This window comes from Heterodontus francisci, chromosome 7 (assembly GCF_036365525.1).
Source record: "Heterodontus francisci isolate sHetFra1 chromosome 7, sHetFra1.hap1, whole genome shotgun sequence".
Classification (NCBI taxonomy): domain Eukaryota; kingdom Metazoa; phylum Chordata; class Chondrichthyes; order Heterodontiformes; family Heterodontidae; genus Heterodontus; species Heterodontus francisci.
In genome coordinates this window covers 86,559,525-87,136,240 of record NC_090377.1, presented here as the reverse complement: position 1 = coordinate 87,136,240, position 576,716 = coordinate 86,559,525, and the positions used below count along the sequence as shown (strand labels likewise).

Here is a 576,716-nt window from a genome sequence, read left to right as displayed (position 1 = left end):
CTTTGCAGTATCCAGTGCCTTCAGCCATTTCTTGATATGACATGGAGTGAATCAGATTGGTTGAAGACTGACATCTGTGATGCTGGGGACCTCAGGAGGAGGCCGAGATGGATCATCCACTCAGCATTTCTGGCTGAAGATGGATGTAAGTGCTTCAGCCTTGTCTTTTTCACTGATGTTCTGGGCTCCCCCATCATAGAGGATGGGGATGTTTGTGGAGCCACCTCCTCCAATTAGTTGTTTAATTGTCCACCAGCATCCACGGCTGGATGTGGCAGGACTGCAAAGCTTAGATCTGATTCGTTAGTTTTGGGATCGCTTAACCCTGTCTATCGCATGCTGCTTCTGCTGTTTGGTATGCAAGTAGTCCTATGTTGTAGATTCACCAGGCTGACACCTCATTTTGAGGTATGCCTGGTGCTGCTCCTGGCATGCCCTCCTGCACTCTTCATTGAATCAGGGTTGGTCCCCCTGCTTGATGGTAATGGTAGAGTGAGGGATACGCCGGGCCATGAGGTTACAGATTGTGATTGAATACAATTCTGCTGCTGCTGATGGCCCGCAGGGCCTCATGGATGCCTAGTTTTGAGTTGCTAGATCTGTTCGAAATCGATCTCATTTAGCACGGTGGTAGTGCCACACAACACAGCAGTGAGTACCCTCAATGTGAAGGGACTCCGCCTCCACAAGGACTGTGTAGTGCTCATTCCTACCAATACTGTCATTGACAGATGCATCTGCAACACGTAGATTGGCGAGGACGAGGTCAAGTAAGATTTTCCCTCTTGTTGGTTCCAACACCATCTGCCACAGGCCCAGTCTAGCAGCTTGTGCTTTTGTGCCCTTGCTATGCTCAGTGAGTAGGGAGGGGGGAGGTGGGGTGGGTGGTCGGTGGTAATCATCAGGAGGTTTCTTCCCCTCATTTGACCTAATGCCATGAGACTTCATGGGGTCCTCCAGTTGAGGACTCTCAGGGCAACTCCCTCCCAACTGTATACCACTGTGCAACCACCTCTGGTGGGTCTGTCCTGCCGGTGGGACAAGACATACCCAGGGTGAGTGAGGGGTTATGGTGCATTGAGCAATGTGAGAGTTTGGTGGTCTGGTGGGTAGAAGATGTCATATGAAGATGCAGTCACTTACTTTGACCAACAATGTGAGGTGATTCAACTTCTTTCTGGCACTGCTGCCAGGTCCTCAGGACCAGATTCCAGGAACTGGCTTCTCCGGTCATCTGTCCCTTCTGAGGATGGTCCTTTGAGAGGCTCCTGCCTGGCATTCTCCCCACAACCCCACTAAGGAAACAAGGGGCTGAACCTTTCCACCAGGGACTAAGTCCCACCGCTGGGACCAAATGTGAAACCCAACCCCGCACTGGCAGGTTGCAGGACCCTGGGCAGTATTTTACCAGCAAAGGTAAAACGAGGCCACCGCCAGGACCACCGTCCAGTTGAGGACAACAGCCTGCCTCCCAGAGCTGCCAGCCCAATCAGAGGGACAGCATCACTGCAGCCTTGGCAATGTCACTGTTAGAGGTGGCCACTGCTGGGGCTGCAGGAAGAAGGAGAGGGCACATCAAAGCTGAGGTACCCTCAAAGACTAGGTAAGTTCTTTTCCTGACTATGCCAAGGCCTAGCCAAGCAAGCCCTGGCAATCAGGTATGGGCCCCTTCCATTGACTGTGCCATAGTCACAGGAGAGGGGGGATCCCATTGCTAGTGGGGGATCCCCTTCATGGGCCATTGAGTGTCCATAAAGGAGGTCCACCCCCCGCCCCCGGGAACCCACTGAGAGGCAGCCAGGGTTTACCTGGCAGTCTCCCCAGTGATAGCGGCCCCTCCCGATGCTGGTAAAATGTCAGCAGGGGCATGAGGTGGCTCTTAATTGGGTGCTTAATTGCCTCAATTAGCCACCCGGTGGATGGCTGCACCACTGAAGTTCACGCCACTGGTAATATGCATGGTGACAGGAAAATGTTGGTCTCCCCTCCCAGCACCTTCTGCCGTCATTTTACCAGTCCTCCCATCTCTCAGTCCATCTCTAATGGGTTGATAAAATCCAGCCCATGGCTTCTCTCCTCCTGTTCGACCTCCTGAACTAAGGCCTCCAGCACCACAATTGAGAACCTGGAAGCCGTCTCTCTTCCCTGTTGCTCCATCTGGCGTACTTTTCCTTACAACTAATTCCTGCAGAGACAGTCATTAGCAGCTTCCTTTCGATCAATGCAGCTCCCCATTAAGAGGGGCAGGCCGCCTTTAAGAGATTCAGGTTAGCTGGAACACATGCTAGCAATGCACGCTGCTGAGCCCCGTGTTGAGCGTTCAGCCAGCCAGCCAGCAGTGCAGGTTGTGCTCAGCTGAATACATGCTGCCTGCCTCTACATGACACAGGCAGGGGTTGATTGTGAATTGTGACAACCATGCCTGAAAATGGAAGCATACCAATTTTTAGCCTCATATCTTTCCCACATGAATTCATCATAACTACTGTTTACTAGGTTGTTATTGTTCAGGTAATCCTCAAATTTACTTCCATTAATAGATTCTAGTATATTAACCTGAAATTGAAGTGAGGCAAATGGTAATCATAAGGGAAAATGTTCATTTTAAAGGACTCCATCCATTCTTTTAATGAGAGATATCTTGAAGACTATCGAAATGCCATGGGCTAACAACTGCAGCAGACAGGAAAGATTGAGTTATCTGCTTTATTTTGCATAATATTAATACACAACTCCTGGTGTCAGTTTTTTTGCATATATGGACCTCATAGACTTCCAGACAGTACAGTCTGAACAGACCAGAAAAGAACACACCCTTTATAACACTCTGTATTGAAAAACCATGCACAGCCATCATGCCAAAAAGTACAAAGTGAAAAACACAGTAAATTGCACACTGATTATTAGGGAATACAACAATCAGAAAGAAAATTGTTCATTTGAAGAGTTCAACTAATATGCTAAACAGTACCTTGTTCAGCTGCTCTGACTTTTTTCAGCCTTTCAGTCTTTGTTTATTGAAGCCAACAAGCATTAGCATCCTGAAAATGTCTTTGAGATTAAAACTGATAATTATACAACACCACAGAAATTGGACATATCTCCTTTATCAGCTCTCTACAGCACAGCTGCGTACTATTCTGTATTGACATATATCAACATTTCACAAGGATAATGCAATATTTATATGAAACTTGAATACAGTGTGAAGACTGACTGAAATAAATACAGAAATTGAACTGTTTTTATCCATCCTTGTGATTGCAAAGCTAGTCACAGCAGTACACACATGCTGTATGTGAAACCAGTCTTCCTCATGTCTTTCACACCACTCAGAAGCATAAAGTTACATTTTTATGCATAATTCATGGCCTTTAGAAAAATTGTTTAACTCAGGCTAAAATTACATTCAGAGGAACTTAAAAGCGTCTACAACATGGAAAAAAGTGTTCCTTTTTCATTTTTGCATGAATTGATTACAGTGTTTGAACTAATCTGAAATAGCCAAAATGTTCCTGTCAATTTCTTTAAAGTTAATCATTCCTCGACAGGTTAATTGTTCAATATTTTAGGTGAGATTTAAGTCTAATTTGTGCTGCAATTCACAGATTCATATTTGTCTGTCTGCAATGAATTACTGTTGGCTCCAGGAAATATGATTATGAGATGGACCTGACTGGAGCCCTTAAGCACATTTGATCTCATCCTTCCAGAATACAAATCTCAATGTTGCATCATTACCCCATTTAATTGTTTCTTAATCTTCCCATCAAGCCTTTACAACTCTGTATCACCCTCTGCATGCACAAATATTTTTGATAGTGTACCAGCCCTAATTTTGCCTTTCAGAACTCTGAAGCTGCACCTTCTTGTATTGCTCCAGTGTTACAGAAAATAGAATCATTGAATGATACATCACAGCAGGAGGTAATTTGCCTCTTTGTACCTGTGTTGGCTCTCTGGTAGAGCTATCCAGTTAGTTCCACGCCCCTGTTTTTTCCCCTTGGCCCTGTAACTTTTTTTCCCTTCAAGTATTTATCCCACTCCCTTCTGAGTGTAACTAATGAATCTACTTGAACCATCATTTCAGGCAGTGAACAACAACTCGCTAACCTGTAAAAATATGTTTCCACATGTCACCTCTAGTTCTTTTGCCAATCACCTTAAATCTGTGTTTCTCTGGTTAACGACTCTTCTGCCACTGGAAACAGTTCCTCCGTATTTACTCCATCAAACGCATTCACGATTTTGAACACCTCCATCAAATTTCCTCTTAACCTTAAATAAAAGCAAAATACTGCTGATGCTGGAAATCTGAAATAAAAACAGAAAGTGCTGGAAATACTCAGGCAGCAACTGTGGATAGAGAAACAGAGTTAATGTTTCAGGTCTGTGACCTTTCCACTCCACTCGAGCCTTTTCCCTTCTTTCCTCATCTAAATCTATCATTGTAACTCTCTATTCCCTTCTCCCTTAAGGTTACCCTTAAATACATCTATAGGATTTGCTTCAAGAACTCTCTGTATTAGTGTATTAGTGGCAAGAGAGAGTAACTGTTTGACAACTCACCCTGGGGGAAAGTGATTGAATTTATTACAGGACTAATCAACATTCTCACCACTCTTTGGGTGAAGACATTTCTTCTGAATTCACTATTGGATTTCTTGGTGACTATCATATATTTATTGCCTCCAGTTATCCTCTTCCTCAAGACTGGAAACATTCTCTCTGTATCCACTCTATCAAGATCATTCATAATTTTAAAGACCTCTATTAGGTTTCCCTTCAGCCTTGTTTTTACAGGAGCAAAGGGGCCCAGCCTCTTCATCCTTAATTTTTTTCTAAGCAGACGTACAAAATATGTGTTGAACAAAATTAATACAAATTATAATACATTTCAAAAAGAGAAATTGAGTCAGCTGCCTCAGCAACATTTACCAAATAAACAGATTCTTCTATTCGGTTAAAGGGTGGATTTTTGTTGTATGCACCAAAAAACTAAAACTTAAAAAAAAATGAACTTGCATTTTTCCTTTTTTTACTAAATATCTCTGCAATAGTCTTGTTGTCAAATAATTCCTGTTAACTTACCATTTCTAAATTCAGGACTTTTAAATCAAGATCTCCCCTCCTTACTTGAATGATGGTGCAATCGTTCCAGAATTTTCCTACTTTCATAAAAGCAAAATACTGAGGATGCTTGAAATCTGAAATAAAAACAGAAAATACTCAGCAGGTTAGGCAGTTCTGGCAAAAGGTCATCAACCTGAAACGTTGGCCTGAATTTTACCATTCAGATGGATGACCTGACGTCTGGGAGATATTTGGGCCAGTGCACGCACAGGCAGGTCGTGGAACTTCCTCAGTGATTGTACAAGGAAGAGGGCTGGCAGGTAGGGGAGCCGGCCAATGAAGTGTGGCAGGTGGGTCATTGTGTTGGTAGCTCGGTGTGAGGCTCCATTTTTAAAGTCACGTCTACAGCATTCAGACAGACTGCAGACACGGGCTACAAAGCTTTATATCAATGGAAACTGCGGAGGAATGGCTTTATCATGAAGAAGGGTTTCTCCACGATTCAGTGACGCCTCCTTGGAGGTGCTCCTGCAGGCAGCAAGGCAAAGGAGAAATGTCCTGTTTCCAGCAGATGGGAGGAGGAGGCCAGCGAGCCTAATCAAGAAGGCATGGCTGGAGGTGGCAGAGATAGTCAACAGCCAAAGGGTGGTTGCAAGAACCTGGATCCAGTTCTGGAAGAGATCTAATGACCTGCTGTGATCTGGAAAGGTGAGTGGTGTTTAGAATTGCAAACTGGAAGCCCAGCATGAATTAAAAGGTCCCCAATGAAATGTGAGACCAGATGGGGACACCAACATCCACATTGAGGGTCCCAGTTCACACGCACCCAAACCCCATGGTCAGTGATGGGTGAATGCTGCATTTAGATGGCCGCCTCACCATGCTATCCCAGTGGCAAAGTGCTGCAAATTTACAGTGCCTAAGGAGTCTGTGCTTACAGGAAAAGTGCACCCAGAAAGCCAGGGAGCATCAATGAACCATAGGTGGGGTTCCTTTCATTGCTGTGATGACATGATGGAGGAGGAGGTTGTGGAGATCGGATGGGTCATGGCAGGGTAGCCTGTCACTGAGGGTAAGGCAGATGTGGAAGCAATGGAGTAAAGCGATAGTTGCGTCCATCATTCCCTCGACCATGTGTGAGTTGTGGTGCCTGTGTGAGCCTTTAACGCCACTGGAAACTCCTGATCAAGGGGAGGCACCAGGGGTTGGTTGAAGGAGCAGCTGTTTTACTTCAATCATGTCTTTCCAGCTGGTACAGTAACAGATGAGGAACGGACCTGGGCTCCCGCTCACTGGAAAGCTCACAGGATCCACTGTCATCTCAGGTCAGTGAGTCACTTTATTCCAGTGCACCCTCCACCAGTGCAGATACACTCACGTCAGTGGGCTTTACGTGCGTGTAGAACAGGTGGCACAATCTGGTTAGCCCTGCGCCAATGCACAGGAGGAGGTAACAGAGGCAATGACAGCTGTGTCCACTTCCCCTTGGAGAAGTGAGGAGAGGTCCAGCGATGCTCAGATTCATGCAAATGGTGAGCCTCAGGTGTCATCAGCAAAGCAGCAGATTCTTCAGCAGCAGCGTGAAATGTGTGAATATCTGTCAGAGTTTCCAGAGGCAGTTCAGTCCCATGAACAAATGATGGAGGAGTCCATCCATGCCATGAGTGGTGCCATTTTCTCTGGCATATGAACGCATGGTGTCCTCCATTGAGAGATTGGCGACCCTCATGAAGACACACATGGAGCTTGGCACTGAATGGATGCAGGGGGTGTGCACAGACCTGCATTGTATGGCCTCATCCATGAGGTCTATGGTGCAATGGGCGAGCGAGGTGGGCCAGCTACACATCTCTCCGTTCCCAGGAGGTGATGCACTGCAGACAACCATGGGATTCCATGTGGTACCTGAAAGGGCAGAGGAGGGGCTGAAGATAATGGGGACTCCTCTCAAGGCAATTTGATCTCTGAAGGCAGATCCTCGACCCCTTTGACAGTGACACCAAGGCTGGCCTGATGACTGAGGTTGCCCCTTCACAGATACAGATGGCTCCGAATGTGCTGGACCACAGTAGGGCTCAGGCAAATCACGGCCATCTCATGCATCAGAGTAGGAAAGGCCTCCCCCACATCAGCTCCAGTTGTGGAGGGAGCACCTTGTAGATGTAACTGTAAGTGAGTGCAGAAATGCATGGACTAGCACTAGGGGCTTCACTGGGTGATAATTATTTGTTCAATGACGAAACCTTTAATGTTTTACAAGAGTTAAAGGTCTTGTAATCCAATGTATAATGATTTGTGTATTTATTTTTGTGCACCAGTTAGCAGTGACCAGTTGTTGAATCAAATATATGGACGGCATGTAAACGTGAGTGCCTCATCAGCGCCTGTGTTGACAGGAGGCCTCGGCATATAGTGCTGTCAGGTACAGAGAGATCGTCAGGGCTTCTTATGAAAGGGCACCAAGGCCGCCTCTGGAACAGAACTTCTTGATTTGGTGACCCCTTACAATGGACCTCATGTGAAGTGTTTGCTGATCAGAGAGTCAGGTGTCTCCCTGCCACGCATGTCATTGCCCGGTGAGCTGGGCTTTGTGGCATCACTTTCATCAGCTGGCACCTGCTGAGGTGCTTATCCTCCTCCTCTTAGGATGTGTCTCTTTCAGTGTCTTCCTCTAGCTCCAAAGCTATTCCCATCTAAGAACATAAGAACTAGGAGCAGGAGTAGGCAATTCAGCCCCTCGAGCCTGCTCCGCCATTCAATACGATCATGGAGTACTGGATTGTGCAATGCACAGCAGACAATAGTGATGCAGAATACCCTTGAGGGTGTATACTGCAAGACTCCCCCAGATCTATTGAGGCATCTAAATCTCATCTTCAGAAGGCCAATGGCCTGCTCTATGGTGACCCTTGTGGTCATACAGCAGTGGTTGTATGTGTTCTCTGCCTGTGTGCTGGGGTTGTGTACAGGGGTCAGAAGCCATAATTTCAGTGGATACCCCTTGTTCCCCAGGATCCAGCCACAAAGGTGTTTGGGCGACCTGAACAGCTGAGGCAATTGGGACTGTCTAAGGATGTAGGAATCGTGACAGCTTCCCGGAAACCTCGGGCACACTTGCATGATCCATTTATGGTGGTCACAGATGGCATGAACATTCAAGGACTGGAACCCCTTCCTGTTCGCAAAGGTAGCCTTGATGATCACATGAGTAGAGTCAGTGACCCCCTGCATCTGGGAAAATCCAGCCATGGGCCCGAAGCCGAATGCCCTCTTGGTCTGACTGGCCTGATCAATTGTGAACTTGGTATATTGGCAGCCCAATGGTGCATGGAATCCGTGACCTCCCCTATGCAGCGATGGGCCGCTGACTGAAAGATGCCACATAGATCTTCAGACGATCCCTGGAACGAATCCCAGGCGAAAAAGCTGAGTGCCAATGTCAACTTTAATGCTATAGGCACTGGGTGTTTGCCATTTCCCATTGGCATCAACTCCTGCTCCAGCATAGCGCACAGCTCCACTACCACCTCCCTGAAGAGGCACAGTCTTTGTAGACATTAGTGCTCAGACATCTTGATGAAGCTGAACCTCTGATCATACAACCTTTCCGCTGGGTAGTGCCTTCTGCGACCATGAGTCTGCCCTCAGCGAGATGACGGCGGGGAGCCAACCCAACGTGGTCCCACACCATTTTACCGGCCCCCCCCCCCAACCTCTGTTCCCGTCATCACGGAGCTGGTAAAATTCTGCCTCTTCACTCTGTTTGTCTCTCCACGGATGATGCCAGGCTTGCTGAGTACTTCCAGAATTTTCTATTTTTATTTCCCTGCTTTAAGCCAACTTAATGTAAAAGCATAATATACCGTTTGATGCTGAATATCTGAAATAATACCACCAGGAAGGAAAAGAACAGCAATGTTTTGCGAACACCACAGCCTCCCAGTTCACCTCCAAGTCACTCACCATCCTGACTTGGACTTACATTTCCGTTCCTTCATTGTCACTGGAATTCTTTATGTAACATCATTGTGGGAGCAGCGTCAGCACCATCAACGAAACAAGGAGTAGGCACAGCAATCATTCTCAGTGTAACTAAGAATGGACAATAAATGCAGCCTTGCCAGTGTCTGCCATATTCTGAGAACAAGTTAGAAAGCATTTTCACCAGGTCTGTGAAACAAACTATGCTGCACATATTGAGAAGAATTTAGTGAGACCATTGGGAGCAGGAATGGAGGCACACAGGAGCCAGAGAATAGCAACGGACATGCCCACCTGGAAATCTGACTTCATGACGTCGCTTCTGGATTTAGTCAGCAGCGGGAAAGCTCCAAGGCAGCGGCGGTGCCCCATGTGATGAGACTGCCAGTTAAATTGCTGAACACCACGCTTGCATGGAACTAATAGTGATTCAATGAGGCATCTGGAATTAAGTCAATGGCAGGCGAGCCTCACATGCCTTCAGATCCCCAGCTGTTGAAAGGTAGCAGCACCGAGGCAAGGCCTGCCCCGTCGCGTGATTGGACAGGCCTCGCACCTCCATTGTGTAAAGTGGCCACCCGCCACGTGATTGCGGTCGGCCAGCTGCACGCATCACAGGCAGCAACTGCACCCACTTCTGGGTTCGCCACTGGAACCCGTGATGGGCTCACTAATTTTCAGCCCATCGAGTGCTGGGACAGGAAGGGACTATACTGCTGGGACAATCTCCACCTGACCCAGAATGGGACCCGTGTCCATTGGAAAAGATCAATAGGGCTAGTAAGATATAGGGAGGGATCTGGTAAAAATAACATAAGCCTGAAGATGCAAGAAATAGGAAATGAGAGTAAGAGTTAGACTAAGGTAAAGCATAAGGGCAACATTAGTGATCAGGAAAGAAATATGGGAAAATCAATGAAAGGAGCAAAAGATATAGTGGGCTAAATTGGATAGCCCCAAAAATAGGTGCACCCATTATTTGAAATGCAGGCAGCAGGCCAACTTCATGCTTCCTGCTAATTAGCATGATTTCTCTGTGCAGTCAGTGCTGTTCATACTATTCAATGGCTGCACACATCAGCAGGAGCCCAAAATTCTAACTTCCTGGCACTACTTAAAAGTTAGTCCACATTGCTTAAATCTAGCCTGCATCTCTTAAAGGGGAGGTGCATTGTGGCTGGAGCAGATGCTGGGACTCATGCAGGAAGTGAATCTGACCTGGGAAACATTGAAAAAATGGCACAACATGAGAGAACGCAGGCTCAGTTTTCCAACGCTATACTGGAATTCTTGGTGGAAGAGGTGGAAAGGAGGGAGAGATGTCCTATATCCACAGGGAGGATGAAAGTCCTTCAAACACATGCTCAAAAGGCATGGGAGCAAATAGCTATAGAAGTCAATGCCAGGAGTCTAGTCCCAAGTAATGCCCCAAGAAGTTCAATGACCTTACATGAGTGATCAAGATCAGTGAATGCACCTTACAACATCATATCCTACCAACTTTGCCTCAGTTGGCAGCACTCTTGCCTCTGAATCAGATGGTTGTGGGTTCAAGTTTCACTTGATCACAACGAACTAGGCTGACATTCCAATACAGTACTAAGAGAGTGCTACACTGTCAGAGGTACCTCTTTTGGATAGGATGTTAAACCGGGGCCTCCTGTGCCCTCTCAGGTGGACGTATGGCACTATTTTGAAGAAGAGTAGGGGAGTTTTACCCAGACTCCTGGCTAATATTAATCCCTCAATCAACATCCCAAAAAACAGACAATCTGGACATTATCACATTATTGTTTGTGGGAGCTTACTGCACACACTTGGGTTGCGGCATTTCCTACATTACAATAGTGACTACACTTCAAAAGTACTTCCGTGGTTGTAAAGCGCTTTGGGAGATCAGGTGGTCATCAAAGGTGCTATATAAATACAAACCGTTCTTTCTTTTCCAACTGCACCACTAGCTTGAGACACTGCTTGATTCACCACACCCCCATCACGCACTAACCAATAATTTCTATCAATCACAACTCAGACCTAACATTCATAAGAACATAAGAAATAGGAAGAGGAGTAGGCTATTTGGGACTTCAAGCCTGCTCCACCACTAAGTAAGATCATGGCTGATCTTCGACCCCAACTCCACCTTCTCGCATTATCCTCATATCCGTAATTCCCTAAGTACCCAAAAATTCTATCAACCTCTGTCTTGAATATACTCAATGACTGAGCATCCACAGCACTCTGAGGTAGAGAATTCCAAAGATTCAGAACCCTTTGAGTGAAAAAATTCTCTTCATCTCAGTCCTAAATGGCCGACCCCTTGTTCTGAGCCTGATTCATGTACAAGGACACCCAGGTCCCTCTGAATGCAAACATTTCCCAGTCTCTCACCATTCAAGAGATATTCTGCTTTTTTTATTTTTCCTGCCAAAATGAGTAACTTCACATGTTGTCACATTGTATTCCATCTGCCATGTTCTAGCCCATTCACCCAACCTGTCTATATCCCTCTGCAGCCTCTCTGTGTCTTCCTCACCACTTATTTTCCCACATAACTTTGTATCATCAGCAAACTTAGATACGTTACACTCAGCCCCCTCAGCTAACTCATTAATACAGATTGTAAATAGCTGAGGCCAAAGTACTGATCCTTGCAGTACCCTGCTAGTTGTAACCAGCCAAACCAAAATTGCCCTGTTTATTCCTACTTTCTGTTTTCTTACCATTAATCAATCCTCAATCCATGTTAATATATTACCCCCAATCTCATGAGTCCTAATTTTGTGTAATAACCTCTTGTGTGGTACCTTATTGAATGCCTTTTGAAAAGCCAAATAAACTACATCCTTTGGTTTCCTCTAATTCATCTTACTACTGACATAAAACTCAAAACGCTTAGCAGATTTGTCAAACATGCTTTCACTTTCAGAAATCCATGTTGATTCTGCCTAATCATATTATAATTTTCTAAGTGCTCCGTTACCACGTCCCTAATGATAGATTCAAGCATTTTGCCTACTTCAGATGTTAGGCCATTTTCTGTCTTCCTTCTTTCACAGCTTCACATTACCATCACACACTTAGCATTGCTCCAAGCCTCATGCCCACATCTCACTCCTTGCACATACTGCCAGCTATTCAACTATGACAGCCATATCACCAAAACAGATTACATCATATTCACTGAATCACTGCCCTCTCTCTTGTAAGGCAAGATGGTGCATAACTGGAGGCAGCAACACTCAACCGGTGGGTGTCAGGCATGGCTACATTGATGAGAGAGTGCTCGCCATTATTGGAACAGCCATGCTGAGGCCATAGCCAGCAGCAGGACTGAAACCATTGAAGATGACAGTATGCTCATTCCTAAATCTCCTTCTCACATTCCACTTCCCCCGGTCCCGCAATCTCTTCTGACTTAAAAGCTGTAGATGGTGTAAACATGCACCTCTTACTTTCTGTCCCTCTCTTAACCACAACCTTAGCCTTGTGACTTTTACCTTTCAAATAACCAAGAATTGCAGCCTGCCAGGTATTGAGGGAACACCAAGAATAAAGTGATGGTGAAAGCACACTGTCATTTGATTTCAAACTAGCAGTCATCAGCTCAGAATGACACTGTGCATATCTTCGAGGATATATTAGAGGCGAGATCTGCATGTGGTGAGACATTGGGCATGAGTGGGCTGCAGCCAGGGCAGGGAGCAAGGATAGCACAGGTGCCAGCTTGACAGAGGGTGAGTTTGCATTCAAGTTCTGCTGTAGAAGACACAGATGAGAACTTCAATAGGGCAAGCAAGATGGGGATACACAGCAAAATGCTTGGTGTGTTGGGAAGCCTGCCAGAAATCCTATGGTCAATGTCAAGGAGCATGAGAGTGTCTGGCACCAACTTGGCACAGGGCTTTGCGCAGAGCTTGGAACCCATTCTTTCCAGCATGGAAGTGGTGGCCAACTTCATGAGCACCTTGAAGTACCCAAACATGAAGCAGCATCTGATGACTGATGTATCAGTTTCCACTGCAGCACAAGTAGCTTCCACCAAAAGTCTGAGTACTACAATGGAAGTTCAGGCTAAGGACATGCAAGTGCAGCTTGCCACACAAATTCAGACTGCTGCCATCATGGCTGTGGGTTCAAGACTTCAAAGTGGTTTGGAGGTTTTCACAGTAGTCCAGTAATCTGTGCTTCAGCAGATTACTAGGATTACTGAGGCACTACCCCAGGAACATGGCAGTAGCACCGTGGAGCACGAACCTGCTGCCTGTCTTAGGATGATGGCATTCGTGCTCCGACTCCTACCACTCTGTCAATGCCCTAGTTGCTGCCTGTCAGCCTAACCTCCCAGGTGGTCCTGTCTAAAGCCAGGTCTTCTAGGCCCCTAGCTGCTCGAGATTGTTGTACAAGGCCATTAGCAGCCTTCCATCAGCTATACTGCAGCCACTCAGGTAGGACTTTGTAGGAGCAGTCACAGAGTCATTACGTCACGGAAAGAAGACATTCAGCCCATCAGATCCATGCCAGCTCTCTGTAGAGCAATTCAGTCAGTCCCATTCCCTGCTCTATCCCCATAGCCCTGCAAGTTTATTTCCCTCAAGTGCCCATCCAACTTCCTTTTGAAATCATTGATCATCTCTGCTTCCACCATTCTCATAGGCAACAAGTTCCAGGTCATTTCCACTCACTACATAAAAAATATCTTCCTCATGTCCACCTGTATTTCTTGCTCAAAACCTTAAATCTGTTTCCCCCTAGTCCTTGTACCATCGACTAATAGGAACAGCTTTTCTTTGTTTACCATATCTAAATTTGTCATAATCTTCTACACCTCTATCAAAACTCCCCTCAATCTCCTTTGCTCCAAGGAGAACCGTCTCAGCTTCTCCAATCTAACCTTGTATTTAAAATCCTCCATCCCTCAAACCATTGTGATAAATCTCCTCTACACCTTCTCAAGGACCCTCACATCCTTCCTAAAGTGTAGTAACCATGCAGAACAGGATGCAATCTCGAGATGTGGCCTAACCAGAGCTTTATAAAGGTTCAGTATAACTTCCTTGCTTTTGTACTCAATATCTCTATTTATGAAGCACAAGGTCCCATATGCTTTGTTGACTACTTGCTCAATATGTTCTGCCACTTTCCAAGATCAATGCACATGAACCTCCAGGTACCTCTGTCCCTGCACACTCATTAGAACTGTGCCATTAAGTCTATATTGCCTCTCCCTATCCCTTCTGCCAAAATGCAACATCTCACACTTCTCTGTTTAAACGCCATCTGCCATTTATCTGCCCATTCTGCTAGCCCTATCTAGGCCCTGTTGCCTGATACCTGATTGGTATCATCTTCATTGTCTGCCACACCCCCAAAATTTGGTATCATTGGGAAATTTTGAAATTTTATTCTGTATTCCAAAATCCAAGTCATTTTATGTATATCAAAACAAGCAGTGGTCCAGCACTGAACCTTGGGGAGCACCACCATCTACCATTCTCCAGTCTGAAAAATCATTTACCGCAACTTGCTGTTTTCTGTCCGTCAGCCAATTTTTTATCCAAACTGACACTGATCCTCCTATCCCATGAGCCTCAATTTTGTTAACCAGTCTTTTATGTGATACTGTGTCAAATGCTTTCTTAAAATCCATATGCACAACATCCACTGCTTTCCCTTCATCAACCATCTCTGTTACTTCATCAAAAAGTTCAATTAGATTAGTCAAGCATGATCTGCCTTTTACAAATCCGTGCTGACTCTCTTTAATTAACTCAAACTTCTCCAAGTGCCCATTGATTTTTTTTTCCCCCAGATTAAAGTTTCTAAAACCTTACCCACAATTATTGTTAAATTGACCGGCCTGCAGTTACTAGAAATGTCTTTACACCCTTGCTTGAATAAGGATGTCACATTTGCCACTCTCCAATCCTCCAGCACCTCCCCCATATTTAGGGAAGGTTGGAAGATTGTGGCAAGCCCTTCCACTATCTTCACCCTCACTTCCTTTAGCAACCAGGGATGCAAGCCATCCAGACCAGGTGACTTATCCACTCTAAACATAGCCAGCCTTTCCAGTACATCCTTCCGATCAATTTTCATTTTCACCCCATCCATTCCCTTTATCATCTCCACTTCTACCGATATTTTGTCAGCATCCTCTTCCTTAGCAAACGCCAATGCAAAGTACTCACTAAATATTCTAGCCTTGCCCTATGCCTCTAAGCATATATCGCCCTCTTTGTCCCTAATAAAGCCCACTCCACCTCTTACTACTCACTTACTATTACATGCCGGTAGAAGATTTTTAAGTTCCCTTTTATGTTAACTGCCATTCTATTCTCATATTCTTTCTTTGCCAGTCTTATTTTCCTCATCACTTCCCCTCTCAACCTATTATACTTGCCCTGGTTCTTGCTTGAAGAATTCATCTGATATGCATCATACACCCTCTTTTTTGATTCATCATATTCTCTATCTCCCACGTCATCAAAGGAGCCCTGACTTTGGTTCCCTGATCTTTCATCCTTGTTGGAATGTACCTTTCCTGTACCTGAAACATCTCCTCCTTAAAGATCATGAATTGTTCTGTTACAGTTTTCCTATCAATCTTTTGTCCCATTTTACGCTGGCTAGATCCCCTCTCATCCCATTGAAGTTAGCCCTCTTCCAATTTAGAAATTCTACTTTAGATTTTTCATTTCTCTTCTCCCATTACTAATCTAAACCTTATGATACAGTGATCACTCTTACCCAAGTGTTCCCCCATAGACACTTGGCCTACCTCATTCCCCAGCATCAGATCTAGCAATGCTTCCTTCCTCGTTGGACCGACCGAGAACATACTGGTCAGGAAGTTCTCCTGAACACATTTCAGAAATTCCTCCTCCTCCTTAACCCTTTACTCTAAAATTATCCCAGTCAATATTTGGGTAATTTAAATTCCCCTCTATAGTTTTTGCACTCTGTTATTTCCCTGCAGATTTGCTCCACTCTCTGTCCCACTATTTGGAGGCCTATAGAATACCATCAGTAGTGTGATCATATCCTTTTTGCTTCTCAATTCTAACCAAATGGATTCTGTCATTGCCCCCCTCAAGAACATTCTCTCTTTCCAATTCTACAACGTCTTCTCTAATCAGTACTGCCATCCCACCTCCCTTTTATCCTTCCCTGTCTTTTCTGAACACTTTGCATCCTTGAATATTAAGCACCCAGTCCACACCATTTTAAGCCACATTTCTGTTATTGCCACATTATATTCCCATACTACTATTTGTGCTTGTAGCTTACCAATCTTATTCACCACACTTTGTGTGTTTGCATACATGCATTGTAAACTTGCCTTTGTATTCCTCATAGTCCTTCTCAGTCTAATCCTATCTAACATGGTACTATTTCCTTCTCTAGTACTAAACAACACTCTCACTCCTTGATGCACCTTATTCCTCTTTTTTACTTCTATATGCTGGTGACCATCCCTCTGCCAATTTAGTGTAATCCTTCCCCAACCAGCACTAGTGAACCTCCTTACCAGGACATTGGTCCCAGTCTTATTGAGGTGCAACCCATTCCTTTTGAATAGGTGCCTCAAGTCCCAGAACTGGTCCCAATGCCCCAAGCATCTGAAGGCCTCCATCCTGAACCATGCTACAAAACACACATTGATCCTTCCTATCTTCCTATTTCTACTCTCACTAATACTTGGGACCTGGAGTAATCCAAAGATTGCTACCTTCCAGGGCCTTCTTTTTAACTTCCTCCCTAGCTCTTGAAAATCTGACCACAGGACCTCAATAGCTGCCCTCTTTATTTTGTTGGTGGCAACGCATACTGCAACTTCTGGCTCACTCTCTTCCCCCTTCTGAATATTCTGCATTCTGTCCATGATATCATTTACCCCGAGATCAGGGAGGCAACACACCAGGTGGTACTCATGATGACAAGAACAGAAATGAATGCCCCTGAACTATGGAATCTCTTATAATGACTACTCTTTGCTGCTCCTTCCTGTACAATCCTTTGACCATTAGTGCCATGGTTTGGACTGCACTCCTTCCAGGTGTCGCCACTCCCAGCAGTCTCCAATGCTGAGTATCAGTTTGAGAATGGCATAAATCCCGAAGACTTCTGCAGTTGATACCTTTCCCTATTCTTCCAGATGGCCACCCAGCTACTATCCTGAAATCTCACTGTTTTTGGGGTGACCACCTCCTGGAATGTACACTCCAGGAAATTATCATCCTCCCTGATGCCCTGCAGGGAATTCAGCTGCCCCTCAAGCTCGAAAATTCTGAGCTCGAGCTCAAACAGCTGGAGGCACTTCCTACACATGTGGTCCCCTAAGACACATGAAGTGTCCTGAAGTTTCCATATAGTGCAGTAATTGCAAGCAACAGGTCCCAACTACCCAACCATGATCTAAAAAAAACCTATTCCCTCCTATAGAATCCAGTTCTACCTTGTGTAAACTTTTAATTTTAATTAATACTTCTAGATCTGCTCTGTGCTAATACTCTTAATACTAATTCCATTACAGTTATACTTACCATGGGACAAGTGAAAGTACTAAGGGGATGCATAAAAGTGATTATTTTAATTGTATATGGAATATGGTATGATCTGATTTATAAATTTTGTTTGCAGTGCTGGCTTTTGCTTTTGCATTGTAGGCAAGAGGAGAATGCATTGGTCAGTAATAGCGGAAGATAAGGAGTGTAGGTTGATGGTGATTGGAGAATTGAGGTTACGGTTTCTGGTATCGCACAGGAGTGGGGGAAAAAGGCATTGAAGTGGATGATCAGCCATGATTGTACTGAATGGCCTACTCCTGTTCCTTTGTTCCTATATCCTGTCTCTTGTAATTACAGGCTTCTTTTTATTACCCATATCCTGCCTTCTTGTAATTACAAGCCTTTTGTCATTTACTGTCCTTACCTTTTTTTTAATTCTTTCATGGGATGTGGGCATCACAGGCCAGGCCAGCATTTATTGCCCATCCCTAATTGCCCTTGAACTGAGTGGCTTGCTAGGCCATTTTGAGGGCATGTAAGAGTCAACCACATTGCTGTGGATCTGGAGTCACATGTAGGCCAGACCAGGTAAGGACAGCAGATTTCCTTCCCTAAAGGACATTAGTGAACCAGATGGGTTTTTACAGCAATCGACAATGGTTTCATGGCCATCATTAGACTAGCTTTAAATTCCAGATTTATTAATTGAATTCAAATTCCACCTTCTGCTGTGGTGGGATTCGAACCCATGTCCCCAGAGCAATACCTGGGTCTCTGGGTTACTAGTCCAGTGACAATACCAGTACGCCACTGCCTCCTTTTCTTAGGAATACAGCACATAGTGAATTGCCCAGGTTTTCCTTACTATTTTTCACTTCCTTAACCCTTGTGTTCCCACAGAGATCAAGTTAGTAAATTCAACAGTGGCCAATTCGGCTTAATATATCATGACTTATGCACAATCTCATATCATAGCAGGCATAACTGTCGTCATGGTATGCAGCCAAAAATTGATCAGTTATATCGTCATTTCAGTCATTTCAATCCATATTTACAGAGATATGAAGGTGACTGCGACAATTTTATTTGTCTGGCTCCATCCTGGCTGGATCTGAAGATATTTGCAACATCTCCCAGTTTACAGCCCGCCGTTGCCTATGAGAGATCACTGAGACTCTATTCAAAGAGAGATAACTACATATCATTCCCTCTTGCCAGAGACAAGCAGGCAGTGCTAAGATTACAGGCTTCCTCATGGTGCGAAGTGCTACTGACTGCATAAATGTCACTTTGCAGGCTGTATTTCAGCCACCATGGCAAACCAAAGGATGACTACTGGGACGAAAAGGCTATCTGCTGACAACATGGCTCATAACTTTGGTTCTCAACCTTTAGTCTCCTGGTTGAGTTAAAGCGGGAAGCTGGAGGGGAAGTGCCAGTTTTCTGTGGTTGTGTTAAAGAGATTGAAGTGCAAGGCCGGGGACTGTGTGGGAGATTCAGCTTTGTGGATATCATCCAGACAACAGCATGTGTAAACCTTTGATCTCATAGTTTAAAGTGAGACAGGCCTATTGTCCGGTGGATTCGGAAGATTAAGCTTCTATGGGGTATTTATAAAATGAGGACACACCTGAATTGAAAGAGGTCAATTTGTGAGTTTTGTTTTCCGTTGATAGGTCCTGCATGGTGTTATTTGCTTGTTCATCAGCTATCAGTGTGCTATTCATAGCCTTGTGATTTTGAAGCACAGTTCAATAAAGTTATTTGGAGAATTTTGTAATCCTTTACCAGTCTCATAATTTATTCAATTCGAGCCTGAATGCTCAGCAAATGGAATGTGGGTCATACGGGCAGTGGGGTGAGGGTAGAGGAAAAGATATTGATCACACACCGTGACTGATCATTCAGGGAAAGACCGGACCCTATCACTGACCCCAGTGATATTGTGCACGGGGGAGACTGTGGGTGAATTCTGGATATAAGGGGGTCCCTTTCCCTTTACCTGACACTGCAATCAAGATAGCCTGGCCAGCTATTGGAAGAAGATCACTCCTGAGACACTGACAATCGATCAGTGGAAACTTGGTGAGATTAAAGGCACAGACTAGGTGAGAGTCTGTGGGTATCGTTGGTAACATTAATTTTACAGTAATATGCATCAGGATTTTTAGGGCTATTTTACTGGTATTCTATGTAACCTACTTGTAATCTTTAATTTTGTAGTGCCTGTTTAATATTTTTGAAAGCCATACAGAGTAAAGCTTAAGGTGGTCCAATGAACTCACGAATGTTGACATTTTTGGATCCGTAGCACCACTACTGACCACGCTGGCCGAGACCTAAAGGACATAGCTGCTAGACTGGGTATGCAGAAGGTGGTGGGGGAACCAACAAGAATTGGAAAACATACTTGACCTCGTCCTCACCAATCTGCCTGCCGCAAATGCATCTGTTCATGACAATATTGGTAGGGGTGACCACCGGACAGTCCTTGTGGAGATGAAGTCACGCCTTCACATTGAGGATACCCTCCATCATGTTGTGTGGCAATATCACCGTGCTAAATGGGACAGATTTCGAACAGATCTAGCAATGCAAAACTGGGTATCCATGAGGCGCTGTGGGCCATCAGGAGCAGCAGAACTGTACTCAACTACAATCTGTAACCTCATGGCCCGGCATATTCCCCACTCTACCATTACCATCAAGCCAGGAGACCGACCCTGGTTCAATGAAGAGTGCAGCAGGGCATGCCAGGTAAAGGTCTGCAAAGGAAACCCGACCGAGCCTGAATGCCGGGCCTGGAAGAGCGACCCGACCCGAACCCGACACATGTCATCAGGTCCCGTCGGGGTCGGGTCGGGTAGCAGGCCTTTACATCAGTACATGGGTGAAGGCCTGCTACCCGACATGACCCCGACGGGACCCGACGACATGTGTCGGGTTCGGGTTGGGAATTTCCCATATAAGGCGAACCAACAGGGCATTACAGCACTATAATGTGAGGAGCAGCACCAGGCATACCTCAAAATGAGGTGTCAACCTGGTGAAGCTACAGCACAGGACGACTTGCACGCCAAACTGTGTAAGCATTATGCGATAGTCATAGCTAAGCGATCCCATAACCAACAGATCAGATCTAAGCTCTGCAGTCCTGCCACATCCAGCCGTGAATGGTAGTGGACAATTAAACAACTAACTAGAGGAGGTGGCTCCACAAATATCCCCATCCTCAATGATGGGGAAGCCCAGCGCATCAGTGCGAATAATAAGGCTGAAGTATTTGCAACAATCTTCAGCCAGAAGTGCCGAGTTGATGATCCATCTCGGCCTCCTCCTGAAGTCCACAGCATCACAGATGTCAGACTTCAGCCAATTCAATTCACCCCGCATGATATCAAGAAACAACTGAAGGCACTGGATACTGCAAAAGCTATGGGCCCTGACAATATTCCGCAACAGTACTGAAGACTTTCTGCACCCCTAGCCAAGCTGTTTCAGTACAGCTACAACACTGGCATTTGCCCTGCAATGTGGAAAATTGTCCAGGTATATCCTGTACACAAAAAGCAGGACAAGTCCAACCCGGCCAATTACCACCCCATCAGCCTACTCTCGATCATCAGTAAAGTGATGGAAGGTGGCATCGACAGTGCCATCAAGCGGCACTTGCTTAGCAATAGCCTGCTCAGTGAGGCTCAGTTTGGGTTCCGCCAGGGCCACTCAGCTCCTGACCTCATTACAGCCTTGATTCAAACATGGACAAAAGAGCTGAACTCAAGAGGTGAGATGAGAGTGACTGCCCTTGACATCAAGGCAGCATTTGACCAAGTATGGCATCAAGGAACCCTAGCAAAACTGAGGTCAATGGGAATCAGGGGGAAAACCCTCCGCTGGCTGGAGTCATACCTAGCGCAAAGGAAGATAGTTGTGGTTGTTGGAGGTCAATCATCTCAGCTCCAGGCCATCACTGCAGGAGTTCCTCAGGGTAGTGTCCTAGGCCCAACCATCTTCAGCTGCTTCATCAATGACCTTCCTTCAATCATAAGGTCAGAAGTGGGGAAGTTTGCTGATGATTGCACAATGTTCAGCACCATTCGTGACTCCTCAGATACTGAAGCAGTCCATGTAGAAATGCAGCAAGACCTGGACAATAACCAGGCTTGGGCTGATAAGAGGCAAGTAACATTTGCGCCACACAAGTGCCAGACGATGACCATCTCCAACAAGAGAGAATCTAACCAACTCCCCTTGACATTCAATGGCATTACCATTGTTGAATCCCCCACTATCAACATCCTAGGGGCTACCATTGACCAGAAACTGAAGTGGAGTAGCCATATAAATACCATGGCTACAAGAGCAGGACAGAGGCTAGGAATCCTGAGGCGAGTAACTCACCTCCTGACTCCCCAAAGCCTGTCCACCATCTACAAGGCACAAGTCAGGAGTGTGATGGAATACCCTCCACTTGCCTGGATGGGTGCAGCTCCAACAACATTCAAGAAGCTCGACACCATCCAGAACAAAGCAGCCCACTTGATTGGCACCCCATCTACAAACATTTACTTCCTCCACCACCGACGCACAGTGGCAGCAGTGTGTGCCATCTACAAGATGCACTGCAGCAATGCGCCAAGTTTCCTTAGACAGCACCTTCCAAACCCCCGACCTCTACCAACTAGAAGGACAAGGGCAGCAAATACATGGGAACTCCAACACCTGAAAGTTCCCCTCCAAGTCGCACACCATCCTGACTTGGAACTATATCGCCGTTCCTTCACTGTCACTGGGTCAAAATCCTGGAACTCCCTTCCTAACAGCACTGTGGGTATACCTACCCCAAATGGACTGCAGCAGTTCAAGAAGGCAGCTCACCACCACCTTCTCAAGGGCAATTAGGGATGGGCAATAAATGCTGGCCTAGCCAGCGACGCCCACATCCTATGAATGAATTTTTAAAAATGGCCTCCAGCTGGGTGCCATTCTCCTCCTCTCTCTCCTCTCTATCAACAAGTCATGTTGTCATCCTAGGGGAAGACCTACTATTGCATCCAAGTCTGGGAGCAACTGGTTTGTGCAGAAGTCAGGACCAAGTCCTTCAGCACCTGTCACAACACTCTCTGTGGACTTTAGCAACTTGAAACAGCAGTGGAAAGCACCAGCACTGCAGAATTATTGAGAAATATATAAAGAAATGGTAAAGTATTCTATAAACATATAAGCAACAAAAGAAAAATCACAATAGGGCTAGGACCAATAAGGGATTTACATGATAAACTGATGGGTAATCACAGCGAAATATCACAAATATTGAACAGTTACTTTGCCTTCTTACCAAGGAGACTAACAAGGTTCGAAGAGATCAAAAAAGATATAAAGGCTGAGAAATTCAATTCCATAGCACTGCTGGAGATGGCACGATAGAAGTTGGAGGCCCTCTGAGTGAGGCGCGCAGCACTTCTAAACACTTCCAGCTTAGCTTACATGGCACCCCATTCTGGAAAGGGCACTCCCATGGGCATGCTGCACATGCACCGGAAGCTTACCAACTGGCCACATAAAAACTGCACCAGGTATGAGTGCTGCAGCTGCACTGCCTATGGGTCTGTAACACAATCGGGAGATTGAGCAAAGGCTGCAGAGAGGGAAAGCTCTGTATGATGTCCTCTGCCAAGTTGGAGCTGGACTCCTCCATGTTCCTTGACAGTGACAGCAGTCTGTCTGGCAGGCCAGCCAATGCACCCAAAATCTCAGTGTGCATCCTCATTAACGTTCTCCTGTATGCCTCCCCATCAAAGTCCTCATCTGAGTCCCCTGTAGCAGAACTCTTTGGCAACCTTGCCCTCCGGTGAGCTGGGACACACACAGCCTGGCTGCATCCTACTCATTCCCAGTGTCTCACCATGTGCAGATCCTAACTCCATACTATCCCCTAAGGTACACGCAGTGGCAGTATCTGAACTGGTGTCTCAGAAGAACTGACAAGGCCTCTTCATCAGTGCTGTGATGTTGCTGTCTCTCTTTCCCCTGAGGCTGCTGTGGCTGGGAAGGTTCTTGTTAAGGCAATGTGCTAGGGCAGTGTGCTGGGGTCTACTGATAGGTATGTGGTGCATTGAGCAGCATGAGAGGTTGGTGGTGCTGTGGATAGGGATTGTCCTTTGAAGATGCATTTACTGAACTTGACCACCCTTGTGAGGTCACTGAATTTCTTGTGGCATTGTTGGCAGGTTCTCAGGGTCAGACTCCAGGCATTGACCTCGCTGGCCACCTGCTTCCATATTCTTCGGAAGATGATTCTTGAAGGTCTCCAAATCAAATTTGCATGCTGCCTGCCCCAAAAGGATCAGGTTTGGGCAGGTCGCGTATTGCAATTCCCACTCTCAAAAATGGGCCCTAACCATTCTTTAGCTCAAGATATTTAAGGTGGAATGGAGCTGAAATAGAATGTGACAAAATGCAAGTGGACGTTAATAAGTTTGTGAATGGGCATGCAATTGGCAAATGAATTTCAATAAAGATAAATGTGAAGTGATGCATTTTGGTAGGAAGAATAAGGAGACGACATGCTGCTTGGATAAGTCTAAATGGGGTAGAGGAGCAAAGGGATCTAGAGGTACTGGCACACAAATCACTAAAAGTAGCCATAAAAACAGAAAATGCTGAAAATACTCAGCAGGTCAGGCAGCATCTGTGAAGAAAGAAACAGAGTGAACATTTCAGGTCAATGACCATTCATCAGAACAGAGAAGATTTAGGGCTGAAATTTATGGTGCTGCCACTGCAATCGGCGGTGGATGTAAACAATGGCGGTCCGCTGCAATATTCAGAACAGCGGCTCATTTAAATGGCCGGGGTAGACCGCCCACCCCATGATCTGGAGGGGGCGGGCTGTCCATCCCCGGCAATGGCGTCAGCAGCCTTTGCGCAGGCACTGACACCATTTTTAAAGGGCTTCAAGCCCTAACATTCAATTTAATTATTTAAAGATTCAGTGTTTTTAAAAAATAAAATAATTTGATCCTGACCCTCTCCCCCCCCCCCACCCAATAACCATAGAATTAATTACATGCCCTTTCCCCCCAAAAAACACTTGCCTTGTGTACCTGACCTTCCCCCCCCCCCCCAAAAGTGCATAAACTTTAAAGTTTACCCCTTTCCACCATCCCCTAGACCAATGAAATGAGTCTGTCGCTGCTCCCTCCTCCCGCACTGAAAAACTTACTTGCTCCCCCTCCCCACCAGTGTTCCACCTCGAATCCCCGGATGGGGATCCGAAGGCCACTGGCACCAATGTTGCTCCGGGATGGACGGCAGGAGTGGAAAGGTAATCAATTTGTTTATTTAAATAAATTTAAATGTTGAAATGGTGCTCCTGTTGCCAAGCGGTGGGGAGTGGGGGGCCACCAAGAGGCTTTGCCGCCACCGGCAATATCGGGCCAGGCCTTCCCGGTGTCGAGGCCCTTGGCAGGCCTCTGCCGGAGGCATTTTCTGGCCCCACCCCCCTGCCACGACCCCTGGCGTTGATGGGGTTGTAATATTCAGTCCATAGTTATCAGGAAAGGCTGATCGGCTGGGCTCTTTTTTTATGGAAAAGGTAAGGTTGAGGACTGACCGACTTATTATTAAGATAATAAAAGAGTTTGATAGGGGAAAACACAAGAAAATGTTTTCACTATGGGGATTGTCCAAAATTAGACAACATAAATATAAGATAGTCACTAATAAATCCAATAGGAAATTCAGGAAAAATTTATTTACCCAAAGATTGGCAAGTATGCAGAATGCGCTACCAAAAGGAGTAGTTTAGGTAAATAGCATAGAAGTATTTAAGAGGAAGCTAGATAAACACATGAGAGAGAAAGGATTCGAAGGATAATGCTCATAGGGTTAGATAAAGAGGTGTGGAAGGATGCTCGTGTAAAGCATAAACATGCCAGTAAGTTCAGCTGAATGTAACTAAGCTGAAGGAACGAAAAGAGCTCTGCTCATGTGTCATCTTTACAAGATCATTAGCTTCCCATCATCGTGATAGATAAGCTGGACTCAGCTACAGGAACAATAGAACAGAAACTTTTCTTTAAAACACATATATTTCATTTTTAATTTAGTAGGTCAAGTGACAATGCAGTGGTAATTTAATCTAATTGGTTGATCCCAGCAGTTAAATGTCAGAATATATATCTTCTGTCATGGTATAATAAGGAATACATTAATTTTCCATTGTGACCTTTGGGGAGTTGCACACCAGTCTTTGAATTTATCATGTGGGTTTTAACCACTGGCTGGAAAGCCCAGGTGTTTCTGTGGCAGGCATCAGATGATTCTAATGGCTGAGTCTCATGAACATCCTGCCAGCCAGCGGTCCACCCAAAATTGGTGTAAAGATGTCGTTGCCCAGCTGTCAACCATCGAAGATCAGGTAGCTTGGAGCACTCACCAGCGCTCAGGTAAGTCACAGGGGTGGGGTAGGGAGTTTAGCAAGTTCCACTGACATTCAAAGAGGAGTGGGAAGCGCCATACATCCACCCCAGTCCCACAAAGTAAAGTTTCTGTACTTACTATTCAGGTCATCAAGCAGATTTTGTCAGTCAGAGTGACCAGCCGGTAAGGCCATTAAATATGCCTCAGAATCTTATCAGAATAGGACTCTAATCAGCCAGGCAATAAAACTGGAGTGAGGAAAAGAGGCATTCATTTTCAACTCTCATTTCATCCAGTTTCCACCAAGCAGCAGGATTTCAAATCTCCATCGCCAATCTGCTTGAGATCTTCAGTTTCGAAGCCACCCAAATATAAAAGGCTCTAAAATTAGGCTGGGGAGAAAAGCTGACTGCTTCCCTTTTCTAAAAGCTTTTAAACAAAATAACGATGAAAAACAGTTTGTTTTGCATGAAGTAAAATCCTTGAATGGTCATCAGTGGGTACAAACAAAAACAAGAATGAATTTTCTACTCACCAAGGTGAAGGATGGTAGTACCAGAAAATAGAGCATTTCCATTTCAGGCACTCCCAGATTATATATATTCTGCTGCAGAGAAAAGCTTTGCCTATTCCTTTAAGCAATGTACATTCGAGCCAACTTCAATAAACCATCTTCGACTGCAGCCAGGTGACAGTTTCCATTTCCCTGATGTTTTCTGGATGAGATTACTAGTATAGTGCTGATTTAAAGATAGTGGACCCAAGCTCAATAGAAATTGTATTAAACTGCCTACATGGTGTCCGTGCTGCATGCCACACAGGCACATTTCTGGTGCAGGCCAGGCCAGATGCCATTTTGGTGAGTGTGTTAGCATGAGTGTTTGTAGCATGCATAGTGCCATACTGTGACGTCAGTCAGCATTTAACATTGATTTCACTGTAGCAGTGCCGTTTTTGACCTCAACACTCCAGCTAACCCCAGCTAACATGTGTTCAGCAACAGGAAGGAACCCCAATCAGTGCTATATAAGCAAATCATGTACTATTTTCAGGCTAGTTGCTGATTGATTTCTAAGGACTGTTGCTGAGTTAGTCGAAGTGTTTGGTGGCTTGTACCATTATTTAAAGTTGGTAAATTTTATAGGGAGTGGTGTTGCATGTGGTGAAGGCCTTGGTTCTCACTTTAAGGGTTATGCTCAGATGACTCACTGTAGTAACCATCCCCCTTGGCCCACAGTACAACAGGGAGATTAAGCAGAGACAACAAAGAGGAGGACAAGCTGCTCAAAGAGAGAAGAGGAGAAGGAGGGAAGAAGGGATCTTAGCAGGAGGCCATATCCACTCAGGTCATCACACAAAACACACACAAAACGATATCCACACAAAACAATTCTCTTAACACAACCCCAGCGAGGAATAGTGTATTTGGCATAAAAACAAGAAATGCTGGAAATACGCAGCAGGTCTGGCAGCATCTGCGGAGAGAGAAGCAGAGTTAATGTTTCAGGTCAGTGATCTTTCATCAAAACTGGCAAAGGTTAGAAATGTAATAGGTTTTAAGCAAATGAAGTGGGGGTGGGGCAAGAGATAACAAAAGGAAAGGTGTTGATATTATCAGGGTCACAGAGAATAACTGACCAGAAGGTCATGGAGCAAAGGCAAATGGTATGTTAATGGTGTGGTGAAAAACAAAGTGTTAGTGCAACAAGGGTGTTAATTAACAGAAAAATGAACAGCCCTGGCCCAAAGCACAAACATGAAAAAACAGTGGTAAAAAATTGAATGATGAAACAAACTAAAATAAAATAAACAAATAAAAAAGAAAAAATAACTAAAAATAAAAAGGGGGGCCCGTCATGCTCTGAAATTATTGAACTCAATGTTCAGTCCGGCAGGCTGTAGCATGCCTAATCAGTAAATGAGATGCTGTTCCTTGAGCTTGTGTTGATGTTCACTGGAACACTGCAGCAAGTCCAGGACAGATATGTGGGCATGAGAACAGGGGGATGTGTTGAAATGGCAAGCAACTGGAAGCTCGGGGTCATGCTTTCGGACTGAGCAGAGGTGTTCCACAAAGCGGTCCACCCAATCTGCATTTGGTCTCCCCAATGTAGAGGAGACCACATTGTGAGCAGCGAATACAGTATACTAAATTGGAAGAAGTACAAGTAAATCACTGCTTCACCAGAAAGGAGTGCTTGGGGCCTTGGATAGTGAGGAGAGAGGAGGTAAAAAGGCAGGTATTACGCCTCCTGCGATTGCATGGGAAAGTGCCGTGGGACGGGGATGAGGTGTTGGGGATATGGAGGATTGGACCAGGGTGTCACGGAGGGAATGATCCCTTCATAATGCTGACAGGGGAGGGGAAGATGCGTATGGTAGTGGCATCATGCTAGACGTGGCGGAAATGACAGAGGATAATCCTCTGGATGTGGAGGCTGGTGGGGTGGAAAGTGAGGACAAGGGTACCCCGTCGCAGTTCTAGGAGGGGGGGGAAGGTGTGAGAGTAGAGGTGTGGGAAATGGGACGGACACAGCTGGAGGCCCTGTCAACCACAGTGGGGGGAATCCTCGGTTGTGAGAAAAGACATATCAGAAGCGCTGTCGTTGAAGGTTGCATTCTCAATAATTTCAGAGCATGACAGGCACCCCTTTTTATTTTTAGTGTTTTTTTTCTTTTTTACTTTTTATTTGTTGATTTTATTTTATTTGTTTCATCATTCATTATTTTTAACCACTATTTTTTTTCATGTTTGTGCTTTGGACCAGGGCTGTTCATTTTTCTGTCAATTAACACACACCCTCTCTGCATTAACGCTTTGTTTTTCACCACATCATTAACATACCGTTTGCCTTTGCTCCATGACCTTCTGGTCAGCTATTCTTTGTGACCCTGTCCTATCAACACCTTCCCTTTTGTTATCTCTTGTCCCACCCCCACTTCATTTGCTTAAAACCTATTACATTTCTAACCTTTGCCAGTTCTGATGAAAGGTCACTGACCTGAAATGTTAACTTTGCTTCTCTCTCCACAGATGCTGCTATAACTGTTGAGTTTTTCCAGAATTTCTTGTTTTTATTTCAGATTTCCAGCATCTGCAGTATTTTGCTTTTATTTTAGTGTATTTGGCATCTTCGTTTTACAATGGATATGGTCACTGAAATCTGCCATCTCTTGCGGCAGTCCTGCAACCTCAGAGCAGGGCAAGGACAGCATTGCCAGTGGTTGTAAAGGTGACCGTGGCCATGAACCTCTTCACACCAGGCTCCTTCAAGGCCGGATCAGGCGACATCTTTTACATCTCGCAGTTCACCATCCACTGTTGTATGAGAGAGGTCACTGATGATCTGTATGCAAGAGAGGAGAATACATTGCGTTCTCTCTTTCCAGGGAGAAGCAGGCAGAGGGTGCACATGTCTTCAGCAGGATAGCAGGTTTCCCCATGGGGTAGGGTGCTATTAACCACAGATACATTGTTTTGTGGGCGCCGTATCTAAATGCAGATATGCTCCCCAACCACAAAGGGTCACACTCCTTGAATGTGCAGTTGGTGTGTGACCATGCTTAGCACACCATGCAGGTGAATGCCCAGTATCCTGGCAGCAGTCATGATAAAAACATAAGAAATAGAAGTAGGCATAGGCTCTACAGCCCCTCAAACCTACTCTGCCATTCAATAAGATCATGGCTGATCTTTGATCTCATTTCCACTTTCCCACCTGAGCCACATAGCCCTTGATTCCCCTAAAATCCAACAATCTATCCATCTCAACCTTGCATATACTCAATGACTGAGCATCCACAGCCTTTTGGGGTAAAGAATTCCAAAGATTCACAACCCTCTAAGTGAAGAAAACATTTCTTATCTCAGTCTTAACCCATCAATGCCTTATCCTGAGATTATGCCCCTTAACTCTAGACTCTTCAGCCAGGGGAAACAGCCTCTCATCATATACCCTGTCAACCCCTCTCAGAATCTTATAAGTTTGAATGCAATCACCTCTTATTCTTCTAAACGCCAGAGAGTATAGACCCAATCTACTCATCCTCTCATCATAGGATAACACTCTCATCCCAAGAATCAATCTACTGAATCTTCTGCTGCACCTTCTCCAAGGCAAGCATATTCTCCCTTAAATAAGGAGACCAAAACTGTGACTTTAGTCTGAGCCAATCTGCTGTACCATCAGTATATGAGCCACCATGTCAAGCCAAAGGGTGGTTGCTGGGTGGCAAGGGCTATCCACCAGGCTCATGACTCCAGTGAGTAACACAAGCACACATGGGCAGTATGCATATAACGAGAGCTATGCTGCCACACAAAATATCATTGAGCACACCAACTGCGGTGCTTTAGCAATGCTTTTGCTGCTTGAACTACCCTGGAAGAGACCTGCTGTAAACTCCAGAGTGTGTGTCATGATTTGTCATGATCTGCTGCATCCTGCACAACCTCACCATCATGAGTATGTGGCAGGAGGCTGAGGAGGAGGCAACCAATATAGCTGGGCTGTCTGTGATTGGCTTGCCTGGTTGCAGTACCAGTGGACACAACCTCAATTCCTCATTCACCAACCACACCTTACCGTCCCTCTGTTACTGATCATTACAGCACCTTCTTGGCCACGTGCTGAAATAAAAGTCACCACCAGAATATTCGAAATCAACTTAATCAAAAACAACCAATATTCCATATAAAACTCAATTAATCATATTTGCTGCAATGGAAGTTGTGACATCGGCCATCAGATGCTGTCTCGTGGTTGGGTCTGCAAGAGTTCTCACGGAATTGATCACCACATCCACACTGGAAGGAATGGTCCTCAAGATCTGTGCAAAGCTTTGTGCCAAGTTGGTGTTGGATTCCTCATGATTCCTTGACAGTGACAGCACACTTTCTGGCAGATCTGCCAATGCATCAAGCATTTCTGTATGTATATTCATCAGCCTTTTTCCTGTACACTGCCCTATCAATGTCCTCATCTGAGTTCTCTGCAGCAGAATTCCTGTGTGACCTCATCCACTGGGAAGGTGGCGCCTGCATGACCCTTTCCCCCGACCTGGCTGCAAGCTACTCATGGCCAGTGTCTCGCCACGTTCAAATTCATCCTCTAAGCTGCCCTCTAAAGAAAGCACAGTGTCAGTATCTGAGCTAGTGGCTCCCAGTGTGAGATTGAGTGACAGTGTTTCTTCATCATCAGTCTCTTCTTGCTCTTCAACTTCTTGCTTCTGCACCATCGCCTTGGGTATCTGAAAGGAGAATGACACAAGGGTAGGTTTGCAGTGAGGGGAAGGGGGAGTTGCATGCTTACACTATCTTCAGCTTGGGAATCAGAATAGATTGTGGAATAAGGGGGAAGTGAGATGTGAGAAGGAAGATGAGGCAAGAGCATTCTGTCACCTTCGATCCTTTCAGCCACGGCTTCAGTCATGGCCACTCCAGTGATGGCAAGCACCATCTCCTCCATGGGGGTTAGGACATGCAGCTGTGCCTGTCCCCCACTGGTTAGGTGCTGCTGCCTTCAGCTGTGCACCACCTTGTCCTGCAAGCGAGAGAGCTATTAACATTCTCGCTGGACTAATGCTTTGACTTTCACCACAAGCATTAACACACTCTTTGCCTTCGTCCCAGGACAGTTTTGCTATTTAATCTCGCCTGCGCTCTGCCCTATCAAACACCTTTCCCTTTGTTCTCTTCCCCATGCACCCACCCCCCCCTTCACTTGCTTAAAAACTATTTATTTTCTAACCTTTGCCAGTTCTGATGAAATGCCACAGACCTGAAATGTTAACTCTGTTTCTCTCTCCACAGATGCTGCCTGACCTGCTAAGTAATTGCAGCACTTTCTGTTTTTATTTCAGATTTCCAGCATCTGCAGTATTTTGCTTTTATTTAAGAGAGAAGGAAGTGTGTCACTGAGAGTGGTGCAATGTGTTTGGGTGATGTGGCTGTCCTGGTTGAGAATAGCTGGCAGTGTTTACAGGCTGTGAGATGTGGGTGAGAGGTTTGCAGCAGTGCTAAATGTGTGCGGGTGCAGTGAAGCTATGAATGTTAGTTATGAGTCCTGATTGATAGATAATGTTGGTAGGTGAGGGATGGAGGTGTGTTGCATTGAGCAGTGTGTAAGTCTAGTGGTGCAGGTGGTAGAATGTAGCATTAGAAAATTCATTCATTGACCTTGACCACTCACGTGAGGTCATTGAACTTTATGCAGCACTGAATCCAGGTACTCGGGGTTACAGTGCTGGTATTGACTTGCATGGCTATCTGCTCCCATTGCCTTTATGTTTGGCTGGAGGCCTTCTGGCCTCCTTGTGGATTGATGACCTGTTTCTTCCTGTTGCCCCTTCACCACAGCCGCCAATGCTGCATCGGAGAACCTTGGAGGCTTGGAACAACCTCTGCCATGTTGCTCCATTTCTTTGTCTTTACACAGGTCAATATCACTTGTGCAATGAATTCCAACAGCTGCTCTGGCCAAAATTCAACTCTCCTTTAAGAGTTGCAAGCTGGCTTTAAGTCATATGGGCAAGTTTGAAATTGTGCTAGGTTCTCACAATTTTATGCCCCCTACTCAGACATGCAGCCATTCAGCAGGGTGCTCCGTGCTGGCTGCACGCGACAATCATATAAATGAACATGAATTTGCGTGCTGCCTGTATCAGTACGAACAAGTGCGGGTTAATCGCGCATTGCGATCGCTGCGCCCATTTTCGAGTCTTTCCAAATTTTTCTCCTTGGCCTTTTATTCTGTATCCCGACATGCTCAGATACAAACACACAACAGATAGGGTAAATGTTTAATAAGAAAAGCCAGATTACAGCTTAGAGAAAACTGATATTCCAATGAGAACATAACTCTCACATGCAAAGTAACTTTACTTAGATTGGCTATTCAATACTTCCTAGTCTTGATGATGGAGCGAGACAACTAATACCATAGGGATGGATGCTTTTTACAGGAAGTTAAACTTTTCTAGCACATTTCCAGAAACAAATATAGGTGGTTTTGCTCATGGGAAAGCTAATGATTTATGTGTCAATTTTCCCTCCTGCAAGCTTGCATAGAAATTGATGGAATTAGCAGAAGTGTTCTGGTGTGTTATCTGTTATCCAAAGCAAATGCGGTAGAAACTGCTCTCTATTTAGCAGAAAGAAACAGTGAAAGGTGTCTCAGTAAATGCTTAAATAAGTTCAGGAATCAGAGCTGTCATTACATAGTACTGCAGAAACTTGCATTTATATAACACCTATAACAGAAAAATCTAAGGATAAAATAGTCTCTAGATCAATAAAAGGGCAGTTTAGGAAGGATGACCAAAAGATTGATCAAAGAAGTGGGTTTTAAGAAGGATCCTAAAAGAGAGTGGTTTGAATGGACAGATGTATTTACAACTGATAGATTGATGAAGATGAGGGCGTTCTTATGTGCCAGTTTTCTCACTAACTGCCATAAGCCCAGTCCAGTAGGTATGTCCTTCAGGACTCGGGCAGCTTGTTCAGTATTGGTGCTACCAATCCACTCTTGGTGATGGACATTGAAATCCCCCATCCAGAGTACATTCTGTACCCATGCTTCCTCCAAGTAATGCTTAACATGGAGGAGCACTGATTCATTAGCTGAGGGAGTGCAGTATGTAGTCATCAGCAGGAGGTTTCCTTGCCCATATTTGACCTGAAATCATGAGCGTTCCTACAGGCAATGTTGTCTAAATTCAGCAGTTTAAATACCACACACCTGTAATGTGAACAAATAGAATTATATCATAGAGAAAGAGTAGGAGCCTACCAATGTTATTGGCCAGGAATTTTCCTCTCTGCTGCTGCATCTTTGCCGGAAATAGGCAGAGCTTCCTCTGCACATCCAGGGAAGTTAGGGCAGCAAAGCAGGAGCAACTCGGAGGAAATTGCTGAATGGCATTACATTAAGCAAATTGTAACGAATGATGGAGTGGGTTTTTTGTTCTTTTTTTTGTGTGTAATTTATGCTTCATGTAAATTATGTCAGTTCGAGGAGGAGAACACTTCCGTCACTAAGTTCCAGCATCAAACATTCCAAACTCACATATACCACAGCTGCAGAATAAACTTTGTTTTACTCTGTCCCAACAAATGTCTTAGATTCTGCCTCAGAACAGCACCCATACTGTACCAGTCAGTTTTTTTTTCTACTTTGTACATCAGCTAACCTGCTCAAGATTATTGATTCTTTTTCTAATTAATGCTAAATTATAAAGTTCATGAGCCTGTCCAAACTAGTTTCAGATAGGATCCTTACTATCAGGAAGAAAGAGTTTATATCGTCATTCTGAGCTGAAGTCAAGCTTCAGAGGTGACCGAGAAGAGTATCAATCCACTGCATCATCCAATCCCCATAATAATATTATTAGGAGGAGTTTAATACAGGATCCTGGAACAATGCAATTCCTTAAATCACTATTATAAATGAGTTTCTTACTCTGACATGTCATATTATCCCTAGCAATACAACAAAGAAAGATTTATATCATTTGGGTTTATTTTGGCCATGTTCTGCACAAACCAGCATGACCTGTTGGTGCTTTTCCATTTTACCGCAGGTGATCCACTTGGCAAATGCTGAAACATCCTTCCCTGTTAGACCATTCCATATGGCCCCAAGGAGCTGACATAACACCATGTATAATTATACATCCTGTTATGATCTTCTAGATGGGTGGTCAAAAATAGAAAAGTCAGAGTGAACATCTGTCTCTAGGTTTTAATATCAACTAATACAAAACAAGATTACAGCCTAGGAATTGGTTCACAATTGAAGCAACAGTGGCCACAAATCACCATGCTGAAACTGATATGCAGGAAGAGGATGCCAATTTGGTCCAACCACATCATTAGGATGTGACCAGCGAGATGGGTGCGCCAGTCAAACTCCAAAAGGCAGTATGCAGTCCTGGTGAGGATGAAGTTCAGCCAGTGGAGTCCAGAGTAGTGGTGGTGGGAGGGGGCAAGATAAGCAGTGGCCAGCAGTGTCTCACAGTTTTAATATGAAAGCAAGAGGGACAGGAATACTCCTCCTGGCTCTGCATTCATGGAATTTTTTTTTATTTGCATTTTGCTGCTTTTCACCTGAGAAAAGGGATCACAGAATGCACGGCATATCAGGAACCAATTCAGTAACAGGGGCTGAAATATATGTTAGGCCACCAATTTGCATACATAATATCCCCAATAACATATTCAAATTCAAAGTTAGGTTAAGTTGAGCGTCCGAGACCTGCCCCAGCCAAAATGATGTGCCTCACATCCCCGACAGGAATTAGCTCATGCATGCCACAGGCCATATTACGTGATCCAATTTCTCGGCCTCCACATTTTAACATTCATTTTGTACGAAATTCAATATATTTCACTAATTCTCTCTTATATTACAAAATGTTGTTAAAAGGGATAGAAAATCTTTTGCAGATGCATTGGCAGATGTGAACAGCATTCAAACATTTTAAGCTTCACTCATTCCATGCTTTTCCAGCCTTCTTTCTTTCCTGACAGCCATTGGATAACATAAAGCATTACTAAATCTCACCTTTTTAATCATCTCTCAGCATTATTAAAAATTTGTGTAATGTCCATTATTTCCAATGGCAATCAAACTCCCTGGGCTGAATTTTATCAGCTCATCACAAATCCTGGCAACGACACTGGAACCAGGTGCCATCACCACATGCCACGTGTGTGGCCAGCCAAGCATGATCATGCAGCGGCTGGCCAATTAACATATCAAAGGCGCGAGCCCATCCTATTGCAGAATGGGAGCGAGCTCTGAGGCACTGATGGTGGTATCAAATGACCAGAATACAGGTACTGGTCCATCTTTAAAGTGCTGCGAACCCTGTTTGTACTGCTGCTTTTCACTGATGCAGTGACTCTGGAGTACTGCTGGGTCCCTTTGCTGTTGTCTCTAACTCCTAGTCGCCCGTCCACCGCTGCTGCTGCTGTTGTTTCTAACTCCAGGACTACCTTCCAACACTGCTGTTGCTGATGTTGCTGCTGCTGTAACCCCTGGACACCCCACCCCCTCCACAGCTGCTGCTGCTGCTGTAACTCCTGGATTACACTGCCCCCCACCCCCCCACCACCACCCCACCAATGCTGCTGCTGTAAGCCCTGGACAACCCCTCTCCACCACTGCTGTAGCTCTGTTGCACTTCCCTGAGCCCCTGCACCAGGACTACAGACAATCCAGATGGAGCAGGAGAGAACTGGGACCATGTCCGAGGCAAGACACTGGGTGGCCCCACGGTTTAGCAATGCCTCACTGGAGATTCTCCTCCAGGCTGCAAGGAAAAGGCAGGAGGTCTTCTTTCCAAGAGATGGCAAGAAAAGATCCACGCGCTTGACCAAGGATGGAATCGCTGAGGAAGTCAACAACCATGGGGTCACTGCCTGGAACTGGGTCAAGTACCACAAGAAGGTCAATGACCTCCTTCGCTCCGTCAAGGTGAATCCTTGATACCCATCTCCTCTTTGGGGCTTGTATGTGGCTATGTGGGAGGGAGTGCTATATTGGGAGAAAGTGAACACAAAGGCATGGGGGTGAGGCCCATCCTAGTAGATGCATAGCTGCATCTCGGCGACAGGCTTCCTTCTTTCACAGCTCACCCCCATTATGTCCCCTGAGAGTAGATGTGGGGAGGAGCCATGTAGGAGACACCATCAGGGGACGAGGGGTTGCCACTAGCATAAGTGTTATGTTGCTCTTCCTGCAGGAGGAACAGGCCCATAACACCAGGGAAACATTGAGGACTGATGGTGGGATTCCTGATGTGCATCCTCTGTTTTAGTTTTAGTTTCGAGATACAGCACTGAAACAGGCCTTTCGGCCCACCGAGTCTGTGCGGCCATAAACCACCCATTTATACTAATCCTACACTAATTCCATATTCCTACCATATCCCCACCTGTCCCTATATTCCCCTACCACCTACCTATACTAGGGGCAATTTATAATGGCCAATTCACCTATCAACCTGCAAGTCTTTGGCATGTGGGAGGAAACCGGAGCACCCGGAGGAAACCCATGCAGACACAGGGAGAACTTGCAAACTCCACACAGGCAGTACCCAGAATTGAACCCGGGTCGCTGGAGCTGTGAGGCTGCGGTGCTAACCACTGCGGCCATTGTGCCGCCCTCTGACATCAACAGAGGCAGCAGCTCTGGAGCATTGTGTTCATGTGTCCTCCACCACACTTCTGGAGATCCACATCACGCATGGTTGGCAAGAGGAGATCTGAACAACCCAACACAAATGTTTGTATTCTCTCATGCAGGTTATGGAATGCGAGAGGCAAGCACAGCTTCTGGGGCAGGGCGCCAGCCATCGATCTCTGAGGAGGAGGAGGTGCTGTCAGAGGATGCACCATCACATTATTCCCCTGCACCCTCCACCAGCGCAGATACTTTCACATCAGTGGGTACACCCTTGGACTTAATTCAGGGCCACACATGCCCAAGCAGCTGATGGAAGCCATGATAGGCGAGGCCACTGACAGCCAGAGGACTGTGGGAGGTTGGCCCACTCTGAGCCCAGGCTGATCACAAGCCTCTGGTGTCAGCAGCACAGAGCATTCTGGAGTTGCAGATTGAGGTAAAGGAACATCTGGCAGAGCTGCCAGAAGCAATGCACGGACATGAGCAGACGATGGAGGAGTCAATCGAATCCATGATTGCTGCCATGTCTCAGTTTGTGAGCGCATAGCTTCCTCCATCGAGAAGTTAGTGATCCTCATGGAGATCCAGATCCCACAGATGCATGCAGACCTTCACACCATCACCTTGACCATGAGGTCAACGCAGCAGTAGCGAGGTGAGTGAGGTACAAGATGCTTGGATCCTTCACCATATCTTTGACTTTCTATGGTCAGCAGGGAGGTTTAAGTGACCCTTGAAAAAGAGGAGGAGAGGCTGGCCTCCACATCCAGGGGCACCCTTCAGGGCTCTCTGAGTGTGAACAGTGGCTCCTCAGTCCCTACACCAGTGACCCCAGGTCCTGTAACCACGATGACTGAGGGGGCTCATACTCGTGCACAGGAACCCCTCAGCGACCCAGAGCCCTCCAGGCCTCAGATAGCAAGAGGATGCCCGCCTAAGTGATCCCAGACTAAGGGGCAGCCCGATCAGCAGCCTGCCTCCAGCCCAGCTGCCAGGACAGAGGGTCACACTGCATTGAAGCACAAGAAAACGTAAGAAGAGCACCTTGATACACTTGGGGCTTTATGGGTATATTAATTGTGGTCTTTGCATTAGCTCCTGTAATTGGAGTAATAAATAGATTTAAGACTCATTGGTTGCTGCAATTGTGTGAATAAATGGAGGTCAGTTCATTGCTCACAGTGGCTCATGCTTTCGTTGCTGACTTGTGAGATGCAATCTTTACCCTTGCTCCCTCAATGAGCTACCAGTGTTGGTCGCATTTGGTCAGCGTCTCAGATATGTCAGAGCCCATGGTGAAGCTGGGCGCTAGGCACTGGAGTGCGATAGGAAAGAGGTGACAGGCAGAATACAGTGAGTTGAGTCTTTATTGAGTTCACTTTGAGAGACAACCATGGTGGCAGGAATTGGATATGCATGAGATTGTCCCATGCCTCCATTGTGCATCTCTCAATGGCCCTGGCCTCCGGTGAAAGGGAAGCAAGATCCAGTGCTGCCTGCTCAGTAACATCCTCCTCATCGGATGAGGACTGGCAATCAATCATGTCCTCTTCATGCAAGGCCTCCCCCTTCTGCAGTACTAGATTATGTAGGACATGACAGATCCTCGCTAGGACATACTGCAGGGCTCCTCAACTTCAGCAGCCCAATAGCCTGCTCGATGGCCGTTCAGGTGGAGCAGTGGCAAGCGTTCTACCTCTCCTCCACTGCAGTGCGAGGGTTCCTCACAGGTGTCAGTAGCCATGTCTTCAATGTGTAGGCTTTGTCACTGAAAATCCATCCCTGAAGGCAAGCCTGAAAAGCCGTACCACCTGGGATTATCGAATTATGTAGGCATTGTGGCTGCTTCCCAGGAAATGGGCACATACCTACAGGATACGCTTCCAGTGGTCACAGACCAGTTGTATATTGATGGAATGGAAGCCCTTCCTGTTGATGAAGACCGCTGGCTGCTGCATGGGAGCCTTGATGGCCACACGTGTGCAGTCAATGACATCTTGCATCTGGGGGAATGCAGCGACGGCACCGAAGCTGATGGCACTCTCTGCCTGACTGTCAGGATCAGTCGGTACTGCACATAGTCGCTGGCCCTCTTGTACAAGGCATTGCTCACCTTCTTGATGAAGCACAGGGTGCTGCCTGGGACACCCCACACACGTCCCCAGTGGATCCCTGGAAAGAGCCAAATGCATAGAAGTTGAGAGCCAGAGTGATCTTCAGGGCCACGAGCAATGGGTGTCCACTGAAGCCCATGGGTCACAGCTCGACCTGCAGCATGACACTTAATTCAGTGACGGCATCCCTGGAGAGCTGCAATCTTCGCAGACACTGCCACTCAGGCATTTGGTGGTTGCTGAGGCGAGTCAAGTACACTCTCTGGCATGGCCCTTCTCAGCATGGCCAGCTGCTTCTGCTCTCCTTTTGGAACTTTGAGCACATGCCCAGCCCTCCCACCCTCTGAGCCGCTGCTGCGCGGCATGGGGGTCCACAAAGACAGGGTGTAAGAGACCCATGCCTGCTGATTTTTGCTCCTCCCTTGTGCTGTCCTTGCAGAGACAAACTTGCCTTGGGACCTTCCCATTGCTACTCCCCTCTGAATACATGCTAATGCCCCTCAGTACCCACCCTTGCAGAGAGCCCAGCACCCGAGACTGTGCCCAGCCACCCGTGCAGTGTGCCCCGAACCTCTGGTTGACAATGGCATCTGTTTCCCCTCTTCCCTTATGCAATGCACTCCATGGCTGCCTTCCCATAGTGTCAGAGAGGCCTTGCCTTGGTGCCGCCATTTTTAAATGGCCAAGGATCTCAAGACACGTGATTCCTGTGCGCCGTTGACTAAATTTAAAACACACCATTAAGTTATGTTCACTTCCATGCAAATGCTTTCTAACTAGCTGTTCACCATTTTAAATTGCAGTCCCACCACTTCAGGTTGGCAACACCGTCATGTAGCTTTCCCAACGTGAACAAAATTCAGAACCAACATCATGACGTCATGTTTCCAAGCGAGCACATCCACCCCAATATTTCACAAACACCCACCACCACCCCCGCCCCCACACCTCCACTCCCACTCCTGCTTGCTATCCAAATAAAATCCACCCCCTGACTTGAAGAATTATATTTATCATCAAACTGGGTACTTTATTTTTATTTAAATACTCACCTGGAGCCAGTTGGGAGTGGAAGTGGTGGACACAGGCGCACGTGGACCCAGTCAGAGAGGAAGTGGCAGACACAGGTTCACCTGCAGCCAGTCGGAGAGGAAGTGGCAGACACAAGCTTGCCTGGAGCCAGTCGGAGAGGAAGTGGCAGACACAGGCTCACCTGGAGCCAGTTGGGAGTGGAAGTGGTGGACACAGGCGCACGTGGACCCAGTCAGAGAGGAAGTGGCAGACACAGGTTCACCTGCAGCCAGTCGAAGAGAAGTGGCAAACACAGGCTCACCTGGAGCCAGTCAGAAGAGGAAGTGGCAGACACAGGCTCACCTGGAGCCAGTCGGGTGTGGAAGTGGTGGACACAGGCACATGTGGACCCAGTCAGAGAGGAAGTGGCAGAATCTCGCCTGGAGCCAGTCGGAGAGGAAGTGGCAGACACAGGTTCACCTGGAGCCAGTCGGAGAGGAAGCGCAAGACATAGGTTCACCTGGAGCCAGTCGGAGAGGAAATGGCAGACACAGGTTCACCTGGAGCCAGTCGGAGAGGAAGCGCCAGACACAGGCTCACCTGGAGCCAGTCGGAGAGGAAGCGGCAGAGCGCTTCACTTACCCTCAGGAATCGGCACACGCTGACTGAGCTTCAAAAAATAATCAAACGAAGGTCTTCACCTGAACCATGCTGGGACCAGTGTTCTGGCGGGTTGCATAACTAGGGCGGTAGAGAGGACTTTAAATTAAATAGTGGGGCGAAGGACTAAGTGAGGGAAGATGTGATAATTTAAAGAGAGAGGAGAAGGCAAGAGAGCAAGGTAGCAATAAGGGTAATGGAAATCAGAGTGTGGCAGGTAGGGACTGAAGGTACAAACTTAAGAGTGCACTAGCAGATAAAGCTAGAAGTTGTGAAAATTATAAAAAGGCAGAATTAAAGGACTCTATCTGAATGCACACAGCATTTGCAACAAAGTGGATGAATTGACTGCACAAAAAGAAGTAAACAGGTATGATCTAATTGGCATTACAGAGACATGGCTGCAGGGTGACCAAGGCTGGAAACTGAATGATCAAGGATATTCAACACTTAGGAAGGATATGTATAAAGGAAAAGTAGATGGGGTAATGCTATTAATAAAGGCTGAGATCAGTACATTAGTGAGAGGGAATCTTAAATCGAAAGATCAAGACTTAGAATCAGTTTGGGTAGAACTAAGAAACAGCAAGGGGCAGCAAACATTAGTAGGAGTTGTTTATCGGTCACCAAACAGTAATGGTAATGTAGGTGTTACGACCAGGTGAGAAAGATGTCGAGGGGTCCCTTTTAGCCTTCACCTGGTCTTACTGTAACAGGGTTTAATTTTAAACACACCGTATTTTTAGCTCCCCCTTGGTGAATCCTTGTTCGTCGCTTTCCGATTATAAGGCAAAGAAACCAGAACAAACAGGCTTTCTTAGGCTTAAAGAAGAAAAGTCGAAATTTATTAAACTTAAACTTTAATTCACTTAACACCCACGGATACACGATGCGCCCCACGGTAGCATGCATACGCGATACACACATGCAAATAGAGACAGAAAAGAGCAGAAGAAAAATAAAGTGGAAAAGTTTGAAGCAATCTCTGAAGAGTTGCTGTTACGGTTCTTCGAGCTCACTGTAGCATCCTTGATTGTAGGTAGATCTTGCTTTTCATTGGGGGCCAGTATTCTTCTTAAATCTTGTTCGCTGTAGGAGACATTTCTCTCTTGGGGTTCAGAGGCTTGTGAGAAAGAGATGGGAGCAGATAGGAGAGAGATCTTCTCAGTCCAGGAGCAAACAGACACTCTGAGTTCAAACTCTCTGTGGCCAGTTCAAAAGAAAACCCTGGAACAACCAGGTAGTCATGTGACCGGCTGGTCTAACCAGTCCTGGCCCTTGTGGATTGTATCCTCCTTAGCAGACCCTGGAATGCGCTTCCTCACCTTCGATGTCTGTTAGTATGTAAATGTTTTTTTCTAGCCAAGGCTGATCTGTTCAACAAGTCATTTCCTCACTCCAACAACAGTTAAAAATCAATGACATAATTGATGTACCTCATTCTTAGCAGGTGGGGGCCTAGCATGAAATAGGGCACAGTATAAATCAGGAAATTAGAGGTGCATGTAACAAGGGTAATACAGAAATCATAGACAACTTCAATATACATATAGACTGGGTAAACCTATTGCACACTAATGCTGTGGAGAATGAATTCCTGGAATGTATATGAGATGGCTTTCTAGAACAGTATGTTGAGGAACCAACGAGAGAACAGGCTATTTTAGATCTGGTATTGTGCAATGAGAAAGAGCTAATTAATAATCTCATCGTAAAGGATACTTTAGGGAAGAGTGATCATAATATGATAGAATTTTACTTTAACTTTGAAAGTGATGTAGTTCAATCCGAAACTAAGGTCTTAAATCAAAACAAATGAAACCTTGAAGGTATGAGGCAAAGGTTGGCTGTAGTAGCTTGGGAAATTACATTAAAAGGTATAATGGTAGACAGGCAATGGCTAGCATTTAACGAATTAATACATGGTTTACAGCAAATTTACATTCCTTTAAGGCACAAAAACCTAGCAGAAAAAGGGATCCAACCATGGCTAACAAGCGAAGTTAAAGATTGTATTAGATTAAAGGAAGAGGCTTATAAATTTGCTTTAAAAAAGTAGTAAGCCTGAGGATTGGGAGCATTTTAGAATTCAGCAAAGAAATATCAAGGAACTGATAAAGAGAAAATAGAATATGAAAGTAAACTAGTAAGAAACATAAAAGGAGACTGTAATAGCTTCTATAGGTATGTAAAAAGGAAAAGATTAGCAAAGAAAAATGTGGGCCCATTACAGGCAGAGATGGGGGAATTTACAATGGGGAATAAGGAAATGGAAGAGAAACTAAACAAATACTTTGTGTCTGTCTTCATGGAGGAAGATACAAAAAACCTCCCAGGAATACTAGAGGACCAAGGGACTAGTGAGAGTGAGGAACTGAAAGAAATTAATATTAGTAAAAATGTAGTACTGGTAAAATTAATGGGGCTGTAAGTTGATAAATCCCCTGGACCTGATTTTCTACATCCCAGTGTTAAAAGAAGTGGTTGTACCTACAATCTACAGTGAGCCCGAAGAACTGTAACAAATACCCTCTTCAGAGAATGCCTCAAACTTTTCCACTTTATTTCTTCTGCTCTTTTCTGTCTCTATCTGCATGTGTGTATCGCATATGCATGCTAGCATGGGCGCGTCGTGTATCCGTTAACTGAATTAGAGTTTAAGTTTAATAAATTTTAATAAATTTCAACCTTTCTTCTTTAAACCTAAGAAAAACTGTTTGTGCTGGTTTCTTTGCCTTATAATTGGAAAGCAGTGAACAAGGATTCACCAAGAGGGAGCTAAAAACACGGTGTGTTTAAAATTAAACCCTGTTACGGTAAGATCAGGTGAAGGATGAGAGGGAACCCTGGACCCCTTTCTCACCTGGTCAGCCACAAAAGTCAGGAAATATATTAAAAATTTGGCATTTAGAATAGGAATAAGGATGTCTATTCTTCCAGGAGCGAAGAGCAGTTGGACCTGTGTGGGAACGCCTAGAACAGGGAGCGGATAATTTCAGCACAAAGCTCGGGGCCTTCACTTACATTCCAGGAGCGGAGAGCAGTTGGATCTGTGTGGGAACGCCTAGAACCGGGAGCGGATAAATTCAGCACGAGGCTTGGGGCCTTCACTTACCTTCCGGGAGTCGGGAGTACTCCAGGGAGGAGATAGCAAGGGCTCTGACACAAATTTTCAAATCCTCCCTGGCCACAGGAGAGGTACCAGAGGACTGGAGGACAGCAAATTTGGTACCATTATTCAAGAAGGTAGCAGGAATAAACCAGGTAATTACAGGCCGGTGAGTCTAACATCAGTGGTAGGGAAAATATTGGAAAAAATTCTGAAGGACAGGATTAATCTCCAACTGGAGAGGCAGGGAGTAATCAAGGATAGTCAGCATGGCTTTGTCAGGGAGAGATCATGTCTAACAATTTTTCGAGGAGGTGACTAGATGTGTAGATGAGGGTAAAACAGTTGATGTAGTCTACATGGACATCAGTAAGGCTTTTGATAAGGTCCCACATGGGAGATTGGTTAAGAAGGTAAGAGGCCATGGGATCCAGGGCAATTTGGCAAATTGGATCTAAAATTGGCTTCGTGGCAGGGGGCAGATGGTGATGGTCGAGGGTTGTTTTTGCGATTGGAAGCCTGTGATCAGTGGTGTACCTCAGGGATCAGTGCTGGGACCCTTGCTGTTTATAGTGTGCATGAATGATTTAGACGTGAATATCAGAGGTATGATCAGTAAGTTTGCAGATGACACGAAAATTGGTGGTGTTGTAAATAGTGAGGAGGAAAGCCTTAGATTACAGGATGATATAGATGGGCTGGTAAGATGGGCGGAGCAGTGGCAAATGGAATTTAATCCTTAGAAATGTAAGGTGATGCATTTGGGAGGGCTAACAAGGCAAGGGAAGATACAATGGGTGGTAGGACCCTAGAAAGTACAGAGGGTCAGGGAGACCTTGCTGTACTAGTCCATAGATCACTGAAGGCAGCAGCACAGGTAGATAAGGTGGTTAGGAAGGCATATAGGATACTTGGCTTTATTAACCGACGCATAGAATATAAGAGCAGGGAGGTTAGTATAAAATGCTAGTTAGGCCACAGCTGGAATATTGTGTACAGTTCTGGGCACCACACTGTAGGAAGGATGTGATTGCACTGGAGAGGGTGCAGAGGAGATTCACCAGGATGTTGCCTGGGCTGGAGCATTTCAGCTATGAAGAGAGACTGGATAGGCTAGGGTTGTATTCCTTAGAGCAGGGAAGGCTGAGGGGGGACATGATTGAGGTATACAAAATTATGAGGGGCACTGATAGGATAGATAGGAAGAAACTGTTTCCCTTAGCGGAGGGGTCAATAACCGGGGGGATAGATTTAAGGTAAGGGGCAGGAGATTTAGAGGGGATTTGAGGAAATATTTTTTCACCCAGAGGGTGGTTGGAATCTGGAACACACTGCCTGAAGGGGTGGTAGAGGCAGGAACCCTCACAACGTTTAAGAAGTATTTAGATGAGCACTTGAAATGCCATAACATACAAGGCCAAGTGCTGGAAAATTGGATTAGAATAGATAGGTGCTTGATGTCCGGCACAGACACGATGAGCCGAAGGGCCTGTTTCTGTGCTGTATAACTCTATGACTCTGATGTACCTTATGACTTGCAGCCATAAACAGTGCGCAGAAACTCAGTGTTAAATGCTTTCAATTACCACTGAACTGGTAAGCACCATTGGATATAAATTATACTGGACTATTGCTGGTGCTTACATTGCAAAATTGCAAATTCTAATTTGGTTAATTTTCCATCCGTTATGGAGGGGCTGGGAGTGTATAATTTTGAGTTGTGCACTTCTGGCATGTGCCAAGGAATGATGCAGCAAAGTTTTTACACCCAAATTCCAATCCACAGCGACTGAACTTCCTATTAATGGTAGGTTCAATCATCTAATCATTAGGAGTATTCACAGTTATGTGGTAGAAAAGCCAGAATTAAAGCAAACAATAGTATTTTTTAAAAACAGTAATACTAGTTGCAGGGCCAATCATAACATAGCAAAATGAATAAGGAAACTCAGATTCATGGACAGGATGTGGATTTTGCAATGGAGGAAGATTACTAGGCTGGCCTCCAAATTTACTACCAGCTTAAATACATCAAATATTTTTAGAAGGAGGGGGCCTCCACTGCTGAGCTCACCACATGGGATTCAAAAGTTCACAATCGGAAACAAGTAAGCATTCAACATTAATTCAGATTTTTGTCAAACAAACAAATTTGGTTAATATTTGCTTCATTAAAGAGAAAATCTGTTGGGGTGGATGTTTTGTTCAAAGATAGAAAGGCACTGCAGGGATTCTGTCACTCGCATAAGGAGGACAGTCTGTTGCTGGTATGCTTGTACACATAATTGCTGGCTTCCAACTTCAGACCCTGCAGAGCTATCTATATGCAAAGAATCCTCTGAAACAGTGGGTGCTGCATCTCTTTTCCACAGTTTGCATTATGAAAGGCGTCTCTTCTATATCAGAAGACGAGCAAGCCAGATTGCCTTCCTTCTACCAGCACCTGATGACAGTTTGGAGCCTGGTTTCCTCTGGCAGGGATTTATTCCATCTGAAGAAGCAGTGATAGATATTGAGCTGCTTCGCCACAGTCCCCATTTGTGTGCCTTGCTTGAACAGCTTGAAGATAGAAGAGTGACAAACCCTGGCCACAAAGATTACTAGTCAGAACTTGCTGGATGCCAGTGAGATATCACAAGAGGCACTGGCTACTTTGCACAACATTCATCCTATCACTGACATCCTCCAGCAAGTAAGATCTCTGCTCTGCCTTGGTTCTATGGCGGCACAGTGGCACAGTGGTTAGCACCGCAGCCTCACAGCTCCAGGGACCCGGGTTCGATTCCGGGCACTGCCTGTGTGGAGTTTGCAAGTTCTCCCTGTGTCTGCGTGGGTTTTCTCCGGGTGCTCCGGTTTCCTCCCACAAGCCAAAAAGACTTGCAGGTTGATAGGTAAATTGGCCATTATAAATTGTCACTAGTATAGGTAGGTGGTAGGGAAATATAGGGACAGTTGGGGATGTTTGGTAGGAATATGGGATTAGTATAAATGGGTGGTTGATGTTCGGCACAGACTCGGTGGGCCGAAGGGCCTGTTTCAGTGTTGTATCTCTAATCTAAATCTAATCTATTGGCTCTATTAAGAGGGCAGAAGGAATGGACCAATTGTGTCTGATCCCACCTACAGCTAACCAGAGGCTCTTTCTGTGTGAGACTTCAAAATGATCTTGAACACCTCTCCCTCATAACTTTGAATCATCTTTCAGAAACAATTGTTGTGACATTCCATTCTGCATGCAGCATGCAACAAATATCTATGTCAATTTATCAATGTTGTCATTGCATGTCCATTTTGCAGTCATTGTGAGCCTGTTTTCCATGTGTATTGGCAGTGCCACAGGTTGCAGTCTTTATTTTCCTATCTGAGGGAGTAGCTCCTTAACTTCTGGCTGCATTTCCCACTAACTGCTTATTTTTGGAAAAGCAGTGCTCAATGTGAGCAGATCAAATGATGTGTTGGTAGATCTGCTCCTGCACTTGGTTCCATCAGCTGTTCACAAGTCCAGGATACGCAAGATCGTCTCCACTGCTTGCTTATGTTCAGAGGATTGGTATTTGCCCAGTGACCGAAGACTACAGCAGCATGTTCACTAGAAGTTTCTGCAGTTGGTGTGTGCCACATAAAATTGGCTGCCTCTAAAATTTGGATTTAACAATTGCATTTGGAGACAGCTCAATATTCATTTAGGGGAACTGTTGATGTTCTAAGTTTTGCCCAATTCCATCAAGCATCACCTGTTTACAATAGGGCACTCAGTAAGGGAATACATATGAATGCTTATTTTATATTATCATAGCTGCCTTCCTTAAAAACAAGCAAAAATTTGTACTCATTTCTAAGCAAATAGTTCCTTTGCTATTTTCCATCTGCACTAATTTTTAGTGGTCCTGCAATCTGACACATATGGTTTTTAAAATTAGATCTATGTGCTGTGATTAGAAACTTCAACATTTTAGCTTGTCTCCATTCTGCTAAGTCCCACAATTTAAGATGCACATCCTTCCCCAAAGTGCTCTGTCTCACATTTTTCTGCATCAATCGGCATTGGTCACCTCCCTTGGACTTTTTCCACAGTATACTGCTTTCTTCACCATAGTCCCTAATTCCTCTGAATTTGACACAGCACAGCACACAGCTCTTGTGACAATGTCCAAATTTCTTATATAAATGGAAGACAAAAGACATTACAGCAAAGTTCCCCAGAGCACAGCGTTCCCAAATTGTGCCAGTCCAAAAAATATTTATTTACGTATAGGAGCATAGGACTTAGGAGCAGGAATAGGCCATTTGGCCCTTCAAGCCTGCTCCACCATTCGATATGATCATGGCTGATCTGGTTATGGTCTCAACTCCACTTTCCTGTTGGCCCCTCATAACCTTTGACTCCCTTATCTATCAAAAGTCTGTCTAACTCAGCTTCGAATAAGTTCAATGACCCAGCCTCGACTGCTTTCTGGGGAAGAGAATTTCCCTTTGAGAAAAAGTAATCCTCATCTCCATCTTAAAGGGGAGACCTCTTATTCTTAAACTGTATAGTCTTGCTCTGCGGTTATCCTTCTATCTGTGCCGTTGCATTTCCTTTAATACTAGTTGCCTTAATTTCCATAACACGTCTCTCATCTGGCACCTTAATAAGCTTCTTTTGAAAATCCATACATACAATGCCCATTATTAGATGTTATGCTGCAGAATCTCACTTGGAGATAGAATCATAGAATCATAGAAACTTACAGCACAGGGGTCCATTCAGCTATCGTGCCTGTGCTGGCTCTTTGAAAGAGTAGTCATGGTTAGTCCCACAGCCCAGCTTTTTGTCTGCAACCCTGTAAGTTCCTTATCCTCAAGCATGTGTCCAACTCCCTTTTAAAATTATCTAAGGCATCAGCTGCCACCACTTTTTCAGGTAAAGCGTTACAGATCCCGAAAACTTTCTAAGTGGAAAAAATCTCCTCATCTCCCTTCTACATCTTTTACTAATTATTTTGAATCGATGATCTCTGGTTATTGACCTACTCACCAGAAGGAATAGTTTTCCCTATTTTCTCCATCAAAACCTCACATCAACTTGAAAACTTCCATTAAGTCACCACTTCCTCCGTTCCAAGAGGAACAGTCCGAACTGTAGTATAAGGATGTTAAGGGTTAAAACCAAAGACAGTGAGAGAGACTCCTCACACTGTACGAGCGATGATGGAACAGTCACATGAGATAGGCTTCAGAAGAAGAAGGTATAACAGCACGAAGAATGCTAGCTTAGATGGCTTGCCGAGAGTGTATATAGTAAGTGTAAATAATAGAATGGTTAGTTAACCTTTACCGGAGTCTAAGACTTTCTCTGGAATGCCCTATAATGCTAATAATACAAACCCAACAACGCAACATGGTGGCAACGGTGAAAGCAATCAGGAGAATTTGAAGATCTCCTTACCTTTGGAAGAAACACCAGGGAAACAAGAGAGAAATTTAAAGATAAATATTGGCCTGGTACAGAAAGAAAACTACTTACCGGCAGAAAAGGCTGTGGAGAGCTCTGCAGCCTCTCAGACCACACCACAGCAGCGTGAGGCTCTGTGTCGGTACTTCCATCACATCCAGCAGATGGGTCCGAGCCTTCACGCCGGGCGATGATGCAGGATCGGTGCGACAGTGAAATTAACCACTTATTTAAATGGTGCACTGTGGGGAAAAAATTGGGTACAGAATATGATGTTGGTCGAATTGGCAACTAGGGAGGCGAATAGATTCGGCAGCCATTGCTCAGCCTCGCCAAGGAAACAAAGCGTGGTAATTGTTGGAAGGCACAGGAAAGGTCGGGGAGTGCGGGAAAGCCCCGAACAGAAGGCATACACCTCAAGCCAAGCCTGAAAAAATTTAAATTAAAGGGGAGAACCCTAGAAAAGCCTAGTAAACAAAAGGAAGCAATATGGATCCAAAATTGGGAATGCCTGAGAGTTTCCAGAGTCAAGAAGGTCCAAAATTGGCTAGAATGGAGAAAAAGGTTCTTAAGTTTCAGAATTGCTTCTCATCTCCATACCAAATCTGAAGTGGAGCAAGTGAACACCCTCCTATATTCAGTAGGAGAGATAGCGTACAACGTAATTGTCCGACAAGGGATCAACGAGGCTGCCGATAAATTTGAAGAGGTACTCCAAGCCTTTGATAAGTATTTCAATCTCCGTACCAATAAAATCTTGCAAAGAGGCAAATTTAATAAGCAGGTGAATCTGTAGACTCCTATACTAATGACCTTTACAGATTGGCAGAAGGTTGCGAATATGGCAAATTAAAGGCCGAACTAATCAGAGACAGGATAGTCATCGGCATAGTGGATGCATCCTTGTCAGACCCGTTGCAATCCAAGGAAGACCTTACACTGGAAAAGGCCATTCAAATTGTAAGACAGGCTGAAGTTCACAAACAGAATAGGGACATCCTACAAGCTGAAGACAAGCCATGGATGAGAAGGTGTCCAATGTCTGTCCAACTAGTAAAGTCAAAGTCAGGGAAACACTTTGAGGTACAGAAAAAACATACAGGTGAGAAGGCGCATGAAATAGGAAAATCTTGACAACATTGTGGAGCCAAGAAGACCCACAGACAAGAGAAGTGCCCAGCAAGTAAAGCTGAGTGTTTTAAGTGTGGAAAAACTGGGCACTATGGAAAGATGTGACACAGCAAAATTTCTGCACTTAAAGGTATAAAGCAGAAGACCTTCACGCAAAGAGCAGTGAAAGGAGTACAACAATACCCACAAGAGAAAGAACCAGGAGCGTTCTTGGGAGAAATCGTCAATCCAGACCAAGATTTCTGGACAGCAGACATCTACGTGAATGGACACCTCACAAATTTTAAACTTGACACGGGGCTCGCGTCACAGTATTGTCTGACAAAGAGCCTTGGGTGAAAAGACATTACCTGCAACTGACAGATACACAGTTGCATGAAATAAAACAGAAAGTGATGGAATACTCAGCAGGTCTGGCAGCATCTGGAGAGAGAAGCAGAGTTAATTTTTCAGGTCTGTGACCTTTCATCAGAACTGGCAAAGGTTAGAAATGTGTTAGGTTTTCAGCAAGTGAAGTGGGGGTGGGGGGGAAGAGAACAAAAGGGAAGGTGTGCGATAGGGCAGAGGGCAGGAGAGATTAACTGACAAGGAGATCATGGGGCAAAGGCAAAGAGACTGTGCTAATGGTGTGGTGAAAGACAAAGCATTAATGCAGAGAGAGTGTTAATGACAGAATAATGAACAGCTCTGTCCAAAAGCACAAACATGAAAAAGCAAGTTTAAGGCAGGCACAAAATAAAATACAATAATAATAAAAAAATGACCAGTCATGCTCTAAAATTATTGAACTCAATGTTAAGTCCGGAAGACTGTAGAGTGCCCAGTCGGAAAATGAGGTGCTGTTCCTCGAGCTTGCGTTGTTGTTCACTGGAACACTGCAGCAGGCCAAGGACAGAAATGCGGGCATAAGCGCGGTTGGGGGGGTGTGGGGAGAGGGTGTTGAAATGGTAAGCAAAAGGAAATCTTGGGGTCATGCTTTTGGATAGAGCAGAGGTGAACACAGTTGCTTGCCATTTCAACACACCATGCCCACAGTTCTGTCCTTGGCTTGCTGCAATGTCCTCCACCAGGGAAACGATGCTGATTTTCTTGGAGGCAGCGAAGTTCTGTGGCAGCACCTCCAACGCGACAGCATCATAATTTAAATCTGTTACATACGGTTTTGCATGCATTTATATCTAATTCACCACAATCCTAACAGGTGTTTGCAATCTTCTGCATGATGTGCAGCATTCACGTGCCTTCACTTTCCCGTCTTTGAAAATCTGCACCACCGAGGCGAGTCCTTGGTGCCTGCAAAGGTGAGGTAAGTTATCCATTGTTATCTTGTGGAATTTTTTTTTAACATCAGACATTGCCACTAAGCTCAATCTGCAGATGTGAGGGAAGGGTGAAACTCTGCAAGTGGATACTGTTAGTGGGGACGGTGGAACTCCACAAGTGGATACTGTTAGTGGGGACGGTGGAACTCTACAAGTGGATACTATTGGTGGGGGGAGACTTGGCAACTGTATAGGTTTTTTCTTTCGCAATTACCAGAGATGACCACAGCTGTCCAGAGAGGCCATCACAGACCTCTGCGTACTGCTGAATGATGATTTGTGACCAATGGGGTTTGGTGGTCACCCTTGGCCCTCAAAATTGGCCTGGTCCTAAACCCTTATGCCTCTGGATCATTTCAGGCATCCACCGGCGACATGTGTGGAGTCTCTCAATCTGCAGTGCACCGCTGCATCCAGGAGGTGACCAATGCTCTGTTCAGGAGGGCTGGCAACTATGCACACTATGGGACAGACCCAGAGAGTCATGCCAAGAGGGCCATTGGATTTTGAGCCTTTGTAGTATTCCCACAGGTCCAAGGAGGAATTGCCTGCATGCACATGGCCATCAAGGCTCCCACGGACCAACCAGCTGGCTTCATAAACAGGAAGGAGTTTCATTCAATTCAACTGGTATGCGACCACAGAAAGTGCTTCCTACAAGTGTGTGCCTGCTTCCCGGGCAGCTGCCATGACTCATACATATGCTTTGCCAGTCCCAGGTGCCACTGCTTTTCACTGCCCCTGCTCATCATCAAGAGTTGATTCTTGGGGATAAGGGCTACCCCTGGATGACATGGCTTCTGTCGTTTTCAGGTTGGCAAGCTGTAACTAGGGGAATGCCATAGCGATCAGTGCTGGGGCCTCAAATATTTACAATCTATATCAATGACTTGGACGAAGGGACAGGATGTATGGTCGTGAAATGTGCTGGTGACACAAAGATAGGTAGGAGAGTAAGTTGTGAAGAGGACATAAGGAGTCTGCAAAGGGATATAGATAGGTTAAATGAGTGGGCAAAGATTTGGCAGATGGAGTATAATGTGGGAAAGTGTGAACTTGTCCACTTTGGCCAGAAAAATAGAAAGCAACATATTATTTAAATGGAGAGAGATTGCAAGACTCTGAGATGCAGAGGGATCTGGGTGTCCAAAAGTTTGTACGCAGGTACAGCAAGTGATTAAGAAGGCAAATGCAATGTTGTGATTTATAGCAAGAGGAATAGAATATAAAAGTAGAGATGTTTTGCGGCAGTTGTACAGGGCATTGGTGAGACCTCATCTAGAGTATTGTGTACAGTTTTGTTTCCTTATTTAAGAAAGGATATAATTGCGTTGGAAGCAGTTCAGAGAAGGTACATGCAACAGATTACTGGGATGAGAAGGTTATCTTATGAGGAATGGTTGGACAGGTTGGGTCTGTATTCATTGGAGTTTAGAAGGATGAGAGGTGATCTTATTGAAACATATAAGATCCTGAGCGGTCTTGGCAGGGTGGATGTTGAAAGGATGTTTCCCCTTGTGGGAGAGTCTAAAACTAGGAGGCACAGTTTTAAAATAAAGAGTCTCCCATTTAAGACAGAGATGAGGAGAAATTTTTCTCTCAGAGGATCATGAGTCTGTAGAACTCTCTTCCCCAGAAAGCAATGGAGGCAGGGTCATTGAATTTTTTAAGGCAGAGGTAGACAGATTCTTGCCAAACAAGGGAGTCAAAGAGTATTGGGGGTAGACAGGAAAGTGGAGTTGAGTCCACAAACAGATCAGCCATGATCTTGTAGAGTGATGGAGCAGGCTCGAGGGGCCAAGTGGCCTACTCCTGCTACTAATTTGTATATTCACCTGTATGTATGTACGCCAGTAAGGAACCCCAGCAATGATGCAGAAGACCATTACAACACCTGCCACAGATCCACCCAAGCGACCATCAAGCAGGCCACTGGTATGCTGAAGATGTGGTTCTGCTGCTTCAATAGATCTGGTGGAATCCTTCACTCTGCACATTGTTTAGTCTGCTGCATTCTACACAACATTGTGTTACAGAAGGGTGAGGCATTGCAAGATGATGAAATAGGGGAGCATGAGACATCCTCTGATGATGAGGACACAGAGGGCACACAAGGCCAAGCACACATGGAAAATCAGAGAGCAGTGGTAGAGGCCAGACATGGTGAGCAGCACACAAGGGAGGCAAGGCAGAGACTAATAATTGCACGTTTCCACAATCCATGAATTTTAATAAATATGTTTGGTAACATAACTCACCATCATGCATGTAGTTGTAAGTCCTCTGCCTCAGTTACATCTGTCTCTCCAGTATGAATGGCAGCAACAAACTGAGCCATTGCCCATGTAACATCATTCGTGTCATTAAACATCATACATATTGGCATGGTAATGATGTCAGTGATCACATTGGCAATACTGTAAGGCTTACGATGCAGTTGAAAGACACATAATCACTCAGACAATAAAGGCTGATGACTGGCAGGAAAACACAGTTAATTAAAGTAAACATGGCATCTCTGTCTCACCCGTGAACACTCATGTGTGTCAAGGTGTCTTTTTAATACGTTTGCAGGTGCTCCTTCAGAATGTTACCTCTGCACTGGCAGCTGGGGTGGAGGCAAGCTGCTGATCAGGCTGCCCCTTGGCCGGTGACGACTTCGGCGGTTGTCCTCTGGGCGCCTGAGTCCTAGATGGCGCCAGCTGCCTGAGGGCTTCCTGCACTGGTGCAGGACTGTCCTCAACCATCTCATTAAAAGTAGTCATTAAGAACCCTGCCCAAATCTTCTGCATCCACGCATAAGTTACCTTGTACATCTCTGATAGGCCCTACCCTTTCCTTAGTTATCCTCTTTCTCTTAATGTACTGATAAAACATCTTTGGGTTTTCCTTAATTTTACCTGCCAATATTTTTTCATGTTCTCGCTTTGCTTTCCTAATTTCCTTTTTTACTTCACCCCTGCACTTTCAATACTCCTCTAGGCTTTCCAAAGTATTAGGTTTTGTGTGACTGTCATAAGCTTTCTTTTTCTGCTTTATCTTACCCTGTATGCTTCGAGATAAACAGGGGGCTCTAGATTTGGCAGTACCACCCTTTTTCTTTGTGAGGACATGTCTACACTGTGCCTGTAGAATCTCACTTTTGAATGCCTCCCACTGACTTTCCTTCAAGTAGCTGTATCCAGTCCTCTTTCACCAGATCACCTCTCAGCTTTGTAAAATTTGCCTTCCCCCAACTTAGAATTTTTACTCCTGTTCTACCTTCGTCCTTTTCCATAATAATGCTAAATCTTACTGTATTACCGTCACTATCTCCAAAATGGTCACCCACTGCTACTTTATCCACCTGCGCAGCTTAATTTCCTAAGACTATATCTAGAATTGTGCCCCCTCTTGTTGGGCTTGTTACGTGCTGATTAATGCAGTTCAAGAATTTTGTGTCCTCTGTGCCCTTCACACTGTTTGTATCCCAGGTGATATGAGGGTAGTTGAAATCCCCAACTATTATTGCCCTATTGTTTTTGCACTCAGAAATTTGCTTATATATTTGTCCTTCTATCTCTTTCTCACTATTAGGGGCTCTATCGTACATTCCTAGTAGTGTGGCTGCCCCTTTTTCATTTCTGAGCTCAACTCATTTGATCATTCATTTAGCATATTATCCCTCCTCACAGCTGAAATTGATTCTTTAACCAATAATGCTACACCCCCTCATTTTTTATCCCCCTCTCTATCCTGCCTGAAAACTCTATATCCAGAGATGTTGAGCTGCCATTTTTGTCCCTCTTTAAGCCAAGTTTCTATTCTCGCAATGATATCATGTTGTCATGTGTCTATCTGTGCCCTCAGTTCATCGGCTTTATTTGCGATACTTCTTCCATTTAAATAAATACATTTTAACACTGCCAAATTCCTGTGCTACCACCTCCTCTTCTGCCTGAGACAAAAGGCACAAGTTGGGCACCCCACCACCGGTCCTAGCCAACTCCCTGCTGTTGTGGGCCCTCTTCTCCTGAAAGATTAAAGATGCAGTTATTGTTAAGTTCCAAAAGTATCTACATCACGTCAATACCAAAATGGGTCTCTCTTCTGCACCTGGGGGATGTCTCCACTCTCATACTGACTCTACCTGTCATGGATCTCAATTGGGCTGAGAAAGAAACATGGGAGACTGATCTCACTTATGCAGGCAGTCATCTGCCATCATTACGCTATGACTTCCTATCATTGGAATCGCTGGGTCAAGTGTGCTTTTTTACACTTATGGGAAAGCAGATTGCACAAGCATTGTGCAACTGCACAACCTACCTTGGCTGACCGTAGGAGGTCATTCACCCTGCACTGCACCCAGTTACGACAGGTGACCCCACGGCTACTAACCTCCTCTGCGATCTCCGTCCAGACTTGCTTGGTCAGGCAGCAGGACTTCTTCTTGCCATTGCTGGGGAAGAGGACCTGCCACCTTTCCCTTGTAGCCTAGAGGAGAATCAGCAGGGAGGCACCACTGAAGTGTGGGGCCACCCTTGCTCTTCCATCTGACATGGTCAGAATGATACCCAGGGTGGGGGGATTGCTTGCTGCGTAACAAAACTATTGCAAACCCCAGAAGTGTTGCTTCAATAAACTGCTGTTCAATGCACGGAGAGTAAATTCAGGGCTGGCAGCCTTTTAAAGATGGTGCCAGCACCTGATCCAGCATCAGGTAATGCCGTTAACGGTGTCGCTAATGCCGCCTCCGCAATGTGATTGGGGGAGAAGGCTGCCGTCATGATGCAAGATGGTCACCCGCCACAGCCGCAAACGTCATAGGCGGAACCGCTGCCCGGCAGCTGGATAATAAAATCCAGCCCAACATTTCTAAAATAAAAAAAATGCTAGATGCACAATTCTGAAGAAATACACTAAACCGATGCATTTTTAAAAATTCAAATCATAGCAAATTCTGCAACACACAATTTGCCAACAAAATGGTAGGCTCAGCAGGATCCAGAATAGTGCGTATCCTTTACTTTGACATTATTTATTTCAGTGCTTCCCTGGTCGCCTCTTACCCCACCACCACCTCCCCCCCACCCAACCCCCCCAACCCCCGCCCCCACCTGGCAAAATAAACATTTGCTCACACTGAAGCAGAAAGAAGCATGGCTCCTGCATTCCTTCTGTGGAGTGTGTTGCAAAATGATGGAATTTGTCAGTAACTGTTTCTTTTCAGTTAAATGTTAATCAGAAAATGCCACTGCTTCAACGCTCCCTGTTTAAAAAAAAAACATCTAAATTCATATGGTAAAACAATAACATCTGTGGGGATTGTGCCTTACCCATTTTGTGGAACTGGCAGACTGATTCACAGAATAGTCTAAATATAGTTTAGTGTTGATGCTCCAAGTCACATTTAGAATGATCAAACGTTCCCTGCAGTCAGATTGCCGGTCAAGTCCGACCCAGCTACCTTATATTCCCCACGCCTCCCCATAGAGCAAGTCAAATTAACAGAGACAATAAAACTATTGCAGAGAAAAACAGGAAAATGGAGAGACAAAAAAAAAAGTGCAAGGAGATCAATGAAAGGAAGGGAGGAGAAAAAAACATGAAAGCGAGGAAGAGAACAAGAAATACTAGTGGAGGACAAGGTGGAAATATAAGTAGAGAGGAGTAGAAAGAGAGACAGGAACAGAAGAGAAGCAACAGAGACATTTTCTTTGCAGACTCACCACTGTTAATATCCTCAGTTAGAGGTGCGTGAGAAGCTGAGATTTTTACTAGTACTTAATCCACAAACGTTTGGGAACCATTTAGAGTCAGTTACTATTATTTAAATATACTTTTCAGAGCTTAAAAACTATACTAAAAATTATGTTCGCACTCGCAAAATTAATGTGAAAACCCCTATTTTGTTGGCCTGTACCAACCCAGGAAGAAGGCAGGCCATGACTGTGAACATCAAATGGAGAACAGCACATGCTTGGTTACTATAGATATGATTAGGGAGAACAGTTCTCAGTGGCAGGTTATTTTTTCAGAGCTACAAAGCCAAGAGAAAATGAATTGACAATATGCACGCATCCACGAGACAAAAATGGAAATTGTCAGGGAGCTAGGCCCAGTGAATATTGTCAGCCTTGAATCAGTGGCATCACTTTGCCCCTGAGTCAGTTAGTTGTGATTTCAAGCCCCACGACAAAGACTTGAGCACATAATGTGGACTGACATTTAGGTGCAGTACTGAGCGGGTGTTGCACTGTTGGAGTGCTGTCTTTGGGATGAAATGTTCTCTCAAGCCGATCCCATGGCATTATTTGAAGAGAGAAGTGGTGTTATTCTTGCTAACATTTATCCCTTTTACATCACAAAGACAGATTATCTGGTCATTTATCACATTGCTATTTGTCGGACCTTGCTGTGTGCAAATTCTTCTAAACTTTAGGGAATATAGGCCCAGACTACACAGTCTCACCTCATAGCAGAATCCCATCATCCCAGGAATCAGTCCAGTGAGCCTTCGTTGCACTCCCTCTAATGCTAGTATATCCTTCCTTAGATAAGGAATCCGAAACTATACCGAGTGTTCCAGATGTGATCTTATCAATGCCCTATATAATTGTAGTAAGAGTTCTTTCCTTTCATAGTCCAATCCCTTTATAACTAAGGCTAACATACCATTTGCTTTTCTAATTGCTTTCTGTACCTGCACGTTAACGTTTTGTGATTTGTGTGCAAGACACTCAGATTCTTCTGAATACAAACATTTCCCAGTCTCAGACCTGATAAAAAAATATTGTTTTTCAATATTTCCTACCAAAGTGTATAACTTCACATTTCTCCATATTATATTCCATCTGTCACATTCTTGCCGATTCACTTAACCATCTACATCCTATTGCGGCCTCCTTGTACCCTCCTCACAGCTTACTTTCCCATCTAGTTTTGTAATGTCAGCAAACGCGGGTACATTACACTCAGTCCCGCATCTAAATCATTCATATTGATTAAAAATAGCTGAGGCCCAAGCACTGATTCTTGTGATACCCCACTAGTCACAGACTGGCAGCCCAAAATTGACCCATTTATTCCTGGGTTGAAATTTAACGGTGGGCGGGAGGCCCACACACTGGCTGAAATGCCGATGAGCCCACCTCTGCCAGGCCTGGGGAATCAGACTGGGATTTTTCACTCCCCAGGCCCTTAATTGGCCTTGGGCAGGACTTCCACCTCCTTGAGATAGGAAGTCCCGTCAAATAGAGCTGCCAGCCAATCAGCAGGCCAGCAGCCCTTAGTCCCAACAGCGCCACCATGAGCAATGGCCACAGCGGGGATTACACCCAGATGCAGCTGGAAGAAGAAGGACGGCTCCGGAAAGAAGGTGAGTTTTTGGGGCCTCGCCGCGGACAAATCGGCTGGGTCCCTGCGAAGCATGGGGTGGGGATCAGTTAAGGGGGGGGGGTGGGTGTTGTGCACTGGGGGCAGTTGGGGCTTTGCGGTTGACCCTCCGTGGGGCACAGGGTGCCTGATCAGGAGGCCCTTCCCCCTCCAGCCTGCAAGAAGGAACCTGGCGGTGTTCTTGGGGCCTTTGCCACCCACCAGCTGTGGGCAAAATACCTGCAACTGTGGGAGAAGGCCCTTAAGTGGCAGTTAATTGGCCACTTAAGGGCCTTGATTGGCCTGGGGCGGGTGGGCCGTTTCTTGCCGCTGCCACCTCGCGTAAAATTGCAGCAGAGGTGGGAAGACATCGGGAATGACACCCCCCCGCCTCCCAATCAACTTTTCGGCCTCCCCCGCCACCGTCCACTCATTGGGGGCCTTAAAATTCCAGCCCTACTCACTGTTTTCCTGTCCATTAACCAATTCATGGTAATATATTACCCCCAATCTCACAAGCCCTAATTTTTTGTAATAATCTCTTGTGTGTCACGTTATTGAATGCTGTTTGAAAATTCAAATACACTACATCCACTGGTTCCCCTTTATCTACCCTGCTAGTTACAACCTCAAAAAATCAAACAGACTTGGCAAACACCATTTCCCTTTCACAAATTCATATTGGCACTGCCCAATCACAAAACCAATGCATCCACTATCTCTATACCTTTTTTAAAACCCAACAATTTAGACCATCAGGTCCAGGGAATTCATTAGATTTTAGTCCCATTTATCTTAGGACAGAGAAAGGATCTTAGCTCAGAAAAACAAGACATAGAATCAGCAGAGATAGTGGATATATTGCTTTTGATCTTCCACAATTCCCTAGATTCTAGAATGGTCCCTGTGAATTGGAAGGTAGCAAATGTAACCCCACTATTAAAGAAAGGAGGGAGAGGAAAAAACAGGGACCTATAGGCCAGTTAGCCTGACATCAGTAGTAGGGAAAATGCTAGAATCTATTATTAGAGATGTGATTTTTCTCCTGTGCTACTCACAGACCAACAGAAAAGAGAAAAAAAAGCTGATATAACAGGCTGTCACTGAATCTTGTAACTTATTACGCACTTAGGAACACAGGAACATAGGAACAGGATTAGACCATTCAGCCCCTCGAGCCTGTCCCGCCATTCAATGAGATCAGGGCTGATCCACGGCCTAACTCCATATACCTGCCTTTGGCCCATATCCCTTAATATCTTTGCTTAACAAAAATCTATCTGTCTCAGATTTAAAATTAACAACTGTTCTAGCTTCAACTGCTGTTTGTGGGAGAGAGTTCCAAACCTCTACCACCCTTTGCGTGAAGAAGTGCTTCCTAACATCTCTCCTGAATGGTCTGCTCCTAATTTTTAGACTATGCCCCCTAGTTTTTGAATCTCCAACCAGTGGAAATAGTTTATCTTTATCTAGCCTGTCTTTTCCTGTTAATATCTTGAAGACTTCAATCAGATCACCCCTTAACCTTCTAAATTCTAGCGAAAATAGGCCTAATTTGTGTAACCTCTCCTTTTAACTTAACCCCTGTAGTCCAGGTATCATTCTTGTAAACTTACGTTGCACTCCCTCCAAGGCCAATATATCCTTCCTAAGGTGTGGTGCCCAGAATTGCTCACAGTAGTCCAAGTGGGGTCTAACCAGGGTTTTGTACAGCTGTAGCATAACCTCTGTGGCTTTATACTCCAATCCTCTAGTTACAAAGGCTATCATTCCATTAGAGAGGCTATCATTTCATTAGCCTTTTTGATTTATTTTCTGCACTTGCTCATGGCATTTTAAAGACCTATGCACCTGAATCCCCAAGTCTCTTTGGACATCCACTGTACTTAACCTCTTCCCATTTAGAAAGTACCCTGCTCTATCCTTTTTTGGTCCAAAATGGATAACCTCACACTTGCCCACATTGAAATCCATCTGCCACAGTTTTGCCCACTCACCTAGTCTGTCAATATCTCTTTGCAATTTTATGCTATCATCTAGACTGTCTAAATGCGGCACAGTGGCGCAGTGGTTAGCACCGCAGCCTCACAGCTCCAGCGACCCGGGTTCAATTCTGGGTCCTGCCTGTGTGGAGTTTGCAAGTTCTCCCTGTGTCTGCGTGGGTTTCCTCCGGGTGCTCCGGTTTCCTCCCACATGCCAAAGACTTGCAGGTTGATAGCTAAATTGGCCTTTATAAATTGCCCATAGTACAGGTAGGTGGTAGGGAAATATAGGGACAGGTGGGGATGTGGTAGGAATATGGAATTAGTGTAGGATTAGTATAAATGGGTGGTTGATGGTCGGCACAGACTTGGTGGGCCGAAGGGCCTGTTTCAGTGCTGTATCTATAAATAAAATAAATAAATAAATAAATTTGTATCATCAGCAAATTTGGATATATGACTTACTATGCCACCATCCAAGTAGTTAAGGAATAATGTGAATAATTGAGGCCCCAACACAGATCCCTGTGGGACACCACTAGTTACATCCTGCCAATCGGAGTACTTACCCATTATCCCCACTCTCTGTCACCTACCACTCAACCAACTTTCTAACCATGTCAATAATTTGCCCTCAACTCCAACTTGAATTATACAGTGATGGGCCAGTGGCACTAATAAGATTTTATGGCTAAAGATATTTGGTACTGCTTCAGACTGTTCTTGACTTGCCTTGTTCTTCATGTAATGCTTCCCTACATCACAGGGAATTAACTAGTTGCATTTCTGTCCCACCTAAGTATGATTCAAGCATTTTTCTTTTATGCATTGTCATGCTAGGCCCCCAGCTGCCAAGAATGAGGCACATTAATTTTGTCATGAATATTGATTTAAAGCTGTTACTGGAGTGAAGAAAGGACTTATTAAACAGATCAGCCGTGGCTGGAAAAGATATTTGCATATTAACACGTGGTGATTGGAAGGACAAAGGACTATTCCCCGACACATTCAACCCACAATGGACCTAGATCACCAGGTATTGTGTGTAAGAGGAGCATTCCAGAGACTACTAAAGTGATACAATCCAAGATGTGGTCAGACCACATGACTAACCTGCTTGACAATCTGGGATTTTCAGAATTATGCAAACAGTTTGAACTCAGAAAGACTGTTTGCTCCTGGACTGAGATGATCTCTCCTGTCTCTTCCCAACTCTCTCTCACAAGCCTCTGAATTCACTGAAGCCACATGAACCCCAAGAGAGAAAAGTCTCCAACAGCAAACAAGGTTTAAGAAGAATACTGAGTCCCAACGAAAAGCAAGATCTATCTACAATCAAGGTCTCTACAGTGAGCTCGAAGACCCGTAACAGAAACTTATCAGGTATTGCCTCAAACTTTTCAACTTTATTTCTTCTGCTCTGTTCTGTCTCTATCTGCATGTGTGTATCACGTGTGCATACTAGCATGGGTGCGTCGTATATCCATAGGCATTAACAAAATTAGAGTTCAAGTTTAAGTTTAATAAATTTCAAACTTTCCTGTTTGCGCTGGTTTCTTTGCCTTATAGTTGGAAAGCAGTGAACAAGGATTCACCAAGGGAGAGCTAAAAACATGATGTGTTTAAAATTAAAACCTGTTACAGTAAGACCAGGTGAAGGCTGAGAGGAACCCCTAGACACCTTTCTCAACTGGTTGTAACAGCATTCACAGAATGTGGGCATAGCTGGCAAGATCAGTATCAATCCTTAATTGCCCTTGAGAAGGTGTTAGTGAACCAGCTTCTTGAACCGCAGCACTCAGTGTGGTGAAGATACTGCCACAGTGCTGTTAGCTAGAGGATTCCAAGATTTTGATCTAGCGACAATGAAGCAATGGCGATATATGTACAGGCCAGGATGGTGTGTGACTTTGAGGGGAAATTAGACATGGTGGTGTTCCCATGTGGCTGTTGCCCTTAGCTTTCTACGCAGTCAAGGTCGGGGGTTTGGTAGGTACTGTTGAAGAAGCCTTGGCGAGTTGCTTTGACTGGTACAAATAGCCTTTGGGAGCACCCCAAAAAAAATCACAAAGAACTTGTAAACTTGTATTTTAAGAAATTAAAAGCCATTTTAAAAATGCATTAGACCTGAAATTACATGGTGGAAGAAGATTGTACAAACACTTAGCATATTAGTCAGACATTCCTTTTTCTACTACTTCAGCAGAAGGATTAACCATTTGTTTTAAATCTCACAGAACTTTTTTGACTACTTTCCACATGTATCAGCTATTATTCTGCTGAATCTAACACTGTAATTAATTCAAAATCTCAACTTTACTGTAAAGGGTTGTAGGGGCATAATATACTTGTGAATGGGTATCTGGTGTCTCTACCATCATTTTGTTTGTATTTGTGATTGTTAAAATGACATTGATTACAACCTTGCCCACGGAGAGTCAAGACCAAATTCGTGTTCAGGTCAAACAATTAGAGGTTAGGAGAATAACTGGATGGTGACAATGTTGGAGAGGCAATGGTGGGGAGGGAATGGTGGGGAGGGGCGACAAGACAGAATGGAACAGGAGACAGAAGAGGAATGTGATATAGGAGGAGTGAGCAGAAGGGAAGATGAGGTCAATGGAATAAGTAAATGGAGAAATGGATACAGACATAGGAGGAGGGGGAAGATTGAGAGTGGATAGAAAAAAGGCAAAATTGAAGAGGGAGTGTGCAGTGAGGAGAATGAGGAGAGGATGGGGAAAGGAAGAAGATGGAGAGAGGAGGAGAGTGGGAAGGGAAGTGAGAAAGTGGGGGGAAAGATGAGGAAAATGGGGTGAATCTAACAACAACTTGCATTTATATAGCACCTTTAACATAATAAAATGTCACAAGGTGCTTTACAGAAGTGTTATGGAACAAAATTTGACACTGAACCACATAACGAGATATTAGACTAGGCGGCCAAAAGCTTGGTCAAAAAGGTAAGTTTTAAGGAGCGTCTTAAATGAGGAAAGTGAGGAAGAGAGGCAGAGAGATATAGAGAGGGAAATCCAGAGCTTAGGTCCTAGGCAGCTGATGGCACAGCTATTATGATGGAGTGATTAAAATCAGGAGTGCTCAAGAGGCCAGAATGGGCACAGGGAAAAGATCTAGGAAGGTTGTAGGGTTGGAGAAGATTACAGAGATAGGGAAGGGTGAGACCCTGGGGGGGCTTTGAAAACAAGGATGAGAATTTTAAAATCGAGGTGTTGCTTAACTCGGAGCCAATGTAGATCAGTGAGCACAGGGGTGATGGGTGAATAAGACTTGGTGCAAGTTGAGGAGGTTAAGGGTTTGGAGGAGGATTAGATGATTAGTGGTTGGGGAGGGGGAGAACAGTTTCCCGGGCCCCATGCTCTGTGCATGGGGAAAATGAGTGATTTAGAAACAATTTTCCTGCTAAGTGGGGGAACAGAGGAAGGGATAGATACAGAAACCAAATGCTGCTCGTAGGGGAAGCTAGTCATTAGGGGGAAAAGGCCATTAGCAAGTGATTTGATAATGCTTGCTGGGAAATGAGGATTGCAATGGATGAGGTGCTGCTCAGTTGGGGAAGGGGCTTAACAAAGTACTACTCAGTGAGAGAGGGATCAAGGTTTGAGTCAATGCTTGAGAAAGGAAATGATCTTGCTGCTGCTTAATGAGGCAAGGTGGGGGCAAGATTAAGAAGTTAATCACTGAAGTGGGGAGATAGGACACAAGAGCTACTTTTTAATGCAGCCACCATCTACTGATCCAGGAACTATGATTTAGGCAAGTCATTTGTTGAGCGATTGAGCAGACCTTGAGAACAAATGCTGGTATGGAAAATAAAGGACATGTGGCCTGGGTGTGAACTGGAGAGGTGGGGGAATTAACTGGTTGCATTTCTCAAGGTCAGTCACAGGATGATATAGTGGGGCTGCCTAATTAGGTCACCAGTACTGAGAGTTTCTATGGGAAAAGGACATCAACAGGGAGAGATGGGAGGAAGTTCAATAAAGCTGTGAAAGGGCCAATATTTTTACAAAAAATATTAGATTTCCTTATAAACTTAAACACATACCTCCTATACTTTTGTGTGCCAACAACGCTGGTAGCTAAAAAGAATCACATAGGCTGCTGCACAGCAACACTCAGTGGCCAGAGCCTGCACTTGCATGTAACCTGTTTTGATCTGAGCTTTCATTGTTGCTGGTTTAGTATCTCATATTACATGAAACCTAAGATTTAAAAATTCTATCACAGCACCATTAAATGGCATAACTGGTGCTGCAGTTAAACATTGATGCTTTTATAATGTATTTTGCCATAGCTGAAGTCTGATATAGGACATTTGAAATAGAACTTTAGAACCAATTTGATAGTTTTAATACACAATGGATAATTGTGAAGTAATGAATACTGAATATTCTGCGTAAATACCTTTAAGGAATGTTTCAATAAATTCAGGAGTATGTTATCCCTCTGTCCCTGCTAATACCAGCTCTGACTATGTGTATCTATTGTAATCATGATGATTACCAATTATCATTTTCTCTTCCTCTTTTAAAGTGACAGGGATGTCTAGAAAATGTATTTTGCAATCAAAACATTCTTGTGCAAATCAATATCTTTCCAAGGGCTACCTGTATTACATCACTGATCTGGATTTAGATCACATTATAGCTGGGAGCTTCCTCTGAATTTCTCCTGCTTAAAGTGTGGCATAAACAGGATTTCAGTCATACCTCCAAGGAAGTTACGGCTATGGAGCGGGAGCAAATCCAAGGAAAGTCCCGGCCTGACTAACGTTTTGGAACTATCCGAATTGAAACCTGTTCAAACTTTGTTTGTGGGAGTAGGCACTGAGGGAATGTAAATTCAGGATTGTTTTTCACATTAAGTTCACATTGATTAATCACAAACATTAACAAGACAGATGGGTTTGTATTTTCTAATAGAGATATTGATATAGGGACCGGGCCAGAAAGAGGAGTGAGGTTAAAGATCAGCCATGGTTTTATTAAAAATTGGAGCAGGTTTGAGGGGGCGTATGGCCTACTCTTGCTTCTATTTCTTGTGTTATGAAGCAATCTTGAACAGCGAGGCTGCTACTTATTGAGAAACTGGAATCTGAGCAATGTGGAAGGGCATGTACTAATTAAACAGAACTATGAAAAGGAAGGTGGATCAGTATCAATTCATCATACCATTAAAGTGACATTTTCACCACACAAGTGCCAGGCAATGACCATCTCCAACAATAGCAAATCTAACCATCTCCCCTTGACATTCAATGGTATTACCATCATTGAATCCTCCACCATCAACATCCTGGAGGTTACCATTGACCCGAAACTTAACTAGGCCAGTCATATAAATACTGTGACTACAAGAGCAGGTCAGAGGCTGGGAAATCTGTGGTGACTATCACAGAATCGCAAAATCACAGAATTGCTATAGCAGAGAGGGAGGCTATTCGGCCCATTGTGTCTATACCGGCACTCCGAATGAGCAATTGACCCTGTGCCATTCCCCCGCCTTCTCCCCGTAACCCTGCACATTCTTCCTTTTCAGATAACAGTCCAATTCCCTTTTGAATACCTCAATTGAACCTACCTGCACCACACACTCAGGCAGTGCATTCCAGACCTTAACAACTCGCTGCATGAAAAGCTTTTACCGCGTGTCACTTTTGCTTCTCTTACCCATTACTTTAAATCTGTGCCCTCTCATTCTCAAACCTTTCATGAGTGGAGCCACTTTTCCCCTATCTACTATGTCCAGGCCCTCATAATTTTGAATAGCAAATCTTTAGCAAATCACCTCTCAGCCTTCTCTTCTCTAAGGAAATCAGTCCCAACTTTTCCAATCTATCTTCATAACTGAAATTCCACATCCTTGGAATCATTCTTGTGAATCTTTTCTGCACTCTCTCCAGTACCTTCATGTCTTTCCTAAAGTGTGGCACCCAGAACTGGACGCTACACTCCAGCTGAGGCCAAACTAGTGTCTTATACAAGTTCAACATAACCTCCTTGCTCTTGCACCCTGTACTTCTATTAATAAAGCCCAGGATACTGTATGCTTTATTAACTGCTCTCTCAACCTGTCCTGCCACCTTCAATAACTTATGTACATATACACCCAAGTCCCTCTGCTCCTGCACCCACTTTCGAATTGTACCCTTTATTTTGTATTGTCTCTCCATGTTCTTCCTACCAAAATGAATCATTTCACATTTTTCCGCATTGAACTTCATCTGCCACTTGTCCACCCATTCCACCAACTTGTCTATGTCCTTTTGCAGTTCTACTCTATCCTCCTCATGGTTCACAATGATTCCAAGTTTTGTATCATCCACAAATTTTGAAATTGTGCCCTGTACACCAAGGTCTAGATCATTACTAAACATCAGGAAAAGCAAGGGTCACTGGGGATCTCCACTACAAACCTTCCACCAGCCCGAAAAAAAGTCCGTTAATCACTACTCTCTGTTTCTTATCACACAGCCAATTTCATATCCATGTTGCTACTGTCTCTTATATTCCATGAGCTATAACTTTGCTCTCAAGTCTATTGTGCGGCACTGTATCAAATGCCTTTTGGAAGTCCATGTACACCACATCAACAGCATTGTCCTCATCAACTCTGACTGTTACATCTTCAAAAAACTCCAGCAGGTTAGTTATACATGATTTCCCCTTAAGAATTCCATGCTGGCTTTCCTCAATTAATTTCCTTTAATTAATCTGGATTTGTCCATGTGACTATTAAGTTTGCCCAAATTATTGTTTCTAGAAGATTCCCCACCACTGAAATTAAACTGACTGGCCTGTAGTTGCTGGGCTTATCTTTACACCCTTTTTTGAACAAGGGTGTACCATTTGCAATTTTCCAGTCCTCTGGCACCACCACTGAGTCTAAAGAGGCCAGTGCCTCCATAATTTCCAGTCTCATTTCCCTCAGTATTCTTGGATACATCTCATCCGGTCCTGGTACTTTATCAAATTTAAGTATGGACAGCCTATCTAATACCTCCTCCTTATCAATTTTAAATCCTTCGAGTAGGCTGGATTTTGTGGAAGAGGTGGGGCTCCCGGCGCTGGGCAAAAATGACGGGGGTAGGGGGGGAACCCCGCCTTGGCCATTTTGTGCCCACACCCGCATCCCACACACCCACCCTGGAGCAACCTTCTGGTGTTTTGAAGGTTAAGTATCCCGTGCCGGGAACCCCATCCCTTTAAAGATAGGTCTCCCATCTCCAACAGCTTCCGGCCAATCACTGGTATTGCAAAGGCCTTGGACCCCTGCCCAGCGCTGGCACCCCAGATCTCAGGTAAATGAGGCACAGTCACCGGGCCAGTCCAGAAGGATCTGGTGAGAGGGGTTGGGGTGGGCGTGGTTGTAAAGCCCAGGGGGAGGGGGTCCTGGGAGGTGCATTGTTTCCCAGCCATGCCCTCCATCGTTTAACAAGGTGCCCTCCCCGCGCGGTTGAACCCCCCCCCCCCCCCACACTCCCCCCCCAACCGCTAGTTAGATCACAGTGGCAGTGCGAAGAGGCCCTTAAATGACCTTTAATAGGCCTCTGGGCAGGAAGGCCGTCATCGGTCAATCCCACTCCTGGCGATTCTACGGGCCCCCCTGCCTCCGACCTTGCCTCAGGGGGATCCATAAAATCCAGCCCAGTGTGTTAATTACTCCTCTTTCACTGTGGCCTGGGTAGCTTCTTCTTTCTTGGTAAAGACAGATGCAATGTACTCTTTTAGCACCTCAGCTATTTCCCCTGCCTCAATGTGTAAATCCCCTTTTTGGTCCCAATTGGCCCTACTCCTCCTTTTACCATCTTTTTACTATTTATATGCCTATAGATGCCTATAGAAAACTTTGCGTTTCCCTTTTATGTTAGCTACCAGTCTCTTTTCATACTGCCTCTTTGCTTCTCTTCTCTTCTCATTCTTGACTCCCCAAAGCCTGTCCACCATCTTGAAGGCACAAGTCAGCGTGATGGAATACTCTTCACTTGCCTGGATGAGTGCAGTTCCAACAACACTCAAGAAACTCGACACCATCCAGGACAAAGCAGCCCACTTGATCGGCATCCCATCCACCACGTTAAACATTCACTCCCTCCACCATCGGCGCACATTGGCAGCAGTGTGTACCATCTACACGATGCACTGCAACAACTCGCCAAGACTCCTTTGACAGCACCTTCCAAACCCGCGACCTCTACAACTTAGAATGACAAGGGCAGCAGACACATGGGAACACCATCCTGACTTGGAACTATATCGCCGTTCCTTCACTATCATTCGATCAAAATCCTGGAATGCCCTTCCAAACAGCACTGTGTGTACTAACACCACATGGACTGCAGATTTTCTAGAAAGAGGCTCACCGTCACTTTATCAAGGGCAATTAGGGATGGGCAATAAATGCTGGCCTTGCCAGCGGCACCCACATCACAAAAACAAATAAAAAAAACTCTGCAGCCAATACCTTTTTTATCATGCAGCTACCAAAGAGCTAGAAATTCATGCACCCCTGTTTTTGGGCATGGGGAAGCGATTTTAACCTGCTCACGCCAGTTCTGAAAGAGGTGATCAGCACATAAACTTTGTGCACCCACGTCATCAGCAAGATTGTAGCATGTGGCTGTGTGGGTCCCACAGCACTGGCATCTTCCTCGCACTGTCGGCTGCCTCTGCACTCAGCAGGGGAGCAGAGTAGCATTGTGCAGAAGCCGCCTGGTGCAGCCAGCCTGCTCTTCTTCAAGACAGTCTGCCCCTTTTAAAGGGAAATTGCGCTGAATAATATTGGTGGAATTTAAATGATGCAAAAGTGAACACAAGGGCAAAGAGAGGGTTCCAGGGTGATAGATGTGGTGCTGGAGGAATTTATAATGGAGGTAGGCAGGAAAAGAGATGCTATGGTTCTGTAGAGGGCCAGGAGAACCTCTAGGATCACCCTCAGAAGGGAGTGGGAGCAGGAGGCCAAGGGAGTCAACACCCAGGTCTGGACCTGAGGACCTGGCAGCAGTGCCACAAGAAGTTTAATGACCTCAGATGGGTTGTCAAGGAATGCATTTTTACATGACATCTCCTACCCACCAACCTCTCTTGCTGCTCTTTGCACCTCATCCTCATCACTCATTCAGCAGCAATTCCTGGCACTCAGAACTCACACCTAACATTCTGATACTCCATTTCAACCTCAAACATACGCCTCTCGCTGCCTACACATACCTCCAGCTATTCAGTCATGGGCAGGCAGTTCACCAAAACACAACCCAATCACTGACATTCTGCCGTCTCTCTTTCAGGACAAGGTGGCACACATTAGAAGGGAGCAGAGCAGAACCTGTAGGGGTCAAGGACACCTGCATCTCCTGAGCCCTATGGAGGAGATGGCTCCCTGCATTATGGGGCTGGCAGCGACAGAGCTCATGTCATCTGGCATCACTGAGACCATTGAGGACGATGGTATGGTCCTGCTTTATGCTCCGTCTCAACTCCCAGCACACCCTCATCTTGGCAATGATGAACAAGCTGCTTATGATCATGAACCTTTTGCTTTCCTCCCCATGCCCTTTCCCTTACCCCAACTTTCCACCTCCGATTTCCTGTTTTCAGACACTCAATAACTGCTGCCTGCCCAGCCACAACAGACCAAGGAGGAAGAGAGAGAGCAACAGCACAGCACTCATGAAGAGTTCCTCCCACTTGATCTGACATTCACAGACACCAGCTCTGATAATGGCACTGCACGTATCTTGGAAGCTAGTATAGAGCTGGGATCAGCATATGGTGAGTAATCTGGCCATGAGTGGGCTGCAGCTAGTCTAGAGGAAAAGGATTACTTGTTTGCTAGCTCATCGGAGGGTGAAGTCACAGACGGGTTGTGCTGCAGAGGACTCAGATTAGAGCCTCGGTGCGGCAGCATACAGGAGAACGCTGATGGGCATGCACAGAGAGGTGCTGGGTGCATTGGCTGGCCTGCCAAACAGCCTCCTGTCATGGTCAAGGAGCATGGAGGAACTTGGATCTAAGTTGGCAGAGGGAATCATGCAGAGCTTGCTCTCTCCACAGCCTCTGCTCCATCTCCTTGTCATGCTGCAGACCCAGAGACACAGTCACTGCTTCCCCCATACCTGTGTTTGTGTGGACAGGTTACCTACGCCTCAGCCCTCCCTGTGAGGATGCAGTAGCACTCTTTGGCAAATCCAGGAACTACCACAGCACCTCCAAAAACTCTCCAGAGTACTTCTAGAGACTTTGCAATAGTAAAAGTTCTTAAAAATTACCTTAACTGCAATTCGGGTGCCTGGCCCTTTAAATGATATTAATGCAGGGCCCATCTTGCAGCAGAATGCTTTTTGGTTGCAGAGGCTCTACGAATACATAGACAGAACTTACAGTGGTCCAAATTTTGCATCCTGGCAACAGATCAGTCAGTTGGCTGTATGACGTCAGGATAGAGTCAATTCAGAGACTTCCGACGCACGCCCAAGTGCACTCTTTTTCTGATGGAACATCATGTGGGCCATGCAGGAAGTGGCCGGCAGCACATGGTGCCGCAGAAAAGCGGCACTCGGCCTCTATAGGGCTACTAGAGGCGGTGCTATGGGGATGATTTTCTCTTCCCCGATGTTGAGATGGTAATAGCTCATACTGATGACAAGAAATTGTTGATAGAAATTTATTTCCAAATTTTAAGCAAAGCAGAATTCTTCATCTGAATATAAATCCCAGTCAAACTAATGAGCCATGTTTTTTTCAGCTTTGGCACTGATTCTATAACTTTGCTGAGATCCACCTCATCAATTTTAGCTGAAAGAGCATCATCACTATTTGGGAAATAAAAGTGACCAACATGAACCTTCCCTTTTGGTTTCCAGTACAATTCTAACTAGGTGAATTTCAGTCAGGCAGCACTCTGTCTTACAGATACTTCCTGCATATCTAAGAGCACACATTGCCAGAACAAGATTTTTCATCATTGTGCCTCAAGGCATTACAAGGGAACCCTTAGCTCAATAATTAGCTCATCCAGCTCCCTAGAAATGCCTCAACATGCAGTCTTGAAGGCTGCATTGATACGGTTGGTTTAATGAACCTGGAGACATCAGTTGTAGCCCCTGGGGATATCATAATCAAGACAGATGATCCTGAGCAGAAGTTTTTTTTTGCCACAGCAGATTTCTCAGCCCAATGTTATCTATTCAGTGGGCCTGATAGTGATGTGTCAGTGTTCTAGCTAGTCTTAAGAAAAAATCCACAATATAGCCATAGATTAAAATTCAAGGCTCTGTAACATGGTGGTGTACTACTCTAAATTCATAACAAGAGTGGAGCTCCCTTCTGAGTCACAGGTTGGTGAATTCATGACAAGATTCTTTTGCAATCCAACCACCTCATGGAATTCCAAGATTTCCATGCCAATTCCTAATACATGCTCTTGCAAGGGACATGACAGCTCAGATGCACTCAAAAAACTGAAAAGTTGTCTGACCTGATGGAAGACTATGCTGTGCTCTGGAGGTTCAACTTTCCCCAGGGCATTGATCTTACTGGACTCATTAACAGGGATGCTGCACTGTGCACCTGTGGGGATTTACCGATCAAACTTGGAGCTTGTATGAGCCGATGGATTCAGCCAACAGATCAAGAAAATAGCTTATAAAATAAATCAAACTTGCAATACTGTGAACATTTTTGCTCTCCATATTATAAAAAGGATATACAGACACTGGAGAAGGTGCAAATAAGATTTCCAAGGATGATACCAAAACCTATCAGGAAAGACTGAATAGACTAGGACTCTTTTCTCTAGAAAAGAGAAGGCTGAGGGTTCACCTGATGAAAGGATTTGATTGGGCACATATAAAGATGCTTCCACTTGTGGAGAAGACAAAAACTAGGGGCCATACGTATAAGAAAGTCACTAATAAATCCAAATCTGGAGAATCTTCTTTACCCAGAGAGTGGTTAGAATGTGGAACTCGCTACCACAGGTAGTAGTTGGGGCAAACGACATAGGTGCACATAAGGAGAGGTTAGATAAGTACAAGTATGAAGGGTTATGCTGATAGGATTAGGTGAAGAGGGGAGTGAGGAGGCTCACGTGGAGCATGAACCAATTTGGCCGAATGACCAGATTTTTGTATATTTTATGTAATTCTGTGTCGCTTTTATATTCTCTAACTCAGCAGACGTTGAAGACACCTTCTGACAGTCTTTTTTCAGTGAATGTCGTTTTTCATAGGTCCAAGGTCTCTGGAAAGACTAGCTTTTATACAGCAGACCTGTTGTTAGATTTATTTTGGCACACTGAGGATTCAGGGTATCAATTTTGAAAAGGAATTCTTTACCATTTCGATATGCACAACACCATAACCTCCATGTCACACACTATCCCAATTTGGACAAATATTGTTGGGGTAGAAATTTCTCTTGAGCTGTGGCACAAAACTGGTGGTATCAAATTAGCAACCGAATAAATGAAGCACCTGATATTCAGCTGCATTGCAGTCAATGGAGTTAAATATCAGGCGCTGTGTACAATAGGCGGCCAATTCAATTTCGCCCATTTTGTGTCACCGCCCAAAACAAATTTCTACCCCATTGCTCTTTCATTGTCATCGGGTTAAAATCCTGGAACTTCACATCTAACAGCACTGAGGGATTACCTTCACCAGGAAGGAAGTGGCTGCAGAGATAGTGGAGGCATTGGTCAAAATATTCCAAAACTCATTGGATTCCGGGAGGGTCCCAGCAGATTGGAAAACTGCTAATGTGACACCCCTGTTCAAGAAGGGAGGGAGACAAAAAGCAGGAAACTATAGGCCAGTCAGCCTAACATTGGTCGTTGGGAAAATGAAGGAATATTATTAAGGAAGAAATAGCAGGACATTTAGAAAAGCGTAACGCAATCAAACAGAGTAAACATGGTTTTGTGAAAGGGAAATCATGTTTGACAAATTTGCTAGAGTTCTTTGAGGATATAACAAGCAGAGTTGATAAAAGGGAACCGGTAGATGTAGTGTATTTGGATTTCCAGAGGGCATTCGATAAGGTGCCACTTAAAAGATTATTGCGCAAGAAAGGAGCTCACGGTATTGGGGGTAATGTATTAGCATGGATTGAGGATTGGTTAATGCACATAAGACAGAGTCAGGATTAATGGGTCCTTTTTAGGTTGGAACGACGTAACTAGTGGAGTGCCACAAGGATCAGTCCTAGGACCTCAATTATTTACTATCTACATTAATGACTTGGAGGAGGGAGCAGATTGTAACATATCCAAATTTGCTGATCATACAAAAATAGGTGGGAGGGCAAGTTGTGATGAGGACATAAGGAATCTGCAAGGGGATTTCGATAGGTTGAGTGAGTCGGAAAAAACTTGGCAGATGGAGTTTAATGTAGGAAAGTGTGAGGTCATGCACTTTGGTAGGAAGAATCAAAAGACAGACTATTATTTAAATGGAGAGAGAATTCAAAAAAAGTGCAGCACAGAGGGATCTGGGTGTTCTTGTGCATGAAACACAAAAAGTTAGCATGTAGGTGCAGCAAGTAATTAAGAAGGCAAATGGAATTTTGGCCTTTATTGCTAGCGGGTTGGAGTTTAAAAATAGGAAGTCTTGTTACAACTGTACATGGTGTTGGTGAGGCCGCACCTGGAGTACTTTGGTCCTCGTATTTAAGAAAGAATATACTGGCATTGGAGGCAGTTCAAAAGAAATTCACTAGGCTGATTCCTGGGATGAAGTGGTTGACTTATCAAGAACGGCTAAACAGGTTAGGCCTTTATTCATTAGAGTTTAGAAGAATGATGGGTGATCTTAATGAAACGTACATGATTCTGAGGGGACTTGACAGAGTAGATGTTGAGAAGATGTTTCCACTAGTGGGGGAATCTTGAACTAGGGGACATAGTTACAGAATAAGGGGGCACTCATTTAAAACTGAGATGCGAAGGAATTTCTTCTCTCAGAGGATGTCTGGAATTCTCTACCCCAGAGAGTTGTGGAGGCTAGATCACTGAAAGTATTTAAAGAGGAGGTAGATAGATTTTTGAAATATCAGGGAGTTGAGGGCTATGAGGATTTGGCACAAAAGAGAAGTTGAGCTCTGGGGCAGATCAGCCATGATTTTATTGAATGGCGGGGTAGGCTTGAGAGGCCGAATGGCCTACTCCTGCTCCTATTTCTTATGTTATGATATTGTGCCATGGGATCTGTCATGTCCACCCAAGAGGGCAGATGGAGCCTCATTTTAACATCTCATTTGAAAAGTGGACCTCCGACAGTGCAGCACAGTATTGTGTTAACCTAGATCTTGTGCTGAAGTTGCTAGAGTGGAATTTAAACCCACAACTTTTTGTTTTAGAGGTGAGAGTGTGACGCACTGAGCCACACCAGACACCTAAATATCCTGAGAATTAATTTTTAGAAAATCTACTGGCCAATCAGAGATTAATATAAAGAGTTAGAATCTCACCTGCTCTAACACCAGGTATCTGCAGTATATGTTTACTAAAACCCTGAGAGCTTTTTAACGCGTGTTTCCCCTCTGATGAGAGCTGCAATTCTTCGATAGGATCTAGAACCTGAAACTGATGCCAAGTCCTCACTGGATTTATTCTTCCAGCTGGGCTCTGTCTGTATAAGGACGAATAATTATCAGAAGAGAAATGTTTGAGTTTTCCTCTGTTCTCATCTCTCTAATGTCTCTCATGACTTTTCAAATATTTATGTAAGCTATTTTTGTCTTAATAATATTATTCATCCTGATAGAATGCAGGCACAAAGTTGTATCTTAACAGGAGGCAGAGAGTTTTTTCAATTCATTCTCAAGATGTGGGTGTTGCTGACAAGGCTGACATTTCTTACCTATCTCTCATGGTCCTGAGTAGGCAGTTGTAGTGTTCAATGGTTTAATTCATCTATGTTTGAAACTGAAACTACATACAAGGAAGTTCTGGTAAAAATAGACCTGAGTTCTATTGCGACAATGTACTGAAATATTGTAAGTGCTGAGATATTTGAAAGTACTGTAAATAAAGCTATTGTGATTTAGAACTACTGTCATCTCTGCATTGCTCTGAGAAAAATCAGATATATAAAATATCCAGCAAACCGGCAAATACATAACAGTAGTGGTTGGCCGCCTTCTTAATTTGATACAAACTGAGTAGTATGCTCAACAATTCAAAAGGTAATTAAAAGTCAAGTAGGACTGAAGGCTGGATAAGAGCTATAAGTTTCATTGGATTTTCACAACAATCTAACAGCCACTTTTACTGATATCTGTTGTTTTTATTTTCATGTTTTTCCCAACTAAATTCTGATTCTCAAACTGCCACAGTAGGATTTAAATTCATGTGCTCTCCAAAGTATTGGTCCAGGTCTTTGGATTACTTGTGTAAGGATATGGAGGGGAATTTTAACCCTTAAAAATGGGTGGGCTTGGGTGGGTGTGTAAAAAATATTAAAATCTCAAACCCAACTCAACCTGCCTCAAACCCACCTACTTCTACTTTTGATGGAGGTGGGATGGGATGGGAGACCAACCCACTCCCAGGAATCAAGTTGCTCATTTAAATATTTTAACAAGTTTGTGAGCCTCAGATTTTAGCTCTATTTTAGGTTTAACCCTAGCTGGCCGGGTTTCCTGGATCTCAGGAAACCCAGCAGCTAAAGGGAGGTGAGGACTGCTGCATGGAAGAGGTAAGTGTTTTTCCAGCACTGCTTGTGGGCCAGGAGGAGCAGGAGCGCTTCCCTCTCCCCCCCCAGCCCCTAAGGTGAGCTGCTTCCCTTCCCGTGATTGAAATAACCCACCCCTCAGTGATCAGAGCCAGCACCAACCACCCCCCCCCCCCCCCTGCCCCAACGATATCAACGACTCATCCCTCCATGTTTGGAGACCAATCGGTAATGAGCGATTCTCCCTCTCCCAACTATCTGCCCCTCCACCACATTCACTGACCCTCCCTGTCCTCACTGTCCCTACCCCTGATCTGTCTCCTAGCACTCACAATCAACACCAGCCCTACAAACCATTCTGTACCCACCTCTGGGATCTCTACCCCAGCAGCATGAGCTCACCTACTCTAGGGCTATGGCTTCTACTGATGCATGCCCCACCCAACAGGGAGCCAAGCCTCTCAATCAGGCTGGCTTCTAGGTGGGGATCCTGCTTTAAAAAAATAACACACTTGCTGTGGATTCAAAACTCAGCAAAAGTCTTGACCAGAACTCCACCATCCCTACACCTAGCCCCACCCCCACTGGCTTGGAAATCCCTTCCAGTAAGTATCAGAACCATAATTTCTTTAGAGAGAAGAACATTTAAACAATGAAACTGTGATATAGTTAATTGTCTTTCATTGCCCTTTAGCACATATTTATAACTAGTGGCAATGGGAACAAAAATTGAAGGTGATCCAAGTGTGTAGTTTGCAGCTTAACAGATATGTTTTCCAGCCAAAAATAGTGAATTATTCGTGATAATATCTGAATCTTGGCAAAGCATAATGTACATTTTATGAGCTTAGAAGACAGTTATAAGCAGGAAGTACAACTTTCTAATAAATGTAATTTTAGTACAAATATCCTGAGATCAGTAAACTTCTCCATAAAGCTTTTAACTACATTTAATTTAATTCAGAACCTTTTGCAGTGTCTCACTGAGCTGCTAGAATTTCAACTGTACACCAGCGAAGATTATACCACACAGGACCAGAAGTTCCAAGTACAGCTCCTTGTCAGTTATAGGCATGGAAAACAAAATAGTAGAAAGGCCTTTGGGTAACCCTTGGATATCACTGATATGTAAATGGGAATTATTATTTCAATAGTAAACGACACACCATCACCACCTCGGAGGTGACAGCATATATGATTCATGTTTGTCAACACCACTTCCATGTCATATCAATGAAGGTTTCCATATCCCCATATCCTGCATATCAATAACGCCAGTGGGATGGGTGGACAAGAGGAAGAGAAATATGTTGAATGATACTAAGGAGCATCAGCAAGTCATAGAGCTAACATCATTTCATAATGCTGTCATTATGGTAAAACAAGCTTATCCTTTTCTGCAATTTAATTACTTGGCCAGGTAAATTAAAGGAAAAGGATGCCTGTACTTTATAATTACTGTTTCCATTGTCAGGCAAAGGAAAGATGCATGTCAAAAATAATTTTTTAATGCTGTTTTATGACAAGGAAACGGTCTTTTGACATTTAGGAAATAGCTAGGATTAGGTGACAGTATCCCTAACACAAAGCTCTATGGATAACCAAAACTAGTTTCCCCTGATTGGAGGGGAAGGAGTCCAGAAAAAAAAAGCATCCACATTAGAATGCTTTTACAGAAGCACCTGCAATAGATGTTCTTAGCTGCACTACAGCCAGGCTCTGCTTCATTAATTCTTATTCATGTGACCCCCCAACCCCAGACCACTAACACTATGAGAGGAGGCACTTGTTCGAAATTCAGGGGTGTCTGCTAATTATCCCCTTCACTCTCAAGTTCTGAAATGATTCGTAGTGATACCCTTGTTGGTAACAATGGTTATATTTTGACCGTGCTAGCAAAGCTCAACAGCCCAATAACAAAAGATGTCACGTATCCATCTGTCTGCCCAAGCCAGGTCAGAGTCTCAGGATCTCTGACTTCCCACACTCGGACTCTTATCAGCTCCTAAACATTCCAATGCCATGCAAGAAAAACATGGTGGCCTTGGTCCTCCATTATTTTGTTTCGGCTCTACGTACATCTGGGCCTGGGATTCTACTAAGATGTTTATCTTTTCGTTCTCACACAGCAGCCTGTCTGTTTTCATGCTCTGCTAGATTTCTGCTGCATTTTACTCATTTACAAATTGATTCCTTTCAAAATCTTCAGAGTCAATAAAGCAAATAATGGCCCAAATCACAATTTCCCATCAAGTCACATCTCAGCTACTTTTATTCAGGATGCATAACAAGCAGGAATAAAAAAAAACTTTAGTGTAAGATTTGGTATAACAATGAAATTAAAGAAGTGTACAGTCAGCCATAAGTTAGTTACTAGTAATTAGCAAGAAAACCCAATGTAGGGATTTTCCGAATTCTTACACACTTAACTCCAAAATTAGGTCAAAGAGGAAGCAAGGAAAAATGTTCCTAGTGTCAGTATAAATGGAGCAGGTAGAAATTCTTGAAGAATTAAAAAGAGGCATTATCTTCCATTTTATACTCTGCTGTTAGAATTACATATGTTGCTTAGGAAGCTATTACATATCTTGTAGGTTTGCTCCATAACTACTGTGACAAAAATGCAACATGATTATTTAAGTTTAACGTGATATAGTCTCCTTTCATTCAATCACAGTAGATAAGGAGTTAAAAAAACAGCTTTATTCACATAAATCATATCCCAGCTTAATTTAATACAGTATTTTGATGAATAGTCAGTTATCTCCAGAAAGACTAAGGAAGGGGCCAAGACGTTCATTTCAAACAGAAACATGCTATTTGATTTATTCAGATATACATCTCATTTTGAAGTTACAAGACAGTTATTTATATTCAGTGAAGTCACGGTAACCATCTTGATATATTTATTAGCTTGATTTTTTCAAACCAATGAGTGTTACTTGGAGCCTTCATGGACAGTCTATCCTGGAAATTTTAAAGAAAATTAGTTAAGATAGATGAATCTTGTAGCATATGAGAAAAGGGAAAAGAGTCAATCTATAAGAAAATTGATTACAATTAATTTAGCACAGATTCGCAATCTATCGTGTTCTTTTGTATACAAGAAGTTAGGAAAAATTGACAACTATTATGAAAATGTATGTTACGTTTCTGCTATTCATTCAGTTATTCATTTACTGGTACATGAATTTGTTTAGCAGTTAAAACCTAGAAGAATCAACCCAGTGTAGGCACAGGATAGGACAAGAAGCTAAAGCAAAGGTAAGAGGGATTTTCTGTTCGCTATCCTGGATGTGTAGTCAAACTTTCAATGGAAGACAGAATTACAAACATGAATGAATGAACTGCATAATCAATCTATTAAGCCAACCCAGGTAGTAGACCTCTAGATTATGGGTCAATTTAGTCAACAAGTCTCCCAGCATGTGGATTCAGTACTGTTGTAGTCCTATCTTCACTACTGTTTTCTTGTTAGCGAGTTTCATGCAGCAAGGGGAGCCTCAGATTATAATCCTTTATTTTTCTACTTAACAGTTGCTAGTTCTATGTAAGCAGAGTCAGTTGAATTGGGTCAAACCATCAGAAAAGTTGCCACACTATACTCACATCTACCTCTCATTATCACTGGCGGAATTATATATCTGAAATCTAGAATGGGCTTCCAACGTTTAAAATAAACATTAGTGATGATGTAAACTGACTATGTCACACAAATATCCTTTGAATACTAATTCAATTGCAATACAACAAAAACATGTCATCAAAATAAATGTAATTTGAGGCTACCATAAGCAAATTAGTCTGCTATGTAAGACAGCCTAGTCAAAATTCCCAGGACTGACCACGACAAAACATGAATTGAAAGACAGCGAACACTTATGTGGTCTATTTCCAAGTGCCCAGGTCCTGCACGCCTTTACTTTAGAGAAGGTAATCTATCTATTAACTGATTAATATTTTTCAGTGGACTAAATCAAAAGCAATTAACAAGGTCAAACATGGGGAAGGAAACCTGCTGATTACTACCTTCCACCCTCCCTCTGATGAATCAGTACTCCTTCACGTTGGAGGCCACTTCGAAGAAGCACTGAGGGCTATTGAAGGCTAACCTACATCCACAAGAGAAATGTTAGCAGGTTGAATTTTAACGTTCAGACCCACTCACAGTGGGGGAGGCTGGCAGTGCATCAGGAACTTAGAATTTTCAGCACCACATTTGTCAATGGCTTTTTAACTTGACCACCGCATATGCAACTGACCTCCAGATTTTCCAACTAATTAAAACGGGCAGGTGTGATGATGACCTGCATCAGTCTGAATCAACTCCGAGATTTAAAGGAATGCTGTGCGGGTCAGAACTGAAGAATTAAAGCTGCGCTATGATAGGAATGGTACCTCAGGAATAATGTTACTGGATTTGTAACCCAGAGGCCCTGATAATACTCTGGAGTCAAGAGTTTAAATCCCACCACAGCAACTGGGGGAATTTAACTTCAAATAATTAATACACCTAGAATAAAAAGCTGGTATCAGCAATGATGATCATAAAACCAGTGGAATGTTGTAAAAGCCCATCTGGTAAACTAATGTCCTTCAGGGAAGGAAATCTGCTGTCCTTACCTCATCTGGCCTACATATGACTTTTAACTGCCCACTGAAATGGCCCAGCAAGCCACTTATTTTTATCAAGCTACTACAGAGAAGCTGAATAAGAATAAAACCAGATCAACCACCTGGTATCATCCTAGGCACCTGAAATGACAAAGGCACACCCTGCAAAGTTCTCCTCACCAACATCTGGGGACTTTTGTCAAAATTGGGAGAGCTGTTCCACAGCCTAGTCAAGCATCAGCCTGACATCATAACTTACAGCCAATTTCCCAGACTCCTCCATCACCACCCCCAAGGTTTGTCCTGTCCCACTGGCAGCATAGACCCACCAGAGGTGGTGGCACAGTGGTATACAGTCAGGAAAGAGTGACTCTGGGAGTCCTCAACATTGACTTTGGACCCAAAGAAGTCTCAGGGCATCAGGTCAAACATAGGGAAGGAAACCTCCTGATGATTACTGCCTATCACCTTTCCTCTGAGGAATCAGTACTCCTCCACATTGAAGGCCACTTGGAAAAAGCACTGAGGGTGGCAAGGGCACAAAATGTGCTCTGGATGGGGAACTTCAATGTTCATTACGAAGAGTGGCTAAGTAGCACCACTACTGATCGAGCATAAAGGACATAGCTGCTACACTGGGTCTGCAGCAGGTGATGAGGGAACCAACAGGAGGGGAAAAACCTACTTGACCTCATCCTCACCAATCTACCTGTTGCAGATGCATCTATCCATGGCAGTATTAGTAGGAGTGACCACCGCACAGTGATTGCGAAAACAATGACCCATCTTCACACTGAGGACACAGTCTATCTTGTTGCATGGCATTAACACTGTGCTAAATGGGATAGATTCAGAACAGATCTAGCAACTCAAAATTTGGCATCCATGAGGCGCTGTGGGGTATTAGAGCAGCAGAATTGTGTTTAACCATGATCTGTAACCTCATGACTTGGCATGTCCCCCACTCTACCATTACCAGGAAGCCAGGCAATCAAACCTGGTTCAATAAGGAGTGCAGGAGAGCATGCAAGGAGCAGTCCCAGCCATACCTAAAAATGAGGTGCCACCCTGATGAAGCTACAAAACAGAACCACATGCATGCTAAACAATGGAAGCTGCATTTGATAGACAGAGCTAAATGATCCCACAGTCAATGGATCAGATCAAAGCTCTGCAGTCCTGCCACATCCAGTCATGAATGGTGATGTAAAAATTAAACAACTAATGAGAGGATGAGACTCGACAAACATTCCCATCCTCAATGATGGCGAAGCCCAGCTAGTCATGGGAACAGTAGTGGATGATCCACCTTGGCCTTCTTCTGAGGTCCCAGCGTCATAGATGCCAGTCTTCGGCCAATTCAATTTACTCCACATAATATCAAGAAACAACGTGGGATACAGCAAAGGTTATGGCCCCAACAACACCCCAGCTGCAGGGCTGAAGGCATGTGCTCCAGACCCACATCCATAGCCAAGCTGTTCCAGTACAGTGACAACACTGGTATCTACCCGACAATGTGGAAAATTGCCCAGGTATTTCCTGTCCATGAAAAGAAGGACCAACCCCATCAGCAATCTCAATCATCAGCAAAGTAATGGAAGGTTGTCATCGGCAGTGATATCAAGCAACACTTAATAACTTATAACCTGCTCACCGATGCTCAGTTTGGGTTCTGCCAGGACCACTCAGCTCCAGGCCTCATTGCAGCCTTGGTCCAAACATGGACAAAAGAGCTGAATTCAAAAGGTGAGTGAGCGTGGCTGCCCTTGACATCAAGGCAGTATTTGACTGAGTATGGCATCAAGGAGCCCGAGCAAAACTGAAGTCAATGAGAATCAGGAGGGAAACTCTCCATTGGCTAGAGTCATGCCTAGCCCAAAGGAAGATGGATCTGGTTGTTGGAGGCCAATCATCTCAGCCCCAGAACATCACTACAGGAGTTCCTCAGGTTAGTGTCCTAGGCCCAAACATCTTCAGCTGCTTCATCAATGACCTTCCCTCCATCATGTCAGAAGTGCAGATCTTTGCTGATGATTGAGCAATGTTCAATACCACTTGGAACTCCTCAGATACTGAAGCAGTCCATGTCCGCATGCAGCAAGACCTGCACAAAATTCAGGCTTGGGCTGATAAATGGCAAGTAACATTCGCACCACATAAGTGCCAGGCAATGACCATCTCCAAAAAGAGAGAACCTAACCATTGGCCCTTTAGCTATTGCTGAATCCCCCATCATCAATATCCTGGGGATCATCACTGACATATAAATTCTGTGACTACAAGATCAGGTCAGAGACTAGGAATTCTGTGGCAAGTACTCACCACCTAACTCCTCAAAAACTGTCCATCATCTACAAGGCATGAGTCAGGAGTGTGATGGAATACTCTCTACTTGCCTGGTTGGGTGCAGCTCCAACAACGCCCAAGAAGCTCGACACCATCCAGGACAAAGCTTCCCGCATGATTGGCACCCCATCCACCACCTTCAACATTCACTCACACCACCACAGGCACACCGTGACAGAAGTGTGTACCATCTACAAGATGTACTGCAGCAGCTTGCCAAGTCTCCTTAGACAGCACCTTACAGAGCCACGACCTCTACCACACAGATGATCAAAGACAGCAGTTGCATGGGAACACCACCATCTGCAAGTTCCCCTCCAAGCCACACACCATCCTGACTTGGAACTACATTGCTGTTCCTTCACTGTCACTGGGTCAAAATCCTGGAACTCTCTTTCTTAAAGCGTTGTGGGTGTACGTACATCACATGGACTACAGCAGTTCAAGTATGTGGCTCACCACCACCTTCTCAACGACAATAAGGGATGGGCATTAAATACTGGCCTTGCCAGCAATGCCCACATCCTATGAATGAATAAAAAAAGAGCCAGGAAGTGCACAGATGAAGGCTCAACATGACAAGGTAGCACCACACTTCAGCGATGCATCCCTGGACGTGATACTGCGGGTTATAACGGGCCACAGGAAGATTCTGTTCCCTGTGGACTGGAGGAAGAAAACAAGCAGGCATGGCTGAAAGTGGCCAAGGATGTGAGCAGCAGGAGTGTGCTGCTTCACACCTGGGTACAGTGTCACAAGAAGTTCAATGACCTGATCAGGGCAGGAAAGGTGAGTGGCATGGCACATTGAAGTGCAAATCCTTTCAATCTGCCTTCTCTAGCTTTCTGCTGCACATCATTCCTCACACCAGCACATCTTGAAGGCACACCCATTGCTCTCTGTCAAGGCACCTCCTAATATCCCCAACTGACCAGCCAACACTGGCATTCACCCTCATCTTATTGCCTTCTTACACCGATCCCTCATAGTCACCCTCCACAAATGTTGTCCTTCCATCCTCTCAAGCCATTCCATTTCTCACACACATAAGTTTCTCTTTCTCTTCTTACAGGAGAAGAGAGCACAGAATACCATGCAGAGGCAGAGAGCCAGAGGTGGCCCTTCAGTCATCTCCACTTTGACAACTACAGAGAAGGAGACAATGGAGATAAACCAAATCTCAGCAGGTCTGGCCATTGGAGATGGAGAGATGGTGGTCTCCCAGCTACCAGGTGACAGAATTAAATATAACACACCCACAAGGCAAACAACAATCACTCATGTTGAATTGATGTGAGCAGCCATTGAAATATGATGATTTAGAAACTTATCACCTTGTCAGTTCTAATTCATGCCTTTCATCTCCCACAGGTCCTGCATGTATCCTTCAGGAGCTGGTGATAGAGGAGGATAAAGACTCCTCAAAGACTCACTCTGAGAGAACACCATCACACGACTCATGTGTACCCACCACCAGCTCAGATACACAACCTCGGTGGGGCCGCTAAGACAAGTAATTGGGTTGTCACATGGTGAAGCACACATTACAAGTGAGCAGGATCAGGTGTTGAAGACAGGTACAGCAGTGGAAAGTCCCCATTAGAGGACTCTGATCAGCTGGACACAGATGCTGAGCTTTTAGGGGCGGCAGGGTCATTGACAAAGATGACTATTCTGAAGCAGTAACAGAAAATATGCAAGGTTCTGTCAGCATTTCCACAGAGACTGCTCACCACTGGAGTGAGATTGGAAGAGTCCATCTCTGGTTTGAGTGCCATGATGTCTCAAGCATATACATTGATGTTTATGTTCTCGGAAAGAGCGGCCACCTGCATGGAGAGTCAGATATGGCAGGCAACAGAGTGCATGCTGGTCCTCATCAATGGTCTACACATTCAGACTTCCACCTTAGTGAGGATTGAGGAAAACCTCACCTTGACTACCAGTGCCTCATTGAAGTTGCAGATAAGTGCTCTCCAGCTCTTAGCTGGCAGGGGTGTGGGTGGTCCATGAGAGGGAAGATGGAGAAAGGAGACACTGCTCTTCCTTTCTTGACCCTTTTCCCCCATTCCAAAGTCAGAACTGCACATGCTGCCTCCTGCTCTGCTAGCTGATTCTGCCCCTGCATAGGTGCAGGTGGGGCAGCATTTGGTGGGGTCATCACAGGCTCCAAAATCCAGAGGATGTCAGCCAAGAGCATCTGAGCAGTCAGAGCAGGAAAACGGGCAGCTTGTTTCGAACTTTGCTGAAGTCACAGGTGTTTCTCCATGTCAGAGTAGTAGAAAAAGGAAGAAAAAGGATTTGTAGTTGTACAAGGGTATTAACATGAGTGTTTAACACTATTACATTGTCACAATTCTGCGCAATATCCATGTTTCTGAGCCATAAACTTTATTTCAAAGCTCCATTGTTCTGTCCTCCCCATTTTTGTCTGCTTGGCCTTGTGAAGAATGGTATGGCAAAAGTTAAAGATAAGCAATGGTTGCCTGTATGAGGGATGAATTGTTGCTTGCGAGACTGATTTGTTCTGGGCTCTTGGAGGGGGCACATTGGGTTCAGAATTGTGTGCCAGATAGGTGCACTGCCTCAGATTAACTGAAGCATACCAGAATCAACCTATCCCGAGCATCCCTGGCAACTGAGTGAGCAGCTACAGTTGCCCTCTCCACATCATCCTCCTCCTCTTCCTTCTCCTGATCCTCATGTTGCTTCTCCTCCTCTGATAATTCCGAGTGCTCATCACCTTCCTCCTGCTGGAGCTCCTGTCCTCACTGCTGTGCAACGTTGGGTAAAGCTCAAAAGACCATGAACATTATGGAAATCCTGCCTGGTGCGTACTGAAGGGTGCCAAGATCTGTCTAGACAGATGAATTGCTTCTTCAACATCCCGATTACTTGCTCAATTACAACTCTTGTGCTTGTGTGGCTTCTGTTGTACCGTTCATGGACATCTGAGCTTGGGCTCCTCACAAGTATCATCAGCCACATCTTTAGAAGGTGACCTTTATCTCCAAGAAGCCATCTGCTGACTCTGCTTCGAAGTGTGAATATCTGTGGGAGATTTGACTGGTGCAGGATGAACGCATCATGGCAACTTCCTGGGAATCTTGCATTGACATGCATGATGATCTTTCAGTGGTTGCAGACCAGTTGAACGTTGCTGGAGTTGAATCCCTTTCAATTGATAACTACTCCAGGATGATCTGCGGTGCCTTGATTGCCAAATGTGTGCAATCTATGACTCCCTGGAACTGTGGAAATCCAGCCAGAGCAACAAATCCGAGCGCCCTCTCATTCTGTAGAGAAGTGCATGTAATTGCCAGCCCTGACAAACATTGCATCCGACACCTGTAAGATGCACTTGCGGGCAGCAAATTGTGAGGTTCTACAAATATCACCAGCAGATCTCTGGAGGAGCCGGAGGCGAAGATGAAGTGGCCTTGACAGCCAGTGGCAATGTGTGCCCACTTGGTCCACTTGGAAGGAGATCTTCTTCCAGGAGGCTGAAGATGTCAGTGACCACCTGACACCTTCACCTTTGCTCCAAAAATGCCAGTGTAGGGGCATGCTGCATTTGGTCAGCATCTCTGTTGTGTCAGAACCCGTGATGAAGCTGGGCACTAGACACTGGAGTGCAATAGGAAGGAGGCGCAACAGGCAGAATACAGTGAGGTGAGCCTTTATTGCATTGACTTTGAGAGGGCAGCATGGTGGCAGGAATCAGGTATGCATGAGATTGTCCCAAGCCTCCTTCTCAATGGCCCTTGCCTCTGGTGCAAGGGGTTCAGCATCAAGTGCTGCCTGCTCATTAGCCTCCTCCACATCCTCCTCAGCAGATGAGGACTGGCGATCAATCACGTCCTCTTAATGCAAGGCCTTTGTCTGTAGCCTGCTGCATTAAAGTGCTAATCTGAGTTCATTGCAGCAGAACTTGTGTGCGCCCTCACCCTCTGGGGAGCTGGCATCTGCGCTACCCTTTCCCCCTATCCTGGTTGCAGACCACTCCTGTCCAGTGTCTCACCATGTGCAAATGCCATCTCTAAGCTATCATCCAAATTAAGCACAGTGCCATTTTTAAACTGGTGGCTGTGAGTGTGAATGACAATGTTTCTTCATCATCACTGTCTTCTTGCTCTTCCACCACTGCCTGTCCAGGTGGCAGTTCTTGAGTATCTGAAAGGAGAAAGTCACAGGGTCGGGTTGTGGCAACAGGATGTTGTTTGGGGGAGTGGGGGGTGCGTGGGGTGAAGTAAGAGGTGCATGCTTACACCATCTTCAGTTGCTAAATTAAAAAAGATTGTGGGATAAGGAGGAAGTGGGATGTGAGAAGGAGAATTAGGTATGAGGATACCCTCATCTTCTATGGTTTCAGCCCCACCGCGGGCCACGGCCTCAGCAATGGCCACTCCAGTGATGGTGAGCATGAGTCTCCTCTATGGGGGTAACAGCATGCAGGTCCACCACCTTTTAGCACCTGCTGCCTCAGGTTAGGTGTCACCTTGTCCTGCAAGGGAGATGCAAGTGTGTCAGTGAATGTGGTACAATTTGTTTGGGTGATGTGGTTGTCATGGTGGTACAGCTGGCAGTTTGTGCAAGCTGTGAAATGTGGATATGATGCTCACAACAGTGCTAAGTGTGTGAGGGTGAGGTGAAGCTATGAATTTCAGGTATGAGTCCTGATTGTTAAAAATTGTTGGTTGGTGAGTGAAGGTGGTGTGGCACATTGAGCAGTGTCTGAGGTGAGTGATGAAGTTGCCAGGATGTGGCATTTGAAGATGCATTTACTGGCCTTGATCATGTCATTGAACCATTTATGGCACTGCATCCAGGTCCTCGGGGTTTGATGCCTGGCATTGACTGGCTGGTTATCTGTTCTCACTGCTTTCTGGGAGTTTGTCTGAAGGGCCTTCTGGTCCCCTGTGGATATAGCTCATCTCTCTTCGTCTGCATCCTCTCACCCAAGGCTTCTAGTGCAGCATCAATAACTCTTGGAATCCGCTCCCTCCCCTGTTGTGCCATTATTACATCTTTTTCCACATCAGAATATCCACAATGACTTTCACCACTTGCTCCAGCACCTCTCCTTTAGGAGGTGCTGACTGGCTTGAAGTAGTGTATATTAGCTTTAAGTAGTACTTGCCACTCACAATTTCGGCCCCCTGCTGAGGCATGCAACTACTCAACAGCACAGTTAGCACTGGCTTCATGCTGTAACCATATAAATTAGCAAGCAACACAAAGTCGGCATGCGAGTTAATCCGCATTGTGGTCAACGTTCCCTCTTTTTTTTTGTTCGCGTGTCCTTTAAATTGCTATGCGCGGCCAAGCATGTGGGGTAAATTAAAGGGGCAGACTTGTGCTCAGCCTGTGCAGAAAATGCTATGTTGCAGCTTAGAGGGAACATTGATCTTGATCCCTATGCCTGTTTTTGGGGTCTTTCAAATTTAGCCCCCATGTATTTACAAACGGGTTAGCTTCTAGTAGTACGAAAGGCTGTGAGGAGTTTTCACTGTATCAGTGCATTTGGAGAAATTGGCAGCATTTTTGATTGCATTGAAGCTAATAATTAAATTTGAGATTATATGTTTCCTGACATCTGTCTGATGGCTTTTGTATTAAATGAAGGTAGCAGACAGTAACCAACCTGCGAATTTGTCATTAAATTTCCCTGGTCTAATTTCCAAATTATAACATTTTGTAATGTAATAGCAGTTAGGATTATTGTTTTAACTTGAGAGTCTGTACCAACCAGGCATAATCCTGGCATTCACATAAAGCTAAGTATTAAAATAGAAAAGTACATTGGTTGCCACAGAACAGGCACCCTTGGATGCAAGAAGGATGCTTAATGACATTCATTAAGAATTTTGCAATCTGTAATGTACTTGGCTGAAGACAATGGGTTGGATTTTATGCCGGACGGACGGGAGCTTGCCACCGACGTAAAAGTCAGTGGCGAACCCACATCCGCCCGGCCCGGGGATCCATCCTGTATTTTACAGGTTCCCGGGCTTTAATTGTTCCGAGGCGAGACTTCCACCCACTTGAAGGAGGAAGTCTCGCCTCATTGAGCTGCCGGCCAATCATCGGGCCGGTAGCTCTTCATTGCAGCAGCGCCACAGGGAGCGGTGGGCACTGCTGGGACTGTAGCCCAGCCCAGGACATGGAGCCAGGACTACAGGTAAGTTAGGGTTGCCTCGCTGGGATGATCAGCTGTGCCCCAGCGAAGCAAGGGTGGTCGTGTGGAGGGAAGGGGGGTGCATCTCGGGCCCTGAGGGTGGTTGGGGAAGCGGGGGCAGCCCTCAATCGGGGACCCTGTGCCTTTTTGTCAGGGCTCACCCCCCAGGCACTGAGAGACCGCCAGCTTTCACTGGGCGGCCTTTCATGTCTCCCAGACGGCCGCTTGCCATGGGTAAAATCCCCGTGGAGGCGGGCGAAGGCCCTTAAGTAGCCGTTAAGTGGCCACTTAAGGGCCTTGATTGGCCTGGGGTGGGTGGCAAGTTTCTCGCCCCCAACCCCCCCGGCCCGCATAAAGTGGGGCGGAGGCGGCAGCGGGTCAGGAAGGTCACCCGGAACCTCCCACTCAATTTTATGCCACCCCTCCGCCACCAAATAGCTCACTGAGGTGGCGTAAAATTACGGCCAATACATCTGGTTGTAAACTTACATTCTTTGAAATTCTGATCATCTGTGGACAACAATCTGAGTAAACTGCACTATATTTCATAGATGGTTGAACATGTTGTGAAATACAAGCTGAGAAATTCAGCTCTGTCACACCATGGAGCCAACACAACAGAAGCAAAGGCACTCTGAGTAGGGGGCGCAGCACTTCCGGCCAGTCCTCATCAGTATTCTCCATCAAAGTCTTCTTCTGAGACCCCTGCAGCAGAACTTGTCTGTGACCTCACCTTCCAGTGAACGCCAGGCACATGAACGATCCTTTTCCCCTAGCCTGGCTGCAGCCCACCCATGCCCGGTGCCCCAGCGCATACAGATTCCGAATCTATACTTGCCTTTAAGGTATGTGCAGTGTCTATATCTGAGCTGGTAGTTGTGAGTGTCAGATCAAATAACTAGGCCTCTTCATCACTGCTGTGCTCTTGCTCTCTTGAGTGTGCTGTGGCTGGGCAGGCAGCAGTTCTTGGGTGTCTGAAAGCAGAAAATTAGAAAAGGGAAGCGGTTTGGGGTGAAGGAAGCCGGGTGAGGTGGACAGCCAAGAGATCCATGGTCACACCATCAGCAGCTTGTTCATCATGCCAGATAGCAGGATAAGGGTGAGCTGGGAGTTGAGAACAAGCATAAGGAAGGAACATGCCATCATCCTCAATGTTTCAGTGATGGTGGATGCCACGGGCTCTGTCACCACCAGCCCCAAAATTCGGGAAACCATCTCGTCCGTAGGGCTCAGGAGATGCAGGAGTCCTTATTCACCACTGGTTCTGCTCTGCTCCATGTGTTTGTGTGCCACCTTGTCCTGCAAGAGATAGGACAGAATGTCATTGAGTGTGTTGTACTGTGTTTGGGTGATGTGCCTGGCATAGCTGAATAGCTGGCGGTGTGTGTAATTAGAGGATGCTAGGTGTGAGGCTGGCATTATAGGAATGTGCGAGTGTCAGGTGGAGTATCTGGATGTTAGGATTGAGTCCTAAGTGCAGAGAGTGCTGCTGGGTGAGTGCTGCTGGATGTGGTGCTTTGAGCAGCGTGAGAGGTTAGTAAAGTGTTTAAGAGGTCCTGCATTCACTGACCTTGAACACCTACGTTAGGTAATTAAACTTCTTGTGGCATTGCTGCCAGCTGCTCAGGGCTAGAATTCTTTCTTTGACTTCCCTGGCCAGCTGCTCTCATTCCCTTCAGGGGACGATCCTTGAGGGTCTCCTGGACCCCTGTGGAAACATGGTCTTTCTCCTCCTGTCCACCTCCATGACTAAGGCCTTCAGCGCCACCTCCATGAACCTAGGAACTCTCTCTCTTTCTTGGTGCTCCATTTGTGCAGCTCCTACTTGTAGCCAGTGTCAGTTCAGGCAGCCAGCAGCATCTCCTTTCCATTTAGTGCAGCTCCCCTTTGAGAGAGGCAGATTGCCTTAAGAGGAGCAGGCTGGCTACACTACATGAGATAAATGCATGCTGCTTGGCCCCCTGCTGAGCGCTCAGCAGCCAGCAGCGTGGGCCCTGTTCAGACCAATGTTACAATCAGGCAAATGAAGAGGCAACACCAAATTTGTGATTTGTGAACTGCCCACGCCTGAAAAGAGGCCATAATGAAATTTTAGCCCACGGAGATTTAGGAGAGCAAAATTTGTGTGGGTATATGTGACCTGGTTGAATGTAGCCTCAGGAACTGATCATATAATTGTCCTCTATTTTGAGACACAATTATACATTAAAACGAATGACTGCAAATAAACTGGATAATGTGCAACCCCTGAATAAGGGGTTACTTTGATATTAGTTATCAAACAAAAATACCAGTTATTGAGCAAAAAAATCTACACATTTAATTGATGAATTAATGTTTACATGTAAAGTGATGGATTCGATTAGTGAACAGTTCTATCTGTTAATTCAAGCATAGATAATGATATTCCTTATAAGTAGTATTCTTTCTGTCTCACCATGTGCATCAAATAGCAAATAGAGGGCTGGGATTTCCTGGAAAATGAGCATTCTTGCTGTACAATTATCAGGAAAAAGGGGCAGGCACTTAGATTGGCAACTGTGTGCCCTTTTAATGCTGTGACTGGATTTCTATATTTTTCCTGTGAGGTAGCAGCTGGTTTTCACCTACAAAAGTTATGGGCAGCATTTTCCCGGCCCCCAGGATGGTGGGTTGGGAAGTTGGGAGGGTGGATGGAGGGTAGCGGGAAAATAGAGGGGTGCGGAAGTTTCCCAGCAGCGGGATCGGATGTGGATCAGCTGCCCACCTTCATTCAGCGGTCAGCCAATTTAAATAATTAAAAGCTCTTTAAAGGGTGATTTTCCCAGTGTCCACATCCACCCCCCCCCCCCACCACTACATGGGGAGGCCTCCAACTTCATGGAGGCAGCCTGCCTGCGGTGCCCGGGGAGGGGGGTTGGCATTGGAGCTGGAGGGGGCTGTGGCTAGGGAAGGCCAACCACAATGAGCCATCTGGTGGGGCCTGCCTGCTTGGCCCCTCTGATATTAAATTTTTTACTTACCTCTCCAAGGTCACCTCCACGTTGAGGTGTCCTCTCGATCCCCAACCCGTCTCAGCAGTGCCCACCTCTCCCGTAGGGGCTGCTAAGGCTTCAAAGCTGCCAGCCCTCTGATTGGGCAGGGCAGCACCCACCTGCCGCCCGACATCTTTAATTGGATGGCGAGCCTGGAGGTGGCCAATTAGGAGGCCGCCTCTGGGAAGATTGCTGACCCAGTCCCGCTGCAGGCAATTACGGGCTCAGGACCCTCACTTGGTCGCGAAGTCGGGGTCCTGAAGCCTGCAGCAAAATCCCACCTCACATGTCAGACACTATCATTTACATAAGGCAGGAAGTGAGTAGGAGAGTACTGTAATTAGCTCTGGCCTGATCTAGGCATCTGAAGCATAACTTTAGCATCTCAATGGTGTGTTGAATTATTACTTATGCAGACATGAATCTACTTGTAACTCTCCTCAAAGTTTCCACTAAGAAACTGTATAGAGGTCATCAACTATGGTTGGCGAGGTTAGCCCCAGTCTCCCAGACGTCAATTTGAGTGAGAACATATCATGAAAGCTCTCTGAATATGTCAGAATTGGCATGCATTTTACTGTAATGGTGGCACATTTAGGGAATGGAAACCCTTTTGATTCCTCCAGGATGCTGCATCAAAGAATGGGGGTTTCATCTATGGCTCCATGGATTTTCATGAAGGCCAAGATACATTAGAATCCACATGTCCTTCCCACATCAAATGCATAGGCATCTTGATGTATAGCATGAATTAGAAACAGTGCATTATTGGCATCCCTAAATTATCTCTGGGCTGCTGAACTGCACACATTGTTAATGTTTACACTGCCTGCCTGAAAAGCCTCAGAGGAATAGAGGTTGACAGTGATGGTTACTTTTACCTCCACTGAAATGGCTGTCAGATTCTGTGGGGCATATGGCATTGAAAATCGGCAGTCATCCATGGAGCCTGTGGTCACCCCAATGGATGCTCCAGCTGGCCCTCTTTTGTGGGAGTATTTGATATCAGTAATAGCATCTCTCAAGGGTGCTCATAGTATTATTGGCTATCCCTCGCAGGCAGGGATGATTTTTTTTTTAATTTGTTCATGGGATGTGGGTTTCGCTGGCGAGGCCAGCATTTGTTGCTCATCCCTATTTACCCTTGATTCTCAAAGGGCATTTAAGAGTTAACCACATTGCTGTTGATCTGGAGTCACATGTAGGCCAGACCAGGTAAGGACAGCAGATTTCGTTCCCTAAAGGACATTAGTGAACCAGATGGGTTTTTACAACAATCGCCAATGGTTGCCATTAGATTAGCTTTTTAATTCCAGATTTATTAATCAAATTCAAATTTCACCATCTGCCTTGGTGGGATTCGAATCCATGTCCCAAGAGCACTAGCCTGGGCCACTGGGCTACTAGTCCAGTGACAATACCACTATGCCACCGCCTCAATTTGTCTTCCATGAGTCCGAAGATGGCTAATGAGGTCGATTCGAGATCTACAGATTTTATGGTATCTGGAACATTCGTTGTCATGTGGGATGGCTGATCGTGTGTTTTTAGCTCGGGTCATGGCTTGTTCTTTTCACCTCTCTCGCTTTTCCTCTTCATTTTGTTGCCTCAAATTTTGGGTCTTAAAATGCTGGGATCCTTCCCACAGACTCTGCCTCCATCTGGTTCAATCCAGGGCAATGGTCTCCCAGGAGTTGATTCAATGTTGCATTTCTTCATGTTAGCTTCCAGCACATCCATGAAGCACTTCTTCTGTCATTCTCTGGTGCATCTGCCCGACCTGAGCTGGGAGAAGACCTGCTTTAGGAGCCTAGTATCTGACATCCGAACTATATGATAAACCCAACGAAGCTGATGGCAGATAGCCGTGATGCTTGTCGCGCCTGCTTGTAAGAGGACACTGATGTTGGTGTGCCTGTTCTCCCACTTGGTATGTAGGATCTTCTGCAGGCAGCGTTGATGAAATGACTCCAGTGCTTTGAGGTGCCTCCTATACATTGTCCATATTTCTGCCCCATACTGCAAGGTTGGGATGATGACCAAATGGTAGACCATGAGCTTGGTTTCAGTTTTGATGTCGCAATCTTCAAACACTCGTTTCCCCAGGTGGCCAAAAGCTGCACCAGCAGATTTCAGGTGATGCTGGATTTCTTCATCAATGTCAGCCTTCTGTGAAAGATAACTTCCAAGGTATTGGAAGTGTTCCACATTTTCCAGGCTTTCATTATGAATCCTAATTAATGGGGCTAGGATGTGTGCATTTAGAGATTGCTGATGTCAATGACTCTATAGCTGGGGAGTGGGAATGACTGAATAGCTCCATAGAAAGTCAGCATGGACTCAATGAGCTAAATGCCTTCCTTCTGTGCTGTAAATGACTTTATGATGGAGGACTTTGGTCTTCTGAATGTTGAGTGTAAGTCCCATCTACCCATTTGCCTCCATAAATACGTCAACGATTCTCTGAAGATCCGCTCCCGACACAACACTTACTGCAGCATCATCAGCTCAATTGGAGCTCAATGACTGAAGTCGGGTGGTCTTAGTTTTCGATTGGACTCATCTGAGATTAAATAGTTTACCGTCCATTCAATCAATAAACTGCCCTCCAGCAGGGAGCTTGTCTCTAGTTAGATGGAGCATGGCAGCTAGTAAGATCGAAAAGAGAGTTGGGATGATGACACAACCTTGTTTGACTCCTGTCTTTACCTCAAAGGGGTCTGCAATGGATCCATTGCTAAGGATCACCACTCCTATATCATCATGAAGCAGGTGAAGGATGGTGATGAATTTTGGAGGACATCCATATTTCAGCCGAAACTTCTAGACTGCCTCATGATTTACAGAGTTGAAGGCCTTTGTCAAGTCACAAAAAGCTATGTAGAGAGGTTGATGTTGTTTGCGACATTTTTCTTGTAGTTGGTGAGCTGTGAAAATCATGTCAGCAATGTCTCTTGATGGCCTAAAATCACAATGAGATTCGGGGAGTAGCTCTTCAGCAAGTGTAATGAGTTGGTTCAGAAGGGTTCTTGCAATGATCTTTCCTACAATGGAGAGTAGGGAGATGCCTCTGTAATTTCCACAGTTGGATTTATCTCCTTTCTTGAATATTGTCACAACCATGGCATCCTTGAGATCATTCGGACTTCCTCTTCATTCCAGATCCGTAGGATGAGGGCATGGAGCTGTAAAGTTAGTTCCTCTCCTCCATGCTTAAAGATTTCAGCGGTGATTCCATCATCTCCTCCCACTTTGTTGTGCTTCATTTGTGTGATGCTTTCATCACCTCCATAGGCGTTGGCAGAGTTCCGAGCTCGTCTCTAACTGGATGTTATGGGATGGAGTTGAAAACACTCTCGTCAACAATGGATTAAAAACAGAAAGTGCTGGAAATACTCAGCAGGTCAGGCAGCATCTGTGGAGAGAAACAGAGTTAACGTTTCAGATTGAAGATCTTTCACCAGATCATCATTTGATGAAAGGCCAGAGACCTGAAATGTTAACTCTGTTTCTCTCTCCACAGATGCTTCCCGACCTGCTGAGTATTTCCAGCACTTTTTGTTTTTATTTCAGATTTCCAGCATCTGCAGTATTTTGCTTTTATTTATGTCAACAATGGATTCTTGATTGAAAAGATCTTCAAGATGCTCCCTCCAATGATCTTCCCTTTCCTGGATCAGATCTCCCCCATCCTTAGGTCTCAAAGGAGCTGGTTCTTGAGTATTTGGGCCATAAATAGTCTTTGTGGCAGTGGATGGTTGTGGATTGTTGGTTGTGAATCTTTTGAATCTCTACCCCAGAGAATTGTGGATGCTCCATTGTTGAATACATTTAAGGCTGGGATAGATAGATTTTTGGTCTCACAGGGAGTCAAGGGATATGACAAGTGGCCAAGAAAGTGGAGTTGAATCCTAAGACCAGCCATAATCGTTCTGAATGGCAGGGCAAGCTCCATGGGCCATATGCTCTTCTCCTGCTCCTATTTCTTGTGTTCTTGGGAAGAAGCCATGGATATCATTCATGTCGGCAAGATGTTGAATTTACTTTGTCTTGTCTGCCCACCACTTGTTCTTCATGTTGCGGATGCACCTTTGGACCCCTGATTTGGCTTGTTGGTAAGCCAGTTTCTTTTGCTTTGCATTTGGGTCATTCCAGCAGGCACGGAAAGTCTTGCCCTTGCGATCAATCAGTTCATTGATATCCTGATCATTTTCATCAAACCAGTCATGATATTTCCTGACTGAAAATCCAAGTGCATCTTTGCAGGCATTGATGATATTGGACTTAAGGACATCCCAAGCACTGTGCACCCTCTTCTGTTCACGATTGAAGTTTGAAAGTTTTTCCCTACGGCATTGTTGGAATTGGTCTCTTTTGATTGGATTCTTCAGAGCTTTGATGTTGATCTTTCGTGGACATAGTACTCTTACTATAATGGCTCATAGTAGGACCACACAAGTTCTGGGCTGAACCATAGCCTTTTTGAATGGTCTGAGAGACGGAATGGTGTCAGTCACATCATGGATATCCTGTAATTTGCTCTCCTGCAGATCAGTAGGAATGCAGAGCCACAACCCAATAGTCGGATCAGTCATGTGATAGGAATTATAATCCTAAACTGTCCTACTGCTGTTTAAATTGTGTCTGCTGGAAAACTGTTGAAAAGATTCAGGAAGGAACAAAATGAAATCATGTCCGTATATGGGTTAAATGGGCTACAGCGTCACTGATTGGCTGAGCCTGGCTGATATCATCTCCATGTGGATACCACATAGATTTGAGGGTATATAAAGAACTGCAGTAAGGGGGAAGGTCAAAACAGGAGCAAGGAACAAAGGATCGGACAACTTCAAATGCATAGATTCCTGTTTTCCAAAGGAGGTAACATCCATTTGTTGTACTTATTGCCATGTTACTATGTGTAACTAGTTGTACTTGGTTATTGCTGATTGTCACTGTTTTGGTTGTCTTGTCGAGCTGATCTACAGAATATAGCATGTTTCTCTCTCAGGAATATGTCCGTACTCTTGCTAACACCCACCTGCCCTGAAAGCCAGCTGGACCAGTCTACTCTGGAAGACATCATATTGTTGCAGTCTGAAGCTGGGCTCCCTCAGACCAAAGCTCCCAGAGGCTCCCAATCACAAACATCTCATAAGCCTTTGTCTGAGCCACAGCAGCCTCTCACCTCCCATGTCGAAGCTACTAGAGGAGTATTACAGTAGGTCCCAAAACAATTAAGACAGGGCTCCTGAACCCTGAGGTACAAGGGGCTCACATCAGGTTGACAATTAGTGTGTAGACCTTTGATATAAATCAGTAAAATGATAAACCTTGTTGAAATTTTTATGCGCAAAGAGTGTCCTTCTAGGAGCTGTTGACCCTGAAATGTTAACTGACATGAATACCAATGTTGGAATCAGCCACTTGCAGGTTATTTGAGAATGGAAGCACTGGGAGAGATGTTGGACATGACTGTTAATGCAGGGGAACAGGGATTATTCAGCTGAAGTGCTCTTGAATAAGTTGTTGTCGAAAGCTCTGGCTGCAGCTTACAGCAAACCACTATAATATGGAACATCCTTTGTAGGCTGTATTGCAAGATGCTACTAGGCCTGTCCAGGCAATGGAATTGTTGCCTGAGAACTCCAATGGTTTGCTCAGTGAGGGCTTGAGTTGATTGATGCTGAAGAGGACTGAAATTTAAACTGTACGCACTGGTAATTACTGAATGCATTAGTCTGCCTGCAGGGAGCTTCTACAACATGCCACTGCCAACTTTTGGCAGTTTCCTACCGAGCATGTGCTCTTGAGAGGAATAATAAGCCAAGTATGCAGGGCATAATCCTTGTCTCTACACTGAAGGTCCCTCACTTGCTGTGCAGAGACAAAGAATGGAAAATAAAGGATTGCCACAATACAAAATCCTCATGACAGCTTCTGGGTAAGCCGGCATGGAGCTGCATGATGCACTACTAATCACATGCCAGTTGCATATTAATGGTGTGGAAGCCCTAGAGATTCATGTTGGGACTGGGGTTATGTGCAGGAGACCAAAGTAGCATGAGAGCAGTCAATAATGCTTTTACTTTGGGAGAAACCTGCAATCTATGCAAACCCTAGAACACTATCCTGCTGCTTCCTGTTGTCCATGTGGAAAGTGATGAAAGTATAGGAACAAAACGAATCTGCTTCCTGCAAGTATTAACAGCAGGCTGATTAATGTGGCTGACATGCCCTATAACAGCCTGGAAACAGTGGAGATAAAAAAAAGTAGAGTGATGCAGTAACATTGATTCCAACAGTTGTAGGTCTTATTTCAGGAGGCAACACAATGCTGTGATAGCCTCTCTAGAGAAGCGACTTCTCCTTATGCACTGCTCGTCAGACAACTGCAGGTATGGTGTCCTAGACTATACACTGTTGGGAGAGCAAATATACCTGTGAGCAAATGTCTGATCTGTTGTCCCTGCGGCTGCAGTCCAGTTTGCTCCTTCTCCCTTGTTTCATCAAAATAGAATTACCAGAGGACTCCCATGAAGAAACAAGTGGAGTGTTGTGTTCTTAAGTCCTCATTAAATGATAACCACAGACTTTATATTCAGATTCAACACAAACACTATTCATTGCCTTACTTAGCTACATTGCATGATATCAGGTCCAGATCTTCTCCTCACTTGTGCATGTGTACTCTTTGCAAGCTATGTGTTGAGTGTGTCCCTCAAAATGCTGTCTCCTTATATATGACTGATGATGTTATCAGTTGCATCGTCGCCTGGACTCTTAAAGGTACAGTTTCTTAAAGGTGAAATCACCACTACACTACATTACATTAACCCCTTCTTTTAAATGTAAAACTTTCCCCCTTTTCTTTAAAGATTATGAATTACACTCTACTAAAGATATAGTCTTTAAATCGGACAGGTCTCAATGATCTTCTCTGTGGATCTTGCAGCATCGATCTTGACTGTGTTCGATTAGGCTGAGCTGCTTCTTGAGTTGTTGAATTCACAAAGTCATCAAAGTTTTTGTCCCTTTCTTCTGGCATTGTTTTAGCATTGATTCTTTTGAAGAAGGTGACATTTCTCTTCACAATGAAGTTTCCTCTCTTTGCTATAATCATGTTGCCTTTTCTCCGAACTACCATAAGCACCTTTAGTTCAAATGGTGAGGTAATTTTTGATGTTTTGTCTTGCTGAAACTGTACTTTGCCTCCTTCTTTTATCGCACCATCTTTTGCGTGCATCTGTTGGTCTGCATGTCTCTTTATGCTTTGTTTTTGACACTTGTCTCTATCCCTCAAGCTTTCTGTTGATTTTGTGTATGGTTGTGTAGGCGTGAATTGTGGCAGTGGATACTTCTTCAAGATTTCTTCTCTCATCAGGTAGTTCAGTCTTCTGATGATGTTGATCGTAATCAGCTTCAATTCACTCACAGTTTCAAAACTTAGCAAATTTCCCTTGCTTGAGTCGAAACATGGAACTCAGTCTGACATGTGAACCCATGGGAGGATTTGAGAGTAACTGGGATTATCCCAAGGAACAGCAGAGGGGTATCTGATCCATAGCTGAAGACTTTAGATATGAGCTTGTACAATAGCAGTTTCTGTTTTCTCTGTAGCCCGTGGAATTTCAGGGCATCCATGATATTGACTGAGTCAATTACTGCAGAGATTGTCGAATTGCCTATGAATGCATCACACATGGGCAGGCATCGGCACTTGTGGTTGTGAGCAGCAAAGATCGTCTCTTATGGTACGAATATGTAATCTTCCTTCTGGCATTCAATTCTATTAATATCTTCTGCAGGCTTCGATCAGCATACTCTCACGAAATGTCCCATTTTTCTGCAGGCATTACAATTCTTTCCTCTAGCAGGACAAGTTTTGTAGTGAGGATATGCATCACTGCAATGATTACATGTTCAAACGTGATGTGCTTGAGATCTCTGTCTTGGTCTTCCTTGAGCTGCCTCAGACTTTTCTCTGGGTTTCCTCTGTGCCCTTGTGTTTGGTGTGTTTTCTAGTGAAACCTTTTGTGGTTTCCCGGATTTTGATAACGATCCAGACCCAGCCTCAGGAGATTCTTGTCTTATGTTATTTGCCTCTTTCCTTTCTAAGACTTTGGCTTGTTTTTCACTGGCTTCCAGCGTTCTGCCAATATCGAGCAATCTTACAATATTCCTTCTCTAAGGCCTTCTTAGTCTTGGTGATTGGCAGGTCAGAATGATCTGGAAGATGATTTATTTGTCCACATCTGTGAAGTTGTAATTCTGGCTCAGACTTCTGTGTCTCGTCACTTATTCGTCAAGGTTCACACTTATCTTGTTTTGCTTGCCTGAAAACATAAGTATCGTAGTGAGGATTTGCCCTCGGTTGAAAATATCTTTTTAGGGCATTCTTCGCTGTGTTATTATCGTCGTCGGTTCCGATGTTTGTAAGTATATCGAAGATATCGTTGACTTTTGGTCCGGAATAGTGTAGGAATAACACTCTCTTTGGGGTGCGTTGATATCAAGTGCCACTATTAGGTGTTTGAATCTTGCTAGCCATTTGCTCCAGTGTGGCCCTGGGTTGCTGTCCATCTCTGCAAAGGCTGGAAAGACTGGCAATTCTTGCACACACATAGTAATTGCTTTTGCTTAAATCTGGAACAAAACTTTTATTTCTGCTCCAGCCCAGGTTTTCTTTCCAGTCCTGTCCACATTTTCTCTCCGATCCACTCTGATTTTCTCTCAGCATTTTTTTCAGTGTTTGTTTCCTGCACTTGGATCCTTCTGTGCCTTGTCTTTTTTTTCTCTTTTTTTCTCCTTTTCACCAGAAAATGGAGTATTGTGCTGAGTTCTTAAGTACTTATTAAAGGACAGCTGCAGGCTTTATATTCAGATTCAACACAAACACTATTTATTGTCTTATTTATCAATATTGTATGAGCTCAAGTCCAGGTCTTTTCCTCACTCGTGTGTGCGTACTCTTTGCAAGCCATGTGTTGAATGTATCTCTCAAAATGGTATCTCCTTATATATGCCTGAACATCAATGACCTGCACTCTAAAAAGTGCAGTTTCTTAAAGGTGAAGTCACCACTACACTACATTACAAACAGTATATTACCAGAAGCTCCAGAAGAGTCAGAATGCTCTAAAGCAACTAAAACAATGTGAAATCATCCAAGTAAGAAAAGGCCATTCTGTATTAGAAGAAAAATGTCACCCAAAACTTTGCAATGTTCTTTCTGACAGGAACTAAAGATCCCTTTAAATATTACAGGAAATGGCCACCTCCCAAGTTGTACCACCTAGGATTTGTAGGCTGGATCCAGAACTAGCGGTAACAATGTGAGCAGAGACAATAATGGTATTGTGGGTCATAACTATATCATCAAACCTTGATTTGAATTTCTTAATGAGGCTTTCAATCAAATGGTGGGTCAGTGCTTTAACTGCACAGACAACTTGGTCCTGCTACCACCCCAGTTAAAACTGGGCAGTCGAGGTGGTTGTTATGATCTGAAATGCACTGCATGAGCAGGTGGTGGAAGTAGATTCAGTAGTAACTTTCAAAATGGAATTGGATATATTATTGATAAAGAAACATTTGTAGTGCAATGGGGAAAGAGCAGGGGAGTGGAACTAATTGAATAGTTATTTCAAAGAGCTGTCACAGACACAATGAGCCAAATGGCCTCCTTTTGTGCTGTACAATTTTTATTATTCTATGAAAAAATGGCCTGTTTCTATCCAATGATTATACAAAATTGCTATTTTTCATGTTGAAGGTTTTCAAATAATGCTGTTTCTTTTTTCCTCTGATCTTTTCACTCTTACCCCTCTTTTTTTCTGTAGGCATTGTCTCCTGTTGGACTATAGCTCCAAAGACACTGGCAACCCTCCAGTCCCTTGCCCAGGTGGCCATTGTTCATGTTTGTATCTAGACCATAAATGGCAGACAATTGTGAAGGCATCATAGCCAAACTCCATCCAACCTTACCTGGCATCTGCACAACAGGGCTCACTGAGTGGGGATTAGAAAGAGGAGCAACAAGTGATTTATTTGCCTCCCTAGATCTGGCTGTGCTAACATGATGAGATTAGCTAAATCATACTCGGGATCTTTCTGATTTGCAGTTACCCACTGGACCTATTGATAACATTTCTTAAGTAAGCACCAACAGGAAACTTCAATATAAAGGGAAAAAAATGATCAAAGCTATGCAGAAGCAGGAAGTTTTTCATTCCATTATATGCTCCCTTTGTTTGTCTACAAATGGTTACGATGTTAAAAACACACCTGAATAAACCTGTGTTTCTGTCCCTTGCATGATATATATCTGAACAGCAAGGAAGAAGCCAATTGTGTTTGTCATCGTCAGATAAATCTTTTATTGTTTTAACCTAAATCAAGCCGGCATCGGCTTCTATAAATAACATATATTCCAATAATATATCAATTCCATTTAAAATAATGTTATATACTTTAATACAAAATGACTAAAAATCCTATAAAGGTGCATTGTAAACATAAAAATGAAAAATCATTTAAAGTTAATGTAGTTAATGAAAAAAATGGATATTTACCCAAGTACAACCATAAATCAGCTATTAGGTGGCGAATAGCTTGAGATTTGAAGTCTCACCATCTATTTTCCATTTGCCTTATTTTTCAGTTATTACATTTTCCATTTTACTATAACCCTGATTTGCCGCAAATGAATTTCTATATAAAGTTAATATCAGCTGAACTTTTTTAACAAGAGCTGAAAATTCAACAAGGCAATCAGATAAAATAAGCTACAAAAACACTTTTTTTGAGCGCAGAGAACATTCTATTATAATTTTATGGATCAGCATAAAGGCAAATTTTGTAAATAATATGCATAATATAATTAGATAATAAGTTAAGATTTATAAATGTACAGCATTTTACCTAACAAATATTAAATTGTGTGATTTAATCTGAGTATTTTGGAAATAGATTTTTCCTGATTCTACTGGAAGTATCAGTTCATGGAATTACATAGAATGCAAAGCACAGAAACAGGCCATTCGGCCCAACTGATCCATACTAGTATTACTGCTCCATGTGAGACTCCTCCACTACCTGCCCCCATTCACCCCCCCCCCCCCACCCCCCACACTTCATCTAACCCTAACCCTATCGGCATAATCTTCAAGAAGTTACATCTGTGAAACTAAGTTACATACGAAAACTGGTTATTACATTTTATCTTCCAGTCCTTGGGAGTTTCTATCAATAGACAACAGTGAATTAGTGTGTGGATAAATGCAAACCACCACAACAACAACATTTAATTATATAGCGTTTCTAACCTGGTAAAAATGTCCCAAGGCACTTTACAGGAGCATTCTCAAACAAACTTTGACACAGAGCCACGTGAAGAGATATTAGGGCAAATGACCAAAACCATGGTCAAAGGGGTAGGTTTACAGGAGCATCTTAAAATAGGAAAGAGAAGTAGAGAGCTGGAAAGGTTTAGGAAAGGAATTCCAGAGCTTCAGGCCTTGGAGCTGAAGCATGGACAGAGCTGCTGCTGGACAAATAAATGTTTCCCCCTCTATTCCCCTCTGTTTTCATTTTCTTGATCAGTCTTACATTTCCCCCTTTCCGAGGGACCCACTTGAAACATTAGCCTTTCTTTTACTTTCAGAATTTGGATCTAAGTAATCTGTCACAATTTCTACCAGTCTGTTTGCTATTTACTTTAAACAATAGCACCACCATGTGGCAGTATTGTACAATTTATCCCCTTAAAAATACATCACAGGAGCAATGGGCCGTTCAATTGCTTTGGAACAAAATATACTTATTCAAGCTAAATAGATGAGAATTTAGTGAAAACACTAAAATTCAACTGTATGAAGAAGTAGAAATAATTTATACAAACAAAGGAAGTGGCCCTAGAAATAGTGGATACATTGGTGGTCATCTTCCAAGATTCTATGGACTCTGGAACAGTTCCTACAGATTGGAGGGTAGCTAATGTAACCCCACTATTTAAAAAGGGAGGTAGAGAGAAAGAAGGGAATTATAGACCAGTCAGCCTGACGTTGGTAGTGGGGAAAATTCTAGAGTCCATTATCAAAGATTTTATAGCAGAGCATTTAGAGAACAGTGGTAGAATCGGGCAGAGTCAGCATGGATTTATGAAAGGGAAATCACGCTTGAAAAATCTACTAGAATCCTTCGAGGATGTAACTAGTAGAGTTGATGAGTGGGAGCCAGTGGATGTGGTTTATTTGGACTTTCAGAAGGCTTTCGACAAAGTCCCACATAAGAGAGCATGGATTGGGGGTAGTGTATTGCGATGGATAGAAAATTGGTTGGCAGACAGGAAACAAAGAGTAGGGATAAATGGGTCTTTTTCTGAATGACAGGCAGTGACTAGTGGGGTACCGCAGGGATTGGTGCTAGGACCCCAGCTATTCACAATATACATTAATGATTTAGATGAGGGAACTAAATGTAATATCTCCAAATTTGCAGATGACAGAAAACTGGGTGGGAGGGTGAGTTGTGAGGAGGATACGGAGAGGCTTCAGGGTGATTTGGACAAGTTGAGTGAGTGAGCTAATGCATGGCAGATGCAGCATAATGTGGATAAGTGTGAGGTTATCCACTTTGGTAGCAAAAAACAGAAAGGCAGATTATTATCTGAACGGCTATAAAATGAGAGAGGGGAATATGCAGCGAGACCTGGGTGTTCTCGTACACCAGTCGCTGAAGGTAAGCATGCAAGTGCAACAGGCGGTAAAAAAGGCAAATGGTATGTTGGCCTTCATAGCAAGAGGATTCGGGTACAGAAGCTGGGATGTCTTGCTGCAATTATACAGGGCCATGGTGAGGCCACGCCTGGAATATTGTGTGCAGTTTTGGTCTCCTTATCTGAGGAAGGATGTTCTTGCTATAGAGGGAGTGCAGCGAAGGTTTACCAGACTGATTCCTGGGATGGCGGGACTGACGTATGATGTGAGATTGAGTCAGTTAGGATTATATTCGCTGGAGTTCAGAAGAGTGAGGGGGGATCTCATGGAAACCTATAAAATTCTAACAGGACTTGACAGGGTAGATGCAGGAAGAAAGTTCAGGATGGTGGGGGAGTCCAGAACCAGGGGTCATAGTCTAAGAATACAGGGTAAACCTTTCAGGACTGAGATGAGGAAAAAGTTCTTCACCCAGAGAGTGGTGAGCCTGTGGAATTCGCTACCACAGAAAGTGGTTGAGGCCAAAACATTGTATGTTTTCAAAAAGGAGTTAGATATAGCTCTTGGGTCTAAAGGGATCAAAGGGTATGGGGCGAAAGCCGGAAAAGGCTACTGAATTGGATGATCAGCCATGATCATAATGAATGGCGGAGCAAGCTCGAAGGGCCGAATGGCCTACTCCCGCTCCTATTTTCGATGTTTCTATGTTTCGAATCCATCTGATGAATGTTGCAACAGACAAGTACACATGCTGGTCTGAATTACATATCCAAGTATAAATCCTGATGTGTTTTTCATGCCAAACCCCTCTCTCTGCCTTCTCAAGCCGACTCCAGCACATCACTCCTCCCATCCCTTTCTGTCTATGCACTTCCTCACATCCCCATCTGTCCATCCACTACTGACATTCACCCTCATCTTTATGCAATGTCATGTCTATCCCTCATAGTCACCCTCAACAAATGCTCACCATTCATCCATTCAACACATTACATTATTCTCACTCATAGGTCTCTTCTTTCTCTCTTTGCAGACAGAGGACAAGGAGAGGCAGAGAACTGGAGGTGGCCCTCCAGCCATCTTGCAACTGACAGCTGCAGAGAAGGAGGTGCTGGACATCAGTGGTCTGGGCGTGCTTGACCTCTGAAGATGGGAAGATGAGGGCCTCCCAGCTACCTGATGACAGAATTAAGTCAAAGTCAGCCAAATGGCATGCAACACACACTCATGTTGATTTGATGTCAAGAGCGAGTGAAATACGAAGATATGCATAATGATCAGTTAAAGCATTCTGAATTTGCCAGTTCCAACTCATGTCTTTAATCTCCCACAGGGCATACAAGCATCCCACAGGAGATGGTCCTGGAGTACTCACTGAGAGTGCACGTCACAGGACTCAAGCAGACCATGCACCAGCTCAGATACTCACACTTCAGTGGGATGGGTAAGCAAGATATCTGGGTTTTCACCTGGTGACTCACACATCACAAGTGAGCATGAGAAGACAGTAATGACAGGGACAGCAGTGGAGAGTTCCCATCAGAGGTGGCGGAATGCTCCAAGCTCTAATACAAAAGCAATATACTGCAGATGCTGGAAATCTAAAAAATAGAAAATGCTGGAAATACTTTGGCAGTATCTGTGGAGAAAGAAACAGAGTTAATGTTTCAGGTCTCTGACCTTTCATCAGAACTGGCAATAATTAGAAATGTAATGGGTTTTGAACAGGTGAAAGAGGGGAGGGTAGGAAGAAGAATGACCAGGAAGGTCTGTGATAAGGTGGAGGGCAGGATAGATTAGATAACAAAAGGTTTCATGGTACAAAGCCAAAGAGAGTAATAATGGGACAGCTTAAGAAAGAAAAGATGTGTCTATAGGAGGTGTGAATGGCAGGATAGCTGCTGTCGAACACATAGTAATGGAAATAAGAGAGTAATGAGAGAAAAATAAAGAAACCAGAAAAGAAACACAAAACAAAATGGGGGCAGATGTTATGATCTAAAATTGTTGAACTCGATATTGAGTCCAGAAGGCTGTAAAGTGCCCAGTCAAAAGATGAGATGCTGTTGCTAAAGATTACATTGAGCATTGAACACTGCAGCAGGCCAAGGACAGAAAGGTCAGAATGAGAACAAGGTACAGAATTAAAATAACAGGAAACTGGAAGCTCAGGCTCACGCTTGCAGACTGAATGGGGAGTGGGGGAGGGGGGGGGGTGGTGGGGGGTTCCACAAAGCGGTCACCCAGTCTGCATTTGGTCTCCACAGTGTAAAGGAGACCTCTTCAGGAGCAGGAAATACAGTTAGCTAAATTGAAAAAAGTACAAATAAATTGCTGTTTCACTTGGAAGGAGTGTTTGGGGCCTTGCATAGTAAGAAGGGAGGAGATAAAATGGCAGGTGTTGCATCTTCTGCGCTTGCAATGGAAAGGTGGCATAGAAAAGGAAGGGAATGTTGTGGGTGACTGAGGATGTCGCAGACTGAACAGTCTCTTTGGAATCCTAAAAGATAAGGCAGTGGCATCACACTGAAGGTGGCAAAATGACAGAGGATGATCCATTGAATATGGAGGCTAAGGGGTGGAAGGTGAGGACAAGAAAAACCCTATCGTGGTTCTGGGAAGGAGGGGAAGTGGTGAGAACAGAAGTGCATGAAATAGAATGGACAGGTCGAGGGCCCCGTCAACCTCGGTGGTGTTGGGGGAATCCTCTTTTGAGGAGAAAGGAAGATATATCAATAGAGCTAGAATGGAAGGTAGCATCATAGAATAGATACAATAGAGAGGGAGAAACTGGGAGAATGGAATAGAGTCCTTTCAGGAAGCGGGGTGTGAGGAAGTGTGCTCAAGGCAGCTGTGGGAGTCAGTGGGCATATAGTGAATATTGGTTGATAACCTATTACAGAAATGAAGGTAGAGAAGTCAAGGAAGGGAAGTGAAGAGTCAGAGATGAACCATGTGAAAGCAAGAGAAGGGTGGAAATTGAAAGCAAAGTCAATGAAATTTTCCAGTTCAGGAAATGGCACTGATATAGTCATCAATGTACTGGAAAAAGAGGTGAAGAAGGGAGCCCGAGTAGGACTGGAAGAAGGAATGTTCCATATATCCTACAAAAATGCAGGCATACATAGCTCAGACTCATGTGGGTACACATAGCAACAGAGTATAGATAGGAAGTGAGTGGAATTGAAGGAGAAGTTGCTCAATGTGACAATAGGTTCAGCCAGGCAGAGGAGGGTGTTGGTGGATGGGGATTGGTTGGGCCTCCATTCAAGGAAGAAGTGGAGAGCTCTCAGACTATCCTTTTGGAGGGATTGGACATCCATGGTGAAAAATAGACAGTTAGGGCCAAGAACCTGGAAACTGTTAAAGTGACAGAGGACATCAGGAGAGTCACGGATGTAGGTGGGAAGAGACTAGGCAAGGAGAGAAAAAATAAAGTTGAGATAGGAAGAAATCAATTCAGTGTGGCAGGAACAGGCTGAAATGATGGGTCTACCAGGGCAGTCCTGTCTGTGGATTTTAGAAAGGAGGTAGAAGCGGCCGGTTCGGGTTGGGGGTCTATGAGGTTGAAGGCTGCTCCAAGCTGTGCTCAGCTGGTCACAGATGCTGAACCCCAGCCCCTGTTGACTAAGAGGATACTATTGGAGCAGCAGCAAAGAATATACAGGCAGATGTTCCAACTTGCACATTTGCAGAGAGATTGGAAGAGTCCATCTCAAGCATGAGTGTCATGATGTTGCGGTCAAGGTGATGATGTTACCATCCATGGATAGAGTGGATACTTGCATGGAGCATCAAACGCAACAATAAACAAGTGCATGCAGGCCTTACCAATGGCTTGCACACTCTTAGTGCCATGTTTAAGAGGATTCATGAAATCCTTGCCTTGGCTATTTGATCCTACTAATCTACAGCAAAGTGTTCTCCAGCTCATTGTTAGCAGAGAAGTGTGGATGGGCCTTGAGAGGGATGATGGTGGAAAGGGGACATGGAAGTTGGGACTCGGCTGAAAACTTCTCACCCATTCGTTTCCCCACACCTCACCCACCCCAACCCGACCCAATCAATACCCCATATGCTGCCTCATGGCTCAATGACTGAGTCTGCCCCTGCACAGGTGTAGGTGGGCTGTCTTTAGCGGAGCCCTTGTGGGCAGCAAATCCAGAGCATACCAGCCTAGAGCATCTCAGCTGTCAGAGCAGGGATCTAAGCAGCCTGCCTCTACCTCTGCTGAAGGAATGGGGATTGTTCCTTACAGAAGTGCTAGGAAGAGGAAGAGTAAAAATTTGTAATTGCACAAGGGGTGCTATACAATGTGTGTTATGCAATGCTAGATTGTTAAGTTTGTGTTTTATTTTTCAGCCGCATAAATATTATTTCTTTCCACCACTTTCCCATGTTGCCCATCTTTGTTTGCTGCCTGACATGTGGCCTTTTCACCTGTGATGAACAGGAAGACAAGAATTGATGTCAACCAATGGGAGGCTGTGAAAGGGATGTTTGGTTGTTTGTAGGACTCCTTTGTGTTGGGGAAAGCAGTGGTGGAAAGTGGCTTTTACTTGTGGCTGTCAGATGGTGGACTGATGGAACTTAAGTGAACCTCACAATAATGAGGGTATCCCAGGCAGCAATGAGTACCACTGCTAGTGTACTGGCTGTATCACACTCCACCTCTTCCTCCTCCTTGGAATCATCTGTACTCTGCACCTTGTTCCTCCAAACCCGCTGTTGTGCAGAGGGCAGTACACCATGACCATTCTGAGACCCTGGCTGGTTTATACTGAAGGGTGTCTCCAAATCTGTCTAGGCACCTGAAAAGCATCTTCAGCATGCCAATGACACATCTGTTGTCATTCTGTTTTCATTGTATCACTCGCACACCTCATTGGTTGGGTTCCTCACAATGTATCAAATGCCATGCTTAAAGTGGATATCTCTAGTCTCCGAGCAGCCAGTCAGTAAGTCAACTTCCAGGTATGAAGGGATTAAAGAGGGTGCACTAGTGGAGGCCTTTATTGCAAGAGGAGTACAGGAGTAAAGAAGTCTTCCTGCAATTGTAGAGCCTTGGTGAGACTGCACCTGGAGTATTGTGTACAGTTTTGGTCTCCTTACCATAGAGGGAGTTCAACGAAAGTTCACCAGCCTGATTCCTGGGATAAAGGGATTGTCTTATGAGGAGAGATTGAGGAGACTGAGTCTATATTCTCTAGAATTTCGAAGAATGAGCGGTGATCTCATTGAAGCGTACAAAATTCTTAGAGGGCTCGACAAGGTTGATATAGGAAGGATGTTTCCCCACGCTGGGTGGGGGTGCTAGAACCAGGGGACACAGTCTCAGAATAAGAAGTAGGCCATTTAGGACTGAGATGAGGAGGAATTTCTTCATTCAGAGAGTGGTGAATCTGTGGAATTGTCTACCCCGGATTGCTGTGGAGGCTGAGTCATTGAGTATGTTCAAGACAGAGATCAATAGATTTCTAGATATTAAAGATATCAAGGAATATGGGGATAGTGCAGGAAAATGGCATTGAGGTAGGAGATCAGCCATGATCTAGTTGAATGGCAGAGCAGGCTCAAGGAGCCATATGGCCTACCCCTGCTCCTATTTCCTATGTTCCTAAAAGCATCATGGCAGCTGCCCTGAAATTTTAGGCACAACTGCATAAACATCTTTTGGTGATTGCACACTAGCTGTACTTGAATGGAGTGCAGCCCTTGCTATTGATGAACACTCCTGGGTAATCTGGGAGGGCCTTAATTGCCACATATGTGCAGTCAATGATACCCTGCACCTGTGGGAAGTCAGCTAGACCTGCAAATCTGAATGCCTGTTCACTCTGACTGACAACATTGGTGATAGAGTGTAAATAAATGCCTACCCTGGCAAATACAAATGTAAGAGCACAGAACATTTTAAAAAGCGCACATGTAGGTCACACAATCCCTCAAGCCTGCTTCACCATTTACTAAGATCATCATTGATCCTCGATCTCAACTCTACTTTCCCACCCAATCTCCATATCCTTTGATTCCCTTAGAGTCCAAAAATCTATCAATCTTAGCCTTGAATATACTCAACTGGGGGGAATTTTATGCTCTCCTCTGCAGAGGGTTTGGAGGCAGGGCTTAAAATTGGGTGGGATGGTGATGGGGGGATCCCTGCCACCATGCCACCTCTGCCGCAATTTAGTCCAGGGTGGGAAGGCCTGTGAACGGCTTTCCTGCCCCACTGCCAATTGAGGCCCTTAACTGGATAATTGACCCCTATTTAAGGGTTTTTTCCCGCCGCAGCCACAATTAACCGTGTGGCGACGGCTCTGTAGCCGCACAGGAAGCATGGCGCAAAAAACCATGTGGGCTGCTTCCCGGCTGTGGGGGTGTCCCTCGTTCAAAGGCACTTAGTGCCTAAATGAGGGACCCGGCATCGGGAAAGGGGGGCCCTCACCCCACTGCCCTTGCTGCTGACACGCCACTCCTCCCTCCCCCATGACCCCCACCCCATGAAACACCTCCCGCCCTGACCTACCTTGAGCCTGGTTCCAGCACCGCTCTTCCTTGTCTAGTAGCTGCAGCTAAAGCAGCAGCCACCACTTCCGCAGTGGTGCAGCAGCTGCCAGTCTCTTATTGGCCGGCAGCTCTGCATTGCCGGGACTTCCGGTGGCAGGGTCCTGAATCGTATGGAAGGCCCGCCGTTGTCCAGTTACGTGTCTCATTGGCACTAAATTCAGCGGGCCTTCTGTACAAGAAGAGACACGGGGATCTTGGCGTCGGTTTCCCCCAACATGGAAACCCCTGCCGCCAGCACAAAATTCCACCCAACGACTGAGCATCCACAGCTGTCCGAGGTAGAGAATTCCAAAGATTCACAATCCTCCGAGTAAAGAAATTTCTTCTCATCTCAGTCGGAAATCCCTCAACGTGAGGTTATGCCCACTAGTTCTAGACTCTCCAGCCAGGAAAAAGAGCCTCTCAGCACTTACCCTGTCAAGCCCTCACAGAATCTTATATGTTTCAATGAGATTACTTCTCATTCCTCTAAATTCCAGAGTATAGGCCCATTCTACTCAATCTTTCCAGTTCAGCATGGACACGACAGGCCGAATGGCCTCTTTCTATGCTGTAACCATTCTATGATTCTTCTCATAGCACAACCCTCTTATCCCAGGAATCAATCTAGTGACTCCTTGTAGCACCCCTCTAAGGCAAGTATATCCATCCTTAGGTACGGAGACCAAAACTGTACTCCAGGTATGGTCTCACCAAAGCCCTGTACAATTTTAGCAAGTCTTCCTTACTCTTGCACTCCAAATACCTTGCAATAAAGGCCAACATACCATTTACCTTCCTAATTGCTTGCTGTACCTGCATGTTAACTTTCTGGTGTTTCTTGTGCAAGAACATCCAAACCCCTCTGAACGCCAACATTTAATCGTTTCCCATCTTTACAAAATATTCAGTTTTTCTATTCTTCCTACCAAAGTGAATAACTGCACATTTCTCCACATTGAACTCCAGCTGCCACTTTCTTGCATATCTAAATCCGCTCACAACTTACCTTCCCACCTAGCTTTGTATCATCAGCAAACTTGGATACATTACACTCAGTCCCTTCATTTAAGTCATGAATGTAAATTGTAAATAGCTAAGGCACAGCACTGATCCTTGAAGCACCCCACTAGTTACAGCCTGCCAAACTGCAAATGACCTTTTTATTCCTACTCTCTGTTGTCTGTGCTTTAAATAATCCTCGATATATGCTATTATATTACCCTCAACAGTCCGATCCATGTCTGGTAAACCGTCTCCACCTTTTACGAGTCCTATGTCTACTTATTCTGATTATGCATTGTATTTGAACAATTAATTTGTGTAACAACCTTTGTGTGGTACATTATCGAATTCCTTTTGAAAATCCAAATATAATTTTTAAAAATCCAAATATACTATATTCACTGGTTCTCCTTTACCTACCCGGTAGTTACATACTCAAACAAACTCCAACAGATTCGTCAAACATGATTTTCCTTTCATAAAACCATGTTGACTCTGCCTAATTATACTCAGATTTTTTAAGTACCCTGTTACCACTTCCGTAGTAATGGATTCTGGCATTTTCCTGATGACTGATGTCAAGCCAACCAGCCTGTAGTTCCCTGTTTTCTCCCTCTCTCCTTTCTTGAATAATGGGGTTGTATTTCCTATGTTCCAATCCACTGGGACTACTCCAGAATCTAGGGAATTTTGGAAGATCACAACGAGGGCATCCACTATCTCTGCAGCCACATCTTTTCGAACCCCAAAATGTATGCTGTCAAATCCAGGGGATTTGTTGGTTTTCAGTCCCATTAATTTCTTCAGTACTTCTTTGCAAATGTTAATTGCTTTAAGTGCTTCATTCTCATTAGGTTCCCCTATTATTTCTGGTATGTTTTTGTGCCTTCTACTGTGAAGACAGACACAAATATTTTGTTTAATGTCTCCACCATTTCCTTATTCCCCAATATAATTTTTCCTGTCTCAGCCTCTAAGGGAACCCACATTACTTTGGATACTCACTTTTTAAATTCTTGTTTAAAAGCTCTTACAATCTGTTTCTATATTTCTGGCTAGTTTACTTTCATTCTATTTTCTTCCTCTTTATCAATGTTTTTCATTATCCTTTGCTGGTTTCTAAAACTTTCCCAATTCTCCGACTTACTACTCTTCTTGGCAATGTTTTAAGCTTCTTCTATTAATCTAATACGATTCTTAACCTCTTTAGTTAGCCACAGATGGATCTCTTTTCCTGTGGAGTTTTTATTTCTCAATGGAATGTAGATTTGTTGAGAAATATGAAATATTTATTTTTGAATGTTTGCCATTTCTCATCTATCATCATATCTTTTAATCTATTTCCCCAATCTACCTTAGCCATCTCACCCTTCACACCTATGTAATTGGTTTTATTTAAGTTCCATATTCTAGTTTTGGACTTTTGTATGTCTCTTTTAAACTTAATGTGAAATTGTATCCTATTACGATCACTCTTTCCCAGAAGATCCCTTACTATGAGATTACTAACTAACACAAAACAAGATCCAAAATAGCTTCTTTCCTGATTAGTTCCACGATGTATTGTCCTAGGAAACGATATCAAATGTAGCCCAACTCATACCCAAATTACTTTTGCTGATTTGATTTTTCCAGTCTATAGGAAGATTATTGCATTACCTTTGATGCAAGCTCCTCTTACTTTTTGATTAATACCCTGTCCAACAGGATAGCTTCAGGGGTATAAGATTTGATCAAGGATCACACACTACTCAAAAGAGTCTAGGAGTTACAAGCAGTTTATTGAGATGTGACAGCTCAAAAATACAACACATAATCAGAATAAGTCATCATAGGACCTGTAACAGGTGAAGATGGTTTACCAGTCATGGATCAGACAGACGGATGGACCAATGAGATGAAGTGGTTTGATCTCAGTAGCTCACGGCAAAGACCTCTTCTCCTTCAGTCGTCTCTCGAACTGGCTGGAGATGTTAAGCCAAAGATAGCATGGATTCACCTCGAGGGTAGCTGCTAATTGAGATATTAAGCCAAAGCTAGCATGGAGCCACCTTGGGGAGCCTTCCCACTGTCCAATGTGACTTTCCCTTTCTCGGCTGCCTATTTATATACTTTAATTTAGAGGCCGATGAATACCTCAGATTCATTTAATTACATTTATCCATTCATTTGTCAAATTACAGGGGAATAAGCATCCAAGGGGACCACTCCTATCCTCGGCTCCAGTTCCATGAGATGAGATCACCTCTTGCTAAGCTCTTGTCTGGACATCTTGTTACCTTCTCCCAGACAGTTTGTTTAGATATGGGGGTCATGGTTCCTTCTCCCAACTTCTCATCTGGCCTAGCTATGCTTACACAAAGGCCTGTTTCTGCGCTATTTAACATCCTTGAACAGATAAAAGCCTGGCAAACAGACTTAATTCATGTCAGTAGAAACCGTCTTCTTGGAAACTGTATCCTGAGACAGAGAGAAAGAGCAATTTCTTTAGTATTCAATTAATTTCTTAAGATTTTATAAGGGCTTTAGACAGTCATTTCTTAAAGGGGCCTATAAACTGTTCCCACAAGGGTTTTCTGACCCTTGTCTTATCTCCACCCATATTGATTCTAATTCCTGCTCTTCGGAGACAAGATCCTTTCCCACTACTGCCCTAATGGCATCCTTTATTATCAGGACTACCTCACTGCCCCCTCCCCCCAAACCCACTCTCCCCCAAACCCCCCAACAACCCAGCTGCTTTTCCATTTTCTCTGTCTTTTAAGTGCCCAACCTTGGTCACCATGAAATCACATCTTTTTAATTAGACCATATCCATTTATCTCTATTTGCGCATTAATTCATCTCTCTTCTTACGAATGTTTTGTGCGTTCAGATAAGGTGACTTTTGTTCTGTATGTACACCTTTGTTTGGGATGTAAGAGCTATGATGTAACACACAATGTGATACTGAGCGGTCTTAAGGAAACACCTGCACAGTAAACATCTCAATGTAGTAGCTGCTCTCTTAGTACTCAATAAAAGAACCCACAATACTGAGTTACTGATCCCATCTGGAGTGGTCAGTCTTTGTGTGAAATCAACACAAACAGAGAGGTTCAAGGAACACACAACAACTTTAACCTTTTACCTGATTTGATGTTATTCACTGATGCATTATTATGTTAAACTGTTTGTCCCTTCCTGTCACACTCTGCTGATCATTACCCAAATAGCTATACTGCTGTGCAGCCTTGAATTTCTCTTTACATTGATAAATTTCACCTTAAACTTGTTTTTTTTTATTTGTGGGATGTGGGCATCACCATCTAGGCCAGCATTTGTTGCCCGTCCCTAATTTGAATGGCTTGCTAGGCCATTTCAGAGAGCATTTTAAGAGTCAGTCACATTGCTGGGGGTCTGGAGTGACATGGAGGCCAGACCAGGTAAAGATGTCAGATTTCCTTCCCTAAAGGACATTAGTGAACCAGATGGGTTTTTACAACAATCGACAATGGTTTCATGGTCATCATTAGGCTAGCTTTTAATTCCAGATCTATTACTTGAATTCAAATTTCACCATCTGCCATGGTGGGAAGCGAACCCATGTCCCCAGAGCAATAGCCTGGGTTCTAAATTACTAGACTAGTAACATTACCACTATACCACTGCCTCCCCAAAGTGCTATTTACAGCACTAGTTATACGATTCACTAGGCACTAGTCCCAGCCCGGTTTAAGTGGAGCCTGTGATTAGATTAGATTAGATTAGAGATACAGCACTGAAACAGGCCCTTCGGCCCACCGAGTCTGTGCCGAACATCAACCACCCATTTATACTAATCCTATGTTCCTACCAAACATCCCCACCTGTCCCTATGTTTCCCTACCACCTACCTATACTAGTGACAATTTATAATGGCCAATTTACCTGTCAACCTGCAAGTCTTTTGGCTTGTGGGAGGAAACCGGAGCACCCGGAGAAAACCCACGCAGACACAGGGAGAACTTGCAAACTCCACACAGGCAGTACCCGGAATCGAACCCGGGTCCCTGGAGCTGTGAGGCTGCAGTGCTAACCACTGCGCCACTGTGATGTGCTCAGGACTTGAGTGAGGTTCAGCCGAGTTTAGTATAAGCTACCAGACAGAGACAGAGAGTCAGAAACTGCAGCAAGCTGTTGAACATAAAGGCTTCTTCTTCATTCTGTTTTAGTTTCACTTTGCCTTTGCTAGCATGTGTGTTCTACAGTAGCCTCTAGAGGACACAATGCAATTGCAATTTCAAAACACAACAACACTATATCCCTCCTCATCTTAGTAAATGAGAGACATAGCGGGCTGGATTTTAAAGGCTCTCTACCGCTGGGAACAGTGGCTGGTGTGAATGAAGATTGGTACGGTGGAGGCCCGCCTCCGACCACAAGGGCAGCAGGCCCCGTACCGATCTCGCTGCGGCCACCCCGCTGCTTGGCGACAGGACCCGTATCAAAATATGTAAATACCTACTTACCATGCAGCCCGCAACAATTCTTCCATCACGTTGCCATCTTCATTCTTGCCGCCGACAATGCCCCGCCTTCGAATTCTTGTTCGTGCGGGAGGGGTGAGCGGAGTTAGAATGCCTCAGATTGGTTATGGGGTGGGTGATGGGAAGGGGTAAATGACAAAGGTGCCGGACTTTGTGGGGGGGAGGAAGGTCACATTTTCAATATAGGAATTCCGGGGTGGAAAATGGCAGGAATTTTGTGATATGCCATGGAGGCGGTGGGGGGGGGGGGGGGGGGGGGAGTTGGTGGTGGAGGGGGCCAGAATGCATGGAAAGGTCATCACATTCATTTTTCCAAAGCTTTACATTAAGTGTCTCTTTAAATTTTAAATGTACATTGAGGGTCATAAGCCTTTTTAAAATGGCACCGGCGCCTGTGCACATCATCGCGGGGGGGGCGGGCGTCGCGGCCATGCAAATGAGCTGCCACATTTGAAATCGCGGCGGCTCGATGACGTGGTCCCTGTGTGCGCAGGCTGCATTTTTTTACATCCACTGCCTACTTCAGCAGCGGAGTCTTTAATGCAGCCCAGCATGTTTCAATGGTTTGTTTCCAAAAAATGTAAACAATAAACTTAAATGTAAATAGTTCACTTCATAACATAGTCACTTAAGTATGGTAGGCGTTTCTCTCAAGAATAGGATATCATCTGACATCAGATGCAGTCTCATTTGAATCACATTCTTCATCTGAGTTGTCAATGTTGGAATCAGATTCAATGCTTAAAAGTGGTGTTTTCGGTGCTTTGAAGAATGATGCGTTTCTTGTGACGATTTGTGAACCATGCTTAGCAGTGATCATTGATCTTTTTATGTTGGTTTCTAATATGAGCATCATGTTTCACAAGTACTTCATCTCCTGGCTTAGGTGGTGTAGCTCTAAATTTCATGTTTCACGCTGCATTTTCTTTCATTCGATCCTTCTGTTTTCGATCGCGTTCGTGTACATGTTGGTCATTAGCTCTGCAGGGTAGCTCAGGAAGACACAAAGAATATGCAAAGATGAGTGTAGCTGGATGTTTTCCAGTAGTCGAATGAGGAGTCGCTTTTTAATTATGGAGAATGTGATATAGCTCTTGCTGCCATGTCTTGTTCTCAGCTGTAGCTGTACTTATCACTTTTTTCAAGGTTTGCATAAATCTTTCGACTTCTCCATTAGCTCTTGGCCAACGGGATGTGATTTTCCAATGAATGAACCCTAGGTAGTTCACAAATTTGCTGAACTCATCGCTGTTGAATGAGGGTCCATTGTCACTTCTTACTGTTTGAGGAACTCCAAACAAGGCAAAGATCTGGTCAAGCTTTGAGATGACTGTTGAAGTTGACATAACTAATTCACGATTGGGAATCAGTTGTCATCGATGACAACAAGCAGGTGTTCACCTGTGGGCAAATCTGTGAAGTCAACGGTAACTTCAAACCATGGTCCTGGAGGTAGTTCTGACATCTTGAGAGGGTCGTGAAGATTTGACATTGTAGTTGCTTGATATAGCAAACACTGATTGATTTTATGCTCTACCATGCAGTCAATTCCTGGGAACCATTATTTTTGCCTAAGGAGTTGTTTGGTTTTGACAATTCCCTGGTGTCCTTCATATGCTATATCGACAATTCCCTCAATGAGCGTGGTATGACAATACAGTTGTTGGGTAATACGAGATCAGATGTGGTTGTAACGGTCCGAACATCATAGTGTGTGTGTGATTTCATTTATGGACACTTTTTCGATCACATCTTTCCAGTTTTGTGATTCCATACTCTTCATACATAGTTGCAAAGCCTCATCTTTTGTTGCTTTGATGTCAGCTAGATTTAGCGACGTTGGCACCACATTTATGCTTCTTCTTCTTCTTTTCTTCTTTGGGCCTCCTTATCCTTACATAATTAAGATGTTGCTCAGCAACCTTTTCCTCATGACTAATAGGACCAACTGTCAGCAGCGGATGTCACAAAAGGTAGTCCACTGGGTTGAGCTTGCCTGGCTGATGCTCAACCTGAAATTCGTACTCTTGTAGTTTGAGTATCCATTATTCTATTCGAGTGGATAGTTTGCTATGTGGATTGTTGAACAAGCTCACTAATGGTGTATGATCAATTATTATTTTAAATTCGCTTCCATATAAATAGAGATGAAAGTGTAAGATACCCCATGTGATTGAGCGCACTTCTCTCTGTTTGCAATAACGTTGATTGATGGGTGTTAATGATCTGCTTACCATCGCACCAATGATTGGTTATCTGTCTTGTCTTTCTGCACCTAAGCCAACCGGACTTGCACCATGACTAGCTGTTTGCTTTTCTCATGGTCAAAATAGGCATTTGTGCAACTTACTGTCAAACATCATTTGATCTAGTATACCGCCTGTTTGTTTGATTTAGTCCATTCCCAATTGATGGTCTCTCTTGTCAGATCATGTGGGGGGGGGAAGCAGCTGCGGGGGGTGGAGATAGTGTAGTGAAGTCAGGAATGAAACGACGACAGTGCGTGATGAGTCCTAGCAGACTCTGGACTTCTTGCACATTTATAGGATCTGCAGCATTTCCAATGGCTTCAACTTTCCATGGATCAAGTGATACTCCTTCACCACTGAACACATGACTGAAGAATTCAATCCTGCTTTTATTATAAAAGCACTTGTCTTTGTTCAAGGTGAGTTTACATTCTCTGAGACATTGTAGGCATGAATATAGGCGTGTCTCGAGTTCCTTTTCAGTGCGACCATAGATGAGAATGTCATCACTGATGTTCAGCATGTCTTCAAGGGCAGATTGAATCAAATGCTGAAATACCTCAGCTGCTGAGCTGACTCCAAAGTTGAGCCAATTGTATCAGAAAAGTCTAATGTACATGGAGAATACAGTAAGATATCTTGATTCTTCTGCAAGCTCAATTTGATTGTAGTCTGTATTGAGGTGAAGTTTAGCAAAGTGTTTAGCACCATTCACTTTCTTGATATCATCGATTGTCGGTGTCAAGTGTCTCTCATTGTATGGTTTGGTTATCACATATCAACGCAGATTCTAATCTGGTTCTCAGACTTAGGTTTCTTGACGACTTGCATGGGTGAGACCCAAGGTGGAGGCTCATCCCCAACTTTCTCAATAATGTCAAAGTCAAGTAGGCGTTGAAGTTCCTTCTCTGTCTGTTTTCTGACATGAAATGGTATTCGTCGCCATTGATGCGCAACTGGAGGCACATTAGGATCTACATGCAGCTTGATTGTAACACTGCTCAGTTTGCTAATACCAGTGAAGTGATCAGCAGGCTGTTTGAGAATGTTTTTATGTGTAGGTATCACATATGTGACTGGATTCATGTGCAGATCTGTTGCTGTGTGGAAACTGATAAGTGTGTCATGTTTTCCAGATATGACATATAATAGTTTTCACTCTAGCATCTTTGAATGAGATTGGCATTTCAAACATTCCAAGAATTTTCAGCAGTTTGTTACAGTTATAAGGGAAAATTTTCCTGTTCCCCGGTTTGCAGAGAATGGGGCAATCCTGAGGTTTGTTGAATGTTTTGTCCCCCATGAGATTGACAGACGCTCCTATAGCTATGAGAGCATCTATTTCTGAGCAGCAAATGGTCACTGTCACACATGGCTGTTTGCTGTGTCTGAGAGAGAGGACAGAAGTATTTTTAGGGTCATCTGCCTCTACTTTGGCTACATTCTCTCGCCTTTTTGCTGTGGTACGCATATGCGACACCCTTTTGGTGTTATTGATCTTAGTAGTTGATTTTGCTGATGAGCAACAAACACAAGCAAAGTGGTTGGGTTTGCCACAGGCATTACACTGCTTACCAGTAGCAGGACACTCTGTTTGGTATGGGTAAGCACCGCCACAATGGAAAAATTCTTTGGACAGGTCACAACTCTTGTTTGTGAGATGGGTGTTGCTGCTTTGCTGGTGGTTTCCTGGCACGTGAGCAATGAATAGTGTTCACAGGAGTTGGAATTGGAGTGTGATAGCAGCCTCAACTTCAGTAGCTCTGGACTCAGAGCGATAGTGATCTTACTTACTCCAACAGCTCTGACAGCTTTCTCTCTTTCTCAACTGCTTTTCGGTGAAGTTGACTGGAGAGACAGCCTTCGATTATTTGTATTTTGATTTCCTGTTCGACATGTTCAAAATCACCAAAGCTGCATCTGATTGCTAGTTGCCTCAATCGCATGCAATATTGGTCAAATGCCTCGATGCTTCTTGCTTAGTGCACCAGAATACAATGGTTTTATATATGGTGTTTTTCTTGGGTGTGAAGTAGGCTGCCAGTGCATTTTTTGCTGAGTTGTAGTCATTTTGCTCAGGTGTGAGTGTCTCAAAGAAATCTTCTAATTCTTCACCTCCATAGTGTAGAAGTAAGGCCTTTTTCCTTGTGTCAACTATGATTGTGAAACCTGCCATCGCACCTTCAAAACGTCACAGTCAGTTTTGCCAATGCAGGGTTACAGATGATGGCTCTGAATGCACATCAAAAGGTGGTAGGCTCGACATAGACAACACCATACTGATCAGCAGTGCAGTGATGGTACATGATCAGGGATCCGGGATTGTGTTCTTTTCAGAGGAACTTCTCTGCAATGATCCAAGATTTTTTTTTTGATTGGATGGTTATTTTGGAGAGATCAGTGTGTGTGTATACAAACTTCCTGTGTGTCACTCTAACACAGTCTACAATTTAAAACACTGTAAAAGTAGACAAAAACCTTCCAAAATTTCATACCTGAAAGCAATGTTTCCTGTTTTTCACCATCCTTTGCTACTTACCTCATTGCCATTAAGATATCCTCGGGACTTGATTGAGATTCAGCCAAATTTAGTATAAGGTATGAAGTAGAGACAGAGTTAGAGATTGTAGCAGGCTGTTGAACATAAAGGCTTCTTTATTCTGTTTTAGTTTCACTTCCCCTTTGCTAGCATGTGTGCTCTACAGCAGCCTCTAGAGTACATAATGCAATTGCAATTTCAAAACACTACAACACTACACAGCCCTTCACAAAAGAGCAGCTCTCTATTTCCCCAGTACAGGTGCCAGTGCCCCATGAATAGAAACCGCTATCTCCCCACCATTCTTTGAGCCATGCATTCAACTCCCTGATCTGTTTGACCCTATGTTAAATTGTGCTTGGCTCAGGTAGTAATCCAAAGGTTTGAAGTTCTGATTCTTAATTTGGACACTAGATCCTCAAAGTCCCTCAGCAAAACCTAATTCCTTGTTCTACCAATGTCTTTGGTTCCTACATGGATCAAGACAACTGGATCCTTATATGTATATGTGTCTGCATCTTGAGGAGCATCCGCTCAGAGTTGTTGAGCTCAGATCCAAGCTGCAGACATGTGGGCATCAGGCAGGGGAGAGTTCTTTGGCTGCTTTGATCCAGGAGGCAATCACACACCTTAGGTTCTCCTAAGCCACGAGGAGATGTCTTTAACCTTGACATCAGGCAGGCAACACAACATTCAGAACTCTAGGTCGTGGCTGCAGAGAACAGTATCTATCCCCTTAACTAAGCTATCCCCTACCACTACCACATTCCTTTTCACTCCCCCCACACGAATGGCCTTCTGTACCATGGTGCTATGGTCAGTTTGCTCATCCACACAGGCAGCAAGAACCTCATACTTGTTGGATAAGGGCAAAGGCTGAGGCTCCTCTAGCACGCTACCTGCCTGACTTGCAGTCACTATCTCCTGTCCACAACCACTAACCAGACCGGTACCACTTCCTAACCTAAGGTGTGTGATTGCCTCCTGGATCAAAGCAGCCAAAGAACTCTCCCCTGCCTGATGCCCACATGTCTGCAGCCTGGATTCAAGCTCAACAGCTCTGAGCTGATGTTTGTCAAGATGCAGACACATATACAAATTTGTTTGCCTAGGATCACAGTGCTTTCTGCAAACTCACACATGCTGCAGATACAGCACATGATCTGCTCTGCCATCCCTATTTATCCTGGTTTTATTTATTTAATTAATCAGTCTATGCATTTAATCAACTTAGTGTAAAGTCTTTAGTCTTTTCACTAATTACTTGATCTAGTTTAAGTTATAGGTAGGTTAACTATTTACCTGTAACACACCCCTCTGCACCAAATTCCCACTTGCATCAAATTCACAACATTTGCATTCCGCGATGTACTCTGTGTCGACCATCAAACTATCAATCACCTGTCTTATGCATTTGTCGCTGTCCGACTGCGAGATCCTGAAAATAACTCGGGCGGAGCCCTGGATGGATCTAGAGGCAAAGAAGTTGACAGTGGTGGTGACTTGGACAGCTGGATACATTTGTTGACAATGAAACTGAAGGGGTTGGGGGGGGGGAGCTTCTTTCTCATGCACATTTTTTGTTATTTTTCAATGATGTCATATTCAGCAACTACAACCTCTTCAGCAGCTTCCAAACCACATGTATGACCAATAGTAAAGATGGCAGCATGCGACTGTCCTAGAAACAGGAACAGCTTGTGAAAAAAAAAATCTTGAAATGCTGAAATGCCCAGAGACCACACATTAACGTTCAAGTCTGCATGTTCTATTGCCTGTAGTTGCAATTGTATTCAAACTGACTTTTGTGTCCTTTAATACAATTTTGCAATGCATTATCAGAAGCTTTTTGACAGCCTCAAAATCAATTATCAATTTATTTTTCCTCAAGTGTGTTCTGCACGCCATTTTTATGTTGTGTTTTCCAAGCATTGATTTTGCATTGGGTTCTGGGACTCAATTGAAGTGAATAATTTGCATTCATAGCATCTTGTATGGCTGCCACGATATTCTGCCCATGATCTATGATGTGTAAATCTTTCTACTAAACACTACATTACACTGGTACTAGTCAGGCACGACACAAAAACTAATGTAATCCATTGCACAGAAAATCCTGCGGTTTGATCTATATACTTGCAGATGCTTTAACATACTTTCAATAACAACCACTTTCCCTGTGTACTGCCAAGATCGCATATCATAAAAATCTAACTGAGGCTTGAAAGTTGTCCTGTTTACACATACTACTATATCCACTAAATCTGATTAAAATACACCAGCAAACTATTTTTAATAGCCACCACATTATTGATTCTATACTTCCATTACCAGACTGAATCCTGAGAAATGAGTTGGCAAAGATTTAAACATTTTTTGAAACTGGAGTCAGCCTGCCATCCTATGAAACCTTGTGCCACACACGCGCACACAACCATTGCACCTAATCCATCCCTTCAGCTTATCAAATGGAACATTTAGTGACAAAGACTAACATTATTTGATATAGTTGCCTTCTGTCCAATACAAATTCATCATGACTTCAATGGGATGACCAGAACTGATGAGCCAATTATTTTTCTTCCAATCTAAACCACATAACTGCTCTATTCCTGCTCCCTTCCCTGTCAGGAAATAAAGCAAAAAGCTCACCATATTGCAGCTTCGCTATGAATGGATGATTCCAAAATGTATCAACATGAATTGGTACTCAACAAAACATAGCAAAAAAAGTTTTGTTGCAGACTTTTTGCAGATCAGGCTTCCAAACTGTGCAAAGAAACCAAAAAGAGCATCAGTGAGCATTTTATTCTAAAAGGTAAAACTGGCTGCATTACTCAGTTTTATCTCAGTATTCCAAAGTGACAAAGAAAACTGAAAAATACATATAAAGAGTAGCAAGCTCAGTGACGTGATGTACTATTATTCTAGTTCAGGGGGATGTTCTAATGAAAGGCCTTGAATATTATAGCAGAATCTTTTGATGGCATCAACTACTGTTCAAGTAATATCTTCTGTAGCAGGCCATTCATTGTAGATATTTCTTGGCCCCCTGTATAAAAGTCACAAACTAATGAAATAAATGGTAAAGAGCTGAAACCCCATATTACATGGGAATATTTATGCAAGGGTGAAATAGGAGCAAACAAAGCTATGCACATACAATGAGTAAAGTACAAGCTACTTCTTTACCAGAAGCTAGTCAAGAAAACTCTTCTTCATTGTCGCTGGGCATGTCTTTTACAATTCTCCATCCAACTAGAGATATGTGCCCCTCCACCATCACCTCAGTAAATGTCACAATAAAAATAATCTGCCCCAGATATAGGATTGTATTTTCATTAACTTTGTCTTAACCTGTAATAGTTATATTGCCATTTGTATCAAAGGAGAAGTTAAAAGTGGTGCAGTAAGTTGGTATATTAATGCATCTCTCAGTATAGTGTTCTGGGATTGGCCACAGAGGAATGGCGATAAAATGAGATGTACTGAGGGAATTTACTTTAAGATAAATAAAGTCCACAACAAAATTAAAATTTTACACTGCCACTGAATAGTTAGTCTGAACACTTCTCCCTCTGCCCCAATACATAGCTCAACATCAGGACTGTCAGCAGGAATGTATAGTTTTTAAAAGTCAGGTGTAATGGCAATAATTTTGCAGGGCCCATAAGCAAATTATATTAGTTGTTTGGAGGGGAATTTTTTTTTGAATCAAACCCTTCAAATAAAATAGAAATTAGTTGTGACGTACATAGGAAGACATTGTTCAAAAGAATGAAAGGCCTGCTACTCACGTGCAACAAGCTGCGATCATACCTGGTAAACAGTTCCGTTGGGTGCATGGGCAGCCAACTGTTCATGTCACATTAGCAGTGAATGCTGGACAGAAGAGTTTTTTTGCAGTAAATCATGATTGAGCTGGCAATATTATACATTGGAATGCTTTGATCTGGTATCCATATTCAACAAGGAATGCTAATGCCAAGGAATTTTATTGTTGAATTAACTCCTGCTAATGAACTGGAACACCATTTGCAGACCACAGCTACGCCTTCAGAAAATACGCTGCAGAATTCGCCATCATCTCATGACCGCCACATTTAAAGACTGTACTGAAATGCATTAGAAAGGAAATGGAGATCATAACATTTTATTTGTGAAATTTTACCAAATAGCGAATCTGTAGTAAGCTTAAATTCTTCCACTGTGTTTTACCAACTGAAAACACAATTATGAAGCACCAAGCTCTGCAAAAGACTGGCCAGTGAAAGAGCAACTGGTAGGGTAACAAAATCTCAGTGACAAAATGTCCATTCAATTTTGACACATCTAGTATTAGACATGCATTTCATCCTGGAGACATAAATGTAAATCTTCCTCTTGCATTTATGTAGGCTCAGGGACAAAAAAATAGTTTAAATACTTTGAGAACAGGTTGGCAGATTTTCATGTAATTACTACTATTCAAAAGATAACTTTATTCCCTACAGTGGTGATAAAATACAACATTCTTAAATACCTTACAATAGTGACTTCACTGGTACTCAGTTGGGTGTGAGGTGCTTTGGGATGTCCAGAGGTTCTGAGAGGTGCTTTATAAATATAAGTTCTTTCTTCCTCACGACTCCAATGAAAAGTGTAGACAACTTCTTCCACCTTCTTCATCTCATCCTGGTTATCCTCTCTTAGCATAGAAAATATTTCAGGCATGGTTGGCATGCACAAGCTGCTGCAAGGTGACTCGCAGTCTGTTCTTAGTCACATTGAAGTTCAATATGATGATAGCTTTGCAGCTCATGGTGAGGTACGTGGAAAATAAATTGTAATGAGACACGGAGCTATCAGATTGGGAGGTTCGCATGGTACACAGCCTCCCAGAGTGGGGTGGTGGCCTGATTTTCTGCTGCCCTCTACCCTGCATCCTATCAAGGAGTCATAAGAACATAAGAAGCAGGAGTAGCCCTTTCAGCCCCTCGTATCCGCTCCGCCATTCAATGAGATCATCGCTGATCTTCTACATCAACACAATTTTCCTGTACTGTCCCCATATCCCTTAATGTTTTTAGTCTGTAGAAATCTATTGATTCCAGCCTTGCACATACTCAACGACTGAGCCTTCACAGCCCTCTGGGGCAGAGAAGTCCACAAATTCACCACCCTCTAAGTGAAGAAATTCCTCCATATCTCAGTCCTAAATGGCCTGCTCCTTATTCTGAGACTGTGTCCCCTGGTTCTGGACTCCCCAGCCAGGGGAAACATCCTTCCTGCACCTACCCTGTTGAACCCTGTAAGAATTTTAGATGTTTGAATAAGATCACCTCTCATTCTTCTAAACTCCAGAGAATAATGGGTGGCACAGTGGCGCAGTGGTTAGCACTGCAGCCTCACTGCTCCAGCGACCTGGGTTCGGTTCTGGGTACTGCCTGTGCAGAATTTGCAAGTTCTCCCTGTGACCGCGTGGGTTTCCACCGGGTGCTCCGGTTTCCTCCCATAGCCAAAGACTTGAAGGTTGATACGTAAACTGGCCATTGTAAATTGCCCCTAGTGTAGATAGATGGTAGGGAAATTGAGGGGATGTGGTAGGGAGAATGGGATTAATGTAGGTTTAGTATAAATGGGTGGTTGATGGTTGGCACAGACTCACCGAAGGGCCTGTTTCAGTGCTGTATCTCTCTGAGTCTAACAAAGACCTATTCTATTTAGTCTTTCCTCATAGGGCAATCCCTCCATCCCAGGAATTAGTTATTCTCCCTCTATGGCAAGTATATCTTTCCTTAGGTAAGGAGACTGCACTGGAGTGCTGACTTGGGGCTGCATTAGAGTGCTAAAGTGGGAGTTTTGTGACTGAGGGAGTTTGGTGAGGAGGAAGCGAGGAGCTCCTTTCATTTCCTACCTGTGCTCAAAGAGCGTGAGGGGAGCCGAGAGTTTCCACAGAGCACAGCTGACTGCTGAGTAAGTCCTGGTGGGTATTTTTCAAACTGGATTGAATTGAAAGTCATTGTTTTAGCAAGACTTAGTTGATTTATTTTTTTATTATAATAGTTTTCTAAAGTTTTAAATTTAAAGGGTCATGGCAGGAGAGCTTAAAGCTATGGTTTGCTCCTCGCTGCATGTGGGAATCCGGGAACATTTCCAGTCCCCGGGACCAGCATGTGTGCAGGAAGTGTGTCCAGCTGCAGCTCCTGGAAGCTCGGGTTTCAGAGCTGGAACGGCGGCTGGAAACACTGTGGAGCATCCGCGAGTCTGAGAGCATTGTGGATAGCATGTATAGAGAGGTGGTCACACCGCAGCTGAAGGGACTTGAGGAAGGAAGGGAATGGGTGACCACCAGGCAGTCCAAGAGAATCAGGCAGGTAGTTCAGGAGTCCCCTGGGGTCCCGCTTGCAAATCGGTATTCCATTTTGGAGGCTGATGAGGCTGGTTCCTCCAGGGAGTGCGGACAGAGCCAAGCTTCCGGCACCACAAGCAGCCTGGCTGCACAGGAATGGGGAAAGAGAGGAAGAGCAATAGTAAAAGGGGATTCTATAGTCAGGGGAACAGATAGGCACTACTGTAGCCGTCAACGTGACTCCAGGATGGTGTGTTGCCTCCCTGGTGCCAGGGTCCGGGATGTCACTGAACAGTTGCAGGGAATCCTGAATGGGGAGGGTGATAAGGAAGAGGTCATGGTACATGTTGGTACCAATGACATAGGTAGAAAGAGGGATGAGGTCTTGCATCATGAACTCAGGGAGTTAGGCAGCAGACTAAAAAGCAGGACCTCTCGGGTTGTATTCTCTGGATTACTCCCAGTGCCACATGCTAGTGAGTATAGAAATAGGAGAATAGCACAGATGAATGCGTGGCTTAAGGGTTGGTGCAGGAAGGAGGGTTTTAGATTCCTGGACCACTGGGACCGTTTCTGGGGAAGGTGGGACCTGTACAAGCGGGACGGTCTACATCTGAACCAGAAGGGGACTAACATCCTTGCTGGCGGGTTTGCTAGTGCTGTTGGGAGGAGTTTAAACTAATTTGGCAGGGGGAGGGGACGCAGACTCCTAGCAGAATAGGGACATAGCTAAACACAGGAAAGCAAACAAGTCAGAGGGAATACAATGGAAGTAGGTTTCAAGGGAGTAAGACCAGGATGGATGGCCTCTACTTTAATGCCAGGAGTATTACAGGTAAAACGGATGAGTTACGGGCAAGGATTGACACGTGTAGCCATCACGGAGACATGGTTGAGGGAGGGGCAGGATTGGCAGCTCAATATCCCGGGATATAGAATCTTCAGCCGGGACAGAGGAGGGGGTAAAAGAGGAGGGGGCATTGCAATATTAGTTAAGGAGTCAGTTACTGCAGTAAGGAGAGATGATATCTTGGAGGGGGCATCAAATGAAGCTTTATGGATAGAGTTTAGGAATAAAAAAGGGACAGCCACAATTCCAGGTGTTTATTATAGACCCCCCAGATAGTCAGCTGGAAATTGAGGAGCAAATATGTGCGCAATTCGCAGAGGTGTGTAAAAATAATAATAGGGTAACTATATTAGGTGATTTCAACTTTCCCAACATTAATTGGGATAGTCATCGTGTTAAGGGCTTAGATGGAGTGGAGTTCTTAAAATGTACACAGGAGAACTTTCTAGCTCAATATGTAGAGGATCCAACAAGAGAGGGTGCAGTGCTGGACCTAATTCTGGGGAATGAAGCTGGACAGGTGGTTGATATGTTGGTGGGGGTGCATTTTGGTGATAGTGACCACAACATGGTACAATTTAAGCTCGTTATGGAGAAAGAAATAGACAAGTTGCAAAAAAAAGGTTTTGGATTGGGGGAGAGCGAATTTTAGTAAAATAAGGCAGGATCTGGGCAAGGTAGACTGGAAAGAGTTACTTGTCAGGAAATCTACAGAAGAGCAGTGGGGGCCATTCCAAAAGGAAATGGGGATGATACAGGCCCAACATGTTCCCTCTAGGGTAACAGGTAGGTGCAACAAGCCCAGAGAACCATGGATGACCAGAAACATTCAGGGTACAATGAGAAGGAAAAGAGAGGCTTTCAGCAAATACAAGCAGAGCAAATCAACGGAAGCATTAGTGGAGTACAGAAAGTGTAGGATGGAGCTTAAGAAAGCAATTAAGAGAGCAAAGAGGGGACATGAGAAAGCTCTGGCTGGTAAAAGTAGGGAAAATCCCAAGATATTCTATAAGTATATCAATGGGAAGAGGATAACCAAGGAAAGAATTGGACCCATTAGGGATCAAGGGGGAAATCTGTGGGTGGAGTCAGAGGACATTGGTAGGGTGTTGAATGAATACTTCACATCTGTCTTCACCCAAGAGAACAAGGATGTCGATATGGAACTAAGCGAGAGAGACTGTGAGGTTCTTGAGCAAATTGTCATAGGGAGTGACAAGGTATTGGAGGTTTTGGCAGGCTTAAAAGTGGACAAATCTCCAGGTCCGGACGATTTGAGTCCCAGGATGCTGTGGGAGGCGAGGGTGGAGATTGCAGGGACTCTGACCCGAATTTTTAATTCCTCTCAGGCCACGGAGAAGGTGCCAGAGGACTGGAGAACAGCTAATGTGGTCCTACTATTTAAGAAAGGTTGTAGAGATAAGCCAGGGAACTATAGACCAGTGAGTCTCACGTCAGTGGTAGGGAAACTATTGCAGAAAATTCTGAAGGAGAGAATCTATCTCCACTTGGAGAGGCAAAATTTGATTAGGAATAGTCAGCATGGCTTTGTCAGAGGGAGGTCATGCCTAACAAATTTGATTGAATTTTTTGAGCATGTTACCAGGTATGTAGATGAGGGTAGTGCAGTTGATGTAGTTTACATGGATTTCAGCAAAGCCTTGGACAAGGTCCCACATGGGAGACTTATCAAGAAAGCAAATGCACATGGGATACAGGGTAACTTGATAAGGTGGATTCAAAATTGGCTTAGCTGTAGGAGACAGAGAGTGATGACAGACGGCTATTTTAGTGACTGGAAGTCAGTGTCCTGTGGCGTACCACAGGCATTTGTGCTGGGTCCCCTATTGTTTGTCATTTATATAAACGACATAGATGACTATGTGGGGGGTAGGATCAGTAAGTTCGCGGATGACACAAAGATTGGCCGAGTGGTTAACAGTGAGGTTGAGCGTCTTGGGTTACAAGAAGATATAGATGGGATGGTCAAATGGGCAGAAAAGTGGCAGATGGAATTTAATCCTGAAAAGTGTGAGGTGATACACTTTGGAAGGAGTAATGTGACACGAAACTATTCAATGAATGGCCTGACACTGGGAAGTTCTGAGGAACAAAGGGAGTTTGGTGTGTTTGTCCATAGATCTCTGAAGGCAGAAGGGCAGGTTAATAGAGTGGTGAAAAATGCATATGGGACACTTGCATTTATCAATCGAGACATAGATGACAAAAGCAGGGAGGTCATGTTGGAGTTGTATAGAACTTTGTTAAGGCCACAGCTGGAGTACTGTGTGCAATTCTGGTCACCACATTATAGGAAGGATGTGATTGCACTGGAGGAGGTATAGAGGCGATTCACCAGGATGGTGCCTGGGATGGAACATTTAAGCTATGAAGAGAGGTTGGATAGGCTTGGGTTGTTTTCGCTGGAGCAGAGAAGACTGAAGGGTGACCTGATCGAGGTGTACAAGATTACGAGGGGCATGGACAGGATGGATAGGGTTGAAGGGTCAGTTACGAGGGGCAGGAGGTTTAAGGGGGATTTGAGGAAGAACTTTTTTACCCAGAGGGTGGTGACGGTCTGGAATGCACTGCCTGGGAGGGTGGTAGAGGCGGGTTGCCTCGCATCCTTTAAAAAGTGCCTGGATGAGCACTTAGCATGTCATAACGTTCAAGGCTATGGGCCAAGTGCTGGCAAATGGGATTAGGTAGACAGGTCAGGTGTCTTTAATGCATCAGTCAGACTCGATGGGCCGAAGAGCCTCTTCTACACTGTATTACTCTGTGATTCTCTGTGATTCTGTGAGACCAAAACTGTACACAATACTCCAGGTGCGGTCTCACCAAGGCTCTATATAATTGCAGTAAGACACCTTTACTCCTATACTCAAATCCTCTTGTAATAAAGGCCAACATACCATTTGCTTGCTTAATTGCTTGCTGTACCTGCGTATTAACGTTCAGTGACTCATGAACAAGGACACCCAAGTCCCTTTGAAGTTCAACACTTCCCAGGCTCTCACCATTTAATAAATACTCTGTGTTTATGCTTTTTTCTACCAAAGTGGATAACCTCATATCTCCCCACATTATTTTCCATCTGCCAAATTTTTGCCCGATCGCTTAGCCTCTCCAAATCCCCTTGAAGCATCATTGCATTGTCCTCATAACACACATTTCCACCTTGTTGTGTGTCATCAGCAAACTTGGAAATATTATATTTAATTCCCACATCCAAATCATTGATATAGATTGTGAATAGCTGGAGCCCAAGCACTGATCTTTGAGGTACCCCACAAGTCACAGGCTGCCAACCTGAAAATGATCCATTTATTCCTACTCTGTTTGCTGTCCGTCAACCAGTTCTCAATCCATGCCAGTACATTCCCCCAATCCCATATGCTCTAAAAATATTTACTAACCTCTTGTGTAGGGTTTTAACAAAAGCTTTCTGAAAATCTAAATATACCACATCCACCCGTTCCCCTTATCTATTCTGCTAGTTATATCCTCAAAAAACTCCAACAGGTTTGTTAAACATGATTTCCCTTTCATAAATCCACATTGACTTTGCCCAATCTTATCAGTATTTTCTAAGTGCCCTGTTATCACATCCTTCATTATAGATTCTAGCATTTTCCCTATGAATGATGTTACACTAACAGGTCTGTAGTTCCCTGTTTTCTCTCTGCCTCCTTTCTTAAATAGTGGGGTTACAATTGCCACCTTCCAATCTGCAGGAACCATTCCAGAGTCCACAAAATTTTGAAAGATGACCACAAATGCATCTACTATCTCTACAGCCACCTCTTTCAACACTCTGGGAGGTAAATCATCAGGTCCAGGGGATATATCTACTTTAAGTCCCATTAATTTCTCCACAACATTAGTATGAATTAGGTTTACCTAATCTATATATAGATTGAAATCCCCCATGTATTGAATCCTGTGGCTGGGACCCATTGCAGGTTGGAACAACTGATCTGTTCACTGCATTCTGTGTGGTACTCGGTTTGGTCGATTGCAGTACCAACCTCGAGGAGACTGGTTGATGGATAGCAGCCAATGTGTGATGACATACTTTCTGTTGCTAGCAAGGCAGTGGCATCCCTGCTGCTCCCCTCATAGTCTCCTCCCATCTGCACTGCGGAATTCCTGCACCAGAGTCCAAGAATACTGGACTTCAGACCCGGCAGACCAGTAGTGCTGCGGCACGGGGGGGGAAGACATCATCATGCACGGAGATGACGTAATCACGGACCTCCCATCCACAAGCCCGCAACTAAAAAATGCACCAGAACCACCTGTATTCGTGAGTATAATGGATTAATTTCAAGTGAAAAATGTTGATGAGAACAGCAAACTGAATTACACTGTATTCCTCACTATTCATTGTCTTTTACACTATTGTATTTTGTAAAATTACTTTAGGTGCATGCCCCTTTAAATTATTCTTCCATCCTAACCCTAGTATACCGGGCATAAAGGCATCTGGTACCGGACAGTGGTTCGCCCAGCTAAAAACCAGACTATCCAATATAAAACTGGATGAAGGGCCACTCTACGATCCAAATATAATGAAGATATCTTTCTATCAAACAGCAACATATAACAGAGCTCTTTAAACCACAAGACTGCTTTCAAGCAAACCTGCAGATATAAATTCCAAAAGTGAAAGGCAAGTTAATTTTTCAAGTGGGACCTGTGGAAAATGGAAAATAAAAGATTGATGAAGAAAATTAAACTAGACTAAGTTTATTAGAATTTGCATCCACTCAGTCTGAGGAGTATTACATTAAACACAAGAACTGTGACTATTATGGTAGTTTCTAACTATCCACATATTCACCGCTGGATATTGATAGAAATTCCAAGAACTAGAAGATAAAATGAAATCAGCAGTTTTGTTACTTAACTCAAGTTTTGTAGAATTTTTCAATTTATTTGCAGGATGTTGGTGTCACTAGCAAGGCCAACATTTGTTATCCATCCCTAATTCCCCTCAAGAAGTTGGTCTTGAGCTGCCTTCCTGAACCACTGTAGTGCTTCTGGTGAAGATATTCCCACATAAGCTTGTTTATAGTGGTACTATTGAGTGGCTTGATAGGCCATTTAAGAGGGCAGTTAAGAGCCAACCACACTGCTATGGATATTATAGGCCAGACTAGAGTGAGGGGGGTGAGAGAGGGAAAGAGACAATGAGTGAGGGGGGAGAAAGAGAGAGAGAGATTAAGTGGTGAGAGAGGAAGACATGGAGGGGAGAGAGAGACAGAGATTGAGGGGGTGAGAGAGACAGCAGACTTAATGACATGAGTGAAACAGCTGTGTTTTACAACAATTCACTTTTTTTTTCGTTCATGAGATGTGGGCATTGCTGACTAGGCCAGCATTCATTGCCCATCCCTAAATGCCCTTGAGAAGGTGGTGGTGAGCTGCAGTCATGAACTGCTGCAGTTCATGTGGGGTAGGTACACTCACCTCACTTCTTGAGTACCATTCTATGGTCCATGATTGAACCAAGGCTGTAATGAGGTCAGGAGCTGAGTGGCCCTGGCAGGTTATTGCTAAGCAAGTGTCGCTTGATAGCACTGTCGACGATAGCATCCATCACTTTAGAGATGGTTGAGAGTAGATTGATGGGGCAGTAATTTGCCGGGTTGGACTTGTCCTGCTTTTTGTGTACAGGACATACCTGGGCAATTTTCCACATTGCCGGATAGATGCCAGTGTTGTAGCTGTACTGGAACAGCTAGGCTAGAGGTGCAGCAAATTCTGGAGCACAGGTCTTCAGTTCTGTTCTTTGGCCTCCTTGTCTCGAGAGACAATGGATAAGCACCTGGAGGTGGTCAGCGGTTTATGAAACAGCGCCTGGAGTGGCTATAAAGGCCAATTCTAGTGACAGACTCTTCCACAGGCGCTGCAGATAAAATTGGTTGTCGAGGCTATTACACAGTTGGCTCTCTCCTTGCGCTTCTGTCTTTTTTCCTGCCAACAGCTAAGTCTCTTCGACTCACCACTCTTTAGCCCCGCCTTTATGGCTGTCCGCCAGCTCTGGCGATCACTGGTAACTGACTCCCACGACTTGTGATCAATGTCACAGGACTTAATGTCGCCTTTGCAGATGTCTTTAAAGCGGAGACATGGACGGCCGGTGGGTCTGTTACCGGTGACGAGCTCACTGTACAATGTGTCCTTGGGGATCCTTCCATCTTCCATGCGGTTCACATGGCCAAGCCAACTCAAGTGCTGCTGGCTCAGTAAGGTGTATATGCTGGGTATGTTGGCCACCTCGACTTCTGCGTTGGAGATACGGTCCTGCCACCTGAGGCCAAGGATTCTCCGGAGGCAGCGAAGATGGAATGAATTGAGACGTCGCTCTTGGCTGACATACGTTGTCCAGGCCTCGTTGCCGTAGAGCAAGGTACTGAGGACACAGGCTTGATACACTCGGACTTTTGTGTTCTGTGTCAGTGCACCATTTTCCCACACTCTCTTGGCCAGTCTGGAGATAGCAGTGGACGCCTTTCCCATGCACTTGTTAATTTCTGCATCAAGAGACAGGTTACTGGTAATACTTGAGCCTAGGTAGGTGAACTCTTGAACCACTTCCAGAGCCGATATTGATGGATGGAGCATTTCTGATGTCCTGTCCCATGATGTTCATTTTCTTGAGGCTGATGGTGAGGCCAAATTCGTTGCAGGCACCCGCAATCCTGTCACTGAGTCTCTGCAGGCACTCTTCTGTGTGGGATGTTAATGCAGCATCGTCAGCAAAGAGGAGTTCCCTGATGAGGACCTTCCATACTTTGGTCTTCACTCTAAGATGGACAAGGTTGAACAACCTGCCATCTGATCTTGTGTGGAGAAAAATTCCTTCTTCTGAAGACTTGAATGCATGTGAGAGCAGCAGGGAGAAGAAGATCCCAAACAGTGTAGGTGCGAGAACACAGCCCTGTTTCACGCCACTCAGGATAGGAAAGGGGTCTGATAAGGCACCGCTATGCTGAATTGTGACTTTCATATTGTCATGGAATGAGGTGATGATACTTAGTAGCTTTGGTGGACATCTGTTCTTTGCTAGTAGTCTGAAGAGACCACGTCTGCTGACGAGGTCAGAGGCTTTGGTGAGATCTATGAAAGCAACATAGAGGGGCATCTGTTGTTCGCGGCATTTCTCCTATAGCTGGAAAAGGGAGAACAGCATGTCAATGGTGGCTCTCTCTGCTCGAAAGCCACACTGTGCCTCAGGGTAGACACACTCAGCCAGCTTCTGGAGCCTGTTTAAAACGACTCAAGCAAAGACTTTCCCCACTATACTGAGCAGGGAGATTCCACGGTAGTTTTTGCAGTCACTGCGGTCACCCTTGTTCTTATAGAGGGTGATGATATCGGCATCGCGCATGTCCTGTGGTACTGCTGCCTCCTACCAGCACAGGCAAAGCAGTTCATAGAGTGCTGAGAGTACAGCAGGCTTGGCACTCTTGATTATTTCAGAGGAAACGCCGTCCTTCCCAGGGGCTTTTCCACTGGCTAGAGAATCAATGGCATTGCTAAGTTCCGATTTTGTTGGCTGTTCGTCCAGCTCATCCATGACTGGCAGAGACTGGGCTGCATTGAGGGCGGTCTCAGTGACAACATTTTCCCTGGAGTACAGTTCTAGGTAGTGCTCCACCCCGCGGTCCATTTGTTGCGTTGGTCAGCTGTTTGGCACACCAGTAGTCCTGGGTTGTAGCTTCATCAGGTTGACATCTCATTTTGAGATATGCCTGCTGCTGCTCCTGGCATGCCCCCCTACACTCTACATTGAACCAGGGTTGGTCCCTCGGCTTGATGGTAATGATAGAATGGGGGATATGCCGGGCCATGAGGTTACAGATTGTGGTTGAGTACCATACTGCAGTTGCTGAGGGCCTACAGCGCTTCATGGATGCCTAGTTTTGCATTGCTAGATCTGTTCGAAATCTATCCCATTTAGCATGGTGGTCGTGCCACACAACACTAGCAACGTGGTCACTATTACTAACAGTTGCTTTTTATTCCAGATTTTTAAAATTTAATTAACCGAAATTAAATTCCCCAGCTGCCATGGTGTAGTTGATCTCATATTCCAAGATCATTACTCTAGGCCTTTGGATTATTAGTCCAGTAACAGAACCACCAGGTTACCATAACCCTACATATGCTGGCGGGGCTAGATGAAATACAGTGGGGAGAAAAAACACCAGCATGGTGATGGAATACTTTCTACTTTCTCAACGGGACCCGTTGAGTCAAATTGCTCGTTTCAGTGTTGTGCATTCTATGTAAAACCAAAAATTGTTTGAAATACAGAAACTCCTCGAGCAGCCATTTTTGCTCAATTGTAGAAATGGTGGCATATGCTGAGCTGCTATTTGCTGGCTGACTATCAATAAATCACAAAGGAACACATTAAGCTATCTTCCCAAATAAAATTATCACTGTGTCATTCACAGAAAAGAGTATGGATTAGCAAGCAACAAAACTGCAGTCAGCATTATCAAAATACTCAAAAATATAGTTTCTGACATCATCTATCTCGAGAAACAAAGTTGAAAAAGATTCAGTACAAATAGCCAGTTGAAATTGTTTATTCCATGACCAACTTTGAATGCAGCAGCTTCAGAGCCAGAGAATACTATTCTATTGACAACTGCTACATTCACAGCTGTGATTGTTGAAAGAATTAACATACTGGCATTATATTCTTGTATATTCTGGTACTTTCAGTGTTTCCAATACTGATAACTGTACATTTTCCCTTTCCCACATGCATACAAAGGAAGAAAAATTGCAACCAGATGGTTGGCAAAAACTTAATGCATATTTTTATTATATGTATTTTTTTTATTCATTCATGGGATGTGGGCATCACTGGCTAGGCCAGCATTAATTGCCCATCCCTAATTGCCCTTGAGAAGGTGGTGGTGAGCTGCAGTCTCGAACCGCTGCAGTCCATGTGAGGTAGGTACACCCACAGTGCTATTAGGGAGTTCCAGGATTTTGACCCAGCGACAGGGAAGGAACTGCGATATAGTTCCAAGTCAGGATGGTGTGTGACTTGGAGGGGAACTTGCAGGTGGTAGTATTCCCATGCATTTGCTGCCCTTGTCCTTCTAGGTGGTAGAGGTCGCAGGTTTGGGAGGTGCTGTCTCAGGAGCCTTAGTGCAGTGCATCTTGTAGATGGTACACACTGCTGCCACTGTCTATCGGTGCTGGAGGGAGGGAATATTTGTGGGCGAGGTGCTTTGTCCTGGATGGTGTCGAGCTTCTTGAGTGTTGTTGGTGCTGCAACCATCCAGGCAAGTAGAAAGTATTCCATCACACTGCTGACTTGTATCTTGTAGATGGTGGACTAAAGGCCTGCTTGGGTCTGCAAATGAGATCCGACCCTAGCCCGACAGAACCCCATCCGAGCCCGACCCAGTCTGAGTCCTTCCATATTTCCCCGCGCCCGACCTGACCATCAGTTAATTTACTTTCCATTTTTCACTTTATTCCTTACTTGTATATATTCCTTACTCTATAGGTATATCAGGAATAAAAGAATGACTAGAGTTAGATTAGGGCCAATCAAGGATAGTAGTGGGAAGTTGTGTGTGGAATCAGAGGAGATAGGGAAAGTGTTAAATGAATATTTTGCGTCAGTATTTACAGTAGAGAAAGAAAATGTTGTTGAGAATACTGAGATTCAGGCTACAAGGCTAGATGGGATTGAGGTTCACAAGGAGGAGGTGTTAGCAATTTTGGAAAGTGTGAAAATAGATAAGTCCCCTGGGCCAGATGGGATTTATCCTAGGATTCTCTGGGAAGCTAGGGAGGAGATTGCAGAGCCTTTGTCCTTGATCTTTATGTCGTCATTGTCGACAGGAATAGTGCCGGAAGACTGGAGGATTGCAAATGTTGTCCCCTTGTTCAAGAAGGGGAGTAGAGACAGCCCTGGTAATTATAGACCTGTGAGCCTCACTTCGGTTGTGGGTAAAATGTTGGAAAAGGTTATAAGAGACAGGATTTATAATCATCTTGAAAAGAATAAGTACATGAGAGATAGTCAGCACGGTTTTGTGACGGGTAGGTCGTGCCTCACAAACCTTATTGAGTTTTTCGAGAAGGTGACCAAACAGGTGGATGAGGGTAAAGCAGTGGATGTGGTGTATATGGATTTCAGTAAGGCGTTTGATAAGGTTCCCTACGGTAGGCTATTGCAGAAAATACGGAAGTATGGGGTTGAAGGTGATTTAGAGCTTTGGATCAGAAATTGGCTAGCTGAAAGAAGACAGAGGGTGGTGGTTGATGGCAAATGTTCATCCTGGAGTTTAGTTACTAGTGGTGTACCGCAAGGATCTGTTTTGGGGCCATTGCTGTTTGTCATTTTTATAAATGACCTGGAAGAGGGTGTAGAAGGGTGGGTTAGTAAATTTGCAGATGACACTAAGGTCGGTGGAGTTGTGGATAGTGCCGAAGGATGTTGTAGGGTACAGAGAGACATAGATAGGCTGCAGAGCTGGGCTGAGAGATGGCAAATGGAGTTTAATGCGGAAAAGTGTGAGGTGATTCACTTTGGAAGGAGTAACAGGAATGCAGAGTACTGGGCTAATGGGAAGATTCTTGTTAGTGTAGATGAGCAGAGAGATCTTGGTGTCCAGGTGCATAAATCCCTGAAGGTTGCTAACCAGGTTAATAGGGCTGTCAAGAAGGCATATGGTGTGTTAGCTTTTATTAGTAGGGGGGTCGAGTTTCGGAGCCACGAGGTCATGCTGCAGCTGTACAAGACTCTGGTGAGACCGCACCTGGAGTATTGCGTGCAGTTCTGGTCACCGCATTATAGAAAGGATGTGGAAGCTATGGAAAGGGTGCAGAGGAGATTTACTAGGATGTTGCCTGGTATGGAGGGAAGGTCTTACGAGGAAAGGCTGAGGGATTTGAGGTTGTTTTCGTTGGAGAGAAGGAGGAGGAGAGGTGACTTAATAGAGACATATAAGATAATCAGAGGGTGGATAGTGAGCGTCTTTTTCCTCGGATGGTGATGGCAAACACGAGGGGACATAGCTTCAAGTTGAGGGGTGATAGATATAGGACAGATGTGAGAGGTAGTTTCTTTACTCAGAGAGTAGTAAGGGCGTGGAATGCCCTGCCTGCAGCAGTAGTAGATTCGCCAACTTTAAGGGCATTTAAGTGGACATTGGATAGACACATGGATGAAAATGGAATAGTGTAGGTCAGATGGTTTCACAGCTCGGCGCAACATCGAGGGCCGAAGGGCCTGTACTGCGCTGTAATATTCTAATTCTAATTCTAATTCTAATTGTACAAGCTTAAAATAACTGGAACTAAACCACCTTTAAGTCCAAAAAGTAAATTACCATTAGAGTCACTTACCTGAGGTGGTGATAGAGCATGTCCGATCCGGCCCGACCCAGCCTGACCCCAAACATTGGACCTGGAAGTGCAACCTGACCTGACCCAAACCCGACACATGTTGTCGGGTCCCGTCGGGTTTGGGTCGGGTAGCAAGCCTTTATGGTGGACAGGCTTTGGGGAGTCAGGAGGTGAGTTACTCACTGCAAGATTCCTAGCCTCTGACCTGCTGTTGTAGCCACAGTATTTATACAGCTACTCCAGTTCAGTTTCTGCTCAATGGTACCCCTTAGGATGTTGATAGTGATTCAGCAATCGTAATGTCATTGAATGTCAAGGGGAGATGGTGAGATTTTCTCTTGTTGGAGATGGTCATTGCCTGGCACTTGTGTGGCGCGAATGTTACTTGCCACTTATCAGCCCAAGCCTGGATATTGTCCAGGTCATTCTGCATTTCTACCCAGACTGCTTCAATATCTGAGGAGTCGCGAATGGTGCTGATCATTGTGCAGTCATCAGTGAACATCCCCACTTCTGACCTTATGATTGAAGGAAGCTCATTTGAAGAAGCAGCTGAAGATGGTTGGGCCTAGGGCACTACCCTGAGGAATTCCTGCAGTGATGTCCTGGAGCTGAGATGACTGACCTCCAACAACCACAACCATCTTCCTTTGGGCTAGGTATGATTCCAACCAGCGGAGAGTTTTCCCCCTGATTCCCATTGACTTCAGTTTTGCTAGGGCTCCTTGATGCCATACTCGGTCAAATGCTGCCTTGATGTCAAGGGCAATCACTCTCACCTCACCTGGGTACCAGCCCCTGGTAAGAAACAGTATAGTATGTGTGTACAAAATGAGGTTGATACAAACAAGGAATTGAATTATTTGGTTGGCATAATACAGTTCTGGCCATGATGTTTGAGCAATGAATTTTGAAAAAAATTAAATGTCATTGACCATCTAGATTCTAATGCCTACATTGCAACGTTGATATGACACACGAATGGTACTGTGAGAAAAAAATTGTTAAATAATACCCTTGAATATCTTATATCAAGTAATACAGAAATAAATCTGGTGTTTTTTGAGTTGGCAGTCAATGTTAATAATTAGGTACACTGTCATTGAAACAGCAGGTATCACATTATTTGCCTTAGTTGCATAGAAGCAAAATTGTCAGTAGGTTTGTGAAAGTATAGTGGTTCATTTTACTGACCACATTGCCACATTGAGGCAATTGAAAATAAGGATTGTTTCATTGCAAGTTGATGGTTGTGAAAACAATCAAATTGTTTGCCATAGCCAGGAAATACTGTATGAGAAATCACATGATGAAAAAGTCACTTTTGGTAAGTGCTTTTCAGTCATGAAGGCATAGTGATTATGTCAGAGAATAGAATCATAGAAAGTTTACAGCACAGAAAGAGCCCACTTGGCCCATCGTGTCTGCGCCAGGCGTAAAACGAGCCACCCAGTCTCATCCCACCTTCCAGCACTTGGTCCCTGGCCCTGCAGGTTACAGCACTTGAGGTGCATATCCAAACACCTTTTAAATGAGTTGAGTGTTTCTGCCTCTACTGCCCTTTCAGGCAGAGTTCCAGACCCCCGCCACCCTCTGGGTGAAAAACCTTTTCCTCATCTCTCCTCTAATCTTTCTACCAATCATTTTAAATCTATGGCCCTAGTCACTAACCTCTCTGCTAACGTAAAATTCACATCCACTCTATCCAAGCCCCTCACAATTTTGTACATTTCAATCAGATTGTCCCTCAGCCTTCTCTGTTCCAAGGAGAACAACCCCAGCCTATCCAATCTTTCCTCATAGCTGCATTTTTCCAGTCCCGGCAACATCCTCGTAAATCTCCCCTGTACCCTCTCTAGTGCAGTTACATCCTTTCTGTAATGAGGTGAACAGAACTGCACACAGTACTCAAGTTGTGGCCTAACCAATGATTTATACAGTTCCTTCATAAACTCCCTGCTCTTATATTCTATATCTCGACTAATAAAGGAAAGGATTCCATATGCCTTCTTAACCACCTTATTGACCTGTCCTGCTACCTTCAGGGATCTGTGGACATTCACTGCAAAGTCCCTCACTTCCTCTACACTTCTCAGTATTCTCCCATTAATCGTATATTTCTTTGCCTTGTTTGACCTCCCCAAATGCATCACCTCACACTTCTCTGGGTTGAATTCCATTTGCCACTTTTCTGCCCACCTGACCAGTCCATCAATATCTTCTTGCAGCCTACAGCTATGCTGCTCACTGTTTACCACACGGCCAAGCTTTGTTTCTTCTGCAAACTTCTTGATCATGCTCCCTACATTTACGTCCAAATCATTTATACCACAAAAAGCAGGAGACCTAGTACTGAGCCCTGTGGAATGCTACTGGAAACAGCCCTCCAGTCGTAAAAACACCAGTCAACAATTACCATTTGTTTCCTGCCACTGAGCCAATTTTGTATCCACCTTGCTACATTTCCCTGGATCCTATGGGCTTTTACTTTTTTAACCAGTCTGCCATGTGGGACCTTGTCAAAAACCTTGTTAAAATCCATGTTGACCATATCAACTGCACTACCCTCATCAATCTTCCTTGTTACTTCTTCAAAAGATTCGATCACGTTGGTCAGACAAGATCTTCCCTTAACAAATCCATGCTGACTATCCTTGATTAATCTCGGCCCTTCTAAGTGACAATTTATCCTGTCTCTCAGAATTGATTCCAATAATTTGCCCACTACTAAGGTTAGACTGACTGACCTGTAATTATTTGGTCTATCCTTCGCTCCCTTTTTAAACAAAGGTACGACGTTACCTGTCCTCCAATCCTCCAGCACCACACCTGTATCCAGTGAGGACTGGAAAATGATGGTCAGACCTTCCACTATTCCTCCCTTGTTTCTTTCAACAGCCTGGAGTACATTTCATCCGGCCCTGGTGATTTATCAACTTTCAAGGATGCTAATCCCATTAATACTTCCTCTCTCCCTATGTTTATCACATTCAATACTTCACACCCCTCTTCCTTAACAACAATATCTGCATCGTCCCCCTCTTTCGTGAAGACGGATGCAAAATATTCATTAAGAACAGCACCAACATCTTCCGCCCCCTACACATGGGTCACCTTTTTGGTCTTTTATGGGCCCTACTCTTTCCTTTGTTATCCTTTTCCTCTTAATGTATTGATAAAACACATTTGGGTTCACCTTGATTTTGCTTGCCAATATTCTTTCATGCCCTCTCTTAGCTTTCCTAATTTCCCTTTTGATTTCCCCCCTCCACTTTCTGTACTCCACTCAGCTTTCCGTGGTATTGAGTTCTTGGTGTTGGACATGAACTTTCCTTTTCTGCTTTATCTTACCCTGTAAACTCCTTGACACTGATTTACCTTTTAAGTAGCTATGCTAATAATTTCCCATCAGAAATGCTGCATTCAGAACAAGGATAAATTCTTCAAGAAATCAAGAATTTACTGAAGAGATTTCACATGCTTCCTGAATGCTTAAAGAATGCCTCACTAACAAATTTCCCTACAGAAAATACAGTAATATGTGGATTATTGTACTGTGGCCTGTAATTTAAATTTTTCCTGACATGCCCAAAGATTTTGATTGTGGAACTAGGCTTTCATTGCTTCTCTGGAAATTTTTGCATGTTTGTAAATGGATGACTATTAAAGCTACCAGCAACTATTATGTTGGTTGTACATAGCATGCTTCCAGAATCATGGTACTATAACATCAGTGTTTCCAGCCAACAGTTCAGAAGAAGCCAGGACCAATGCAAGGCTCATTATTTCAATCAACTAAACTGTTATGTATAAATTAAACTAAGGGCAACCAGTGCAAAAATTTTGCAGACAAAGAAATACATTACAGTGAGCCAAAGTAATATACATATTAACATGATTTTGTTGTAAACCTTTAGTTTGTAAATTGAAATGTATTGTTTGTAAAATGGACAGTTAAGAATAATTTTCAATTGTTAAATGAGCCTTTATAATCAAACACAGTAGCTTAGTTTCCAAATCCTTTTAACTGAGATGTCCTCTCCCAATATATACATTTCGTTTTGGTTGCTCAGATAGCTCCAAGTAATATTAACCTGACTACCTCGGAGAGTGTACTCTGCAGTGGGTTAAATTGGATTGCAACACATTACTCTGGCAGAAGCATAGGCAGAGAGGATGCAGTCACACAGAACTACCAAGGTGTTAAAGAGAAGTCATTGTCGTACATGTATTTCGGAATGAAGATACAGGCTGTGGGTGAACAACAGATGTGAAAGTTGAATTTTTTTCTCAAATCAAAGGTTTCCAATGTTTTGTGCAATTGAGAAGAAGTATACAACATTCCAAATAACCTACAAACCAGCACCAGTTACAAAACTCCAGCTACTTATGATGAGAGTGTCTGATACATCCCTGGAAAGAAACAGATAGGCGATAGCCCCCTCCTCCCGGAACCTGCTTTCAAAACCACACCGATACAACAGCAGCTGAAACCTAACCCCCGGCTCCGCCTGGGCCACACTCACACTGACCCTGACCCTGACCCCTGGCCTTTACCCCGGGCCGCGCTGCGCGATGGGACACGGCACTCAGCGTCTCCTCTCCATGGCAACGCGGCGGCTTTGCCCGGGTGAAGCTCCGGCGGAGTCTGCCGTCGATTCGATTCGATGTTATTTTGCTAAATAACTGCCAAACCGATCGGGAGTTTGGTGCAGGAGGAAATCTGCGTTTCCATCAGAGGCGGCCGCTTCTCCCCAGCAGGTGAGCTCCTGCTGCCGCCCTCACCTCAGAGACTCTGCCGGGGCAGCGACTGTGTACTCACCCTTCCGTTCAAAATCAGGCAACAAACCCCCGGGGAGTGAAGACCAGCAGCAACAATTCAGCTGAGGGATAGCTGAACCGAGGAAGGACAGGGGCTGAGGTGAGGAGGGGCTGAGGTGAGGAGGGGAGAGGGAGGGAGCAGAGGGGGAGAAGTTGAAAGGTGGGCGGAGGGGGTGAGAGGGAGAGTAGGGGGAGGGCTGGAGAGGAGTGGAATGGTGGGGAGGGAGAGAGGGTGTGGGCAGGGGAGAGGGGGATGGGGAGGACGGGGGGAGAGTAGAGAGGGGGAATGGGAAGGAGAGGGTATGAGGAGGGGAGAGGGGCAGGGCGAGGGGAGAGGAGGTTCTGGTTGTGGAGGGGGAGGGGAGAGGGAGAGAGCGGGTTGTGGAGGGGAAGGGGGTGAGAGCGGGTTGTGAATGGGGAGGGGGTTGTGGGTGAGAGGGAGAGAGAGAGGGTTAGGGAGGGGGAGAGAGGGATTTGTGGATGGGGAGGGGGGAGAGAGGGGTTTGTGGATGGGGAGGGGGGAGAGAGGGGGTTGTGGATGGGGAGGGGGGAGAGAGGGGGTTGTGGATGGGGAGGTGGGAGAGAGGGGGTTGTGGATGGGGAGGGGGGAGAGAGGGGGTTGTGGATGGGGAGGGGGGAGAGAGGGGGTTGTGGATGGGGATGGGGAGGGGGGAGAGAGGGGGTTGTGGATGGGGAGGGAGGAGAGAGGGGGTTGTGGATGGGGAGGGTGGAGAGAGGGGGTTGTGGATGGGGAGGGGGGAGAGAGGGGGCTGTGGATGGGGAGGGGGGAGAGAGGGGGCTGTGGATGGGGAGGGGGGAGAGAGGGGTTTGTGGATGGGGAGGGGGGAGAGAGGGGTTTGTGGATGGGGAGGGGAGAGAGAGGCATTTGTGGATGGGGAGGGGGGACAGAGGGGTTTGTGGATGGGGAGGGGCGAGTGAGGGGGTTGTGGATGGGGAGGGGGGAGAGAGGGGTTTTGGGAGGGGGGCGGAAGAGGGGCTTGGGGAGGGGGGGAGAGAGGGTTTGGGAGGGGGGAGAGAGAGGGTTGTGGAGGGGGAGTTGGGACAGAGGGAGTTGTCTAGGGGGAGGGGAGAGAGGGGGTTGTTGAGAGGGAGAGGGGGTTGTGGAAAGGGGAGGGGGGAGTGGAGGAGGAGGAGAGAGTGGGTTGTGGATGAGGACAGGTGGTTATGGATGGGGAGGGAAGGGCTTTGTGGATGGGGTGGGGAGGAGAGAGGGGGTTGGAGACGGGGTGGTAGTGGAGGGGGATAGTGGAGGGGGAGAGGGGGGTTGTGGAGGGGATGAGGGGGTTTGTGGAGGGGCAGGGGGGGTTTGTGGAGGAGATGGGGGGCTGTTGAGGGAGAGGAGTTTTTGGAGGGGAGGGGAGGGGAGGGGGATGAAAGGGGGTTATGGATGGGGAGCGGGGAGAGAGGGGGTTGTGGATGGGGAGGGGGAGGGGGAGGGGGAGGGGGAGGGGGAGGGGGAGGGGAGAGAGGGGGTTGTGGATGGGGAGGGGGAGAGAGGGGGTTGTGTTTGGGGAAGGGAGGGGTGAGGGGGTTGTGGATGGGGAACTGAGGGGAGAGAGAGGGGGTTGGGGATGGGGAAGGGAGGGGAGAGAGAGGTGGTTGTGGATGGGGAAGGGAGGGGAGAGAGAGGTGGTTGTGGATGGGGAAGGGAGGGGAGAGAGAGGTGGTTGTGGATGGGGAAGGGAGGGGAGAGAGAGGGGGTCGTGGATGGGGAAGGGAGGGGAGAGAGAGGGGGTTGTGGATGGGGGAGAGAGGGGTTGGGGAGGGGGGAAAGAGGGAGTTGGGGAGGGGAGGTGGATGAGGAGGAGGAGAGAGCGGGTTGTGGATGGGGAGAGGAGGTTTTGGATGGGGAGGCAAGGGGGTTGTGGAAGGGGTTGTGGATGGGGTGGGGAGAAGGAGAGAGGGGTTGGGGACGGGGTGGTAGTGGAGGGGGGATCGTTGAAGGAGAGGGGGTTTGTGAAGGGGGAGAGGGGGTTTGTGGAGGGGGAGAGGGGAGTTTGTGGAGGGGGAGAGGGGGGTTTGTGGAGGAGTGGGGGGGTTGTTCAGGGAGAGGAGTTTTTGGAGGGGAGGGTGATGAAAGGTGGTTATGTATGAGGAGCGGGGAGAGAGGAGGTTGTGCTTGGGGAGGGGGAGGGGGAGGGGGAGTGGGAGGGAGGGGGAGATAGGGGGTTGTGGATGGGGAAGGGAGAGAAGAGAGAGGGCGTTATGGTTGGGGAAGGGAGGGGAGAGAGTGGGGGTTGAGGATGGGGAGGGGAGGGAGAGGGGTTGTGGATGGGGAAGGGAGGGGAGAGAGAGGGGGTTGTGGATGGGGAAGGGAGGGGAGAGAGAGGGGGTTGTGGATGGGGAAGGGAGGGGAGAGAGAGGGGGTTGTGGATGGGGAAGGGAGGGGAGAGAGAGGGGGTTGTGGATGGGGAAGGGAGGGGAGAGAGAGGGGGTTGTGGATGGGGAAGGGAAGGGAGGGGAGAGAGAGGGGGTTGTGGATGGGGAAGGGAGGGGAGAGAGAGGTTGTTGTGGATGGGGAGGGGAGGGAGAGGGGTTGTGGATGGGGAAGGGAGGGGAGAGAGAGGGGTTTGTGGATGGGGAAGAGTGGGGGGAGAGAGAGGGGGCTGTGTATGTGGGGGGGCGAGGGGATGAAAGGGGGATGTGGATGGGGAAGGTAGGTGGAGAGAGGGGATTGTGGATGTGTTGTGGAGGGGAGGGGTTGTGAGTGTGTTGTGGATGGGGAGGGCAGGCTGGTGAGAGGGTGTTCTGGATGGTGGGGGTGGGGAGAGAGGGATTGTGGATGGTTTGTGGAGGGGAGGGGTGTGTGAGTGTATTATGGATTGGAGGGCAGGAACACGAAGTGCCTCTCAATCAATGAATTAATTTTGAAGCGTAGTCGTTGTTGTAAAGTAAGGAAACCTAGGAGCCAATTTGGGCACAGCAAGATCTAGCAAACAGCAATGAGATAAACGACCAGATAATCTGTTTCGCTGGAGTTTGCAGGTAAATGGTGGCCAGTACACTAGGCTCTACTCCCTGCTCTTCTTTGAATGGTAGCACGAGATCTTTTATATCCATCTGAGGGAACTGGTCTTGGTTTAAGGCTGGGTGTTCATTATGCTTACAGCTGCTTACAGATGTTTTGAGGACTTTTCAACAGCAACCTGCTGTCATCAGGAGTTTGATCCAGAGCAGCCCTATTTTATACAGCCTCTGGGACCTGTCTGAGCAGAGCAAGCAACAGTGTAGTTCTTCAATCAATCAGATTGAAGAATTCTCACTCACGACCGAGTCTAAAGGGGAAAGTGTCAGTTAGAATTGAAATCAAAGTGAAACCATATACAGAAAGCAAAATAAAGAGAGAGAAAGAATGCTTGAGTTAAAAGAAAAAGATGAAAAAGAGAAAGAAAAAGTATAAAGAGTTTTACTTTTTTTAAATCTTGAACAATTATTAAAATGCAATGGAATGAGACTACGCTCTTATAAATGTTCATTTTCAGTACCAGAGGGGTTGTCTGGTAGTAATTAAAAATTATTGCATCATTAAAAATTGACTTAAACTTGCATGGACCAGCCTTTTTCTGATGTGTTTAGTAGGTATCTGGTGGATAAGTACTGCAACTGCATGCCCTTCATGGATTTCAATACTTTATGTCTCGGTGAGATACAGGTGTATCGAATCTTGTGGAGAAGCAGGGCAAATCAAACAGCAGCCTTCTGATTTCTACCATTAACTGCACGTGTGTGTGTCTAATTTACCACTTAATAATGCTGTCCTTTGGGCCATTATCGCATCTGAATGACAGCACCTCTGACAGTGCAGCAATCTCTCAGTACTGTGCTGATCTGTTACCCTGAATTATGTGCTTATGTGTCTGGAGTGGGGTTTGTATCCATGAGCATCTGACTCAGGTGAAAGCGCGACCACTGAACCAAAGCTATCACAAGGGTGCAGTAGTAGGATGTGATCTTGAACATCTTCCACATGCCTATTTCTGCAATCTTTTTGAAGATAGACTGAGAAACACTTCTTAAGATGAGGTGAGATATTAATCATTAAGTTGATTTGCTTTACAAATGGCAAGTGAACATACCAAGTACCCATCCAGGCAAATTCTATTCACATAGCTCAATCTCACTTCTCTGCTTGAAGATATGGGGAAAATATTGTTTTTTGTATTAGAATATATTCAGAACATATTTTAAGTGTTATCTAGGGCTTGCTGGCAGGTTTAATGTTCAAGTGAGGTGGAAGGAGATTGAATTGAACATCAATAGGAACATAGGAACAGGGGTAGGCCATTCATACCCACTCCGTCATTCAGTTAGATCATGGCTGATCATCTACCTCAACGCCACTTTCCCGCACTATTCCTATATCCTTTGATGTCATTAGTATCCAAATATCTTTCGATTTCTGTCTTGAACATGCTCAATGATTGAGCTTCCACAGCCCACTGGGTAGAGAATTCCAAATATTCACCACCCTCTGAGTAAAGAAATTCTTCCTCATCTCAGCCTTAAAAGGCCTACCCCTTATTCTGAGACTATGTCCCCTGGTTCTAGACTCACAGCCAGGGGAAATGCCCTATCTACATCCACCCTGTCATGCCCTGGAAGAATTTTGTAAGTTTCAATGAGATCACCTCTCATTCTTCGAAACTCTAGAGAATCAGTTTCCTCAATCTCTCCTCAAAAGACAATCCTGCCATCCCAGGAATTAGTCTGGTGAACCTCTTGTACTCCCTCTATGGCAAGTATAGCCTTCCTTAGATGAGGAGACCAAAACTGTACACAATACTCCAGGTGCCGTCTCACCAAGACTCTATACAATTGCAGCAAGACTTCTTTACTCTTGTACTCAAAACACCTTGTAATGAAGGGCAATATACCATTTGCCTTCCCTAATTGCTTTCTGCACCTGCATGCTAGCTTTTTAGTGACTCATGAACAAGGACACCAAGGTCCCTTTGGACATCAACACTTCCCAACCTCTCACCATTTAAGAAATACTCTGTCTTTATGTTTTGTCTACAAAAGTGGATAACTTCTCATTTATTCACATTATATTCCATCTGCCATGTTTTGCCCATTCATTTAGCCTGTCCAAGTCCTCTTGAAGCCTCCTTGTAACCTCCTCACAACTTACATTCCCACCTAGTTTTGTGTCATCAACAAATTTGGATATATTACATTTAGTCCCCACATCCAAATCATTTATATAGATTGTGAACAACAGTGACCCAACACTGATCATTGCGGTACTCACGAGTAACAGCTTGCACATGGTTAACAAAAACGATGAAATAAAATAATTAAAAAAGGGCCAGTCATGCTCTGAGGTTATTGAACTCAATGTTAAAGCCGGAAGGCAGTAGAGTGCTTAATCGGAAAATGAGGTGCTGTTCCTCGAGCTTGCGTTGATGTTCGCTAGAACACTGCAGCAGGCCAAAGACAAATGTGGGCATGAGAGCGGGGCAGGGCGGGGTGGGGTGGTAGGGGGGCGTTGAAATGGTAAGCAATCGGAAAGCTTGGGGTAATGCTTTCGGATTGAGCAGAGGTGTTCCGCAAAGCAGTCACCCTTTCTACATTTGGTCTCCCCAAAGTAGAGGAGACCATATTGTGAGCAGCGAATACAGTATGCTAAATTGAAAGAAGTACAAGTAAATCGCTGCTTCACCTGAAAAGAGTATTTGGGACCTTGGATGGTTAGGAGAGAGGAGGTAAAAGGACAGGTATCCTTCTATAATTTCAGAGCATGACTGGCCCTTTTTTATTTTTATTTTATTTTGTTTCATCATTTTGTTTTACTATGTGCCTGCCTTAAACTGGGTTTTTTTTGTATTTTTGTCTAGGGCTGTTCATTATTCTGTCATTAACACTCTTTCTGCAGTAATGCTTTTTCTTTCACCACACCATTAGCACACTCTCTTTGCCTTTGCCCCATGACCTGCTTGTCAGTTAATCTCTTCAGGGCCTCTGTCCCATCACACACCTTCCCTTTTGTTCTCTTCCCCCCTCCCCCCACCCCGCTTTACTTGCTTACAACCTATTACATTTCTAACCTTTGCCAATTCTGATGAAAGGTCTCTCTCCACAGATGCTGCCAAAACTGCTGAGTATTTCCAGCACTTTCTGTTTTTATTAGCCCAATCCCTAGTTGGTTCTTCAGCGTATTGCTCCAGAAACCCATCTCGCACACACTCCAGGAATTCATCCTCCACAGTCCTAGTGCTGATTAGGTTTACCCAGTCTATAACTAAATTGAAGCTGCCCATTATTACTGTATTACCCATGTTCCATGCACCTTTAATTTCCTGATTTATACTGTTCCCAACATTACCACTACTGTTTGGTGGCCTATGAACAACTCCCACCAATGCTTTCTGCTCCTTGCTGTTTCTTAGCTCCACCCAAATTGATTCTACATCTTGATCTTGCAGGCTGCATTTGCTGCTCAGTCATGAAGGGGGTTGCTGGGTTTTATTGCTATCTGGGTTCAATGTTCGACTCAACAGGCAGAGTGTGTTAATTGTCAAAGGGTAAACTTGGGGCAATGGAGGGCATGGGGGGAAAGTTACTGGTTTAGTTATTCAGGTACTCATCACATTACCCTTCCCTCAAGAATTAGACATTGTGAGCAACAACTTGTATTTATCTAGCACCTTTAATGGGCCATATTTTGCAGTAAAGGCCTGCTACCCCGACGGGACCCGACGACATGTGTCGGGTTCGGGTCGGGTCGGACTTCCGGGTCCGGCATTCGGGCTTGGGTCAGATCGGGCCGGATCGGACACACTCGATCACCACCTCAGGTAAGTGACTCTAATGTTAATTTACTTTTTGGACTTTAAAGGTAGTTTTGTTACAGTTATTTTAAGCTTGTGCAGGTAAGGAACAAAGTGAAAAAGGAAGGTAAGTTAACTGATGGTCAGGTCGGGTCGGGTGTGGGATAAAATGGAAGGACTCGGGCCGTGTCAGGCTCGAGTCGGGTCTCATTTGCAGACCCGAGCAGGCCTTTATTTTGCAGTGCCAATAACAGCGACGTGTTCTGATGAAAGGTCACAAACCGGAAATGTTAACTCTGCTTCACACTCCACAGATGCCACCAGACCGGTTGAGTATTTCCAGCACTTCCTGTTTTTATTTCAGATTTCCAACATCCACAGTATTTTGTAAACAATTTGGGAGCAGGGTTATATTGACAGTATGCATGTTGCTGCAGCACCATCCAGTGGTGAAGATATGTAATGCCCGCACATTTTTAAATAAGTAGATAGCAAAAGATCGCAGAATTTTAAACACAAGTTATGTCTAGCATAAATCAAGTTTCTGTGATCTTTAGCACTGGTTTAAAAAATCTTGCTGGAATCCAGCCCATCCACAAAACTGGCCTTTCCCCCAGATTGAAATAATGAATATAGCAAGGCTATGTTTACTCCCATTTGCGACAGTTCATGAAGACTCTTCATATTAAGCTTTTTTTCTAGGCGCACAACCACTAGTAGACATATTTTAAAAGTTTTGAAATATTAAAAGTATTTAATTTACTAAGAAACCGACTAGTATACTCAAATGAAACTAATAGAAATGTTCAGTAAAGTTTTAAATCATTTTCGGTGATTTTATATCAGGTTACTCATAGGTGGTGGTCCAGACATTCTTAGTAAAAATGCTTATTTTTTTGTGATAAATTAATTTTCAGCTGTGTTAATAAAACTGTGCCAGGTAACCGCTCTTAAACACATCAACAAATTATTTTAATTCAAGGAAAATATTGCAAACAGTTATGTTCTAAAACGCTGCCTGGTTGTGCTGGTACTTGGAAGAACTTATGTTTGCAATTATACAAATGAGTTGCGTGGAAACTTCACGATAATTTCACTTCGGAAAAACAGCGCATTTTGCACGCAGATTGCCGAATGTATGCCAAACAGAAACTAACTCTACATCACCACCACTTCTCTTGACTCCTCCACTTTTGCTAAATTATCAGACTGCTTGCCGAACATCCAGCACTGAATGAGGAGAAATTTACTCCAATTAAATATTGGAAAGACCAAAGCTCCTGTCTTCAGTCCCCAGTCGAAACTATTCCCTAACTACCGATTCCATCCCTCCGTGGCAACTGTCTAAGGCTAACCCAGACTGTCACAACCTTGGTGTCATATTTCATCCCGAGGTGAGCTTCCGACCGCATGTCCACTCCATCACTAAGGTGGCCTATTTCCACCTCTGTAAATCACCCAACTTCACTGCTGCCTCAGCTCATCTGGTGCTGTAACCCTCATTCATGTTCCTATTTTCATGCTTTTGTTACTTTTAGACTAAACTATTCCAACACACTCCTGGCTGCCTTCCCACATTCTATCCTCCATAAACCTGAGGTCATTCTAAACTCTTTTTCTGTGTCCTTACCCCCACCAAGTCCTGTTCACCTATCACCCTGTGCCCACTGACCTACATTGGCTTCCGGTTGAGCAGCGCCTCAATTTTAAAATTTTCATCCTTGTTTTTAAATCTCTCCATGACCTTATTCCTTCCTATCTCTGTAATCGCCTCCAGCCCCACAACTCTCCTAAATATCTGCACTCATCTAATTCTGGTCTCTTGAGCATCCCTGATTTTAATTGCTCCACCATTGATGGCTGTGCCTTTAGCAGCCTAGGCCCTAAGCTCTGGAATTCTCTCCCTAATTTCTACACCTCTCTACCTCTCTTTCCTCCTTTAAGACGTTCCTTAAAACCTACCCCTTTGGCCATCTGCCCTAATGACTCCTTATGTGGCTCAGTGTCAAATTTTGCTTTATAATACTCCTGTGATGTACCTTGGGACATTTTGATACGTAAAAGGCACTATATAAATACAAGCTGTTGTTGTGTTTTAGCTCTTAGCATTTAAAATTTATCCACCCACAGGCGTAGCTAGTATTGCATAGGAAGTTGTCATCCAGCTACCAGTTTTCATTATTAATGGATATTATTGCTTTTCTGGTTTCTGCTGTATATGTCTCATTGTCAGCCATCGATCATAAAATATAAGCAACAAGTTTTGGAGATTGGGCAGATGGACGTCAAATGAAATGTAATGGGGAAAAATATCAGTTGGTAGCATTTTGGGAGGAACAGGGAAAGAAAAATGCACAACATGGTAACATTTTAAAAGGAATAGAGCAACAGAGAGACTTGGGAATGCAGAAACACAAATCATTTAAGTGGAGAACAAACTCAAAGCTGTTTTAAAAAAACCTAGGTTTTATAAGTGGGAGCTAGAGTACAAAAGCAAAGAGGTAATGGTAAGCAAGTACAAATCATGGCTGCAGTTGGAATATTTTGTCCAATTTAGAAAGGATATCAAAGTCATGAGTCAGTCACATTTCTAAAGAGAAAGCAGTGAGCATTTCATAGAGTAAAAGGGTAGAAATGCTTTGGACAGTTAGAAATTATATTGTTTAAGTCTTGAAAAGTGTGGCATAATCTTGATGTTGGACTATTCTGCAAAAATAATTTGTACTAATTGAATTAAGTGAATCTGATTATAACTGCTATTCTATATGTTCATTTTATTGCAAAATAAAGCCGCTTATCAATTCCTATCAGGTCTTGTCTTTCCTAATGTTTTCTTAGAGTCATTTATGGCACAGCAGAAGGCCCTTCAGCTCATCAAGTCTGTGCCAGCTGTCCATGGAGTTATCCCGTCAGTTCCACTTTCCCGCTCGATCCCCATAGCCTTGCAAGTCTATTTCTCTCAAGTAGTCATCCGACTTCCTCTTGAAGACATTGATCATCCCTGCTTCCACCACCCTTGTGGGCAGCAATTTCCAGGTCATTACTACCTGCTGCATAAAAAAGTTCTTCCTCACATTCCCCCTGCATCTCTTGCCCAAAACCTTCAACCTGTGTCCCCTAGTCCTTGTACCATTAGTTAATGGGAACAGTTTTTCCTTGTCTAACTATCTAAACCTGTCGTCATCTTGTACACTTCTATTAAATCTCCCCTCAATCTCCTTTGTTCTAAGGAGAACAAACCTAGCTTTTCCAACCTTAGAAAAATTGCAGAAGCATGTGAGATCATATGTAAAAGAGACAAACAATTCATGTCACAAAGGTACTGTTACACTCCACGGTTATGCTACTGCACAAGTAAATATAGGACAGTGTGAAATTAAAAGTAAGATATGTAGATCATTTATGGGAGTGACTGATGCCATGGTACTCCAGAAGGTATTTATAGAAAATCGTAAACTTGTAACATCATTCAAGGGTAAAACACTACAACTTGATTAATAACATTGAAGTGAACCACTTGGTTAACCTTCGCTGTAAGTTAAAAAGAATTGACAGATATGTACGAATAAGGTGTATAATTTCACGGTACATTGTTTCATTTTCTTCAGGTACTTGAGGTTATCTGACTCTTTCTTTCTCAACATGTCACGAGCAGCTCCGTTGAGAAGAATAGCAACTGATTTAGTTAACTGGCACCAAGATCAGGCACTTAATACAACAATATACATTTTGAGAGAATTAGGTCCAGTTGGATTTCTTCTTAAAGAAGACGGTGTAGCTAAATATTTTAAAGTAAGTATACAAAAATTAATTTGTTTTCCTGTTTTTATTTGGAACTGGTTTCATTATTTAGTTTTTACTGACGAAAGTTGTCAACATTTCTCAGCTTTGACAGTATCACTTGTTTTCATAACTGAACCGAAAAATATAAAACTAAAGCAAAAATTTGCACTTCCATGTTTACCACAGCCAATAACACAAGAATCTTTCTCAGAATTGCAGTATTATTCCTTGCCTTTGCCAAGATCATTTAGAAAATAAAGGTACTGGGATAATAGTTGGACTGGCTACTTCATTCCATTTCCATTCTCTAAATTGTTATTCATCATACTCGCAGAGATGAGATGGCCAGAGCATGAAATAAATTCAGGCTGGCTTTGTTTTCACAATTCACTAAGTGAGGACCTCTGTAACTTAACTTATATTTGTTTATTGGTGCCAGTTGATAAGAACATAGATGATTTTACATATGCAGACATCAAAAAATATGTATGGAATTATTGCATGCCCTGTAGTATAAAAATCTGAAGTTTAACCAAATGTTTGACTTCTTGTAGTTCCATAGTTACAATGTATGGAGCTGACCTTTGTTCCCATTTTTGGGGATAGCAGAGCATTAATGGGTCGAAAATCACAGCATGGAGCTAACTTCCTGCTCCCCAGCAATGTCTGTCCTGCAGCAAATTTAGAGCAGACCAATCCAGCGATTATTAACAGGTCCACTGTAGGCTGCACTGAAAATGTGGCTCCAACTGCCCCACAAAAATCTTCCCATTCTCTTTCAGTCCTCTGATACCCCCAACTAGGGATTGTCTACCTCTCCCCACTTTAAATGTCAATTTTCATCTCAGTTCTGCAGAGGAGCTGCTAGATTTGCCATTCCGTCTGCCATCGACAAGCTGTCTCAGTGCTCATTGCACTGGCAACTCACTGAAATTATTCAGATGAGAGTCAACCAATCAAATGGAACAAAAATTGGCCAGGTTATATAAAGAGCAGCCCAGCCATTCCACCAGGCAGTGAAGAAAGAAGTCTTAGTGTATTATGTCAACGAGGTGAATATCACTCTTTTTAGGTAACTGAATCCACATGAATGATAATTTATATTGGTTTGGAGGACTTTGTCCTTTGTTTTTGATAAGAATGAATTATTTAAAAAGTCTTTGCAATCTCAACAAAATAATGTTGAAATCTTTCTGCTGGATATCTTGCATCTGCAAGGACACAGGAATGGCTGTAGAAAGATAAAATGGATAGAAGTAAATAGAATTTTACAGCACAGAAACAGGTCATTCATTTATGCTGCACATGAGCCTCCTCTCACCTTACTTCATTTCACCCTATCAACATGTTCTTCTATTCCTTTCTTCCTCATGTCATTATGGAACATCCCCTTAAATGATTTATGCAATTCGCCTCAACAACTCCAAGTGGAATGAATTCTACATTCTCACCATACTTGGTTAAATAAAATAAAATGTCTTCAAAAGTCTGAAATCTGTAAGGAGTGTCAAATGCGGGAAACCTAGATTATATGAAAACACGGTCATGACACTAAACAGGCAATTGAACAAATAAAGGAGAATAACATGTTTAATTAGAGAACCTATTTTTTTAATCTTTATTTTAAAAGAATTATGAGGTTTTTTACTTAAACTTTAATGAAATAGCAAGTCAGGTTCAGTAATAATGTCATTTTCACTCATAGAAATAGAGAGAAATAAATCTATATTTGCAAAATTGTATGTGAATAGATATTATGCTGTGTACTTGTAGAAATAAGGAGTTCCATTAATTTCGATTATTTCTGTTTCCTGGAAGGTAAATATAGGAAATCCTCACAACTGCAGCTGTGCCACGTTTCTCAAAGAAAAGGACCTCTGCAAACACATCTGCTGGTGAATTCATTTTCTTGTGCGGTCTTCAATTCATGGGACAATTTTCTGAATTTAAAAAAACACCACACTGTTATCAGTCTGGAGTTTTCTGTAGGTGGTAGTTTAAGCTACTGGCTGTAATTTCGATAAATTTATCAGTTCACTGTTAGGACTATTGCTGTTAATAGTCTTCAGAACAATGGGAAATTGATTTGCTCATGTGTCTCTTCAGAATAATGCAGCTGTTACTGACTGGTCCATTGGCACTGGTGTTTTGAGGAAAATTACAGTTAACTTTAACAACTGAAAGGTGAAAAAAGGACTAACATGGTCATACAGAAAACAGTCAAAATCTAAGCAAATTAGCAGAAAACAATCCCTATTTTAGGAATGTCAGCTAGAAGTTGAAAAGTTCTATCCTTTTCACACAATTAATATAAAAAAGAAATGTTTCTGTAGATAATGTTTGCATTTTAATTGATTATGAATTGTCTAAGATATTGGCATCGCTTTGTAGTTTGTTTTGCTGAATTGAAAGTATTTCTGCTTTTAATTCTAATGATTCTACTGTTCTACTTTTGAAGTGGTGAGAGCCACTAAACTGTGTTCATAGTCCAGTAAGATTTAGCATGAACACAATCAGGTTTTCACTGTAGCTGCAAAAAAAAATGATATTTTTATTTGAAACTATTTCAGTGGATAATTGCATAAATTCCACACATTTGTATTATAATTAAAGGCAAAGGAAGGTGTGTGGAAGAGGGAAGTGCTTTCAGTAGAAAGGAATCTGCCATTTTGGACCTTGTATCTCATCAGGGATCTGTTCAGCAGATGTCATCAGTATGAGTGGCTGATCAGCATCTTTTCCCCTTCCTGAATGTTAATCGGAAAGTGTCTGAGCCAGGAATATTCAACACTAGTTGAGCACTGATGTGTATTTGGTCAGTGCTGAATTTTCCCAGCATAGGCACTTCCCAGTCTGCATTTAGGAAAGGAAAGGATATCAATCAGTGTTCTTTCCCAAGGAGACACTGATATACAGCCGATGTTATCTGAGCCACTGCTTAATGAGAGGGCAAATTTGAAATGGGTTTCCATAGGACGAGGAAGTAACATATCAAATATTTTAACTAATTAGATCATAATGACAATTAGATGGAAGGTAAGTACTTAATATTCTGAGAATTCCCTTTGCACTTCTCTTTTCACAAACTTAAGCTGTCAAAATATAGTTAGTAGGTTGATGAAAACATCAGTAAGTGTGTGAGAATAGTGAATAGTTGAGCTGTACAGACTAGCCAGCATAGAATTCTCTACGCTAGAAGGTTGGGGATACTCCATCATTGAGTATATTAAAGGCTGAGATAGACAGATTTTTGGTCTCAGGGAATAAAGGGATATGGGGAGTGGGTGGGAAAGTGAAGTTGAGGCAGAAGATCAACCGGGATCATACTGAATGACGGAGCAGGCCCAAGGGGCCGTATGGTCTACTCCTGCTCCTATTTCTTATGTTCTAATTTCTTAATTCTTATGTCCAGGTTTAGTCTCCAGTTTTTGCTGAGTAGCGGGTCACATGTAAGGGGGTTATAAGATGCTATAGTTGCACTCGGCCACAGTTTCTCCTCCTTATTGTTGCTAATCATGAATCACTCTGGTACATGTGCGTGGATAGCAAGTGTTGGCCGCTGCAGTCAAATACCCTGCTGACACTTACTACTAAGGCTCACACATGAATAATGGTTGTGTGAACAATGTACTGGGATGCCTTTAGCACTTGGAATCGTTCCCCTGCAAGGAGTTAATCCCTTCAAAATAAAAGAAGAAAGGAGAAAACTGAGCTTTAAAGTACTGCCTCTGGTTGATTTGAAATCAACATTTTGGAACTTCCAGATATATTTTAACTTGTTTTGTTTTTCAAACAGGATTTTGTTAAAGAAGTTCAGGCTACCACGTGGTCATGAATGTAAGTTTTGTAATTCAGTTCTTCAGTTATAGAAATGTAGATTTTAGTATATTGCTTGGGTTTAAGTTTAATTGTACTTAATGGAATGTTCGCCACAACATTTCTGCAGCTACTGATTTGCTCAACTGCACATTCACCTCCACCTTTGATGCCCTAGTCCCTAGTCTCATTACCCCAGTACAGCCCTCATCTCCACTCCCTTAAGTCCATGGGATGCAAACTTGAAAGGATATGGCGGACAACTGATTTAGCCATCCACCGCCAGATCTGGCTGGGCCGCTTAAAACACTATCGGGTCCTCCCTCATCTGCTAAAATTGATCGTTATTCCAGGATCATGTTGAATTGAAAAGATAACCCCCAGCTTCTTTTCTGTATTGCAACTCGTCTTCTTAAACCCCTCTTCCCCTGTTCCCTTCAGCCTCATCTCCGACAGTAAGTGTGAGGAGCTCATGGACTTCTTTGTCACTGAGATCGAGGTCATCTGATCAGCTGCCTGTACAGCCTCCCTCCCTTCCACTAGCCCACCTGGCCAAACTTCCCATAGTGCTTCTCACAGCCCTAGTCCTGAACTCACATCTTGCTCTAGTTTCTCTCCGATCTCCCCTCATGCCTCTCTGAGCTCCTCTTGTTTATGAGACCCACCTCCTGTTCCCTCCATCCTATTCTCACTAAACTACTGATCGCCCAGCTTTCCCTCCTGGTCACCATGTTAGCCAATGCTGTAAATGGTTCTCTTCAGGTATTGACTGTCCTTTAAACCTGCCATCATCATTCCTCCTCAAAAAACCAACCCTTGAACCCACCACCCTTGCAAACTACCATCTCAACTTCAACCTCCCTTTCCTCTCCAAATTCCTTGAATGTGTTGTCACCTTCCAAATCTGTTCCCATCTTTCCCGGAACTCCATGTTTGAATCCCTCCAAGCAGATTTCGGCCCAGCCACCGTACTGAAACAGCTCTTATCAAAGTCACAAATGACATCCTATGTGACTGTGACAAAGCTAAACTTTCCCTCCTCAACCTTCTTGACCTGTCTTCAACTTTTGACACAGTTGACCACACTGTTCTTCTCCAACGCCTTTCCATTGTCGCCCAGTGCTCTCACGCTGTTCCATTCCTATCTATCTAATCGTAGACAGAGAATCACATGCAACAGCTTTTTTTCCTGCTTCTGCGCCTTTACCTCTGGTGTCCCCCAAGGATCTATCCTTAGCCCCCTCCTATTTCTCATCTACATGCTGCTCCTCAGCGACATCATCTGAAAGCACAGCATTAGTTTTCACATGTGGGCTGATGACATTCAGTTCCACCTACCATGACTTTTCTTGACTCGTCCACTGTTGCTGAGTTATGAGACTGCCTATCCGACATCCAGTACTGGATGAGCAGAAATTTCCTCCAATTAAATGTTGGGAAGACTGAAGCCATTGTTTTCGGTCCCCGCTCCAAACTCCATTCCCTAGCTACTGACTCCATCCCTCTCCTGACAACAGTCTGAGATTAAGCCAGTCTGTTCGCAACCTTGATGTCACATTTGACTCCGAGATGAGCTTCCAACCTCATATTCGTGCCATCACTAAGACCACTATCTCCACTCTGTAACAATGCCCGATTTCGCCCATGTCTCAGCACATCTGCTGCTGAAACCCTCTTTCATGCGTTCGTTACCTCTGACTTATCTATTCCAACGCACTTCTGCTTGGTCTCCCACATTCTACTCTCTGGATGAGGTCATCCAAACTCTGCTGCCCCTGTCTTAACTCACACTAAGTCCTGTTCACCTATCACCCCTGTGCTCGCTGACCTACATTGGCTCCCAGTCAAGCCAATGTCTTCATTTTCAAATTCTCATCCTTGTTTCATATCCCTCCGTGGCCCCGCCCCTCCCTATCTCTGTAATCTCTCCAGCCCCACAACCCTCCAAGATGTCTGCACTCTTCTAATTCTGGCCTCTTGCACATCCCTGATTTTAATCGCTTCACCATCAGTAGCCGCACCTTCAGTTGCCTAGGCCCCAAGCTCTGGAATATCCTCCCTACGCTCCACCTCACTTTCCACTTTTAAGACACTCCTGAAAACTTACATCTTGGATCAAGCTTTAGGTCTTCTGACCTAATATGTCTTTTTGTGGTTTGGTGTCATACTTTGTTTTGTAATGCTTCTGTGAAGCACCTTGGGACGTTTTATTACGTTAAAGGCGCTGTATAAATATAAGTTATTGTTGTTCTAAGCTTCTCTTTCAAACTGAAATAAATAGAGCTGAACAGGACTGTAAAGAATCTGGTATGTTTTATTTTAATTACATTTTTACATTCTTACATTCTAAGTTAATCCATGCATAGATTTTGTCTATACTAGTTGCTACCAGTGAAGTTACCTCATCCAAATATCTTCCATTCACTGATATCCTAGCACCCTGTAATCACTTTCCTTGCTATTCAGCACTGGAGACATTATTGCAACTTGCTGGCACTTCATCCGATGGCCATTTTGTAGGAGATCATTCAGGCAAGGTGAGCCTTCTGCAGAGACAGATGAAAAGGGGTCTTGGGTTCCCTCTCAGCCTTCACCTAATCTTACCGTAACAGGGTTTAATTTTTAAACACACCATGTTTTTAGCTCCCCCCTTGGTGAATCCTTGTTCGCTGCTTTCCAATTATAAGGCAAAGAAACCAGTCAAACAGGTTTTCTTAGGTTTAAAGAAGAAAGGTCGAACTTATTAAACTTAATCTCTAATTCGGTTAACGTCTACGGATACGCGACTCGCCCAAGCTGGCATGCATACGCGATACATGCAGATAAAGACAGAAAAGAGCAAAAGAAATAAAGGGGAAAAGTATGAGGCAATATCTGAAGATGGTTTTGGTTACTGTTCTTAGAGCTCGCTTTAGAGTCCTTGATTGTAGGTAGGTCTTGCTTTTCCTTGGGGCCCAGTATTCTTCTTACACTTTGTTCGATGTAGGAGGCTTTTCTCTCTTGAGGTTCACATCTTCAGTGGATTTGGAGTTTCATGAGAAAGAGATGGGAGCAGACAGGAGAGGTCTTTTCAGTTCAGGAGCAAACAGTCTCTCTGAGTTCAAACTGTCTGTGGCTAGTTCAAAAAAACCTGGACCAGCCAGTTAGTCATGCGACCAGCTGTTTTGACCACGTCTGTTTGTGGATTCAGCCATCTTAACAGTCATCCTGGAATGTGAGCTTCCTCACCTTCAATGTCTGGTGATCAAAATCTATTGTGGGTTGAATGTGTCAGGGAATGGTCCTTTGTCTCCACAAGCACTGTCTGTTAGTATGTAAATGTGTTTTCCAGCCACAGCCGATCTGTTTAATAAGTCATTTCCTCGCTTCAGCAACAGTTTAAAATCAATGTTCATATAACAAAATTAATATACCCCATTCTTGGCAGGTGGGGGTCTGCATGACACCTCCACACCCAGCGGAATGAAATGCAATTTGAGAAAAGCGCATTTCATTCAAAAGGGTCGAGAGAGAAAATATAAGATACAGGAAAAAGGCATGCATTTCTCTCTCTCATTCATTCACATTCATCCATAAATCCTAAAAATTGTTACAGCCTTTCTTGGTGTCAGTGCTGCTTTAATTGCCCCATTTTTGGCATCCCAGTAAACATGTGGTTCTTTGGGGAGGTTTTTCTTTAGTTTGCCCATTTCCATGACTGCCTAGGTTCCTGTTGAGGTCTGAAAAAGGGGGTGGAGGGTGGTTAGATTTAATTCGCCTTAAGTTGGAATTTATTTCCTCCAGAGAATCAGTAGTGGGCGGGTCTATCCTGAACACTCTTTCAGTGCTTTGCTGAGTCATGCAAAGGCTTTAGACATTAGGAGGATGGGTGGTTCTCTTTTTTCTGACTGTGGGGGAGGATTTTTTGCTAATCTCCCCTTTGTCCTCTGGGACACTCCTGCCTGCAGGTATTTGTGCAGACTCTACTGCACGCTCCTGTGGCACTTCGACTGGGTGACACATTACCCTCACAGTTTCTCTGCCCCTTATAGGTCTTTTTTTGTCTCTGCAGGTTCCTGTAAATGCTGTTAGCACTCTGGTGGGGTGCTTCTAGTGTCTGCATTTACATAGGAGGATGTGGGGTCTAACCTTTCAAATTTTTCGAGGTTGGCTGACCAAACCGTAGGGGTTTTCATCCGGAATTCCTCCCAGACTTCCTTTAACCTGCCCGCTTGGTTGCTTTTTCCCCTTCCCTTTCTAAACTTTTTCCAGCCTTGTGCTCGCCTGTTCTCTCTTGTTCTCCGTGGGTGTCCCTTACAGTTCACCAGCCTCTGCTGGAGAGTCCTCCTAACACCGGTACAGGATTTAGGGGTGCAGGTTTCACTGTTGGTTGGGGCTTCCCCTCAAGCTTGCACATGTGGTAACTCCTGCAGTACTCCACCACATCTTTGTGGAGTTTTGGCCAGTCAAACTGCTGTCTTATGCGGGCTTTGGTCTTTCGTTTATCGGCATGTACAGCCTTCTTAATATTTCTCTCCGGTATCTCTGTGGCACCACTAACTGGTGAACTACTGTCCACTCCTTGCTCTCAGGCCTGTGAGGAGAACTCAATTTCCTCATCAGTACCTCATTCTTTAAATAGTAGCAATCAGGGACTCCCTCTGTTCACTTTCAGACTGGGCAGCCTATGCTAACTCTCATAATATTGAGTCGGCTCGCTGAGCCTCAGCTAGGAAAAATCCATGTAATTCATTCCCTGGGTCTCCTAACTTTCCAAAGAAAGTCTCAGACAGACAGACCTAGTCATCTGCCTGCAGTGCCCATTCAGTCTCCTCTGGGGGAGCTGGTTTGATCACGGCTTGATCCACTATATTCAGGGAAACTGCCGGAGTCCGTCTCCTGCCACTGTCCTGTCTCTCTGACCTCCTGCGGTCTTTCATTCACTACAGGGGTGGGGGCTACCACCTTCACCCCCGCTAGATCATTACCTAGAAGCAGGTCAACCCCATCCACAGGCAAACGAGGGATAATCCCTACAGTCACCAGTCCCGAAACTAGATCACACTCCAGGTGCACCCGATGTACAGGTACATGCTACACTGCCCTCTGTAGCGGTAGACTTCCTGGGTCTCACTCTTACTGCAGTTAAAGCCACAACTTGTTCTGCTGTGCTTTCCATCAAGTTCATTTCTTCACTGAGCGGGTGTGCCCTGATTAACCCTACCGGTTTTCCCTTTAATTTCCAGCAGTCAGCTCTTAAATACCCTGCTTTATTACAATGGAAGCACACAGGTCTCCGGGTCTCACTCCTGCTCACAGCATCTTCCTTTTTGGCTAGAGGAGGGCCCTCTGTGTCGCTTGCTTTTCTTTCTGTCCCAGGACTGCTTGGGCTCCTGTCAACCTTCCCACCCTTTGTTCTTTTCAGATTTGTGGGGGTGATTAGGAAAGGATTTGTTCTGGGAAACCGACTTATAAATTAAAGCAAACTCATCAGCCAGAACGGCTGCTTGCCAGGCTCTGTGAACCCGCTGCTCCTCTACATGTGTCTTTATGGCGAGTGGGAGAGAGTTTTTAAATTCCTCCGACAGAATTACTTCTCTGAGATTCTCATAGCTGAGCTGTACTTTAAGAGCCCTCAGCCACTGATCAAAAGCCAGCTGCTTACCTCTTTCAAACTCCAGATACGTTTGATCAACTTACTTCTTGAGGGTTCTAAACTTTTGGCGATAGGCTTTGGGTACTACTTCATATGCCCCGAGGATAGCGTTTTTTTGTCAGTTCATAATTTGGTGAACAGTCATCTGGCAACATGGAATAAACCTCATGGGCTTTTTCTGGTTAGCTTTCTTTGCAGTAAAAGAGGCCAAGTCTCAGCTGGCCGTTTTAGCTGCCTTGCCAGTTTTTCAAAAGACACAAAAATGCTTCCACAGCTTCCTCATTGAATTTTGGAATTAGTTGAGCTAGTTTTAATGATACTGTATCCAGCCCTGAATTACGCTCCTCCATGTTGGCCATGCTTTCACTGGGTTTACTCTGTCGCCCCCTATTTAACTCAAGATGCCTCAGTACTCTCTCTTTGCATTTCTTCCTGAATGTTCTTTCTCTCTCCCTCTCCTGCCTTCATTTTCTTCACGTTCCTTCTCCCCCTCCTCTCTCTCTCTTCCTTTTACTCTTTCCTCAAATTCAAGTTTCCTCTGTTCCAATTGTAATTTTGCTAGCAATACCCTGTCAGAGTCTACTTCTGACCCTGTTTCTGCTTCTTCAGATTCAAGGGAAAAATGGTTGGCCACTAGCATTAGGAGTTCAGACTTCCTAGCCTTGCCACGTACAGTGAACCTGCACTGCTCAGCCAATTTCCTCAACTCCTCCCTAGACAGTGCTTTTAACTTATCCCAAGTTACTTCACCATGGCTTGGGCAGATACTAGCTTCTGTTGCAGACATATTAGTATTCAAGCACACACAACCACAAGAAAACCTGAATTGAAATGTTGCTGTTTTTTGATTGGGAACAATTTGGCTTGCCACTTCCAGTTTCTCTCGTTTGAGGGTAAAATCCAGGACGGTAGCCCCCAAATTTCTGTTACGACCAGGTGAAAAAGGGGTCTTGGGTTCCCTCTCAGCCTTCACCTGGTCTTACCATAACTGGGTTTAATTTTTAAACACACTGTGTTTTTAGCTCCCCCCTTGGTGAATCGTTGTTCACTGCTTTCCAATTATAAGGCAAAGAAACCAGCCAAACAGGTTTTCTTAGGTTTAAAGAAGAAAGGTTGAACTTTATTGAACTTAAACTCTAATTCGGATAACAAACACGTATACGCAACGCGCCCAGGCTAGCACGCATACGCGAAACACACCTGCAGATAGAGACAGAAAAGAGCAGAAGAAATAAAGGGGAAAAGTTTGAGGCAATATCTGAAGATGGTTTTGGTTACTCTTTCTGAGAGCTCACTGTAGAGTCCTTGATGTAGGTAGGTGTTGCTTTTCCTTGGGGCCCAGTATTCTTCTTAAACCTTGTTTGATGTGGGAGACTTTTCTCTCTTGAGGTTCACATCTTCAGTGGATTTGGAGTTCTGTGAGAAAGAGATGGGAGCAGACAGGAGAGGTCTTCTCAGTCTAGGAGCAAACAGTCTCTCTGAGTTCAAACTGTCTGTGGCTAGTTCAAAAAAACCTGGAGCAGCCAGTTAGTCATGTGACCAGCTGGTTTACCCATGTCTGTTTGTGGATTCGGCCATCTTAGCAGTCATTCTGGAGTGTGAGCTTCACCTTCAGTGTCTGGTGATCAAAGTCCATTGTGGGTTGAATGTGTCAGGGAATGGTCCTTTGCCTCCACAAGCACTGTTAGTATGTAAATGTTTTTCCAGCCACAGCTGATCTGTTTTACAAGTCATTTCATCGCTCCAGCAACAGTTTAAAATCAATGTTCATCTGACAAAATTAATATGCCTCATTATTGGCAGGTGGGGGTCTGCATGATACAATGTACTTGTGATATACCATAGAAATTAACTTCTACCAACAAAAAAAGTTAACGACACAAAGGGGTTATAAGATTCTCTTGCATTACTGTGAGATCCCATATGTTGAAATTTATAGGGCAGCTTGGATAAATATACAGTTTTTCATTTTTGTATTACTAAAATAATTTTAAGGGATTTGGAGTCCTGCACTATGATTTTACCTACGGAACTTTCATTGTAATCAGATGATGAGAAATACTAACATGGCTAAGGCTGAGACAATGCTTTTGTTCAACACTGTACCTTCAATACATCATGTATTATCCAATGTCACCTGGCTGATAAATGACAACTAAATATTTCAACATGAAACTGTCCATGTATCATTATATATGTGTGCATTTGACTGAAAATTGGAAGGTCCCTTTCATACCACAGGCTATAAAAAGCTAAGCATAATCAACTTGTGCATCCAGTACCAGGCATCTTGTCGGCTATTGCCAATGTGTTCCCACCTGCTCCATTGGGAAGGAGGGCTTGTTTCAGGAGGCTGAAGATGTCAGCAGCGACCTGCAATGAGAGCCTGAGCCTCCTGAGGCACTGATGCTCAGACATGGTGAGAGAATGTTTGTCATCCTGTAGACCCTGTGTTTGGGGTCTTGGCTCCTTCAAGCTGGATCTCAGTGTCTATCCCATCTGCCCTGTGTGGGAGGCAGGCGGACGTGCAGTTGAAGAAAAGGGAACTGGTTCTGTTGCTGGTGTTGCTCCTGCTGCTGCTAGAGCTGTTGGTAGTCGTGTGGTCCCTGCTCTTGTCCCTCAGCAGAGGTGGAAGATGGAGCTGCATAAGCTGCTCCCATGCTGTATTGAAGGCTGGCAGCAGAAAAATGCAGCTGAAGATGATGGAAGTGTTAGACAGGTGAAGTGACTTCCAAGAGGTTAGCAATCACCAGTCAAGTAGTGAAAGCACTCTCTGAGAGAAGAAGTGCTTTGAACAGCAGTCTTTCAATGGCCATGGCTGGAGCTCTTCCGTGTAAAGCCTTCACATCTTGTCAGGTTCACTGAAGAGGCTCCTCCCACTGTGCACGCCTTGGTGACTCTAGGGACCCAGCCTGGAAGCCGTGCGCTGTTGCGAAAGAAGGAATTCATGGTTAAAAAGGCTCTTAATTGCTTTCCCATCACACGCACAGGTTTCCTCCCTGGACTTGCAACCCTCCACAGGGGAAAGCTGCAAGAGGGTGGGGTCATGTCAGGATCCTCACCTGATGTCAAATTCCAGGACTTCCACCCCGCACACTCTGGAACCTGCCTCCACCTGGCTGGGAAAATTCTGCCCTGTGCATCAGCATTTAATAGCTATAGAAAAAAATTCCAACTTTAATTCTACAGTAGTTCTTCCTTTATGATATCCTGAATTGAGCCTCACAATGTTACAGACAAACATACAAACAAACTAGAAGCAGGAGTAGGCCATTCAACCCCTGGAGCCTGCTCTGCCATTCCATAAGATCATGGCTGATCTGTTTGTGGACTCAACTCCACATTTCTGCCAACCCACGATACCCTTTGACTCCCTTGTTTGTCAAGTATCTGTCTACGTCTACCTTCAAAACATTCAATGACCCTGCCTCGACCACTCTCCAGGGAAGAGAGTTCCACACACTCATGACCTTCTGAGAGAAAGAATTTCTCCTTATCTCCATCTTAAATGGGAGACCCCTTATTTTTAAACTGTGCCCCCTAGTTTTAATCTCTCCCACAAGTGGAAACATCCTTTCAACATCCACCCTGCCAAGTCCCCTCAGGATCTTGTATGTTTCAATTTGATCACCTCTCATCCTTCTAAGCTCCAGTGAATACAGACCCAACCTGAACAACCTTTCCTCATAAGATAACCCTCTCATGCCAGGAATCAGTCACTTGAACCTTCTCTGAACTGCTTTCAGTGCAATTATATCCTTTCTTAAGTAAGGAGACCAAAACTGTACACAATACTCTAGATGTTGTCTCCCCAATGCCCTGTACAACAGTAGCAAAACATCACTACTTTTACATTCTATTCCCCTTGCAATAAACGACAATATTGCATTCACCTCCTTAATCACTTGCTGTACCTGCATACTATTTGTGTTTCATGTACGAGGACACCCAGATCTCTCTGCATCTCAGAGTTCTGCAATCTGTCTCTATTTAAATAATATGTTGTTTTTCTATTCTTCTGGCCAAAGTGGACAAGTTCACACTTTCCCACATTATACTCCATTTGCCAAATCTTTGCCCACTCACATATCCTATCTACATCCCTTTGCAGACTCCTCGGGCTGCATTTTGAGAGTCCGCTGCCGAAGTAGGCAGCGGATCTAAAAAAATGCACTCCGCCTACATGGGCACCACGTCTGGGAGCCACCACCATTTCAAACGTGGCGGCTCATTTGCATGGCCGCGGCGCCTGCCACCCACGATTACATGGAGGGGCCAGGTGAGCTGTCGCCGGCAATGAGTCCGGTGCCAATACACAGGTGCCGGTGCCATTTTTAAAGGGCTTACAGCCCTTAATGGAGATTTAAAGATTAAAGGGCCAGGTCAGTTGAATTACCAAAAAGCAGAAATAAATTACCTTTAAATTCATTTTCCCACCACATCCCACCCCCTGGCATCTCAAAACATTCCTGCCCTTTATCGCCCCCAGAACTCATTTATTAAGAATTTGAACTTTCCCGCCCCAAAGTTAGGCACCTCTGCCCTTCACCCCTTCCCATCACCGACCCCCCCGACCAATCCGTGGCAATGTTACCCCACACCCTACCTTCCTCACATAGAAAAATTCCTCCTCTCCTCTTCCCATAGGTGTCGTGTCATGTTTCCCTGAACGGGGATTCGAAGGCGCGGCATTGTGGGCTGCCAGAATGAAGATTGGTGCGGCGATTAAGGAGGTGACGGGACCCTCATTAAATCAGGTATATAAATTAGTTTACATATTGAAATGGTGGTCCCATCGCCGAGCAGCAGGGTGTCCACCACAAGGCCTCACTGCCGCTGCCGAGATCAGTGCAGGGCCTGCAGCCATTGGGGCCAGTGGCAGACAGCAGTCGGGGCTGGTGGCAGACCTCCGCTGCACCGATCTTCATTGCCCCCCGCCAATGTTCCCAACAGTGGCGGGGCTCTAAAATCCAGCCCCATATGTCCTCTTCACAACTTACTCTGTTACCTATCTTGGTGTCATCAGCAAATTTAGCAACCATACATTCTGACCCTTCATCCAAGTCATTGATACAGATTGTAAATAGTTGAGGCCCCAGCACTGATCTTTGTGGCACTCCACTAGTTACAGCTTGCCAACCTGAGAACAACTCATTTTTTCCTATTCTCTGTTTCCTGTCAGCCAATCTTCTACCCATGCTAATATGTTACCCCCAGTACAATGGGCTTTTATTTTGTTAAGTAACCTTTGATGTGCCACCTTGTCAAATGCCTTCTGTAAATCCAAGTACACCAACCACATCTACAAGTTCCTCTTTATCGACATTATCCTCAAATAACTAATAAATTCGTCAAACACGATTTCTCTTTCACAAATCCGTGTTGACTCTGCCTGATTGCATTGAGATTTTCTAAATGACCTGCTATAATCTCCTTAATAATACCAGCATTTTCCCTTTGACAGATTTTAAGCTAACTGGCCTGTAGTTTCCTGCTTTCTGTCTTCCTCCTTTCTTGAATAATGGAGTTAAAATTTGCTTTGTTTTAATTTATTGAAAATATCAGTTGCTTATTGAATTTCGCTTTAGTGTAACTGAAAAACTAATAGATGAAAAATTACTAGATGCAGGAAGGATGTTCCCGATGGCGGGGGAGTCCAGCATCAGGGGTCACAGTCTAAGGATAAGGGGTAAGCCATTTAGGACTGAGATGAGGAGGGATTTCTTCACCCAGAGAGTGGTGAAACTGTGGATTTCTCTACCACAGAAAGCAGTTGAGGCTGAATCATTAAATATATTCAAGAAAGAGTTAGATATGGTTCTTAGGGCTAAAGGGATCAAGGGATGCCGGGAGAAAGCGGGAACAGGGTACTGAGTTTGGATGATTAGCCATGATCGTATTGAATGGTGGTGCAGGCTCGAAGGGCCGAATGGCCTACTCCTGCTCCTATTTTTCGATGTTTCTAATACAAATGAAAATGAGTTTTAAATATGATTGCACAGCTCCCCTATTGCTTCATTTGGTAAAATCGATATGGAGCTGAGCTACAGATCTTAAGGCTCTGGCTGTACTGAGTCTGCTTATTTAAACTGGGGCAGTTGTAATGTGTTCCGGTTAAGTTCAGTGATTCTGAGCTAGGAAGGGAAAATCAGCTGGGGTCCCTGTTGCTAATCACTACTCATGACTCCTGCTAGAAAGAGTGTTTAAATCACTATAGGGCAAGGTCAGCATCAGTTCTGCATGATGCAACCTACCATCAAATAGCTTGCTAACGCTCAATGCCAAGCGCCACACACAACGAATTGTCATTTCAGTGACATATCAGGAACCAGCCTGTAGAACAGTACAAAGCAAAATACTGCAGATGCTGGAACTCTGTAATAAAAACAGAAAAGGTTGGAAATACTCAGCTGGTCTGGCAGCATCTGTGGAGAAAGAAAAAGAATTAACATATTAGGTCAATGACCTTTCATCAGAACAGTCCAGTCGAAAAATACTTCAGCATAAATCAGTATGGGAGACAAATTGAAAGGAGAATAAACTGGTTTCACATTTAATTCTATTTATATTTTAATAGTGTGGAAGTATGCGTTATTCTAAATGAAGTGGTGATCAGACAAAGTAAAAATCCTGTATTGGTGCTATCATTGCATGGAACAAGGTATAGAAATATAATGCTGTGTTAAATATAATTGTAGATTTAAAATTGTTCCATAAGTATTGGAGTGAATGTGTAATCTCCATTCCTTTCAGACTCGTTCCAACTCGGCCTTGTGGACCGAGAAATTGAAATATTGTTGGACAGTCTTCATACAGAGCAGACTCTACAGCCACCTGCCAGCAAATCTAAGATAAAGCAAAATGATGAAGAAATGGTTGGAGTTGTCTGCCAGAAGGAAATTGATCCAGAAGATGTCTGTCCTATTTGTCAGGAAGAGCTATTGAAAAAGAAACAACCTGTAACTTATTGCAGGTCAGACTTGTGCTTGTTGTAATATTAGATTATATTTTTGAACAGAGGAGAAGACTGAAAAAGAAAATAAACTTTTCTAATATAGCTTGCAAAATATTGTTTGATCAACTTGGGGAAAATTAAATATTTTGACAGCTTCATAAACTCAGACATTTGAGATTGCTGGTGGTGATTACCCAGAGGACAGGTATATTAATTTGCTCCATACTTGTACATCATGCACAGAACTGTCAACATCGGGAAAGTGTTAAAGAATATTATTTATGATCAATGAGAGTTAAAGTACTATTGCTATGCTTACCTCCTTCACTAATCATAGCAGAGCAAAGTTTAAAATAAGCATAACTAATCAATGTAAATTGTATATTTATTCAATATGATTTTATAAATTCTCAATTTCATTTATTCAAAAATTGCTGTTTAATATTTTATATGTTGAGAAATCCTTTCATTTCTTCATATTCCAATGGTGGCCTTGTGGTTACATTGGGCAAGTGAAACTACAATTTATTGTGGTACAACTCAACAACCTCACTTCATGGGCCTCCAAAATAAATAGGAGGTGTGTGAAAAACAATTAATCTATATCAAACAAGGAAAGTCCTAGGTTTGACCACTGGCCTGTAGTGTGCTGGCTGTTCTGTTCCGAGGTGACAGTTGGTTTTAATATAATTGACCTCAACATCCTCTGGCTGAAGACAATGGGAAAAATGTTAACCAGGGTTCTTAATCTTGATCACTGTCCAGTTTCCCCTGTGGGATAATGCATGTGTAGACATTGGCAGAGTCTGGGATTGGCCTCAGCTGTGAGGCTCCCACAATCAAGTGGCCTGTTGCTCAAATGTTCACTCTATGGGCTAATAAGTGAAGAAAGGCCATTTGGCTGAGATACTAAAAGTAATATTTACATAACGATTTTGCTACTATTACACTATGAACAGTAACACCAGATTTTTTATTTTTAAGGTATCGTTTTAATTTCTAAATCATAGTCTAATCACAATAGTTTCTTTTGGTTAATACTGGCTTTGATAATTATCTGCACCTTGGTTAATTTTTAAAAATTCATTCATGGGAGTTGCATTCGTTGTGGGCATCGCTGGCTAGGACAGGGATATTGCCTATCCCTAATTGCCTTTGAAAAGGTGGTGGTGAGCCACCTTCTTGAACCGCTGCAGTCCATGTGGGGTAGGTAGACCCACAGGTTATTAGGAAGGGAGTTCCAGGATTTTGACCCAGCGACAGTGAAGGAACAGCAATATAGTTCCAAGTCAGGATGGTGTGTGACTTGGAGGGGAACTTGCAGGTACTGGTGTTCCCATGCATCTGCTACACTTGTCCTAGGTAGTAGAGGTCATGGGTTTGGAAGTGCTGTCTAAGGAGTCTTGGTGCATTGCTGCAGTGCATCTTTTAGACGGTACACACTGCTGCCACTGTGCATTGGTGGTAGAGGAAGTGATTGTTTGTGGATGGGGTGCCAGTCAAGCAGACTGCTTGGTCCTAGATGGTGTCGAGCTTCTTGAGTGGTGTTGGAGCTGCACCCATCCAGGAAAGTGGAGAGTATTCCATCACACTCTTGACTTGTGTTTTGTAGATGGTGGACAGGCTTTGGGGAGTCAGGAGTTGAGTTACTTGCCACAGGATTCCTAGCCTTGACCTGCTCTTGTAGCCATGGTGTTTGTAACTCCAGTTCAGTTTTTGGTCAATGGTAACCCCAAGGATATTAATAGTGGGGGATTCAGCAATCATAATGCATTGAATGTCAAGGGAGATGGTTAGATTCTCTCTTGTTGGAGATGGTCATTGCCTGGCACTTGTGTGGCACGAATGTTACTTGCCATTTATCAGCCCAAGCCTGGATATTGTCCAAGTCTTGCTGCATTTTACACAGATTGCTTCAGTATCTGAGGAGTCGCGAATGTTACTGAATATTGCACATCAACGAACATCCCCACTCCTGACCTTTTGATTGAAGGAAGATCATTGATGAAGCAGCTGGAGAAGGTTAGGCCTAGGACACTACCTTGAGGAACTCCTGCAGTGGTGTTCTGGAGCTGAGATGATTGACCTCCAACAACTACAACCATCTTCCTTTGTGCTCAGTATGATTCCAACCAGCGGAGAGTTTTCCCCCTGATTCCCATTGACTCCAGTTTTGCTAGGGCTCCTTGATGCCACACTTGGTCAAATGCTGCCTTGATGTCAAGGGCAGTCACTCTCACCTCACCTCTTGAGTTCAATTCTTTTGTTCATGTTTGAAATGGCTCAGTGAACAGTCTGCATACTTAATTAACACAGAAGCTACAGATAGGAGCTTCACCTATTGCTACCAAACAGGTTATTGACTCTATTCGTGAAACTTTAGAAGATAATTGACCTGTAATTTTAGCTTCTATGAAAATGAAATTAGTTGAAACTGGGGTCAATGAGGGCATAGACATGCAATGCTTTCAATGCACCAAGAAATGGAAAGGCTTGGTATTTGATTGCTTTGTCACTGGAGGATAAGTTTCAGTGATGAATATTTCAAATTCACAGGACTGACTAATGTTATTCCTCCTGAGTATGTGTTACATGGTTCATGTGCATATTAATTGTCATTGTGAGACTCTGACAATGCATGGAAGAAAGGGGTCTGTTCTCCTGCAATTTATGTACAAGGTGCATCTTTAAGTGCTTATTTTAAAGCAGGTAAGTAGCTATCTAAATCCTACTTCCTCTACCACTTGAGAAAGCAGAGATCTGCTAATGTACAGTGGGCTTTCAGCTCTTGGCAAACTTTTTCCTGTTGGCTCCTTGCTACTGTTAGTCAACTGTTTGCTATTGTTATACATTAATGTCAATAAGTAACCATAAAGCTCTTTTAAAGAATTTTAATTCGAAATTTTAAAAATTGGCTGCACACAGTATGCACATGGAACACTCCTGGTAGATGGTCATCTCTTTCATATGGTGTCACTACCCATGCCATACGTGATGCAGTTGCTACCAGTATGTTGCTCTGCATGTTCAGCATCAATTTATCGTAAAAGATTGTCTTGTACTGATACCAAAATAAATGGGCATTAGTATGTTTATTTAACATAACATTACATTTTTATTTTTCAGTATTGGAAATTCCCAGTAAAATTTTGTTGATTTCAAAAAGATTTTTAAACTGAAATAATTTTGTACTTTTTTGAGTGGACTGACCTGACACACCAACTCCTGGTCCTGCTTGAACTTGGAGAATTGTTGAAACAGAATACTAGCTAAGTCTGTATACGGTTTTTAATTATAGGTGATTTAAAGTAGTCTTTAAGTTAAAAATGAAAACAGGTGTCCTCATCCCAACAGTACCTTTGAGAACCTGTGAAACCCTGGGCGGATGGGAGCCGGCCACCGACTGAAAAGTCGGTGGCGAACCCACCTGGGGATCCGACCCGTATTTCGCGGGTCGCCGGGCTTTAATTGATGTGAGGCGGAACTTCCACCCGCTTGAGGTAGGAAATCCCACCTAATAGAGCTGCCAGCCAATCAGCAGGCCGGCAGCTCTTAGTCCCAGTAACGCCACCGGAAGCGGTGGCCACTGCTGAAACTACAGCCAAGCATAAAGAGAAGATGTCAGGGAGCCCGGAACAAAGGTCAGTTTTGGTTTCCTCGCCGGGGGTGAACGGTCAGGCCCCGGTGAAGCAAGGGTGGTCAATTGGGGGGACAGGAAGCGTGTTGGGTGTGGTTGGGGCAGCGGGGGAACCCTCCATCGGGCACCCTGTGCCCAATCATGAGGGTCACCCCCCCACCGGGCCGTCGGAGAGCTGCCTGCTTTTGTCAGGCAGCTTCTCTCGGGCCACGGCTACCTGACTAGCCATGGGTAAAATCCAAAACTTAAGTGGCCATTAACTGGGCCTTTTTTCGCCGCCACCACCCTGCGTAAAGTGGTGGTGGGAGCAGGTTGGGAAGGGCGCCTGGAGACTCCAGCTCCATTGTATGCCACCCCTCCGCCACCATCCTGCTCTTTGAGGGGGGGAGAGCGTAAAATTCAGCCCCATCTCGCTGAGTATGGCTGCATTTCGTTTTTCTGACTACTTGGGAATTTTGTTCTAATCAAGGCGAGCAATGTTCTTGATAAACAATTTAATGCTTTACATTTTGTGCTCCCAATGTCAATATCGACAATCCTATGTTAGTTACAAAAATGATAGACACGAATAAAGTCCCCTCCACTCTGCCTCAACCAACCTCTTCTGCAATGGCATAATAATTTTCAATTTTCTACCCTAAGTTCTTTGAGTGAGATTGCCATTTAATGCTGAAATAGAGACTGTATTGTGTATACCCACTACTCAAAGTTATTTAATCTAGAACCCTTATTACTACCAAACAGAGGAAACCATCAGTCTGGGTTGGATTCAAACTCATGTCTGAGGCAAAAGGATGCCGCTTAAGCTCACTGTATCACACAGTCCAAAATATAGCCTATTTTGCATCGAAAGCTATGCAATTTGATCCTTGCCGATTTCACCAGATATCCTAATTTTAAAAATCTGAGGGAGCAGCTAGATGAAACTGTTACTTGAATCTAGAACAAACATCTAAATGTAGACTGCCATCTAGCAAAGAAGTTTTGCATATCTAATGTTTTAAATAAATTTTCAGGCACAAGAACTCATATCCCACCCAGCAAGGTAAATAGTGAAGAACAGAAAACTCTAGCAGTATTCAATGACATCGAGAAAATGGCATTATTGTTGTTACAAAGCTTGTTGGTACACTCTAGTGGCAGTAACTGAGTATTGCAAAAATAGTACTTCTGAATATCATGCAAATTTAAAATAACAAACATACCTTCTATCTTATAACGTTTGCTAAGTTGATATTCTATGGTTATTTTAAAATGAAACATTACATAGATGAACAAGATAGATATATGCCATTCTCAAGTTTGTCTTTTTAATTTTCCATTTTGGTCTCTTTAAATTTTTGAAAAATGTCTTCTAATGCTGCCTATTGAATTTGTTTACTGTGTGTTTTTCATGGAATCCAGTTGCAAAAGAACAGGAAAAGCTACAGCATCATAAATTTCTGCTTTCTCTTGTAGAATGCAGTGATGTTACATCATTAGGCAGTAGCTGTTTGTTGGTGATGATTAAATTACTGTATTCATCTTTTTGCATTAATCTATAATAATACTCAGTTTTTGTCTGTCCAGACAGTTTTGTTTGGTCATTTTAAAGGCAGTGTCTGTTGGTAGGTTTATTTGGTGGGTGGTGCCTGGCAAACACGGCATTTGGGGGCACACAAAGGACTGCAGTGCATGACGTGTATGCGGCTGCCAACAGTTGGCAGCAGCAGCAGGGTGGGAGGGTTAGTGGAGAACAGAAACAGCAGAAGGTAAGAGAAGCCCAGCATCAAAGTTACCCTGACTGGAGAAATTGTTTCCATAAGTGATGGGGATAGCAAGTGTGGGATGGGATGGCATTGCATTGCAGGAATGGGCATAAGAGGGATTACATGGGAAGGATGAAATGGGATGGCATGGGAGGGAGGGGCTGAGATGATGGAATTAAAGGTTAAGTGTGGCAAAATAACAGGGACAGTTCGTTGACACAACTTATTATTCAAAAGCTATTGTGCTAAAAATGAAGATTCACTAGATTTGAATGAAAAAGTTTTAGAAAAGCTGTCCAGTGAATTAAAAGAAAACATCAGCATTGATTCTACAGACAAAGCAGATGATAATGGTCTATACCCTCCAGAGTTTTTACACAGTCTAACTTCAATGGGCATATCACTGCACAAACTTAGACTCAAGCAAAGAGCAGTTATAACATTGCTACGACACTTCAATCATAAATAAGGACTTTGTCATGGAACAAGATTGCTAGGAAGCTGTTTTCTTTGATGATAGATGCTGTTACGACCGGGTGAGAAAGGTGTTGAGGGGTCTTTTTCAGCCTTCACCTGGTCTTACTGTAACAGGATTTAATTTTTAAACACACTGTATTTTGAGCTCCCCTTTGGTGAATCTAGCTCACCGCTTTCCAATTATAAGGCAAAGAAATGAGCACAAACAGACTTTCTTGGGTTTAAAGACGAACAGTGAAATTAATTAAAACTTAAACTCTAATCGGTTAACGCCTACGGCTACACGACACGTCCACGCTAGCTTGCACATGCGATACACATGTGCAAACAGGGACAGAAAAGAGCAGAAGAAAAATAAAGTGAAAAAGTTTGAGATAATCTCTGAAGGGGGTTTGTTACTGTGCTTCGAGCTTGTTGTAGACTCCTTGATTGTAGGTAGTCTTGCTTTTCGTTGGGGCCCAGTATTCTTCTTAAACCTTGTTCACTGTAGAAGACTTTTCTCTCTTGAGGTTCATGTGTCTTCAATGGGTCTTCAGTTCCGTGAGAAGGAGATGGAAACAGATAGGAGAGAGATTTTTTCCAGTCTAGGAGCAAATAGCTTTCTTTCTTCAAACACTGTTTCTCCAATTTAAAACTCCCCTAGTAGGCCAGAAGGTGGTCACGAGACTGACTCATTTGACCAGGTCTCTTCTGTGTATTGGGAGCATCTTAGCAGTCAACCTGGAATGCTAGCTTCTCCATCTTTGATGCCTGGTAATCAAAAGTCCAGTGTGGATTAAGTTGGAGCAGGGAGTGGCCCCTTTGTCCTTTCCAAGTACTGTCTGTTACTATGCAAATGTCTTTCCAGTCAAGGGTCTGGTGTTTTTGTTAAAAAAAACAAGTTCTTTCTTTACTCCAGTAACAGTTTATAAAATCAGTGTTCATGTGGTGAAATTAATGTGCCTCATTCTTGGCAAGTGGGGGCCTGCATGACCACGCTGAAATTATAACAGGCAGATTTCAAGGAAAGAGAGTTTTTATTCCTTGAATAATATTGAGCCCAACAGATCTAAACCCGCCTTTTGAACTCAGGAGAAAACAGTTGCCAATTAGACTTCCATATTCTATGACTATAAACATATCACAAGGCCAGATTTTTGACAAAATTTTATTTATATTCCTAGGCCAGATTTATGTAGCTTTTTTCAGAGTGAAAAGATTTGATTCTGTTAAAGTCTTTGGTGAAAGAATAACTAGAAATTCTGTACTTAAAGCACTGGTGTAATAGAGATACTAATTTGACTGCAACTGTTTTACGGCTCTTTGCTAGTGTACCATATTGTAAGCTTTGTTTAGCACATGCAACACAATGAGCATTAAAATCCCACATTTCAGTTGCTAGAAGCAGTGGTTCTGGAAACCACAAGTTTTAAGATCATCTTATCAACTAAAACAAAAATCTAAACAGAAAAATCCAAATGCTGTTTTCTAGTGATCATATTTAACCATAATGTAGGCATTTCAGCTTTGTGACTATCCATGTTCTTATTCATAATCATAGTGCTTAGTCTTAACTTTCTTGATTATGCATGCGACTATCCTTGGTGACAGTTTGCTTTCTTAATACAGATATAGCTGTGGTAACAGTGTCCATATCAGATGCATGAAGATTTGGGCGGAACACCAGGCAAAAACTGAGAATGAAACCATCATCAAGTGTCCTCTCTGCCGGGAAGAATTTGCACTGTTGAGTCTCCTGCAAGAAGAATTTAGAAACTCCACCAAACTATTGGCAGCAGAAAGAGAGAGACTTGACAGACACCTCGGTATTCCATGCAATAACTGCCAGGTTTGTCCAATTCAGGGCAAATGCTACAGGTAAACAGATTGCTGTTTTATGTTAACAAATATAATATATAATGCCTTGCTTTTTGTTAAAGTGTCTTCCATCACTTGTTTCTTCTATAACAGTTTTTATAACATTCACAGCTTAGATTCATTAAGATACTGTCTGGTATGAGGAAATACAAATATGAAAAATGTGTTGAAAAATTGAAGTGGTTTTGTTGAAGAATAGGAAATTTTGGGGTGATTTGGTTAATTAAAATGATGAAAGAATGCAGAAGAGTAGATAAAACAGAGTTTCCAGTGATTGACAGATCTTGAATGAGGAGACTTAGACATAGGTTTAAATGTGATAGATTTAAGACAGAGAGCAGAAGTTTTTTTTACAGGGATGGAGCTGCAGGCTGACAAGTCCCCGGGTCCTGATGGGCTTGATCCTAAGGTCTTAAAAGAGATGGCTGATGAGGTAGTAGATGCGTTTTGTTAATTTTTTCAAAATTTGCTAATTTCTGGAAAAGTTCCATCAGACTGGAAAGTGGCAAATATAACCCCTCTATTCAAGAAGGGGGGGAAGCAGAAAACAGGTAACTATAGGCCAGTTAGCTTGACGTCTGTCGTGGGGAAGGTGTTAGAATCGACCATTAAGGAGGCTGTAGCTGGGCACTTGGAAAAACTCAAGGTAATCGGGAATAGTCAGCATGGTTTGCGAAAGGGAAATCATGTTTAACCAATTTTTTGGAGTTCTTTGAAGAGGTAACATGTGCTGTGGATAAAGGGGAGCCTGGTGACGTACTATACTTGGATTTCCAGAAAGCATTTGACAAGGTGCCACATAAAAGTTTATTGCGCAAAGTAGGTGTTCATGGTGTAGGAGGTAACATATTAGCATGGATAGAAGATCAGCTGGCTGACAGAAAACAGACAGTATGCATAAATGTGTCCTTTTCTGAGTGGCAGGATGTGACGAGTGGAGTCCCGCAGGTGTCTGTGCTGGAGCCTCAACTTTTTACAATTTATATCAATGACTTAGATGAGGGAAGTGAAGGCATGGTAGCTAAATTTGCAGATGACACAACGATAGGTAGGAAAGTATGTTATGAAGAGGACATATGGAGGTTGCAGACCAATATAGATAGGTTGAGTGAGTGGGCAAAAATCTGGCAGATAGAGTATAATGTGGGAAAATGTGAAGTTGTTCACTTTGGCAGGAAGAATAAAAAAGCAGAGTATTTCTTAAACGGGGAACGACTGCAGAATTCTGAAGTGCAGAGGGATCTAGGTGTTCTAGTGCATGAGTCACAAAAAGTTAGTATGCAGGTACAGGAAGTAATAAAGAAGGCTAATGGAATGCTATCCTTTATTACAAGAGGAATTGAAAATAAAAGTAAGGATGTTATGCTTCAGTTATACCAGTCATCTCGAATACTGTATGCAGTTTTGGTCTTCTTATTTAAGGAAGGCTGTGAATGGGTTGGAGGTGGCTCAGAGGAGGTTTACTAGATTGATACCTGGAGTGAGCGGGTTGTCTTGTGAGGAAAGATTGGACAGACTGGGCTTCTTTTCACTGGAGTTTAGAAGAGTGTGGGGAGACTTTATTGAAGTATATAAGATCCTGAACGGTCTTGACAAGGTGGATGTGCAAAGGATGTTTCCTCTTGTGGGTGAGTCCAGAACTAAGGGGCACTGTTTTAAAATTAGGGGTCGCCCTTTTAGGATAGAGACAGAGGGTTGTGCAACTTTGGAATTCTCTGCCTCAGAAGGTGGTGGAGGAGTGGTCATTGAATATTTTTAAGGCAGAGGTAGATAGATTCTTGTTGGGCAAGAGAATCAAAGGTTATCCGGGGTAAATGGGAGTGTGGAATTCGAGACAGAAACAGATCAGCCGTGATCTTATTGAATGGCGGAACAGGCTCTAGGGGCCAAATGGCCTACTTCTGCTCCCAATCCGTATTGTTGTATGGTCGTCGGCTTGTGAGGTTGTGGAATGAACTACCACAGTCGTTGACTGAGGCAGAGACTATCAGCAATTAAGAATGGGTTAGATATGTGGGGCTGAGTTTTATAAGCTCGTCGCCGCTCAGAGAAGGGGCGGCCGCTGCGTCCCCGGCAATGGCGTCAGGCGCCACCGTGCAGGCCCCGGATCCATTTTTGAAGGCCTTCAAGCCATTTAGGTGCATTTGCATTTTTAAAGTCAAAGAATCTGGAAAAGTGCAGTTAGTGGAATTACATTTTCACTCCCCTCACCCACACCCCCAAGGAAGAATCGGATGATTAATTAGACATTCATCTCCCAAAAATCTTTTATGCAGATCCAGACCATTCCCCCCCCCACCGACCTATAACAACTTTAAACCTTAACCCCTTCCCATCATCTGCCCCACCAATCAAAAGAGTTTTCCACACTCCTCCCACCCTCCCGCCCTGATAATTTCACTCCTCCCCTTTCCCCATCAGTGTCACACCATGAAACTCCGAATGGAGTTCCGGCCAGTGGCCGGAATATTGGCGTGGGATGGCTGCCAGGACAAGGTAAATTAATTTGCATTAATTTCAATTCATTTTAATATTAAAATGAAGGCGGGAGCGCCACAACGAGGTAAAATGCGGCGGGCCTCCTCCGGACGAATTTTCCAGGCCCCCCACCCCGCCCTGCCACCCTGCCACGACCTCCATCACTGGAGGGCTAATAAAATTCAGCCCATGGTTGAAAGAAAGGGGAAATAAAAGAATATGAGAAGCAAATGGAATTAGGACCACTGGTCTTGTAGAGGATAAACACTACGCTGAAATCATTGGACCAAAAAGCATGCTTCCATGTTGTAATTTCTATGTAATTATCTTTGAATTTCTGCAGTTTTCTTCAATATATAATGCAGGACACCGCTCTCTGGCATCCAAATGCTGGTGAAAATTTTAGCTTTGATACAGAACTGACAGACAGTAAACTTTTTCCCAGTTTAAAACATATACTGGTCCAGTGGATTTTCTCATCAAGATATCTTCACTGCTTTCCTCCCTCAGCCTCTGCACCAAATGACTTCTCATCCTCAGTGATTTCAACCTCCATCTCTATTCATCATGCTCTCACTCCTTTGAGTTTACTGCCCTCTATCCTCCCTAAATGTCTCCACCCTCCATGTATAAACTGCCCAACCCATATTTATGGCCGCCATCTTGACCTTGCCACCCTACAATGTCTTGCTAGTCCCATCATATCAATTATAGATAAGGCCATCTCTGGTCGCTTCCTTGTATCACTCACTGTTAATTGTCTTTAATCATATGCAGGTGGAGAATGTTAATTAGGGTCTTACTTGAGTATGCATAAGAAGACATTTACTGAAACTGGGTGAAGGTTTGAGTGAGGAGCTGCATGTTTGTAATCTTTTTACTTTGTAAATTAAATGCAAGACTGAGTAAAGATCAGCTCCAGCAAAATCCTTCAACAGCAAGCTTTCTGGAGTATAAAACTCAATACCCCCTTCCATGCCCCAACCCTACCTCCTCCTGTATCAGGCTCTGGAGAAAACTATCCCCCAATTCACTTACAACTGCACTTTCAAAATCCCAACTGTCTAGCCTCTGGCCCTCCATTTGCGACAACATTTCTGCAGCTACTGATTTGCTGAACCACATCCTCACCTCCACCTTTGGTGCCCTAGTCCCCGATAAAAAGACAAGTCTCTCTCTCACCCTGGCCATTCTCCCGGTACAGCCCTCAACTCTGGTCCCTTAAGTCCAAGAGACGCAGACTTGAAAGGATATGCTGGACAACTGGTTTAGCTATCCACCGCCAGATTCAGCTGGACTCATTAAAACACTATCAGGTTCTGGTCTCATCTGCTAACACTGCTCAATATTCGAGGATATTTCCTGGAATTCAAAGATAACCCCCGGCTTCTTTTTTCTACTGTAAACCATCTTCTTAAACCTCTCTCCCCTGCCCCTTCCATCCTCACCTCCAACAATAAGTGCGAGGAGCTCATGGACTTCTTTGTCATTAAGATTGAAACCATCCAATCAGTTGCCTCTGCTACATCCCTCCCTTCCACTAGTCCACCTGGCCAAACTTCCTCTGATACTACCCCTGTCCTAACCCTGAACTCGCACCTTTTTCTAGTTTCTCTCCTGTCTCCACTCATTTTGTCCATGAGACCTATCTCCTGCTCCCTCAACCCTATTACCACTAAACTGCTGACAACCCAACTTCCCTTCATGATCTCCATGTTAGCCGATATTATTAATGGTTTTCTCTCTTCAGGTATTGTCCCTCTCTCCTTTAAATCTGCCGTCATCAATCAGCATCTCAAAAATCCAACCCTTTACCCCACCATCCTTGCAAACTATCATCTCATCTCCAACCTCCCTTTCCTCTCCAAAGTCCTTGAATGTGTTGTCCCCTCCCAAATCCATTCCCATCTTTCCTGAAACTCCATGTTTGAATCCCTTCAATCAGATTTCCGCTCCGGCCACAGTATTGAAACAGCTATTATCAAAGTCACAAATTATATCCTCTGTGACTGTGACAAAGGTAAGCTTTCCTTCCTTGTCTTTCTCGACCAGTCTGCAGCATTTGACACAGTTGATCACACCATCCTCCTCCAACGCCTCTCCATTGTCATCTGGCTGAGTGGGACTGCTCTAACCTAGTTCCTTTCTTATCTATTAATCATAGCCAGAGAATCACTTGCAATGGCTTCTGTTCCTGCTCCAGCACTGTTAGCTCTAGTGTCCCCCAAAGATCTATCCTTGGCTCCCTCCTATTTCTCATCTACATGGGTGACATCATCCGAAAGCAAGGCATTAGTTTCCACACGTATGCTGACAACACTCAGCTCTACCTCACCACCACTTCTCTAGACTCTTCCACTGTTGCCAAATTATCAGACTACTTATCTGACATCCAGTACTGGATGAGCAGAAATTTCCTCCAATTAAATATTGGGAATACTGAAGTCATTTTTTTTGGTTCCCACTCCAACTCCATTCCCCAGCTACCAACTCCATTCCTCTCCCTGGCAACAGTCTGAGATTAAGCCAGTCAGTTTGCAAGCTTGGTTTCACATTTGACCCAAGATGAGCTTCCAACCTCATATTGGTGCCATCACGAAGACCGCCTATTTCCACTTCCGTAACATCACCCGACTTTGCCCCGTTCCAGCTCATCTGCTGCTGTAACCCTCATTCATGCCTTCATTACCTCTAGACTTGACTATTCCAATGTACTCCTGCCTGGTTTCCCACACTCTACTCTCCGTAAACTTAAGTCCATCCAAAACTCTGCTGCCCGTGTCTTAAATCGCACCAATTCCTGTTCACCTATCACCCCTATGCTCGCAGACTTACATTGGCTCCCAGTCAAGCACCGGCTTGATTTTAAAATTCTCATTCTTGTTTCAAATCCCTCCATGGCCTCGCCCCTCCCAATTTCTGTAATCTCCTCCAGCCCCACAAGCCTCCAAATATCTCCACTCCTCTAATTCTGGCCTCTTGTGTATCCCTCATTTTAATCGCCACATCATTGGTGGTCACGCCTTTAATTGCCGAGACCACAAGCTATGGAATACCCTACCTCCGCATCTCTGCCTCTCGACTTCACTTTCCTCCTTTAAGACACTCCTTAAAACCTATCTCTTTGACCAAGTTTTTGGTCACCTGACCTAATATCTCCTTCTGTGGCTTGGTGTCATACTTTGTTTTATAATGCTTCTGTAAATTGCCTTGGGATGCTTTATTTATTTAGAGATACAGCTTTGAAACAGGCCCTTCGGCCCACCGAGTCTGTGCCGACCATCAACCACCCATTTATACTAATCCTACATTAATCCCATATTCCTACCATATCCCCTCAATTCCCCTACCACCTACCTACACTAGGGGCAATTTACAATGGTCAATTTACCTATCAACCTGCAAGTCTTTGGCTGTGGGAGGAAACCGGAGCACCCAGCGAAAACCCACACAGTCACAGGGAGAACTTGCAAACTCCGCACAGGCAGTACCCAGAATCTAACCCGGGTCGCTGGAGCTGTGAGGCTGCGGTGCTAACCACTGCGCCACTGTGCCACCCTTTATTGTGTTGAAGGTGCTATATAAATATAAGTTGTTTTTGATAAGGAAATAAATGGAGGCGAAGGGATGGGATAGGGAACCAACCATGAAGCTGAGTATGGAGGGGAAAAAATGACTAGTCAAATGGAGCCAATGTTAAAATACAAAGTTCTGGGTCTTCTAACATCCATTGAACTGAAATGCAGAGTTGAAGTCGGTTTTGTGCATTTCTAGGTTGTTGCTAGGTTACTAATATTTTTAATAAGTTGATGCAAGCATTGTTTCTGTTTTCCTTCTATATTCTTCGAAAGGTGTTTAAGCTGTCCTGATTTTCACCTTTGTCAGGAGTGTTTTCCATGCCTGAGCCATCCTCAGCACGAGTTCACTTTTCGAGAGGTAATTCTAGTTGTTTCTATTACAATATTTTAAATGCTGCACATATTTATAGATCAAAATTGAAGCAATTGTGGAACAGCAGTAGTAGTAAATACTTAACCAATGATAATCACAGTGTTATGTGAGGAAAACACCTGAGCTATGCAAATAGACAGTAAATTAAGCAAAATAATAACATTGAGATGCCTCTCAATCGTATCTACCTATGACATTCCATCTTGTCCACGGAATCACTCGCAGGAAAACAAAATTATGGATCAGTTGATCTGGAAATGAAACTTAATATACTTCCATAGAATTTAGTTATTTTTAGAGTGTTGAGATCATTCTCAATGAATAGCTTGTAAAACATTCACTTTTGAATTAGTAAATACTAAAAATATTGGGTGTCCTTGATCAAAACATCCATTCATGTTTTTCTAAACACCAAAAATGGGTATTTGTTTTCATTTTAGAAGAGAAATCAGCGTTGGAAACCACTACAACAGGTTTCCGGCTTGCCTTTGCCACTAGCAGTTATCAATAATCTAATGAATAGAGAGATAGTTTCCAATGACTATGATCTACTTCTGCAATTGGACAGGTAAATGATTTTCAGGCTGTCATGACATTGCAAGTTTTATCTACTAGGGGTAAAATAAGTTGATGTGCTGCACATCTACTTTATGGATCAGAGCACAAACAGCAGAATCTTTCACCTTTTTTAAAATGAAAGCCCAGGTGAAGGGCCAAGGTCTGTTTGTGCACCAGGACTGAAAAGGGGAGAGATGACAAGATAAACGAAGTGCTAGTGATTGGTGATCCAAAGCATGGCTCTAATAGTATTGGATAGGAAATGATTCAAGACAATGGTGGACTGGCACCACTGAAAGGGTGTAGGATTCTTATAGAGAAAGGATGCCAATAATACAGCGCTGTAGAATCATTCACAGGATCAACTGGAAAATCTCCCATTTTTTCCATATGGCCAACGATTTAAGAACAAAATGATTTGGGCTGAAAAATGCAGCCTTCTTTTGAATTTGGAATGTTTATTTCATGATACCAAGTCCGTTGTTTATATAATATTTCAGTAGATGTAAACATGGGTTCTTAAAATGTACAGGATCCAATGTATTTGTTCAATAATTTCACATAACTTATTTATCTGTGTAACATGCTATCTATCCATTTCAAGAAATAGATCCAGCACTGTGCCAGGACACATAGTGCTGACTTTACCCTTGTTAATAGTGAAAGAGCGAAGCAAACTGCTTGTACCCGGTCAGCAGTGCAGAGTCTGTCTAAAAGCATTCCGATTAAGGCAGCAAGTCCGATGGCTGCCTTGTCATCACAAGGTAGGAACATTTTCTCATGTTATTAGGTAAATTCTATTTTTATGCAACAATTACAATTTTGCTTAGTGTTGTATTATTTTGCCTGCATCCATGTCAGCCGTCAGTATAATGCTGTCAATGTTGCAGAAATCTGGGGACCAAAAGTCTTTCAACCTATTCTGTCAGCTTAGGTAAGGGGAGCAGACACTGGTTACCTCCATTCCTGATCCTGCTGGAGTACCTGGAGTCAGCATGCACCCACACCAGTATGAGCACATCTTGGGCGTACACTGCAGCAGAGGGGGGTGCAGCAAGGATGGCCATATCACCCTTGTAAGGGGTAAGGGCTAGCCCCGGTACCCAAAAATGTCTTGAGTCAGATGTCTTGTTCAAACGAGCGATCTTCATTACGAGCAAGCAAGAAGTTCTACTCTCACGAATGAACATTGGGGTTCTACGAGTACAATATTTGCGCAGTCAATTTATACAGTTACAGGAGGTTTACTTGACAAGTTGTTTCTTTAATTACATCATCCTCCCATCTTACTCTCTTCCCTGATCTCATCTACCTATTGATTAGATTATTCATTTAATTTTGTCTCACAGACAAGCTTTTCTAAAGTTTCAGGGGCCTAAGTTTTATGCCAAATATCCCATGATGCCCATACACGATTCTCCCCTCAAATCCTCAACCTCAAAGAAATTCAGTCTCCTCTGATGATCAGCACCTTTTGTAGGACAGCCAATCAAAACGTTTACTGAATTTCTGGTGCCTTCTAATCCATAGCCCTAGCCTGGAGACCCACTACTGACTCTTAGTGGATCTGGATGCTAAGGTCATGGGCCAAGCTTGGGGCAGGTGGTGAAAGTGACCACAGCGTCCCATATAAAACTGGCTATCTGAGCTGGGACTTGCCATATCCGCATCCTGCTCCATTGTACTCCACTACCACTGCATCTCCAGTCAATTTATACCAGGGGCTAGATTCTATGGAGCCGGGTGGGTCCCGAAGCCGGGCCCAAAAGGCAACGGAAACCCCGCCTCAGCACTTTAGAGATCCCCGCTGGCTCTATTTAACAGCAGTCAGGCAATTAACTGCTTGGTGCTGGAATTCCCGTCCCTTTAATGACGGGGATCCTGCCTCCAGAGCTGCCGGCCAATCAAAGGGCCAGCAGCTCAGTAATATCGACAACACCACTGGGAGTGGTAGCCACTGCCGATACTACAAGGCCCGGGACCAGGACCAATGCTGGAGCCCCGGACCCCAAGACCACAGGTAAGTGTGTTGGGGTGGCCAGGGCCAGTCCGGCAGACCTCGGCAAGGGGGGAGGTAGTGGTAAAGGGTGGTCGTTGAGGGCAGGGGGGTTGTTAGCCAGGGCCCCTTCTTGGGCCACAGATTTCCCACAGAGGAGGCTTACCCCCCCCACCAAGCCAACAGGGAGGCCGCCTTGTTTTACTGGGCGACCTCCCCATGTGGCGGGGCTCCCACTGTTACGAGCTCACAGGACAACATTCTGGTGTGTACTGTGTCTTTAATGAAACTGACTGTAATGGCTGCCTGCATTCAGAGTGTCTCATGGTAGAGGTCACATGACTACGGAAAGCCAGGAGGTACATTGGTACAGAATTGCATTTCTAAACATCCCCCTTTTCACACAAAAAAAACACAAAAGAAATGTGCATGCATTATCATTGACACTGTGAGTTGCCCAAGTTACCCACTATGCACACAACAGTTCTCATGCATTTGTAGTTCGTCATTCTTATTAGTTTCTGCACATGCATTGCACACAATCGTTAGCTCTTAATGGTGCATGTGCCCATTGTCATTGGTTGGTCATCTGATTGATTTTCCTTCTCCAGCGAGTGTCGTTCCTTGTCACCACGGTAACTTGTTGTTCCTTTTCCGTTGTTGGGATGCTGTGGATCTCTGGGGCTGATGGTTGTTCTGTGGTCTGTGCAATTGGTGAGTTCTTATCTTCCTGATTGGCCGCCTGCTGTGAAGGAACAGCTTCTCCAGTTGTGTGTATGTCACTGTGGTAGTGACTGTATCTTTGGTCCTTCACTGCCACCGCATACGATCAAGGTGACAACTACTTTATGCAGATCCCAAGTTGCCACTTGAGCACATTGAAGGTTTGTACCCTGTCTGGCTCTCTGATGCTCAATTCTGGTAATGGTTCAGCAGTTTTGTCAAAATGAAATTTGGCTTTCGGCCATTTCACCTTGATTTTGTCTTCCCGCTCTGTGGAATCCGAGCACTCCTTCCCCATGCTCTCCACCTCGGAGGCCTGAGCAGACAACTGCCAGATCTTCCTCTTCCTCGCCGCCTGTATGACTCGCATCACTTTGCGACTGGCAAAGGCGTTCTCGTTCCAACGCCGGCGCCGGCTCCTGAGTTTTCTCATTTTGCACGTTGAGGGGTACCAGTCCAAGCTTTAGACTTGCTTCCGCTGAGATGAGTGGCTTTTGCTTGCCAAATGCTCGCAGCATTTGTAACAAGATAGATGAGTTGACAGCACAAATAGAAATAAATGAATATGACTTGATAGCTATTACAGAGACATGGTTGCAGGGTGACCAAGACTGGGAAATCAATATTCAAGGGTATTCGACATTCCGGAAAAGTAAGCAAAAAGGAAAAGGAGGTGGGGTAGCTTTGTTAATAAAGGAAGGTATCAGTGCAGTGGTGAGTAGTAATATAGGTGCAATAGATCGTGATGTGGAATCAGTTTGGGTGGAAATAAAGAATACCAAGGGGAAGAAGTCATGGGTGGGAGTTGTCTACAGGCCCCGAAAGAGTTGCCTCATTGTAGGAAAAAGTATAAATCGGGAAATAATGGAGGCGTGTAAGAAGGGTGCTACAATTGTCACGGGTGATTTTAATCTGCATATTGACTGGACAAATCAGATTGGCAGAGGTAACATGGAAGACGAATTTGTAGAGTGCATCAGGGCAACTTAAAGCAATACGTTGCAGAACCTACCTGGGAACAGGCTATTTTAGCAATCACAACATGGTAGAATTTCAAATTCAGTTTGAGGGCGAGCAACTCGGGTCTCAAACCAGTGTCCTCAAGGACAATTAGGAAGGTACGAAGAAAGAGTTGTCTAAAACGGGCTGGGAAAATAGACTAAGGGGAATGTCAGTGGATGAGCAGTGGCAGACTTTTAAGCAGATATTTCATAATGCTCAACAACAATTTATCCCTGGCAAAAAGAAGGACTCGATGAGAAGGATGAACCACCTGTGGTTAACAAAGGCGGTCAAGGAGCATATCCAATCAAAAACTAAGGCATACAAAGCAGCAGAAACTAGTTGTAAGCCAGAGGATTGGGAATTTTTTAGGAACCAGCAGCGGAAGACTAAAAAGCTAATAAAGAGGGAGAAAATTGATTATGAAAGTAAATTGGCAAGAAATATAAAAACAAACAGCAAGAGTTTCTACGGGTATATAAAAAGAGAGTAGCTTAAGTGAGCGTGGGACCCTTGGAGGACGCAACTGGAGAATTGATGATGGGGACCAGGGAAATGGCAGATAATGTAAACCAATATTTTGCATCGGTCTTCACGGTGGAGGGCACTATAAACATCCCACTGATATCAGATAAGCAAGAAGCTACTGGGAGCAAAGATCTTGTAACAGTCTCTATCTTGAGGGACAAAGTATTTGACAAACTAATGGGACTAAACGCAGACAAGTCGCCAGGACCTGATGACCTACATCCAAGGTTTTTAAAGGAGTTGGCTACAGAGATAGTGAAGGCATTGGTCGAAATATTCCAGAACTCACTGGATTCCGGGAGGGTCCCAGCGGATTGGAAAACCACTTAAGTGACACCCCTGTTCAAGAAGGGAGGGAGACAAAAAGCAGGAAACTATAGGCCAGTCAGCCTAATATCAGTCATTGGGAAAATGCTAGAGTCCATTATTCAGGAACAAATAGCAGGACACTTAGAAAAGCTTAATGCAATCAAACAGAGTCAACATGGTTTTATGAAAGGGAAATCATGTTTGACAAATTTGCTACAGTTCTTTAAGGATATAACAAGCAGAGTTGATAAAGGGGAACCGGTAGATTGTAGTGTATTTGGATTTCCAGAAGGCATTCGATAAGGTGCCTGTAAAAGATTACTGAACAAGATAGAAGCTTATGGTATTGAGCGTAATGTATTAGTGTGGATTGAGGATTGGTTAACACGTAGAAGACAGAGAGTTGGAATTAATGGGTCTTTTTCAGGTTGGAAAGACGTAACTAGTGGAGTGCCACAAGGATCAGTCCTAGGGCCTCAATTATTTACTGTATTAATGACTTGGAGTAGGGGGCAGTGTATAATATATCCAAATTTGCTGGTGAAAATAGGTGGGAAGCCATGTTGTGATGAGGACATAAGGAATCTGCAAGGGGATATAGATAGGTTGAGTGAGTGGGCAAAAACTTGGCAGATGGAATTTACTGTAGGAAAGTGTGAGGTCATGCACTTTGGTAGGAAGAATCAAAAGGCAAACTATTATTTAAATGGAGAGAGACTCCAAAAAATGCAGCCGAGAGGGATCTGGGTGTTCTTGTGCATGAAACACAAAAAGTTAGCATGCAGGTGCAGCAAGTAATTAAGGAGGCAAATGGAATGTTGGCCTTTATTGCTAGGGGGTTGGAGTTTAAGAGTAGGGAAGTCTTGTTACAACTGTACAGGGTGTTGGTGAGGCCACACCTGGAGTACTGTCTACAGTTTTGGTTCCCGTATTTAAGAAAGAATATACTGGCATTGGAGGCAGTTCAAAAGAGATTCACTAGGCTGATTCCTGGGATGAAGTGGTTGACTTATGAAGAACTGCTAAACAGGTTAGGCCTTTATTCATTAGAGTTCAGAAGAATGAGGGGTGATCTTATTGAAACGTACAAGATTCTGAGGGGGCTTGACAGGGTAGATGTTGAGAAGATGTTTCCACTAGTGAAGAAATCTCAAACTAGGGGGCATAGTTACAGAATAAGGGGGCACTCATTTAAAACTGAGATGCGAAGGAATTTTTTTCTCTGAGAGTAGTGAATGTCTGGAATTCTCTACACCAGAGAGTTGTGGAGGTTAAATCACTTAAAGTATTTAAAGAGTGGGTAGATAGATTTTAGAAATATCGGGGAGTTCAGGGCTATGAGGAGCTGGCATGAAAGAGGAGTTAAGGTCTGGGGCTGATCAGCCATGATCTTATTGAATGGCAGGGCAGACTTGAGGGGCTGAATGGTCTACTCCTACTCCTGTTTCTTATGTTCTTATGATTTGGAACTCAGATCTTCATTCTTGTCATTGCATTGGGCTCTCAGAGTAACTTGTCCTCTTGGCACTAGTATGGTGCCATTATATAGCCTCAACCTTCCTTTTGAGGGCTTCATTTTTGGATCGCCATGTTGAGCCACTTCACACAGGTCTGTGAAGGTCATGATGTTGCATGATGCACCAGTGTCTATCTAGCACTTTATGTTGACTTGATAGTCTCCTTCTGCAGTCATCATTCCAACAGTCACAAACCACTTATCACCGATCAACCTGTCTGATGCAACCTGTTGTATGTTGTATTTGTATTTGTATTCGTCAGAATCTTCGGCTGATGTCTCTCCAGTGACCATCTGTACCTGCTTGTTGTGCTTCCTTCTAGCCAAGCACTTGCGTGAAAATGATTCAGCTTCATGCGGTGAATGCACTGTTCTCCCCACGCTGGACATGCCTACTTTTCCTGTGCGTGATGTCCTCCGCAGTATTTGCATTCTGCCCTTTTTCTGTGATCTTTCTGCCCTTTTGGCTTGGAATGTCTATCAGCATAATGCCAGGCCTGGTCTGTTCTGCCATGAATATGCTCTAGCTGCTGATTTACAACCTCAGCGCTTCTGCACACGTTGATTGCTTTCCTGAGAGTTAGTTTTTCCCCTTTCAATAGGCGTGCGCTCACTGCGGGATCTCTTATGCCTAATACAATCCTGTCTTTAATTAGATCATCTTTTAGCTGCACAAATTCATAGGATTCTGCGAGCTGTGTTACTGCAGTCACATATTGATCAATGGACTCTTTTTCACCTTGGGCCCTAATGTCATTCATAGGTTCCCTTGGGGTTCAAAGCGTGCCTTCAAGGCTTCCAAAATTTCTGCTGTCTGTTTTTTTTTGTTCTTCAGAGAGATTTAGGGTAGAATACTCTTTGTAACAGTCTCTCTCCAACAGTGATAAAAGTGTAGCTACTTGCAGCTGCTCTGGTTTGTTAATTAAATCTGTCACAATTTTGTAATTTTGTGGAAAAACTGCCAGTTCCTTTCCAAATTACCTTTCATTTCTACCAGCACAGGCAGAGGAAAATTTGCAGCTGTTGTCTTACCCTGTTCTTTCAGCTGTTTCTTTGTTCCCTTTCCGTGGCTTCCTGTGGCTTTTAGCAGCTTTTAGCAGTTGTGACCATTTTTGTGGCCTTTGTTCCGTAGCTGTGCTTCTTCACCACTCAATCTCAGCTCCACTCTGACACCATGTTACGAGCTCACAGGACAACAGTCTGGTGTGTACTGTGTCTTTAATGAAACTGACTGTAATGGCTGTCTGCAGTCAGAGTGCCTCATGGTAGAGGTCACATGACTACTGCAAGCCAAGAGGCACATTGGTACAGTATTGCATTTCTATCCCAAACACCCACCAGCTGCTGGTAAAGTACCAGCGGTGGCAGGTAGAGGCCCTTACGTGGCCATTAATTGGCCACGTAACAGCCTAAATTGGCCTCTGGACAGGAAGGCCATCTTTGGCCTCCCTGCCCCGGACTAAATTCCAAGGCGACAGGCACTCTGCCTCCCCGCCTTCCCACGCAATTTTATGGGCCCCCCTGCCTCCATTCCCATCCCTAGGGGGCCTATAAAATTCATCCCCAGAGTGCACCTCTGGTTCCAAGGAAACGCAGGTCCTAAGAGGTATAGCTTCCGTAGTGCAATCACTTGAAGTGGTGATCTTATAATGCTCATGCAGTCCGTTGCTGCAGTCAGATAAAATGCAAACTTTCATTCAAAAAATACTACAATGGCATGTTGTAGTGCCTTTAAATTTCTGGCAATAGAAAAGAGCAGGCTATCCAGTCAACCCACCCTACCATTAGAATATTCACTAGCTGTCAAATGTTTGTGATCAGTAACTGCAGAGTTTTGTTTTCCTCCATTTTACAACAATGCAGTCAGGCAGCATAAATGCTACTGCACATTTGTACTACTGTTTCATATTAACATAAGAAATGGAAGCAGGAGTAGTCCATACCGCCCCTCGAGCCTGCTCCTCCAATAAGTAAGATCATGGATGAACTTCTACATCAACTAGGGGACCCATAATCTAACCTCATGCCTATAGACTAATTCAAATGGACTGAAACCAGTGAACTTATTTGATGTGTCTCTGGTGGCAAATAATAACAATGATATCCCCTTATCACAATATTAAGGTTACTCAAAACCGATACCTTTCCAAAGCACCTAGTGAATGCGGGTGATAAGCAGACAATTTGAGCTGTCTCACTCCCAAATTACTCATGATGTCTTGAAGTACCCCTGACATGAAATTTGACCCTTGGTTCGATTGAATATCTTTTGGCAATCCATATTTAGTGAAAAACTGAATTAACCCATCACTCACAACTTTTGCTGTGATCTTTCTCAAAGCCTCTGGAAACTTAGTGGACAAATCCATGATGGTTAGGAGAAACCTGTGACCCTATTTAGTTGTGGATAAGGGTCCACAAGACACAGTCCACAAGAACCCTACTAAATGGTTTGTCAAAAGCAGGTATCGGTATCAGTGGGGTTGGTTTAATCGAAGGCTGTAGCTTCCCAACGACCTGACATGTATGACAAGTTCTGCAAAATTCAACCACATCCTTTTCAAGTCTGGCCAATAAAAATGCAATCTTATCCTGGCCTGATTCTTTTGAATACTGACATAAACTGCCACTGGGATCTCATGGGAAATTCTCACAATTTCACTGAAGTACCCCGGGGGGGGTGGGGGGTGGTGGGGGGGGAGAACAACCTGATGAACAATAGCCCAATCCTCATTGGCCGGCCTCTGGGGAGGTCACCACTTTCTCATTAAAATGTCATTCTTAATATCAGCACTCAGGAACCTGTTCAGCTGCTGCCTCTGAACACGCCATTTGAGACAAACTTCTTAAGTCAGGGTCTGCCTGTTGTGCCTCAATCAAAGATAATATGCTAAAGAAATCACCATTGCTAGCCTTGGAGCCTTTTCCACCAACATCCCCATCCAAATCCTTGAAAAATGTCTCAGCCAACCAAACATCCAAATTATACTACACACCAACTGAATTCTTCTCATCTTGTTGTATCTTATGAGCCTAGGATCTTGTCAGTACACAATCTGGGAATATTCCAGGAAATTCCTCCTGCAAAACTTCAGTTTCAGCAACCTCAACTGGCTTTTCCAAAACTATTGGAGACGCCAATACCTTATTCCCAGCTAAGTTATTCCCTAGCAACAAAACTACCTCTCCAATATGCAAATCTAGGATGATTCCCACTGTTACTGGACTGTTAACTGAATCACATTACAAATTAGCCCTATGCAATTGAATGGATAAATAAACCCCTCCAGGCCCCATGCCATGACTTATGCATTCATAGCACTATTTGGGGAATAATCTACATCCTTTGCTACCATCAATGACTGAGTGGCCCCTGTATCTCAAAGCAGCACAGTCAGCTTGCTTGCCTCATCTGACAAATATAGTGGCACCGTACCCCTGTGCACAGAACGTCAATACCCTTCAGGGACCAAACTTAATTTGTTAGCACACAAGGGAGAACATTTCTTGTTCACTAGAAAACATCACCAAAGCCATTGCCATCTCAACATCGCCCCCTATTAGGGCATTCTTTTCAGGACAAGCTTTTGTTAAACCTACTAGAGATGCAGGTTTGTCCTTCAGTTTCCAGCATTCTGATTTTATATACTGTCTTTTATTACAAAAATAACACATTTCTCCCTTTGACTCAACCTTAGTCTCCAGACTATATATCTTTTAACCACTCTGAGGGTTGCCTGTATTTTTTCCCTCTAAAATCGAATCTTTTTTTCATTATCTACTCTCCTATCTTTCTAACTTCCCTGAATATTTCCAAATTGGAGCCTGTAACTACTGCTTTTATGGGTCAATTTGTAATCATCCGCCATTTCTATAGTATTCCTTATTTTACCAACTTTATGCTCTTCCGAGTGGGACCTTTATTCCTGCTGTTTTTAAATTTCTCCATCAGGATTACTTCTCTAAGGTTTTTAAAGTCTTGTTCAATCTTCATGGACAGATACCGATGATCAAATATAATTTCCTTCTCTCTAGAAAATTCCATAAATGCCTGACCCTGTTTCTTTTGTAAGTTTCTGAATTTTTGACTGTAATCCTCTGTTACCAACTCATTAGCATTGAGAACTGCAGTTTTAACTGCTTCATAATCACTTGACTGTGCCTCCAAAAGTGTGGAATATACCTCTAATGCTTTTCCCACTAACACAATTTGCAATAAAATTGTCCAACGTTCTTTTGGTCATTGAAACTTCGTAGCAATTTTGTGAAAAGTCACAAGGTACATTTCATCTCTTTCCTCACTGAATTTAGGCACTAAGCAAATATTCCTTGTCAAATCAAAACCAGTAATTACATCTGATTCCTCCTCAAACCTTCCTGTCATTCCCTGTTTGTGTAATCAAAATTTCTCTCTGTTCAGTTAAATTTCCTTGCTTCTCCTTTTTGTAACTCTCTTTCTCTTTCCTCTCAAATTCAAATTCAACAAGTTGGATGTGGAGAGGATGTTTCCTCTTGTGGGTGAGTCCAGAATTAGGGGGCACTGTTTTAAAATTAGGGGTCACCCTTTTAGGACAGAGATGAGGGTTGGAACTCTCTGCCTCAGAAGGTGGTGGGGGCGCAGTCATTGAATATTTTTAAGGTGGAGGTAGATAGATTCTTGTTAGGCAAGGGAATCAAAGGTTATCGAGGGTAGATGGGAGTGTGGAATTTGAGACACAAACAGACAGCCATGATCTTATTGAATGGCGGAGCAGGCTAGAGGGGCCGAATGGCCTGCTTCTGCTCCTAATTCATATGTTTGTATGTAGGCTGAATATAGAAGGTTCAGAGGAGAAATAAAAAAGCAACTAAGAGAAGCAAAGAGGGAGTATGAAAAGAGAATGGCAGCTAACATAAAAGGGAATCCCAAAGTCTTCTATAGGCATATAAATAGTAAAAAGGTGGTAAAAGAGGAGTAGGGCCGATTAGAGACCAAAAAGGGGATTTACATGGAGGCAGAGTGAATAACTAAGGTGCTACTTTGCATCTATCTTTACCAAGGAAGAAGATGCTACCCAGGCCACAGTGAAAGAAGTTATTAATACACTAGAAGGATTTAAAATTGATGAGGAGGAAGTATTAGGCTGTCTATACTTAAAGTTGATAAAGCACCAGGAGCGGGTGAGATGCATCCAAAAACACTGAGGAAAGTGAGAGTGGAAATTGCAGAAGCTCTGGCCATAATTTGTCAGTCTTCCTTAGACTCAGGGTTGGTGCCAGAGGACTGGAGAATTGCAAATGTTACACTAAAATAAAAGCAAAATACTACAGATGCTTGAAATTTGAAATAAAAACAGAAAGTGCTGGAAACATGGAGCAGGTCAGGCAGCATCTATGGAGAGAGAAGCAGAGTTAATGTTTCAGGTCTGTGACCTCTCATCAGGTTAACTCTGCTTCTCTCTCCACAGATGCTGCCTGACCTGCTGAGTATTTCCAGCATTTTCTGTTCTTATTGCAAATGTTACACCCTTGTTTAAAAAAGAGTGTAACGATAAGCCCAGCAACTACAGGTCAATCAGTTTAACTTCAGTGGTGGGGAAGCTTCTAGAAATAATAATTCTGGACAAAATTAATAGGCACATGGACAAATGCGGGTTAATCAAGGGAACATCATGTTTAACTAACTTGCTGGAGTTTTTTGAAGAGGTAGCAGAGAGAGTTGATGAAGGCGATGCTGTTGATGTGGTGTACATGGACTTCCAGAGGCATTCAAAAGGGAATTAGACTGTTATCTAAAACGGAAGAACGTGCAGGGTTGCGGGGAGAAGGTGGGGGAATGGCACTCGGTAAATTTGCTCATTTGGAGAGCTGGTGCAGACACAATGGGTTGAAAAGCCTCCTTCTGCACTGTAATAATTCTGTGAACTCCACTTTCCTATCCCCATATCCCTTGATTCCCCAAAATCTATTGATCTCAGTCTTGAATATGCTCATCGACTGAACATCCACAGCCCTCTGGAGTCGAGAATTCCAAAGATGCACAACGCTCTGTGAAGACGTTTCTTCTTATCTCAGTCCTAAATGGACGACCTCTTATCCTGATCCCTAGTTCTAGACTCCCAGCCAGGAGAAACAGCTTCTCAACCTTTAACCGTCAAGCCCTTTTAAGAATTTTATGTTTCAATGAGGTTGCCTCTCATTCTTCTAAACTCCAGAGAAAATAGGTCCATTTTACTAAATCTCTCCTCATATGACAGCCCACTCATCCCAAGAATTAATCTAGTGACCTGTCATTGCACCCCCTCTAAGACAAGTACACCCTTCCTTAGGTAAGCAGCCCAAATCTATTCCAAGTTTGGTCTCACCAAAGCCCTATATAATTGCAGCAAGAATTCCAACCTCTTTGCAGTAAAGGTTAACATACCATTTGCCTTCCTTTTTGTTGGCTGTACCTGTATGTGTGATTTATGGATACAGACACCCAAATCCGTTTGAATACAACATGTTATAGTCCGTTACCTTTTAAAAAATGTTCTGCCTTTCCATTCTTCACATATAATTTCACACTTCGCTACATTATAAACTATCCGCCATCTTCTTGTCCAATCACTAGACCAGTCTATTTCCCTTTGCAGCCTCTTTATGTCCTCCTCAGAGTATCGTTAGCAAACTTGGATATATTACACTCAGTTCCCTCTTCAAAGTCATTAATACAGAGTGTAAGTAGCTGAGGCCCCAGCGGCACTCCACTAGTTAAACCCTACCATCCTGAAAATGGCCCATTTATTCCTACTCTTCATTTTCATCTGTTAACCAATCTTCAGTTCATGCTAATATATTGCCCCCAACCCCATGAGTCCTAATTTTGTGTAATAACCTCTTGGGTGGCAGGTTGTTGACTGCCTTCTGAAAATCAAGATATATTACATCTGCTGGTTCCCCTTTAACGACCCTCAAAAAACTGTAAAAAATTTGTCAAACATAATTTCCCTTTCATAAAACCATGTTGACATTGCCCAATCATATTGTGATTTTCCAAGTGCCCTGTTATTATGTCCTTAATAATGCACTCCACACTAAAAACACCTGGTGCATTATCACAAAGCCACGAGTTACCCATGAGGTTTAGTAAAAATCTTGCAATTAATTTAACAACAGCTGCTAACTCTTTCTTCGGTAAGTTAGAAGCCAACTTGTTAAAAGTGCAGAGTCTGAAACTCCTGGAGCCAGAGAGGGTGAAGAACTTGTTGGAAATTTGGGGTGGAAATCAGTTCTACTGGACAAAATTTAATTTCCCCCCCCCCCCCACCACCGCCCCTTGGGTGTGGGCTGCCAGGTGGGGGTGCTGTAGAATAGGGAGGGAAGATGGGTGGGTGGTGTACCCGTCACCTTCCTGACTCCCCCCAATTAAGTCGAGGCAGCGATGGTCGAGGACACCCCTCCCTCCCAGAGGCCCTTAAGTGACCAAATTTACTGGCGACAGTGGTGCCCTCCACCACGTAGGGAGGCCGCCCAGTAAAACCAGGTAGCATCCTTGTTGGCTGGTGGAGGGGAACCCTCTTGCTTGGGCAATCTGTGGCCCATAGAGGTCCCCCAGCGGCAAAGGTCACCCCTGCACCAACCACACCCCACCCCCTCCGCCCTCAACAACCCACACCTCCCATCGCCCTTACCCCCACACCCCTTGCTGAGTCCCCAGCGAGCCTGCCCCACTTACCTGCTCTCCCTGGCGGCTCTTTGTCCCAGGCCTACCCTGCCCTCTGCTTGGCCAGCAGCTCCTGGAGGCAGGATCCCCATACTTAAAGGGAAGGGGACCTTGGCACCGGGCAGTTACTGGTATGAGCGCTGTTAATTGCAACCAAGGGTGCCCCAAGCAGTCGGGGCAGGGTTCCCCTTGCCTTTCTGGCCTGGCATTGGGACCCCCATTGACTGCATAAAATCCAGTCCACTGTGTTTCCAGCCTGTTTAACATCTGACCTAAATTCCATCTTCGGGGAATCCAACAGGTTTTCTGGTCACCCTCCCCCTGTGTCAAGAGGGCATGTCAGGGCATGGACTTGCATGGATACTCTGGGAATTCTTCCAGTTATGCCTCTATTAGACTCAACAGAAATCTGTTGGCTTAGAGTGGGTGAGAGTTCCATGGGGCTTAGTAAAGCTGCAGTACTGTACTAAGAAGAGGTAATAGATCCCAGAGTGATCCCAATATTCTCTCTTATGAGCATTCTTAAACTTTAATGTATCTTCCTCAGTGGGTCTTCTGAGCCTCATATGTGCCTGAGAGGGGCATTGTATTGCACTAATTTTTCTAGCCCTGTCTGATGCCCCCTTACAGATGTAGGCCACTCACTTGAGCATTTAAATCATCCCCTCCCTGCAATTTAGGATAGGGTTCTCATTAGCATCCAGAGTAGATGGGAGTTCCACTCCACTGACAGAGCGGGACCTCTGTAATTTCAGCCCCACACTATTTTGCAAATTATAGCAGAACCTCGCATCCATGTAATATAGTAGTTGTTCATAAAATCATAGAAATTTATGGCGCACAATGAGGCCGTTCAGCCGATCATGTCTGTGCCGGCCAAAAGAAAGAGCAATTCAGCCGAATCCCAGTTTCTGTTCTTGGTCTGTAGCAATGTGATTATGGCACTTAAGTGCATATCCAAGTACTTTTTAAATGCGATGAGTGTTTTTGCCTCTACCATCCTTTCAGGTAGTGAGTTGCAGACCCACCACCCTCTGAGTGAATAAAATTATCTCAACTCCCCTCTAATCCTTCTACCAATTACTTTAAATCTATGCTCCCTATTTATTGACCTCTCTGCTAAGGGAAATGTGTCTATTTATTTATTTAGAGATACAGCACTGAAACAGGCCCTTCGGCCCACCGAGTCTGTGCTGACCATCAACCACCCATTTATACTAATCCTACATTAATCCCATATTCCTACCACATCCCCACAATTCCCCTACCACCTACCTATACTAGGGACAATTTATAATGGCCAATTTACCTATCAACCTGCAAGTCTTTGGCTGTGGGAGGAAACCGGAGCACCCGGCGAAAACCCACACGGTCACAGGGAGAACTTGCAAACTCCGCACAGGCAGTACCCAGAATTGAACCCGGGTCACTGGAGCTGTGAGGCTGCGGTGCTAACCACTGCACCACCCACTGTGTCCTTCCTATCCACTCTATTAAGTTCCTCATAATTTTATACAACTCAATTAAATCTCTCCTCAGCCTCCTCTGTCCCAAAGAAAACAAGTCCAGCCTTATCCAATCTTTCTCATAGCTAAAATTCTCCAGTCCTGGCAACATCCTCATAAATCTCCTCTGTACCCTCTCTAGTGCCATCACATCCTTCCTGTAATGTGATGACCAGAACAGTGCCCAGTACTCTAGCTGTAGCCTAACTGGTTTGTCTAGCATAACCTCCCTGATTTTACATTCTATGCCTCAGCTAATAAAGGCAATTATCCCACATGCCTTCTTAACCACCTTATCTACCTGTCCTGTTAACTTCAGGGGTCTGTGGACATGCACGCCAAGGTCCTCGATACTTCTCATTATCCTACCATTTATTGTGTGTTCCTTTGCCTTGTTTGCCCTCCCGAATACATTACCTCACACTTCTCCAGATTGAATTCCATTTCCCCTTTTCTGCCCATCTTACCAGCACATTGATATCTTCCTGCAGTCAATCAATCGCTTTCTTCCTCACTATCAACCGTACAATTTTTGTATCATCTGCAAACTGCTTAATCGTGCCCCCTTCATTTAAATCTAAATTATTGATATATACCATAAAAAACAAGGGGCCTAGTACTGAGCCCTGCAGAACCCCACTGGTAAGAGCCTTCCAGTCGCAAAAATACCCATTGACTATTACCCTTGGCTTACTGCTACTGCGCCAATTTTGGATCCAGTTTGCTACTTGGATCCCATGGGCTTTTACTTTTCTGACCAGTCTGATATGTAGGACCTTGTCAAAAGCCTTGCTAGAATCCATGTAGATTACATCAAATGAGCTACTCTCATCGACCCTCCTTGTCACCTCCACAAAAAATCCAATCAAGTTAGTCGGACATAACCTTCCCTGAACAAATCCATACTGACTGTCCTTGATTAATCATGGCTTTCTAAATGATAATTTATACTGTCGCTCAGAATTTTTTCCAGTACATTCCCACTACCGAGGTTAGGCTGACTGGCCTGTCATTACTTGGTCTATCCCTTCCTCCCTTTTTAAACAATGGTATAATTTTAGCAAGCCTCCAGCACCACACCTGTAACCAAAGAGGATTAGAAAATGATGGTCAGAGCCTCTGCTACTTCCTCCCTTGTTTCTCTTAGCAACCTGGTATATGTTTCATCCAGGCCTGGCGATTTATCTACTTTAAAAGATGCTAAACCCCTTCATATTTCCTCTCCTCATTATGTTTATTCCATCCAATATTTCACCATCCTCCTTAATTACAATGACTCTATCATCACCCTCTTTTGTGAAGACAGATGCAAAGTATTCATCAAGAACAATGCCCACGTCTTCCGCCACCAAGCACAAGTTATCTTTTTGGTCTCTAAGAGACCCTACTCTTTCCTGAGCTATCTTCTTGCTCTTTATGTATTTGGACCAGAGCAGCGGCAGTCAGCAGGCGGACTGGGAGGAGGCGGATCCAGAGCAAGACCTATATAAGAAAGAGCGGGGCTTGAGGCCTACACTGACCTTGCACCGGTGCGGCGGCAGTTGGCAGGCTCTGTCTGTGTTTCCGCGCGCTGATTTTCAAAGGAGGAAAAAAAGACTTGCAGTGACATCACGGGAAATCTGTAAGCTGATTGGTTGGGTAAGTAACAGCTGTTAGTGCCTTGAAATAGCTTTAAAAAAATCAGGGTAGAGAAAATTCTTTTTTTTTAAAAATCAAAACCTACCTTATAAGTGATAAGGTTAGTACTGCTAAAGTGTGTTTTTTTTTAAATTAGTGTAATTTATTAATAATTACTAGTAATTATTACAAATTGTTTTTCAGTAAGTGATGGTTTTTAGGGAATCAAGGTCCCTAGTGTAAATAATCTTAAATTTTTGAGTAATTTAAGGGAGTAAATTAAGGGTAGGTCATGGCAGGACAGCTCAGCAATGTGGAGTGCTCCTCCTGTGCAATGTGGGAAGTCAGGGACACTTCCAGTGTCCAGGGCAAACACGTGTGCAGGAAGTGTCTCCAGCTGCAGCTACTCGAAATCCGCATTTTAGATCTGGAGTGGCAGCTGTGGACACTGTGGAGCATCCACGAGGCTGAAATCATCGTCGATAACACATACAGGGAGGTGGTCACACCGCAGGTAATGACTGCTCAGGCAGAATGGGAATGGGTGACCGCCAGGCAGAGTAGAAGGACTAGGCAGGTAGTGCAGGAGTCCTCTGGGTCCATCGCCATCTCTAACAGATATTCTGCTTTGGTTACTGTTGGGGGAGATAGCTTCTCAGGGGAATGCAGCAAGAGCCAAATCTGTGGCACCACGGGTGGCTCTCAGCTGCACAGGAGGGGAGGAAAAGAGTGGGAGAGCTATAGGGATAGGGGATTCTATCGTAAGGGGTACAGATAGGCGTTTCTGTGGCCACAAACGTGACTTCATGATGGTATGTTGCCTCCCTGGTGCTCAGGTCAAGGATGTCATGGAGCGGCTGCAGGCCATTCTGTAGGGGGAGGGTGAACAGTCAGAAGTCGTGGTTCACATTGGTACCAACAACATAAGTAGAAAAAGGGATGAGGTCCTGCAACAAATATTTAGGGAGCTAGGTAGCAAATTAAAAAGAAGGACCTCAAAGGTTGTAATCTCTGGATTACTCCTGGTGCCACGTGCTAGTGGTAATAGGAATAGGAGGATAGAGCAGATGAATGTGTGGCTGAAGACATGGTGCAGGAGGGAGGGCTTTAGTTTCCTGGATTACTGGGTCTGTTTCTGGCGAAGGTGGGATCTATACAAGTTGGACAGGTTGCACCTGAACCGGAATGGGACCAGCATCCTTGCTGGGAGGTTTGCCAGTGCTATTGCGGGGGGTTTAAACTAATTTGGCAGGGGGATGAGATACAGCGTGGAGGTACAGTAGGGGGTGATGCACAGCCAAATATTGAAGAGAAATTAAATCAGTCTGGAAGGCAGAGCAAATATAGACCTGTTAAGGGCACAAGCAAATAATGCAAGGCTGATTGCATCTATTTTAATGCAAGGTGTCTTCCAAATAAGACAGATGATTTGAGGGCATAGATTAACACATGGGAATATGATATTATTGCTATCACAGAGACATGGTTGAGAGAAGGGCAGGACTGGCAGCTCAATATTCCAGAGTATAGAATCTTCAGGCGTGACAGGGGGGTTGGAAGGGGGATGTAAAAGAGGAGGTGGCATTGCACTATTGATCAAGGATTCAATTACTGCAGTAAGGAGGGATGATATCTTAGAAGGTTCCTCAAATGAGGCCATATGGGCAGAACTTAAAAACAAAAAGGGGCAATCACTTTGCTGGGAGTGTACTACAGGCCTCTAAATAGTCAGGGAGAGATAGAGGAGCAGATATGTAGGCAAATCTCAGAGAGGTGGGTGCCTGGAACGCGTTGCCAGCGGAGGTGGTAGATGCGGGCACGATGGCGTCTTTTAAGATGTATCTAGACAGATACATGAATGGGCAGGAAGAAAAGAGATACAGACCCTTAGAAAATAGGCGACAAATAGGTGTAAAAATAATAGGGTAATAATAGTCAGCAATTTCAACTTCCCCAATATTAACTGGGATAGTCTTCGTGCAAAAGGCTTAAAAGGGGCGGAATTCTTAAAGTGCATACAGGAGAGCTTTTTGCCAGCAGGTAGAAAGTCCTACAAGAGAAGGGGCGGTGCTGGATCTAATCTTAGGGAACGAAGCCAGACAAGTGGTAGAAGTGTCAGTGGGGGAGCATTTTGGGGATAATGACCATAACTCTGTAAGATTTAAGGTAGTTATGGAAAAGGACAAAGATGGACCGGAAATAAAGGTACTGCATTGGGGGAAGGCCAATTTCAATATGGTAAAACAGGATCTGGCCAAAGTGGACTGGGAGCAGCTACTTGTCAGAAAGTCTACATCAGACCAGTGGGAGTCACTCAAAGAGGAAATAGTGAGAGTTCAGGGCCAACATGTTCCTGTAGAGGTGATAGGTAGGACCAACAAGTCCAGGGAACCCTGGATGTCAAGGGATATAGAGGATTGGATAAGGAAAAAAAGGAGGCTTATGGCAGATTCAGAGTGCTGAAAACGGCAGAGACCCTATAGGAGTATAGAAAGTGTAGGGGGGTACTTAAAAAAGTAATTAGGAGAGCGAAGAGGGGGCATGAAAAAACACTGGTGGGCAAGATAAAGGAAAATCCCAAGGCGTTTTATAAATAAATTAAGGGCAAAAGGAGAACCAGGGAAAGTGTAGGCCCATTAGGGACCAAAGTGGCAATCTGTGTGCGGAGCCTGAGGAACTAGGTGAGGTTTTAAATGATTACTTTTCATCTGTGTTCACTATGGAGAAGGACGACGTAGATGTAGAGATCAGGGAGGGGGATTGTGATATACTCGAACAAATTAACATTGAAAGTTAGGAGCTATTAGCGGTTTTAGCGGGCTTAAAAGTGGATAAATCCCCAGGCCAAGCTGAGATGTGAGGCAAGGGAGGAGATAGCAAGGGTTCTGACATAAATTTTTAAATCCTCTCTGACCACAGGAGAGGTGCCAGAGGACTGGAGGACAGTGAATGTGGTACCATTATTCAAGAAGGGTAGCAGGAATAAACCAGGTAATTACAGGCCAGTGAGTCTAACATCAGTGGTAGGGAAACTATTGGAAAAAATTCTGAGGGACAGGATTAATCTCCACTTGGAGAGGCAGGGATTAATCAAAGATAGTCAGCATGGTTTAGTCAGGGGGAGATCATGTCTAACAAACTTGATTGAATTTTTCAAAGAGGTGACTAGATGTGTAGATGAGGCTAAAGCAGTTGATGTAGTCTACATGGACTTCAGTAAGGCTTTTGATAAGGTCCCGCATGGGAGATTGGTTAAGAAGGTAAGAGCCCATGGGATCCAGGGCAATTTGGCAAATTGGATCCAAAATTGGCTTAGTGGCAGGAGGCAGAGGGTGATGGTCGAGGGTTGTTTTTGAGATTGGAAGCGTGTGATTAGTGTTGTATCACAGGGATCGGTGCTGGGACTCTTGCTGTTTGTAGTGTACATTAATGATTTAGATGTGAATATAGGAGGTATGATCAGTAAGTTTGCAAATGACACGAAAATTGGTGGTGTCGTAAATAGTGAGGAGGAAAGCCTTAGATTACAGGACAATATAGATCAGCTGGTAAGATGGGCAGAGCAGTGGCAAATGGAATTTAATCCTGAGAAGTGTGAGCTGATGCGTTTTGGGAGGGCTAACAAGGCAAGGGAATATACAATACATGGTAGGACCCTAGAAAGTACAGAGGGTCAGAGGGGCCTTGGTGTACTTGTCCACAGATCACTGAAGGCAGAAGCACAGGTAGATATGGTGGTTAGGAAGGCATATGGGATACTCGCCTTTATTAGCCAAGGCATAGAATATAAGAGCACAGAGGTTATGATGGAGCTGTATAAAACGTTAGTTAGGCCATAGCTGGAGTACTGTGTACAGTTCTGGTCGCCACACTATAGGAAGGATGTGATTGCACTGGAGAGGGTGCTGAGGAGATTTACCAGGGTGTTGCCTGGGCTAGAGCACTTCAGCTATGAAGAGAGACTGGATAGGCTAGGGTTGTTTTCCTTAGAGCAGAGAAGGCTGAGGAGGGACATGATTGAGGTATACAAAATTATGAGGGGCACTGATAGGATAGATAGGAAGAAACTGTATCCCTTAGCGGAGGGGTCAATAACCAGGGGGCATAGATTTAAGGTAAGGGGCAGGAGACTTAGAGGGGATTTGAGGAAATATTTTTCACCCAGAGGGTGGTTGGAATCTGGAACACACGGCCTGAAGGGGTGGTAGAGGCTGGAACCCTCACAACATTTAAGAAGTATTTAGATGAGCACTTGAAATGCCATAGTATACAAGGCTACGGGCCAAGTGCTGGAAAATTGGATAAGAATAGATAGGTGCTTGATGGCCGGCACAGACACGATGGGCCAAAGAGCCTGTTTCTGTGCTGTATAACTCTATGACTCTTTGGGTTTTCCTTGATTTTACTTGCCAATATTTGTATGCCATCTCTTTGCTTTCCTAATTTCCTTTTTGATTTCACCCCTCCACTTCCATACTCCTCGGCGTTCTACAGTATTGAGCTTTCAGTATCTGACATAAGTCTCCCTTTTTTGCCTTATCCTACTCTGTATGCTCCATGACATCCAGGGGACTCTAGATTTGAGAGTCCCATCCCTTTTCTTTGTGTGACCGATTTGTTCTGAACTGTTACGGACGGGTGGTAAGGGGTGTGGGTGGTTCCCACTGTTCACCTCCCAACTGACCGCAATCATGTTTAGTTTAAAATGATATTTTAGCCATTGAGTGTCTTTAGGGTCAAATAAGCAGACAAATGATAGGTTTTCTCATAGGTAAAAAAAGATAACTATTTTTAAACAAATCCCAAAATGATTACAACCTCACTCACACACACATTCACCCATATATATATATGTATATATGTAAACAAGAATAGATAGATAGAGAGAGATAGATAAAGTCTCAAGTGAAGTAAATGTTCATGGTTTACAGAAGATTATTGAGTCTTCTCAGGAGGAAAAGTCTTTTTTTTAAAAGTTGCAGGCCTGACTATTCACAGTCTTAAACTGTAATGTAGAGCTCCAGTGGTCGTAATACAAACCACAGCTGGTGGTTTGTAGTTTGTTATCTTCACAGTTAGCTAGTCTCAAAGTCACTTTGTGATGTCTCTGCTGTAATGGCTCTTCTTGGTCAGCAGGGTTCTTTTCTTGCATGCTGGGTCCTTCTCACAGGCTTTCTATGATGTTGGCTTGATCGCCCCTTCTCCCTCTGTCAAGAAAGGGAGAGCTACCTTTTTAAGGTCAAAATTTATCACATTGGAGTTCCTGTTAGGAGACGCAAAGCTCTCTCCCCTCTTGTGACCACACAATGGGCCAGGATGGTAGCCATGGCCATCGTTTGATATTCGACTGAGAATCATTCTGTTATGATGTTGCTGCTTTACACTTTATTCATCTTGGTTTAGCTATGAGTTAGACTGTCTCCGGCATCCTCTGTTAGTTCATTCATATCAATCAGAGACATTAATATAGCTATTTTCAATTTCAAAGGGGTTCTCTCCATAGCTATTTCAAATGAGGTTAACGAGCCTCATCTTTGCAGACGAGTTTGTGGATTTCCAGTACAGGAGGGGTCGCATGGCCACTACTCCATTTTGACTGTGTATAAATGTCCATGTTCTTGTAAGTTGTTTAGCAGTTGACTTTTTAAATTCATAATTCTTCAGTTTCATTGTTTATTTCATCACAGCTCCTTCCTTGCACGACAGAACCCTCTCTATCTCCTCCTTGAATGCCTCCCCCTACTCTGACACTGATTTACCTTTAAGTAGATGTTTCCAGTCCATTTTTTCAAAATCACATCTCAGCTTAGTAAAATTGTGCTGTTAGCATTTGACAATTATTATATTACAGCTAAACCAAATGAAAATTAATTCTGGTCCTAAATCCTGTGGAATAATTCTCATTGACTATATTACTTCAGTATGTGCATGAGTCTTGGATTAATGCAAAACAGTGCAAAACATTAGTAAGAAATTCATCACAAGTATAATAAAGAATTATTTCACTATGTTCCTATGTTTTCACTCGATTAAATCCTGGCTCGGGTATAAAATTAACACCCGACCCTGGTCCAACACAACAACAGCCAACCCAAACCCGAGCCGGGATCAAGTCCTTTAATTTTTTTAAATGCTCGACCTGGCCCGAAAATAACAAACATATTTTTGAAACAGAGAAAAATCATAGATTAAAACAAAAACAATATGAAACAAAACAGTATAGTCCAGCCCGACCCAACCCGACCCGTGCCCGAATGTTGGATGCCGAATACAGACCCGACCCAACCCGACCCAAACCTGTAGTCGGGTTTGGTCAGGTACGGGTCGGGTAGCCAGGCTTTACACTCTATCTTAGTGAATGAAACCTAATAGGCTGGACTTTCCTCCTTGTGCCACCTTATTTTCAGATCCTCACCTATTTTTGAATCCACCCAATTTTCCAGTGTCACTACCCGAGACAGTAATTATATGGTAATGTTAAATATCATTACCATTTTTTTATTTCATGGGATGTGGGTGTCACTGGCAAGGCTAGCATTTGGTGCCCATCCTTAATTGCCTTTGACAATTGAGTGGCTTGTTAGGCCGAAAACAGTTAAGAATCAGCCACATTGCCGTGGCTCTGGAGTCTTATGTAGGCCAGTAAGGGCGGCAGACTTCCTTCCCTAAAGGACATTAGTGAACCAGTTGGGTTTTTACGACAATTGATGATAGTTTCACCATTACTGAGACTAACTTTCAATTCAAGATTTTTATTAATTAATTGAATTTAAATTCTACCAGCTGCGTTCACCTGGGCCTCTGGATTGCTAGTTCAGTGACATTACCACTACACCACTGTCTCATTTACACTGGATATTAAACACATCCCTATAAAAGGTTCTGATGAAGGGTCACTGTCCTGAAACATTAACTCTGCTTCTCTCTCCACAGATGCTGCCAGACCTGCTGAGTATTTCCAGCATTTCTTGTTTTTATTTCAAATTTCCAGTATCTGCAGTATTTTGCTTTTATATCCCTATAAAAGGTGTCCAGCATTGCTCGGCAGGAAATAGAAAGTGCAAATAAAGATAAGGAAAAAAGCAGGTACTGTAAAATTGCGTGCAGTTCTGGTCACCAGGAAGGACATAATTGCTCTGGAGAAAGTACAGAGGAGATTTACAAGAATGTTGCCAGGGCTTGAAGGTTGCAGCTATGAGGAAAGATTGGATAGGCTAGTGTTGTTTTCCCAGGAGCTGTGGAGGCTGAGGGGAGCCTTGATTGAAGTGTACAAAATTATGAGGGGCCTAGATAGAGTGGACAGGAAGGACCTGTTTCCCCTGGTGGGGAGGTCAGATACCAGGGGACACAGATTTAAGGTGATTGATAGAAGGATTAGAGGGGACTTGAGGGGAAACTTTTTCACCCAGAGGGTGGTGGGTGTCTGGAATTTGCTGCCTGGAATTGTGGTGGAGGCAGAGACCCTCAATTCTTTTAAAAAGTACCTAGACATGTTCCTGCGGGGCTATGGACCAGATGCTGGAAGATGGGATTAGTTTGGGCGGATAGTTTATTCTGCCAATGCAGACAGGATGGGCTGAAATTGTGCCGTACATTTTCAATGTTCTATGGTTCTAAAAGGATTGTGATTTCTGAATCTGAATTCTGTTTGATGTGTTTTCTGATTGAAGAGGGGTAGTGGAACAACGCACCTGTGCTGCTATCTGAGAGACAGCAGCATCATGTGATTGCATTCCTGGCAGGCCACTAGTACTGAGCATTGACTCTCCATAGCTACCAACCAGTAGGAAAGCAGACAATAGTGCCAATCAAATTAGTGAAGTGCCTAAACATGGTTATCTCTAACCTGTTAAAGCTGAAACAGACAGTCGTCCCCATTCTGGTACCCAAGGCCTCTACAGCAACAGTGTGAGCATCCATGGAGTCATTAGAGATTCTATTGTGTGGGATATCCACTGCAATGTACATTCACAGAAACCATTACAAGTGCCAGTACATGCGTTTAATGGACTGCAGGCATCCATCTTTTTAAAAAAGGACCCATGTGATGTGATTTGAGAACTGACATCATCTGACCACCTGGTCAGCAATTTCTGCCTCCTCATTTTCCCCCTAGTTACTGCCCACCCTTCTGTGCACCTTCTTTGAATTCTCCTCTTGCTCATTCACTAATGTTCTTTGGCTGGCACTCGTCAGAGAGTGAGTGAATGATGGTACTTAGGATGTAGTGCTGGTAGGGCCAGAAGCAGAGGGAATGAGTTCCATTTTCTTTCACCTCAACTTCCTGTTTCTGTAACACATTGATAGATTTTTGTTCCATGTAGTATCAAAGATAGAGAGAAAAGGAGGGTAAATGGAATTCTAATACAGTGTGGTCCAATAGAAATCATTGATAAGCTACAGGCATGACTACGGCAACACTATTTTAGTCGCATGCATTAATTTTAACAGCCCCTAACACACAATACTGATAAATGTCCATTGCATGTATACTTAACTAATATCTACTACTATTCACGCAATACTGCTATTCTGGCAGACTTGCTCTTGCACCAAAGTTTGGAATTCTTGCATCAGACGCAACACATCTTAGTGCAGTTCTAGGTTTTTGTGCAGCAGTTGTGAGAGTGATTTCTCAGAATGTTGACTCATAATGAGATGTGCCAGACACATCACTGCTCTCCATCCAGAGTGTGGTTGAATGGTGCTTGCCCTTTGCCATGCTGTGCCCCCTTTGAACGGCTTGTTATTGGTTGAAAGCGAAATACTACGGATGCTGGAAATCTGAAATAAAAGAAGTTTCAGTTCTGATGAAAGGCTATTGACCTGAAGCATTAACTCTGCTTCTCTCAGATGCTGCCTTACTTGCTGGGTATTTCCAGCATTTTCTGTTTTTATTATTGTTATTGGTTGAGTTTACTTTCTTCTGCTGGCCTGGAGCGGTTATTTCAATTCGTCGAGCTGACTATGATGACAGTTCCCTTTTCCATACAATGTTGCTGATGTTTCCATAGTGCTGAAGTCCGACATTTTCACCCGTGTTGCACATCATTTTAGCAGATAACCAATAAGCAGTAACCAAGGAAGTAAGGCACGCATAACAATCAAAAAGCACTTGCACACGCATCTTACTAATTTTATTTTATGACGGTGTCTATCTCTCATGTTTATTTACTAATCAGAAATGCAATTTATTCGTTTTTGCTTTGTGCCTTGCAGAAGAGTTTTGAAATGTTGTCCAACGTTTAAAATCCACCTTTAGGAAAAAAATGTCTCATAATGATGCCCAGCCCTTTAAATTGTCGATATTTAAACCCTGCGGCATTATACCATATCCCACCTCCTCTGTGAAAAGCTTCCAGGCGGCGATAGGGCTGTTGCCTAGAGCCAGAAAATTGCTGGTGTCATTGCCAGTGCAGTCAGATGGGTCGAATCATAAAAAACAAGAAATGTTTTATATCACTTATTTATATTCATGCTGACCTTTTTGTTATTAGCTGTTTGAGTAAAATATCCACCTATGAGGACAAAAATGTGATAAACCAGTGTTTACTTATCACAGCTCCTTTTATCTCCATACAGATCTGGTGTAGGTAGAAATACTACGCCAATACTGGACAGTCTTTAAAGTAATAAGCCATGTTTTCAAAGTGCTGTTTTTTCTTGTGGTGCTATAGTTACAGCAGTGCATTGTCTCATTAATGATAGTAAATGTGAATTTTAACTATTTATTAGATTATCTTGTTTTAACTAGTTTCACAAAGAATGCATCGACCATTGGCTATTGCATGAGTCCAACTCTTGTCCAATTGATGGACAAGCTGTCTATAACCCATTAACCTGGAATGAGGGACCGAGCAGAGGCAAAAAGAAAGAGCCATCCACCAATTCTGAACATGTCAGGCATAATGTTCAACTGGATCAACCTCAGTTTGTTATTCCAGTGATTAGTTACCATACATCACTGAAAAAAACAAGCAGCAACAAAGCCTATGGCCAGCCAAAACAAGGCCAGTATCAAAGAGGACATGGAGATCAGGATCCAATAAGCACCACAGAGGATTTCACTGTAAATGGATTAAGTTACCTTCGTTTGAATGGTGTAAAAAATGAAACAAGTGTAAACCAAGGTCTTGGTGCTGGACGTTCAATACCTGTTGGGATGTTTCAAGAACATTTCCCAAGTCTTTTACCTGCTATACCTGATACAAGAAGTAAAAATCATTCTGCTACATCTGGTCAGGTTGAAATGAAGTCAAAGGACTCTAAAGATAGTCAAATAAAGAAGAGAGATATTGGCATTAGTAGGACTCATAGTACTGGTTTAAGTGGTACCCCCATACTGCATCCAATTAATAATGGCAAATCAGACTCAACAGAATTATTATCACCTCAACGTATCTTACACCTGGAGGTTTGTCCACGTGAAAGTAGTTCCGCACAGGGAATCCAAAGCAGTGGGTTTAAAGGTGAGATCAGAAAACAAGTCGGACTTCTTTCAAGAAGAGCCAAGTGTGCTTCTGTGAATTCAGCTGCTGAGAATGTGACTCTTGCTATGGAAGGAATCGCAGTGAACACCAGACCATTCATTCATTAAATTGCAGGTTGTTTATTAACAGTTTTAGAATTATTAGGACAGCTGTTAATAGAAAACATGTTTTACAAATTTTCAGTAACACTATTACATAAAATTGTGAACAAATTACACACATGTAGTTTTATAAATCCACGCATCCTGTGGGAGCCTCTAAGGAAATTCATAAAATTACCCCGATAGAATTTTCAAAAATGAGTTATTTCTAAAGTCTGATTGACCAAGAATGATGGTCAGCAATACAGCAATACCAAAATACAGCAGCACATCAGTTGAGATAAGAGTGCTTTAATTATTGAGTCACTCTGTCTACTAGGTATTTACAGTGCATCTCTTTTTTTTTTTAGGAATGCTATTCCTTATGTGTGGAAATATCTCACTTTATTGGGCTTTCCTGACCACTCACTTTATTTTGAATCAGGTGAAGGTGGGTAGCTCATTCAGAGTTTTCTCATGAGCAGTGTTTTTCCAAGAAATAAAAATGTAGTTAGAGTAGCAGAAATTAAGATATGAAATATCTTTCTAAAATAAACTTTCATTTTCCTCAGATGCATCAACCTGATCTGAAACAACTAATCTGTCATACTGTTGGTTAGTTAATGAACAAGTGAGATGATATGAAATAATACATTTGATATGAAATATATGGTATATCTGGGTATGTTTGATAGCTTTTACTAAACATACAGTGGTTTTATGAAATTCCAGTGTGTGGTAATATATGCTACAAATCAGCTCGAGGAAAAAATGATGACTGTAAAATTAATATTGTTGGGGCAAAGAGTGGTTCAAGGCAGGTTCATCCACATCTGAGTCATGCTATCAAAGGGGCACACTGACCATACAATTACTTGTAAGAAGCAACAGAAAATCCAACAACCCACCCTCCCTCATTTCCTAGAAGCTTGATCAAGACTGATATTGATATAAGCCTGGGAGCAGCTCATCTGCCTGCTCTTCCTGCCTCAGAATACTGAGAATATATCTTTTCAGGTAAAAATATGATTAAAAAGAACCATTTCAATTACATACTATGACCCTTTATGTTTAATTTAAACCTTTTCTTGTGTCTTTTTATTAGGTTTTAGTAATTAATAATAAACCCATGAATATTATAAACCAGTAGACATTTGGTTCTATTTGGGACAATACTCCAGCTGTCAATCTGCTTAACCACTCTCTCCCTTCCATCTTTGGTGCCTTTATCACCAGTAAGCCTTTACTCTGCCATCCTAATTGTTCACGCAGTATGGCCCCATTCCCACTAAGCCTGCTAGCCATCCAACTTTCCTTTTCAATACTGACATTAGCTGACTTTATAAATGATCCCCTCTCCTTCCAAAACCAGTGTCGACATCCCCTTCTCAAAAGAAATCACCCTCAGCCCCTATGTCCTTGCAAACAACCACCAGAACTCCGACCTCTCTTTGCTCTCCAAAGACCTTAAATGTTGGCACCTCACAAATCTATGCCCATCTTCTCCACAAGTCTATATTTGAATTCCTCTAATCAGGTATCTACCCCACCACAGCACTGAAATTGTCTCAATGAAAGTCATGTATGGCATTCTCTGTGGTTGTCGTGCATTATCCCATTTAATCCTCCTTGTCTACTCTGCATCTTTGATGTGTTTGATAAAAACATCCTCTTCCAATGCTTCTCCTCCATTGTCCAGCTGATTGGAACTGCCATCACTTGGTTCTACTCTTACCTATCCAATTGTAGCAACAGCATCTCCAGCAATAGTTTTTTTTACTGACGTCATGCCATGACCTTCAGGGTTCCCCAAGGATCCATCCTTGCCCCCCTCCTCTTCCTTAGTTATATGCTACCCCTTAGCAATATCATCTGAAGACACGGACTCAGCTTCCACATATACGCCTATGACTCTGATAAGTAATGATGGCATTTTAGCTAGATAAATCTCCAGGGCTTGATGGTTTCCACCCAGGGTATTAAAATAAGTAAGTAAGCAAATTACAGATGCATTAGTCATAAACTTCCAAAACTTTCCCAATTCAAGATTGGATTGGAAAATTTCAAATGTCTTTCCATTAATTGCAAAGGGTGGAAGAAAGAAACTAGGCAACTACAGACCAGTCAGTCTGACATTAGTCACGGGGAAGTTACCAGAATTAGGCACAGAGTGACTGAACACCTGCACAAATGTGAACATGGTGGATAAGTGGGTGTCTGTGGATGTTATCAATATAGACTTCCAGAAGGCATTTGATAATGTTCCACACAGGAGATTATTAGCAAAAATGATTGCATATGGAATTGGAGACAACCATGCAACATGGGTTGGAAATTGATTGGAAGGATAATAGGTATGCACTCTGATTGGCGAGATGTGACAAGTGATATTTGTGAAGAATCTGTACTGGAACCTCAGTTTTTCACAATATTTATCAAGGACTTTGGTGAAGAAATGGAGAGTTGCATATTCAAGTTTGCAGATGACACTAAGTTGGGATGCAGAATAAGTAGTGCTTATGGGAGCAGGAAGTTACAGTGGGACATAGACAGATTAAGTGAAATGTTGTGAAACTAGGAACTGTAGAGGCACAAAGAGACTTGTATGTCCATGTACATTAATCATTAAAAGCACATGGACGGGTACAAGAAGCAACCAAAAAGGCTAATGGAATTTTGTTTTTTATCTCAAAGGGGCTGGAATAGAAAGGAGAGGAAGTTATTCTTCAGTTGTATAGAACCCTGTTCAGATCCCATCTGAAGTAGTGTTCAGTCTATGCACCACACCTCAGGAAGGATATACAGGCTATGTAGAGGGTGCCGTGCAAATTCACCAGAATGATACTGGGGTTAAATGGTTAAATTATGAGAACAGGTTATACAAACTTGGCTTGTATCTGCTTGAGTATACAAGATTGAGGGGTGATCTAATAGAGTTATTTAAAATTATAGAAGGATTTGATAGGATAGGTAAAGAGAAACTATTTCCTCTTGTGGGGCAGAACAACAGGCATAATCTTAAAATTAGAGCCAGGCCATTAGGAGTGAAATCAGGAAGAACTTTTTCCACACAAATTGTAGTGAAAATTTGGAACTCACTCCACCAAAAAGCTGTGGACGCTGGGTCAATCGAAACTTTCAAGACTGAGGTTGATAGATTTTGTTAGGTGAGGGATATGGATCAAAGGTGGATAAAAGGTGTTGAATTACAGATGCACCATGATCTAATTGACTACCGCAACAGGCAGAAGAGCCTAATCATGTTTGACACCCAGCTTTACCTCTCCAAAATATATCCCAACCCCTGCCACCACACCCCCACACCCCCACTACCACCCCCCCGCCCCCCCCCCCCCCCACCCCACCGTATCTGTGTTCTCAGACATATTGTCTGACATCCAGTCTTGGATGAGCTGCAATTTCCTCCAGTTCAAATCAGGAAGACCAAAGCAATCATCTTTGACCCCAACCACAAATTCCATATCCTTGTCACTGATTCCATCTGTCTCCTTGGCACTGTTTCATGTTGAGACCAACCCCAAGCTGATCTTCCACCCCATATCCCCTCTGTTACAAAGTCTGCCTACTTCCACCTCCCTAATTCCACCTGCTTCCATCCTTGCCTCAGCTCCCTTTTCATCTCCCGACTCAACTGCTCCATTGCTTCCTCTAACTGACCTCCCTTCATCCAACCTCCGTAAATTTTAACTAATCCAAAACTCTGCTGACAATAAAGTATCTTGCACCAAGTCCCACTCACCATTTACTTACAACACCCAGCAAATCATAGTTCTTGCAGCTTCGGTTTCTTGTGCATCCCCCCTCCCTTTGCCAAACCATTGGCAGCTCGGCCTTCAACAGCTGAGGTCCTGCCCTTTGAAATTTCCTCCCAACCTTCCTCTCCTCCTTTAAGACACCCCTTAAAACTCAACACGTTGACCAAGTTTCTGGTCTAATCCCTGTTAATCTGCTCTGCTTTGACATCCATTTTGATCTAATCACATCTCCGCGAAGCATTTTGGGATGTACTTTATGTTAAAGGCACTATGCAAATGCAAGTTATTGTTGTAATGATGAATCTGTAGTTACTCTGCCCTCCCTGCATTAAGTTTTTTCCTATGAAACAAACATATCAATAGTAATGTTTGAATTTTCCTGTAATTGTAAACAACTGTTAACGAAAGTGGTATTCATTTTGTGGAGAATTTAAAAATGCATAGTTCAATTGTATCTATAAGCTGCTTAATTCAGCAAACCTTTATTTTTTAAATGGTACAGTTCAGTTGCTTAAAAAAGAAAATGTATTCAGCAGAAAGCAGGTTAGCACCAAATCCACAAATCACAATACTATTGTTTCATCAGGATTTACAGGAAATCATGACAACACTGACAATAGTTAAGCCATAATTATTTAAAAACTCCAGATTATTTCCATGTAGAAAATATACTTGCTAAATGGTAATGAGCTATCTGACTGGTTTGATGTAACAACAACAGGTGTCGGATAAGATCTTGTCCCTTTTTGATATTGTGATTGGACATTCACACATTTTTCCCAGTTATTTGGACATGGGTCATTCAGGTAGCCTCAGGCAGTGCTCCACCTTAAAATGGCAGAGCAGGTTGGACTGCACAGCTGCATTCATTTCAGGCATCAGCGGTTCATTCCAGCTAAGCAAATGGCCCCATTCCAGGCTTTAGCATGGGATCACTGACCTGAAGTGAGCCTGGGAATGTCAGAGTCTGTGGGCTTGATAAAGGCTTTATAGGGATGGGGTTCGCAGAGTTTTGGGTTTCCCTGCCTACTGTGAGGTTTGCTCCATGACCTCCCGGGGGTCCAATTCCAAATCCTGGTAAAGGTGTCTGATCCCTGATCCCAGGGAGAGTGTATGGGGTTTGTCTGATGGGGCGAGCTTGAGGTGCCTGAGGAAGGACTTACCTTCTCCCTGAAGCAGGTTAAATCAAAGGCTGCTAGCCTCACTAAAATATTTAAATGGCTAACCAGCCTCCTGAGAGTGGGTTCACTTCCCATCTCCATTAAACCTGGAAGTCGCAGATTGGGGTCAGCTTTGAAATTTTTAACATTTCACCTGGCTTGAACTCACCTGGTTTTAGGGTTAGGATTCAACCCAGTGTATCCTGTTGCAAACTGAATTTCAAAGAATGAGAGGTGATCTTATTGAAACATAAGATTGTGAGGGAGCTTGACAGGGTAGATGCTAAGCAGATGTTTCTCCTCATGCAGGAATCTAGAACTAGGGGAGTTAGTTTCAAAAAAAAGGGGTCTCCCATTTAAGATGGAGATGATCAGCAGTTTTTTCTCTGAGTGTCTTTAATCTTTGGAATTCTCTACCCAGAGAGCAGTGGAGGCTGGGTCATTGGATATATTCAAGGCTGCGTTAGACAGATTTTTGATTGACAAGGGAGTAAAGGGTTATGGGGGGCAGGCAGGAAACTGGAGTTAAAACCACAGTCAGATCAGCCATGATCTTATTGAATGGCTGAGCAGGTTCGGGGGCCAAATGGCCTACCCCTGCTCCTATTTCTTATGTTCTTATGTTTAATCAAACATGAAAATTAAGCAAAGAGCCGACTAAGGGGGTGTGTATTTCCATTGGCCATCTCCCACTCATCCACTGTAACTTCGGCAGAAGAGCCACAGAAACCCTGGGAAAAGAGCATAAACTGTACTAATGCAGTTTTTCTGAGAAATGATGGTGGCAGCATGGGAGAATCCACCCCACCCCTAGAAATTTTTGTCTTGGAGAGGCAGGGTGTTTCATTTTTATATTTGATTCAGGCTCCCACGGTGAATTTGATTTAAATTTAGCAGTTGCCAGCTGGGTTTTCCAGGGCTCAGGAAACTCAACAGCAAAATAGAACTGTGAGCAGTGCTTTTGTGATCAAGGAGGCGCTCCAATCCTGAGGCCATCCCAACCAATCTCCGTGTCCCAATCTCTCCATCCCTCCCGATTACCAGTCTCTGCCCCACCACACCAAGTTCTGATCCCCAGCCCCAATTGCTCTCTCTCCCTCCCAATTGCCGGTCTCTGTCCTGCCTCATGCATCAAGCTCCGATCCCAAGAACTGATCTTTGCCTGTATCCGGATTACTGTTCTCTGCACACACCCCTCCCCTGTTGCCCACCGAGCCTGAGCCCCAATCTCTAACTCCTACCCGATTGCCAGTCTCTGGTCTCTCCCTCACCCACCGAGCTTCAATCCTGAGCCATGATCTCTCTCTCCCTCCCTCATAATTGCTGTTCTCTGCCCCGCACCCATTACACTCTGATCCCAAGCCGCAGTCTCCCTCTCCATCCCAATTGTCAATGTCCGCACAGACCCTCCATCCCTCCCCACCCCCATTCCGCTCCCCACCAAACTCCGATTTCTCCCTCCCTCCACCCTGATTACCAGTCTTTTAGCACTCCCCACCAAACTGCGACCTGTCTTGATTGTCAGAGATTATCCTCAGCAGTCCCCAGATGTGGCCTCCTGCTGCTGGCTTTCCAGACTGGGAAGCAGCCAGCTTGTCAAATTGGGAAACAGAAGAAGAAAATGATAATAAGGTCCTACCATTAATATAGGCAGGACCTCTACGTTCCCAGGCTTTCTGGGTTTTCCTTTTACTACCATGCTCCCCCGCAGCCTCCCAGTAAATATCTAGCCCATATTACCTAGTACTATTGCTGTTTGAGGCATTTTGCTGTGTGCAAATAGGCTGCTGCATTTCCAATACCACAACAGTGACTTCACTCCAAATGTACTTCATTGGCTGTAAAGTGCTATGGGATATCCCCGAGGTTGTGAAAGGTTCTATATAAATGTAAGTCTTATATATCAAAATGACTTGAGACAAACAGGAGTTTTTGGTGGAAGGTGCTGGCTTTATTGAATGAGCTCTTCCATGATAGAATAGTGCACCTCACACAATTTTGCAAAAAGATGATGACAAGCACTTTCAGTCACCGTCGTGTATTGTAGAAGTTTTCTCATCTTCACTTCAGATGTTTGACAAGACATGATTTCGGAATACATTTCATTAGTGAGGCCATATCCCATCATTTGATCTGCAATTTCATCAACATTTTTTACTTTCTGAACTAGATTTCCCCAGTTTCGTTGCAAAAAGGATTTCTTGTCTGTTGTAGAAGTTAGAGACAAAGGAATGTAGGAATTAATGTCATACCTAATTGCAAGACTTTCAGTGACAGAATTTTTAAAAAAACACAGCTTAAAATTTGATTTGACAAAGTGTGAATCTGTTGTCATGAAATTTGAAGATAAAACACCTCTTTTTGTGTAATGGGAAAAGCTGGTGTAATCTTATCTTGTCAGTAATATGAAGGAAAATTCTTTTATCAGTTGTTTTGAAATATATTGGAAAAAAGTGCAGTCTAGCTCAAATGCTTTTAATTTAGCCTATTAACCCTGCCCTATGAGAACCAAAGGCCAAACCAATGCATTTTTAATATCAGGAAATTCTGTGTCAGAACATAATGTGATTTAGAACCAATTTAACTCATAAGGAACAAGAGCTCTACTTGCAAAAAAAATCAAGTAGAATATAAGAAAAAGGATACGAGAATGCAAAAAATAGCACAGATGCTATGATTGGGAGAAATACAAAGAACAGCAAAGGGTGACAAAACTAATAGCAAAAGCTACAAAAAGAAACTTGCAAGTGATATCAAAATCAACATGAGAAACTTTTAAAATTGTTAGAAAAAGAGGGTGGGTAAGAGCAATGTGGGCCCGTAAAAACTGACAATGGTGATATCAGTGAAAATAAGGCAATGGTGGAAATTTTAAATAATTACTTTGAGTCAGTATTTAGAGTAGAAGAGGATAGCATGCCAGACATCCCAAAGAAACTAATACTGAATCAGGGACTGGGACTCACCAAAATTAATGTAAGTAAATTAACAGTAATGAATAAATTAATGCCACTAAATAGTGACAAACTCCCAGGACAAGATGGTTTTCATACCAGGGTGTTTCCTACATTACAACAGTGACTACACTTCAAAAGTATTTCATTGGCTGTAAAGTGCTTTGGGGCGACCTGTGGTCATGTAAGGTGCTATATAAATGCAAGTCTTTTTTTAAAGGAAGTAGGTGAGAACTTTGCAGGTGCCCTAACTATGATCTTCCAAAGTTCTCTCGATACAGGAACCGTTCCTTTAGATTGAAAAATTGAAAATCACTCTGCTATTTAAGAAAGGTGAGAGAGGGAAACTAGGGAATTATAGACCGATTAATCTAACATCTGTTGTTCGAAAATTACTGGAGTCTATAATTAGGGATCGAGTGGCTGAACACTTTGAAAGTTTACAGTTGATCAGGGACAGCCAGCATAGATTTATAAAGGGCAGATCATGCCTGATGAACGTGGTTAAATTGTTTGAAGAGGTGTGTTCAAGATATTAAGGCAACTGATAGTTTTTCTCGATCTCCTCTATTTCTTCTGCTTGGGGAATCTAGGACTAAGACATAGCCTAAAAATTAGAGCCAGGCCTTTCGGGAGTGAAATTAGAAAACAGTTCGACACACAAAGGATGGTGAAAGTTTGGAACTCTCTTCCACAAAAAGCAGTTGATGCTAGGTCAATTGCTAATTTTAAATGTGAGATTGATAGATTTCTTTTAACCAAAGTTATTAAGGGATATGGAGCAAAGACGGGTATATGGAGTTAGGTCACAGATCAGCCACAATTTCATTGTATGATGGAAAAGGCTTGAGTAGCTAAATGGCCTACTCCTATTCCTATGGTCCTAGGATCATAGAGGACTCAAATTAACTGATGTTTAGGACTCGCCAGTGTGTACTTTGACATCTTATAAGAACATAAGAAATAGGAATAAGTTTAGGCGATATGGCCCCTTGAGCTCACTCCTAAATTCAAAAGGATTATGGCTGATTTTCTACCTCAACTCCACTTGCTCCTCTTATTCCCTTATCCCTTAGTGTACAAAAAGTTGGGGCTGAATTTTCCCAGCCTCCTGGAGACAGGTTGGAGGTGGGACAGGGACAGGAAAATAGTGGGAGACCGCATCGGGATGGCCCCCGATGTCTTCCCATCGCTGGGCAAATTTTTCAGGAGTGGCTGGGGAGCAGGAATGGGAGCCCACTGGCCGGCGGCGGGCATTCAAATGAGATGGTTAAGGGGGGTCATTAATGGTGATTTTGCTCAACGATTTGAAAAGGCACATGGTTCCCACAGAGCTTCAGCGGCTCCCCAGCTCAAATGAGGCAAGAGCGCAGCAGGAGGTGATTGTTGCCTGTAACTGACAGGCATTAAGATGTGTGAAGTTTCCAAGAAGGAAGACTCAGGGCTGCCATTGGAAGGGACTGTGTTTTACAGGGATAGCTTAGTGGAAGGCCAGCTGCAGAGGCCAGCAACTGGAAGGTTTTCTCCCAGGACTCCTGCAGTGGCATGGCATCACAGGCCACCAGGTCATGCACAGGGAAGCAACTGGCTCTGGTCCAGGGGTGGCATGGGTCTCAGCTGAATCTAATGTGGATAAGAAAGTTGCAGGTTTCCCTTGCATGCATGTCAGTGGCCTCCTGTGCATGGCCGTTGTCTGCCCGGTCGGAGGAAGAGAAGACATCCTCAAGAGAATCATCTGGCGCCACTCCTGCAAGGCAAGAGGGGGTGACACCATCGAGGGTTTGAAGGCTGCAAAGGGAGATGGTGCCCTGCAATCAGAATTCACCTCCTCCAGTCAGGAGGAGAGTGAGAGAGAGGAGCTTCAGCAGCCACATGGGAATGGGCTGCAGTGAGGCTGCAGCGGGCAGAGGAGCGATACTGTGCTGGCTTGTGCACGTGGAGAGCACATAGAAGCAGTAAGGCAGTCGAATGCTGGAAGAACACAGGGACTACAGGCAATGGTTCAGCTTCGTGCTCCTGTCTGAGCACCAGTGTCTCCGAAGACAGTGTTTATCAAGACAGGTGGTCACTGACTTATGCAGCACGCTGGAGAAGGAGTTGTGGCCACCGGGATGTGATGGGCACCTGGCTCTCAACTTATTCAGTACAAGGTTGGTCCAGGGTTTGGTTGGGGACATCTGTGGGATTTTGCAGTCTGTGGCCCATCATTGTGTGACAAATGCCTTGTTTGCGAGGGTAGGGGAGTGCATAATGTTCCAGACTGATAACGCAAGTCAGACTGATAACGCAAGTCAGCCTGAGAGGGCAATTGGCTTCAGAGTCATGGAAGGATTCTCTGAGGTGTGGGGGTGGGAGTTGTCGTAGACTGCACTCATGTAGTCATCAAAGCTCCCTCAGAGCAGCCAGAGGCTTTCATCAACAAGAAGGGGTTCCACTCCCTCAATGTGTAGATCGTCTGTGACCACAGCAAAAGGATCCTGCAAGTTTACGCTAGGTTCCCGGGAAGCTGCCATGGCTCTTTCATTTTGAAACAGTCCCAGGCCCCTCAATTGCTCAGTCCACCAGAAAGCCTTTGTGGATGGATCCTGAGTGACAACGGTTATCCATGAAGGACAGGGCTGCTCACACCAGTGCAGAACCAGTGCAGAACCCAAACACCGAGGTGCACTTCAGATACCTGGACCATTTTAGGGTGCCTTCCAATACAGCCCCTCAAGGGTCCTCTGTACCATGGTGGTGTGCTACGCTGTGCACAACATGGCGCAGCAGAGAGGAATTGAACTGGTGCTAGATGATTCTCTTGAGGACGTCTTCTCTTCCTCCGTCCGGGCACACAATGGCCATGCACAAAAGGCCACTGCAAGGGAAATCTGCAACTTCCTCATCCACACTAGATTCAGCTGAGACCATGCTACCCCTGGACCAGAGCCAGTTGCTTCCCTGTGCATTCCTTGATGGCCTGTGATGCCACACCATGACAATGTCACAGGCCCCATGAAGATCCCATCTCAAGTCCATCATCCATTCTTGCCTTTCAGTTCCCAGTGCCCTTTCATGGGCTCCAGCTCCATGCCACTACATCTGGTCATGGCCGCCTGTGAGATTAAGAATCACACGAGACACTGAAGTAAGGCATAAAACATATGTTGAGGTGAACAAATTGAACACACAGGGCAGGATTTTCCCGTGGACTTCGGGACCCAGAAGTCAAAACCAAATGGGGGTCCTGAGCCCACATTTTCTGGGAGCCAGAACAACAGCGCTATTTTCCCGGAGGCAGCCCCAATTAAGGACAGCGGGCGGGCTGCACCTCTCACTCTCTCTGGGCTCCACACCCACCTCACCCTCTGGGCTAGCCTGGGCTGCTATCACCCTGCCAATTTCCATCGCCTCCTCCTCATCTGCTTTATCATTGCGAGGAAGGGCACCCCACCGTCCATCTGTCTCCACTCCCTTGCATTATGAGCTCTCTTCTCCTGCAACAACACAAATAGAGTGTTACACTCTACTGCCCCTGCGATCGTGTTAAGGCTGTGCCCTTTTCAACGGCCATCATTGCAGCACTGGGAGGCCTGTGCATGCATTCATCCATGCTTGGCACTGCATCCAGCAGTAATGATTAGCCATGGTGCTCTAATGGGATGCTACCCTCTGTCTTGATGCACACATTGGTCCTTGTTGAGTCTCTGTGCATGGGTCGTCCACTTCACTGTACATGTCATAGGTGCCATATTATACATTCAAGCCTGTCAGCGATTATTAAAGCACTTCTGGCACTGCACCCATGTTCGTGCCACAAATGCGTATATGCGCACTTCTTTGGCACCTCTCGTCAGACCTTCTTCATGAGGTTGGCTCATCTCATAGAGTCATAGTGAGATACAGCACTGAAACAGGCCCTTCGGCCCATCGAGTCTGTGCCAACCAACAACCACTCATTTATACTAATCCTACATTAATCCCATATTCCCTACCACATCCCCACCATTCTCTTACCACCCACCTGCACTAGGGGCAATTTACAATGGCCAGTTTACCTATCAACCTGCAAGTCTTTGGCTCTGGGAGGAAACCGGAGTACCCGGCAGAAACCCACACGGTCACAGGGAGAACTTGCAAACTCTGCACAGGCAGTACCCAGAACCGAACCCAGGTCACTGGAGCTGCGAGGCTGCGGTGCTAACCACTGCACCGCCCCTTTGTGTCTCCTCCTCCCATCCTCTGGGAATAGTCCCTCTCTCCTTTCCCACCCACACAGTCTGCAGGAGTACATCCAGGGAGGCGTCACTGAAGCATTGAATGACCCTTTCTCGCACTCTCACCATCCCTTCGCACACTGCCTTCTGCTGTACCCCTTCATTGCGTGCAGCCAGTATGAAGGCTCTAGTTTGGCCTTTAAAGATGGAGTTCTCAAGATTGCTGCTGGCACTAATTCCTGCAGGCCTGCTGTTAATTGGCCACAGGTCAATGGTCAGAGGACACATTGCAGCGACGGGTAGGCAGCCTGCAGCATTGCTGCATAGGGGAAGAAAGAGGTTCCGAGCCAGTGTAGGACAGTGTTGCTATGGGCTCTGCAAGGGGTCCAGGGCCTGGGAGTTCTGCAAGGGGTCCAGGGCCTGGGAGTTCTGCAAGGGGCTCATGGTCCAGGGGGTTCTGCAAGGGTCTCAGGATCCTGGAGGCTCGGCAAGGGGATCCGGTATTTTGGGGGCTCTGCAAGGGGATCCAGGATCTGGGGGTTCTGCAAGGGTCTCAGGATCCTGGGGGCTCGGCAAGGGGATCCGGTATTTTGGGAGCTCTGCAAGGGGATCCAGGATCCTGGGGGTGCTTCAAGGGGATCTGGGGCCCTGGGGCTCGGCAAGGGGATCCTGTGTACTGGGGGCTCCGCAAGGGGATCCAGTGTATTGGGGGCTCTGCAAGGGGATCCAGTGTATTGGGGGCTCTGCAAGGGACTCAGGGTCCTGAAGGTTCCGCAAGGGGATCCAAGATCCTGGGGGCTGTGCAAGGGAATCCAGGATACTGGGGGTTCTGCAAGGGGCTCAGGGTCCTGGGGGTCTGCTAGGGGATCCGGTGTCTTGGGGGCTCTGCAAGAGGATCCGGGGTCCTGGGGGCTCTGCAAGGGGATCCGGGGTCCTGGGGGCTCTGCAAGGGGATCAGGGTCCTGGGGGTGCTTCAAGGGAATCTAGTGTGCTGGGGGCTCTGCAAGGGGATTGGGTGTGCTGGGTGCTCTGCAAGGGGATCGGGGGTCCTGGGGTTTTGCAAGGGAATCCGGTGTCCTGGGGGCTCTGCAAAGGGATCCGGTGTCGTGGGGGCTCTGCAAGCGGATCCAGGATCCTGGGGGTTCTGCAAGCAGATCCAGGATCCTGGGGGTTCTGCAAGCAGATCCAGGATCCTGGGGGCTCTGCAAGCGGATATGGTGTCTTGGGGGCTCTGCAAGGGGCTCAGGGTCCTGGGGGTTCTGTAGGTGGATCCGGGATGCTGGGGGCTCTGAAAGGGGATCCAGTGCCCTGGGGGCTCTGCAAGGGGATCCAGGATTCTGGGGGCTCTGCAAGGGGGTCCAGGATCCTGGGGGCTCTGCAAGGGGAACCAGTGTCCTCAGGGCTCTGAAAGCCTGCTAAGTGTGTGTGTGTGTGGGAGTGATCAGTATAGGGATGGCTAACTGTTGCACTGTTGCATTATGGGTCTGTTTTCTCAAACGGCTGGAATAGATGGTGGGCCATCATCAAGGTTGGGCTCTGAGGTCCGTCAGGGACTGCGCCGACAGAATTGTCACATTCTCAGGTGCCAAGGCAGGAGGTCAGACAGGTTAAGCAACATGTGAATGAGGCAAGAGACAACCTCATAATGACTCATATACAGCCATCCTGGCGTCCATTCACAAAGCATAAAATAAAGGCTCACCTTAATGCATGAACTCTGTCAGCTCCATCTCATTTTGTGGTCCCTGTCTTGCGAGCGGCTTCAATGCGAGTTAGTGACCATGAGAGAACATATGTTAACAAGGGCTCTCATCACATTGGCATGTTAATGAGGGCTGTGGTCACACTGGCAGAGCACTAAGGGTTCCCTAAGGGAGGTCAGCAGCTCACAATTAAGACATAATGGCACATGGCTTTCAGACAATGTAGCCTAATGATTTGAACAAATGATCTTTTAATTATTTACCACAAAACATATATGTTACACCCATGAGGCCCAAAATGTGGTTATGTGCTCTTCTTAATACGTTTGCGGGTGCTCCTATGCAGTGTGATACATTGGCAGCAGCTGGGGTGGAGGCAGACTGCTGATGAGGTTGTCCCTTGACCTGTGATGACTTTGGCGGGTGTCCTCTGGCTACCTGAGGCCTTGAAGGCCCTGGCAGACTGGGGATGTCCTGGACTGGTGCAGGACTCTCCTCAGGTGTCGCAGCTGCGAGAGCTGGGCTTATTGGCGGAGGCAGTGAGGACCTGGTGTCCACACCCGGAGCACCCTGAAGGGTGACCACGGAGGTGGAGGGCAGCTTCTCCTCCTCCCTTTGAAGGCTCTCTTGAGCCTCTCTGCTCACCAGAGAAGGACCAGCAGTTGGAGAAGGCTCTGGGCTCCTGTTCCTTCCCTTGCCTTCCAACTGCTGCCTTGAGCTCATGGCCAAGGCGATGGTGTGCAGGTCTGTGCACATCTGTGCGATCTAGCTTTCCATGAGGGTCACCAACCTCTCGATGGAGGAAGCTATGCACTCATATGCCTGAGACATGGCAGCACTCACGGCATGGAGGGACTCCTCCATTGTCTGCTCATGCCCACGCATCTTTTGTGCCATTCCAACTCCAGCATGCCCTGTGCTGACAACACCAGAGGCTGGTCATCAGCCTGGAGTTCAGCATGGGCCTGGCCACCCACAGTCCTTCGACTGTCGGAGGCCTCAGCTGTCTCAACCTCAGCCAGCTGCACGGGTCCGTGTGTGGTGCACTCACTAGTTTGTGACCCTGATTCTAATGGCGAGCGGGTACCCACCGAGGTGAAAGCATTTGCACTGGTGGAGGGTGCAAGAGAGTCATAGGACAGTGCATCCTCTGAGTGGTCCTCCTCCTCAGAGGTGGACAACTGTCCCCCCAGTGGCTGTGGACCCCTGCGCACAGCAACCTGCATGAGAGAACGCAAACATATGCGGGTTGGGCTGTGTAGGTCTCCTGATGCCAACCGTGCGTAATGCGGGTCTTCAACACCGATGCTGATGTCAACAGGAGACATACCTCACTGTCTTGCACAGGGACTCCAAACTGCCCCTTCGATATTGCACGGCCGCCCTGAGTGCATGCCAACTCCAATGCCTCTTCCTCGGCGGAGGTAAAACGACACAGATTTTTAGATTAGATTAGAGATACAGCACTGAAACAGTCTGAAACAGACCCACCGAGTCTGTGCCGAACATCAACCACCCATTTATACTAATCCTACACTAATCGCATATTCCTACCAAACATCCCCACCTGTCCCTACATTTCCCTACCACCTACCTATACTAGTGACAATTTATAATGGCCAATTTACCTATCAACCTGCAAATCTTTTGGCTTGTGGGAGGAAACCGGAGCACCCGGAGAAAACCCACGCAGACACAGGGAGAACTTGCAAACTCCACACAGGCAGTACCCGGAATCGAACCCGGGTCCCTGGAGCTGTGAGGCTGCGGTGCTAACCACTGCGCCACTATGCCGAGTTCTCAGCCAGTCCGAGCCATCTCCCTCCTATTATGCACTCTCTCTACTGGGGGATCTCTTGTGTCTAGTACCAACACTCGCCGTCGGGGAGCTTAAGGGGGTGGTGAGCTATGAAGGAAGGTGGCCTGTGGCCAAGAGATAGCCATGCACTGTCAGGAAGAGATAAAACCCTAGCCAGTCAGCCACGCCGCAGCGCTGCTGCCCTCCCCATGTTGCTTCTGCTTAGTCACATGCAATGCTCAGAAAGGCAGTTGGTATGGGGCACTCACCTTGACAGAATGCAGGAGGTCATTGACCCTCTTCCTGCACTGGACTCAATTACATTGGGTGACCCCACGGCTGCTAACCTCCTCTGTGATCTCTATTCAGGCTTGCTTGGTCAGGCGGGAGGACCTCTTCTTGCCATCACGGGGAAATAGAACCTCCTGCCTTTCCCTTGCAGCCTGGAGGAGAATCTGCAGGGGAGGCATCACTGAACCTTGGGGAAAGTTATAGGCTGCACAAAGCTGACAATGAATCCAAGGCAGGAGTGAATGCAGGGCTGGCAGCCCTTTAAATATGGCACCAGCACCAGCTCCAGAGTTACCACCCAGTGGCCACCCACATGATGAATGTGAATGACGCCCTTTTCCAGGCCCTCCGCCGGCCTCATTGAATTCATCCCTTGGTGTGCAATTGCCCACAAAGGCTAGGGGTAAACTTTCCGCTAGGATTCTCCTGATCCTCTCTGCCAAAATAATTGAATTCACAACTTTTTCTGCTCACCAAGACTTTTGCAACACTGTGTCACCAAATTATTGGGATTGATCAGCTGGGCAGGCGGGAGTATGTCCCACTCAGCTCCTTATATGCATTTGTTCCTTTGCTCTAGACAAAATTGTAATATATAAGTTCATGAAGATTTTCAAGAAGGGAGTGAGGGATGCTTCTGACTCACAAGGAATTAGGAAGTTTTTGACCACTTTGAGGAAATGCCAACCTAAATGGACAGTGGAAAGCCCTATACCATGACAGACCTAGACATCCAAAAGGTTTGCTATTAGTTAAAGTCAAAGCTGTGGAGCTTTAGGGTACACCATGGGAACAGATAAGAAATCAGCAGTAGAGTAGAAATAAAGGAGCAAATGCACAGGTTTGGAACGTTAACTCTGTTTCTCTTTCCACAGATGCTGCCAGACCTGCTGAGTATTTTCAGTATTTTCTGTTTTTATTTTATATTAGAAATAAAGGAGAACTTGTTATGCGGGAGGTGTGGGAGTATTGGGTGAGGTCCCCCAGGTGTTATTGCTACTGCTGTTTCTATTTTAGATAAATGACCTAGATTCAGAAACTTAATGCAAAGTAGTCAAAATTGGAGATGATACCAAACTAGGAGGGGCAATAGAATCAGAGGAAACATTTGGAAATTACAGAATACATAATGAACAAAATGAATAAATAAGCAGACCAACACCAAATAACAAGTATTGTAACAATTTGAAGGAAAAATGGATGATAGTTGAGTGATGTTGAAAATGCTAAGGATGGATTTGAAGGAGATCTTGGAGTCTTAGTGGACTCAACACTAAGTACGTCTAACCAATGCTGAGCAGAAAATACATAGCCTAAACTGTAGAATACCAGTTCAAAGAAGTTGTGATCAATCTGTACAGTATTCTATTCAGAGCACACCTTGAATACAGTGCCCAATTAAGGTCACTGAGACTGAAGACGACCCTCAAGTGCTGAAGACAGCGCAGAGAAGATCGTGAGGCTGATCCTTACAGTCAAAGGTCTGAGTCATGAGGAAAGACTGAAGCAACTTGAACTTTTCAGAGCTGATCTTATAGAGGTATACAAGATAGTTGAATTAATGGAAAAGGTAAATTGAAAATAGAACTTTAAATTAAATTAGGAAGTGTAGAACAAGGGGACACAAGTTTAAACAAGTAAAAGGTAAATTTAGAACTGGTATTTACACAGACTAATCAATACTTGCCGAGGAGAATACTGAGATTCAGGCTACTAGGCTAGATGGGATTGAGATTCACAAGGAGGAGGTGTTAGCAATTTTGGAAAGAGTGAAAATAGATAAGTCCCCTGGGCCAGATGGGATTTATCCTAGGATTCTCTGGGAAGCCAGGGAGGAGATTGCAGAGCCGTTGTTGTTGATCTTCAAGTCGTCATTGTCGACAGGAGTAGTGCCGGAGGACTGGAGGATAGCAAATGTTGTCCCCTTGTTCAAGAAGGGGAGTAGAGACAGCCCTGGTAATTATAGACCTGTGAGCCTTACTTCGGTTGTGGGTAAAATGTTGGAAAAGGTTATAAGAGACAGGATTTATAATCATCTTGAAAAGAATAAGTTCATTTGCGATAGTCAGCACGGTTTTGTGAAAGGTAGGTCGTGCCTCACAAACCTTATTGAGTTTTTCGAGAAGGTGACCAAACAGGTGGATGAGGGTAAAGCCGTGGATGTGGTGTATATGGATTTCAGTAAGGCGTTTGATAAGGTTCCCCACGGTAGGCTATTGCAGAAAATACGCAAGTATGGGGTTGAAGGTGATTTAGAGCTTTGGATCAGAAATTGGCTAGCTGAAAGAAGACAGAGGGTGGTGGTTGATGGCAAATGTTCATCCTGGAGTTTAGTTACTAGTGGTGTACCGCAAGGTTCTGTTTTGGGGCCACTGCTGTTTGTCATTTTTATAAACGACCTGGATGAGGGTGTAGAAGGGTGGGTTAGTAAATTTGCGGATGACACGAAGGTCGGTGGAGTTGTGGATAGTGTCGAAGGGTGTTGTAGGGTACAGAGGGACATAGATAGGCTGCAGAGCTGGGCTGAGAGATGGCAAATGGAGTTTAATGCGGAGAAGGGTGAGGTGATTCACTTTGGAAGAAGTAACAGCAATGCAGAGTACTGGGCTAATGGGAAGATTCTTGGTAGTGTAGATGAGCAGAGAGATCTTGGTATCCAGGTACATAACTCCCTGAAAGTTGCTACCCAGGTTAATAGGGCTGTTAAGAAGGCATATGGTGTGTTAGCCTTTATTAGTAGGGGGATCGAGTTTCAGAGCCACGGGGTCATGATGCAGCTGTACAAAACTCTGGTGAGGCCGCACCTGGAGTATTGCGTGCAGTTCTGGTCACCGCATTATAGGAAGGATGTCGAAGCTTTGGAAAGGGTGCAGAGGAGATTTACTAGGATGTTGCCTGGTATGGAAGGAAGGTCTTACGAGGAAAGGCTGAGGGACTTGGGGTTGTTTTCGTTAGAGAGAAGGAGGAGGAGAGGTGACTTAATAGAGACATACAAGATAATCAGAGGGTTAGATAGGGTGGATAGTGAGAGTCTTTTTCCTCGGATGAGGATGGCAAACACGAGGGGACATAGCTTTAAGTTGAGGGGTGAAAGATATAGGACAGATGTCAGAGCTAGTTTCTTTACGCAGAGAGTAGTAGGGGCGTGGAACGCCCTGCCTGCAACAGTAGTAGACTCGCCAACTTTAAGGGCATTTAAGTGGTCATTGGATAGACATATGGATGTAAATGGAATAGTGTAGGTCAGATGATCGGCGCAACATCGAGGGCCGAAGGGCCTGTACTGCGCTGTAATATTCTAATTCTAAAAAAAAAAATTCTAATTCTAATACCTGGAATAAGCTTCCAGATGAAGTAGTAGAGACAACAACCCTGGAAACATTTAAGAAATAACAGATGCTGCAAAGGGTGCCATTAGAATCTTTCTGAATGGGTGAATTTAGATGGACTGAATGACCTTCCTTGTCTACAATTATCTTATGAACTTGCAAACAAAAAAAAATTAAATACCTGCCACTTTGCCCTCCAGATCTTTAACATTTATTTTCCTCATTGGAGCTGCAAACAAAATATCATTTAAAATATTGTTATTCCTCAGTGATCTTAGTTAACCTTAAATATTTCATAATTTCAACAATCATTTTATACAATTTATATAGACAGTGGACATCTTCGTTACATTTCAGGTCTTTTCACCCATTATTTTATAATGGGTGGCCTTACTCCTAAACCTATTTTAGATCTTGGTTGTCATGCACAAGACAATTTTGGGAGAAGCAGTTTAGATATGTCAATCCTAAGCAAGAAATAGGGTTGGGAGGGTGGGATCAAAATTCTAGAAGCTCCAGTCTAAGTACAGCAGGGTGGGACTTTCACCCCCCCATTTTTTGCTTGCCTAGACTCCATCCCAATCTTTCTTAGATCAATTGCTTTTTGAATACAGTATTTGGGATTGTACACTGGCTGCACACTGAGCAGAGCAGGTGGGATTTCCATGAAAACCCAGCATCGCAACAAAAATAATAGGCTGATTTTTATCAGTGTGGCACGCTTTGCGGCGGCGCTCTGTGAAGTCGGCAGCCTTCCGATATGGAAGTGCCGCCGCATAGCCCCTGCGATATTATGTGCAGGGACTCATTTAAATGGAGGAGGAGGTGGAGCGGCTGCCCCCAATTATATAGAAGGGGCGGCCGCCACGTCCCCGGCAATGGTGTTAGGAGCCACCGCACAGGCACCGCTGCCATTTTTAAAGGGCTTCAAGCCCTTGAGGATAGATTTATATATTTAAAAGGTGCTGGAGTGATGAAAAATTCAATAAACATTAATTTCAACATTGCATCCCCTCTCCCACCACCCCCACTGAGTCCTCAACACATAAATTGACCTATCCCCCCAAAAATACATTTTAGAAATTCCGAACTTCCGCCCCCCCGGACTTCAGTATCTTTGACCCTCAACCCCTTCCCACCATCCCCACAACCAATAGGAATGGTTTTCTCCCCCCACCCCACCCTGATATTTTATTCCACCCCCCTTCCCCACTCGTGTCTCGTCTCAGAACTCCAACGGAGTTCCGAAGGCATGCAAGTTGCGGCTGGTTGGCCGTAAAATCGCGTGGAACAGCCAGCGGCAGCAGATAAGTTCATTTGCATATTAATGTGGCTAATTTCAATATTTTAATGAAGACCCCGTCGCTGCACCAAGGCCTTGCTGCCGCCACTAATATCCGGCGGGGCGTTCTCGGCATCATGGGTCATGGCGGGCTGCTCCCGTTAGCATTTTACAGGCCCCCCCACCACGACCCACGGCATCGAGGAGCTGATAACGTTCAGTCCAACATCATGATGGGAGGATGGACAGAGGAATTTTCCACTCCCTCAATCAAAAATTTTGAATGAGGTTAGAAATCCCAAAATTCCTGCCTCACTACTCGCACTGTTTTCAAATAACACCCCAAAAACTCTAGAATGACAATGCTACAGTTTACAGGGGATGATTTGAAATTTCCAGAACATTGTGGCAAGTTCTGGGACAAGGGGAAACTCTAGAAGATGGCTTGGGCATCACCTAAATTGGACTGATACCAATGTCTTGTAGGAAGGTTAAATAAGCCAGTGGAAGAGAATTTCAACCAATACTGCATCCACTTTTGGTGTCCTCACATAGTGGGAGATACAGTGATCTTAGACAAGGATCAGAGGAGAGCTGCAAGAAGTATTCCCAGCTTAAAGCATCTTAGTCACTCAGATAGGCTTAAAGAGCTTGGTCTATTTACATTAGAACAGACTTAGAGGAGACCTGAGAGATATATAAAATAATGAAAGGGCTGAATTGAGTATCTAGTGATAGATTATTTCAGTTTGACACACTGGGAAGGACCAGTGTTCATGCATTTAACCTATATAATAGCAGAAATAGGCCAGAAGTTAGGTGTTTTTTCTTTTCCAAGAAAATAGTAAGCCACTGGCATGCATTGTCAGCTTGTGTAGAGTGTGCCGACTTTCTGCACGCCTTAAAGAGGGAGCTGGACCACTTCTTGGCTGAGGCAGAGATCACATTATGTAAAAGGTAAGTGGGTTAACAGTTAGCATAGGCATGCCCAATGTGATCTCCTGGATTGGTTTTGATTGTCTGAGGAAGGAAGTTTCTAGATTTTTTCCAAGCATCAAAGGTGGGGCGGCTGGCTTGATGGGTCAGTTGGTCTTTTCTTGCCTTATTCTCCTACCCACCCTTAAAGGGAGGGGGAGCGGTGTCCTCCAAAGGGCTGGGGTGGGGGTCCCCTCACCTTTTGGGCCTGATGTCAGATCCCTGCCGGCTGTACAAAATCCAGCCCCCGGAATGCACAGCCTGAAAGGGTAGTGGAAGCAAATTCAATAATAACTTTCCAAAAAGAATTCGCTAAATACTTGAAAAATAGAAATTTGCTGGGCTTTGGAGAAAGAACAGAGGAGTGAGACTAATTGGATAACTCTTTCAAAGAGCTGGCACAGGCACAAAGGACCAAATGGCCTCCTTCTGTGCTGTATCATACTTAGATTCCAGGGAAACTACACAGCATTTTAGATTTAATTACTTTAGGATGGCAAATGTTCAGATCAGAACATTCATGGAGACAGATTGTGTGGAGAAATTTAAGGGTTAGATATGTGAGGTAGAAAATTGTGGTATTAGTTTCTGGACCAAACAGATATGGACTACAGTCTTTTTGGTTCTGTACTTTGCTATGCTCCCATCCTAAATGCTTGATCTAATCTACATTGTTATATTTGAATTTCAAAATAATATATAATTACCCAAAGGAAATTTAGTCCTGGCTGGGGAGCCACTAGGTGCTGACATGGGATTTTGAGACATGGTGAGGTTAGCCCCGTTGCATCCTTGGATGTTGGGACAGAAAACGGAAGAGCCTCCAGCAACTGTGATATTCGACACTATACTATGTCCTTCAGCACCTTTAGGAGCTGTTGAGATAAGTTTCAGAATTAGCCAACGTCACGGACAAATAGATTTTGACCAGATTGCTTAACATTCATAAATACCAGTTATATAAAATATTTTTAGCATCCAGAGTAAGACTTGAATATGTATTGCTACCACTCATTTCACATACCAGCACAGATTCTGATTAAGCAAAATGATACCACATTGAGTTAGACAATGTGAACTATTGTTTCATGTGGTGCTATCCAAGGGCTCTAAACCTGCTGATCGGTAGAAAAATAGCCTTTTTGCACTGGATTATGTCATGAGTAACTGCCTCTATTTTGTGAAACTGTGTTGCTAACTTAAGCAGGGAATGATCCAGTGAAATTGACCAACAACAGTAAATATTTTTCTCAAAAATATACTTTATTCATAAAATCTGTAATAAAATACATTACAAAACAGTTCAAAACAGCACCAAGTTTACATTCCAGAAAGTGCAAAGGAAATCAGTTTTCTTCAATACAGGAGTGAGTTACCTCACAACCCTTCCACTCCACATTTTACATGCCATGTACATTTTACACCAAACCATATTTGGTGTATACAGCCCGAGGGGTTTCCCATGGGTCCAGCCCCTCAGTTCACTATGGCGGGAGGAACTTACACAGTGGTCTTTCCCCATTGAGCCTTTGCAATAGCTGCTCCAAGCTTTAGTGTGTCCCTCAGCACATAGTCCTGGACCTTGGAATGTGTCAGTCTGCAACACTCGGTCGTGGACAACTCTTTGAACTGGCAGACCAAAGAGCGTCTTTCACCGAATTGATGGTCTTCAGCAGCAGTTGATGTTAATCTTGGTGTGCGTCCCTGGGAACAGCCTGTAGAGCACAGACTCCCGTGTTACACAGTTGCTTGTGATGAACCTCGACAAAAAATACTGCATCTCTTTCCACACCTGCTTTACAAAGGTACATTCCAGAAGGAGGTGGGCAATAGTCTCTTCCCCACCACAGCCACCTCGAGGGCAGCGTGCGGATGCGGTGAGATTCCGGGTGTGCAGGAAGGATCTGACGGGGAGGGCCCTTCTCTCCACCAGCCAAGCTACGTCTTGGTGCTTGTTTGAAAGTTCTGTTGATGAGACATTCTGCCAAATGGCTTTGGCAGTCTGCTCAGGGAACCATCCAACAAGATCCGCCATCTCCTTTTCCCGTAGGGCCTTGAGGACATTCCATGCTAACCACTGACTGATAGATTGGTGGTCAAAAGTGTTTTTCCGCACAAACTTTTCCACGAAGGATAGGTGGTATGGTACGGTCCAACTGGCTGGAGTGTTCCACAGTAAAGTGGCTAGACCCATCCTTCACAACACCGGGGACAGATAAAATCTCAGCACATAGTGACACTTGGTGTTTGTGTACTGGGGCTCTATGCACAGCTTGATACTGCCGCACATGAAGGTGGTCATCAGGATGAGGGCAATGTTGGGTACATTTCTTCTGCCTTTATCCAGAGTTTTGAACATTGTGTCCCTCCGGACCCGGTCCATTTTGCATCTCCAGATAAAGTGGTAAATGGTTCAGGTGACCGCCACAGCACAGGAGTGGGGTATGGTCCAGTCCTACGCCACATACAGTGACAACGCAAGGGTCTTGCACCTGATGATCAGGTTCTTACCCACAATGGAGAGTGATCGCTGCTCCCACCTGCTCAGTTTATGGTGTACCATGGCTACTCGCTCCTTCCAGGTTTTGGCACACGCCCCGACCCTTCCAAACCATATCCCCAGCACCTTCAGGTAGTCTGACCTGACGGTGATGGGGACAAGGGATTGGTCGGCCCAGTTCCTAAAGAACATGGCCTCAGTCTCGCTGTGATTTACTTTGGCTCCCGAGGCCAGTTTGAACTGGTCGCAGATGCTCATCAGTCTGCGAACAGACAGCAGATCCGAGCAGAAGATGGTGACATTGTCCATGTACAGGGAGGCTTTGACCTGAGTGCCTCCACTGCCTGGGATTATCATTCCTCTTATGCCCGCACCCTTCCTAATGAACTCAGCAAAAGGTTTGATACAGAAAACAAACAAGGCCAGAGAGAGAGGACAGCCCTGTCTGACTCCAGATTTGATCCAGAAACTTTCTGATTCCCACCCATTAATTGAAACTGCGCTACTGATGTTTGTGTAGAGCAGTTTGATCCAGTTGCAGATTCCCTCCCCAAACCCCATTTTGGAGAGCACGTGCATCATGTCGGTGTGCGATATCCTGTCAAAAGCCTTCTCCTGGTCCAAGCTGATGAGGCAGGTGTCCACCTTCCCTTGTCCCGTACATTGGCGATCGTATCTCTGAGTAGCGCGAGACTATCAGAAATCTTCCTGCCGGGTACAGTACAGGTCTGGTCAGGGTGAATCACCAACTCCAGAGCAGACTTGACCCGACTGGCGATGACTTTGGACAGAATCGTGTAGTCTACATTAAGCAGGGAGATGGGCCGCCAATTTCTAATTTCCACCCTCTCCCCTTTCCGCTTGTAGATGAGGGTGATGATGCCTTTCTTTGTGGATTCTGACATACTGCCAGCCAGAAGCATACTCTCGTACACTTCCAGCAGGTGTGCGCCAATCTGGAGAGCCGAATATAACTCAACTGTTCAGCCGTCACTTCCGGGAGTTTTACTTGTCTCGAAGGACCTGACGGCCTTTGTCAGCTTGTCCGGAGTTAGCAGTTTGTCCAGACTCTCCTGCATGCTGTCATCTGAGACCTCTGTGATAGATGACAGGAAGAACTGGGAGGCCGTGCTGTCCATGGGCTTCACGTCGTACAGCATGGCATAAAAGGATTTGCTAATCCTTAGTACATCAGACTGCGAAGATGTTACCGAGCCATCCTCTTCCTTCAGGCTGCTGATCACAGAGCTCCCTCTGTGTACCTTTAGGAAGAGGAAACGCGAGCATGTCTCATCCTGCTCAACTGAGCGGACTCTGGACCGGAAGATGATCTTGGAGGCCTCCGTAGCAAAGAGTGAGGCCTGCTGGCTCTTCACCTCTTGGAGATCTTCCTTGACTTCAACCCCCATCGACTGCAGCCGGAGCAGATTTTGCATTCTTTTCTGGGGTCGGGGACATTTCCCTCTGTATCTCTCTTGTCCTCTGAACACCTTTGAGGATAAAGAACCTCTTGATGTTTGCCTTGATCGCTTCCCACTAGTGCACCAGAGACTCAAAGAGGGGTTTCACGGTTATCCAACCTTTGTAATCCCTTTTGATAATTTGATAATTCCTCAATGTTCTCTGGGGTTAGCAGTGTAACATTCAGCTCCCATGTCCCCCTGCCAACCTGTTGGTCGTCCTGAAAGCGACAGTCAGCCAGTAGAAGGCAGTGGTCAGAGAACACCAGCTTGACATCGGTGGATCTGATTGTGAAAGCATGGGACACAAACAGGAAATCAATCCTGGAATGAGCAGACCTGTCCGGTCTTGACCAGCTGTATCTCCGTTGCACTCTGTCTGCAGGTTTGCTGAAGATATCATGCAGCTTGGCAGCTTTTACTGTTTCCATTAGGAATCTGAATATAGCATCCAGTTTGCTGTCATTACTGCTGGATTGTCCAGCTGCATCAATGATGCAGTTGAAGTCACCGCCAAGAATGACCAGCCTGGATGTTGCCAGCATGTCCTAGTCACAGAAAACAAAGGATAATACCCGAAAAGCGGGAGAGCTGACGCTGGCCAGGGGTTCCGTTCTCTCTCTCTTTTACGTCGTCGCCGCGTTGCTGACGCAGGGTCTTCCACTTCCGCGATGGTTGGTCTCCGGAGTTTCTCGCTGGCTCTATGCCTGAGATTCTCCATACTTATTCTCTTTCTTATCTCTTCGAGCTGTGCTGTCTCTTTCCTGTTGGTTTAGGCCTGCTCAACTTGTTCGCACCTTCACCTTATTGGCCCAGGACCAAAGACCCCGGTATCACTCCGTGTCCAAATAAGGCTCTATTCTTGTGATCTCTCCCTTGTCTTTCACATAAATTAATTCGTTCAAACTGGTTTTTACCAGCACAGGCCAGTGTCTGAGCTCAGGTTACTTCAGTTCATGAGCTATGCAACAGTTTGTAACAGACTCTGTACTTCTTGCAGCCCCTGGCCAACAATACCAATAGTGTACACAAGCTGTTTCACATTCATTGGGCTCAGAAACGCCTCCTGGTTACTCATGGGGGTTTTGTTCTGCTGGGACGACATCGGAGGGGGTCTTGTAGGCAGCAAGGCTTGGCTGTCCTTTGCTGTTGGAGTCTTTCCCTTCTGTTCCTCGTCGAAGACATCACTGCTCCCAGCTTCGCTGTTCTCGGTCTCCCAGAGCTGGGGTGTGCTGGGCATCTCGCTGGTTTCGGCGCTTTGGAGTTGGAGCGCACTGGGCCCGTCACAGCTTCCAGTGCCCTGGACCTGGGGGCCTTGCTCTTCCAACTCCTTTGAGTTCTGCCGCTTCTTTTGCAGGTGCCATCTTTCCGGCCTTTCATCGCCCAATGAGGAGGAGTTGCTGTAATCTGTCTCAGACGATAGCCTCCTCTTGCCACTGGTTTGGGTGGTGACCTGTTCGTTTTTTGAAGGCTTCATCTTTGTGGTTTTCCTTTTTACCACTTGCCACTGGCCAGTTTGTCCATCTGCTGCCTCCTCCTCCATTGATTCTGTCTGTAGAGGAGGAGTTTCCAGGAACAAGGTAGGTGTTGGGTCACTGGTTGCAGCTGCCTCCCCTTTCTTCTCCTTCTCATATGGACTTTCCTCACTGCGGAGAGGGTTGCTTATCCCCTTCCCAGCACCAGACGCGTTCACCGTTCCTTCTCACGACCTTTCCTTGGATCTTGCCACCTGTGCATAACTGAGACAGCGTTTGGGGCAGGTTTTGTAGAGATGGCCTGCCCCACTGCACAGGTTGCAGCACTTACTCTATTTACTGTCCTTGGTCTGATGGCCTTCCTTCTTGCAGTTGGCTGCCATAAGACCAGATTTGCCACAGGTCTGACAAACTCTGGGCTGCCCACATAGACCAAGAAGCCTCATCTTCCCCAGATAGCGAAGCTGGAGGAGGGGGGGGGATGGATGATGGCTCCGTTGGCATTGACTTTCATGGTCACCTTGACCTGCCACTTGCTGGTCCAAATCCCAAACAAGTCCTTGACCTCAGTGCTGCTGCCGGCCACCTCAACATACCTGGCAAGGAAGGCGAGTACATCCACGACAGGAACATGGGGGTTGTAGAGGTGGATTGTCACCACCCAGTCATGTCGAGACGGCAGCGTGAAGAGTGGCTCCACTGTGAGATCGATAGCGGCACCTAGTTTCCCCTCTCTTTGAGCACCTGCAGGAACTTAATGCATCCCGCCACACTCTTGAACGTCACATCGAAATAACCACTGCTGGAGAAGTCCTGCAGGCACAAGATGTCTGCAGCTTGGAATCCACAGTAATCAATTAGGATTTTCTTAATGAAGAAGGTACGGTCAACCGGTGCACCTCCTTCATTCTCCTTCACCACCACCCGAACGGTGTTATGCACTCCCTGGCCTGAAGCTCTAGAATTGGTTACAGCCATTTTACTCAAAACTTACCTGGAACAGGATCAAAGGCCACTGATCATGGTCGCTCCCCTGCCAGGAAATAGAAGCCAGCTGTCCTTGTTTTGCTTCCTACCACACACTCAGTTCCAGCCATCAACTCCAGCTCTTTCCCAGACCACTGTCTGAGGCTGAACTAGACACTTCACAATCATGCCGTCCTATTTGACCCTGAGCTGAATTTTCAACCCCATGTCCTGTTTATCAGCAAGAGTGCCTACTTCAGTCTAGTTCATTATGTGAACGATGTTGGGTTTGGTAAAAATGGAAAACTGGTCAGTATCAGCATACTGTGTACAGCACGCATCTTCTCCCAGCCAACCACAAGCTAAATATCAACAATTAAGAATTCTTTGGGTCAAGTATCCTGGTCCGAAAATGTTCACAGGAGTCTGTGTTCTTCTCCGACCACTGCCTCTTACTGGCCGACTGTCACTTACAGGACGACCAGCGGGTTGGCAGAGGGACGTGGAAGCTCAATGCGACACTGCTGACCCCAGAGAACGTTGAGGAACTCAAAAGGGATTACAATGGTTGGAGGACCGTGAAACCCCTCTTTGAGTCTCCAGTTCACTGGTGGGAAGCGATTAAGGAGAACATCAAGAGGTTCTTCATCCACAAAGGTGTTCAGAAGGCGAGAGAGAGACAGAGGGAACTGTCCCGACTCCAGAAAATTATGCAAAATCTACTCCGGTTGCAGTCAATGGGGGTCGAGGTCAAGGAGGACCTCCAAGAGGTGAAGAGCCAGCAGGCCTCGCTCTTTGCCAAGGAGGCCTCCAAGATCATCTTCCGGTCCAGAGTCCGCTCCATCGAGCAGGATGAGACGTGCTCGCGTTACTTCTTCCAAAAGGTACACAGAGAGAGCTCTGTTATCAGCAGCCTGAAGGAAGAAGATGGCTCGGTAATGTCTTCGCAGTCCGACATACTAAGGATCAGCAAATCCTTTTATGCTGGGTTGTATGACGCGAAGCCCACAGACAGCAGAGCCTCCCAGTCCTTCCTGTCATCTATCACAGAGGTCTTAGATGACAGCAGGAGGGAGGGACTGGACAAGCCGCTAACTCTGGACGAGCTGACAAAGGCCGTCGAGTCTTTCGAGGCGAGTAAAACTCCCGGGAGCGACGGCTTACCGGTCGAGTTGTACTCGGCCCTGTGGGACTGGGTCGGCCCGGACCTGCTGGAAGTATACGAGAGTATGCTCCTGGCCGGTAGCATGTCAGAATCCATGAGAAAAGGCATCATCACCCTCATTTACAAGCAGAAGGGGGAGAGGGCAGAAATCAGAAATTGGCGGCCCATCTCACTGCTTAATGTTGATTACAAGATTCTGTCCAAAGTCATAGCCAGTCGAGTCAAGTCTGCTCTGGAGCTGGTGATTCACCCCGATCAGACCTGTACTGTACCCGGCAGGAAGATCTCTGATAGCCTCGCGCTACTCAGGGATACGATCGCCTACGTACGGGACAGGAGGGTGGACACCTGCCTCATCAGCCTGGACCAGGAGAAGGCTTTTGACAGGATATCGCACACCTACATGATGGACGTGCTTTCCAAAATGGGGTTTGGGGAGGGAATCTGCAATTGGATCCAACTGCTCTACACAAACATCAGTAGCGCAGTCTCAATCAACGGGTGGGAATCTGAAAGTTTCCCGATCAAATCTGGAGTCAGACAGGGCTGTCCTCTGTCCCCGGTCTTGTTTGTTTGCTGTATTGAACCCTTTGCTGAGTCTATTAGGAAGGATGCGAGCATAAGAGGGGTGACAATCCCAGGCAGCGGAGGCACTCAGGTCAAAACCTCCCTGTACATGGATGACGTCGCCGTTTTCTGCTCGGATCCGCTGTCCGTGCGCAGACTGATGAGCATCTGCGACCAGTTCGAACTGGCCTCGGGAGCCAAAGTTAACCACGGCAAGAGCGAGGCCATGTTCTTTGGCAACTGGGCTGACCGATCCTTTGTCCCCTTCACCGTCAGGTCAGATTACCTGAAGGTGCTGGGGATATGGTTCGGAAGGGCCGGGGCGTGCACCAAAACATGGGAGGAGCGAGTAGCCAAGGTACGACAAAAGTTGGGCATGTGGGGGCAGCGATCTCTCTCCATTGTGGGTAAGAACCTGGTCATCAGGTGCGAGGCGCTCACGTTGTTGCTCTACGTGGCGCAGGTCTGGCCCATACCCCACTCCTGCGCCGTGGCAGTCACCCGAGCCATTTTCCGCTTCGTCTGGGGATCTAAAATGGACCGGGTCCGGAGGGACACGATGTTCAAATCTCTGGACAAGGGCGGGAAAAATGTACCCAACGTGGCCCTCATCCTGATGACCACCTTCGTGTGCGGCTGCATCAAGCTGTGTGTAGATCCCCAGTACGCAAACTCCAAGTGTCACTACGTGCTGAGGTTCTATCTGTCCCCGGTGTTGCGAAGGATGGGCCTGGTCACATTGCCGCGGAACGCTCCGTGCAGTTGGGCGGTGCCGTACCACCTATCCTTCGTGGAGCAGTTTCTGCGGGAAAACACCTTTGACCACCGGTCCATCAGGCAGTGGTCTGCACGGAATGTCCTCAAGGCCCTACGGGAAAAGGAAACGGTGGATCCTGTCGGATGGTTCCCCGAGCAGACCATCAAAGTCATTTGGCGGAATGCCTCATCACCAGAACTTTCAAACAAGCACCAAGACGTAGCTTGGCTGGTGGTGAGAAGGGCCCTCCCCGTCAGATCCTTCATGCACACCCGAAGTCTCGCCCCCTCCGCACAATGCCCCCGCGTTGGCTATGGTGGGGAAGAGACGGTCGCCCACCTCCTCCTGGAATGTGCCTTTGCAAAGCAGGTGTGGAAAGAGATGCAGTGGTTTTTGTCAAGGTTCATCCCAAGCAGCTCTGTAACACAGGAGTCTGTGCTCTACCGGCTGTTCCCAGGGACGCACACCGAGACAAACATCAACTGCTGCTGGAGGACGATCAATTCGGTGAAAGACGCCCTTTGGTCTGCCCGAAACTTGCTGGTCTTCCAGCGCAAAGAGTTGTCCACCACCGAATGTTGCAGACTGGCACATTCCAAGGTCCAGGACTACGTGCTGAGGGACGCACTAAAGCTTGGGGCAGCCGCAGCAAAGGCTCAATGGGGAAAGACCACAGTGTAAGGTTCCCCCACCAAGCTGGACTGAGGGGCTGGATCCATGGGAAACCCCTTGAACTGTATCGTTAATATTCTCAATTGCTGTAAATGTAAAACTGTAATTGACATGACAATTGTGAAACGGAAGGGTTGGGAAGAAACTCATGACAGTATTGAAGGAGACTGATCTCCCTTGCAATGTTTGTATTTTTTGGTGCTGTTTGGAAACTGTTTGGCAATGTAATTTTTACAGATTTTTATGAATAAAGTATATTTTGGAAATAAAAAAAAAGAAAATGTTCACAGGAGTCTGTGCTCTACGGGCTGTTCCCAGGGACGCACACCGAGACAAACATCAACTGCTGCTGAAGGACTATCAATTCGGTGAAAGACACACTTTGGTCTGCCCGAAACTTGCTGGTCTTCCAGCGCAAAGAGTTGTCCACCACCTAATGTTGCAGGCTGGCACATTTCAAGGTCCAGGACTACGTGCTGAGGGACGTACTAAAGCTTGGGGCAGCCGCAGCAAAGGCTCAATGGGGAAAGACCACAATGTAAGGTCCCCCCACCAAGCTGAACTGAGGGGCTGGATCCATGGGAAACCCCTCGAACTGTATCGGAAAAATTTTCATTTGCTGTAAAATGTAAAAATGTTAATGGCATGACAAATGAAATGGAAGGGTTGTGAGGCAACTCATGATTGTATTGAAGGAAATTGATCTCCCTTGCAATGTTTGTATTTTTTGGTACTGTTTCAAACTGTTTGGCAATGTAATTTTTACAGATTTTTATGAATAAAGTATATTTTGGAAGTAAAAAAAAAACATGTCCAATTCTGAGTGACATCAGCAAGAAAAACTGGATAAATTAATAAATCAAAGCCAAATTTAATTCATGGTAGTATATGGAAACACTACCTTTCTGATCAGACTACCATTCCTCTGTCTACTTATTAAACCCATGTTGTATAACAATGTATACAAGCCTACATTTGAACATTGGATCTTTCAGACTACTTTTGTGCATCTAGCTCACATATGATGAATAGCAACTGAATCCACCTCTGGCATAACATTAAATAAAGGAACTTTCAAATATAAGTCTGTAAACACGTTACAAAGATCAACTCTATCAACTGAACTGAACAGACTGTAGCTTTTGTTTTAATAAGGTTACAAAGAAAAAGAAAGATACCTGGATCCATCTTTGGTATTTGAAGTCTCTCAGCACTGTAGGTTTAAGCTGCAGCTTTAATTTAAAAAAAATTTAATTCAGTACTTGTTTTAACTGAAGTAGCAAAGTCCTGTAGGCAATGTCTATATGATTTAATCTTTATTGTACCATAAACCTTTGAACAAACTGTGTGACCACCTTTGTTCTTAAACCATAAAATGCTTAAGCCTTTATTAAAAGCTCAGTTAGCCTTTGTACTGCTTGGTGTCGCTCAATAGAAACATCGCCTTGGTCAGATCCTTGGTCCATTTAAATATAGTTAGGTGAATGGTCCAGTCAAATGTACAGCCAGCTGACCTCGCCTGTGTACCAGTGTTAGTACTATGGGTCCCCTAACTACCCCCAGGGAACCACAACATAAGCAAAAGTTACTGATTCTGATACTTGTACAATTACTCCTGCTGGAAAGTGCAAGTTTGTACATTGGATGAGGGTATGATTCACTCCACTTTAATTCCCCTCCACACCCTCCCGCCCCACCCTCAGGTAAACAACCTGACAACATTCACTTTCTGGATTCACACACAAGCCATTGCCTTCAGCAGGAAGGGCAAGAAACCAATGAGGGGGACTTACAGCCTAGAAATCCTGATCTTTGCTACTGAAACAGATCCAGTACCACAGCAAGAAACGCTGATATTGGGTGGAGATATGGTAGGATCAGCTCTGAAGGCCCCCAATTCCCCACAGCCTGCCAGCATTCACTTACTTTCAGCAGAATAAGAAAGCCACAGCACAATAAATGGCTATCCCAGAACTGATTTAAAAGGGCTAAGGCACAGCATCATAGGAGAAGTTAAGCAAACAGAAGGAAAAAAATGGAAAAAGCGATGCCAAATTAAACACAGAGGGTGACAAAGCACAGGTATTTAAACACATTCCAACTTTTAACTATACAGTTGTTTATAGTCAATTAAGGGGTTAATTAACTTAAAAATAATACATAATATAAAAGGGTAAAAACCAAACAATCAACTTTAAGTAAATAAACTCCACAGAATAAGTTTACTGGACTGAGCGGGAGAAGAAACTAATTTAACATTAATGTAAAGGAAGAATGCCAGGTTAAAGGAAAAACGTGTAAAGCCAGTTTTTTCTGCTTTTTAGATCACTATTAACACACCTCTAGTGAAATGACAAGTAGAATTTTCAAAAACTGATCTTAAAAACCTGAATATGTGTTGGATACGCTGATAAATATTTTTACTGCACATTCACAAACGGAAGCAACAAGCGTCAAGTAGAGCGGGCACAGGCAGTCATTCTGCTCCACTGTTAACACAGCAGAAGGAGTATCCAGTGCAATATTTTCGATCCTCCACACGCACAGATCTTCTACTTTCATACAGCTCTTAACTCGAATTATATTTTTAAACTTTTTCACATACCTTTTCTTTGAAATGTGTTGTTCACTTTCAGCTGCTTCAACCTTCAACGTAAAATGATGCTTTGAATTCAAGCACTTCCCTGTCTATTCCTAAACATATTCGTAGAAGGGAAGGGGTGTGTCTCATAAGATTAGTTGACCAATCACTGTGACACCATAACATTGTCTGCTGTATAGATTCTAATGTACAAGCGCTACAGAACTGTGCTGAAATGAACTAAAAAGCAAACAACTGTAAATCTGAAAAATCCGAACAAAAATTTGAAAAATTGGAATTATGTAGCAGGTCAGTTAGGACTTGTAGGAAAAAAAGTTAAAATTTCAGTTAAAACCCTTCTTCAGAATTGAAAACTGAAAGAGAATGTGCCAGATCTCACGGAGAAAAAAAAGTGTGCAAATAATGTTATTAATGCACTAATCGGCCAGAAAGATCAGTGTGAGTTGTGAATTTCCAAATCTTGCTGGTCGATTTAGGCCAGTCTGTCAGTTACTTGGTACAATCAGCATAGCGCCCATTATTTTTAATGTTCTGATGAAGGGTCACTGACCTGAAACATTAACTCTGCATCTCTCTCCACAGATGCTGACAGCCCTGCTGCGTATTTCCAGCATTTCTTGTTTTTATTTTTAAGAGCTTGTTAGATTTGCACGTTAACTGCCCAGTAAGCTGCCGAAGGAAGTTAAGGCTGGAACTCAATAGCATAATTACCTTTTTAGTGACAATGCCCAACAACCACTCGGGCCCAAAAATGGACAATTTAAACTGTTCAATCTCATTCTTTTTGATTTGTCATTTTTTTCTTACCTTTCCTTTCTGTCTCTTTTTCTCTCAATCTAATCTTTCTTTCCCTCTTTACTGCTCTTTCTATACCTGATTTGAGCCTTATTCATCCTCCTTCTCTGTGTTTCTCTGTTTCTTTCTCAATCCTTAAATTTCATTAGTTAAGGAGACAGACTGTTGCTCTCATTCTTCACTAAAGACCAGATGTCGTTATCAGCTCACATTTCCAGCAAGTTACAGTAGAAAAATTTTCCTAGCTGAAGGGTACAGAGAAAAGTCTAACTAAAGCCAAGATGCCTTGCTGTAGCAAGATCCAGCCCATTAATGTAAGAGGAGAATATGTCAATAGGCAACGGTGTTATCCTGAAGTGTAAAAGTATACAGACACTGTGGGGAAGTGGCAAGTGTATATGGACACCAGTCACCAAGCATTCTACCTGGACTATGCAATTTGATTCAGTGTTCAGTGCTGGGGAGAGACGTTGATGGTTCTCCCAGGGCAAGCATGAGTTGTGGTTCTTTGGGTTGGATTTATTTTTGGAGGTTTTTTAGCGCTGGCTTCGGCCTTTCACCCTGTTGGCGTTGGAGCTCTCCCATGGTTGTTGTTTTTGTGCTGGCTCAGGCTTTGGTGCATATTCTGTGAAGACTTGAAGCAATGGCTTCAACCAACATCAGAGCTCCAAGCCAAGGGCGTAACTGGCAAAACACCATTAGGGTGATAGTGAAAAACAGTGAAGCAGGTGCACACATGGTCCGAATCTTCTTCATTAAGTGAGTCCTTTTCATTTGCTGTGGATTTGAAGCTGCTGGGAAATCCAGCAGGGCCAACAGCAAACTGCACACCACATCCAGATACCTGATGTAAATGGTAAAAGACACCAAGCAACTCTGCTGATTCAGTGTAGCTTAGATACACCACATCCAGGTCAGACGGTTCCATCTGTTCCAGGATTGACTTCCTGTTTTATGTCCCGAGCGTTCACAGTCAGATCCACCGACGTCAAGCTGGTGTTTTTCACTGACCACTGCCTCCTACTGGCTGACTGTCACTCACAGGTAGACCAGAGGATTGTCAGGGGACATGGAAGCTGACCCTAGAAAAAAAAAATCAAGGAACTCATAAGGGATTACAAAAGTTGGACAGCTATCAAACTCCACTTTGAGCTCCTGACGCACTGGTGCAAAGTGCTCAAGGCAAACATCAAGAGGTTCTTCATCCTCAAAGATGTCCAGAAGGAGAAAGAGAAACAAGGGGCAATGTCCTGACCCCAGAAAATCATGCAGAATCTGCTCCTGCTGCAGTCGATGGGGGTCGAGATCAAGGAGGATCCCCAAGAGGAAAAGAGCCAGCAGGCCTTGCTTTTTGCCACGGAGGCCTCCAAGATCATCTTCTGGTCCACAGTCCACTCCGTGGAGCAAGATGAAACATGTTCGCATTTCTTCTTCTAAAAGATACACACACAGAGCTCTGTGATCGGCAGCCTGAAGGAAGGGGACGGCTCAGTAATGCCATTGCAGCCCGACATACGAGGATCAGCAAATCCTTTTATGCTGGCCTGTACAATGTGAATCCCACAGACAGCACAGCCTCCTGGTCCTTCCTGTCCTCTATCACAGAGGTCTTAGATGACAGCTGTATACACCAGAGAATGTTTGACGTGGAATGTAAATATACTTTGTAAATATAACCTGTAAGGCAATGGGAGTGAGGCATCTCATGTACTGTATTGAAAGAAACTGATCTTTATTGCACTTCATGTAATGTCAAATTTGAACTGTTATTCAATGTAGTTTTACAAATTTTATGAATGAAGTATACTTTTGGGAAAAAAAATTGATTCAGTCAGTAGCAAACATTAGCTGGAATCTTATCATTGCTGCAGTGTTCCAGACGGCAGGACCGGAAGTTCTCGTAACTTACGCTCCCGCTGCAAATCCTATTTCCCATGCGATTTTGTATTTAAATTAGCCATACGGTGATGGGCACGGTGAACATGTGGAATCATGTGGCAGGGGCAGCCTTTCATTGTTGGAACCCGCCCCAAGCACTACGATCGCCACAAATATAAAACATTCTGTGCTGCAGCCTCAAGGAGCAGCAGCCTTCCTTTCATGTATCTTCAGAATAACTTAGTTGAAGCTTTCACTTAAATCAAAATGTTTTTGCCTCCTTTATTTTGTGAAACTCATCACCAACTTCATATCATTTATTTTCTGTACAGCCAAAGTGAATCTCACAGCAGTCAGCAGACAGCGTCCTGCCCCACGGTTCAGTGATGCTTCTCTGCAGGTCTTCCCCAGGCCATTAGGGAAAGATAGGAGGTTCTCTTCCCTGCAGATGGAGTGTGAAGACCCCCTGCTTCACCAAGGCGGCCTGTATGGAGGTAGTGGAGGAGATCTCAAACCGTGGGGTAACTCTTAGAACATGGGTACATGCTGCAAGCACATCGATGACTTGCTCAGATCAGCGAGGGGAAGTGGGCCTGGCGAGGCTGCTCCATTAAGTTCTTCCATGGCTCTGTGTCTTTATGGCAGAGGGTACACAAGGAATGTAGTCGAATTCATGAGCAGCTTTGGTGCCATCTACTAAATGATGAAGATTGGCATTGTTTATGTGATGGGATATGTCATGTGAAAGGCAATGCAGAATGAGTGATGTTGATGCATGTATGCAATGGTTGTGATGGTGGCGTAGTGGTAATGTCAGTGAACTAGTAATGTAGAGGCCTGGCAAATGTCCTGGGGATGTGGCTTTGAATCCCACCATGGTAGCTGATGGAATTTAAATTCAATTAATTAGAAGTCTGAAATTAAAAGTTAGTTGCAGTAATGGTGCCATGAAACTATCCTCAATTGTCATTAAAAAAAACATCTGGTTCACTAATTCCCTTTAGAGAAGAAAAGCTGCTGTCCTTAGCTGGTCTCACCTACATGTGACTCCAGACCCACAGCAACGTGTTTGACTCTTAACTACCCTCTGAAATGGCCTAGCAAGCCACTCAGTTCAAACGCAATTAGTGATGGGCAACAAATGCTGGCCTTGCCAGTAACACCCACATCCCATGAAAGAATAGAAATCATTTGCCATGTCATCAAATCTGCACTGTCTGTTGCAGGAGAAAGGATGCCACAATCAGCGTAAGTGTGCTAAGCTGGGAGGAGGGGTCCCTGACATCAGGCTGCTGACCACAGCGAAGGAGGAGGCTTCGGAGGGAGGTAGGGTGAGCAGAGATGGCGAGGCAGGAGCCACAAGGCTTAAAGATGAAGTGTCATCTCTGTTCCTGCAGCCATAAGTGGAAACTGAAGGAAATGATGTGAAGCACATGCTTAACGTGTCTCTGTTTGTGTCTCCACTGTAGGTGCCCACACTCAAGTAGCAGAATGCCACAGCTCAAGAATTCTCCTCCTCTGGGGAGGAGGAAGTCAATGCCTACCTCTTCTTCCACCTCTTCCAGTGCAGATACATCCACACGGTCCGTGGGGGGTTTAAGTTTAGAATCTGGGTCACAAGCTGGTATGCACGACACAGACATGTCCCAGCAGCTGAGGGAGCATGTGCCAGCCAGGTCTCCTGACAATCGGCAGACTGCTGGGGACCAGGCCCCTGCTCAGCCCCACGCTCATGATGATCCTCTGTTTGTTGCTACGAGAAGTCAGCTGAATGTGCAGCAAAGCCATGTGGAACATATGTCAGAGATGCTTGAGGTCATGCATAGCTTTGCCTGTGCCATGGAGGAGTTCATGTAAGCCATGACGTCTGCCATGTCCCAGGCATTTGAGCATATGGCTTCCTCAGTCGAGAATCTGGTGAGCTCCATGGTGAATCTTTGGAATTCTCTCTCCCAGACGGCTGTGGAAGCTCAGTCATTGAGTATGTTTAAAGCAGAGATTGACAGATCTCTGAATACCAATGACATAAAGGGACAGGGGGATAGGGTGGGTAAAAAGCATTGAAGTGGTTGATCAGCCACGATTGTATTGAATGGTAGAGCAGACTCGATGGGCTGAATAGCTAACTCCTATGTTCCTTTGAGTCTGATTGAACACTTCAGCCATATGTGATCTGACCTGCAATACATCACTGTTGAGAGCAGACAGGAGAGGTGTTCTCAGTCCAGGAGCTAACAGCCTTTTGATTTGAAATTCCTTGTTGGAAGTTCAAATTCAAAAAACACCAACAGTCATGTGACCAAACTGGCCCGACCACATCTGTTTGGACATTTGGCCATTTTAGTAGTTAACCCAGAATGCTTCAACATCTGGTAATCAAAAGTCCATTGTGGATTAAATTGGAGCAGGGAATAGCTCCTTTGTCCTTTGAAGTTGATATGCTAATGTCTCTCTCCAGCCAAAGTTTCCAATTATTTTTCAAAGCAAGCTCTTTCTTCACCATCAACAGTTTAAAATCAATGTTCATGTGGCAAAATTAATTTTCCTTATTCTTGACAGGTGGGGGGGGCTTGCCCGACAGGAAATTGAAAAAGTTTTGATCACGAAGGTGGCACAGGTGCTGTACAAATTGTCATGATTGCAAAGATGTATTAAAACATTTTTATTTCTTGCAAAATTTTGATCCACTCTCGGTAATGTTTTGCTTGGTTGCAGATGGATACAAAGATGTTTTTGGAGGCCTATGGCAAGAACACAATGATGCTTGCAAAGCATCTCAGGAACTGTCCAGTGTTCATATCTCATTGGAATTTTAGCCTTCACTCTTTAATGATGGCTGCTTTCCTGTTGATGATTAATAACTTTTTCCAATACTGTCATGCCTTACTTTTGTTTTCTACGATCATAACTGAATGCAGTGGTGTATCGTCGCATTCATCTTAGTCCATGTATGACTGCAAATGCCAATCACATGAAAGTGCAGCAACGCTTCATTAAGATTGCAGGGATGAATAAGACATGCAAAAGGGAATTTCTGTGGGAATTGTTATGTTTCTCCTCTCAACGTTCCTTGATATTGAGGCTTATTGTTTGCTGAAATGTGCATAAATGAGGTTCCCCCTGATGTCCCTTGCATGTCTCTCCATGGTCCTCATATCGATGACATTGGTGTCAATTTTGTCCTCCTCCTCACCCTCCTCATAGTCATCCTCATATGAGGAGGACTGGTGTTCCTCCTGTTCCTTCACCTGCAGAATGTTGCCATGTCTAATTGCAAGGTTGTGTAAGGCACAGCAGATAACGATTATTCGTGACACCCTCTGTGATGCATACTGAAGAGTCCATTCAGACTTGTCAAGGCAATGGAATCACATTTTCAGCACACCAATGGTGTGTTCAATGATGGCTCTGGTGGATGCATGAGCAACATTGTACCTCTCTTGAGCAGTGCTTTAGGGCTGACACACTGGTGTCATCAACTATCTACAAAGTGGGCAATCTTTGTCACCCAGGATCCATCCGTCCACTCTGGCTGGTTCCTCGAAAATGGCTGGCAGCTGGGAGTTCCTTAAAATGGAGGAGTTATGACAGCTCACTGGGAAACATGCAGAAACATGCATAATTCTTCTCCTGTGGTCACAAACCAGTTGTACATTTAAAGACTGGAAGCCTTTGCGATTAACAAAGACAGCAGGCTGGTCCCAGGGAGCTCTAATGGTCATGTGAGTACAGTTGATCACCTCTTGGACTCTAGGGAAACCAGCGATGGTGCCAAAGGCTGCAGACCTTGCTGCCTGGCTACAGGTAAGTAGATGAAATCATTGTCACATTGAAAAAGGGCATTGGCTACCTCTTTGATGCACCTGTGGGTCGCAGATTGCAAGATACCACATATGTTGCCCGTTGATCACTAGTAACAAAGAAACTGAGTGCAATAGTAACCTTGAGGGTAAGTGGCATGGGGTTCCCAACGAAAACAAGCAGCTCCAGGTAATGCTGAAGGATCATACACATTTCTGTTGCCATTGCAAGTCACATCTAATGCTTCTCTGACATTGCCTCTCTGACATCTGAAGGTAATGTTCCTTGTCCCGAGGATGCGATGTCACGCCAGTGCCAGTCTTCGATAATACCTTTCCTGGATGGCTTCATTCTGAGCAGCCTCATCCTCACATGCTGCCTGCTGCTCCTGTTGAGGCATCATCCATTGATCATCAAGATACCTCCTCAGTCTCTCCCTCTGCAATTGTTCGCGTGTTAGAGGACAAATTGCTTGCATGAGACTCATGTCTTTGCAGTTTTTCAATTGTTGAGATGAGAAGAGTGTTGTAAAACTGTCCTTCTTCTGCCATTCAGCAAAACCTTGAAAGTCATGAGCAGATCGCCGTTATGCGCTTTACATTTGCATGCAGCAGGAGATCCCAACCACCATCATTTGTCTCCTCCCAATTGACTTGCAATCCTTGATTGGACACATGGTTTACATTCTTCTTCCAGAAAATGTTGCATCTGCGATACCAGGCAAGTTTGCCCACCTTCCAACCTCCTCCTGCCACCTTCCAGCCTGCACCCATCACCCTTTACCCACCCAACTTAACTTTCACCCTTCCCCATTACTGTGGACCAGCTCATCATCTATTTATACGTCATCCCTCGCCCCGTCTCTACTCCTGACCTCAAATACCCAACCCTAAGTCTCGACCTTCCCCCTTGTTTGCCCCCTGTGACTGTGACCGTACCTTCTGCCAGCCAGTACCCAGATGTGAACACACCAGATTCCAATGTCGACAGCAATCCTTCCTCCTGCAACCCACCACCCCCTGCAACCACACACAGCCAGCCTCATCGTCAAAATCAGCCACTACGCACCCTGGACGCTGCCCTCCTCCATCCCCTGCTCCTCTATGCACCCAAGACGCTACCCTGTCCTCCCTAACTACCCTCCTCTGCTTCTCCATGTAGTCCCTGCCCATGCCATTGCGGCCATTCTCTGAGATGATTCAGCCTTGCTGGTGCCAAGCCTGGAGGCAAACATCTATTCCAATGCTGGTGTTAGTTTAGAAGATGTATTAAAGAGAGATCACAGTCCTGAGACTGAACTGCACAAAATCCAACAGTCGCATGCCACGTAGAAACATTTGTGAACCAGGTGGCAAGGGAATATCGCTTGCCGCAGTTAATCTGGCAGGTAGGACTAAATTGTAACTATGCGTATGGTAATAAGTATTCACATTATTTAAATGAATGCAAAGCTGCAATCCACCACTGCACTGGGGAAACTCCGGAACACCGCAAACTCCCCACCAACTTAATTCCTGTAAAATATCCTGCCGTCAGGAATCTGAGAAAACACCTCCCACCGAATCATATCACCCCACATGCTGCCAAATCCACCATGGTGGACTGCATAAAATTCCCCCCCATTGTGTCACTAATCACTCCAGGGGAAGGAAGTAGGAAAGCAGAGATGCAGTTGAATTGTCTCACCAGTTTCTTGGGGCAAGAATTTGAAAATGAGCTGTAACCCAGAAGAAATGCTGGGTTATTAATTTCCTCCATCCATTCTGCTATCCCCTGCCCTGTTTTTCTGCACTGCAAAGTCTATCAACTCACCCAAAATTAGCAGGTGATCCAGACTCTCCCAGTTGCTGTCATCTTAAACCTCCAAGACAGAGGACAGAAAAACTGGGAGGTCGTGCTGCCTGTGGGCTTCACATCATACAGCCCAGCATAAAAGGAATTGCTGGTCCTGAGAACGTCAGGCTGCGAGGATGTCTCCTAGCCGTCTTCTTCCTTCAGGCTGTTGAACACAGAACTCTTGCTGTGTACATTTTGAAAGGAGAACGGAGCGAACTCTGGACCTGAAGATGATCTTGGAGGTCTCTGAGGCAACGAACAAGGCTTGCTGGCTCGTCACCTCTTGGAATTCCTCCCTGATATCAACCTGTATCTACTGCAGCAGGAGCAGATTCTGAAAACTTTTCTGGAGTCAGGACATTTCCCTGTCTCTCCCTCTCGCTCTTGCCACCTCAACACTTCTGATGAAGAACCTCTTGATGTTGTCTTGATCGCTTCTCACCAAGAGCAATGGGGAATCAAAGAGGGTTTTCACCGTTTTCCAACCTAATCATTTATGAATTGTTCAATGTTTTCTGGGGTCAGCAGTTTCACGTTCAGCTTCCATACCTGCCTGCCACATTTCTCGGGGAGAAAATTCATTTGCGTAGTACCACTTCAAGTGGCCCGGAAGTTTTCTCAATTATATCAATGAGGAAACCTGTGCAGATAGAGGCTCCCAGTGCAGTCTGCCCTGCGGTATCGATGCAAGTCAGTGTGCGCAGCCAAATTTTTCCCCCAGTTTTCCTGTGAGTGACCGCTGGCCAGTAGAAAGCAGTGGTCAGAGAAGGACACTGGAGTGACTTCGGTGGATCTGACCATGTGTGCTTGGGACACAAACAGTAAGTCTATCCTGGAGTGGACTGACTCGTCTGGTCTTGACCAGATATATCTACGCAAGAACAGCAGGTCTGCCTTGGCCTTGGCAAGGTACCCAAGGTCAAAGCACATTGCATAGTATTTTTTACACTACACACGTTAATAGATCTGATTGTTGAACCCATTAAAAAAAAAATATGGTCTAAAATTCCCATCAAAACAGTGAGTTACACTGATGCCAGCACTTGGGTGTGTTGCTGCATTCTCATGGTCTGCACAAACTGTTTCAATATATCCGGGCTGAGGTTGAAGTTCTATCTCACATGGTGATGTTGTTTCACCGGGTGACATCGGTGGTGGCGTGCAAGAAGAACCCAGGCAGTCACTCTCAGGCAGCACCTAGGTATAGAACTGTATTAGGAAGTAGAAGAAATCAACTTGGCTCATTGGTAGCACTCTCACTCCTGGGTTTAAGTATGTAACCTTGGTCGACACTTCAATGTAGTCCTGAGAAATGCTGCATTGTCAGAAGTGTCGACTTTCAAATGAAATGTTAAACTGAGGCTGCATCAGCCTGTCTAGGCAGCATAAATATCCTACGGCATTATTCAAAAGAATAAGGGGAGAGCCAACTGCGAAACACTCCTGACAACTAATTTTATCTGCAGCACGTGTGGAAGAGTCTGTCACTCTAGTATTGGCCTTTATAGCCACTCCAGGCGCTGTTCCACAAACCACTGACCACCTGCAGGTGCTTACCCATTGTCTCCCAAGACAAGCAAGCCAAAGAAGAGAAGAAGAAGAAGATACAAAGAAAAGCAGGAGAGCACTGCTGGTATCTTGAGCAACATTCTGCCTTCAAATATCAGAACAGATTGTTTTGTGTGGGATCTTGCTGTGCACATACTGGCAGTCACATTTACCAATGTAACTGGTTACACTTCAAAAATAATTCATTGGCTGTCAATCAAATTGGTGCATCCTGAATACGTGAAAAGTGTTACATATGTGATGCCCCCATGAAATTCCCCCTCCTTTTATTTTACATCAACCTGAAACTTTTATACCATCTATACAATGCAGCATTCTGCAAATACAGAGTCAGCTTAGAGAGAACATTGTGTCACATGCACAGTGTGCCATTCAGGTAGACACAGCAACTGCACATCTCACTGTAAATCCACCACTCCCTTTGAATTCAACCAGTGAAACCCATTGACAATTAACCCATGTTTTCTTACTCTGTCTATAATTCCTTGAAACTCGCCACAGCTAAGGGTGGCCTCCATCAAACTGCACCCTCCTCATCCTCTCTCCTGGGTACAGCCGGCCGGCATGATATTTGGCCAAAAGGTGCATCGCCGTGCCACGAGCATCTTCTCCCAGACATGGAGAGAACAGCTAACCTAGCGCTCAATTGGGCTGGAGCAGCGTTAGATACATAGCAAAACTGGTTCTCTGCTGAATTATTGCTCTGGCATCACCCAAGTGCTTTTAAATGAGAGCCATAGGAGGAGCGAGGTGGAGGGAAGGAAGGGAGAAGGACATTGATGAGGTAGCCCTGGTGCCCGGTTCATGTTCAACCTTCGGCTGCTTCATGTCGGGTGCGATGGGGTACACCATCTCTGCCGCCTGGCACTATCCCTCTGGCCAGGGCCCCTCAGGGGCCTTGTTTCTTGTGCTGTGCAGCCTCAAGCACCAGGGGGTTCCTGGACACTGCCAGGTGCCCACTCCCCGCTGGGCTTCCCGTTTCAGAGTCGGGGTGCATGCCCTGGTGCCTGCAGAGCCCCGAGCAATCGGTGAAAGCCTTTCCGCAGCCTGCCCGAAGTGGGGTGGAAGGTGACGTATCGCATTTGTCGAAGACAGAAGAAAAACAGGAGAGACACTGTTTGTAGGTTGAAGTAGCATAAAAAAGTGATAAAGTTGCTACTTCAGGCACAGTTTGTCCCTCTCTTGAGCAGACATGTCAATTGTCTCTATGGGGGTGTTTGGTTGCAAATTGACTTTTAACAGAAAAAGCTAACAGAATGTATAATTACAATCAAATACATATTAAACACAGAATGTTGAATAAACAAAGTGATATATAAAGAAAAATGAAAAAAGCGAGGGTGTGGGGGAAAGATTTTTTGGGGTGCCTCACACCTTCCCATCCTAAAAGAAATGTTGTCTCTGATATTAATCTATTTAACAGGGTATAGCAATGTTTATCACAGGAGGAAATATAGAGGTATTCTAAATGATGCGGGGCCTGGACAGGGTAGATAGGGAAAAACTGTTCCCATTGCTGGAGGGATCGAGAACAAGAGGGCACAGATTTAAGAAGCAATAGCGACTTGAGGAAAATAAATGTTCACACAGACACTGTTTAGGATATGGACTGCACTGCCTGACAGTGTGGTAGAGGCAGGTTCAATCGAGGCATTCAAGAGGGAATTGGATTGTTACCTGAAAAGAAAAAAATGCACAGGGCTACGGGGTGAAGGATGGGGAGTGGCACTGCTCTTTTGGAGAGCTGGCCAATACACAACGGGTCAAATGGCCTCCTTCTCTGCTGTAACAATTCTGTGATTCTGTGAATACAATTAATGTAAAATAATACAAGAAACCCAGTAACAACTGGTTAGGCAACACAAATATTAACGCATTTGACATTAACCTTCGGCATTGTCTGTACTTGTTCCATTGCATATATGTACAGAATACAAATCAAGAACGGCATCAGTTCTGAGGAGCAATTATAAGTTGTACCCCTTCCTATTTCTACAACCACTTCAAAATTGATCAAATATCTGTTCTCCCACAAGGAACTATAATTCCTATTTAACAATAAATCTACCGAAAGAGAGAATATAGAGATTATCAGTAACAGCCAATCGCAATAGTCGATTAACCTATATTTACATGAAGCAAACTTTCTCGATATTGCTTCTGAGTATGGCGAGTATGCTTTCCAGGGATGCACGCATATCCCTGAAATGTTGGTATCCTGCATCTCCAGATCATCTTACAAACTTAGGCTGCATGAATGATGACATTATTCTCCACAACATTTACATTCACTCTGTATGCATCTTTGTTTAAAAAGAGCAATGTCTGAACAATATATGGGGTTCCCGCTGGACCAGCGGTGAACCACTTGAATTCTTTGGGTACATCATCCTACTGTCAGTTCCTGTCGATGAACACCCGTATGAAACAAAATTGCCTAATGATGTAGATGACCCTCCTAGGATGCTACTCTGTTACGCTGCTGTTGTTCAGCACTGGACTGGCTGATGGAACAGTTGTGGCTGTACAAAATATTGGACTTCTGGATATCGCAGCCGTTCATTGCGTTGTAGGCAGGTAATGAGAGTCTGGCTGGCGATGACTCCGAGTATGAGGCAGCTGGATAGGTGGTGTAGGCATAGGTTGCTGGACATGTGGCCTGAGTAGAGGCTGGGGTGTAGGCCGGGTGTGAGAGAGACCTAGTTGCTGTGGGTTATGTATGGGTGAGTATAGTTGCTGCAGACACATACCAGCTTGCGGATGGGGAGCAATGAGAATGGAATTTATCTCTGTCTTCCTAGATTCCCAAGTTGGTCGACTAAGATTCATTGTATGTGAATGTCTGAGGAGGTCTCCTTGCCCTCGTTTAACTCTGTGGGTCTTCTGTGAAATGGCTACCCCGCTCATTGGGAGATTGGCCTTGGTTCCTATTTGGATCTTAAGGGTCGGATGAAACATGTCACTAGTGTTTTGCACTGCCCAAATTTTACCTCATTCGCTAACATGAGCTCCCTCAATTTTAAACAATCCTGGCCATGGTAGTTAGGAAATGGCCTGTTATTGAACTATGAAATAATCGGGTCAGAGCTCCACAAACCTCCGACAAGCTCTAATCGTATTCAACTAAAAAAACTGAATGTGCTTCACATTAGTTTTCCCATTGTGTCAATTAATCTTTTGGAAGTGACTTATTTTATTATTTGTTCAGCAATAGTTATAAATTTATATGAAATTAGCGACAGAATAGCAACATTGAGAGCTGCAGAATCATTCTAAAAGCTGATAAAATATCTATTAAAACCCAGGGGGTCTAACACTTACCAAATCAACAGTAGATCTAAACATTTTTCTTGAAACATGATGGCCTGTTTTCCTCTGCAGCCTGCACTGTAAACAGGGTGCAGAGAAAGTGCACTGGCATTTCCACTATTTGCATGAAGAGGGCACGTCCTCGCACATGATATTGCGTTATTGAGCACAAGAGGGAACATAGGAGCAGGAGTAGGCCATTCAGCCCATCAAGGCTGCTCCGCCATTCAATACAATCATGGCTGATTATCCACTTCAATGCCTTTTCCCTCACACTAGCCCCATATTCCTTTATGTCATTGGTATTTAGAAATGTCAAGCTCTGCTTTACACATACTCAGTGACTGAGTTTTTTAAAATTCGTTCATGAGATGGGTGCGTCACTGGCTAGGCCAGCATTTATTGCCCATCCCTAATTGCACTTGAGAAGGTGGTGGTGAGCTGCCTTCTTGAACCGCTGCAGTCCATGTGGGGTACCCACAGTGCTGTTAGGAAGGGAGTTCCAGGATTTTGACCCAGTGACAGTGAAGGAACAGCAATATAGTTCCAAGTCAGGATGGTGTGTGGCTTTGAGGGGAATGGCAGGTGGTGGTGTTCCTATGCATTTGCTGCCCTTGTCCTTCTAGGTCTAGGAAGGTGCTGTCCAAGCAGCCTTGGTGCGTTGCTGCAGTGCATCTTGTAGATGGTACACACTGCTGTCACTGTGCGTTAGTGCTGGAGGGAGTGACTGTTTGTGGATAGGGTGCCAATCAAGCGGGCTGCTTTGTCCTGGATAGTGTTGAGCTTCTTGAGTGTTGTTGGAGCTGCACGCATCCAGGCAAGTGGAGAGTATATTCCATCACACTCCTGACTTGTGCCTTGTAGATGGTGAACAGGCTTTGGGGAGTCAGGAGGTGAGTTACTTGCCGCAGGATTCCTAGCCTCTGATGTGCTCTTGTAGCCACAATATTTACATGGCTACTGCAGTTCAGTTTCTGGTCAATGGTAACCCTCAGGATGTTGATAATGGGGGATTCAGCGATGGTAATGCCATTGAATGTCAAGGGGAGATGGTTAAATTCTCTCTTGTTGGAAATGGTCATTGCCTGGAACTTGTGTGGCGCAAATGTTACTTGCCACTTATCAGCCCAAGCTTGGATATTGGCCAGGTCTTGTTGCATTTCTACACTGACTGCTTCAGTATCTGAGGAGTCGCAAATGCTGCTGAACATTATGCAATCATCAGCAAACATACCCACTTCTCACCTTATGATTGAAGGAAGGTCACTAAAGAAGCAGCTGAAGATAGTTGTGCCGAGGACACTCCTGTAGTGATGTCCTGGAGCTGAGATGGTTGACCTCTAATGACCACAACCATCTTCCTTTGCGCTAGGTATGACTCCAACCAGCAAAGAGTTTTTCCCCAGTTTCCCATTGACTCCAGTTTTGCTAGCTTCCACAACCCACTGGGGTAAAGAATTCCAAAGATTCACAACCCTCTGAGTAAAGAAATTTCTTCTCATCACTGCCCTAAGTGGTTACCACCTTATTTTGAAATTGTGTCCCCTCGTTCTAGACTCCCCAACCAGTGGAAACGTCTTACCTGCATCTACCATGTCTATCCCTTTAAGTATTTTGTAGGTTTCAATGGGATCACCTCTCATTCTTTGAAACTCTAGAGAATACAAGCCCAATTTCCCCAATCTTTCTCCATAGGACAGTCCCGCCATCCCGGGAACAAGTCTGGTGAACCTTTGTTGCACTCCCTCCATGGCAATAATATCCTTCCTAAGGTAAGGGGACCAAAACTGCACACAGTACTCCAGGTGTGGTCTAACCAAGTCTCTATACAATTGAAGCAAGACTTCACTACTCCTATACTCAAATCCTCTTGCGCTAAAGGCAAGCATACCATTAACCTTCCTAATTGCTTGTTGCACCTGCATGTTAGTTTTCAGTGACTTATTGACAAGGACACCCAGGTCCCTTTGTACATCAACACTTTCCAATCTCTTACCATTTAAGAAATAATTTGCACATCTGTTCCTTCTACCAAAGTGGATAACCTCATATTTTCCCACATTATATTCCATCTGCCATGATCTTGCCAACTCACTAAGTCTGTCCAAATCCCCTTGAAACTGCTTTGCATCTTCCTCACAACACACATTCCCACCTAGTTTTGTGTCATCCACAAACTTGGAAATATTACATTTGGTCGCCACATTCAAATGATTGATATATATTGTGAACAGCTCGGGCCCAAGTGGTACCCCAATAGTCACAGCCTGCCAATGCGAGAATGACCCGTTTATGCCTACTGTCCGTTTTCTGCCTGTTAACCAATCCATACTGATATATTACCTCCTATCCCATGTGCTTTAATATTGCTAACCAACCTCCTGTGGGGGACTTTATCAAAAGCCTTCTGAAAATCTAAGTATACCACGTCCATTGACTCCCGTTTATCAACTCTGTTGGTAACATCCTCTAAAAACTCCAACAGGTGCGTCAAATATGATTTCCCATTCATAAATCCATGTTGACTATGCCCAATCAGATCATTATTATCCAAGTATCCATTTATCACATCCTTTAGAATAGATTTGAGCATTTTCCCTACTACTGATGTAAGGCTAACAGGTCTGTAGTTCCCGGTTTTCTCTCTCCCTCCCTTCTTAAATAGTGGGGTGACATTTGGTACCTACCAATCTGCAGGAACTGTTTCAGAATCTGTAAAATTTTGGAAGATGATCACCAATGCATCCATTATCTCCATAGCTACCTCTTTCAACTCTGGGATGTAGAATATCAGGTCCCAGGGAACTATCACCCTTCAGCCCCATTAATTTCTCCAATACAACCTTCTTCCTAATACTAATTTCCTTCAATTCCTCATTCTCCCTAGTCCCTTGGATCTCTAATTCTGGGAGATTTCTTGCACCTTCCTCAGTGAAGACAGACACAAAGTAATCATTTAACTTCTCTGCCATTTCTCTATTCCCCATTATAAATTCTCCTGACTCTGCCTGTAATTGGCTCACATTTGTCTTAGCCAAACATTTCCTTTTTACGTACCTATGGAAGTTTTTACAGTACGTTTTTTTAATGTTGTTTGCTGGTTTACATTCATATTCAATGGTCCCTTTCTTTATCAGTTTCTTGGTACTTCTTTGCTGTATTCTAAAATAATCCCAATCCTCAGATTTACTACGATTTCTGGCAAATTTATAGGCCTTTTCTTTTAATATTATACAATCCTCAACTTCCTTTGTTAGCCATGGTTGACTGACTTTTCTTTTTGGGTTTTTGTGCCTTGAAGTTGCTGTAAACTATGTAATAATTCTTTGAAGATGATCCATTGCCTATGTACTGCCATACCTTTTAAAGTATTTTCCCAAATCACCTCAGCCAATTTGCCCCTCATACTTGCATAATATCCTTTGTTCAAATTTAATCCCCAGCTTCAGATTGAACTACCTCACTTTCAAACATAATGTAAAATTTTATCTTATTGTGGTCACTCATCCCTGAAGGTTCTTTTATAACAAGATTATTAATTAGCCCTTTCTCATTATATAATACTAGAACTAAAATAGCCTGTTCTCCAGTCGGTTCCTCAACATACTGCTCAAGAAAACCATCCCTAATACACTCCAGAAACCCGTCCTCCACAGCATTAGTGCTCATTAGGCTTACCCAGTCTATATGCAGATTGAATTCACCCATGATTACTGTACTACCCATGCTACATGCTTTTCTAATCTCCTGATTAATACCATGCCCCACATTACCACTACTGTTTGGTGGCCTATAAACAACTCCTACCAATGTTTTTTGCCCCTTGCTGTTTCTTAGCACCACCCAAACAGATTCCACATTTTGTTCTTCCGATCTGAGATCCTCCCTTACTACTGTACTAATCCCATCCCTTATCAGTACAACACCACCTCCTTTTCCTTTTTGCCTGTCCTTCCTAAACGTCGAATATACTTGAATATTCAGTTCCCAGTCTTGGTCACCCTGGAGTCAAATTTCAGTAATGGCAATTAAATCACACCCATTCATCTCTATTTGAGCCTTTAAATCATCTACTTTGCTGCAAATGCTGCGTGCATTCAGGTAGAATGTCCTTAACCTTGTCTTTTTGACATTATTCTGCATTCTAAGCCTAGTTGATACACACCTCATTTTCACCTGCCTTCTAATTTTGCTTGCTACTTTTCTACTTCCTATTACCAACCTTACTTCCTTCCAATTTGAGCTATGCCTCAGGTTCCCTTGCCCCAACAAGCTAGTTTAAACCCTCCCCAACAGCACTAGCAAATCTCCCTGCGATGATATTAGACCCAGTCTTGTTAAGATGCAACCTGTCCATCTTGCAGACTTGCGAGTTGATAGGTAAAATTGGTCATTGTAAAAATTGCCCCTAGTGTAGGTAGGTGGTAGGAGAATTGAGGGAAGGTGGGGATGTGAGGGGGAAAATGGGATTAATGTAGGATTAGTATAAATGGGTGGTTGATGGTCGGCGCGGACTCGGTGGCCCGAAGGGCCTATTTCGATGCTGTAGCTCTCTATGACTCTAGGTTCCACCTGCCCCAGAATCGGTCCCAATGCCTCAGAAATCTGATGCTCTCCCTCCTACACCAATTGTCCAGCCACCTGTTCAATCGATCAATCCTCCTATTCCTATGCTCACTAGCACATAGCACTGGCAGTAATCCTGAGATTATTGCTCTTGAGGTCCTGTTTTTTAATTTCCTTCTTAACTCGCTAAAATCTGTTTTCAGGACCTCATCCCTCTTCCTACCTATGTCATTGAGAGCAATGTGGACCACGGCCTCTTGCTGTTCACCCTCCCCCAGAAGGATGTCCTGCAGCCCCTCCATGATATCTTTGACCCTGGCAACAGAGAGGCAACACACCATCCTGGAGTCACATTTCCTGCTGCAGAAATGCCAGTCTAATCCCCTGACTATTAAATCCCCTATCACTATTGCTCTTCCACTTTACTTCCTCCCCTCCTGTGCAGCTGCGTCACCTGAGGTGCCACGGACTTTGCTCTGGCTGCACTTCCCTGAGGAACCATCACCCTTACCAGTATCCAAAATGGAAAACCGATTAGCAGGCAAGATAGACTCAGGGGGTTCCTGCACTACCTACCTGGTTCTCTTACACTGACTGGCAGTCACCCATTCCCTCTCTGCCTGCATGCTCCTAACTGTGGTGTGACCACCTCCCTAAACGTGCTATCCACATAAACCTCAGCCTCGTGGTTGCACAACAGTGACTCCAGCTGCTGCTCAAGTTCTGAAACCCAGAGCTCAAGTTTCTGCAGCTGGTGACACGTCCTGCAGATGTGTTCATCTAGGACACATGGTGCATCCATGACTTCCCACATACCGCAGAATGTACAGTCCACTTGGTCGAGCCGACCTGCCATACTGTAACTTTAAAAACTATTTATTACCATTAGAATAAGTAGAATAACTTACCAGTTACTCACCAATCAGATTCTCCCCCTACCAAAGTAACATCCGCTACTGGAGGCTGAAAAAAGGTAGAAGAAAGAAAGAAAGGAGCACCTCCCTTACTGAACTCCCTCACTCACCAAACTCCTACTTTACATTCTGTGCACTCAAAGCAGCACTCAGTGCAGACCAAACTGCACTGCGGAAGCTCTGCTTTTATACTTTCTGTAAAACAACTGATTCAAGCTTCTGAAAATCAGTTTAAGCCAGCTACATATGTAACTAGCTGCAACTGCTCCCAGAAAACTTGTCTACCCCTGTTTTGAGGCTGGAATAAAACTTAACTTCTCTTAACTTGATTAATTTTAGTTAATTGCTAAATTGAAGAAAAAACTAGGCTTTGGATAGAAATTAACCCTTAAAACTCCCTCTCACCAGCTCTCAGTGCAGGGAGGGCAGTGTTGTTTCTATTCCCATGGCCATAAACTGCCCAAGGTTTTATGTAAAAGAGGACAACAGGAGATGTCTGACACAATTATCATCAGCATCACATCGAAGACATGCTGCAGTGCCAAAAAATGACCTCACCTGGGGAAGTAAGGTCAGCAGCTTCATCAGCCTCTTTTTATTTTCTATACCAAGTATAAAAGTAGCTCCTTTCCATGCATTTTCATATTCCTTTCTCCTTCCCATGGCCACCTAATACAACACTGTGCACTTTCCTCCAACTCCCTTGTTTAGCAGCCCTTCTTTCAGCATAGACACAGCCAGAAATAGCCACTGACATGCCTTTGCTGACCACCACCTGCAGGCTGCACATGTCAGTCTTCACAGTCTTTTCTGAGTCCATCATCTCACACGGAGTAACCAGAGGAAACCTGTCAGCAGGTCACAAGATGTTGCATGACCGCCTGACAGGAATTGAAATTCCACTTGAAGGCACAAGGAAGCAGGCCCCCAGCATAGCACGACTGGAATTCGAGGTGGAGTTTAATACAAGTGGAGACCCAGCATAATGATCTGCACCCATTCTTCCTTTGATAAGTGTCCAAAAAATGTACACGTCCTTGGTGCAGGAAAATTGAATTTTCTTTATATTTTTTGTATTAGGATTCAAACTTGGTTAAAAACAAGCCACAACATTCAGCTACATTAAAAAAAAAACCTCAGATAGGAGATGTTGGCCTTATTGAGTGAGCTCTTGTATGACATAATTATGCAAGGTGCACAGTGCTGTAAACAGATGACCTGAAGCCATATCAGTTGTTGTTGAGTATTGTAGAAGTTTTCTCATCTTCTCTTCAGAGGTTTGACAAGACATGATTTCAGAATACATTTCATTCGTGAGGCCGTATCCCATCATTTGATCTGCAAGTCCATCAACTTTCTTTACTTTCTGGACCAGATTTGCCCAGTTCCGTTTCAGAAATGATTTCTTGTCTGTTGTTACAGAAAATGGAGACAACCAAAAGAATGTATAAATTAATGCCATACCTAAATGTAAGACTTTCAGACATTTAAAAAAAATACCCAGTTTAAAATTTGATTTGACAGAGTGCGATTCTATTGTCAAGAAGTTGGAAAATAATTACACCTCATTTTGTGTGACTGGAAAAACTGATGTAATTTTATCATACTGTGAATTGAAAGAAAATCCTTCAGCTGTTATTTTGAAACACATTGGAAAAGGCACATACTGCATTCTAGCTGAAAAATCTTCTAATTTGCCAAGAGAGAAACAGAGTTAACATTTCATGTCAATGACCTTTCATCACGATAGGACACTGACCTGAGTTATTAACTCTTTCTCTCTCCTCAGCTGTAGACAGACCTGCTGAGTATTTCCAGCATTTTCTGCTTTTATTTCAGATTTCCCACATTCACAGTACTTTGCCTTTTTTAATTTTGACTAATAACTGCCCTGAGAGAACCAAGGGCCATACAAATGGATTTTTAAAAGCAGCAAGTTCTGTGTCATTCAGAGGACTCAAATTAACTGAAATTTAAGGCTGGCCATTGCAGCAATTTGACATCTTAGAATCAGGTAACAAAAACTTTCGTGAACCCAAGCAATATAGATTCAGAAAAAGTCCTTTTTTAACCACAATGGAAGATTTTTTGGCAATTACACTCAGATGTGCTATAATGCCATTTTCAGGACGGTCAACAAAACAGCAGCTGTTTCATATCTGTACATGTGACACTCCTGCCTGCACTAGTCTTGTAGTTACACTATATGCGGAATGGGACAATTCCAGGAGAATTATATGCGAATGGGCATTGAACGCAGCACCATATTAGGTTAATGAGTGCATCATCCCATTACAGCCCGCCAACAGCATGCAAGTGGCTGCTTGAGGTTAAAAGGGTAAGTGTGCTACTTAATCAGTACATAAATTATTAAGGTGGATCAATAGTAATCGCAGCTCATTACCAGTAACTAGTTCTGAGGAGTTTTGACATCTTGAAGCAGCCCATAATATTGATTTCATCACTTAACTTTGTTTACATCCTTCAACATCCTGTCGTCAGACTCCAGCTGTATGTTCCACATATAGTTTAGGACAATATGTAAAAAATCATCACTGGCTTACATAGGCTGCGGGTCATCACTCACCTTCATTCCCAGCTAGGGTACTGTTTTAAATACTAACTGCAGTGAATTCCCATATCTAAAACAGTACCTTTAACTGCCAAGCAGAAGGCTTTGACCACTTTGGGGATAAAAAAGTTAGGATTCTTCTTTGCGATGAGCCTGAAATGCAGCCAGAAAAGCCCATCATCTCACCAGCCTGATCTGGACTGACCTCCTCACATTTGTTATTTTGATAGATGGGATTAGATTGGGCGGCTAGTTTTTTCAGCTGGCACGGACACGATGGGCTGAATGGCCTCCTTCTGTGCCGTCATTGTTCTATGGTTCTATATGTGGCAATAATGAATAAGGGAGGCAACCAAAAATTCCCAAACTCCTGGACCCAGACCAATTCTATTTGGTTAGTCCAATACCACAGTTAAAAGCTTACAGGATGTTTTAATAGTGTTACAGTAGACATTACGTGGGATGGGAAAATACAGTCAACTGCAGAAGATGTTGATGTGGGGCCATCTGAAGCAATACACGATAGAGTTTAAAATCAGTATCTATGCCCAAGATAGAGTGTTTTAATATCTGTTATTCTTTCACTTCAATCTGTTATACTGAGTATTGCATTATATAAGCCCATTATGCAGGGTTTGTAACACTGTTTGGATGTATTCCTGGAGGTTTGAACATATGACCTCCTGCATCCAACCACCCTTTTCAGTCAAAGATCCTTTTCTCCCATTGTCAGTATTTGTATAACTAGTAAACAAAAGCGTTCAATAGAAAATTAAAACAACACCTACATTTTTAAAAGCCTTATGATTTTTCTCCTGGCTTGCTCACAGCAGTGTCTGTGAGATTAACCTTTGAATTCTAGGGACTTCAGGACAATCCTGAAGGGTTGGCAACCCTATAGTTGTGTTCTTCTGTATCTGGCATGTATAATATCTTCTTTTAATTGACAGTAAAAGCAATTACCTGTCACCTTGTCTTCTAACTCTTTGACACTTACTTCCTTTGTGGAACCTGCAAACAAGGTATTATTTCAAACATTTTTATCCCTTCAGTGATTTTAGTTCATTTCATACACAGCAAATATTTCATTCTTTCAGCATTCAATTGATACAATTTATTTAAACAGCTCATTTACATTTCAGGCCTGTATTTACCCATTATTTCATACTGTGTAATGTTTAGTTTTTAGTTTAGTTTAGAGATACAGCACTGAAACAGGCCCTTCGGCCCACCGAGTCTGTGCCGACCATCAACCACCCATTTATACTAATCCTACACTAATTCCATATTCCTATCACATCCCCACCTGTCCCTATATATTTCCCTACCACCTACCTATACTAGGGGCAATTTATAATGGCCTAATACCTATCAACCTGCAAGTCTTTGGCATGTGGGAGGAAACTGGAGCACCCGGAGGAAACCCACGCAGACACAGGGAGAACTTGCAAACTCCGCACAGGCAGTACCCAGAATTGAACCCGGGTCGCTGGAGCTGTGAGGCTGCGGTGCTAACCACTGCGCCACTGTGCCGCCCAAATGTTATGCCTTAAAATAGATGAGATCATAACTCTCCATTTATTACTAATGCATTAAGGAAAAGGATATCAGACTGTAAAAATGTAAACACTATTCCGGATATTTTTATTTTTTACAGAGCTAAATTTATTTATTTTTTAAAACTTTTTTTAAAATTCTACATGTATATTACATTACATTTCTGTGATGGTAACTGCAAACAAAATCAACAATAGGGACTGGATTTCATTTTATACGCTCAATTTTCACTCAGTGGGTTGCTCAAGGTAGCGTCTGTAAATTAATCTTTAACTCCTGAAGAGACCAGAACAATACTGTAGGAGTTTATCATAGAATACTTATGCCCAGCCCTCCCTTTCCACTCAATTTTTTTTTTAATAAACATAAACCTGCGATTGAAGACCTTAGATTATGCAAGTTATATTAATTGGATTATATTTTGGTCAATTTAGCCCTAGTTAAGAGATCATAAATATGAACAATGCAAGCTAGTGTTGTTGTGGAGAAGCCTGGTTTATTGCATTTTCACATTATATGGGTGGTGATATATTTTCCTTCTGCCTGAATCTTAGCTGTGCTGTAGCCAGGTTTATTTGTGATGATGGTTTCTGGTGATATGCACTACTTTGTTTGGAGCATTGGAATCCATCACAGTCAATGCATCCTACCATTTTGAAAAGGAACCCAATCACAAGTAATCAAATAAACATCAAAATAGTTAAATCTTGTCATTCACGTGATTAAAAATGAAATATTACAAGCAAGAGGTCTCCAAAGTACAGCCGCAGCAATGCAGAACACTGAGTGAAAGTAAATAATTAACAGATAATCATTTATAAGACAGGGTACAGCTCCCTGTTAATTATTTACCTAAAGGTAGATTGTTTCCCGCACTCTTGTTATTCCTGGAGGGGTTGACATTTACAGGTATGCTGATGCTTGAGGTTTGATCAGTTTGGATCACGGGACACACCACAAAAGAACCTCCAGCAGCATGAACATCAGCGGTAATAATCTGCCGTCCACTGAGATTAGCACCTGAAAGAGCTTTAATGAAAAATTGGGAAAATGGTAAATAGAATTTCTGTTGTTATTCTGCACTTCTGCACTAAAAGTGCAATTATTTTAACTAGTAAACAATGGCCAAACTGCAAACATATTTAAGTATATATACCTGCTTTTACCTGGTCCTGTTTTTCATCAACATGCAGCCCCTCAGCAACATCATCTGAAAACACTGGGCTGAATTTTGCCAATAACGTGCCGGTCTCAACATCGGGAAGAATTCCGGTTTGGAAGCCTGGAAGAGCGAGTGGCAGGACATTGGGCACAATGCCCTTGGAGATGGCCAATTAAGAAGCTGCCTCAGGGAGCACTGTGCAATTAAGGATTCGGGTGAGAACCGGATGCAGGAGGGCCAATCAGAGCGGCCAAAGGGAAGGGTGGCCAGCAACCGCACTAAGAATGGTGTGAGCTGCTCAGTTGAACGGAGAGGCAGAGGGTGCCACAAAATGGAGGCATGCTAATAATGCTGGAACCAGTAGACAAATCCTAACGCCTAGAACTATCAGATGGATTCGTCTGCAGGAGAAATGCTTGCACTTGAAAGTTTTTTCCTGTCGATGTGCTGAGTAATACCTATATGCTCATTTAAAGATCACTGCACTTTAATTTTATTGCGTTCCAACCTCCCACTGTGCTCTCACCTCCTGTGGGGAGACAAGCCGCAAACACAGCAGAGGTCTGTGCACCTCCAGCAAACTGCTACTGCCCAAGGAAAATGCCAGCTAATAGTGCTATAATAGCCTTAATTGACTACTAGCTGCTACTGGGTGGATAGCCATCATTCCCAAGTAGCCGCCTCCGGAAAAATCGCTAGGAGGCAGCAACACGTCAGGCACAAAATTGGCAGCTTGCCTGCCCCCAGAACTGCTTCCGACTCTCCAGGAAAATTTCCCCACAGTATATGTTTCCACATGCACACTAACAACATCCAGTTCTACCACAACACCACCTCTCTTGACCCTTCTACTGTCCCTACATTTTCAGGCTGCTTATCTGACATCCAGTACACTGGATATGCAGAGATTTCCTCCAACTAAATATGAGGAAGACTGATCCCACTGTCTTTGTTACCCGCCACAAACTTCATTCCCTTGCTATTGCCTCTGTGGGTGGAATTATATGGGCCCCCAGGAGATGCGATGGGAGACGAGGTGGCCCATCATGTATTGTCCAAAGGTTGGGGGGAGGGGGGGGGGGGGGTGGTGGTGACAGAGTGCCTGTCGCCTTCCTATCACCCTGTGATTAAGTCGGTGGCAGAAAAGGCTGAAGGCAGCCTTCACCCCCAGAGGCCAAATGAGGCCTGTAAGTGGCTAGTTAATGACCATTTAAAGGCCTCATTCCACTGCAATTGTACCAGCAGCCACAGCAGGGGCGGGGGGGGGGGGGGGGGGGGGGACCTCCACCATTTGGGGAGGACGCCCAGTAAAACAAGGCAACCTCCCCACTTGTGGCGGGGAAGGGCCTCCACCATGGACACTGTGTAGCTCATGGAAGGCCCCTGGTGGCAAAGGTCACCCCTCTGCAAATGCCCCAACCTTCCTCAATGACCATCCCCTCCCCCCATCTGGGGCCTGCTGGACTGGCCCCAGCGACTCCGCCACACATGTAGGATTCCAGCACTGGTCCTGCTTCAGGCTTGGTGTAGTAATGGCAGTGGCCTCTGCACCTGGAAGCGCTGCCAATACTACTAGGAGGCAGCATCCCCATTTTTAAAGTGTCGAGGACCCTGGTGCTCGGTTAAATACCAAGCACTGTCAAATTGCGCGCTGGCGGAGGGCTCCAAAAGGCTGAGGCGGGGTTTCCCTCACCTTTTCGACCTGGTGTTGGGACCCCTGCTAGCTCCACAAAATTCAGCCCATATCTCCTCCTGCAACTGTTTGGTGCTGAAGCAGACTGTTCGCAACCTTAGTGTCATATTTGACCGTAAGGTAAGCTTCTGACCACACATCTACACGATCACTAAGACCGCCTATCTATATCTCCATTACCCGACCGCCCCTGCCTCAGTTGATCAGCTGCTAAAACCCTCGTCTATGCCTTTGTTACCTCCAGACTTGACAATTCTGATGCACTCCTGGCCGGTCTAATGGGTTCTAAATTCCATAAACTTGAGGTCATCTGAAATTCTGTTGCCGGTGTCCTAACTTACACCAAATCCCATTCACCCATCATTCCTGTGCTCACTGACTTGCATTGACTCCCTGTTAAGCAATGCTTTGATTTTAAAATTCTCATCCATGTTTTCAAATCCCTCAATGACCTTGCTCCTCCCTACCCCTATCATCTCCTCCAGCCCTACAAGCCTCCAAGATATCTGCACTTCTCAAATTCTGGCCTCTTGACTATTGGTGTCCCTACCTTCAACTGCCAAGGCCCAAAGCTCAATACCTCTCTGCTTCTCTATCTCTCTTTCCTCCTTTAAGATACTCTGTAAAACCAACCTTTTTTCCCCGAGCTTTTGGATGCCTGCCCCAACATCTCATGTGGCTTGGTGTCAAATTTTAATTGATAACACTCCGGTGAAGTGCCTTGGGATGCTTTACTATGTTAAAGGCATTTCTAAATACAAGTTGTGTTGTTGTGCTCTGTGCAACAGGGTCCAGTGCATTCAGATATTAAATACTAATTGTAAGTATTTATTAACGTGTTCTGTTTTGTAACTGCACGGGTCTGCACGATAAAATAATGGCAATATCAATGTGCTCACATCCTTTTAAATTAATTTTAGAATGTACAGTGACATATTTCATTAAAGAGTTTTTGTATTTTTTGTGGGTGTATGACTTTAACAGCTGCATTTAACGAAGACTACCTTGAAGTTAGAATGTTGGCAAATATAAGTATTAATCATTTTTAACACTAAAGCTCTGTGTGAATGTCTCATTTGCTTCAGGTATCATGTCCTGAATGCTGAGGGCTTTCAATATTCTGTCATTTAACACTCTCTCTGCACTAACGTTTTGTCTTTCACCACACTATTAACACACTCGTTGCCTTTGCCCCATGATCTCCTTGTCAGTTATTCTCTGCGACCCTCTGTCCTATTAACACCTTCCCTTTTGTTCTCTTTTGCCCCATCCCCACTTTATTTGCTTAAAACCTACTAATTTCTAACCTTTGCCAGTTCTGATGAAAGATTACGGACCTGAAACGTTAACTCTGCTTCCCTCTCCACAGATGCTGCCAGACCTGCTGAGTATTTCCAACATTTTTTGTTTTTATTCCAAATTTCCAGCATCTGCAGTATTTTGCTTTTACTAAAATGGGAGTGTATTGATATTAATTCATCAGGAGGCAGGCACATAGGAAGGGAATATTTGGCAAGACCTACTGATTAACACTTCTGATCCAACAAACAGACTATAATTCACTCATACTCTGCTGGCTCCAGCCCCTCACAGTAGCAGAGAATTCCTATGTTACTTAAATAATTAACCTGTTTCATAATTTATTAAGTCTCCAAGTTAAACAGGCTGTCTGAATGTTGGAGTAACAAAATCAAATGAACAGCTAGAACAATAGAGAATTGCAGGAACATTCACAGATGGATAACTACTCACATTGGTTTGAAATGAAGTACATTACAGTAACAGTCCAACATGGAAAATTTAGCAAATATTAGATAATAGGTGGCCGAATTTACCTTGCTGTCTACTTGAAAGCCATTTAATCAGCTTCGGATAGGTCTCCTTAACTTTATCTTTCTGCAGAGCATGGATGAATAGCTCACAGGATGAATTGCCTTTCCCCATTATAATATCAAGAAGATTTATGATTCTTTTTTCAGGATCATTCTCTGCCTTCAGTTTTTGATACTCTCGCTGAGTAATGAGAACATCTTCTTGTACCACTTGCAGAATAAAATCTGGATCATTGGTTAACCATTCAACAAGATTGAGTTTTGATCTTCGAATATCCTCCATAATGGTTGCCTATAGCTGGAAAAAGAACATTGATTATAGAGTATCAAATATTTGTGACATATACATCAGTAGATTCAGAGAAACTTCAAAAATAGAGCAATGATGCACACTTCAGCTTCCATGGGGAAGTAAATATGAGGAACAGACTCGCACCTAAAGCAGTCATAGCACTTATTAAACACTTTTAAAAGACAGCTGAAAATGACACTGATTTCACAATGCGAATGAAAGTTATAAATACAAGGACAAAGGTGTTCAAATATTCCATGGAATACAACAGTGCCTGTGCCCTAGTTTATTGAGTTGGGGGAAGTCCTGGGTAAGAAGTTGTATATCGGATCTGCGAAGAGAATAAGCTTGACTGGTTGAATGGGCATCGCTTACATTTTCACCTGGACTGTGGGTACTGGTTGCAAGCAGCAAGGATGGTTGCATCAGAGTCACTGGGCGTGGAGATGAGATGGGCTAGTACTTGAGGTGGGGATCCTCTATCAGCACACAGCCGGCGAGGTGGTCCAGACCCCTAAAACCTACCAGCCTTTCTTCCATCACACTCCTTCACATTTTTGTCAGATTTGTCATGCTTACTTTCTCCCTCTGCTATTCTGCTGTAACCATTTACACCTTCTCTGAAGCCATCTTTTGTTTATTATGCTTGTCTGATTATCACCTCATATTGTCTTTTGCCATCATCTGTTTTGTCATTTAATCTCTTAGCACAGACTCTCCCTTTTATTTTTTCCTGGCCTCTTTCCCCCGATTCTGTACTTGATTAAAAGCTCTAACATCTTCCACTTCTGATTACCTGTTTCTGCTCCACAGATGCTGCCTAACCTGCTGTTTCCAGCATTTTCTGCTTTACTGTGTGATTATCTAATTTCTGCACATGACATCCTGTTCTGCAGATGTGCAGCTGTTATGTCCTCCTGTGCAAGCGCACCATTGCCAGAGTGACTGCCGAGCATAACTGCAGCAGCGTCCGTCAGTAATATTCACTATAGAGCCTAAGGCCAGCTATAGGCAGTCTCTGTATCAGCTATGGGCCTGTGAAGACCCGTTGCTCCATGATCTTCATTCGTGACCTGCAGGTTAGATTGTTGCCATGCATGAAACAAGGTTAACTGAGATTAACAATTTTAATTGTGAGAAAGCCCTCGAATCATCATATATGAACTTCAAAAGCAGCGGATTTGACCAGCTAAAAGGCCTTTCCCCACTCTTACATTCTGACACAAGAAACAGCTTTTTCAGACTGCACAGGAGAAGGATTTCCCTTTTCTAATCAGATTTGTAAAACAGGCACGAACAGAGAAACTTTGATAATTCAACATGAAAGTTTCTTCAGACTCTGAAGGGAGCTAAATCCCCTCATGGAATTATAGCCATAGATCTAAATGTCAATACTTATGTGGCTAGATGACATCTTTTGTTGCAAAAATATCAACAGTACCTTTAACAAATGCCAGACTCCATCTTATTCAGTTAAGATATAATTGTCTATGCAACATTTCATTCCAAAAAAGCTATTTAGAGTGACAGTGAATGAACCAGGCTTTTGCTGAAAATGTGATAAACTGGATGGTGCTATGGCAGTTGAGTTATTTGAAAGAAAATATTTGAGTTGAAGATTCCTGTCTGGCTCTGTAGCCATTTTGAGGACACTGCCCTAGCCCCCAATCAGAGATGCACTGGAAAAAAATACAGCAATTACCCTATTCAAGGAGTGGATACATTGGCCCTCGAATTGATAGCAGTGAATACAGAGGAGGGATGAATACACAAAATGTACAGACCCTTGATTCAAAATAAGTATGGCAAAAGTGCACTGATCCCCTTCTCTTATTTTTAAATTATTTGTTCTGAGGAAGTGAGAGATTAACACTGTGTTTACTACCCAGCCCAAGATTCCCTGAGAAGCGGATGATGGGCTCTTTTGGTGAACTATTGTAGTCCTTGTGCCCTTGGTGTTTGCATGATGGTATTAGGTTGGAAATACAAGGATTCTAACCAATTTATTTGAATTATGCTAGGTTAGATTTTGAAAATTATTCATTCGCCTACCCTTATGTATGTTTGGGACACGAATTAAATTGCTTATTGAATCACCAAAATAGTTTGCAATCTTTAAATTTGGCAGATTTTACCAACAGTCCAGTAGTGGAATAGAGGCTCGTCAGCCTTCTGTCTCTGAAGAAATTTGTACAATTTAAATACAAAATAAAGATAAATGAATAATTTTATGCCATACATGAGGATCAAAGCATGAATCAAAATGTAAAAGCAAAATACTGCAGATGCTGAAAATCTGAAATAGAAACAGAAAATGCTCAGCATGTCTGGCAGCATCTCTGGAGAAAGAAACAAAGTTAATATTTCAAGTCAATGACCTTTCCTCAGAACTGGCAGTTCTGAAAAAGTTCATTGACCTGAAATGTTAACTGTGTTTTCTCTCCGTTAATAAAAATGCCTCATTCAATATAAGAAGTTAACCCTTCTTATAACGCATTGTTTTGGTGGGATCCAAATAGTTATTTTACATTTCCCCTCACATTCAATCAAATTAAACACAATGAACCATATACAGTGAGGGTTAGTAAATTTGCCTCATCTGACTTTTCTGACTCTTTTTTTGGCATGAGACAAATTCAAGTTATTGGAGAGAATGGAGGTAGTATTCATGGTTGTTGATATGGCTCAGTGCAATGGAGGCAAAATGGTATTTAACATGGGAAATGGGCACATGTAGAGAACTGTTGCAAGAATGACTTGGGATATTATACCCACTTGATGACTGCAGCAGATTTAACATCTTGTGCAACTATTTGATCTGTCTCTCGATCAGCCTCATCTTCTTCTTTCCTTCCTTCTTCTGTTCTATAGTTCTGCCCCTTTACAGGGCAAAGTTGAGTGCAGGACACATCAGGCAATTAATGTCAGCAATATTGACTGCCACAGAAGAAGGAATCATGGGAGCTGCTAGAATAACAAGGATTGACATGCAAGATCCTGCTGCTACGGCTGCAGACCACCTCCACAACCAGGGAATAACAACCCTTTCTATCCATGAATGACTCGTGTTCAGGGTAGGAGCAAATATGGTGACAGGGGTTAGTCAGAAACATTATGAGAATTCTGCCACACAGTAGAAGCAGAGTGTTGTTTCTTGTTGCTGCTTCCGTTTCATGGAGAAATGAATAAAATCACTGTCCCTGGTAAACAATACATCTGTGACCTGATGAGGAAATTGTGTAATTATGAAATGTGACAAAAAAAATTCACTAGCCTAGAAGGGGCTTAGTTAATAAAAGTTCAATACTGTTGCAGACTTGACAGCCTCTGACAGAGCCTGTTCTATAAACGGTTTTCCAAGTTTAACTGCAAGAATGTGGCATCCTTTGGATATTCTAGTCTGCACAGCCAGATGTGTTTGGACTGCTCCACATATGAGAGGCAGGGAGTGAACACACAAGTGGAGGCATAAGGATGTGTTCAAATGGAGCATCTATCTGGCATGCTTCTTCTGACTCTTCCATGGTTTCTCCAGAATCTGCAAGTGGAGACCTATGCAAGGAATACCCACAGCTGTACAGTCACAGATAAAGGATACAGTACACCGTTCAGTAGCTAGGTTTCTTTGCCCAACAATACCAACATAGCACACAGCCAAGACATAGAGACATAGCAATGCCTGACATCAATCAACATTCCAGAGCAGTCTGAAGTCTTGTAACTGCAAGGAAATGGCAGCATAGTAGTCCAGCAGCCTGGACTAAAGCTTCAGATACGCGAATTCAAATCCCACCATGACAGTTGGTGGAATTTAAATTCAATTAATTAACATATCTGGAATTAAAAGCTAGTCTTAGTAATGGTGACCGTGAAACTACTGGATTAATGTAAAAATCCATCCGTTTCACTAATCTCCTTTAGGGAAAGGAATCTGTTGTCTTTACCCAGTACAAGTGACTCCAGGCCAACAGCAGTGTAGTTCACTATTAGCTGCCCTCTGAAATGGCCTAGCAAGTCATTCGGTTGTATCAAACCGCTACAGAAAAGTTGAAGAAGAATAAAACTGGATGGACCACCTGGCAATTACCTAGGCACCAGAACAACAAAGGCCCAACCTGCCCTTTCAACCCTGCAAAGTCCTCCTGTTGCTGTTCTTAATATTCTTACTGAAATTGGCTGGTCCAGTAAAGACGTCCCATCATCCAGTGCCTGTTTTTTATAAACTAAAATGCATTTTAAAATTTAACATCTTCATATGCCAAAATTGGGAGAGCTGTCCCACAGACTGGTCAAGCAACAGCCTGGTATAGTCATACTCACCAAATCATACCTAACAGCCAATGTCCCAGACTCCTCCATCACCACCCCTGGGTCTGTCCTGCCACCAGAGGCGGTGGCACTGTGGTATACAAGCAGGAGGGAAATACCATGAAGTCTCATGGTATCAGGTCAAACATGGGCAACGAAACCTCCTGATTACCAGCTGCCACCCTCCCTCAGCTGATGAATCAGTACTCTTCCATGTTGAACACCACTTGAAAGAAGCACTGTGAGTAGCAAGGGCACACAATATACTCTGGGTAGGGTACTTCAATGTCCATCACCAAGATAGGCCTGCGAGCATCACAACTGACCGAGCTGGGCAAGTTCTGAAGGACACCTCTGCCAGACTGGTCCAGCTGCAGGTAGTGAGAGGACCAACAAGACAGAAAAACCTAATTGACCTCAACTTGTCACAGGTGCATCTGTCCATGACAGTATCGGTAGGAGTGACCACTCACTACTCAGTGCTTGTGGATCCGAAGTCCCGTCTTCACACCAAGGACACCTACCATCGCGTTGGGTGGCACTAGCACTGTGCTAAATGGGATAGATTCAGATCAGATCTAGCAGCTCAAAACTGGGCATCCGTAAGCCGCTGTGGGCCATCAACCGCAGCAGAATTGTATTCAACCACAATCTGTAACCTCATGGCTCGCATCGCTCTCACTCTACCATCATCATCAAGCCAGGCATTGGTTCAATAAGGAATGCAAGCAGCAGCACCAGGCATACCTCAAAATGAGGTGCCAACCCGGTGAAGCTACAACACAGGACTACATGCATACTAAACAACAGAAGCAGCATGCAATAGACAGAGCTAAGGTGATCCCACAACAAAGAGATCAGATCAAAGCTCTGCAGTCCTGCCACATACAGTCGTGAAAGGTAGTGGACAATTAAACAACTAACCTGAGGAGGAGACTCCACAAACCTGTCGGTGGAGGTGTGGGGGGGGGGGGGGGGGGGGTGGGAGAAGGGAGAAGGTTCAATTGAAGGGAAATTTTAAAAATCATAAAGAAACGAGGGAGCAGAGGTGCAGGGTAGTGAAGAGGTGAACGGTAATCAAAGTGTGACAGGAAAGGGCAGAAAACATAAGCAGCAGAGTGCAGCAGAAATTAGAATCAGATTGAGTAATAATGGTAAAAAGTCAAAGCTTAAGGCTCTTTATCTGAATGCACGCAGAATTTGTAACAAGATAGATGACTTGACGGCACAACTAGAAATAAATGAATATGACTTGATAGCTATTACAGAGACGTGGTTGCAGGGTGACCAAGACTGGGAAATCAATATTCAAGGATATTCAACAAATCAGATTGGCAGTGGTAACATGGAAGATGAATTTGTAGAATGCATCGGGGATTGTTACTTAGAGCAATACCCGGGAACAGGCTATTTTAGATCTAGTAATGTGCAATGAGGTAGAATTAATGAGAGATATTGTAGTTAAGGATCCTCTAGGGGGTAGTGATCACAACATGTTAGAATTTCAAATTCAGTTTGAGGGTGAGCAACTCAGGTCTCAAACCAGTGTCCTTAACTTAAACAAGGGCAATTACACAGGTATGAAGAAAGAGTTGGCTAATACGGGCTAGGAAAATAGACTAAGGGAAGGTCAGTGGATGAGCAGTGGCAGACATTTAAGCAGATATTTCATAACACTCAGCAAAAATTTATCCCAGTCAAAAAGAAGAACTCGATGAGAAGTCTGAACCACCCATGGTTAACAAAAGCGGTCAAGGAGAATATCCAATCGAAAACGATGGCAGACAAAGTGGCGAAAACTAGTGGTAGGCCAGAGGATTGGGAATTTTTTGTTTTTAGGAACCAGCAACGGATGACTAAAAAGCTAATAAAGAGGGAGAAAATTGATTAAGAAAGTAAATTAGCAAGAAATATAAAAACAAACAGCAAGAACTTCTACGGGTATATAAAAAGAGAGTAGCTAATGTGAGCGTGGGACCCTTGGAGAATGCGACTGGAGAATTGTTAATGGGGACCAGGGAAATGGCAGATAATTTAAACCAATATTTTGCATCGGTCTTCACGGTGGAGGGCACTATAAACATCCCACAGATATCAGAAAAGCAAGAAGCTACTGCGAGGAAAGATCTTGTAACAGTCTCTACTTGAGGGACAAAGTATTTGACAAACTAATGGGACTAAAGGCAGACAAGTCACCAGGACCTGATGACCTACATCCAAGGGTTTTAAAGGAGGTGGCTGCAGAGATAGTGGAGGCATTGGTTGAAATATTCCAGAACTGGATTCCGAGAGGTTCCCAGCAGATTGGAAAACCGCTGATGTGACACCCCTGTTCAAGAAGGGAGGGAGATAAAAAGCAGGAAACGATAGGCCAGTCAGCCGAGCATCAGTCATTGGGAAAATGCTAGAATCCATTATTAAGGAACAAATAGCAGGACATTAAGAAAAGCTTAACGCAATCAAACAGAGTCAACATGGTTTTGTGAAAGGGAAATCATGTTCGACAAATTTGCTAGAGTTCTTTGAGGATATAACAAGCAGAGTTGATAAAGGGGAACCAGTAGATGTAGTGTATTTGGATTTCCAGAAGGCATTCGATAAGTTGCCACTTAGAAGATTATTGCACAAGATAGGAGCTCACAGTATTGGGGGTAATGTATTAGCATGGATTGAGGATTGGTTAACACACAGAAGACAGAGATTTGGGATTAATGGGTCTTTTATAGATTGGAAAGATGTAACTAGTGGAGTGCCACAAGGATCAGTCCTAGGGCCTCAATTATTTACTATCTGTATTAATGACTTGGAGGAGGGGCTAGAGTGTAATATATCCAAATTTGCTGACAATATAAAAAATAGGTGGGAAGCCATGTTGTGATGAGGACATAAGGAATCTGCAAGGGGATATAGATAGGTTGAGTGAATGGGCAAAAACCTGGCAGATGGAGTTTAGTGTAGGAAAGTATGATGTCATGCACTTTGGTAGGAAGAATCAAAAGGCAGACTATTATTTAAATGGAGAGAGACTCCAAAAAAGTGCAGCACAGAGGGATCTGGGTGTTCCTATGCATGAAACACAAAAAGTTAGCATGCAGGTGCAGCAAGTAATTAAGAAAACAAATGGAATTTTGGCCTTTATTGCTAGATGGTTGGAGTTTAAAATTAGAGAAGTCTTGTTACAACTGTACAGGTTGTTGGTAAGGCCACAACCTGTACAGGCTGGAGCACTGTCTACAGTTTTGGTCCCCGTATTTAATAAAGGATATACTGGCATTGGAGGTAGTTCAAAAGAGATTCACTAGGCTGATACCTGGGATGAAGGGGTTGACTTATCAAGAACAGCTAAACAGGTTAGGCCTTTATTCATTAGAGTTTAGAAGAATGAGGGGTGATCGTATTGAAATGTACAAGATTCTGAGGGGGCTTGACAGAATAGATGTTGAGAAAATGTTTTCTCTAGTGGGGGAATCTCAAACTAGGGGACATAGTTACAGAATAAGGGGGCACTCGTTTAAAACTGAGATGCAAAGGAATTTCTTCTCTCAGAGGGTAGTGAATGTCTGGAATTCTCTACCCCAGAGAGTTCTGGAGGCTAGATTATTTAAAGTATTTAAAGAGAAGGTAGATAGATTTTTGAAATATCGGGGAGTTGAGGGCTATGAGGAGCTGGCATGAAAGAGGAGTTGAGATCTGGGGCAGATCAGATATGATCTTATTGAATGGCAGGGTAGGCTTGAGGGGCGGAATGGCCGACTCCTGCTCCTATTTCTTATGTTCTTATGTTTAGCCCAGCATGTCATCTGCAACTGTCTTCAGCCAGACGTGCTAAGTGGATGATCTATCTCGGCCTCCTCCTGAGATCCCCAACATCACAGATGCCAGTGCTCACCCAATTAGATTCACTCCAAGTGATATCAAGAAACAGCTGAAGTCACTAGATACAGCAAAGCCTATGGGCCCTGACAAAATCCACGCTGTAGTACTGAAGGCTTGTGCTGCAGAGTTAGCCACACCCCTAGACAAGCTGTTCGAGTATAACAACAACACTGGTATCTACCCGACAATGTGCAAAATTGCCCAGGTGCATCCTGTCCACAAAAAGCATGACAAATCCAACCTGCTAATTACCGCCCCATCAGTCAACTCTCAATCATCAGCAAAGTGATGGAATGCGTCACCGACAGTGTTATCAAGCAGCACTTACTCAGCAATAATCTGCTCACTGATACTCAGTTTGGTTTCCGCCAGGGCCACTCAGCTTCTGACCTCATTACAGACTTGGTCCAAACAAAGACAAAAGAACTGAATGCTGAAGGTGAGGTAAGAGTGACTGCCCTTGACAACAAGGCAGCATTTGACCAAATGTGGCATCATGGAGCCCTCACACAATTGAAGTCGATGGGAACCGGGGAAAACTCTCCACTGGTTGGAGTCATATCTAGCACAAAGGAAGATGGATGTGGCTGTTGGATGGCAATCATCTTAGCCCAAGGATATTTCTGCAGGAATTCCTCAGGGTAGTGTCCTAGGACCAACCATCTTCAGCTGCTTCATCAATGACCTTCCCTCCATCACAAGATCAGAAGTGGAGATGTTCGCTGATGGTTGTACAATGTTCAGCACCGTTTGCAACTCTTCAGATACAGAAGCAGACCATGCCCACATACAGCAAGACCTGGACAATATTCAAGTCTGGGCTGATCATCGACATTCACACCACACATGTGCCAGGCATTGGCCAGTTACAACAAAAGAGAATCTAACCATCTCCCCTTGACATTCATCACATTACCATCAATGAATCCTCCACCATCAACATCCTGGGGGTTATAATTGACTCGAAACTTAACTGAAGCAGTGTCATAAATACTGTGGCCACAAGAGATCAGAGGCTGGGGATTCTGTGGCAAGTAACTCACCTTCTGATTCCCTAAAGCCTGTACATCATCTACAAGACACAAGTCAGGAGTGTGATGGAATACTCTCCACTAGCCTGGATGAGTGCAGCTCCAACAACACTCAAGAAGCTCAACACGATCTAGGGCAAAGCAGCCTGCTTTGACCGGCACCCCATCCACCACCTTCAACATTCAGTGCCTTCACCACTGACGCACAGTGGCAGCAATGTGTGCCATCTACAAGATCCACTACAGCAACTTGCCAAGGTTCCTTCAACAGCATCCACAATCGTTACCACCTCGAAGGACAAGGGCAGCAGATGCATGGGAACACCACCACCTGCAAGTTCCCCTCCGAGCCACACACCATCCTAATTTGGAACTATATCACCGTTCCTTCACTGTCACTGGGTCAAAATCCTGCAACTTCTTTCCTAACAGCACTGTGGGTGTACCTACACCCCAAGGACTGCAGCGGTTCAAGAAGGTAGTTCACCACCACCTTTTCAAGGGGAATTAGAGATGAGCAATATATGCTGGGATGCTCACATCCCAAGAACAAATTTAAAAAAGTGCAGTTCCTAAGGTTGGGTCTTTCAAGAGTCTGTTGCTGAATGTAATAATTACCAGACCCACTTGTGGATGGCGTCCAGCTGGACTGCGCGTGCACAAACTAGCCAGGTATGCTGATCAGTGCCGCACCTGGAGCTGCACTGACTGGTGTGCACAGAATCTGTGCATATGAGCCTGAACACACAGACATGCACAAAACCCACAGCTAGCAGCAAGTGGCTTTGACAATGAGCCCAGTTTGTGCAGGTGCTGCACGTGCGTTGCTCTGTTGTTGCGTGCCAGCCACTGCTATCTATTGCTGGCCTGCTACAGATACAAATGAACAATATTGTCACCCACCCCAGAACCTCAACACTCAGGGTTCAAAACACTCACTGACTTCAGGCTATCTGCAATTGATTGACAGCACTGACAATATCACATCTGTTTCCCTTACCTTTTACTCCAAGGATTGCCACAGTAATAAATCAATTATTGTACTGATAAGGAATCAAACAGAACAAAACAAGGCACCTTAAAGTAGCGTTCTGCTGATGTGCCTCGTTTCCCTTTTACACTGTTTCCTGTGTTGTGAGAAGGGAGGGTCCTAAATTTTGGGGAAGGAAGTGACAGTTATAAACGTACTTAGTCACGTTTTAATCTTCATTAAACTTTTGTTAAATGCTTTCTTGCCAGATTTTTCTGTCCCCTTTTATATCTAACTTTTTCAATTCTGATGAAAAGTTAACGCTGTTCTTCTCTCCTGATCCTGCCTGACTTGCTGAGTGTTTTCAGTATTTTCTGCTTTTATTACACATCAGTTGATTTCCTTTTCATTTCTTACCAAAATATGCCAGCTTTGGGTGCAGAAATTCCAGAATTGGTGTTACAGGAAATGTATACATCCGAAGGGGTATGTTCCAATACCAGTGGTGCTTGCATCTCCTATAACAAGAAGGTGGCACAGAGATAGGAAATGCTGGGCAGGGCAATCAGAATCTGTGGAAAGAACAAAAGGAGTTATAGTGGGCTGGAATCTGACAGAAACTTGTGCCATTATCTGCAGCATATGCCATTATTATGGTGCTAAAATTCCAGGATATTGTGGTGAGTGAGTGAGTTATACCATTAGTTATGCCACACCATTGTTGCATAGGACTTTTACACGCCTCAGCCAAGGCCCTTGCTGAAACAGTCCCTCACCAAAATTAATGGTGATCAGTATTTTCCTGAATACCATGACTATAGTTGACGGTTAGACCATTGCAGAATGGTGCTAGAGTGACAAAGACTGGTGCTGGTGAGCTTAGAACGAGTGAATTAATTGTTCCACACGTTTCGTTTGGTGAGGATAAGCTTCATTTTATAATGATCAGTTGAGCATTTTCTAGTTAAGCAAATGGATTATATGACATCCAAATCAGCACAAGTTTTAAAACACCCAAGGCCAGATTTTCAAAGCCCACTGATTGCAGGTATGGAGGCAAGCGCAATTTGCATATCGTGTTCACAGAGATTGGCACTGGGACCCATCACCTACAGAACACAAGGCCATTTTTAAAGGAACGCCGGCAGTGAGGGAACAGATCGGGTGCACATGTCCTATTAATAGCCTGTTGATCTAATTGAAGTGCTCATTAACAGGCTTGTCAACAGCAGGTTTTAATTTTCAAAGGCTGGAAATGTGGAGGATGCCATGGGGGGGCCAAGACGACAGGGTTTTCAAGTAGTGAACACAGCGGGGGTCATGAAGGCTAAGGGAAAGGCTTATTAAAAGACTACAGACTCCCAAAAAACTCAGCTGCTTCAAAAGTGCTGCAGTGGCCATTGCATCACTTGGGCAGCGGGGGTTGACAAGGGAAGGCCTGGTGAATACACAAAGCCCAGCTGAGGGAATTCAGATCGGAACAGGCTATCTGACATTGGACAGAGCAGCCGGGATGAGCTGCAGCAGGTGGAACCTCCTGGACAGCAGGAGGCCAGAGAAGAACAGTAGGGGGCTGCACAGGGAAGAAGGCACTACCCAAGATGTCAGGTGTGCCGTCCAAGAATAAGCCACCTACAAATGACAGAGCGCCAGTGCCATAGGAGCTGTGCCTGTGCGGGCAGATGGTCTTGGTCCTGTGTGCTCTGATCCAAAATAACACGAGGCTTCATGGCCCCCATGGCAGTCCCTTACTTGCAGCTGTTAAAATCTCCATCGCCTACATTTGTATGCAACTGGGTCGTTCTAAGGATCAGCTGCGTACCAAGGTGGCATCTCAGTCGGCAGCTCATCAAGCCATCAGGCAGGTCATGGATGTCATTATCAGGAGAGCAGGGAATTACATCCATTTTGACACAGATGGGCCTTCACAGGCATAGAGGGCATTGGGTTTTGCCTCCATTGCTGGATTGCCCCAGGTGCAGGGCATCATCACTTGAGCCCATGTGGCCATCAAGGCATCCAGTGATCGTCCAGTGAGATCCATCAACAGGAAGGGCTTCCACTCCCTCAATGTCCAACTGGTCCGTGACCACAATAAGAGCTTCCTCCATGTGTGCACTCATTTCCCTGGCAGCTGCAATGATTCCTTCATCCTCTGCCAGTCCAAACTGCCTTGGTCCTTTACTCCATCCCTCGAAGTGCATGGATGCATCCAAGGGAAGAAGAGAGATCCTTGAAGAGATGGCTACTGACCTCTCCATGGGAGCCTCAGAAACAGGCAGAGAAGCAAAACAACCAATGCCATCTGCTCAGCAGGCCAACCAACCAACAGGCTTCTGAAGATGCAATTCCAGTGCCTGGATTGGACAGGTAGCACCCTTCAATGCCCTCCAACAAAGGCCTTGGTCATTGTGGTGGTCTGCTGCACTCTCCATAACAATGGCCCTTCAAAAGGGGTGTGGATCTTGAGGACAGTCAGGCCCTGGGAAGGAGAAAGTTCCTCAAGGGAGCAGCAGGAGGTAAGAGAGGAGGAGAAAGAGGGCACAGAGGTGGATAATACTGAACAGACAGGTGCCCCTGCTGTACGATGAGATGGCTTCCTCCTGTCGCCCTGAGGGAAGAGTACCTCCCCTCCTCTTCCTCAAGGCCTCCAGCATTAAATCCGGGTGTGTATCGCTGAAGAGAGGGTCTGCCCTGCCCATAGTGCCAGGTCTTAAGCTCCCCTGTGACATTTCATTTCCCTCTGGTGCTGCGGAAGGTAGATCTCTCCCTCAGGGCAACCAGCAGCCTCAGTGATGGCTGCCGTGAAAGTCCACCTGAGACCCAGACTTGATCTGACCCACTGCTATTTTCAATCCTACTAGCTCTAAGAGGACAGGAAACCTATCTCCCTGCCAATTAAAGGCTTACCCATTTGAAAATTGCCATATAAATCAGCTTCCCAAAGGAGGCAGGTTTCTGACCCAAAAACAGACCTGGTTCCTGTTTCCCACCTGCATAAGTTTGGAAGTTCTCCCTGTGACCGTGTGGGTTTCCGCCGGGTTCTCCGGTTTCCTCCCACAGCCAAAGACTTGCAGGGTGGTAGGTAAATTGGCCACTGTAAATTGCCCCTACTGTAGGTAGGTAGTAGGAGAATTGAGGGAAGGTGGGGATGTGGTAGGGAATATGGGATTAATGTAGGATTAGTATAAATGGGTGGTTAATGGTCGGCACAGACTCGGTGGGCCGAAGGGCCTGTTTCAGTGCTGTATCTCTAAATAAATAAAAATAAAAAAATAATGAAAATTCAGCCCCCAGTGGCTCTTAGCTGAACAATAGTTCATGAAGTTAAAGTTTCCTTGGTGCCGTGTAAAACATTTACAGGGGAGAATGACAGCCACACCTGCAGGTATACTACGGTCTCCTTTTAAAAACATCTAGGGCCAAAATGTGCAGGGCTGCTATCGGCATCTGCCATCACCTAGAATTACCCTTGCACGTGTAGGTTAAATTAATTTATTGTATGAGCATTTGCTGAAAATGCGAGCTGACAACGTTGCAGTGAGGGAAACAGGATATCTCAAATCAGACTAAACTGGGTAACTGATGATGTATCTCCTTAACTAATCAGATTGAAGGGCTGTGAAAGTAACAGTACAATGGGAGGGAAAGACTAATTGGACTAAGAGAAAGAAAAAAAAGACAGAAAGGAAAAACAATTTTTTTTCCATTTTTAAAATCTTCAACAACAATAAAAATTTGAAGAAATGAGACTCCACAATTGTAATAGTTAATTTTCAGTGCCAGAGAAATTGACTGGCAGCAATTACCAGTTGTTACATTGTTGAAAGGGTACTTATATTTGAAACTGACAAGATTTAGTTCTGTGGCAAGTTTAGTTTGTATCTACTGCATCAACTTTACCCCCGGGGCCCCCACTCCCCCTGGACTGCACAACTACCCTCCCACCGCTCCTGATGACCCTGCAAATACTGCTGAACTGCCAGCCCTCTGATTGGCCAACAGCTCATGGAGGCGGAACCCCCATCTTTAAAGGGACGGGGATTCCAGTTCCTGAAACTTTGATTTGAAAAGACTAGAGGATTGCTTGGTGGGGTATGAAAAGGCAGAGGAGGGGTTCCCCCTGCCTTTTCAGCCTGCACTGGGAGCCCTGCCTCCAGCGCAAAATCCAGCCCTTGGTTATTAAAATACAAACATTGCACATATCATTTAATCCCTTTTGCCTATTTTAATTTCTAAAATTACCTGCAAGGAAAAACTGCTAAATCCACAAAGTGAACCATTCAGTATAGAATCATACAATACCGAAGCAGGCCATTTGGCCCATTGTGTCTTTGCCAGCAGTAATCCAGTAACAGTTCTTTTTAACAGTGAAAACATTAATGTAAAGTTAAGGCACATAGTAATATTTGGTGTGTGTGTGTGTATGAGGGTGGTTGGCTGGAGGAAAATCTTCTTGAATGTTCCTAAATACCCATTTCCCTAAATAACTATTTACAAAAGCAGACACAATCCCCAACACTTTGGATATGTAGTCGTAGTCGGCAGGATCGCTGGAGGATAAAGACCAAAGCACTGGACATCGGACCTACATCGGCCCACGGATGTAAGGACTCCTCTTTGTTTTAAGAAGTCCTTGGCCGTTGTCTAGGCTCGGTACTCCACCACGCGATCCTGAACTATTCTTTTGTGGCTGGAGACCCCTTTATAGACGTCTAACTTGGTGGTATTTGACGAAATACCTACTTGGCTGAAAAGCCTAACGGCTCGAGACCTACCTCCCTACTCGAATCGATAAAATGACCGGCGAAGGCAACCGACAGCTACCAACTACCGTCAAAGGTGGGCGGGCCCCACCTGACATTCCCGAAGATGAAATCCTTCGGCAGTTAAAAGAATATATGGAGCAACAGTTTAATTTGGCTAAAACTTGCACCGAAATTGAGAAAAAATATGGCACCTCCACGGGACAGTGGTCCCTGGAAGATATAGAGAGAGTTTGGGTAAGGATCAAGAACAGACCCAATGGTCCTTGGCCGATAAAGGCCAGAGAGCTCCATGACAAAGTTTATGGCAGAGTGACATAAAGGACTATGTTTTAGAGTAAAAATAAGTTACTGTGTCTTTGATTTGAATGTGTGAATGCTGGAAGCTTCCACGAATGAATTGAATGTCCCTGGGATGTACAGCTTGTGTTCTGCACAACTTGCGTTCCGTAGAACTGACTGTCGTTAACTCTTTGTTGTCTGGCTTTAATGTTGAAAGATGGGTCTATTAAGTTGTTTGGAATTGAATGGGTGAGAGAAGTGATTGTTGAGTGTATTAATTTCAATTTAAGATTGTGCACCCAGTAATGGGATATAAAATTGAATTATATTTTAAGTTAAAGTTTTATTTTTATTTTAAAAGTTGGTTTTGCAACTGTGAAAAGGCAATGAACAATTTTCTAAGAGATAAGCTTCAGCCTTGAAGGTCTGAAGATGTCTGGCAAAAATCCAATTTGAAGTTTAAAACACCCCTTTAATTGGAAACTCTGCTATTGCTTTATTTTGCAGTCTAAACTTGAAGACATGTTTTACTGACTGTGTTTAAGTAGCAAATGTCAGGAATTGGATATTGGTTTAAGGGAGAGAAGGATAAACAAAGGAGATATAGGAAAGAAATCCTGTTTAAAGTTTGTGTAAGGAGTTGGTGTTAAATCTTTTGTGTTAAGTATGTTAAATAACTTTTCCTTTAGTTTTTGGTTTTATTACAGGCCTTTGAAAAGGCGCCTGAAGAACAAGAAAAATGACGTAATTTACATATCTTTTTTTAAAAAGCACGTGCTATTCTGTTCTGGGTGTAGTTAATAAGTATTATAAGTTAATAAGTCTGAGTTAAGTTTATACTATTAAGGTTAATTGACCTGTTAAGTTGAAAAACTGGAAATTTCATTTGTGGCCACAATGAACTTTCAAGTTTATTATGTCAAGTTTTGGAGGAGTGCAACGATCCCTTCGGAATGCTGACAGGGGAAGGGAGGGGAAGATGCGTTTGGTAGTGGCATCACGCTGGAGGTGGCAGAAATGGTGGAGGATGATCCTTTGGATATGGAGGCTGATGGGGTGGGAAGTGAGGACAAGGGGAACCCTGTCACGGTTCTGGGAGGGAGGGGAAGGGGTGAGGGTAGAGGTGCGGGAAATGGGCCGGACACGGTTGAGGGCCCTGTCAACCACAGTGGGGGGAAATCCTCGGTTGAGGAAAAAGGTCATATCATTTCCTTTGAAGTTGATAATGTTACTAATGATTTTGTTGTTTTCAAACCCTAAGGATACCAAAAGGATTGAAAAAAGTTTAAAATGGAGTAGTTCTTTTCGATCAGAAAAAAGGTTATGTAAAGTGACGCAGCTGAGAATGTTTTGCTGCGCCCCCCACCCCCCCGGAGACAAACAAAGAAATTAACCCCGCTGCAGCTATTGTTTTTCCATTTAATCCACCACACAATTTTTGCATTGCTGAGAGTAAAATTTATACATATTGGACATTGTTAAATTTTAAATTTCTAAATTGACAGATATAAGTGGACAAATTAACCCATTGGGCTCAGGGGCAGAGCCACAATGGATTCTTTGTTTTTTTTTAAAGCAAGTGACAGCAGGTTCCAAGGCCACGTGAGAACTGATGCCACAGCAAGAGATCCAGCAGCTTTGAGAATTTAAGAACTTAATTGAAGACATCAAATGTTACAGCATCTTTATCAATGAGACAAAGTGCTTGAGAAGGAGTGATAGTTGCAAGCACTTCTGTCTTTAACGTACAAAAAAATACCAAGTCTGTGCATAAGAAATTGGAATCAATAAACAAAATTTAATTGATATGAGTGGTTATTTAAAGCACTCAAAGGGAAATGTATCTGATATTCAAGAGGACAATCAAAGTTTTAGAAAATAAAAAACAAAACAGTCTAAGTGGTTTACGGTGTTGGATATTAGCAATGGGTTCTTTACGTTTACGTTCCAGGGACAACAGTTCACCTGGACGTGTCTCTCCCAGGGATTTTATAATAATCCATCGATATTCCATCTTCCTCCAGAAGGTCAGAGTGAAAGTTAAGCTGAAAAAGGCACAGATAATGAAGGAAAAGGTTTCTTATTTGGGAATAGTAATAACACAGGGAAAGCATGAGACAGAGCAAAAGTGAGTGTAGACAATCCTCGAACTCCTCCTAGCGCAAGATATTAAAGCTCTAAGATAAAAAAGGACAGTTCCTATTCCAGGTTGTGAGATTAAACGGACAAGAAGCACCAACCCCCACGGTTACCCCCACATCCGAATTACCGACGAGTAAGGTTACGACCCAGCAGCCACAAGTGACTGGTCTCCCTTGCCCTGCCTTAACTGCAGGACCAGAAAATGGACTTGCGATAATAAAAACTAATAAAATTGTATATGACAATATAAAGCTGGAGTTGGTACCAGTAATATTGAATATCTCAGATTGGAGGCAAATTGATGCGGGACATGTACCAGTTTGGATCAATGACACCCAGTTGGAATACTTAGCTAGTCACACAAATGATAAAATTACCAGGTGCCAACTCAGAAAACTTAAGGTATGGAAAGGTCAGGAATGTGTAAATACAGGATCTATGAGTATTGGAGTACTGTTGGGAATACCTGTAATTCTGAGAGATAAGTTAGGGATGCAATTACATGAAGTAGAAAATATAGGGGTGATAAGGGGAAAAGATTACATAAAATACTATGATATATTACCCGATGTCATGGAAATTGGAAAAGAGGTAATTGGAACAACATTGTCTGAGAGTAGTCTGGAAAACCAGGTGGTCATATGTCCTCATATATAAAATGGCAGAATCAAAATGTGGGTTTAATGCCACTGTAAATTGCACCATGGAGACTAGGAAAGCATTGTCAGGGCTAACCCATGTGGCCTATATGGGAAAGGGGAGATATTGCTTAACCACCACAGCGAAGGAGTACCAGTATGGACATAAACGGACTTGTCCGGTGAGCAACAGTACATTTTGGTTCAACCCACAAATACCAAACCGAGTAGGGAAGATGGAGTTGGTAGAGATACATAAACAAAAGACAGAAACGATAACTGTGACAGAAAGTATTAAGGAGGATTTGACAAATTACCTCCGGGAATATGAATATACTATTCAGCCATTGCCCACACGCTTGGGTGAAGAGAGACAGCAGCTAGAAGTCATTGCTGTAGTGTACTACAATCTGGAACAACAGTCGAAGATACTACAAGATGAGATTGACGAGATAAATGATTCTACCTGGTGAGAGGACTTATGGAACTGGGGGTCAAACGTGCAGATACACCCCTGGTTCAGAATTATCTCCCATGTCCTGATAGTGGTTTTGGGAATCATGGTGCTATATGTGACCTACTTAATTTGGCAACTTAAGAAATTAATTAGGCGATGTAAGAGGATATATGAATACAGGTTGGACAGCTACCCGAAAAGCAATTAGTGTTCGAACTTGCACTATAAGAGGAGAGACAATTAGTTATGCCATAAAAGGGTAATTGTATAACCTTTTCATATATACTTAAAATGAATTAATGAATGATCAATGTACTCTAAGAATGGAATTGTATTATGTTTGTACAATCGATTATGTAGTAGTGATGCTTAAATGAAATTGTAATTGTACAAGTGTACTACCTTTTATGTTTTTGCTTATTAAGTGCTGTTGTAAACAAGTAATTGAAGCCCCTGCCAAGCTTATGCCCTTACAGAGTTCCCGCAGGCTCCTCGTGGCACAAGCAGGCAACGTATTGAGTGCGACCCCTCCGGGTGTTGAAGGCTGTTTCTAGACAAATAGAGACTAGCAAAGACACCTAGGTGGGATCAAGGGAATGATTCTTAAAGGTGTTTGAAGAATCAAAGGGGGGACTGTGGGAACAGAACTATGGGGATAGAACAATGGGAACATTTAAAGTGAGCTGCAGAGGCAGCTTAATCAGCAAAAGCAGACTAACAAACAGAAACTATCAGGACAGCTGTATACTGCTTAATAATAACCCTTTGTATAACAGTCAGCCTAATGGTTCACAAGATCAGGGGATGGGAAACTGGAATAAGTTAAAACAAATTGACAAGGCAGTACCCCAATCAGGCCCCGACACCAAAGAACTGCAGAAATTTGTAGACCAATTGGGAACAAAGAGCAGGTGTTACTGATTTGTATGAATAACTATAATAAGGCTTGATTTGGCACGAAAGGTGGGTTAGTTCAGTGTGTGTGTTGCTTTTAGTTTAGTTCAGTTCATTAAGTTTTCTGAAGATGTAACAATTAAGTACTGCAATAAAGTTTCTTAAAGCTACAGTCAGACTTTGTCTCTCTTTGTGCAACTAATGGGATCCAACACAGGTATGATGTTCTGTCCCTGAATACCTACATGCTGCAATGCCTCCTGCACCCTTGTCTCCTTCCCCCTCTTATAGCCTGTGCGGGTCTTGGTTGCCTTCCTTGCTGCTGCTCCTCCTCCAGGTCTGGGAACCTCACTGGTAAGCTCAGAAGCATTCCCATGTTCAGTAAAAACAAACAAAATATGTGAAATAGTTCTTGCCCTCCACAAACTCACTCTGCAAAAGTAGTAAACAGAGAAGCACTTGGCAAATCAGTCAAAAACTAGGCTATAGCAGCCCAAAACACTTAACCAGTGACTTAACTTGATGAAAGTGAGGATCCTTGAAGGAAGTGACATTTCCGATGTCCACAGACTCTAAGAAGGCGGCCCTGATTCAGGCTCAAGACCCTTATTTTCATATTTGAATGCTGTCTACGCTTGTTGCAAGTCGATGCTATGGATGCCTATGGAGTGCAATATGGCATGCACTTCCATCACAGAGCGTTGTGCTGTGGTATTCAACTTTGCCGGATCCATTTAGACCCTGAAAACGTGCACCATACATCACGATACATCCTATGCTTTGATTACAAGAGGCAACACCTTCATTAACTTCACCAGAAAGCAAGAGCATCAGCTGGCCTGAGTTTTCAGGGTAGCAAACTTCCTTTCAGCACAAATCAGCCGCATTGGTGCTCATTTGGACAGTGGGATTCCTCACATCAATGCTAGGGAAGGATTGAAAAGATACCTGGCTACAGCATTATCATTATGCACATTGAGCAAGTCTCTTAAAGATAGATCTCATGGTCATCTAATTTTGCATTTTCGGATAAATGTTGCTGCATTTTAGTCAATGCACGGGGACTCTGGCATTTTTCCATTTGTTTTACTTTCAATCCTTTCTTTCAGTATTTTTTTTAGTTGCTGTGGAATGTCAATGGCTACCACAACGTTACCAAAAAAGAGCAGTTCATGGTGGGTGCAATTTTTAAAGAAGAAACAGCACTCCAGGGGTGGGGAAAATAGCTGTTAAGAGAACAGGACTAACCACCACAGCTGCTGACCCCACTGAGAAACCTGCGAATAACAGAAGGCCTTGGGTTTTGAGCCTGAGCTAATGTTTCTTAAAGAAAAAGAAATTTATAATTATCGTGCACCTTTCATGACCTCAGGACGGCCCAAAGTGTATTACAATGAAGTACATGTTGAAATGTAATCACTGTTGTAGGAAATGCAGCAACAAATTTTGTACAGAAAAAGCTCCCAGAACTGGAATGAAATAAAAGTCCCTAAATTTGCCATTTCCACCTACAAGGGAAGTGCGCTTGCAGCTTTGGGACAATAAAAGCCTGTGTGACAAACACCAATGCATTATACAAGCTTTGAAGTGGCAAGTCCATGAGGGAATGGGAGTTCCCGTCTTAGGTTTGTGCTATTCTGGATGAGCGACACCAAAACAATGTGCAACAGTGAGGCACATACTTAGTATCATCTTCCTCCTGATACCTGCAAACATCTTCCTCATTTGCAGGCAGGTGCAAGGGATCTGGGTGACTGCACACATTTTATATGAAGCGTTTTCTTTGTTTGGTGTTTGTTGTTCAGCCAACATGCCTCAAATAGCATCACCCTCCTTTGATACACTTCCTTCAGCAGGATCTCCAATTCCTCAGTATCCAAGAGTGTACTATTGGCCATGTGTCTCCATTGTGCTGTTGTTATTTTTTTTTCTTCCCACCAGGACTTGCACTTTTGTATCTAACTTGGATATAAATTGCCATTCCTTCACTGTCACTGGCTCAAAATCCTGGAACTCCATACCGAACAGCACTGTGGATGTACCTAGACCACATGGACTCTAGCGGTTCAAGAAGGTGGTTCACCACTATCTTCTCAAGGGCAAATAAGGATGGGCAATAAATACTGGTCTTGCCAGCGAAGCCCACAAAAAATAATAAAGTTCCCCATGAGCTGCACTGCCACCAGATTACCTAAGCACCAGTCAAGTGTTCTAGATTCTCTAAACAAACCCTTCCTATGCCTAACAACAATAAAAACCACAACCTATTCAAATTAGGGAAAATGAGGTCAGACTAACCCACTGTGCTGCAGACTCAGGTGAGCCTTTACATTGGGCAAACTCAACCTCATTTCCCCCATTGCACACAATATAAATTTATTTTACAGGTTTAACCATATGAGACAACAGTCTTGCACCTATCTTCTTAATATCTCATAAAACATTCAATGTGGAATGTTTAAGAAAATATGTGGATACTTTTTCAAAGTAACAAATATAAGCTAATGACATGTAATTCTGACGCCATCATCTTGAAACCACCTTTTGAGAAAAGAGACGATGTTTAACATACAGTGGAAATATATAATGGGAAACGAAGTAAAAATCCTACTGCAAATGTGTAGCACTTGAGAGGCATGTTTGTGTTAAATGGAATCCTGTAGCATGAAGCTGTAGCTGCCTTTTAAAAAAAAACTCACTTGTGAATTTGCTGTTGGCAAGTCTGTTTTCGCCACCTATGGAACAAACGCAGTTCTTAACATCACAGGCTCTGGACTAAAAATCCTCAAGATTTTTTTTTACATGAATTTGTTTTCCCCTAAGCTGTTTTTTCTTTTCCTCAATGGTCTTTGGTCATCATCCAACCCCAACCTCTCTTGCTGATGATTCAATACTAATTTCATTTATGATGTTTGGATTCCACGCTCTCAGTGCAACCACCTCCAGTAATGATGTATGGAAGCTGAATCACTACATTCTGACCATCTTAGTGCTTATTAATGTGGCAATGAAATTATGGGGCTGAATTTTAAGCAACCGATGGAAATAGGGAGGCAGGGGGACATAAAATTGGGACAGAAGACGTCGGACAGGAAATGTTGCGTCCGTTCTGCATTTTACTGTCAGTGGCTGACAATGGAGGGCAGACTTCGCATATCCATGTAATGGGAACTCAATTAAGGCATTTAACAGCCTAATTAACAACAAATTTACTCACTAGATCCGATTTAACTAATGGCCAACGGGCTTCAGAGCTCACCTGGTTAAAGAAGGCGACAAGGAGACAGAAGCTCAGTGTTGACTTCACTGGGAAGCCATCGGGAATAGCAGTGTCACGTGGCAGCGAGGTTGAAGGAAGGATGGCATCAGGAATCACTGTCAGGAGTGGGGTAACGTTCATAGCATTGCAGGGGAGCCATAACAGTGTGCCATCGGGGCAGTGCCACCTCAGCAAACATGAGAAGTGAGAGAAGGGCAGGGCACAGGTTCCCATGAGGGCCTTTGTGCTCAGGGAGACACAACCGGTCATGGGCCTAATTCAGCATTTTTGGGACCCACGTTGAGGAGCAGGAGCAGCAGAGGGAAGGAGGTTCAGGGACAGGCAGGTGCACACCAACTTAGGGGCCCACAGGAGGTCAACCTTGGGAACGGAAGGCTGAAGAAAAATGCAGAGCGGCATGCCAACAGTCTCCTGCATACAGAAGAACCTATACTTCCAAGCAGCAGTGTCTCCGAAGACTTTGCCTCTCCTGGGAGGCCTTCAATGATCTATGTGCCATAGCGCAGGATAATCTAAGCCCCATGGATACCCTATGCCAGTGTCGCTGAAGGTCACTGTCACACTGAACTTCTACGCCACCAGCTCATTCCAGGGATCAACTATGTTGATATGTATGGAATCTTGTAGTCTAGTTTAGTTTAGAGATACAGCACTGAAACAGGCCCTTCAGCCCACCGAGTCTGTGCCGACCATCAACCACCCATTTATACTAATCCTACACTAATTCCATATTCCTACCACATCCCCACCTTCCCTATGTTTCCCTACCACCTACCTATTCTTTTGGGCCTCCTTATCTCGAGAGACAATGGATACGCGCCTGGAGGTGGTCAGTGGTTTGTGAAGCAGCGCCTGGAGTGGCTATAAAGGCCAATTCTGGAGTGACAGGCTCTTCCACAGGTGCTGCAGAGAAATTTGTTTGTCGGGGCTGTTGCACAGTTGGCTCTCCCCTTGCGCCTCTGTCTTTTTTCCTGCCAACTACTAAGTCTCTTCGACTCGCCACAATTTAGCCCTGTCTTTATGGCTGCCAGCCAGCTCTGGCGAATGCTGGCAACTGACTCCCACGACTTGTGATCAATGTCACACGATTTCATGTCGCGTTTGCAGACGTCTTTATAGCGGAGACATGGACGGCCGGTGGGTCTGATACCAGTGGCGAGCTCGCTGTACAATGTGTCTTTGGGGATCCTGCCATCTTCCATGCGGCTCACATGGCCAAGCCATCTCAAGCGCCGCTGACTCAGTAGTGTGTATAAGCTGGGGATGTTGGCCGCTTCAAGGACTTCTGTGTTGGAGATATAGTCCTGCCACCTGATGCCAAGTATTCTCCGAAGGCAGCGAAGATGGAATGAATTGAGACGTCGCTCTTGGCTGGCATACGTTGTCCAGGCCTCGCTGCCGTAGAGCAAGGTACTGAGGACACAGGCTTGATACACTTGGACCTTTGTGTTCCGTGTCAGTGCGCCATTTTCCCACACTCTCTTGGCCAGTCTGGACATAGCAGTGGAAGCCTTACCCATGCGCTTGTTGATTTCTGCATCTAGAGACAGGTTACTGGTGATAGTTGAGCCTAGGTAGGTGAACTCTTGAATCACTTCCAGAGCGTGGTCGCCAATATTGATGGATACTAGGGGCAATTTATAATGGCCAATTAACCTATCAACCTGCAAGTCTTTGGCATGTGGGAGGAAACCCACGCAGACACAGGGAGAACTTGCAAACTCCACACGGGCAGTACCCAGAATTGAACCCGGGTCGCTGGAGCTGTGAGGCTGCGGTGCTAACCACTGCGCCGCCCTGTGGCACATCGGGTTACCAATGCCCTGTTCAAGAGGGTCGGCGACTATATGTGCTTCCGAACCAATCCAAACAGTCAAGCTGAGGGGGCAATATGGTTTGGGGCCAATGCTGATTTCCCCCAGGTGCAAGAAGTCATTGACTCCACCCATGTGGCCAACAAGGCTCCCGCAGATCAGCTACTGGCCTTCATCAACAGGAAGAGCTTCTACTACCTCAATGTACAACTGGCATGTGACCACCGCAGAAGGGTCCTGCAGGTCTGTGCAAGGTTCCCAGGAAGCAGCCATGACACTGACATACTTCGCCAGTCCCAAGTGCCGGAACTTTTCCATCCTCCTGCAAGTCTTCAGGTGGGCGACCCACCGAGGACATGGCTACTGATGCCTATGAGGAACCCACTCATGAATGCAGAGGTACAATGCCTGCCACGGGTCAACCTGAGCGACTATCGAGCAGGCCATTGGGCTGCTCAAGATGAGATTCCTTTGCCTGGATTGATCTAGCGGAATCTTCAGTGTGCCCTTGTGAGGGTCTCTCATCTCGTGGTGGTCTGCTGCTCACTGCAAAATCTGGCACTAGAGGGGGGATACGTTGTCCACTGAGGATATTGTGTAGTGCGATGCCTCCTCCAATGACAATGATATGGATGCTGCCTATGCTTTGCATGAAGGACCCCAGGGATAGCAGGAAAGGTGCCTTGAGAAAACGCACAAGGGAGACTCGAGATGCCCTCAATACATTCACGTTTCCTATGGCCCTTACCACCATCTGTAACAGTTCCAATAAAGCCTGGCCTTTAAGCTGCCCTGTTGTCGCCTCCTTCTTGCTACACTCCAGCACCCAACGTCCAGGTGCACATTGCACAGTGGCAAGGATGAAGTGTGGAGTACTTGCGTCTTGGGCACTCACATCCAACCCCTTGAGATGCAGGGTCTACGTGAGGTCACAATGGACATCAACAAGAGGAAGGAGACGTAGTGAGAATGATGCATAGCTTTATTCCATGTGACACCAAACGTAACTCCTTTCTTCTGGAATGTACATTTAGCCATTAACCCTTAAATGCATCTACGTGCTCTTTTTAAATCCTTTCCAGGTGCTGCTATGTGGTGCTTCCCCTGTGCCGTCAGCTGAAGTGGAGGCAGGCTGCTGACTTTGCTGTCCCGTGGCTTGGGATGAACTTGGTGGCCGTCCTCTGGCTGCCTGAGGTCTGGAGGACCCTGGCATGCTGATGGGCTCCTGCACAGGTGCTGGACCCTCCTCTATTGTTGAGGAAGACGGTGGCACTGGCGTCACTGGCAGAGGGGCTGAGGGGACTCTGGCTCCTCCATCAAGAGACTGGCCACCAGGAGCACCCTGAGAGGCCCCAGATGCAGGAGGCAGTCGCTCCTTCTCCTCTCTTGCAAGGCACACTTGGAACTCTCTGCTGACCTGAGAGGAACGAGGAGCTGGGAGAGTCTAGGTGCCTCATCCCACTCTCACCTTGCCACTGCTGCATTCTCATGGTCAAGGCAAGGGTATGCAGTTCTCTACACATCTCCAGCAACCACTGAGTGATCTGCTGGAGCAGGCTCTCCATGAGTGTCACCAGTCTCTTGACAGAGGAAGCCACATGTCCACCAGAGACATGGCAGCACTCCATTGTTCACGCCTGGGCAAACATAACCTCTGGCATCTCTGTCAGATGTTGTCTTACCTCGCTGCAGCAGCTACCATGTTGCCACCGACTCCAGTAGCATGTCATCAGCCTGGGGCTCAGCATGGGCCTGGCCCCCCCACAGTCCTCCGACTGTCAGCGGCCTCGGCTGTGACAGCCTCTGTCAGCTGCTCGTGTGCGTCTCTAATATGCTCATCAGGTTGTGTGCCCAAATCTAGCCACAACCAGATACTCAGTGATGTGATAATACCTGCTCTGGTGGAGGGTGAGAGGGAAATGATGTGATGGTGCACCCTCGGAGGTTTCCTCCTCCTCCTCAGAGGCAGCCAGCTGTCCGCCAATCTCTCTGCTGCTGTCCATAGGCATGGCCTGAATGAAAGAACAGATAGATTGAAGGGTTATGGGTTTCCCATCGCGACATTCCAACCCCCCTACTGTGGAGCTCCAGTGGACACATGAGCACCAGTTTGTTTGTGCCCCATAGAGTCCTATACCCAATGGCATCGCACTCACTCCCTTGGGTGGGTGCCCCCATCTTGCCAACCACTATGGAGTGTCTGACTTGCTGCCCTGCCAGTTCCATCACCTCCTCTTCTATTGTGTTCAGAATGCGGAGATAAGGCACACCGCCACCCGTCTTGGCCGGTTCCTTTCTGTTGTCTGCTGTCTTCTCCTGCAATTGCAAACAGATGCAATGTTATTCCACCAGCAACCTATGATGGGGTCATACGAATGCCTCTTGCATGCAGCCACTCTCACGGAACTATGCAGGGGAATGCACTGGTAGACAGGCACCTCTCACTGAGATGCAGCCAAGCTCAGGTTATATTTGCGACTCCCTAACCCCGTTGCCACGGCTGGATGGTCTCTCCCTCTCGATCAAACGCAGCCTTTCGCCCTGCCACAAATTAGGCTCAAAAGAGTGGGAACTGTATGGAGTACCCACCATGGAAACCAGTTTAGGTGATTGACCCTTTTCTGGCATTGGATCCAGGTCCTGGGGCCATGGCTGTTGACCTCTGCTATCTCCATCCAGGCTTGCTTGGTCAGGCGGGCTGGTCTCCTCCTCTCATCCTTGGGGAAGAGGAATTCCCCCCTTTCTCTTGCAGCCTGGAGGAGAATCTGGAGGGAGACATTGGTGAACCATGGGGCCACCCGGGATCTTCCTTCGCATTCGGCCAGCTGCTTATTGCCCCAGTGAAGGTGCACCCGTTTCTGGTCCTGACGTTGGAACCCTGCAGCCTAAAAGTAACATCCATTTTCCAAAAGTACATTGGGGTAGAAATTTGTTTTGTGCAGTGGCACAAAGTAATCTTATATAAAGGTGAGATTAGGAGAGAAACAGTTGTTAAATTAAAGTCATTTTTAAAAATAATTGCTGATAAATGCACTAGCATGTGTGATTGTAAGTAGGTCTCTGAAAATGACATTGCATGGTTTAATGGTTCCTGTTCACAGACCAACAAGAAACCTAAACATTTCTGATTAAAGAAGGTGCACATTCTGCTGATCACCATTTTCCTCCCCTTTCATCTCCTAGGTCATGCACAATTTGTAGCTAAAGAGGATAGGACCTGCTCTGAGCTATCAATACTGATGTGTACCTGCCAACAGGAGAGGAGGCCAGACACTACTCTCCCTCCCCTGCTATGATAGATGCCTGGCCTTTACTTAGAGTTTCCCTGTAATGATACAGCTAAGGTTGAGGACTTAGCAACCAGAAAAAAAAGACAGGCTGCTATTTTAAGTTAGTTTTTTTTTCATTTCAACACCTTTGGCTAGGAAAGTTAACAAATCAAATTTCTTATTAAATAAAGGCTTTGAAATTACAGTGTGAGATACCATATTTTCATCTGAATTCCCTCTCTCCATTATTTCAGCAACAACATCAACCTATTTAAAACAAATGCATTCATGCTTCTGGTGAAGTAGTGACAGAGCAGTTTCAGAGCAAGACATTCACACCTATTCATTCCACAGCATGATGTCAAGGCCAAAGGCGTTTCAGTTAATTGTGGGCTACATTATGTGCCTTTGAGTCAAACACAATGTAAATGAAACTCAGTTCAATTTTATTTGGTTTTAAACAATGCATTAAAACAATTCTGAATGTAATTCACTACTCCTTAGAAATACTACACTGAACACAAGAATCTAATGGCAAAACTGGTTTGATAATGAACAAAATGTTTGAACATGCAACCAGGCTTGACACCACACTGAATAAACAAACACTTTTCTCAAAACATAGAATACAATAAAATACTTTCAAATGGTCTCACAAAACAGCAAGCTCCTGCTTTTGTTCCAACATTTTGTCAACTACAAAATGAATATGTAAACTGTTTTTCAAGATATGTTCCTTATACAAAATAAAATAATGACTGATCTTTAAACCAAGATTCAACAGAATTAGTTGCAGGACTGTATTCTGGTCAGGAGAACTGTCTGGATTGTGGCAAACCAGAATTAACAGGGTACAAAAGGCAACTGTTAGTTAGATTCACTTCAAATCTCAACATCACAGCATGGTGCCACATAGCTTATCAGCTTTAAAAGTCCCATTGGTTCCTCAGAATCTGAAAGGATATCTAAATGAAAATTCACACTGAAATGAGACAAGGTAGATACAACAAATGACTGGGGCTCATTACATGAATGAGATCAATGGAAACTGTTAGGTTTTTTGTATGTATACATATATATAGTCACACATACATATATACATGCGCTTCAATGCTGCTTGTCAACAAAACTCTAAGAATTTTGTGCCCACCTCTCGTCACAAAATGAGTGTATGATTGTTATGCCTTTATGGGTGGGTTTAGAATTCGGCGATAATTTAACTTCGTTCTTGTGCTTTCTACATTTTAAGGTGATTCACAAATATTGCTTGTTATTAAGTCTTACAGATTTAATTGTAAACTCTGTGCCTCTATCTATCTATATATGAACAGCAGCCTCTTAGACTGCAAGACTAAGCATCACCCAAACTCTGGATTTTGCAAATGTTGCTGTGAGAATCATTGCTCCCATCTTTTCCTGCTGATTAGTAAATTTGAAAAGTTTGTGGTTTTAGGATTAGAGTTTTTAAAAACATACACATGGTTTAACATTTTATAAAAGTATCCTTTAGTGTAAAACTATATACTTTAAGTTTTGGGAATAAATTCAATTTGTATAAATTGTGAAAGGCAGCATCTGGTACTATTTTCACCCTTAAATAGGCAAAGTCATGACAGCTGCCTGAAGATGAAGCTGCGATTCTCATCCCCCTCTGTTGATACAGATTCAAGTTAAGTCAGCATTCTATGCAGAATATATTTATTTAGTTCTTAGATCAGCTTTCATGTTTGGGTACCACACAAATCGATCACAACAGACAGGAATCAGGCTTAACCATCTGTTTCCTTTGGAGGGCAGGGTACTAACAGATTTACAGAACAGACTGACATAAAACATTAATAGAGGAGACAAAGGTTCACTTGCTTCCTTTCTTGCTAGAGATTTACAGCAGCCGAGGTGAGAGACTTTGAATAGGAGCAAGTGCTTTGAACAAGGTTTTGTTGTAAAAAGATACAGCAAACCGATCAGATAATCTTTATCAATTTCTTATAAACAGGTTCTGGGGCAAAAGTCTAAAGGACACAAATAACTTGGTGCTCGATAACCCTGTGTATAATTAATTACAGTAAATTCACGATATGACTGATCCAAAAGCTATATACAAACAGGATGCTTATACAAACAGGATGTCTTTATTCAGTACAATGAATTGTAACTGATCAATAAAATAACCATAGAACCAAAAACATGCTTTTGTTCCATTGTAAAGATTTGGAAGCAAAGCAACTCAACTTAGTTTATAGGAATCAGAGGTCGTTCCTCTCTCTTCTGCCAAACACTTTTTTTACTGTCTTCCCCATCTCCATCAGTACTCATTCGCCCCTTTCTGTGTGGAGGGGTTACACTGATCTCATCGTCCTGCAAACTTCGGTCACTTTGTTCTTCTTCAACCTCAACTATCTGGTCGCTTCCTATATCCAGCACGTGTCTGAAAGACAGGTCCTCTGGGGTACAGACAGTGGTCCCGCTTTCACTGCCACTCAGATCCATGTCTTCTGAGTAATGGCTCTTTGAGGCAGCTGCACTTTTGATGAAAGTCTTTTCCTTTTCAAGTTTCTTGCCAGTATGGTGCTCATTCATGTCAACTCCCGAGTCCAGGCTTGTGTCATTGCTGTGCGCTTTTTTCGGTTTCTGAACAATCATGCATGAATGTCTGATTGGAGGTACTGGCTTACCCTCCAATGATACAAACCATGCTCTGGGATGTGGTGAAGGCTTGCCTTTGGTCAGTTCTAACAGTGTCTGTTCAGATATGCCCTGCAGTTCAGCGGCAAATGGAGTCATTCCCACTGCCTCATTCAGTGTGCCAGGAACAGACACAGATTCCAGCAGGTTGTTGCTGTATCTTCCCCAGTTCACAGGCAGCACCGACTTGGAATCCATGACCTGTTTTGAGTTGATATAGTCCTGTTGTCCCTGAAGAATCTGCTGTGGTCTGTGGGATTCTGTCTGTTGTTGAGAGCGCAATGGCCTTTTGGGAAGTGTCTGAGTGTAATTGTCCCTGGTTAGTGGCTCAGCCAAAGGGCTATACACAATCTGCTTATTTCTGGGCAAAGTGGCTGACCTGGCAACCTGGTCTGGAGTACAAAAAAGATCTTGGCTTTGCATGACGGCCATGGCTGGGTTATAAATAGGGAATAGTTTGTTTGAAATATGGGGTAATTGGAACATTTCTTCATTGTCAGTGTGCTGCATTTTATACTGCTCTTCTAACATCTCCTTTCTCCTGGCTAGCATTTTCATATGTTTAATCTGCAATGCATTTTTGGGTACATCCTTAGGACTGTTGACTGCTTGCTGAGAGACAGTTTCCCTGTGAAGATTATCTCCGAATTTATTCCGAGACCGGACTGTGAAATTTTCAACGTAAATTTTGCAGCTCTCATTATTTTGTTTCTCTGCACTTTTACTCACAAGTTTACAGAATTCATCCACTTCTTTTTGAAACAGTTCTTTCTTTGGGCTATAGGGGATTATCTTGGGCTGTTGAGAAGCAAGTTTTACATCAGATTTTAAATTTTCTTTGGTGACAGGAGGCAAGTTCATGTGAGTGGTTGATGTGGTCTGGTCCTTCTTTGAGGTATCTAGTTTAGTCTTGGTACTTGACTTCTTGTATGGATGAAAGTATCTTCCTCTGTCAAGAAACAGAAGTTGGTTTTAATTATAAAGAGAAAATGTTTTCAATATAAATGCTTGAAAGGGCACTGGAAGCAGATTCAATAGGAAACTGGATACATACTTAAGAAAAAGGCTATGGGGAAAGAGCAAGGGAGTGGAACTAATTGGATAGTTCTTTCAAAGAGCAGACATGGGCTTGCTGGGTCGAGTGGCCTCCTTTTCTGTTATATACAGTTTATAATAAGGATCAGCACTAACTATATTTTAGTAATAATACATTCTAGAAAATCTCTGCATTCTGATTTTTACACAACATAATAGAGTATTACAACAAGCAATTTGAGGTGCTACAGTAAATTTAAACTTTTGACAAGTTAGTTACTTGACTGAGTCCTACACCTACTTAAAACAAAGATCCCATTCCTGGCTGACACACTTAGTCCCATCTATTAAATAGTGTTGCTTTGAATGAGATGCTGTAATAATTTCTGCAGATCCAGAGCTCCAAGCTTCTTTCCTCAAACAGAAACTAGTAGCTCCCAACTGAGGCTTAAAGGCAACATTTTGGTGATCAACAGAAGTAGCCTATTTCATTGAGCTGGACTGTGTGGTCAGCAGTGAAGAAAGCTGCCCACAAAGATCTCGTGATCTCTGTCACATTGATTTCCCCTTTCCCAAAATCAGTTTGAACCTGGCACCATGTCAAGGGGATCCACAGGCATCCAGTAACAGCGATGTCATCAAGCAGGGTAAGCAGCCAATCACACTGAAGTATTCCCATAGACAGTAAACCAGCAAGTTAAAAAAAAAAATCACAAACTCATAACTTTTAATTTTATATTTTACAGACAGTGAAATAAATGATTGGGACATACACATGGGATTAAGGTAGAAGCTAAAATATCAAATTTTAAAAAAATTAAAAATGTGGAGTTTATCATAATGGAAAATTTGACAGTCTGCAAATATAAAATTACCCTTTCAGGGCCAGTAAGGCGGTTTATCAGTAATTACGAACTTAGTACACTGTTCAACATTCAACAAGAGTTTTACAGTGAGAGCAGTAATGCAAGAGTGGAAGTTCTGGTCAAGTCCAGTGATTTCTAATTGATAGCAGTCTAAGGGAGACCTCATCAGTGCACCATACGGAGGAGCAGGGAATTACTAACAGCAGTTTCTGGATTTCCATGTTTAACTGCATATGTGTAGATTCCAGAATTGCTATCCGCTTTAAGATAAATGCTAACAGTTTCACCATCATTACTACCAGGCCACTGTACTCTCTGTACTGTGGAATGCAATTTATTTAAAAATTGCAAGATAATGTGCTTTTGAAAATATTAAGAGCAAGTATTGCTAGAACTAGTTAATAATTTTATCTGGGAGAGTCAAACTCCACCAGATTAACTTTCAGGAATCATTTTTAAAAATATATCATAAAATTAAAATGGTGTCAGCCAAACATGGGACACATCAGATCAGTATGAATCTAGGAGCCTGCAATGATTGAATGACAACGTTTATGTGAAAAACTCTAAAATGCCCTCTTGCGTGTCCAACAGTTACCCTAAATTAGTCATAGCAGTTTGATGATATGATTCTCACTAATAAAAACTTTTAAAATCAATGTTTTATAAAAACAATTTCTAACCTGTAAATTCCTGGAGTTTTGAGAGTGGTGAATTGCTTTCCAAATTTGAGAAACAGATCCCCTAAAATTTCCCATTATTTTTTAAATCAAAAATTAGACTTAGAGGTGCAGGAAAATCACACTTGTGATGTCAGAATGCCCTTTAGGTGCTATACGGGCTATGTTGAAGTTATTGATCAACGTGCATGCAACTCTAGACCTGATTTTCAATGGGAAAAGAAACAAAGACTATGCACCCATACCTTGGATATCTTTAGGCACTGTAGTGAAGACTCTACTACTGAATTCTTTACATTACAACAATTGTCAGTTGTTCATTGTTAGTTAGGTCTCAGCAAGGACAGCAATGTACTAACAGTTACCGCATTGATTAATTTGATGACCTCAGTCTTCAGGGGTCAAAGGCGGACTCAGGTCACGCACCCAAACTAAAGAGCAAGATTGCAACTTGTTGCCCTGTGCATAATCGTCAACATATTAATGCACCTTCATAATGGTTGGAACAGCACTGATTTTCGCCCATATTTTTTACATTAATAAAACCTGAAAAAAATCTCAGATAGGCACAAACCCACATCATACTACACCAACTAATATGCAATCATACTTGGTTTTTAAGAAAATTCCAATATTTTGCAGGCTTATATTTATCTCCACATTTCTGATCATCATAAGCATCAAAGGCAACAGTGTAAATTGCAGCTTGTGCCTTGGATATTTTTCAACCAACTGCCCATTGTTAGCATTTATGAAATAACTTTACATTGCCGCTTCCAACCTACTTCCCAGCAACAAGCTTGATGCATGAGGTGGGTAAAGGGTACTCAATTTACTTTAAACTTTTCCTTTAAAACAAGCTTTGAGGATACCCACATATTTCCAAGTATAAGTGGGGAGGTGCTAAAATATAATGAAATTACCTTTCATCAAAAAAAAAAATTTTTGTTTTTAGCAATGTGAAGAATGATAGCATAGAAAATAAAGTACTTATTGATTTCAGTCATCCAGTGTCAGGATCAAGCACTCCCATGTTCAGTGCAGCAAGATTACATGTAATCTAAAGTCTTCTAAAATCTGCACAACAGCACGCCTCAGCCCTAACCTCACCAGTGTAACTCAGATTATATTACTGATATTGGCATATGAGAAGATCTGTGGATTTGAGTCAGACTTTAATTATCACATGCTCAAATAATTATTTATCTATATTCAATTATAAACTAAAAGTACACTTTGCAGAACACAAAATATACAGAAAGACAAAATCTCCAGGGACACAGGTGCTTTTTTGTGGAAATATCAAACTGCCTTACCTGCAGTAACAAAACAGCACAGCCACAAATCCAGCAAGAATCACTGCAGTTCCTCCTAATATAGCTACCAGCAGCAAGGTATGATAGGTAGTGATATCCTTTGCAATACGACCAATTGCACCTGGACTCAACAAAGCAGGTTTTAATAAAAATCACATGTTTGTTAAGTTCTGCATTCAGCTTCAAAAGACTGTATGAAGCAACAAAGGCCTCGTGCTCAGTGCAAACTTCTGTAGTACTGAGCCTTGTACCAAATACAGACCAGACATGAATTTTATGATTCTATACCTTTAAGTAAATAGCTCATCTGATTACCTAGTTTCTACAAGTCAATCAGTTTGGAAGTTATTGGAGTCTATAGGCCCTTTCTAATATGATTTCCTGTCTTAGAATCACAGAATTTACAGCAGAAGAAGAGGAGGCTAATTGTCTGATCACACCAGTGCTGGCTTGGTGGAAGAACTATCCACTTAATCGTTTTCCCTATAACCGTTCATGTCTTTTTCTTTCAAAAATATTTATCAACTTTCCTTTCTGCTTCCACCAGTGTCGGGCCCATGTCCTAACAACTTTCAGTGTTAAAAAAACCCTTTGACCTCTCCACTTGTTCTTCTGACTATCTTAAATTGTTACTCTTTAGTTACTGGCTCCCCAACAAGTGTAAATAGTTTTTCCCTATTTACTCAGCAAAATCCTTCATAATTTTGAATACCTCAATCAGATTTCCTCTTAACCTTCACTGCTGCATTGAAAAGAACCTTGGTTGCTCTGGTCTCTTCTCAGGGCTAAAGCTGTTGATCCCTTGCTATTTTAGCAGTACTTGTATATATGAATAATTACAGCAATTACACAGCAATACATTACAGAAACTAGTAAAACTTTCCCATAATTCAAGCACATTCTCAATTTTAATTGCTCCACAATTTGTAGGCATGCCTTTGGCTGCCTGTGCCATAAACCTCTCCTTGCATTTAAGTCACTCCTTAAAACGTACCTAAGCTTTTGGTTACCTAATCAAATATCTCATAATGTGCCTCTGTGTCAAATTTTGTTTGATAACTTTCCTGTGAAGCACCTTCGAATGTATTATTACATTAAAGGCACTATATAAATGCAAGTTGTTGACATTAAATATTCTCAAATAACGGGGCTTTACTTTGATGACAGGTTAAAAGGCTGTGGTTATGTTTTAATTAGTTACGCATTTCCTGTGACCTGGCTAACAAACAAAATCATTACTCTTTGTGTAACTGTGCCTCTGCTTCCTTCTCACTCTACAATTCTTTCTTTCTTGGTCATTCTGTTTGTGTCAGAAGAGATGTTGCTCTTCCAACAAGTTACATTGCCCTTATTATTAAAACATTTTAAAAAACATAACTCTCATAACACCTACTACAGGTGGCCCACAGCTGCACTGATAATTCAAAAAGGGTGCTAATTGTAAAGCATCTATGTAGTCAGGTGATTTGCATTGATCTCTATTGTGCAGTTTGGGAGAAGTACTGTGGGAAGATGATACGGAAGGAAAGAAAGGATAAAGTGTGCATTACACCCAAGATCACACATGTGCAGCTGCTATTGCTGATTATTTGCTGAGAATGACAGACCTGGAAGATGATTCCTTGCCAGCTCTGACAGATTGGGAACTGAGTGTGGCACATGAAGCTGGATTGGGGTCAAATTCTATCTGTATTTAAGTATGTGTGTGTGTGTGAGCTCATTAACATTTTGAATTTGATCCAAGATTATTTTATATCCATAGGAGTGAAAAAATAAAAAATATCAAAACCCACTTTAATCATCCTCGTTGATTATCTAAATTAATTGAAATGTTAACTGGAACAAATAATTTGTCAAGATGCAATTATTGTACCCTAATAAGCTGAGTGCTGGCAGTATCGACAAATACAGGACAGTAATAAAAACTGCTGATCCTGTCTGACAAAGCCTATGTCTCCTTCAGAATGAAAATGAACAAATGCTCTGGCTGACTTTCTTTAAACAATTCAAAGCCATGTGGATGAAATGTACCTGTAAGTTTTTTCTGTAGTACGATCAAACGAAAATAGGTAATTTGTTTTATGTATTATTTTACTTTTAAGGACTAGGTGGTAATTATTACTGATCTCAATTATCCTGTAACTGTTTGAGATTTAATAAAGCTACCTCATCTGTTAGTGAAGAAAAATGACACACACAATTTCTGTCCTTCTGCCAGCATCCAGACCCTCAGTAATAGTTCCCTAGATCTCGTCATTGGTATTATAGGATAACTAGCTCAAAATCATAACCATGTTATTAAATTAGTTATTTGGAGAACAACCTTGAGAAAGATGCTGGAACAAACTGCAGTCACTATTTCAGTTTCAGCCAACACTTAAGTAACTTTTCTCTTGAGGTTAATCTTTTGAAGAGTCTGTCTTCATAGATACTGGGTAAGGATAGAATCAGGTTCATCTCTGATGTCTTATGCAGTCAAGTAGCTGCTGTATTCATTGTCTAGACATACACAGGAATAATGTCTACTGTTTGTTAATTTACAGAATCCAGTGGGTTATCTGATCTACAGTTCTGTGCATTCCTTACAAACTTTTTTTCTCTCTATAAGTTTACAAAACTGTGTCATGGCACGAATGATGTATAAAATAAGAAAATCGGAAAGAGTAAACCTATAATGTACATGTTTACCTGTGGTTAAAGGTAATGGTGCTGCTATCCAGTGACCCAAATGAGGGGCAATGTATGTCCAGACAAGTCGGTCACCCTCCTTTCTAACTGTTCCAAGACCTCGGTTTACCCAAGCACCTTTAATGAAAGAACATTTGTGAGCCAGGTATTCATCTCAGGCTTATTAGACTTATAACACATGACAAAGGAAACAACATTAAAAGGATGTAGGTAAGAACATTGTAGATGCCCTAGCTATAATCTTCCAAAGTTCTCTCGATTTGGAAACCATTCCTTTGGATTTGAAAAGTTGCACATGTTACTCTGCTATCTACAAGGGCGAGTCCGCCTCCACTGGATCCAGAAGTCATGACTGTAATTTGTATGGCTCATGCAACTAATTAGCTGCAGTAACGGCTCACACCCCTCTGAGGCAAGATGTCCTGCCTCCAAGAGCTACCAACCAGAGGGCTGGCAGCTCTTCAACCCTGGCAATGCCACTGGGAGCGATGGCTATTGTTGGGACTGCAGCAGTTGCCAGATCCAGCCAGCGATGGAGACCAAAGAAGGTTAAGTGGGGTTGGGGCTCGCCAGGGCTAATCAGCCAGGGCAAGTTGTTGTGGGGGGGAAAAAGAGAGGAGAAGGGGGTAGAAAGAGGCGTTCCAGCGAGGGTGTTCCATGCCACTGTAGGGGGCTGTCCGTGGGGAACGGGGTGCCCAGATCAGGAGGGTGCCCCCCTTCCCAGCCCGCATGGGAGCCACAAAGTTGAACTGGACTGGCTCCCCAGGTGGCAAAGTGCCCATCCGCTGCTGGTAAAATACCAGCGATGGTGGGAAGAGGCCTTTAAGTGACCATTAATTGGCTACTTAAGGGCCACAATTGGCCTAAGGGCAGGTGGGCTGCAGGTGGACCAGGAAGTGCGGTAGGGGGGTAATTAAAGTCCAGCCATCTGTTGTCTAGAGTCTATAGTTAAAGTAGGGTAACTGAACACCTTGAAAGTTTTCAGCTGATCAGAGTCAGCATTGATTTGTAAAGGGCAGGTCATGCCTGACAAATCTCACTGAATTTGTTGAAGAGGTGATAAAGTAGTGGACAGGGGAATATCTATGGATGTTATTTATGTGGACTTCCAGAGGGCATTTAATAAAGTTTCGCATAAGAGACAGTTAGCTAAAGTTGATGCTCATGGAATTGAAGGCAAATTATTAACCTGGTTCAGAAATTGGTACGGCAGAAGGAGACAGAAAGTAGGGATAATGGGCAGGTGCCCTAATTAACAGAATGTGACCAGTGGTGACCCACAAGGATCTGTGTTGAGATCTCAACTATTCATTTTATTCATTAGCAACAGAGTTGGGGGTCCAGGTTTATCATGAACAGGTACAGAAGAGAATCAAAAAGGCTAATGGAATGCTGGCCTTCATATCTAGAAGACCAGAATACAAGGAGTTAGAAGTCATGCTTCAACTGCACAAATACCTGGTTAGACCACACCTGGAGTACGGTGAGCAATTTTGGGTACCACAGCTTCGGAAGGACATACTGGCTTTGGAGGGAGTGCACAGTAGGTTTACCAGAATGATACCTGGACCCCAAGGGTTAAATTACAAGGAGAGATTAAACAAACTAGGGTTGTTTTCCCTGTAATTTAGAAGGTTAAGGGGCAATTTGCTTGAGGTTTTCAAGATATTATGGTAAACAGGGTAGATTGGAAGAAACTATTTCTGCTAGTTGGGGAGCCTTGGACTTGGGAGCACAGTTAAAAAATTAGAGTCAGACTTTTCAGGAGTGAAATTAGGGTTCACGTCTTCACGCAAAGGGTAGTGAAATTTGGAACTCTCCTCCGCAAATGGCAACTGATGCTAAATCAATTGTTAATTTTAAAACTGAAATTAATAGATTTTTGATAAGCAAAGGTATTAGTGGATATGGGACAAAGGCAGGTACATGGACTAAAACAGGTTCAAGGGGCTAAATGGCCTACTCCTGTTCCTATTTAAAGTCTGTTTTTGTGACTACTTACATGTACTGAAATGCTCCTTTTGTAGTGACGTATCTACATTTTCTACCCATTTCCCAGGTTCAAATACTTCTGTACAAAAACCCAGCTGAAAAGGTGGACAGGCAAATTACTCTAGGCCTCTGATAATGTCACAAGGTTTGTAAAAATAGCTGACGGGTGACTCTCTGTCCCCACAGAGAAACGTCTGAGACCATTTCCCAAACAGCAAAGCTAAGGGTGTGATCTATCCATGTAAGGAATTGTAGTTGAAAACACATCAACTGCTATGTTTTGATGCAATGCAATGAGGCACAAGCATTAGACATGAGCTATTTTTAAGAAATAATTGAAACTCGTGTCATTTCCCTATTAAACCTATAGTTACAGTACTGCTTTTCAGTTTAGAATGGAGGAATCTAGTTGTCAGTTAGTATAAATAAAACTCTTAAATAAATAATAAACTTGTTTACTGTCAAATGCAGAATCAGGTTCTCTTTATTTTTATGGCATTAACTACATTTAACATCATAACAGAGTTTGTTTCTATATTTCATTTCTTCTGCTTGTCTGAACCAGCCCATTCCTCAGAATTCAATGTACTCAAAAGACCCCAATCATTTTCATTTTTCACTACTTCCATGCAATTCCTCACTTGGAACTTCATATCAAAAAGGTCAAAATTTAGGGTTTCACAGTCAGTGAAATCTAAGGGTCAAAAGGCAGATACAAAATCAGTCCTTTGACACAAGATAAGAAAAGGTTAAAAAGCTTGGACTTTTCAGCCTTAAAAAACATTGGACTAGAAACAGGGTTGCCCTGATTTTTGAATGCAGGCATTGAGGTTGGCAGCATGTAAATTTGGTACATCCATCTCATCTGAGTGATTGTAGTGTCTAGTCGAGCAGGTGCCACGCTGCTATCTTCTTTTTAACGCTGCCAATTGCCTTTGTGCTGAGCAGGGGAGCCAAGTAGCATTGTTCACAAACCACATGGTACACCAGCCTGCTCTTCTGAAAGGCAGCATATCCCTCTTAAAAGCTGCTCAGAAGAATATTGCTGCAATTTAAAAGATGGCAAAGTCAACACCAGGGCAGAAAGAGGGTTCCAGTGTGAAGGATGTAGCACTGGAGGCATTAGTGGAAAAGGTGGGCAGGAGATGAGAGGCCATAGTTCCTGAGGGTCAGGAGGTCCTCAAGGACTACCCTCCAAAAGGGATTGGGAACATGTGTCCAGGGTGGTCAGTTTCTGGAGTCTGGCCCTGAGGATCTGACAGCAGTGCCACAAGAGGTCAAATGACCTCACAAGGGTGGTCAACGTCAGTGAATGCATCTTCACATGACATCTTCTAGCCACCGTATCAACTTCTCACCACTGCTCCATGCATCACACCCCCATCACTCACCCAACAGTACTCCCTGGCACTCAAAACTCATGCCCAATATCCAGATACTCCACCTCACTCTTACACACTTACTAATGCCGCCAGCCTCACACATACCTCTCGCTGCTTATGCATACCTCCAGCTTATTCAGCTATGGCAGGAACACCACCCAAACAAACACAGTGCTACACAATGACTAACATTCTGCCCTTTATCTTAAAGGAAAAGATGGCATACGATAGAGGAGTGGAGAGCAGAACCAGCGTGGGACAAGGACGCCTGCATCTCCTGAGCCCGATGGAGGAGATAGCTCTCAGCATCATGAAATATGCTGCAATGGGGCTCTTGGCATCCAATGTCACGAAGAACAATAACAATGATGGTATGTTCCTGCCTTGAGCCCCTTCTCCCAGCTCACCCTCATCCTGCTATCTGGCATGATGAACAAGCTGCTTGTTTTCCACCCCAAACCCCTTCCCCTCCTGAGTTCCTGCTTTCAGACACCGAAGAACTGCCACCTGCCCAGCCACAGCACGCAAGGAGGAAGAGAGAATGAACAGGCCCCATCACTTGATCTGACACTCAGCCACCAGCTCAGATACTGGAACTGTGCACACCTTGGAGGCTAGTACCCGGTTGGGATCAGTACGTGGTGAGTTATGTGGGCATGAGTGGGCTGCAGCCAAGCCAGGGGTAAAAGATAATTTGTTTGATAGCTCATGGAAGGGTGAGATCACAGACAAGATCTGCCGCAGAGGACCCGGATGAGGACCTCGATGGAGCAGCATATAGGACAGCATTGCACACCAAGATGCTGGGGACATTGACTGGCCTGTGAAGCCTCTTCCTGTCACTGTCAAGTAGCATGAGGCAGTCCAGCTGCAGGTTGGCAGAGGGTATGGTGCAGAGCTTGCCCTCTTTGCAGTCTCTGCTCCACCTCCCTGTCCTGCTGCAGACACAGAGGCACTGCCACTGCTGCCCCCAGACCTGTTGCAGCCTTTGGGTGGACAGGTCACCTACTCCTCTGCTCCCAGAGAGGATGCAGCTATAATCCCTGGAAAATTCAGGAACTCACCACACCATGTCTAAAACACTCCACAGAACTTCCAACATGTTGCAATAGATAAAGTTTCCACAAATCAACCTACCTGCAAGTTGAGTGCTTGGCCCTTTAAATAACACTAGTGCAGGGCCCATCTTGCAGCAGGACGTTGTTTGTTACCAGAGTGATGTACAAATTGACTGCCATGACTAGCACTGCTCAAATTAGGGATCCTGGCACTACATTAGCCAGTTGGGCTGTGTGACGTCAGAATAGCACTGATTCACGGTTTTCCGGTGCACATAGGGAACCCTACAGCATGACACAAGGGAATTTCTAGCCCAGTAAGTGGAAGTGAGAAAAAAAGGATTAACTTTGAGCACTATTCCAAATTAAAACCACAACTGCAGGACAAACAGGAAAGGCAAGGCAGGAAGCACTCTTTCATGTGAACAGTGATCAATAACTGGAATGGTCCTCTTGGTTGGGTAGCTGAGGAAAAATATCTGCAGTGATTCAAGAGTAGTCAGATACTGTACTGGGGTGGAAAGACGACTAATGGGCAGGGGGAGGCATATGGGTTTCCATGGATAAATGAGATAAAAAGACCAAACGGCTTATCTCATCTGTACTTAGTAAACGATGCACACTGAAATTAAAATCAAATAGCATCTGCCCCACAAGCAGGAACTTTATAAATATTGTGTTACTGAAGTTTATCACTCTCCTATTAACTGAAATCACTTTAAACAAGCCATTTCACTAATAGGTGGTGACTTCACATCTAGATTGCTGCAGCTCTGAGTACAAACAAGGTATTTATCACCAGATTTTACAGTTGATACATATTCATCAGGATTATGATGAGATTTGCTCACATACCAATTTTCAGGTCAAATGTCCAGGCTGGAAGAGCATCTGCATGCGTCACTAAGTCTGTTGGTCCAAGAGGTAATGTAATATGGATGGATCCTGCCACCTTCACATTTTCTTCGGCAGAAAACAACTGAACACTAATGGCGGCCAGAGGTGTCAGTTCAATATTCTTCAATTCTGTAACAGAAATCATTTTCTATGAAAGAACTGTGTAAAAAAAAAAGCAAACAAATCCATATCAACATGAAATTATGCTTCTGTTTGAGGTTAAATATGGATTCATCATTCAATCAAACAAAAAGGAACATGTAACTAATGACCTTTTACTGTTCTTAAAATGTTTTGGTGGGGGCTGGGGGAAATAACAGCAATGATCTCTTAAATTGCCATATGCATGATACATGGTTGCCATTAGGAAAGGATTTAACTTGCTATTGCATGGTTTCTCACTGTGTTGTTTGATTATACAATACATTTTTTTTTAAAGTTAAAACATCATTTCAATGGGCATTATTGTGTTTGTACAGAAGAGAATAGTTTGCAGAGTAAAATTGGCGACCATTTTAGTAAACTGTTTTACGATGATTTGTGGGTCGATTTTGGCATCAATTACTTTCTAATGCAATAATTTAATGAAAAGCCATGAAGTTGTCAAGATTAACAGAGGATCTTGCCTCTGAGTCAGAAGGTCATTGTTCACACCCCACTCCTAACACTTGAGCACATAATTCAGTCTGGTACTCCAGTGCAGCACTGAGAGTGTTGCACTGTTGGAGGTGGCGTCCTTCGTATAAGACATTAAATCAAAGTCTGTCCGCATGTTAAGGAGGTTGGGGAAAAAAATCCCACTGCACTATATGAACAGCAGGGCAGTGTGTTCCAATGTTCTGGCTAAGACATATCCCTCAACCAACATCAATAAAACCGATTATCTCACCAGTTTTCCATATTGATGTTTGTGGGACTTTACTGTGTGAAAATTGGCTGCTACCTTCACTGTATAAAAGCAGTGGCTGTGCTTCAAAATTAATTAATTGATTATGTAGTGCTTAGAGATGTCCTGGGGTTTTGAAAGTTGCTACATAAATGTAGGTTCTTTCTTCACAACTAACGGTTACCTCAGTGACAGATTAAGGTTTATACCTGCAATCTCCTCACCTATCAGCTTCTAACCTCACGATTACAACTTGTAAAACCAGAGTGGAAGACAAAAACTTCTTCACAATGAGGGGGTGTCAGGCCAGCCCCCCACCTGCCAAGAATGAGGAAAATTAGTTTCGCCACATGAACGTTGGTTTTAAACTGCTGATGGTGAAGAAAGAACTTGCTTTAAAAAACAATTGGAGACTTTGGCTGGAGAGACACATTAGCATATCAACAGACAAGTATTTCAAAAGGACAAAGGAGCTATTCCCTGCTCCAATTTAATCCACAGTGGACTTTTGATTACCAGACGTTGAAGCATTTCAGGTTAACTACTAAGATGGCCGAATACACAAACAGATGTGGCCAGGCCAATTTGGTCACATGACCGACTGACTGTTGGAGCTTTTTTTGAATTTGAACTTCCAAAAAGGAATTTGAAATCAGAAGGCTGTTAGCTCCTGGACTGAGAACACCTCTCTCCTGTCTGCTCTCATCTCGCTCGCACCAGCTTCGGAAACCATTGAAGACATATGAACCCCAAGAGAGAAAAGTCTCCTACAGCGAACAAGGTTTAAGAATAAAACTGGGCCCCAACGAAAAGTAAGAGCTGTCTACAATCAAGAACTCTTCTGCGAGCTGGAGACACAGAAACAGTAGCAAGAAACCCCCTTTTAGAGACTGCCTCAAACCTCTCCATTTTATTTTTCTTCTGCTCTTTTCTGTCCCTATTTGAATGTGTGCATGCTGGTGTGGGCACGTCGTATATCCGCAGGCATTAACCGTATTAGAGTTTAAGGTTCAGGTTTAATAAATTTCACTTTTCTTCTTTAAATCTAAAGAAAACCTGGTGTGCTCATTTCTTTGCCTTATAATTGGAAAGTTGTGAACAAGCATTCACAAAGGCAGAGCTCAAAACACTGTGTGTTTAAAATTAAACCCTGTTACAATAAGACCAGGTGAAGACAGTAAAAAGACCTCTAGACACCTTTCTCACCTGGTCGTAACAGGGAGGGAAGGAAAAAGCTGTCAGAAAAATTGACTTAGCCACATCTTCAGGGGGATATGTGGAGTGGTGTTCAAAAGGAGACAAATAAAGTAAAAATGGGAAAGAGTAATGAAATAAATGAGTAATGAAATAAATGAGTAATGAAATAAATGAGTAATGAAATAAATGAGTAATGAAATAAATGAGTAATGGCAAGAAGGTGAAATTCCCCTGGTTGACAATTTTAGTCGAAAATTTTGAGCAGCATACAAAAAGAGAAATCATGCTGACATTGTTACTAAGATTATTAACAGGATAAACTTCACTGACCACGAGTCAGCATGTAAAAAAAATTGTAATGTTACCATTTCAATCTGTACACAAAGTATGGCATAATCACCAAAATGCAGCTCTGGGTGGCTAATATATGATAATTAGTCAAGAGCAATTTCCTAAATAGTTAGCTTTGTTCTTCAAACCTGTCACTCTGCAGAGACTTAGCACTTCTCTACAAGAAGAGGAAAGGCATACTATTGGAACAACAAGTCTACTAAATGGTTCAATTTTAACAGAACCCTTTCACTTCCTGCATGGAAGCGGTGATAATCCTGCCTCCCAATATCACTTGCTACAGGGCAAAGAAAGGATTAGCACAGAATTTGAGTGCAGTTGATAAACTACAACCAGGCAGGCTATGAAGAGACCTAGACACACACATACAGCAGCAGGTTTACTGGGGGCCACAAGTGGCTAGAGCTGGAAGAACAGTACCACTGCTACAATAAAACACAGAATGACAAGATTGGGTGCGATGATTGCAAGAAGTCATTAAGCCTTTACTTGATTTGTTTATTAAGGTTCCCATCGTATGGATAAAGTTGTCTGTTCCCCAGGGAGGCTGTGGAGCTGTGAGATAGGCAGTTAGATTAGAAACATAGGTGTTCTTCGGTAATCTCAGTAATCCCTTTGGAAACTGGACACTGGGATATCTTCGGTCATCTAAAAAACACAAGAACCTTCATTACAAATGGAAGGAAAAGAGCAGCCTGAACTGCTGTGTGCTGTAGAATTAGATGATATTGCTCTATTTGGCAGTAAGATTGGCTGACTAGTAGCTTCAAGTTTAGTGAGAATGGTATTCAATATTAACATTCACATTACAAGCTTTTCTGAATAAAATTAGAAAATATGGAAAATATGAAATTAAAAACCATTTAAAGACAGATTCTCTATTTATTGTGAATCTACTGTTCTTACAGGTTTATGCGCTTTTTCACAATGACCCTGTAGGAGTCTCCACTCTAATACACAGTGACATTTTACAGTTGCATGTCTGATTTAAGGCACTGAAGCATAGGGAGTGATATACGATGATAAATGCTTTCCTTTAAATTGCGACTGAATAGTTTATTTGCTCTTTGGTCTAACATAACACAGCATAAGCACTGAGCATGAGAAATATATATACCACTGAGCAGTCAGTTTCCTCCACAGTCCTTGTACAATTTAGATGATGGACATTAGTCAATCATTCAATACCCTGGGAGAAATGGCATACAATAGCCAAACTGTCAGGAAGGTGAAACTCGTGAAATATTACCCTGACCTCCAAAGACACCAGTTGAAATCTCAGGACATCACCCCATCCTTACAGTTTACGTTTTCTGACTTCAACTTGTTGCACTCTTCCTATTTGAGTTCAACATTTTAATATTGGTGACTAAACTGGGAAAGTGTTCTCCTAGTCAACATAACAGAATTTACAAAATAAATTAAAACCATCTTCAAACACAATAAAATAATGAACAGGTTAGATTACGTGCCTATTGATTTATTATTTCAGTTTGACAGATTGGGGAAGACCGGGTCCTCATGCATTTAATCTATGTACAAGTAGGAATAAGTTATTGAGTCATTATGGCACAGAGGAAAGCCATTCAGCTTGTCGAGTCTACGCCAGTTCTCCGTAGAGCAATACAGTTAGTCCCATTCCCCCGCTCTATTTCTGTAGCCCTGCAAGTTTATTTCCCTCGAGTGCCCATTCAATTTCCTTTTGAAATCATTCATCGTCTCCATTTCCACCATATTCAAAGGCTGCGAGTTCCAGCTGAACTTTTCCTACCATCATTAAATAGCTGAAACTGCCATTTCAAAAGTCAAATTAAGCCAGACAAGGACAGTAGCACAGCATTAAGTTTATTTATTAAGTTAGCAGCATTTGGTGCTATCTTCTGAGCATTTCAACTATTTCGTTTCTCATTGCAAGTCTCAGCCCAGTAACAACAGACGCTACTTGCTGCTTTCACTAATTCCAAATTCCCACTGCTGGGGGGGGGGGGGGGCTGGAGGGGGAATTTCATGCTCTCCCCCACAGTGGGTTTGGAGGCGAAAGAGCATAGAATCGGGTGGGATGGTGGCGGGGTCCCTCCCCCGCCACCATCCCGTCTCTGCCCAAATTTAGTCCGGGGCGGGAAGGCCTTTGAATGGCCTTGCTGGCAATTGACACCCTAAGCTAAGTAATGAATCCCTAGTTAAAGGCATTTTTCCTGCCACAGCCGATATTACACATGCGGCGACAAGGCCGCCTGCTGGACGGGAAGCACGGCACGGAAAAACATGCGGGCTTCATCCCGGCTCTAGTGGAGTTGGGCGGGTGGGGGGGGGGCAGTTCTGTCATTCATAGGCACAGTGCCTGAACGAGGGACTTGGCATCGTGGGAGGTGCGGGGGGAGCGCCGCTGAGGGCCACCCCCCTGCCTCTGCTGCTGACCCCCCTCCCCTGCAACTCGCACCCCGTGAGGCTCCTCCCACCCTGACCTACCTTGAGCCTGGTTCCAATGCTGCTCCTCAGTGTCTGGTCGCTACAGCAGCAGCCACTGCCTCTGCAGTGATGCTGCAGCTGCCGGCTTCTGATTGGCTGGCAGCTCTGCAAGGCCAGGACTTCCGGCGGTGGGGTCCTAAATCCTACAAAAGGCCCGCTGCTGTCAAATTAAATGCCTGACGAGCACTAAATTTGGCAAGCCTTCAGTACAAGAGTAGAGGCGGTGATCTCAGCGTCAGTATTCCCCGACGTTGAGACCCCCGGCACCACCCCTCATGTACCAATTGCATATACACTTCACAACATGTCCTCAGAGTTAATATATTTCTGCCCCTCGCCTTGAGCCAAGGTAATTGTTTTCAATGGTCTAGTGCATTTCGGTTGGGAGAAGGCAAAGGCGTAATACACAAATCCCGCTTTATAAAACTGATTACTTTGAGTTTCACATACAGCAATACAATAATACCCTTACAAATAAACATCATTTTATTCCGACAGTTCAGGTAAAGAGATATTGATATTAGTTTTAAAAGCTGTATGAAAATGGAGATTTAAACAAGGACATTTTAAGTATAAACAGCTTCCTTCCCCACATCTCAGTACCAAAATACAGAGTAAAAACCATCTGCCCTGTACAAAATAACATAATTCTTTGTAATTCTCTGTGCTTATCGTCCCTTTGGATACTCAAGGTAGAGTGATGTTCCCAGCTTAGGTAGACTTTTCCTGACTGTGGCATCTAAAAATTGGCATCCAATTCAGGCTCAAATCCCGATTCCCCAGTTTCCCTCTGGAGCTGCTCCCCGGCACATCTGTAACGAATGCTAACTGAACCGGCTCCATCGGAATGAAGTTCGTGGTGTTTCAGGTTTTCAGACAATGCTGACATTGGGGGCCTTTGATGTGCTATGTTATCAGTTATCTACCACTATACTGTAGCACTACTGAGCTGAACCTAGCTTTCAACGGGTTCAGTTAAAGGAACTAAAGGCCTGGCGGGCAAATATTAAGTTTCAAAGTGGTATCTGAACGAGAGACAATGTAACATATTCCAAGGACTATTCATACATATTGGGCTGGATTTTGTGTTGGAGACAGGGCTCCCAGCACCAGGCCAAAAAGGCAGGGGAAAGGCGGCTTCTGCCTTTTCATGTCCCCCTGGAGCGATCCTCCGGTCTATTTAAATACAAGTTTCAGGTACTGGGAGTCCTGTCTCTTTAAAGACTGGGATCCCACTTCCAAGAACTGCTGGCCAATCAGAGGACCGCCAGCTCAGCAGTAATCGGCAGCGCCAGCGGGAGCTTGGCCACTGCTGGTACTGCACAAGCCTCAGACCCAGGCCCAGCAGTGGAACCCCAGACCTCAAGTAACTGAGGTGCGGTCGCCAGGACCAGTCCCGAAAGCCCCAGTGAGGGGAGCGGGGGGGTGGTCATGAAGTCCGGGGGAGGGGGTCCCACGGGGGTAAAGTTGCTTCTGGCAAGGGTCCTCCATGGGCCACAGATTGACCACAAAAGGAGGGACCCCACAACCCCTAAGCCCGCATGGAAGGCGCCTTGTGTTACAAGGCTCCCTCCCCGCTGGCGAAGGCACCTGTCCCCGCCCCCAGCTGCTGGTAAGATCCCAGTGGCAGCAGGAAGCCCTTAATTGGTTGTTAATAGGCCACTTAATGACCTCAACTGGCCTCTGGGTGAAAGGCCATGGTCAGTCTATCCTGCCCCCAGGAACATCGCTTGGCGATGGGGCCCTCCGCAACCCCCGACAACCCAGCCCCCACCCCAGCCTCTGGCCCTGCCTCAGGGGGCCACGCAAAATCCCTGCCATTGCTGCAGTAATAATTCTATTTGTTTGAACTCGACAGCAATCATTGCCAAGTTAGGCTGGTGAATTCCATTCTTGGAGAAGGCAGCCATCAAGCAGCAAAATGCTGCAAGAAGGTTGAATAAACAGGAGGCAGCAGGGAGAGGATATTCTGTGCTGGGCTGTCAGACAGAATGCAGAGATGTTATTCCATTTAAGTAAAATGATCCACTGAAGTGGGGTAGTGGAGCATTTCCATTATTTCATGTTGTTAAGTAAGAATAAGATTTACCTATTTAAACCAAGTGAATCTGATGATAACTGTTGCCCTGGGTGTATACTGTTTTTAGTGAAGCACATTAATAACTTGAACCAACTTTCACTTCATCTGTTATCTCAAGCCACCTTTTGTGGGATTAAAGTGATACACATGCGAAAGAAACAAAGAACTGCCCCAAATCGCAAGAGGATGCTATTGTTTATTTCTGGGTTATTGAATCATAAAAGTAGATATAGGGCAGAGTGGGTCAACTCCCGTAAAATTAAGACCTACTGATCACTTATGGGAGAGTTCTATGCCACCAAACCCAAGGAGGTATGGACAGCAGACCCATATTTATAACAAACCCAAAATGACAAGATTCCAGAGGAAGGAACACAAATATAATTTTTATATTTATAATTATTTTACATCTTATGAGGTATGTTGGCATTAAATATATATATAAAAAATATTTGAAGAGAAAAGTACTCCACTAAATATTCTCCATCATCATATTTTTGTTAACGGCAGTAAAAGCTTATAAAACAATGAGAAAAAACAACAAAAGCTATTATTTACTCTACCTACCAATTTTTCCTCCTGTGATTAAAATAGTGTCTTCAAATAGCCAGAGATTTGCTCGGCTTTGTGGAAGCATTGATAGGGTTACAGCTGCAAAAACTGAAAAGTAGAAATAATGTAATAAAATAAATCTCCACAGCAAGAATCTAGTAGCGCAACACCTTATTTAAATACTTAAGCTGTTCAAAAAAAACAAAAAGTCCAAAATCTTGATGCTTCTTTCCAGAATCCTTAATCAAGTCTCTAATTAAATGGTATCTGATTGAAGACCCTCTACAAAAAATTTTTTTCACTGCTTTAATGTGGAAATAGGCACTCAAAACAAGTTCCAGACCTCAAGCACAACCCCCAAAGCTCTAAGCAATTTACAGGGATTCCAGAAACAGGTTGCAACAAGCGAGATTAAAAACGTTAAACAAAGTGCTGCCAACAAGCAATCTGATGCACATTGTTGAGATCTCAACAACACACATCAGAATTTCAAGTGGGGTGAAACTTCCGTCATTCGAGATGCTGAGGTACATTTTCTCTTCCAGCATGCAAATGTACATTAGATTAATATTTTAGAAGCATAAGCTAATTTCTAACACAATTACCATATCAACTTAGGCAACTGTGTCATTGCTAAAACTGCAAAGTTCAAACGGCCCCTTGGAAACATGGATATACTTGGCAATTCAGTATATTGTTTTTCTTCTCCCACTCCAAGTAAAAAAGTAACACCAAGTCTCAGGCACAGCTAACTGATGTCCATTTAAAATTCAGATCATTCTGTCCCACTAAACTAGCTTCAAAAATAACACAGGAATTTTCCTTTTGAGATATGACACACTCACACCAATTACTCGATCGCAGGCACAACCCTGCAATGTCTTGAGTACAGCCTTCCAAAGAGAGGTTTTAGAATGAAAGGCTCATACCCTGTTGACAGCAAACTATAGAACACCTGTCGAGTCCTGTTGCTTGCCCACCCGTTCAGATTGGGAAGAACTTGGATGGAGCAGAACCTAGGAAGAGGGAAGAACAATTAAAATTGGAGAAAGATCATAAAGCAGCCATTTACCTGGCACTCTTCGGGTTTTCCAAGGCAAGGATGCTAGCAGGTAGCCTCCTTTACGTGCTGTGACAGTCAGGGTAAGGCCCAGCTTGTAAGGTACTTTGAAAACAACTCCTCCACCATCCTCCGTAAGGGCCGAGTTAGTCTTTGTGTAATTAACAAAGACATCAACGATGGCCTGATCCAGATAATGACGAGTGACCACATCATTTATCTGCACCTTCAAGGTAAATATCGACCCTGAAACCAGATAAGATTTAAGCTCAACAGTTTTGCCAAAGTATTGTTAAAAATAAATCACACTTCAGATTTCCTTTTGAAGAAGTGACTGATCTGTACTTGACTCTCCATCATGCAGACCAGTGTTATTTTGTAGTTGTTTGCACCACACAAGTGCCAGGCAATAACCAACAAGTGAGAATCTAACCATTTCCCATAACATTCAATGGCATTACCATCACTGAATCCCCCACATCAACATCCTGGGGGTTACCATTGACCAGAAAGTTAACGGGATCAGATACATAAATGCCGTGGCTACAAGAGCAGGTCTGAGGCTGGGAATTCTGCAGTGAGTAACTCACCTCCTGACTCCCAAAGCCTGTGCATTATCTATAAGGCATAAAGTCAGGAGTCTGATGGAATACTCTCCACTAGCCTGGATGGGTGCAGCTCCAACAACACTCAAGACGCTCGACACCATCCAGGACAAAGCCACCTGCTTGACTGGTATCCCATCAACCACCTTAAACATTCACTCTCTCCACCACTGGTGCAGAGTGGCAACAGTATGTACCATCTACAAGATGCACTGTAGCAACTGGTCAAGGCGGCTTCGACAGCACCTTCCAAACCGGAGACCTTTACCACCTAGAAGGACAAGGGCAGCAGATGCATGGGAACACCACCACCTGCAAGTTCTCCTCCAAGCCACAAACCATCCTGAATTGGAACTGTACCGCTGTTCCTTCACTGTCACTGGGTCAAAATCCAGCAACTCCCTTTCTAACAGCACTGCGGGTGTACCTGCACCCCAAGGACTGCAACAGTGCAAGAAGGCAGGTTACCACTACTTTCTCAAGGGCGATTAGGGACGGGCAACAAATGATGGCCTTACTAGTGACGCTCACATCTCATGAAAAGAATTAAAAAAGGACATCAATTTAAAGTGAGTGGCAAAAGAACCAACGGCAACAGGAGGAAAATGTTTTCAAGCAGCAAGTGGATAGGATCTGGAATACACTATCTGAAAGTGTATTGGAGGCAAATTCAAATCAGGGCTTTCAAAAGGGAGTTGGATAAGCACCTGAAGAAAAATAATTGCAGAGCTACAGGGAAAGGGCAGTGGATAGCTGGGTCACTGCCGTAGATACGGACATGACAGACCAAATGGCCTCCTGTGCTGAAACCATTCTGTGTCTACTGAAGGTTTTTTGGGAATCGTACATCCCATCTGACTGTTTATACTGTGAGTCCTATCTCATCTGCATACTTATATAACACTTACTCAGATAATATCATTTCACAAATGCAAACCATTGATCATACCTACAAATTCTCACAAGTACACTTCTGCAAAGCTGCTCATTCCTCGTGAAGGATGGATACAATCTCCATATTTAAATATCAGGACACAGAAACATGTAAAAGGAAACCCCTCTTTTAAACAATGTATTTTTCAGTTTTGCACTGATTAGGTTTAGATTCTATCATAAAAAGGTCATTGTGTGGATATTGCTGGATTCTTCAAGTATTTTTTTAATAACATGATAAACAGCTCCTTTCCAAGGAAACACAGGAAGGACAATCATAAAATAAAAACAGAAAATGCTGGAAATACTCTGCAGGTCTGGCAGCATCAGTGAAAGGAGAAACACAGTTAACATTTCAGGTCGGTGAACCTTTTTCAGAACTGGGAGTACCTAGGCATGTAACAGTTTTTAAGCAAGGCAGGGAGGGGAAGAAAGAACAAAAGGGAAAGTCTGAGATAGGATGGAAAGTAGGAGAGATTAAATAAGAAAAGTGATAATGGTGCAAGGCAAAAGGGGATGGCAATGCAACAAATAAAGAAACTAAAGATGGGTCTAGAGGTGTAGTAAATGGGAACAACAGAATGATCAACAGCTGCTGCCTGGAAAAAATGGGGGCAGAGGTTATGATCTGTAATTGTTGAACTCAATGTCGAGTCTGGAAGGCTGTGAAGTGCCCAGTCGAAAGATGAGGTGTTGTTCCTCGCACCTCATTGGAAAGTGCAGGACGCCCAAGGACAAAGAGGACAGAGTAGGAGAGAGGTGGAGAAATAAAATGACAAGCGCGCAGAAACTCAGGGCGACGTTTGTGGACTCAATGGAGGTGTTGCACAAAGTAGTCACCTAATCTGCGTTTGGTCTCCTCAGTGAGAGGAGATTGCATCTGGAGCAGCGAATACAGCATACTAAGTTGAAAAAAGTACAAATAAATCGCTGTTTCACCTGGAAGGAGCATTTGGGATTATGGACAATGAGAAGAGAAGGGCCTTTAAGTCATCTACCTTGTTGCGAATGCTGTGTGCATACAGATAGAGTGCCCTTAACCTTGTCATCTTGACATTATTCTGCATTCTAAGCCTAGTTGATGCTAGCCTTTGTTTCACCTGCCTTCCAATGGCACTTGCTACTTTTCTACCTCCAGTTACCAGCTTTACTTCCTTCCAATTTGAGCAACCCCATAGGTTCCCATCAACCTGACAAGCTAGTTTAAACCCTCCCCAACAGCGCTAGCAAATCTCCCTCTGAGGATGTTAGTTCCAGTCCTGTTAAGGTATAATCCGTCCATCTTGTACAGGTCCCAGAACCGGTCCCAATGCCTCAGAAATCTGATGCCCTCCCTCCTACACCAATTCTCCAGCCACGTGTTCAATCGATTAATCTTCCTATTCCTATGCTCACTAGTACATGGCACTGGGAGTAATCCTGAGGCCCTGTTTTTTCATTTCCTTCCTAACTTCCTAAAATCTGCTATCAGGACCTCATCCCTCTTCCTACCTATGTCATTAGTACCAATGTGGACCACGTCCTCTAACCGCTCATCCTCCCCCAGAAGGATGTCCTGCAGCCGGCCACAATATCCTTAACCCTGGCATCAGGGAGGCAACACATCATCGTGGAGTCACGTTTACTGCCGCAGAAACGCCTGTCTGATCCCTTGACTATTGAATCCACTATCACCACTGCTCTTCCACTCTTCTTTCTGCCCTCCTGTGCAGCTGAGCCACCCATGCTGCCACAGACTTTGCTCTGGCTGCATTTCCCTGAGGAATCATCTCCCTCACCAATATCCAAAATGGAAAACCGATTAGCCAGCAAGACAGACTCAGGGGACTCCTGTACTGCCTGTCTGGTTCTCTCAGATTGCCTGACGGTCACCCATTCCCCAAGTACCTCCATGCTCCTAACCTGCGGTGTGACCACCTCCCTAAACGTGCTATCCATGTAGTCCTTTGCCTCGCAAATGCACAACAGTGCCTCCAGCCGCCGCTCGGGTTCAGAAACCTGGAGCTCAAGCTTCTGCAGCCAATGACACTTTCTGCAGACGTGTTTGTCTAGGACACGTGGTGCGTCCATGACTTCCCACATACCGCAGGACGTACATTCCACTTGGCCGATCTGACCTGCCACAACGTAACGTTAAAAACATATTACAATCAGAAGTAATGTAACTTACCAGTTACTCACCAATCAACAACTTCTCCTGTACTGAAAAAAGCAGCAGCTACTGAAGGCTGAAAAAAGGTAGAAGAAAGAAAGGAGCCCCTCCCTCATGCACCAAACTCCCACTTTACACTCTGTGCACTCAAATTTATTTTTTTCTTAATTTATAGTTCCCCTCCTTACCAAACTCCCTCATTACCAAACTTCCTTCTTCACACTCTGTGCCCTCCAGCAGCACTCAATGCAGAAAAGCAGCACTGAGAGTCCCCTCAATTTATACTCAGAAAACAATGCTGTGTCAGCTCTGCTAAAACTCAGAAACCAGTTTAAGCTAGCTACCTAATTAACTACCTTCAGCTACTCTGAATGTTAGTATACCCCTGTTTAAAACTGCAAGAAACCTAACTTACCTCTAAACTGAAACAGGAATTTCAATTAATTGCTAGATGTAAACAAAACAAAAATTGTCTGGAGAGATTAACCCTTAGAATTCACTCACTTACCAAACTCCCTTCCTCACACTCAGTTTCCTGTCACTCAGCCAATTCCACATCCAATTTGCTACTGTCCCCTTTATTCCATGAGCTATAACTTTATTCACAAGTATGTTGTGTGGCACTGTATCAAATGCCTTTTGAAGTTCATGTACACCACATCAACTGCACTGCCCTGATCAACCCTCTGTTACCTCCTCAAAAAACTCCAGCTAGTTAGTTAAACATGATTTTCCCTTAAGAAATCCATGCTGGCCTTCTTAATTAACCCGCATTTGTCTATGTGATTATTAATTTTGTCCCAAATTATTCTTTCAAGAAGTTTTCCCACCACCGAAGTTAAACTGACTGGACTATAGTTGCTGGGCTTATCGTTACACCCTTTTTTGAACAAAGGTGTAATGTTCGCAATTCTCTGGTCCTCTGGCACCAACCCCGAGTCTAAGGAAGACTGAAAAATTATGGCCAGTGCCTTTGTGATTTCCACTCCCACTTCCCTCAGTATCCTTGGTAGGAGGGACAGATGTGCAGAGTATTTCTTAAATGGTAAGAGATTAGAAAGTGTAGATGTACAAAGGGACCTGGGTGTCCTTGTCAACAAGTCACTGAAAGCTAACATGCAGGTGCAGCAAGCAATTAAGGCGGCTAATGGCATGTTAGCCTTTATCACAAGAGGATTTGAGTACAGGAGTAGTGATGTATTGCTTCAATTGTACAGAACCTTGGTTAGACTGCACCTGGAGTACAGTGTGCATTTTTGGTCCCCTTATCTTAGAAAGGATGTTATTGCCATAGAGGGTGTCATGCAGGCCCCCACCTGCCAAGCATGAGACATATTAATTTCGCCACATGGACATTAAATTTCAAACTGTTGAAGTGAAGAAAGGACTTGCTTTAAAAAATTGCCAGATCTTGGCTGTAAAGACAATTGCATATTAACAGACAGTGTTTGGAAGGAGAAAGCAGCCATTCCCCGACATATTCAACCCACAATGGACCCGTGGCTGGAAAGACATTTGCATATTAACAGACAGTGCTTGGAAAGGACAAAGGACCATTCCCTGACACATTCAACCCACAATGGACTTTTGATCACCAGACGTTGAAGGTGGGGGAGCTCGTATACCAGGTTAACTGCTAAGATGGCCAAATACACAAACAGACATGGTCAAACCAGTTCATCACATGACTGACCTGCTAGGCAACCTAAGTTTTTGATTTGGTACAAACAGTTTTGGCAGAAAGCTGAATGCTCCTTGACAGAGAAGATCTCTCCTAGCTGGCTTGCCACAGCCTCTCCTGTCTGCCTGCTCCCATCTCTTTCTCACAGGCCTCTGAATCCACTGAAGACACATGAACCCCAAGAGAGAAAAGTCTCCTACAGTGAACAAGGTTGAAGAAGAATACTGGGCCCCAAAGAAAAGCAAGATCTACCTACAATCAAGGATTCTACAGTGAGCTCGAAGACCCGTAACAAAAACGCTTCAGATATTGCCTCAAACTTTTCCACTTTATTTCTTCTGTTTTCTTTCTGTCTCTATCTGCATGTGTGTATCACGTGTGCATGCTAGCATGGGCACGTTGTGCATCTATAGGCGTTAACTGAATTAGAGTTTAAATTTAAGTTTAATAAAATTTCACTTTTCTTCTTTAAACCTGAGAAAACTTGTTGTGCTGGTTTCTTTGCCTTATAATTGGAAAGCGGTGAAAAAGGATTCATCAATTGGGAGCTGAAAACACTGTGTTTAAAAATTAAACCCTGCTACAGTAAGACCAGGTGAAGGCTGAAAGGGAACCCCAGACCTCTTTCTCATCTGGTCGTAACAAGGGAGAGCAACGAGGGTTCACTAGACTTGTTCCCGGGATGGCAGGACTGTCCTATGGAGAGAGATTGGGCAAACTGGGCCTGTATTCTCTAGAGTTTCGAAGAACGAGAGATGATGTCATTGAAACCTACGAAATACTTGAAGGGATAGACAGGGTAGATGCAGCTAAGATTTTTCCCCTGGTTGGGGAGTCTAGAACCAGGGGATACAATTTCAAAATAAGGGGGAAGCCACATAGGACAGTGATGAGAAGAAATTTCTTTGGAATTCTCTACCCCAGAGGGCTGTGGAAGCTCAGTCATTGAGTATGTTCAAAGCAGAGATTGACAGATTTCTAAATACAAATGACACAAGGGGATATGAGGATAGTGTGGGGAAAAGGCATTGAAGTGGAAGATCAACCAGGATCATATTGAATGGCAGGGGAAGCTCAATGGGCTGAATGGCCTACTCTTGCTCCTCTGTTCCTATCTTATCCGGTCCTGGTGCTTTATCCACTTTAAGTACAGACAGCCTATCTAATACGTTCTCATCAATTTTAAACCCTTCCAGTGCATGAATTACCTCCTTTCAACATTACCAATAAAGATGATGCAACCCAGGCAAAGACAGATGCAAAGTATTCATTCAATATCTCAGCTATGCCCTCTGCCTCCATGCGTAAATCCCCTTTATGGTCCCTTATTGACCCAACTTCTCCTTTTAACACCTTTGTACTATTTATATGTCTATAGAATACTTTGGGATTCCCTTAGTCTCTTTTCATGCTCTCTCTTTGCTTCTCTTATTTGCTTCTTCACTTCCCCTGTGGTTCCTGGTTCTCAATAGTACTTTCTACCTGGCATCTGTCATGAGCACACTTTTTTCTGTCTCTTAATCTCTACCTCTTTTGTCATCCAGGGAGTGTTGGATTTGTTTACCCTACTTTTCCCCTTCGAGAGAACATATCTTGACTGCACCCAAATTCTCTCATTTGAAGGTTGTTTAGCTACTGTTCTTCCTACCAACCTTCGACTCCAATTCATTTGCCCAGCTCTGTTCTTACCCCATTGAAGTTGGCTTCCCCCAGTTAATTATTCTTACTCTGGAGTGTTCTTTGTCCTTTTCCATAGTCAGCCTAAACCTTATGATACAATGATCACTGTCCACTAAATGTTCTTCTACTGATATCTGAAACACTTGGCCCACCTCACTTCCAAGAATCAGGTCCAGCAGTGCCTCCTTTCTCGTTGGAGGAGAAATATACTGATGTAGAAAATTTTCCTGAACACACTCTAGGTACTCTTGCCCTTCACACTACTACTATCCCAGTCTATGTTTGGATAATTAAAGTCCCCCATTATAACTACCCTATTTTTGCACCTCTCTGTAATTTCCTTGCAAATTTGTTCTTCCACATCCTTCCCACCAGTTGGTGGCCGATAGACAATGTAACTGCACTTTTTTTTTGTTCCTTAGCTCTAGCCAAATTGATTCTATCCTCAACCCCTCTGGGGCATCCTTTTTCTCCAGCACTGCAATGCTCTCCTTAAATCAATACCACCACCCCTCCCCCTTTTCCATCTTTCCTGGAAACCTTGTATCCAGGAATATTCAATACCTAGTCTTGCCCTTCTATGAGTCAGGTTGCTGTTATAGCCACATCACATTTCCACATGGCAATCTGCGCCTGTAACTCACCAATCTTATTAACACTCCGTGCATTCACATACATGCACATTGACCCTGATTTAGACTTTATTACTTTCTCCCTTACTGTGACACCACCTAATAACTTACTATTCTCTACTCTAGTGCTATGTATCTCTACCAGTATTCTATGCACCTTGGTATCCTTCTCTGATATTTGCTCCTGGTTCCCACACCCCTGCCAAACTAGTTTAAACCCTCCCAAGAGCACAAGAAAATAGCCCCACAAGGAAATTTGTCCTAGCTCTGTTCAGATACAACCCGTCTGGACTGTACAGGACCCATCTTCTCCAGAATTGGTCCCAGTGTCCCAGGAATCTAAAGCCCTCCCTCCTGTACCATCTTTCCAACCGTGCATCCATCTGCACTACCTTCCTATTTCGATACTCACTTGCGCGTGGTACTCAGAGCAATCTGGAAACTACTACTTTTGAGATCCTGCTTGCTAATTTCTTACCTAACTTACTAAACTCTTTCTGCAGGATCACATTCCTCTACCAACCTAAGTTGTTGGTACCAATGTGGACCATGACTGCTGGCAGTTCACCCTTCCCCAGCAGAGTGCTCTGTAGCTGTTCAGTGATATCCTTGACCCTGGCACAGGGAGGCAACATACCATCCTGGATTCACATCTCCAGCCACAGAAATGCCTGTATGTTCCCCTGACTATCAAATCTCATATCACTATCACTCTTCCAGTATTCCTTGTGCCCCTCTGTGCAGCTAAGCCACTAGTGGTGCCACGGCCTTGGCTCTGGCTGCACTCCCCGGATGATGCACTTGCCTCAGTATTCAGAACTGAATATCAGTTGGAGAGTGAGACACACTCAGGGAACTCCTGCATTACCTACCTGTTTCTTCTTGACTGTCTGGCAGTCACCCATTCCCTCTCTCCCTGGATACTCTTAAGCGGTGGTGCGACCATATCTATAAACATGCTATCCACGAAACTCTCATCCTCACAAATGCACCGCAGTGTTGCTAGCTGCTGCTCAACTTCCGAAACCTGGAGCTCAAACCACTGCAACTGACGACACTTGCTGCACAGATGGTTATTTAATGACCCAAGAAGTGTCCTGGATAGTAGCCTTAGTACTACAACTAAACCCTGCTGCTAATACTAATAACCCTATCAGTAGTAATAAACCTTACCACTGCTAATACTACTACACTTTACCAATACTAATCTACCTTACCATTAACATACCCTACCAATACTAAAACATTACATATAATAGTAATAACCTCACCAATAGTAATAAACTTTATTTAAAAACATAAGATAAGACTCAGCTACCCACTTGCTATTTGTGATTAATATTTAATATTTTTAATGTTTTTAAACTCCCAGTTGTTTAGAATGAGTTCCCAAGCAGCAACTACTCACCAGCCAACCAATTCACTGCTTTCCTGTGATGTCACGGTTTGATTTTTTTTTCAACCTCTGGTGCGTAGAGGTAGATTCCTCACAGGTCCGCCGCTCCAGACTTTCTCCAGGTAAGCGGAAGGCCCCGAGCATGGGTGTGGATTTATTCTCTCCCCAGTAGGTTCCTCACAGGTCCGCCGCCGCTCCCACTCTCTCCAGGCATGTGAAAGCCCCAAGCCTGGGTGTGGATTTATTCTCTCTCGGGTAGGTTCCTCACAGGTCTGCCGCCACCACTCCCAACTCTCTCCAGGAAGTGAGTGGATTTACAGGAAAAAAATTTCAATGTGAGAACAAGTTCAGCCAGGCGGAGGTGGGGGGTGGTGGTGGTGGATGGGAACTGGGTGGGCCTCCGTTGAAGGAAGAAGCAAAGTGCTCTCAGACCTTCCAGGTGGAGGATGGAAGTGTAGAGAGATTGGATGTCAAGGTAAAAAGCAGACAGAACCAGGAAACTGGAAACTGCTGAAGAGGTGGAGGATCTCAAAAGATGTAGGTGGGAAGAGACTGGACAAGAGGAGAGAAAAAAAAAAGATTTGAGATAGGAAGAAATCAGTTCTTTGGGGCAAGAACAGGCTGAACTGAGACCGGTTTGTGGATCTTGGGAAGGAGGTAAAAGGGGAATGTTTGGGGTTGGGGGAACTTGAGGTTGGGAGCTGTGGAGAGGAGATGAGGATAGCTTGATTTTCAGTGGTGACGTCATGGTCCAGTGGGAGTTAAGGGGAGGTGGCAGAGAGTTTGCCTTCAGTCTGAACTAGGAAGAGGTCAGTTTGCCACACAACAGCACCACCTTGTCAGCAGGTTTGATGAAAATGTTAGGGTTGGACCTGAGAGAACGAGGTGCTGCAAAGTCAAAGAGAGATAGGTTAGAATGAGTGAGGGGAGCAGAGAAATTAAGATGGCCGATGTCACGCCAGCAGTTCTAAATTAAAAGATCTAGAGAGGATATGAGGACAGAGGGAGGAGTTCAAGTGAAAGGAAAATTCTGAAGGTGGAAGAAAGGGTCTGTTGTGCAGGAAAGGCTCCTGGTCAAATTGAATGTTCAGGGTCAGAGAGAGGAACATCAGAAGGGATCGCGAAAACATTGCAAGAGGTGAGATTGGAAAGAGAGACGGGATCAGAGGAAAGTGAAGGGGAGAAAGGATCTGGAGGGGCTGTGGGTACCCATAAATTGTTGAAGTTTGTGATCCTGGATACCTGAAAAGGAAGAAAGAAGTTTTTGTTAAAGCACTGAATGAGGATGAAATGGAACTGTGGACCAGGAGAACTTTGAGATTGAGTGAATCGAGGCCACTGAAGAGAGAGATCAAGAGTGTGCATGGGGCAACGCATGGTGCTGAGCATGGATCTCAGAATGTGGCAAGAGCAGCGGTTTGAGGAACGTTGAATATCTTGGAGATATCTGTAATCATTAGGAAAATCAGAAGCCTGTCTCCAGTTCAGAATTGGATAGAATTTATTGAGACTGGAAGATATCACTCAAGATTACTGTGCAGCTTCACTGCAAATCAGTACTGATGTTCTGATCATGCTGCTCAACACCTCCATTTGGTTTCTAAGTTTTGACACTGATCTCCCTGTGCCTCGCCACTCTAAACACCCCCTTATTTTCCCTCCCTGACAGCTCCTTCTTAGGCCTTATGCACTGTTCTAATCATACTCAATTAAAGCTTCAGGAGCAGCAGCTCGTCCTTTTCCTTGGCACTCTGATCTCTACAATGACTTTAGTAACTTCAGATATATCCATTCTTTTCCTTTGCAGTTGTGCTGATAATGTCAGTGCGTGGAGGGGGATGCTAGCTGATATTTCAGGTTTCTAACCTTCGTCAGAACACAGCTCCTGGGGAGGGTCCTCTCCCCTGCCTTTTAATTGCCTCAGTTATTTTTTAGTTTCAGGTGACAATTTCTACTAAACAATTGCAGATTATTAAACCTATGAATGTTCCTGTCACCTTGCCCCTCCTTCCCCGAAAACCTACTTTGACCTTTTCCAGGATCTGACAAGGTCCTGACTTTCTGAGACACAGATGGAACATTATTCAACTTCCGTCTGTGATTGGAGCATCTCCTTCAGTTTATTACTCTGCACTGTACAAAGGGGCTTACTCATCTTTCAGTTTTCAATGCTGAGGAAGAGATACAATTCGAGACATTACCCGTTGTCTTGTCTTTATAAATGCTGACTAAGCTGTTATGCATTTCATTCATTTTAAGTTTTTGCTTCAAGTCCCACTTTGGATAACTAAATGATAAAATAACCAGTGTAGCACTACGTGTGCAAACCATAAAGGTAGAAAGATTACAGGGAAACTGCAGAAATAGATTTTTGTTTCAGAATATGTTCAGAGACAATTACAAAATTATCTAAGCAAATTAAAATAAATCACAGGTTATGAATACTACATTTGTTGGCTGTGGAGTACTGGTTGTGTGTGATGGTAGTAGGATCACATAAAATGTCAGGGTACTTTTTTTGCAGAGGTTGTGGGGGTGGAGGGGGGGGGGGGGGGAGCAGAGGAAGGGCAGCGAGCATTTCACCACTGGTACATAAGCAGTGTGTACGCTAGCACTAAAACACTAGTAGTCTTTGCACCAATGTACCCCAAGTAGAACACTGCAGAATTAGTCAAACAGCAGTAGAAGAGAAAATCCCAACTCCATGATTATAGATAAGAAAGCAACAATGGTATCAACGCAAACAAAAAACGTTAAGACAGACACAGTGTGGACCATTTTGACTCCTAACTCTCTTTTGCTGAAAACTATTTTCTGGATAACAACTCTCATCTTGTGTTTTTTTTAAAAAAGGAACACTGTGTAATGTTTATTTTTGACTACTACATTTCGTAGATCTTGGTGTAAAGTCAACCTGGCGTAGAAGACGACCCCAAAAATCATGTTTTTACATATACTCAGTGTATAAGTCGACCTCTCCCACCACCCCTTTTGAGCCACAACATGCTATGCTCGCATGTGTAGTCAGTCTCAATTTTTCACCCCACAAATGCATGATTTACTTACTTACCTTTAAACTGGACACACAGGATCAAGCAGGCGATATGGGCTATGCTGCAAAGATGCGTGGAAGTTTAATACATGCCCACGCAGGGCAGACCCCATGTGGCAAATGACGAAGAGAAATGGGTCATCCAGCAAAACAAAAGTAGTATGAAGCTGGTTTCAAGCTAAAAGTTGTGTTATGATCAGGTGCAGAGGGGTTGAACGGCTCCCCTCTTTTCCCTCTCCTTGTATGACCACGACAGGTTTATTTCTTTTTGAAGTTGGTATAGTTGCCAATTCAGTGAATGTTTAACTGTTTATGTGCCATGGTCATAAAAAGAACCAATCGGACAGGTTTTCATGAGTTTAACAAAAAAAAGGTTAGTTTTACTGTACTTAAACCAATCCAATATTAAAAAAAAACACTTCAACTTTCTCACACACACACATACACACAAATAGATTACAGAGTGGAGAAAGATAGATTGGTCGAATTACAGTCTGTGAAGGTTGCTGACTCGGCTGGCTTCAGGCTGAATTCAATGGCTGAGCGACTTTCCTTTGGTGATCCTGAGGCTTCCGATTTAACAATTCTCCTGGAGACAGAAGCACAGCTGATTTCTTTCAAGGAATCTCTGTCTGCAGCAGAGGTATGCCTGGGTGATCACAGTCAGCAGGCAGGGTTCAAAGCTTGCAAGATAGACTGGAGAGAGAAAAGGACGGAGGGACCCCACTTGGGTCTTCTCTTATCAGCGTCTAGCTGCTTATCTCCCTGCTGCAGAGAAAAAAAAACAGCTTAAGCACATGGAGGGTGGGCCTGTCGCATGACCATCACCCAGTGATTCAAGCGTGGTGGTTACTCCTGTGTATTCCCTCATGCAACTTAAATCAGTCCATGTCTCGGAATTCTCACAGCTAGGGTCCCACTGTTCAAGTGAAGAAGTTTGAGTGGTTCGTCTCTATCAGTAGAATATTCAGGTAATGGCCTTGACACCTTGCTAACGGGAGCGGGATAGTTGGTTCACTCAGATTCCCCAGGTCATTGTTCTTGATGGGCCTGTGCTAACAGGCCGTCTCCATTTCAATGCATTGGAATGTGGAAAGTACAGTGATGCAAATTGGGGTGGTCATCTTTAGCTGCCAGCATTGAGTCACCTTTTATGTGTTTTTTTAAAATTCAATTCAGGTTTCCAGCCAGTGGATTAAAAATCTTCATTCAACATAGCACATTTCTGTGATAGTCATAACATTTGCTAACTTGTCAAATAACTGTGCTGCAGCGAGGAAATTTGGTGTTAGTGAAAAACTGGTGCGAGAATGGAAGAAGGAATCCATCCTGAAGAAGTAGTCAAAGACCAAACGCGCCACAAGAACAGGGACCATTCGCTGGCCTAATCTTGAGATTCATGCATCGGAATGGGTCCTCGAAAACAGTCAGAATGGTTACACTGTCACCAGAAATGCAATACATATATAAGCATTTAAGTGGGTGATATCAAACCCCGAGTCCAGGAAATATTTCAGAGCAACAGCTAGTTGGTGTAGCTGCTATATAGTACGAAAATGTCTAGCGTTGCGGTAGAAGACCAAGATTGCTCAGAGACTACCAAAAGACCTGGATGCCAAAATTACAAGTTTCCAGTCATTCATCATCAGACAGCGGCAAAAACACGAGTACCATTATGCCACATTGATAACATGGATGAAACACTCATGAATTTCAATGTGCTCAGCAACCGACTGTGGAGTGGAAAGGGTCAAAAACAGTTCTAGTGAAATATACAGGACATGAGATGACAAGATTCACGGTGGTACTTGCCTGCATGGCTGACGGAACAAAATTAAAGCCTATGGTAATTTTCAAATGTAAAACCATGCTGAACATCAAGTTCCCTGCAGGAGTTTTTGTGCATTTCCATGACAACAGTTGGATGAATGAGAATGGGGATCGATAATGCGTGGAATAGGCACCCTGATGACCTACGTAATGAATGCAACTTATTAGCGTGGGACATGTTCAGTTACCATATACCGATGCGATCAAGAGGTGCCTGCGAAGAAATAACACACACATTGCAGTTATACTGGGGTGGGGGGGGTCTAACGTCTGCAGTTCAATCTTTGGATCTGTGCCTCAACAAGCCATTCAAGGATCACGTTGGTGGCAAATGGAATAGGCGGATGGTTGATGGAGAAAAAACCTTCACAAAAAGAGTGGAAATATGCACGCTGCCCTGTTTGATCTTTTGTGTGGTTTCGTCACCTGCTATTTGTGCACAAACTATCAGATCATTCAAAAAATGTGGAATATCCAATTCCGTGGATGGAGCAGATGATTTGTTGAAGAGGGATGATTATGAAACTTAAAGTGCACATCTGATCCAGAGTGGGATCCTTACGATGATGCCATAGTCAAAGGGACTCAATGAATTCGATGAACTCTTTGCATCAGATGTCAAAGACAATGAATTTGACATGTTTTAAATGCTTTGATTGTGGTTAAAGATATCTTTGTAGAATTAATTTAGTCATTAAACTGTGCCACATTAATAAGAATTACCTGTGCTTTTTTTTCACATTTCAAAATGGCAACCACCCATACCGGCAGATCACATTTTATACACAACACATAAGCTGACCCCCATTTTTAGAACGATATTTGGAGGCTTCAAAGGTCAACTTCTATGCCACAATCTATAATAAATACGATTAATGCTTCTGTTACTTTGTATTCACTGGTTCAATATTATTCCGAAAGAAGCATGATACAATCTGAAAATAACAGATCAAGACATTTATTTTGCACACAGAAGAGTTAAGGTAATTGATGCTCATTAAGAACTACTAAAGGCTATGGTGGGCACAAGGATTAATATTAATACAATCCACTATTGTTGCAAGAACTAAAAGCCTTTGTGGGATATTTATCATGACAGATTGAATTGTAACTGAAAGAAATAAAACACTGATGGGAGGGGAAAAAAATGATCAATAAAAGCAAAATACTGCAGATGCTGGAAATCTGAAATAAAAACAAGAAATGCTGGAACCACTCAGCAGGTCTGGCAGCATCTTTGGAAAGAGAAGCAGAGTTAACATTTCGGGTCAGTGACCCTTCTTCGGACTTCCGAAGAAGGGTCACTGACCCGAAACGTTAACTCTGCTTCACTTTCCACAAAAAAAATGATCAAATTGCACAACAAAAGGAAAAGACAGTAACTTCCTGGGGGAATGGCCAATCAGAGGCTACAGTGCATCTCTCTTAAGCATCCCTCAGGATACAGGTAACAATTGGAACTGATAATTATATCTCTGCATCAAATGCTGTGCTGTAATCTATTGAAGCAAGGGACAAATAGCATTTGCAATACATTATGCTAATTGTCTACGGAGGATAAATGCAGTCTTGCAGAGGTTGTGTATATGATGTAGAAACTGAATGAGGCTTCTAAAAAGCACCACCTCCCACACTTACAGGCACTAGTGTCAACCACTTGGCAGTTTTTCCATTAGACAGCCGAAACCACCTCTCTTGGATATACTTCATGATAATGTCGATAATCAACCTACTAAATTTCCATTTACTCCACACAAATTTATTTATAATTTTTTTTTTATACTGTTTCACAGGATGTGGACGTCACTGACTAAGCCAGCATTTATTGCTTATCCCTAACTGCCCTTGAGAAGGTGGTGGTGGTGGTGAGCTGCCTTCTTGAATCGCTGCAGTCCATGTGGTGTAGGTTCATCCACAGTGCTGTTAGGGAGTTCCAGGATTTTAACCCAGTGACGGTGAAGGAGTGATGATGTAGTTTCAAGTCAGGATGATGTGTAATAATTTATTTCGAATTACTTTGATACAACCATCTAGAATATTAAAAATCTTATCTGTCTAAATGTAATGTGTGTCTATCTCTTCCCTTCCACCAATTAGATTGCAAAATCTTTTAAACCGGTCGTATTACAAAATGAGGAACCAAATCAGATCCAGAATCATGCCACCAGGAAGAAATAAGATGAAATTGTATGAGATATTACACACCACAATACTGTAACTAGAAAAGAAACATTTCAGTTTCACAGTATTTACTTGGACAAGAAATGAAGTGTACAATTATTTAGTAACTTTAATTAGAATGTGAAGAGGCAAATATCCCACTACCACATACATGGTAGCAATGCAGGTACAGCTCCTTTCTGCCCGCATGCACAACACACATGCGCAATACACAACAGCTGGCTAGATACACAGCCAAATTTATCTTTAGGCTGCAGTTTCTATCAAGGCCTCAGTGTTATTTTCAAGGTTTATCAAGCAAAATGAAAAAGGCACACTTGATACTGTATCATAAAATCATAGAATGGCCTCCTGTGCTGTAACTATTCGGCCTGTCATGTCTCTGCGAGAGCATCTCACTCCCCTGCATCTTCCCCATAGCTCTAAAATTTTTTATCTTCAGATAATCATCCAATTTCCTTTTGAAAGCCACACTCTCAGGCCTCCACCACACTCTCAGGCACTGCATTTCAGATCCTAACCACACTCTGCATTAAAAAGTTTTGCCTCATGTTGCCTTTGGTTCTTTTGCCATTTACCTTAAATTGGTGTCCTCTGGTTCTCAACCCTTCTGCCAATGGGAACAGTTTCTCCCTATCTACTCTATCCAGACACATGATGATTTTGAACACCTCTATCAAATCTTCTCTCAACTTTCTCTTCTCTAAAGAGAACAACCCCAGCCTCTCCAATCTATCCATGTATCTGAAGTCCCTCATCTCAGGATCCATTCTCATAAATCTTTTCTGCACCCTCTAATAATGCCTTCAGACCTTCACATCCTTCTGAAAGAGTGATGCCCAAAATTGGACACAATACTCCAGTTGAGGCTGAACCAGTATTTTATAAAAGGTTCACCACAACTTCCTTGCTTTTGTACTCTTTTCTTCTAATTATAAAGCCCAGGATCCGAATGCTTTTTTAACCACTTTCTCAACTTACTCTGCCACCTTCAAAGATTTCTGCACATATACCCCCAGGTCACTCTGCTCCTGCAGCCCCTTTAGAATTGTATCCTTTATTTTAGATTGCATCTCCTTGTTCTTCCTACTAAAATGCATCACTTCACACTTCTTGCAATTAAATTTCATCTGCCATGTATCCACCCATTTCCACTTTGTCCTCTTAAAGTCTACCACCATCCTCCTCACATTTCACAATACTTCAAAGTTTTCTGTAATCTGCAAATTTTGAAATTATGCCCTGGACACCCAAGTCTAGGGGCTGAATTTAAAGAGCCCGTTTGGAGCGGGAATGGAGGTATGGGGGGTTGGAGAATAACATTGGACATGTCCACCTGGGAATCCAACGTCGTGACGTTAGTTCCGGATTTAGTCAGTGGCGAGAAAGCACCAACGCCATCGACACCCTGACGCAACGGGACTGTAATTTAAATTGCGATTTGATGAGGGGCTTGGAGTTAAGTGCATGATGGACTGCCCTCACATGCCTTTGGATCTCCGGTCGTTGAAAGGCAGTGGCAACGACGCAAGGCCCAGTACCGCGATGGGTAGGCAGCCACGATCAGAACTGGATAGGGAAAGGGGGGGGGGGGGGGGAAAAGAGAGGTCATGGTCAGCCTACAGTGCTGTGTACTCTGCATGGGTGGGCTTGATCTCAGGTGGCAGTACCAGTTAGGCTTGGTCTCTGTTGGTCTGCATGGGTGGGCTTGGTCTTGGATGGCAGTACTGGGTGCCCACACTGCTGGGTGAGAGGGTCAGCTATCAACAAGGGTGGGCACTGAGGGCCATTAGCAAGACAGCCAAGAGCAGTAGCAACGGCAAAGCTGCCAAGATAGCTTCGTCTCAACAAGGACAGCAATCTGGAGGCCTACTGATCACCTGGCATCGGTTTCATACACCCTGTCTTTGTGGACCCCGTGGCGTGATGCCGTGCACCCAAGAGCAACAGCATCCAGCTATGCCAAGAAGGGTCCATCTGCGCCAGAGTGTGCACTGGACTCAAATCAGTTGCTTCCAAATGTCCTAGCAGCATTGTCATTGAAGACTACGGTTCTCCAGGGAGGCCGTCATCCACCTCTGTGCCCTGCGACAGTACAAGTTTCAACCTATGGGATTTGAGGGTCACCCTATGCTCTTGGCATTGAAAATCACTCTGGCACTTAACTTTTATGTGTCCAGATCTTTCTGAGGTTCCACCGGGGACATATGTGACGTCTCCGAGGCAGCAGCTCATCGCTGCATCAAGATGACCAATGCCTGTTCAAGAAGCCCGGCAACTATGTGCGCTACTGGACTGACCCCGACAGTCAGGCAGAGAGAGCCATTGGATTTGGGGCCATCACTGGACTCCCCCAGGTGCAAGGTGTGTCAGATTGCACACATGTGGCCATCAAGGCTCAAAAGGACCAACCAGCCATCTTCATCCACAGGAAGGGCTTTCATTTCATCAATATTCAACTGGTCTGCAACCACTGAAAGTGTTTCCTGCAGGTGTGTGCCCACTTCGAGAAGCGGCCACGACACCTACATATTTAGACAGTCCCAGGCACCACAGTGTTTGCAGGCTCCCTGCTCACCTTCAGGGATGAATTCTCAGGAACAAGAGTTACCCATTGAAGACATTGCTAGTGATGCCTGTGAGGAACCCTCACACTACAGCAAAGGAGAGGTACAACACTTGTAGCGATGAGAGGAGCCGCGACTGCAGATGAGATTCTGGTGCCTGAATCGATTCGGTGGAGCCCTGCATTAAGCCCAGTGAGGGTCTCCCATATCGTGGCAGTCTGCTGTGCTCTGCACAATCTAGTACTGCAGAGGGGGGAAGGCCTCCGCCAGTCTGTGAGGTCTCCCTGGCGTATAGGCCCATTTGTCCTGCAAGTGGAAAGAGGGACGTAGAAAGACTTCACAGGAACAGCAAAAGAACAGTTTTGCTAGGAACTACCCCTCATCCCTGATGGGGTTTCCTACATGGCTCCTCCCCATGTCCGCTCACAGGGGACATCATTGGGCTGAGCTCTGAAAGATGGCCTATCGCTGGGATGCATCCATGCATCTGCCAGGATGTGGTAATGCCTCACCCGGCCCTTGCCATCACCTTTGAGGTGACTCCCTCCCCATGTCACGCTGCCTCCCGCATAGCCACGTGCAAGCCCCAAAGAGGAGAGAAGTATAGAGGATTCACCTTGGCAGAACAAATAAGGTCATTGACTCTTTTCTTGCACTGGACCCAGTTGAGTTCGTTGACCCCACGGCTGCTTGCCTCCTTTGTGATCTCGATCCAGGCTCACTTGCTCAGAATGGAGGACCTCTTCTTGCCATCCCTTGGAAGGTGAACATCCCGCCTTTCCTTTTCCAGCTTAGAGGAGAATCTTGAGGGAGGCGTCGCTGAACCGTGGCGCCATCCAGTGTCTTTCACTTGACATGGTCCATGTTGGCTTCCTAAGAGCTTCTGGCCTTTGAGGGCTTGGCTGCAGCACAGTAGCGGAGGGACTCCAGGTACGGGTGGGGAGCAACACAGCAGCAGCAAAGGCAGTGAAGCAGCAGTTTAAGCAAGGCTGGCAGCTCTTTTTAAATATGGCGGCAGCACCTGCATTGTCTCCGCTGACAATGCCATCAGCTCCTTGCTGCCCACCCCAGTTGCGTAATTAGCTGGACTCCGCACCTCCATTATGTAAAGTGGCCACCCACTGTGTGATCGCCAGCTGCACGTGATGAGCGGCAACGACAACCACTTCCTGATCCGCCACCAGGACCTGCAACTGGTTCACTAAATTCACCAAGTCATTAATAGGACCACTGCTTTTAGTGATCTATAATACTGACCCCTGGTGACCCCCACTATATACCTTCCTCCAGTCCAAAAAGCAACCATTCACCACTATTCTGTTTTTTGTCACTCAGCCAATTTCATATCCATGCTGCCACTGTCCCTTTTATTCCGTGGGTTTTAACTTTGCTGTTATGTGGTGCTTTATCAAACGTCTTCTGGAAGTCCACAGGCCAGTCAGTTTAACTTCGGTGGTGGGGTAACTTCCAGAAACAATAGTTCAGCACAAAATGAATAGACACATGAACAAATGCTGGTTAATTAAGGAAAGGCAGCATGGATTTGTAAAGGGGAAATTGTGCTTAACTAACCTGCTGGAGTTTTTTGAAGAGGTAACAGAGAGGGTTGATGAGGGCAATGCTGATGATGTGGTGGACATGGACTTCAAAAGGCCATTTGATACAGTGCCGCAAAACAGACTTGTGAGCAAAGTTCTAGCTCATGGAATAAAAGGGATAGTAGCAACACAGATATGGAATTGGCTGTGTGACAGGAAATGAAGTTGTGGTTAATGGATGTTTTTCAGACTCGAGGAAGGTTTGTAGTGGAGTTCCCCAGGTATCAGTGTTGGGATCCTTGGTCTTCCTGATAATGTATTAATGACCTAGACAAATGCGCACAGGGCATAATTTCAAAATTTGCAGATGATACAAAACTTGGAAGCATTGAGAACTGTGAAGAGGATAGCATAGAACTTCAAAAGGACATAGACAGTTGGCGGAATGGGCGGACAAGTGGCGCAGTGGTTAGCACCGCAGCCTCACAGCTCCAGCGACCCGGGTTCGATTCTGGGTACTGCCTGTGCAAAGTTTGAAAGTTCTCCCTGTGACCGTGTGGGTTTTTGCTGGGTGCTCCGGTTTCCTCCCACAGCCAAAGACTTGCAGGTTGATAGGTAAATTGGCCATTATAAATTGCCCCCAATATAGGTAGGTGGTAGGGGAATTGAGGTAAGGTGGGGATGTGGTAGGAATATGGGATTAATGTAGGATTAGTATAAATGGGTGGTTGATGGTCGGCTCAGACTCGGTGGGCCGAAGGGCCTGTTTCAGTGCTGTATCTCTAAATAAATAAAATAATAAGTGGCAGATGAAGTTCAATGCTGTCAAGTGATTCATTCTGGTTGGAAGAACATGGAGGCACAACATAAAATAAAGGGTACAACTCTACAGGGGCAGGAGCAGAGGGACCTGGGGGTATACGTGCATAAGTCAATGAAGGTGGCAGGACTGGTTGTGAGAGCGTTTAATAAAGCATACAGCATCCTGGGCTTTATTAATAGGGGCACAGAGTACAAGAACAAGGAGGTTGTGTTGAACTTGTATAAAAGACACTGCTTCGGCCTCAGCTGGAGTATTGCATACAGTTCTGGGCACAGCATTTTAGGAAAGATGTGAAGGCATTGGAAAGAGTGCAGAAAAAATTCACGAGAATGGTTCTAAAGTTAAGGAACTCCAGTTATGAAGATAGATTGGAGAGGTTGGGACTACATTGTGGGATTGAGTTTATTTTATTATAGAACTGTTAGAACTTAGTTGTCATATCCTTAACAGTTAAAGTTGTATTCCATATGTAATCTAACCACAAAGCAAGAAGTTAGCTAAACTTCTGGACAAGTCATGACATATCAAGTCCCTTTATTAAAAGTCGTAAGACTGTGGATGACCCCAGGGAGACTGTTAGCTTTTAAACTGGCAAATCCGTCAATGAAGGCAACAGGGCATCCGTCTGGACAGGAAGCTGTGAAACGCGATAAGCGCACATCAATCCCATTAAGTGGTCACTGTGGTTGAATAGCCACTGCAGGGTAGCACCAGATCAAGATATGACCTTTTAGAAAGGAATCACAGAGTCAAGGAAGTTTGAATCTGGGGGCATCCCCCCCCCCACCCCACTTTACTGAATGACAATGACTTAAACCAGGCTCAAAGTACCATCATGGAAGGGCAATTAGGTAATGACAGACCAATCAGATGAACAGAAACAGAGTTTTACCTAATGTGGCACAGATCCAAGCTGAGAAAGGTGTATAAAGTAAGAATTTGTAAGACCCCAAAAGCGCACATCATCAAGAAAGACGACAGAGCATAGATTTCAATCAAGAGACAAGGCCCCGCAGTTAACTGGAGATTGAGGAACAGTGTTCCATCATGAACACAACTGCTGACCACTGCCCTTTGCTAATTATCAAGGTTTTGTGCTTATTATGGAAAACCTAAAGTCTGTGAAACTTGTGAATGCACCTTCGTACCAGCGTGGTTTTGTCACTAGTCTGAGCTGTGAGTTCCTCTTAGATCTGCTCTCCCAACTTACACTGTAATTGTAATTGATCCAAGTCTTACAACTAAATTAAAGCAAACCCCAGATCTTACAGTTTTCCTTAGAGAAGCGAAGGCTGAGATGTGATTTGATAGAGGTATTCCAAATCATAAGGGGTCTGGTCAGAGAGATAGGGAAAAACTGTTCCACTTGTGAAACAATTGAGAACAAGAGGGCAGAGATTTAAAGTAATTGGCAAAAGAAGCAAAAGCAGCACAGGGAAAAAAATTTTCATGCAGCAAGTGGTTAAGGTCTGGAATGCACTGCCTGAGAATGTGGTGCAGGCAGGTTCAACTGAGGCAATCAAAAGAGAATTAGACGGTTATCTGAAAAGGAAGTATGTTAAGAGTTACAGGGAGAAGACAGGGGAATGGCACCAGGTGATTTGCTCATTTGGAGAGCCGGTGCAGACAACAGGGACCGAACGGCCTCCTTCTGTGATGTCCATGTACACCACACCAACCACATGATCCTCATGTTACCTCATCGAAAAAAAAAAATCAAGCTAGTTAAACACGATTTGCCCTTAACAAATCCGTGCTAGCTTTCCTTAATTAATTCACATTTGTTCTTCAGACTGTTAATTTTTTCCCAAATTATTGTTTCTAAAGCTTTCCAATCACCCAAGTTAAACTAACTACAGTTGCTAGGGTTTATCCTTACACCCTTTTTTGAACAAGGGTGTAACATTTGCAATTCTCCAGTACTCTGGCACCACCCTCGAGTCCAAAGGAAGAAAGACTGGAAGATTCTGGCCAGTGCCTCTGCAATTTCAATCCTTACTTCCCTCAGTATCCTTGGATGCATCTGATCTGGTCCTGGTGACATCAACTATATGTACAACCAGCCAATCCAATACCCACAGTTTAGCAATTTTTAACCCATCTAGAATCTCAATTACATCCTCCTTCACTATGACTTTGGCAGCATCTTCTTCCTAGGTAAAGGGAGATGCAAAGTATTCATTTAGTACCTCAGTCATGCCCTTTGTCTCCATGCGTAAATCTCCATTTTGAACCCGAATCAGCCCCACTCCTCCTTTTACCATCTTTTTACGATTTATATATCTTGTTTGTAAGTATATATAATCCCTCATATATCCAGTAAAGATTACTCCTCTTTCATATTACAAGTATCTCACTCTACTGCTGGAATGACAACACAAAGGAGGCAGATAATGAAACAGACGCGGTACTAACATAAGCTGTGCATACAATGTGTGAACAGCTATAGGAGCTCAGCTCAAAACTAGAAGCTATTCTGGGATTCACATGACAGTCAAATGGTCCTAAATTTGCTCTTTTACCCAACTCCAAATTACTAGATACAGAGCTGTAACTCATTTCCAGATACAATAATAATTATTCTAGGTGTTTGCTAAATACTAGCTGCAACTTTTGTGGCAATGATTATATTCAGTGTTACAAGAGAGCTATTTTTTGTAAAATATGTTTTAAAGGACTTGTAGTTGAACTATGGACATTGATTCATCTGGAAACTTGGAGATGATCGACTTTTTTTTCTCCAAAAGGTCACCAGAAGGTTACCTGGACTTGGCTTATAAATAAGCCCTTACTGGAAGGCATTTGTTTTCAGATAAAATACCAGCAGGGAGCTTCTTGTTTTGACTTGGGGAGGTGTTTACAAAGAAGCAACAGGTCATGATTTTTGGACATCAGAAGGCTTGAGTTTTAGAATGTTTTTGGTTTCACGTTGAATCGTTACAGTTGGTTTTTGCCTGCCAAGAAAAACCCAGCTCATCTCTCTCTCTCTCTCGGAAAGAAACACTGCATATCCTGTGTGTCAGTCTCTTCTTTCCTCCTGTATTTGAAGAAACCCTGCTTACTGAAGGTGTGGAAACAGAAACTCCTGTTGCCGCATGGCTTATCTTTTGCCTGCATTTCTTGGAAAGACTACCCAAACTGATCTTCAACAATCGCCTAGAAAGAACTGTTCTAGGAAGATCCCAGTGACAGCTGCCTATACGCATTCGGGACGACAAACCAAAACAAAGGACGTCTTTCCATATGGTTACGACCGGCCGCTCCTGTCAAAGCCCCAATCAAAATATACGATTCTGATTGTGGTGGGACCAACGCACTGTTAATTCAATCCCGTCGCTCCACAGATTGGCTATCATTTAAAAACGTTCCAAATTAAAGAAAGACCCAACCAAATTGTACCATCTATTAACCCCCAAATGAGGCTAACCAAACCAGGGGTCTTTAAATCAATAAATTAACTCTTTAATTAGAAGAACTAAATTCTTAAACACTATGAAGATATAAACAACATTTAAAATAGAAAAAATTAGAGTCCTTGCAAATTTACAATCCAATGTTGCTCGAAGTCCTCACAATGTTGCTTTCCTTCTCTAGCGAATTTCAACAATTAATGACTTGCAGACACTTTCAACAGAATCAAATTGACTTTAGCGATTTTGAGGGATAAAAGATTGTCACAGTCTAACTTCCCTTTCTTCAATTTAAATTACCAGAGATCTCGGTTTTGGCTTGATTTTTTTTTAAAGAATTTTGAGATATAATAATAAACAGACTAAAATCCTCTTCCTTCAGTTTAAATGGTTGAGAGCTTTCTTCAGGTGTGCTCATCACGGCTGTGTCCTCTGTGTCTGTCTGTGTTAGAATAAACTGTCTTACTAACTGCCAGTTCAAAACTGAACTGTAACAAATGTATTGCATCAGGCTCACTCCCAGTGGCTATATCTATGGTATCGTGAATGCACCCTTTGAATCGCAGTCTCCAAATGGCTGTTTCTAAGGCAATGAAAATGCACCTTCCGATAGCTCCTAAGGCTTGCTGGTTCTTAAAGCAATATTGATCCTTTGCAAGCCTTAAAGGCAAAGCGTATATTCCGGAAAAAAAACAACAGGACCATGACAATAAGTTCCCAACTGTTCCCCTTCTATGGCTATTTGCTCAGATTTAATCCACCACTGCATAATGCCAAGTTGAGCTTCAAATCCTTATCCATCAACAATAACATCTAATGGTTCTGCTGAAACCATTTCCACCCTCTCTGGACCCACCTTTTGTTTCTTTACTCATCCCATTATCAACATATTTAGCCTTGCACCATCATCCCTCGTCATCTACTCACTTCTGCCCTCCCTTCCAGACCATCCACTTTGTTCTTTCCTTTACATCCCCCTTTTTCACTGGCTCTACATTTGCTTATAAACTGTTATATCTCCAGCCTCTTCCAGTTCCGACGAAAGGTCATTAACTTGAAACATGTTTTCCGCTCCAGAGATGCCAGCTGACTTGCTAAGTGTTTCCGGCATTCTTTGCTTTTATTCCACCTAATTCCACGTTCACTTCATCCCATACTCTTCCCTACTGATCCCACATCAATGAAACCCCGAACAACTCCTCCACTATTTCTAGGCTTAACTTCTCCAATTGTCTCCTTACCGGTCTCCTAAATTCCACTCTATATAAATTCCAACATGTTGAATACTGATCACCATAATCTTGTCCTACATTAAATCCTGTTCATCTATTAACTTGCCTTATAACTTCCTTATAACCCAACCCAAAAACCTCACCCTTCCCATCCTCACTCCTCCTTTACTATGGACTGCTGTCTATTAAAATATTGAATGATATTTTGGAGTAGAGTAAACTATAGTAAACCATCTGAATATGGATTAAAGGCACATTTTACTTGGAATAACTCAGTGATAATTGTGTACCCACTGAAGAGTTTACCTTTATTAATGGTGGCGAGTCAGAGACTGCCATTTCATTTTGGCATTAGATGATGTGAAGAAACCCATCTAGCAATCATGCTCCTAGCTTATGATGTGATCAGAGTACCAGAATTAATAACAGACTTATCGTTGACTCCCAGGCATGCAGAATTCCATGTGTCCTCCCAGAAAAATTATTTAAAGTGTGAAAGTGCTCAATGTTGAATGTATATTTGGATTCAGAGGTCCTGCAAAGAGTCATTGTTGCAGTACAAAAATTCTAATGCAACACTGGCTCTTTTCAGAACCTCTGATAATCTAAACATGCATGAGATCAGAAATTGTCCTAGAGTGCCAATATTCCTTAAAATATTTAATAGCTCCCATTTATTTTCTGTTCTTTCCACTAACTTTCAATCAGTTTAATAATATACACCATACAGTTCCCATCCTTTGCATATATTTCTGACAGGGGTCTAGGAAAATACATGCACTTGACAGCTGTGCACATATCAGTTCTCAGTACACAATCCCAGTCCCCATCCCTTCCATAAATAAATACACGAGGAATTGGAAATCTTTCAGATTAAACTGATCCCAATAATCATTTCCCAGAAGGGACCGATCACAGATTTCCACCTCAGCAATGCCTATTTTGCCTGCAGGGAGGCTTTCTCCACATTACTGCCAAGTTATACTGGCAGTTTGAACGTGAACCACCATATGGTGACTCAGAAGCCTGCTTTTCTGCCACTCCAGATTTCAGTCAACTACACAGAGATATCACCAATTACAGCAAATGGAGAGATTCTAGTGCTCAGAACCCAGAGACAGGACGTCACGCTCAGAAACAGAATCAAAGTGCAACATGATGCAATCACTCCCCATTGCTCTTTCAGCAAGATCAATAACTGAGCAGCTCTTCAGTCAGCCATATGCGCCTGCTTTCTGATATCAGGGCAAAGACGTACACGCTGAATTTAACTCACTCTTCTTTTCGGATACCTGCCAAATTCCAAAAGATTGGCAACAGTCAGAAAGATTCAGTAAAATACTATGCTCTCTCCATCCATCAGATTTGGCAAATCTCACATTGTTACTTTGATGAAAGCGCCGGCTGCACAAGACCTGCTGGCCAGGAGCCCATAGCATGAACATAATACTAAAGCAACTTTGGACCTTCTACACAATTTAATATCTCACCAGTCATGACATTTACTCAGTAAACCAACAGGGACACTATTGCTGACTTAGATATTGAATGACACAAAAAGTGCTTGAAAAACAATGTAGCTGTCAATATTGAAAGAATGTTAGGCATGACATTTATGACCTGTACCAGTGTTACTGCTTGCAAACCATTTAAAAATAGAGCCTTGATTCCTTCTATGGTTATAATTATACTGTAACTACTGGTCTGAGACTAGTTACAGTATTGGCTCCAAACAGGCAGTACCTTACCTGTACTGCCTGGCTTCAATTCGAATTCCCCTCACCAGAAGAAAGCTCTGCACATGTGCATTTAATGGCTTGTCCAGAGCTCTCTTATGGTTGCAATTTTGTAATAGCTTGAATGGTGGCGTCAGAAGTGTTCACATTATCAAAACAGTTAAATAAGATCTAAGCGAGTTTAAAAACGGAGTAGTTTTTTTAAAAATCAGCTTCGCAGAAATTATACTGCAGCCAGTGTCAAACCCAGCAGCGTGACACGATCTCCTCTTCACATCAATGTTGAAGCTGCAGCACAAGCACATTCTAAGAATGATGAGCATCAAAATATTTTACATTTTTAAACTGATTATGATGCCATGATGCACACAAACCAAGGATGGGGGACATGGTGGAATGGGAATATCTGTTCACTGCTTAAGCTGTGCTTGCAATCTACATAGAGTCATGAGAAACAAAACACTGAAAGAAATGCATGTGCTGGATGGGGAGTCTATAACAGTGGAATTATTATTAACCATAATATTGCCAAAAAAGATCAATTTACTCTTTGGGAGTTCCAGTAATATCTCGTTGTAGAAAATAGAGTTCAAACAGGAATGCAACATAGATTAAGTCCAGTCAGGCTTCAATCAAACAATTGTATACCCATCTGACTTGTACTGGAAATGCATTATTGAAACATGATCCTGATGTCTGATGATCTAATGAGGTACTTAAGTAATTCTGCTTTCAAATCACTCCTTTTTTTTTAATGACAGCTTTACAATAACTCAACCAAATCGCTGTTGGGGAAGGGGGGGGGGGGGGGGGGGTGGGGGGGGGGGGGGGAAATACTTGCTTTCTTAAAGCATAAAAATAAAATGATGGGAAACCCACATCATGAAATGTTGTGTCATTAATTGGTATTTTGTGGATGATTAAATGGTATATTCACTGTCCTATGCGAACACATAATTCAGTAGCTTGTGAGGACATTTGATATTGCCGTTAGCATCTCCTTAAAGTGTGGTGCAACTTTTTTTTTTAATTTAGGACAAGGATGGCCAAGCTTTTACAGCATTAAGCAGCGTATCTACATGGCACAATTACTGAGTGGGCTACAAAAAATTAAAATCCTTTTGTCAGGAGTAAACATCACAGAAAGAACTTGAACTCAGCCCACCTGGTGGAAACCAAAAGGTGGGCACATGAAATTGGCCAAGAGGCGTGTGGCTTTCCCGCCAGGTGAAACCAGAAGGAAGAGGAGCTGGGACCAGAAGATGCGCAATCAGGCAAGTTTTCTTTAAACATTCCTTGTGGACCCAGAAGATACAAGAATGGTCCTCAGAGCCCCACAAATTCAAGTCTCCTCTGCTTCAGGCTTCCTCCTTGCTAATCAAGAGACCCTTCCAAAACCTTCCTCTCATGACTCACCCATGTCTTCTGCCCACCACCCCGGGACAATCCACTCACATCCACCAGCCTGCATGATGGGGTCATGCAGATATGACCCATGAGTCACAATCTCCTGGGACTCACTGTCGACGTCAGGGGGTTATGGTACTCAATCTGGCCTCTGCCCAACCGATTTTCGTTCAGAGTTAAAATCAGGACTAATGTCCCACAGAACCATTTTTTTCTACTAAAATTTTTTGCAGAGTTATTGAAGAAACATCTGTAAAATCCAAGCTCCCACACAGCAAAAATCTGAACCCACCATGGCAGAAAAGTGAAAGCCCTGTAGATGGAAACACTGGTCAGTTTATTTGTCATCCCCTGACCTCTGCTCCTCCACCCTGGTTCGCTGTTGCCACTGGCAACATTGACACTCCCACTGTGGATGTGTCTCCCAGGTCAGGTGTACCCTTACGCCAATGCATCTTTCTTGTCCACTGCACTGCCACTGGTGTGTCCTTCACGTCCAGCAAGAACGTAAAGAAGTGCACAACGTAGAAACTTCAATTACTAAATCTGCCAGCCCAGGATGGCAGACAAAGATTGAATGATGCAAAAGGGTTAGTCCTTCATTGACCTAAAAGCAGTTTTCTTCAATTCTCAAACCAAGCAATGTCAATCGCATAGTCAGACAGTCTTCATTGCACACCAAAGTGAATAGAACAGTGGGTCGAGTGAAATGAGCTCAGGCCCACATGTTATTTAGCATATATTGTCACCTAAATTTATTCTGGATATAATTTTGTTGGTTTACCCAGTCCAATTTCCAGGTGACATGGACTGACACATGACAGGAAGCCCAACCTGGATCCATAACTGCACTACACACTATGACAAGTATGTTCAGACTGTTGAAGGGCAGGAAAGAAATTAATAAATTAACCTATATCTATAGATTGCCTTGCACTTCTTGAACATGCTCCAAATGCTTCACGACCAAGCGCAGTCACTATTGTTTTGTAGGCAAATGTGGCAGCCAATTTGTGCACAAGGTCTCAAAACAGCAATGAAATAAATAACCCATTGATCTGTTATTTTGGTACTGCTGGTCAAGAGACAAATTTCAGTCAGGACACAAATATTCATGGGATCTTTTATGTCAACCTAACCAGGCAAATGAGATTTTGGTTTAATGGTTCATCCAAAAGACAGCATCTCCAATATTGCAGTACTCCCTCAGTATTGCGCTGAAGCATCAACCTGAAAAGAATGCATTCTCAGGTCCTGTACTGGGGCTTAAACCCACAACCATTTGACTCAAATTCGAGAGCAGAAAGATATGTCAGAGAGTGAACAATTGCTGCATATTCAGGAGACTGGAGACAGAGCGAGAGAGGAGCAGGGCTGGAGCAGAGGTTTAGAAAGCACGCCAAAACCCCAGAGTTGGAGACAGAAGGAGGGAGAGGAGTACGGCGGGAGCGGGGAGAGGGAGAGGACGGCGGGAGCAGGGAAAAAAATGAAAATGATATGTGATGTCACAATCAACGTGGAGAGTCGGGAAACAGAGAGCCGCCGGTGTGAGTACACAGGTAAGCTTTTAATTTAATTTAAATCAGATATAACATCAAGCATAAAATAAAAGCAAAATACTGCAGATGCTGGAAATCTGAAATAAAAACAAGAAATGCTGGAAATACTCAGCAGGTCTGGCAGCATCTGTGGAGAGAGAAGCAGAGTTAACGTTTCAGGCCAGTGAACCTTCATCAGAACTGAACTACACCTGAACTGTGCTGGGGTCAGTATTCAGCGAGCCGCATAACTCGGGAAGTACAGAAGGTTTTACACTGAATAGTGGGGGCAAGGGATCAAATTTGGGAAGATACAGTAAATCAAGGAGTAGAGACAAGGCAATAGAGAAAAGGTATTAATATGGGAAATGATAAACAGACTGTGACAGGAAGAGACAGAGCGTACAAATCTAAGAGTAAATCTACAGATAAGGCTGGAGGTTACAAAAATAACAAAAAGGACAAAACTAAAGGTTCTGTTTCTGAATGCACGTAACATTGAAAACAAAACAGATGAACTGAGAGCGCAAATAGAGATAGATAAGTACGATTTGATAGTCATTACGGAGACGTGGCTGCAGGACGACATTGATTGGGACCGGAGTATTGAAGGGTACATGGCTTTTAGGAAGGACAGGAAGCTAGGAAAAGGTGGAGGGGTAGTTTTGTTAATTAATGATGATATTAGCGCAATAGAGAGGGATGACCTAAGTTCAGGAAACTAGGATGTAGAAGCAGTTTGAGTCGAGATGAGAAATCATAAAAGGCAAAAAAAAGTCACTTGTGGGAGTGGTGTACAGGCCACTTAACATTAACCACACTGTAGGACAGGGTATAAAAGGAAGAAATAATGGCTGCTTGTCAGAAAAGGTACAGCGATAATTATGAGGGATTTTAACATATATATAGACTGGAAAAATCAGAGGTAGCCTAGATGAGGAGTACGTAGAATGTTTTCGGGATAATTTCTTGGAACAATACGTTCTGGAGCCAGAGAGCAGGCCATACTAGACCTGGTATTGTGCAACAAGACAGGATTAATGAATGACCTCATAGTTAAGCCACCCATAGGTAGCAGCGATCAGAATATGATTGTATTTTACATTTAGTTAGAGTGGAGAAAAGTGGGTCCAAGACTAGTATTTTAAACTTAAATAAGGGCAATTATGAGGGCATGAAAGCAGAGCTAGCTAAAGTGAACTGGCAAATCAGGTTAAGGGATAGGTCAATAGAGATGCAGTGGCAGACATTTAAAGGGGATATTGCAGAATATACAGAATAGATACATTTCAACGGGAAAGAAAAATTCCAAGGGTGGGACCAGCCATCCGTGGTTAACTAAAACAGTTGAAGATAGTATCAAATTTAAAGAAAAAGCATATCATTACACAAAGATGGGAGACCAGTCAGAAGATTGGACAGAATATAAAAACCAAAAAATTAATAAGGAAGGTAAAATTAGAGTACGAGAGAAAGTTAGCTAGAAATATAAAGACAGTTAGTAAGAGTTTCTATAGATATTTAAAAAACCAAAGAGTTAACAAAGTGAGCGTTGGTCCTATAGAAAGTGAGCCTGGGGAATTAATAACGGATAATAAAGGAGATGGCAGATGAATTGAACAGATATTTTGCATCAGTCTTCACTATTGAGGATACAAGTAACATTCAAGTATTAGCTATATAAGTCAGGAAATGGAAGGGAGGGAGGAACTCAAGAAAATTACAATCACCAGGGAAGTGGTACTGAACAAATTGTTGGCAGGCTGACAAGTCCCCGGGTCCTGATGGACTTTATCCAAAGGTGTTAAAAGAAGTGGCTAGTGAGATGTTGATGCGTTAGTTTTAATTTTTCAAAATTCCTTAGATTTGGGGAAGGTTCCGTTCGATTGGAAAATAGCGAATGTAACTCCTTTGTTAAAAAAAGGGAGACTGAAAGCAGGAAACTACAGGCCAGTTAGCTTAATATCTGTCTTAGGGAAAATATTAGAAGCTATTATTAAAGACGTTATAGCAGGGCATTTAGAAAAAAATCAAAAGGTAATCAGACAGAGTCAACATGGTTTTGTGAAATCATGTTTAACTAATTTATTGGAGCTACATATGCTGTGAATAAAGGGGAACCGATGGATGTACTGTACTTAAATTTCCAGAAGACATTTGATAAGGTGCCACATCAAAAGTTATTGCAGAAAAAAGCTCATGGTGTAGGGGGTAACGTATTGGCATGGACAGAAGATTGGCTAGCTAACAGGAAACAGAGAGCAGGCACAAATGTGTCTTTTTCTGGTTGGCAAGATGTAACGAGTGGTGTGCCACAGGGATCTAAGCTGGGGCCTCAACTATTTACAATTTACATACATGACTTAGATGAAGGCACCAAAAGGTATGATTGCTAAATTTGCTGATGACACAAAGATAGGTAGGAAAGTAACTTGTGAAGATGACATAAGGAGGCTACAAAGGGATATAGATAGGTTAAGTGAGTGGACAAAGACCTGGCAAATGGAGTATAATGTGGGAAAGTGTGAAAATGTCCACTTTGGCAGGAAGAATAAAAAGCATATTATCTAAATGGTGAGAGATTGCAGAGCTGAGATGCAGAGGGATCTGGGTGTCCTAGTGCATGAATCCCAAAAGATTAGTATGCAAATACAGCACGTAATTAGGAAAGCTAATAGAATGTTATCGATTATCATGAGGGGAATTGAATACATAAGTAGGGAGGTTATGCTTCAGCTACACAGGGTATTGGTGAGACCATATCTGGAGTACTGTGTACAGTACTGGCTTCCTTATTTAAGGAAGGATGTAAATGCATTGGAGGAAGTACAGAGAAGGTTTTCTAGACTAATACCTGGAATGGGCGGGCTGTCTTATGAGGAAAGATTGGACAGGCTAGGCTTGTATCCGCTGGAATTTAGAAGAGTAAGAGGCGACTTGATTGAAACATATAAGATCCAGACGGGTCTTGACAGGGTGGATGTGGAAAGGATGTTTCCCCTTGTGGGAGAATCTAGAATTAGGGGTCACCGTTTAAAAATAAGGGGTCGCCCATTTAAGACAGAGATGGGGAGAAATTTTCTCTCTCAGAGGGTCATGAGTCATTGGAATTCTCTTCCTCAAAAGGCGGTGGAAGTAGAGTCTTTGAATATTTTTAAGGCAGAGGTAGATAGATAAGCAATGGGGTGGAAGGTTCAGGTATAGGTAGAAATGTGGAGTAATCAGTTCAGCCATGAACTTATTGAATGGCGGAGCAGGCTCGAAGGACCGAGTAGCCTACTCTTGCTCCTAATTCGTATGCTCGTATATTCAGCCAACCTACATTCAAAGAGGCAGTTCTGGTGAGGTGATAGGATCACTAATATGCCATTGATCAGTTTGAAGGTAAATAAATCTTTACATGTGAATTTCTGTTCTGTAGCTTGTTGATAAAATTATAAACATGATGATATCAGTAATGTCAGTGACCACTCTTTTATCATTTCTCACATTGCAAGTCCTGGAGCTGTGAAAGATATCACTGAGTAAAACTAATTTTCTAAATACTTCATGAGAAAGTTACTTGTAGTTGAAGCCACAAAGAAATGCAGGTTTAAAAACTAATAACAATTTCAAACTGCAAGCTTAACAGGGAGAAGAAAGGAGGCAACACGGTGACTGGACTTATGCATTTACTGGGTGTGGGGACATTTGTACCCGATGCATGTACAGCCTTTCCTCCAAATACTGGAGAGCAAAAACACTGTCTTAAAATTATAACCATATGTCCTGACAATCTGGATATATCCTTAAGTTTCCACCTACTTGGGGAAGATAGGGTACATTTAGGTCCTGATGAGTTAATTCAATGAGGAAATAAATCACATGCAACTTGTAGGGGCGGCGCAGTGGTTAGCACCACAGCCTCACAGCTCCAGCGACCCGGGTTCAATTCTGGGTACTGCCTGTGTGGAGTTTGCAAGTTCTCCCTGGGTCTGCGTGGGTTTCCTCCCACATGCCAAAGAGTTGCAGGTTGATAGGCGAATTGGCCATTATAAATTGCCCCTAGTATAGGTAGGTGGTAGGGAAATATAGGGACAGGTGGGGATGTGGTAGGAATATGGAATTAGTGTATGATTAGTATAAATGGGTGGTTGATGGTCGGCACAGACTCGGTGAGCCGAAGGGCCTGTTTCAGTGCTGTATCTCTAAATAAATAAATAAACTTTATTTTAAAAAAAATTCATTTCCTTACCAGCTTCTGTTTTGCCCCTATTGGATGCAGGAGTCGGGTTGCTGCCTTCAGAAACTGACTGCCAGCTAATTACCAATTCCACACATATAAACTGCAAGCAGTCTTTGGTTTAAGAAATCACTCAGATAGTAAAGCCTGTGTCCATCTGCCTTTCAAAGATTAGGTGCAATACTGATTTAATGCAGAATTAACTGTGGCAGATGTTACTGTATTTATTTCCAAGCTCTGACATACTGTTAGCGAAAGCTAAAAAAAAAAGTTGTTTTTTATAAAAATTATTCAGTGACTGGTAAGTCATTTTTAGTTTATTAAAGGTTAGTCTTGCTTATTACAGAAAGAATCACATTTTTAAAAAGACCTGTCAAGCAAATTTATAATGTAGAGCACTTTGTTAAGTCAAATACTACCAGTACAAAATATGTGCAAAACCATAATCAAATTCAATGATAGCTCAAGATGTATGACAATCGCATTGCAGTTTGTAGGACCAGTTATGTAGTCAAGCACAGCAGCCATTTTGCACACAACAAACCAATAGCATTTCAAAAGTAATGTGTTGCATATAAAGCACTTGGGATATTGAGAAATTATAAGTTGTTACATAAATGAAAGTCTCCTGCTTCCCTGCACCAAAGGTTGCAACTTTCAAAGAAGCGATGCTCAACCAAAACTGCCTAGTGTGGAGGATTTAGTTGAGTATTAAAAATGTCATGGCAGTGTTCAAGGACCACCACTTCAATTCTCTGTAGGACAATATTCTTGAGGTATTTTTCTGCCACTTTTTATCACATCACCATTCATTATAAAATGCAACTGAATAATATTTCCCAGTCATTTGTGATTGGTTGGTTCATGATCTGTAAAACATAAACCTTTTCCCACCAAACTGGTTAGCAAAACTGTAGAAGCTTTTCAAAAAATGCTGAAATTAACGTGCCCAATAGCGTTCGTGAAAAATAGTCATGGTTGATACCCAAAGACGGCTTGAATAATCTGCCCAGGGCCTAACGGTAGTGAACAATAAACACCACAGTTGCACATGTCTCTTTCACACTGTAGCTCAAGACATCAACCTTCCGCCAAAAGTCAGACATGTATTATTAGCACTAGGTAGCTAGCTCGTGTATCTACACTCCATCCTTTTAAATACTCGTACATTTTTTTAAAATGAAAAAATTAGCATCCAATGTTAAAAACAATCAGAATCATGAACTTTACAAAGCAACGGTTGAAATGGCAGAACTACAATAGCAAAGCATCAATACATGCTTTTTATTTTGTGTACATCAAACGATGTCTGATCGAGAATTCTAATGTTAAACTTTGTCACCCTTGCAATCGAAAAGCTCCAATGCTAAAAATCATATTTATTTTTATTTTTAAAAATTACCTGTAAAGACCTTAAAGCTTGAATAAAAAGATTGTGTGTCGAAGGCGCAAGGTGTAACCAAATATTGGTTTGGGATTTAGGCCCTCCCAAGAAGCTTTGGATTGTCACAACGCGTTCACTGCTTATACTGGACGCAGAACTTAGCAGGAATACGACAAATGTAAGTCTATGAAAAATGCGAAGGTTTGGTCATTATGGGGAGTAAGCCCCATCCCACTGTCAGCGATATATTTATAGCCGAATAACAGGTTGTCATCGCAACAAGCGCCAGAGTCTGACAATGCTGTAGCTACCAGAGGGCACCCGCGCTCCGTCCCCAGCGCGAGCCCCGTCCAACCGCCGGCCCCCGCCCGGACCTGCCCCAGCGCGAGCCCCGTCCAACTGCCCCCCGCCCAGAACCTGCCCCAGCGCGAGCCCCGTCCATCCACCCCCCCCCGGATCCTGCCCCAGCGCGAGCCCCGTCCAACCGCCCCCCCGCCCGGATCCTGCCCCAGCGCGAGCCCCGTCCAACCGCCCCCCCGCCCGGATCCTGCCCCAGCGCGAGCCCCGTCCATCCGCCCCGCCCGGATCCTGCCCCAGCGCGAGCCCCGTCCATCCGCCCCCCCGGATCCTGCCCCAGCGCGAGCCCCGTCCAGCCGCCCCCCCGCCCGGACCCTGCCCCAGCGCGAGCCCCGTCCAGCCGCCCCCCCACGGATCCGGGACCCGCGTGACGCTTACCTGGGCTCTTCCCCAGATGCTGCCCTGACTCCGCCTGCCGCGGCTGTTGATGCTGGTGCTTGGCGCGCAGCTTCCCCGTTTTATGAGGCACCTCCAGGCCAGCCTTTACCGTTAGCTCAGTTCTGACGGAACCGTTGAGTCCGTCACAGAAAATGAGAAAGAGCAGGACCAGGTAACCGAGCATTTCCAACATGATTTAATGGCGGTCGTCCGACGGGTACAAATTGTACATCACGGAGGCAGAAAAAGCTGCGGGATTCGACGCATGTCCATGTTTGTTTATCTGCTGCTCGGTGCGGTCCTTATTGCTATAGGATGGAACAGATGTTGAGGAGGAGCTGGCGCCCTCCACTGTAAACTCCCGCAAATGCAGCAGCACCTGTCCAACAAGCACCATGCTGACCTGAGTAGGATAGAATACAAGTATCCAAAACCCAGCGCCGAACAGAATCTCCATTTTTTTTCCTCTACGTAATCGTTGAATTTCAACTGGTTAACTGCTACATTAAACAGCTTAATATATAATTCGCCACTAACTCTTTCCATCTCTTTCCCTGGCAACTGCCCATACTGAACCAGAGCTAGGGTCCTATTTGAGTCGGTGATGAGCTTCCAACGCCCATCACTCCACCACCAAAATCACCTATTCCCACGTCAGTAACATCGTCTGTCACCTCCCCTATCTCAACTCATCTCCTATTTAAACCCTCATCCTATACCTTTGCTGCCTCCAGATTTGACTATTCCAACACACTCCTGCCTGACCTCCCACCTTAGACTTAACTCACACCAAGTCTCATCTGCCCATCGCTCCTGCTCTCGCTGATGTGCTTTGGCTGCTGATCTGGCAATGGCTTGATTCTAAAATTCTTATCCTGGTTTTTAAATCACTCCATGGCCTCATTCCTCCTTATCTCTGTAATCCTCCAAGATCTTCATTCACCTCCAAATCTATTCTCTTATACATCCACAATTGGCAGCTATGCCTTCAGCTGCCCAGGTCCTAAGCTCTGGAATTCTCTCCAAAAACATGGGGAATGGAACAGAATGAATTGCTCTTTCGGAGAGCTGCTGCGGACACGATGGGCCGAATGGCCTCCTTCTGCACTGTAACAATTCTGTTATTCTGTGAACCTGTGACATAGGTAAGAAGGGGGATGAGGTCCCGAAAGCAGATTTTAGGGAGCTAGGAAGGAGATTAAAAAGCAGGACCTCAAAAGCAGTAATCTCAGGATTACTCCCAGTCCCACTTGCAAGTGAACATAGGAATAGGAGAATTGAGCGATTGAACTGGTGTAGGAGGGAGGGCATCAGATTTCTTGGCTTAACGACTTGGATGATGGCATAGTAAGTCATATATCCAAATTTGCTGCTGATACAAAGTTAGGCAGCATTGTAGACAGTTTAGATGATAGCATAAAATTGCAAAGAGATATTGACAGACAAGATGAGTGGACAAAACTGTGGCAGATGGATTTCAATGTGGTCAAGTGTGAGTATTAGTGAAATAAATGAAGGGAAACTAGTAAATAAGGCCAGTAAGACTAAGAGGAAGAACAGGCAGGGAGATGTTGCGGAAAACAGTGGGACTGGTGGTCTGAAGTGCATTTGTTTCAATGCAAGAAGTATAACAGGTAAGACAGATGAACTTAGAGCTTGGATGAGTACTTGGAACTATGATGTTGTTGCTATTACAGAGTCTTGGTTGAGGGAAGGACAGGATTGGCAGCTAAATGTTCCAGGATTTAGAAGCTTCAGGCGGGATAGAGGGGGATGTAAAAGGGGTGGGGGAGTTGCATTACTGGTTAAGGAGAATATCACAGCTGTACTGCGGGAGGACACCTCGGAGGGGTCATGCAGCGAGGCAATATGGGTGGAGCTCAGGAATAGGAAGGGTGCAGTCACGATGTTGGGGGTTTACTACAGGCCTCCCAACAGCCAGCGGGAGGTAGAGCAGCAGATATGTAGACAGATTCTGGAAAGATGTAAAGGTAACAGGGTTGTAGTGGTGGGTGATTTTAACTTCCCCTATATTGACTGGGACTCACTTAGTGCTAGGGGCTTGGATGGGGCAGAATTTGTAAGGAGCATCCAGGAGGGCTTCTTGAAACAATACGTAGATAGTCCAACTAGGGATGGGGCCGTACTGGACCTGGTATTGGGGAATGAGCCCGGCCAGGTGGTCGAAGTTTCAGTAGGGGAGCATTTCGGGAACAGTGACCATAATTCCATAAGTTTTAAGGTACTTGTGGATAAGGATAAGAGTAGTCCTCTGGTGAAGGTGCTAAATTGGGGGAAGGCTAATTATAACAATATTAGGCAGGAACTGAAGAATTTAGATTGGGGGCGGCTGTTTGAGCGTAAATCAACATCTGACATGTGGGAGTCTTTCAAACGTCAGTTGATTAGAATCCAGGACCAGCATGTTCCTGTGAGGAAGAAGGATAAGTTTGGCAAGTTTCGGGAACCTTGGATACGCGGGATATTGTGAGCCTAGTCAAAAAGAAAAAGGAAGCATTCGTAAGGGCTGGAAGGCTAGGAACAGACGAATCCCTTGAGGAATATAAAGACAGTAGGAAGGAACTTAAGCAAGGAGTCAGGAGGGCTAAAAGGGGTTATGAGAAGTCATTGGCAAACAGGATTAAGGAAAATCCCAAGGCTTTTTATACGTATAAAAAGATCAAGAGGGTATCCTGGAAAAGGGTTGGCCCACTCAAGGACAGAGAAGGGAATCTATGTGTGGAGCCAGAGGAAATGGGCGAGGTACTAAATGAGTACTTTGCATCAGTATTCACCAAGGAGAAGGACTTGGTGGAATGATGAGCCTAGGGAAGGGAGTGTAGAAAGTCTCAGTCATCTCATTATCAAAAAGAAGGAGGTGTTGGGTGTCTTGCAAAGCATTAAGGTAGATAAGTCCCCAGGGCCTGATGGGATCTCCCAGAATACTGAGAGAGGCAAGGGAAGAAATTGCTGGGGCCTTGACAGAAATCTTTGCATCCTCATTGGCTACAGGTGAGGTCCCAGAGGACTGGAGAATAGCCAATGTTGTTCCTTTGTTTAAGAAGGGTAGCAAGGATAATCCAGGAAATTATAGGCCGGTGAGCCTTATGTCAGTGGTAGGGAAATTATTAGAGAGGATTCTTCGGGACAGGATTTACTCCCATTTGGAAACAAATGGACTTATTAGCGAGAGGCAGCATGGTTTTGTGAAGGGGAGGTCGTGTCTCACTAATTTGAGTTTTTTGAGGAAGTAACAAAGATGATTGATGAAGGAAGGGCAGTGGATGTTATATATATGGACTTCAGTAAAGCCTTTGACAAGGTCCCTCATGGCAGACTGATACAAAAGGTGAAGTCACATGGGATCAGAGGGGAGCTGGCAAGATGGATACAGAACTGGCTCGGTCATAGAAGACAGAGGGTAGCAGTGGAAGGGTGCTTTTCTGAATGGAGGGATGTGACTAGTGGTGTTCCGTAGGGATCAGTGCTGGGACCTTTGCTGTTTGTAGTATATATAAATGATTTGGAGGAAAATGTAGCTGGTCTGATTAGTAAGTTTGCGGACGACACAAAGGTTGGTGGAGTTGCGGACAGTGATGAGGATTGTCAGAGGATACAGCAGGATATAAATCGGTTGGAGACTTGGACGGAGAAATGGCAGATGGAGTTTAATTCGGACAAATGTGAGGTAATGCATTTTGGAAGGTCTAATGCAGGTGGGAAGTACACAGTAAATGGCAGAACCCTTAGGAGTATTGACAGGCAGAGAGATCTGGGCGTACAGGTCCACAGGTCACTGAAAGTGGCAACGCAGGTGGATAAGGTAGTCATGAAGGCATACGGCATGCCTTCGTCGGTCGGGGCATAGAGTATAAAAATAGGCAAGTCATGCTGCAGCTGTACAGAACTTTAGTTAGGCCACACTTAGAATATTGCGTGCAATTCTGGTCGCCACACTACCAGAAGGACGTGGAGGCTTTGGAGAGGGTACAGAAGAGATTTACCAGGATGTTGCTTGGTCTGGAGGGCATTAGCTATGAGGAGAGGTTGGATAAACTCGGATTGTTTTCACTGGAACGACGGAGGTGGCGGGGCGACATGATAGAGGTTTACAAAGTTATAAGTGGCATGGACAGAGTGGATAGTCAGAAGCTTTTTCCCAGGGTGGAAGAGTCAGTTACTAGGGGACATAGGTTTAAGGTGAGAGGGGCAAAGTTTAGAGGGGATGTGCGAGGCAAGTTCTTTACACTGAGGGTGGTGAGTGCCTGGAACTTGTTGCCGGGGGAGGTGGTGGAAGCAGGTACCATAGAGACATTTAAGAGGCATCTTGACAAATACATGAGTAGGATGGGAATAGAGGGATACGGACCCCGGAATTGCAGAAGGTTTTAGTTTAGGCAGGCATCTAGATCGGCGCAGGCTTGGAGGGCCGAATGGCCTGTTCCTGTGCTGTACTGTTCTTTGTTCTTTGTTATCCATTTTGGACCAAAAAAGGATAGAGCAGGGTACTTTCTAAATGGGAAGAGGTTAAGTACAGTGCATGTCCCAAGAGACTTGGGGGTTCAGTTGCATAGATCTTTAAAATGCCACGAGCAAGTGCAGAAAATAATTAAAAAGGCTAATGGAATGCTAGCCTTTATATCCAGAGGATTGGAGTATAAAGACACAGAGGTTATGCTGCAGCTGTACAAAACCCTGGTTAGACCCCACTTGGAGTACTGTGAGCAGTTCTGGGCACCACACCTTAGGAAGGATATATTGGCCTTGGAGGGAGTGCAACGTAGGTTTAAGTTACGATGGGAGATTACACAAATTAGGCCTGTTTTCGCTAGAATTTAGAAGGTTAAGGGCTGATCTGATTGAAGTCTTCAAGATATTAACAGGAAAAGACAGGGTCGATAAAGATAAATTATTTCCACTGGTTGGAGATGCTAAATCTAGGGGGCATAATCTAAAAATTAGGGCCAGACCGTTCAGGAGAGATGTTAGGAAGCACTTCTTCACGCAAAGGGTGGTAGAGGTTTGGAACTCTCTCCCACAAACAGCAGTTGAAGCTAGAACAGTAGTTATTTTTAAATCTGAGATAGATAGATTTTTGTTAAGCAAAGATATTAAGGGATATAGGCCAAAGGCAGGTATATGGAGTTACGCCGCGGATCAGCCCTGATCTCATTGAATGGCGGGACAGGCTTGAGGGGCTGAATGGCCTACTCCTGTTCCTATCTTCCTATGTTCCTATGTTCTAAGACATTGGGACCAGTTTTGGGGCAGATGGGCCCTGTACAAGATGGACAGGTTGTATCTTAGCAGGACTGGGACGAATATCCTTGCAGGGAGATTTGCTCGTGCTGTTGGGGAGGGTTTAAACTAAATTGTCAGGGGGATGGGAACTTGAGAGGGAGCTCAGATTGGAGGGAAGCAAAACTGGTAAGTAGTCAGGGGTGTGGGAACCAGAAGCAGGTATTAGAGAGGAATACCAAGGTGCACAGAATACTGGGAGAATAGATAGCATGACAGTAGGGAATAGTATGTTATTAGGTGGGGTCACAGTAAGGGAGAAATTAATAAAGTCTGAACCAGGGTTAATGTGCATGTATGTGAATGCATAGAGTGTGGTTAATAAGACTGGTGAGGCACAGGCGCAGATTGCCATGTGGAAATATGATGTTATGGCTATAACATAGACCAGGCTCTAAGAAGGGCAGGACTGGGTGTTAAATATTCCTGGATACAAGGTGTTCAGAAAAGCTAGGAAAAGGAAAAAAGGGGTAGGGATGGCAGTATTGATTAAGGAGAGGATTGCAGTGCTGGAGAAAAAGGATGTACCAGAGGGGTCGAAGATAGCATCAATTTGGCTAGAGCAAAGGAACAAAAAAGGTGTAGTTACATTGTTCGATGTTGTCTATAGGCCACCAGTTAGTGGGAAGAACGTGGAGGAACAAATTTGCAAGGAAATAACAGAGAAGTGCAAAAATTATAGGGTAGTTTTAATGGGGGACTTTAATTATCCAAACATAGATTGGGATAATTGTAGTGTAAAAGGCAGTGAAGGGCAAGAGTACCTAGAGTGTTTTCAGGAAAATGTTCTACAACAGTATGTTGCTAGTCCAACAAGAAAGGAGGCACTGCTAGACCTGGTTCTTGAGAATGAGGTGGGCCAAGTGGATCAAGTATCAGTAGGAGAGCATTTAGGGGATCGTGATCATTGTATCATAATGTTTAGGCTGACTATGGAAAAGGTCAAAGAGCAATCCAGAGTAAGAATAATTAACTGGGGGAAGGCCAATTTCAATGGGGTAAGAGTGGAGCTGGGGCGAATAAATTGGAGTCAAAAGCTGGCAGGAAAACAGGTAGATGAACAATGGGCTACCTTTAAAGAAGAGATAGTTCAGGCACTGTCAAGGTATTTTCCCTCCACGGGGAAAAGTAGAGCAAACAAATCCAGAGCTCCCTGGATGACAAAAGAGGTAGAGATTAAGATAAAGAATAAGTGTGATTATGACAGATGCCGGATAGAAAATACTATTGAGAACCAAGCTGAATATAGAAGGTCCAGAGGGGAAGTGAAGAAGCAAATAAGAGAAGCAAAGAGAGAGCATGAGAAGAGACTGGCAGCTAGCATTAAAGGAAATCCCAATGTTTTCTATAGGCATATAAATAGTAAAAGGGTGATAAAGGAGGAGTGGGGCTGATTAGAGATCAGAAAGGGGATTTACACCTGGAGGCAGAGGGCAAAGCTGAGGTATTAAATGAATACTTTGCATCTGTCTTTACCAAGGAGGAATATGCAACCCAGGTAATGTTGCAAGAGGAGGTAAGTCAGACACTTCTTTGGCCTCCTTATCTCGAGAGACAATGGGTAAGCGCCTGGAGGTGGTCAGTGGTGTGTGGAGCAGCGCCTGGAGTGGCTATAAAGGCCAATTCTAAAGTGACAGGCTCTTCCACAGGTGCTGCAGAAAAATTTGTTTGTCGGGGCTGTTACACAGTTGGCTCTCCCCTTGCGCCTCTGTCTTTTTTCCTGCCAACTGCTAAGTCTCTTCGACTCGCCACACTTTAGCCCCGCCTTTATGGCTGCCCGTCAGCTCTGGCGAACGCTGGCAACTGACTCCCACGACTTGTGATCAATGTTACAGGTCTTCATGCCGCGTTTGCAGACGTCTTTAAAGCGGAGACATGGACGGCCGGTGGGTCTGATACCAGTGGCGAGCTCACTGTACAATGTGTCTTTGGGGATCCTGCCATCTTCCATGCGGCTCACATGGCCAAGCCATCTCAAGCGCCGCTGACTCAGTAGTGTGTATAAGCTGGGGATGTTGGCCGCCTCGAGGACTTCTGTGTTGGAGAAAAGGTCCTGCCACCTGATGCCAAGTATTCTCCGAAGGCAGTGAAGATGGAATGAATTGAGACGTCGCTCTTGGCTGACATACGTTGTCCAGGCCTCGCTGCCATAGAGCAAGGTACTGAGGACACAAGCTTGATACACTCGGACTTTTGTGTTCCGTGTCAGTGCGCCATTTTCCCACACTCTCTTGGCCAGTCTGGACATAGCAGTGGAAGCCTTTCCCATGCGCTTGTTGATTTCTGCATCTAGAGACAGGTTACTGGTGATAGTTGAGCCTAGGTAGGTGAACTCTTGAACCACTTCCAGAGTGTGGTCACCAATATTGATGGATGGAGCATTTCTGACGTCCTGCCCCATGATGTTTGTTTTCTTGAGGCTGATGGTTAGGCCAAATTCATTGCAGGCAGCCGCAAACCTGTCGACGAGACTCTGCAGGCACTCTTCAGTGTGAGATGTTAAAGCAGCATCGTCAGCAAAGAGGAGTTCCCTGATGAGGACTTTCCGTACTTTGGACTTCGCTCTTAGACGGGCAAGGTTGAACAACCTGCCCCCTGATCTTGTGTGGTGGAAAATTCCTTCTTCAGAGGTCTTGAATGCATGTGAAAGCAGCAGGGAGAAGAAAATCCCAAAGTCAGACACTAGAGGGGTTTAAAATTGATAAAGAGGAAGTATTAGATCAGCTGTCTGAACTTAAAGTAATAAAGCACCAGGGCCGGATGAGATGCATCCAAGGATACTGAGGGAAGTGAGGGTGGAAATCACTGAGGCATTGGCCATAATTTTTCAGTCTTCCTTAAATTCAGTGGAGGTGCCAGAGGACTGGGAGAATTGCAAACGTTACACCCTTGTTCAAAAAAGGGTGTAAAGATAAGTCTAGCAACTACAGGCCAGTCAGGTGGTGGGAAAACCTCTAAAAAAAATAATTTGCAACAAAATCAATAGTCACATGGATAGATGCGAGTTAATTAAGAAAAGCCAACATGGATTTCTTAAGGGGAAATCATATTTAATTAACTTGGAGTTTTTTGAGAGTGTAACAGCGAGGGTTGATGAGGGCAATGTTGTTGATGTGGTGTACATCAACTTCCAAAAGGCATTAGATACAGTACCACACAACAGACCTGTGAGCAAACTTGTAGCTCGTGGAATAAAAGGGACGGTAGCAACATGGTTACGAAATTGGCTGAATGACAGGAGATAAAGAGTAGTGGTTAATGGATGTTTTTTGGGCTGGAGGAAAGCTTGTGGTGGAGTTCCCCAGGGATCAGTTTTGGGACCCTTGCTTTTCCTGATATATAAATGACCTAGACCTTGGTGTACAGGGCACAATTTCAAAGTTTGCAGATGATAAGAAATTTGGAAGCATTGTGAACTGTGAGGAGGATAGTATAGAACTTCAAAAGGACATAGACAAGTTGGTGGAATGGCCACAGGCAGGTGGCAGATGAAGTTCAATGCAGAGAAACGTGAAGTGATTCATTTTGGTAGGAGGAACATGGAGAGACAATATAGAATAAAGGGCACAATTCTAAAGGGGGTGCAGGAGCAGAGGGACTTAGGTATGTATGTGCACAAGTCATTAAAGGTGGTGGGACAGGTTGAGAGAGCAGTTAATAAAGCATACAGTATCCTGGGCTTTATTAATAGAGGTAATAGAGTACAAGAGCAAGGAAGTTATGTTGAACTTGTATAAGACACTAGTTCGGCCTCAGCTGGAGTATTGCGTCCAATTCAGGGTGCCGTACTGGAGGAAGGACGTGAGGGCATTGGAGAGAGTACAGAGAAGATTCACGAGAATGGTTCCAGGGATGAGGAATTTCAGTTAGGAAGATAGATTGGAGAAGTTATGACTGTTTTCTTTGGAGAAGAGAATCATGAGGGGTTTGGACAGAGTAGATAGAGATAAACTGTTCCCACTCGTGTAAGAATCGAGAACGAGAGGGCACAGATTTAAAGTATTTGGTAAGAGAAGCACAAGTGACAGGAGGAAAAACGTTTTCATGCAGCGAGTGGTTAAGTTCTGGAATGCACTGCCTGAGAATGTGGTGGAGGCAGGTTCAATTGAAGCATTCAAAAGGAAATCAGACAGTTATTTGAAAAGGAAGAATGTGCAGGGTTATGGGGAGAAGGCAGAGGAATGGGACTGCTGGAATTGCTCTTTCAGAGAGCCAGTGTGTACACGATGAGCCAAATGGCCTCCTTCTGTGCTGTAACAATTCTGATTCTGAAGGGGTGGCACAGTGCTTAGCACTGCAGCCTCACAGCTCCAGCAACCCGGGTTTAGTTCTGGGTACCGCCTCTGCGGTGTTTGCAAGTTCTCCCTGTGACCGCATGGGTTTCTGCCAGGTGCTCCGGTTTCCTCCCACAGCCAAAGACTTGCAGGTTGATAGGTAAATTGGCCATTGTAAATTGCCCCTACTGTAGTAGGTGGTAGGAGAATGGTGGCGATGTGGTAGGGAATATGGGATTAATGTAGGATTAGTATAAATGGGTGGTTGATGGTTGGCACAGACTTGGTGGGCCGAAGGGCCTGTTTCAGTGCTGTATCTCTCTATGATTTGTGAACCACACCATCTCTCTCCTTTAAGATGTTGCTTAAAACCTACCTCTTTGACCAAACCTTTGGTCACCTCTCCTAATATCCTCATGTGGCTCAGTATCAAATTTGATTGATAATGCTCCTGTGAAGTGCCATGGGATGTTACAATATTAAAGGCATTATATAAATGCAAGTTCTTGTTAACTCAGAAAGCATGTATTTGCTCTTAGTAAATAGCCCACTTCCTCTTTTTAGGTTCAGAATAGTTAAGAAATTTCTCATCAAAAATTAAGTACTTTCCCATATGTAATGAGATGTTGCTGGACATTGTAGAGAGTTAAAGGATTAACAGTCGAATATCTTTGCAGCATGGATCAATAGGCTCTCCAAAATAAACGATTTGGCTTTGAAGTATGGTGAGAGGTCTTTTGATGCGAAAAGTGTTTATGTATGGGGAAAAGTGACAGTAATGACATCAGCCATGAGTTATTAAAGTATAACTTTAGGGGCTAGGGTCATAAACATAGGCAGAAGTATCCGTTGGATTTAAAATAATTGCTGAGAAGCAAATGTGACATGAGAAAAAACTTTCTCACGCAGCGAGTGGTTACGATCTGGAATGCACTGCCTGAGAGTGTGGTGAAGGCAGGTTCAATTGAAGCATTCAAAAAGGAATTAGACTGTTAAATGAGAAAGAAGAATATGCAGGGTTACAGGGAGAAGGTGGGGGAATGGCACTAAGTGAATTGCTCTTTTGGAGAGCCGATATGGACACGATAGTCGAATGGCCTCCTTCTGTGCTGTAATAATTCTGCGATTAGCTTTGGTATAGAAAGATAAGGGTGGCACAGTGGCTGCAGTGGTTAGCACCGCAACCTCACAGCTCCAGCGACCCGGGTTCAATTCTGGGTGCTGCCTGTGTGGAGTTTGCAAGTTCTCCCTGTGTCTGCGTGGGTTTCCTCCGGGTGCTCCGGTTTCCTCCCACATGCCAAAGACTTGCTGGTTGATAGGTTAATTGGCCGTTATAAATTGCCCCTAGTATAGGTAGGTGGTAGGGAAATATAGGGACAGGTGGGGATGTGGTAGGAATATAGAATTAGTGTAGGATTAGTATAAATGGGTGGTTGATGGTCAGCACAGACTCGGTGGGCCGAAGGGCCTGTTTCAGTGCTGTATCTCTAAATTTAAAAAAAACACCAGCTATCATCGCATTCCAAGGCTTATCCATGAGAGGACATTGCTACCACCAGCTTATAACTGTTAACAGTTGAGGGCTTTCCCTTGTGTCTCAGTGGCAGTAAAGTCCATACAGAACATTAGTGAAAATAACATGTGAATGGAGCCATCTTTGTCAAGTTGTTAATCATCTCATGTTCTTGATCTCTGGGCAGTGGCACATCATTTCAAGATGATTGTGTGGTAGTATGTACATGGGCATTGAACTTGTTTTGGATATGGTGCATGCACTAGATCCTTGAGCTATTAAAATTGGAACATGTTGGACTGCTTCCTTGTTCTAATTCAACTAGTTAAACACCATAGTACACACTCATGCAGTTGTAACAATGCAGCATCAGGTCTTTATTGAGACTTTATACTTCACAATTGCAGCATTGAGTGTTCAGGTACATCTTACATTATGATTCCAGTATGAGTGCAGCATACAGAGTCTCTCCTACACTTCTTATACTAATTTTACTGTTTATCTCTACATTCCATGCATACCCCCAATAAATCATAATACAAAGAGACATACAAGTGACAACAGAATAACAATATAGAACCTGCAAAATGCACTTAGCCCTTCTCAATTGCTTTCAATCACCCTGTTGCCATGGTTATACTGCCCTCTTAAGCTCTTCCCAAGTGACAAAGCTAACATATTCCAGACCATCGTGACTGAATGACTTTCACACATTCTATCACCTTCCTTATCTGAGAAAATATCCTGGCCTTAGGCCCACTTACACAGTGCATCCCATGTTCAGCAGAAAGTTGTTTTAACTCATCGTGTGCTGATCCCACAGACAGCCCAGGACATCAAGGTACTTAGGTAGTGTGGAGTCTCATTCCCACGGAACAGACCAAAATTGCTGTTATATAAACAGTGTAGGGTGGACATTGTCCTTAACAGTAACTGTATAACTGCAGAAGTGATGCTGTCCCTGTGGGATAAGACATCTTGGTAGTAACAGGATTCAGTACATAGATTTGTTTCATTTGGATCAGCTCAATGGTTCCATCTATTCACCAAAATCAGACTGTCTTTTACCACATGAGGATGCCCGACTTTTGGAAAATTCAAGTGCTATTAATCCATAGTTTAACTGAAAAGGATCCCATGATCAAGTTGTGTTGCAAAGTGAATCAGCAACGTTTTGGTTTAAAAGAATGACACAGACTCTTGAAATTCATACCCCATTTATTCCCTTTAAAAGCCATGAAATACAGTCACCCAAATACATATGTAAGCTATTAAAGAACAAATGTGAATCTTAAAAGATAAAACAGGGTAAAAACACTTACTTCCCTTTTGCCTTATTTTAAACCTACAGTGACACAGACTGATCCTAAAAGAATCTTGAAAACATTTGTGCATTTTCCTTTGATTAAATGTAGCATCATTAGTAATCAACCAGCATATTTCCCAAATGTAAGCAATTTTTTTTTTTTTAAGAACTGCAATATAACTTGGTTGCTGATTCCAAATCGGCCAATTTGTACAAATTGGATATAAAAAATATATAACATATTGTGATAATCTGTTGTCTCTTATTTTGGGGCACTACATTTCTTGCAATTACATTTAGGTTTTCAATGTTGTAACACAGACGTCTGTAACAGACTGGATTGTGTTTACTAGGTAATACAGTGCAACCAAGGGGAAAAAAATGTTTCTGGTAAGAAGGGTCCACAGTAAGTAGTATTAAACTAGTTCACTATAGTGCATCATACACCTGCTCACTAATCTCAATGTTAACCAAAATAAAAAGTGACAAACCTATAGAACATATTACCCTCTATTCACCCAATATGGGCAATAAAATCACATTCCAAAACTTTTTAATATACAATCTCATTGTAAAACCATTTTGCTTTCATCCAAATATATTGACAACAGTCATGCAATACTATAAAAAGATATGTTAAATCAACAATTAATACATTTAAGAGGACTTGTTCTTAAATGACTTTTAATGATTTGTTTTTCAGTGAGGATCTAACTTGCTGTGATATTGCACTTCAAGTTAAAATTTAAAACACAGGTTGCTATAACAGCAACAATGGCAATGAATTTCACCATTTTGAACCTGCAGTATTATGCAGATTTTGAAGTGCTAATCAGTGCAATGAGAATACATGAACCACATCAGTAGGAACCAGCAAAGCTAATTTTATATTGCTCTTGCTCAATACTTGTACCTACTACCATGTCAATACAAATAAAGATGCTATTGCAGACTGCATTCTTGGCAGTTCATTTCATTCCATGTTAGTTGAGTTGTTCACTTCAAGTCCAGGGTTTGGAGTAATTTGAGTTCCAGGCAGTTTGTTTAAACACAAGTGGCATTTAAGTTTCTGCAGCCCCATCTCCATTCATTTCCTGTGGCTGGAGTTGCTGCCGTTCAATGGAATCTTTGCGTGGCGGTCGGACACGTTTGAAAAAACCGAACTAAAACAAAATTTACAGACTGTAGTTCACTTGATTTAAATAACACCAATATGCAACCACACCACTAGACATACATCTTGGAAATTCATCTTGTGAAGCAGGGTGGAATAGATGGCCAGGCTGGGGAAAGTGGTTAGGGTTTAGACCACAATCCCAGGCTGGACCCAATGATAGGTTCCATATTCACCCTTCAGTAGGCTTTTTCTCACTGGGCATACCAACTGCTGATCCTACTTCTCGCGACTGAAACGAGGAAAGCTGAACTGCCAATGTTGGAAGTTCCCACCTCCTCCAAAATCACTTGCCTTGTAAGGGATGGGCACCAAGGCTCTGATCTTTACAAAGTCCTGCACAGTTCACCATAATGAGCTGGGAAATGATATATGGTTCTTCTACTACAATTCTGCTAAAAATGTAGAAAGAGAGCACTGCAAGGTCCCAGGATCTTGAACTCCCCTTATCTCTAAGCAAACAACCTGGCTTTTAAATGAAAATATTTAAAACTTCTTTTTAAAAATATCAAAAGTTTTTTTCCGTAAGCTATAAGTCACAAGTGAGAATCAAGACTCTTTGATCTCAGTGGGAAAGCTGGGATCCAAGGTGATATCAGAACAATATGTTACACCCCTACAATATAATGCTCTAACATAATAAATGCAAGATCTTTTCACGTTTTGAATTTAACCACATTTGGGGATTGTGATCAGAATGTTATCATCTACAAAGAGGACTGCACACCTGCAAAGTTCAAATGTTGAGTGGGCACTCTTGCATTTCACATGGCAATAGCTAGGCTATTGGGTGGTCTTTCCTGCAGTGATGCACCTGGCTTGTCATGACACTAGTGCCCCTGTCCACTGCATTTGTGTAAACAGTATAATCTGCCTGACTAACATTCAGTCTGTACAAAATTCCTACCACTAAATTTCAATTCATAGGATTCTAAACATCAACTCATGGGATCTCCTGTGGTCGGCCAATTTAATATATTCAGAGATATGTAGGTGCACTCCCAGCCTATATTGGAACTGACACATGGCGCTGATTGGTGGGGCATTGGGGGGTGGGGAGTTGTGTGAATAGAGCTAAAATTGCATTGTGGGAAGACTAAAAAGCACACAGCTGGAAATGTCAGTGCACACAGTGCTGAGATTAACTAACAGCAAGATCTGAAAAAAGGTGCAGAAAAAAAATGGCAAAACGTTAGGGAGTTGCCATAGAAAATTTAGCCTATGATGTAATTTACCAGGCCCATATATGAATGCTAGAAAGTTTAATTAGCAAATAAATGTATTGGTGGGTGGACAGAACACTGGCTGATGGTGCAGATGATCCTTGTACTAGACTGGATAGAGCCAGAAGCAAAGAAATGTTGATTGCCCTGGTAATCTTGCCTGCCAATGCCTTTTCTGCCCATATGGTTCACTGCAGGTGTGCCTGCAGATAGCAGCCAAGTTACCCAAGGCAAATAAGCTTAGTCTGATTGTTGTGGAAATTAGCAGCATTCAAGGTGATCAAAATATGTTTCAGCCCATTTTTGGGCCTGAAATGGGAGGTAGGCTGGAAGCACACAACAGAAGCCAGAGTCCTGAAGCTCATTCAAAACACCAAAGGTGCTATTTTAAGTTTAAGTTATTATTGTATTGTATCTTTTATATTGAATGACTGCTCCGACTAGCCATCCTTGGGCTGACTGAGTACTTGAGAACTCTGCTGTATTCTTTAGTACTGGCAGGAGATCTGAACTCTGCATATGAACTGCATGTCCACATACAACTGATCTGTAATCATTCATTTATTATCTGAAAATTTAGATTAAAAAAGATAAAGTGCTTTTAACTTCCTGGTTTGCGGTCTGTGTGAATACTTCAATGTGATTGGCTACTGAACGCCTGGAGATTCCTTTGACTTGGTACCAGATTTAAACTGCCAATTGGGAAAGGGGAAGTCCATGCTAGAGATCATTAGATCTTTGTAGGCAGCTTCTTTGTCAGTGGCGAGCATCATTGCTTCACTGCTGACTGCAAAATCTAGCCCAATATATTACAAAGAAACCAGTAGATATAGCTTTGCTGTGATGAACAGTGATGTTAGAAGATTAAAATATACACCCCAAAACTTGGTTTAATCTCTTTTATCATGTCTATAACTACAGAGTAAAAGATCCTCCATAAGATTCTGTATGTTGTTTCAAACCTGTTTTAAGTGAAATTTGCTCTTACTTTCTGACTTGCATTTGTATTTATAGATGCTGAATTATGGATCCTTTAAGACTAGAGAAAGTTTTGTATGACATTTCCTCATTATATTTTATCTCACATGATTGAAAGGCAGTTTAATTGAGGGTCTATTATCCAATGATATTTCTGTAATTTTCAACGCAGGTTGATTAAAACTACAAGAAGCTTGACAAAGTGTAGTACTTACTTTATACATGACAAATACCAAGAGAGCTAGGAGGAGTAAACCAGCTAGGAGTGCCAGTATAATAACCCAAACTGGCACTGGGGTAGGAGTTGTTACCTTGTCCCAGGTCACTAAGGTGGTAACCTACATAATAAAAAAAATGGTTAAAAATGATTTATAAAATAGATGAGTTTTATTTTCAAAAATATTAATAGATCTAAAACAGGCACTTACCACAATGGACCCAGTGGGAAGTTCTGCAGAGAAGTTTTTGTATGGCATTTCTATGACACTGTATGATGCAGAAGCCATCAAGGAGTAGGACTGATTCTCTTTCTATTCACAGTCAAGAGAAATGAAAAGGATATATATTTTGATGATGTATATATATCTCATGAAATTTTCCATAAGATCCAATAAGTGACATATCATCCTTTTAAAGTGACAAGTTACTTCACATAACACTAAGAGAAATAAAACTGTGCAAAATAATTATAGGAAGAGATGAAATAGAATTATTGATTCAGACTGTAAAAAAAAAGTCTAATTCAAAACTGTCACTCACCTTCATGAATGTTTCAGCCCACATTCGTGACCTGATATGCAGAACTACACTCTTGCCTCTTTCTAGTTTGCCAATCTGACAGTTTATTTTCAAACATTCTGCTTTGCCACATCCCTATGGAAATCAACAGGAGACATCATTAGATTTGAATTCACTGACTATATGTTTCCTTAGATTTGTTCTACAAAAATACACATCTGAATTGGTATGGACACTTGAAAAGGTATTTATTTTTCCAATTATACTGTTCAAATTTACAGATTAGAGAATAATAAAGAATTAACTTTTAGCTTTATTTAATATATCTTTCATTAAAAGGGAAATATCACAGATAAGTTACTTGAAAAAAAATTGCTGATTCAGTATAGATTTTATATTATGTATAAATCGTTACAGCCAGGTGGTAAGGGGTGTGGGTACTCCCCACTGTTCATCTCCCAACTGACCACAGCAAGTGGTTTTGTTAATAGGGTTTTAACCCCTTGTCTTTTATTTGGCAAATAAACAGACAGTGACAGATTTTCTTGTAGATTTAAACCAGAAGATTAACAAGTTATTGAACAATATTCATTCGCGAAATGCTCGCAACCGCACCGACGGACGCATTCATTCGCACACATACACACACAAGAATAGATAGATAGAGAGGAAAATGGTAAGTGGTTTGAAGTGAGGTAGGTGATCAGGGTTCACAGTAACCCTGTTGAATCTTCTTGGAGGACAGTTTCTCTAAGTTGCAAGCCTGGGTTGTTTGTAGATTTTCTGGTGGTTGAGACTTCAGTCTGGAAGTGGTGATAACTTTCAGCTCTCTGCTCCACTGTTTTGAAGGGTAGAATTTGCAGCAGTGCTCCTTCTTTGTTTTTTGCTGAATCTCTCACAGCTCTCAGCTGAACAGGCTTTTTGTGATGATGTTGTGATCGCCCCCCCTCTCTCTCTCTCTCTCTCTCTCTCCAGAGAGCTACTTTTTAAGGTAAAAATTGGCACCCCAACCACCACAAACATTCACTCCTGCCACCACCGACGCACAATGGCAGCAGTGTGTACCATGTACAAGATGCACTGCAGCAACTTGCCAAGCCTCCTTCAACAGCACCTTCCAAACCCTCGACCTCTACCACCTAGAAGGAGAAGGGCAGCAGACATATGGGAACACTACCACATGCAAGTTCCCCTCCAAGTCACAAATCATCCTAACTTGGACCTATATTACCGTTTCTTCAGTCGCCGGGTCAAAAACCTGGTACTCCCTTCCTAACAGCACTGTGGGTGTACCTACATCACACGGACTGCAGTGGTTCAAGAAAGTGGCTCACCACCACCACCTTCTCTAAGGTAATTAGGGATCAGCAACAAATGCTGGCCTTGCCAGTGCCGCTCGCATCCCATGAAAGAATAAAAAACGTTTCTCTCGATTTCTACTTGTATAATACTAATACTTGGAGACACTTCTGAAAACACAGCTTCAAAATGGAGGCAAGTATTTTTGTGCCTCAACTTGGCCCTAATCTCTAATTTCCTCCTTAAATCCATCTGCATTTCCATACCTCCTCACAACTCATCTTTTAGTTTTTATTCACATCTGCTAACCCCTCCAATCAATATAAAGGAGTTTCAAATGTATTACGTGCAATTAGAAAATTAACTGTATCTGAAATTGCCATTCATCAAAGAGCTTTTTTTAAATGTTGAAGGCTGCTGTAATGACCATCATATTTTCACAATTTAGAATTATTAAAATCTTACCCAATTTTCCTTTTATAATACTGGTTTCCCCCCAGCAGCAACACAAATGGTGTTGCACTTAAAGTAATCGATTTTAAATGATAGTACAAAGATATTTCTTCTTTGCTTAGCCATTAACAAAAAAGTGATGTCTTCCATGTCAATCAGCAGTCCACTGATACTCAGCTATAGAACCATAGAAAAATTACAGCACAGAAGGAGGCCATTTAGCCCACCAGCTGAAAAAAACAAGCCGCCCAATCTAATCCCACCTTCCAGCACCTGGTCCGTAGCCTTGCAGGTTACAGCACTTTAGGTGCATGTCCAGGTACTTTTTAAATGAATTGAGGGTTTCTGCCTCCACCACTGTTCCTGACAGTGAATTCCAGACACACACCACCCTCTGGGTGAAAAAGTTTTTTCCCATGTCCCCTCTAATCCTTCTACCAATCACCTTAAATCTGTGCCCCCTGGTAATTGACCTCTCTGCTAGGGGAAACAGGTCCTTCCTGTCTACTCTATCTAGGCTCCTCATAATTTTGTACACCTCAATGAAGTCACCCCTCAGCCTCCTCTGTTCTAAGGAAAACAGCGACAGCCTATCCAATCTTTCCTCATAGCTGCAACTTTCAAGCCCTGGCAACATTCTTGTAAATCTCCTCTGTACTCTCTCCAGAGCAATTATGTCTTTCCTGTAATATGGTGACCAGAACTGTAAGCAATATTCCAGCTGGGGCCTAACCAGCTTTTTATACAGTTCCAGTATTACATCCCTGCTTTTGTATTCTTTACCTCAGCCAATAAAAGGAAAGCATTCCATATGCCTTCTTCACCACTCTATCTACCTATCCTGACACCTTCAGGGACCTGTGGACATGGACTCCAAGATCTCTCACTTCTTCTACCCCTCTCAATAACCTCCCATTTATAGTGTATTCCCTTGCTTTGTTTGCCCTCCCCAAATGCATTACCTCACACTTCTCTGGATTGAATTCCTTTTGTCACTTTTCTGCCCACTCAACCAAACGATTGATATCATTCTGGAGTCTATGGTTATCCTCTGTACTATCAACTGCATGACCAATTTTTGAGTCATCAGCAAATTTCCCAATCATGCCTCCCACATTTAAGTCCAAATTATTAATATATACCACAAACAACAAGGGACCCAACACTGAGCCCTGTGGAACTCCACTGGAAACCCCTTTCCATTTGCAAAAACATCTGTCGACTACTACCCTTTGTTTCCTGTCAATGAGCCAATTTTGGATCCAACCTGCCACATATCCCATGGACTTTCATTTTACTGACCAGTCTGCCATGTGGGACCTTGTCAAATATCTTATTAAAATCCATGCAGACCACATCCACTGCACCACCCTCATCAATCCTCCTTTTTACTTCCTCAAAAAACTAAATAAAGTTAGTAAGACATGATCTTCCCTTAACAAATCCATGCAGACTATCCCTGATTAATCACTGCCTTTCTAAGTGGCAGTTTATCCTGTCTCTCAGAATTGATTCTAATAATTTACCCACCACCGAGGTCAGACTGACCAGCCTACAATTATTTGGCCTACCCCTCACACCCTTTTTAAACTACGGTATAATGCTCCCAGACCTCCAATCCTCTGGCATCTCGCCCAAATCCAGTTAGGATTTGAAGATGATCCTCAGCGCTTCCGCTATTTCCTCCCTAGCTTCCTTTAACAACCTGGGATGCAATCTATCTGGCCCTGGTGATTTATCAACTTTCAAGGATATCAGACCCTCTAGTACTTGCTCTCTCCTCATGCTTATCGTATCCAATACTTCACACTTCTCCTCTTTATAACTCCTATATAACGCCTCCTCGAAACAGCAGGTGATCCTGGAACTTTAACAAATAAACATTTCAACTGAAAAATCCACATGGCAATATATATAGAAAATAACAGAAGTGCATGAAAAGAAGCTAACATCAAAGTTCTGATGTTCAGCAACTGCTTGAGCGATTGCCAGATAGCTCAGTGACAAAATGTACATGTAACACACAGTGCTAGTTAACTCATTTCAACCAGTTAGTTGTGGGGCAGTGTTCCCAGACTAGGAAAGAAAAGAATGTGTTGTCAGCTTCCACTCATCATCGCTATTCAGTGAGCTTTATGAAGGCATGTGTGAATATGCAATAAGGGCAGAATTGGACTTTGCTGTGATGCCTCCATGGTTTGATAGCTTGTTGACCGTCATTGTCGAGGCTCAATTGTAAAGAATACTCAAATAATACAGAGTTGCTGGTACGTATGGAATCATAAGCCAGCATGAATCAGTGTCTTTATGATAGAGGAAACAAATATGGAAGTTGAATAACTTATGCTCATAGTTTGACATCACATGAACTCCAGAGGACTAGAAGATTAGGTTTTATCAGAATGATGTTTCTTCCATTCCCCTAACTCAACTAAATTCACAGCAGTGGTTTTTCACATTAGAATTATCTAATTACTTCACTGGATACATACCAGCACCTCAACCCCCTCTAATTCATTTGCCTCTCTGCGTTTTACATGGTGCTGATTTTCTGGACTTGTATTTGGAGATGTCGTTTGGTTTGCTGTTGAATCTGCAGTCTGCAACAAAAGTAATGAAATTAGTAAAATAAAGTCACTGGACCATTTCTTATTGTATATATTAAATATCTTACATTTACATCTACTGTGTCTGCAAACTATTACTTCCCAATGTCACATTTTTCTACCAAATTTTTCCCATTATAATTTCCTGCATCCACATTTCTGTGGTCAAGCGCCTCAACCTCCCGTCAGTAGTGGTGCTATATTATACGCCAGTTGCGATTTCCTGCTCCTCAATCTATAATGCCAAGTACCCGAGTCCCTCTTCTCCTGAAGAATACACTTGGTCTTGACTTTCCATATGCAATGTCATGGGAGATTTAAACTTTTGGGAGATTTTACTTCAAACAGTAGACATTAGATTCTGTTCATGTGCATCAAAACTGTATACCACCATAATCTGTAGCCACATGGCTTGGCATATCCCTCACTCTGTTTTATATAGTAAGTAGTGTTTTTTTAGGGAAGCAAGGTCCCTAGTTTGAATAATCTTGAATTTTTGAGTAATTTACGCAAGTAAATTAAGTGTAAGTCATGGCAAGGCAGCTAAACAGCTACTCGAAATCCACGTTTCAGATCTGGAGCAGGGGCTGAGGACACTGTGAAGCATCCGCAAGGCTGAGATCATCGTGGATAGCATGTACAGGGAGGTGGTCACACCGCAGGTAGACTGCTCAGGCAGGAAGGGAATGGGTGACTGCCAGGCAGAGTAGAAGAACTAGGCAGGTAGTGCAGGAGTCCCCTGGGTCCATCTCCCCCCTAACAGATTTTCCGCTTTGGATACTGTTGGGGGAGATAGCTTCTCAGGGGAATTCAGCAAGAGCCAAGTTTGTGGCATAATGGGTGGCTCAGCTGCACAGGAGGGGAGGAAAAGAGTGGGAGAGCTATAGTGAAAGGGGATTCTATCGTAAGGGGTACAGATAGGCATTTCTGTGGCTGCAAACATGACTCCAGGATGGTATGTTGCCTCTCTGGTGCTAGGGTCAAGGATGTCACTGAACGGCTGCAGGACATTCTGAAGGGGGGGGGTGGGGGGGCCAACAATCAGAGGTTGTGGTTCACATTGGTACCAACGACATTTTCAGAAAGAGGGATGAGGTCCTGCAACAAGAATTTAGGGAGCTAGGTAGCAGATTAAAAAGCAGGACCTCTAAGGTCATAACCTCTTGATTACTCCCAGTGCCATGTGCTACTGAGTATAGGAATAGGAGGATAGAGCAAGTGAATGCGTGGTTGAAGAGTTGCTCCAGGAGGGAGGGCTTTAGTTTCCTGGATGACTGGGTCTGTTTTTGGTGAAGGTGGGACCTGTGCAAGTCGGACGGGTTGCACCTGAAGTGAACGGGACCAACATCCTTGCAGGGAGGTCTGCTAGTGCTGTTGGGGGTGGGGTTTAAACTAATTTGGCAGGGGGGTGGGATACAGAGTGGAGGTACAGTAGGGGGTGATGCACAGTCACATATTGAAGAGAAACTGTCAGTCTGGAAGACAGAGCAAATATAGACCTGTTAAGGCACAAGCGAATAATGCAAGGCTGGATTGCATCTATTGTAATGCAAGGAGTCTTACAAGTAAGGCAGATGAATTGAGGGCATTGATTAACACATGGGAAAATGATATTATTGCTATCACAGAGACATGGTTGAGGGAAGTGCAGGACTGGCAGCTCAGTATTCCAGGGTATAGAATCTTCAGGTGTGACAAGGTGGTGGGGGGGTGAAAAGAGGCGGTGGCCTTGCACTATTGATTAAGGAGTCAATTACTGCAGTAAGGAGGGATGATATCTTAGAATAAAAACAAGAAATGCTGGAACCACTCAGCAGGTCTGGCAGCATCTGTGGAAAGAGAAGCAGAGTTAACGTTTCGGGTCAGTGACCCTTCATCGATGGGATGAGTTGGTAAGATGGGTGGAGCTGTGGCAAATGGAATTTAATCCTGAGAAGTGTGAGGTGATGCATTTTGGGAGGACTACCAAGGCAAGGGAATACACAATGGATGGTAGGACCCTAGAAAGTACAGAAAGTCAGAGGGACCTTGGTATACTTGTCCATAGAACATTGAAGGCAGCAGCTCAGGTAGATTAGGTGGTTAGGAAAGGCTTATGGGATACTTGCCTTTATTAGCCGAGACATAGAATATAAGAGCTGGGAGGTTATGATGGAGCTGTATAAAATGCTAGTTAGGCCACAGCTGGAGTACTGTGTACAGTTCTGGTCACCACACTATAGGAAGGATGTGATTCCACTGGAGAAGGTGCAAAGGAGATGGGCTGGAACATTTCAGCTCTGAAGAGAGACTGGATAGGCTAGGGTTATTTTCCTTAGAGCAGAGAAGGCTGAGGGGGGACATGATTGAGGTATACAAAATTATGAGGGGCATAGATAGGGTGGATAGGAAGAAAATTATGAGGGGCATAGATAGGGTGGATAGGAAGAAACTTTTTCCCATAGTGGAGCTGTCAATAACCAGGGGATATAGATTTAAGGTAAGGGGCAGGAGGTTTAGAGGGGATCTGAGGAAAAATAATTTCAGTCAGAGGGTGGTTGGAATCTGGAACACACCACCTGAAGGGGTGGTAGAGGCAGGAATCCTCAACATTTAAGAAGTATTTAGATGAGCACTTGAAACGCCATAGCACACAAGGTTATGGGGCAAGTGCTGGAAAATGGGATTAGAATAGATAGGTGCTTAATGGCTGGCACGGACACGATGGGCCAAAGGACCTGTTTCAGTGCTGTATAACTTTATGACTCTATGACAATCAAGCCAAGAAGCCAACTTTCATTCAATGCAGTGTACAGAAGGGTGTGCCAGGAACAGCATTTGACATACCTTATATGAGGTATGAATCTAGTGAAGCTACTACACAGGGCTACTTACATGTTAAACACCAAAAGAACAGGCTATAGAAAGTGCTAAGATGTCCCACAATCACACTGATCACAACAAATCCATAAAAATGGTGGTGGACAACCAGTCAACTAACAAAAGGAAGAGATGCTATGAACATTCCCATCCGTAACCTAGTTTGAGCCCTGCATGTGAGTGCAAGAGACAAGGCTGAAATGTTTGCAAGTGTCTTCAGCCAAAAGTTCGGACGACCTTACTCATTACCCTCTCAAGATTACTAGCATAGATGCCAGTGTCCAGTTAATTCAATTCACTCCACATGGCTTTAAGAAGCAACTGAGTGCACTGGACACAGCAAAGTCTATGCGATTTGACAACATTGTAACTTTTGTAGTGAAGACCTGCCTGCCAGAGCTGGCTACTTCTTTAGCCTAGCTGTTCCAATACAGTTATGACACAGGCATCTATCTGACGATATGAGATATTGCCAAGATTTGCCCTATTCAGAGAAAAAGAGGGTAAATTTCACATGGCCAATTACCACCCTATCAGCCCCTTCCCATCATCAGTAAAGTAATATATGGAATCATCAGTAGTGCCACGAAGTGACGCATATTCACCAAAAACGTGGGGCTGGATTTTTAAAGTCTGCTGTGGACAAGAGCGGCTGTGCGCATAATTTGAAGATCGCGTTCTTGCAGGTTGACATTGGGTCCTGCCGCCTCCGGAAGACGAAACTATTTTCAAAGGGCTGCCAGAAGTGAGGGAACGGGTTGGGCACACGCCTCCAATTAAGAACTTATTCACAGGCTTGTAAGCAGTCGTTTTCAACTTTAATAGGTGGGAACAGGGAAGAAGCCATTTGGGGATTCTGAAGACATAAACAAGGCGAAGGGCCATGAGGACGATAGGAAGGGCTGATTAACAGAATGCAGAGGCACAAACTGAAGCTCTGCTACTTCAGAAGTGCTCAGGGTAGCCATTGCTGCAGCTGTAAGACTTGCTTTTCTCAGTGGAGAGTGTCAGGAATATGGAGAATGATGTGAGGCCACTGGCGTCACTGGGGCAGCTTGGGCTGGCAGGGGAAGGCCTGGTGAACACACAAAGCTCAGCTGAGGAGGTTCAGTTGGGAACAGGCTACTTCTGACACTGGACAGCAGCCAGGATGAGCTGCGGGATATGCAACCTCCTGGACAGCAGGAAGCCAGAGGAGAACAGCGGGGACTGCAAAGGGAAGGCAGCGCTACCCAAGGCACTGGGTGCAGAGCCCAAGAGTCAGCTACATGCAAATAACAGAGCATCAGTGCAGTAGGAGCCCGTGCCTATCCAGGCAAATGGTCTCGGACCTCTATGCCCTGATCCACAATGACCTGAGGCCTCATGGTCCCCATGGCATTCCCCTACCTGCTGCCGTCGAGGTTCCCTTCACCTTAAACTTCTATGCAGCCTGGTCATTCCAAGGATCAGCTGGGCACCTAGGTGGCATCTCGCAGTCAGTTTCGCCTCTATTGCTGGATACCCCCAGGCGAAGGGCATCATCGATTGCGCCATGTGGCCATCAAGGCAACAAACAACCAGCTAGCGAGATACATCAACAGGAAGGGCTTCCATTGTTTCCATGTCCATCTGGTCTGCGACAACAAAACATGCTTCCTCCAAGTGTGCGCTCACTTTCCTGGCAGCTGCCATGACTCCTTCATTCTCTGCCAATCCAGGCTGCCTCAGTCCTTCACTCCAATCCACAAAGTGCGTGGAAGAATCCAACGGGACAAGGGAAATCCCTTGAAGAGATGGCTGCTGACCTGTCAACAGGAGCCCCAGACAGAGGCACATGGGTGATAGTACCAATGCCACCTGCTCAGTAAAATTAAATTAAGCAGGCCATCAGGCTTCTGAAGATGTGATTCTGGTGCCTGGAATGGTCGGGTGGCACCCTCCAATACCCTCCTGCAAGGGTCACGGTCATTGTGGCGGTCTGCTGCGCTGTCCATATCAGAGGTGTGGACCTTGAGAACAGTGAGGCCCTGGAAGGAGAAAGCTCATTGGGGATAGGAGCAGGAGGTAAGAGAAGGAGGAAGAGGGGGCAGAGGGGGAAAATACTGAACAGAGAGGTGCCCATGCTGCATGAAGAGGTGGCCTCCTCCTGCCACCATCTGGGAAGAGGACCTCCCTCCTCTCCGTCACGGCCTACAGCATTAGATCCAGGTGGGCATCAATGATGTGAGGGTTTGCCCTGTCCCTAATGCCAGGACTCCAGCTCTCCTGTGATATCTCACTTCCTTCTGGTGCAGTGGAAGCTTTTGGCACAAAATGCAGATCTCTCCCTCATGACAACCAGCAGCCTCAGTGATGGCTGCTGTAAAGTATCTACATGAGTCACTTGATCTAACCCACCTTCATTTTCAATCCCACTGGCTCTGAGTGGACAGGAAACCTGCTTCCATGCCAATTAAGGGCTTACCCATTTGAAAATTGCAATCTGAATCAGTTTCCCGAAGAAAGCAGGCTTCTGAACCAAAACCAGACCCGGTTCCTGTTTACTGCCTCCATAATGAAAATCCAGCCCTTGGTCACTAATGCTCAATTTGGCCTCAACCAGAATCACAAAGCTTCAGACCTCATCACAGCCTTGATCAAGATGGATGCAACAGCAGCTGCCCTGGATATCAAGGCACCATTTAACCAAGTATGTTACCAAGGAACACGAGCAAAATTTAAATCAACGGAAGTCAAAGGGAAATTGCTCCAGTGTCTGGAGTCATACCTGACAGAAAGGAAAATGCCTGGGATTATCAGAGGCCGCTCATCACAGCCACAGGACATCACCACAGGGATTGCTCAAAAAAGTGTCCTTAGCCCAACCAACTTCAGCAATTTTATGAATGACCTTAAGGGTACGAGTGGGACGTTTGCTGATGTTTTTCCAATATTCAATTCCATTTACAACTCTCCTATAATGAAGCAACACATATCAGCCTACAGCAGGAGCTAGCTAGCATTCAGACTTGGATTAAAAAATAGTATGAATGTTAGCTGCATTAAGTGCCAGGAAATAACCATGTCAAACGAAAGAAAGTTCCACCACCTCCCTATAACCTTCAATGGCACCACCATTGTCAAGTCGCCCATTATCAATATCTTGAGGGTCACCACTGACCATAAGCTTAATTGGACTAACCGTGTCACTGTGGTGACAAGAGCAGGGCAGAGCCTCAGTGCTCTGTGACAAATGGCTTTCTTCCTAACCCCTTAAATCCCTTCCACCATCAACAAGATTTATGTCAGGGATGCGATGGAAAACTCATCACTCGCCCAGATGGGTGCATCTTCAAAAACAATCAAGTAGCTCGACACCATCCAGGACAGAGCAGTTTGCTTAAACAATGTCCCTGAAACTGGGTTCAATGTCCACCCCTTTCACCACCAGCATACCATAGCTGCCACATGCAATGCAGCATCTCCCAAGGTTACTTATGACGGCGACTTCCTCTTCTGCAACCTCTACCACCAAGAAGGCAAGAGCTACAATGTTGTGGGAACACTAATCACCTCCAAGTCATACACCATCCTGGCTTGGACATACATTGTTGCTCCTTCATTATACTGGATCAAAATATTGGAATTTCCCATAATAGTAGTATGATGGGAATACTATCACCACAAGGACTGCACAGCTTCATCATAACTAGAGCAGGGCATTAAGTTTGTCCTTGCCAGATCCTGAGAACAAATATATTAAAAATTGCAATGCTTAGAAAGGATTGATAAATAAAAGTGTAAAATCTACCTTTAAGTTCAGTGGGTTGATAATTGTATCTGAGGTACAGTTCATAGGACCTTCAGGTGTGTAATCCATTATGTACAACAGGTAAGCATCCTTATACCTGTAGGGCCAGTGTAGGTCTAAAATGGCTTTACTAAATGCGCTTGGTCCATTGTTCCGTAACTTTAAAAGAAGATTTTAAATTAGCATTTTAAATTCTCATAAGAAACCACATAACCATGAAGAACTGCAAAACATGACCTTTTATAACCCAGTCTATTGGTACTCCATTGGCAATATAACATTTACTGTAGTTAATTTTTTCTCCTTCCCCTTCATTTTTCTCTCTATAACTACACTCCAACCCCACTGATTTGTTAATGATATTTGCATGTTTGCAGACAAGTTTGTGTAATACTCTGGTTACATCAGCTCGACAACTGCATGTGACCATATTTGGATGTAGGATTGCCTATTACAAAAAAAATGTAATAAATTACAAAATGACACATCAATGCCAAAAGTAGTGCAACACGATACAAAGCCAGCTGAATTTGTCCTTCAAACGGGTTCGATTTCTGGTACTGCCTGTGTGGAGTTTGCAAGTTCTCCCTGTGTCTGCGTGGGTTTTCTCCGGATGCTCCGGTTTCCTCCCACAAGCCAAAAGACTTGCAGGTTGATAGGTAAATTGGCCATTATAAATTGTCACTAGTATAGGTAGGTGGTAGGGAAATATAGGAACAGGTGGGGATGTTTGGTAGGAATATGGAATTAATGTAGGATTAGTATAAATGGGTGGTTGATGTTCGGCACAGACTCGGTGGGCCGAAGGGCCTGTTTCAGTGCTGTATCTCTAATCTAATCTAAAAAAACAGGTTGAAGAATTTTTCTTTCATCTAAAAATGACATTATAAAGGGGAACTGACCCAACACAGACCCTCATCATTGTATGTAATGTTTCATAATGTGCTTTAAGTATTTACTGTAGACTTGTACTACCATCTATTACTATAGAATCATAGAATTGTTACAGCACAGAAGGAGGTCATTTGGCCCATTGTGTCTGCATAGGAAAAGATTCAATTATAGCATGCATTTCCCGGGCTTACAAGGTGGTCATGTCATGCCTGGGTGTCACACGATTTTCATTATGTCTGGGAGTTTTAATTTGAAGGTATGTAAAAGGTAGATATTATCACCATTATACTTACTGTTCAGACTTCCCAAATGCTATTCCTCCAAACTCAGTCTACAGGTTTGCCTCTTCAAGTGCTGCTGCAGTTAATTTTATTTAAAATTATATTTTTTCTCCTTCCATGGACATACCCCATGGGGTAAGTTTTATTTTGCATTTATTGTCACTGCCTCCACAGGTTTTGAGCCTCTCTGTTTCCTCCAGTCCTGGCCTGCAACTCGCCTTGGGCCTCTCTTATGTCAGACAGTTTCCCACCTTTCTTGGGCCTTAATACTGGGGAACCAGCTTTATGGTCAGACACTCGGGGGATAGCATTACAGAATTATATAGCAGAGAAGGTGGCTAATTGGCTCATTATGCCTGTGCTGGTTTTCTAAAAGCGTTATCCACTTAGTCCCAATCCCCTGTTCTTTTCCTATATCTTTTTAAATTCAGGAAAACTAAAGATTTATCAGCTTCCCTTTTCAAATCAATTATTACACATCCTTCTTTCAGCAGTGTTTTTAGTAGGGCATTACATGTCCTAACAACTTTTTGTGTAAATATATTTCTCCTCGCCTCTCCCATCAAGAAGATGACCCACCACCATTTTCTCAGGCCAACTAGAGATGGAAAATAAATGCTGGACTTGCCAGTGACTCCCACCTCCCAAGAATTAATTTGACAAACTATACTTAAAGAATAACAACTAATCCCGTGGAATTTTATGCTGTGCACTGCATCCAAAAGATCACAGATTTCAATTCATAGGAAACTTAATCTGCTTACTTTTTCTTTTGCTGTGAAGGTAAGTTAAAAGTTGGAAGAAAGGCCAAACTGCAACTCTCATGTTATAGCTACCACTAAAGTTTAACTCTAAGAGAAACACTTTTCACATTTTTTATAGTATATATTGTTTTTGATTTTGGTTGAGGGGGTCCATAACCAGGGGGCATAGATTTAGGGTAAGCAGTAGGAGGTTTAGAGGGGATCCAAGGGAAACACTTTTCACCCAGAGGGTGGTGGGAATTTGGAACTCTCTGCCTGAAAGGGTCACAGAGGCAGAAACCCTCATGACATTTAAAGAGTACTTGGATGTGAACTTGAAATGACATAACCTACAAGGCTGCACGGACGAAGAGCCGGAAAGTGGGATTAGGCTGGTTGGCTCCTTGTTGGCCAACGTGGACATGATGGGCAGAATGGCCTCCTTCCGTGCTATAAATTTCTATGATTCTATGTTAAATATTCTATGTTGTAATTCTATTATAAATCATAATGATGAAAACAATATTAAATATAGCAACATATTTTTACTCATAGAACCACATTGTAATTTCCACAATACACCAAGTCATGACTGCAGTTTAAGGAAGGGCAAGGCAGTTCAGGCAGCAATACAATGCCCAAGAACAGACAGAAGACTAAGTATTCAAAAGGTCAAGTACAAACCTCATAAACATGCATGACCAATGGGCCCACTTCCTCTTCACTCTCAGGGTTCACCTTCCAGTTTGAAATAGGTAAAAACAGCTGATCAGGAGAAGAGACACTAGCAAAATAAATATTTAAAAAAAATTCAGTCTTGGATCTGGCAACACAACAAACCAGACAAACAAACTGGGAAAGAATATAGCACTGAGTACGGAGATGCGTAATCTTTGACAACAAATGTCTTCCCCCTACTGTCATAAAGCATTATCAATACACTGCCGCCTTTGTTTGGGGCACGAACGACAGGATCTGAAAGGGAACTTGATATTTTGTGGCAAAAATGACACCTGAAATGGAAAATTAAAGGAGCAACTGTATCTAACCAGCATTTGCTAGACCCAGATTTTTTATAGTTGCTTGGTAGAAATCTCTTCGGTCAAGAAAGAAAATAGAGAAATTAGTTAGAAATTAGTTTTTATTTCAAGCAGGTTTTGTAAAAAAACTGGTGATGAAATGGAATCAATTATTCGTCGGTAAGAAAAGAGCAGAGTCAATGTCAGGAAAACAAAATTCCTTTTGAAAGCTGGGGGATAGGTTAGCCAGTGATGATATATACAGATCAACAGAAATGACCATTCTCACTGAATACTGAGCCATTAGGGGAATGGAGTGACCCTGACGTGGGAAAATGTGTGAAGGAAATCGGATCTTCCATACATTTAATACTTGATCTCACAAAATGCATTGACTGTTAATTCCTCAGCTTAATTACTTCAAAGAATTGACTTTAATTTGGAAGGAATCCTGTGGCATAAATCAGTGTTGTAGCTGTTACACTTTAGATCTGGTAGTGGCACCCAAAATTGATGGACAAATTGGATCATGCACTGTCCACATGTGGCATTTCATCTTAAATGTCCATTAAGAAACAAATTTTGTTCTTTCACTCAAAAGCCTGTTGCTCATCAGGGTCTTGAGAAACTATTCTAACAAGGCATATTAACCCCTTGTAGAAGGATTTTTTTTTTTTTAAGTGCCGTGCTGTTTCTAGTACTCTGATATGTTGTTGTGCATCTGTATATTGTTCAGACTGTCAATAAATTTAATCATGTAGTTTTATTGTGTACACACCAGTCTGGCTACATTATTTTGTGTCTTTGGATACTGTTGGGGGGGGGGGGGGGGGGGTACTTACCAGGGGTAAGCAATGGGGTACAGGTCTCTGGCACAGAGTCTGTCCCTGTTGCTCAGAAGGGAAGGGGGAAGAGGAGCAGAGCATTAGTTTTTGGGGACTCCATAGTTAGGGGAACAGATAGGAGGTTCTGTGGGAACGAGAGAGACTCACGGTTGGTGTGTTGCCTCCCAGGTGCCAGGGTTCGTGATGACTCGGATCGTGTTTTTGGGATCCTTAAGGGGGAGGGGGAGCAGCCCCAAGTCGTGGTCCACATAGGCACCAACGACATAGGTAGGAAGAGAGATGGGGATTTAAGGCAGAAATTCAGGGAGCTAGGGTGGAAGCTTAGAGCGAGAACAAACAGAGTTGTTATCTCTGGGTTGTTGCCCGTGCCACGTGCTAGCGAAGCGAGGAATAGGGAGAGAGAGGAGTTGAACACGTGGCTGCAGGGATGGTGTAGGAGGGAGGGTTTTGGTTTCCTGGATAATTGGGGCTCTTTCTGGGGTAGGTGGGACCTCTACAAACAGGATGGTCTTCACCTGAACCAGAGGGGTACCAATATCCTGGGGGGGAGATTTGCTAGTGCTCTTCGGGGGGGTTTAAACTAATTCAGCAGGGGGATGGGAACCTAAATAGTAGTTCCAGTGTACAGGATGTTGAGAGTAGTGAGGTCAGGGATAAGGTTACAAGGACGCAAGAACTTGGTTTAAAGTGTGTCTACTTCAACGCCAGGAGCATCCGGAATAAGGTGGGTGAGCTTGCAGCATGGGTTGGTACCTGGGATCTCGATGTTGTGGCCATTTCGGAGACATGGGTAGAGCAGGGACAGGAATGGATGTTGCAGGTTCCAGGATTTAGATGTTTCAGTAAGAACAGAGAAGATGGTAAAAGAGGGGGGGGGTGTGGCATTGTTAATCAAAGAGAGTATTACGGCGGCAGAAAAGACGTTTGAGGACTCGTCTACTGAGGTAGTATGGGCCGAGGTTAGAAACAGGAGAGGAGAGGTCACCCTGTTGGGAGTTTTCTATAGACCTCCGAATAGTTCCAGAGATGTAGAGGAAAGGATAGCGAAGATGATTCTCGACAGGAGCGAGAGTAACAGGGTAGTTGTTATGGGGGACTTTAACTTTCCAAATATTGACTGGAAATACTATAGTTCGAGTACTTTAGATGGGTCAGTTTTTGTCCAGTGTGTGCAGGAGGGTTTTCTGACACAGTATGTAGACAGGCCAACCAGGGGCGATGCCACATTGGATTTGGTACTGGGTAATGAACCCGGCCAGGTGTTAGATTTAGATGTAGGTGAGCACTTTGGTGATAGTGATCACAATTCGGTTAGGTTTACCTTAGCGATGTGCAGGGACAGGTATATACCGCAGGGCAAGAATTATAGCTGGGGGAAAGGAAATTATGATGCGATTAGGCAAGATTTAGGATGCGTAGGATGGGGAAGGAAACTGCAGCGGATGGGCACAATCAAAATGTGGAGCTTATTCAGGGAGCAGCTACTGCGTGTCCTTGATAAGTATGTACCTGTCAGGCAGGGAGGAAGTTGTCGAGCGAGGGAGCCGTGGTTTACTAAAGAAGTTGAAGCGCTTGTCAAGAGGAAGAAGAAGGCTTATGTTAGGATGAGACGTGAAGGCTCAGTTAGGGCGCTTGAGAGTTACAAGCTAGCCAGGAAGGATCTAAAGGGAGAGCTAAGAAGAGCGAGGAGAGGACACGAGAAGTCATTGGCGGATAGGATCAAGGAAAACCCTAAGGCTTTCTATAGGTATATCAGGAATAAAAGAATGACTAGAGTTAGATTAGGGCCAATCAAGGATAGTAGTGGGAAGTTGTGTGTGGAATCAGAGGAGATAGGGGAAGCGTTAAATGAATATTTTTCGTCAGTATTTACAGTAGAGAAAGAAAATGTTGTCGAGGAGAATACTGAGATACAGACTACTAGGCTAGATGGGATTGAGGTTCACAAGGAGGAGGTGTTAGCAATTTTGGAAAGTGTGAAAATAGATAAGTCCCCTGGGCCAGATGGGATTTATCCTAGGATTCTCTGGGAAGCCAGGGAGGAGATTGCAGAGCCTTTAACCTTGATCTTTATGTCGTCATTGTCGACAGGAATAGTGCCAGAAGACTGGAGGATAGCAAATGTTGTCCCCTTGTTCAAGAAGGGGCGTAGAGACAGCCCTGGTAATTATAGACCTGTGAGCCTTACTTCGGTTGTGGGTAAAATGTTGGAAAAGGTTATAAGAGATAGGATTTATAATCATCTTGAAAAGAATAAGTTCATTAGAGATAGTCAGCACGGTTTTGTGAAGGGTAGGTCGTGCCTCACAAACCTTATTGAGTTTTTTGAGAAGGTGCCCAAGCAGGTGGATGAGGGTAAAGCCGTGGATGTGGTGTATATGGATTTCAGTAAGGCGTTTGATAAGGTTCCCCACGGTAGGCTATTGCAGAAAATACGGAAGTATGGGATTGAAGGTGATTTAGTGCTTTGGATCAGAAATTGGCTAGCTGAAAGAAGACAGAGGGTGGTGGTTGATGGCAAATGTTCATCCTGGAGTTTAGTTACTAGTGGTGTACCGCAAGGATCTGTTTTGGGGCCATTGCTGTTTGTCATTTTTATAAATGACCTGGATGAAGGTGTAGAAGGGTGGGTTAGTAAATTTGCGGATGACACGAAGGTCGGTGGAGTTGTGGATAGTGCCGAAGGATGTTGTAGGTTACAGAGGGACATAGATAGGCTGCAGAGCTGGGCTGAGAGATGGCAAATGGAGTTTAATGCGGAAAAGTGTGAGGTGATTCACTTTGGAAGGAGTAACAGGAATGCAGAGTACTGGGCTAATGAGAAGATTCTTGGTAGTGTAGATGAACAGAGAGATCTTGGTGTCCAGGTACATAAATCCCTGAAAGTTGCCACCCAGGTTAATAGGGCTGTTAAGAAGGCATATGGTGTGTTAGCTTTTATTAGTAGGGGGATCGAGTTTCGGAGCCACGAGGTCATGCTGCAGCTGTACAAAACTCTGGTGCGGCCGCACCTGGAGTATTGCGTGCAGTTCTGGTCACCGCATTATAGGAAGGATGTGGAAGCTTTGGAAAGGGTGCAGAGGAGATTTACTAGGATGTTGCCTGGTATGGAGGGAAGGTCTTACGAGGAAAGGCTGAGGAACTTGAGGTTGTTTTCGTTAGAGAGAAGGAGGAGGAGAGGTGACTTAATAGAGACATATGAGATAATCAGAGGGTTAGATAGGGTGGATAGTGAGAGTCTTTTTCCTCGGATGGTGATGGCAAACACGAGGGGACATAGCTTTAAGTTGAGGGGTGATAGATATAGGACAGATGTCAGAGGTAGTTTCTTTACACAGAGAGTAGTAGGGGCGTGGAACGCCCTGCCTGCAACAGTAGTAGACTCACCAACTTTAAGGGCATTTAAGTGGTCATTGGATAGACATATGGATGAAAATGGAATAGTGTAGGTCAGATGGTTTCACAGGTCGGCGCAACATCGAGGGCCGAAGGGCCTGTACTGCGCTGTAATGTTCTATGTAAGTACAGCAGATAATGGTGGACATCCTATGCATCTACCAATGAGTCATATACCATAATTAATTGTTAAATCTTGGCATGCTTAACAGATGCATGGCATGTCTAAGGGGCACAAGTTTGATTCACAAATTATGCAAGTTAAGAGCAGAAAATGCTGTGTAGTGAATCAGCTGCTCATTATACATCTTGCCTGATTTACCTTTTCATGGAAGTTAATGGAAAGAAAAATTGAATGAGGTGCATAATAGGTGGCCTATCCGCTACTGTGCAATTTGGCATTCTTACTGTAGTTTAATTTCACAATCGCTGCTTAAGGAAGTTACTATCTAGTTTCTTCCAAGGTGGTTTCATTATTGCACAAACCCTTATTAATTCTACATGAATTATTTCACTGATCATTTGAGAATGACTTAGAATCAAACATTATTTTGCCTCTGTGTTTGAACTTTCAGCACTCACCCTCGGATATCAACTTGAGCCAGAACAGTAATGTCAACTGCATAGGAAACCACCTCACTCGTCGCATTGTTGATGTTGGAACTGCAAAGTAAATGCACAAAAGTGATCAACTGCAGGAAACAATGAACACTCCAAGTCAGCGTGTTTACCACTACTGTGTGATGTTTTTGCTATTTTGTGGGAAGTTGGGGACAGGAATAGGCCAGTCAGCCCAACAAGCCTGTTTTCTGTCATTCAATTAGAACATGGCCGATCTGTATCTTAACTCCATTTACACACCTTTGTTCCATATCACTTTACCCTTACCTATAAAGACTGATTTCAATTGACCCAGCACCACTGCCTTTTGGAGGAGGAAATTCCAGATTTCCACTACCCTTTGCATGAAAAACTGGATCCTGATTGAATTCCTGAATGGCCCAGCTATAATTTTAAGATTATGCCCAGTTGGGGCTGGATTTTCATCTCCCACCGCTACTCCCAGTGGCAGGCGAAAAAATGGCGGCCCACATTTCCTGCCCTGCCACCATGATCTTCCTCGTGGTGGCCCAGGATAATGAGCCAGTCGGGCTGCTCACCCAGTCGCATGGCAGGGGTGGGTTCTCTGATGCCTTTCCACCCAGAGGCCAATTGAGGCTCTCTGACTGGCCAGCAGCTCTTGGCAGTGGGATCCCTGTCCTTAAAGAGACGGGGACCCCAGCACTGGGCAATTAATTGCCTGAACACCATGAAATGCAGCTGGGGGTCCTCTAAACGGCCGAGACAGGGTTCCCTCACCATTCTGGCCTGGCGTCGGGAACCACTCCGGCTGCATAAAATCCAGCTCACTGTCTCTGATGCCAGATTCCAGTAACTTCCTCAGGATTGATGCTAAACATACAGGTCTGTAGTTATCTGGTTTCTCCCTCCCTCCCTTCTTAAATAATTTGTCATTATCCAATCCAAAGGAAGAATTGCAGAATCTAGAGCTCTTTAAAAAAATTGTGACTAATGTATTTGCAATTTCCTCACCTATTTCTTTTAGAACTCTGGGGTGGGAAACATCTGGTCCTGAGATTTGTCTGTTTTAAAAAACCATTATTTTCAACATGATAATTTTTTTAAAATCTTGTATTAAATTCACGAAGGTTCCCTTTTACTGCTAGTACATTTTGTCCTTTTCCTCCAGTGTAAAAATGGACCCAAAGTTATTTTCTTTTTATCCATTATACATGTCATCTACATCTGTTTTAATGGACCCACATTCCTCATTATCACACTTACCTTTAAAATATTTATTTTTTAAAAATTGACTGTTAGCTTTGATGGGAAGCTGGCTAGGAGTGCATTGGAATAATCAAGTCTGTGAGTAACAAAAGCATGGATGAGGGTTTCAGCAGCAGATAAACTGAGATGAGGCATAGTCAGGTGGTATTATGGAACTGGAAGCAGTCAGTCTTAGTGATGGCATGGTTGTGGTCAGACATCAAATATGGCACTAAGCTTGCGAACAGTCTGATTCAGCTGCAGACAGTTGCCAGGGAGAGGGATAGAGTTGACATGTAAAAACAACCCTCTGTGTTAACTGGAAAATGAGTTTACTCCCAGCTTTAACTCCCTTTCTGCATTAGGAATCAGTTTAGGGGCTGTTGAGAAGCATGCAAGGTAATCAAGACGCCTTTGGAACAATGTTGAGACAAAATATTGGTGCAATCGTTCCTTCACGCTGCACTCATCTATCCATTTTGCTAGTGACAGAAGGAAGCAGTTAAAGGTGTGGATCTCATTAACGTACTCACACACTACAAGCCTGACAAATACAAATAATAGAAACTGTCCATAATAATTAGTAAAGAGAAACCTACCTTCGAATCTGCAAGTCAAAGGTAACAGCTGCCTCAGCCTCTTGCAGCTCTTGTACACTGAATCGCAGACCAGCCCACAGCTAGGGGACAAAATCAATTACAAAAATCAATTTCAAATCCTTCAATGCTTCAATCAAACACACGGACTTCTGGACTCTCCTGCTGGCGTGCCAGTAAAGGGGTGGGAAAGTTGCTCGAGGACCTGCTTTGCAACGTCCCTGCCTCTCCCATTTTCCAAAGGGCACATCAGACAGCCTAAAATGCATCTGCCCATAGATAGTCCAGTGCATGCAAAAAATATTGAAATGAAGGAATCACTGCTTCTGCCAGAGTTCACCACCAGTTTTTAGTTTTAAGTCCTGAACTCAAGTTGGACCAAACATCCAGTGGTCAAAAGTTGGCAGAGGGGGCCTCAGAGGTTTCTTCACAGAAGCCTGCCACAGCAACTTTCTGGCCTGGGTTTGGCAGTCCTGTCTGAGAAGCGGTCTGATCAAAATGCTTAAACTGCTCCATTCTAAAAGTACTAATTCCTCCAAATATCAAGATTAGTTTCTTACATTTGTTCCAGCTTTCATAGGGTTTCCAAGGTCACAAACTACCATCCGAGTTTGATTTTCTGTCTTGTAAGCACAGGACAATCTAGTAAGACTCTGAAAAACAAAGATGTACCCACAACTTTTACCACCAATTGTAAATAAAGAGCTTACCCCCTAACATCTTCCTAAAACCTTAGTTCACGCTACCTTATACATAATTATATAATTGCTTAACAGGCTCAACCAGCCAACCAGCTCCCACATCCTTGCTTTTCAGGTTTTAAACATGTCTTATTTTGTTCATTATGTGGTTTTTTATTTGTTTATGGGATGTGGGCATCCCTGGCATTTACTGCCCATCATTGATTGCCCTTGAGAAGGTGTTGGTGAGCTGTCTTCTTGAACCGCTGCAGTCCATGTGATGTAGGTACTCCCGCAGTGCTGTTAGGGAGGGAGTTCCAGGTTTGTGACCCAGCGGCAGTAAAGGAACGATGATATGTTTGCAAATCAAGGTGGTGGTGTCCTCATGTGCCTGCTACCCCTGTTCTTCTAGGTGGTAGAGTTGTTATAATAATAGATTACTACAATTTAAATAGAATACCAATAATGCTACAAAACCTGTGCATTCCAAATTAAATGCCAACACTGTCTACCATTTTGTTTATCTGTGGAACTATTTAATTAACTGTACATATGGTGACAAACAAATTCTAAAGAGTTAATCAACAGTACAGGTTATTTAAAAAACCCATGCTATTCTTTAAAATTGTTTCTGCTCCCATTACTGTTTGAGTCCTTTCTAATTTGCATTGTCAAAACAACAACCGAATGTGCTAGAAGCTTATATTAATATTTATATAGATATGATCGTTTTAGATATAGCTGTGGCACAAATTGTAGTACTGGAATCTAATGTTACCTCTGCAAGACACACAAATTTAATACACAAAAGGTTCAAACTGCCTACTTTATTGTTGCGAACAACCCCAATATAATCCGCTTGTGGTGGTAACATGATGTACAGTTCCGCTTCATAGGCTCCTTCACCTTCATTCTGTGCATTTACATTCAGGGTTAAGGGATTATCATCACCGATGTACAGCTGCTTTCGATCCCTGAAGAGGAAATGGATCACATGTGAGCATCATTTTTAAATTGAGAGCCTCAAGTATTACACAGAAAGCTAAAACAATTAGACTTGTTTGAAATCTAATTAAAAATTATTGTATTAACAGGATTAAGGGGACACCCAGTCGCAATTTCCGTGAACATACCCTCGCACAGAGAGTTTAAGATCAGGTTTACAGATGTTGTCATCACCACAATCCAGTAAAATATGGGCCTGAAAAAGAGAAGGAAAACGCCAATTAAGTAATGATGCACAAACAGAACAGGTAGTTTGGCCAAATCACTGTGCAGCCCCCAGAATACAACATGACTTTAATTTGGAACAAATGGTGTATCAGAAAAAGAAAATGTTATTTCCTGTGCTAAATCTAGATGAGAAGAGTTTGTGATGTGTCATGCGGCAAGTTTCCATAGTCAGTGGAGAGTGAAAACTTTGCATTGTAGCAGTTACAGAGAGACACACAGCATTAAGATGAACTGTCAGAAAAATGGTTTTATTTCAAACTCTTGCACAGACTTTGTTTTGATCATAGCACCCAAACTGTTGTGTCGGCAAATGCTTCAACGCAAGCTAAACAAATGATTTCCAAGGATTGTTCAAAACATTGCATTTTGCATTAGCAAATTTCTTGAAATGGGTCCAGTTATGCGAATCTGAAAAGCTAACAAAAAAGTTGTCATTACAGATCACATGGAATGTCTGATCTCAGAGAGGGGATGAACTGTGGAGGGCACGGAGAAAGAAAAATGGAACAGCGATGAGTTGAAACCTGACACTTCCCTGCCAGGGAAGGAAAATCTACCAGCAATCAAGCAGGCTGCTCTTGCGCATCTCCTAAAACAAAGTTATTTACAATGATGCATGGGTAAACCAGGTTCCTTACCTGCTTTAATGGCCAGGGAATGGTCCATGGCCTGAGTATTTGGAGGGCTTGTGGATAAGGTACAGAGAGAAATAAATTGAATAAATGGATAAAAGTTAATTTTAGCAATATTTAGCACTTCAAAATTATTGGATTTAAAAAATACGTGCAAGAAAAGAAAAATCACCAAACATGCAAATAATTAGCCAAGTTCATAGAAAAAAAATGTACAGGTTACTGACCTGTTTGGTGATATTATTTGGGGTAAATTGGTTGAGAATTGGTTGCAGTCCATTGCCATCTGCTGCAGTTTTTAAATCTAGGCTGTACTCCATGTAGATAGCAATGTGCGTCAGTTTGTCTCTGAACTCATTCTCATCCTATAAATTAAAAGATAAAAGCTTCACTTGGTAAATTTTATGTCCTTCAAACACAAATAAATTCCTACAAGCTGATAAATGACACAGCGAACAACACAGTCCATATTTCATGGGACACTAAGCCATTTCAAATTTCAGAGACGGAGGATTTCAGTGTATGAACATCACCATAAAAGGAGATAGGAGCTATTATTCCATAATTCCATTAGGAGATCCAGTGTCACAACGACAAACTGCTACACAGTACCATTTTTTTTTTCCAGATAGCCCTAGTAATGATGTTAATGATGACATGCCAATATCTCTGGATCAGCTACTTCAAGCAAAACTTACTGTCCTGCAGGGCCCCACCTGCCAAGAATGAGGCATATTAATTTCGCCATATAAACATTGAATTTAAACTGTTACTGGAGTAAAGAAAGAACTTGCTTTAAAAAAAAAGACCCTTGACTGGAAAGACATTTGCATATTGACAGACAGTGCTCAAAAAGGGACAAAAGACCATTCCCTGACACATTCAATCCACAATGGACTTTTGATTATCAGACGTTGAAAGTGGAGGGGCTAGCATTGCAGGTTGATGGCTAAGATCGTCAAAGACACAAATGGACGTGGTCACACCAGCTAGTCACATGACTAAGCTGCTGGGCCACCAGAGTTTTTTGAATTTGAACTTCCCACAGAATTTTGAACTGGGAGAAGGCGGTTTGCTCCTGGGCTGAGAAGACCTCTCTTCTGCCTGCTCCCATCTCTTTCTCACGGAACTGAAAACCACTGAAGACATATGAACTCCAAGAGAGAAAAGTCTCCAATACTGAACAAGGTTTAAGAAGAATACCGGGCCCCAATGAAAAGCAAGGACTGCCTACAAAAGGACTCTACAGTGAGCTCGAAGAACCGTAACAACAATTTCAGATATTGCCTTCACCCTTTCCACTTCAATCTTTCTTCTTCTCTGTCTCTATTTGCATGTGTGTATCGCATGGGGTGTGGTGTGTATCCATAGGCGTTAACCGAATTAGAGTTTTTAGTTTAATAAATTTCACTTTTCTTCTTTAAACCTAAGAAAGCCTGTTTGTGCTCATTTCTTTGCCTTATAATTAGAAAGCGGTGAACAAGGATTCACCAAGTGGGAGCTCAAAACACAATGTGTTGAAAATCAAACCCTGTTACAGTTAAGACCAGGTGAAGGTTGAGATGGATCCCTAGACACCTTTTTCACCTGGTCGTAACATTACACTCAAATATAAAATCAGGATCAAATGTAAAACATCACAAAAATTTGTGCTGCAGCAGATTAAAGCAGCTGCTGGACAACACAGCAGGTCAAAAGTGTTTTCAGAGCATGCTGCAGCAAGTATAGAAACACTTGGAAGTACCCAAACACTCCCCTCTTACAGCACAACAGGCCTTTCTTTTTTTTTTAAGAAAGTACATTGGTACTTGCCGTTGTTCATATTCAGTCAATCTTCAACAAAAAACACATTTGGATAAAACAGAAAATGCACAGCAGGTGAGTCAACATCCAAAAGAGAAAGAGGGGCTAACTTTTTCCTTATGTTTATTAAAAATTTACTTATGTTTCCCTTTAAGTACTGACTGGCCTATCGTGCATTTCCAGCCTTATCTATATTTAATTTCAGATTTGCTTCAAAAGGATATATGAAACATACGAACTTACGAGTTAGGAGCAGGGCTAGGCCACTCGGCCCCTTGAGCCTGCTCCGCCATTCAATATCATGGCTGATCTGATTGTAACCTCGATTCCACATTCCCGCCTACCCCCAATAACCTTTCAGCCTCCACCCCCACCCTTGCTTATCAAAAATTTATCTATCTCTGCATTAAAAATATTAAAAGACTCTGCTTCCACTGCCTTTTGGGGAAGAGAGTTCCAAAGAATCATGACCCTCAGAGAAAAAAATTCTCCTAATTAGTCTTAAATGGGCAACCCCTTATTTTGAAATAGTGACCCCTATTCCACAAGAGGAAACATCCTTTCTACATGCACCCTGTCAAGACCCCTCAGGATCTTATATGTTTCAATAAAAGATCATGTCCTGCAGTCCACTGCTTGTAAGCTGCATTTTTTTTATTCTTTCATGGTATGTGGGTGTCACTGGAAAGGCCAGCATTTGTTGCTCATCCCTAATTGCCCTTGACAAATGAGTGGCTTGCTTGACCATTTCAGAGGGCAGTTAGGAGTAAACCATATTGCTGTGGGTCTGGAGTCATATTTAGGGCAGTCTGGGTAAGGATGGCAGATTTCCTTCCCGAAAGGCATTAGTGAACCAGATGAGTTTTTATGACAATCGATGATGGTTTCATGGCAGCATTACTGAGACTAGCTCTCGATTCCAGATTTTTATTAATTGAAGTTAAATTCCACTAGCTGCTATGGTGGGATTTGAACCCATGTCCAAGGCATTAGCCTGGGCCTCTGGATTTCTAGTCCAGTGACTTTACCACTGCACTACCATCTCCCTTTAGTTGCATTTGTGTAAGGTGAAGCCATTTAAAAAAAAACTATTAACGTTGTATCAAGTTCCCCTTTGTTTTGGAATTTTCACCTGCTTCATCAAACTTTCCTGATATCTTTACAAATAAATAAAAGCCAATTTGGCATATGCCCGAATGAATTCTTTAGGAAGCTGTCTGCCAACACCAGAAACATCCCAGGCGTAATTCACTTCTACATTTTTCCCTCGGTGCTGTGAGGAGACATCGTCTCCACATGGTGCTGCCTTGCCTGACATGGCTCAGATCATCAATTTAGCAGAACAGAACTCAAACTTATATGTAACCCAGTTCAACAGCTATGAATAGCTATGCTAACTGTCCTGGTATTTAAAAACCCTCAAAACTGATATTCAAGTATTAGCACTGTTCACAAGGCTTGTGTGTAAATATAGCACACACAGTCCTGAAGTTTTATGCCATAGAGTAGAGTATCCATTATCCTCCACATGCTGAAAATGATGGCATGGCCCAAATGCTCCACCAATGGAGGAAACGACAGACTGCAATGGTATACCTCTTAGACACTAATTTCAGGGCAAGTGGGAGCAGCTCACTTGCTGTCTTAGCTGAATATGATGTGTAACTTGAGGACATTGAGAACAGCAAGAATCTTGCATTCAGAATAAATTTTAAAAAATACAATTTTGCTCAAATAAGAGAAATAGCCAAAATGGTAAAGACATACTCTCAGGTAGGCTATCAATTCTTCACAAACTTTCCTTCGGCTATTTTCTACTTTCATTTTCTTCTTATAAGAGGAAAGAGAATGGTGGAGAAACATAGCTCTCTTTATAGCACCTTTCTGTTTTAGTTTATCCAGCTGTAATTCCACATTAAAATCTGCAAACATACAAGACTCAACATCAGCTTTAAGTATACAATACAAAGCAAGAAAATATGAATATTAAACAAATCAATGGATCAATTAAAAGGAATACTTCAAACAACTGAGATGAGACATGCCTTTGCAATGTGACCTAGGGGTTAATTATCACATAAAAAATAGTGTTTAAGAATACAACTGAAACTCCTCCAATGCTTAGTGGATAAAGGCACTGCCAGGTGTACTACCACTACATCATTGTCCTTTATGATACTTCTCAAATACTGACGACATCTCAAGAGCACTTTATACAGCAGCGGAAAAAGTTGGGCGCTGAGCAGGAGCGTATACAAATAACAAAGTTGGGAAGGGGTGGAGTTAGCATGGTGAAATGGAGGAATAGAAGTGTTTCAGGAGGTTCTTGAAAATAGAGCGAGAGGTGAAACTAAGGACATGGATCTTAAAATTAATTTTCTGGGGCACAGGGAGTCAGTGCGGCTTTGCGAGAGCTGGGTTATTGGACTGCGGGAATTTGTGCACGTGAAGACTCAGGCCATAGGGTTTTGAATGAATTGTCTTTCATGGAGAATGGACACCGTGAGGTAGACAAGGAGAGTGCTGGAGAAGTCATGGTTCAAGGAGTGAAAGATAAGGATCGGGAATTCTGCATCTTTGGGTGGAGTTGGCTCTGGTGGGCAGAGTCAATGGTTGGGATGGTGGGTGGGGGTGATGTTTCAGAAGCAAAAGGATAGAAATCTTGGTCATAGGTTGTATGTTGAAAATGAAGCTCAGTTCAAACTCTGTCAAGTAGTCTGCCAAGGTTCTGTACACACTTGCAGAACAGCAAGAACCTATCGAGACTAAGAAGGGCCAAGTTAAATTCCAATCTATGATGAGTTAGCTGGATAGTGGCTGGCATAATTGTAGGTGAGTTACAGCGATTCGCAGTACCCATGGCCAAGGAAAGAAAATAATTCTTGTTCTTCATAGCTATCCAGTGGACCCTGCTAGAAAGTATGGGCTGGATTTTGCTGAGGTCCCAACGTTGGGATCCGTGGCAGGAAGGTGGGGGAGCCAGAAGATTGTACCGGCAGCAGCCTGCCACGGAGCCCAATGCTGGGAGTGCCGGGCCCGATTTTTCCGGCAGCGGTGCAGCTCTGTGGCGGCCCCCCCTCCCCGCCGCGGGGCAATGGGACCTGACTTTGAATATGTAAATTAATAAAATGAATACATTTAAATAAAGTTGGGAGCGATCTTACCTGCTGCCCGGGATCTTCCAAGCGGCGGCCAGCACTCACCCGCCTTCACTTCCCTGTCCAAGAAAAACTGGTGCCACCGAGGTGGGGAACGGTGGATGTTTGGATGTTCAGTGTAAGTGGGGGGGAGGGGGGGGTACAGACTCCAATGTGCATTAATAGTGTAGGGGAGGGGGCGAAGGGGTGACCTCTGCACTTTGAACAGTTTGGTGGGGGGGGCGGGTGGTGGGGAAGGTCAAGTCTTGCATATAAGTCTTTTTGGGGGGGGGGGGAGTGGGGGGAGGGAAGAGGGCAAGTGTTATTGGGAGGGCTGATATTTTCTACTGCGGTGTACTGGTGGGGGTATGGTTTTAAATATTTAAATTTAATGGCAGGTCTAGCCGACCATCGTATTATCTTGAGCCACTGCACGGTAGATTGTGGCGGCATGGTGGTGCGCAGCCTGCATTTTTTTCGCATGCCACAGCTACCAATGGCAGGAAAATGTAATTCAGCCCTATGAGTGTAATATCCTCCATAGTTAAGTAATCTGACAAAACTTGCTGTTTAGGCTCACAGATGTAAAATGACCATTTGTTCAATTTCTGAAACACTGTAGAATTGCAGTGTACATACCAGCTGCAAAAGCACTATCTGCCTTAGCCACTGAGTTAGTGGGTACAATGGCTGCAGTGCTTTCTTACTAACATTAGATGTCACCATAACACATTCTAGCATTGATGAAGAATGGGAACACAAAAGCTGGAGACATCTCCTGAGCGGAGCAAGATGACTCCAAGGGGACACTTGAAATAATGTTTCAGAAGAGTACCAGTACATGCTGAAATCTCCTCCAACCACACACAAAGTAACATTTATTTTACACAAAACCATTAACTGCTTGTGCACAAGATATACAGAATGGGTTTGAATTTCCTTGATCCGACTTAACGTCAAAATTAATGCCTGTTTCCACACTGATTTTGATGATTGCAACCTTTGCCAAAATTTCCTGAGAATCTCATTAGCCTATGCAGGAACATGAAAATCGACGTAAAGCAAGCAGATATCAGCATAAACAATCAGAGCCCAATAAAAACTCTAACCATGCATCAGCCTCATCAAGATCTCCCTTTAACTTACTGATGTTATGAAAATTAAAGTTTGAAGCCACCAAACCATCACAGGAATGGGAGTAGGAAATTCACCCCGGGACCTGTTCTGCCATTCAATTATATCATGGCTGATCTGTATCTTAATTCCATCTTATCCTGTATTGTTCATTATCCCTTTAATACCATTACCTAACAAAAATCTATTTATTGCATTAGAAATCTTCAATTGACCTAGTCTCAACAGCTTTTTGGGGGAGACAATTACAGAATTCCGCTACCCTTTAGGTGATAAAGTGCTTCCTGATGTCTCCTCTGAAAGGCCTCACTCTAAATTTAAAGGTTATTCCCTCTTGTTCTAGACTTTTTCAGCAGAGGAAATAGTTTATCTACCCTATTAAATCCTTTAATCACTTTAAACACCTCAATCAGTTCACCCCTTAATCTTATATCCTCAAGGGAATAGGATCATTTATACCTATTAAGCATGCTTAAGGAAATACAACTGTGGAAGCTTTTCTCTTTTTTAAAAAATGTAACAGATGCTGATGCTGTAACAAAGTAATTAAAGATACAGAAAATGCAGTGTCGGTGTCAGTAAGGAAAAATCACTAAAAGAAGAATTACTATAAGACACCAGAAATAATGACTTTTGGTTCTGTTTGTACCCAAAATTTTAATGTAATGTTACACCCATTCAGAATTGTCTAAACATAGGAAGCTCATCTTTTGTAACAGGGATGCAGCTAAGTTGTTGAGCTATGTGTGGACGCAGTAGAAGTAACTTGGAAGCGGTGCAAATGATTGAGGAAATCTGCATAGTGATGTTTCAGCATAAAACCAACGCAAAGCAATTATGCGCATATTTCCTCGTAGTTGGTGGGGGAGGGGGGAGCTGGGAAACAGTACACTTACACTCTTACGATGTAATTATCCAGAAACGTCCCAGGAAATTTGCACTGATGGGATTTAGAGATGCTAGATCTTCCTTTCTTTCTTTTTCCATTCTTTACAGAATAGGGATGCACCACAATACATAAATGTTTCAAGCCCTTGGTAGACAATCCCTTCAGTCCCTGAACACTGACAGCATTAAGTTCATTTTGATGACACTGAGCCAAATCTGCATTACTTCATTGATATAGCCAAATGTAGTTTGAACAGAATCAAATTCTAATTTGTAAATAACATAAGGGCAGCAATTAAATGGCCATTACTGTACCAATCATCAAGTGCGGCATTAAAGGACCTACATGAGCTTCACTTCAGGTCTTATTAGACAGCCAGAGCCAAACATTAGCTGGCATACAAGATTGTTTTGCCAACTGGGCCAAGTGAGAGTTTGACAGGTCCATCTCACTATTCTCAAATGGATCACAATGACCAGCTCAGCTTGTGTTCTGGCACAGCTAATTAGCTGTAGGCTTTGTTCAGCCCTGAAGATAACTGGATCACCCAGCTCTAAACAATTTTATCTTATGTTTTGGTTTCTCACTGCACTAGCAAGATAGCATAACCATTCAATTTACTGTAGCTCAGAACTAAAATAACAGAACATAGAAAAACTGTGGTTTATTTAAATTGTACAAAACTGCAGAATGTGCACATCTGATAAGATCAAACTCACCCAAGTATTCTGTGGCTCTTATTCCAAATGCACTTAAGCAAAATGTAACTGTAAAACTAATGAAGGGAGAAGAGGTTATCAGCAACTGTGACAAGCCTAGATTTTTGAGACAACAGTTTTTTTTTTCATTAAATTGGAAGTCAAATGCAAGAAAAACATGGACTAAATGCAGATGTACTGCTTAAAGTGAAATTCCAGCATAGGCCTGTAGCACTGTGGTCTACTTACAGGCTATACATGTCAAAGATGTAATTCCCTAATTGTGACCCAAAATGTTTTATTTTGAGTTCTGAAAGACTTACAACTTTCCTGTTAAATGATCTCATAAGCTGAAGCACTTTTTAATTATCTGCAGTCCGAACCAATAAATTGGGAACTGCAAACAGGAAATAAATTTTCTGGCTAGAACTTTAACTTTTCAACTTCTTTATAGATTTATATTTATGCTTTTACATTTGAGGGAGTTCTCTCAAGGTGGAGCCCATGGATCAGGATTCATTTCTAATTCAGAATTGCTTTCATTAGTAGAACATGGAAATGTAAGTGTTATTTTTATTTTGACTCTATCAACAGTTTAAACAGAATTCACAATGCAGGTTATCACATCACTATAATCCTCATTGTAAAGGCCTGCTACCCGACCTGGGACGGGTTCGGGTTGGGTCGGGTCGCTTTTCCGGATCCAGCTTTCGGGCTCGGGTCAGGGCCAGATCCGGGTTGGACACACACAGCAAAAATTGCAGGTAAGTGTTTAAAGGAAAAAAACCTACCTGAGCTGGGAGTCCGGGACGTCAAAGAAGGAAACTCTGAGTCTGCGCAGCGAGTGACTGAGCATCTCTAATGACGTCATCACACTCATGCTGCAGCTTCCTGAAGACTGGGAGTCGCAAGGTAAGTAAAGGGAATGTTCCGGTGATCGGGTCGGGTCGGGAAAAATTGGAGGGACTTGGGCCAGGTCGGGCTCGGGTACGATGTGGTCCTGTCGGGTTCGGGACGGGTTTTTTTCCCCCTGATCTGAGCAGGCCTTTACCTCAGTGTATAAATTGGTATCAAAGATACAGAAACATTTTTTCAAGTTTTTACCTGTAGAGTGATAACAATCTTTAGCATTTGTGCTTCAAGTTAATTTTTTGTATTCATCAAAGTGTAGGCTTAAGGGCTGGGGACTAGAATACTTTCTACTTAAAGCATGCCAGGGGCAATATCCAACAATGGAAAAGCAATCTGGGCATTAACGAACTGTCTGCCTGTTATACACTGCCAGATCTTCCTATCCACTGAAGTCAATGGGAGAAAAATCAAGCAGGCTTTTTAAATGACCAAGATAAAAGTCACAAAGTTCTGAGGAACCAAAGTTAATTAGCTTGATGAACTATGGATGGGAATAGCAGAGAGTTTTTTGTTGCCCCTTTTAGTATATAAAAGAAAAAGATCTTGCATTCATTTGGCACCTTAGCAGATCCTCAAGATGTCCCACAGTGCTCACACAATGGATTACTTTTGAAGTGCAGTAACTTTAGTTACTTAAGCAAACATGGCAGCCGGTTTGTACTCAGCAAAGTCCACAAACAGCAAATGAAATGAATGACCAGTTAATCTGTTTTGGTTAAAGGAGAAACATTTTCTCAAATTCAATAACATTTCAACTATTTAATTCATGTTATTCATGCCTGGCTTTCAAGCAAATTAAAGTTTCATATTTGTCTGGAAGCTTGTGGTGTATCATCAATAAACATTTGAAATTATTACAGTCAAAGTAGTTTATAAGACTAAAAGACTAAACATCTGGAATTTCATTGATTCTATTTACTTGACAAGGCACAAATCAAACTGGTCACCACGAACAGCAAACAGAGAAACAGAAATCAGTGATTTGGGATTCAGAATGCCCCTCCCATTACACAGGGCTGAACTTACCAGGAGACCATGACATTTTCTCTCAGTGTACAGCTTTTGTTCTCTGGATTCAAGATTGATGGGCTGACCTCTAATGAAGCATTCACATGAATTACTGGTCTAGCTCTGACAGTTTGAAACATAAGAAAAAACCTTCGATTAATGGTGTCCAGTTGGAGAGGTTCTGAACAATCTTATTTTCTGCAGATGTACAACATGCCATTTTAGACCCTTGTTCAACTGGATTCATGGTGCTGCTCAGCACCATGATTATTTGGCAACCTAGCTTCCATTCAACTAGGTGACAAAATCCTCCCTTTGTTTGCCACATTGAGGATGTGCAGGAGGACAGAAAACCTTGAAGACAGGTAGGAACGTAGGACATAGGAAGATAGGAAGATAGGAACAGGAGTAGGCCATTCAATGAGATCATGGCTGATCTGTGGCCTAACTCCATATACCTACCTTTGGTCCATATCCCTTAATATCTTTGCTTAACAAAAATCTATCTCAGATTTAAAAGTAACTACTGTTCTCGCTTCAACTGCTGTTTGTGGGAGAGAGTTCCAAACCTCTACCACCCTTTGCGTGAAGAAGTGCTTCCTAACATCTCTCCTGAACGGTCTGGCCCTAATTTTTAGATTATGCCTCCTAGATTTAGCATCTCCAACCAGTGGAAATAGTTTATCTTTATCTACCCTGTCTTTTCCTGTTAATATCTTGAAGACTTCAATCAGATCAGCCCTTAACCTTCTTATCATTCTCGTAAACCTACGTTGCAGTCCCTCCAAGGCCAATATATCCTTCCTAAGGTGTGGTGCCCAGAACTGCTCACAGTACTCCAAGTGGGTCTAACCAGGGTTTTGTACAGCTGCAGCATAACTTCAGTGTCTTTATACTCCAATCCTCTAGATAAAAAGGCTAGCATTGCATTAGCCTTTTTGATTATTTTCTGCACTTGCTTGTGGCATTTTAAATATCTATGCACCTGAACCTCCAAGTCTCTTTGGACAGCCACTGTACTTAACCTCTTCCCATTTAGAAAGTACCCTGCTCTATCCTTTTTTGGTCCAAAATGGATAACCTCATACTTGCCCGCATTGAAATCCATCTGCCACAGTTTTGCCCATTCACCTAGTCTGTCAATATCTCCTTGCAATTTTATGCTATCATCTAGACTGTCTACAATACCGCCTAACTTTGTATCATCAGCAAATTTGGATATTTGACTTACTATGCCATCATCCAAGTCGTTAATGAATAATGTGAATAATTGTGGCCCCAACACAGATCCCTGCGGGACACCACTAGTCACATCCTGCCGATCAGAGTACTTACCCATTATTCCCACTCTCTGTCGCCTGCCACTCAACCAACTTCCTAACCATGTCAATAATTTGTCCTTAACTCCATGGACTTCTACCTTAGTTAACAGTCTCTTATGTGGGACTTTATCAAATGTCTTCTGGAAGTCCATATAAATAACTTCCATAGACATTCCCCTGTCCACTACCTTAGTCACCTCTTCAAAAAATTCAATGAGATTTGCTCAGGCATGACTTTCCCATCATGAATCCATGCTGGCTGTCCCTGATTAACTGAAATTTTTCGAGGTGTCCAGTTACCCTATCCTTGATTATAGACTCCAGCAATTTCCCCACCACAGATGTTAGGCTAACTGGTCTGTAGTTCCCTGGTTTCTCCCTTTCACCCTTCTTAAAAAGTGGAGCGACATGTGCAACTTTCCAATCCAGAGGGACCACTCCTGAATCTAGGGAACTCTGAAAGATTATAGTTAAGGCATCTACAATGTGCTCCCCTACTTCCTTTAACACCCTCAGATGGAAACCATCAGGTCCTGGGGATTTCTCACTCTTTAGTTCCATTAATTTCCTCGTTACTGATGTTTTACTTAACATTAAATTATATTAAGTCCCTGTTAAGAAACATACACCCTTCTACGTTCCATTTCTCGACCCATCAAGAATTTTTGTGCTTTCGATAAAATTGTCACAAAGTCCATTTTAACAGGATTTTATAATCAGCCATTCTTTAATTGGGCGTCAATGCCAATGTGCTCTCTTCTCATATAGGATTTGCAACTCCAAAATACTTGAGGTATGCTGATACAATCCTTCAAATGTGACAAAACAGACAGACAATCAGTTTGCTTTTACAGTACAGCTTAAATATAAAACCAGGCCCAATATCAGGTATTCTAGTAGTTCTATCATAAAATCAAAATCCCACAGGCCTTTCCACTACATTAAATAATTTTTTAAAAATCAGGATAATTAGCAAATTTTAATCTGTATAGTGGACTAACTTGCGAACCCCACACTAGCAGGGAATCTGCTTAATAAGTTTATTTTATATTTTTATTTATTTAGAGATACAGCACTGAAACAGGCCCTTAGGGCTACCGAGTCTGTGCCGACCAACAACCACCCATTTATACTAACCCTACATTAACCCCATATTCCCTACCACATCCCCACCATTCTCCTGCCACCTACCTACCCTAGGGGCAATTTACAATGGCCAATTTACCTATCAACCTGCAAGTCTTTGGCTGTGGGAGAAAACCGGAGCACCCAGCAGAAACCCACGCGGTCACAGGGAGAACTTGCAAACTCCGCACAGGCAGTACCCAGAACTGAACCCGGGTCGCAGGAGCTGTGAGGCTGCGGTGCTAACCACTGCGCCAGGTGTTACAACCAGGTGCGAAAGGTGTCTAGGGGTCTGTTACTATCTTCACCTGGGTTTACTGTTTATTTATTTTTTTAATTTTATTTAGAGATACAGCACTGAAACAGGCCCTTCGGCCCACCAAGTCTGTGCCACCCAAGAACCACCCATTTATACTAACCCTGCAGTAATCCCATATTCCCTACCTACACTAGAGGCAATTTATAATGGCCAATTTACGTATCACCTGCAAGTCTTTGGCGGTGGGAGGAAACCAGAGCACCCGGCGAAAACCCATGTAACATGGTTTAATTTTAGACACACTGTGTTTTGAGCTCTCCCTTTGTGAATCCTTGTTCACAACTTTCCAATTATAAGGCAAAGAAGTGAGCACAAATAGGCTTTCTTTGGTTTAAAAGATGAAATTAATTAAACCTTAAACTCTAATGCGGTTAACGCCTATGGATATATGACGCACCCATGCTAGCATTCACACGCGATACACACATGCAAATAGGGACAGAAGAAAAGATAAGTTGAACAGTTTGAGGCAATATCCTGTTACTGTTTCTCAAACTCGCTCTAGTCCTTGATTGAAGATCTGGTCTTGCGTTTTGTTGGAGCCCAGTATTCATCTTAAACCTTGTTCACGTAGGAGACGGTTCTCTCTTTGAGTTTACGTGTCTTCACAAGATTCAGTTCCGTGGGAAAGAGATGGATGCAGGCAGACAGGGGAGGAAATGTTCTCAGTCCATGAGCACATGGTGTTCTGAGTTCAAATCCCATTGTTGGGAGTCCAAATTAAAAAAAACTCCCAGGTTGCCCAGCAGGTTAGTCATGTGACTAGCTCCTTATATGCAACAGTCTCTTCAAAATCCTTTGTTGGAAGTACAAATTCTCTGCAACAGCCAGTTAGTCATGTGACTAAAACAAGTCTGACCACTATTGGGGAAGTAACTGCTGGCTCCCTATTGTTTCAACATTGTCTGGTACTATGCAAATGTCCTTCCAGTCAGGGCTTGCGATTTTATGTTTTTGTTCATGTGGTGAAATAATGTGTGCCTCAGTCTTGGCAGGTGGGGGTTTGCCTAACAATAGGCTTATTATGCATTGCCTAATATCACATATAGATCTCCTGCAGGAAATCTGAAATTTGAAGTAACACCACTAATACAAATTTATCTTAATAGTGGCAAAAGAATCCTGACATGCACTTTATTACAAACATACCAAGATACCAAAGCATAATCAATGTACCTTCATTTTAAGCAATCATGTATAAAATTCTACAGCCAATCTGGCCATAAATGCACATTTCCATTAGTTATAACTGATAACTAGGAATACTGGATAAGCATAGCTATGAGCTGCATCACAGCAGAATTGCATTAAAGTAAATCTTACAGGATCCAACATATTGTCTGGTGATAGACTTTATATAAATTTCTGCCTGTTGCTTTTAAAGTGGTTTTCATTTTACTTTACTGTATTCATCAGTGCAAGGCACATGAGGACACTACATGTGCCAAGCACTGTAAACAGGTCAGCTGAATCTAATTAATGCATTCCTAAAGTGCCATTTAAACATTTGTGGCATTATTCATGAGCTGAGCAAATCATTTTAATCATGTAAACTGCTTTGCCGAGCGCTTTCTGGGATCACCAGTATATGTTATCATTTAGAATGCCCCAGAGAACCCAAAATGTTTCACTTGCATTTGCTATAAAAAAAAACAGATCTTTCTTCTGCAGAAAAAGCTTATTTATATGTGAAATATTTTCAAAAAAATTACTTTAGATTACGAATTGTGTCAAGTGCCTGCAGTCTCCCTTTTCCATGCTTTTATGTATTTTAAACAGCAAAAAGTCAGTGATGTCTGCAATGGGGAGATTTCTTCCAAAATTATTTGTACCTAGTGTCATTAATAAACATTCCCAAGTTGATATTAAGTTGGCGGCACAGTGGAGTGGCGCAGTGGTTAGCACCGCAGCCTCACAGCTCCAGCGACCCGGGTTCAATTCTGGGTACTGCCTGTGTGGAGTTTGCAAGTTCTCCTGTGTCTGCGTGGGTTTTCTCCGGTGCTCCGGTTTCCTCCCACATGCCAAAGACTTGCAGGTTGATAGGTTAATTGGCCATTATAAATTGCCCCTAGTATAGGTAGGTGGTAGGAAATATATAGGGACAGGTGGGGATGTGGTAGGAATATGGGATTAGTGTAGGATTATAAATGGGTGGTGGATGGTCGGCACAGACTCGGTGGGCCGAAGGGCCTGTTTCAGTGCTGTATCTCTAAACTAAACTATAGGCAGGGGCCTGTCCTCTGTAGGCAAAACAAACACGTCCGGGCATTGCACCTTTTTTGAATTTAACAAAATATTGGGGCACAGTGGTTCCCTGGTGCATTCTCCATGGCAACGCCTTGACAAGACTCGACTTGCCAACCAATCAGCACCCTTTCTCCATGCAGCATAAATTGTTGCTCCCTTTGAAATTTTATATTTTTGCATCTGTGCTGATGAGTGCAAGACAAAAAGCGTCAACAGCATGTCTCTTCTTTCGCAATCTCTGGATTACTACCTGAGCCATGAGCAAACTGGCATAGGGTAAATAAGATCAGAGAGTTGAAAGCATGGTTCAAAAATTGGTGTGGCAGAAATGTGATTCATGGGGCACTAGCACCAGTACTGTGGAAAGAGTACTGTTGGGACAGGCTTCACCTGAAACGTGCTGGGACCAATATCCTGGCAAATCGTTTAATGAGGACTATGGAGAGGGCTTTAAACTAAATAGTGGGAGGGTGGGTTCACGTGCACTGAGAAAATCAGGAAATTAACAAGAAGGGACAAGGCAATAGTGCAGGGTAGTAATAACTACAGTGTGACAGGAAGGGAAGAGCATACAAACATAAGAGTGCATCAGCAAATAGGTCAGACTAGGGGAAAAATGATAAAAAGACAGAATTAAAGGCTCTTTATCTAAATGCACACAGCATTCATAACAAGATGGATGAATTGATGAAATAAATGGGTATGATATGGTAGCCATTACAGAGATGTGGTTGCAAAGTGACCAAAGCTGGGAACTGAATGTTCAAGGATATATGACATTTCAGAAGGATAGGAAGATGAAATTAGTACAGTAGTGAGAAATGATCTTGGCTTGGAATCCAGAAGATCAGAATGTAGAATCAGACTTAGTAATGTGTACTGAGACAGGATTAATTTATGATCTCATAGTAAAGGATCTTCGAGACAAAAGTGATCATAACATGATGAATTTCACATTCAGTTTGAGGGTGAGAAACTAGTCTGAAACTAATGTCTTAAATAAAGGCAATTACTAAACTAAGAGTTGGCTATAGCTGACTGGGAAAATAGGTTTAAAGGTAAGACAATAGAGAAACAGTGGCAGACATTTAAGGAGATATTTCATAACTCTCAACAAAGATATATACCATTGAGAAAGAAAGAATCTACAAGAAGGATAAACCATCCGTGGTATTAAATTGAAAGAAAAGGTGTACAATTCTGCAAAGATTAGTGGCAGGCCAGAAGATTGGAAAAATTTTAGAAACCAACGAAGGATGACTAAAAAAGAGGGAGAAATTAGAATAGGAGAGTAAACAAGCAGGAAATATAAAACAAGACAGTAAAACATTCTACAAGTATATAAAAAGAGAATAGCTAAAGTAAACATTGGTCCCTCAGAGGACGACTGGGGAATTAATAATGGGAAATAAGGAAATGGCAGAGACTTTGACCAAGTATTTTGTATCTGTCTTCACAGTAGACGACACAAAAAAAGATCCCAAGAATATTAGAAAATCAAGGGGGAAAAAGGAGCGAGGAATTTAAAACAATCACTGGAGAAAAAGTACTAGGTAAATTAATGGGACTAAAGGGTGACAAGTCCCCTGATGGCCTGCATCCTAGGGTCTTGAAAGAAGTGGCTGCAGAGATAGTGGATGCATCGGTTGTAATCTTCCAAAATTCCCTAGATTCTAGAAAGGTCCCACCTGATTGGAAAGCCCCAAATGTAACACCTCTATTCAAGAAAGGAGGCAGGAGGCAGAAAGCAGAAAATTATAGGCCAGTTAGCCTAACATCTGTCATGCTGGAATCCATTATGAAGGAAGTAATAGCAGGACATTTAGAAAATCGTAATACAATCAAGCAGAGTCAGAACGGTTTTGTGAAAGAAAAATAGTGTTTGACAAATTTATTAGAGTTCTTTGAGGATGTAACAAACAGGGTGGATAAAGGGAAACCAGTATATGTAGTGTATTTGGATTTCCAAAAGGCATTCAATAAAGTGCCACATAAAAAGGTTACTGCACAAAATAAGAGCTCATGGTGTTGGGGGTAATATTAGCATAGCTAGGGGATTGGTTAACTAACAGGAAACAGACATTCAGGATAAATGGGTCATTTTCAAATTGGCAAAATGTAACTATTGGGTGTCACAGAGATCAGTGCTGGGGCTTCAACTATTTATAATCTATATTAATGACGTGGATGAAGGGGTCGAGTGTATTGTAGCCAAATTTGCTGATGATACAAAGATAGGTAGGAAAGTAAATTGTGAGGAGGACACGAAGGGAGGAATTTTACGCTCGCCCCCAAGACGGGTTTGGAGGCGGGTTTTGGCCTCCAATAAAATTTAAGCCTGTGAATGGCCTTCCCACCCCGTCGCCAATTGAGGCCCTTAACTGGGCAATTAACCACAATTAAGGGCCTCATCCTGCCACTGCCGCAATTAGCCGTGTGGCTGGCTGCCCCGTCGTTGCACGGAAGCATGGCACGAAAAACTGTGTGGGCTGCTTCCCGGCTCCGGCTGGCAGTTGGGGGGGTGGGGGGTGGGGGGTGGGGGGGGGTGGGTGTTGGGAGAGGGAGGGAAAAAGAAATCCCTGTTAAAAGGCACTTACTGCGTGAACCGGCATCGGTAAGAGGGTGCCCATTCTGCAAGACCCCTCCTGTAAAGAACTACCTGTGGCCTGGGTCCAGCACCGCTCCTGGGCCTCAAGTAGGTGCTGCTCCGGCACCACCACTGCCTCTAATTGGCTGGCAGCTCTTCAAGGGCAGGACTTCCTGCGACAGGGTCCTTGGTCTTGTGGAAGGCCCACCACTGTCCACTTAAGTGCCTAATTGGCACTAGATTCGGCCTTCCGGAGAAGAGGTAACACGCGGTTCCCGGCGTCGCTTTTTCCAGACGTCGAGAGCCACATTGCCAGGATAAAATCCCAGCCAAAGAATCTGCAAAGGGATAGATAGGTTAAATGAGTGCGCACAAATTTGGCAGATGGAGTATAACGTGTGAAAATGTGAGGTTGTCCATTTTGGTGGGAAGAATAGTAAAGCAGAAAATTATTTAAATGGAGAGAAACTGCAGAATGTTGCGGTACAGAGGGATCTGAATGTCTTTGTACATGAATCACAAGAAGTTGGCAAACAGATACAGCAAGCAATTAGGAAGGCAAATGGAATATTGGCCTTTATTACAAGGGGGTTGGAGTACAAAAGTAGAGAAGTCTTGCTACAATGTCCTGTACACGGCATTGATGAGACTACAACTAGAATACCGCATACAGTTTTGGTCTCATTATTTAAGGAGGAATACACTTGCATTGGAAGCAGTTTAGAGATAGTTCATTAGGTTGATTCCTGAGATGAAGGGGGAGTCTTATGGGAAAAGGTTGAGCAGGTTGGGCCAATACTCATTGGAATTTCGAATATTGAGAGGTGATCTTATTGAAACATATGAGATTCTGAAGGGGCTTGACAAGTTAAATGCTGAGAGGATGTTTCCCCTCATGGGGGAATCTAGATCTAAAACTAGAGGGCACAGTTTAAAAATAAGGGGTCTCCCACTTATGATGAAAATTAGGAGGAATTTCTTCTTTCAGAGGGTTGTTAATCTTTAGAATTCTCTCCCCCAGAAAGCAGTGAAGGCTGGGTCATTGAATATATTCAGGACTGAGTGAGACAGATTTTTGATCTACAAGGAAGTCAAGGGTTAAGTGGGGCAGGTGGGAAGGTGGAGTTAAGGCCACAATCCGATCAGCCATGGTCTCAATGGACGGCGCAGCAGGCTCGAGGGGCCAGATGGCATACTCCTGCTCCTATTTCTTATGTTCTTAACACGTAAAGACCCATGCCATTGCAAAATTTTATATCTAGAGTTTGCAGCCCAATTTTATTTAATGGCACAGAAGCCAAGTTGTGCAATTTTGTAGTGGGGCAGGGCGTGGAGGAGAGGGAAGTGATGCAAGAAGATTGCTACTTCTACAGAGGAGGTGTGCAAGGAATATTTCCATTTTAACACATTATGTAAACCAGTCAATTACTTTAAATGCATTAAACTGTACATTATATGTGGTCAGACTCTGCAGAAAAAACTTTTTTTGTTGACAATTACAAGAAAAAAGGTAAGGCCAGGCAACTCCACACTGCCTGTGTGGAGTTTGCAAGTTCTCCCTGTGTCTGCGTGGGTTTCCTCCGGGTGCTCCGGTTTCCTCCCACATGCCAAAGACTTGCAGGTTGATAGGTTAATTGGCCATTATAAATTGCCCCTAGTATAGGTAGGTGGTAGGGAAATGTGGGGACAGGTGGGGATGTGGTAGGAATATGGGATTAGTGTAGGATTAGTATAAAGGAGTGGTTGATGGTCGGCACAGACTCGGTGGGCCGAAGGGCCTGTTTCAGTGCTGTATCTCTAAACTAAACTAAACTAAATCTTGATCAAAGCAGTGCTTTAAGAAACAGCAATCTAACTGTAAACTTTAAACTGCTGTGTAGGGCTCATTCCAGAATCATTACTATCATTTTATGAAGCATTCCAGCTGCTTTATTACTCTGCCAGCCTGATGAAAGTGCTAAGGGACTAAGGCTATTATTGGTGGTCACTCGCGAGAATTGAAGAATTCTTTTTGTTGCTGAGAAACATTTTCTGTCTCAATTTCGGTTTATTAAATTATATAATCCTTACGAGTGCATTACCCAGTAAGCACTAAGTATAGAGGCATGTAAGATGTTTCTATTTATAGTGTTGTACTTCCCAATGAAAACTACTTGTTCAGCTTTTGAATGCAAAACCATTACTAGCTTCTTAGGCAGATTATGTAAGATTGCCATTTTTTCTAAAAAAACAAATTTACAATTTTTTTTGCCTATTTTCATCCCTTCACCTCAAGGCACAGATTCTTACCAGTATATCTTTGCATAGGTACTACCATCACTCCAGTGGGCACTTTTCCTGTCTGGCAATAAACAGCAGTAGTTTATTTAAACATGAGGGTGTTACAGTCATGCCGCATGTTGTTCACTCATGCATTCATTCCCACCGAGGGACTGAATAACAATTAGAAATGGAGACCCCTGTAGCCAATTTACCCTTTATAAACCTCGAGTTACTAAGTGCAACAACAGCCCTACTGCTGCTGAAAATCAGTAAACAGCACAAACCAAGATTAGGCACCAAACAAAACTAGGCACCTTCTCATCTGCATTACTTGTTGCTACACCAGGCATTGTCTTTACTCCTAATTACTCCTCCTAATGGAGGAGCTTAATACCTCATTCCAACAGGATCTGTATGATTGTGACAAGTTAGAAATTTGATTCAAAAGTACAGATTAGGGATTGGTTGAAGGAAAACTCAAATGGAAATCCCTGCACTGATTTTTGCAGATACAACAGTTATCACCGGTTATGATAATCAGCTCATGAGGGGTACTTTCAGCATAAAGCCTCTTCCCCTTACTGTACATTGTGTACTACATATACATTAAACGGCATAATTTTTTGAGGTAATAGTGGTTTAAATTAATTTAAAAGCTTTTGTTAAATAGGCCATAAAATTATTGTTACGATCTCAGTGAGATCATTAACATGAAAAATACAAGATATGAAACCCAAATCAATTTTTAATAATTACACATTTCACATTTGAAGACTTTTATTGTAACAACTAAAAGAAATTCCCATTCACTAAATAGTACTTTGTAAGTAGCTGAAACCTTAGATTACAAAGAAAGGTCATTTTCTTTACTTATTAAAATACTTGAAAACCTTACACCACACTTACATGTTACACGGTCCTTTTTGATGGCAACATCCTTTGCGGTTAAAAGTCCAAAACTCCTCCCTGTAGCGATCGGTTAGATCTCCCAAAACCTTTCAAAAATCAATGTCCTCTTCACTCACTTCTCTGAGCAATTCCGACCTGGATGTCCGTGAACAAGGTGTTTCCGGGTGATCCTGCTGGTCTTCTACTTCTCCGCAAGCTTCAACTTTCAAACCAGTTCAAGTCTTCACAGCCTTTTAATGTAGCAGGCTTCCGAGAGCAGGTGTCTCCTCTCTCTCGCAAGGCTGCAACCGCTGGTTGTCGTCCTTACAGCCTGTTCTCAAGCTGCAAATGCTGGGTTCCCTTCTTGCAGCCTGCCTTGCGGCCACTACCACTGGTTTCTTCTCTTACAGCATGTCTGTCTTCAGAAAATCTACTAAAGCTGCTTGGTACATTTGCATCTTCAGAATCCGGAGCCCCTTTTTAAGACCCAAAAGTCTGGGACAGCAAATCCCATTGTTCTTCAGGTGTTCTCCCTGCAGTCGATATGTTCAAAAAAAGTATTTGATCTGTGTTCTCTGTTGGCCTGGTATCCAAGACTTCCGTCTTGTCCTTTAGCAGAGTGGATGCGAGGTCACCTGATCTTCTGGAGTCCAACTTAAACTTTTAAAAATCATTATTTTTAAAACAATCATGTTACAAAGTCCAGCATTCATAACAATTATTTACAACAAAACTTAAAGACCAGAGTTCATTCAGTACACTGAAACTCATTCCTATTTTGGCCCAGTTAACAGTAAAAAAAACCAAATGAAGAACAAATTTTAAAATAAGCCCAACCTAAAATAAAAATTTAAAAATACACAAAGCCAACCAGTCTGCAGTTTACATAGATATCAGCATTTGGATTCTGTGTCTACATTGTCCATGTTCATACTTAAAAAGCATAGATTCAAACTCATGAGTTCCCTAGTTCTGCCCCTTGTGAAGCTGGCCCACAACTTAGTTTTTTTACGTGTATAGGAACATAGGAAATAGGAACAGGAGTAGGTCATTTGGCCTCTCAATCCTGCTCTGCCATTCAACTAGATCATGGCTGATCTTCTACATCAACACCATTTTCCCGCACTATCCCCATATTCCTTGATATCTTTAATATCTAGAAATCTATCAATCTCTGTCTTGAACATACTCAATGACTGAGCCTCCATAACCCTCTGGGGTAGAGAATTCTGAGTGAAGAAATTCTTCCTGTCTCAGTCCTAAATGGCCTACCTCTCATTCTTCGAAACTCTAGAGAATATAGGCCCAGTTCCCTCAATCTCTCCTCATAGGAAAATCCCATCATCCCAGGAATCAGTGTGGTGAACCTTCATTGCACTCCCTCTATGGCAAGTATATCCTTCCTTAGGTAAGGGCACCAAAACTACACACAATACTCCAGGTGCAGTCTCAAGGCTCTATGCAATTGCAGCAAGACTTCTTTACTCCAGTATTCAAATCCTTTTGCAACATACCATGTGCCTTCCTAATTGCTTGCTGCAACAGCATGTTAGCTGACAGTGACTTAAGGACAAGAACACCCAGGTCCATTTGGACATCAACACTTCCCAATCTCTCACCATTTAAGAAATACTCTGTCTTTCTGTTTTTCCTACCAAAGTGGGTAACTTCACATTTTTCCATCTGCCATGTTTTAACCCACTCATTTAGCCTGTCTAAATCCCCTTGAAGCCTCCTTGTAACCTCCTCACAACTCACATTCCCACCTAGTTTTGTGTTATCAGCAAACTTGGAAATATTACATTTGGTCCCCACATCCAAATCATTTATATCGATTGCAAATAGCTGGGGCCAAAGCACTGATCTTTGCGGCACCCCACTAGTAACAGCCTGCCAACCTGAAAATGACCCGTTTATTCCTACTCTGTTTTCTGTGCAAGCTGCAGGACAACAGTTGTTGTGGTGGAGAAGGAAAAGAAAAGGTCACAGAAGACGTAAGCTCATGACTGCAACTCAGGAAAATTTAGTAGTAGTCATAGTACTACTGGGACATAGTGGCATAGTGGTAATGTTACTGGACTAATATGCCAGAGGCCCATAATACTAATAATGCTAATATTCTGGGGACATGGGTTCAAATCCCAAATCTGGCAGTTGGTGGAATTTCAATTAATTAATAATTCAATTTTTAATAGAAATCTGGAATTGAGAGCTAGTTTCAGTAATAGTGCCAAGAAACTATCATCGATTGTCATGAGATCATCGAACTCATCTGGTTCACTAATGTCCTTTAGGGAAGGAAATCTGCTGTCCTTACCTGGTCTGGCCTACATGTGACTCCAGACCCACAGCAACGTGGTTGACTCTCAACTGCCCTCTGAAATGGCCTAGCAAGCCACTCAGTTGTCAAGGGTAATTAGGGTTAGGTAATAAATACTGGCCTTGCCAGCGACACCCACATCCCATGAAAGAATAAGAAAAACACTGGCATATAGACAGTACTCTGGCAAACAAGGGAACCCAATATAGAATATGAGAAGAGTCAGCAGCATCTGACTGAAAAGTTATTAAAGTCCTTCAAAAAGCCTTTTAAAAAAAATTAAACTTCCAATTGAAAAATACACAAAAACATGATTCCACAGCAGAAAATTATATTACCTACCTGTAAACTACTGCTTTGTCAACACCAAAAGCTCCCACAATTAAGTCTAGAAAAAAAAGTTTTACAAAGTGAGCTCATGAAGAAAGATCAACTTCTTACAATAAATATTTTTTTTTTTTCTTATTGTTTCCATTCCAGGGCTTGAAACTATTTATGTCTGTCTTAGTTCATCATATTTTCAACCACAAAAATGTTAACTGGACTACAGCAGGGACAATTTCCTGTGTATCAATATGTCTATTTTGGCCATTTGTACATTTTCTGAGCACCATGTGAGGTTGTGGGGGAAACTTTGCTTGGAATCAGTTGGGAAGATTGAGAAATCACCAGCAATAGGAGAATGTGAAGATTTCCTTTATATTCCCACAATGGGACAAAGCAGCATTCCCACTCCCACACATATCATACTTCAAATCTGGTACACTAAATCATGGCCAAATTGCCAAGAGTTTGATAAAAATGCTAAATGGATCTTTTTTGATGCTTTAGAGAGTTTATTCAGTTAACACATAGACCAGGAAGGTTCTAGGTTTGATGAACAGGCTACACCGAACTCAGCATGCAGCATCAGTAGGGCATTAGCTTCAGAGCCCCAAAGATTAGGAAGGGGGAAATTATCATTCCTGAAAACATCTGTACATCGATGGTGCTTGAGAACAGAGTCAGCCTCACTCGTGGCCCTCCCTTCCACTTTCTATGGTCAAATAACCTCACTAACATTCACCAAGGCTTACACGTAAATAATGACCACTTGTAAAGGTAAAAAGTCAACATTTTTAAGAGAAATGGTGAAAGGAAAATTGGCAAGGAAAAATCTTTGCTGAAACAGTCAATGTTTTATCTTTAAAAAAAAAGAGTATGCTTTTATTTAGAAGAAATTGTTTTAGAGAAAAAAAATAGCTACCACGAACCCGAAAGCAACACCTTGACACGTGGCATACTGGGATCTCAACTAAACATAGCATGCCACAGTACCTTCTAGTGCATCATGCAGGACTCCAAGCAGATTATACCAACATTTATAAGCCAATTCATATTCCAATAAAGTACTTATCACTAACCTCACAATGAAAAGATAGGTTGGAATTTGAAAGCTGGTTAACCTGGACAGATTCTGAGAGAATCAGTTTCTGATCTGGATTCAGTGAGACCAACCCTTGTGTTCAACAAATCATGAGCAATAATGTACAAGTCTCAGAAATGTATCATGAGATGGAAGATAGGTTGTCCGATTGCGCATTGTAAGGTACAACCTCCTCCAAACAAAAACATTACTATTATTTATTCAGACAATGAAGAAGCCAGTCATATTTGTAACTAGGATCCGTGTCAGATTTTTGAAAACTGCAATTTGGGATTATATGCAATCATTTCTGATAAATGGTTTTGCTTATTCAGTAGGCAGTGGCCTAACACTTTGATTATATTAAAGTAATGAAAATGTATTTGGTTCTCTGGGACTTCCAGCTGACATTGTTAAACATATAGACAAAAAGGCAATTGAAATGCAGCCTTATCTTCTATAATCCTTGGTCAATACATATTAATTCAACTTTTAAAATATTTTATGTATTGTACATTACTACCATCCCAAGAGTACTGTTATTCTTTAATCACATTAGCCTCACATTGTACAATTGATGGACAACTACTTCAGAAAGATAAGACTGAATAAACACATGTTGGTTGCTTTAAAATAAACATAAATTCTATTTAACAGATTTCTATAATGACACTGAAACATGCTCTACCCAGACAAAGCAACACATCGAAAACCAAATCTATTTGGATGATCAATTTAGGATCATTTTAGATTGTCAAACATACCTGGATATCCATTTGTATCGATATCAACAGCACCATGCATGGCATAACCAAAACTTGCAGGCATTTTGTCTGAGGCCCACTGCCCTTCTAATGTCTGAGAAGGATGTTGGTTTAGACCAGAAGATTTTCCATTATAAATGTAAACAAGGCCTTTATGGTTTTCCCCTGCATAAGGAACTCCTATTGCAATATCTATAAATTAAATGGTTTAATTAATTTTTAGTTCCATATATACAACTTTGTGTCTCAAAAAATATGCAGTGCAATTTTTTTTTAATATTCAGTTTGTAGTCATAATGAAAAATTCTCAGCTCAAGGCTTTATTTCTGCTTACTGCATTGTCTTTGTGACTCATTTTACCACTTTGATTTGACAAACAAAGAAAATCTTAATCATATGACCATTTGCAATGTTAACCCAGAAGATGGCAGGCTGATCTCAGCCAGTGTGACAGTGATCATGCTACAAATGGCCTCAGCTTTCAGCGTGTAGGTCAAATAAACAGACGACAGCCAGGATTTCCACTCCTGACCTCTACCATAGGACATCTGTTGGTAAGTACTTGTGTATGACATCGGTTAAAGATAGATCTGGGCTTGGCTGTGAAGGTCCCCACAGTCAAATATTCATCTGGCATTTACACTCTCATCTCATACATGTTGACTACCCACTAGGGGAGTAGGGGTATTAAAGCGTGTGTAATCGTGGCTCTGCTTTAATCACCGTCTTCAGGAGACAAGAGAGGAGTGAAAAAAATGAGTATTTAAATGAAGAGACTAAGTCATGAAATAGGCCTGCAGCATTAGTTGTAAATTTGAAAAATGATAGCACAAACATACTAGAAGTAGCTTAGAAAAAAATGACGTACAAAGTAAAACTAAATATGTTGTAAAGAACACCCACAAACACAAATTACTCAAACTGGCATAAATGACATAAGCAACATCTGTTATGGGATATTTCAAGATACTAATCAACTCCAGTATTTCTACTTTCATTGGAATAGAACCAAACTAAACCGGTCATGGCATTAATAAGATGACTGACATGTAGAAACATATGCATTACTCCACATGGATTGCCCTCGGCAGTAAACAATACAGCTGCACAGCACATTGCTCCCATTATGGCAAGAGAATTCCCAAATGGGTAGAAAAGCAAAAAGAAAATTTGACTGTTTAAGACTAACTTCAAAGCAGCAGCACTTTTTTATTATTAGGCACTCAATAATAGAATGCATTTATTGATTCCATCTTTCTAGTCCACGAGTACAGAGGCCAAAAATAAAACAAAACAGCCCTGTAGAGTTCTCCCCCAGCCGCAGCTAAAAGTTTTAGTTTCCTTCCTCTCCTGAAAGTGTTGACTGTTCATTGAAGTATACTTTCAAGGGTCTCACTTGTTACTCTCAATTGGTTATTTATACTTGATCCTGGATAGTGTTGGTAAATTATTCAATCACACAAGATATCACATCCAATCCCAAACCTGTCCTCACATACACATTCAGCAAATCCCAATAGCAAGTAAGATCGAGAACATTGGCTATTTTTGTTTCCTTCTTGATCCAGGCGTGCGAAAGCGAATTGTAGATTTTAATGGCATTCACAATACATAACTAGAAATAACTGTAGACTCAAGGACAGTCTTTGATGATGTCACAGTGATAGCAGTTCAGTTAGTCATCAGTAAGGTTTGTCTTCACCTCCAGACAGTAGAATTTGTTTCATGGTTAATTTGTTCCTGGAGTTTTGTGGGTCTTGGCCACCACACTGACCAAATACCACAATTTTGGGACAATCTATGAATTTTCCTCATTTTTAAAAACATCTCTGACAATCGCTGTCAAACCTCAGTGCAGAGTCAACAAATTGCCCTGTTCCCAACCCCTGCCACAGCACTGTCCATTATCCTTTTCCAAAAGTCCAGATTTTTGAGCTGCTAAACAGTGGCAAGTATGAATAACACTGCATAACAATTAACTCGCAATATAAGCTGGATTTATTCAAACAGCTATTTAAAATAATACCGTATTGAAAAATGTTTTGATGACTGCTCCAACATGTTCTGTTACAGAAAACTATTAGAAATGACCAAACGAGATCAAAATCCCAATATTTTACACATGTTGTACCTGGATTCAATTGAGAACAGGCTGCACAAATATCAACTGAGAACTACACATGGAGTCTGACATATTTCAGTCATAACTAGGGACAGCCTTACAAGATGATTTATGCCAACATTACAGAGAAGCTCGTTCAAAGTGCTAATACAGAAATAATGGACGAATAGACTCCTTATGTGCTGTATGATTCCATGAAGAAAACCATTCTGAATGTCAGAATGTTTCAAAATTAAACTGAGAACTGGAATAAAAGGGAGAAAAGGGAATTAGGGAGGAAGAACAAGAGAAGGAAAGTAAACAAAGGGAGAAAGGAGAGAAGAATAAGTGTTAGAGGAATAAGGGAAAGCACAGGGTAAAAACACTCCTAGCAATACACAAAGCACTGCTCTGGTAAAAGAAACAATTGAAATTGGATTTTAACTTTGCACAGGAAATATTTCTGTATCACAAGATGATTTTTACAATTTATATAGATGACTTGGATAAATGGGCCAAAGGTACGATTGTTAAATTTGCTGATGAAACAAGTATAGGTAGGAAAGTAAGTTGTGAAGAGGACATAAGGAGGCTACAAAGGGATATTGATAGGTTAAGTGAGTGGGCAAAGATCTGGCAAATGGAGTATAATGTGGGAAAATGTGAAATTGTGCATTTTGGCAGGACCAATAAAAAAGCATATCATTTAAATGGTGAGACATTGCAGAACTCGGAGATGCAGAGGGATCTAGGTATCCTAGTGCATGAATCGCAAAAGGTTAGTATGCAGGTATAGCAAGTAATTAGGAAAGCTAATAGAATGTTATTGTTTATTGCGAGGGGGTTTGAATACAAAAGTAGGGAAGTTATGCTTCAGTTGCACAGGGCATTGGTGAGACCACATCTGGAGTACTGTGTTACAGTACTGGTCTCCTTATTTAAGGAAGGATGTAAAAGTGTTGGAAGCAGTTCAGAAAAGGTTTACTCGACTAATACCTGGAATGGGTGGGTTGTCTTATGAGGAAAGGTTGGACAGGCTAGGCTTGTATCCGCTGGACTTTAGAAGATAAAATAGATAAGTCCCCTGGGCCAGATGGGATTTATCCTAGGATTCTCTGGGAAGCCAGGGAGGAGATTGCAGAGCCTTTGTCCTTGATTTTTATGTCGACAGGAATAGTGCCGGAAGACTGGAGGATAGCAAATGTTGTCCCCTTGTTCAAGAAGGGGAGTAGAGACAGCCCTGGTAATCATAGACCTGTGAGCCTTACTTCGGTTGTGGGTAAAATGTTGGAAAAGGTTATAAGAGATAGGATTTATAATCATCTTGAAAAGAATAAGTTCATTAGAGATAGTCAGCACGGTTTTGTGAAGGGTAGGTCGTGCCTCACAAACCTTATTGAGTTTTTTGACAAGGTGACCAAACAGGTGGATGAGGGTAAAGCCATGGATGTGGTCTATATGGATTTCAGTAAGGCGTTTGATAAAGTTCCCCCCAGTAGGCTATTGCAGAAAATACAGAAGTATGGGATTGAAGGTGAATTAGTGCTTTGGATCAGAAATTGGCTAGCTGAAAGAAGACAGAGAGTGGTGGTTGATGGTAAATGTTCATCCTGGAGTATAGTTTCTAGTGGTGTACCGCAAGGATCTGTTTTGGGGCCACTGCTGTTTGTCATTTTTATAAATGACCTGGATGAGGGTGTAGAAGGGTGGGCTAGTAAATTTGCGGATGACACGAAGGTCGGTGGAGTTGTGGATAGTGCCGAAGGATGTTGTAGGTTACAGAGGGACAGATAGGCTGCAGAGCTGGGCTGAGAGATGGCAAATGGAGTTTAATGCGGAAAAGTGTGAGGTGATTCACTTCGGAAGGAGTAACAGGATTGCAGAATACTGGGCTAATGGGAAGATTCTTGGTAGATGAGCAGAGAGATCTTGGTGTCCAGGTACATAAATCCCTGAAAGTTGCCACCCAGGTTAATAGAGCTGTTAAGAAGGCATATGGTGTGTTAGCTTTTATTAGTAGGGGGATCGAGTTTAGGAGCCACGAGGTCATGCTGCAGCTGTACAGAACTCTGTTGCGGCCGCACCTGGAGTATTGCGTGCAGTTCTGGTCACCGCATTATAGGAAGGATGTGGAAGCTTTGGAAAAGGTGCAGAGGAGATTTACTAGGATGTTGCCTGGTATGGAGGGAAGGTCTTATGAGGAAAGGCTGAGAGACTTGAGGTTGTTTTCGTTAGAGAGGAGGAGAAGAGGTGACTTAATAGAGACATATAAGATAAATCAGAGGGTTGGACAGGGTGGATAGTGAGAGCCTTTTTCCTCGGATGGTGATGGCAAACACAAGGGGACATAGCTTTAAGTTGAGGGGTGATAGATATAGGACAGATGTCAGAGGTAGTTTCTTTACACAGAGAGTAGTAGGGGCGTGGAACGCCCTGCCTGCAACAGTAGTAGACTCGCCAACTTTAAGGGCATTTAAGTGGTCATTGGATAGACATATGGATGAAAATGGAATAGTGTAGGTCAGATGGTTTCACAGGTTGGCGCAACATCGAGGGCTGAAGGGCCTGTACTGCGCTGTAATGTTCTATGTTCTAAGAGTAAGAGGCAACTTGATTGAAACATATAAGATCCTGAGGGGCTTTGACAGGGTGGATGTAGAAAGGATGTTTCCTCTTGTGGGAGAATCTAGAATTAGGGATCACTATTTAAAAATAAGGGGTCGCCCATTTAAGACAGAGATGAGGAGAAATTTTTTCGCTCAGAGGATAGGAAGTCTTTGGAACTCTTCCACAAATTGCAGTGGAAGCAAAGTCTTTAAATGCTTTTAAAGCAGGGGTAGATAGATACTTGATAAGCAAGGGGGTGAAAGTTATCAGGGGGAGGTGGGAATGTGGAATCGAGGTTGCAATTCAATCAGCCATGATCTTATTGAATGGCGGAGCAGGCTCAAGCGGCCGAGTGGCCTACTCCTGCTCCTAATTCGTATGTTCATGTTTCGTGCCCGAGGATAGGGAGAAGGTAACTTTGTGCATGGTACCAGTTCATTGGTAATTTGTAATCAACACTGTCTGCGTTTTGAGTTTTAATTGAAATCGTTGTCTGATTAGGTGATTCTGCATTTGTCTGCTTTGCTACAGCTGACAATTCTGTACAGTAAGGCTCATTATCAGCATTCACTTCAGGGTTTTTCTGACTTGTCTTGCTTCCAAGACCATAACTATGCAGTACGTAGTGCATCAGTATGATTTGGGATATATTTGCGGCTGTACATTAGGATGTTTTATTTGTATTATTGTGGAAGCATGTGTCACTCTTGCAGACAGCCAGCACAGACACAACAGGCTGAATGGCCTCCTTTTGTGCTGTAACCATTGTCATTCTATATTTTTTCTTAGCCACAATTCAAAGAATTTGGATCAGTTTCTTAGGCTACGACTCAAAAGAGTTTCCCTTGTCTCCAAGGATCCAATCATCTAATCCTGATATTTCATTTGGTAATATTAGGACTACTGAGTGGCATAGAATAAATGCATCATGGCAACTGCAATGGTACTTGTCAAACTCAGAGACGATACGGTAGTGATGGTCACATAAACCTGTACCTTAATTGTATGAAACCTCTTCCTATTCATCAATGAATGCTATGGCATTTATGAAAAGAACCCACATAGCCACGTGTTCCACAGATGTGGCCATGCACTCTTAGGAATCTAACTACTCAGAAAATGTACAAAGTGCTCTCCTGCTGATGGTTGTTTTCCTTTACAGAAAGCTAATGTAGTCCTTTGTTCCTTTCAAACAAAGTATCAGTAATTTGATATTGCAGCACTACTTTGTGGAATGGCTGGTCATGGAAAAGTTTGCAGGTTGGATGTTTAAGAAAAAGCAAAGTTATGACACTACCTCCCTGTTGAAGTATAGGTACTACTTGGTCTTGGGGTATGATCCTTGCTTCAAGGCTGCTGCTTAAAATATACAGGAGGCCTGGTTTAAAATTTTGGATGAGCCCTTATTCACAGCATTAAACTAGGGCTTATGAGGACCGGATGCATAACCTTGTATTGGTTTGAGTATAAAAGAATAAGTTGTGATCTGATTAAGGTGCTAAAAGATTTGGTAGGATAGAAACAGAAATCTATTTCCCCTGGAGGGGAAATTGAAAAGAAGGGGACAGAATTTTAAAATTAAAACCATGCCATTTAGGAGGGAAAGCAGGGAGCACTTTTACACAGAAGGTTTTATAAATATAGAAGTCTCTCCTGTAAAAGTCTGTGGATGTTGGAACAATTGAGGCTTTCAAGACACAGATTTTTGTTAGACAAGGGTATTAAGGATATCAAAAATTAAATACAAGATGACAAAAAACTTGCACCAGAATAAATGCAACAAAGGAAAACTAAAAGTCAAAAAATGTACTATTCCACATTTGTTACTAATTCAGCTAAGCATAGCTTTAAGAAACTGAAAGTCAATGGTCAGGGAGTGAGTTTGCACATGCATCAATTTTAAATGGACTTTCAATGATGTTGCATAGCTGGAACAGAGAACACAGGGTGCAAGATAGGGATTTTAACACCCTAATAAACATTATCTTAACACCTTTAAAAGGAGGACCTGCTCGCCATCAGCATGAGCCTACAGTAAACCAAGTACAGCCTGGGCAACACAATCCTGTGCACAATAGGTTCATAGCCTCCTTCTTGGATTTTCCAAGCCCCTATGCCAGGTGTAAACATGCCACCAGTGCAGACCAATAGAATATGTACCCTTCTTTTACAAAGAAAGAGGGAAAGTTGTGACATAACATTTTTTTTTTAAACATGGCTTATTTCAAGAGGATTGAATTTATAATACATGTTACTCTCATTGGCATGTACATCTGAAATAGTCTATTTGTACAATTCTTTTTTTTCCCCCAAGACCTCAGTACATTATAATTAAACAAGCAAGTAAATAAAAATGACGCACCATTATAGCTATCTTGATCAAGGTCTCCGAGTGGTGCAATTGAAGATCCGAACCTGGCATAGGTCTCCGTGCCAGTCAGCTTCGGGGCACTCACAAAACTAAATGGGGTATCTTGTAGGTAAATATGCACCTGTCCCACTTCTCTATACTTTCCATCAGAACCCCGAACCATAAAAAGAGGTGCTCCAACAAAAAGGTCATCAAGTCTAGAAGATCGAATAATAGCATTAAGAATTGCTGGAGAATTAATTGTTTAAAGCATTACTACAAATATGCACTTGTCCCCAATGTGCTTAAAAGGAACAGTAGCAATTTTGTAATAACAGTATATGGTCCACTACTCACAAATGTGTTATAACAGTCAGTGAGAAATAATTTATTTCTATCATTAGGCTAATGTATGAGCTATAAAGGTTTCACATTTTTCACATTGCAGAATAATAAGGCTAATAGTGTTATTTATTTCTAATTTCAACCTCCATTATGACTCCAAGGGGGGAATATTATGCTCTCCCTGCAACAGGTTTGGAGGCAGAGCAAACATATAATCAGATGGGATGGTTGGGCAGGGGGGGGGGGGGGCCCGCCACCTTCCAGCCTCCGCCGAAATGATATGTGGCACAGGAAGGCCTGCGAGCGGCCTTCCTGCAGCGCTGTCAGCTGAGGCCTTCAAGTGGGCAATTAATGCCCAATTAAGTGCCTCATCCCGCTGCTGCAATTAGTCGAGTGGCGGGCGGGCCTGTTGCAGCATGGGAGTCACAGGAGGGAAAAATCGTGCAGGCTGCTTGCCAGCTTTGGGGCGAAGGGGTGGGGAGAGGTGCTGCTGCTGCTCCGTCGTTAAAAGGCACAATGCCTGAATGAGATGAACAAGGGACCCGGCACGGGAAGTGGGGGGGGGGGGGGGGGGGTGGTGGTGCTGCTGAGAGCCACCCCCCTGCCCTGCAGCCAACCCACCTACACCCACCTACACCCACCTCACCCCTCTCACCCCACGAGACCCCTCCCACCCTGACCTAACTGTGGCCTGGGCGCAGCACCGCTCCTGGGCCTCGGGTGGGTGCTCCACTGGCAGCAGCCACCATCTCCGGGGCAACACGGGTTTAACCGGATGTCGAGACCCCAGTCGCCTGGACAAAATCCCAGCCCAAGTGTCCAGAGCAATGGCCCTTTAGTACTTGAGCCAGTAAGCCTAGTTTGTGTCGGAAGGTTATTTGAGAATGGGAACCAACGTGCATTTGATAGCTGCACACAGGATCACTGGTCAGGAGCAGTAATTTCAGTTGACATTTCTCAAACATAGGCCAAGTATACTGAGACCGCTACCACTAATCCAGCTGAGTTCAGCAAACAGTAAGGTCTTGTTTTAATTCTTTCAAGTCATATCTACACTTAAAATGTCAAATTGAAATGGTTTAACACAATTCAAATTTTCCATACTAAGGCGATTCTGGAACAGCCTGCTAAGAAATCGTCACTACCATTGAAGTTTGCACTGTTACAGATGCCATATCTGCGGAGGTGCTAACCTTTTACTTCAGCAATTTTCCCTCCTTTTCTGAAGACACTGCCTTCTAGCTGAGGTATGGCTCCACAGCAACAGTGGTCATTATTGTTCTGTGAGCATCGCACAAAAGGCCATTTAACAAGGGCATCGCTACTGAACCTATTCACTTTGTCATCCATTCCCACAGATTTCCCCTCAGGAAGATGGAGGAGAGGCAATATAAAACAGAGGATACAATCCTAAAAGGGATGCAGGAGCAGAGGAACCTGGGGGTATATTTGCACAAATTGTTGAAGGTGGCAGGACAAGTTGAGAAAGTGGTTAATAAGGCATATAGAAACATAGGAAATAGGAGCAGGAGTAGGCCATTCAGCCCTTGGAGCCTGCTCCACCATTCATTATCATAGCTGATCATCCAACTCAGTAGCCTGTTCCCACTTTTGCCCCATACCCTTTGATCCCTTTAGGCCCAAGAGCTATATCAAACTCCTTCTTGAAAACATACAACGTTTTGGCCTCAACTGCTTTCTGTGGTTTTGAATTCCACAGGCTCACCACTCTCTGGGTGAAGAAATTTCTCCTCATCTCAGTCCTGAAAAGTTTACCCCGTATCCTGAGACTATGACCCCTGGTTCTGGACTCCCCCACCATCGGGAACATATGGGATCCTGGGTTTTATAAATAGAGGCAAAGAGTACAAAAGCAAGGAGGTTAAGATGAACTTTTATAGAACACTGGTTCTGCCTCAAGTGGAGTATTGTGTCCAATTCTGGGTGCCACACTGTAGGAAGGATGTGATGGCATCAGAGAGCGTGCAGGAAAGATTTACAAGAATGACTCCAGGGATGAGAGACTTCAGTTACATGGACAGATTGACAAAGTTGGGGCTGTTCTCCTCAGAGAAGGTTAAGAGGAGATTTAATAGAGGTGTTCAAAATCATGAGGAATCTGGACAGAGTAGATAGGGAGAAACTGTTCCCATTCGTGGAAGGGTCAAGAACCAAAGGACACCAAAAAAAGTGAATGGCAAAAGAACCAACAACGACATGAGGAAACACATTTTTACGCAGTGAGTGGTTAGGATCTGGAATGCACTGCATGAGAGTGTTATCGAGGCAGATTCAACTATGGCTTTCAAAAGAGAATTGGATAATTATCTAAAGAGAAAAAATTTGCAGGGCTACAGGGAAAGAGGCGGGAGAGTGGGACTAGCTGAGGTGGTCTTGCAGAGAATTGGCACGGACACGACAGGCTGAATAGCCTCCTTCTGTGCTGCAACCATTCTATGACTCTAGCAGGAGTCATGAATTTGCAAATAGCTCAATGTTGCCCAATTTTCCACTTTCCAACAGAGGGCTGCTGAAGCCTGTTGTACACTTCCCCAGCTGAGATCAGCTAATTCAGAACAGACTGGTGATCTAAGCTGGGAACTTCTGAGTATCATATTGAAAATGATTAAAACTGAGGTTGAATCAACCACGTGAGAAGTAGAGAGAGAAAACAAGTTTGAAAGGTGGCCTTATGGAGTAGCTGGTCCTTGATTTATTTTTTGTTTCTTTTCTTCATGATATCGGAGGTTACAATAGAAACACCTAAAAAAAAAATCACTACTCTTAGTCCTAAACTGTATATTCTTTAAGTCAGTGTATTTAACTCTAAAGTTACAGCAACTACAAATTGCTGTGGTGAGACAAACATGAAGGTTTTCCTCTTCCTGATGTACAGGATTGCCTGGGCACAGCACTTAGAGGAAAATCAAATGGGATCAGACACCTGCAAGAGAGCCTAACCAATTTCTCATTCAATTAAACGAATGGACAATAAATCTATTAGGCTCCCTTATGGGCATGTGATGTGCTCTGAGCAAATTCCTTCCATACAGTGCTCACGAACAGGAAAACTGGCATGATGTGTCTTTATTTCACTAACATTTTAATCACATAAGTGGTAGTGTTAATGCTTCTCCAAAGCACTTTCTGATAATGATCTGCACAGTTACCCATCTATGAAATTTGGCAAAATATTGGCACTCAGCTCTCCTGCTTTGCAATATGGTATTTAACTAGTCGTCCTCCTCCAATTGTCTACAGAAATCTACTTAAAAGCAATAGCTGAGATCAAAGCTGCAGCAGGGCTCGAAAGGCTCTGGCAGACCTGCCTTATAATTTTGACCCCATACTATGATTAGCAGCTTTAATTAATTAATTAAATTAATAGTGTTCTCTGAATCTAAGAGAAAGCATTGACTATATCTCTTCAAGCTTGAAGAGATATATTCAGCAGTTATTTACCAATTCCGCAGGTCTTCCTGTGCTAATTGACTAATGATGTTTTTGTTAATTTGTTTACTGATGAGGATTATACCAAAAACCACAGAATCTGATAGATTGTTCTTCCTCTCCAGAGCCTAGAAGGACACAAAAAGACTTGCGACATTTCCAGTAAGTAAATTTCAGAATCAAGAATGTTCTGCTCAACGATGAGCAATGCTACAACACCAGGTGGTGGGCGTACAAAGTCACAACTTGATTAGTAACAGTTCACTTTTAGTGTGGTTCTTGGCACTGAATAAAAATGTTTCACATCAGGTTCAGCTCAAATTTATAACATCCCTCCTACACCAAAATGATGGCCGTGAAGATTTATGATGTAAACAGTTGAATGAGGATGGATAGCTAATTGGCTCCTGATCAGATTTGGATAAGGTTTGCATGAACAGACTGTGATCACAAGATAAATACAGATCAGGAAAGCCATTTGTTTCACCTTAATTAATCCATCCAGCAAAGTGTTTAGTGCTCCAAATGCAGAATCCAATTGTTTGTTAAATAATTCCTGGGTTTTACCTCTACTACTGTACCTAGAATCAGTTCCATGTTCTGATATCAGTTCTAAAATCAACCTTTTACTGGGCTCCTAGTCTCCTCGGCTACAGACCAAATGCTGGAAGGTGGGGTTAGGATTGGTGGATCATTTTTCGGCCAGTACAGACACAATGGGCCAAGTGGCCTCTCACTGCGCCTTAAACTTTCTATGATTCTAGTCCTCCTCTTACGGTTTAAATTAGCTTTTTAATACTGCTTAATAACTTACAACTCCTTTCAAGCCTAAAAACTTCACATTTCTCTAGCCTTTCCTAATACCTCAAATCTCTAATGCTGTCAGTTCTTCTTTGAAATGCCTCCAGTGCTTCAATCTCTTCTATGTGTCTCATTGACAAGAACTGGGCACTGCATTCAAGGTTGGCTCTGACCACAGCACTGTACATCTTTCAGTATACTTTCTCGGACTGCATTCTGCTCCGTTGGCTATTTGGTTCAGTATTCTGTTGGCTTTATAGAGTACTGCTCCGCATGTGTTGAGCATGTTGAGCATTGTCTATTAATACTCCTTTCAACTTCACTCATGGTGTAGGGGGTAACATATTAGCATGGATAGAAGATTGGCTGGTTGGCAGAAAACAGAGAGCATTCATCAATGGGTCCTTTTCTGACGAGTGGAGTCCCGCAGGGGTCTGTGCTAGGGCCTCAACTTTTTACAATTTATATCAATGACTTAGATGAGGGGAGCGATGGTATGGCAGCTAAATTTGCAGATGACACAAAGGTGGGTCGGAAAGAATGTTGTGAAGAGGACATAAGGAGGTTGAAGATGAAGATAGATAGGTTTTGTGAGTGGGCAAAAATCTGGCAGATGGAGTATAATGTGGGAAAATGTGAAGTTGTTCACTTTGGCAGGAAGAATAAAAAAAGCAGAGTATTACTTAAACAGAGAACGACTGCAGCGTTCTGAGGTTGGGGGGATTTAGGTGTTCTAGTGCATGAGTCACAAAATGTTAGTATGCAGGTACAGCAAGTAATAAAGGAAGCTTTTGGAATGCTATCCTTCATTACGAGAGGAATTGAAAATAAAAATAAAGATGTTATGCTTCATTTATACAGGGCATTGGTGAGACCACATCGCGAATACTGTAGATGTAAATGCTTTGGAGGCATTTGAGAGCAGGTTTACTAGATTGATACCTGGAATGAGTGAGTTGTCTTATGAGGAAAGGTTGGACAGACTAGGCTTGTTTTCACTGGAGTTTAGAAGAGTGAAGGGAGACTTCATTGAAGTATATAAGATCCTGAACGATCTTGACAAGGTGGATGTGGTGGAAAGGATGTTTCATCTTGTGGGTGAGTCCAGAACTAGGGGGCACTGTTGTCGCCCTTTTAGGACAGAGATGAGGAGACATTTTTTCTCTGAGGGTTGTATGACTTTGGAACTCTCTACCTCAAAAGGTGTTGGAGGCCGGGTCATTGAATATTGTTAAGGTGGAGGTAGATTCTTGTTAGGCAAGGGAATCAAAGGTTATCGGGGGTAAATGGTAATGTGGAATTTGAGACACAGAGCAACCATGGTCTTATTGAATGGCGGAGCAGGCTCGAGGGGCCCAATGGCCTATTTCTGTTCCTAATTCGTATGTTCGGGCCTATTCCAACTCCATTCATGATGAATGAACAAATCACCCATTTTTTTCTTACAATGGCCAGTATTTTATACTTGTCATGTTAAATTTCATCTGCTATTGTTATGCTCCTTGCTTATTTTGTCCACCTAATTTTGTGCTTCCTAAGCTGCTTGGTCAGAATCAATTGCTCCTCCTAATTTGGTATTATCTGTAAATTTGACCAATTTGCATTCAATTTTTGAATCCAAGTTGTTGATGTAAATTAGAAAGAGTAACGGTTCCAGTACTGATCCCCGGGGCATTCCATTTAGCACTTAGCATTGCAATACATTTTCAATAAACAAACTATATTTAAAAGTTAAAGAATCCTAGATAGAAATAAAAAGTAACAGCTGATGTAATTATCACATGTCTTTTTTTAAAATAAAGAGTTGGCATTTCACTCACCAACTTTGCCCTTCAAATTCAATTAAACAAATCAATTGATAGGCTCAAATGGTCAGTGAGACCCTGGAATAGAACACATTTAAACAACCAACCAAAAAATTCTCTTAATATCTCTCCAAATTTGCCTGGTCCCAGCAGCCCCGTCCCCCACTCCTTACCCATCATTGTTGATATCAGTAACAGCAACAGAATAGCCAAAGTACGCAGCCATCTGTGAAAAGAACAGAATCTGAGTCACTCTTCTTTCACTATTGAGAATTAAACATTATAAATCACACAAAATTAATATACTGCAGAAAAACATACCTGCTCCCCAGTAAAATTGTAGAGGGATTCCATATTCACTCCATTTAAAATAGTTACCTGTCAATAATAAGGACAGTTAATACATCGAAAAACACAGGAGAATCTTCAAATAAAGATTGATGATTCCAGTTATATGTTTAAATTTAGAAAAACATGATACATACACTCGCACTCTCACCTGACTCACAAGGACATGGGTTCAAGCCACATTCCTTTAGTTGAGCACATAATCGGACACTTGAGTGTAGCACTAAATTGGTGCCATTTTTTGTAGAAGATGCTTAACTGCATATAAAAGATCTCACTGCACTTCTTGAAAGAGAGCAGGTAACCTGAGCAACATTACTCCCTTCATCAGCACCATCAAAATAGTCATTTCACTGTGTGAAAATTGGCTGCTTTATTTGCTTCCATTGTGTAAGTGCACTAATAAAATTATTAGTTGAAGTTATTTGGGGCGTCCTTGGGCTGTGATATGGTTACATATAAATATAGTTAATTTTCTGATAGTCCTGATTATTTAAACCATTCCTGAAATACTAGGATATAAAATGAGCACTTCTTACATAGCCCAGGGACTTTTCTCCTCTTGGAATACCAGTTACAAAATCTAAAACAATAAAAAAAAATTAATACATTAAAATCAAAAATTATACACAAACAATAGTGCTGTAAACATCACAATTACATACACAGTGCAACATATCTGCATACCACCATCCTGCACTATAGAGTGATAGCACTAAGATTCGGCCCACAATCACTCATTTAATCTCCCTCTTCTCTCAATGGTATTGACCCATATTCAGGTATAGTGTCACTGACACCAATTTTAGTTTGCTACCTCAGCCAGCAGCAAACATCGACATGCTGTAATGGGGACTGTGCTTTGTGAGCCCTCTGCTGATATAATTAACAGGTCACTGGGTCTAGGATTGTTCTGGACTGGACGGAGACTTCTGTGGTGCAATATTTGAAAAGCACAATGTCATACTTGGAAACGAATGGCGATTCTCACCGACCTGGTTGAATATTCTCAGAAGGTCACGAGGATTGTAGATGTCAGTAGGCCACTTAACACTGTATACCTTGATTTTCAAAAAAGATTTGACAAGGTTTTTTTAAAAACTTGTTCATGGGATTTTGATCCAGCCACGATGAAAGAATGGTGACATGTTTCCAAGACAGGAGGGTGCATGGCTTGGAGGTGAACTTACAGGTGGTGGTGTTCCCATGCATCTGCTGCCCTTGCTCTTCTATGTGGTTGAGGTTGTGGGTTTGAAAGGTGCTGTCGAAGGAACTTTGGCAAGATGCTGCACTGCGTCTCGTGGATAGTAGATAATGCTGCCTCTGAGCATCAGTGGAGGGAGTGCTGATCAAGCAGGCTGTTTTGTCCTGGATGATGTTGAGATTCTTGTGTTGTTGGAGCTGCACTCATCCAGGCAAGTGAAGAGTATTCCATCATATTCCTCACTTGTGCTGTGTAGATAGTGGACAGAAGTTGGGGAGTCAGGTGAGTTACTCACTGCAGAACTCCCAGATTCTGTCCTGCTCTTGTAGTCACAGCAATTATATGGCTGGTCCAGTTAAGTTTCTGGCTAATGGTAACTTCTGGGATGTTAATTCAGCAATGGTAATGTTGATGAACGTCACGGGAAGATGGTTAGATTCTCTCTTGTTGGAGATAGCCATTGCCTGGCATTTGTGTGGTGCAAATGTTACTTGCCACTTATCAGCCCAAGCTTGAACATTGTCCAGGCCTTGCTGCAAGTGGCATGGGTTGCTTCAGTATCTGAGGAGTTGCAAATGGAACTGAATATTGTGCAAACATCAGTGAACACCCCCAATTCTGACCTTATGTTGGAGGGAAGGTCCTTGAAGAAGCAGCTGAAAATGGTTGGGCCGATGACACGACACTGAGGAACTCCTGTAGTGATATCCTGGGGGTGAGATGATTGGCCTCCAACAATCACAACCATCTTCTTTTGTGCTAGATATGACTCCAACCAGTGGAGAGCTTACCCCCGATTCCCACTGACTTCAATTTTTCCAGGGCTCCTCGTTACTACACTCAGTCAAATGCTGCCTTGCTATCAACAGCAGTCACTCTTGGCTCACCTCTGGAATTCAACTCTGTTTGGACCAAGGCTGTAATAAGATCTGGAGCTGAGTGGCCCTGGTGGAACCCAAACTGAGCATCAATGAGTAGGTTATTGCTGAGTAAGTGCTGCCTGATAGCATGGTCAATGACACCTTCCTTGGAGGATTGATGATAATTGAGAGTAGACTGATGGGACAGTAATTGACTGAATTGGATTTGTTCTGCTTTTTGTGGGCAGGACATATCTGGGTAATTTTCCATATTGTAGGGTAGATGCCAGTATTGTAGCTGTACTGGAACAGCTTGACTAGGGGCACAGATAGTTCTGAACAAGAAGTCTTCAGTAATATAGTTTGAAAGTTGTCAGGACCCATAGCCTTTGTTGTATCTGGTGCCTTCAACTGTTCCTTGATATCATGTGGAATGAATTGAATTGGGTGAAGACTAGCATCTGTGATGCTGGTGACCTCAGGAGGAAGCGGAGATGGATCATCCACTCAGCACTTCTGGCTGAAGATGTTTGCAAATGCTTTAGCCTCGTCTTTTGCACGGATATGCTGGGCTCCCCCATCATTGAGGATGGGGATGTTTGTGAAGCCTACTCCTCCGGTTAGTTGTTTAATTCTCCACACCATTCATGACTGGACGTGGCAGGATTGCAGAGCTTTGATTTGATTCATTAATTGTGGGATCACTTACCTCTTTCTATATCATGCTGCTTACGCTGTGTAGCATGCATGTAGTCCTGTGTTGTAGCTTTACCAGGTTGGCACCTCATAGTTAGGTATGTCAGTTGCTGTTCCTGGCATGCTCTCCTACACTTCTCATTGAACCAGGAGTGATCCCCTGGCTTGATGGTAATGATAAAATGAGGGATATACCAGGCCATGAGGTTACAGATTGTGGTTGAATACAACCCTGCTGCTGCTGATGGCCCACAGCACCTCATGGATGCCCAGTTTTGAGCTACTGGATCTGTTCTGAATCTATCCCATTTAGCATGTTAGTAGTGCTACACAACATGATTGAGGGTACCCTCAGTGTGACGACAGGACTTTGTCTCTACAAGGATTGTGCAGTTGTCACTCCTACCAATACTGTCATGGACAGATGCATTTGCAACAGGTAGGTTGGTGAGGAAGAGAAGTAGGTTTTTCCCCCTCTTCTGAGTTCTCCCATCACCTGTTGCAGGTCCAGTCTGACAGCTACGTCCTTCAGCTGTCGGCCAGCTCAGTCAATAGTGGTGCTACCAAGCCATCTTGGTAATGGATACTGAAGTCCCCCTCCAGAGTACATTCTGTGCCCTTGCTACCCTCAATGCTTCTTCCAAGTGGTGCTCAACATGAAGGAATTCATCAGCTGAGGGAGGACAGCAGGAGGTTTTATGGCACATGTTTGACCTGATGCCATGAGACTTCATGGGGTCCAGAGTCAACGTTGAGGACTCACAGGGCCACTCCCTCCCTACTGTACATCACTGTGCTACCTGCCTCTTGTGGGTCAGTCCTGCCAGTGGGACAGGACATATGCAGGAACAATGATGGAGGAGTCTGGGACATTGACTTTAAGGTATGATTCAGTGAATATGACTAGGTCAGGCTAATACTTAACTAGTCTGTGGAACAGCTCACCCAATTTTGGCAGAAGTATCCAAATGTTAGCGAGGAAGACTTTGCAGGGTTGTGTGTGCCTGTCATGTCTGGTTACTAGGTCAATGTTGGACGATTTGTCCATTTTATTCATATGATAATTTTCTATAGCAGTTTGATACAACTTAGTGGCTTGCTAGGCCATTTCAGAGTTGAGATACGGTTAAGAGTCAACCACATTACTGGTCAGTCTGGAGTCACATGTAGGTCAGATCAGGTAATGGTGGCAAATTTCCTTCCTGAAGGACATTATTGAACCAGATTGGTTTTTACAACAATCCAGTAGTTTGATGATCATCATTACTGATACTAGCTTTTGATTCCAGATTTATTCATGAAATTTAAATTCCCCCAGCTGTCGGGTAGGACTTGAACTCATGTGTCCTGTGCATTAGTCCAGGCCTCTGGATTACTAGTCCAGTAACATAACCAGTATGCTACCAGTGTCACACAATAGGCTACTTAATAACATTGAACCTTGTGGAGTTAGTGGGAAGGCATTAGGCAGGATTTTTTAAGCCCGATGGGGCCGAGCATGGATGCAGGCTGGCGCAAGTCCAGTTTGCTGGCAACATCCCACTCCGGGCCATTTTCCTGGAGGTGGGATGGGGGACAGCAGGGCCACCCACCCTCAAACAGCGGATTATTTTTTTACATTCGTTTGGGAGATCAGGGGGTCGATGGCTAGGCCAGCATTTATTGCCCATCCCTAATTACACTTGAGAAGGTGGTGGTGAGCTGCCTTCTTGAACCACTGCAGTCCATGGGGTATCAGTACACCCACAGTGCTGTTAGGAAGGGAGTTCCAGGATTTTAACCCAGCGACTGTGAAGGAACGGCGATATAGTTCCAAGTCAGGATGGTGTATGGTTTGGAGGGGAACTTGCAGGTGGTGGTGTTCCCATGCAACTGCTGCCCTTGTCCTTCTAGGTGGTAGAGGTCATTGGTTTGGAAGATGCTATCGAAGGAGCCTTGGTGAGTTTCTGCAGTGCTGCCACTGTGCATCGGTGGTGGAGGGAGTGAATGTTGAAGGTGGAGGGAGTGAATGTTGAAGGTGATGGATGGGCTGCCAATCAAGCGGGTTGCTTTGTCCTGGATGTGCCGAGCTTCTAAGTGTTGTTGGAGCTGCACCCACCCAGGCAAGTGGAGAGTATTCCATCACACTCCTGACTTGTGCCTTGTAGATGGTGGATAGATATTGGAGAGTCAGCAGGCGAGTTACTCACTGCAGAATTCCCAGCCTCTGATCTGCTCTTGTAGCCACGGCATTTATGTGGCTGGTCCAGTTCAGTTTCTGGTCAATGATGACCCCCAAGATGTTGACAATCTAGTAGCTAGGTTATATTAAAACTAGGTTATCCAACATACAGCCCGCAGGCCAGAATCCTGTGGACTGCCAAAGGTTTCCATCAGGCAGGCCCACCAATCCTCTGACAGAGAGGAGTGTTGAGAGAGGGGCGGATTGAGAGTGAGGGAGGGGGGGATTGAGAGTGAGGGAGGGGGGGGGGATTGAGAGGGGTTTGAGAAAGGGGGGTTTGAGAGAGGGGACGGAGTGGGGGAGTGGGGGGGGAACAGAGAGGGGAGAAAAGTGGGGCGGGGAGGAGAGGAGAAAAGGGGGGGGGGAAAAGAGAGAGAGAGAGCACAGAGAGGGAAGAGAGATGGGAGAGGAATGGACAGAGAGAGGGAGATGGTGAGAAAAAAAGATCAAGATCACTCCTGACAGATGGGCATCTATCCGGAATTTTCTGCATTGCTACATGAAGTGTGCAGGCAGACATTGACTATTTGTGCAAGCAAAAACAATGCCAGATATTTCACTAAATTGGGAGAAATATGTTTTAAATCGGACTGTGTTTTGATGGCATTAGCTTGGCTATACACGTTATATACAGATTCATTGCACCACCACCCCCACCCCCCCCCCCCCCCCCCCCGCCTCCCCAGTCCATGACTGAGTCAATAATTTTGGCAGATGTCCGTGGTGCAACATGTAGGTGCCTATCCCATTTGACCCCAACATCAGGGTCCCGGCCCAAAGGGCAAAGTCCTGTCCATTGGGTTGGATAGGAATTGCTTGCACTCTCAGACAGAAGGTTGTTATTAATGGTAATAGTTCTGCATGGAGATTAGTTACTCGTACAGTCCTGCAGGGATCAGGTGTTAGGTGCTGGTGCAATGATCTGATTAAGCCATTGATGGAAATGTCCACAAGTTCACAGATGAGGGAAATTTTTGTGGATGTTCAGAACTTACAAAAAATAAACATATTACAGTTGATCTAGATGCAGTGGGGGAATGGTGTGCAAGAGTGGGACCAATGTCAAGCATGTATACACCATGGAGGGCCGTGCACTCAAGTCTGTTGAATGACAGATAGACTGGATCTTTGATGCATGAATCACTGAAAGGCCCACGATCACAGACCTTCGCAAAAGCAAACAGTGTTAGGGTTCATTGCCAGGAAGATTAAACACAAAAGAAAAAATACTATACTTACTTTGTACAAGGCCTTGAATAAGCCTAATTTAGAAAAATACATCCAGTTTTGGCTCTTTCACATGATGGGTGACATAATGAGGCTGGAAAAGGATCACCAGGTTGATAACTAAGTTAAAGGTAATCACTTTAGACTTGGGGATCTGAGGCTTTCCATTGTAGTAAAATGTGAACTTCAAGTAGATTTGATTGAAGTCTTTAAAATAACAAAAGGCTTATATTGGAGTCCACATGAATGCACTATCTGAGTTAGATATGTTAGGGAAGACAGGGGCATGAGCGCAAGTTACGCAAGCAAAGAAAACTATGGCTGGGATTTTACCCGAGGTGGACGGCACAGTGGCGCAGTGGTTAGCACCATATCCTCACAGCTCCAGCGACCCCGGGTTCGATTCTGGGTACTGCCTGTGTGGAGTTTGCAAGTGTCACCGGGAGCGGTGGCCACTGCTGGGACTATAGCCCAGCCTACAGAAGATGATGTCAGCGAGCCTGGAAGAAAGGTAAGTTTTGGTTGGCTTGCTGGAGGTAATCGGTGAAGCCCGGCGACGCAAGGGTGGTCGACTGGGGTCGTATTGGGTGTTGGGGGTGATTGGGGCAGCAGGGGCGGCCCTCTATCGGGCACAGGATGTCCGATCATGAGGGGACCCCCCCCCACTCCACCCCCCACCCCCGGGATGTCAGAGAGCCGCCTGCTTTTGTCAGGTGGCTTCTCTTGGGCCTCGGCCGCCCGACTAGCCACAGGTAAAATCCCTGTGGAGGCGGGCGAAGACCCTTAAGTGCCTACTTAAGGGCCTTGATTAGCCTGGGGCGGGCAGGCCATTTTTCACTGCCGCCGCCCTGTGTAAAGTGGCAGTGGAGGCAGGAGCAGGTCGGGATGACTAGTAGGGGATGTGTTTCCCAGTCACCTTAGTCTTTGGAACCATTCTGATTGCCTTTGGCATTGAAGGGAAATTTCCCAATCTTTTTTCAAATTTTTCCAAGGTTTTTTCCTTGTTTTTCCCCCCTCTCTCCTAGGAAATTGTGCAGCTATCTGGTGGAGAGAAGGAGAGGCAGATAGGGGTCATGGTGTTCATAAATTGTACTGTGACTTTGTGACGTGCTCAATGGGCCAACGGACCTTCATTTTTGCATCAACATGGTGATAGCCCAAATACTAAGTGCTGGCAGATCACACAACAAGACAATCACAGCAAACCCGATGCTGTCCATCAACTTACATGCATACAAATTCCAGCAGGGATCACTGGATATCAATCAGGATCAGCAGCACTCGCTAATTTTCTCAGGGACACAGAGGCCAAGTGCAATGCACTAACTACCATTCTGGTAAAGACAGTACAGGTGATTTTGTTATCATCCTTCAATCTCTATCAAGGGAAGGGCAGACAACAATCAGGAAAAAAAGACTTGGATTAATTTTCTCCTCCCTGGTAGAGGGACATAGAGATCAGTTACACTTCGCTTACTGCGGATTAGTGCAGTTCAATCGATTCTGGTATCTTCCTGATTTTAAGGTCAGGGCAACTACACAGTGTTGTGACCCATCAAGACAACGGGTTGCCACTTCTCTGCTGCCTTTAAATAGCCACACTGAATCTTTGCTTACCTTGTACTGAATCTTCGCTAAAATTTCCAACAGCAACTGAATAACCTAATTGAAGAAATTTCAATGTTTAGAAAATTGGTCAAAATTGATGTCTGAACGGTCATAAACGTCAGTGCAGGCATTTTGTTAGCTGACAATCAATATCATGCCTTGACCTATATTAAAGTCCTCTGGATAACTAGGCTTCAAATATGACAGTTACTGTAAAGGATAATTACTAGAGAAATATTCCAAATCCATCAACTGTACGTTCAATGAGATCAAACATTCAAAATAAGTTTGAAATACTGTTACAGATTTTAAATGCCGAAACAAAGAAAAACCATGGGGTGAATTTTACAGACCCGCCCCCACGTTGTGGGGGGGGGGGGGGGGGGGTGTGGCGGTGGGGGCCGGGAAATGCATCCAGGAGAGGCCCGCCACAGACCTCGACGCTGGGAAGGCCTGGCCCGATATTGCCAGTGGCAGCGAGGCCTCGTGGTAACCCCGCTGCTGCTCAGCGATGGGATTAATCAAGGATAGAAAACATGACTTTGTCAGGGGGAGATCATGTCTAACAAACTTGATTGAATTTTTCAAGGAGGTGACGAAGTGTGTAGATGAAAGTAAAGCAGTTGATGTAGTCTACATGGACTTCAGTAAGGCTTTTGATAAGGTCCCGCAAGGGAGATTGGTCAAGAAGGTAACAGCCCATGGGATCTAGGGCAATTTGGCAAATTGGATCCAAAATTTGCTTAGTGGCAGGAGGCAGAGGGTGATGGTCGAGGGTTATTTTTGCGATTGGAAGCCTATAACCAGTGGTGTACCACAGGGATCAGTGCTGGGACGCCTGCTGTTTGTAGTGTACATTAATGATTTAGACGTGAATATAGGAGGCATGATCAGTAAGTTCGCAGATGACACGAAAATCGGTGGTGTCGTAAATAGCGAGGAGGAAAGCCTTAGATTACAGGACAATATAGATGGGCTAGTAAGATGGGCAGAGCAGTGGCAAATGGAATTTAATCCTAAGTGTGAGGTGATGTATTTTGGAAGGACCAACAAGTCAAGGGAATATACAATGGATGGCAGGACCATAGGATGTACAGGGGGACCTTGGTGTACTAGTCCATAGATCACTGAAGGCAGCAGCACAAGTAGATAAAGTGGTTAGAAAAGCATAAAAATATAAGAGCTATGAGGTTATGATGGAGCTCTGAAGAGAGACTGGATAGGCTAGGGCTGTTTTCCTTAGAGCAGAGAAGGCTGAGGGGGGACATGATTGAGGTATACAAAATTATGAGGGGCATAGATAGGGTAGATAGGAAGAAACATTTTCCCTTAGTGGAGGTGTCAATAACCAGGGGGCATAGATTTTTGGTAAGGGGCAGGAGGTTTAGAGGGGATTTGAGGAAAAGATTTTTCACCCAGAGGGTGGTTGGAATCTAGAACACACTGCCTGAAGGGGTGGCAGAGGCAGGAACCCTCACAACATTTAAGAAGTATTTAGATGAGCACTTGAAACGCCATAGCATACAAGGCTACGGGCCAAATGCTGGGAAATGGGATTAGAATGCATAGGCTTGATGGCCGGCACGGACACAATGAGCCAAATGGCCTGTTTCTGTGCTGTATAACTCTATGTCTCTAAATATGTAAATTAATTTAAATAAACGAATAAACTTTCTTCTTGCTCCCGCCGTCTGTCCCGGTGCGATATTGGTGCCAGTGGCCGGCACTCCCGTTCCCCGTCTGCGGATCCAAAGCGGAACACTGGTGGGGTGGGGGGAACAGGCAAGTTTCTCAGTGCGGGAGAGTATGGGGAGGGTAGTGGGGTCAAAATAATATAATTGGTGTAGGGATGGGGAAAGTCAGGTGGGCAAGGGAAGTGTTAGTAGGGGGCGAAAGAGGGCAAGTAAATAGTTTTTTTGGTTATTGGGAGGGTGGGAGAGGGGCAGAATAAATGCTTTTAATTTTTTCATTAAAATTGTCTTTAAATATCTTAATTGAAGATTAGGGCTCAAAGCCTTTTAAAAATGGTATCAGCGCCCACGCAGTTAACGCCATTGCTGGGGACGGACCACTCGCCCCATCGGGGTGGGCAGTCCACCCCCGCTATTTAAATGAGTCACCACATGTAATATCGTGGAGGCTCCACAACTTGCGAAATTCCAGCCTCATTACTCCCAGCAAAAATGATATTCTTTATAAGTGTCTCCTCTGAAATTATCATTTTACAGCTCCGAATCATCAGATTTCAGGCAAAAAGTTGACTTACTTAAAAACAAATATTATTTCTACTGTGCACTACAAAATCAAATGGAGAAATATAAAGGCTTCTTCAAATAAAATAAGCATATCCTTAATGTGCCCCTGGTACTCAAAGTTTTATTTATAATTTGATGCAAAGCAATCTTATTTTAATGTTTTGCTGACCAATACTATTCCTAGATTCTTAAATGCAATACAGGACTTTCCTGCCTGTCCTTGTAAAATGTTCTCAACAGCTACCTCACAAAGTCTAAAATGGAGAACAATTAACTTGTTTTTTGTTAGGTATTCATATTTAAATTATTTTAAAAGGTAAAGCTAGTTTGATAAACCCATGTATTAGATTCAGTTATGTTTCTTCCAGAAATGCTATGTGAAAAGTAAGCGCCTACTTACCAAGATAGCTATCATCATACACAGCATTTGCCACACGCGTTGAAATTTGTTGTGGTAATGTTGTGATCATCTCTGAAGAATTGTACAGTGTCACAATTTCTTGTATATCATCAGAGATTAACTGACCTGTGGAATTACATTGTAGATTTTACTAGTGAAAAAATATTTAAATGTATACACGCTTCAATTCCCTACATTAAAAAAGCTAAAAAATCTGGTTTAATACCTATTACAATAAAGATGTTAATATCTGCAATATTACTCAAGAAATATTTTTTGTCCTGATATTTGAAAGTCAGATTAGTATATTAAAGTCATAGAGTTATACAGCACAGAAACAGGCCCTTCGGTCCATCGTGTCTGTGCTGGCCATCAAGCACCTAACTATTCTAATCCCATTTTCCAGCACTTGGCCCGTAGCCTTGTATGCTATGGTGTTTCAAGTGCTCATCTAAATACTTCTTAAATGTTGTGAGGGTTCCTGCCTCTACCACCTCTTCGGGCAGTGTGTTCCAGATTCCAACCACCCTCTGGGTGAAAAATCTTTTCCTCAAATCCCCTCTAAATCTCCTTCCCCTTACCTTAAATCTATGGCCCCTGGTTATTGGCCCTGCCGATAACGGAAAAAGTTTCTTCCTATCTACCCTATCAATGCCCCTCATAATTTTGTATACCTCAATCATGTCCCCCCTCAGCCTTCTCTGCTCTAAGGAAAACAACCCTAGCCTTTTCAGTCTCTCTTCATAGTTGAAATGCTCCAGCCCAGGCAACATCCTGGTCAATCTCCTCTGCACCCTCTCCAGGGCAATCACATCCTTCACATCACAGTGTGGTGCCCCGAACTGTACACAGTACTCCAGCTGTGGCCTAACTAACGTTTTATACAGCTCCATCATAACCTCACTGCTCTTATTCTATGCCTCGGCTAATAAAGGCAAGTATCCCATATGCCTTCCTAACCACTTTATCTACCTGTGCTGCTGCTTTCAGTGATCTATGGACAAGTACACCAAGGTCCCTCTGACCCTCTGTACTTCCTAGGGTCCTACCACCCATTGTATATTCCCTTGCCTTGTTAGTCCACCCAAAATGCATCACCTCACACTTCTCAGGATTAAATTCCATTTGCCACTGCTGCGCCCATCTTACCAGCCCATCTATATCATCCTGTAATCTAAGGCTTTCCTCCTCACTATTTACGACACCACCAATTTTCATGTCACCTGCGAACTTACTGATCATACCTCCTATATTCTTGACAATGTTTTTTAATTACTCAGCAGATGAGATCAATAGTAAATGGTCAAGGAAAGCAATTCTTTTAGGTCTACAACTAGTAGATGCACATTGCTTTATTATAACAGAGCAGTATTGTATTTTTTTTTTTACCTTGCCAGTAAAAACTGCCAGGTCCCCCAAGAACCACTCTACCAGCCTGCAATTCATGAAGGATAAATACAGAGTAAGAACTGTATCTAAACAGTTATCATGTCGTATTATACAGTATCATCAATACACTCCTGGCAGGGCACATGCTGTACTGTCTGATGTAGGAGACATTTTTATCTTATAAATGGGGTTTCAAGCTCACAGAAGGAGGATAATGCAGTGGTGAATATTCTCAATTTTTAGTGCTTGACCTGTATCAAAATTTAATTTAACTAGACTCTCAAATGGCTCAGTGAATAAATATACTAGAAAGTATCTTACAGTTCAGAAATACCGCAAGTGCAATCCTTGGAATATACAGGCCTAGATTTTACATTGCCAACTAAATTGGTGGCGGCCGTAAACTATGTTGTGGAACTGCGCAATATTAAACGCGGTGGCTCATTTAAATGGCCAGGGCAGACTGCCCCCACCCTCCTCCATTTTTAAAGGGCTCAGAGCCCTTCAACTTAGTTTAAATATTTAAAGATATAGCAATGTTAAATTTAATTTTAAAAAATTAAATTAATGTTTCTAGCTCCTCTCCCACTCCCCCCAATAACCATATAGCTCATTTCTTTCTCTCTGCCCCACTCCCCACAAAAAGCTACCTTGTGTACCTGACCTTCCCCCCGCCCCCAATGTTTATAAACATTTACCTTCAACCCCTTCTCACCATCCCCTCGATCAATCAGGTTAGTTTGAAACCGCTCCCGCACTGAATTACTTACCTGCTGCCCCCACCCCACCAGTGTCCTGCATCGGATCTCTGAATGGAGATCTGAAGGCACGGCAGTACCTGCCGCCACCATCAATATGGCACCGAAACGGACAGCGGGAGTAGATAAGTATTTAATTCATTCATTTAACTAAATTACCATAATTAAATTTTGGCTATGTCACCGACTGGTGGGGCGGGGGCCGCCATGAGGTCACGCTGCCGCCGGCAATATCGGGCCAGGCCTTCCCGGCATCGAGGCCCGTGGCTGGCCTCTCCCGGAAGAATTTTCCAGCTGCCCCTCGCCACGACCCCTGATATCAGGGGTAGGGGGGGTGGGGGGGGATGCTGTAAAATCCAGCCCACAGTGTTAGCTAACATGAACCGACGAATTAGGAGCAGGAGTAGGCCACTCGGCCCCTTAAGCCTGCTCTGCCATTCAACAAGATCATGGCTAATCTGATTGTAACCTCCACTCCACATTCCCGCCTACCCCGATAAACCTTCACCCCCTTACTTATCAAGAATCTATCTACCTCTGCCTTAAAAATATTTAAAGACTCTGTTTCCGCTGCCTTTTGAGGAAGAGAATTCCAAAGTCTCATGAGCCTCTGAGAGAAAACATTTCTCCTCACCTGTCTTAAATGGTCAACCCCTTGTTTTTAGTGACCCTTAGTTCTAGATTCTCCCACAAGAGGAAACATCCTTTCCACATCCACCCTGTCAAGACCCCTCAGGATCTTATATGTGATATCTTATATGAACAATAAAATCTAAACTTGGAGATAAAATGAGATGGCAATTAATGCAATGAAATCATTGACAGGCTCTGCAATGAATGCACAAACCCACCTTCAATTATTATAGCTTGAAAAGTTTCTACAGGCAAAACAAGACATTGATATGGACAGAGAAAAATGTTGACATAAAAAGTGTGGCTACATTAAGTCAAATGATCCAGAAAGGAAGTCTATGCAGACATAACATTTTTAATGTGACATATACACAGCTAAATCATTAAAAAATAAAAACAGCATGAGAAAGTCACGCCTCACTTTTATGCAATGTGGTCAAGTGGCTCATCTTAGAGCCGTCTTTGCTGATGGGTCAGAAACTTCTGCATAAAAGGTACACCACATTTAATGGACTTTAAAATCAGGTTTAGCTAAAATGCATTTAACATAAAAAGCTCATTCTGTTCCTACCGTTGTAAAGTCAATGCTGAAACCTCCCTGACAAAATCCTTGACCATCAGCCTCAGGTTTGACTTAAAGAAAAAAGAAAGACACAAGGTATGAGTTGTCATTGAGATAATGCTTTCAAAAATTATTTTCATGATACTTACATTAGTTTCTCTTTGAGAGGGCAGGGTCACAAACAGGAAAATTTGACCTTCTGGGCAGGTTTGGGTCAGATAGGAAGTTAAAATGTTGAAAATTTCAAATCTGAGCACAAGCTGCCTTGAACCTGATCACTTGTAGCTTTAACAGAAGCAGGATGAGGAATGATCTCAGGAGGCGGGTGAGTCATTGAAACCTTTTAAAGCAAGCTGCCAGCCTCCATTTTAAACAAGGTTTCTGTTATTAACACCCCGGCCGAGTTTCCCAGGTAAAAGAAGGTGGAAGCGACTGGATCCATAGTAAGTGCCTTTATAGCACTGCCCGTCAGCCATGAGGAGCAGGAGTGTTTCCTCCAGGTCGAACAAGTTAACCCTTTAAAGCCCACCCACCACAATCTCCCCCAATACCCCCCACAATTATCAGACACACCCTCACAATTCAATGATGCCTCCATTTTGTCCCCCCACGCCCCCATCACAACCGACCAGGAAAGCAGATAGCTAATGTCAATCCCTCATCCTCCCTGCAAGATCAGAGATCACCCTTCAGGTGAACACTTCAGCAGGGGTCGGCAACATGTTCCCTCGTTAAAAAAATGTTGAGGTTCGTGATTTCCATCTCCCGCTAATCCTCTGTGACTGACAGCGGGCTGCCCGTGGCTTGGCTTTCATTGACAGCTCTCCTATTCAAGTGTACATCGGTCGGAGGCAGTACCTCCACCTGATGAACGACAGCTGCCTGTCTGTGATTTCTCAGTGGTTGTGACTGACAGCAGCCTGCCAGGGCAGGTTGAGCGTTGAATGGCGGTGTGCGGCGTAGACGTGCTGGAATGGGGTGCCCCTGCTGTTTTCGCGCAGTTCAGGGAGTGAGCAGGACTAACTGCTGCAGGGGAAGAGAGAGGCCGAGGGGAGAGCACAAAGCAGGCCAGCACACAGAGGCGCAGTGTGGAGGGAGCACGCTAAGAGTCAGGCAGCACTTTAATCAAGAACGGGGAAGGGGGTCGTGGGGATGTGGAACACAGAGTGGGGAGAGGGGGATGGACGCAGAGGAGGGATGGACATGGTTGGGGGGGGGGGGGGGGAAGGAGTATAGATGCACAGGCAGGGAGGGGACATGGACACATGGAGGGGTGAGAGAGGGGTGGATACATGGGAGAGGGGGATGGAAACACAGAGGGCAGAGGAGGATGGATACAGAGAGGAGGGGAGAGGAGGATGGACAGAGGGGGGAGAAGAGGGGAATGGACATGGGGGGATGGAAGGTGGGGAGAGGGGGACGGACATGGTGGGGGGTGGAGAGGGGGACGGACACAGAGGGGGAGTCAGAACGATCACGATCACTCCTGACAGATGAACATCTATCCAACTTCTCTGCTTCGCTACATCAAGTGTGTGGGTAGACATTGACTACTTGTGCAAGCAAAAACAATGCCAGGTATCTCACTAAATAGGGAGAAATATGTTTTAAATCAGACTGTATTTTGATGGCATGAGGCTGGCTATACACTTTATATACAGATTAATTGCTCCCATGTTTGTGGCTAAGTCAATAATTTTGTTAAATGTCCATGGTGCAGCGTGTTGGTGCCTATCCCTGGACTTCAGAGACCTGAACACAAATAAAAATCTGTACTGACACTCCAGAGTGACACAGAGAAAGTGCTGCACCGTCAGAGGTTCTATCTTTTGGATGAGACATTAAACAAAAGACCCCATCTGCTTTCTCAGGTGAACGTAAAAAGATCCCATGGCACTATTACAAATGAGATTCAGGGAATTATTCCCGGTGTCTTGGTCAACACCCCTCGATCAACAATACTAAAACAGATTATCTGGTCATTATCACATTGCTCTTTGTGGGACCTTGAGTATGCAAATTGGTTGCCGTATTTCCTATGATAAAACAGTGACAATACTTCAAAAGTACTTCATTGGCTGTAAAATGCTTTGGGATGTACTGAGGTTGTGAAAGGTGATATATAAATGCAAGTTTTGGGGGATTTTTAAATATCAGGGCAAAAGTTTGTGATCTCAGCCACAATTTGTCAAATCAGAGTGAAGCCTCAGTTATTTGCAAGCCAAAAAGTGGCATTACTTTGGCTGCAATCATGCCCCTCCCTGCAGCCAGCTCAACAGAATGACTGGCAAATGCAATTTATTTGTAAGAGGGGAAATCTGGTGCTGCACAACCTCCACGAGTGAATGTTGCTGCTGCACTCAAAAAAAAAGTACAGCATGAAAAACTTCCTTTAGGCCCCAATGACATCTGTTAGCACTTAAAACAAACTGCACCAGTAGTCTATCAAACCATTTGTTAAGGACTCAGCTTTCATTTCTGAAGACCCTATTCACATGGGAATCAGATGAGATAACTACTGTTACATGGGAATGAAAGCAGGGAATTTGACCTTCAATGACCAGAGATTAAAACTATAGCTGAACATTTTATCTTGAAACCATCACAACACTTTATGAAAAACTAGTTGCAAAGAATTCTCAGTAATTTGGCAGCTTACTTGTTTTTCCATAGAATTTGATGGGGATACTTTTAAAGCAATTTTTTTACATCATTATTAGGAATGATCTTGCTGTAATGAACTATTAAGCTCCAAAGTGTAAGCAAGCCGAAGGCAGACTCTTAACAATCTAAGTTAATGATTACTTCTCTGCTGATATTAAAATAACTGCTTGCACAGCCGATTGCAATAACTACTCCAAGCCAGTTGCCATAATGAAGTCATCACATGATGGATAAGGATGCAAGTCCACTATTTGGCCCATCCGATCTCATTCGTCCAACAAAAAAGTTTACAGCCTCTAACACAGCATCCAATTGTTTTTAAAAGGATTCCAAAGTGATTGCTTTCACTGACCAATCCAGGAGTCCCATCTTTGTGTGAATCATTCTTTGTGTGAAGAACTTCTATTAGTCCTGAGTGATCTTTTCACCAGTTTGTATCTGTGGCCCTTACAGATATACAAGATAGTAAATTATATTGGAAAGATAAACATGACAGCAGGACAAGAGAAAAAACTGTTGGATGCTGTGATAGAAGCAGAATTTTTTTTGTTGGATGAATGGGGTAGGATGGGCCAAATGGTGGACTTCTTCCTTATCTCTTTTGTGATGACTTTGTTATGGGAACTGACTTGGAGTAGTTATTGCAATCAGCTTTGCAAATCTGAGGCCTCATCAGCAGGTGACTTATCAGAAAATAGTAGTTGTTTTGATTGCGATTTTCCATCCACTGACATTAATGGAAAACCACAGGTAATGCACTCATGATTTTCTGATAAGCGTGCGAGGCCCCAACAGTGGAGTGGACCTCAAAGTTTTACTCCATCGATTAAACCAGCAACATGATGTTGCTCATTGTTTGAAAATATAACTAACAACCATCAAAAATAGAAAATGGCCAATGTTTCTGACCATTCTTTGTAACTGGTTTTATGAAGGATCCTGTTGCTAACATTAACTTCTCAAACAGGTCTGACCTAACCAAAATGATATTCATGGAATATTAGAGACCAACTGTTTAATTCTAAAGTAGTATCCATAAAGTTCCATTGAAAAGTCGCCCTCTCGAACTAACCTGATCGGCATGGTGCATACTCCACGATCTTTTCCCCATCTGCAAGGAAACAGGTCCCCACTGGTTCACGTTCTTGACGAAGTAATGTTCTCCAGTGATAACGGGGAGCACAAGCCTGGACAAGACAAATATTAGCGAAAATTTGAACATCCCGGCTCCTGATTATCAGCAAGCCAACTATTTACCAGCTTTTGGCAACAACTAACTGTAGCATCTTGCCTTAGATATTATACAATAGTAATTCTATAAAGGGAAACTGTAGAGAGCAGAATACTTATAACAGTTTACATGAATATGGATGCCTTGCATAGGAGATCGTCTCAAGGGAGAAGATAGACACTGGGGGCTGAATTTTATGAGGCCTCGGGCGTCAGGGGTCGTGGCAGGGGGCCTGGAAAATTCTTCCGGAGAGGCCCGCCACAATCCTTGTGCCAAGAAGGCCACACTGCATTTTACTGGTGGCAGCGAGGCCTCGGTGTGGCCCCTCCACCAGGCAGCATGGCTCTCATTTAAATATTAAAATGAAGTAAAATAATTGCAAATTAACTTACCTTACCCTAGTGGCCGTCCCATGCTGATATTCCGGCTGCCAGCCGCAACTCGCGTGCCTTTGGAACTCTGTCCCAAGTTCCAAAGCTTGACACTGGTGGTGGTGGTGTAGGAAGAGTGAAAATTTCAGGGCCGGTGGTGGAAGGGGGGGGGGGGGGTGGGGTAGGGGGGAGAGCAGAGAAAACACTTTATTGGCTATGGGGATGGTGGGAAGGGGTTGAAGGGCAAATTTTAGAAGATTGGGGGCGGGGGAAGTTCGTGTTGTCAATAAAGTTTATTTAGGGTCGGTGGCCCTAAAACAGACTTTTGGGGGGAGTGGGGGAAATGGTTGAACGGGCCTCCAGCTCTTATTAAAAATTTAAATTCACATCTATAAAAAAAGTCCCTTTAAAAATTAAAATTTCCTCTAAGGGCTTAAAGCCCTTTCAAAATAGCACCGGTGCCCGTGCAGTGGCGCCAGACACCATTGCCAGGGACCCTCTACGTCATTGGGGGCGGCCACTCCAGCCCCTCCATTTAAATGAACCTCCGCGCGGGAAGACTGACTATATTGGAGCTGTCAGGAGAGCTGTCATATAATCATATCTATCAGCCAACATTCGAAACTCCTCCTTTATCATCTCTGTATGTTGCCCATTCTACCAGTGTCTAATGGTTGAAACACAATCAGGTGATATAGCTCTATAAGTCATCACATTGATGCCAGATCACATGAATTCAGCTTTAGGTCAAACAATGCCAAATAATGCTCCTATTGATCTCCTTCAACTGGAGGAAGGATTAGAGGGGGAAACAAGAGCACTGGAACAGTTGGACTGGGGGGCAGCTAGCTCTAGTGAGCAAATGTAAAGCAATGCATCTGGCTTATTGATTGATTGATGGGAGGGATGCATAATCTTCGCTGTGCCCAGAGCAATTCTTAATGTGGCATTAAGTGAGTCAAATTGTCTGGACACTGCCAAAGGCGGGAACCTCAGCAGTTTTGGTTGAACAGATGCAAACACGTCAAACTTGTCTCTTGCATTCACATGCTGGAGTCCACCATAGTTGATGATTGATATCAAAGAAGCTTAATTGTCCACTGCCATTCTTGACCAGATGTGGTAGATCTGGAGTGCTTTGCTCTGATTTGTTGGCTGTGCAACTGCATAGCTGCAAGTCTAGCCTGCTGCTTTAGTTGTTATGCAGGTATCCCCAAGTTGTAGCTTTACTAGGTTGGTAATTCATTCCAAGGTATGCCTGATGCTGATCCTGGTACAATCTTCAACATTCCTTATTGAACCACGATTGGTCTTTGAGTTGATGGTGATTGTTAATTATATATCAATTGTACTTAATTATATGCAGGTGGCGGGCATTAATTGAGATTTCACTTGAGCACATATAAAGAGACACTGACTGAGACTCTGGAGTGGTTAAGTTAGGAGGCATATGTTTGTAATGTTTCACTCTGTAAATAAATGTAAGACTGAGCAAAGATTGGCTTCAGTATTATCCTTCACCAACTGGCTTTCCGGATCAAGGACCACAGCACCCCTGAGATGGCCAGTTTTAGGCTGTGTCTGGTTCAATTAACACAGTGTTGTCATATTTCTAGATGGATGACATTCCTCAGCATGGTGAAAAGATAGAGACTAGAAATTGGATAGTCCATTTTTTTGGCACAGGGGTTGCAATTTGTGACCTGCTCACGCCGATGCAGATTGAGATGGGCATCACAAAGAATTGGTGTATCCACCTTATCTGCATGATTGTAGCATTGACCCGAGCAGCACTTGCACTGCTGTCTGTGGCTTCTGCCCTCAGCAACGAAGGCTGTATTTTTTGCAGACCATGTGGTACAGCCAGCCTTCTCTTCTAAAAGGCAGGGTATATCCTAAAGGGAGTTGCACAAAAATATTGCTGCAATGTAAATTATTGCAAAGTGATCAGGGCAGAGAGACAGTGCCTTGGTGATGGATCAAGCGCTGGAGACATGAGTGGTACAGGTGGGCAGGAAGAGATGGCATGGGACCCAGGAGACCTTCAAGAGGGAGCAGGTGTCCAAGAAGGTCAGCTTCTGGGGTCTGTACCCAAGGACCTGACAGCAGTGCCACAAGAAGACTAATGACCTCACCGAGGTTGTCAATGTCAGTGAATGCATCTTCACATGACTTCTCCTGTTCATCACAAGACCAATCTCTCACACTGCTCAATGCACAGCACCCCCATCACTCACCCAGCAGCACTCCCACTAAACATCCAGATACTCCACCTCACCCTCACAAATTTAACAATGCTGCCGGCCTGACACTCAACTCTCACTGCCTTCACATACCTCCAGCCATTCAGTGATGGCAGGCACATCACCCAAACACAGTGCGACACAATCACTGACATGCTGCTTTCTCTCCTGTAGGACAAGGTGGCACACAACAAAAGGGAGCGGAGCTAAACCAGACGGGACAAGGATGCCTGCATCTCCTCAGCCCAACCGGGTGATCATTGCCTCCATCATGCGGCTAGCTGTGACGGGGCCCCAAGGCATCCTGCGTCGCTGAAAACATTGAGGACGATGCTATGTTCTTGCCTTAAGCCCTTCTCAACTCCCAGCTCACCCTCATCCTGCTATCTGGCATGATGAGCAAGCTGTTGATGTTGTGACCATGGACCTCTTGCTTCACACTCCACTCCCTGACCTCATACCAAGCTTTTCCTTCTGAGTTCCTGCTTTCAGACATCCAAGAATTGACACTTGTCTAGCCCACACACAATAGCCCCAGGAAGGAGAGAGAGCAAGTAACAGCACAGCACTAACAAAGAGGCCCTGTCACTTGATCTGACATTCAGCCACCATCACCATGGTTTTGGGAAAGGGAAATCATGTTTGACTAATTTATTAGAGGTCTTTGAGAAAGTAACTAGCAACGTGGATCAGGGGGAACCTGTAGATGTGGTGTACTTGGATTTCCAAAAAGTATTCGATAATGCTAATGGGTGGCACAGGCTCCCACAGCCAAAGACTTGCAGGTTGATAGGTAAATGCGAAAGCACGGCACAGTGGTTAGCACCGCAGCCTCATAGCTTCAGGGACCCGGGTTCAATTCTGGGTACTGCCTGTGAGGAGTTTGCAAGTTCTCCCTGTGACCGTGTGGGTTTTCGCCGGGTGCTCCGGTTTCCTCCCACCGCCAAAGATAGGTAAATTGGCCGTTGTAAATTGCCCCTAGTGTAGGTAGTGTAGGGAATATAGGATTACTGTAGGGTGAGTATAAATGGGTGGTTGTTGGTCGGCACAGACTCGGTGGGCCGAAGGGCCAGTTTCAGTGCTGTATCTCTAAATAAAAATAATTAAATTGGCTATTGCAAATTGCCCCTAATGTAAGTAGGTGGTAGGAATTGTGAGGAAGTGGTAGGGAATATGGGGTTATGTAGGATTAGTATAAATGGGTGGTTGTTGGTCGGCACAGACTCGGTGGGCCGAAGGGCCTGTTTCAGTGCTGTATCTCTCTATGACTCTATGATAAGGTGCCATATCAAAGATTACTACACAAAATAAGAGCTCATGGTGTAGAGGGTAACATATTAGCATGGATAGAGGATTGGTTAGCTAATAGGAAGCACTGAGCAGGGATAAACAGGTCATTTTCAGGTTGGCAGGCTGTGACTAGTGGAGTGCCACAGGGATCAGTGCTGGGGCCTCAACTATTTACAATCTACATTAATGACTTGGATGAAGAGACCAAATGTATGGTAGCTAAATTTGCAGATGACGCAAAGATAGGTAAGTTGTCAAGAGACGGTAAAGAGTCTACAAAGGGATATAGATAAGTTAAGTGAGTGGGCAAAAATGTGGTAGATGAAGTATAATGTGGGAAAATGTGAACTTGTCCACTTTGGCAGGAAGAATAAAAAAGCAAAATATTACTTAAACGGAGAGAGACTGCAGAACTTGGTGGTACAGAGGGATCTGGGTGTCCTGGCACATGAATCACAAAAAGTTAGTATGCAGGTACAGCAAGTGATTAGGAAGGCAAATGGAATATTGTTGTTTATTGCAGAGGGAATAAAATATAAAAGTAGGGAAGTTTTACTACAGCAGTACAGGGCCTTAGTGAGACCCAGCTGGTGTACTGTGTACAGCTTTGGCCTCCTTACTTAAAGGATAAAATTGCATTAGAAGCAGTTCAGAGAAGGTTCACTCGACTGATTCCTTGGATGAAGGGCTTATCTTTTGAAGAAAGGTTGAACAAGTTGGGCCTGTACCCATTGGAGTCTAGAAGAATGAGTGTGTGATCTTATTGAAACATACAAGATCCTGGGAGGACATGACAGGGTGGATGCTGGAAGGATGTTTCTACTTAAGGTCAAGACTAGAACTAGGGGCCAAGTTTAAAAATAAGGGGTCTCCCATTTATGACGGAGATGAGGAGAATTTTTTTCTCTGAGGGTTGTTTGTGGAATTCACTTCCTCAGAGAGCAGTAGAGGCTGGGTCATTGAATATGTTCAAGGCTGAGTTAGATTTGTGATAGATAGTGGCACATTGGTTAGCACCGCAGTCTCACAGCTCCAGCGACCTGGATTCGGTTCTGGGTACTGTCTGTGCAGAGTTTGCAAGTTTTCCCTGTGACTGTGTGGGTTTCCTCCGGGTGCTCCGGTTTCCTGCCACATGCCAAAGACTTGCAGGTTGATAAGTAAATTGGCCTTTGTAAAAATTGCCCCTAGTGTAGGTAGGTGGTAGGAGAATTGAGGGAAGGTGGGGATATGAGAGGGAAAATGGAATTAATGTAGGATTAGTATCAATGGAAGGTTGGTGTGGACTCGGTGGGCCGAAGGGCCTGTTTCGGTGCTGTATCTCCCTATGACAAGGGAGTCAAGCGTTATGGGGACAGACAGGAAAGTGGAGTTGAGGCCACATTCAGATCAGCTATGATCTTTTCAAATGCTGGAGCGGGCTCGAGGGGCCGAATGGCCTACTCCTGATCCAAATTCGTATATATTCTCAGATACTAGCACTGCACGTACTTTGGATAGGAGTATACATTTGGGATCAGCACATGATGAGTCATCCAGGCACAAGTGGCTTGCAGCTAGGCCAGAGATAAAGGATGGTTAGTTTGCCATCTCACCAGAGGGTGAGGTTACAGAACAGTTCTGCTTAGATGAAGACCTCGATGGGGTGCCATACAGGAAAGCACTGATGGGCATGGACATTGAGATGCTGGGAGCAATGGCTGACCTGCCAGACAGCCTCCTGTCACTGTCAAGGAGCATGGAGGAGGCGGGCGCGAAGTTGCCAAAAGGCATCGCACTGACCTTGCCCTCTCTGCAGCCTCTGCTCCAACTTCCTGCTGTGCTGCAGATGCAGAGGCACTGCCACCACTGCTCCCAGATCTATTGCGGTCTTTGTGTAGTCAGGTCACCTACTCCTCTGACCCCACCGTAGGAGGATGCGGCAAATTCTGGAACTCAATGAAACACCTCCAAGAACACTCCAGAGTATTTTCAAAGGCACTTTGTCATAACAAAGTTCAAAAAAATTACCTTGCCTGTAAGTTGAGTGCTTGACCCTTTAAATAAGGCTAATGCGGGGCCCCAATGCAACTTCACACTTGTGGTCATAGAGTCATAGAGTTATACAGCACAGAAACAGGCCCTTCGGCTTATTGTGTCTGTGCCGGCCATCAAGCACATATCTATTCTAATCCCATTTTCCAGCATTTGGCCCGTAGCCTTGTATGTTATGGCATTTCATGTGCTCATCTAAATACTTCTTAAATGTTGTGAGGGTTCCTGCCTCGACCACCCCTTCAGGCAGTGTGTTCCAGATTCCAATCATCATCTGGGTGAAAGACTTTTTCCTCAAAACCCCTCTAAACCTCCTGCCCCTTACCTTAAATCTATGCCCCCTGGTTATTGACAACTCCGCTAAGGGAAAAGGTTTCTTCCTATCTATCCTTTCAATGCCCCTCATAATTTTGTATACCTCAATCAGGTCCCCCCCCTCAGCCTTCTCTGCTCTAAGGAAAACAACCTGAGCCTATCCAGTCTCTCTTCATAGCTGAAATGCTCCAGCCCAGGCAACATCCTGATGAATTTCCTCTGCACCCTCTCCAGTGCAAACATTTCCTTTCTATAGTGTGGTGCCCAGAACTGTACACAGTACTCCAGCTGTGGCCTAACTAGCGCTTTATACAGCTCCATCATAATCTCCCTGCTCTTATATTCTATGCCTCGGCTAATAAAGGCCTTCCTATATGCCTTCCTAACCACCTTATCTACCTTCAGTGATCTATGGACAAGTACCCCAAGGTCCCTCTGTACTTCCTAGGGTCCTACCATCCATTGTATATTCCCTTGCCTTTAGTCCTCCCAAAATGTATCACCTCACACTTCTCAGGATTAAATTCCATTTGCCACTGCTCTGCCCATCTTACCAGCTGATCTATATTGTCCTGTAATCTAAGGCTTTCCTCCTCACTATTTACGACACCACCAATTTTCGTGTCATTTGCGAATTTACTGATCATATCTCTATATTCATGTCTAAATTATTAATGTACACTACAAACAGCAATGGTCCCAGCACCGATCCCTGTGGTACACCACTGGTCACAGGGTTCCACTCGCAAAAACAACCCTCAACCATCACCCTCTGTCTCCTGCCACAAGCCAATTTTGGATCCAATTTGCCAAATTGCCCTAGATCCCATAACCTCTTACCTTCTGAACCAATCTCCCATGCGGGACCTTATCAAAAGCCTTACTGAAGTCCATGTAGACTACATCAACTGCTTTACCCTCATCTACACACCTAATCACCTCCTCGAAAAATTCAATCAAGTTTGTTCGACATGATCTCCCCCTGATTACTCCCTGCCTATCCAAGTGGAGATTAATCCTGTCCCTCAGAATTTATTCCAATAGTTTCCCAACCACTGATGTTAAACTCACTGGCCTGCAGCTACCTGGGTTTATCCCTGCTACCCTTCTTGAATAATGGTACCACATTCGCTGTCCTCCAGTCCTCTGGTACCTCTCCTGTGGCCAGAGAGGATTTGAAAGTTTGTGTCAGAGACCCTGCAATCTCCTCCCTTGCCTCAGATAATAGCCTGGGATACATCTCATCTGGACATGGGGATTTATCCACTTTTAAGCCCGCTTAAACGGCTAATACTTCCTCCCTTTCAATGCTAATTTGTTCAAGTATATCACAATCCCCCTCCCTGATCCCTACACCTACATCATCTTTCTCCATAGTGAACACAGATGAAAAGTAATCATTTAAAACCCCACCTATGTCTTCCAGTTCCACACACAAATTGCCACTTTGGTCCTTACTGGGCCCTACTCTTTCCCGTTATCCTCTTGCCCTTAATATACTTATAAAACGCCTTGGGATTTTCCTTCATCTTGCCCGCCAGTGTTTTTTCATGCCCCCTCTTCGCTCTCCTAATTACGTTTTTTAAATACCCCCCCTACACTTTCTATACTCGTCCAGGGCCTCCGCTGTTTTCAGCCCTCTGAATCTGCCATAAGTTTTTTTTTCCTTATCCAATCCTCCATATCTCTTGACATCCAGAGTTCCCTGGACATGTTGGTCCTACCCTTCACCTTTATGGGAACATGTTGGCCCTGAACTCTCACTATTTCCTTTTTGAATGACTCCTACTGGTCTGATGTAGACTTTCCTACAAGTAGCTGCTCCCAGTCCACTTTGGCCAGACCCTGTTTTCAGTACCTTTATTTCTGGTCCATCTTTGTCCTTTTCCATAACTACACTTAAATGTTAAGAGTTATGGTCACTATCCCCAAAATGCTCCCCCCCTGACACTTCTACCACTTTTCCAGCTTCATTCCCTCAGATTAGGTCCAGTACTGCCCCTTCTCTTGAAGGACTTTCTATGTGCTGGCTCAAAAAGCTCTCCTGTATGCACTTTAAGAATTCTGCCCCCTTTAAGCCTTTTGCACTAAGACTATCCCAGTTGATATTGGAGAAGTGGAAATCCCCTACTATTATTACCCTATTATTTTTAGACCTGTCTGAGATTTGCCTACATATCTGCTCCTCTATCTCTCCCTGACTGTTTGGAGGCCTGTAGTACACTCCCAGCCAAATGATTACCCCCTTTTTATTTTTAAGTTCTACCCATATGGCCTCATTTGAGGAATCTTCTAAGATATCATCCCTCCTAACTGCAGTAATTGACTCCCTGATCAACAGTGCAATGCCACCTGCTCTTTTACACCCTCCCCTGTCATGCCTGAAGATTCTATACCCTAGAATATTGAGCTGCCAGTCCTGCCCTTCCCTCAACCATGTCTCTGTGATAGCAATAATATCATATTCCCATGCATTAACCAACGCCCTCAATTCATCTGCCTTATTAGTAAGACTCCTTACGTTAAAATAGATGCAATTCAGCCTTGCATTATTTGCTTGTGCCTTAACAGATCTAGATTTGCTCTGCCTTCCAGACTGACTTAGTTTCTCTTCTACATTTGACTGTGCATCACCCCCTACTATACCTCCACTCTGTGGTTTTCAGAGTGAATAACAAAGAGACTGCCTGCATATTCGCTGACCAAAATTGGAATCCTGGAGCTGTGTGATTTCAGGATACTGTCCATTGAAGGCCTTCTAGCACACACAGATGCACCTGCATGCACCCTTATCAAGCAACGCTGCACTGGCTGCACAGGAAGCAGCTGGCAGCACAGGGCTGACACATGGAGTGGCGCAAGGTCTCCGTAGCGTCACTACGTGAGGCAATTTTGCACCCTTTGTCCTCACTCTAATGTTATCGTCAGCAGATAGATTGTTAAGAAAGAGGTCAAGTAGGTTACGCCCTAATGGAGGTTGCATTCTGTCAACAGCGTGTCCTGTCATTGGTCCAATAATCGGAAGACTGCTCAGGCATGTCCTAGTAACACAAACCACGATAATTCACCCCATTAGTCTCCTCCCAATCATTTCCAAAGTAACTGAGTCATCAAATAATTCCATCAGGTGACACCTACTCTCTCTTGTTCAGTTTCAGATCCACCAGATCCACTTCGACTCCAGCCTTGACCCAGAAATGGAAGCAACAGCTGAATGTCGGGGAGGTTAGGGCAGTTACCCACAACTTCATGGCATTATTTGACCAAATATGGCGCAAAGACGACATAGCAAAACTCATACATATGCAAGTCAAAGGGAAAGCTTCAGTGACTAAAGTCTTGCCTGACACCAAGGAAGACAACTGTGAGGTCAAATCATTGCAGCCCCGGGACATTCCTTCAGGAGTTCCTTAGAGAAGCATCTGCAAATTAGCATCTCTACATGCTTCATTCTGATCTTCCCTCCATCACAAGATCAGGAACGGAGCTGTTAATTGATGATGCTACAGTTCGCTCTATTCACAACTTCTCTGATAATGAAACAGCCCTTGCCAGCCTACAGCAGCGCCTGGACAAAATCCAGGCTTGGCTTAATAAGTGGCAAGTAATAGCCACACAAGAACCACCATCAAAAAATAGCCCAACAATCTCCTGATAAGCATCAGTGACACCACTATAATGGAGTTCCACACACCACCCCCAAACAACAACTTGGGGGTCAGCACTGACCAGAAACGTAACAGGTCTCGCCATATCAACACCATTTTTACAAGAGAAAAGCAGAAACTGGGTGGTCTAAGAGTAGACCCTCCTGACCCACCCCTCCTCTGGCCTCCAAAGCCATGTCACCATTTGCAAGATTCAAGTAAGTACTATGATGGAATATTCAACAGAACAATGTAAGAATTTCTTTACACAAAGTGCTGTAAATGTAGAACTCTGCCACAAAATGGTTGAAGCAGATAACATTGACGAATGTAAGGCTAGGCTTGATGCATATGTGAAGAGAGGGAATAGGGGGTGAAGCGTGGGAAGAAGTAATTAGAGTAGCCAGAGGACTCTGTGCAGTATAAACACTGACTTAAAATAGAATCACCTGATTTTCTGTAATTCTATGTCTGGATTCATGCAGCCAAGATAACATTCAAGCAGCTCAGCGCCATCCAAGACAGAGCAGGTTGATCAATCAGCACCATTAACGCTGGACTCAACATTCACTTCCTCCATTACTAGTGTACTGTGGTTGCAGTATTTATAAATAGAGGATGTACTTCAGCACCTGATCAAACTTACTCTAATTGCATTTCCCTTCCCTATGATCTCTACCACCAAGAAGAACAAGAGTAGCAAGGTTATGAGAACACCATCATCTCCAAGTCAAAAACCACTGTAAGAAGGTATGGGGTTTTATAGAAGCATGGGGTTTTATATATTGTTCATGTAACTGTGAATTTTAGGCACCGTGATATATATTTGTGTGCTGTGGGTTCTTATGGGAAGCAAAGAATTGAACTGCTGGTGTGTGGAAAGCTGCATTGTTTAAGTTAAATGTAAACAAATTATGTCATGCGACAATTAGGGACAATATGTTGATGGAAATCAGACACTTACAGAAACAAAAGGCGGAACACTGGAACAATCAAGGATGATTCGATGGAAATGACAACCGTTTAGAAGAATTCAGTCTGTCTGGGGAATGTGTAGTTCAAAACTACAAGACAGTCACAGGCATGCACTGTTAAAGGATCCCACTGTTAAAAACAATGCAAGCTCTTAAGGTTAACCTCACCCAGGGTAATCTAGGTGATGGTCATGATTATGCCTGATGGTCTACCAACATAACAGTGAATGGTCTATTGATTGTATCAATTATGATGTGGATGGTGAGGGTCAAAGTTAATTGCTTTTACCAAATATGATGAATGCCATCTGACGAGCCGAAGACCTCAAAAGAAAAGAAATGTATGAGGTCAGAGTCTGGACCACTGGAAATACACAGTTGCACCTGTATAAAAATTCCTGAAGATACTCTCGTTCCACTTGAAGGAGGAGGAGGAGAGGCCTGAGGGAAGAACATCGCCTAGAGTCTGACCGTTTGGGGAAAGCAAGGACCCGCGGACAGTCATTGCTCATTGCCTATTAGTTAAGCATACCTTAATCAATTCTGATTGATTGGCTATACTTCGGCTGTCATCTCTCTGTCTCACCAGATTGGTTGTCTTGTCTGAACTAAATCAAAATAGAGGGATATATTTGTCCCTACACCACCCTGACTTGCACATCTATCAACATTCCTTCATTGTCATTGGATCAATATCCTAGACTTCCTTCCATAATACCATCATTAGAGAACCATTACAACAAAGACTGCACCATGACAAGGTCGCAGCTCACTACCACCTTTTCAGGGCAACTAGAGATCTCACAAAAACATACAGACACACACACTCTGATGGCTTTTCTGGTTAAGCAAGTGAACAGTTGAGTCATACAGGCCAGAATGATCCCAGATATTAATGTTTGGGTCTCTGCCGATTAAAGGATCTCAGTTGTAACAGCAATAGGTGACTAGAACATCAACCAGGATTCCTGTTGATGATTGCTATCTCGTGGCCCATGTTGGCAGAGTGCATGTGAACAATGAATGAGAATGGAGCTGTGCATCTATGCGTGGTTGCAAATCCCCCTTCCTTCCCTGCAAATATGGTTGAATATACTACTTTGCTCATTTAGGCTCTTGTGAATAACACCCTATAGGCATCAAAGAGTGCCTGGCATTCTCAGAACTATATCCCAGCAGTGAGTCAAAGCCTTCAAAAAGGGGATGGGTGAGGGAAAAAATTAGTTGAAAACGAAGGGAAGTTTTTCTTTCAAACTCACTCTTCAGAATAATTCTTAATTTCCAATAATCTTTAAATAAATTAAAACACAGGGTTCAATGTGATTCATAATTTAAATGTCACTGCAGTCCTGAGGTTTAAACAGTGTTACCGCAAATATTATTTGACTAAAATGTAATCAAGAACAGGAGTTAAGCAATGATTAAATAATTTCAGATGGACGTAAACAATAAATGATCTCACAATCAGATGAATGCATCACTTACCAGAATTTTGTTGCCCTGTGTTCTCACGGATGCTCCAAACCACTGGTAGGATTTAAATTCCAACAGATCACCCTGGCTTCGAACTCGGTTACCTGAAGGAATATTTAAAAAAATCATTAAAGTACTTTTACATGACATGACAACAAAACTCAAAATTGCCTCAGCAGTTGTGAATTTTACAGATATCCCAGGTGGGTAACTTCATATCCAAGGATATGAGGTCTTTAATTTTTTTTCACAATTATCAGGCTACATTTCCTACTAGTAAAGTTGCACTCCAGGAGATCTGGATTTCACAAATAGCACCCAACAACAGCTTTTATTTATACAACACTTTTAATACAATAAAATGTTCCAAGGCACATCACAGAGGCATTATAAAATAAAATATGACACCGACCCACATAAGGAGATATTAGGGCAGATGACCAAAAGCTTGTTCAAAGAGGTAGGTTTTAAGGAGTGTCTTAAAAGGAGAAAAGCAAGGTAGAGAGGCAGAGAAGTTGAGGGATAGAATTCCAGAGCTTAGGGCCTAGACAGCCGTAGCTGGTGAAGCAACTAAAATCATGGATGCTCAAGAGGCCACTATTAGAAGAGCGCAGACATCTCAGAGGGTTGGAGGGCTCGAGGAGATTACAGAGAAAAGGAGAAATTTGAAAACAAGGATGAGAATTTTAATATCGAGGCACTGTTTAACCAGGAACCAGCATCAGTCAGCGAGCATGAGAGTAACAGATGAATGCCATTTGATGCAAGTTAGGACAAGGGCAGGAGAGTTTTGGGTGATCTCAAGTTTACGGAGGGTAGAATGTGGGAGACCAGCCAGGAATACGTTAGAATAGTCAAGGCTGGACGTAACAAAGGCATGAATTAAATTTTCAGCAACAGAAGAGCGGAGGCAGGAGCAGAGACAGGCGCTGTTATGGAGGTGGAAATAGGTGGTCTTAGAGCTATGTGGATATGTAGTTAAAAGCTCATCTCAGGTTCAAATATAATACCGAGGTTGCAAACAGACTGATTCAGCCTCAGACAGTTACCAGGGAGAGGGATGGAATCAGTGGCGAGGGAGCTGAGTGAGCCATGTTTATGGTGAGCACCAAAGACAATGGCGTCAGTCTTCCCAATATTTAATAGGAGAAAATTTCTGCTCACATCTAGTACTAGATGTCAGTTAAGTAGTCTGACAATTTAGAGAGACAGTAGAGGGGTTGAGAGAGATGGTGGTGAGGTAGAGCTGGGTGTCATCAGCACATAAGTGGAAACTGACATGTTTTGGGATGATGTCGCCAAGGTAGATGAGAACCAGGAGGGGTCCAAGGATAGATCCTTGGGGGTACATGAGAGGAAACAGTGTGGGAGTGGGGAAAGAACCCATTGCAGCAGTTTCTCTGGCTACGACTGAATAGATAAGAATGGAAGCAGGTCAATGCAGTACTACCCATCTGGACAACAATGGAGAGGCGTTGAAAGAGAATGTTACAATCCGCTGTGTCAAAGACTGTTGGCAGCTCGAGAAGGGTAAGGAGGGATGGTTTGCCTTTGTCCCATGCTAAATTATTGCTGCTATTTTAAGCACTTAGCACAGAGAACAACCACTATCCAAACATGGTTCATTTAGGCCAGTTCAAGTCCATTCGCACTGCCCCATGAAAGTGCCCTTATGATTACTTCGGCTGAAATAAATAATTTAACATAGAACTTATTTGAGCCAAGCTGTCTCAATGTAGTCTTAAAATCACCAAGGAGTTGAAACTCATGCAATACATTTCAAATAAAATGGGGTACCAATAACTTTGCTATTCCAATGTTAAACTTTGATGGTTTACTTGGCTCTATAGCGAGAAAAAGAAAAATACATGCATTGCCATAACAAATGAATTTTAACATTGCAAAATAAAATATGAAGTCCATATCAATTAATAAAAATCGATCAACCCCCAAAGAACAGGTTCCTCTTTAGGATTAAGTCATCAACCAGCCAGCTTCAGTTTTAAATACTAACCAATTCAGTAACACACTTGGAATAATTAAGGTGAGTTTATGTCAACTACTCTAATCCAAACATCTCTTGTAATTTGCATAAAAGCACCACTTTGTCTCACTGTCTTAGAATCTATAGGATAGTATCATTCACACAACAGGTGAAGCAGCAATGAAAGGATATAAAGCCAAATGGCAGAACAAAACATACATGAGATACATAGTCACAAAAGCTGATTTGTAAAAGTTTGTTACAGAGCAATAAGCACAATATCAAGGTTCAGTACATATTTTAAAATCAGGATCATTTGGATGCTAATATTGTGTGTTCAGTGGGGATCTACACACAACTCAATTCTACTTCTCAACAGTCTTGAGCAACTGGATTATGTCATTAGGCAATCAAACCTCAAATGCTAATTTTTTGATTTAAACTTCGGCTGCAAAAAATTGCCAATGCTTGGCATGAACTGAAGCCATCTAAATCATAACAATGTTATACTTGCTGCTTTACCAAACTACCTTACTTAGATGACTATTTTAACCGCCTGCCAACACACATTAGCATTCTTGCATAAACCCGGTCTCTGAGGTTTACTGTTATTGTATCGTAGCTCACTGCAACTAGGGATTAACAGTGCCAGGTCACCACAAAACTAGACTTTTGAGGATATTCAAAATTTAGGTCAGTTGCTCATCTTATCACTTTTTAGCTTTCCCCTTTCGTTAACCAATTTTCTGCACTCCCCTTCTCTGTAAGTGTTAACTTGTTGCTGGGATATAGTTCACAGCTGCCTATTATGATCCAATATCTCACCCTAATTACTATTTTCTCATTAACTGTGACAGCGAGTGTTGACAGGCTAATCAATCTGACTTCCACACATGCCCACTTCACTTCCCACAGTATGGAGTAAGAATTCTGGCCAACATTGTAGGCAAGAAGAGCACACAGACCATTTGAAGCACTGCTACCAATTATTAGTTAAGATCAGTTGTTAACAGACTGGGGATCAAATGTGGGATGTTCCTGGTCTGAGAGACTCTGCTTCATATTAGATTAACTCATTGGAGCCTATTATTAAGTGAAGATTTTAATTTGGAGGGATGGGGAAAAGCGATGGAGTATCTGTCAATGTGCATTTATTGTTATTAAGGGTTCCCATATCCTTTCACTGCATCCGCACTGATTTATTTAACGTGTCCTTGCTTCATGTGAAAGGTTTTTAAATTATCTTTGGACAAATAATAATTCTGCTTGTGTGCTATTGCTTTGGATTATTAAGAGGATCTTTGGTTGTACATTGATAGAGGTGAAAAACACTACATTCTCTGATACAAGGCTCAGGCGTGACCAGGAACTTAATGCTATACTTTTACCAGCCAGTGGGTATAAAGCATGCATCTTTGAGATTGTACTGATCCAACAATCTAATATTAACTGAAACAGTTTGAGTGGCTCTTATGAGTTTTGGAGAATTCCTTTAATCAGCAGAAATTTAGGTCCAGATTTATAATTCAGAATTATAGGTGCAACATTTTTTTCATGAGGGCAGACAAAATGAGAGGGCTTTTATTTGTGGCCTCTGGAATCATAGGCTCAATAAACTGAGTTGTCTAGACTATTTCTTGCTGCACACTTGAAAATATTAACCTGGAGCTAATAAAACAAAACTTCCAACTCTTCCACAGACATTATGAAAGCATGAGCATTCACTGGATTACGAATAATATCAAGACTCTTTAATAATTATCTCACCATCACGGGGACATAAATCTAGCACAGTTCTGGGTAGCACTTGTATGGATCATCCGAGACACAAAAAATACAGACAAGTCAGAATTCTTTTCAAGCTTTAAAAGACAGTTCATCACGTATCAGCTGAAAGGCATATGTCCAATGAATCAAATAATCAATACCGAATGAGCAAACGTGTGTGCTCAGTGAGAATATTAGTACCTGCCCTTTACTGTCCAGGTTTTTCTTTAAATAAAAAAAGGGCTTTCCTTTTGTGCACTTTCAACATTTCATCTTGGAAGACTTAAATTCAAGTTCTGAAACTCTGCCTAAATCACATGCTTATGAGAAGTTTTTTTGGCAAATGAGAATCCTCAGCTATAATTAAACTCCTGTCCTTTTCCACCTCCAGAAGAGATTTATAATTACATTCAAAGAGAATTCAAGACACAACAGGCATTTAAAAGGAAATATGTAAACCATTTTTTTTTTAATTTTGTTTGAGCTTGTTAGAATCTGCTCTTTTACTAGCAACCACACCCAATACAGGAGCAAAGGATTATTAGAATATTTGGAATTATCTACTTTTAAACATGAATTGCATCTTTTGTACTCTACCGCTATTGCTATCTTTGTAAGATTACATATCCATCAGGAATGTTAGCTCTTTCAACAAAACCACCAAGATACTGCCAAAAAAAGGGAGAAGACCAACTACTTAACCTGTGCTAATGAAAGCCATACTGGAACTAGCTACACTCAAAAAGGACCTGGAATTTGGTTTTATTAAAACCATTTAAAAGGATCCTCATGTCTACTCCAACAAGGCATAGCAATAGCCCATTTCTTGCTACTTAGAGTTACTTGTTTTCAATATCCTGGACTGAGATTCCTTTCTTTTCAGTGATGCGCTCGACCCACAAAGTTTTCCTTTCCAAGTATATATCCAATTCCTCTTTGAAAGTTACTACTGAATCCGTTTCCACCACTCTTCCAGGCAATGCATTCCTAATTATAACACTGACCTTGTCAACATTCTGACAAAAGATCATCGACTCGAAATGTCAGGTGGAATCTTGTAGACTTAGTTTTTGACAAGAGCGTTGGGGCCATATCCAGGTCGGCAATCAAACCCTGCGGGTAGCGAGCCGTCCGGGTGAATTTTCCCAGGGCCAGACAATTAAAAGTGCGCTTCTAGGATTGGCATTCAATTAGGTGCAGAAATAGCTGTCAGAAGCCCAATAGGGGGCACAGTATTTAAAAGGAGCACTGGCAGCACACAGAGTGCCAGAACTGAGTGCTGTGGATAGCAAATCTACAGAGGTAAAAAGAGGAGGAAGATTGATGCCAGAAGAGGAAGGCAGGCCCCACGATTCACAGATGTAGCACTTAAGGTGGAAGCCATGAGGGAAATGAGGCAGGTGCTCTTTCCAGAGGATGGCAGGAGGAGGCCAGCCAGGCTCACCAAACAGACTTGGCTGGAGATCGTGAAGGAGGTGAGCAGCCGGAGTGTGGTGAAGCACATGGATCCAGTTCAGAAAATGCTTCAATGACCTCTTGAGGTCCAGCAAGTTGAGTGGTGTGCAAGTGTCAGCTGGCAATCATCACTCTCTCACCTTTGTAACCCTTCTCCAGCACACATTTCCTTTGAAGCACTCTATTTGCAAGCACACACAAGAACATCTGCCCAGGCTGCACCTCAACTCTATATCTCCTTACAGTAATGACACTCTCCTTCAGTTTGTTGAGTAGCACTCCCCATCCCACACTGAGCCTCCTCAACTGTTGTGCTTCAGCAAAGGATGTTTCTTTTCTCGATGCTGGAAAAGAGAGCGTACAATTCCCAGGCGAGGCACTGAATCAGGGATGGAGTTGCATCCTTGGACATTCTGATGCCAATGGAGGAAGAAGCACTGGAAATTGATAGGGCAGCATTAGTGTATGCTGTCGCCGATGGAGAGATGGGGATACTGCAGCAAGTCAGTGAAAGCATTACATATGACACTTGCAGTCAGCTCCGAGATGTGACTTATGTGCAGACCTGTTCACGAATGAAAAATATAATGGTCAGCGAAATGCTAGTGCTGGATCTCGGTCACCTATGTGCAGCACTGACGGTTGCCTTTTATCTCCCACAGGGACATTGCCGGAGGTGCAGCAAGATATGAGGGAGGAGGCATTTTTCAGTGGAAGGGCATCATTCTGAGGAAGCACTGTCACATGACTCATGTAGCCCCTCTGACGGAGGCACAAAAGCTCACCCATGCCTGTGGCTGCTCCTGCACATATGCAGGTGGGGCAATGTAAGGAAATCCACTATAGGCTTATAAAAAGAGTCAGAGCCTGGAAACAAGCAGGCTGCCTGTAATTCTGCTGCAGCCACAGGGCAGCACCACAAAGTAAGAGAAAGAGGATGGTGAAATCATCTTCGTGGCACAAAGGAATTCACTTGGGTGCATCTTCTAAAATATTGAGGCATGATAAACTTTTATTTCAAAAAGCCATCTCTTGTTGTTCCCTGGGAAGTGCCATTAATGTATTTTTATTTCAATCCCACATTGACAAAGAGCAGGTTAAAGCATAAGAATGTCATGAGAATAGGTTCTCAATGCAGGGCAGAAGATACAACGTAGCAACGTGTTTTGGCTGTGAAGACCTTTGTTTGCGGGAAGGGGTGGTGTGTGCGCCTACAGTGTGAGCAGGCGGACAATGGCTGGCACGAGGACAATGATGGTTGCACTGTCCTCATTTAAAGCGTGACTGGATGAGAACATCATGGGCTTCCCTGGCATGCAGGTCTATGCCAGGACAGACCATAGGCACCTCTGAATGTTAATGCTCTGCTCTTCCTCATCATTCTTCTCCTCAGGAGAAAGCCTGTCTGTCCGCAACATCCTCTTTAAAGTGCCAAGACGTGCAGGGTGCAACACACCACCACTTTGCATGATACCCTTGCAGACCCAAATTGCTCCCCTAGGCTGGTCAAGGCACACGAACTGCATTTTCAGCAAGCCAATGGCTTGCTCTATTGTGGCCCTGGTAGTTAGAAGGTACCAGCGGAATCTCGTGTGCCTCTGTGGTGGGCCACAGTACTGGTGTCAGCAGCCAGGTCTTCAGTTGGTACCCCTTGTTACCCAGGAGCCATCAACTGCGGCTGCTGGAGGTCTGAAGAGCTGAGGCACCCGAGACTGCTGGAGGATAAAGGTATCATGGCAGCTCCCTGGAAACCTCATACGCACATGAAGGATCCTCTTATGGTGGTCACACATCAGCTGCACATGTGGAAGCTTTTACAATTAATGACTACAGCTGGACAGTCCAATGGAGCCATGATTTCCATATGGGTGCAGTTAATTATGCCCTGGACCTGAGGAAATCCAGTCATCGAGGAAAACCCAACAGCCCTCTGGGCTTGACTGGCTGCATTCGTGTCAAACTTGATGTACTGGGATAATTTACAATACAATGCTACGATACACCTGGCTAGAACATTTGTTTTTTTTTAAATCTGTTCTTGGGATGTAAGCATCTGCTCATTCCTAATTGCCTTTGAGAAGGTGATGAGCCACTGCAGTTCCTGTAGTGTAGGTATACTCACAGTGCTGTTAGGGATGGAGTTACAGGATTTTGACCCAGTGACAGTGAAAGGACAGCAACATAGTTCCAAGTAAGATGGTGTGTGGCCTGGAGGGGAACTTGCAGGTGATGGTATCCCATACACCCACTGCCCTTGTCCTTCTAACTGGTAGAGGTCTTGGGTTTGGAAGGTGCTGTTGAAGGAGGCTTGCTGAGTTGCTGCAGTGCATCTTTTAGATGGTACACACTGTTGCAACTGTGTGCCAGTAGTGAAGGGAATGAATATTTAAGGTGGTGAATGGAGTACTGATCAAGCAGGCTGGATGGTTTCAAGCTGCACTCAGCCAGGCAAGTGGAGAGTATTTCATCACACTCCTGACTTGTGCTTTGTAGATGGTGGGCAGGCTTTGGGAAGTCAGGAGGCGAGTTATTCACTGCAGAATTCCCAGCCTCTGACTTGCTCTCACAGCTGCAGTATTTATGAGGCTGCTCCAGTTAAGTTTCTGGTTAATGTTAACTCCCAGATTGTTGATGGTGGGGGATTCAGCAATGGTAATGCACAGCTGTTACATAAGTTTCTAAATTCACTTGAAAAAGTCCTCCAAAACACTCCCACAGGGGATGCAGGGACCAAGTGGGCCCACATCAGAGACGCCATCTATGTCTCAGCAATGACCACCTATGGCAATCGTGCGAAGCAGAATGCAGACTGGTTTCTATCTCACATTGAAGAGCTGGAACCTGTCGTAGCCACTAAGCGCATTGCACTGCTGAACTACAAGAAAGCCCCCAGCGAGTTAACATCCGTAGCACTTAAAGCTGCCAGATGCGCTGCATAAAAGAACAGCCAGGCACTGCGCAATTGACTACTGACAACACCTATGCAGTCATATTCAGCTGGCCTCTGACACAGGAAATATCAGAGGAATGTATGATGGCATTAAGAGAGCTTTTGGGCCATCCATCAAGAAGATTGCCCCCCTCAAATCTAAATCAGGGGACACAATCACTGACCAACGCAAGCAAATGGAACGCTGGGTGGAACACTACCTAGAACTGTAATCCAGGGAGAATGTTGTCACTGAGACTGCCCTCAATGCAGCCCTGTCTCTGCCGATCATGGGTGAGCTGGACATACAGCCAACAAAATCGGAACTCAGTGATGCCATTGATTCTCTAGCCAGCGGAAAAGCCCCTGGGAAGGACAGCATTACCCCTGAAATCATCAAGAGTGTCAAGCCTGCTATACTTTCAGCACTGCACGGACTGCTTTGCCTGTGCTGGGACGAGGGTGCAGTACCACAGGACATGCGCGATGCCAATATCATCACCCTCTATAAGAACAAGGGTGATCGCGGTGACTGCAACAACTACCGTGGAATCTCCCTGCTCAGCATAATGGGGAAAGTCTTCGCTCGTGTCGCTTTAAACAGGCTCCAGAAGCTGGCTGAGCATGTCGATCCTGATGCACAGTGTGGCTTTCGAGCAAAGAGATCCACCATTGACATGCTGTTCTCCCTTCGCCAGCTACAGGAGAAATGCCGTGAACAACAGATGCCCCTCTACGTTGTTTTCATTGATCTTACCAAAGCCTTTGACCTCGTCAGCAGACGTGGTCTCTTCAGACTACTAGAAAAGATTGGTTGCCCACCAAAGATACTGAGTATCAACGCCTCTTTCCATGACAATATGAAAGGCACAATTCAGCATAGAGCGCCTCATCAGACCCCTTTCCAATCCTGAGTGGCGTGAAACAGGGCTGTGTTCTCGAACCTACACTGTTCTGGATCTTCTTCTCCCTGCTGCTCTCACATGCTTTCAAGTCTTCAGAAGAAGGAATTTTCCTCCACACAAGATCGGGTGGCAGGTTGTTCAACCTTGCCCGTCTAAAAGCGAAGACCAAAGTATGGAAAATCCTCATCAGGGAACTCTTCTTTGCTGACGATGCTGCATTAACATCTCACACTGAAGAGTGTCTGCAGAGACTCATCGACAGGTTTGCGGCTGCCTGTAATGAATTTGGCCTAACCATCAGCCTCAAGAAAACAAACATCATGGGACAGGACGTCAGAAATGCCCCATCCATCAATATTGGCAACCACGCTCTGGAAGTGGTTCAAGAGATCACCTACCTAGGCTCAACTATCACCAGTAACCTGTCTCTCGATGCAGAATTAAACAAGCGCATGGGAAGCACTTCCTCTGCTATGTCCAGACTGGCCAAGAGAGTGTGGGAAAATGGTGCACTGACACAGAACACAAAAGTCCAAGTGTATCAAGCCTGTGTCCTCAGTACCTTGCTCCACGTCAGCGAGGCCTGGACAACATATGTCAGCCAAGAGCAACGTCTCAATTCATTCCATCTTCGCTGCCTCCGGAGAATCCTTGGCATCAGGTGGCAGGACCGTATCTCCAACACAGAGATCCTCGAGGCGGCGCTTGAGATGGTTTGGCCATGTGAGCCGCATGGAAGATGGCAGGATCCCCAAGGACACATTGTACAGCGAGTTCGTCACTGGTAGCAGACCCACCAGTCGTCCATGCCTCTGCTTTAAAGACGTCTGCAAACGCAACATGAAGTCCTGTGACATTGATCACAAGTCGTGGGAGTCAGTTGCCAGTGATCGCCAGAGCTGGCGGGCAACCATAAAGGCAGGTCTAAAGCATGGCGAGTCAAAGAGACTTAGCAGTTGGCAGGAAAAAAGACAGAAGCGCAAGGAGAGAGCCAACTGTGGAACAGCCCCAACCACCAATTTTATCTGCAGCACCTGTGGAAGAGTCTGTCACTCTAGAATTGGCCTTTGTAGCCACTCCAGGCGCTGCTTCACAAACCACTGACCACCTCCAGGCGCTTACCCATTGTCTCCCGAGACAAGGAGGCCAAGAACAATGCTGTTGAATATCAAGGGGAGATGGTTAGATTCTCTCGTTTGAGATGGTCATTGCCTGGCACTTGTGTGGCATGAATGTTAATTGCCACTTCTGAGCCTGAACCTGAATGCTGTCCAGGTCTTGCTGCATGTGGATGCAGACTGCTTCAGTATCTGAGGAGTTGTGAATGGTACTGAACACTGTGCAATCATCAGCAAACATCCCTACTTCTCATCTTATATTGGAGGGAAGGTCATTCATGAAGCAGCTCAAGATGGTTGGGCTTAGGACACTACCCTGACAAACTCCTGCAACAATGTCCTGGGGCTGAGGTGATTAGCTCCAACAACCACAACCATTTTCCTTTGTGCTAGGTATGACTCCAACCAGTGGGGAGCTTGCCCCCTGCTTCCCATTGACTCAAGTTTTTCTCCGTCTAATTAATGCCGTATTCAGTCCAATGCTGCCTTGATGTCAAGGGCAGTCACTCTCACCTCACCTCTGAAATACAGCTCTTTTGTCTATATTTGGACCAAGACTGTGGTCTGGAGCTGAATGGCCCTAGCAGAATCCAAACTGAGCACCAGTGAGCAGATTGTCGCTTGCTAGAACTGTCAATGTCACCTTCAATCACTTTGATGAGGATTGAGAGTAGACTGATAAGGTGGTAATTGGCCAAATTGGATTTGTCCTCTTTTTTTTGTGGACAGAATATACCTGGGGAATTTTCAATGTTGTAGCTGTACAGGAACAGCTTAGCCAAGGGCGCAGCTAGTTCTAAATCACAAATCTTCAGTTCTACAGCCAGGATGTTGTCAGGGTGCATAACCTTTGCAGCATCCATTGCCTTCAGCCTTTACTTGATACCACAAGGAGTAAATCAAATTGCCTGAAGACTGGCATCTATGATGGTGGGGACTGGTACTTCAGGTTGAAGATGCTTGCAAATGCTTCAGCCTCGTCTTTTTCACAGATTGCTGGGCTCCGCCATCAGTCAGGATGGGGACGTTTGTGGAGCCTCATCCTCTGGTTAGTTATTTAATTGTCCACCTCCATTCACAACTGGATGTGGCAGGATTGCAAAACATCACTTTGCTCTGTCTGTTGCTGTTTAGCATGCATGTAGTCCCATGTTGTAGCTTTACCGGGTTGGTGCCTCATTTTTAAGTATGCCTAAATGCGCTGCAGTTTGTGAAATCCTATAGATGTCAACAGCTGAGCCCTGAAATGAGCTGGGTGCATAAATGGCATATTGGCAACGGTCACCTACACCGCCACTGGCGATGAGTGGGCTCCTGCTCCTAATGGCATTAGATCTTCCTCTATTAGGGCACATAGGTCAGTGACCACCTGACATGAGAGCCGCAGCCTTCAGAGGCACTGCTGCTGTGACAGGTAGAGGAAGATGATCTATGGCCTGTAGATCCTGTGCACAGGGTAGCACCTTCCGCTTGGTGCAGCACTTCGGTCATGCCCTTTGTTGCATCCAGATCCCTGTCCCTATGTTGCATGCTGCAGCTGCTGCTCCTGTGGTGCTTACTGCCCCTCCTGCTGTGGATGCTGAGCTGCAGAGCACTGCAACTCCTCCTCAGTGGTCCACCCTATCTCAGAGTATATGGAACCCACGTTCCCATGTAAGGGCACAGCATTAAAGGTCAATACAGCGGTTTTGCCCTCCAACTGACCTCAATGGAATGACACCAAGTTCCTCTTGCTGCGAATAACCAAGATATTTGCTTCAAGGAAATGCTCCCTTACACTATGGTTGGCCCATTTACTGCCATGGTGGCTTAATGTATCAATGCATTCTCATTGTGCACTCGCCCTCCTTACCTTGCCGCATTGCTGAAAGGCATGCGACCCATGCGCTGTTGGGAAAGAGCCATTGCATGAGTAAAACAGCACTTTATTAGCTCCTTAATTGTCTTAATTGGCTGCGTGTTTCACAAATGAGGGTTCCCGATCTCACTGGCAACCCGTCCCTGGGAAATCCACAGGGAGACGGAAAGATGTTGGGTTATTGGCCTGACAAATTTCCCAGCCCGCCCGAAACCAATCCCGCATCCAACTGCCCAGTAAAATTCCGCTGTTTTTCTCTCTACAGATGCTGCCAGACCAGCTGAGTAATTCCAGCATTTTCTGTTATTATTCCAGATCATATCAAGCTGCGTAAAAAAAAAATCTCATCTCCCCTCGGTTATTATGAAGAGACTGTTCAGACAAAATCAAGAGAAACTGATCTTTTCTGCTCCATGGTACAAAATCTAAATGACTATGATTGTTAGTAAACAAGAAATTAAAATGAATATTCTTTAAGTGATTCTAACTGTCCAATCTATACACCTAGATGTTTTACCAAGAAATTAGTACCTTAAATATTAAGTTACTGAAAAGTCCACAAACTTAAATCAGTGGTTCTCAAACTTTTTCAGTTTTGAAGGACCCCTTTTCAAATCAATCATAGACAGCAATCTAAATTACAAACACTGTATAATGTTCATAATATAAACATTCTGCATGTAAATAGTGTTTTAATAATGCTTTTAAGGAAACAAATATTTACTTACAGATATCAATGAGGTAGGTGTGCCTTCTTCTGACTGTAGAGTTTGTCTATCATTGTCAGGAGCATAGAGAGAGCAGGAGCTTGGACAGTGCACTTGGGGAACAAGGGAAGAATATCATGGAAAGAGTATGAGATAAGCAGAGGGATGGTAGGTGCAGGGCACAGCTCCGGCCACCGCTCACCCGCATACTCTTGACCATGGCAGCCTTGGCGGTCACCCACCTTGCCCACTCATAAGATCAGCCATGAGAACCCCCTGGAAGGTCTTCTGCAAACATCAGTTTGTGAACCAGTGACAAATAAAATTGTTGCTATCTGGTGGTGGATGGAAGCTGTATACATGCAAAATTGCTTGTGTGTGGAGCATGAACAGATGGGCTGCCTGTGTTGAACCAGGATGCCCTGTATATCTGACCAAATGGATTACATGGACTAAAAGAAACAAGTTGGGCCTTACTTACATTTTCACTAATGAAGAGCAGCACAGAGCATATCCTGCAATCCACAGCCCAGAGCATTTAACTGTTCAGCTTAAGGATGGCCTTCACCAGCAGAAGATAACAATGGGAAGGGGGCCCAAGATGGGGGAAACAAATTAGCAACTTTAGTTATAGCCTTCTATTTAACAATAGCTTTACTTCGGACATGGAAAAGTCAAACTTTATTTTAGAAAAAATGAATATACAATCTAGAATTAAACCAGAATATTTTCTTGTTAGTAGGAAACTAGAAACTATGGAGAAGCAAAGGGATTTAGGTGTTCATGCACACAAATCATTAATAGCTAGTGCACATGTACAATAAGTAAATCAAAAATACGAATAGATTGTTGATCTATATCTCAAGGGAGCAAGAATACAAAGGGGAGAAAGTTCTGCTTCAGTGGTACAGAGCCTTGATCAGACCCCATCTGTAGTACCATGTTCAGTTTTGGTCACCGGACATTAGAAAACATGTATTGACCTTGGAAGGGGTACACAGCACAGATTCACCAAAATAATACCAGGACTTAATTATTTGAGGACAGGCTGCATAAGCTTGGGTTGTCTTCCCTTTACAGAGAAACGATTTCCTCTGGTAGGAGAATCCAGAACAAGAGAGCATAATCTTAACATTAGAGCTCGGTCATTTAGGTGTGAAATCAGGAAGTCCACATGAAGTGTAGTGGAAATCTGAAACTCTCTTCCCCCAAAGGGCTGTAGATGCTAGGTCAATTAAAATTTTCAGAACTCAGAATGACGAGTCTTTTATTGGGTAAAGGCATCAAGAGATATTAAGAAAAGACAGACAAATGGAGTTGAAGTGCAATTCATCCATGATCTAACTGAATGGCAGAACAAGCTCAAGGGGCTGAATGGCCAACACCTGTTCCTACATTTACTTAGGGAACAGCAATTAAAAGTATTTCCATAACTTGAGATTGAAATAACTTTACTATAATGAGCTTTACAGAGATGGTAAAATAACTCATTTTTGGAGATACAGAATAATTTCTTGATCCTTCACACTGCTCTTACAGTTTAGTTCCGTTAACTGTGCTCACATTTATATCAGTTCAGTATGAGAACATGAAGCTATGTAAAATGTCATTGTAATGTTAGCCAAACAGATCACTGTAATTTGTGCCACGTTTATTGAAAGTTACTGCACTGAATTTTTTTTTTATGTTGCCCTCAAGAAAACTACTTACTGCACAGTAATTGTAGTATTCAAATTTCACAGATGTTTTCTACAACATAACAGGGGTTGGCAGTCAGGGTGGCAGGAGGTGGGGGAGGAGTGAAAGAGACACCATATTTAGAAACAATTTGGATCTAGTACTAGATAAAGAACAGATGTGGAAGAGTGAGTTGCTAAGTTATGACACAATGGAGGGGCCTCATCTGCTCAGCCACAGAGTCATAAATGTCTTACTTGTAATTATTATTTTTGTTCCTTCCCCTTTCCAAAGTCTCCTTGACCTACACAGTTTCCACAGCTGATAATATGGACTGAAAACCTGCTTCATGCACTTTACCCAGGTACACAACTGCAGTCTAGGTGACAGGCCTTTTAATTTTCCTCTGTCTACAATAAAGAAACTAGATTTCTACTTAGCTGTGGCCCACTGCAGCACAGGTCAGAAGAGGAACTTGTAGTATGATTGTAATTGAGCTACTTTCCAATATTCTGTATTAATGCACTGGACAAAAGTCAGCTTCCTATGAGCCAAAATGACAACATATTCAAAATATCTGATAAAGCAGGCTACAAGGTGGACAGTGAATCCTTCCACCATTGCGGCTTGCAATGGGAACAATGCAGCCTACCCATCGTTACCTCCCGATCTCTACACATTGGCAGCAAACACGTTGCAGTCAGGTCATATTATTCAGGGTGATAAGAAACAAGTTCTTTGTTTTATTTTAAGTAGAACAGAACGAAAAATAACTTGCATTTATATAGCACCTTTGACTTAGTTAAATGTCCCAAGCTACTTCACAGGAGCATTATCAAACAAAATCTGACACTGGGCCAATATAAGCAGATATTAGGGCTGGTGACCAAAAAACAGGTTATAAAGAACGAAGCAATGGAAAAGGACCAGGAAGGGAAAACACATGTACAAGAAAAAAGAATGAACTGTAGTGATTACATGGAGAACAGGAGATAAAAGGATAACAGAGGGGATAGTAGTGTAGGATGAAAGCAAGCATGAGAGAAATAAAAGACATATACGAAACCTAGAGAATGTGTGAACAGTTAAAGCAGATTAGTTATGTTAGACAGGGGCTACATGAAAACTTGACAATGAAAAGCAGGCGCCAGGAGTAAATAAAACTATTCAAGTCACTCTAGCTCTCCGTCCAGATCAAGCCAAAGTTCTTTTTCTTTTGGGCCTCCTTATCTCGAGAGACAATGGATACGCGCCTGGAGGTGGTCAGTGGTTTGTGAAGCAGCGCCTGGAGTGGCTATAAAGGCCAATTCTGGAGTGACAGGCTCTTCCACAGGTGCTGCAGAGAAATTTGTTTGTTGGGGCTGTTGCACAGTTGGCTCTCCCCTTGCGCCTCTGTCTTTTTTCCTGCCAACTACTAAGTCTCTTCGACTCGCCACAATTTAGCCCTGTCTTTATGGCTGCCCGCCAGCTCTGGCGAATGCTGGCAACTGACTCCCACGACTTGTGATCAATGTCACACGATTTCATGTCACGTTTGCAGACGTCTTTATAACGGAGACATGGACGGCCGGTGGGTCTGATACCAGTGGCGAGCTCGCTGTACAATGTGTCTTTGGGGATCCTGCCATCTTCCATGCGGCTCACATGGCCAAGCCATCTCAAGCGCCGCTGACTCAGTAGTGTGTATAAGCTGGGGGTGTTGGCCGCTTCAAGGACTTCTGTGTTGGAGATATAGTCCTGCCACCTGATGCCAAGTATTCTCCGAAGGCAGCGAAGATGGAATGAATTGAGACGTCGCTCTTGGCTGGCATACGTTGTCCAGGCCTCGCTGCCGTAGAGCAAGGTACTGAGGACAAAGTACCAACACTGTATTCACTTGTTTCTTAAATGATTTCAAGTTTTTTTTCTTCAATACCCTATCTAGAAGTCTATTCCATGTGGTGACCAATCTTTGTGTGAAGAATATCCCTTCATCGTCCCAAATATGTCTTTTGGTCATTTGACCCCTAGCTGTATTATAATGGATTGCACTTAAGTAGTGCTCTGGATTTACTATCTTATTTAAAATCAGTTACAAAACAGTACTGTTGCAGTTTCTTTGTTTTTTTTTATTAACTGTAATGGGATTGTTTTTAAATGCAGAAAATGTTGACATCATCATCATCATCAGGAGGTGGAACTGGTTATAATGAGATACTAACCCAATATTGTGCGGCAGATGAATACAGACAGTAACCTAAAGCATTAACTTAAAGACCTTTTATTTCCTATTGTTAATTTATTTGCTTCACACTGCTGGGTTCAAAAACTACATCAAGCCAGCTCCTCAAATGAAGTAATCATAAAATATATTAATTCAAGTTGCCGTTGTTATGGATGAAGCAGCAAATTGGTCCATCCACCTAGAAAAAAATTACGGAACATGCCAAAACTCCCAACAGCTTTTGCTTCCACTGCACTATTCTGAAGTTATAGAGTTCAAGAAAAGCCCATCTTCCCCTTTTTGCTTGTGCCATTTCTTACAATGGTGAGAACTATAGCTGCTTTTATAGAACTGGCCACAAGCATGGGAGAAGGCTTTAGAAGTCTTAAAAATAAACTAGCCGAGATTATTCAAAGACACAATGATAAGATTTATACACCCCATTTACTAGATTCTTATCCTCAGACACTGCATTTTATGTGAAGTAAATAATTGTAGTCATCTTCTCAATACTTCGACTCAGTTCTCTAGGAGTTAAACTCCCAGAGTGCTGCTGAAAACACAGATCACGATGTCTGGTACAGTTTGCTCAGCAATTAAATTGCAAGCTTGGCAGCTACATTAGCTATGTAATCAAGATTTCTGGTCAGTCATATCTAAAATCTAAAGAAGAATATTTAACATACATCTTGCAGGCATCTGAACAGGCCATGCTGCCTGTTCCAAGTCCCCTATTTTTAGGGGGAAAAAGTGAGGAAGAGACAGGGAAAAAGAGCACTGATGAAATCTATTTTAAAAAGTGGCATTAAACCAGAGGTTCAGTCTGCCATTCGATGCACAGTGAACTTCTAACTCAAGTCACTCTTGTTAATCTCTTAGAAATGTAACCCACCCCTCCCCCAACAACAAACAAATAAAAAACAAGCCTGAAAGCACTGACAATGTCTTAACCAGCAAAGAGGGAAGGGTCAGTAACCTAAATAGGAATTTTTTTTTTTAAACTATGGAGAATATGCTGAGATTTTTCAAACCTGTTGAAGTGACAAATGATTGTTCAGAAAGATCTGTGTATGTTTACTCGAAGGAGGAAAAGATTAAAAATAGAACTGCATGCTTGAAAATATAGTTCCTGGTCAAAGTTATTGACATCATGTATTATGTGCACTGGGCTATTTTCTGCAAAGCAACTAATGACAGCATGTCACAACTGCTGGATTAACAATCATCACTCTACAGGACAGCCTCAATTATAGTCCAGGCTTACCAGTGAAACACACACATCACTGAGCAGAAGTGTTCACAGTAAAGAAAATCTTTCAGTAGTAAAGTCACAAGGCTTTAAAGATTGCTTTCACAATTTAATCCAAATATACTTATACTCTGAAGCAAAGTTAATTTTGATTAAGCATTTTTCTTTTCTGTAAAAGCATGCATTACACCACAAGGCTGCAAGTGATCTATTATACAAAGTAGGTTTAATTAATTGCAGAGTGGTGCATCAATACACAGGACATTGAAGTGGTAGAATATGTTAGCCCCATGTGGTCCCTGACATATTGCTCCAAGTTCTGAGTCTCAAGTCACTTGGGGAAAAGCAATGAATAGAAGTAGCTTTAAAAAAATAAATGAAGCGAAACAATCAGCATGGACCCCTCTTGTGCAACTTCCGTTAAGTAATTAGATAGCGACATTGGCTGAAGTCTGCTTGCCCTCTTTGCTGGGAATTCGTTTACAGTGCAAAATAATGGCAAATTACAGCAGGAGTGTTGTACAAAAGATCAGGAGGGAAACAATGTTTTTAAGAATTCGTGGAAGCTGACTTACAGTATTGAAACTGTGGCCTTTTACAGTACAGAAAATCCTCATCAGACTGTAATTTCAACGTATTCATTTTACTAAACTATAATTTTCTTAGTAAAAACAAGCAATAAAACTTTTAAAAAATTACTGTCTGTGACTGCCAACAGAATGTTTACAGAAACAGTACCTCCTTTGATAGCACTGGTTGGCTGCAATTCAAAAATATTAATACAAACATTGTAATATTTCTATTTTAAACTGCAACTATCCAGACTTTCTGGAAAATAAGGCCAGCAGTTACATTATCCATTGTCACCTTATCATGAAACTATGTTTCTAACAGGCAGAAAATGTAAGACGTTTCCAGCATTGCTCCAATGGTTCTCAGAGTTTCAGGTTACCTTGCACTTGGAGAAACTTTGCCCCAACCAATAAGCTTCATTACAGGCAGTTAGTAATTTATTTTGGAAGTAAAATCACACATGTTGGCCAGAACATGATTAGACTTTTAAGTTGTAATGTGTAAAATGGATGAGAAAGAGTCGAGAAAACGGGACAATGATAAACTGATTTAGAAATTGGCTAAACAGCAGGAGGGTGAGTGCAGTGCTCTGACACTTCATTACACCATGGCAAATCCCTAACAGAGAAGATTTGAAACACTTCCACCCTGACCTATTTTCAGAGGTTAGAGCTCATCAGAAATGCATGATGGGTTCTCAGTGGGTTTCCTGCCGCCAGGAGGGAGCCTGCCAGTGCACAGAGCAGAGTATCAACTATATTGTATCTGCAATACTTCCTCCCTTTCAATGCTAATATGTTCAAGTTTATCACAATCCCCCTCCCTGATCTCTACACCTACATTGTCCTTCTCCATCGTGAACACAGATGAAAAGTAATCATTTAAAACCTCACCTCTGTCCTCCGGCTCCATACACAGATTGCCACTTTGGTCCCGAATGGGCCCTACTCTTTCCCTGGTTATCCTCTTGCCCTTAAAATACTTATAAAATGTCTTGAGATTTTCCTTTATCTTGCCCACCAGCTCTCCTAATTACTTTTTTTTTTAAAGTGCCCCTCTACACTTTTTATACTCGTCTCGGGCCTCCGCTGTTTTCAGCGCTCTGAATCTGCCATAAGCCTCCTTTGTTTTCCTTATCCAATCCTCTATATCCCTTGACATCCCTGGAAATATTGGTCTTACCCTTCACCTTAACGGGAACATGTTGGCCCTGAACTCTCACTATTTCCTCTTTGAATGACTCCCACTGGTCTGATGTACACTTTCCTACAAGTAGCTGCTCCCAGTCCACTTTGGCCAGATCCTGTTTTATCATATTGCAATCGGCCTTCCACCAATTCAGCACCTTTATTTCTGGTCCCTCTTTGTCCTCTAACTACCTTAAATCTTAGAGTGATGGTCACGATCCCCAAAATGCTCCCCCACTGATACCACTTGTCTGGCTTCATTCCTAGGATTAGGTCCAGTACCGCTCCATCTCTTGTAGGACTTTCTATGTGCTGGCTCAAAATGTTCTCTTGTATGCATTTTAAGAATTCCGCCCCTTTTAAGCCTTTTGCACTAAGACTACCCCAGCTGATATTGGGGAAGTAGAAATCCCCTACTATTATTAACCTACTATTATTACACCTCTCAGATTTGCATACATATCTGCTCTTCTATCTCTCCCTGACTGTTTGGAGGCCTGTAGTACACTCCCAGCAAGTGATTGCCCTCTTTTTGTTTTTAAGTTCTACCCATATGGCCTCATTTGAGGAACCTTCTAAGACATCATCCCTCCTTACTGCAGTAGTTGACTCCCTGATCAACAGTGCAATGCCACCTCCTCTTTTACCCCCTCCCCACTCATACCTGAAGATTCTATACTCTGGAATATTGAGCTGCCAGTCTTGCCCCTCCCTCAACCATGTCTCTGTGATAGCAATAATATCATACTCCCACGTGTTAATCAATGCCCTCAATTCTTTGTCACTTTGAGGAAGTGACAAAGTTGATTGATGAGGGAAGGGCTGTAGATGTCATATACATGGACTTCAGTAAGGCGTTTGATAAGGTTCCCCATGGTAGGCTGATGGAGAAAGTGAAGGCGCATGGGGTCCAAGGTGTACTAGCTAGATGGATAAAGAACTGGCTGGGCAACAGGAGACAGAGAGTAGCAGTGGAAGGGAGTTTCTCAAAATGGAGACGTGTGACCAGTGGTGTTCCACAGGGATCCGTGCTGGGACCACTGTTGTTTGTGATATACATAAATGATTTGGAGGAAAGTATAGGTGGTCTGATTAGCAAGTTTGCAGACGACACTAAGATTGGTGGAGTAGCAGATACTGAAGGGGACTGTCAGAGAATACAGCAGAATATAGATAGATTGGAGAGTTGGGCAGAAAAATGGCAGATGGAGTTCAATCAGGGCAAATGCAAGGTGATGCATTTTGAAAGATCCAATTCAAGAGTGAACTACACAGTAAATGGAAAAGTCCTGGGGAAAATTGATGTACAGAGAGATTTGGGTGTTCAGGTCCATTGTTCCCTGAAGGTGGCAACGCAGGTCAATAGAGTGGTCAAGAAGGCATACGGCATGCTTTCCTTCATCGGATGGGGTATTGAGTACAAGAGTTGGCAGGTCATGTTACAGTTGTATAGGACTTTGGTTCGGCTACATTTGGAATACCGCGTGCAGTTCTGGTCGCCACATTACCAAAAGGGTGTGGATGCTTTGGAGAGGGTGCAGAGGAGATTCACCAGGATGTTGCCTGGTATGGAGGGCGCTAGCTATGAAGAGAGGTTGAGTAGATTAGGATTATTTTCATTAGAAAGACGGAGGTTGAGGGGGGACCTGATTGAGGTGTACAAAATCATGAGAGGTATAGACAGAGTGGATAGCAAGAAGCTTTTTCCCCAGAGTGGGGGATTCAATTACAAGGGGACACGAGTTCAAAGTGAAAGGGGAAAAGTTTAGGGGGGATATGCGTGGAAATTTCTTTACGCAGAGGGTGGTGGGTGCATGGAACGCTTTGCCAGCGGAGGTGGTAGACACGGGCACGATAGCGTCTTTTAAGATGTATCTAGACAGATACATGAATGGGCAGGAAGTAAAGAGATACAGACCCTTAGAAAATAGGCGACAGGTTTAGATAGAGGATTTGGATCGGCGTAGGCTTGGAGGGCCGAAGGGCCTGTTCCTGTGCTGTAATTTTCTTTGTTCTTTGTTCTTTGTAATTCATCTGCCTTACTAGTAAGACTCCTTGCATTAAAATAGATACAATCCAACCTTGTATTATTCACTTGTGCCTTAACAGGTCTATATTTGCTCTGCCTTCCAGACTGACTCAGTTTCTCTTCTGTATTTGACTGTGCATCACCCCCAACTGTACCTCCACTCTGTATCTCACCCCCCTGCCAAATTAGTTTAAACTACACCCAACAGCACTAGCAAACCTCCCAGCAAGGATGTTGGTCCCGTTCCATAGAAACAGAAAATAGGAGCAACAGGCCATTCAGCCCTTCGAGTCTGCTCCACCATTCATCATGGCTGATCATCCATCTCAAAAACCTGTTCCCGCTTTCGCCCCATATCCTTTGATCCCTCTAAACCCAAGAGCTATATCTAACTCCTTCTTGAAAACATACAATGTTTTGGCCTCAACTGCTTTCTGTGGTCACGAATTCCATAGGTTCACCACTCTCTGGGTGAAGTAATTTCTCCTCATCTCAGTCCTGAATGGTTTACCCCATATCCTTAGACTAAGGCCCCTGGTTCCGGACTCCCCCACCGTCGGGAACATCCTTCCTGCATCTACCCTGTCAAGTCCTGTTAGAAATTCTATGAGATTCCCCCTCACTCTTCTGAACTCCAGCGAATATAATCCTAACTGACTCAATCTCTCCTCATACACCAGTCCTGTCGTCCCAGGAATCAGTCTGGTAAACCTTCGTTGCACTCCCTCCATAGCAAGAACATCCTTCCTCAGATAAGGAGGCCAAAACTGCACACAATATTCCAGGTGTGGCCTCATCAAGGCCCTGTATAATTGCAGCAAGACATCCCTGCTCCTGTACTCGAATCCTCTTGCTATGAAGGCCAACATACCATTTGCCATCCAACTTGTACAGGTCCCACCTTCGCCAGAAACAGACCCAGTGATCCAGGAAACTAAAGCCCTCCCTCCCGCACCATCTCCTCAGCCATGCATTCATCTGCTCTATCCTCCTATTCCTATACTCACTAGCATGTGGCACTGGGAGTAATCCAGAGATTACAACCTTTGAGTTCCTGCTTTTTAATCTGCTACCTAGCTTTCTAAATTCTTGTTGTAGGACCTCATCCCTCTTTCTAGCTATGTCGTTGGTACCAATGTGTACCACGACCACTGACTGTTCACCCTCCCCCTTCAGAATGTCCTGCAGCTGCTCAGTGATATCCTTGACCCTAGCACCAGGGAGGCAACATACCGTCCTGGAGTCACGTTTGCGGCCAAAGAAACGCCTAAATATACCCCTTACGATAGAATCCCCTATCACCATAGCTCTCCCACTCCTTTTCCTCTCCTCCTGTGCAGCTGAGCCACCTGTGCTGCCACAGACTTGGCTCTCGCTGCATTCCCCTGAGAAGCTATCTCCCCCAACAGTATCCAAAAAAAATCTGTTAGATAGGGAGATGAACCCAGGGGACTCCTGCACTACCTACCTAATTCTTCTACTCTGCCTGGCAGTCACCCATTCCCTTTCTGTCTGAGCAGTCTTTACCTACATTGTGACCACCTCCCTGTACGTGCTATCCACGATGATCTCAGCCTGGTGGATGCTCCATAGTGTCTCCAGCCGCCGCTCCAGATCCGAAATGCAGATTTCGAGTCACTGCAACTGGAGACACTTCCGGCACATATGTTCAGCCTGGACACTGGAAGTGTCCCTGACTTCCCACACTGCACAGGAGGAACACTCCACGCTGCCGAGCTGCCCTGCCATGACTTACCCTTAATTTACCCCCTTAAATTACCCAAAAATTAGATTATTTACAGTAGGGACCTTGATTCCCCCCAAAAAAAACTACCTACTATCTTTAAAACAAAACTGTAGACCTTTCTCTTTGGTTACTTACCCAGCTATTTAGAGTTATTCCTTAACAGGAGTTACTCATCAATCAATGACCTTACAGGTTTCCTGTGATGGCACTGTTGACTTTTTCTTCTTTTTTTCAAAACTCAGGCGCGTCTGGACTCCTCGCCGCTCCGGGAAGTTAAGTGTCCAGGCCGCGATCCTCGGGCTCAATTTATCCTCTTCTCTTGCTCGGTGTTCTCCCTGCAGGTCCACTCCTGGAAGGTAAGTGACTGGGCCGCGATCCTCGGGGTCAATTTATCCTCTTCTCTTGCTCAGTGTTCTCCCTGCAGGTCCGCTCTGCTCCCGGAAGGTAAGTACATGTTGCTGTCTCTCCAGCTGTTTGCAGACTCACTGGTTTCTCTCTGGTGCTTAGAGTAATAAGATGTGTTATTTGTGATTAGTTCGGTCAGGTGACTACATGACCAATACTTACAGCATCTGCAGTATTTTGCTTTTATGTTATTATGATCAATACTTCTGCTGTCCACCCAGAATGATTTGAAGGTCAAAGCCATTGCTACACAGTGGGGATGCATGGTGGCCATTTGCACCTACTTATGATGTAACTGTTTTCTTAGAGCTCTCTTTGTTGAGTTTCAAGCTCGAAGACAATGATTCTGGGAATCCATACATATTGAGTTTTGAGTCAGACCACAAACTATAGGAGGTGTGAATTGCACAAATGGTTTTGTCTTGGGATGTCGATTCAAGGGAGGCACTCCACCCATGCTCATTCAATTAGGAACTTTCCGGATTCTTGAGATACTTCTGAGCCTGGGCCGAAATTGCAAAAATCGCCTGACCCTTGGCAGCTATCTTATGTAGCCTTTTAATGTCCATTGTGGTTCATTTAACAAAAAGAAAATTCAGTTCTACATGCTCAATACGGTCCAGGTTTAAGGTTATGAATAGGACATGCCTTTACTGCACATAACAGTACATTAAATCATAATAGTAAACAGGAAATAGATGGAGATAATAGGAAGGAGTTCAGTGTTAAAGTTGGACGTCCCATGGTGGAATAAAGAAGACTTAGGTAGGGTGGAATCATCTTTGGAACATCATCAGGGGAGATAGTGGCATAGTGGTAATGTCACTGAACTAGTAATCCAGTGGCCCAGGCTAATGCCCTGGAGACACAGGTTCCAATCCCACCATGGCAGCTGGTGGAATTTAAATTCAATTTATTAATAAATGCTAATTCAATTAATTAATAAAAGCTAGTCTCAGTACTTGTACCATGAAACTACTGTTGATTAGTGAACCTGATGGGTTTTTTACACCAATGTCCTTTGAGAAGGAAATCTCTCGTCCTTACCTGGTCTGGCCTACATGTGACTCCAGACCCACAGCAATGTGGTTGACTCTTAACTGCCCTCTGAAATATTCCAGCAAGTCACTCAGTTCAAGGGCAATTTGGGATGAGCAACAAATGCTGGCCTTGCCAGTGACACCCACATCCAGTGCAAGAATAAAAAAGAGATGTTGTCGAGTTTGGCGACAAGTATTGCGATTGAAGTCCAGAAGTTGCTTGAGGGTAGAGTATTGGAGGACGCACTGATGGAGGTATTTTCTTAGGAATGAAGATCCAGAAGGATAGAATATAAACAGAAATTTACTTACTGTAAACTGAAGCTAACCTTATCTCCCTGGCTAATATTACACTGACCTTAAAAGCATACAGAGCTGGTAGCAAGAGAGAAACTGACTGCAGACTGATCGTCAGGTAAACTACATTTAAAATACCTCCCATCCTCGTTAGAAGTGTACTAACACAAAAACACATCTTTTAATTACTTCAAATCAATTGCTTGAAACATTCTAGAGGAGAATGGAAAGTTCTGTGTGCCATGCAGGGTGCATTGAACAGAATAGAATCTCAAGTAGCAAGGTGTTTCAAAGAGCTTCAGAGGAACAATATGAACAAGTTTCAGCAATGGTAGGGCATTTTACCCCTCCAATGCATCACTGAACCTGCATTACATTGGCAAAACCTTTGCTTCAGGGACCATTGCCCTGATGCTTATTAACTGCCATAATGTAATGTGTATTTTAAATGGAATGCAGAATCTAGCTCACAGAAAACCACAATTAACACCATGAGTAATGTTTCTTATAATAAGTGTAGTAATTAAAGATCCACCAATGGCCATCTAATGTTTTTCCACATCTGCCTGGTAAGTTCATTTTACACGTCTATATCACTTTGAATCCCAACTGAGTAAACACAGTTGCCTAGATTTTGCAGCAATAATGATGGTGAAATTGTCAGCATTCACCACTATTACTCCTTTGAAACTGACAGCAATTTCTAGAGGCTGAACATGCATACTTAAACGTGAAAACCTAGAAACTGCTGTTGGAGATTCTATGCTTCTCCAGAGGGTGCGCTGTTGAAGTCCCTCCAGTCTGCAACCAATTAGAAAAATCACTGAACTGATGAGAATTTGCCTTTTTATGCTATTATTCTTGTGGCAAAATTCATTTACAAAAGTCACACCTTGTTGAAGGAGGTGTAACTGATTTTTTTTTAATGATGTACTAAGTTCATACTTACTGAACAACCTCACTGGCCCTGAAAAACTAACTTTATTATTTGTGAAATGTCGAATTTCTCCATTAAAACAAACTATGTTTTTTTTTTAAAGTTGATATTTCAGTTTTCACCTTAATCCCACGTGTATGGGATTTATTTTGCTCTCTGTAAAATTTAAGTAAAAGGGAAGGATGATCAGTACATTTTACTTCCTGGTTTGCAGTCTATGGGAATGCTTCAATGTGATTGGCTGCTTATGCTTCATAACATCACTGTTGCTGGACGCCTAGAGAACCCCTTCACTTGACACCAGATTTAAATTCATGTCGGAAATGAGGGAATCCATGTAACAGAGATCGCTGGATCTTTGTGGGCAGCTTTCTTACAAATCAGCACCAAACAGAATCACTTTGCTGCTGATTGCAAAACACAGTCGACGTGACCTCATGGAACTTAGCACAAGATAAACACCGTGTTTGCTATAAATGGGGAAAAAACTAAAGAAACAAGTTTTAACATTGAATATCAATGTCTCACTTCTGGCTGCCTGATAGATACAAAACAATGAATAGCAACTCCTGTAATATCTTCACTCCTTGCTTCCTGTAGAAAAAGGCCTTGCAGATAACATTGTTCTTGCACCACACTAATATTTGCAACTCCTCAGATACTGAAACATTCACAGCTCTTCAGATACTGAAGCAGCCTGTACCTAGGTGACCTGGACAACATTCAAATGGCAACAGTGTGTACCAAATAGAAAATGCACCGCAGCAACTTGCCACACATCCTTTGACAGCACCTTCCAAACCCATGACCTCTTCAATCCAGAAGGACAATGGCAGCAGATGCAGGGGAGTACCACCATCTGCAAGTTCCCCTCCAAGCCACACACCATCCTGACTTGGAAATATATCGCCATTCCTTCACTGTCACTGGTTCAAAATCCTGGAACTCCCTCCCAAACAGCACTGTGGGTGTACCCACATCTGATGGACTGCAGTGGTTCAAGAAGGCAGCTCACCACCACCTTCCCAAGAGCAATTAGAGATGGGCAACAAATGCTGGCCTTGCCAGTGACACCCACATCCTACAAAACTAATTTTAAAAATAGCCAGCATCTAAAAGGGCACATTCTCAACAGCACAGCATTGCCACTGTTATGGATAAGTCCACACAACACATGGATGGTGTACCTTGAGTATCCTAGAATTAGAGACTGCCCTGCTCTCGACACTAATTAGATGGGTCTCTATTCCAATGGTAATCACCACATTTCTTTGCAAACTTTCATTATTTAATTATGATTGCACAAACTAATGAAAAGTTGACCTATGGTCCTTTCAGTAACAGACAAACCACTAAAAGGCTAAATTCCATGGTTTCTGGAACTAGTGTCTATCACAAATCAAGCAGGCAATTTGCTCAGAAGTCTTGAACAGTGCCACTTAGAAATAAATGGGAGTGGCTTAGGTCAAATCATAATCTTCCATTCTAAACCTTTGCCAGTAGCCTAATGAAATGGATAATTCATGTAGGATGCTGTGGGTTCAGGCCTGCAGCCCATCACCCCATTGAATCATTAGCAACATTTATTTGATAACCTTATTAGAAATTTAACCCACTACATGGAAATAAACAGATACATATACATAAAAAGCATAAACAGAATAAAGGCTGGGGTTGAAAGCAAAATAATTAACAGGGTAGATTTGAAAAAGAATACTATTTTCTTCACCCCACTTTTCCAAATGGATCAAAAAAATGTAGAGAGATTGTCTGCTATAAGACATGGATTTGTTTACCTTAGTCAGAACCCTGTTGGAAGCAAATAAAAAGGCATCATGAATGAATGTAAGCAATTGAAAGATATATTCCAAAAAGACAGGACTGAGAGAGTAGTATAATAGAATTTAAATGTTTGTTATGGCCAAAGCTCTGTTCCATAGAATTAAATATTTCATAAACTCGCTAAAGGAAAAATAAGCTGAAATAGTTAGAAATAGAAGCAAAGGAAAAGGAAATTCAGCAATTTAAAAAGATAAAATTGTTGGCCAACAAGCAGCAATGACTTGTTCAGGAGCATTTAAATCTTCTGTAAAAAGGGACCTTCTTGAAACAGAGTGAAAAGGAACAATGTGAGAAGTGTAATGCTGCAGGGGAAAAGAGCGAGGCAGCTGTAATCATTCAGCAGCAGAGATGTTTACTGGGACTTGTTATGAGTTGCTCAGTATGCCCTTCTTTATAGGCTTTATGTCATTCTACCCCTTCCTTTTTTCCAGGGAAGGAGTGAAGACATTGTGCAGGAGATTGAGGAGTTTCTATTAGCTCATACATTACTATTCAATTGCAATTTTTTTTAAATAAAAAGGGTAAAAGCAACTTTGAATTACAACATTACAGTTTGAACATTTTCAAGGCACGTTATTGACTTAGCACCACATCTGAAACTGCTATTGTCCTGGCTGACTCCTCTCCCAACCCCAATGTTTTCTTTCCAATGAACGAGTAATTAACCCCTTACTTCGACTGGCCACATTGCTGAATGTAAGGATATGTGCATTAGGTTTTTCAATATCAGCTCATCTATCAGAGGTGATACCAGCATACTTGCCACTGTGAAAAATCTTGCGGAAGCCATGACAGATCATGAAAAAGCACCTCTAAAAGACCATTATGCTGCCACAATGCTGCACATGTTAAAACAAACTTTTGCTACTGAACCTTTTCAGTTGCAGCGACCATTAAAAGTCCTTCCCCCTTGTATTTATAAATATGGTTAATTTCTGATTAAATTCTAACCTGTATGGAGAGTTATTTCTTTTTAGATTGAAAGGATGGCATTATTTTTCTCCAAGCTGTTCTGAAAGACACAGTATTAATCATAATAGGCCAGTGCAAGATTTTGTAAAATTAGAGAATCAACTGTCGGCTCCATTAGCAGTGAATCATAGAATGACCTAGAACAGAATGAGGTGATTCCTCTGCTGGAAAGTAGACAGTCTTGTGTCAACAGTCTATAACATATCCGAGTGCCCCTTTCAGTTCCATTTCACCCAGGTTTCGGACTTCTGTTGTTCAATTTTTTCTCCTCTACTCAATTTCATAGGGCACAGGCTTAAATTATGGTGAGCTGCTTGGAATATATATTAATGGCAATGGGATAAAAATTTGATCATATTCAGAATTGGGGGCGCAGCTCACACAGTTTGGAAGTCAATGCTGCTGTGGAAGCTCGGACAGCTCCTATGGCAGCTTGCCCAAAAGCCAGCCCGGACAGAAATCGGTTGCCTGTTTTGAATAAAGGCAGCACAGAAGACTGGCATAGAATGAAAGAGTCATGACTCTTGCCAGGATACCAGGCGCAGACCTGTATGATGTGCTGCCTGTGCTCACAAACCAATAGGAGCACAAAAGCCAATGCATGTGCAGTTAATGGCACTTTGAAGCTTGCCACATAGGTGAAACCTAGTGCTCTCACCTCCAGCTCCATTCTGTCCATAGGGAGGAAGATGTCATTGTTCCTACTGAAGTAGAGTGACCTCCCTGTTGCATCAGTGTACTGCAAACTGGGAGATGTGGCTGATGTCACCTATTGCTGCCTGAAAAGGAGACAATGACATAAAACTTGAGGGCAATGGGGACTTTGATAGCTACAGATAGTGCTGCCCATGCCCTGGTTCAAGTTATGAGTGCAGCAGCTGACAGCTCCTTTGTTGAAGAGAATACACCCGAGTAAAGTTAATGTAGAAGTGTTACCTGAATACTTGCTGTGCATATAGCCTGCTGCACAGTGACCTCCTCCTCCTTCTGGAAGCTGCTTCTGCTGTATTCCATGCTGCTCCCCCTCATCCTCCAGCCCCAAAGGCTGCCCTACTAGACCATGCATGACTGCAGCCAAACTATTTGAGGCAGCCAACAGTACACCATCAGCAACATCTCCCTCTTTGAAAGCAAATTGAACTTTCCAGTGTAATAAAATACACCAAAAAGCATCCAGAAGTTAACCAGCAGCCTGAAGTGAGAAACCAGCAACTAAGCTAGTTTCATGAACATGAGTTCGAGTGCTGGATAAAATCTTGAAATAGCACTGATGAGGAGTCCTTCTTATAGATTAGCCTCATGTTATGCTGTGCACATTTAGCACATGGCAAGTGAAATGTTGGGGCATTCAAATGTAGAAAGACAGGTCCTGCTACTTATTCCTCCGTTTAAATATCCACAACCTGCGCTTCTGACTCCAGTGCGACCACCTTCACCCATATGGTTGACAGTGCATTTCCAACTGCAAATGTCCCTGTTCTCCCTGCTGGCGAAATTGGGACTTTAGTAGGCTGGTTCGCATGCAAAAAAATGGGGGCTGTGCAGCTGAATTTCTAGGCTATAGTTTTCTCTGACAGATCTAATTCCAAGCTGAATGGTTCACAGATGCATATTGTTAACAACATCCAAACAAGCTATTTCTGGTTTAAGTCAGCACATTAATACATAATAGAAATCAAAAACAAAAACATCTTTCAAAAACACGAGTTGAGTAACTGTCGTAAACCTTCCTCAGCCTTAGCTTTATATTTAATTCATAAATAAATCTAGTTCTACTGCTGTCTACGTATTTTACAGTGGCAATGTCATGCAGTTGTTTACACTCGGCTTGCCAATTCAATTTAATGTCAACAATGAAAATATTTCTCTCATTTAAGCACATCGATAGTCCACAGTCCAAATGCCCATCAATAATTCTGGTTTTAGCAAAATCATTAATGGACCTTAGCTCTGACAATTTATCAAAATTCTCTATCCATTACAACTTTAACACTCTACTGTCACAATTCTGTCCACTATGCTATTAAATGATTTGGTTGACATTTTTATATGCAGTTATAATGAAAAAAATTTTAACAAATTGCTACTTATAAAATTAACCTGTATTTCACAGAACGTGTTGAAAACAATTTAATTAACCAAAGTGTGGTGGTTATTCAAATAATTGAATTCAAATTCTATGCTACTTTAAAAATGAGATATCCCTCTAGAACTATATATTGAAAAGCTGGCCTGCACATTACATTGTATTCTTTATATAAATATTCACAAAAAGATGTAAAAGCTTTTTCGCTATTGAGGCCCTCTACATTATTCTGGTATGCAACAAGGGATGCTGGGGCCCCAAGGCTAGATTCATATCTGGGTCAATTCAGAAATGGCTCCTCCACTCAGGATGCCAGCCAAAATACACTACATACAACCTTGTCTTTGCAGATTCCTTGGGGTCCACATTATTTATACTTTTCCAAAATGAATTCAACATAAAAGGACTCAATTCCTACAGGATTTTCACATTAAAAGATCGACAATCCAAGCTTGAAATCTGACACCATACGGACATCACAATATATTAATTTCTGGATTAATGCCTTATACTGCTGATGGTGGCTCCTCGACTCTCAGAATCAACATTCATATTTCGTATAGACTGGTTCCAAAAATTCTGAAACTGGCTCCCAACTGTATTTGCTGGGAGAAATTGCTGCCTGACAAATGTGTGTTTTAGAACTTTATTAGCAATGTCTTCATTTTAGAATGAATCCCAATTTTCTTAAAGCTATCCTGTAAAAAAAATCATGTTAGGTCTGCTATGCTACTGGAAAAATCTCATTTATCAGAGAAATTAATTCAACGCATAAACCCAACAACAGACAAGATCTATCTGATCACTCCACCACATCCAAGGAATCATTGACGAAAAGTGCTTTGGAGATTTGCAAGTTTTGCTCATTGACACATGATGTATTTGTCTTGATTAACCATTTTTGGTACAAATTCATCAGTCTGTGAACAAAATGTACACAAATTTCTCAAGACATTGCTCACAACATGCAGAATGATGCATCATTTTATTAGGACAGGAATGGTAACATAGTGTGTCATTTGCTGATTAAGATAAAACTGTATCCATTTAAGGTGATATTATTTAACTGTTAAATTGCTTCAGATCAATCTTTGGTGAGGGACTTATACCATTTGTAAAATGCTGGTCAGAAGCACCTTACATTAAAATGACTGCCTTTCTTCCCTTGTCTTTTTTTTAAAACTAATTTTGCATTCATAAGAACGACTGATGCCTGGAGTGTTGCAGGTGAGACATGCATGTCATAGAGTCATAGAGTCATACAGCACAGAAACAGGCCCTTCGGCCCATCGTGTCTGTGATGTTTAACTGCTGAGACAGTTGAGATTAACTTCATCCATCCCTTTAAGGTTGTTGATGAGGTACTACTTATGGGAATAGTCTAAAGAGGCATCTCCTGGAGGTCAACCAAAAGGTCAACTGTAGCTGCTTATTCTTTCCCATCATCTTGTTTTGGAGCAAAGTCAGAAAAAGCAGCAAGTAATGACTATTTTTGAAACAAAACATTCACACATTAAAAGCAGAACTTTCCGACAGATAGATGCTTCCAGTTACACAACTTCACCACAGGTTATACCATATCCACTCTGACTAAAAGGAGAAATTTACTTTATTATGACCAGCAAGGTTAAGAATTTAACATTTTTCCATGTTTTTAAGTTATCCAACTTCAGGAAAAGATTTTCCTCCCCCTCCTAACAACACAAACTCACTTCTGATGGTGATTTGGTAGTGAACTTTCATTCTTATTGATTTGTTTCATAAGAGCACTCTAGCTCTTGTCAGCTTTCTTATTTACTGTAGAATTTTCCCCTGGTGTCTAGTTGTATTCAGTATCTTTCTACTATTGGTAATTTGTCATTTACTATGACACGCGAGGCTTTTTTGCAGTGATTTGAGCTTGTTCCTCAGATTTACTAAATACATTACTTTCTTCTAAGAATTATTACGATCAGGTGAGGAGGGGTCGAAGTGCTCCCCTCTTTTCCCTCTCCTTGTTGGACCACAAGAGATTTATTTCTTATTTAAGTCGATATACTTACCAATTCAGTGAGTGTTTAATTATTTATACACTGTGATCATACAAAGAGCCAACTGGACAGGCATTCTCAATGTACGTTTACGTACACGTACGTGCACACACGTGCACACACACGCGTTAGACAGTGGGAAGAATAGTTCGGTCAAATTAGAATCCAGAAAAATAAAAGGGCTATACAGTCTGTGGAGGTTTGTGACTCAGCTGGCTTCAGGCTGAATTCCAAGCCAGGGTGAAGTAACTTGGGATAAGTTAAAAGCACTGTCTATGGAGGAGTTGAGGAAAATGGCTGAGCAGTGTGGGATCACTGTACGTGGCAAGGCTAGGAAGTCTGAACTCCCAGGATTAGTGGCCAACCATTTTTCCCTTGAATCTGAAGAAGCAGAAACAGGGTACTGCTGGCAAAGATACAATCGGAACAAAGGAAACTTGAATTACAGGAAAGGGAGAAAGAGAAAGCCTTCCAGAAGGAATGGGAAGAAAATGAAAGACAGAAGAAGGAACGAGAGAGCAAGAGAGCGAAAATATTACAGAAAGAATGCGAAGAGGCTGAAGTGGCTTGAGTTAACTAGGGGGCGTCAGAGTAACCCCAGTGAAAGCATGGCCAATATGGAGAAGTGTAATTCAGGGCTGGGTACAGAATTGTTAAACTAGCTCAATTAATTCCAAAATTCAATGAGGAAAATGTGGAGGCATTCTTTGTGTCCTTTGAGAAACTGGCAAGGCAGCTAAAATGGCCAGTTGAGACTGGTCTCTTTTACAACAACGCAAGCTAACTGGAAAAGCACATATGGTTTATTCCCTGTTGACAGATCAGAGTTCATCAAATTATGAACTGACAAAAAGCGCTATCCTCGGGGCATATGAATTAGTACCCGAAGCCTATTGCCAGAAGTTTAGAACTCTCAAGAAGCAAGCTCATCAAACTTAACTGAAGTTTGAAAGAAGTAAGCAGCTGGCTTTTGACCAGTGGCTGAGGGCTTTTAAAGTACAGTTCAGCTATGAGAATCTCAGAGGTAATTCTGTTACAGGAATTTAAATACTCTCTCCCACTCTCCATAAAGACCCATGCAGAGGAGCAGCAGGTCCAGAGAGCCCAGCAAGCTGCCATTGTGGCCAATGAGTTTGCTTTAATTTATAAGTCGGTTTCCTGGAGGAGAACCTTTCCTAATCACCCCCAGAAATGCAAAAAGGACAAAGGGTGGGAAGGGGATAGGAGCCCAGGCAGTCTTGGAAGAGAAAGGAAAGCAGGAGACACAGGGGCGCCTCCTCTAGCCAAAAAGGAATGTGCTGTGAGCAAGAGTGAGACCGGGAGATCTGTGTGCTTCCATTGTAATAAAGCAGGACATTTAAAAGCTGACTCCTGGAAACTATAGGGAAAACCAGTAAGGTTGATCAGGGCACACCCGCTCAGTGAAGACTGAAACCTGATGGAAAGCACAGCAGGACAAGCTGTGGCTTTAACTGCAGTAAGAGTGAGACCCAGAAAGCTTACTACTGCAAGTGCAGGAAAATTTAATAGGATTCCTGAGGATTATCAAGGTTTTGTGTCTGAAGGAAAAGTAACCCCGTACCTCTCGAGTGGGGCAAGCAAGCCCATAGTAATTCTCAGGGACAAAGGGGCCACTAGATGCCTTTTACTGGGAAAAAGCTTGACCTTTCCCCCAGAAAGTGCAGTGAACACCAGAATGGTGGTGAATGGTATTGGTGTACAGTGTATGCCTGCAGCTGGAGTGCGACCTAGTTTTGGGACCGGTGGACAGGGTTGACCTGCTCCTAGGTAATGATCTGGCTGGGGTGAAGATGGTAGCCACCCCCCAGTAGTGAAAGAAAGACCACAGGAGGTCAGAGAGACAGGGCAGTGGCGGGAGACGAAGCTCTGCAGTTTCCCTGAATGTGTAATGAATCAGGCCAAGATCAAACCAGCACCCCCAGAATTGGCACTGCAGGCAGATGACCATGAGGTCTGTCTGTCTGAGACTTTCTTTGGAAAGGTAGGAGACCCAGGGAATTAATTAAATGAATTTTCCCTAGCTGAGGCTCAGCGAGCTGACCCAGTATTGCGAGAGTTAACACAGGCTGCCCAGTTTGAAAGTGAAGCTAATATTTAAAGAATGAGGTACTGATGGTGAAATAGAGTTCTCCTTACAGACTTGAGAGCAAGGAGTGAGCAGCAGTTCACCAGTTAGTGGTGTCGCAGAGGTACCGGGGAGAAATATTAAGAAGGGCCCACGAGACTACAGTGGTTGTACACGTCGGTATACGAAAGACCATAGCCCACATTAGACAGCAGTTTGACTGGCCAAAACTCCACAAAGATGTGGTGGAGTACTGCAAGAGTTGCCACATGTGCCATGTTGAGGGGAAACCCCAACCTACATAGAAACCTGCACCCCTAAGTCCTGTACCAGTGTTAGGAGGACCCTCCAGCAGAGAGCTGGTGAACTGCAAGGGACCCCTGCCGAGAACAAAACGGGACAAGCAGGCACAAGGCTGGCAAAAGGTTCAACAGGGAAGGGGAAAAATTGACCAAGAGGGTAGGTTAAAAGAGGTCTGGGAGGAATCCCGGATGAAAACCCCCAAAAAATGTGAAAAGTTAGAGCCCACATCCTCTTACGTAAATGCAGACACAAGAAGCACCCCACCAGAGTTATAACAGCATTTACAGGAACCTGCAGAGACAATGGAAAAACCTCAAGGAGGCAGAGTAGCCATAAGGGTGATGCCTCACCTAGTCGAAGTACACAGGGGAATGCAGTAGAGTCTGCACATATACCTGCAGGCAGGAATGTCCAAGAGAACAAAGGGCAGATTAACAAAGAATCCTTCCCCACAGTCAGAGAAAAAGGGAACCACCCATCCCCTGAAGTCAAAAGCCTTTGCATAACTTAGCATAGAACTGAAACAGAGTTCAGGATAGACCCGCCCGCTACTGACTCTCTTGGAATAAATTCCAATTTAGGGCTAATTAAATCTAACCCCCCCCCCACCTTGGCAGACCTCAACAGGAACAAAGACCCTAGGCAGTCATGGCAATGGGCAAACAGAAGAAAGACTTCCCCAAAGAACCACATGTTTACTGGGATGCCAAGAAGGGGGGGAATTAAAGCAGCATGGCACCAAGAAAGGATAGGCAATTTTAATAAGCTTTGGGATTTATGAATGAAATGAATGAGAATTGCATGGGTTTTTTTCTGTATCTTATATATATTTTCTCTCAACTCTTTTGATGAAATGCGGTTTTCTCAAATCGCATTTCATTCACCGGGGTGTGGCGGTGTCATGCAGGCCCCCACCTGCCAAGAATAAGGCACATTAATTTTGCTACATGGACATTAAATTTCAATGTCACATGACTAACCTGCTTGGCCGTCTGGGTTTTATTTCTGAATTGTACAGTTTTGGACTGAGAGCCTGCAGAAAGCAGAATGTTCCTGAATTGAAGACCTCCTGTCTTCTTTCATCTCTTTCTCACAAAAACCCACTGAAGACACATGAACAAAGAGAGAAAAGTCTCCTACATTGAAGAAGGTTTAAGAAGCATACTGGGCCCCAACAAAAAGCAAGACCTACCTACAATCAAGGACTCCACAGTGAGCTCGAAGCACGGTAACAAAAGCTCTCTTCAGATTGCCTCAAACTTTTCCACTTTATTTTTTACTTCTGCTCTTTTCTGTCCCTATTTGCATATGTGTATCGCATATGCACGCTAGCACGGGCGTGTCATGTATCCGTAGGCATTAACCAAATTAAAGTTTAATAAATTTCAACTTTTCTTCTTTAAACCTGAGAAAGCCTGTTTGTGCTTCTTTCTTTGCCTTATAATTAGAAAGCGGTGAACAAGGATTCACCAAGGGGGAGCTAAAAAATGTGTTTAAAAATAAAACACTTACAGTAAGACCAGGTGAAGGCTGAAAGGGAACCCTAGACCTCTTTATCAACTGGTCATAACAACGTGCCATAATCATAAAAAGAGCCAATCGGATGGGTTTTCTCAAGTTTAACCAAAGAAAGAGGTTAAATTTATTGTACATAAACCGATCTAAGTAAAAAATAATAAAACTACCTCCAACTTTCATACGCACACACACACACCACAGTTACAGAGTGGGGAAGAATAGTTTGGTCAAATTAGAGTACAGAAAAATAAAAGGGCTATACACTCTGTGGAGGTTTGTGACTCGGCTGGCTTCAGGCTGAATTCGGTGGTCCTGAGGCTTCCGGTTTGAAGCCGTGGATGCTGATTCAGAGGTTCCCTGGGAGACAGCATTGTAACTCAATTCCTTCAAGGGAGATCGCTATATGTTCTTTCCAGAAAGTTCTCTCTAAACTGTGTAGCTGAAGGAGGATCTGTTTCTTCTCGTTCCCCCATCAGGTTTAATTCATCGATCGGTGAACAGACTAACATAATCAAATGCAGATCAATTAAACCATTGAACACTACAGTCTGCAGCTGGGAATATGCTTCGGTGCTCACAGTCAGCAGACAGAGTTCGAAGTTTGCAAGGTTCAGGTTTCCAGCCGGTAGATTAAAAAATCATCCTTCGACCTAGCACGTTTTTGTGACAGAATGCATGACTTTCTGTGATGATCCATATAGCAAAAATCAATAAAAATTTAAAAAACTGAAAATACACTGAAGATCAATCAGCATCTTTGAAGAGGAAAGACAGGTAATGACATTTCAGGTGTGAACCTTTCACCTGAAACATCATTGCCTGCCTTTCCTCTTTACAAATGCTGATTGACTTGACTTGCCATGTACTAACAGTATTTTCTGTTTTTATTTCAGATTACCAGCATTTGCAGCTTTTCCTTTTCATTTTGCAATCTTTTCTGTATTCAGTAACATTCACAAACATTTATTACCTTAATTTATTGTAAAAATGAACACATCCTACTGTCCTTATTTCAGTGGCTCATCGTATTGCATAATTTTTCCACAGTAACTCAGCAAAAGATTCACAAAATTCCAATTTTTCACAAATCTCTTTCCATCACCCTCTCAAACATTTGATTTTTGTAGTGATGCAGTTGCAAAGCTGTTGTTGAATGAAAGGATTTACTATGTGACTCTGAGATCACTGGCATTTGTTAGACATTCAACATACATTAATTTCTTAAAGAAATCTGCCATGATACAGCTGATTCCTCGTAAGGATTCCCATGATAACCTCTTTACATGGCACACAATTGCTAGCCTGCACCAGTAAAAACATTGATAAGAATTATTTTTGTGAACCAATGTTATTAAAATGCAAATAACATACCAAAAATAACAAAATATGCAAGTGTGCAGGGGAGTAACTGCTTATCACCAAATTTCTACTATCATTCTCCCCCCAGTGCTATTATAAGCAACCAACATAACTGATCTAAGCTAAAACCATCCTGTTACACAGAATCCAAGCTCAGAATTACTTTGAAGCCACCTTGATAAAGAAAAGGGCAGTTCTCAACATTGAGATTTAGGGCAGAATTTTCACCCTCAGATGGGGTTAAGTATGGAGGTGGGCAGACGTGAAAATTTATGCTGGTTTGCTGGCACCATCCCTTCCCTGGGCCATTTTCCTGGAAGTGGGATTGGAAGGGATTATATACCTGCAAGCGGTGGGTAGCCAATTTCAGTAAGTAATTAAGGAGGCCAACTAGAATTTTCCAGTCAGCCTGAGGGCCCCTGTCGACATCAAGATTTAGACCAGATCTCTGGAGGTGGCCTCCCGGCGGCAGACTGGGGGCCAGTGCTCGAGGCAGGCTTTGAGGCCCTCCCCACCGTACCTGGCCACAGGCCTCCCTGTGGAAGAGTTTCCCCCTCCACAATGGTGGCCCAGCAGTTGTGGTCATTTTTCTCAGTTTAAAAGTTTTAAAAGTTGCTGAGAGGGCACCTCAAGATGGAAACATCTCTCCCACCTGAAATGCCAGGCTGCTGCTCCTTCCAAGCTGGAGGGCCTAAGGGGTTCTACATCCAACTTTGTGAGCTCACCCACCATCCTCAATTGGACAGCAAACCTGCCCTCTCTTCGTTAACTGGCCAATTTGGTGAAAATCATTGCTGGGTGACTGTTTCCCACTCTGTGCAGGGCCAGGATCCCCATTTGGCCCAGACTTTAACTTTGAAATACCAAGGCAGTTTAGACAACTGTAAAAGCAGATACTGAAAAGTGAGTATTCTGATCAGACCACTTCCAAAGACATAAATGTTGCTGGAACAACTGACTAATAATTCAAGAAACAATTCAAGATGTGAATTTGGCAAGACATTTGTTCCAAATCTCCTCTATAACTGGGCACGATACACAATAACTTGCATCAGATCTGTCACCACTCAGCTAACTGTATTACATGATTAATAAGGACACCATTATTTGAACAGTTAAATTAAGCATGAATTCACATACCTGTATTGTCAAATTGGAATTGCTCACAGTTGGTGCCCTCCTTGCTCCAGGGGCACTTGTATACTGCGCCACCTTCGACAATGTTTGGCTGTGAAGTATTTGCCTTTGGGGCTCCAACTAAAATGTTCATCCTAGTAAGAATATGAAAAAGTGCTGAGAGGCAAAAGTCTTTGTTCAATTTACTATATTGTCAGCTTTCATGTTATGCTGTATGTTATCGACGTGCAATGTTTGATTAATCAAGTACGTTGTGCAACGAGCTTAGTCCATTGTTAACAATACTGTTTAAATAATCATATACAAAGGTATATGAGTATTTAACGATCATAACAGGATGCTTAGTTTTGCGCCTTAACGTGTTCAGCAGTTATTACAATCGAAGCAATTCACTAAACCGGCATTCGTTGTATTTAAGCAACAAGAGTATTTACATATTTAACTTTTATGTTTTTCTGTTGCGGAAACAAACTTGGTTCACAGTTGATAAAGGTTTCCAGACCCCCTCCCCCCACCCAAATAACTTTAATCTGTAACTTACTGTGTCGGGTCAGGTGTGAAAAAATCCACAGCAAATCCGAAGTAACTGCCCTGAGGTCCGGAATAAACGGATGGGTCGGCGGTGTCCAAGTTAAACCCATAACAACAGGAGAGGGCGATAAAAATCACTGCCAGCGCCCGGCGCCCCGTGCCCGCACCCACGGATGCCATTCTTATTCGGCTCTTTCTCTTCGCCTTACAAGGTGCCGGAGTTGTGTCTCAGAACCGGAATAGTGTGAGCGAGCTGGCTGAGGGCTCGGTGTCTTTCTTGTTCGCGAGGTAGATGATTACTGTACTGAGGCGCGGCAGCGGGCCGCGGCCAAACCCCCACCCTCGCTGCTATTGCTGCCTGGCAGCTGCCCGCGCGCTCTGCACCCGAACTCTGGCTCAAAATTCGGATTTAGAACACCAGCCCGGCGCTGCCAATGGCAACAGAACAGCCGCACGCTGCGGTGTCAGGAAGTGAAGTGCGAGCGACATCAGACGTGAATGAGCCTGTGTTTCCGCACACCGCGACTCGGATTTAAAAGGCAGCTTTCCATCGACGTATTTCTGGATAGGAGCTCCACCCAACCAGACGGCTGCAACTTAATGTATGTCATACTTCTCCACCACCCCCCACCCCGTGCATTCCAGCAGACAACTGAGCTTGAACAACCAACTGGCCTGCACGGGAGATCTTTCTTGGCCAAACTCGGCTTGAACCTTGAGAGGGATGGGGTAGGGGGTGTTAGTTTGTATGGGCCTGTGAAAACATTTGATTCAATTACCCAGCAGTTTCCCAGGACATTAATAAAACCACTAAAGCAACGAACGGACTTGTAGATTGTGACCTGTTTAATGGTTTTTAGAGACACAGCTGCTAAAATAGATGACAACTGTTTAAAACATGATTGTGTTCTGATGAAGGGTCACTGAACTGAAACGTTAACTCTGCTTCTCTCCACAGATGCTGCCAGACCTGCTGAGTATTTCCAGCATTTCTTGTTTTTATTTCAGATTTCCAGCATCTGCAGTATTTTGCTTTTAATCATTGTATTTCCTCTAGATCAGCTAAGTTCTGCGTACTTAAGCCATCATCTATACTTACAGAGCAACCAACAATAGGTTAAAAGTTAGGAATTTGTGCTCAACGGCAATGGCGGGTGGCCATCTTATTTAAACACAATGTGACTTTTTCGGGATACATTAAAATAAATAACATTTTAAACCAAAGTAAGGGTCACTGGTTGAATGATCAGTGGTGAAGTTTGAAGTGTTCAATGGTATATATGAGAGACTGCAGGGTATTGGCTTGTAATGCAGGAGTAACTAATCAGGAATGGACATAAGATTAGTGTCAGGCAAGCGCCCCCCCTCCCCCCCACCTGCCAAGACTGAGGCACACATTATTTCACCACATGAACATTAAAACTTAAAATTGTGGCTGGGAAGAAAAGAGGGCCTATCACAAAGGATTGCCAGGCCCCTGACTGGAAAGACCTTTGCATGCTAGCAGACAGTGTTGGAACAAGGGACCCAGTCCTTGCTTCCCCAATACACAGAAGAAGTGGTCAGACCAGTTTAGTCACATGACTGGCTGGCTGTTGGTTTTTTTAATTTGAACTGGCCACAGAATTTTGAACTCAGAAAGCTACTTGCTCCTGGACTGGAAAAGACCTCCATCCTGTCTGCTCTCATCTCATTCTCACAAGCTTCAGAAACCATTGAAGACACGTAAACTCAGAGAGAAAAGTCCCCCACATGAACAAGTTTTCAGAAGAATACTGGGCCTCAATGAAAAGTAAGAGCTGACTGCAATCAAAGACTCTACAGCGAGCTGGAAACACAGAAACAGTAACAAGAAACCCCTTTTAGAGACTGCCTCCAACCTCTTTATTTTTCTTCTCTTTTCTGTCCCTATTTGCATGTGTATATCGTGTGTGCATGCTTGCGTGGGTGCGTCATAGATCCGTAGGCATCAACAGAATTAGAGTTTAAGTTTTAATAAATTTTACTTTTCTTCTTTAAACCTAAAAAAACCTGGTGTGCTCAATTATTTGCCTTATAATTGGAAAGTGGTGAACAAGGATTCACCAAGGGGGGAGCTAAAAATACAGTTTGTCTAAAAATTAAACCCTATTACAATAAGACCAGGTGAAGACAGTAAAAGACCCCTATACATCTTTCTCACTTGGTCTTAACAGAAATTTGGGGGCCAGAGTCTGGAATTTTACCCACAGACGAACGAGAGAAATTGGAAGTGGGAATGCTAAATTGTTCCCAATCAAAAAAGAGCAAGATTAATACAGGTTTTCTTGTGGTTGTGTGTGATTGAATACTAACATGTCTGCAACTGAAGCGAGTAGCTCTCCAAGCCAGGGTGAAGTAACTTGGGATAAGTTAAAAGCACTGTCTAGGGAGGAGGTGAGAAAAATGGCTGAGCAGTGTGGGATCACTGTATGTGGCAAGGCTAGAAAGTCTGAACTCCTAAGGCTAGTGGGCCACCATTTATTCCTTGAAACTGAAGAAGTAGAAACAGGCTTAAAAGCATAATCTGACAGGATACAATTGGAACAAAGGAAACTTGAATTAGGGGAAAGAGAAAAAGAGAGAGAGAGGCAAGGGAGGGAGAAGGAGAGAGAATTCCAGAAGGAACAGGAAGAGAAAGACAGGAGAAGGAATGAGAGGAGAGAGCGAGAGAAAGAATATTCCAGAACGAATCCGAAGAGAGAGAGCTGAAGCAGTTTGAGTTAAATAGGGGGTGACAATATGGAGGAGCAGAATTCAGGGCTGGGTACAAGATTGCTAAAACTAGCTCAATTATTCCAAAATTCAATGAGGAAGATTTTTGTGTGGGAAGGTGATAGAAGCCCAGCCAGTCCAGGAAGAGAAAGGAAAGTAGGAGACACAGGGGGCCCTCCTCAGGCCAAAAAGGAATGTGCTGTGAGCAAGAGTGAGACCCGGAGACTTGTGTGTTTCCATTGTAATAAAATAGGGCATTTAAAAGCTGACTGCTGCAAACTAAAGGGAAAACTGGTAGGGTTGATCAGGGCACGCCCACTCAGTGAAAACAGGACCCTGATGGAAAACACAGAACAAGCTGTGGCTTTAACTGCAGTAAGAGTGCAACCCAGGAAGCTTACTATGGCAGTGCAGGAAAAGTTAATAGGATTCCTGAAGGTTATCAGGGTTCTGTGTTTGAAGGGAAAGTAACCCCATATCCCTCGAATGGGGCAAGCAAGCCCATGGTGATTCTCAGAGGCACAGGGGCCACCAGATCCCTTTTACAGGGAAAGGGCCTGACCTTTCCTCCAGAGAGTGCAGCGAACACCAGAATGATGGTGAATGGTATTGGAGGGCAGTGTATGCCAGTACCTGTACACCAGGTGCACCTGGATTGCGACCTAGTTTTTGGACCACTGATGGTAGGGATTGTCCCTAGTTTGCCTGTGGACGGGGTTGACCTGCTCCTAGGTAATGATCTGGCTGGGGTGAAGGTGGTAGCCCCGCCAGTAGTGAAAGAAAGACTGCGGGAGGCCAGAGAGACAGGGCAGTGGCAGGAGACGGTCCCCTGCAGAGTCCCTGAATGTGTAGTGGATCAAGCCATGAGCAAACCAGCTACCCCAGAGGAATCTGCATTGGCACTGCAGGCAGATGACCATGAGGTCTGCCTGTCCGAGACTTTCTTTGGAAAGTTAGGAGACCCAGGGAAGGAATTAAATGGATTTTCCCTAGCTGAGGCTCAGTGAGCCGACCCAGTATTGCGAGAGTTAACACAGGCTGCCCAATCTGAAAGTGAAGCAGAGGGAGTCCCTGTTTGCTAATATTTAAAGAATGAGGTACTAACATGGAGTTCTCCTCACAGACTTGAGGCAAGCAGTGGACAATGGTTCACCAATTAGTGGTGCCACAGAGGTACCAGGGAGAAATATTAAGAATGACCAACGAGACTACAGTAGCCATACATGCCGGTACACAAAAAACCAAAGCGCGCATAAGACAGCAGTTTGACTGGCCAAAACTCCACAAAGATGTGGTGGAGTACTGCAGGTGTTGCCACATTTGCCAGGGTGAAGGGAAATCCCAACTTACAGTGAAACCTGCACCCTTAAGTCCTGTACTAGTGTTAGGAGGACACTCCAGCAGAGGGCTGGTGAACTGTTAGGGACCCCTACCGAGAACAAAAAGGGACAGGTAGGCACACTGCTGGCAAAAGCTTAGACAGAGAAAGGGAAAAAGTGACAAAGAGAGCAGGTTAAAGGAAGTCTGGGAGGAATCCTGGATGAAAACCCTTACTGTCTGGTCAGCCAACCCCAAAAAATGTGAAAAGTTAATCCCCACATCCTCTTATGTAAACACAGACTCTAGAAGCACCTCATCAGAGCTGCTAACAGCATTCACAGGATCCTGCAGAAACAAAGAGAGACTTCTAGGGGGCACAGAAATCGTGAGGGTGATGCCTCACCTAGTTGAGGTGTCACAGGAGAGTGCAGTCAAGTCTGCACAAATACCTGCAGGTAGGTGTGTCCCAGAGAACAAAGGGGAGATTAACAAAGAATCCTTCCTCACAGTCAGGGAAAAAGGGGACTACCCATCCCCTGAAGTCAAAAGTCTTTGCATGACTCAGAGAGTTTAGGGTAAACCCGCCCACTACTAACTCTCCTGAGGAAAATAAAAGGGGAAATTAAAGCAGCCCTGGCACCCAGAAAAGACCATTTTTAATAAGCTTTAAGATGGCTGAGTGAATGGAAATGAATGAGAGAAAGCATGGTTTTTCTTTCTGTACCTTATATTTCTCTCAAACCCTGTAATGAAATGTGCCTTTTTTTTCAAATCGTATTTCATTCCCCTGGCTGTGGAGGTGTCAGGCAAGCGCCCCCCCCCCCCCCCCCTCCCCACCTGCCAAGACTGAGGCACACATTATTTCGCCACATGAACATTAAAACTTAAAATTGTGGCTGGGAAGAAAAGAGGGCCTATCACAAAGAATTGCCAGGCCTCTGACTGGAATGATATTTGCATGCTAGCAGACAGTGTTGGAACAAGGGACCCAATCCTTGCTTCCCAATACACAGAAGAAGTGGTCAGACCAGTTTAGTCACATGACTGGCTGGCTGTTGGTTTTTTGAATTTGAACTGGCCACAGAATCTTGAACTCAGAAAGCTGTTGACTCCTGGACTGGAAAAGACCTCCGTCCTGTCTGCTCTCATCTCGTTCGCACCAGCTTTGGAAACCACTGAAGACACGTAAACTCAAAGAGAAAAAAGTCCCCCATGTGAACAAGATTTCAGAAGAATACTGGGCCCCACCGAAAAGTAAGAGCTGTCTACAATCAAAGACTCTACGGCGAGCTGGAAACACAGAAACAGTAACAAGAAACCCCCTTCAGAGATTGCCTCCAACCTCTCTATTAAATAAAAACAAGAAATGCTGGAAATACTCAGCAGGTCTGGCAGCATCTGTGGAGAGAGAAGCAGAGTTGTTTCAGGTCAGTGACTCTTCATCAGAACTCTTTATTTTAATTCTGCTCTTTTCTGTCTCTGTTTGCAAGTTTGTATCGTGTGTGCATGCTAGCATGGCGGTTCATATATTCTTGGGTATTAACCAAATCAGAGTTTAAGTTTAAGTTTTAATAAATTTCACTTTTCTTCTTTAAACCTAAGAAAACCTGGTGTGCTCATTTCTTTGCCTTATAATTGGAAAGTTGTGAACAAGTATTCACCAAGGGGGAGCTCAAAACACAGTGTGTTTAAAAATCTAACCTGTTACAATAAGACCAGATGAAGACAGTAAAGACCCTAGACATCTTTCTCACCTGGTCGTAACAATTAGCCAATCAGAATAGGGCTGGCACTCTGTTATAAGCTTGACAAAACTGGCAGAAGCAAGACATTTCTTGAGATGTTAGAAATGAAAACGGTAAAATTCTTGTGCTATACATTGTACACCCTTGGAATTATCTCGCTTCTTTCCCGCAATATCCCAACTGCAATGGCTACCTCCTACTTGCCCACCTACCGATGCTGCTACTGCTATTGACCACCTAACGCCCCTGGGCCTAAAACTACCTGTAACTTGGCCACTCGTCTGAGTTCTAATGCTGGTTCTGCTCATCCATCCAAGTTGCAGAGACAAAGGAAGAGAAAGGTGGAAACAGAATTGTAAGGGATGGATGCCTTAATGACCTTTCCTACATCATAAGATCAGGAGTGGGGCTGATCGCAATAATTCCACAGAATTCAACTTCAGTTACAACTCTTCTGATAGAGAAGCAGCCCATGCCAGCCTACAGCAGTACCTAGATAACACCCAGGCCTGAGCTGGCAAGTGGAGCAAGTACTAAATAATAACCATCTCAACCAAAAGAAGGTCCAGCTATCTCCCCCTGACCTTCAACAGCACAACTCTTACTGCAACCCCATGATTACTATTGACTAGAGCCTTAAATGGAATAGCCATAACAGCAGTGTGGCTAAAAAAGCATTCTGCAATTTAGCGGTTCATCTTCCTACTTATTAAAATCTCTCCACCATCTGCAAGGCTGTAATCAGGAGTGTAATGGAATATTAACCACTCGCCAAGATAGATGCAGGCAGAAGAACACTCAAGCAGCTTAACACCATGTAGAACAGAACAGTTTATTTGATTGCATCCTTGCCATTGGATTCAATGTCCATCCCCTCTATCACTTGTGCACAGTGTCTGCAGTATGTACGAACAGAATGGACTGAATTTAATTGAACTTAATACCTTCTTATTCATAAATGCCGTAGCATTGTTGAAAAGGGTCCACATAACCACATCAATGAGGCTTTGGATTTGTAAGTGGCTAATCTGAACTATATATCGATTGGCTAGAAAAACATTTATTTTTCAGATAAACGTGTTAAAATAATAAGTTTTTTTTCCGAAATAGGAAGGACATAGGAATATAGGAAGGGGAGTAGGCCATTCAGCCCATTGAGACTTCTCCACCATTCAACTGGATCATGGCTGATCATCTACCTCAACGCCACTTTCCCGCACTATCCCCATAATCCCTTGAAGTCATTAGTATCCAGAAATCTATTGATTTCTGTCTTGAGCATGCTCAATGATTGAGCTTCCACAGCCCCCTGAGGTTGGGAATTCCAAAGATTCATCACCCTCTGAGTGAAGAAATTACTCCTCATCTCAGATTTAAATGGCCTACCCCTTATTCTGAGACTATGTCCCCTGGTTCAAGATTCACTAGCCAGGGAAAACATCCTATCTACATCCACCCTGTAAGAATTTTGTAAGTTTCAATGAGATCACCTCTCATTCTTCGAAACTCTAGAGAATACAGGCCCAGTTTCCTCAAACTCTTCTCATAAGACAATCCCGCCATCCCAGGGATTAGTCTGGTGAACCTCCGTTGCACTCCCTGTACACAATACTCCAGGTGTGGTCTCATCAAGGCGCTATACAATTGCAGCAAGGCTTCTTTACTCCTGTACTCAAATCCCCTTGTGATGAAGGTCAATACACTTTTTGCCTTCTTAATTGCTTGCTGTACCTGCATGTTGGCTTTTAGTGACTCATGAACAAGGATACCCAGGTCCCTTTGGACATCAACACTTCCCGACCTCTCACCATTTGACAGATACTCTTCATTTCCGTTTTTTTTCTACCGAAGTGGATAACTTCATACTTATTCACATTATATTCCACTGTCATGCTGTTGCCCATTCATTTAGCCAGTCCAGGTCCCCTTGAAGCCTCCTTGCATCCTCTTCACAACCTACATTCCCTCCTAGTTTTGTGTCATCAGCAAATTTGTAAATATTACACTTGGTCGCCATATCCAAATAATTTATATAGATTGTGAACAGCTGTGGCCCAAGCACTAATCCTCGCGTTACCCCACTAGTAACAGCCCTGGCATCCTAAGAATGACCTGTTTATTCCTACTCTCTGTTTTCTGTCTGTTACCTAATTGTCAATCCATACCAGTATATTATCCCCAATCCAATGTGTTCTAATTTTGTTTACCAACTCCTGTGTGAAACCTTATCAAAAACCTTCTGAAAATCCAAATACACCACAACCACTGGTTCTCCTTTATCAATGCTACAAGCAACATCCTCAAAAAACTCCAACAGGTTTATCAAACATGATTTCCCTTTCACAAATCCATGTTGACTCTGCCCAATCATATCACTGTTTTCTAAGTGCCTAGTTATCAAATCCTTAATAATAGATTCTAACATTTTGCCTACTACTGACGTCAAACTAACAGGTCTGTAGTTCCCTGTTTTCTCTCTCGCTCCCTTCTTAAATAGTCGGGTTACATTTCCTACTTTCCTGTCTGCAGGAACCTTTCCAGAATATATATAATTTTGAAAGATAACCACCAATGCATTCAATTTCTCAATAGCCACCTCCTTCAACACTCTGGGATGTGGCTCATCTGGTCCAGGGGATTTTTCAACCTTCAATTCAGTTGATTTTTTGAGTACTACCTCTTTATTAATACTAATTTCTTTCAGTTCCTTATTTTCGCAAGTCCCTTGGTTCCCCAGTATTTCTGGGAGATTTGTTGTATCTTCCTCCGTGAAGACAGACACAAAGTAATTGTTTAGCTTCTCTGTCATTTCCCTATTCTCCACTATAAGTTCTCTTGTTTCAGCCTGTAATGGATCCACATTTGTCCTTGCTAATCTTTTCGTTTTCACATACCTAAAGAAGCTTTTACAGTCCACTTTTATGTTTCTTGCTAGCTTGCATTCATATTCTCTTTTCCCTTTCTTTACAAGTTTCTTGGTCATCCTTTGCTGGATTCTAAATTGCTGCCAATTCTTGGGCTTACCACTTTTTCTGGCAGTCTTATAATCCACTTTCTTTGATCAAATGCAATCTTTCATTTCTTTTGTTAACCACAGTTGATTCATCTTTCCTGTTGGGTTTTTGTGTCTTAGACGATCGTGTATTTGTTGCAGAACATGTAATACTTCTTTAAATAGTAGTCATTGTCTGTCTACTGCCAAATCTTTTAGTGTATTTTCCCAATCCACCATAGCCAACGTGCCCCTCATAACTTCATAGTTTCCTTTGTTCAGATTTACAACCTTATTTCCAGAATGAACTATATCACTTTCCAACCTAATGTAAAATTCTAACATATTATGGTCACTATTTCCCAAAGGCTCCTTTACAGGTTATTAATTAGCCCTTTCTCATTACATAATACTAAATCTAAAATAGCCTGATCGCTAGTTGGTTCTTCAATGTACTGCTCCACAAACCCATCTCGTACACACTCCAGAACCCATCTCGTACACCCTCCAGGAATTCATCCTCCACTGAATTACTGCTGATTAGGTTTATCCAGTCTATATGTAAATTGAGTTGCCCATTATTACTGTATTACCCATGTTATTTGCACCTCTAATTTCCTAATTTATACTGTGCCCAACATTTTAACATTGCTGTTTGGTGGTCAATAAACAACTCCCATCAACGTTTGCTGCCCCTTGCTGTTTCTTAGCCCCACCCAAACTGATTCTACATCTTGATCCTTCTATCCAAGATCCTTGCTCACTAATATACTGATCTCGTCCCTTACAAAGAAAGCTACCCCTCCTTCTTTTCCTTTTTGCCTATCCTTCCTAACTGACAAATATCCTTGAATATTCAGATCCCAGTCTTGGTCACCCTGTAGCTACGTCTCCATAATGGCAATTAAATCAGACTCATTTACCTCTTTTTTTTCTTTCAAATCATCTACTTTGTTGCGAATGCTGTGTGCATTCAGATAGGGTGCCCTTAACTTTCTCCTTTTAACATTACTTTGCATTCTGATCCTATCTGATGCTCGCCTTTGCTTCATCTGTCTTCTAGTTTCTCTTACAACTTTTCTACTTCCTGTTATCAGTTTTGCTTCCCTCCAATCTGAGCTCCCTGTCAGGTTTCCAACCCCTGCCAATCTAGTTTAAACCCTCCCCAACAACACTAGCAAATCTCACTGCAAGGATGTTCGTCCTGGTCCTGCTAAGGTGAAACCCATCCATCTTATACATGTCCCACCTGCCCCAGAACCAGTCCCAATGCCTCAGAAATCTGATGACCGCCCTCCCTTCTTCCTTCTCCTCTCCTTCTGAAGGGGTAGCTCACATACAGAAATACAGTTCCACAGGCACCAGCCAACCTTGAATATCTCACTCAACTGGAGATTATCCATGTGCAAGCCTTGACAGTAAGTGCCAGCTGGCTATCCAACTGTAGTAGTCCTAGTGCTGCCCCACTGAGATCAGCTAACTCAGCCAAGACTGGGGATCCAAGCTGGGACGTCTAGATGTATGTGGTACGGTGATCGAGACTTTAGGTCTGAGCCATTGGGTTGAATTTTTAAATGAAAATAAAGGATTTGGCAAAAATAAGTTGACAGTTTCAACATGTGAATACATCAACTCTGATATTCCTCATGACTCATACAATAAAAGACCATTACCAACAGAAAATAAGACGTTTGCAGTTGCTGAGATAAAAGTGTTTGCTAAGCAGTAGAAATAAAAATAAACCTAAGTGCAAAATAACAATATTTTGTATATCTTAAAAATGTATTAACTGAACACAGTACAATAGCCTTGAGGCTTGAGGTTATGGTACTGAACAAGCAACCTAAAGATTGTAAATTCAAATCTGACTGTGGCATATTATATAACTGAATTCAATAAATATGGAAATTTGTGAACTGGCATCAGTAAATGACTGATTGTAAAAGCTCAACTAGTTCATTAATGTTCTTCACAGAAGGAAATTTGGCACCTTAAATGTGATTCCATTTCCACATTATGTGGTTGACTCTCAGTGCCCTCTGAGCAATAAATACCGTTTTGCCAATATCCCAAAAACAACTGAAATAAAAGCAAAATACTGCAGATGCTGGAAATCTGAAATAAAAACAAGAAATGCTGGAAATACTCAGCAGGTCTGGCATTGTCTGTGGAGAGAGAAGCAGAATTAACATTTCAGGTCAGGTCATCTGATGAAGGGTCACTGACCTGAAACGTTAACTCTGCTTCTCTCCACAGATGCTGCCAGACCTGCTGAGTATTTCCAGTATTTCTTGGTTTTATCCCAAAAACAACAATTATTTTGTCACATGTAATATACAATATATTTTCTGAGCATGTGAAATTTAAAAATTGCATTCCTTTCCCTGTTCCCGCCTCCAGTGCCTCTAACCGGGCGCCGGACTTGTTCCCAGGCCAATTGCTTACTTAGCATTTAAAAATAGCTTTTCAAAGGCAAGCGGCAGCCATCACTGAGCTTACAATGCTGGTGCAGTGCAAGCTCGGGACCCAGAAATGTTCCAGTCGTTGGAGTTCTGACCGATTAAATCTGAAGTCATAAATTACTTTTGTGATTGAGGACTTGCTCCCTCAGTGCCTAACTAAAACTAAAGTATTTCTACGGATTGCTCACCAATATAGACCTATTAGTTGAGGTTCACCACATTAAAGTGAATCCTTCCAAAATGAATCAGCTACTAAACTAAGTTTATTCTATATTTTTATTCATTAAATAAGTTTCTCTATGGTGTCCAATCATATTGACCAGCCACATCCTCAGACATTCCCTTCACCTCCAATTAATTCCTTGTTGATGTTTATGTAGACACCCCATGAAATTTAAAAATATCTAACTAAGCATTAAGATACATAATCTTAGCAAACAAAAGAAATCAATAAATGAAAAACCCTGAAACTAATAAAAGGTCCTAATTTTAAGATTCCTTCTGTTGAAGACCCATAATTGTCATTGTATGCATTGTTCAATCATATTAAAGTGCAAAAGTCAATTCTCTAAACACTGAATATTATAGAAAATAAAACATATAAAACTGAAGATGTTCCTCAATTCACAGAACTAAAATCACAGAATGTTATTGTTTTGATGAGGAGGTGACTCTCCACCTGGATCTCCCAATGTTATTACTCACTTGCTGTCCTCGTTTCGAAAGAAGTACAATAAGGAAAGGTTCACATTACTTTCCCTGTGTTGAGTATTTTGGGACATAGTGATGTGTTTTGACATGAATTGAATCACCATGTCACAGTTATTTACAAACACAAAGAAAAATCTTTGCCAATCACTCTTCAACGAAGACAGTGGCATTTTAATAATTGGCAACTGATGAGTCAGCATTTTAGATTTACTTCAAACATTGTGTTTTTCACAGAATGGGAGTATATACTGTTCTTCAAAAGTTTTCAGTTTTAATCTGTTTTCCATTGTACGTTTCTCTTACAAACACAGATAGCAAGGGACACCGCCTCAGCAATTAATAGATACTCTAATCTGACTCAGCTCACAGGAAGTGAGCATTTCACTATCTGATGTTAGAATATCCTTGGATGTTACTTACCACTGAACAGATGACTCAGTCTTTTCCTTGCTTGGATTTGCAGCCCACCAAACATAGGCTATGACTCAGGAAGTTTAGGTGTGGGGGTGGGGGGCAGTGCACTGGAATACTGACTTCAACTCTCCCTGCATTACCAGCTAACAATGAGTGATTTGTTTGAAGCAACTGTCTGCATTATTGGATATCTATAACTAAAAATAAAAGTCCAAATGCTCTCATTACATAACTTGCTGGCAGAATTTGATTCTGGAAGTGATTGCAAAGAGATTTCTAGTGTTTCAGACAAAGCACTGGTAAATATTTTGGCAGTGACACTATACAGTATCTCCTCTTCTTCAAGTTTCACTTCCCCTTAGCGTGTGCTGCAGCTGTTCTTCCATGCACTGACAGAAATTGCCCGTGATTTTTTTGGTCAATCCAATAGCGATGTAAATTCCTTCTTTGATAAAAAGAAACACTACTATAGAAACATGACGGAAAATAAAACTGGTAATCTAGTTGGAAATAAGAATGTCTGAGGTATCCTATTTATAATGGATAAATAGTTTGTAGCGATTTAAATAATGAGACATTACAGGATTTGTAAAAGTGCAGACAGGACATGCGCCTTCTCAGTAGTGATATAAGAACACACCAAACTAATGGTTGAGAATCAAAAGGGAAAAGATCGAAATGCTGAAATAAAAAGAAAAATGCTAGGAATATACAACAGGCTCATCAGCATCTGGAAAGAGATAAATTCATAAAACAAAAAACAAATGCTGGTAACACAGCAGGTCAGTCTGCATCTGCTGAGAGAAGCAACAAGTTAGTTACATGTGTAATCCTTCATTAGAATTGAAAGATATGAAAAAATGACCAATTAATCAGGGCAAAGGGAAAGAGGAGGCAATGCAGAACTTTCGGTAGAATGATCTATAAAAGATCTATAAAAGAAAAACATTTAAGTCTGACCCTGAGCTCCCTGTCCCTTGCCACTTTAATCCCCCATCCCATTCTCATCCTGTCCTCTCTATCATTGGCCTTCTATACTTTCCAATAAGTTTAATGCAAGCTCAAGGAATGGCACCTCGTCTTTCACTTGGCACAGCATAGACCCTAACAGAATAACTTTGGACTCAAAGCTTATCCATCACTTTTTAACAAGGGTTGTTGGCTAGGTGGATGTATGGGTTGGTTTCAGAGTGGGGAGGCAGTTTGGTGCTCGGATTGGGGAACCTTTGTCAGATCATAATGGTGGCGGAGGAGCCTGTGTGGAGAAGCCTGTGTCCTTGATGCTGCCCTGCTTTTCTTTTCGTTGGGTTATTGGGTGTGATTGTTTTGCCACTTACTCCTGTTTCAACTTCAGACCTAACTTACTTAATTTATTAAGAATCCCAGATCTCCTTCAAATTCTTTCTCAGCTATTTCACCACCATTCATGGCATACACGTATCACCCATTTCTCCATTCACTGTGCAGTACTTCACATCCATCTAGATTAAATTTAATCGGCCATAGTTCTGCTCACTTCCATATTTTCTCCAATTCATTTTGTCGTTTCTGTGTTGCCTCCTCTGATTCCATTACCCAGCTTGGTTTATCATCTGCTAATTTGACTATTAACATTGAGTTTCTGAATCCAGGTCACTGATGTAAACTAGAAGCAGTAGCAGTCTCCACATGGATCCATAGGGCACCCCAACATAATGTGGAGAACAAATATTTGTTTGCTACTCTTTAGGCAATTACTTACTTCCTTCCAAGATTTTCCCAGGATCTCCATAGGTTTGAGCTTAACTAACAGTTTTTCATGTGGATCTTGGTCAAAAGCTTTTTGGAAGTCTACATACACCATATTATAAGGCATTCCACAGTCCATTTTGCTATTACTTCCTAAAAAAAATCGAGAAGTTTAGTTAGGTAACCTCAAGTTTACTCCTGATAATTGATTTCATTATTTCATTGAGTGCCGAAGTGCAACTAATGGAAATTTGTGTCTTTCTTGTGATATCCTTTTTGAATATGGGCATCACATTGACCTTTTCCAATCTAATGGTACCTCCTCAGTGTCTAGTGACTGCCTCAAGATGATTGTTGGTGGTGAGGAAAGGATGAAATACTGTTCCTGAGATATACACTGAGTTTGATTAGAATAGTATAGGAACCTAGGCTATAGTGCATGTACATATGGGTTTATGAGATACAACAGTCTCAACAAAGTGAAACTATTGGATTTTTAAAAATATTTCACAAAGTATCTTGAACTTTTTAACAACTATATTAGTGCTTTTCTTGAATTTTCATTCTTGGAGTTATAAATTAAATACAGAATAAGAAGTATTACTTCAGATTACAAAGACAGATTCAAAACATACTGTTCTTGTCAATACAGGCACTACAACTGAAGTATGTCCCTGTAAAGATTCATTAAACCCATTTGTCATTCAGCAAAAGGACTAATTTTGAATACTATCTCACTGTCTAGTTTACTTGATAATGACAGTGTTACCACATGAAGAAAAAAATCAGTTATCCTTTGTTCAACATCTGGAAAAGATGTCTTCAGACTCTATGAATAGATTTGGGTAATCTATTCTTCAGTGACTTCAGGACACTACTAAACTTTGTGTTACAGTGAACAGGGTATGGTAGCATAGTGGTTATATTACTGGTAATTCAGTACTGGTACTAGTAATTCAGAGGCCTGGACTAATGATCTGGAGATATAAATTCAGATCCTGCCACAATAGTTGGCGAATTTACATTCAATTAAATAACTAGTATCGGTAATGGCGACCATGCAAATACCAGACTGTCATATAAAAGCAAAATACAGCGGATGCTGGAAATCTGAACCCTTCCGATGAAGGGTCACTGACCCGAAACGTCGACTCTGCTTCTCTTTTCACAGATGCTGCCAGACCTGCTGAGTGGTTCCAGCATTTCTTGTTTTTATTCCAGACTGTCATATGTTCGTCTGCTACGTTCATCTGCTGAGGAACGCGTCGTCCGCCTGGGTTGTGGAGTTCTACTCGTCCTGGTGCGGCCACGATGTGAACGACGCGCCCACCTAGAAGGTGCTGGCCAGGGACGTGAAAGGCGGCCTGAGTGCCCATGAGGCGGTCGTCGAGGCTCAGGGCCTCAATCCGGCCTCGGTCGTCCTTCCGCCACCGTCACTGTTGGGAGCCGGGAAAGAAGCTCCACCGTGAGCTGGATGGCGACCACGAGCGCAGCGTCAGCCTGGAGGATGCTGATATCGAGGAGGCCGTGCAGGCTGTGGACTGGCCCGCTCGCCAGGGTCATGACCCCCGCCGGACGCCTCCCCCCTTCCCCCCTCCACCACCTTCCCCCCCACTCCCCCCGCACCCCCTTCCTCCCTCGCACCCCCGTCCCCCCACCCGCTTCCCAGCTTCCCCCCTTCCGCCTGCACCCCCTTCCCCCTACCCCCTCCCCCCTCACACCCCCTTCCCAGCTCACCCCCCACACCCCCGTTCCCTTGTACCCCCTTCCCCCCACCCCCTCCCCTCCGCACCCCCTCGCACCCCCGTCCCCCCACCCTCTTCCCCCCATCCCCTTGCACCCCCTTCCCACCTCCCCCCTCACACCCCCATCCCCAGCACCTCCTCCCCATCGCACCCTTCCCCTCGCACCCCCTTCCCCTGCACCCCGTACTGTACCCCCTGCACCTCCCCTTCCCAGCTCCTCCTCACACCCCCTTCTCCCCACCCCTCTCGCACCCCCTCATCCCTCACACCCCCTTCCCCCCACATCCTCCCCCGGCATCCACCACACCCTCTTCCCCCCACACCCTGTCCCCCCTTCCCTCTCCCTCCATGTAATCACACAACTTACTTGTTAGCTCCTATCCCTGAGCAGTGGCCCTAACAGCCCCACTGCCTTGTGGGTGTCTCGGGAGAGACCAAGGCTGAGGGAGTAAACCCGAATAGAAAATCCAAAGCGGAACCCCGAAGGCGGTCATGTGTCACCTTTGGCATGTTTCCGGCAGTTCCTGTAGCCATACTGGTGCCAAACATTGTGCTCAGCACTCCTTTGGACTCCACCAGGAAGGCCGAGAGGGGGGTTTTGACACTTGGCCAACTCACAACCTCCATACATCCGCCCAGGCATGCGCCATGGAGAGGTCACTCCATAGTTGCCTCACAGCAACCAAAACAACATGGAAGGCAGCAGTTACGGGTTATAAGTCCAGCTCAATTGGCGTAGAGATTGGGTGCCACGGGTTGCCTTTGTCCGTGGGACAAGTAATCGCATCTCACTGGACAGCTACCGCCTGCCTCAAACCGGGCAGCCCCCGGTCAGTAAGGTTCTGTCCCGCCACAGTCCACCTGCTTCAATGGGTGCCTGGAGCTCAGAGTCACTGCCCGACAAGTGGACTGTAACACCGCACCAAACAGCACGACAAAAAAAGGAAAGAAGATACCAGCCCTTCGTTTTGCAAGCTGGAATGTCAAAACTATGTGTCCTGGCCTGTCGAAAGACCTTACACAATTCAACGATTCTCAGAAGATCGCCATCATTAACAACAAGCTCAGTAGACTCAATGTGGACATTGCAGCACTTCAGGAGACACGCCTCCTGCGAGCGGATCTCTAAGAGAGCAAGACTACAACTTCTACTGGCAGGGTAGGGATCCTGAAGAACCAAGACAGCATGGAGTGGGCTTCACCATCAGAAACTCTTTGCTCAGCATGATAGAGCCACCTTCAAATGGCTCGGAATGCATACTGTCCATCCGACTGCTCACCGCCTCTGGTCCAGTACACCTACTCAGCATCTATGCTCCAACACTCTGCTCCCCACCTGAAGTTAAAGACCAGTTCTATGAGGAACTCCATAATATCATCAGTAGCATTCCCAATACCGAACATTTGTTCCTGTTGGGGGACTTCAACGCCAGGGTTGGGGCCGACCATGACTCATGGCCCTCCTGCCTTGGGCACTATGGCATTGGAAGGATGAATGAGAATGGACAGAGACTGCTGGAGTTGTGTACCTATCACAACCTCTGCATCATCAACTCGTTCTTTCATACTAAATCCTGTCACCAAAGAAGCTGCATCACTCCAAGCAGAAGGGCCGCCCGTGCATCAACACTAACAGAATTTCTTATCTACAGCTGTTACATAAGTTTCTAAATTCACTTGAAAAAGCCCTTCAAAACTCTTCTACAAGGGATGCAGAGACCAAGTGGGCGCACATCAGAGGCGCCATCTATGACTCAGCAATGACCACCTTTGGCAAACGTGTGAAGCAGAATGCAGACTGGTTTCAAACTCACTTTGAAGAGCTTGAACCTGTCATAGCCGCGAAGTGCATTGCACTGTTGAACTACAAGAAAGCCCCCAGCGAGTTAACATCCGTAGCACTTAAAGTAGCCAGAAGTGCTGCACAAAGAACAGCCAGGCGCTGCGCAAATGACTACTGGCAACACCTATGCAGCCATATTCAGTTGGCCTCTGACACTAGAAACATCAGAGGAATGTATGATGGCATTAAGAGAGCTTTTGGGCCAACCATCAGAAAGATCGCCCCCCTCAAATCTAAATCAGGGGACACGATCACTGAAACAACACAAGCAAATGGACTGCTGGGTGGAGCACTACCTAGAACTGTACTCCAGGGAAAATGTTGTCACTGAGACCGCCCTCAATGCAGCCCAGTCTCTGCCAGTCATGGATGAGCTGGACGAACAGCCAACAAAATCGGAACTCAGTGATGTCATTGATTCTCTAGCCAGTGGAAAAGCCCCTGGGAAGGACGGCATTACCCCTGATTTAATCAAGTGTGCCAAGCCTGCTATACTTTCAGCACTTCACAAACTGCTTTGCCTGTGCTGGGACGAGGGAGCAGTACCACAGGACATGCGCGATGCCAATATCATCACCCTCTAAAAGAACAAGGGTGACCGCGGTGACTGCAACAACTACTGTGGAATCTCCCTGCTCAGCACAGTGGGGAAAGTCTTCGCTCGAGTCGTTTTAAACAGGCTCCAGAAGCTGGCTGAGCATGTCTACCCTGAGGCACAGTATGGCTTTCGGACGAAGAGATCCACCAATGACATGCTGTTCTCCCTTCGCCAGCTACAGGAGAAATTCTGCGAACAACAGATGCCCCTTTACATTGCTTTCATTGATCTCACCAAAGCCTTTGACCTCGTCAGCAGACGTGGTCTCTTCAGACTACTAGCAAAGATCGGATGTCCACCAAAGCTACTAAATATCATCACCTCATTCCATAACAATACGAAAGGCACAATTCAGCATAGCGGTGCCTCATCAGACCCCTTTCCAATCCTGAGTGGTGTGAAACAGGGCTGTGTTCTCGCACCTACACTGTTTGGGATCTTCTTCTCCCTGCTGCTCTCACATGCGTTCAAGTCTTCGGAAGAAGGAATTTTCCTCCACACAAGATCAGATGGCAGGTTGTTCAACCTTACCCGTCTAAGGTTGGTCCTCATCAAAGTACAGAAGGTCCTCATCAGGGAACTCCTCTTTGCTGACGATGCTGCATTAACATCTCACACTGAAGAGTGTCTGCAGAGACTCAGCGACAGGATTGCGGCTGCCGACAACAAATTTGGCCTGACCATCAGCCTCAAGAAAACGAACATAATGGGACTGGACATCAGAAATGCTCCATCCATCAATATCGGCGACCACACCATGGAAGTGGTTCAAGAGTTCACCTACCTAGGCTCAACTATCACCAGTAACCTGTCTCAATGCAGAAATCAACAAGCGTTGAAACGGAAAGGCATCTGTTGCTATGTCCAGACTGGCCAAGAGAGTGTGGGAAAATGGCGCACTGACACGGAACACAAAAGTCCGAGTGTATCAAGCCTGTGTCCTCAGTACCTTGCTCTTCGGCAGCGAGGCCTGGTCAACGTATGTCAGCCAAGAGCGACGTCTCAATTCATTCCATCTACACTGCCTCTGGAGAATCCTTGGCATCAGGTGGCAGGACCGTATCTCCAACACAGAAGTCCTCGAGGCGGCCAACATCCCAGCATATACACCCTACTGAGCCAGCGGTGCTTGAGATGGCTTGACCATGTGAGCTGCATGGAAGCTGGCAGGATCCCCAAGGACACATTGTACAGCGAGTTCGTCACTGGTATCAGACCCACCGGCCGTCCATGTCTCCACTTTAAAGACGTCTGCAAACGCGACATGAAGTCCTGTGACATTGATCACAAGTTGTGGAGTCAGTTGCCAGTGATTGCCAGAGCTGGTGGACAGCCATAAAGGCAGGACTTAAGAGTGGCAAGTCGAAGAGACTTCGCAGTTGGCAGGAAAAAAGACAGAAGCACAAGGGGAGAGCCAACTGTGTAACAGCCCCGACAACCAATTTTATCTGCAGCACCTGTGGAAGAGTCTGTCACTCTAGTATTGGCCTTTATAGCCACTCCAGGTGCTGCGTCACAAACCACTGACCACCGCCAGGCGCTTACCCATTGTCTCTGAAGACAAGGAGGCCAAAGAGAGAGATATGTGGTTCACTTATGTCCTCTGGGAAAGAAAATCTGCTTTCCTTAATCCTGCCACAGTAGCTGGGGAATTAACATTCAATTGAATAACTAATATCAGTAATGGTGACTGTGCAAATACCAGAGTGTCATATATGGTTCACTTATATCCTCTGGGGAAGAAATCTACTATCCTTACTGAGTACAGCCTATATGTGACTCCAGCCCTACATCAATGTAGCTGACTCTTAACTGCCCTCTGAAATGGCCGAGCAAACACACAGTTGCAATTCTGTTAGGATGGACCATGTCAGTGATGTCCATATCCTGAGAATGAATAATAAAAGAACCAGGTCTTTTATGAAAAAAATTATCATGCAGTGTCTTTCACAATCTCAGGACAAAACTAATGGATCACACTGAACTTTAATCACGATTGTTTTGATGGCAAATACAGCAATGTCCAGTAAATGAAATAAATGTTTAGCTATGTTTTGGTCGTGTTGACTGAGGGATAAATGTTGACCAGAACACTTGAAGTATTTCTTGTTCTTCTACAGGTAGTGTCGTAGGATCTTTTATATCCACCCCAAAAGGCAGACAGGGCCTCATCCAAAATTTGGCACTTTCAAAAATATAGCATTTATCATAAATGTGTGCATGATAAATTTTGCATTGAAAGCAGTGTCTTTAATCATTATTCTATGTTTGTATATTGTGAACTTGCCGATCCATTATAAGTGGAACCCTAATTATATTTGGTTTGCATCTTACAATCTTAGGTAATTATTAGCCTTCCTTCCAGTATATTTGGCATGGTGAGTCACAAGATTTGTTATGAAATGTCTCCTCTCAAATGTCACAACAGGTGATCTGTAAATTATAATCTCAGTACCTTTCTAAACAGGACATTATTTTTCTTTCGGTAATGTTAGCAAAAATGTATATGAATAAAACATTATGCAATGCTATGTAGAAAATGTTATTTATGTTTAGCTTGTCTCTAGGAATTCCTCTTACTCCAAAATAATTTCATGAGCATTAGCAAAAAGCTAATTTAAATTGTAGTGGCTTTATTAAACTCATGCAGAATTATCAAGCCATGCAAAATACTTCACTCCAGGTCAGATTTGCCATATGATCCAAGAAAACTTACTTGCAGGGCCAGTTTGCCATCTGTGCAGCATTACAACTCACAATGACCATCACCACTGTTCTCAACCCGTCACAAGATTCTTCCAGGTATGCACAGGGGACATTTAAGAAATATCACACCCTGTTTTGCTCTGCACTGCTCCATTAAGGAAGCAAAAAAAGTAAGAAATCTTCCAACTACTCTGCCCAAAATTTGCTTTCATGTTTTTTTATTGGACAGCAATTACTTATTATAAAAATAAGACCAGAGATTTGGCCTCAAAGGAAGATGGTTGTGATTGTTGGAGACCAATCATCTCAGCCCCAAGACATTGCTGCAGGAGTTCCGGAGGGCAGTGTCGTAGGCCCAACCATCTTCAGCTGCTTGATCAATGACCTTCCCTCTATTGTAAGGCCAGAAGTGGAGTTGTTTGTTGATGATTGCACAGCGGTCAGTTCCATTCGTAAATTCTCAGACAATGAAGCAATCTGTGCCCACATGTAACAAGTCCTGGACAACATTCAGGCTTGGGCTGCTAAGTGGCAAGTACATTTGTGCCACACTTGTGCCAGGCAATGACTATGTTCAACAAGAGAGAATCTAAACACCTCGCTTTGATATTACCATCACTGTATCTCCCACCATTAACACAGGGGAGGTGGTGGCATACTGGTATTGTCACTGGACTAATAACCCAGAGACCCAGGTATTGCTCTGGGGATATGGGTTCAAATCCCACCACAGCAGAGGTTGGAATTTGAATTAAATTAATAAAATCTGGAATTTAAAGCTAATCTAATTTATTTTATATATACAGCACTGAAACAGGCCCTTCGGCCCACCGAGTCTGTGCTGGCCAACAACCACCCATTTATACTAACCATACAGTAATCCCATATTCCCTACCACCTACCTACACTAGGGGCAATTTACAACAGCCAATTAACCTATCACCTGCAAGTCTTTGGCAGTGGGAGGAAACCGGAGCACCCGGCAAAAACCCACCACCCGCACAGACAGTACCGAGAATCGAACCCAGGTCCCTGGAGCTATGAAGCTGCAGTGCTAGCCACTGTGCCGCTGGCCATGAAACTGTTATCAATTGTTGTAAAAACCCATCTGGTTCACTAATGTCCTTTAGGGAAGGAAATCTGCCATCCTTACCTGGTCTGGCCTACATGTGACTCCAGATCCACAGCAATGTGGTTGACTCTTACATGCCCTCGAAAAGGCCTAGCAAGACACTCAGTTCAAGGGCAATTAGGGATGGGCAATAAATGCTGGCCTGGCCTGCGACGCCCACATCCCATGAAAGAATTTTTAAAAAAGCAAAATACTGCCGATGCTGGAAATTTGAAATAACAACAGTAAGTGCTGGAAATACTCAGCAGGTCTGGTAGCATTTGTGGAGAGATAAACTGAGTTAATGTTTCAGGTTGATGACCTTTCATCAGAACTGCATCTTACAAACTTAGGTAATTATTAGATTTGCTTCCAGTATATTGGTTAAGATGAGTCCTAAGATTTGTTATGAAATATCTCCTCTCATAAGTTATAATCTCATTATCTTTCCAAACAGGACATTATTCTGATGAATGGTCGTGGACCTGAAATGTTAACTCTGCTTTTCTCTCTCCAGATGCTGCCAGACCTGCTGAATAATTCCTGTACTTTGTTTTTACCCACCATTAACATCCTGGGGGTCATCATTGACCAGAACCTTAACTGGACCAGTCACATAAATACTGTGGCTAAAAGAGCAGGTGACAGACTGGGAATTCTGCAGTGAGTAATTCACCTCTTGACTCCCCAAAACTTTTTTTTATCATCGACATGGCACAAGTTAGGACTGTTATGGAATGCTCACCACTTGCCTGGATGATTGCAGCTCCAACAACACTCAAGAAGCTCAACACTATTCAGAACAAAGCAGCCCACTTGATTTGCACCCCATCCACCCCTTAAACATTCACCCTCTCCACCACCAGCGCAACGTGGCTGCAGTGGCTGCATCTACAAGACGCAGTGCAGCAACTTGCCAAGGCTCCTTCGACAGCACCTTTCAAAACCATGATGTCTACCATCTCGAAGAACAAGGGCAGCAGACACATGGTAATCCCACCAAGTTCCCCTCTAAGCCACACACCATACTGACTTGGAACTATATTGTTATTTCTTCACTGTCGCCCGGTCAAAATCCTGGAACTCTCTCCCTGACAGCACTGTCGGTGTACCTACACCACATGGATTCAAGCCATCCAAGAAGGCAGCTCACCACCACGTTCTCAAGGGAAATTAGGGATGGGCAAAAAATGCTGGCCTTGCCAGCGAATCCCAGATGCACGAATGAATAAAAATGAATTAACTTATTTAAATTTTCAAAGTGCTAACTTCTGTGGATATTTCTTTGCAGAATTAAATTCACAGGTATTGAAGAGGCTGTTTGAATCATTTAAATTTAAAACAACAAACTGCTGGGTAATGACGTGCTGTGTTGTATAAGAGCAATGAACGTTCCTGGTGGCTTTCTGTCCCGCCTCTGACAGGAAACCATTTAGTCAGATGTGTGGAAGGTTTACTGCATTACTCAGTTGTACAGTGCAGTCATAGTCTAGGCGAGTATTAATCTCCTTATATGGCTGCATTTTACAACAGCCAGAAAACCATTTAATTAATGTTTCAAATGACTTTTACCCAACAGTTACTGTGTAAGCATCAGTAATCATTTTATGGTTACAACGTATTATTACTATTTAAGCATTTTTTTGATCTGTTTGCTTCTACCAGTGATTTGTATATTTTTGGTGCTCAAACAGTAGGTGGTGTTTATAAGATAAAAGTAGATCTGGATCTGGAGTATTTATTGATCCCAACACAGCACAGGTGCTGAAATACCATATTTTGTTCAAATTAAACAATTGCTGGAGCATCCTTATGCTGGAAAAGGGTTTTTCTAATAGTAGTTTTACTCCAGGAGGTTACCCCACCAAACCCCCCACCCCCCCAAACAAAGGCTGTGATTCATGCTTTAGGGTGTGTTTCCATAGACATTGGCAATCCTCCAGTTCCTCATTCAAGTGGCAATTAATGATAGTTTGTCTAAGCTTTATTTGAAAATGGGGCATTTCATTTAGCCTAAAGCCTGTTTTTGCCTGATATCCATTCATACATTCTTACATAAACAACAAGAACAATAATTTGCATTCATATGGTGTCCTTAATATAGAAAAACATACTAAAGAACTTCACAAAGGTGTAATCAGACAAAAAGGACACAAAGACAAAGGAGGACCTATTGGGAGTTGTGACCAAAAGTGATGAGTTTTCTGGACACCTTAAAGGAGGAGTGGAAGGTGGCGTGGTGGAGGCATTTAATACAGCACTGAAGGAGGCCATTCAGCCCATCATACCTATGCCAGTTCTTTAAAAGAGCTATCCAATTAGTTCCACTCCATAGCTCTACAAATTTTCACTTACAATTATTTATCCAATTCCTTTTTGAATGTTACCATCGAGTCTGTTTCCACCACCCTTTCAAGCAATGCATTGCAAATCATAACAGCTCACTCTGTAAAAAATGGTTCCACATGTCACCTCTGGTTCTTTCACCAATTACTTTGAATCTGTGTCCTCTGGTCACTGACCCTTCCGAACTGTAAACAGTTTCTCCTTATTTATTCTATAAAATCCCTTCATGATTTTGAACATCTCTATTAAAGTATTAAAATACAAACATACAAATAATGACAGACAAGACCCTCTGGTCCATCCAGCCTCTCCCAATATGTACACACTCTCCATCCCACCTAGAACCATGTGATTTCTTCGGACAGATGAAACGACATAAAAACCCAGGCCAGTTTGAATGGAAAAAAGATCTGGGAAATTCTTCTCTGACCCATCTAGCCAATCAAAACTAGTCCAGGAGACCACTCAGGCCCTAAATTCACAGAAGTGCCTACCTCTTATAAGAGGTGATATCTGCCCCAACCAGAAACAGGTCCAGTGCACACTTGAATCAGTAAATCAGTGTCTGCTGCATGGGTCAGCAGCCTGTTCATGGGGTCCCCTATTCTCTGGAAATTGAAACACCACCTGCCATCTAACCTAGATTTGGGCTTATACTGTTATACTCCAGAAACCTTGTTGTTGAAGTATTATGCTGGAGCCAATCCTTACTCAGTCTTGCATTAATTTTATAAAGTAAAAAGATTACAAACATGCCAGTTTCAGTGTTGCCTGATATATATTCAAATAAGACCCTAATTAACACCCTCCACCTGCATATGCTTAAACACAATTAACGTACACAACTTAAAATTGTGACCTGATCCACACAAACTGATTTAATTGGAACAAACCGTCAACTGGAACACAATCTATTCCCTTCATTATCTTATAAACCTCTATCAGATCAGCCCCAGGTCTATGCTTCTCAGAGTGTATAGTCTCAACTCTTTCAAACTATCTTGACAACTAAGATGCTTTATACTGGAAATTATTCTCGTTGCCCTCCTCTGTACCCTTTCCAAAGCCTCAATATCACCCATCATGTGAGCAGGCCAAAACTCGACACAATATTCCAGGGAAGACCAAAACAAGGCCTTGTACAGGACAAAATAGTATGCCTCATCTTATAATCCATGGTCCTGTGAATGAATCTCAACACCCTATTTGTTATAGCTATTGATTCTCGGCATTGCTTATGTACCTTATGTAGAAAGTGGAGTTAAGGAAGAAGATCAGCCATGATCATATTGAATGGTAGAGCAGACTCAAGGGGCCATATGGTCTACTCCTGCTCCTATTTGTTATGTTCTTTAGAGATCTGTGCACAATAACACCCATACCTCTTTTTTCACCACCTTCTTTAATGCTTTTCCCTGATGGGTGTATGAATGTTGAGCACTCACCCTGCCCATATGCATAATACTGCACTTATCCAAATTAAATATAATTTGCCAGTCATGAGCCCAATCTCCCAACACAATAAGATCTGCCTGAAAGCAGTAGAGATTCATCCACAGACCTAACACAGGCAGAGATTTTAGTGTCATCTGCAAGTCTGGAGATCATGCCCTCAACACCTACATCCAGATTAATAATAAAAATAATAAAGAGCAACACTCCCAAAACTGATTTCCGCAGGACACCACTGGTGACCAAATCCGTCTGTAACTACTTTTTTGCTTACATCCTGCCAGCTGGTTTTCAATCCAGCTTAATATATTACCACGAACACGAGAAACTTTGATTTTGTAGAGAAGCCTCTGTGCAGAAGCTTATCAAAGTGGAAGTCTGAGTATACAGTGTCTACTGGGCTTCCCTTATCCCCTATCTTTAAAAAATATGACTGGATTTGTAAGGCATGATTTTTATGAAGCCCTGTCAGATGTCCATAATATGTCCCTCCTTATCCAAGTAATCCTATATTGCATCCCTAATGGTTCCATCAAGCATTTTCCCTATTACTGATATCAAATTAATGGGCCTATCGTTACCCTGGTCTGTCATCACCTTTTTTAAAGATGAGGACTCCATTAGCCTTGGTCCAGTCTACAGAAACCATCCCAACGTGCAGTGCAGTATTAAAAATATGGGCTAGGGTCTCACACACTACATGTCCTATCTCTGAGGACCCTCGCAGCCATATCATCTGGCCTGGTTGTTCTATTTTCATGTTCTTAATTCTATCTAAAACAATATGTTAATCTAATTTAATATTACTAGTTTTATAATTAAAATCATTTGATTCTAATAGTGGAATATCATCTTCAAGAGTGAAGACTGATGCAAAGTACTCACCTCATATTCCTGACATACTTTCCTTTGTAAGCTGTCCTTGAACATCCTTCAATGGCCCAAAAGAGTCTTTGACAGTTCTCTGACTCTTCACATCACTGTAAATGATTTTTCCATTACTTCCACAATTGTCGGCTATCCTCTTTTCTATTAGCCTTTGAGCTGATCTAATAGTTGCCTTTGTCTCCTTCAGCTAGTCCTTCAAAAGGGGGGCACCTGTTAACTCTCATCATTGATGACATTTGCCATCCAAATTGGAAATTAATATTAAAGAGGTAGCAATCTGTTTCCATAGTAACTATCATCAAGACCTGCCTTACAGGTGTGCGACCATCCAGGGTGCAGTGGTTAAGAGGATCTGACATAAATGGCGCTGACTTCTGCAAAGAACTTGGCTATCTCCAAAGTCTGTTTGTAACAGGCTACAGAGCTTCTAAAGAACAGTAAACTTCAAGTACCTAATGAGGCAAAATTAAGTCCCTCTATAGCTGTTAATTTCTCACTAAAGATTCAACCCCATCCCCTCTTTGACCTATTCTATCCTTTCTGAACCCTTGTAGCATTTGACGTGAATTTAGAGGCATTTACAGCACAAAAGGAGGCCATTCGGCCCAACAAGTCCATGCCAGCTCTCCATGGAGCTATCCAGTCAGTTCCTCTCCCCGTTCGATTCCTGTAACCCTGCGAGTCTATTTCCCTCACGTGGCCATCCAGCTTCCTCTTGAAGTCATTGATTGTCTCCACTTCCACCACCCTTGTGGGCAGTGAGTTCCAGGTTATTACCACCAGCTGAGTAAAAAAGTTCTTCCTCACATTCTCTCTGCATCTTTTGCAGAAAACTTTCAATCTGTGTCCCCCAGTTCTTGTACCACTTGTTAATGGGAACAGTTTTTCCTTGTCTAACTTATCATAAGCCTGTCATAAGCTTGTACACTTCTATTAAATCTCCCCCCAATCTCCTTTGTTCTAAGGAGAACAAACCCAGTTTTTCCAACCTAACCTTGTAACTAAAATCCTCCATCCCTGGAACCATTCTGGTAAATCTCCTCTGCACCCTCTCAAGGACCCTTCCATCCTTCTGGAAGTGTGATGACCAGAACTGGATGCAGTATTCCAATTGGGGCCTAACCAGAGCTTTATAAAGGGTCAGTATAGCTTCCCTGCTTTTGTATTCAATGCCTCTATTTAGGAACCCCCAGATCCCACATGTTTTACTAACCACTCTCTCAATATGTCCTGCCACCTTCAAAGATGCACATGCACCCCCAGGTCCCTCTGTTCCTGCACTCTTTAGAACTGTGCCATTGAGTATATATTACCTCTCCCTATTCCTTCTGCCAAAATGTATCACCTCATTCTTGACAGTGTTAAATTCAATCTGCCACCTCTCTGCCCATTCTGATAGCCTATCACTGTCCTGTTGCAGGCAGTTCATATCATCCTCACTGTTTGCCACTCCTCCAAGTTTGGTGTCATTGGCAAATTTTGAGATTCTGCTCTATATTCCAAGATCCAAGTCATTTATATATAGCAAAAAAAAAGCAGTGGTCCCAGCACTGACTCTTGAGGAACACAACTGTCTACCATCCTCCAGTCTGAAAAGCAACCATTTACTTTGACTCGTTGTCTTCTCTTCTTAAGTCAATCTTTTAGCCAATTGGACACAACCCTCCTATTCCATGAGCCTCGATTTTGTTAACTAGCCTTTTATCTGGTACCTTATCAAATGCTTTCTTAAAATCCATATAAATAACATTCACCGCATTTCCTTCATCAACCTTCTCTGAAACGTCATAAAAATCCATGCTGGCTATTGTCATGGAAGTGTTTTTTTTCTCTGTTTAAAAGTCTGTGTTCCTTTATGACTGGAAGAAGTTTTAATATTCTCTGGGAACAGTGTGTGCAAGCTACAAGCCTGTTCCTAAGCAACAGCAAGAGAGGTGCATATTGTATCAGTTTGACTGTATAAAGACTGGCTAGAACGAGTTTGATCTGGCAGATCAACGAAGCATGCTCTCTCTGAAGGAAGGATTTCTGTCCCATCATTTTCATCCAGCCATGTCTCATATGCTCAATATGTCTAATTTTTCCATATGATTGCAGTTTCTAACAAATTGTTTCGAACACTCCTTGCATAAAAAATGAAAGTTCTTTCATCTACCTTAGAGTTATTTATTCTTGAATGCTTTCTACCTGGTTTAACAACATGTTTAGAATTTATTTTATAATCAAGGTTAATAAAGCTATCTTTAAACATATATGCATATTCCCATGCTGAACTAGTATAGATGTTTTTAAAAGCAAGCTCAACATCCACTGCCAGCCTTTGTGCTCTCAGATGGAGGCTAACCCTTCTAAACAACTTACCTTGTCCATTGAACATGTTCCACTTGGCAACAAAGTGGAGCTACCTCTTTTTACAAATATCTCAAAGCCAGATGTTGAATACTATTCTTCAACTGTTTCTCTACCATAATCTGGACCTTACTGGTAATGACCCAGGCTTTACTGCCCTTGCATCCTTTTGTGAGAGGTCAGCTATGTGGTCTTTGTAGGAATTCTGCAAAATACATGGATTTCTATCCATTATATCATTAGTTATCATCATCATTGGCAATCCCTTATGTTTAGGATGATTCTTCCTTGCGGATGGCTGGCTGGAAATGAGATGTCAGTGTTGGCTATGAGTTCACAGATGGCATATGAGCCTGATTTTACCTTTGCAGGCCCTCCCACAGTAAGGACATCAGTTGTCAGGCAGTGGTGGCAGATTGTAGGCTTGAGCAGTTCCCCTCTCTTTTTATTTCTCTTGCTGTTCTCTTTCAGTGGCTGTTCTTGTTGATTGGAAGGTGTTGACACCATTTTTGATGATGATTTGCCATTTTGGTCGTAATTGTGCATCTGCTTCCCATGTGTTGATGTTAATAGAACAGTTCTTCATGGAGGCTTTGAGATTGTCTTTGAAATGTTTCCTTTGGCTCCCTTGTGAATGGGCTCCCTGGCGTAGCTCTGAATAGAGCATCTATTTGCACAGTCTTGAGTATGGATTCTAATGACATGTCCCATCCATCTGAGCTGATGTGAGATTATCATGGCTTCCATACTTGGCATATCTGTGTCTTAGAGGATGCTCATGTTTGTCCTTTTGTTCTCCTATTTGATTTGCATGACCCTTCTAAGACAGCGTTGACGATGTTGTTCTAGGGCCTTGACATGGCATCTATAAGTTGCCTAAGCTTCAGCACTGTAGAGAATTGGGGGGAGAACCATTCCCCAATAGACTTTGAGTTTAGTGTTGGGTCTGATATCACGATTCTTGAAAACTCAAGCATGTAATTTATCATAGACTGACCCAGCACATTGGACTCGGTGGTGTCCTCTTCATCAATGTCAGCATTTCAAATAGATAGCTTCCAAGATATGGGAAGTGAAGGACTTTTTCCAACACTTCACTATGAATCTCAACTGAAGGCATTGAACTTGATACATTTGGTGTGGGTTTGGTCTACCAGGTGTTCAGGGCAAGTCCCAAGCTCTTGTGGCCTTCAATGAATATATCAAATATTTGTTGTAGTGCTTCTTCAGAGTGAGCACTAACTTGTGGATAATCAGATACGATAGTTCAATGCAGAAGTGTTTTGGTTTTGACCTTCAGCTGGTTGAGGTTGAAGTATTTACCATCTGTGCGATATTATTTCACACCTGGGGAAAGCCTGTCAGTAGTAAGCTGCAGCGCTGCTGCAAGAAAAATTGAGAACAGTGTTGGTGCAATGACACACACTTGTTTGGTATCTGTTTTGACAGCGAAGGGGTCTGTAGTGGAGCCATTGCATAGTCCTGTCATTTGCATGTTGCCAGGTTTGTGAACTCAGCTGGGCATCTAAACTGCCCAGCTAAGTTCATGCCCTATATGATTAGTACCCATATGTAAACCTACTATAGTATCTTGGCAGTCACCTTTCATCAGATTGTCCATGCGATCCCAGAGAGCAGCTACCTTGGCCCTGGAAGACAAAGTCTGCTGTTGACAGAGCCTTACTTTTACATTGGGCTCCAAGTACTTTTCTGTTACCTTAGTGAGGGAATTCAAGAGCATGGAGCCAAGGTGGCTAAAGACTCAGCTGTCAGCCAGTCACCATGCTCTCCTGGAATTTGTTTGATTGCCTTTGGAGATTGGAAATTAATTTCCCAGAGTTTTACTCTAAATTGGCCTAAAGTTGTTTTTGTTTTTTTTGTGCCTTTCCCAAGAGATTTTTGTGGCTAGTGAGTGGAAGGCACAAGGGGTTAGGGGTCACTGTGTGCAAAGGCTGCACCATTATATTATAGAATCACAGAATCACAGAATAATACTGCGCAGAAGAGGCCCTTCGGCCCATCGAGTCTGCACTGATGCATTAAAGACACCTGACCTGTCTACCTAATCCCATTTGCCAGCACTTGGCCCATAGCCTTGAATGTTATGATGTGCCAAGTGCTCATCCAGGTACTTTTTAAAGGATGTGAGGCAAACCGCCTCTACCAGCCTCCCAGGCAGTGCATTCCAGACTGTCACCACCCTCTGGATAAAAAAGTTCTTCCTCAAATCCCTCTTAAACCTCCTGCCCTTCAACTTAAACTTGTGTCCCCTAGTAACTGACCCTTCAATTAAGGGGAACAGCTGCTCCCTATCCACCCTGTCCATGCCCCTCACAATCTTGTACACCTCTATCAGGTCACCCCTCAGTCTTCTCTGCTCCAGCGAAAACAACCCAAGCCTATCCAACCTCTCTTCATACCATAAATGTTCCATCCCAGGCACCATCCTGGTGAATCGCCTTTGCACCCCTCCAGTGCAATCACATCCTTCCTATAATATGGCGACCAGAATTGCACACAGTACTCTAGCTGTGGCCTTACCAAAGTTCTATATAACTCCAACATGACCTCCCTGCTTTTATAATCTATGCCTCGATTGATAAAGGCAAGTGTCCCATATGCCTTTTTCACCACACTATTAACCTGCCCTTCTGCCTTCAGAAATCTATGGACAAACATGCCAAGGTCCCTTTGTTCCTCGGAACTTCCCAGTGTCAGGCCATTCATTGAATACTTCCATGTCACATTACTCCTTCCAAAGTGTATCACCTCACACATTTCAGGGTTAAATTCCAACTGCCACTTTTCTGCCCATTTGACCATCCCGTCTATATCTTCCTGTAACCCTGGACACTCAACCTCACTGTTAACCACTCAGCCAATCTTTGTGTCATCTGCGAACTTACTGATCCTACCCCCCACATAATCATCTATGTCGTTTATATAAATGACAAACAATAGGGGACCCAGCATAGATCCCTGTGGTACGCCACTGGACACTGGCTTCCAGTCACGAAAACAACCGTCTGTCATCACTCTCTGTCACCTACAGCTAAGCCAATTTTGAATCCACCTTATCAAGTTACTCTGTATTCCATGTGCATTTGCTTTCTTGATAAGTCTCCCATGTGGGACCTTGTCAAAGGCTTCGCTGAAATCCATGTAAACTACATCACCTGCACTACCCCCATCTACACACCTGGTCACATGCTCAAAAAATTCAATCAAATTTGTTAGGCATGACCTCCCTCTGACAAAGCCATGCTGACTATTCCTAATCAAATTTTGCCTCTCCAAGTGGAGATAGATTCTCTCCTTCAGAATTTTCTCCAATAGTTTCCCTACCACTGACGTGAGACTCACTGGTCTATAGTTCCCTGGCTTATCTCTACAACCTTTCTTAAATAGTGGGACCACATTAGCTGTTCTCCAGTCCTCTGGCACCTCCCCCGTGGCCAGAGAGGAATGAAAATTTTGGGTCAGAGCCCCTGCAATCTCCACCCTTGCCTCCCACAGCATCCTGGGAATCAAATCGTCCGGATCTGGAGACTTATCCACTTTTAAGCCTTCCAAAACCTCCAATACCTTGTCACTCCCTATGACAATTTGCTCAAGAACCTCACAGTCTCTCTCTCTGAGTTCCATATCTACTTCCTCATTCTCTTAGGTGAAGACAGATATGAAGTATTCACATCTACCAATGTCCTCTGGCTCCACCCAAAGATTTCCCCCTTGGCCCCTAATGGGTCCTACTCCCTGGTTATCCTCTTCCCGTTGATATACTTATAGAATATCTTGGGATTTTCCCTACTTTTACCAGCCAGAGCTTTCTCATGTCCCCTCTTTGCTCTCCTGATTGCTTTCTTAAGCTCCATCCTACACTTTCTGTACTCCACTAATGCTTCCATTGATTTGCTCTCCTTGTATTTGCTAAAAGCCTCTCTTTTCCTACTCATCATACCCTGAATGTTTCTGGTCATCCATGGTTCTCTGGGCTTGTTGCTCCTACCTATTACCCTCGAGGGAACATGTTGGGCCTGTACCCTCCCCATTTCCTTTTTGAATGCCCCCATTGCTCTTCTGTAGATTTCCCTACAAGTAACTCTTTCCAGTCTACCTTGGCCAGATCCTGCCTTATTTTACTAAAATTTGCTCTCCCCCAATCCAAAACCGTTTTTTTGTAACTTGTCTATTTCTTTCTCCATAACGAGCTTAAATTGTACCATGTTGTGGTCGCTATCACCAAAATGCGCCCCCACCAACTCATCAACCACCTGTTCGGCTTCATTCCCCAGATTTAGGTCCAGCACTGCACCCTCCCTTGTTGGATCCTCTACATATTGAGCGAGAAGGTTCTCCTGTATACATTTTAAAAACTCCACTCCATCTAAGCCCTGAACACGATGACTATCCCAATTAATGTTGGGAAAGTTGAAATCACCTAATATAATTACCCTATTATTTTTACACACCTCTGCAAATTGTGCACATATTTGCTCCTCAATTTCCAGCTGACTATCTGGGGGTCTATAATAAACACCTAGCAATGTGGCTGTCCTTTTTTTATTCCTAAACTCTACCCATAAAGTTTCATTTGATGCCCCCTCCAAGATATCATCTCTCCTTACTGCAGTAACTGACTCCTTAACTAATATTGCAATGCCCCCTCCTCTTTTACCCCTCCTCTGTCTCGCCTGAAGATTCTATATCCCGGGATATTGAGCTGCCAATCCTGCCTCTCCCTCAACCATGTCTCCGTGATGGCTACTATATCACAATTCCACGTGTCAATCCTTGCCCTTAACTCATCCGTTTTACCTGTAATACTCCTGGCATTAAAGTAGAGGCCATCCATCCTGGTCTTACTCCCTTGAAACTTACTTCCGCTGTATTCCCTCTGACTTGTTTGCTTTCCTGTGTATAGCTGTGTCCCTATTCTGCTAGGAGCCTGCGTTCCCTCCCCCTGCCAAATTAGTTTAAACTCCTCCCAACAGCACTAGCAAACCTGCCAGCAAGGATGTTAGTCCCCCTCTGGTTCAAATGTAGAATGTCCCGCTTGTACAGGTCCCAGCTTCCCCAGAAACAGTCCCAGTGGTCCAAGAATCTAAAACCCTCCCTCCTGCACCAACTCTTAAGCCACGCATTCATCTGTGCTATTCTCCTATTTCTATACTCGCTAGCACGTGGCACTGGGAGTAATCCAGAGATTACAACCCGAGAGGTCCTGCTTTTTAGTCTGCTGCCTAACTCCCTGAATTCTTGATGCAAGACCTCATTCCTCTTTCTACCTATGTCATTGGTACCAACATGTACCATGACCTCTGCCTTATCACCCTCCCCCTTCAGGATGCCCTGCAGCCATTCAGTGACATCCCGGGTCCTGTCACCAGGGAGGCAACACACCATCCTGGAGTCACGTTGACGGCCACAGTAACGCCTATCTGTTCCCCTGACTATAGAATCCCTTATTACTATTGCTCTTCCTCTCTTTCCCCATTCCTGTGCAGCCAGGCTGCTTATGGTGCCAGAAGCTTGGCTCTGTCCGCACACCCTGGAGGAACCAGCCTCATCAGCCTCCAAAATGGAATACCGATTTGCAAGCGGGACCCCAGGGGACTCCTGAACTACCTGCCTGATTCTCTTGGACTGCCTGGTGGTCACCCATTCCCTTCCTTCCTCAAGTCCCTTCAGCTGCGGTGTGACCACCTCTCTATACGTGCTATCCACGATGCTCTCAGACTCGCGGATGCGCCACAGTGTTTCCCGCCGCCGTTCCAGCTCTGAAACCCGAGCTTCCAGGAGCTGCAGCTGGACACACTTCCTGAACACATGCTGGTCCCGGGGACTAGAAATGTTCCCGGATTCCCACCTGCAGCAAGAGGAGCAAACCATGGCTTTAAGCTCTCCTGCCATGACTAAACCCTTTAAATTTAAAACGTTAGAAGACTATTACAATTTTTTAAAAATCAACTAAGTCTTGCTAAAACAATGACTTACAATTCAATCCAGTTTGAAAAATACCCACCAGGACTTACTTACCAGTCAGCTGTGCTCTGTGGAAACTCTCGGCTCCCCTCACGCTCTTTGACCACAGGTAGGAAATGAAAGGAGTTCCTCGCTCCCTCCTCACCGAACTCCCTCAGTCACAAAACTCACACTTCAGCACTCTAATGCAACCCAAGTCAGAACACCAGTGCAAACAAAGTCAGCACTCCAGTGCAAAAAAAAAGGATAGGATAGTCTCAATGGACCATCTGGTCTTTTCCTGTCCTTCATTTTCATGATTTTTAGGTTTGGAGTCAGAGGCAAATAATGGATGGATCTAACACTGATACACACACTCCCAGTAAATGTCCTGGTCAGGATGGTCCAGGCATATTAAGATTAATTCTAATGTCCTTACCAAAGCTCCGCCTGAAGTTAGCTAACTCAGCACAGACCAGGAATCAAACATGAGGCCAAGGCAGGTAGTGCAGGAGTCCCCAGAGGGCATCCCACTCTCTAATTAGTATTCAGTTCTGAGTACCGATAGGAGAGAGGGTCCCTCTGGAAAGTGTAGCGAGAGTCATGACTAGAGCACCATGGGTGGCTCAGCAGTGCGGGGAGGGAGGAGAAAGGACAAGAGAGAAATGGTGATAAGGGATTCTATAGTTAGGGGAACAGATAGGCGTTTCTGTGGTGGTAGACGTGATTCCAGGATGGTATGTTGCCTCCTTGGTGCAAGGGTCATGGATATCACTGAGAGGCTACAGAGCATTCTGGAGGGCGAGGGTGCACAGCCAGAGGTCATAGTCCACATTGGTACCAACGATATAGGAAGAAAGAGGGATGAGGTCCTGTAGGCTGAGTTTAGGCAGTTGGGAACAAGATTAACAAGCAGGACCTCAAAGGTACTAATCTCCGGATTAGTCCCAAGGCCACGTGCTACTGAATATAGAAATAGGAAAATACACCAGATGAATGTGAGGCTGGAGAGATGGTGCAGGAGGGTGGGCTTCAGATATCTGGGGCATTGGGACTGGTTCTGGGGAAGGTGGGACCTGTACACGCCGGACAGTCTACACCTGAACAGGACTGGGACAAATATCCTTGCAGGAAGGTTTGCTAGTGCTGTTGGGGATGGTTTAAACTAGTTTGGCAGGGGGAGAAAAACCTGAGGGCAGTCTTAGATAGGACAATTTCAGGGCAGGGAACAGGAGGTAGAAAATTAGTGAGTGACTGTGAAAGACAGAAGAAGCAAAGGTTAAAAAGTGTGCAGCAGAGGAATTTGGCAGTGTTAAAGGGTATTTATTTAAAGGTTAGGAGTATAGTAAATAAAGCCGATGAGCTGAGGGCACAGATAGACACATGGCAACACAATATCATTGCTATAACGGAAACTTGGCAAAGAGGGGCAAGAATGGCAGCTCAACTTCCCTGGACATAGCGTTTTCAGGTGGGATAGAGAGGGAGATAAAAAAGGAGGGAGTGTAGCATTATTAGTTAAGGAATCAATAACAGCTTTGAGGAGGGATGATATGGTAAATGAATCATCAAACAAAGCCATATGGGTGGAGCACAGAAATAAAAAAGGGGCAGCCACATGACTAGGAGTGCACTATAGACCCCCAAATAGTGAGAGGGAGAAAGAAGTACAAATATGTAGGCAAATTTCTGAGTGCAAAAACTATAGGGAAATAATAATTGGGGATTTCAACCACCCCAGTATCAACTGGAATACAAACAGTGTGAAGGGCACAGAGGGAGAAAAATTCTTGAACTGTTTCTAAATTGGGGGAAGGCAAATTTTACAAAACTGAGAGGTGACCTGGCAAAGGTGGACTGGATACAGCTACTTGAAGGTAAATCAGTGGCAAATCAGTGGGAGGCATTCAAAAGCGAGATACTACAGACACAGTGTAGGCATGTCCCACAAAGATAAAGGGTGGTGCTGCCAAATCTAGAGCCCCCTGGTTATCCAGAAGCTTACAAGGTAAGTTAAAGCAGAAAAAGAAAGCTTATGATGATCACAAAAATCTTAATACTTTAGAAAGCCTAGAAGAGAATAGAAAATGCAGGGATGAAGTATAAAAGGAAATTAGGAAAGCAAAAAGAGGATATGAAAAATTATCAGCTGGTAAAATCAAGGAAAACCTGAAGATGTTTTATCAGTACATTAAGAGCAAGAGGATAAGTGAGGAAAGGGTAGGGCCTATCAGAGATGTACAAGGGACTTATGCATGGATGCAGATGTAACATGGTTCTTAATGAGTTTTTGTCTCTGTCTTCACAAAGCAGAGGGTTGATGCAGACATTGTAGTTAAAGAGGAGGAATGTGAAATATTAAATACGATAAGCATAATAAGAGAGGAAGTACTAGAGGGTCTGACATCCTTGAAAGTGGATAAATCGCTAGGGCCAGATGGATTGCATCCCAGGTTGTTAAAGGAAGCAGGGAGGAAATAATGGATGTGCTGAGGATCATCTTCAAATCCTCACTAGAGGTACCACACGATTGGAGGTCTGCGAACGTTATATCATTGTTTAAAAAGGTTGCGAAGGACAGGCCAAATAATTATAGGTTGCTCAGTCTGACCTCGGTGGTGGGTAAATTGTTAGAATCAATTTTGAGGGACAGGATAAATTGCCACTTAGGAAGGCACGGATTAAGCAAGGTTAGTCAGCCTGGGCTGGTTAGGGGAAGATCATGTCTTACTAACTTAATTGTGTTTTTTGAGGAAGTAACAAGGAGGATTGATGACGGCAGTGCAGTGGATGTGGTCCACATGGATTTTAGTAATGTATTTCACAATGTCCCGCATGGCACACTGGTCAGTAAAATGATAGCCCATGCGATACAAGTGGGTGTGGCAGGTTGGATCCAGAATTGGCTCCGGGACAGGAACCAAAGGGTAGTAGTCAACAACGGATGTTTTTGTGAATGGAAAGCTGTTTCCAGTGGCATTCCACAGGGCTCAGTGCTGGGTCCCTTGCTGTTTGTTGTATATATTAATGATTTGGATTCAAACATGGGAGGCATGATTGGGAAATTTGCTGATGACACAAAAATTGGTCGTGTAGTTGATAGTGAAGAAGATCGACATAGACTTCGGAATTATATCAATGGTTTGGTTGAGTGGGTGGAAAAGTGGCAAATGGAATTCAAACCAGAAGAAGTGTGAGATAATGCATTAGGGGAGGGCAAATAAAGCGAGGGAATACACAATAAACAGGAGAATATTGAGAGGGGTAGAAGAAGTGAGAGACCTTGGAGTCCCTTTCCACAGGTCCCTGAAGGTGGCAGAACAGGTAGATAAAGTAGTGAGGAAGGCATATGGAATACTTTCCTTTATTGGCTGTGGTATAGAATATAAAAGCAGGGATGTAATACTGGAACTGTATAAAATGCTGTTCAGGCCACAGCTGGAGTATTGCGTACAGTTCTGGTCACCACATTGCAGAAAAGACATAATTGCTCTGGAGAGAGTACAGAGGAAATTTAAAGAATGTTGCCAGGGCTTGAAAGTTGCAGCTATGAGGAAAGATTGGATAGGCTAGGGTTGTTTTCCCTAGAACAGAGGAGGCTGAGGGGTGACTTAATTGAGGGGTACAAAATTATGAGGGGCCTAGATAGAGCAAACAGGAAAGACCTGTTTCCCTTAGTGGAGAGGTCATTACCAGGGGGCATAGATTCAAGGTGATTGGTAGAAGGATTAGAGAGGACATGAGGAAAAATGTTTTCACCCAGAGGGTGGTGGGTGAATGGAATTCACTGCCAGGAATAGTGGTGGAGGCAGAAATCCTTAACTCTTTTAAAAGGTACCTGGACATGCACCTGAAGTGCTGTAACCTGCAAGGCTATGGACCAGGTGCTGGAAGGTGGGATTAGATTGGGTGGCTAGTTGTTCGGCCAGCATGGACACGACAGGCTGAATGACCTCCAGCTGTGCCGTAATTTTTCTATGGTTCTATGAGAGTGTCTAGGACTGTATAACAATTGCCCACTGAGGAAATTGAGATATTAATTTTAAGAAATAACTTATATTTATAGAGCTTTTTCATGTTTTTAGGACATCTCATATCATTACTTTTGAAGTGGTATGTGAACCAATGTGACAGCCAATTTGCTCATAGCAAGGTCCCACAAATAGGAATGTGATAAATGACTGATCTGTTCAAATAATGCAATGGGATCTTTTAAACCCACCTGAACCTCTATAATAGACAGATGGGATTTAAAGTCTCATGCGAGAGCTGGCACCTGCAGCAATGTCACCATCCTCAGTACAATTTCTGCTTATATATTATGGGCATAAATCATTGTTTGGGGCTTGATTCAGAGGTAAGAAGTTTTTTTTTATTATTTTCCTCTCAAGTTGTTCACTGGAAAGTGAGACTGCTGCTGCAGGGGTTCTGTGATCATCAGTTAGCTGCCACTGTACACATGCACCGAGTCTTTTCACACTGTGAATGAGAAGCCCAGCTGCAGAGATATGTGACCGCCAGCCAGCAAGTTTATTTTTATTTGACTGAAATGAATGGATGGGTACAGACATACAGAGAGAAGCAGACAGAAAGAGAGGAAACATTTCACATACACACATAGAAAGAAGCATACAAATAGAAAGATGAAAAGGCAAAATGTCAGAAAAACAGGCACTGGCAAGGTGAAAGAGACAAGGAGAGAGAGACAGAGAGAGACTCACAATCAGGAACCAATGGCAGTACTGAACCCTGGTAACCATGGTAATGACTATTCAGCATGCAACTTGCCTCGTGCCAAAGAAATCATTTCTGTGGTAAACCCCCAGTATGCACACACCTTCCAATTCACATTGTTTTAAGCCTTAATCTTCACCACAAGGAAGTGTTAGTGTATTTGTCAACAGATCAAATTTCCTGTATTTTGAAACTCAAAATATTTCCTATACATCGGTTAATAGGTTGTTAACTGGAAAAGTGTCTGCTCAGTCTGAAAGCACTCCATTAGTGACACTGATAAAACACCCAAATTCTTTTCTGCTATATACATACACAATAAAGGCAAAGCTAGAGATGCTGGGAGTTGTATTGCAGCTGTAAAACAAACATTGTAACAGGCATAAAAAAAGCATCTATGGTGAAAAATAATGTAACTAGATAGACAAGCAGTGAGGGGAAAACACTGAATAACATAGGGAAACTGCAGACAGGAAGGAAGCCTTTATATTTCATTGAATGCCCATTTAAGAACTTAATCTGTGATTACTAACTGATACACAATTGGTACAGGGTAACATAACTTGCACAGTCGCAGATGTTTCTATATATATTTGAATGCTGAGATAGTCCATGTTATCATTTAAGATTGCTAACAATCTGAACTTGGTCACTCTTCTCAGTATCTTGATGAAACACAGGATAGTATATAGAAAGAATACAATACTGCAAGCACATTGGAATCTGAGCACTGTTTTATCTAATAGGTCCATGTGGATAGAAACCAGCCTCTCATTGAAATGGAATTTTTTTACTGGTGTTGACTGTGTCTGGCATGAATTGTGACATAACAAGCATTTGTTAACAATCATTTCCTGGTTGATATTTGTTCATAGGTATTTTGTGTTTAACGCAATCAAACAGAGATTGACCTTAGAGTACATAGCACCCTTTATATTGCTTATGAAGTATGTGCTGGGACAGGAGTTGTAGAAGGTTAATCAGATTGAAAATGATGATTACTTTGCCTCTAAAGCTTGGAGAAGTGTCATCTAGTTGTTCATTCTCTGTGTATAAACTAACCTAGGAAAGTGACAACAAAAATGAGGGCCCTATGAGAAGATTGCTCATGGGTAACATTAAAAAAAATCAAAAAGCCATCAAAGTGCAATGAATTGGACAATTGGACATAGAGACACATGACCTACCAGTACAAAATATTACAACAGTTTTGTTGTCTGGTGTTAGAATGTATTTTGTTTATCATGTGCCTGCACAAAAAATAAAAATATGAGACACTGGAGTCAGGTGAGTCAAATGAATTCCCCCAAAACAAGACACATTGTTCATGTAGTGCCTTCTTCAGAGTGTTTTGACATTCAATTGAGCTATACATGCCTGAAGGTCTCAGGCTTGATTTCTGCATTGAGTTAATTGATCAATTTTGAGGTATTACAATCAACTTTGTTGTCCCTAGGCTCAGTAGAGAGAAACTCATTCCTGATCAATACCTAATGACCCATGTTGAAAGTAGTGCATCTGTATGTCGATGTTGAGTGAGGACAGTATCGGCCTCAACTCTGATACCTCACCATGATCAGTTGGCCTGCCCACAATCAAATGAAGTGTGGCCAGTTGAACAAAATACTGGAGGACATCCAATGTCTGTGTAACAATATTTTTTTTTATTTGTTTATGGGGATGTGGGCGTTGCTGGCGAGGCCAGCATTTATTGCCCATCCCTAATTGCCCTTGAAAAGGTGGTGTTGAGCTGAATTCTTGAACTGCTGTAGTCCATGTGGGGTAGGTACACCCACAATGCTGTTAGGAAGGGAGTTCCAGGATTTTGACCCAGCGACAGTGGAGGAATGGTGATATAGTTCCAAATCAGGATGGTGTGTGGCTTGGAGGGGAAATTGCAGGTGGTGATGTTCCCATGCATCTGCTGCCCTTGTCCTTCTAGGTGGTAGAGGTCGCGGGTTTGGAAGATGCTGTCTAAGGAGCCTTGGTGCATTGCTGCAGTGCATCTTGTAGATGGTACACACTGCTGCCACTGTGCGTTGGTGGTGGAGGGAGTGAATGTTTGTAGATGAGGTGCCAATCAAGCGGGCTGCTTTGTCCTGGAAGGTGTTGAGCTTCTTGAGTGTTGTTAGAGCTGCACCCATTCAGGCAAGTGGAGAGTATTCCATCACACTCCTGAATTGTGCCTTGTAGATGGTGGACAGGCTTTGGGGAGTCAGGAGGTGAGTTGCTTGCCACGGAATTCCCTGCCTCTGACCTGCTTTTGTAGCCACGGCATTTATGTAGCTTCTCCAGTTCAGTTTCTGGTCAATGGTAACCCTCAGGATGTTGATAGTGGGAGATTCAGCGATAGTAATGCCATTGAACATCAAGGGGAGATGGTTAGAGTCTCTCTTGTTTGAGATGATCATTGCCTGGCACTTGTGTGGCACGAATGTTACTTGCCCACTTATCAGCCCAAGCCTGGATATTGTCCTGGTCTTGCTGCATGTGGCCGCAGATTGCTTCAGTATCTGAGAAGTCATGAATGGGGCTGAATATTGTGCAATCATCAGCGAGCATCTCCACTTCTGACCTTATGATTGAGGGAAGGTCATTGATGAAGCAGCTGAAGATGGTTGGGCCTAGAATACTACCCTGAGGAACTTATGCAGCGATGTCCTGGAGCTGAGATGATTGGCCTGCAATAACCACAACCATCTTTCTTTGTGCTAGGTGACTCCTACCAGTGGAGAGTTTCCCCCCGTGTCCCATTGACTCCAGTTTTGCTAGGACTCCATGATGCCGCATTTGGTCAAATGTTACCTTCACGTCAAAGGCAGCCACTCTCAGCTCACTTCTGGAATTCAGTTCTTTTGTCCATGTTTGGACCAAGGCTGTAATGAGGTCAGGAGCTGAGTGGCCCTGACGGAATTGCCTTGTGTGCCACCTTATCCTGCAAAGGAGAGGGAAGTATGGTGAGTATGGTGCAATGTGTCTGAGTGATGTGGCTGTCATGGTTGAATAGCTGGCAATGTGTCCAATGCAAGAGATGTGGCTGTGGGGTTTACAGCAGTGCTGATTGAGAGAGCCAGGGTAAGCTATGAATAAGTTTGTCTGTAGGGCCTTCTGGCCTCCTTTGGATGGAAGACCCCTCTCCTCCTGTCCAGCTCCTGCACCAACGGCTCCAGTGCTGAGTTGGAAAACCTTGGGAAGCCCTATGTTGTGCCATTCCTGTCTTTCCCAAGTTACAATCCCTTGTGCAAAGAATTCCAGCACCTGCTTCCCCCAAATTGCACCTCCCCTTTAAGAGGCTACCTTTAAGCAATGCAGCCTAACTTGAACCCAGGCTCGCCTTTCACAATTTTGAGCCCCCTGCTCATGCGTGCAACCATTCAGCAGCGTGCTTAGTGCTGACTGCACACTACAATCATAGAGGAGGTAAAACTGACTGGAGTAATTTGGCCTCTGGGGGGAAGCTTGATTAAGGATGTCAATCAGATACCATTAATCAACATGAAACACACACAACCAATCAGCTGGGATACGGTGGAAAAAAAATTGCTCAGTAGATTTGGTGTGGAGGAAAGGAAAGGAAAGACTGTTGCCAAAGGTTATCACATTGTGACAGTCTACAAACAATTATGTAGTTCCTTGGCCATTATAAATATAGAAGTTGCCAAATATTAGGTAATTACAAAAGTTACAGGATGTGCTTGTGCAGCCTATTCAATTTTATTATATACAAGGTTGACTCATTGGCTGTTAATGGTCAGGCCATTGTTCAGAGACTCAAATGATTCAGCAGAATATCATTAATCACTTTATCCCCAATTGTTACAGGATTTCTGATTATTTACAATAGATATTATTAGTCAGTCTATTCTGTGCAAACAATATTTCAAATAGGCTGCATGAAATCAATTATGTTACCCAATAATTATTTCAGATTGCCACTATGCACATTTGAGATAGATTCTTGTAATCAAAGTGACTTTTTGCATTAATTCATTTGGTAGAAATGCCGATTCTTTCCCCTTACACTTCCTTGAAGTGCCATGGGACATTTTCCTATGTTAAAGACAGTTTATAAATGCAAGTGGCTCTTAATTGTCTGCAGATCTACCAAATGAACTACTGAAGCTAGTCATCTTATCTGTTAAGGATGTGAGTTATCTTCTACCAGAAATGTTCTACTTTTGTTAACTACATTTTCACTGAATTAGAGACTGGTGCTATAGAATTGGTAGGATTCATTTTTTATTCTGGCACACCAATAGCTAAAACATGCACACCCAATAGACTCTTAGCCTGCGCTTTTCAGGAAGTATAATGGTCTTCTGTTTTTTGCACTTGGATCAGTGCACATATGCTAGCTGAGGTTCAGCACCATGTGACTGAAGCAGCTGAGCTGCTTTACACGAACAATGGTGCTTGTAATTCCTCTGTGACTCAGGGCACAGAGTATTAACAGCATTCAGGCATACAAACTTGGAAAATCAATGTTGCTGTCATCTTTACAATATGACCATAAGTATATCTCTAGGCTGTTAAAAATGAATGATTTAATGGGATTTTGATAGAATTCCCCCTTAAATCAGCAATGCCAGTAAGATTCCAAGCAATTATTTTCCTTTGAGCTAACTTTTTGATGAAGGCCTCTTTGTGCATATTGAACAATGTGCCTTCTCACTAGAGTGAAATAATTTAGTCTGATTTTAATGTTACAATTTTCTAGTTTGCATGTAACATAATTCTTTCACAAGATATTCACAAAGATCATCTCAAATCATGGGTAATCCTACGGTCATTTACTTTGCTACTTTCAAAATGATCTGTAATGGGATCCCAAATGGGATTTAAGTAAATACGTTATTCATATTTTAATTGAACTAGTTGATCCCTCGTAGGGATTTTTTTCGAGCACGGGTTGTGACATTTAGCTGCCAAGATAGAAATGTGTTTTGTCTGCCTTGTCGTCCTGAGGCTATTGCACTGTTACTTCCTAAAGAGATGATTGATCCTTAATCTCTGTTATTAACTGATCTCATATGGGACAGGCTGCTGGGGCAGTACATTTCACCTTAACAACCCTAAGCTAGAGACAGGAAAACCCAATATGGGCTCTTGCTCCTGATCATTTTGTTGTAACCTCTGTTGAAAAATGTGTATGTTTGGATGCTGAACATGGGCAAGATCAGGCTCAAACAATTGATACAATTGCCTGCCAACACTCACTATTCAGGCTCACACAGGAAGAATGAACATTAGAGCAACATACTAGAAAGCCATCAGCAACAATAAACTATATCCCTTGCCTTAATAAGAACATAAGAAATGCCACATTCTACACTTGGCATCGTCCAGGTCAGCACAGCTCATGACGAGACCTGAACAGAGGAGATTGACATGCTAGCACATTGCTCCAATAACAGTGCCACCAGTTTCCAGTATTTAATTACATTGACTAATAGTGATAGTCTGGTAACAAAACTTAGTGGTCCAGTCTGGTTCAGATCACATTTCTTATCAGTATCCACTATTAAGGTGTTAATAAAGCAAACATATACTGTACAACAGGAAAAAATTAAATCAGAATGTTTAATTGAGCCACAGAATAGCCTTTTCTTCAGACAGACATATGCTTGTAATAAAATGGTGATTCTAGTTGCATATTTTTACCTGTACTAAAAGCCTTTATTGAGTGTAAAATCCTTCACGTTCAACACCAGTTTTCTTCCACTGAAACTAAACATGGACGCATTTTTAAAAATTCATTCATGTGATGTGGGAGTCGCTGGCTAGGCCAGCATTTATTGCCCATCCCGAATTGCCCTTGAGAAGGTGGTGGTGAGCTGCTTTCTTGAACCGCTGCAGTCCATGTGCGGTGGGTACATCCACAGTGCTGTTAGGAAGGGAGTTCCAGGATTTTGACCCAGTGACAGTGAAGGAACTGCGATATACTTCCAAGTCAGGATGGTGTGTGACTTGGAGGGGAACGTGCAAGTGATGGTGTTCCCATGTATTGAGAACCATTGTACTGCAACTGATTGGTTATTACACCATAAAATAATGGTTAACATCTAAAATAATACTGCATTCTAGCACATCAATTTAAAGCGTTTCCTTTTGACACTGCATAACTTCCTATTAAAACCCCAAGTTCCCTAATCACTTCCCACACAGTGGGCTCTGCTTCTGAGAAAGGATATGGAAGCATATGGAAATTACCTCATAACAGTTCCCATGTATTAATGGGAATGTTAACAAAACTAATAAATCCCCATCATAAATCAGGGTGGTTACATGGGAACATAAGGCTTCCTACATAGATCACGAATTGGGTCTTGAAAATGTTCATGGTTTCTTTACTTTCTGCCTGTTCCTTATCCGGTATATCTTGTGTATCCTCACTTTAAAAAAAAAACATATATAGTTAAAGGAACACATATGAAATGCTACACCCCACTAAAAAATTCCCAGATTACCATTTAACAAAATCAAAATTGGACTTACTCAGTAAATCAGTGGCTCTGATAATATATTGTGCATTACACCACTATTATGAAACAGTAAATCTTGTGAGTTACCATTAGCAATGCCATTGGAGATGAAGTAAAGATACTTGTCAAAAGTTGAACTAATTCAAAATGACAAGGCTTACCAATGTACAACTTTTTGCGAGTTAATTTTGCATAAAATCTAAGTGTAAATGGTTCACTATGTACCTTCAGGAAGAATTAGGCAAAACTGCAAAGCATGGAACTGTCATTCTTTGAACAATATTACAATTGTGTTATGTAATCATTTATTTTCAGGCAAAAAACAACAACTTGTATTTATATAGCATCTTTAACATAATAAAACATCCCAAGATGCTTCACGGGAGAATTATAAAACAAAATGATACTGAACCACATGGGAGATACTGGAGCAGATGACCAAAAGATTGGTCAAAGAAGTAGGATTTAAGGAGTGCCTTAAAGGAGGAAAATGAGTAGAGCAGTTTAGGGAGGCAATTCCAGGGTTTAGGACTCAGGCATTTGAAAGCATGGCCACCAATGGTGGAGCAAATAAAATCAGGATGCTCAAGACGCCAGAATTAGAGGACTGCAGATATTTCACAGAGTTGAGGGGCTGGAGCAGGTCACAGTTAGGGAGGGGCTAGGCCATAGAGGGATTTGAAAACAAGGATGAGAATTTAAAACTCAGGCATTGCTTAAACAGGAGCCAATGAGTCCGTGAGCACAGGATCAATGGGACTTGGTGTGAGGGGGGACACAAAGTAGGAGACTTTTGAATGATGTCAAGCTTACAGACGGTAGAAGGTGGGAGGCCGACCAGGAGTGTCCTGGAATAGTCAAGTCTAGAGGTAACAAAGACATGGATGAAAAATGCAGAATATTAAAGTGTTCAACTACTCATAATAGTTTAAAGTACAATATATAATTTTATCTTGGAGCACAATATATAACCAATTATTTAAATAGGTACTTTTGAAAAGTTGGTATGATGAATTATTTTGTATAATCATTGAACAATATTTTATTTATTCTTTCATGAGATGTGGGTGTCACTGGCAAGGCCAGATTTGTTGCCCATTCCGAATTGCCCTGGACAATTGAATGGTTTGCTAGGCCATTTCAGAGGGCAGTTAAGAGTCAACCACATTGCCAAATAAATGAAATATTTTTACATTCAATTCACACTACATTAGACTAAATGATGCCCCTTATATACAAAAGCTTGAATGTAGTTAACTATCATGTGCAGGACTTGTACTGTTTGAGCATGAATTAGGCTACCAGAAGGACAGAGTGTTCCCAAAAATATATTTTTTTGAATCTAGGAAAATGGCTGTTTAACATCAAAAAAGACATTCACATGACAGTCAAAAATGTAAAATGAGACCGCTACAGGATGATTCGAATGTGCTGGTATGCAGAGCTGGAGAGCTCTGCAACTAGTTTAAAAGGACCTATGGTCATATTGGAATGTTTTTAGACCCAGACTGAGTTGCTATAGATGTGTCTTTAAGAAAAAAAAAATCAACTGAAGTAATGCACACCACTCCTGGAAAAACTGACAAGAGTTTTAAAAGGCTTAAAACCACGTCATGAACTTATAAGGCTTATAATAAATACAAGACGTTGAATATTCCTGGGACACACTAAGATCTCCTGATCTCCTCTCTTCATGACATATTCTTGTGTTCCACTGTGAGTTCTCATATCTCAATGTCTTCAAAAGCTACTAACCCAAATATCAATGTGATAGTAGAAAAATTAACACAAGCAGCAAAAGGGAAGTTTATATATAAACAGAAAATACTGGATTCCTGAGATTAATAAGATAGGAAGAATGCTAATTGAGAAGTTCAGAAGGGAATAATAAACTCCAATAAGCAATGATTGAATAAGTTATAACTATCATCTGAATCCTTCAAATAAACCACAGCTTTTAAATTATTCTCTATTACCATATTATTTGTAATATACATTCATCAAATTTGTGCATGTAGTTCATGCAGTTAATGGGTAACAGTAGCCATATGAAAGGATAATGACATCATTGCAACTGAACAGGAACTTTAATACCAGCAACAACCTGGTTTATGTAGCGTGACAAGAAATTATTATGTTAGGGTATTTGATTTTATAACATCTGAACCCTTCAATTGTATTACAGCCTTATACCATATTAGGAACATATGAAATAGCAGCAGGAGTAGGCCATTCACCCCCTCGAGCCTGCTCTCCCATTCAACTAAATCATGGCTGATCTCCTGCCTCAATGCCATTTTCCCACACTATCCCCATATCCCTTGATATCTTTAATATCTAGAAATCTATTGGTCTTGAACATACTCAATGACTAAGCCTCCACAGCTCTTTCGGGTGGTGAATTCCACAGATTCACCACCCTCTGAGTAAAGAAATTCCTTCTCATCACAGTCCTAAATGGAGTACCTCTTATTCTGAGACGGTGTCCCCTGGTTCTAGACACCCTTCCCTCACACCCCAGCCGGGAGAAACATCCTTCCTGCATCAGTCTTGTCGAGCCCTATAAGAATTTTGTATGCTTCAATGAAATCACCTCTCATTCTTCTAAACTCTAGAGAATAAAGACCCAGTCTCCTCAATCGCTCTCATAGGACAATCCCACCATCTCAGGAATCAGTTTGGTGAATCTTCATTACACTCCCTCTGTGGCAAGTATATTCTTCCTTAGCTAAGAAGACCAAAACTGTACACAATATTTCAGGTACGGTCTCACCAAGGCTCTATACAATTGCAGCAAGACTTCTTTACTCCAGTACTCAAATCCTCTTGTAATAAAGGCCGACATACCATTTGCCTTCCTAATTGCTCGCTGCACCTGCATGTTAGCTTTCAGTGACTTATGAACAAGGACATCCAGGTCCCTTTGGACATCAACACTTCCCAATCTCTCACTATTTAAGAAATACTCTGCATTTCTGTTTTTCCTACCAAAGTGCATAACTTCACATTTTTCCACATTATATTCCATCTGCCTTGTATTTGCCCACTCACTTAGCCTGTCTAAATCTCCTTGAAGCCACTTTGCATCCTCCTCACAACTCACATTCCCACCTAGTTTTCTGTCATCAACAAACTTGGAAATATTACATTTGGTCCCCACAATCATAGAAACATCGAAACATAGAAAATAGGAGCAGGAGTAGGCCATTTGGCCCTTCGAGCCTGCTTCGACATTCATTATGTTCATGGCTGATCATCCAACTCAGTAACCTGTTCCCGTGTTCCCCCTCATATCCTTTGATCCCTTTAGACCCAAGAGCTATATCTAACTCCTTCTTGAAAACATACAATGTTTTGGCCTCAACTGTTTCCTGTGGTAGCGAATTCCACAGGCTCATCACTCTCTGGGTGAAGTAATTTCTCCTCATCTCAGTCCTGAAAGGTTTACCCCATATCCTTAGACTATGATCCCTGGTTCTGGACTCCCCCACCATCGGGAACATCCTTCCTACATCTACCCTGTCAAGTCCTGTTAGAATTTTATAGGTTTCTATGAGATCCCCCTCACTCTTCTGAACTCCAGCGAATATAATCCTAACTGACTCAATCTCTCCTCATACGTCAGTCCCGCCATCCCAGGAATCAGTCTGGTAAACCTTCGCTGCACTCCCTCTATAGCAAGAACATCCTTCCTCAGATAAGGAGACCAAAACTGCACACAATATTCCAGGTGTGGCCTCATCAAGGCCCAGTATAATTGCAGTAAGACATCCCTGCTTCTGTACTTGAATCCGCTCGCTATGAAGGCCAACATACCATTTGCCTTTGTTACCACCTGTTGCACCTGCATGCTTACCTTCAGCGACTGGTGTGCTTGAACACACAAGTGTCGCTGCATATTCCCCTCTCCCAGTTTATAGCCGTTCAGATAATAATCTGCCTTCCTGTTTTTGCTACCAAAATTCTCCTCATCTCAGTCCTGAAAGGTTTACCCTGTATCCACATTATACTGCATCTGCCATGCATTAGCCCACTCACTCAACTTGTCCAAATCACCCTGAAGCCTCTTTGCATCTTCCTCATAATTCACCCTCCCACCCAGTTTTGCGTCATCTGCAAATTTGGAGATATTACATTTAGTTCCCTCATCTAAATCATTAATGTATATTTTGAATAGCTGGGGTCCTAGCACTGATCCCTGCGGTACCCCACTAGTCACTGCCTGCCATTCAGAAAAAGACCCATTTATCCCTACTCTTTTTTCCCTATCTGCCAACCAATTTTCTATCCATCGCAATACACTACCCCCAATCCCATGCGCTTTAATTTTACACGCTCATCTCTTATGTGGGACTTTTCGAAAGCCTTCTGAAAGTCCAAATAAACCATATCCACTGGCTCCCCCTCATCAGCTCTACTAGTTACATCCTCGAAGGATTCTAGTAGATTGGTCAAGCATGATTTCCCTTTCGTAGATCCATGCTGACTCTGCCCAATTCTACCACTGTTCTCGAAGTGCTCTGCTATAAAATCTTTGCTGATGGACTCTAGAATTTTCCCCACTACTGACATCAGGCTGACTGGTCTATAATTCCCTGCTTTCACTCTACCTCCCTTTTTAAATAGCGGGGTTACATTAGCTACCCTCCAATCTGTAGGAACTGTTCCAGATTCTATAGAATCTTGAAGATGACCACCAATGCGCCCATTATTTCTAGGGCCACTTCCTTAAGTACTCTGGGATGTAGATTATCAGGCCCTAGAGATTTATCAGCCATCAATCCCATCGATTTCCCCAACACCATTTCTCTACTAATACTGATTTCCTTCAGTTCCTCCCTCTCAGTAAACCCTGTGTTCCCCAACATTTCTGGTTTGATATATCCAAATCATTGATATAGGTGTGAATAGTTGGGACACCAGCACTGATCTTTGCAGCACCCCACGAGTCATAGTCTGCCAACCTAAGACTGATCCATTTATTCCTACTCTCTGTTTTCTGTCTGTTAACCAATTCTCAATCCATGTCAGTCAAATTGCAGAGTGTTCTAATATTGCTTACTAACCTCCTTTGTGGGACCTTATCAAAAACCTTCTGAAAATCCAAATATACCACATCCACTGGTTCCCCCTTATCTATTCAGTTAGTTACATCCTCAAAAAAACTCTAACAGATTTGTTAAACATGATTTCCTTTTTTAAAATCCATATTGATTCTGCCCAATCCTATCATTATTTTCCAAGTGTCCAGTTATAAATTACTTTCTAATAGATTCTCGCATTTTTCCTACTACTGATGTCAGGCTAACAGGTCTGTAGTTCCCCATTTTCTCTCTCCCTCCTTTCTTAAATAGTGGGATTACATTTGCTACCTTCCAATCTTCAGGAACTATTCCAGAATCTATAGAATTTTAGAAGATGACCATCAATGCATCCAATATTGCTACAGCCACCTCTTTCAACACTCTGCAATGTAGATCATCAGGTCCCAGGGATTTATCCACTTTCAGTCCCATTAATTTAGAGTCATAGAGTGATACAGCACTGAAACAGGCCCTTTGGCCCAGTGAGTCTATGCCGACCAGCAACCACCCATTTATACTAATCGTACATTAATCCCATTTTCCCTCACATCCCCACCTTCCCTCAAGTCTCCTACCACCTACCTACACTAGGGGCAATTTTTACAATGGCTAATTTACCTATCAACCAACAAGTCTTTGGCATGTGGGAGGAAACCCACGTGGTCGCAGGGAGAACTTGCAAACTCCACACAGGCAGTACCCAGAACCGAACCCAAGTCACTGGAGCTGTGAGGCTGCAGTGCTAACCACCGCGCCACTGTGCCACCCAATTTCTCCTGTACTACTTTTTTTTTTTACTAATACTAATTTTTTTTAGTTCCTCATTCACACTGGTCCCTTGGTTCTTTAGTATTTCTGGGATTTTTTTGTATCTTCCTCTGTGAAGACAGACACAAAGTATTTGTAAAGTAATAGCTGGTTACGGTTTTATTAATAGCATTAATTTTTTTTGATCTGAAGACTTTCATAGGCCAAGGCAAAATTACCTGAAGCCCAGAATGAATACAAGTTTTTAATGTAATGACTATGCAGCTCTTCAGTTCTATCTAATTGTATGTATGGGTGTGGGATATTTGGAGAGCATAATCAGAGTCGATTAGGTCAAGGCTGAACATTAACTCTGGGAATATACTTTCATTTCTAAGCACTTACAAGTAAGTACACTCTTAAAGCAGTATCAATTTTCTCAAACTCACTCGGCTATTCTGCACATAAATGAGAAAGTGCACATTCCATTCAAAATTCACAGTTCTGACTTTAAGAGGATACTTTGGGTAGAGGAAAAAGTGAAATAATTTCCTGTTATCTGTGCTCATACTGGGAATTCCATACATGTCTAACTGGGCTAAACTCTCAGAACAATGATTAACAAACCTCTTATGATGGTAGTAATCAATGAAGGGAAACTACACCCTTTCTGCTGTACTGTGGGGGCCTTTTAAAATTTCATTCAATATGACCTTTCCCATTCTGTCCAGGATGTTGCCATGAATGAGTTCCAGAACCACTAAAACATTGGATGGCTTAGGTCAGGTCATATGACCTGTTGACCTGGAAGAGAAGATCTGAAGAATGAGGACATGAACTGTCAGAAGTTGACTGAATTGTAAAAAATATTTTACAATGACTTAGTTGTTTCAAAACAACGAGTCTCTTAAAAAAATTGAAGTGCTCAACCATAGCTTTGTTAATTCACATGACAACCAGAACACAAAAATATGATCTATGTTCAATGGCACAATGCGTAGTACATATAGGCAGTACTGGAGATTTAATGAAGCCAAAAAATGCAAGCAACAAATAGAAATACTGCTACACTGTCTGAACTTTAACTCCATTCCAGGATTCAACATCAAGCTCATTGATGTGCAATGTGGTTGACTCTTAACTGTCCTCTGAAATAGCCTAGCAACCCACTCAGTTGTATCAAACCACTACAGAAAAGCATAAAATAAAACTGGACAGATCACCCAGCACCAACCTAATGACTGGATAAAGACACATCCAACCCAGCAAAGTCTTCCTCACTAATATCTGGGGACTTGTGCCAAAATTGGGAGAGTGGTCCAGTAGACTAGTTAAGCAATAGCCTGCCATAAACATAGTCATGGAATCAGACCTTACAGCCAACATCCCAGACTCCTCCATCGCCATTCCTGCTTATGTTCTGTCCCACTGGCATGACTGACCCACCAGAGGTGGTGGCATATCAGTAAACAGGCAGGAGAGTGGCCATGGAGAACATTGACTCCAGACTCCATGAAGTCTCAGGGCATCAGGTCAAACATGGTCAAGGAAATCTCCTGCTGATTATCACATACACCCTCCCTCAGCTGATGAATCAGTATTCCATCAAGTTGAGCACCATTTGGAAAAAACAGTGAGGGTAGCAAAGGCACAAATGTACACAAAGGTGACTTCAATGTCCATCACCAAGAATGGCTCAATAGCACCACTACTGACCAAGCTAGCTAAGTCCTTAAGGACAGAGTTGCCAAACTGGGCCTTCAGAAAGACCTACAATAGGGAGAAACTTACTTGACCTCATCCTCACCAATCTGTCACAAATGCATCTATCCATGACAGTATTGGCAGGAGTGACCACTACACACTCCTTGTGGAGACAAGGTTCCTTCTTCACACTGAGGACACCCTCCATCATGTTGTGTGGCACTACCAGCATGCTAAATCGGATAGATTCAATAGCTCAAAATTGGGCATCTATGAGGTGCTGTGGTCCACCACCAGCATCATTTTATACGACCACAATGTGTAATCTCATGGCCTGGCATATCCCTCACTCTACAATTATCAAACTTTACCTCGATGGTTAGCAAATTACTGAAAAAAAATTGAGGAACAGTATAAATTGCCACTTAGAAAGGCAAGGATTAATCAGGGACAGTCCGCATGGGTTTGTTAAAAGGTTGTGGCTGACTAACCTGACTGAATTTTTTGAGGAGGTAACAAGGAGGCTCGATGAGGGTAGCGCATTTGATGTAATGTACATGGATTTTAGCAAGGCTTTTGACAAGATGCATACCATCACGCCCTGGGGATTTATCGACCTTCAATCCCATCAATTTCCCCAACCCCATTTCTCTACTAATACTGATTTCTTTCAGTGTGTTCCCCAACATTTCTGGTATGATATTTGTTTCCTCCTGTGTGAAGACAGAACCAAAGTATGCATTTAGTTGGTCAGCCATTTCTTTATTCCCCATAATAAATTCCCCTGTTTCTGACTGTAAGGGACCTACATTTGTCTTCACCAATCTTTTTCTCTTCACATACCTATTGAAACTTTTACAGTCAGTTTTTATGTTCCCCGCAAGCTTGCTCTCATACTCTATTTTCCCCTTCTTAATCAATCCCTTCGTCCTCCTTTGCTGAATTCTAAACTGCTCCCAATCCTCAGGTCTGTTGTATTTCCTGGCAAATTTATATGCCTCTTCCTTGGATCTAATGCTATCTCTAATTTCTCTTGTAAGCCATGGTTTGGCTACCTTTCCCGTTTTACTTTTGTGCCAGACAGGGATATACAATTGTTGCAGTTCATCCACGCGCTCTTTAAATGTTTACCATTGCCTATCCACCATCATCCCTTTTAGTAACGTTTCTCAATCCGTCATGACCAACTCGAACCTCATACCTTCGTAGTTTCCTTTACTAAGATTCAGGACCCTAGTCTCAGAATCAACTACGTCACTCTCCATCTTGATGAAGAATTCTACCATCTTATGGTTGCCCATCCCCAAGGGGTCTCGCACCACTAGATTGTCAATTATTCATAGATCATAGAGATCATACAGCACTGAAACAGGCCCTTCGGCCCACCAAGTCTGTGCCGACCAACAACCACCCATTTATACTAATCCTACATTAATTTCCTAACCCATCCCCACCTTCCCTCAATTCTCCTACCACCTACCTACACTAGGGGCAATTTATAATGGCCAATTTACCTATCAACGTATTGGTCCAGAAAACCATCCCGTATACTCTCCAAGAATTCCTCCTCTACGGGATTGTGACTAATTTGATTTTCCCAATCTATATGCAGATTAAAGTCACCCATAATTACAGATGTTCCTTTATCGCATGCATCTTTAATTTCCTGTTTTATGTCATTCCCAACATCACTACAGTTTGGGGGTCTATATACAACCCCCACTAACGTTTTTTGCCCCTTCGTGTTTCTCAGCTCTACCCATACAGATTCCACATCGTCAGAGCTAATATCTTTCCTCACTATTTCGTTAATTTCCTCTTTAATCATCAATGCAACTCCACTGCCTTTTGCTCTTCGTCTGTCCTTCCTAAATACTGAATTTCCCTGGATGTTCATTTCCCATCCCTGGTCACCTTGCCGCCATGTCTCTGTAATCCCGACTATATCATACCCGTTTACATCTATTTGCACGATTAATTCATCCACTTTATTGCGAATGCTCCGGCGTTAAGGTACAAAGCCTTAAGGCTTGTCTTTTTAACATTACTTGTCCTCTTCCCACTATTTTTCACTGTGGCCCTGTTTGATTCTGGCCCTGGATTTTTCTGACTATCACTTTTCTTATTCCCCTTACTGTCTTTTGTTCTTGTCTTTGATCCCCCCTCCTATGACTCCTTGCAAAGGTTCCCATCCCCCTGCCATTTTAGTTTAAACCCTCCCCAACCACTCTAGCAAATACTCCCCCTTGGACATCAGTCCCGGTCCTGCCCAGGTGTAACCCATCCAGTTTGTACAGGTCCCACCTCCCCCAGAACTGGTCCCAATGCCCCAGGAATCTAAAACCCTCCCCCTCACACCATCTCTTCAGCCACGTATTCATCCGATATATCCTGCTATTTCTACTCTGACTAGCACGTGGCACTGGTAGTAATCCTGAGATCACTACCTTTGAGGTCCTACTTTTCAACTTACTTCCTAGCTCCCTATATTCTGCTTTTAGGACCTCATCCTTTTTTTTTTACATATGTCATTTGTACCAATGTGTAACACGACCACTGGCTGTTCACCCTCCATCTTCAGAATGTCCTGTAACTGCTCTGAGACATCCTTGACCCGAGCATCAGGGAGGCAACATACCATCCTGGAGTCTCTTTTGCAGCCACAGAAACACCTATCTATTCCCCTTACAATTGAATCCCCTATAACTATTGCATTCCCACACTTTTTACTCCTCCCCTGTGCAGCAGAGCCAACTGTGGTGCAACGAATTGGGCTAATGCTGCTTTCCCCTGAGAGGCCATTCCCCCCAACAGTATCCAAAGCAGTATACCTGTTTTGCAGGGGAATAGCCACAGGAGATTCCTGAACGGCCTGCCTAGTCCTCTTGCTGTGCCTGGTGGTCACCCATTCCCCTCCTGTCTGTGGGGTCTGAGCCTGCGGTGTGACCACCTCTCTATACCTGCTATCCACGATACTCTCCGTCTCGTGGATGCTCCACAGTGTCCCCAGCTGCTGCTCCAGCTCTGAAACCCAGGCTTCCAGGAGCTGCAGCTGGACACACTTCCTGCACACATGCTGGTCCCGGGTACTGAAATGTTTTCAGCTTCCGACATGGAGCACGAGAAGCACACCATGGCTTTGAGCTCTCCTGCCATGACTTAACCCTTTAAATTAAATGAAACCTTCTGGAAGATCTTGATGTCCAATAATATCAGTTACTCATGGGCCCTTCTTCCCTGGTCCTTGTTACTACAGAACTCCATAAAAAAAAACTTACTATATTTGAAAGAAACTTTACAGGCCATAACTGGGCAATTTTCCACATCGCCGGGTAGATGCCAGTGTTGTAGCTGTACTGGAACAGCTTGGCTAGGGGCACGGCAAGTTCTGGAGCACAGGTCTTCAGTACTATTGCCAGAATATTGTCAGGGCCCATAGCCTTTGCAGTATCCAGTGCCTTCAGTCATTTCTTGATATGAGGCGGAGTGAATCGAATTGGCTGAAGTCTGGCATCTGCGATGCTGGGGACTTCAGGAGGAGGCCGAGATGGATCATCAACTCGGCACTTCTGGCTGAAGATTGTTGCAAATGCTTCAGCCTTATCATTCGCACTGATGTGCTGGGCTCCCCCATCATTGAGGATGGGGATATTTGTGGAGCCACCTCCTCCAGTTAGTTGTTTAGCTGTCCACCACGATTCACGGCTGGATGTGGCAGGACTGCAGAGCTTAGATTTGATCCGTTGGTTACAGGATCTCTTAGCTCTGTCTATTGCACGCTGCGCATGCAGTTTGGCACGCAAGTAGTCCTGTGTTGTAGCTTCACCAGGTTGACACCTCATTTTGAGGTATGCCTGGTGCTGCTCCTGGCATGCCCTCCTGCACTCTTCATTGAACCAGGGTTGGTCTCCTGGCTTGATGGTAATGGCAGAGTGGGGGATATGCCAGGCCATGAGTTTACAGATTGTGGTTGAGTACAATTCTGATGCCGCTGATCGCCCACAGCACCTCATGGATGCCCGGTTCTGCATTGCTAGATCTGTTCGAAATCTATCGCATTTAGCAAGGTGATAGTGCCACACAACACGATGGACGGTATCCTCAATGTGAAGGCGGGACTTCGTCGCCACAAGGACTGTGCCGTGGTCACTCCTACCAATACTCTCATGGACAGATGCATCTGCGGCAGGCAGATTGGTGAGGAGGAGGTCAAGTATGTTTTTCTCTCTTGTTGGTTCCCTCACCACCTGCCGCTGACCCAGTCTAGCAGCTATGTCCTTTAGGACTCGGCCAGCTTGGTCAGTCGTGGTACTACCGAGCAACACTTAGTGATGGACATTGAAGTCCTGTGCTCTCGTCACCCTCAATACTTCCTCCAAGTGCTGTTCAACATGGAGGAGTAATGACTCATCAGCTGAGGGAGGGTGGTAGGTGGTAATCAGCAGGAGGTTTCCTTGCCCATGTTTGGCCTGATGCCATGAGACTTCATGGAGCCCAGAGTCGATGTTGAGGACTCCCAGGGCAACTCCCTCCTGACTGTATACCACTGTGCTGCCATCTCTGCTGGGTCTGTCCTGCCAGTGGGACAGGACATACCCGGGGATAGTGATGGCAGTATCTGGGACATTGTCTGTCAGGTATGAATATGTGAGTATGACTACATCAGGCTGTGCTTGACTAGTCTGTGGGCCAGCTCTCCCAACTTTGGCACAAGCCCCCAGATGTTAGTAAGGAGGACTTTGCAGGGTCGACAGGGCTGGGTTTGCCATTGTCGTTTCTGGTGGCGAGGTCGCTACCGGGTGGTCCGTCCAGTTTCATTCCTTTTTATTGACTTTGTAGCGGTTCGATACAACGGAGTGGTTTGCTAGGCCATTTCAGAGGGCATGTAAGAGTCAACCACATTGCTGTGGGTCTGGAGTCACATGCTGACCAGACCAGGTAAGGACAGCAGATTTCCTTCCCTAAAGGACATTAGCGAACCAGATGGGTTTTTACAACAATCGACAATGGTTTCATGGCCATCATTAGACTAGCTTTTAATTCCAGATTTATTAATTGAATTCAAATTCCACCTTCTGCCGTGGTGGGATTCGAAGGTATGCAGCAACAAGGATCTTCTTCGGTCTTACAGCAGCAGTATAGCTGTGAAAGGGTTTTTCCAGGAGGCAACAAGAACCATACTTGATGCAAAGATTCTTTACAGAGAGGTATTACTTTTTCTGGGTGCTCTTCTGATCTCCAGGCAGGTCAAAAATCAAATTACCTGCTTATTGTCCAAACCCACTGGCTTTTTTAAAGTTCAAAACTGAAACCAAAACTTTCCATAAACAAATCACATGCCCAGTCATAAATTCTCTCTCTCGGAGGTCAATTCCCTGCTGGTTTCCTTGAAATTACCTGCATTGGATACAACAAATGCTATGAGCCCTGACAATATCCTAGCTGCAGTGCTGAAGACTTGTGCTCCAGAACTAGCTCCACCTCTAACCAAGTGGTTCCATTACCGCTACAGCACTGGCATCTACCCGGAAAATTGCTCACGTTATGTCCTGCCCACAGAAAGCAGGCCAAATTCAATCAGGCCAATTACTACCCGATCAGTCTACTCTCAATCATCAGCAAAGCAACGGAAGGAGTCGTCAACAATGCTATCAAGTGGCACTTACTCAGCAATAACCTGCACACTAATGCTGAGTTTATGTTCTGCTAGGACCACAGAGCTCAGACTTCATTACAATCTTGGTACAACCATGAACAAAAGAGCTATGTTTCAGATGTGAGGTGAGTGTGATTGCCATCGACATCAAAGCAATACTTGACGGAGCAGAACATCATGAAGCTCCAGGAAAATTTAAGTTAATTGGGAACAGAGGGAAAACTCCAATGGCTGGAGTCATACCTAGCACAATGGAAGATAGCTGTGGTTGTTAGAGGCCAATCATCTCAGCCCAAGATCATCACTGCAGGAGTTTCTCATGGCAGTATCCTAGGGCCAACCATCTTCAGCTGCTTCATCAATGACCTTCCCTCCAACATATGATCAAAAGTGGGGATGTTCACTGATGATTGCAGTTTTCAGTTCCATTTGCAACTCCTCAGATAATGAAACAGTATGTCCGGGACAACATTCAGGCTTGGGCTGATAAGTGCCAAATAACATTGGTGCCACACAACTGCCAAGCAATGACCATCTCCAACACAGAATCTAACCACCTCCTCTTGAAATTCAAGAGCATTACCAATTGCTCAATTCCCCCACCATCAACACCCTGGAGGCCACCACTAACCAGAAACTTAACTGGATGAGCTACATAAATAGAGGCTAGAAGAGCAAGTCAGAGGCTGGGTATTCTGTGGTTCATACCTCACCTTCTGACTCCCCAAAGCTCTCCACTAACCACAAATCAGGAGTTTTAGTTTTAGAGATACAGCACTGAAACAGGCCCTTCGGCCCCCGAATCTGTGCCGACCATCAACCATCCACTTATACTAATCCTACACTAATTCCATATTCCTACCACATCCCCACCTGTCCCTATATTTCCCTACCACCTACCTATACTAGGGGCAATTGCTAATGGCCAATTTACCTATCAACCTGCAAGTCTTTGGCATGTGGGAGGAAACCGGAGCACCAGGAGGAAATCCACGCAGACACAGGGAGAACTTACAAACTCCACACAGGCAGTACCCAGAATTGAACCCGGGTCACTGGAGCTGTGAGGCTGCGGTGCTAACCACTGCGCCGCCACTTTTTTGCCACTCCCTTGCCCACTTTCCCAGTTGATCTATATCCTGTTGTAACCTTAGACAACCTTCTTCACTGTCCACTATACCACCAATTTTGGTGTCATTTGCAAATAATCATGCCCCTTATATTCACATCCAAGTCATTAATATATATGACAAACAACAGAGGGCCCAGCACCGATCCCTGCGGCACACCACTGGTCACAGAGTACTCTCCATTTGCCTAGATAGATTCAGCTCCAACACTAAAGACACTTGACACCATTCAGGCCAAAGCAGCTCGCTTGGTTAGCTCTGCATCCACCACCTTAAACAATTCTCCCTCCACCATCAGCATGCTGTGGCTGCAGTGTGCATCATCTACACAATGCACTGCAGCAACTCACCAAGGCTTCTTCGACAGCTCCTTCCAAACCCACAACCTCCAAGAACAAGGACAGCAGGCACATGGGACCACCACCTGCAAGCTTCCCCTCCAAAGGCATGCACCACCCCGACTTGAAAATACATTACCATTCCTTCATCTTCACTGGGTCATAATCCTGGAACTCCCTTCCAAATGCACTGTGGGTGTACCTACACCACAGGGACTGCAGCGGTTCAAGAACAATTAGGGATGGGTAATAAATGCTGGCCTAGCCAGCGATACACACATCCCAAGAACAAATAAAATCAAAAACTAAACCCACTTTGAGCTAATAATTTTTTTTGCAGTTTTTTTCACTCTCCCCTCAAGGTATTGGTGTTGCTGGAAACCATCCTATATGGTTGGCCTCCAAGACATTCAAGTGCCTGATATATACATCCCGACAACAGTGCAGAGCCAAACCTCAATTCACACTAGTCTCAGCTATTTAGATGAAACATATTAAGATTCTAGTTCTAGAAATCAACACAGGAATGTTGCCCAAGGCCAGACTTAGGAGTTCCAAGCAGTAACACCCAGATAAAACAATTGGTTTCAACCAGATTAATTTTACTTAATGCATATTTCTTTCCAACCCAATGAAGGCATCTGGTGGTTCTGGAAGATTTTGTCTCATAACAGTTCTAATAAAAAACAGAGCTGCCAGCTTTGCTCACCTATTTCTATATTAAATCTTAGAAAGGTATGTTTCTTCCCAATTATTTGAATGTATCTGTTCCAGATGACAACTTATTGCAAATAGTTTCCATCCTAAATAACAATTAACTTAAACTGGAAATAAAATCTCTAGGTTCAGACTACTGTAAAAGTTAGCATATCCCAAAATAGAAGTGCTTTGGGATTCATTAGATTGCATTCAAATGGTCTCTAGAGGTACCCAAGTGCACATGCCTGAGCAAATGAAATTCAGATCAATTTGCAAACACATTGAACAGAAAATTGTACAATCCTCCCTGTAATTGGGCACTTAATTATATTTAGATTCATTGCTAACTGTTGACTCTAAATTTCAGTAGGAGTTACACAGATAGCCTGTCATAAGTTACAAAAGAGTTGTTTTGATAGATGGTAATGACTCAAATTAACATCTTAAGAATGTATTTAATCCAATGCTGTATAGTTACTGTCTAAGTGATGGTCAAATACCTTTTAATAATTAACAGATCCTTATGGCTATAGCATATTGTTACTTTAAACAGCATCAAGATAGGTCAGTATATTATTTCACACAAAAACACTATGCAAAACAAGATGAATTTAAAAACCAGTCTTCAAGGGTCCCCTCAATCCAGTTGCTAATGAGCAGATCACTAATGTCCAGAGCACAAAACTACCCCAATTGACAAACTCACTCAGACTTAACAGTACAGTTAGTGTAGGAGAATGCATGTTTCTTTTAATATTAAGATTGAACTGCCTTCAATCAGGTTGCGGAGATCTGTTCAAGTCTTCTGGTATGGAGGTGCTGGGATAATGCAGGTGATTTAATTTGCATCTAATGTTTGTTCTGTTACAGGCAATGGGAAATGGTGTGGCAGGCTTCCACTTGTCACCTCCCAACTGACTGCAGATAATAATTTTGTTAGTGTTTCAGCCCCTATGCCTTGTTTACCAAATACAGTGGCAGGTTTTCTTGCAGGCTTGAAACAGATCAAATATTTATTGAACAATTATCACTTGAAATGATTGTAACATCAGCCATGCACACATTCACTCTCACATGCACACTCAAGAAAAGAGAGACAGAAGGTAAAGGGTAAAAGGCATGGAGTTCAAGGTGCAAAAGTCTGCTGTTTTCAGGAAAAACCTGTGGGATCCTCTTGGAAGGCAAGTTTTTAAAGTTGCAGGCCTGTTTGCTGGTTGTCTTGCATTTGCTGGGATGTTTTCTGACAGTCAACACTTCAGTTTGAAAATGATGCTGGTATTTCTTTGTCCAATTTTCACAGGTGAAGGAGTTGTTTAAAAGTCACTCTCATTTTTCTGCTGCAGTTAGTTGCAAACTCGTCTCAGCAGGGTTCAACTGTCTTTGCTGGAATTGATCTCTCAGCCTTGTGCTGGAATTGACGACGGTTTTCAATATTCTCTCTGTGGCTGGAGATTTCTGACTGATGTCCTGATGTGTTCTTTGTTCTCCAAAAAAGGGTTACCTTAAAAGTTAAACTCATTAAGTGTTAGTTTTGCCCGTGTAACTTTAGGTTTTTGGTTCCTGAGGGGCTATACAATAGCTTTTGATTGCAGCCCATCTCGGTAAGATAAGTTCACACTTTATTGTAGTAGTTGTAGCTGGAAACGAGGCATCTGCGAGGTCCTTTGTTTTAGCTCATTTTTGTGGATGAGCTGTCTATAATTTCAGTTCAGACAAGGTTAATGGTTTTCGTTCTAGCAGACATGAATGTGTATTTCAGTGCACGAGAAGGTGGATGTCTTATAGAGACATAGAAAATAGGAGCAAGAGTAGGCCATTCGGCCCTTCAATACCTGCTCCATCATTCATGATGATCATGGCTGATCATCCAACTCAGTAACCTGTTCCCGCTTTCCCCAACTATGACTTTGCTCTCCATCTTGAAGGCAAGTGTACCAGTCTTTTAAATTGTTTTATTTTTTTTTTTTTATAACTCTCCAGTATTTCTATTGCAGTTCCTCCCAGGAGTAAGACAGTTCTAATTTTGTGTTACTTTGAGCCAAACCACATTTTATGACAGCAAATTGTGACAGTTGCAGAAAGTGTTCTACCACAGGATGTACCTGCAGACAATATACAGATCTATGGTGCTCCAAATTAAAATTTCACCTGACTGCACAGTGAAAATTTCTTAAATGGACAGCTCCCTATGTTATAATACACTTGCCAAAAGGGAGAGGGTTGAGACATCTAGGAGGTTGAATTTATTGCTGCCAAGTACTATTTAGACATAATGAGCAAGAATTCAACTAATTTGTCATGTCTAAATAGTACTCGTCAACTAAACAGGATACTGTAGTTTGATTATAAAGTCAGTATTATAAATTGCTAGAAATTATGTTGAAACTATATTGTTTGCAGCATAAGTGTGTCATCAGGCCCATAGCTAATGCAAAGGAGAGCAACTAAACCAGTTCCTGTTGCTAGAGGGAAGAGCATGTGATGAGT

At 43.6% G+C, this 576,716-nt stretch overlaps 4 protein-coding genes across 9 annotated transcripts; 1 reads left to right on the top strand and 3 right to left on the bottom strand.

Annotated features, from left to right (window-relative positions):
- The first annotated feature begins 145,908 nt into the window (after nucleotides 1-145,908).
- zswim2 (zinc finger, SWIM-type containing 2) lies at nucleotides 145,909-215,695 on the top strand. 3 transcript variants are annotated; one of them, XM_068035585.1, is made up of 10 exons: nucleotides 145,909-146,044; nucleotides 156,504-156,687; nucleotides 158,497-158,573; nucleotides 160,475-160,515; nucleotides 172,883-173,102; nucleotides 180,555-180,803; nucleotides 187,133-187,217; nucleotides 187,673-187,800; nucleotides 188,395-188,554; nucleotides 214,425-215,695. In XM_068035585.1, exons 2-10 carry the CDS (start codon nucleotides 156,538-156,540, stop codon nucleotides 215,265-215,267), a joined length of 1,953 nt encoding a protein of 650 aa, XP_067891686.1. In that variant the 5' UTR covers nucleotides 145,909-146,044; nucleotides 156,504-156,537; the 3' UTR covers nucleotides 215,268-215,695. The 3 variants fall into 3 exon arrangements, with proteins under 3 accessions (XP_067891686.1, XP_067891685.1, XP_067891687.1); XM_068035584.1 differs by having other exon boundaries at nucleotides 145,909-146,204; XM_068035586.1 differs by lacking the exons at nucleotides 145,909-146,044; nucleotides 156,504-156,687; nucleotides 158,497-158,573; nucleotides 160,475-160,515 and adding an exon at nucleotides 172,752-172,790.
- Nucleotides 215,696-268,574: 52,879 nt separating this feature from the next.
- LOC137371746 (uncharacterized) lies at nucleotides 268,575-287,015 on the bottom strand. 2 transcript variants are annotated; one of them, XM_068034590.1, is made up of 5 exons: nucleotides 286,937-287,015; nucleotides 276,356-276,650; nucleotides 272,518-272,694; nucleotides 271,072-271,119; nucleotides 268,575-268,946 (listed from the first exon to the last, which is right to left on the bottom strand). In XM_068034590.1, the coding sequence occupies exons 2-5, from the start codon at nucleotides 276,633-276,635 to the stop codon at nucleotides 268,693-268,695; spliced, it is 759 nt and encodes a 252-aa protein (XP_067890691.1). In that variant the 5' UTR covers nucleotides 276,636-276,650; nucleotides 286,937-287,015; the 3' UTR covers nucleotides 268,575-268,692. The 2 variants fall into 2 exon arrangements, with proteins under 2 accessions (XP_067890691.1, XP_067890690.1); XM_068034589.1 differs by having other exon boundaries at nucleotides 268,576-268,946; nucleotides 286,860-286,989.
- A 17,831-nt stretch (nucleotides 287,016-304,846) lies between these two features.
- Nucleotides 304,847-364,607, bottom strand: fam171b (family with sequence similarity 171 member B). Of its 3 annotated transcripts, XM_068035583.1 has the most exons (9): nucleotides 364,300-364,381; nucleotides 336,657-337,886; nucleotides 327,435-327,521; nucleotides 326,521-326,613; nucleotides 321,894-322,052; nucleotides 318,929-319,099; nucleotides 313,642-313,758; nucleotides 310,954-311,074; nucleotides 304,847-308,005 (listed from the first exon to the last, which is right to left on the bottom strand). In XM_068035583.1, exons 4-9 carry the CDS (start codon nucleotides 326,588-326,590, stop codon nucleotides 306,604-306,606), a joined length of 2,040 nt encoding a protein of 679 aa, XP_067891684.1. In that variant the 5' UTR covers nucleotides 326,591-326,613; nucleotides 327,435-327,521; nucleotides 336,657-337,886; nucleotides 364,300-364,381; the 3' UTR covers nucleotides 304,847-306,603. The 3 variants fall into 3 exon arrangements, with proteins under 3 accessions (XP_067891684.1, XP_067891680.1, XP_067891681.1); XM_068035579.1 differs by lacking the exons at nucleotides 327,435-327,521; nucleotides 336,657-337,886 and adding an exon at nucleotides 327,578-327,811 and having other exon boundaries at nucleotides 364,300-364,607; XM_068035580.1 differs by lacking the exon at nucleotides 336,657-337,886.
- An 11,977-nt stretch (nucleotides 364,608-376,584) lies between these two features.
- Nucleotides 376,585-513,132, bottom strand: itgav (integrin, alpha V). Its single transcript, XM_068035578.1, has 30 exons — nucleotides 512,559-513,132; nucleotides 512,021-512,151; nucleotides 472,630-472,721; nucleotides 460,115-460,229; nucleotides 456,388-456,449; nucleotides 454,426-454,471; nucleotides 453,037-453,162; nucleotides 450,391-450,435; nucleotides 443,105-443,148; nucleotides 442,539-442,595; nucleotides 442,391-442,443; nucleotides 435,829-436,034; nucleotides 428,759-428,950; nucleotides 426,932-426,977; nucleotides 413,538-413,642; nucleotides 411,621-411,676; nucleotides 407,509-407,663; nucleotides 404,166-404,303; nucleotides 403,207-403,274; nucleotides 402,900-403,047; nucleotides 401,954-402,046; nucleotides 401,397-401,476; nucleotides 399,553-399,633; nucleotides 394,395-394,494; nucleotides 391,793-391,951; nucleotides 385,048-385,155; nucleotides 380,825-380,938; nucleotides 380,494-380,595; nucleotides 380,281-380,403; nucleotides 376,585-377,853 (listed from the first exon to the last, which is right to left on the bottom strand). Exons 1-30 carry the CDS (start codon nucleotides 512,726-512,728, stop codon nucleotides 377,752-377,754), a joined length of 3,117 nt encoding a protein of 1,038 aa, XP_067891679.1. The 5' UTR covers nucleotides 512,729-513,132; the 3' UTR covers nucleotides 376,585-377,751.
- Nucleotides 513,133-576,716: the final 63,584 nt, after the last annotated feature.

Bases quoted from the DNA above. Each gene is read 5' to 3' on its own strand.
- LOC137371746 (XM_068034590.1), bottom strand. From the start codon at position 276,635: ATGGAGGATATTCGAAGATCAAAACTCAATCTTGTTGAATGGTTAACC. The intron at 272,695-276,355 runs GTAAATTCGGCC...TTTTCATTAAAG, and splicing joins GCTTTCAAGTAGACAGCAAG to CTCTTTCAGGTGCTAATCTC. The intron at 271,120-272,517 runs GTAAATAATTAA...CCTTGTTTGCAG, and splicing joins GGGAAACAATCTACCTTTAG to GTTCCACAAAGGAAGTAAGT.
- zswim2 (XM_068035585.1), top strand. From the start codon at position 156,538: ATGTCACGAGCAGCTCCGTTGAGAAGAATAGCAACTGATTTAGTTAAC. The intron at 160,516-172,882 runs GTAAGTTTTGTA...CATTCCTTTCAG, and splicing joins GCTACCACGTGGTCATGAAT to ACTCGTTCCAACTCGGCCTT. The intron at 187,218-187,672 runs GTAATTCTAGTT...TTTTCATTTTAG, and splicing joins ACGAGTTCACTTTTCGAGAG to AAGAGAAATCAGCGTTGGAA.
- itgav (XM_068035578.1), bottom strand. From the start codon at position 512,728: ATGGCATCCGTGGGTGCGGGCACGGGGCGCCGGGCGCTGGCAGTGATT. The intron at 399,634-401,396 runs GTAGGTTTCTCT...TTTACTTTGCAG, and splicing joins TTTGACTTGCAGATTCGAAG to TTCCAACATCAACAATGCGA. The intron at 380,939-385,047 runs GTATGTATCCAG...TGATTTCCATAG, and splicing joins TAGAGGGGGTTGAGGTGCTG to GGATGTGGCAAAGCAGAATG.
- fam171b (XM_068035579.1), bottom strand. From the start codon at position 364,492: ATGTTGGAAATGCTCGGTTACCTGGTCCTGCTCTTTCTCATTTTCTGT. The intron at 327,812-364,299 runs GTAAGCGTCACG...ATCTGGTTTCAG, and splicing joins GCATCTGGGGAAGAGCCCAG to GGTCGATATTTACCTTGAAG. The intron at 311,075-313,641 runs GTAAACATGTAC...TGTTGAGTCCAG, and splicing joins ACCATTACCTTTAACCACAG to GTGCAATTGGTCGTATTGCA.